This window comes from Diospyros lotus, chromosome 2, assembly GCF_014633365.1.
Source record: "Diospyros lotus cultivar Yz01 chromosome 2, ASM1463336v1, whole genome shotgun sequence".
In the NCBI taxonomy this organism is placed as follows: Eukaryota; Viridiplantae; Streptophyta; class Magnoliopsida; order Ericales; family Ebenaceae; genus Diospyros; species Diospyros lotus.
In genome coordinates this window covers 46,975,404-47,401,745 of record NC_068339.1, presented here as the reverse complement: position 1 = coordinate 47,401,745, position 426,342 = coordinate 46,975,404, and the positions used below count along the sequence as shown (strand labels likewise).

The 426,342-nt window shown below is 38.0% G+C and overlaps 27 protein-coding genes, 1 long non-coding RNA gene and 1 pseudogene across 54 annotated transcripts; 15 read left to right on the top strand and 14 right to left on the bottom strand.

The window, feature by feature from the left end:
* Nucleotides 1-1,737: 1,737 nt before the first annotated feature.
* On the top strand, nt 1,738-3,105 carry LOC127794852 (uncharacterized). The gene has a single exon (XM_052326109.1). It carries the CDS (start codon nt 1,738-1,740, stop codon nt 3,103-3,105), a length of 1,368 nt encoding a protein of 455 aa, XP_052182069.1.
* An 11,877-nt stretch (nt 3,106-14,982) lies between these two features.
* LOC127794405 (probable mitochondrial adenine nucleotide transporter BTL1) lies at nt 14,983-19,687 on the top strand. Its single transcript, XM_052325453.1, has 6 exons — nt 14,983-15,225; nt 15,362-15,580; nt 16,290-16,384; nt 18,013-18,346; nt 18,645-18,882; nt 19,111-19,687. Exons 1-6 carry the CDS (start codon nt 15,184-15,186, stop codon nt 19,359-19,361), a joined length of 1,179 nt encoding a protein of 392 aa, XP_052181413.1. The 5' UTR covers nt 14,983-15,183; the 3' UTR covers nt 19,362-19,687.
* An 11,952-nt stretch (nt 19,688-31,639) lies between these two features.
* On the bottom strand, nt 31,640-40,366 carry LOC127794404 (uncharacterized). 5 transcript variants are annotated; one of them, XM_052325448.1, is made up of 7 exons: nt 40,140-40,366; nt 39,955-40,023; nt 39,777-39,848; nt 38,810-39,266; nt 35,883-36,290; nt 35,487-35,686; nt 31,640-32,131 (listed from the first exon to the last, which is right to left on the bottom strand). In XM_052325448.1, exons 4-7 carry the CDS (start codon nt 39,234-39,236, stop codon nt 31,886-31,888), a joined length of 1,281 nt encoding a protein of 426 aa, XP_052181408.1. In that variant the 5' UTR covers nt 39,237-39,266; nt 39,777-39,848; nt 39,955-40,023; nt 40,140-40,366; the 3' UTR covers nt 31,640-31,885. The 5 variants fall into 5 exon arrangements, with proteins under 5 accessions (XP_052181408.1, XP_052181409.1, XP_052181410.1 ...); XM_052325449.1 differs by having other exon boundaries at nt 40,173-40,366; XM_052325450.1 differs by having other exon boundaries at nt 40,196-40,366.
* Nucleotides 40,367-44,193: 3,827 nt separating this feature from the next.
* On the bottom strand, nt 44,194-56,535 carry LOC127794406 (uncharacterized). Of its 7 annotated transcripts, XM_052325460.1 has the most exons (6): nt 54,809-55,562; nt 53,725-53,795; nt 50,088-50,345; nt 46,877-47,061; nt 45,096-45,232; nt 44,194-44,589 (listed from the first exon to the last, which is right to left on the bottom strand). In XM_052325460.1, the coding sequence occupies exons 3-6, from the start codon at nt 50,339-50,341 to the stop codon at nt 44,422-44,424; spliced, it is 744 nt and encodes a 247-aa protein (XP_052181420.1). In that variant the 5' UTR covers nt 50,342-50,345; nt 53,725-53,795; nt 54,809-55,562; the 3' UTR covers nt 44,194-44,421. The 7 variants fall into 7 exon arrangements, with proteins under 7 accessions (XP_052181420.1, XP_052181416.1, XP_052181417.1 ...); XM_052325456.1 differs by lacking the exon at nt 53,725-53,795 and having other exon boundaries at nt 46,877-47,028; nt 54,690-56,535; XM_052325457.1 differs by lacking the exon at nt 53,725-53,795 and having other exon boundaries at nt 54,809-56,535.
* Nucleotides 56,536-59,776: 3,241 nt separating this feature from the next.
* Nucleotides 59,777-80,174, top strand: LOC127794396 (V-type proton ATPase catalytic subunit A). Its single transcript, XM_052325432.1, has 20 exons — nt 59,777-60,108; nt 70,676-70,802; nt 71,242-71,297; nt 71,399-71,455; nt 71,681-71,792; nt 71,910-71,947; nt 72,070-72,171; nt 74,538-74,594; nt 74,677-74,748; nt 74,849-74,950; nt 75,057-75,119; nt 75,204-75,336; nt 75,696-75,802; nt 77,227-77,421; nt 77,598-77,684; nt 77,817-77,921; nt 78,667-78,764; nt 78,868-78,946; nt 79,679-79,767; nt 79,861-80,174. Exons 1-20 carry the CDS (start codon nt 60,031-60,033, stop codon nt 79,973-79,975), a joined length of 1,872 nt encoding a protein of 623 aa, XP_052181392.1. The 5' UTR covers nt 59,777-60,030; the 3' UTR covers nt 79,976-80,174.
* A 508-nt stretch (nt 80,175-80,682) lies between these two features.
* Nucleotides 80,683-104,699, bottom strand: LOC127794400 (7-dehydrocholesterol reductase). The gene is made up of 13 exons (XM_052325444.1): nt 104,570-104,699; nt 104,157-104,379; nt 103,888-103,943; nt 103,638-103,740; nt 103,476-103,541; nt 102,721-102,834; nt 85,799-85,925; nt 83,639-83,739; nt 81,906-82,031; nt 81,704-81,768; nt 81,465-81,546; nt 81,275-81,357; nt 80,683-81,050 (listed from the first exon to the last, which is right to left on the bottom strand). The coding sequence occupies exons 1-13, from the start codon at nt 104,662-104,664 to the stop codon at nt 80,984-80,986; spliced, it is 1,308 nt and encodes a 435-aa protein (XP_052181404.1). The 5' UTR covers nt 104,665-104,699; the 3' UTR covers nt 80,683-80,983.
* Nucleotides 104,700-105,847: 1,148 nt separating this feature from the next.
* On the top strand, nt 105,848-110,399 carry LOC127794399 (putative pentatricopeptide repeat-containing protein At1g16830). The gene is made up of 7 exons (XM_052325443.1): nt 105,848-105,983; nt 106,177-107,627; nt 107,990-108,062; nt 109,335-109,413; nt 109,554-109,615; nt 109,788-109,845; nt 109,957-110,399. Exons 1-2 carry the CDS (start codon nt 105,928-105,930, stop codon nt 107,522-107,524), a joined length of 1,404 nt encoding a protein of 467 aa, XP_052181403.1. The 5' UTR covers nt 105,848-105,927; the 3' UTR covers nt 107,525-107,627; nt 107,990-108,062; nt 109,335-109,413; nt 109,554-109,615; nt 109,788-109,845; nt 109,957-110,399.
* Nucleotides 110,400-110,660: 261 nt separating this feature from the next.
* Nucleotides 110,661-123,721, bottom strand: LOC127794398 (mediator of RNA polymerase II transcription subunit 8-like). Of its 2 annotated transcripts, none has more exons than XM_052325442.1 (11): nt 122,889-123,721; nt 122,025-122,149; nt 120,566-120,690; nt 120,312-120,489; nt 117,983-118,104; nt 116,758-117,057; nt 116,161-116,217; nt 114,808-114,945; nt 113,779-113,832; nt 111,540-111,594; nt 110,661-111,371 (listed from the first exon to the last, which is right to left on the bottom strand). In XM_052325442.1, the coding sequence occupies exons 1-11, from the start codon at nt 123,074-123,076 to the stop codon at nt 111,001-111,003; spliced, it is 1,713 nt and encodes a 570-aa protein (XP_052181402.1). In that variant the 5' UTR covers nt 123,077-123,721; the 3' UTR covers nt 110,661-111,000. The 2 variants fall into 2 exon arrangements, with proteins under 2 accessions (XP_052181402.1, XP_052181401.1); XM_052325441.1 differs by having other exon boundaries at nt 110,662-111,371; nt 114,808-115,002.
* Nucleotides 123,385-123,954, top strand: LOC127794402 (uncharacterized). Its single transcript, XR_008021654.1, has 2 exons — nt 123,385-123,523; nt 123,715-123,954. It is a non-coding gene; the product is annotated as an uncharacterized LOC127794402 (long non-coding RNA).
* A 5,907-nt stretch (nt 123,955-129,861) lies between these two features.
* Nucleotides 129,862-182,414, bottom strand: LOC127794397 (mediator of RNA polymerase II transcription subunit 8). Of its 6 annotated transcripts, XM_052325433.1 has the most exons (13): nt 182,104-182,414; nt 181,238-181,362; nt 163,822-163,946; nt 163,565-163,745; nt 152,158-152,265; nt 151,967-152,031; nt 150,956-151,261; nt 148,378-148,434; nt 147,100-147,309; nt 143,015-143,068; nt 139,289-139,411; nt 130,445-130,499; nt 129,862-130,252 (listed from the first exon to the last, which is right to left on the bottom strand). In XM_052325433.1, the coding sequence occupies exons 1-13, from the start codon at nt 182,295-182,297 to the stop codon at nt 130,053-130,055; spliced, it is 1,803 nt and encodes a 600-aa protein (XP_052181393.1). In that variant the 5' UTR covers nt 182,298-182,414; the 3' UTR covers nt 129,862-130,052. The 6 variants fall into 6 exon arrangements, with proteins under 6 accessions (XP_052181393.1, XP_052181397.1, XP_052181396.1 ...); XM_052325437.1 differs by lacking the exon at nt 139,289-139,411 and having other exon boundaries at nt 182,104-182,413; XM_052325438.1 differs by lacking the exon at nt 139,289-139,411 and having other exon boundaries at nt 130,105-130,252; nt 143,015-143,135; nt 182,104-182,413.
* Nucleotides 182,415-191,714: 9,300 nt separating this feature from the next.
* LOC127794851 (uncharacterized) lies at nt 191,715-192,371 on the bottom strand. Its single transcript, XM_052326108.1, has one exon. The coding sequence runs from the start codon at nt 192,369-192,371 to the stop codon at nt 191,715-191,717; it is 657 nt and encodes a 218-aa protein (XP_052182068.1).
* Nucleotides 192,372-208,869: 16,498 nt separating this feature from the next.
* LOC127794472 (uncharacterized) lies at nt 208,870-221,183 on the top strand. The gene is made up of 2 exons (XM_052325578.1): nt 208,870-209,277; nt 220,953-221,183. Exon 1 carries the CDS (start codon nt 208,965-208,967, stop codon nt 209,235-209,237), a length of 273 nt encoding a protein of 90 aa, XP_052181538.1. The 5' UTR covers nt 208,870-208,964; the 3' UTR covers nt 209,238-209,277; nt 220,953-221,183.
* Nucleotides 221,184-222,548: 1,365 nt separating this feature from the next.
* Nucleotides 222,549-227,592, top strand: LOC127794471 (uncharacterized membrane protein At1g16860-like). 3 transcript variants are annotated; one of them, XM_052325575.1, is made up of 5 exons: nt 222,549-223,014; nt 224,361-225,328; nt 225,841-225,996; nt 226,340-226,551; nt 227,008-227,592. In XM_052325575.1, exons 2-5 carry the CDS (start codon nt 224,432-224,434, stop codon nt 227,198-227,200), a joined length of 1,458 nt encoding a protein of 485 aa, XP_052181535.1. In that variant the 5' UTR covers nt 222,549-223,014; nt 224,361-224,431; the 3' UTR covers nt 227,201-227,592. The 3 variants fall into 3 exon arrangements, with proteins under 3 accessions (XP_052181535.1, XP_052181536.1, XP_052181537.1); XM_052325576.1 differs by lacking the exon at nt 222,549-223,014 and adding an exon at nt 223,035-223,409; XM_052325577.1 differs by lacking the exon at nt 222,549-223,014 and adding an exon at nt 223,433-223,642.
* Nucleotides 227,593-230,544: 2,952 nt separating this feature from the next.
* LOC127795082 (kelch repeat-containing protein At3g27220) lies at nt 230,545-250,778 on the top strand. 2 transcript variants are annotated; one of them, XM_052326533.1, is made up of 7 exons: nt 230,545-230,924; nt 231,112-231,294; nt 231,730-231,959; nt 233,856-234,026; nt 247,111-247,216; nt 249,874-250,080; nt 250,411-250,778. In XM_052326533.1, the coding sequence occupies exons 1-7, from the start codon at nt 230,688-230,690 to the stop codon at nt 250,609-250,611; spliced, it is 1,335 nt and encodes a 444-aa protein (XP_052182493.1). In that variant the 5' UTR covers nt 230,545-230,687; the 3' UTR covers nt 250,612-250,778. The 2 variants fall into 2 exon arrangements, with proteins under 2 accessions (XP_052182493.1, XP_052182494.1); XM_052326534.1 differs by having other exon boundaries at nt 230,547-230,924; nt 250,447-250,778.
* A 672-nt stretch (nt 250,779-251,450) lies between these two features.
* LOC127795080 (F-box/kelch-repeat protein At1g51550) lies at nt 251,451-256,108 on the bottom strand. Of its 2 annotated transcripts, XM_052326530.1 has the most exons (3): nt 254,879-256,108; nt 252,078-253,096; nt 251,451-251,942 (listed from the first exon to the last, which is right to left on the bottom strand). In XM_052326530.1, the coding sequence occupies exons 1-2, from the start codon at nt 255,435-255,437 to the stop codon at nt 252,120-252,122; spliced, it is 1,536 nt and encodes a 511-aa protein (XP_052182490.1). In that variant the 5' UTR covers nt 255,438-256,108; the 3' UTR covers nt 251,451-251,942; nt 252,078-252,119. The 2 variants fall into 2 exon arrangements, with proteins under 2 accessions (XP_052182490.1, XP_052182489.1); XM_052326529.1 differs by having other exon boundaries at nt 251,451-253,096.
* A 202-nt stretch (nt 256,109-256,310) lies between these two features.
* Nucleotides 256,311-267,339, bottom strand: LOC127795081 (uncharacterized). 3 transcript variants are annotated; one of them, XM_052326532.1, is made up of 10 exons: nt 266,879-267,027; nt 266,629-266,725; nt 264,683-264,883; nt 263,482-263,584; nt 262,243-262,322; nt 262,085-262,162; nt 261,491-261,582; nt 257,148-257,259; nt 256,743-256,868; nt 256,311-256,644 (listed from the first exon to the last, which is right to left on the bottom strand). In XM_052326532.1, the coding sequence occupies exons 2-10, from the start codon at nt 266,662-266,664 to the stop codon at nt 256,528-256,530; spliced, it is 945 nt and encodes a 314-aa protein (XP_052182492.1). In that variant the 5' UTR covers nt 266,665-266,725; nt 266,879-267,027; the 3' UTR covers nt 256,311-256,527. The 3 variants fall into 3 exon arrangements, 2 of the variants coding, with proteins under 2 accessions (XP_052182492.1, XP_052182491.1); XM_052326531.1 differs by lacking the exon at nt 266,629-266,725 and having other exon boundaries at nt 266,879-267,335; XR_008021738.1 differs by lacking the exon at nt 266,629-266,725 and having other exon boundaries at nt 256,623-256,644; nt 257,148-257,297; nt 266,879-267,339.
* A 1,733-nt stretch (nt 267,340-269,072) lies between these two features.
* On the top strand, nt 269,073-271,011 carry LOC127794056 (beta-glucuronosyltransferase GlcAT14B-like). The gene is made up of 4 exons (XM_052324937.1): nt 269,073-269,692; nt 269,837-269,912; nt 269,989-270,104; nt 270,192-271,011. The coding sequence occupies exons 1-4, from the start codon at nt 269,170-269,172 to the stop codon at nt 270,743-270,745; spliced, it is 1,269 nt and encodes a 422-aa protein (XP_052180897.1). The 5' UTR covers nt 269,073-269,169; the 3' UTR covers nt 270,746-271,011.
* A 1,194-nt stretch (nt 271,012-272,205) lies between these two features.
* LOC127794854 (mannosyl-oligosaccharide 1,2-alpha-mannosidase MNS1-like) lies at nt 272,206-311,590 on the top strand. The gene is made up of 14 exons (XM_052326111.1): nt 272,206-272,846; nt 275,786-275,833; nt 287,820-288,014; nt 300,863-300,975; nt 303,070-303,135; nt 303,284-303,455; nt 304,107-304,196; nt 304,306-304,430; nt 304,500-304,565; nt 305,083-305,191; nt 305,274-305,372; nt 309,493-309,573; nt 309,652-309,822; nt 310,870-311,590. The coding sequence occupies exons 1-14, from the start codon at nt 272,691-272,693 to the stop codon at nt 311,122-311,124; spliced, it is 1,746 nt and encodes a 581-aa protein (XP_052182071.1). The 5' UTR covers nt 272,206-272,690; the 3' UTR covers nt 311,125-311,590.
* A 335-nt stretch (nt 311,591-311,925) lies between these two features.
* LOC127795818 (60S ribosomal protein L7-4-like) lies at nt 311,926-316,291 on the bottom strand. Of its 3 annotated transcripts, XM_052327726.1 has the most exons (8): nt 316,158-316,291; nt 315,436-315,625; nt 315,244-315,341; nt 315,093-315,150; nt 313,410-313,489; nt 313,216-313,318; nt 312,914-313,138; nt 311,926-312,629 (listed from the first exon to the last, which is right to left on the bottom strand). In XM_052327726.1, exons 2-7 carry the CDS (start codon nt 315,619-315,621, stop codon nt 312,923-312,925), a joined length of 741 nt encoding a protein of 246 aa, XP_052183686.1. In that variant the 5' UTR covers nt 315,622-315,625; nt 316,158-316,291; the 3' UTR covers nt 311,926-312,629; nt 312,914-312,922. The 3 variants fall into 3 exon arrangements, with proteins under 3 accessions (XP_052183686.1, XP_052183684.1, XP_052183685.1); XM_052327724.1 differs by lacking the exon at nt 311,926-312,629 and having other exon boundaries at nt 312,694-313,138; XM_052327725.1 differs by lacking the exon at nt 311,926-312,629 and having other exon boundaries at nt 312,694-313,138; nt 316,147-316,274.
* Nucleotides 316,292-321,201: 4,910 nt separating this feature from the next.
* On the top strand, nt 321,202-338,985 carry LOC127794565 (calcium-transporting ATPase 9, plasma membrane-type). Its single transcript, XM_052325763.1, has 33 exons — nt 321,202-321,726; nt 321,846-321,962; nt 322,067-322,106; nt 323,149-323,264; nt 323,349-323,480; nt 323,587-323,676; nt 324,644-324,713; nt 325,359-325,429; nt 325,531-325,614; nt 325,762-325,839; nt 325,919-325,990; nt 326,479-326,562; nt 326,659-326,741; nt 326,816-326,924; nt 326,996-327,051; nt 327,167-327,209; nt 327,308-327,391; nt 327,647-327,784; nt 328,375-328,440; nt 328,555-328,653; nt 331,903-332,013; nt 332,260-332,427; nt 332,864-332,923; nt 333,680-333,844; nt 333,917-334,033; nt 334,691-334,789; nt 336,118-336,255; nt 336,643-336,743; nt 337,791-337,836; nt 337,953-338,087; nt 338,242-338,349; nt 338,443-338,534; nt 338,621-338,985. Exons 1-33 carry the CDS (start codon nt 321,520-321,522, stop codon nt 338,727-338,729), a joined length of 3,288 nt encoding a protein of 1,095 aa, XP_052181723.1. The 5' UTR covers nt 321,202-321,519; the 3' UTR covers nt 338,730-338,985.
* A 558-nt stretch (nt 338,986-339,543) lies between these two features.
* Nucleotides 339,544-344,309, bottom strand: LOC127794566 (protein MANNAN SYNTHESIS-RELATED 1-like). The gene is made up of 6 exons (XM_052325764.1): nt 343,923-344,309; nt 343,071-343,212; nt 342,882-342,952; nt 341,477-341,562; nt 340,485-341,058; nt 339,544-339,897 (listed from the first exon to the last, which is right to left on the bottom strand). The coding sequence occupies exons 1-6, from the start codon at nt 344,025-344,027 to the stop codon at nt 339,622-339,624; spliced, it is 1,254 nt and encodes a 417-aa protein (XP_052181724.1). The 5' UTR covers nt 344,028-344,309; the 3' UTR covers nt 339,544-339,621.
* Nucleotides 344,310-346,469: 2,160 nt separating this feature from the next.
* On the top strand, nt 346,470-352,707 carry LOC127796049 (coatomer subunit beta-1-like). The gene is made up of 5 exons (XM_052328101.1): nt 346,470-346,637; nt 346,730-348,941; nt 350,437-350,946; nt 351,927-352,012; nt 352,252-352,707. Exons 2-5 carry the CDS (start codon nt 346,893-346,895, stop codon nt 352,454-352,456), a joined length of 2,850 nt encoding a protein of 949 aa, XP_052184061.1. The 5' UTR covers nt 346,470-346,637; nt 346,730-346,892; the 3' UTR covers nt 352,457-352,707.
* A 137-nt stretch (nt 352,708-352,844) lies between these two features.
* On the top strand, nt 352,845-356,868 carry LOC127796050 (exocyst complex component EXO70A1). The gene is made up of 2 exons (XM_052328102.1): nt 352,845-355,914; nt 356,742-356,868. Exons 1-2 carry the CDS (start codon nt 353,940-353,942, stop codon nt 356,774-356,776), a joined length of 2,010 nt encoding a protein of 669 aa, XP_052184062.1. The 5' UTR covers nt 352,845-353,939; the 3' UTR covers nt 356,777-356,868.
* LOC127796053 (trihelix transcription factor ENAP1-like) lies at nt 356,767-364,861 on the top strand. 3 transcript variants are annotated; one of them, XM_052328105.1, is made up of 5 exons: nt 356,767-358,418; nt 359,057-359,191; nt 359,307-359,431; nt 359,701-359,781; nt 364,611-364,861. In XM_052328105.1, exons 1-2 carry the CDS (start codon nt 357,443-357,445, stop codon nt 359,074-359,076), a joined length of 996 nt encoding a protein of 331 aa, XP_052184065.1. In that variant the 5' UTR covers nt 356,767-357,442; the 3' UTR covers nt 359,077-359,191; nt 359,307-359,431; nt 359,701-359,781; nt 364,611-364,861. The 3 variants fall into 3 exon arrangements, with proteins under 3 accessions (XP_052184065.1, XP_052184064.1, XP_052184066.1); XM_052328104.1 differs by having other exon boundaries at nt 359,057-359,431; XM_052328106.1 differs by lacking the exons at nt 359,057-359,191; nt 359,307-359,431 and having other exon boundaries at nt 356,777-358,418.
* An 809-nt stretch (nt 364,862-365,670) lies between these two features.
* LOC127796052 (glutamyl-tRNA reductase-binding protein, chloroplastic) lies at nt 365,671-369,926 on the bottom strand. The gene is made up of 5 exons (XM_052328103.1): nt 369,414-369,926; nt 368,736-368,816; nt 366,665-366,769; nt 366,351-366,500; nt 365,671-366,170 (listed from the first exon to the last, which is right to left on the bottom strand). Exons 1-5 carry the CDS (start codon nt 369,834-369,836, stop codon nt 365,931-365,933), a joined length of 999 nt encoding a protein of 332 aa, XP_052184063.1. The 5' UTR covers nt 369,837-369,926; the 3' UTR covers nt 365,671-365,930.
* Nucleotides 369,927-371,414: 1,488 nt separating this feature from the next.
* On the bottom strand, nt 371,415-378,939 carry LOC127795848 (uncharacterized). Its single transcript, XM_052327777.1, has 8 exons — nt 378,788-378,939; nt 378,515-378,704; nt 378,341-378,403; nt 376,027-376,163; nt 374,551-374,588; nt 374,355-374,397; nt 372,387-372,551; nt 371,415-371,773 (listed from the first exon to the last, which is right to left on the bottom strand). Exons 1-8 carry the CDS (start codon nt 378,906-378,908, stop codon nt 371,598-371,600), a joined length of 933 nt encoding a protein of 310 aa, XP_052183737.1. The 5' UTR covers nt 378,909-378,939; the 3' UTR covers nt 371,415-371,597.
* Nucleotides 378,940-384,220: 5,281 nt separating this feature from the next.
* On the bottom strand, nt 384,221-388,372 carry LOC127795475 (probable xyloglucan glycosyltransferase 5). Its single transcript, XM_052327167.1, has 5 exons — nt 386,748-388,372; nt 386,199-386,507; nt 385,807-386,097; nt 385,518-385,631; nt 384,221-385,411 (listed from the first exon to the last, which is right to left on the bottom strand). The coding sequence occupies exons 1-5, from the start codon at nt 387,468-387,470 to the stop codon at nt 384,764-384,766; spliced, it is 2,085 nt and encodes a 694-aa protein (XP_052183127.1). The 5' UTR covers nt 387,471-388,372; the 3' UTR covers nt 384,221-384,763.
* Nucleotides 388,373-393,279: 4,907 nt separating this feature from the next.
* Nucleotides 393,280-397,269, top strand: LOC127795815 (uncharacterized; annotated as a pseudogene).
* Nucleotides 397,270-400,046: 2,777 nt separating this feature from the next.
* On the bottom strand, nt 400,047-408,911 carry LOC127794516 (AT-hook motif nuclear-localized protein 10-like). Its single transcript, XM_052325682.1, has 4 exons — nt 408,802-408,911; nt 406,977-407,099; nt 401,242-401,397; nt 400,047-400,592 (listed from the first exon to the last, which is right to left on the bottom strand). Exons 1-4 carry the CDS (start codon nt 408,868-408,870, stop codon nt 400,566-400,568), a joined length of 375 nt encoding a protein of 124 aa, XP_052181642.1. The 5' UTR covers nt 408,871-408,911; the 3' UTR covers nt 400,047-400,565.
* Between the last annotated feature and the right edge of the window lie 17,431 nt (nt 408,912-426,342).

Sequence of the window (426,342 nt, the reverse complement as noted above, 5' to 3'; positions counted from 1 at the left end):
AACTACTATATCGGTATAACTATATCGGATGTAATTTTACATCTACCGATATATAATGTATACCGATATATAATATGTACGAATGATATGTCGGTATATCCGATTCAAATTTAATGTATACTAATACATATTAACCAATTTACAACCAACAACAAATAATATATCGATATCGGTTAAATGTATCGGTTTAATTTTACGTCTGCTGATATATAATGTATACCGATATATAATATATACGAATGATACGTCGGTATATCCGATTCAAATTTAATGTATACCGATACATATTAACCGATTTACAACCAACACTAAATAATATATCGATATCGATTAAATGTATCGGTTTAATTTTACGTCTGCCGATATATAATGTATACCGATATATAATATATACGAATGATACGTCGGTATATCCAATTCAAATTTAATGTATACCGATACATATTAACTGATTTACAACCAGCAACAAATAATATATCGATATCGGTTAAATGTATCTGTTCAATTTTACATCTGCCGATATATAATGTATACATATCCTTGCGCGACCGATATTTTGAAATCGATGATAACTAACTTTTTCTACTTACATCCAACCGATATTTTTGTTTTCTAATTTACAGGAATGGCGGCTCATAGACCAATATTTGTACCTGTGATGTATGGAGGTCGGTGGGATGTTGATAGAGGGGAATATAAGTACGTGACCGATAAATGTTGTGTAATACGTGTGCATCTAGGCTTCACATTCGACCAATTGGTAAGTTCCGTATATAGAAGGTTCAATTTTAGTCCTGCTAAGAAGTCGGTTGTGATGAAGTACAAGTTTAGGACTCTAGATATATCGGCACCACCAATGCAAATTCAAAGTGATATGGATGTTGAGTGCTTTATAGTTGAATGCTCTCGGATAGAATCCAGAAGCTCATTGTGTGTTGATTTTGTGGACAAATTAAAATTGAGTACACAGCCGAATGAAGAGATTGCAGAGAATCAAGGATGCAGTAATTTGCCGGTGATACGGTTGGGCAACGATAGTCCAATATGGTCGAACAACGAGGCCACAAGGAACATGAATATGGATGGTTTTCACCACGATGTTAATTGTGATGATCCTGTGGATGGGAATGGGCTTGAAGAAGTTAATTGTTATGATGGCGGACATGGTGTTGAAGATGTTTTTAATTGTGATGATGCAAGAGCAGGGTCTGGAGAAGTAGAAGTTTTCAATGGGATTGATGTTGAAAAATTGGTCCATATCGATGTACAAGTTGGTGATGGCGCTGAGCAGCCTACTTTTCTCTCATATTCGAGATTATCAAGGGTTAGTTCGGGAACATCGTCCCAGGTGTCAAAAGTTGAGTTAAACCAAATTTTTGCTTCAAAATCTGAATTGCATCAAATGATGAGTTTGTTGGCATTGAGAAATAATTATGAATACGAGGTGGTAAAGTCAACTATGAAGGTATTGTACATGAAGTGTAAGCACGATTAGTGTCAATGGCGGTTGAGGGCAACAACGCTTGGCACTTCTTTTGGTTGGGTAGTCAAAAAATATGTAAATACTCATTCATGTTCATCTTCAATAATGCGGAATTGTCATTGCCAAGCGAAGAGCAAAGTAATTGGTTCTCATGTAAAACCCTATTACATGGATGTGAAGCGTGTTCATAAGCCTAAGAACATTATCAACGATGTTCGCAAGGAATTTAGGGTGAACATAAGTTATTCAAAGGCATGGCGATTACGGGAAAAGGTTTGGACATGATCCGGGGGGGTGCGGAGGAATCATTCCAGTTGCTGCCATCTTATCTGTACATGTTGAAGTTGAAAAACCCTGGGACGATTGTTGAAATCGAGAGTGATAGTGAGAACAAATTCAAGTACCTATTTATGGCAATTGGTGCATGTCTTGCCGAATTTCGTAGCCAAATGCGGCCCGTAATTGCAGTTGATGCTTGCTTTCTGAAGGGTAAATATCTTGGTAGTTTGCTTGTTGCCACATGCAAAGACGGTAACAACAATGTATATCTTATAGCATGGGGAGTAGGAGATTCCGAGAATGATGCCTCATGGGAATGGTTCTTCACTAAATTGCGATCAGCAATTGGGCATGAGATACCTGATTTGGTATTTGTGTCTGACAGGCATAAAAGCATCAGTAAGGCGGTACTGACGGTTTTCCCTAATGCATTACACGTACATTGTATATATCACATTGGTCAGAACGTTAAAGCTAAATTCAAGCATGAAAATGTGCATACTTTGTTCTACAAGGCAGTGAAGGCTTATCGAGAATCAGAATTCCATGAATTGTTTAACGAGCTCGAGCGATATGATCCAACCGTCGGCACCTACCTAAGAGAGGCCGGATTCAGTCGTTGGGCACATGCCTATTCGAATGGGAAGCGGTTTGATATAATGACGACAAACATTGCAGAATGCCTCAATGCAGCTTTGGCGGATGCACGTAAATTGCCTATTCAATGTTTGATGGAGTATATTAGGAATATGCTGCAACAATGGTTTTATGAAAGACATGGTCATGCTAGTAAGATGGGTGGACATCTCACCTCTTGGGCTGAAGGACAAATAGCCAAAAGATTTACATTATCCCAATATTGGCTGTCAGAACCGATTGATATGTATAGATTTAATGTCAAAAATGGTAACTCTGGTGGCATAGTAGACTTGAAGGCGAAAACTTGCACATGTCGGGTGTTTGATTTCGACAAATTGCCATGCGGACATGCCCTAGCTGCTGCACGTTCACGTAATATTGACTCATACACTTTGTCGTCCGCATACTACCAAACAGAGGCTCTGTTGTGTGCCTATACCGATCCGATTATGCCTGTGGGCAGTCAGGCCGATTGGATCGTATCGGACGAAAGTGCATCTGTTAATTTACTACCTCCGGCAACTAGACGCCCATGTGGAAGACGCAAGACATGCCGAATTCCTTCAGCCGACGAAAAGAAGAGGAGGGTAAAATGTGGTCGTTGTGGTCAAATTGGCCATAATCGCCAAACTTGCTCAAATCCAATAAGTCTGGATGAAAAAAAAGAAGGCAGCAGTAAAGGTGCAAGAGTGGATCACATTTGACTCGTCTGACACATATGCTTGTATTGAACCCATATATTTGCTTCTTTCACCAATGTTGTAATAAATATTTAAATATACATTCAAATATTTAACAACCATGGAGCAGGTATCATTGCAGTATTTAAAAAGAAATTCTATGGTGATCGATATCGGTTCTAACATATCGGTTATCATCACCTTTTATGTAAACCGATGAACAAAATTCTGTATGGAATCCAACCATCGGTAACCGACACAATACATATGGAATCCGATATATTAGCATTAATATTCGATCTATATTAACCAACACATCCATGTCCTAACACTTATCAATTTTAACAAACTGATCTAACAAGGAACACGTTTTTAATTTATAATTAAAAATCGATATCGGTTATATGTATCGGTCACGTTACCGACGTACAATAACCAATATCGATCATCGGCCGATATTTTGCAAATATAACCGACATATGTAAATCGATGAAATAGAATAAAAAATATATCGGTATTTTAGATCGGTATTTGGTCAATATGTTGAACCGATATCGGTATAGATGTTTATTACCTACTTTGGTTTCATAACCGATATCAATGCATGTATATTTAAATTCTCCAATTATATTACAATAATCTAGATGCATTTATAATTTATATTAAATTTAAATTTTTATTACAATAAGGTAAATTTACAGTTATAATACAACTATGTTCAACGAATGACAACAATCATTGCAACTATTCCAATAACTTGTACACAATATGTACTATGCAAAGAATGTAAATTTACAAGTACAAATATAATTGTTCAGTTTTTATTTCTCTTTTTGTCTGTTTTATCTGCAATCTTGGCTACAAAATCCCTTGCATTCAATATTGCAAACGTATAAAGCTCCCAAGCCATTCGAGTTCTGAATTTTGAAGCTTTTGACTAGGTCATTTCTACAATTGGTTTGTTGTGGGCGATTAATTCCATCCACTTCAGAACAAAAGTCCCACAATCACCACCCCTGCCAATCGTAATCAAGTTACAAAAATCAATAGGCATCACAATCAAAACAATTTTAAATAATAAAATTAAATTAATGTTGCTTACCTAGTTTGCTGTGGGGCGTCCTCAATCTTTAATTTCCATTTATCCTTCAGAATAAATCCAGGTTTCAAATCTCCGTATCCACATTCTGTTAGAAGTTTTGGTATCATCTCTACCATATATTGAAACTTATTTTCATAACCAATGGGTTTGGTAGAGGAGTAAACATGAACACGTTGAGCGCCCAAATCAACCCTAACCTGAACCCAGTGATTATTATAGATGTTTGCAGGGTAGAGCACGTTATCAGCGTTCAAAAAAGGGTTGGAGTAACCTGTCTCAGCCCAAAAAAATACAACAGGGAGGTCGTGATCACCCCACGTCTTCCATTTGCCAGCCTTATAAAGATCCCAATCACTTTTCAAGGCTTGTTGGGAGAGGTCAAAATGATAAATGGTTAATTTTCAAAATAAACAGTTAATTCCATATAAATATTGGGATATAAATTGATTTTTGTATAACTTACGGCAAATGTTGTATCAACCAATGTTAACTCTTTATTGTAAAAATGCGATTCCTTCATTCTCTTGTTCAACATGTACACGTAGGCGTCCATGTGCTGCAAGGATTTAAACATAATATCATCAACACATATTATCGGTCATTAATATGTATCGGTCATTAACCGATGTATGAATACCGATATATGAACGTGGATAAAGGTATCATAACCGATATATACATAGAAATACAAACTTCGGTAACATGTATCGGTCATTAACCGATGTATGAATACCGATATATGAATGTCGATAAAGGTATCATAATCGATATATACATTGAAATACAAATATCGGTAACATATATCGATCATTAACCGATGTATGAATACCGATATATGAATGTCGATAAAGGTATCATAACTGATATATACATTGAAATACAACCATCGGTAACATATCGGTCACACACCGATATATGAATACCAATAGCAGAATTACTATACAATTAGAGAATTACTTACCTTAGATTGGAGCCATTTGTCCGATGTGGTGAATGTCTCAAAAAAGTCCTTATTCATTGAACAGCAGGTTGCGATTATAGTTGATGTCCGACTATTTGACTTTTTCATATATTTTTCAAATGACTCCCAAATAATACCAGTTGGAGCACTTATGTCTAAGGGGCTCAACTTGTCAAGCTTGGAGGTGTATGTGGGTGGTTCTTTGTCCTCCGTTTCAGCATCAGGCTTCAATATTGATTCAATTAGCCTTTTTATTTTCTGCCCCTTCTGCGTACGTCTCTTTTTATAAGTCGCCTTAATAGGACTTGTTGGACTGACTACTTTTAAGGACACATCCGTCATACCCTCCTTTTTCTCCTCAAAATTCTCCGTCTCCTTCTTCTCATTCTTCACATTCTCCGTCTCCACATCCTTACCCATATCCACCTTATCCCCCTCCTCCACCTTCTCCACGTTCGGCCCCTCCATTTCCAGCCCCGCCTCCACATCCTTCCCCACCTCCACCTTCTCCACATCCTCAACCTTCGGCCCCTCCATTTCCAGCCCCGCCTCCACATCTTTCCCCACCTCTACCTTCTCCACCTCCTCCACATCCTTCCCCCCATTCTCCACCTCCTCCACCTTCTCCAACTCCTCCACATCCTTCCCCTCATCAACTTTCCCCCCATCCTCCACCTTCTCCACCTCCATTTCATTCCCCTCCCCATCCCCATTATTCCTCTCCCCCACAATCTCCACCTTCCCCGATAATATTTTTAACAAATCCATAATGTTACCTATATCCCTCTTCACCTCCATCTTCATCATTCTGATCTCTCTATTCACCTTCATTTTCATCATTTCGATCTCTATTTTCAAATAATGAACTTCCCTACTAACTTCCCCAACTTCATTCTTTAAACATTGTAAATAGTTCTTTAAAGTTTTTATTTCCTTCGGCTCCACATGCATTTTCTTTGCTTCACTTTGTTCTTCTTTTTCTTGTTCAACCACATTTTCACCCCTTCCTTCTTCTTCAACGATATTTTCTCTTTCGTCTTCTTCTTCAGCTTCATCTTCTTCTTCTTCTTCAACCTCCACATCATGTGCGTTGTAAAAATAATCTGCACGCATCTCCTCTTCTGTTGGCACCATATGGATAACATTTTTTTTAAAAATTCCAAGCTCTGTAATATCTTCTTGGGAGATCTTCGAAGGATAAAGTTTCCATTTCTTTATTCTTGGAGCTTGAGGGTCTTCTCTTATTCTTTTCACAATTTCTAGGTCAACCAAATGTGGCATGACCTCAAACAAAAATATCTGCAATTGAAAAAAAGAACGATTTAAATTAGACATAGCGGTTATAAATATCGGTTAATAACATACAGATCGGTTAAATAAATCGGTCAATTACCGATATTTCATAACCGATTTCCACATTTGTATCGGTTAGTCCACATCGGTTATCGACAGTATATACATATATATTATAAATATCGGTTAATCAAGGACATATCGGTTAACCAAGGACATATCGGTTAAAAGAATCGGACAATAACAGATATAGTGTAACCGGTACCTACCTCTGTATCAGTTAGCACACATCGGTGTTCCACCGATATATCGGTTAGCACACATCGGTTAATAACAGACTTATCGGTTCACATAATCGAAACAACAACACTAAATCTCCATATCTCTATAACACATAATAAATTAATACCTATATGGTAAGTGGGAAACCTCCAATGGAATACGCCTTCTTCTTAGCGTTCTGTTTGAACCCATTCAATATGCCTTTTCTGGCACTCTCTGTAGTCGTGATAAAGGAGTCGGTTGCCCAAGGGAATCGGTTCAACTCATCCCAATGAGTGGCCAGGTGAAAATACCTGATATCCACCTTAGTGGCATGAGCCTTGGAATTTATTTCCCACATCATCATTAGATATGACATGGATAGGAGCTCATCATCAGAACACTCCACCTTTCCGCTAACAATATTCTGATGAAACACCTTCATTAACCTTGACCTTGAAACCCCAATCTTTTGGTTGTAATTGGGGAAAAACCTGGCAAATATTTGTGGGGGCTCCTTCAACATGATTTTTCGCTTCGCTGCTTCGCTGTTGCCAAACTTCAACCCCATGATCAGCGCAAACTCCTCCATTCAGAATTTTATTTCCTGACCTCTGATCCTGAAGAACATTGATCATTCCTCGTCTGTCTTTTGCAACAGGCTTAACAATAGGCTGTGGACTAACTGAATGCTCCAAGTTATTCCATGTACCCCATATACAATCTGGCCAAACGCAGATGCCTTAAACTGTTCCTCCAGGCGAGGATTCTGCTTCAGTATAGACCGAATGCCATCAACGGTGTCTTCAAAATGATCATTTCGCGTGACTCTAGCGGTGAAATACTTGTTGACCTCCAAGTCCTTATCCCATGCCGTCTTCTTCTCCGTGTTATTCGCCGAAGTTTCCATCTTATCACTGTTGTTCTTCTCCTCGAACGACACACGAGGTGAGCGCGCCATCAGAAGCAAATAATAGCAATGATCCTTGTCGGTGTAACGTCTTCAGAACTTCAATATCAGGCGCTAATGGGAAACAAGAGCGACGTTGATGTTGGAGCAGTCGAAGTGCAACCAAGATGATGAAGAGTCCCGTTTTAGCGGGAAGGGCATTTGTGTCCAGTAAAAAAGCAGTCCAATCGATGGGTGCATCGGTCAGTGCATATGTCGGAAAAAATTCAAACTTTTATTGATATCGGTAAATCGTATCGATATCCAAACCGAACCGTCTTTATCGATATAATATAAACCGATGTGGCTATTAGGATATCGGTTACAATATATTGGTAAAAATCGATGTATGTGGCCGATATCGTTGCGCCGATATCACAAAGTCCAGTGATGTTGGCAACGTTTATCGATTACAAACCGATGTGGTTTAACCGATATTGAAATATTTAAGTGAATTTAATATTAAAATGGTTCACTTCCCAATGTCTGCACCAATAGGACATGTTGGCAACTGGAATTAAATGCATTCCTATCAATACTCAACAGATATAAATAATGATGTCCGTTGCAGACTTCCCAATACATAATATATAACCAATATAATATCGGTTACTTGTATCGGATTTAAACCGATACACAGTAACCGATATATTAGTCGATATATGATGTATATCAGTCACTATGTTCGGTTACTTAACTGATATGTATACACCGATATGTAAATGGTTATTACGAAAAAATTAAATATTTGTCCCAATGTCAGCATCGATTGTACATGTCTGGTCTATAAATATCGGTCACCGATACGATAATATAGAATGATGTCGGCAACATGTATCAATTATAAACCGATATTTTTTAACCGACCTCCTTCGTACATATTACTATCGGTATGAGTATATCGGTAAATTAACCGATATTTAGACACCGATATTTAAATGTTTAACGCCGATTTTTTAAATATTTGTGCATTGAACTTCCCGATGTCAGCACCGATAGGACAGATTGCTCTATAAATATGGCTCTCATCACGTTTGAGAAGAACAAAATCGAGAATTCGGGAAGACGGCAAACCTTTGAAGACGTTTAAGACTTTGGAGATCACCTTGAAGACGTTCCCCAATGATCTGAAACAGAAGCCATGGAAATAAATCGCTTTCTTCAGGCTTCTCGGAAGCTAGAGCCAGGTTCATTAACAAACAGTTAGTGATTGTTCTGACCATTCTGGATTCTTCAATCTCCAAATACATTGCCAAGGTAATACTTTGGCAATGTATTGGGAGGTTGAATAATCCAGAATGGTCAGAGCGATCACTGTTTGTGAATGAACCTGTGCTAGCATCCCAGAAGCCCGACAAAAGCAATATATTTTCTAGCTTCTGTTTCAGTCTCCCAACCATTAGCCTTCTGCCTTCTGTTTCACCCTGAAGACGTTGGAGATCAACTTGGATAAGGTTAGTGATTGCTCTGACCTTTCTAGGTCCTTCAACCTCCAATTGCCAAGGCAATACTTTGGCAATGTATTTGAGAGGTTGAATGATCCAGAATGGTCAGAGCAATCACTGTTTGTGAATGAACCTGCGCTAGCATCCGAGAAGGCCGACTTTATACAAGAGGGACCTGCAATAGAGAGAGACAAATATTTTTTATTTATTTTTATTGAATTATTGATTTGTTAGTCCTTCTGTAATGTTATTTGTGTATAAATATGAAGTTTGTGTATAATACGACATTACTCTTTATCGGTCACGTACTTATATGCGCCTCTATCAGCTATATTCTCACCGACCTCCATACACACATGAGCTCTATAAATTAGAAAAAAAAAAAAAAACATCAGTTGGATGTAAGTAGAAAAAGTTAGTTATCATCGATTATATCGGTTCAAAATATCGGTCGCGCAAGGATATGTCGGTTATTATATATCAGATTACGTAAAATTAAACCGATATAGTTAACCGATATCGATATATTATTTGTTGTTGGTTGTAAATCGGTTAATATGTATCGGTATACATTAAATTTGAATCGGATATACCGATGTATCATTCGTATATATTATATATCGGTTACATTATATATCGACAGACGTAAAATTGAACCGATACATTTAACCGATATCGATATATTATTTGTTGGTTGTAAATCGGTTAATATGTATCGGTATACATTAAATTTGAATCGGATATACCGACATATCATTCGTATATATTATATATCGGCAGACGTAAAATTAAACCGATATCGATATATTATTTGTTGTTGGTTGTAAATCGATTAATATGTATCGGTATACATTAAATTTGAATCGGATATACCGACATATCATTCGTACATATTATATATCGATATACATTATATATCGGTAGATGTAAAATTACATCCGATATAGTTATACCGATATAGTAGTTGAAATAGGAACTATATCGGTTACTATGTATCGGTTTAAATTAAATTAAAACCGGTACAATTATACCGATACATGATGCCGGTACATAACATTTTTGGGTATCGATATATAAACTGACCGGATATAAAACATTTTTGGGGGTGCTTCTTGTTTGAACCTTTGCTCAATCGAGCTTTAGAATGCAGAATCAGAGCGAGGTTCATTTGCATACCCATTACGCAGTCATTACAAAAAATGCATCGAAGAAGGTAAAACACTCTGAAATTACCTGCAATGGCTTTAAAGGCGAAGACCGACGAAGAAGCAGCAATTCTAGATGCTTAGAACAGAGGACGAGCGAGAAAGATGACGAAGAGGACGAGCGAGAAAGATGTTCTGGTCGGCGGGCGATTGTGGATGTGCGTGCGAGAGGAAGAAGGAGAAGGGGATCGTAAGCTGATTTAAATTGGGTGCATTTTAGTCCATTCAACTCTCAAAAGTTCTAGTTTTGCAAAAAAAAAATTAGGAGTCCTATTTCTACAAAGTTCTTCGCCGGCAGTCCTATTTTTGCAAATTTCCCTAATACTAGTGTCCTCAGAGCGAGTGAGCGCCACGAAGGGGAGGATGATGAGATGACATGGGGATGAGAATTGAATTATGGAGAAAATAGCGAATATAGAGAGACTCTTAGCCGATCTACAACCCATTCCAATCTCAATTACTATTATATTATAAATAACTCACCCTCTATTTTTACTTTCACTCAACCACAGTTACTATTATATCTTTTATTTCATTTCTTATTTTATTTATTTATTAATAAATTTTTATTTTATTTATTTTATCTTATTTATAATTTTCACTAATACACAAAATTAATAATTAAATATAAAAAATAATAATCAAATACATCAAATAATTAGATACACACATAAATAAAATTTATAATTAAATATACAAAATAATCAAATACATATATATAAAGTTAATAATTAAATACATAAATCAATAACTAAATATATAATATCGCATCCAATACAAAAAAAAAAATCTCCGAAGTCAAAATAAAACTTTGTTCCATCTCTCATCCTTCTCTTGAAGAAGATGCCAAAGAATTCCCCAAAATTACAAAATAAGACATCATTGTTGTTTAGTTTACCGATATTGTTGCTAATCGTCGTTGCCGTTGTTGTTACTCATCACTGCAACAACCTGATCTGACAGTTGAAGCTATCTTCCACCGATGATCGATTTTGCCTTATCCGCATACATCGGCCTTCTTCCAACATTTATGGTCATTATGGTATGAATAGATAACGAACGGATTTAGCCCACCAATTTTACCGATGGTTTCGAGCTTCCCCATAATTTTGGCGAAGCATTTTGTCAATGACAAGCAATGTTAGATGGCCAATTTTGGTTTTAGATCGCTACAAATGACTTGGTAATTGGAGATGGTAAACCCGTTAGAGTTAAATATGGCTTTGTACGAATATGTGTTTAGCTAATTAAAAATAAAGTAGAGTTAAAAGGCCATTTATATGATATAATATCAATATCAAATAATATTTTATATTATTTTTTAAATAATATATTATATTTGTCATTTATATAATACGATCCTAATATCAACTCATATCGAATAACTTTTATGGTTAGATAATAAACTAATAATATAAATTATAAAATATATTAAAATTTAAAGTGCATTATTTGCAACATAACCTATTATATATCTAATTTTAACTTAAGTGGAGTTTATTATAGAACCCAAGTAATTTGTTTTTTATTCTATTGCAAGACATCGACAAATCTGTGTTTAGTTGATATTTAAAAAAGCCAAATGCATAAATTCATAATTCAATTTTTTTTTTTATTATAACACAATCAACTTTACTTAATTTCAATTACACCCTGAATTAGATAAGGTAGTATAAATTTACCTCTTAGCTTTTTTTTTTTTTTTATTATGGCACCCTTAATTTTATTTGGTTTCAACTACATATTTGAATTAGCCAATTTCAAGTCATATGAACACTTGGTCAACATGATTCACGACATGTGATGTGCATTTATCTAGTAGAGAATTATAGGTTATTAGTGTTGATGATATGATTTTTATTTGTGTTATAAAACTCAAAATCAAAATAAGAAATAAATTCAATTACTATAATTCATTCTTCTTTTTTTTAAACAAAACTTCTCAATAACATAAAAATTCACCCCACCCAAACACGTGATAATTAGCTAACTTCCCAACCTAGTTCCTAATCCAATAAGTGTACGTTAACTATAATTAGGGAAATTATATTAGTAATCTAGTAAATTGCTCTTCACAGCCTACACTTCCATCAAATTTTACACTATTTTTAAAATATTTATTTTACCTCTCAGCTCACAGCCCACAGTCCACTCTCTCTTTCTCTCTCGCACGCACTCTTTTTCTCTGTGCGATGGCCGCAAGGTGGGTCAGCAATGACAGTCGACCCACACTCTCTTTCTCCCTCGAATACACATACACACACAGATATATATATATATATATTTACATACATGCGAGGTGTAGGGATTTCTCAAACCTTTGCACCTTGAGATGCGAGGGTCCGAACCCGATTCAAGTTTCAGAAACCCGAACTGATATTTATTAATGTATTTATTTTTTTTAATTTTGGGCCTTTTAAATTTGTTTAGTCTTTTTTTAAAATATCATTGATTTAATATTATTCTCACACATATATTTAAAATATGAGATGTAAAAATATAATTAATATGAAAAATAACAAATATAATTAAATTTATGAGTCTTCTCATTTATCTTATATATTTTAGACATAGTTGGTACATAGAAAAATTCAACTATTTTTTTTCTCCATCAATTTCTACTGAGTAATTAAAAATCCAAAAATAAGTAATAGTCAATAATAAAAAAAAAATCAAAACTAATGCTAAAGCAGTAAAGTATAATTTAATGAACATAAATTTTTTTAAAAAAAATATTACCTGCGTAATTGCAAAAAAAAAAATCCTCCGCACCGCGAGGTACGGAGGTTTCCATGGTCAGCCACGTGTTGGTTTTTGGCTCATCATTGTCCATCTAAATTGCCAAATAATACAAATAAATTAAATTTAAATATATGTATTTTAAGTAATTATAATTTAACTAAATTTAAATTTTTAAATCATCGTGTTGAATTTTTAATACTTAAAAAAATTTAAAATTAATTAATTTATCTTATTAAATTACTTAAAGATGCACATGATTTAAAATTTATCTTATTGATTTAAAATTAGTTAAATTATAATTACTTAAAATGTAGATATTTAAAATTTATTTATTTGTATTATTTTTTAATTTTATTTTATTATAATAAAAAATTCAATTAAAATAAAAAAAATATCCCCTGACTACTGGCAGTCAGGGAAACTTGGGTTCCCGGCTCAGGCCATTTGAGGAATGCTGGGTTCCTCAACTGCTGCTATGGCCACGGCCATGATTTTCATGTGTGTATATGCCTTCACATATAGAGAGAAAGTGTGTGGGGGGAGGGGGAGGGCATGGCGGTCACATGTGTGTGTATATATATATGTATGTGTTTGTGCAGGAAAGAAAGAGAGATGTGAGATGGAGGCTGACAGTCGAAGGACAAAGTGGGTTATGGGAGAGGTAAAATAAGAATTTTAAAATTGGTGTGAAATTTCATGGAGTGTGGACTATGAAAAGTAAAAATACGGCCCGTGAATAGAGTTTTCCTACAATTATCATCTGAATTACAAGACTTGATAGAGCAAAAGCAACATTATTTTACTATATTAGATTGGAAAGTTTTGAAACATGAATAAATTAAGATAGTGCCAAAAGTTTGAATTATGTTTTCTTTAATATCAACAATAGATTGTACACTTAATCTAAACCTCAAGATAAACGGACTTTAAATTATTAGAAACGCATGAGTGAGTACCAGTCATGCTTCAAAATTGGTCAATATTAATATGGTGTGAAATTTGCTCGTTTAGATGTGCCATTGTACCAAACAAAGTTAAAAATGTCACAATAAAAAAAAAAAAAGTGAAAGTTGAGGGATAAATTTATACCATATTAATTAATTTACTGGTGTAATTAGAATCAAGCAAAGTTAAGGATATCATAAAAAAAAAATTGACAGATAAGAGGTGAGTTTATGACAGTTTTGTAATATTATGTTAAAATATTTTTTAAAAAATAATATTTAATTAACTAACTTAAAAACTAATAATAATCTGACTTTAAAAAATTCCTAAATATATTTAGATAATAGGCATGAATTCTAGAAAAAGGTGAAAGAGGGATAGAATTTGATAAGCGTGTTGTCGTTAGGATTAGTCACGGAATGGTCCCCCTTATTTTTCGGCTTCAAATATTATGAAAATCTATCTCCATCTCAAAATCATTTGTATATAAAAAGAGAATTGAAACTAAAAAAAGACACTATGTCACTATCGTCGTGCCGCACGTTGCCTTTTCTGATATTAGAAGTAGATGTTGTGCTGAGTCATAGATATTTAGTTTTATAATATCTCATGAATTAATATAAGATAAAAAAAATCATAATTAAACATTCAAATAACATTTACATTATTCTTTTGTACTTACACTGCCCTGCGCCATTTCACTTGAGTTGGGTTCCCAACTTTTACAATTACGACGAGACGACGCCACATAGTAAATGGGTTAATCCCATGCAGGAGACATGGAAGGGATGTCCAACCATCACAATCATATTGTAAGAAAATATAAACACATGTAAAACACAATTGACGGGTGACATTTCCTAAATTGAGAGTGAGAGTCTGAGAGAGGGAAATATGGAAGGGATGGAGACATTTTAATATTTTTGGATTTAAAATAATTTAATGGGGGAATGATCTCGAATCGAAATGAAGTAAAAAGTGAACCCTAACTTGGGGAGTAGCCGCCCTAAAATTAGGAAAGAAAGACACGGAGAGAGTGAAGCGAGGCCAAGGCCAGAGCGAGAGAGACAGAGAGAGAGAGAGCAACACCACATTGCCATTTCTCTCTCTCTTTTCAAGTCTCAAGAGAGGGAGGGAAAAAAAATATCTAAATTGGAAGAAGTACAGCTCCTCCAATTCGGGGCCTCCTCCACTCTCAGATGGTCCAAAAACCCCCGTCCCATTCCTCCTCCTCCTCACAGGCACGTCAATCTCTCTCTCTCTCTCCCCCCCTCTCTCTCTACAGTGTATAGCCAGGCCAGGTCAGAGGAGACCTGAGTACAACTGTGTATTGGTTTCTGTTGACTGACGATAATTGTTATGGAAACGGAATCGCAGAAGAAGAGCTACTGCGTGCTGGGAAATGGCATCTACGGAGGAACTGGAGGAAGGGTGGTGACGGTCCCAATTCCAAAGCAGCGGCACGACGAAGAGGACGACGACGAAGAAGAGGTAGTGGCGGATCATCATCGTGATCTTCCCCTGAAGCTCCATAAGCGCCTCTCTTCGTCCGCTCTTCTTCACTTTCCCTTCCCCGACCTCTCAAAACCCTTCAAAGTAATTCTTATCGCCTTTCTCCTGTGCTTGCCTTTTGCCTATTCCTCTTTTTTATTTTATTTTATTTTTTTGGTGGGTTTTCATTATCATCGAACCTAACTGAATATGCAGATTCCTTCGTTTCCATGACTAGAAAAAAGTAACCACAGGTCCACACTTCTCTTAGTTTCCAGCTCCCCTTGTTATTTTAGTTTCAATTTTCTGTTCCCTCTGCTTGCTTGGCACCCGAAAGGCCGCTCCGCGTAGTGATTTCAGAACTTTTAATGCGTGAGATTCCTTCGAGCTCCTTCTCGCACTTGCAAAACGCACCTGAACAAGTTGCTTTTATATATCTATTTCTTTCTCAGGCAGAACTTGTTGCTTTTGGTATTTAGGTGGCTAATATTCTCAGATCTTAGTCAATAACTTTCCCTTTTACTTTTAGGGCTTCATTTTTATCCTACTGACTCCACCATCTAATGCAACGATCCCGTTCATTCTTATTCGGATAAGTAAATGATTAAATATTAGCAGAACTCTGATACTGGCTTACGGGGATCTTTTTTTTGTTGGGCTAAGTCAGATCCTGTCTTTTGAATATATATAGATATATGCATTTGTATGTGTAAAGTTGTTTTATATTTGGATTTTTTTTATTTTGGATTAAAAAATGTCATGGAAAGCACCTGTTTGCCAAAATGAGTAAACAAATGTTTTTATTTGGATTCAGGATTTTATGAGGAGTAGAGAAGTTGGTGAGCTTGTTAGTGGTGCTTTGGCAGGGGCTATGACGAAAGCTGTTCTTGCTCCTCTTGAAACCATCAGGTTTGCTTTGCCCCTTTTCACTGAGCTCTTTCCATATCATCCACACAACAAGCACTTGCATTTACTATCACATTTGATATATTACCTATTTGATCTGTTAACATCTCCAAATATGTCCCATGCTTGTCTAGGAAGATTGAGACCATGAACTGCACAAAATACAGCCAACTCCTGGTTTGCATCTATGACTTCTATGGCATCATCTCATGTAGTAAACACTCCAAAGCCTACTCTCTCCAGTTGTAGTGTAGTCACTTGTAACATAAAGGAATGGAGTTTTTGATCCTGAGGAGGTGTAACAAGTGACCGTGACAGGCTCCACGGTTGGCCATTTTTTGTGGTTATTTAATTATTTCTGTGATGCATGCACTCATGACCTTAATTGATCCCTTTCGTTTGTGAGGTGTAGTCTTCCCCAATATTTCAATTTTTTGGTGTTACTCTCAAGCTCTATGTTGTTGATTGCTGCATTGTTAAGAATGGTTACTCCAATTAATTCGTCCATAATTGACCATGGATAAATTAACAATATTGACATATCAAACATAATAGTACTACTTGTCAAATCCGAAATGAGTTCATATCAAACACCTGTTGTGTTGGGTTGTTTGACATAATTGCCAATCAGTTGCTACTTAAAGAGAGTGCATCAAGAAGACTTCAGACCTATAGTATATTTGTTGAGAGAAGAAATGGTAGACAGTTTAAGTTCTGTCTTTTCACTTGTTTCAATTGTTTAATGAATTGGTTTTCTGATTTTTAAATAGCAACATGAAGAAATTTTAAAACAAATGAAATATATATCAGTTTGTACTGTTGTTTCTCATATGTTATAATATTGTATGAGTACAGCCTAACCAATCAAGTTTGTATAATCTCAAACTCTGTGTCTAATCCATGGAAAAACTTGAAAGAATACTCAGGTTTTCTATCTCAATTCGTTCTCTTAATTGAGGTGCTACTTGGACAGTGATAATATTGTAAAAGAAACCACCCTCAGGTAAACCTTGTACAGCATGAGAAATGAAGTAAAGCAGAAGAAGCCTATATCCAGTAACAAAGTCAGCCATGAGTAATCCTCTCTCCTTACTGAGAAAAAGGGAAATTAATAATGGCTCACTTCAACCAATGAATGGAATGCTCTATAGCTTCAAAAGCCAAGATGAATATGATAATTGAGAACTCAATGATTGACTCAAAGACCTTGGCAAGGCTTGTCATTGCTGGTAAAAAAGGATGGTCAAATCTAGTGGAATTCTAGAACCTTGTGGGAATTGAAATTTGCACTTCTTTGGCTTAATGTGGAATAGGATAATACTTTGTAAGCTGTAACCAGTTGTGATTACTTTATGTACTTTGAACATAATCCTATTTTTGCAAGAGTTATAGGATCAACTGACTATCTATCATCAATTGCTACTTAATCTTCCGAGGCTCGTTAGTTCTACCAACTCAACATAGGAAATCAGAAATCTGAGGCGTTTCCATGTCCTCTGTTATTTTGGAAGAAAAAGGACATGAACTCCAGTTACAAGATAAAATTTTTGGAAACAACATCAAGTTTGTTTTCATTGCCTATTTCATGTAATAGAACTTGATCCCTAATTCAGAAATTTTATGACATACAGGACGAGAATGGTTGTTGGTGTTGGGCCCAAGAGCATTACTGGGAGTTTCATTGATGTCATTGAGCAGCAAGGTTGGCAAGGGCTGTGGGCAGGCAACACAATCAACATGCTTCGGATAATACCCACACAGGCAATTGAGCTCGGAACATTTGAGCATGTCAAACGAACAATGACATCTGCTCAAGAGAAATGGAATCAGGCTGACAGCCCAGTGTTGCAAATTGGTCATGTCAATTTGAAGTTTTCTCTTCCCTGGCTCTCTCCGGTTGCTGTGGCAGGAGCTGCTGCTGGAATTGTTAGCACACTTGCCTGTCATCCCCTTGAAGTTTTGAAGGTATTTGCTTTGTTTATGCAATTTCTGGTGAAAAACTTGTGCTGTTTCCAGACTTCAATAATTCATTTCTCAGTTTATGTTTATCCTTTTTATCTTCCATGTCCTGAATATGTGTCCTTGTTGGTTGTTTCTAGAACTTTGGAGGGGTACATTTTGTCTTTACGGCTTTCTCATAGTTTCTTTTACCTATATGGTTTGAGTTCTCTCAACTTTCCAGCACAAATGAGTTTCTTAGAGGTGGTAGCCCTTTTAGTTGTTCCCAAGGCATCTAATTTCTATCTTTTGCAATTTTGAACAGGATCGGTTGACTGTAAGTCCTGAAGCGTATCCTTCTCTAGGAGTTGCACTGAGTAAGATTTACAAGGATGGTGGATTAGGTGCCTTCTATGCTGGTATTTCACCTACACTGATTGGCATGCTTCCCTATAGCACGTGTTACTATTTCATGTATGACACAATGAAGAGATCTTATTGCTTGACAAAGAACAAGAAGTCTTTAAACCGTGCTGAGATGCTTCTGGTTGGAGCACTTTCAGGTCAGAACTTCCCTACATATTTGTGTTGATTGATATTTTTATAGAGCAGGTGTTTTCCAAATCTCACAATGTAGAGCTAGTTTATTTATATTGAAGAGGAGAAAAGCATTCTTCAAAATTGGTTATCTTGTTTTCTCATTTGAATTTGCAACCTGTTGTTCCTATTCACATATCAATGCCCGTTAGCTTGGTTCTCATTTACTTAATTTCTGCAATTGCATGTGCCAGGTTTCACAGCTAGCACGATCAGTTTCCCATTGGAGGTGGCGAGGAAACGGCTGATGGTGGGAGCTCTGGATGGTCGATGTCCACCCCACATGGCTGCAGCACTTTCGGAAGTCGTTAGAAAGGAAGGTTTGCTGGGCCTTTACAGAGGCTGGGGTGCTAGTTGTTTAAAAGTAATGCCCAACTCAGGAATCACCTGGATGTTTTATGAGGCTTGGAAGGATATATTGCTGGTTGAGAGGCGCCACCTATAATTAAAAACTTGAAGAAGAAATAACTGTTTACAGGCGACGACTTACTACTACTCTGCTGACAGATTCAATGGCGGCAGCCCATAGACTGGTTGTCCTTGGTTTGCTTTGTTGGGTGGAAGGTTTGTTTTTGGTCTTCCATCTGAATTTTGTAACCCCGAGCGAGTTTCTGATTTTGACCGTGCTTTCACCTGCTTGGGCTTGCTGCCATGACGCTACAAGAAATTTACAAGCTTTGTGAACAAATATATACAAAAGCATGCATGCATGTGTGCATTTTTCGCTTAAATTTGTAGTGCTAATAAATGGTAATGAACTCTTTTTTTTTTTTTTTCCTTTTTGCTTCTTGTCATCTTGACGACTTTTGTGGGTTTCAAATCCTCTAAATTGATGCTACAATCCCCAGCCTGCTGTATGTAAATAAATTGGAGCGCAGTAGAAGAGTTACATTACGTTATATAATACATGCCCATTATTATTAACCGAACCGGCAGGTAGTCTCCCCGTTTTTTGTTTTGTTTTGTTTTCAGTGGCCGTGTCACTCTGTTCGATCATAAAATAAATAGTTCCACAAGTCGTATCTATACACCCAAATGTACCAAGATATATATATATATATCTATACATACGTCTATGCATATATATATGTACGTATAATAGCCGTAGGTGGGTCTAGTAAAAGTTCAAGGGAATAGCAATTGTTCCTTAATCCAGGCAGTTGTGCAGGGAGCACTTGGGGATATATTGTGGACTTGTATTGGGATGACATTACTTCATTGGTATGTGCAAGGACGACTCAATTAAAATACAGTGGCTGCTCAAGATATAGCATGAAGCAGCTTCAAGTACTTCAAACAACAGCGGCCAGCATTCCTTCCCAGTCAATGTTTTATGTTTTAAAAACAGGACTGGCGTCTGCTTCAAGTACTTCAAACAACAGCGGCCAGCATTCCTTCCCAGTCAATGTTTTATGTTTTAAAAACAGGACTGGCGTCGGACCAAATTAATAGGGAATCAATGGCATATCCGATTTGATTTGACTAAAAAAATTAAATGCCTTTTAACTCAGTCAAAATCGATTAAAATACGGTCGGATATATGAACTGGGTTTACCCTAATTTTTTTCACTCCCATCATTCACTTTTAAATTTTTAATTATTAATTAATTCTTTAATAACTTATATAACAATTATATATAAAATATTAGTTGTATATTAGTTAATAATAACATTTCTCATAATAACATATAAAATACTAGTATTTTAAATATATATTAAAATATATATTATTTAATTATAAAATATAAATATATATATATATGACATCATCTGGTCGAACCATTTCGATCCAACCGGTCAGACCAACTGACCCAATTAATAGGTCGGTTCATTGTCCAGTCCGATTTTCAAAACATTGTTCTCAGTATGTTAGTCGCTTTATTTATAGAGTTAAATCTCCATTTTCATTTTGAATTGCTCTGCATCCCCTGAACAATCTCCCATTCTTTAATTTACCACTGCAAATAATTCTTCAGTACATTACCCCGGCAACTTGTACATACAACCAACCAAGCTGTTGCCTGCCCACAACAATGTCATCGAAGACAAGGTCTTCAAGTATAAGAAACGCCCCCTCTCAGTTGGGTATTATTACTGTAGGATCATACTATTTGTACAGAAAATCATTTACATGTAAGTTGAAAAGACTATTTTGTCCTCCTTTCTCTTATCTCAATTACCATTTTATCCCTTTTCTATCATCTCATCCCCCTTCAACATCGCTTGTCGCAGCCTGCCTTGCCTGGTCGACGGCCGTCGCTCGCGTCTCGCCTGGTTGACTATCGCATCGAGAGGCGAGGCGGCCAGGTGAGGATGCAATGGGCGACGAACGACAGCGGTCGATCAGGCGAGAGGCGAGGCGAAGGCTAGCTAGGTGAGAGGCGAGGCAGCGGCGGTGTCGAGGGGCGAGTGCGAGGCAGAGGCAGCGACGGTATAAAGGTTGTGAGAGGCACTGCTGAAAGGGAAATGGGAGAAAAATATAGAGGGATGAGAGAAGAAAAGAGAATATCGTGAATTTATCGCGATAAATCCTCAATTTATCACAAAAATATCATTGTGTAAACCCAATTGTAAAATTATTTCTGTACAAATAGCACTATCTTATTATTGTTTACTCGAGTAATGTTATTCGACCTATCGAAGTACCACCCGAAGAGATATCTCGAGGCCAAAATATTGCGACCTCTCACGATATGAAGTGTGACCCAAAAGCTAAATATTTCAAATTTTTGGCCCTCCCTTTCTCCCTCTCGACCACTCAGAATGACCCTCCCCTTCCATCTCCTTGCCAGACCTTTGGTCTCTTGCTCCCTACCATCCTCCTTCTCCTTGCTGGCCGTCGTTCGACCTTCCCTATCGCTCAAGCTCATTCCAGCCGTTGTGCCTTCTTCTAGGATCGAAGATCAAGGTTGTTGACTCCAGCCCATGCGACTTCATCTCCGGTCGTCGCACATCTCCATTGGCTCCGATCTACAAGCAAAAAAGTCTTTTAGACATTTTACTCATGATTTTCAGCACACATCCATCATATATACGTATATGCGCATTTTTTTGGGTTTGGCTGGGACTTTAATCTTAGATCTAGGAAGATTGGGCCGTTGAATCTTGCTGGTTTTTGGGTATGTTGGTCGATGGCCCTTTGGGTGTTGGGTGGTTGCCTATGATCGCCGGAAACCACCGGCCATCGTGGTCGATGGCGATTGACAGTTATGGAGCTTGTTAGTTGTTAAGATGGCGCTATAAGAGTTTCTTATGAGTTGTATTGTAATATGGATAATGTCTTTATCGGCTTGTAAACGATATAAATCATTACGCAGCTTGTGGACTATGAAATTTGAGTATGTAAATCTGATTTTGTTCCTTTGTGTGGTGTGACTCTATTATTTCTCTTTTCTTTGTATATATGTGCAATTTGGGTTGACCGAAAGTTTAACTATGATTTATTGAGCATCTTTATGATTTATTTTCACTATGATTTTCGACATACATCCATTATTTATATCACATTGAATGCTGATATGATAAATATTTTTATCATATATGCATCTATGTATCACCAATGTATGCATCTATGTATCACCTTGAATGTTGATATGATAAATATTTTTATCATATGTACGTAAGTTATTTCTTTCTATCTATTATTTATTCTCTTGTAATATCTTTTAGGTTATTGGGTGAGGAATGAATGGAAGTGTTGAAATTGTTTGATCCATGTCTTGAAAACTTGAAATTGTATGATCTAAGAGTGTCCTAACCATAAGCATTTTCATCCTTTTTTGTCTAGTTGGGCCATCTCAGTTCAGGATCTTTCCCATGTTTTAGTGATTTAATGAAAATTAGGGGTTGTATTTTCATTTTTTGAAGATTTTTTACAAATCGAGACTCTTCCGTCTAGCTTGTTGAACCCTCATATTCTTCAATGTTGAATTTGGAACTTCAAGGTTTTTCCTTAATCTTAATTAAGAAGAGCATCTGTAACGGCCCACCTCCCGGAGCCCCCGCTAGCATAGAGGATCCGTGAGAGGGTCATCACTTGAGTGATATAAAACAAAAACACCCCTAAAACTCACACATAACCTTTATCTAAACCATAACTTTTTAATCGTATAATATCTTATAATCATCCTTACATAACCATTTACCATTTGGGCCCACTTGGACTTACATAACATGCACCTACCTCAAAAGCATTACTCTAACCAAACAGACGGCACCCAGGATCTAATCTCGGGAGAGCTCTATACTTGCTATCATGGCTCGATGAACTAAGCCCAACCCCGACAAACGTACCTAATCCCTCGGACCACTCTCTTACATGGAATGATGAAAAACAAAAATGAGTCGCAAGACTCAGCAATCTCATGAAAGAAAGGCTGTAGGTTAAAGATATGACTCTTCCAATGACACCCTATGTAATTCATGCCAATGCAACCACGCCATGTCATGATCCATACGTGCCTTACTTCTATATGCATAACATAAAGTTAACTGCACATAAAGGTCCTTGGGGCCCACATAAGCCACACATTGGCACCCAAGTCCCGCATACAAACCTGTTGCAGCCTAACATAAGCTACCATATCCTTATCCATAAAGACCTGCCTTTTCCTGACCTTGGTCAGCTTTTCATGACATTCATAATATGTGTATAGCATGAGACCATTCACCGTTAAGTTCAGAACCTGCACTCCCCGGCTAATCTATCAGGTCCGTGCCATCATCATAGCCTTGCATTGCCCGGCTAACCTACTGGGTCCGTGCCATCATCAAAATCACTCTCCTCACCATGCAATGTAACACATAAGAAATGCGATGGCATCTACAGCATAAACGTGATGTTAAAGCCCCCATAAACCAAGCATCATGCCATGCTACACATATGCTCTAAATGCACGGGCTCACCTAGAGTACCCAAATTGGCTCTTAGACCAACTGGGTCATGCAAATGCTCACACATCCTATCACACTCAAAGCATGTCCCCAAATGAATGCAACTCAGCCCCCTATAGCACACATATCATGATATGCACAAGTCAAGGCGGGAATCTGACAGTACCAGCTCTTCTAGCCCGTCTAACGCTTATCGTAACAGCCGATGACTGGCGCCCATATATCCAGCCATCAACTATCACGACCCACGGTCGACAGACAATGGCTTTGTACCCCATACCTTTAGATACTCATAGACGACATTAAACTTAGTCACTTAACCTTATCATTTCGCACACTTAATCCATGACAACATAGACTCCATTATGACATTCACGTTCTCATCTCTTCTCATACACAGGAAACCATTTCCACATTCATAATAAATTATTAACATAACCACATAACTTTGACCACATCCATTTTCTAAGAACTTAGCCCCAACGGGTTCGACATCATTTCCAAAGAAAGCAGGGCGATACAAAACCCCGTGACTGACATAAGAAACGACATCAAGGAATCATTTACTTAGCTTATTTAATCACCAATAGACTCATTATTAACATATAAGTTATGGAATGATTGCCACGCAGATTATCGATATTAATGCGTAGAACCGAGTCAAGGTGAGGAAGGGAATAAAATACGAGAAACCACAGAGACTTTCATGAGAAATAAAGAACATGAGGAGAGGGTTAGGAGTTTGCCTTAACCGTCGCTTTTACCAAATGAACAATCTTTCGACGGCCCACGGCACGGCTTCAGGCTCCCTGGTACACGCACGGTACAGTTTTTCCCTAACTTTTCCTTCCTTCCTTTGCTACTCACGGCCTCCCTCTTCTCCAAGCTTTTTCTTAGCAGATTTTCATCCCAATTTATACTCCTTAGAGTGCCTTGGCCATTAAGCTTTTCCCCAACCCCAATGGGCTATCATTTAAGCTATCAAATCCCATTTAATTACCTCACAACACCTTGACTTGTTGAACCAATTTCAACCACATTTAAGCCCCTAAGACACGGCTTTATCCCATTTTGATTGACTATTTTGCATAAAAAAAAGAAAAAGAAAAACAGAAGATAGTAAAATGGGAAAAGAGATGAAGGCAGCGCAGGCCATTAGCGCGCACCATGTGGCACGGCTGGGCCGCGCATGGTGCATAGTAGGCACCCCTAAAACGGCGCCGTTTTGGACGCCTGCTTGCTAGAAAAAAATTCCAGCCATTTCCCTCGCTCACGCTCACTCCTCCCTTGGATCGAACCCGCCACCGCCAGCCTTCTACTTGCGCGCGCGACCACCTGATCTAGCAACTCTTTCAACATATATAATGCCACTACTTATATTTAAACCACTACTCCAAGCTATCCCTAACTATAATTAAATTTCCAACATGCACTCGCCGAGTCTTGACCCCACAATACACATCACACCCTTACTCCTTTTAAGCACTTGGGCTACCACTTTCTTTATTTTAATTCAACATAATATATAATATTTTGTTAAATAAACACCCATTTTTTTCGCTTACTCTTTAATTCAATAAATCCACAAATAGCCATAAAATAGATATTCAATTCCCTTAAAATGTCTTAAATTCTCAAATATTGCATCATAAAAATAATTCGTCCTATTACTAAATTCCCAAATTTTGGGATGTTACATCATCTTCTATTTATAAGAAGTTTCCAATTTAGTTATGAATTTTGGTTGCTTTATACAGTTTGGTGAATCATAGATTTCCAATCTATTTTATGTATTTTATGTTTGAAGATTATGGGAATTTGATTGTTTGGAATTCCTTCATCATCTTGTGTTTTCCTATACTATGTAAAACAAATAAAAAGTATTTCTGGATATAGGAAATCATTAGGAATTTTACTATTTCAGGATTTATGACTTCCAATTTGGAAATGAGTGAAGCTTCAATTAATTCTTTTAGTTCGCATCAGATAATTGTGTGTAAGCACGGTGTATCTGTTTCGTGTTACACATCATAGACTAAAAGTAATCCTGGAAGGAAATTCTTGATGTGTTGATTCTGGAAGGTAATTTATTCTCTTATAAATGTATAAGTCGTTAATATGAATTATAGTAATTATTGAATAATTTGGTAGATAGGATGATGATTGTAAATAGTTTCAATGGATTGATGATGAACGCACAGCTCGTAAGAAAACATTATGTACAGTCTTATTGGATAAGGAGAGAGCTTTACAAGAACAAGTCAAAGTTTTTGAAAAAAAAAGCTTTAAGAAGAAAAGAAAAGTTACTGAAGTTTTAGAAAGAACATAACTGTATTATAGAAGAAAATATAAAATTGAAAATGAAATTTCAAGAGTATAAGACAAAAAAAAAAAAAAGGGTTTGTTTGGGGTATGATAGTGTTAGGATTGGGTTATTTTTTGCTCAGTTTATGAGTGATGAAAAATAAAGGAAGTAGATTTAGGTATTTAGCTTTGATGTAATTATGTATGGCGCCAACTAGTCGAGTAATCAATCATGATAAATTCTATTATTTTTTTAACGAAGTTCATTTCTAGCGAGCTCTAAACATATACAAAGGATAGAACTACTTTTACTTTCTTTTTCTATTAAATAAGAAATAAAAAGTAATGTAATTGTTTAAATAATTATGATGATGATAACTTTATCCAAACAAATGCATGGCAAAAATCACCTCATCATAATTGAACTTGTTATTTAAATTATTCATTTGTACACAAAAATAAAGTAATACTTACCCGATGTTACCATCATCGCTAATAACAAACGTAAAGAAATAAAGTAATGCTTACCCCTTTTCCTCTAAATACACGTCCTGCTTTATATATATGAGATATAGAAATTTAACTCCAAGGGTTACAACACTACAACAAAAGCAATTAATCATAATTTTCATCAAAAATATAACATGAGATATAATTGCTCAACCCAACATTCATTGGTGGTTGAAACCATCTTCTATGCTAGCCATCCATGTCCTTCCATATCCATCCCCCGCAAGATAAAGTGAAACATCATGCTTATTGAAAGAATAACAATATGTTGACTTGACATAACATTTTTACAATAAATAAAATGCAAGAATAAAATAGAAAATAAGAAGAAAAAAATAAAACAAGATGGCCGGGATAGCTGTTGAGTAAAATTTGGAAAGAATGCCTCAAACATCTGGTGGGTTGTCATCGGGCCGTGAATGGGGTGAGTTCATTGGCATAAAGGGCCGAGCAGTATCAAAAGAAGCCTGGAAAAGAAAAAGAAAGCACCAGGATATAACCTAAATGAACTTGCAAAAATTTAAAAAATGACAACTTAAATTATTATCCTAATCTCATCCAAGTAGTTACCATTAATTGTGAGTACGAGATTGATATCACAACGTGATACTGTGCTTCTTGTATAAAACCTTCACTGAATGATTGATCGTCTTCAACAATGTTTTGCATCGAGGCATTGCCTTGGTTTACTTTTGAGGATCCCACCTGAACATCAAACGAAAGTAACAGTCATTTATTACAATTGAGAATTCGAGTACTACATTATCAAATAAATAAAAAATAGATTAAAGCATACATTCGCTTTCTTGGAGCTCATTTCCAATAGGTCATTCTTCGCTTTCTTGGAACTCGTTTCCAATGAGTCTGTTGAGTCAACTTGCTCATATTAATTAAATTTTAATGATTAACAAAAATAGAATTTTTAATATATAAATTATAGTATTTTTGGTGATTAACAAAAAAAAGTATTTTCCGTAAATATATTAATTATAGTACTGAATTATTTTTTATTAATTTATAAAATATTTTTTTCATAGTATATGTATTACCAAAAATATTATTTCTTGTTAAAAATATTTTAAATATTTTTTAGATTAATTTATAAAATATTTTCATAGCATATGCATTATTAAAAATATTATTTTCTATTAAAACTATTTTTTTAAATATATTTTTAAAATTAATTTATTAAATATTTTTTTATATCATATGTATTACCAAAAATATTATTTTCTATTAAAAATATTTTTTAAATATATTTTAAATTAATTTATATAATATTTTTATAACGTAACTCAAAACATATCTTAACAACTAGTTACACTTCCATGTTTTGATGCCACAACCTCAAGTTAGCCAAATCCTTCCCTTGTCAACTGGTCTACAAACTCTCTTAGGTATTTAAGTGCATATATTAATTTTAAGTTATACTAAGTTTTCCTACTATAACGGTCAATTTTTTGACCGTTGGAAAAATGCCTAAAATGGCTATAAATACCCCCAAACTCATTTTTTTAGTATTAAAATGCTTCCATTGCATATCTAAAGCACCCGAAAGCTCTCAAATGCTCTCAAGCAAAGCTTCCAAGCAATCCGAGACTCTCAAAATATTATTACACATCCACCGAAGAGCCATAAAGTAAGAGAAAAAAAGTTCTTCAAGTCTTTTATGACAAATCTGAACTTCTCCATTTGAGATTATAAATTTATTTATTTATTTAAATATTATTTCTTTATATAATTTGTTCTTAATTGCTTATTTGTGTCCAAGTGTGAACAAATTATTTGTAACATTTAAATTACCATTGTGGATTGTATAGGTTTCCTAGATCCATTAAAATCTAGGTAAATCTAATTTCCAAGGTAAGTTAGGAAGAAAACCTTGGTGTAGTGGTTACCTAGAACCCATTGTAATCTAGGTGTGTATTTAGTTTCCAATGTGAGCTAGTGTGAAAATTTTGATGATTTTGATTTAGTGGAATTTCAAGGGTGGTTAAATCTTGGGAGAATGGATTAGGTGTGTATGGAAATACCGAACCACTATAAATTGTGTTGTGCCTCATATTATTTATTCTTTTTATATTTTGTGGCTTGCATTAATTATTAATCTCAAATACAATTTATTATATTTATCAAATATATATTCTTAAATAATTATTAATCAAGAATATTCATTAAAAAGGAGAAAAATTTTAAACACTCAATTCACCCCCTCTTTTGAATGACCATACCTTAAGGGACCAACAATTGGTATCAAAGCAGGTCCTAAAATATTTGTGTTTCAAATCTCAAATCTTAGGATAAGATCTTATAATGGTCTCTTATTTTAGCCAATCCCTAGGTGATGTCTCAATCCCCTCTAGTTCTCCAATACTCATTAGAAAGAGATTATGCTTTTTAGAAGATTAGTATGGAATCCTATATCATTTCCATAACCTATCTTTTATGGAGACTTGTTAGGGATGGATTTGATATATTCTCTCAATATGAGGAAGAATGGTCAAAGGAAGACCTAGGAAAAATAGAAATGGACCATAAGGCAAGATATTTAATTCTTAGTTCTTTAATGCCTAGTGAGTGTGAAAAATTGTCTTCATGCTCTACATCTTATGAATTATGGAAAGAATTAGAGAGAATTCATGAAAGAACTAATAATTCTAAGACGAGTTTTCTTATATCTAAATATCAAAGATGTAAATTATGGATTAGTGAGAAAATTAGTAATTTGAATGGATGGTTCGAAAAAATCTCAAATATTTTTAGAATGTTAAGGAAAATGAATGAATACATGAATGGCAAGAAAAATAAGAAAATCTCGGGCCTAAAAGTAAATGAAGAGAAATGCTTTATGTCTATAAAAGAAGATGAAGATAACTTGGAGTTAGAAGAATTACAAAAAGCATACGAAAAACTATATATAAAATTTTTATCCACTTAGAAAGAATTAAAAAAATTCTAAGAAATCCCACAAAAAAGAAATCGAGAAATTAAAGAGTGAAATAAAGAACTTAAAAAAAAATCACAAGAACTCAAAAAAGAAAATGAAGATAAATTAAAAAAACAATTAACTAATCTTCAAGAAAAAAACAAAATATTAAAAACTCAAAATAATAAACTATTAGTGGAAAAGAATGCAATAAAGAAAAATTTAGCCATATTAATTTAAAAAAAAATTCAAAACTCAAACAAAGGTACAAAACACCTAAGAAAGAATGAAAACAACTTAGATGAAGTCTCTAACCTAAGAAAAATAACATAGTACAAATGTGAATACCCAAAGATGTAATACAAATAATGAATGAGTTAGATCATAAAATTTTAAATGTTGCTCTTCATCCACATACATCAAGAATAATTAAATCATTTGATCCCAATAAAGAAAGATTCAAGGGACTCATCTATAGATGGGTACCCAAACCTAAAACATGATCTCATTAAATATATAGACGTGCGTGAGGACCACAATGTGAAGCAAAATGGTATATGGACAGTGGATGCTTCGGTATCTTAAGGGAACTGTTGGTCTGAGTTTGTTGTTTGTTTATTGTCCTAGTGATTTATTCTTAACTGTTTACACGGATGCAAATCATGCTGGCTGTAAGGTCGCTAGGAGGTCTATCAATGGATTGTGTGTCTTTCTTGTCAATAATTTATTGGTTTGGGGCTCACAAAAATAGTCTGTGGTGGCCAGATCTGTTGGTGAAGTCGAGTATAAAGTTGTAGCCTAAGGTGCAATTGAGGTTTTGTGGCTCAAGTCTTTATTTTTCGAGTTAAGTTATCCATGTGCTCATACTTCAGTTATATGGTGTGATAACCTAGTAGCTAAAAGCATAGTAGAAAATTCAATATTTCATTCTCGCACTAAGCACATTGAAATTGATGTGCATTTTGTTTGGGAGAAGGTAGAAAATAGTGAGGTTGAAATCAGGTATGTCCCTACTCTTCATTAGGTGGTTGATATTTTCACTAAAGAATTGCCAATGTACATGTTTTTATTCTTATGTGACAAGCTTGGTCTTAGATATCACTTACACATCATAATCCTGTTGCCATTCCGGACAGCCTAAAGCTCAAGTCTTCTTTCTCTACCATGGAGTCTAATTTGAGGGGAAATTTAGAAGAAAATAATGTTAATTAATTATTGTGTATTCCTTATGCTATGTTATGATTGTATTGTATTACTTCTGTAACTGTTACGTTTTCTATTGTATTGTTACAGGCGAGATTTGGATTAGTTAGGTAGTTAGCTGGTTAGTGCAACTTACAACAGTTATTTGTTATCAATGATAGCTAAGCATAAATACTTAACTATACCTTCATTTTTGTATTAATTTTTATTTTATTCAATAAAGTCTTTCAGTGAGATCTTCCATTTCTTGTATTTCCTTTCTTTGGATTATTTTACCTTAGATTATTCTATTTTGCCCGAATTAGTTGATGTACAAAATGACTAAAAATATCAAATGTCAAAAATATCCTCACCTTGAAAACATCGCGCATCATAGATGAAATCCGCCCAAAGTTAACTAGATGGACTTCAACACAACAGATTTCATCCGTGATGAAGTCCGTCTGACAATTTTTCGATCAATTCATGCGTCAACCTTTGTCAGGCATTGTAGCACGACTCTTTTACCTTTATCCTTATAAACGATGCTTTCTCTTTTCTTTCTATACGTTTATCAAAGACTCGAGACCATAACCAATGCTCTTGATCATCGTTAACCAATCAACAATAGTCAGCAGAATGAGTGAATGGAGTTCGAAAGGGAAAACGAACTCGTAAATATGGTACCAAATAGATATATAATCACAAATAAATAAAGATAATTAAGGAACTAAAAATCCATGTAATTAACTGCACGTGCTCAGTAAGATTATATAATCTGTGTTGGCGTTTGGTGGTGTTGGTTATCTTCTGTTTCAATTTCATTCCTGCCACAGGTTATGGAATCATAGCAGCAGCAATGCAAAGCGCAAGACTACTATCACATTCACATGCAAAGGCAATGTTCAAAACAGAAAAAGACACCATGTTGCCTTGTATACATACATCGATTCATAATATTGGCAAATGCTCTGATTTTCTTGCCAAGAGAAAATGCATAAAATATGAGCTATTGGCACTCTTCCCCTTTTCTAAATAGAGAAGATATGGAAGGGGAATTTCCTTCCTTGCAGCAACTTCCTTCCATGCCCAACCTCAGCCATACCATGCTTCTCTCTCTCTCTGGTCTGGTGCTATGATTATATATATATATATTAGCAAGGAAATAGGATGGGAGAAGGATCTCTCAGCAGCTTTCCATCTGATACGTCTACTTTCTTCATCTTCTCCTCACACCAAAACAACTGCTCCTTAGTGACTCTCTCCATTCTTAGAACCCTTGCTAAGATTTTGACATCAATCAGGCCAAACAGCAGCTCCACCTCCTCTTGTGACGCAGGCCAAGATTTCTTCTTCCAACCTTTCATCTTTTTCCGCACTTCTTTCAGTTTCGTTTCTTTCTGCAAATGTAAGAGGATATGATCAATAATTTTCAATTACAGCAAACTGAAATAGAAGAAAAAGATAGCAATTGTTCTGTGTGAATGAGCTGAAAAATAATCCTGTCCTATTTCTAAAGTTCACATTATTATGAGTACCAACAGTCTCCGCTGACAAAAACCACCATCAGGAGAGTCATAGCAAATTTATTAGGTTAAACATAAATATCATGAGTACTGGCAGCAAGTTGTTCCATATAATGTTTGTTGATTGTCATTATAAGCCAAAATAAATTTCATTATTCAATTCCAACTTTTAATAGTCAATTTTATCTCCACAGAAAGGGAACCGCTCAAAGCAGGGACCTTCCCCCTACTCTCCCAAAGTGGGGAGCTTCAAGCATTTGGAGATACCCTTAAAAAGGGAACCACTCAACAGACCTATGATCATATGATCTATAAGATACATCATGGGCAATGTTATTTATCTCATCAGTCACAACTGTCACCAGCTCATTTAATATCACATTTACAACTTTATGGATTTAAGGAAAGAAATTCTAATAGTAAGAAATATACCCTGTAACTAATTATGTGTGTAAATGAATTAAATCTCCTGAATTCCACCACATATCAAAGTGGGAAAAAAAAGAAAAGAAGAAATCATTGATATTAAGAAGCCCGTCAAGCATGGCTTGGAATTCAATTCACAGAAATGTTATTTCTGAAAATTGATTATCAAGGACTTAGATAAATATTCCTATTCCTCTGGATATTCGACGAGAAACAAAAAGCCATATGCATGGCTTTGTCTTTTAACAGTTTTGGAACTGCAAGCATTATCATCTTTTTTTTACTTAAGCGCGTACTAATTAACAATGTTAAACAAAGCAAATATCATATTATTGATCTACTCCATGTAAATGTGGATTCCTTAAGTTGGGTGGGATAGCTTGACAAGGGTAGACTAAAATGTTACCTTCCAGAAAATAAGATAGTTTATAACGGATCACTATTGAGAAGCTGGTATTTGCTGAAACCATCAAAGAACTATTTTTGGGCAAGTAAACATACAAGCAAGAAAAAACCAAAAACATTAGTACTGGTAGGTGGCAGTGTAGAACCAAGATCTAGAGAAAAAATACTAATCAAGTACAAAGGAGAAAAGAGGTACCATGAATTTGATGACCTATTAATGTATGAATACTCCTTAACCCTGTTCTTATCATTTCCACAAGGAATTAGTTATAGAACTGGTCATCGAGGCAGTATCAATATCTAAGCTGTAGGCTTAGGAGTGGCATCCAAATTACACCCATCAATGACAATGACAGTTAATTTTATTGATGTTGTCCAACAAAGATTAATAAGAAAACCTATTTCCAACTTCATTCTTACAGGCCTATATAATCCTACCAACAAGAAAAAGGATCTTGGTGAAGTATGGTAGCTGAAAGTAGGGGCCATCACTGCCTAATAGGGGGTAGAAATGAGGATCAATCTAAAGGCTTCTTTGAAGGTGGGTTGATGAAGGGTGCACTACAAGACAATCGGGACTAAAGACCTTGGCGGGTTTGCATTATAGGAAGCCAAGAGAGGCAAGGCTTTTCACAAAAGGGAAGAGTTAGGGACCCACATGTTTCAACAAGGCCAATCAAAAACCTAATTCAGTTCTACACGAGATAGCCGAGGGGAAGGGGTGACCACCCACCATTTACAGAACACCATATAGAGTGTTAATGTATCTCCATGAATCTTCCAATTCCTGTGATAGGTCTCAAGGACACAAATATCTGTTAGACCAGAGAATACAAAACACCCCCTAAACTACTTGAGCCTACTGATTCTAGAATATGGCTCCCAAAAAATTATCACAGGTTTCTGTGATAATTTGCATGCGTGTGACCAAATTATTGGTATAACTTGGTTTGCATGCGTGTGACCAAATTATTGCAATAAAATTAGGTCTCTTCAAGATAACAGTTAACATTAGGTGTCCTTATTTCAAGCATTACTTTAAAACACCAAAACAGTGACTCCAAATAGCTTTCTGATAATAGCATGGTAAAATGAGAAGTACGGCCCATCCATTTTGTGTTAAGTTTATATTATAAATTCACACATTTCAGCAACTCTATCCACAAAACACTTTTAAGATATCAAATTTCTGCCTGAACCAACTAAACATTGAAAGAAAGGTGTAAATGTAGCAACATATGTACAAAATATAGCATATCCATGCAGAGACACTCTTGGATAAAGGTACAAGACACTTCCAGGACATATAACCATATATATCGTTGTAATGTTGGATAGGTGTGAATCAACTGTGGGTTTATTGGGCAGAGACTAATGAAAGGATGTCTAAATCTGCTTAAGAGGTATCAAGGTAACACGTGCAGTTGTTAACATTTAGCAACTCAACAAACATTACGAGACGTGTCAAGACTTAATAGATCAGAAATTAGGTCTTCAAGTGATATCTGGTTTATGCAAAATGAAAAAGATGCAACCTAGAAGCTAAGGGCCCTTTTGACAGAGCTTTCAGTTTTATGTTTTCAGTTTTCACTTTTAATTTTTGTGTTCAGTTCTTGTTTTATTTAAAAAAGATGAAAACTTAACATGTTTGAAATTTTCATTTTTAGTTTTGTATTTTACTTCTTATTTTTAATCTTTCTCCTACCCCCAACATTGCCGGTGACAGGAGGAGACACCGGAGGTCACCACTGACTCCCTCCAGCCTTCTTTCCAGTTGCTGGCAACCAGACTGGAGAGAAGCCTTCATGCCACTGTAACTTTACAAGCATGTCTTCCTTAGGCTCACTCTCGTCATCACAAAAGCAAGCCGGGTGAATCAAAGATTCATTATTTGGTTTAAAACTTTTCTTGATTGAGGACCCAGTGAAGAAGACGCAATACGAAGCTTCAGTTTTTTCTTGCCTCACTGACACTGCTCACAGTTGCCATCAATGCCATAGCCAATGCAGCCACTGGTCTCAGAATCTGTTCATTGTCGCATCATGAAAGGCGCTGGGAGTTGCAATTCCCAAGCCTGAGAGTCTTTCCAGTTTTCACATTTGTTGGCAATTTGCATGAGAGTCGCCAATGACTGAGGAGACACCGGAGTATTTTTCTGACTTCCTTCCAGTGACATCAAGTTGCCAGTGGTGAAGAGTGGGAGAGGAGAGAAATGAAAACAAAGACAAAAATGTCAAAGCACCTTTTTTTCTTTCAAAATTTTTGAAAATGAAAATGAGTATCCAAATGCTATTTTTCTGTTTTCATTTTCAAAATAATGAAAACAAAAACTCTACCAAACAGGCCCAAGAAATGGGGGTTTTAACTTCCAAAGTAAAAGTGTGATCAGTGAAGTCACCTTCTCAAGAGAATATTGAATCTGGTGGACAGGAGTAGCCAAGTTTTGACCTCCAAATGGATAGCGAACCCCATTTGATTTTTTCTTGTCCATCTTCAAGAAAAGGTGGAAAGTGATGATAGAGCTTTCAACTACTTTAATGAGATCTGAGGCAAGAACCACCAAATCTGATTCTTCTTTTGTCTCTCCTTGATCTAAACCTGAAAAGGATTTGCTAATTTTAAGGAAAAATAGGAACCTCATAAGCACTTCAATATAAACTATATACAAAAAAACTTATTAGTGCTGAGTTTTATTAAATAGAATACAAGCTTGATCTGAATTCTGACTAAAAGGTAAACTCAAATCTTTCAAATATGTTGATTCCAGTTCTTCTATATGCATTGAGGAATTTACCCCGTATATTTGGAACATGAAGGAGTTTCGGCAATGAATTCCTTGACCGAGCATAAATTTCTTCTCTGAGGCCCTTCTCAAAAGGTTCATTTTCAATATACCTTTGCAGTAAAACCTGGAACTGCTGAAACTGCTGAGCACTGTGGTTGTAACAGGCAGAGTTTTCAGGTTGGGAAGAGACTTTCTGACTCAGTCGTGTATATTGGCTATGGAGTGCCTCCCAAGTCAGGCAAACTTGAGCAACATATGCGGTTTCTAGATCCTGATGTGGGTCGTTCTCTGGCTCTTGTAGGTGCTCAGTATCATCATCAGGTTCTTCCATCTTTTTCAGTGAAAGACAGCGAAATGGAGCCACAAGCTTCTTAGATGCAGATCTGGGTGATGGGGTTGTAGGAATATGAGAGGAGCCTGATATGGAAAGAATCATAACCTTTATAATGATTTAAGGGGCTGGTATCATCATGTATCCAAGATAGGCATTCGCACAAAATAAAATATCATAAATTATCACACAGACAGATGGTTACAATAAATAAAAACTAGCTACCTCAAGGAATATCCAACATTTAGGGTTTAAATGGATAGTCAATAGCACTACCACTAGTTCAATTAATAAAGGGGTTTCCCCAATGCACGATACTCCCTGTTTGTGAGGGTCGGGTGGATTGCTTTTGTACACAGCCTTGCCCTTGGTTTGAAAATGTTGAGAGTAAAATTAATAATATAAAAGATATAGTTAACTCTCCATCTATTAGTTTAAGTTTTTAAATAAGATGGTTGTTAACAATTCAACATGGTATCAAAATAAACGATGGGCCTAAGTTCAAATCTCACCGTTGACCCAATATTTAAATTGTTGCATGTGTTAGACCAATTATGCAATAAAGCATGGCTACACGTGTGGGGACGTGTTGAGAGTAAAAAAGATAATATAAAAGATAAAGTTAACCCTCTATCTAAAAGTTTAAGCTTTTAGATGAGAAGGTGGTTAACAATTCAACAGCAAATAGACTATTTTCACAACTTGAACCTGTAACTTTCTAGTCACAGAGGAGCAACCTTAGCTGTTGCTACCAAGTTTTACCCTCAAATAATCCGTCTCAATTCATAATCAAAAGTTTCAATGAACTTTTTTAACTTAGTAACATGTAATTCTTTCTTCCTTATTTTTTTATTTTTTACAAGTGTTCCAATGTTATGCAAAACAAACCACTCCACACAAGAGGCAAGAAACTTTAAGACAAGAACATAAATGCCAGATCATTCAATTTCCCAGCAGTGAAACTACAAGTTTTACCTACAACACTACACTTCAATAGTTGCAACTAAGGTGCATCTTCCCACGTGTCTATTCTGATTACCATGCAGGCCCTTGTGTATCCACCTGCTAACTAGCAGAATATAATTTAACATGAAAGTAGCCAAATTCTGCAACTTTCACCTAAAAGTCACATGACTTTCCCGAAAGCACATCATTAATACAGTGGATAACCTAAAGATACTATTCTTTTTTTCCTTTTTTGGCTCTAAAATAAGTGTAGACCATTGGAACGGCTCCTATTGAAGAAAAGATGTGTAAACATGGTTAAGATGGTTTGATGCTCATGTGTGGCGAGTGGATGAAGTGAACAAGTCTTTAAAAAAGAGGTAGAGGAAGGTTAAAAAAACATGAGACTCTTAGGTATTATAGGAGTTATAAGGGCCTCGTAGAAGATAAGCCCATAAATAAAAATGATTGGTGCTCTAAAATTCAATTAGCCGACCTCAACATGGTGGGATTAAGGACGGTTATGTTTTTGTTATTGTATGTTGTCGGCTCTAAAAAGAAATATATGGCTGGGTTAGAACGCTCAATGGGCAATAGAACAAAGTAGTCTTGCACAGCTAAATTCCAAAGTAGATCCACAAAAGAAAGCATGAAATCTTTGCTGGATTAACGACGAATGCAAAATTTAATACTTTACAGATTGTAAATTAAGAAAAAGGTAACTTAAACTGAGATCCCTTGTAGTTCGGATTTACTGCAGCAAGCATTCACATTTAGAAGAAACCACATGACCGCAAATCCTTAGAAATTGACTTTGGGTAATTGATGGAAAATGCAAATTTACTTAAACAGGCTTAGCCTCTGGAAAATTCTGTCATGCACTTCCTCAAGCATAGAAAGAACACAACCCACACCAATACCAACAATTCCAACCAAAATTGCTAGCCATCATCCTCTTCCTATGCCTAATAATCTTGCTCTCCCACATCACTGTTAATTTGGGGCACTGATATGGGGTGCATCAATCAGAGTAACACCATCAAAACTTGTCTCCTGATCAGTGCCAAACAAATTACTGTTTGGAGTAGGGGTGCGAATATGCCTAATGCTCTTGCTCTCCCACATCACTGGCAACTTGTGGCACTGATATAGGGTGTATCAATCTTTTATTACAACTAAAGCACAAAGAAAGCAGGTCAGTTGAAAAAATGCTCTGTGCCACAAATGATGTCTTAGCTAGGTAAATTAAAGGGTTAACTGATGACAAATTACTTTATAGCAGAAACTCTTCCAATAATGGAAACACCTGCTATTATTGGCACTCAATAGAAGCAGCATAGAGACCTGCACTTGGAGCACACTTAATTAGCTGAGTTAGTAATCACGGAACGAGTTTTTCCAATTAAATTTAATTCCGGGCCATGCAAGATTGCCTTCTGTGAATGTATCTCCCTTGACTTCTAATTTAATGTAATCTAACCCGCAACAGGCATCTGGTTCTCAAGATACAAACCTCAAAAATACATGCTAGGAACAAGTATTGAGTAAACAATCAATATAGAGACTTTCAGAAGAAATGGCATAAAAAATAGTTGACCTCAGAACTTCCAACATGCAGTGGGCAAGTAATTTTTAAACAGTATAAGAACAACTATATTACCAACTTCTTTGAGCAGCTGAGCACTCAACCGATCAAAAGAGAGCATCTGCTCACAGTATTTGTCATAAAAAGCATCTAAACCAAACCACGATTGTTGAGTTTCTGCTTCAACATCCCGCCACTCAGCAGAGCTTGTCTCGCCCTCTTCTTCTTCCTCATCTTCTAGGCCTGGTTCTTCAGGTATCAACACCATAAAACTATTTCTTCTCAGTTCTTTTAATCTCCTCTTGACCTCATTAGTGATAAAATCATCATCATCATCATCATCCTCAGCTTCAGAAGCAGGATCGGCATTGGTTGATTTACCCAAGTTATCACCTTTATCATCCTTTGGTTCTTCTGGCTGAGGAACAGGCTTATCTTCTGCATCCTTCTCTGGGTTCGGTTTGTGTGCTTTCCTGAACTTTTTAACTTTGAAAAAATCCATCACCGACTTCTTCCTTGCCCAAATTATTTCCTGTAACAATACATTGAAAAGTCGGATTCTTTCTACTCGATCGCAGATGCAAAGCCAGTAACAGCCACTGGAACGAATAGAAAGTAACTTTACATGGCAGCAGCGCCAATAAAATGAAAATTCTTTTCTAGTCCAAAAATAACTCATTTTCCAGAGCAGACGGACCAGAAAAAGAAAAAATTTCAAGTTTACGACTACCACCCATCCTAAAAATGCTTAAAAAGCTGTCTCAATTCTGCCCGGAACCCTTTTTAGACACGAACAAAGGTTACAAAAAATATCCTGAAGATTTCAACTTAACCCTTCAAATGGAAACCCCACTCGCAATCAAGGTACTGATCAAAGGGCGGCAGAAAGCCGATGGAAACGCAGAAATCAACAAAGCTTAAGATTTGAAAAACAAATAAATAAAAATAGAAAGCTATAGCTGTCAAAAGACATTACAAGGAGAAAACCATAGAGAAGCAAGGTACATTTGCATCAAAAGAGCATTGGAGAAAGAAAACGGACCTTTTGAGGCACCGAAACAGCAATGCGGTAAGAAAAGCAAACCCTAAAGATGGATCACATCATTTTTGGGACCTGTCGCACATCACAGTGAGAGGAAGACATTAAAGCAGCAAATTCGGAAAAAGGATGAGAACATTTAGGAAGAAGAATGCAGCAAAGTTAAAGCTCGGAACCCTACTTAGGGATCTCGGAAGAGAGAACGGAGGGAGAGGGAGGACAACAACAGTTAAAATAATGGGTTGGGAACCTGCCATAAATGTGAGAAAAATTAAATTGAGATTTGAGTTACAGTAATCGATGAAAAACAAGTAAAGATGAATGCTGCTGCGAATTTATTTATTTTAATATGGGTGGTCGCTTAACCCTGTCCGGGGAGAGAAAGAGAGAGAGAGAGACGTAAATGTGGGTAGTCGCTTAACCCTGTTCGGAGAGAGACAGAGAGAGAGAGAGACGTTGGTTTGTACGTATTCTACTCGATGAAGCACGAAACCCAATGGCTATGGCAGACTCGCGAGAGAATATTGTCAGAAGCGAACCGAAGCAAAGCAAAGCACAATACTCCCTCCCCTCTCTCAGCTCAGCTCAGCTCAGCTCAGCTCTCCACAGAGAAGAAAAGCCGCGAGAAAAGGCGGTGCGTTTGATTTGTATTTGGAAAATTCTATTCGGAACCACTCTTTCTCTTCACAATTATTTTTTAATACCCGTGTAGGAGAATTTAATTTAAAAATAAAAAAATAAACTTATTATTTTAAATAATTTTAACAGAATTAATCATTATAATTTTTTTAATCTTTAATTATTTATTAAAATTTAAGTTCAATTAATTATTCACTATTCAATATGCTAATGAAAAATACTTTTAATTCAATATACTATCATTCAACATGTTCAAGAATAATTAACACATTAAGTAGGTCATTTGATAAAATATTTATAATTTTTTTTATTTATTATATTATATTTATTTATAAATAAATATTATAAAATCTATAATATATCCATGTTCGTTATTTTTTATTTATTATATTATAGTTATAAATATAAATTAAAATTCTTAAATATGAGTAAGAATCAATTTTTTTAATAATAACAAAATTTTAAAAATATAAATTTTGATTTCTTCTATAGTCTTAAAAATGTGATACCTTAAATATTAATTAGTATTGAAAAACCCTAACATTTGACAACCTTAAATAATTTTTTATGAATTTGTTAAGATATCACATTTTCAAGACTATAATATAATTATTAAAGTAATTAATAATTAATTAATCACTACATTTAATTTAATGAAAGTTTTTGAGGGGAAAAATTCACCATTGATTGACACTTGCCAAAATACTTTGTCTGACTGTCATATTTTAATATTATATAAATATATATAGAATAAACATATAAATATAATATTTTAAATAATTGGACAATTTTCTATAACTTAATTAATAGTTTAAGTTGTCTATTAATATTTCTCATAAAACCCATGCAAATTTAATACAAATCTTAGAGGCAAAAAATAGTTTGGCTGATTTTTGGAGGGAACAAAAATTTACAAATTATTCTACTTTAATATAATATATTATACAAAGATAAAATCTTATTTAATGAATAATTTTCTGCGACTTAATTAATATTTTAAGTGTCTATTCATATTTCTCATAAATAGTATTTATTTTTGATTGATTGACGGATTAATTGATAAGAAGATCTAACATAAAATATTTTTTTTGGTAAAAAATAGTTTGATAGATTTTTAGAGAGAATAAATATTTGCATACTATTCTACTATATATTATATATAATATACAATATTTATATTATATTATATAAAGATATAATTTTATATAAATAAATAATTTTCTGTGACTTAATTAATAGTTTAAGTATCTATTCATATTACTCATAAATAGTATTTATTTTTTATTGATTGACAGATTAATTAAATATTTAATATTCACATAATAATGTAATGGAAAACCTATGATTACCATTGAAAAATTCGTATATTTAAAATTTATTATTAATTTTACAATAATTAGTACATATTATTTTTAAATAATTGAAAGATTTAAATTATTAATGCAAATTATAAAATATAAATTATTAATGCAATAAATACTAAATGCAAATCATTTATGCAAGTTTTTAGAGAAAAATTATTACTACTTATTATTTCAAAACAATTGAAAGATTTAAATTATTAATATAAATTACAAAATACAAATTATTAATGCAATAAGTATTAATTGCAAATCATTTATACAAATTTTGGGGGAAAAATTTATTTTTTCAAAACTATCATACTTTTATATATATAAAGATATTTAAAATATTTAAAAAAAATTATATTTACCCTTACTATTATAACCATTTTTTCCTTCAATTATTAATTAACTGCTCGCTAGTCACGGCTCCTTATTCACGTTAGAGACCATACAATAACAAATAAAAAATAGATAAAGATAAAATAACGCATACACATACATATATACACACACGCATATGCACATATATATACACACATACATATATATATATAGTGGAGTTGCCATAGCGGCCATACCCACTAACGATAACCCTTTTTTATGGCCCCCGAACCCTGGAGTTTGAGGTGTCTTGAAGGTCCTCGAACCCCAAGGTTTGGGGCTCCATAATGGCCTTCGAACCCCAAGATTTGGGGTGCCTTGAAGCCCCCTAATCTTGGGGTTCGGGGGCAACCTTCATGGCCCCTGTCATCACATCAAGTATGTGTGTATATATATTTATGTGTGTCTACATTGTATATGTGTCTATGTATGTATATATGTGTTTTTGATTTTATAAACTTGTCTTGTGAAGCATATATTTGTGAATCGAAATTATTGAAATTTAAAAATGTGTTATAGATATGAATGTGTGTGAATGGCTATGACTGTGTGAAATAGGATATTTTTGAAAAATATTGACCCCAAAGAGTTATTAAATTGGTTACAAAAAGTAAAAAAATAAAAATACATTTTTAATGATTACGAATAGAATTTTCTTTTATATTTTCTCCTCCGTCCACCTCATTCAATTACCAATTTACCCTTTCATTTTCCACCATATGACTATCAACTCCCTCCTTCATCTTATATATTTATAAAAAAAAAATTGAATATAAATAACATTATGCTATGCATGTGTTAAGTCTATGTGACATTAATCTTCATAACAACAACCTATAATTAATATTTTCCATATATTAACAAAAATTACCTTTATTATAAAAAATCAAAAGTTATAATTTGTCACAAAAAATAAGTTATTTTTAAAATTTTATTTTTTTATCACTCCTGTATTGTATTGTATTGTTATGTTAGAGAATTTTATTTTTTAAAGAAAAAATTATATTTTTGAGCAATTTAAGGATAAACTTTTAACTTGTATACTTCCTTGCCTATTTGTATACCAACATTTCTCATGACAATTAACCTGTCAAATTTAATTAGTTTTATAAAATAATTAAAACTTGAAATTATACTTGTCCAGCAAGCAATTTGTATTAATCAAATTCGTATTGAATACATACATAGATATGGGCAATCAAAGTGTCTCCAAATTACCATTCAAAATAAATAATGACAGTGAGTGATTTATCGATGCTTATATATTTTTTGAGGCTTCATTGCAAGAATTGAGAACATTTTTTATCATTTTCAAGAAGTTAGGAAAAAAAAATCCTTAAAAACCGTATTTCAACACTTACATGGAATTTGATAACGCATTTTTAAATGCTATTTAAAAATCTTGATATTTATTTACTTAATACCGACATTCATATTCAACTAAAATAGATTTTTTTTTTAAGGTTTTTAACTAACAATTTTCTCTTCATATAAACGATGTTTCACACAAATGCCGCTAAAATAAAAAATAAAAAAAAACAAAGAAAAACTATAAATTTTGTAATGCTTTGATTCATTTAATAGATGTAAATTTCTCTACCCCTGACTCAAGGGGTAGGTTGGTAAGGTATGTGCTTAGGGCCAAATCCCTTGAGTATAATAAATAATTATTTTAATTTTATTATTAAAATAAAATTAATAAAATTTTGTTTTTTTTATTAAGAGGTTGGGGCCCTAAATTAATAATGGGCTAGACCCCCAACCCCTTGAGCCAATCCTGATATTATATTATATTATCACGCTTGTATTATATTTATAATTTATAATTTATTTTGCTATAAATGTTAATTTAGGAGGATAGAGAAGTTGATCATAGATGTGTAAAATACACAATTGTGATGCTCCCATGACACTTGTGTATAAATGTGTTATATTGAGTATCATTAAAAAATATATAAATAAGTGTTTAATTAACTTTTTTATCCAGATAATTAAGCTGGTGAGACAAACAACGAGAAAGGTTACCCAACCCAAGAATTAAAAACTCCTACTACTACTATAGAATGCAGTTGGTTTATTCCCCTTGCTTCAACCAAATGAGATAATTTAGCTTCATCTGTCTGTCTGCCGGCCTTGAAATTACACGCACGCACATATACATACATACATTACATACAATTTCTCTCTCTCTCTCTCTCTCTCTCTCTCTCTCTCTCTCTCTCTCTCTCGTGTATGTAATTGTAATTGTAAATTCCATACAAGAAATTACAAAAGCTTACTTACTAGTAACCTAACCAAGTGGACGGAATTGGCTGAAATCTAAGCTTTGCCCGAGCCAACATGTCACAATAGTCTTGGTGATTGAAGCAGTCGCGGAAATCTGTAAACAGCTTCTCAAACACCCTCCACTGGACCTGTTGTGATCTTGAGTATGGATATGGTAGAAATACCTGCACAAGAAGTAATCAAACCAAGAACCAAAATTATTGAATCAACAACATATTTGACACCGAAGTTGCAACTTCAAGAAGGGGAGAGAGAGAGAGAGAGAGATGAAATTTTTGCAGCAGTTTCTGCAACATTTTGCTCATGCTTGACCGACAAGTCGGCCCTTTTCTACCTCCGAGACTTTTTTTCATGTTTTATTCCTTGAACGAAAATTGCATAAATGCTTCAGTACTTGGATCGATGGAGTCAATTATTATATTGTCTAGAGCTGACACGTCAACAATGCTCCTGCTAATATTTCATGTAATGTACAGGTGGCAGCATCCATCATGGTCTCCCTTACCATTCACAAATGCTCTCTCTCCTACAACCTACCCCCCACCAGCTATATTCACGCACATTCAATTATGATATAACACGAAGCCTTGACATCTACCTCTGAAAATGGCCTTAAAAGTCTAGTAAGTGAACGATATAGAGACAGGGTAATGCTAAAAATGTTGCTTACATCTCCCTCTAGCGCCAGGCGTTTGAGTAAAAGAAATGTTTCCTCGTTTTCCTCCAAATTATCAATAACGGCTAACCAGATGTATGAGGCAAGCTCGTTGGCCTTGTCGCGTGACTTACCACAAGCAATAAACTGATCTGCTCAAGAGGAAAAGTTTTCCAGTTAGAAAGACTCGTAAAAGTCAGGATGTCAAGCTAGAACATCCATCAGTACTGTTTGACATCACACATAAACTTGTGGTACAGTAGATAAAGATTTTACTGCATATATACTGAAGCTTATGTTTCGAAAAATAAGTCTTCTGATTGCACATGTATTTGGTGAACACATTATGGGATCTCTTCTCCTTTAAATATCGAATCAACTGTTCAAGAAGACATTTAAATGTAAAATTTTGTATGAAGTCACCCATGTCGAATCAAAGAACAACTATGGTGCCTCAATTACTCATGCCAAAGACACTAGTTTCAGTAATGTTAATTGTAAAAGAGATGGGGAAACAGCTTCATTGTTAATGTGGTGCAATTAAGGCAATTGCAGCAATCATATCTGTGTTTGAGTACTGAAGGTAATGTGCTTGATGCTATTGGTGAAGTTGAGAAAGTGACAACCTAGTCCTTTGCATGAAGGGCCCGCAAAAGTGGCAATGAACGTGAAAAGTATTTTGGGCAGCCGTGGCACTAGGACTTGATGCTATGTTGGTATTTTCACCATTATTCAATAATTTTTTAAGTCATTCAGTAATGGAAATAATGGAAGTTCAAATGAAGCAAGCGGGCAACTAATTCAACTTCCTAACTAAAATGAAGTTTAATAGGAAAAGATCCACAAGCCATGCTCCAAATACAGCCACATGGTGGAGACATTTGAATTAGACATTTTCTCATGCCAGTCTGCCAGGACAACTGATATGTACTCAAAGGATGCCTTTGTTTACTGGATTTGGTTCCAACAGAATAATAATAACATGGGATAAATCATGAATGTACACATATTATGGAATGAATGCAGTGGCGGACTGATGAATCATATTCAAGGGGACCAAACTTATTGAAGTATATATGAAGGGCCATGACCTAACTGAAAATTTTAGAGGGGCTAAATTTGAACAGTCTAGGAAACCAAGGGCAATGTTTGTGTACATTCAAAGAAATATTTGGAGCTAAAAAGGCCCTGGACCATTTCATTCCCCACTGGATCAACCTAAAATTAAATCAGAATGTATACAATTTACTAATTTATGTTTGTTTGGACTACTTATCCCGTGTCTCTTAACCACAGCAATCACAGGTTTGTGGCACGGGATTGGCCATCCAATCTACCTCCCATATCCCCCAAAAAAGATAGTTGCTCAGGTTTAATGTGCATCTAAAATCACGGGTTTGTGGGTCCTTTTAGATCGGATGCAGGAAATAACTGCAGATAGGAACATCTGAAAACGTGCATGAATGCTACTTTGCGGTAATTGCTGGAAGCAAGCAATATATTGTGGTCCTACACAGAGCATTAGAATCCAACAATGCTTTTAAAAGGTTTGCATAATTATCTGCACCTTAATTTCGAGAGTCCGTTCACGTACAATCAATGGAAAAGATAATCACTTGGTAAGAATCCTTCATGGGCATAGTGTCACTGGATGCCAACTCCTCACTCATGTTCTAAATACAAAATAAGCACTCTTGCCAGCAAGCACAAAAATTCATCTTAAAGTCTAATGTGATATACAGAGAAAAGGGAGGAAGGGAGGGTTGGGGGGCGGGGGGTGGTGTTTAGGAACAGACCTATAATAGTACCATGAAGTATACCAGCAGGAGGCGGCATGGTTGAAATTTCAAGTTGCTCCTTTAGAAACAAATAAGTATGGCCCACAATCTCATTGAATTCATCATCAAGTGAAAAGATGTGCTTACTGATATATAAAGCAGTATACCTCCTGAAGAATAGAGAGTGAACATCAGATGTAAACCTGTTAAACAAAGCCACTTAAAAAAGGAAAGCAGCACAAGCAATATTTGGATGGTTGAGAAAGAGTGAGAACAAATTTTAGACAATTGGTCTCCATGATAAATAAATAAGGATCCAATATAGGTATAAAACTTTTTGTTTTCATGAGAAGTAAAAAACTATTTAACAACATTCTTTGGCCTGCTAAAATCCAGGCAGACCCACAAAATATTACATCACAAGGCTGAAATTTCTTAAGAAATTCATTGTGAAACAAATTATAGCCTATTCATAGTCATAGCTTTCCTTTTTTTTCCCCTCATTCGTTATGAGGCAAAAAGTTCATGTTCGGTTCCTTGATATGTTAAATGAGTTATTGTGATCTTGAAGATCAGAAAGCTCAAGAACAATCAACTCAAAATGTTGCAACTAACTGAAAAATGGAAGATTTAGCAGCTGTTTTGATAAAGGTACAGGAAAAAAATATATATATAACAACTAACAACAATTCCAAGCCTTAATCCCACCAGGTGGGGTCAACTACATGAATTCTCTACCTCCATGAATCTCTATCCTTGGCCATATCTTTTGTGAAACCATTATATCTTATGTCATATCTAAGGGTTTCCCACCAAGTTTTTTGGTTTTCTTTCCCTCTTTTGATACAAATTTCCTTCATTCATCCACTTGCCTCGCAAATGCTCCTATAGATCTTCTTCTAATATATTCAAACTATCTTAATCGTGATTGTTGCATCTTATCTTCAATAAATGCCACTCCAACTTCATTATGTATGATCTTGTTTCTTTTTTTTTTTTTACTTGTACGGTTGCAGTCTTGCAGATCCATCATAACAATCTCAGCTCGGCTACAATCATATTTTGCACATGTTGACACTTAACTGCCTAACATTCTAAGCCATAAAACAAAGATAGTTTCTATGCATCCTAGAAAACATCCCTTTTAGCTTTAAAGGGATTTTATGATCTCATAAAATTATGGACACACTTCTCCACTGTAATTATCGTGCCTTTCTTCTATGAATAACATCCTCCACAATCAATCTCCTCTTCTTTCTGAAAAATTGGTCCAATATATCAAAATTGATCTCTCTTTTTTTTTGGGAAAACTTAAACTCCAATATTTACAATAACATCATCTAAAATTCTATTTTTACTTAAATCACATTCCACATACACTGTTGAGATTTGTGATATTTTTCTTTAATTAAAGTTGGTTTATTTTTCATTTATGTCTCCACCGTTATATTCTCCATTTGTAACCGAAGTTTGGCATTCAAATTTGGCATGCAAAGCATCCCGCATTTAAAGTTTTATTTATAACTTTTCAGTTTTTATTTGATGGATGTCATGTATTTAAGTCCTGTATAAATAGGACTTCATTTCTGTCTTTTGTAGAAGTGTGACCTTTAACGTGAGCTTTCAATTCAATAAGAATAAGTTATCTTTCTTCAAATTCTAGTTTTATTCTTCTCACATTTTCTTTTTATTTTTGTCTCTTTGTTTAACATAACATTGAGGCTTTACTATTGCTTCTGAAATACCTTCCTTTATTATTTTTTCAACATACACAATTTTTGACCTACTTAATTCAAAACCTTCAGACGTTTCTCCACAATTCAAGTTGTTATCACATCTTCTTTTGTCTTTTCTATCAAGAAAATATCGCCTAGAAGTAACATACACAAGACACTTCTTCATGGATGTGCTTTGTAAGTTCATTCACAAGAATAAAGAGGTGAAGGCTCAAAGGAAATCCTTGACATAATCCAATAGTACTAGGAAAGTCTCAGTATCTATTCCACAAGTTCCAACACAAGTTTCTAAATGATGATAAATGTCCTTAATGATATGTATACAAGCAATCCAAACACCTTTCTTTTCTAACACCTCCAAAAGATCTTTCCAGGGACTCTATCATAGGCTTTTCACAAATCAATGAATATCATATACAAATCTTTTTGTTTATGTCCAAACCTTTTCATTAAGCGTCTCAATAAATATATAGTTCTATAATTGACCTACTAGGCATAACACCAAATTGGTTTATAGAGGCCTTAGTTTTTTTATTTTCTTAATCTTTGTCAATTACCCTCTCCTAAAGTTTTACAGTGTAGCTCATTAGCTTGATCCCTCTATAACTTTCACAACTTGGAATATTTTCTTCATTCATTATAACTCAACATGAAAGTGCTATTTCTCTAATTGTCTAGTATCCTTTTTTATTTAAGGATCATATTACATAATTTTGCTAACCATAAAATGCCCTCTTGTCCCATGCATCTACCAAGATATTATCTAGTCTAACTAATTATTCTCATCTTTTTCAATTCTTGCTTTATTTCATTTGATATGTCTATAGAACATGTAATTCATATCTTATTCAAAGTTACTAAGATGTCCCAACACAACACCTATTTCTCCACCTTCATTGAATAACTTCAAGCAGTGCTCCTTTCATCTCTCCTTGATTGCCCCCTTATTTATTAGTACCTTTGTATTTTCGTCTTTTATGCATTTTGCTAGGCTCAAATCTCTTGTTTTTCTTTTCCGTGCTTTAGTTAGTTTATGTCTATATATATATATATATATATATTTCCCCATCTTTTGTGTCATATCGTATAATTTTTTCATATGTTTTTGACTTTGCTTCACTAAGTACATTCTTTTCTTTTCTTTTGGTCAAAATGTACTTCTTCAGGTGTTCATTATGGTGGCATATATGTAAAGTGTTGTAGCAAGCTGTCTTGGTTTTGTAATTTTTAGATGCAAACTAATTGTACTCATGGTCACCTTTGATTTGATAAAATCATACAACAACATATCAAGTCTTAGCACCACTAGGTGGGGTCAACTACACCAATTCTAGCTGATAAAATCATGGCGGAATAATACTACTTATAATAATAAACCAGTACATCGGACTATAATACTTGTTCCAGTGAAATTCCAAAAATATTTTAAACCTTTTATTTTCTCAGCAACCAATGGCAATTGAGATATGTATTTGTGCATATCTAAAATCTACCTTCTGCTTAATCCTTGGGGGATGGGTCCAGGCCACCTTTTAGCATGGCCAGCCAAAGGAAAATTCCTGAGAAGGGCAGCCTGCCACAAACATTCTTCCTGAAACAGTTTAGCCCACTGCTTTTTCACGCATGATATTTGCACCCATTCTGAAATGGGAACCCGGATAAAAATTTCTATCAATAGATGATCTGGAAGCTTTGCAAAAGGATTATCAGTACAAAGGAATGTGATACTTTTGTGCTCGTCTGTCATTAGGCTGCAGAAAAATGCAGAAAACATCAGTAAACAGAAGAGAGAAATTCAAACAAATCATTAAAGAGAAGGACTTTATATAAAAAGGAGGCCACACCTGTAGTGGCCCACTACCGGATAGTCCCGCTAGTATAAGATATCCGAAAGGAGGTAATCACAAGTGTGATATAGAACAATAACATACAACACCATAATACTATCCTTAGATAAACTCAGCGGAAGCTAACTAAAGGTTTACAACATCTTAGACCATAGTCTAAACAAAATGAAATACAAGGGCACTAACAAATTTTACAACATAAAATTTCCTCACACTTGCCCTCATCACAAATGCTAACATAGACTATCTAATTTGGAAGGTCTCTGTACACTTCTAACCCTGGGCTTTAGCCCCACTGGGCTCGCCCTCAACCACTGCTCTACTTGTACCTAGAATGACATGAGAGTAAACAAGGTGAGCCACAAGGCTCAGCAAGTGTATTTATAAAGCATGGAGATATAGAATCAAAGGCAGGGATAATCAAGATAGAATAAACAACTCTATGAGAAGATATTAGTATAACGCGACTCATAAGTTCTCCGTTTACATTAATTTCCCATGCCGTGATTATTACATATATTATGTACTCGTTCCCATGCTCATGCATATGCACCAATAGTAGGGAATTTTTCCGCATAATTCTCAAGGCTCTCACGGCCAATATATATATATATATCCATTCATGAATATATATGCATCATGAAAATACATCAACAAATGATAATAATTTGAGCCACGCCTTCTGGGTTGATGGCCACCTCACCCGCGTCAAGCGCTCATAGGATATCCTTTCTCATCCACGGACTTCGTCGTTGCGCAAAATAATAGGTGCGCAAATCAGTATAATCATGCATCAAATATGCATATCCCAATTTCATGTCAATCCTCAATGATTAAGAAAAATCTCAAATCATGCTTAACATGCACAATTAGATAAATTAAAGTGTGCACCATCTTATGATCACATGGTAAATTTTAATACATTTATTTACTCATACTTATAGAAATGTCTAACCAATATTTACGGTATATTTTTACCCCAAAAATAATCTCAAGGAATCAAAATTTATACATGCAAGAAACACCAAATCTTGCATGACACTAGACCCTAATGAATAAATGTCATTCCTTAAGAAATGTAGGGTGACACAAAAACCCTATTTAGATTTTAGCAATGTTCATCAAGAAAACGAATTAATATTGCAAGATTTATCGAAATAAGGAGAATAAAACCCTTTTATCCAAAAATGAGGGTTATCAAGAATAATTCAAAAAAAATGGAAGAACTATACAAAAATCATAATTTTAAACGTATGGAGGATAGACTACATAGGAGGAGTTGAATAACAACATATTTCAGAAATTTCCAGATTTCAAGCATATTTTCAAAAATCCAATCCGAGCTCAATATTTGGTCAAATACCACAAACGATATACCAAATCAAAGCCTAATGAGTATAGTTTCTGGAACATCAACTGGATTTGAAATCGGAAATAACCACAAGGAGATATTCCACAAAAACCGAAACAAGGCAGAATTTGTATCAGTAATTTACAGAATTCTACATAGAATTCAACAAGGTTGTTATGGGTACAAATCATAACCAAAAATTTCAAATCTTATACCGAATCAAATCCCATGATGTCTATTTTATAGAAAAATAAATGGATCACAATTTGGATATAACCACAGAGCATTATACCCCCAAAACCGAAGCAAGAAGAGATTATTCAAAAATAGAGCAGAAAATTTTCAGATTCTGGACAAGAATTTACAAGAATACTGTAGGCTCAAAACGCAGCCAAAAATTCTAAAAAAATTACCAAATGAAGATTATCAAGTCTAGTTTATACAGAAACAAACGGATCTTGAATCGGATATAACCACAGAGAGTTATACCCTAAAGAGTATAACAAGGTCAGTTTACTCGAAAGCAGTAAAATTTCCAGATCTTAGCAGGGATTTACAAGGCTATAACATGATCAAATCTTAGTCAAAAATTCGATTCTTGTGTCTAAAATGAAGCTTAAGATGTCTAGTTTACAACCCAACAAACGGATCTCAATTTGGATATAAACACAAGGAGTTATAGACCAAAGAACATAACATGGTCAGTGAATCCGAGAATAAGAATTTAAGAGCAACAACTTAAAGATGAAGGAAACAAGCCTTCTAAGATGGAAACAAGGTTGAAGAACTTGCATTAAAAGATAAACAAGAGAAGAAGAACTTACACAATCATAAGGAGAAGAAGAAGAAGAAGAAGATCTTGCGTATGAAACAAGAAGGAAGGGAACTTGCCTTAGATGGTTGCAAAATCCAAAGAGATGAAGACACCCTTCAAATTGGAAATTCTCCACTTGAAGCTCTAATGAAGAAGAACAATGGAGGAAGAAGAGACAATCGGGAGAGGGAGAAGAAGAAGAAGAAGGGAACAAGAAAGTAAGAAGAAGAAAAGGAGGAAAAAAAATGTGGGAGACTTGTCTTCCAACTCCTTTCAATCCATCTCCCTTTTAATTTTCTCTAATTTGCCCTCCATACTAACACACACAATTCACATATCTCTTACCCATTTTGGTCATTTTACCATTTTCTTAATCTTTTTTTCTTTTTAATTAAGATACCATTCTCTATGCCCATAGCCCAAGCCCAAGTCAAAATATATATATAGCCCAATCCAACTAAGGCCCAATGGACTTTTCTTGAGATTTGGGTTCAACCCAATTCATTTACACTTAAGATTTAATTATTTATCAATGGTCTAATTCAAATAAGGCCCAAACCCATTTAGCCCACAACTTTGAGACTTTTTCACACCAAATATTATTTTCATTAATTTACCCCCATTACCAACTCATATAATATTTTTAACAATTAATTAATAAAGGCAACAACTCTAATGTGCAAACTAAAATACCCATAACACCTAGACCCACTAACGGGTCGTTACAACACCCTTGACAACAAAATCTAGTAGCATAAAAGGGGAAAACATCTAAAGAAAGTAAAAATGGAAACTCAGAGGAGAAGGTTGAAGATAAAGAAAAATAATGAGAGAATGAGTTGAAGGATTCCCCAAGACAATGACTGCTTGTTATAACTATCTCAATTTATGAGCAACAGTTCAGTTTATCGTGTATTGACTCATCACTTTAGACAGTTTTCATCAATATCTCTCAAAGGCCAAATTGTTAAAGGTGAGACACTTTGGGCATAACACATAAAGGCAAGCTTTTTTTTTTTTTTTTTTTGACCGGGTGAGGGGGGGGGGGTGTCAAACATGAACAGCCACGTCCATGATGTCTTCAGCATCACTCAATTAAGAAAGTACGAGAGATAGACCCCTCTTATGTGCTTCGGAATGACTCCATTGTGTTTCGGAAGGTCTTGGCTTATAACAATTGGTTGAGACCCTACATAAAAAAGATAAGATTCTGAGGAACAAGACCATCCCCAGGTCAAAATACTTTAGAGGAATGACAATATAGAAGAAACCACCTAGAAAAGAGAAGACATGAACACATATACACACATTTATTTACTGACGTATAAAAGATGTAATATATTATTTTATGACAATTTGAGATGTATTATGTAATACATCGTACATGAACGCCTATCTATGAACCTTGATACAAAGCCTAACATCCAGTTCCAGTTGGCCAACATTGATGCTATTTTAGATAAACAGATTGTTTTAACTACGGATAGAGAAATTTAGTGTTTTCTTGTTCGTTGGGTAAATGCCCACATTCAGACTATGTGGATTACAAGAGAGGAATTAATATCCATCTCTTGCAACCAAGGCTGGCCCTCAAACTGCATGCAATAGGGAGGGGGGAATGAGTAATCAAAACTCAATAAGACTCCATTTAAAAGGGTTGAATTCTCAGTTGATTTAAGCCTTACTATGGGAAGATGGGATAATAGAAATAAAGTAATTTTCTATTATGTAGGATAATTTCTGCTGACAAGGTCTCATAACAAAACCATTAAGCATGTTCGTTCTATTGGATACGGGTAGGAGAAGAACCAGACTCAGTATTCAAAAACCAAAAAGGAAAAAAATACGGAAGCAGAACCAAAAAGGCAAAATGAGAGAAAAAATGGAAGCTAGTCAACTTATTGTTCGAAAACTGCAGAATTTATGATATACATATAATCCAATGAATACGGTTCATCTAAGCCCCACCCATAAACTGAGAATTAGGAAAATTTTTGCATGGAAAATAGAGTGACCTCTAGAAACCAAGTAAAATAAAAGTAACGGAAACAAGATTAAACTAGAGTGAGATTCAGTGGATTACCCTGAAAGCTTTAATTGGGAAAGGGGAAACGCGATGAATTGCGCAAGATTCAAAAGCTTAAACTATAGATTGAGAGATTGAAAAAGGAAAAAGAAGAAGAAAATAGAATTAATTTATACCTGAAATGAGGAGGCGAGGCGTAGGCCTCTTTCTCTCTTCGGAAGCTTTAGCAGCTTCGCTTCAGACAAATAGAGAGAGAGAGAGAGAGAGAGAGAGAGGATACCAGCGAGAGCGAGAGTTTCCTTCCCAGGTTGTGGTTTAGCTCGCACCAACCAACCAAAAGCCGCAAAACCCAAAATTAAAATGCCAAAAAAAAAAAAGAGGAAAATAAAATTAATTATTGTATTTAGGAGCATATATTTCAGTGTTCGGATGTCAATTAATTTAATTTGAACCGTATTTGAGTGAGAGGAATAATAAATATATATATATTATTTTAAAAGAAAAATACAAAAGGCTCTGTGCGTTTACTCCATTTATATAATATATATATATATTTAATAAGTACCTTAATTTTTTAATAAAAGAGATTACCCCATAAGATAAGATTATATAAAACTTTTAACTAAAAGAAAATATTCGATAAATATGAATTTGGAAGGTTCTGGATGTGTTTTGACCTGGAATTTCAACTAAATCCCCCATTGGCATTCAATAATAATAATAATAATAATAATAAATTAAGGAATTTAAGTGCCAGTGGATAACTTGGGCTCGATGGTGTGTGGTTTGAAAAGTGTTGAGGCGGCGGGTACCGTCTCTGGCGTTGTAATTGCATAGGATGAGACGAGATGGAGATGGAGATGGATGATGGATTATGGACGTGGATCTTCCTGAAGATGCTTTTGGGCGGTGGCGGGGCGGGGCCGGCTACTACCGGAACGGTCTTTTAGGGCTGTTGTTACCGAGCACCCTGTCCAAAAGTGACTGGCGTCCAGGAAAGGGACCGCGGCGATTGTCCACCATGGGATCCCGATCCCTATTGTTCGCCTCATCATCACCGCATCTGCTTCCGTTTCCGAACCCCACCGACACCGACATGCTGGTCTCCGTCTCCGTCGCTGGCGAGTTGCCCCTCCTCTTCAGCCTCATCCGTTCTCTCCTCTCCCGTCTCCTCTCTCCGCCCATCCTCGCTTCTTTTCTGTCTGATTTCTCGCTCAATTCTCTCTCCGGCGGCCTATTCCGATTCGGAGAAGGAGGGGAGAGCCGCCTGGGAATTCGACCCCCTTTGGAGGTGCCAAGAAGTGCAAAGTTGATGTTGCTCCAAGCGGCCTTGTCGTCGTTGTCCCAGCCGAACCTCTCGCTGATCTCGAGCAGCTCGGACACGGCCGATGGCGAGGACGACGACGACCTGGAGGAGACGACGTTGCCGTCCAGGACTTTCTGCGCGAACTCCCACTCGATTCGGTCTCTGTAAACTGCGTCGGCGAGGACCTGGTCCGCGAGCCTGGCCCATTCCACAAAGTCGCCGGCTCTGAGGTTGTTGGAGAGCCACCGGAGGTAGGTGGAGGACAGGGATCCCAGCATCTTGCCCTTGTGTCTCCCGAAATCTATGACTCGGTCACGCGCCGGCACTGTTGTTGCCGATATTCGGCCGCCGCCGCCACCGGCCGCCTTCACAACAAGTTTGGGGGCAGCATATCTGTATTTGAATCTGAGAGAGCCTGAAAAAGCCCTAGTAGGATGAGGAGGAGGAGGAGGAGGGCATTGGAGGAGGAACGACACTTCCATGGTCGGAGGGGAGGGGGGATAGCATGAGCAGGGGCAAGTCCGGCCCTCCCCAAATTGAAATTATAATCACATCCACGCACGGCCAAGGGGATGTTTGCCTTCCCATTTTTTAAGATGGCTTTTAAGGTTTTTTTTTTATTGTGAGATCAAATGGTGAAATTCCTAGCTTAAAATTAGTTTGGTTATATATATTTTAGTATTTAAGCTGGTTATAGTATTTAATTTAAGTAATGTTTAAGCTGATAACATGTTTAAGCTGATAACATGTTTTGATAAGTATGCTTTTAAGCTATTAGTGTAAAATTATGAGTTTAATTTGTAAAAGTTGATAAATTCTTAAAACTTACAAAAAGACTAAAATGGATATGACACTAAATAATGCAATATATATGTTGAAATATTATATAAAATTATTTATTTTAAATTTTATCAATGCATATCAAGTATTTGTCATTTAAATAAATATTAATACTGAAATTTTTATTTATTTCAAACAGCTAGATATTTGATATATATTACAAAATTACAAGATTATACATGACACAATAATTGATAATCAAATAAATTTGATAATTACAAAATTCAAAATTAGATAAGACACAATATTTGAATTGAAGTTTAATTATTCCATACATACACACAAAAGCATTAATAAAACAAAAAAACAAATTTACATACAATTATACATAATTATTAAAAATGATGTAAAATTTTATCATTAAATATTAATAAATTATACATAATTATTACAAATATATTAAGATTGTAAATTATATGTATTATATATGTTATATAATAATAATATATATTTTATGTATTATTGTTATATATATATATGTTTATATTACTATTATATATGCTATATATATATATAAAGATGAGAATGGAAAATGAGAGCAGTGAATGAGAGTCGGAAGCTATAGGGATAGGGGTTGTCAAATTTGATATTGTTTGAGGGTGAAATGGTCATTGAATTGGTCAACTCAAAAAGTTTCAGAGAGCTTTTTTGCAAAAGTGGGTGGGTGATGGCTTTCCAAAAACGCTATTGGTTAGCGTTTCAACTCCACAGCATTTAATCTGTTAATAATATCCAAACACATAAGAAAAAAAGCTTCATAGCTTATACGTTAAATGAATAACTTATAAGCAGTCAAACCGCATTACCAAACTAGCGCTTAGTCTCGTAACTCAACCTACAAAATTACGTAGGAGGTGTTTGACTTAGTGATTTGATCGTTTATAAGTTGTCTCTTAAGTAAAACGTTATATAGTTTATTTAATTACATATTTATTAAAAATTAAAGAGTTTAAATATTGTCAAGTTTAAACGTTATTTTAACAGTATTTTAAAATTTCTCTCCTATTTTTTCTGAAAACGTTGTTATCAATTTATTTCGTTGATTAAGTGATTTATGATTTTGTCATCCAACAACAATCATATTTTCAATCTTATCCATTTTCTTCATCTCTCCATCTCTTTCATGGCGATGCCCAACACCTCCAACCTCGTCCCCTTGCCATGCTCTTTATCTGTTGCCTTCATCTCTATCCATTATCATCACTGTTGCCTCTATCGCCACCTCTTCTATCTTTATTTGTTGTCTCCATCGTCTCTATTTGCCTCTTTCACCCATCTCTCTCTCTATATATACATAATATATATATATTAATAATTATATATAATTAATCAACATTTAATGAAAAAAAAATTATCAGTTAGACATTAATTTATAATTTATTTATATTAAAAAATAATATTTTTATAAATTTTATTTGTATTATTCAATAATATGTCTATTTTAATATTTTTGTTAAGTTTTGATAATTTATCATTTTTTAAACTAAATACATAATTATATAAATGACAATTTAAAACATATTTATCAAAATACATTATCAAATTAAAATATTATTTTGTATTTATATTTATATTATTATATAAATAAATACCTATTATTGGTGTTTTAAAATATCGACAATGGAGTATTTTTTTATATATTTTGATTAAAAAATAAATTATCCTAACAAAATTTGAACGTATGACCCTTAAAATAATACTTGATTTTTACAATATTTAGACAATAATTAACTTTTAAGATAATTTTAATATTACATCAAAATTTATTTTATTTAAAATGTTATATAAAAAATTAATCAAATATTCGAACATATGAGAGAAAAATAAGATGCTAGGCCTATGATTCACATAAATGATTTGGAGATGTTGTTTTGATGTTTTTGAAATATTTTTAATATTAAAATATTGGGAAATACTAAAAAAAATTAGTTTGTTCCTAACATTTTAAAATTTTGTTGAGATTATTTTATAATATTAAAAAAATCTAAAATGTATTTTTATTAAATGAAATTTATTATTTAATTCTAACTAATAAGTTAGAATTCATGGATTATAGAGATTATGAGGCTATTTGGCTTAGCGGTTTGATCGTGTATAAGTCATTTGTGCAACTGATCCGCTATGGTGCGTTTGATGATTAATTGTTTGGCTTAGCGTTTCAACTTATACACTGTCCACTGAAACGCTGCTATAGCAGCGTTTAGCAAAAGTTGGTATCCCTAACTTTGCTAGAAAACGCTGCATCGTTGACTAACGAAAATACCAAAATATCTTACATACCAAGCTCTCTTCTCTGAAGCTGTGCTATGTCATTATTGTCGTTGCCCCTCATCCATACCTCCATTGCCATCGTCGTCGTGCAGTTGGGCCACCGCAAGCAGCTCGTGGGTGGGTTACGCCATCACCTTATCTTGTTCCAGCCTTGATCGCGCCATCGCCTTATCTGGTTCCAGCCTTGATCGAGCCATCGCCTCAACTGGTGGGTCGCGGCATCACCTCATCTAGTTCCAACCATCACCATCGTCTCATCGGGCGTCGCCTTCAGTTTCGATCGCCGTCTCCTCCAGTGGCGTCCCCAACCTGTAAGTGTATATACAATATATATACTTACAGGTATATATATATTGTATATATATTAATGGTAGAAAAAAAAATAAAAGATGTGTGTATATTATTTTGATATATTTTTTAATAAGTATGTATAATTTATCTATTTTTTTATTATTATTTTTTGTAATTTTTATTTATATTATTTAATATCATGTATATTTGAGTCTTTTTGTCAAGTTTTGATAATTTATCAATTTTTACAAATCAAACACATAACTATGAGCTAACAGCTTAAAAATATATTTATACAAACATATTATTAACTTAAACACTATAAAACTTTTATATTAACCGCTAATTAACTTAAAAACTTCAATTAAAAAGGGTAAGCCAAACAGCCTCTATATCCCACCAGCGTGTAACTACTACTCTCCAGCTACTCTAAAAAGCTAGTCCATTCCAAAGAGGCCCCTTCCTTTCTGGCTCGTTGTAAGCCTCTGCCTCTCTCACACAAGAATCCACGTACTCCTCGCTCCTCGTCTCCTTCCTCTTTTGTCTCTCTCTCTCTCTCTCTCTCTCTAACTCGATTCCAAAATTCTGGGTTTCCTTTCACGATCCGATCTTCCGAGTAGAGTGTTGCAATTAAGTTATCACCCAGTTTAGTATCTCATCTTCAGTTCGTCACTTGATCTGTCTGTCAAAATGCCGTCGATCTACGGAGCTCGTATGACAACTTTCGAGGATTCAGAGAAGGAGAGCGAGTACGGCTACGTCCGTAAGGTTCGATCAATTCTTAATCGTCAGAAAAACCTATCCTGTTTTTCCTGATCTCTCTTCACTGTCTTTTACGTTGCGCAGTTTACTCATTTTGATTTATCTTGAACCCTTCCTCTTGTTTATTTATCCCGCTTCGTTCCGTTAAGTGTTCTATTTAGTGTTTTCCACTCTTTTCATTGACTTCCCGACTCGGTTCCTTGAGGTATACGTTGATTTGTTGTAATTCATTCTGTTACTTGTCTAACTATGCCACTGTATGTGTTTTACAAGGCGGACCTGGTGTTATTTGACTGGGTTAAATTCGATTCATTCAGTCAGTCAGTCATCTTTGCCCCCATACATATATATATATATATATACATATTGTTGGTTTTCCACGCAACCTGAATCTCGGCCAAACCACAAGATCAAGCATAAATCGAGAAAAGGAAAAACAACACAAGAACATAAGGCTTTACATGTTCGGATCAAAAGATCCTACTCATGGTAGAGGTTCCGCCTCTAGTTAATCCACTATATGAATAGGTGATTACAACACAATATTACAACTAAATTCCACAAGAATCAAAGCTATCGGTATCAAACAGAAGCAATATATTACAGAAATATATCTCGTTCTCAGAACAAGTAATAGAAACAAAACAAGCTTCTTACCAACAAATCTCACACGCCTTTAGGTGATTTTCACCTAGATTTACCAATACCTGTAGCCGATTCTTGCCAAGAACATAAGAGATTCACGATGTGTGTCTCCATCGCGGATTTAGGGTTTCAGAAAGTAGAGAATGAGAGAAATAGCAGATATGAGGATTTAGGGCAGAATGTGCTCTTATATAGCAGCAATCAAGCAATCGAGCTGGGTTGAGACAAACACGCATGGGCCACACGAATGTGGGCTTGGCTCATGTAACATATCTCGGCCCAATGGCTATTGGCCCACAAAAATAGTCAGCAGATCATATACATATATACACATTTAAATGTTAGCTAAATGAAAACCCATAATTACATATATGACAAATGCAAACAAAATGCACATAACAAATATATGAAAATACATTTTGAATCATAAATCTTAACAAATTCTATCTTGATTCAAGAATAGATTAATAGTGGACTTGACCAGAGACCTCTACAAACTCTCCCAGCTACAATAGGAGCGTATTGAGCAACGACACAGCTTGCTCAAACTTAAGACTCGAGACAGACTCGACTAACACATGCCTCACTATGGACAACAGAAACCTCTCTCAAGACTTTTATAAACAAGACATCAGGGCTAACACTTAGCCTTCCGTTAGACACAAAAATTTCCTAAGGTTCCACCTTAAGGATAACACATTTTCACCTCAAACTCTACATTATGAGTTTGTTCAGGTACGTTTAATTCTACAAGACCATCAAATACTACAAGACTAGGCACACATCAACATCTAGACCTACATCAGAATTTAAAAACAGGTCTTAGACAGAAACCAGGAACTTGGAACAACTCCCAATAAAGAGACAGAGAAAGCAACTTACAATCCATGGGAATCAAAACACAGGCATCTATGGGAAACTCTAACCCATACCATAAAACAGGATTCATACAGCCCTTTAGGTTACTAACCTAAACAAATCCATTCATGCCTAACATGCTTAACTCTAACAGCTCTCTTATGACCAATGTGCCCTAGCCTTTTCATGCCTAGACTCCAAGCCTACAGCCCTCCTATACTCTCATAACCATCAAACAGGTTGGCTAATTCTACTTTATCCTTATTTTTCTCGAGATCTTTCTTCCTTTTGAAACAATTTTTCCTTAAGTGACCCTTTTTCTTATAGTACCATCAAGTCTTAGTTGTTGGGGATCCTTTTCTTGACCCTCCAAGCATAAGTTTATCCCTAGTGGCATTTCTATCCGCTTGACCACTAACTTGCAGTCCCTCTGCAGAACTTGACCTATTGTCCCTCTTAACCTCAAGATCCCTAGATCTAAGAGCTGACAACACATCTTCTAAGGTCAAAGAAGATCTATAATATTTAATGGTTGTTTTAAGGTCTTTATCAGCTTCTGGCAAAGAGTTTAACAAAATAATAGCTTGATTCTATTTTAAGGTCTCATCAGAAATTTTTTCATCAGTATTGGCTAATTCTATTGTAATCACTTTAAATTCATCCAGATTTTCCTCTAGGGTTTTTGTAGGGTTTATTCTAAATCCAAACAACTGTTCTTTCAAAAATATTTTATTAGTTAGAGACTTAGTCATATACAAGGACTCGAACTTAGACCATACCTTTGCAGTTGATTCTTCTTCATTTACCTGGCGCAGAACATTGTTTGCTAGACTGAGAATGATCAAGGAAAAAGCCATCTCATCCATGTCTTGCCTTTCTTGGACAGTCATGGAGAGTTGCTTATCCTTTTCCTCCTTTATTTCCACCCCAGAGCCTTCATGCACTAGTGTTGGACAAGCATTGCCTTCATCTTTTTCTGCCACATGCTAAAATCGTCATGGCCATCAAATTTATCTACTTCCAATTTAGATGCAGCCATATAGAAAGATTTATGAGCAGACCAAAAAACAGGTTAATCAAGAATCGGACAAGATAAACAATCCTATCAGACACACCCTAAACCTTTTAGACAAATCAGAATTTAAACACTGATTTTAAAGAAAAAACAATTTAGATTTAAAAACAAAATCAAGAATTCAATACAATATTAGACCAAAACAGAACGAAAAACTTATTAGATGTTAAACAGAATCAAGAGCTCAGAAAGAATTAGGGAAACCAAAATATCATACAAAATTAGGGAAAAACAGTATTTTTTGCGAAATTAGGGCAAACGCGAAATTTCTTACCCAATCGAAGATCTGAAACGAACTTTATGTTTACCTTTCTGGATCTGAAATGGTTATGTTACGATCCTAGGGTTTGGCTAGGGTTTAGGAAGTAAATTGGTAAGAATTAGAGGAAGAAAGAGCAAAAGATGAGGTAAAGAAGAGGAGAACAGAAAGAATGGTGGGAGAAGAGAGAAAACCGAGGGAAAGCTAGGAGAATTGAGAGAGGGAAATGGTATTCAATTGTTATTCAAATCATGCCTTTCTCTAACTATGCCGGCCTCTTTATAGGCTTACAATTGAAGGAAATACAGAAAATACAGCCAACTAACTACTATAACAGCCTTGCTAACTGTTTATACAAGAGTTAGTTATTCTTGCCTAGCCTCTAGACTTCTACAATTAGGTCTACAACTTATATACCATGGATTTTCCCCCAATTACAATCATATCCTCAGGGTCATGACAAGTTCAGACCGGATTTTGAATCCTAGGGCTCTGATACCACTTGTTGGTTTTCCACGCAACCTGAATCTCGGCCAAACCACAAGATCAAGCATAAATTGAGAAAAGAAAAAAGAACACAAGAACACAAGGCTTTACGTGTTCGGATCAAAAGATCCTACTCACGGCAGAGGCTCCACCTCTAATCAATCCACTATATGAATTTGTGATTACAACACAATATTACAACCGAATCCCAGAAGAATCAAAGCTATCGGTATCAAACAAAAGCAATATATTACAGAAATACAACTCGTTCTTAGAACGAGTAACAGAAACAAAACAAGCTTCTTACCAACAAATCTCACATTTCTCTAGGCGATTTTCACCTAGATTTAACAATACCTGTAGCCGATTCTTGCCCAGAACAGAAGAGATTCACGATGTGTGTCTCTGTTGCGGATTTAGGGTTTTAGAAAGTACAGAATGAGAGAAATAGCAGATCTGAGGATTTAGGGCAGAATGTGCCCTTATATAGCAGCAATCAAGCAACTGAGCTGGGCTGAGGCAAACACGCATGGGCCACACGAATATGGGCTTGGCTCATGTAACATATCTCGGCCCAATGGCTATTGGCCCACAAAAATAGTCAGTAGATCATATACATATATACACATTTAAATGTTATCTAAATGAAAACCCAGAATTACATATATGACAAATGCAAACAAAATGCACATAACAAATATATGAAAATACATTTTGAATCATAAATCTTAACATATATATATATATATATATATATATAAGATCCATGGTGTGGCTGTTCTCTGGCTATCTGGCTATATATATAAGATCCATGATGTGGCTGTTCTCTGGCTGAGATGTGATTATACAATCCCGGTGCAACTTTAATCAGTCGTATCCTCTGTATTTGGGCCATTTCTTATCTGCAATTCCTCTTCCTCATTGATGTTTTATTGTTTGTTCGTGTTGGCGATAGCAGATTCCTGAGAGTCCTATCAAAGGGAGACTTTTATCTCTATCTTCTCTTAGTATTTGTCCATATGAATTATTAGTTTTCAGTTTCTTATTTTATATTTTATTGTATTTTGTAAACTGATATCTTCCTACAAATTAGGAGAGATATTAGGGAGTAGTATTGAAGTAGGAGTCTTTAGGGTCCAAGAGTGTATGTCTATAAGAAAGCCCTTGTATCAGTTTTCCAATATACGAAGAATTAGATTGATTTCTTCTACATGGTATCAGAGCCTCGTTAATAGGCTGATACAGTAAACCCTAGTGCCTTCATTGCACCGTCACTATTCACAGTCACTGTTCACTGTTATCGTCACTGTTCACGTAGAAACACCTGTGTCCGGCCATCGCTTTCTAGCACCGTCACCACTATTGGGTTCATCGTCATCAAATCGGTTGACCACCGAAGAACCACCGCCACCAGAGTCCACACGCGCCCCCACGCGCCGTTGTCAGTTTGCTTCCGACTCCATGCGCCGGCGCGTGAAGGAGCGTCTGCAGCTCTTTCGCTTCCGGCTGCTCCAGATCTGATCTCCAGCATCTCTCTAGCCCATCCCTGGTGTCAAAATCTTCCGTTGCTAAGTGCTTCTTCCTTCCATTGCGCCTGCCTTCATTGTAGATTTTTTCCTTCTTCCATTAGTGAGTGATCTCGGAAGCCTTTGACAGTATGTCAGAGACATCCGAGGTAAACCCTGCATCCTCCATTCCTTCTCCTAGCATAATTGGAGATCTAAATCCGGTAGACTTTACTCCTATGGCTGTCGAATTGCCAACTCTTCATCAATCCTACCAATTAGATGGTAGGAATTATCTTCAATGGGCTCAACTGGTCAGAACTCTCCTCAAGGGCCGAAGCAAAGGAAGTCACTTGACGACAGATCCACCAAAAGAAGAAGACCCATCCTTCATAGCATGGGATGTGGAAGACTCAAGAATTCTGTCATGGCTGTGGAGTACAATGCAGCCAGACATAAGTAGGAACTATATGTTCCTAAACACAGCCAAGGAAGTGTGGGAAACTATCCAACAAACCATCTCCAAGGTTAGAGATGCATCAGTGATCTTTGAGGTAAAAACAAAGATCAACTCCACTAAACAAGGGCCGTTAACAGTGACCGAATACTACAACCAAATGAGGGGCTTATGGCTGGAACTTGATCATTTGAGGTAAAAACAAAGATCAACTCCACTAAACAAGGGCCGCTAACAGTGACCGAATACTACAACCAAATGAGGGGCTTGTGGCTGGAACTTGATCAATATCAAGCAATTAAAATGGTGTGCAAAACAGATACTGCTGCCCTTCATCAGATTGTGGAGAGAGATCGAATTGTAGAGTTCCTAGCCGGCTTGAATCAAGAGTTTGATCAAGTTCGGGTACAAGTCCTAGGTAAGGACAAACTTCCTAGCCTAAATGAGGTTTTTGCCATCATTCGAAGTGAGGAGAATAGAAGAAGTGCGATGCTTATTGATTATAGTTCTGAAGGATTAGTCCTCTTTATCAGAAACAAAGAGGGAGATGGGATGAGGTTTGGGAGATTAGTCACCCAAACAAGGAATACAAGTCGAGAAGGACAATGGTGTACTCATTGCAAGAAGCCCCGGCATACCAGGGAAACTTGTTTTAAATTACATGGAAAGGAGGCTGTGTTGAAGAAGATTGGAGGATTCAAGAATATGAGATCTCAAAGTTATCTCTCAAGCAAGGATCTGGAAGAAAAGGGTGGAAAAGAAGAGCCAAAAGAGCCAAGAGAGGCTGATCTAAAGTTGTTAAATGCTGAAGAACTCAGCAAACTAAAAGCCTTCCTAAGAACCTTCCAAGATGGAGCTTCATGCTCCACTAATCAGCAAGGTATATCTCTAACCAATTGTTCTTTTTCAGCTTTGAAAATTGATAGGGATAACATGTGGATCCTTGATTCGGGAGCCACGGATCACATGACACCTAATGCCAATTTTTTTGAGACCTATGAGCCCCTTACCACTGCCAAACAAATCACCATTGCAAATGGTGTATCAGTCCCTATTACAAGAACAGGTACCATTCACATCAGCCCTTCTTTAACCCTCAGTCATGCTCTTTATGTCCCAAATTTGACTACCAATCTGATTTCTATTAATCAATTAACCAAAGATCTAAACTGCTATGCTGTTTTTTCTTCTCATTTGTGCAAGTTTCAGGCCAAGGACACGGGGAAGATGGTTGGTGTGGCTAAAGAGTATAATGGGTTGTACATTTTGCAAGGGGGGAATCCTAACACAAAAAGAAGAAGGCTTGGGATGGCATATTCCACTGAAACCTCTACTGATTTCTCCTTAATTTGGCTCCACCATCTTAGATTAGGCCATCCCCCTTTCATTTTATTAAAGAACATGTTTCCTAGTTTGTTTAGAAACCTAGAGCCTAGTGATTTTCAATGTGATGTGTGTGTCATGGCAAAGCACCATCGAGTGCCTTACCTTATCAGCAATAAATTATCTTCTAAACCATTCTTCTTAGTCCATTCGGATGTTTGGGGACCATCTAAAATTTCAAACTATTCGGGAGCTAGGTGGTTCATCACCTTCATTGATGATTGCACTAGAATGTGTTGGGTGTACCTTTTAAAAGACAAATCTGCCATTGGGTCTACTTTACAACACTTCTACAAAATGATTCTCACTCAATTTGGCACATCTATTCAACAATTCCGGACTGATAATGCAAAGGATTATTTTAACAATCCCTTGCATCTATTTTTCCAAAAAGAAGGCATTATTCATGAATAATCTTGTGTGGACACCCCCCAACAAAATGGAGTGCCCGAGAGAAGGATGAGACACCTTCTCAATGTCATCTGCACGCTTCTTCACCATCATCAAGTTCCAAAACAGTTTTGGGGGGAGGCTGTGCTAACAGCAACTTTTGTGATAAATAGAGTGCCATCTAGGGTCCTAAAACATCAAAGTCCTCTCCAAAAATTAGCCTCCTTCTATCCTGATTTTTCTTTGCATTCTCAACTACCACTTAGAGTCTTCGGGTGTGTGTGTTTCGTTCACATTCCTAAAAACCACCTGGACAAGTTTGACCCAAGGGATCATAGGTGTGTCTTCCTAGGCTATTCTCCTACTCAAAAGGGCTACAAATGCTACTGTCCTACCCTAAGAAAGTTCTATGTGTCTAAGGATGTTACATTCCATGAAAATGAGTCATACTTTGCCCCTCTTCAAACCAGCAGTCAGGGGGAGTCTAATTTCAGCGAAAATCTAGCCTCTAAAATTTCTGTTCCCTTGGTAGAAACCAGCCCTTTGGAACTTCACTGCCCATCCATCATGAACTAGCCTCTATTCCTAATGTCTAGCAGTGACCATCAACCAGCCCATGCCATTTCCCAGCCATCTCCAATTCGGTACAAGGGTTCGCCATTTGTTTACAAAAGACGACAACACATCTCTACTCAGTAGCCTATCCAATCATCAGTCCCTTGTCCAGCCCTGGAACCTGATGCTCCAGCAGAGTGCAGTCCATGCCCCGAACCTACTGACCTTGATCTCCCTATTGCTCTCCGGAAAGGAGTTAGATCATGTACTCAACATCCCATGTCCAATTATTTATTCTATCATCGCCTATCATCTAGCCATCGAGGATTTCTCTCTTCATTGGATGCTATTGTTATCCCAACATCAGTAGAAAAAGCTCTAAAGAACCCTAAGTGGAAAGAAACTATGCTAGAGGAGATGTGGGCACTTAACAAAAATCATACTTGGGATCTCGTGGCCAAACCCAAAGGTGTTAAGCTGGTTGGTTGCCGGTGGATATTTAATGTGAAATTCAAAACTGATGGTACTCTTGACCGGTAGAAGGCAAGGTTGGTTGCCAAGGGCTACGCCCAATCCCATGGCATTGATTACTTTAAAACTTTTGCCCCGGTCGCAAAGATGACTTCTGTTAGGGTTCTTATTTCATTGACAGCAATACATGGGTGGCAACTCTAGCAATTTGATGTAAAAAATGCATTCTTGCATAGGGATTTAGAGGAGGAGATATCTATGGAACTACCTCCTGGTTTTCACCAGGAAGGGGGAGGAAGAGTATGTAGACTTAAAAAGGCCCTCTATGGGCTAAAGCAATCTCCACGTGCTTGGTTTAGCCGGTTTTCTAAAGCTATGCTATCTATGGGATATCATCAAAGCAGGGGGGATCATACTCTCTTTATCAAGTATCATGGTGATTTGATGACAGCTTTACTTGTATATGTGGATGATATTGTGGTTACTGGTAATGATACTGCTGAACAGGTAATCTTAAAGCAGAACTTGGCTAAAGAATTTGAAATTAAAGAACTTGGGGTGTTGAAATATTTATTGGGCATTGAGGTTGAATACTCAAAAGATGGCATATTCTTATCACAAAGAAAGTATATTATGGACTTACTTATAGAAACAGGGCTTCTAGGAGGAAAAGGATCTAGCATACCAGTGGATCCGAACCTAAAGTTGCAAGCAAATACCAAAGATGAGGTGATAGATAAAGGGAGGTTTCAACGTCTGGTGGGTAGGCTGATTTATCTCTCATATACTAGACCTGATATAGCATTTGCAGTGAGTCTTGTAAGTTAATTTATGCATAATCCCTCCTCGGAACATATGCAAGCAGTAAGGAGAATTTTGAATTATCTTAAAGCTACACCAGGTAAGGGAATCTTATTTACCCCAGGAGATGTTTTAAAGATTCAAGGATATGTGGATGCTGACTATGGGGGGTCTCTAGTTGATAGGAGATCCACAACTGGGTATTGTGTGTTCCTAGGGGGTAATCTGGTATCTTGAAGAAGCAAGAAGCTAGGAGTTGTAGCAAGATCAAGTGCAGAGGTTGAGTTTCGAGTTATGGCTCTAGGAGTATGTGAACTTCTATGGTTGCAAATAGTACTAGAAGATCTAAAAATTCCAGTACAGTGACCCATTGAATTGCTATGTGATAACCAGTTAGCAATCAATATAGCTCATAATCCGGTCCAACATGACTGGACAAAACATATTGAGATTGATCGTCATTTCCTCAAAGAAAAGCTTGATTCAGGTCTCCTCAATATCTCATATATGCCATCAAGATGTCAAGTGGCTGATATTCTAACAAAAGGATTGCCTACTGCACAGTTTGAAGACCTAGTATCCAAGCTAGGGATGAGTGATATACATTCCTCAGCTTGAGGGGGAGTGTTGGCGATAGCAGATTCCTGAGAGTCCTATCAAAGGGAGACTTTTATTTCTATCTTATCTTAGTATTTATCCATATGTATTATCAATTTTCAGTTTCTTATTTTCTATTTTATTGTATTTTGTAAACTGATCTCTTCCTACAAATTAGGAGAGATATTAGAGAGTAGTATTGAAGTAGGAGTCTTTAGGGTCCAAGAGTGTATGTTTATAAGAAAGCCCTTGTATCAGTTTTCCAATATACGAAGAATTAGATTGATTTCTTCTATAGTTCGGGTCTACTCCAATTGAATTATTTTAAACTATAATCTTTGCTTGATAGATACTTGGAAAAATGGCCTTTCATTGTGTTGTAAGGAACATGTTGACCACTGTCAGATGCATATACTATCTTACTTTCAAATTAATATACTTCTGTCTACCTACTATGTCTTTATCATTTATTCTTTTAGAAGGTACCATTGTTTTTAGAAATTTTATACCCATGGTTAGTTGGTTACATATCCTGTACTACTTTACCACAAAGTCCTTTTTGATTTTTCACAACTTATGTAATTTGTCGAACTGCTGTCCTTTTTTCAGTCACATCCTATATGATATTAGGAAAAGGTGCTTGAAGTAGTCTCCAAGTGCAACATAATATCAACTAACATAAAAACAACTAATAGACCTAAACCAAGAAAAACAACTGATAGATTTTTTTTTTTTAATAAATAAAGCAGTTATTAAATAAAAAGAAAATACCCTAGAGGAGGCAAAGCCCTATAGAACTTTCAGAGATAAAAAATCCTATAGTCTACAAACCTTGTTGACTATATATCAAGGAATGATCATGCCTTTATCCTTATAATGAATTTTCCGTAGTGATTTTCTCTAATGTTCCATTTGTTGTGCTTTGTCTTGGTTTTTTGACAAGCTTGTCTTTTGTAATTGTTATTGTTTAACTATTTGTTTTATGCTAATTTTTAACTATGTGCATCACCAGTCAACTTGCAGTTATTGAACCCTTGTGTTTGTATGGTTTCTTGATATTTTTTCTAACATTTTAAGTTCTCTTTCAACAGGTCTCAGGACCAGTTGTTGTTGCAGATGGAATGGCAGGGGCTGCCATGTATGAACTTGTGCGAGTTGGACATGACAATCTTATTGGAGAAATTATTCGGTTGGAAGGAGATTCTGCTACAATCCAAGGTAATCTTCCTAATTATTATTTCCTTGAGACATTATTACTTGATTCACTTATAAAATTAAATATATAAATTAATAAAAGTAGAAAGCATTAGTGTGTTTTTGTCCTAGGTCTCCATTGAGTCTTGTGAATCTTTACACATTTCAGTGCTGTTGAATATGCTTATTACTGGTTGTGGATTGAGTTACCTCTCCCAACACTTCTAGTGTTGAAGGTGTTCCTCTTAATCAAAGCCGGTCCCATGCCCAGATAAAGGAGGAGGGTTTCTTTAAGTAGATGACAGTTAGTGTAAAACTTGTTAGATCAACAAGTGTTATGAATATACTCCTTCCTTGGTTTTTAGCCTTGACTTCTACAAAGTTTCTTGTACATATCACCTCGTACATGGTGCAACTAAACATTGTAGTGCTGACAAGAGAAGTCTGATCTATTTAATTTCAGTATATGAAGAGACAGCTGGGTTGACGGTTAATGATCCTGTATTAAGAACACACAAGGTGATCTTTTTATGGTTTCAATATTACACTTAAAATCTCTTAGTTGTTATTATATTTGGCATAAGATGCACCAATATCTTACTTATTCATCAAAATTACAGCCTCTGTCAGTGGAGTTGGGTCCTGGAATATTGGGAAATATTTTTGATGGTATTCAGGTTTGTTAAATATCTGCCTTTTCAAATTATTAATCAAATTTGTCTGAGCACCTCTCTCTCTCTTTCTCTTTTTTTATTTGGCTGAATGTCTGAGCACCATTTTCAATCTTGGTTATTGAATATTTTATTATTGCTTTGCTTATTCATTCAAAAAAAAAAAAAAAAAAAAAAAAAAAAGCTCGTTTAAAGGCCCTCAATTTCTTATTTGTTTAATATTTAATGCAGAGGCCTCTGAAGACTATTGCAAAACGATCTGGTGATGTCTATATCCCTCGTGGTGTCTCTGTTCCAGCGCTTGACAAAGACACACTTTGGGAATTCCAGCCTAGGAAATTAGGTAATAAAAGAGCATTGTACTTTAGTTGTTTGGAGGGAGTGTTAAGGGGGTTTTGTTTACATCAGTGAAATGGAAAAGTCTTTATGCTTTATTGTTAGTGACATCTGGTGGTGGCAGGTGAGGGAGATCTTTTAACAGGAGGAGACCTATATGCCGTAAGTTTAAGTTGCTCTATAGAAGCATAAGTGCCCTTTCTGTGCAATTCAATTTCCAGAAACATCTGTCGCTTCCATTTGGTTAAGCTAATTCAGAATTGCATGGTTAACTCTCCATGCAGATTGTCTTTGAGAACAGTTTGATGCAGCAACATGTTGCACTTCCTCCTGATTCTATGGGAAAGATAACCTACATTGCACCAGCTGGTCAATATTCATTGAAGGTTAGTATAATATTCTTCATCACACCATGTTGTTCATTCTCTGTATGATATCCTTAGGGTTAAGTCAAATAGTTTTTTTACTAGGGCTTTGATTTGTTTGTTTGTTTTTTTTTTTCTTGCTTACTTTTGAACTATGTTATTTGCTTATACTATAAACGATCTGGACATCAACACATATGATAGGAGTTGTTCTGAAGCACAACATCTTACAGTTGTTTGGACACTTTATATTTTTGGTCCCTCACTAGCTTTGACAAGCTTCTGGTAATTTACATTTTCTCATTAGGATGAAACCACTTAATGGACTGACTCTGTATGTCCTAGAACTGGATATTACTTGTAGAAGTTCTGTATTAGAAGATTTTATTGTACAGGATCTTGAAAAGGATATGAGAAACAGTCTAACATGCATTTTTAATGTTATGATATTATACTTCACAGGAAAGTGGTAATACTTAAAATCCAGCATTTAAATCTTACTCCATGGTGATGAGCAAGTGGAATAACTTTCTAACTTTTGTAGAGTGAACAGTTGACATCATGGATATCATGTGGTACATGAGTAACTGGCTCAATGAATTATGTTGCTATACCTTAGTTGTACCTATGAGTAAAAATGCCTCCAGTACTGATTAATCTACCTATCTTTTTTCCCCCACTAGTAATTCTACCAAGCAATATCTTTTCCATTAGCATGAGCACATTTTGTTTTTTCTGGGAAGAAGCCTGGTCAGGTCACTTGATGAAGTGTTGCCATCAAACTTTCATGTATAGAAGAAAACATTTACAAACCTTGCTTAGTTCCTATTAGGAGTTGATACCCTTTTTACTGAGGACGTTTAAATTGTATGTGCAATCGCAATCATGGATAATAAAGTTTTAGTGGATGTGGAGTTACTGGTTCAAGAACAATACATGGCACACAAGAATACAAAACAATCAAACTAGGATAGATAATATTCTATTGGAAACTTAAGTTCTGGAAGAACAACTAAGAGCAAGCCAAATACTTAATCAATCAAACAACAATGGACGACAGATACAAGAACAAGATTGCAATCTGTCACTTTAAGACAGCAACTGTGGGGGTGAAGTCTTATTGCTCAAGCCACTCTTAATGAACTACTTTTGCTGCTTGAACACATGCAATCTCAGTCAAGGAAAGTCAGATTAAGAAACGAGATCATGTGTAATAAGATTGGAGTGGTGCCTATTGAAGATAAGATGGAGTTACAATCAAGATGGTTCAGATATATGAGAAGAAAACTGATAGAAGCATGTCTGAAGAAAGTGGATAAAATGAAGGTAAATTTATAGCAAAAGAGGGAGAGGACGACCAAACTAAACTTGGTGGGGAACCCTTGGATATGGAATAATATATATGGACTAAAGGTTCTGATTGTTGTTGTTGTATAATTGCACCCTCAATCTTCGAAGGCTCAAATAATCAAATAATGGGCTTGCAAACCCATAGACATGATATAAGATATAATGGATTTACAAAGGATGTGGCCTTGGATAGAGTTGATTGGAGATCTAGAGTTCATGTAGCCTACCACCTAGTGGGGTTAAGGGTTGTGATTGTTGTTGTTGTAGTAGATAATTGCCCTCTCAATCTTATAACACTTAATAATCAAATAATGGACTTGCAACTATGCTTTTATTTTTTTACTCTTGTTATGGATGAACTGGATGTGACATGAAGGGTGCCTTTAGGCCTTATGTTATCCATTTTGTCACGACATGATCTAGTTGATGGTTTGATATCAGATCTGGACATGGTAATCAATAGTGGTGTCAGATTCAGAATTGTTGGCTCCTTGCATTTGATTCTTGAACTGGGTAATGTGTAGTTGTGTACTATGCAGTGAGAGTGCTTTTGTGCTAGGATATTAAGAAAGTAATGGTATGCATTTGCACTTTTACATTGGCAACATTTATGATTTGTCTATTAGTATACTAGACTGGCTCTATGAGGCACGTGGTAGCTGGTCCCTGTTCAAACTATATTTGGCTGTACAAGTACATATGGAATAACCTTTATATTTGTGTCTATGAGATCTAACCATTTTTCCTCTCTATCTCTCTCTCTCTCGGGAGGAGGGGCAGCAATGTTGGAGGATGAGGGTTGCCTTAGGTAGCCAATAATCAGCATAAAACTTCTGTAGGCTGCTAAACCAGGCCTTGTTCACTAAATTAATGAACATCAGTTTGTCCAACTTCTAACTTCAATGGAATTCACTTGCTCCCATATATGCCAAAATTGTTGTCCTTGGTTAATGTTAAGCTTGATGTGTGGCGACATTACAATTCCTTAGTCCTTTTCCTGTAGAACAGTTGCATTAATGTACTTTATGCATGTGCAGGACACTGTTTTAGAGCTTGAGTTTCAAGGTGTCAAAAAGAAATTTACTATGCTCCAGGTTATTGTGGTTTCACATGTCGAGTTCAGTACTTGTTGAATTAATTCTTCCAATTATGAGTACAATTTTCTGCATATTGCAGACTTGGCCTGTGCGAACTCCCAGGCCTGTTGCATCAAAGCTTGCTGCTGATACTCCTCTTCTTACTGGGCAGGTAACAAGAGTAAATACTAATGTGTTGCCTATTGTTATTGATTTTTACTATGACCTATATATCCAGTAAATTGGTGTACCTAATGGTCTTATGGTGTCAGCGAGTTCTTGATGCCCTCTTTCCCTCAGTTCTTGGTGGGACATGTGCAATACCTGGTGCATTTGGCTGTGGAAAAACAGTCATTAGTCAAGCTCTTTCCAAGGTGATTTGTCACTATATAAGACAATCTTTTTCGAATTTAGCTAATAATAGTCATCGCAGTCGTGAAGCTCTTGAGGATTCTTTTCCGCTGACATATTTATATGCAGTATTCTAATTCCGATACTGTAGTTTATGTTGGTTGTGGGGAAAGAGGAAATGAAATGGCAGAGGTAATTAGTTACATTTTCTAGTTGAAAATTTTAGCCAATAAATTATGTTGGAGATATTTAACCTGTGTTACCTAATTGTTTTAGGTTCTTATGGATTTTCCTCAATTGACAATGACACTGCCTGATGGTCGTGAGGAATCTGTTATGAAACGTACAACGCTTGTGGCAAACACTTCAAACATGCCTGTGGCAGCTCGGGAGGCTTCAATTTATACAGGTAATTCTGTACTTCTACTTAATAGTGTTCCTTTATGTGTCAAATATCAAAGTAAAGCATATCCTCGACTTCTGCATGATTCTCAGTTCAAGTTGGTACATGATTGTGGGTAATGCTTTTTTCCTTTGAATCTTAATTCCAAATTAGATTCCTCTCATGATGGGCTTAGACATTGACTGAAGTGCCATGAAAAATTGTTCTCGGAGTTTCTAGATCTGCAAATCAGAACTTATTATTTTAAGCTCCTTTTCTTGAATTAGGTTTATTTTCCTGTAAGGCTTTCTTTTTGTTGGTAAGGGATAGAATTGTCCTGAATGCCTGAGGATTAACCTTCTGTGTGTGTCGATCTGATTTTTCAGGAATCACTATAGCTGAATACTTTAGAGATATGGGCTACAATGTCAGCATGATGGCAGATTCAACATCACGCTGGGCAGAAGCACTACGTGAAATATCAGGTCGGCTGGTGAGTGACATAATATTAGGCCTTTCAGTATTTGTTCCCATTTTGGTCTCAGTAAAGCTACTGTTCTTGATGCTTCTTGCTTGTACTATCAACTATGATGCTACTCTCTATGTTGCTTGGTATAAGGTAATTATTCCATTCTTACCTTGATGGATTATTGATCTTAGTTTCCCTTAATTTTCCCCTTGTTATATGTTGATAATACATATAAATATTTCAGCAGAATCCAACAACCAGAGGAGCATTGTCTCTCTGTTTGGTCTTTTATTTTTCATTTTTGTAATACGAAAGTATGCCCTCTATAGAGTTCCACATTGCCTTTAGGAAGGCTGGGGGTTCAAGGCCTTCTCTGAGAACATACGGGCAAGGCAGATTGATTGTTCTCCTACTGGGCATGATAACTGTTGTAGTATCCAGAGAGAGAGGCGAGAGGATGACTATTGATGTCTTGAGTTCTTCTCTTATAGATATTCTTTTTCCCATGTGGCAATGCTCTTTCCTAATTGGACATGAAAATCTTAGAAAAGCTGGCATGCATGGGTATATAGGTGGAGGCTTTTATGATTTTTTTTCCAGGTCCTCAGAATGAAGCACAGAATGGAAGAAGTAACATGTGAAAGTTGCATTAGTGATAGTGCTTGAAAGGGTCTAAAAGGCTAATTAGTGGTGATTATTTGTCTGTTTCCTCTTTGGCCCCTCTGATCCTGTAGCTTCTTTCATTGAATTCTCATGTTAAAATTGGGCCGGCCTTACTCAATAGTTCATAACACAGGCATGTCTCCCTATGCTTTTATGCTTGTAAGAGTGATTCCTGGCTCGCTTTCTGTAGAAGGAAATGTGTGTTTTTTGCATCTACTGTGTCATCACTAGTCAATCTGGGCTTAGAAGACAAGAGTTTGGCCCTTTAGTGACTTTAGAAGTAGGCTGGATTCCTTGTATAGAAAGGTGCAAGTGGACTTTTGTTTTCATTTCAATTAGGAGGGTGACTTCTCACTTTGATTTTTGAAAGATAGAGTATGTGTTACCTTTTTGGCTTTTTTTTTTCCCCACCCGGGGGGGGTGGGGGATTTGGTTTAAAGGGGCGCTGTTTGTTTTGTTATTACTTCGTTAATGAATGATAGTCAACTTCCATGAGGGATTTTTTTGGATATTTACCTTTGATGAATCAAAACTTTCATTTCTTGTCTGTATTTTGACAGTTGATTGTGATAGTTACATGATCACCATCAACTTAGCTTTTGAGATGTATTTCCTTGCCCCAACTCGTGAATTAATTGTCTTTTGAGATGATCTATGGTAATTTCCTGGCTTAGTTTCTTGTTCTTACTAAAATGTCGTAAGCAAACTTCCTTCTTGACACTGGATTTTGTTCAACCTATTCCTTGACCTGCATTAATGTCATGTGCCAAAATTTCTTTTTTCAGGCAGAGATGCCAGCAGACAGTGGATATCCTGCTTATCTGGCAGCACGTTTGGCCTCATTTTATGAACGTGCTGGTAAAGTGAAATGTCTTGGTGGGCCAGAGCGTACCGGTAGTGTCACCATTGTTGGTGCTGTCTCTCCTCCAGGAGGAGACTTCTCTGATCCTGTCACATCTGCAACCCTCAGCATTGTCCAGGTGAGATGAAGTTTTTGCATATTTCATTTGGTTTTGGTTGCTGGCTGTAACGAAGCATATCTGGATTCAGAATGCAGGAATGATGTTGGTATAGTTATACATTGGATCATATGGCCTGCAATGAAACTACTCATTTACTATTTTATTTTTATATAGCTGTGCGCTTGTGTTCGCAGGTTTTCTGGGGTCTGGACAAAAAACTGGCGCAGAGGAAACACTTCCCTTCAGTGAATTGGCTCATTTCCTATTCAAAATATTCATCGGTGTGTTGTTCAAATGTTTCTAGAAGCACCATAAACTATACATTTATGGCTGTGCATATGCCCATTATTTAGTGTTCACCTCAGTGATTTAGAAGTCCACATAGTAAGTACATTTTACTTCTCATTTTCCAGGCATTAGAATCATTTTATGAGCAATTCGATCCAGATTTTATTGACATCCGGACAAAAGCCCGTGAAGTGCTGCAGAGAGAAGATGATCTGAATGAAATTGTCCAAGTATGTACTTGTCTATTGCTGTGGACACTTGATTAGTGATAGTAAACCATCCGTTAGGAACTTAGGATCATGACAAATGGAGAATGGCTGTTTGAGCTGCAATTTTTGTCTCTGTCTAGAAATTTATCTAAACTGTCTAATGGCTGTTGCTCCATTTCTTTCTTTGGTTCTATTTCTTATTTTCTTTTGGTTCTTTTGTTGTATTTATTCATGGCAAATTTGGTTTCATTTATTAGGAGATTTGATTTAGTTGTAGGTGTGCATAGTGCAATAACTCTAGTTCCTTTCTCTTTGCTGTGATGTTGCATTCTGTAAAAATCTGAGTCCAAGTGCATGCAGTAAACAGATGATTAAGTTGTAGGCAAATTGCTAAGTTGAGTATTGAATTAAGTTGTAGGTGGTGCTTATGCATGCCTTGGATTATGGGGATGGTTGATCTTTGAAATTATGGCCAGTAAACAGATTATTGTAGTTTAGTTTCTTCTGTTTAATGTCGCCATTTCGGAAACAGAATGATTATATACTATTGAGCATGTGCCTTTGATGTCAGTTTCATGATATTCTGGCTGCCTACTTTATCTATATATGTGTATATATATATATATATATATGCTGTCTGTGGTACTGACCTTACAGCAAATTGAACTTATGTAGCCTTCATCATTCAGTGGCAAGTTATCCATGCCTAGTTTGTTTCTTTTATCTACCTATTGGAGAAGTAACATGGTTTTTGTGCTTACTGTAGCTGGTTGGAAAGGATGCCCTAGCTGAAACAGATAAAATTACCCTAGAGACTGCAAAGCTCTTGAGGGAGGATTATCTTGCCCAGAATGCATTTACTCCGTAAGCCCCTGCATTATGAATACTCTGTATGAACTTATCTTCATGAATTCAGCCTTCCTTTTTGTTTTTAAATTACGGTATCTATTGTGATGCATGGCAACAGGTATGATAAATTCTGCCCTTTCTACAAGTCAGTGTGGATGATGCGCAACATTATCCATTTCTATAATTTGGCCAATCAGGTAAATTTATCCCGTGTTTTGTTGTTCATTTTGATCAACTGTCACACAATTCACACTAAGAGTCCCTTGGCATGCATCTGTGACATTGGTTGTGAGGATGATGAGAGTACTGATTGATGGTGCCTTCCTATTCAACCAAAACTTCAGTATTTTGTTTTGAGTAAATTTCATGGGCCCCTTGTGGGTTGGAATATTTTCAAGGGCACCCCTCTTAAGGCCTCAATTTTTGGCATTATAAGTTGCCATGATTTATTTATTTTCGGTAAACACATTTTGTGTTAAAGCTAAAAGTTAACACTGTTAATGAATGCCAAAATAACATAGTTTGGAGTAAGTCCACCAATGGTGGTGGTGTTAGCCTTCAGTTTAACTTTAACAGAAGGCTTAGATTTTAAAAAAATAAAATAACCATTAGGACTTATAATGTATAATTGAAAGTATAGGGAAGTGTCTTTAAAAGTGAGTCGAGCTATAAGAGGTGTATGGACCTTTTGTTTTGGCTGATGGGTAATAAATAATTCAGAATGCTCCGCAACAAGAGCTATAAAGCATGAGATAGAAAAATAGAACATACCAAAATGTTTCTTGGAGAAGCAGCACAGCATCAGGCGTGCATTTATTTTCCCATCTAGGGTATGCTAATTGGAGAGAGAGAGAGAGAGAGAGAGAGAGAGTAGGTATTAGTAAATGATGTTTGTGTTAAAAAAGAGGAGTGCGATTGTTACTGGGCAGGCAGTGGAGCGAGGAGCTGGTATGGATGGCCAGAAGATAACATACACCCTTATCAAGCATCGATTGGGCGATTTGTTCTACCGCTTGGTGTAAGTGAAATATTTTAAACGATTATTTTATTTTATTTTTTTAAATACAAAATCTCCTTAATTTCGTTTGATATAAATAAATAAATGGTGCAGGTCTCAAAAATTTGAGGATCCAGCGGAAGGGGAGGAAGCCCTTGTGGCAAAATTCAAGGAGCTTCACCAGGATCTGAGTGCAGGATTCCGCAATCTTGAGGATGAAACTCGATGATGATATATATATATCTATCACATATGTCGCGGGGGGGTGGTAAAATTATCTTCATCAGAATCAGCCGAGTGGAAATTTTAATATTTGCTGTGGTGGTTGCATTGCATTATTGCGCTTTGTACGAGTAGGGAACCAAGCGAGGTTGGTACTTGGTAGGCGACGTTTGGCATATTTGATAATTATTTATTTTATGTTCTAATTTTGTCCCTTCAGTCCTAGTAGTTCTTGTTTTCAATATCTATTCAATAAGATACTGTACAAATATCAGCATTACCGTGGACAGGCAAATTTGGACATGATTTGATCATATCTTTAATTAATGTTCACCATGGACCAGAGCTCGTCTTGTATTTCCATGGAATAAACTCTTCACTTGGTTGTACACTAACACATATTTATAATAATGTTTAGGGAGGTGAGAAAAATAAAGATTGTGCGTGTGATTATAAATATGATCATTTTAAAAACTTCTTCAGACATGTTTTATTATTATTTCTTATGTTCGGAAGATTGTATCATCTATGTTGGTAGATTAGTTATTGATATGTTACGTTTTATTCAGTTTTTTCTCTATAATAATGCCCAGGGTATACCTTAACTAAACCTGCAAACGTTTTGAGGTTTTTTTCAATGAATACTTATAAGTATTCCTTTTTGAACAAGTATTTATAATGTTGTTAATATTAAAAAGAAAAATAGGAAGAAAATGAACAAATTAAAGACGATTATATTCTCACCAAAAGACCAAGAAGCATTGCCTTAGACATGATATTATACACTTTTCACCATCTTAAAAAGCAAGAAGGGTACTTTTACTCGATGATATGGATGTGTCCAGCACCAGCGCCAGCCTACGCTGAAGGAGAAGCATTGTTCTCTTAATGCAGCAAACAAACAAGGAAAACAAGTACTCCATGTTTTCAACCAACCAAAAAAACAAAAATCAAGTTTTAAATCACCCCCACCCTGCTTAAACACAAGTCTTTAACTCTAAACCCATACAAAATCTCAGTAGATTCCTGGTATAATCCTGCAAGGGACCTTGTCGCAGTACGATTTCCAATATTTTCCATATCTGCAACAACAATGGAGACCAACAAATTTACTCGATTTGCAGACAAAAGGCAAAGGCTCAACAACTAACCCATGTGATAATGATAGAAAGAAATCAATTGTGCAATCATATCCATATCAGATGCCCCCTAATTTGCTCTCAACATCTTCTAGCTATTTCTTGAATGATAAAAAACTTATACGTTCAGCAAAAACAGAACATAACAGATTTTGGAATACACTTACTTTGATCGACATCGGTCGTCATCTCTTTTGGCTCGGTCAAACAGAAGGATGGTAAGAAACACCACATAGAAGTAAGGAAGAAACTGCAAAAAAAAAAAAAATATAGATATATATATATATTTAAGCCGTATTGTATTCTTCAGAATCACAAAGAGTGAACCTACTCTACTCTAGTAGTGCAAAATCTTACATGGTTGAAGAGAGCTGGTACACTCCAGAAGAAAGCTGCTAATATTTCTGGTACATAATGGAAATGACGAGATAAGCCCCACCTGGCAGGCACATATACAACACAAGAAGACAAAAATAAATATTATGTTAAGGGATATAAGCACCACCCTTCTTGCTAGGGAAGCAGATAGATGGTTTAGGTAGAAAAGCAACTACTACAATAAAAGCCTGCGGCCATTTCCACTCTGCAAAACTCACCATCCTGAGGTCAGAAGAAGGCTGTTTTTCGTCTCACCAGTACTTGTTGTGTATGAGGCTACAATCTGTGTAGAGTGAACCCAGTTAATTCTTACCCTTTTAGCTGAAAACTTAACAAGTCTAGCAAAACTGCATTGCAACTTCTTGAATAAAATTGAATATTAGAGGCAACCCCAGTTCAATGTAGCCACAAAACAACTACCTTCGATGGAGCTTTACCCCAGACAAAGGCCTTGCCATTTGTTCGCCGAAATTCTTGCCTTTGCCTGTCACAATCATAGTTGATGTATATGCACATAATGCCTGCTACAAGGATAGAGATAGCAAGCTGGAATTTGTAGAATGAGCATGTTAGTTCAATGTGAACAAGAAATCACAACAGAAACACATTTTTAGCAATGGAGAATGGAGCAATCCTGCTCATCCAACAAGTTTCATGTTTTGAATTAATCAGTGATATTCTTTTTGGCTGAAACCTCATGCTGTTTAGCACCTACACCAAGTTGGACAGTCCAAACTTTGCATATTTAAATCCTTGAGCCTGACTCAGTGATTTGCTCACTGGTAAAGGAAGTCATACTGCTTCTAATACAAATCCACAAGATTATTCCATCCTTTCGGTAATGGACAAGTTTTAAATGGTGAAATCTTTGCTCCGTTATGCTTCAGTTATTCAAAGAATTGAAGCAGGATGCCATTGTGGATCCACTCTTGACCAGCTTTTGCAGTTAGTCATCAAACCCTAAAATATGGCTGTTATGCTTGACAAAATATCAGAGAAACGAGGAAAAAAATCAAAAAATATTCAAGAGGAAGAAGTGCCACGTGGCGGCCCAAGGATGTGCCACATGCCAAGCCAGCCATGGGTGACCTGGGGGGGTCACCTGAGGGGCCGCCACCCCCGAGTGGGGGTCACTCAGGGGTGGTAGAAGGGCGCACCCCTAAAGGCCACTTGGCGGGCACGGAAAAGATGCGACCCCCCTGCACAAAGCCTTGCCCCCGAGTAGTGTCACTCGAGGTGCCATGCCTTAGCGAGTGCAGTTGCCCACGGCGTGCACGACCGCACACGCGCGCGCACACACTTGTTTGCTTGCGCTCACCTTTGCCCACGCTCGCACACACCCCTGAATGAGGGTCACTCGAAGTACCACGATCGCATCCGAGTGCCTACATGTCCGCACTCCCGCACCTCTGAGAATTGGTCAAAACTACCCTCGCGAGACTCGATCAAAGCCCCTCCGAGATTCTTGCCGAGGAGATTGGGCCACTCGACACATAGTTGCCCCTCCCATCGCTATAAATAGGGGGTCTCTTCCCCTCATTCGGTACGCAAACTCTGATACTCGCACTCACTCTTTGCCTTCAAACATTTCCTTTTTACGAGAGTTTGACTTAGGCATCGGAGGGTCCGAGCGGGATTCTCACCCGCGCCCCTAATCGATTTTCTTTCCAGCAGGTCATCCATCCCTCGAGGGAGTCATCCATCCCTTGAGTGAGTCATCCATCGCTCGGATAAGCCACATGTGGGTCATCCATCGGTAATTTCCCATCTAAAAATTTATTGTTGTAATCGTGCAACAATAATGGCAAATGAGGTGTGGTCTTCATTCCCTAACTACCTAGTAGATGCATAAACAACATCGTCGCAATATATCAAGCCTTAATCCCAATATGTGGGGTCGGCTACAACCTAGTAGATACACAAGATGAAAAAAAAAGCAAAACATCCTCCTGGTACTCTCTCTCTCTCTGATTATATTGTTGCTCTAATAAGAAACAAGAAACAAGAAACAATGCATGCTAGTTATAGCTCAGATGGAGAAAGTTTTAATCTTTCAAAGTTGGGATAATGTATTGGCCCTAACAAATGATAATAAGACAACCAAGTGTCTCCAAGTCATGAACCCATTTCTCCTTTAAAGTTGTGACACATACCTGAATTCCAAGATTCACAGGATGATTTACTAGGTACATGCCGGGAGAAGTATATATAGATGGAACCCACACCAAGCATCCCCAGCATATATAAAAACCAGCTGCCAAACAAAACATAGGACAATCATAATGCAATGAACTTGACCCAAAAAAAAAAAAAAAAAATGACAACATTGATCCCCATGTGATTAGTACTGAAAAGGAAAATACTGAAACAAGAGCCACATATGTGGAAAGATGGTTTTGATTAGTCTATTAACTGGGAGCAATGGTTACTACAAATGAGGAAATACAACCCTGCATAACTGATTTTGCAAGGTTGCAAGGATAGCTTCCACAGGCATGCAGCAAGCAAGAAATATATGGTGAACTCTTGACCAAGTCAATGGTTAGTTTCATATATTAATTGCATACTGAATCTTTCAGAGTATATCTGTCATTTTCAGTTAACATTCTACTGGACATGACAAAACACACTTTCCCACAATAAACTGGGAAAAAAGGGTAAATTACACTAACCACCTGAGGTTTGGCATAATTATAGGGACCTCCCCTGCCATTGAAAATAAGGTAAAATGAATATTTACTCCTATAATTTTCTCTCTCCTCTCTCCTCTTCTCTCTCTATCATTTCAATAAAATAACTACCATCAGTGGTTGACTGGCCACAGGTGGCCATTGGATTGGTGGTTGAACCCCAGCAATAGATAGGGTTCCAGCAACGGTAGGAGAAGCAGTGAGACAGAGGAGAGAAAGAGAAGGGGGGGGGGGGGGAGAGAGAGCAAAAGGGGGAGTAAATTTGCCATATTGGACAGTGAAATTCGCCATTTGTGCCATGTTAGACAATTAAATTCGCCTTCTGTGCCATGTTAGAACCGCAGCCTGAACCTTGGCTAGTGGGTCCCCCAGAACCTTCATAATTGCCGACATGGCAAGCTCTGCCGCAATCAACTGGACACTTTCCTGATCATTGGCTAAGTTGAGAAGCGTAGCAACAACCACAATTTGGGCCTCCATTAGAGTCCCCTCTTTCAGCCTTCAGCGAGAGTATAACCCTGCCTCCTTGGACAATCATGTTTCTGTTGCAATCATTTTCGTCAGCAAGGGAGGTGAGATTGTTGGCTGTCTTGAGGCAATTGCAGATGTAGACCATTTGGGCAGCAGTGATGAAAGACCAGACCATGGAGAAGATAAAATTGTTGTTGGCGATGTGCAGGAGCGAGAGGTTTGTGCCACCTTCGAAGTTGAAGATGGAGAGAGTAGCCATGTGAGGTCGGTGATGGAGGACTAGAGGAAGGCGGAGATCTGCAAATGTTGGCATTGGTTGTGATGGTGAAGAACTGTAAAGAGGACAGGACTGTGCTTGGAGTTGCAGACTATGGCTAGGGTCCTCGAGGTTTTTGGAGATGTTGGCAGTGATGTGGTGGAGAAGGCTGTCATAGAAGGCGTTGATGGTGGTGAGGCAAACAGTGGAGTGGAGCTTCTAAAACAGGCGGCCAGAGAAGGAGAGAAGTGGAGACAGAGAGAGAGATAAAGGAAAGAGAAGATGGAGTGAGAGATGGAAATAGGAGGGCATTTTTGGCATTTAAAAAAATTTAACTGCCGTTATTTAATATCAGGGGATTTGCTGCTACAAGTTCTAAACTTCAAGAGAGATCTTTGTAATCTTTCAAATAAAGGGGAGGTCCTTGTAATTATGCAGAATGTCAGGGGTGGTTAGTGTATTTTACCCAAAAAAATAAGCAGTTATATGCATTGTTCTCATTTTAGTTAAAGAGAAGGCCAGCTAACACAAACATCTGGTACTAAATTACAGGCATGAACATCCCAGGATCGCCTCTACGGTAGGCCACCATTATAAGTATGCAAAACTTGAGAGTATATTTCAAAAATAGTTTAAATAGGGGGTATGGAAAACATTTAGTCAAAGAAGGGAGGCATGGGCCCCCAATATCTAATTCTGATCCACCCTGATCAAAGGAGTAGTTGTCAGAGCAGTTAATTCATGTATTGATAACAATAATGCACCAGAAGTAGAAGACACAAGGAAATGAAGAAAGAAGACTACACCTTTATTGTCAACTTGTCATATCTAACTGTCCCCCCGCTCCCTATTAATAGTGCAAATAACACACGGAGAAAAATAATGCATCTACAAACCTCGATCATGTGCAATATCCATTGTGTTGAAGTATCCATCTTCCCACCAAAAGAACTTTGTGACATATACCAGCATCAATATAGTATTTACAAGCATGGAATCAGCCACCCTTCCATTTGCTTCATACTGTTAAGGCAAAGCAAATACACTTCTTAAGACAAAAAGCCAAAAACAAAACATGTACACATGAGAAACACAATACCCCAATATTTTCTTTAATCTTTATAAGTAAAAATTTCTAAATGAGAAGCTAAGGGAGGAATTTGGTACAAAAATAGGGTCTAAAGGGGCACACTCTATATAAAATAATGGGCAATAAACTAAGACATTTGCTAGAAATTAACACAATAATTTATACAAGTTATCAAATAACTATACAAAGGAAGACAGTAAAGGGGTGTCGGTCATCAATCAAGAATGAAGTAGAGATTATGTTACTCTTCATATGCAAAATTGAACACTCTATGTCCACATATTCCCTGTTATTTTTCTCACTCCAAATATAGAACCAAATGCACATTAGGGTCATCCAGATAGATCTCTGAATGTAGACAGCAGCTCCTCCAGGATTTGAAAGACAGCCACTGAGACTGGCATAACCCACTGTAGTACCAAGACTGAAAGCATAAACTCAAAACTTGCCAAGTCACTGGGCAATGCAAAAGGATGTGGTCATTTGCTACTGCTCCTACAATGATGGCAATTAACTAACATCTCCTACACCTTTCTTAGGCTATCAACAGCCAAGATGATTCCAAGCCATCTACACAAAGAAGACAATTCTAGGGCATTTGTCTCCCACACCGTTTTCTAAGGGATTTCCAAAGGGTGCCATAAAAAGAATGAACAGTGAAGGTGCCCCCCTCATAATTAGCTTCATACCCATGTATCCTGACTTTGTCTTGTCAAAGAATAGCACTGGAGCAGATTAATAAAAGCTGGCAATTTGATACCTAGATTAGAGGCTAAAACTAACACCCCTCCCACTTCCCCCAACTGTTAATGTTTTACTCTCGTCTAGATTCACACAAGGGTATGAGACTGCACCTCAAGACAAACTGACAAAGTAAGGTTACTTATAGCTTTTTTCCTTCTTACTGACAAAACCTTGGCTATGATCTTATAGATGTACCTTACAGGCCTAATAGGCCTAAACTAGTTAACCCTATAGCTCCACTCACTTAAGGGATAAAGTTAAGAAGGCAGTATTAAGACTTCTTTTATGTTTGGTCTTTGTGAGAATCATGTAAATCAACCTATATGATTCAAAGAAGTCATGAAAATACCAGCATGACATAAGACTCCACCATAATCTAAAAGCGGTTAAAGAAAAGCAAAGAGAACTCATCTGGGACCGGGGTTTTTCCCTGTTTAAACCTACCATGGGACTCAAGCACCTCATCATCAGAGAAAGGCCTCTCTGACCTCTCTCTCTCTCTCTCACCCTCCCAAAATGGTTTTGAAAATTAAACCGGTAGGTAGAGTTCTCCAGTCCTCTTCCCGAATCAACAACATTTGGAGAAATTTCTTCCCTCAAAAATCTCCATTCCATCCACCCACAACTTGCAAGAGATTAGATCTGTCATTCAGATTCCCTCACACTCAAAGAGATTAGATGCATCATCTAAATGTCAACAAACACAATACTGTTACACACCTTACCTTGGAAGAGCTACTAGACCCTTTCTCATAATTCATTCCTAACACTAGCCTTTTCAATTCCCTCTCTTTTTTCAAACTCCTAATGCTTAGGTTTTTCCTAATGGGTTGATTTCTAGTCACGACCCAAGGGTCCCTTTTGTAATTTTTTAAAATTCTAGCAAATAGCCGTGTAACTCACTAATCTGTTGTGGGGTGAGGACTGTCATACCTCACGTGTAGGCTGTAACCGCCTAAGCATGGCCTATAAAAGGCTTATATGCATGAGGATGGGGATTCATTCATAATAACATTGAATTCTTTCCCTCTCATTTCTTTCTCTTAATTCTCCCTCCAAATTCTCTCTTTCTTTCCCTTTCTCTTTATCTCTTAAACATCGAAAATTCAAGTCTCAATCCAAAGACTTGACAATTGGTATCAGAGCCGGTTGTCCTGGGCTATGATTCCAGATTAGTGGTTGATCATCAGAGGTGACTTGGACGACGAAATTCGGAATGGCTGAGGGAGGGTGAACGAAGCAACTGGAGAATAGGATGGACGCGATGGAGTTCGGTCTGACACAAACGCAAGAAGCAGTGACTCAGAGCTGAGAGGAGGTTCAATCCATTAGAGAAGAATTGCGGGAGGACATGGCGGCTTCCTGAGAAGGTATGATGAGAGAATTGGCCCAACAAAAGGAGTCAATGGAGCAACGGATTAGCAGTGTGATCAACATGCTGTTCGCGTTTCCTCAATTCAGGCTACCGCCTGAATTTCCTCCCCGATCAACACTAGAGACGGGAACTTCGGGGCAGGGGATACTTCCTAGGCCTCCAGGAGCGAGAGAGGCTGATAATGTACACACTGAGGAGACATGCGATTAGGTAAGGGATCTTAATTCCCCTAGAGTTAACCATGGGCCCGTACCGAGGCTAGAGATACCTCTGTTTGAAGGATCTAAACCAATATGGTGGATCCGGAGGTGTGAGAGATACTTCCAATTTTACAACATCCCTGGGAATCAGCGGATCACGTTAGCTTCGACTTATCTTAACGACGTAGCCGATTGTTGGTACCAAGGGTGGTCGAGATCTAGAGGTATGGGGGCAAGATGGATAGACTTTGCAAAAGAGATGTGTGTGAGATTTGGGGAGAGAAATATGGCTGATGTAATCAAAGAATTTAATAAATTGAGGCAAGAGGGAACCGTGACTGAGTACCAAGAGAAGTTTGAGGAATTGGGATCACTCACGTGGAGTGCTCAGCCCACCTTAACCAACCAATACTTCGTGTTTAATTTTATCAGTGGCCTCAAAGACGAACTAAAATCAATGGTGAAGATGATGATGCCAACCACAGTGAGGGAGGCAGCAGAGAAGGCAAGGCTTCAAGAGCTGACGCTTGAAGCCATTTTTAAAAAGAACAAGTCCTTGGCTAAGTCATCTACCATGGGAGGGCCCTTTAGTGGGGGTAATTCGAAGGCTATGGTGCCAGTAGTCACCACAGGGGGTCAAAAAGGGGGATTCCATGCAGGGGTAAATAGGAGCACCACTCTAGATCTAAGGAGGATGCTGGGATTATGTTTCAGGTGTGGGAAGAAATCTAGCCCAGGGCATCAGTGAAGGAGACAATTGTTTAAGATGGAAGGTGGAGAAGGGAATGAAGAAGAAGAGTTGGATAAGGAGGAAGAAGAAGACGAGAATAAAGAGGAGCATCCATTAGAAACACTAGAGGAAGAACAAGGACCAGAAGGTGGGGAGATCTCCTTCCACGCCCTGAAAGGGGGACCAATGGGAAAGATCATTAAAGTTAAGGGCTAGTTGGGGAAAAAGAAACTTATGGTACCAATAGACAGTGGTAGTACCCATAGTTTCCTCAACGAAGTTACAACCAAGGAACTAGGATGTAAGTTGACCCACACTAACCCCTTGACAGTAACTGTAGCCAACGGACATAAGATGTATAGTCAATGCAAATGTGCAGGGTTCACTTGGATGATGCAGGGCAACGAGTTTAAAGCTGATATGAGGATCTTAGAGCTAGGCGGTTGTGATATTGTGCTAGTGGTGGATTGGATGAGGACAGTTAGCCCCCTAACCTTCAATTTCAATAAGCTAGAAGTCACATTAGAAATGGGCTGCAAACGGTTAACCTTGGTGGGAAGTCTGGAACAAGAGGAGTGCAAAATGATCAAGGGAGACAAGCTACAGAAGCTGTTGATAAAGAAAAGGGGATAGATATCTCAATTATACTCGATACATGCCATCGAAGGAGAAGAAGCAGGTTAAACAGAGGAGTACCTACCAGAAAAGAAGGGAGCATCCCACGCCACCCATCAAGAGGTAACTACTTTAGATAGCTTGCATGTACTAATGGAAAACTTTAAGGACCTCTTCCAAGAACCTAACTCCCTACCACCCCTAAGGCCGTTGGACCATGCTATATCCCTTAAACCTCATACCACCCCAGTTAATATTAGAGCCTATCGATACTCTCCTACACAAAAGACAGAGATTGAAAAACAGATCTCTAACATGCTAGCCACTTCATTTATACAACCTAGCCAAAGTTCCTTCGCATCCCCTGTTTTATTGGTTAAAAAGAAGGATGAGATTTGGAGATTTTGTGTGGACTACCCCCAACTCAACTCACACACCATCAAAAAAAAATTTCCCATTCCCCTCATTGATGATCTACTAGATGAATTGGCCGAGGCCAAGGTTTTTTCTAAGCTGGACTTGAGATCCGCATACCATCAGATCCGGATGAAACCCATTCCACACTCACCAGGGCCTTTATGAATTTGTTGTTATGCCCTTTGGACTTACCAATGCCCCAGCTACATTCCAAACCCTTATGAACCAAATATTTGCTCCCTATCTCCGAAAATTTATTCTAGTCTTCTTTGATGATATCCTCATATATAGTCCAAACTTGGACCAACACCTAAACCACCTTAAAACCACATTTGAGATCCTTAGAGCTAACCATTTGTATGTCAAGCTATCCAAATGTATTTTTGCCAAAGATGAGGTAAGCTACTTGGGGCACATCATTTCAGGAGGAGTTAAAACCGATCCTAGCAAGGTCACAACAATGGTGGAGTGGCCTAGACCCCAAACAATGAGAGAATTAAGGGGATTCTTGGGATTAACAGGTTACTATCGCAAGTTTATCAAGCACTATGGATTGATCAGTAGACCCCTGACGGACTTGCTCAAGAAGGAAGGATTTTGTTGGAACCCCCAAGCAGAAGCAACATTCTTAAATCTAAAGAATGTTATGACACAAGCCCCTATATTAGCCCTGCCAGACTTCAGCAAACAATTTGTGGTGGAGACTGATGCCTGTGAAAAAGGGGTCGGGGCAGTCTTAACGCAGGAAGGGAGACCTATCACGTACATAAGCCAAGCTTTGGGGCCTAAGCACTAGGGATGGAGCGTATATGATAAAGAGTTGTTGGCAGTGTTGAAGGCGGTGGATAAATGGAGGCACTATTTAGAAAGTAATCCATTTATAATCAAGACAGATTATGAGAGCCTAAGATTTTTCTCTCAATAGAGGCTGCAATCTCAGTTACAAAGAAAAGGGGTGTCTAAACTAATGGGGTTGGACTACACTATCCTCTATCGGAAGGGTAAAGAAAATGTAGTAGCTGACGCACTGTCCAGGAGAGAAGTCAAAGAAAATGAGGTCCATTGTTATGGAATCACTGCAGTAGTACCGGAGTGGGTAAAAGAGGTGGAGCAGAGTTATGAAAACACAGGGTGGGTGCAATCCCTCTTAACCAAATTGGCGGTGCAAACAGGGGAAGAAAAGGGCTACTCCTTATTGAATGGCCTCCACAGATTCCAAGGACGCCTAGTGATAGGGGATGACAGGGAGTTGAAGACGAAGATTCTAAAATCCCTACATTGCTCACCCCTAGGGGGTCACTCAGGTATCCGGGCTACCTATCACAAAATAAGACAATTGTTCTTTTGGCCGAGGCAAAAGAAGGATATAGTAGATTTTGTACTAGCATGTGAAACATGTCAGCGGTGCAAACATGAGCAAGTACCCTACCTAGGCCTGCTACAACCTTTGGGAGTACCGGAGCAAGCATGGGAAGATATTTCCATGGACTTTGTGGAGGGCCTACCCAAGTCCGAAGGTAAGGATGTAATACTAGTGATCATTGACAGATTGACAAAGTTTGGGCACTTCCTCAGTCTAATGCACCCCTTTTTGGCACAAGATGTGGCCCGGGTGTTCCTAGATTCAGTGGTCAAACTGCATGGAGTTCCAAAGACCATTGTGTCCGACAGGGATAGGATCTTTACTAGCCATTTCTGGTAGGAACTCTTCAAGAAGTTGGGAGTAGGATTGAACTTGTCAACTGCCTACCACCCTCAATCCGATGGTCAAACGGAAAGGATGAACCAGTGCCTAGAAACCTATTTGAGGTGCATGTGCTTCACCAAACCAAAGAGCTAGAATAGATGGTTACCACTGGCCCAATGGTGGTATAACTCTTGTTTCCATAGTGCAATCAAGAGAAGCCCTTTTGAAGCAATGTTTGGATACAAGCCACCTCTCCTACCGGCTATAGCAAGCGGGTCATCTAATCTGGCGACAGTGGAGCACTACTTACAGCAGAGATAGGAAATGCTATCGACCCTAAAAAGGGAGCTAACAAATGCCCAAAACCGAATGAGGCAGGTTGCAGACAGAAATAGGAGTGATAGAGAATTTGAGGTGGGGGATAAGGTGTTTTTGAAAGTAAAAAGGTTTTTGCAACAGCCCTTCACGACCACACCAATATCCAAGCTCAATCCCAAATATTTCGGGCCCTATGCCATAGAAGCTAAAGTAGGGAAGATAGCTTACAAATTGAAACTACCAGAAGGGATATAGGTGCATCCCGTGTTCCATGTGTCTCTACTTAAGAGGTCCATCGAACTAGGAGCATCCACAAGTTAGCAGCTACCAGTGGTTGTAGATGAATTGGAGGAGCAGAGAGAGCCCCGAGCTATACTAGACTGGAGGGTGGTTTACCAAGGCATAGCTCCTCTCATCCAAGTTTTAGTCCAGTGGTCACACCTTTAGTTAGACCATACCACCTGGGAATACCTACTCGAATTACTAAAAAAGTTCCCCAAAACGGCAAGCCTACTTTGAAGACTTCTTGAGGACAAGAATGCTGTTGAAGGGCAGGGGAGTGTCACGACCCAAGGGTCTCTTTTGTAATTTTTTACAATTCTTGCAAGTAGCCGTGTAACTCACTGATTTGTTGTGGGGTGAGGACGGTCATAATTCTCTTTCCCTCTCATTTCCTTCTCTTAATTCTCCTTCCAAATTCTATCTCTCTTTCCCTCCCTTTTCCCTTTCTCTTTATCTCTTAAACATCAGAAATTCAAGTCTCAATCCAGAGACTTGACACCTCTACCTTGCACCCCTCTAAAGAAACCCCTATAACCCAGCTTCATTTCTTAATTCTTCTTCTTAGAACCCAAGCTGATGCTTCACTTTCTTTGGAAGACAAAATATGTCCAGCTCTTCTACCCCCTCAGGCTACTAACAATTCCTAGATTAATCAGTTAGTCACAGCTAAGTGTAACACTAAAGAGTCCTTTAGAACCTCTACCTACTCCCACCAAGACTAACTCCTCCAACCCCTACTACCCACTCCTCCACAGGATTAAGATCAACCTCATTAATCTCCATTCAGAGAATACCTAAATACCCAAAACTAGGCTCCAATCTCAATCAAAATTGGGGAAAATTTGACTCTTGCCACTAAACTATACTCAACTCCATAACCTCCTCACTTGTTGACTCAGAAGGGAAGACAAATTGTAAGAAGTAAAAAAAAAAATACTGAAAACACTACGCTTTAGAGGGATTAGGGAGCCACTTACCTTATTCTTACCCTAATTCGGGTACCTATACAGGTGCCCAATTCTTTTCTAATGCAAGTCTCTGCCTTTTGGGTGAGTATACCCTCCCAACAAGAGTCTTCTACACATCTGCAACCACCCAAAAATAGGAAGAATCACCTCGTTTCCAGTGTAGACATGAATTAGTTGCCCTGTACGGGGTAGATTTCTTCTCTTTAAGGCCCAAAGAAATGTCGTTTGTAACAGGGATATCTAGCACCCCTCTTTTTTTGCTAAGTTATCCAGGCCCCCTTTAATGAGCGAAATCTATTAGTAAGGACCATTATTCAATTTTTTTTTTTTTTGGCCTTCTCTAGAACTTAGTGTCACGAATTCAGCCCTTAATTCAGTTCCATTTTTAATTTCTGCATTTACTTACTTCGCTATTTCTGTATTAGCAATATTAGAGTAAGAAAGGGCCATGTGTAAGGGAGGCATGAGGAATATGGTTTGTTAAGAATTGTACCGGGTGTGGGCCCACCTCTGACAGGAGAATATCTCCTCCAAACGGCCTATATATATCTGCTCCATTCCACGATGGAAGGTAGTGAAAGAAAATACTGAATTTTGTTCTCTCTTCCATTCTCTATTCTCTCTCCCTCTAATTCTCTCTCTCTATTTCTCTATTCTATTTCTCTGAATCGCTCCCAAATCCCCATCGGATTGGAGGAACTCTTATTGTCAAGTTAAGGCCGTGACAACTTGGTATCAGAGCTAGTGGTTCTCGGCCAAAGAATTGGTGACTAAGGAAGATGGCAGAGGGGACTCGTATGAAGGACATGGAAACGCAACTCCAACAATTGGGATCGACAGTGGTCGAATTCCAGAACAGGATGGATAGGATGGAGTTTGAAGCTAACCGAAACCATGAAGTAATGGTCACTATGGACCAAAAGGTAGAAGACTCCATGGAAGGACTCGAGAGGAGATTAGAAGGGTCGATCACGAGAAGAGCTGGGAAGTTCATGGTGATGTTCACTCAACAAAACATGGTCAAGTTAGCTCTAGATTTTCCACACAGAGAGGAGAATGAACCCGTCTTACGGAGAGTTAGGATTAACTGGGAAAATGGAGATCAGGAGATTGGGATGAATCAGGAAGAGTTAAAAGGGATAGCAGGAAGAAGACAATAGAGAGATATCCCTACATGCCTTGAAAGGGGTGACCAACAACAAGATCATCAAGGTAGAAAGACAAGTTAAGGACTGCAACCTTATGATCTTAATAGATAGTAGAAGCACCCATAGCTTCCTTGATGAAAGCATGGCCAAGAAATTGAAGTGTCCGCTCACGGGAACTCTTCCCTTGAGTGTGATAGTAGCCAATGGCCAAAGAGTGTTAAGTAACTTTGCCTGCAATGGTTTTTGTTGGGAAATGCAAGGGGAGAAGTTTGAAACTGACTTGAGATTGCTACAATTAGGGGGGTGCCATGTGGTCCTAGGAGTGGATTCGATGAAAGGGTGAGCCCCATTAGCTTTGATTTCAATAGGATGGAGGTATCATTTGAGAAAGAAGGTAAGAGGATGACCTTATCCGGGGAAAAAGAGATGGGGGCTTGTAAAATGATATCAGGAAAAAGGCTACAAAGAGTGTTGAAAGGCAAGTGGAGCCAACTAGCACATCTCTTCTCAATTGTGGTAGTAGAAGGAGCTCAAGGACCGCAAACAATGCAGGGACAGATCGGGTTGACAGTAAGCACGCCCCAAGGAGTGCATGACCAGGTATGCCATTTGGATTCCCTTAATAAATTGTTGGTAGATTATAAAGACCTCTTTATGGAACCCAAACCTTACCCTTTAACCGAATGTTTGACCATCATATCAACCTAAAACCAGATGTTGTACCGATCAACATTAGAGCATACCGCTATCCTCCCCACCAAAAGAATGAAATTGAGAAAATGGCCAGAACTATGCTTGAACAATCCCTCATTAGGCCTAGCCAAAGTCCATTCGCTTCTCCCGTCCTTTTAGTAAAAAAAGGATGAAACATGGCGATTTTGTGTCGATTACAGACAACTAAATGCCATGACCATCAAGAACAAATTTCCCATACCCTTGGTGGAGGACCTATTAGATGAACTTAACCATGCCAAATTCTTTTCTAAGCTAGACCTTAGGGCGGGGTATCATCAAATTAGGATGAAAACTGAAGATATTCCTAAAACCACCTTCAAAACCCACCATGGACATTTTGAATTCTTAGTGATGCCCTTCAGACTCACCAATGCCTCAACCACCTTTCAATCTCTCATGAATAGAATTTTTGAGCCTTATCTCCGCAAATTCATATTGGTATTCTTTGATGATATACTTGTTTACACCCCTACCTTTGAACAACACCTATCCCACCTTAAGCTTACCCTTGAAAATCCTAAGGAACCACCAACTTTTTATTAAGGAGTCCAAGTGTGCATTCGCCCAAAGATAGGTGGAGTACCTAGGGCACATCATATCAAATGGGGGGGGTAAGCACTGATCCAAAGAAGGTGGAGGCAATGGTGTCTTGGCCGAGGCCTACAACAGTGAAAGCTTTGAGGGGATTCTTGGGGTTAACCAGGTATTACTGCAGTTTGTGCAAGATTATGGAGTTATCAACAAACCATTGAATGATTTGCTGAAGAAAGGAGGGTTCAATTGGGGCCCAGAAGTAGAGAAAGCCTTCGAGAACCTCAAGGGGGCTATGAGCAGAGTACTAGTGTTGGGGCTTCTAGATTTTAATAAGCCCTTCATTCTAGAAACTGATGTTAGAGGAACCGGGATAGGGGCAATGCTAGTTTAAGAGGGGAGACCGCTAGCCTTCCTGAGCCAAGTATTGAGTCCAAAACACTTGGGACTCTACATCTATGAAAAGGAATTTTTGGTTATACTTATGGCTGTAGACCGCTGGAGACAATACTTGGAGGGAAACAGGTTCATCATAAAGACGGACCACGAGACCTTAAAGTTTCTGTTACAACAGAAACTTCAGACACAGCTACTAAGAAAGGGGATGACTAAGTTGATAGGCCTAGATTACATGATTCAATACTGGAAAGAAAAGGAGAATAAGGCAGCCGATGCATTGCCCAGATGTCATGAGGAAGGAGATTTATTAGCTATGACCATCCTGGTACCCGAATGGTATTAAGAAGTCATCAACAGTTATGAAGGAGACAACAAGATTAAGGCTATATTGGAAAATTTGACTATGGGGGCCCAAGAGATGAAAGGCTATACACTTAATCAAGGGTTGCTGAGATTTCGTGGGAGGATTGTAATTGGGGAGAACACAAGGATTAAAGAAAGAATTTTTCAAGCCTTGCATGAGTCACCACTAGGAGGGCATTCGAGGGAGCAGAATACTTATCTTCGGGTTAAACAAGTGTTCCAATGGCCAAGAATGAAGGCAAAGATTAAGAACTGGTTCAAAGGCGTGACACATGCAGGAGGTGTAAGTCAGAGACAATGGCCTACCCGGGGTTCTTGCAACCTCTGTCCATCCCAGATCAGGCTTGGTCTAGTGTCTCGATGGACTTTGTGGAGGGACTGCCTCGGTCAGAAGGTAAGGACAACATCCTAGTTGTGGTAGACCGGTTGACTAAATTTGCCCATTTCATAAGACTGACCCATCCTTACATGGCTCAAGATGTAGCTAGGATCTTCTTAGATCAGGTGATTAAATTGCATGGGGCTCCTAAGACCATAATCTTTGATAGGGACAAGATTTTCATTAGCTTGATGTGGCAGGAGCTGATGAAGTCCCTAGGAACGAAATTGAATTTATCTATTGCATATCACCCTCAGTCTGACGGCCAAACTGAAAGGGTGAACTAGAGCCTTGAAACATATCTAAGATGCGTCTGCTTGCTATAGCTTAAGGAGTGGCATAGGTGGCTGTCCCTAGCCCAATGGTGGTATAATACTAGCCACCATTCGTTGTGTAAAATGTCCCCTTTTGAGGCTCTCTTTAGGTATAAACCACCCATGCTATCGACAGTGGGAAGAGGCTCTAATGTGGCTTCAGTTGAAGACTATTTACAACAAAAGAGGAGAATAACACAATAGTTGAAGCAAGAGTTAGCCTCGGCCCAGAATCGGATGAAACAAAATGCTAACCAAAGAAGGAGTGAGAGGGAGTTCGAAGAGGGGGATGAAGTGTATCTAAGGCTGAGGTATAACCACCTAAAGTCAATTTCTCGAGGAAGGATCACTAAGCTTAGCCCCAAGTATTATGAACCATTTCCTATCGAAGCCAATGTAGGGAAGGTGGGCCATCGGTTAAAGTTTCCCCCCAGGGTCACAAGTTCACCATGTTTTCCATGTTTCACTCTTGAAGAAGTCGGTGGGGGCTCAACCAACGAGTTCTGTACTACTAGCCCTCCCCAAAGAAGTCAACGTAAGAATCAAACCAGAGGCTGTTGTCGACAGAAGAGTAGTGTATAGACACGGGGCTCCACTCATCCAAGTACTGGTCAAATGGCATGGCAGCACATCCAAAGACAACACATGGGAATACCTTCCGAAATTTCTCAAGCAGTTCCCACGAGTTGCCAGCCTCCTTAGCGTTTCTTAAGGACAAGAAATGGCTAACGGAGGGGGAGTTGTCACGAATTCAGCCCTTAATTTAGTTCCATTTTTAATTTTTGCATTTACTTACTTCGCTATTTCTATATTAGCAATATTAAAGTAGGAAAGAGCCATGTGTAAGGGAGGCAGGAGGAAAATAGTTTGTTAAGAATTGTACTAGGTGGCGCCCACCTCTGACAGGAGAATATCTCCTCTAAACGGCCTATATATATCCGCTCCATTCCACGATGGAAGGCAATGAATGAAAATACTGAATTATGTTCTCTCTTCCATTCTCTATTTTCTCTCTCTATTTCTCTGAATCGCTTCCAAATCCCCACCGGATTAGAGGAACTCTTATTGTCAGGCTGAGGCCGTGACACTTAGTAGACTCCCTAATCTTGAGAAAATTATGGTCCATTCTTCCCTCAAAATTCTACCCATTTGGACTCCCAACCAATGTCCATGTAGTGAGATTTGAGTGGTTCAGCCCTAAAATTCTGAGAATTTGCACCCATCCCTTGTAGTGGTTGCCTTGTCACTGAATCTTGAACCTCGAGGCCACCTACCCCTTTCTTGTATGGTGTGTCAACATCTTGAAATGGAGGCAGGCATGCCTAGACAACACCTTGTGCTCAACCCATGCATAGGTATGAAGGGAGGAATGGCAAGGCAAGATGTGGGAGGCAAGCATGCAAGTCGATGCACTAGGCAACACTACTAGCCCGCACACCCTCGACAAACATAAACATTGCACAACCCGTGGCCGCACAAAACAAGATTCCTGCATGGAGTGGCACACCAATGCCTGCGTAGGACCACATAGTCAGATGGCAGCAAGGTGGGGCCACGTGCATGGGTGCAAGGCAGACATACCTATGATGTGTGCTACATCTCAAGGCAGCAATGCGTGACCCCATGCAGACGCAACCCACTCCCTTGCAAGCAGACAGGTTGTGGGCATTGCGGAGTAGTCAACTGGTCAGCTAGCTCTATTGATGGGTTGTAAGCATTGCAGAGTAGTCAACTGGTTAGCTAACTCAAGTGACAGTTGTGAATACATGCACCCAACTTCTAGAAGCTTAAGATCTGGCTGTCCGAAGCACACCCCAGGGACATATTGGGTGGTTACTTACATGTGGGGCAGTCCATTGGCATGGGCAGTTACATGTGAGGCAGTTACCTGTGATGAGTGATTAATAGTGGTGCATAATCACACTCAAGGCGATTTTGGACAATTCAACACATGTATTGCAATTGGGGGTGTCAACTGCCACAAGTGGGAGTGCGTATGGGTACAACTGCCAGATAGATTAGTTATGGTCTTAGTGTGTATCCCTTTGGTAGTTGAGGCTGTCAACCATCAAGGTTAGGTGTATGCATGGCTAGTTTCTCTATATATAAGGCTGGAGATGCGAATTTTGGATAGTGAGAAAGATCTGGCATGAGTTTTTTGGGTATTCCTTTGTACTAGCAACTTGAAGACCATCAAAAGGCAAAAAATTTGTACTCTTATCAGCCTTGTGGCACCTAGCATGTTTATGCCAAATGCTGAAGCCTCCATGTGATTCAACCACACTCACCAATGAAGGAGCACTTGCACCTCTGCCTCCTCCTTCCAATGTCCTCTAGCGTAAACCACGATCATTCATGTCCTTCCACATAGCCCTCAGGCCTTTGCTCAAACCGTATTGACATAACAAGCCCCAAGTCCCCTACAACTACCTCTACTGGTTGTCACAAATGTGGGTGACAGTAGGATTACACTTCTCAACTTGCGTGGTATTGAAGAGATGTAATCGGCGTCAACAGAGAAATGGGAGAGATTGAGAGAGAGAAATTGTGAAGAAGAGAAGGGAGAGCAAGATAGATAGAAATCAGAATGTAGAATTCATATCCGATACCTCCCCAAGAGAGTCCTGGGTTGATATAGCTGGATGGCCATGCCCACAGGCGATCCTCACCCTCCTAACGGTTGTAACCACAAGTTTTGTCTTATTCTAGTCCTCTCCATGTGGGGAATCTTAGCTAACAAACTGAAACTAGAAATTACAATAATAACCAAAAAGGAAAGCAATAAAGAAAACAGAGGAATTAGAATGCAAAGAAATTTTAAAAAAATCTGCTAATCAAGAGCGGTTGAGACACTGGTGCCAAAGATAAAGGCTTATTGGCTCTCCTAGCACCAAATGGGCCCATATGATATTGCTCATCTTAGATGTCTCCTCATCTACACTGGCAAAGGATCTGCACCAATTTCCAATTGGCCTTGAAGACCTCATCAACGCATTAGTGGATCAAAAGACCTGGCATCCTGATCCAAATTCCATTCACATCATCATCAATGTGAAAGACTCAAATAATATTTCCAAATCTCCAAGCTTGGGCATTAATCCTATTTGTCTCGTTTTCTAACAGTAAGATGAATAGATAGGAAGCTTTGCATAAATCATTTACCTCCAATATTGTGGGGATTTTCAACCAGTTAGCAAGGCAGGAACTCAGTTCATTTGCATTTGGATGTGGATTTTCCAAACACTCTAAACAGCCTATCAGAACTTTATCGAGGAATACCTTCCCTTCTAAGCATGATTTTGGATCAATATGGATAAGTTCCTGCCCTTCCCCCCTTAAACACCCTCAGATTCAACTCCTGACCAGGTGACACCTTGGTTGCTTCAACGTGTGAGGTAGCTTTTCTGGTAAATTTTCAGCTCTAAAGGTTATGAAAATTATGAAGGTGAATGCTACATCCGACCATCCTCCTATCCTAGCTAGAGGGATGTAGATGAAGCAAGCCTCTTACCACCACTCTTATTTCAAGGCATTGAACAACCAATTTCCTTTCTCCAGTACAGAAGGCATCTAAGATTCCTAACCTCCAAGGGGTGGAGGATGCTCTCTACAATCCTACAAATCCACAGGAAGTTCATTAGCAGATACCATGGTTCTCCTCAACCCTTTACCTCTCTCCACTACAACAAAGAGACTTCCTTTCTTCCCAATACTTCTGAAGTTTTCCATTCTATATTATTAATAAGAGAGATAGAACTACCTTTTTATATATACAAATATAGAAGCATATAACACACCAAAAATTAAAAAAAAAAAAACCAACTTAGAGAGGGCGAATGGTGAAATGTGTATTAAAACAGATAGGGAAGTAATGGAACCAAAAATTCATATTATCTATGACCAAGAACTAGAGTATCATCAATGAATTCCATAATAGATGACAAGCAAAAAAGAGTCCACTTTTGATGAAGTAAAAGGAGAAGAAACAATGTAACCATTTATACAAAAGATCAAACTCTATCCCTCAAAATCCCTCCTATTTCTTTGATGCCATATACTCCACAAATCAGAAAAGGGAAGTGAGGGCCAAACTGTATGTTAGCTAACCCCTGGACAGTTTTGGCCTCCAAGCAGCACCAAATCTAACACAGAGGCCAGCATAACCTACCATATACCTAGAGTCTAAATCAAATCTACACATCTCTCATCAACCAAATAGTAGAGGAAAAGATGGCTAATTGACTTGTCACTGCTGTTATACATGAAACACAACTTCAAAGCTACATGCTTCTGCTTACTCAAGTTGTGGAAGTATGGATAACATCCAGAGCCGCTGTCCAAATGAAGATATTGGGGAACTAAATTTTCACATAAACACAAACATAGATTCTTACTGCATGAACTCAAAGGCAGTTTCTTTCTTGTCTTCTTCACCTCCCCACAAAGGTAGTGCTCACACCTTGCATTTAGTGACTAATCAATTCATTCCACAACAATTAGAGAACAAAGGTTTCAGTTCAGGTACTTCTATACAAATAAAGGCATTTATGAATTTAAGAAGCATGAAATACTCTACAACTGGACCAAAACCATAGTTTCTTTGTATTTTACCATGAACAGACTTACCTGGACCACTTAAAACAACAAACAAAACTGTGCTATAAACTGGACTCCATTGTTTTAATTATTAGCTTTGGTTTCCAAAAGTCACAGCTTTTCAGGTCCAATCCAAGTTGGCTAAATTTGAGGTTATGCATCAATGAAAACAAAATCAACCCATGTGCACCCTTAACACATCATCAGGAAGCCAACAAATTAATTGACTTAAAGTGGTAACAGATGAAAGATTTAACGTCTGTTAAAGATATGGATGGCAGTTGGCAATCAATTGGCTGCCTATAGCAAAAATCCACCATTGACTGGATGTTAATATTGTATCCAGACTCCTAAGTTCTAGAGCAGCTTACTGCTGGCTGATGCCTTCTAGGATGCCCTACCATTAGGAATGAAGACATGAAAGATTTTTTTATCTCTTTCTTGGTTGATATTAACAGAAAAACTGATATTGATTAGACCAACCCCAGAGATTAGACATTCTTAGATGATTTAAAGAAACATCATCGCAAGCACTAAGTATCTGATAGAGCTCGTCTTCTTTGATCAAATTTAGCCAAATCCGTAGGAAACAAAACTCCCAATTACAGTTGGGTTTACAACCTCTATAAAAGAAAATGATTACAAATTCAAAGAAGAAAACAATAGATGTCGACCGATTTGAGAGGGCCGTCTTCTCACCCAAGAATCCTTTCAATTTCTCCACATCCTTCTCTCTCTTTCTCTCCTCCCTTGTATACCTACTCCTCTGGTTGTTCCAGCCACATGCCCGATTATTCCCCTCTAACTAACTTATGACTCTTTTACCCTTGAGTCATTTTACTTGGTTGCCCGTGGTCCCCCCCACTTTCCCCCTCATCCTTTCTTCTCTGATAAGTTTGTTTAATGGGGGGTCCTAATAGCATCTACCTGCTTTATGCAATAGGTGAGAGCAAGAACTGCCCAGGACATCATCCCAAATCTGCAGTTTGTGAAAACCTTTATATCAAAGTTCTTGCCAATGCGAGGATACAGCTCCATACCCTGCAAGAATAAAAACCGCATAGGAGAACATAAGAATCAAGAGCATGCCAAAAGCAAGTAAATCTACCCATCAAATTATTAATTATGTATTTTTAATCAAATGCTATCACTGTTACCAATATATGTGTGGACAGTATACCTAGTACGTGTCTCTACATCTCAAAAGATGAGAAGCAAGCAGTTAGGAAAGATGCTAAAACTTCAATAGAGATTCGAGGATCTTTATAACTGGCTCAGCTGCACTCAAGCGGGACTTCTTTTTTTTTGGCAATCAGAATTATAACTTTGAAAATGATCGATCAATTACAAGAAAGAGGAACCTTTTGAAGCTGAAAAGCACAAAGAAGCTTTAAGACTGTTGCTGGACACCATAGTTGCAAAATCCTTTTCAATATATTTACACACACACACACATACACCATTTTTTAGCTATTAAAGGCTTCATTTGATAGTAGTACAATGAAGCATTTGCAAAACTCTCAAATTTTTTTTTTTTTTTTATCACAAATTTGCCAAATAATTATGGCTCTTCCACCAATTGTTCACTTCCACAAAGGCCACAGTATTAATGATGAGTGAATTAGAAACTAAAAGAATCAACAACTGTCATAACATAATCATAGCAGTTTAAAGATGCTCACCCAGTAGAAATCAATTATTATGTTCCCTGACGAACCAGAATCTGCAGAAGATGGTGCAACATGACCCTTGGAAGCACAAAGCAAAAAAGGCATAAGAGATATTGAAGATGTTCCAGTATAAGACTAGACTAGATGGTTATCACAATGTAAATCAGAGCATACTTTAATGTACAAGAAGATACAAAAGATGAAGCTCCCAAAAATGAGTGCTGAAAATATTTCTCCCAAGTGATCATAGACAACTGAGGGGTTGAAAATCCCAAACCTGGACAATGAATCACAAAGTAGAGGTATGAATTCGCTACATGGTGAAACGCACTGTTTTCCCTTATAAGAGCATAGAGACTGAATGGAAAGATATATGATCAGGCAATATGCCTAAATGTCTCAATCACAATAAGAAATCCCGTACCACCAAAGGGAGAGATAAGTAATCAATGTCACCAAATATGCAGCCACACCATTTGCCTGAAATAAAAAGCGACAAGGAGACAATTGTAGCATTATAACAACATTTATGAATACAAGGATTGAATATGCACTGAACAACACGTTATTTGCTTTTTGTAGTAGAATAGAAAATCAACAGAATATAAAGGCCATGAGAATAAGTCAATAATGTTGTTTAAAGATGCAGCAAATGAACGCCTCTATGATGAGACAACATCAGACGTGTGTTACCTTATACACAGGCCTGTTTCCAGCAGGAGATATTGGGCCTTGGATCCTTGGACCAGGGAGGAGAAGCTGAAGTGCAGCCTCAAAGACGGCATAAGATGCAATTATTTTGCATGCAGTAGCAGTGGGTTTGGGCCAAATGTCAATTAATCCTTGCAGACCTTGGTGCCTGAGGTAAGTGAAAGTCTGAGAAATAGAGCCATCTGCATGCACCATTGTGTACCATCTGCAGAAAAGAAAGTAGGCAACTCTGAGATTAAAAAGCGTGGATGTGCATCCAATCCGTGGATTTGCAGAGACAAAGATAGATCATTACAATTAATCTTGTGGGCGTGGATAAGAAAGACTCTGGATGTCTTTTTCTTTTAGGAAAAGCGGATAATAGAAAAGAAGGGAGAGAGATGGAGGAGACTTACAAGAGAATAACGAAAGGAGGGCAGAGAGTAAGGAGGGAGAGCATAGATATGTAGGTAACCATGGGAGAGTGCACCATCACCTTTGATTCTGCCATCGCTGCCTGATCTCTCTCTCTCTCTCTCTCTCTCGCCTGAGCTGAGCAGCAGAAGTAGAAGTAGTAAGCGAATTGACTGACTTTTTTTAGCTTGAATTGAAAGACCAGACAAAAGATTCGTTTACTAAATAGTAGTCAGTCAGACTCGGACGACGACTGCACTGTTATAATCAAAATGGAATTCATTTTCACCGGAAGAAAGAGTGGAAGTGGTGCTGATGTAAGAGTTAGATTGGTTGGACTAGGTGGTGGTGGCTGGTGGTGGTTTGCATCGCCCCCCGATCCTGATCCTTCCTTTCCTTGGCTCGCCCCTTTTTCCACGTCGCTGCTGCTGCTGCTGCTGCTGCTGCTGCTGCTGCCTGTATATATATTACTTGCGTCGGTTGCGTGCTTCACGGGTCGGGTGGCTAGGGTTATATTGGCATATCTGAGTCGAGTGGGCTCATTGATCCCCTCCGTTGGCTTCGAGTTCTCATCAGTTGTTTGTGTGGTCGTGTTGGTCGGGTTGGGCCTACTCTAGCCGAAGCCGACGCCTTTTCGGAGTCTACACTCCCCCCCAAGCCCACCCCAACCAACCTCCTTGTACAAGCGGGTTATTCTCTCTCTCTCTCTCTCTCTCTCTCTCTGGGTTTAGGGTTTTCATAAAGAGCCTGGACTGCGAGCCAAGGTACATAATAATGGGGAGCTTTGCCTCCCTGTTTTGGGCTCTACGCACAGCCTTAAAAAACTAGTGGTTTTCCTTCTCTCTGTCAAGTCAAGCTAACGGTTTTGCAAAGTCTGCCTCCTTTGGTGTCTGGTATAGTATTTTTCTTTTGCTTTATGCTTCCTTCGGTGTCATTCTACTACTACTAAACTGGAGATGATATGGAGATGCTGCCGAAACTGGAAACAATCGTTGCCCAGACCACCTTCTTCACGTCCAATTATCACAACACGGTCTTCTTCGTCATCAATTCACTTCCTTTTCTCACCGCCTATGTTATTAGCGTCTGCTATTCACATGCCGCGACACTGCTCTACAGAATCAACACCTTCTCATCACGTTCACTCAGAGATACTCACCCCTCAAACAGTGCATTCCACTTTACAAAATTGTTCCTCTGATTTGATCTCTCTGAGCTTCTTCTTGTGGTGTGCTCGCCAACCAAACTACTTCCACGATCAACCCGCCTTTGATCACACGGTTCCTGTGGTCGCTCGGCTTTCCCGACGCCCGGCTACAGCCACGGTCAAAGGACTCGTTCGGCAATTGCAGGGCGTTGGATGCGTAACGAAGCCGCAAACCTTATTGCTTTTGTTAAGGATTTTCTGGCACGGAGGTATGTATAACTGGGTTTTCGAGGCCTTTGAGGCTATAGTTAATTATGGTTACACCCCCAATACGTTTGCTCGGAATATTGTGATGGATGTCTTGTTCAAGATTGGACGCATTGACGTAGCCCTTCGAATGTTGGACGAGACAGAGAACCCAAATTTTTTGACATTTAGCATTGCCATTTGTAATCTATGCAGGCTCCGCGATGTGATCAACATTCAGCTTGTGCTCAGGAAAATGCTGAGAAAAGGGTATTATCTTAATGCCAAGACATTTTCAGTTGTTTTTAGTTGTTTTTGTAAATCAGGAAGGCTAGCGGAGGCATTGCAACTATTGGGCCTGATGATTTCACTTGGCATTCCTACTACAGTTGGGGTCTGGAGTATTCTGATTGATGGGTTCTGTAGGTCTGGGAAACTTGTTTTCGCAGCTTATTTATTGGAGAAGATGGTTGAGACTGGGTGTTCACCCAATGTTGTAACATGCACTTCTTTAATTAAGGGTTTTATGGAATCCCATATGCCTGAAAGGGCAATACATATCCTCCGTGCCATGGAATCTAAGGGATGTTCCCCGGATTTGGTTCTTTGTAATGTCTTAATAGATTGTTTCTCTAAGATGGGGATGCATGATGAGGCACTTGATCTCTTCTGTAGTTTGCCAGATCGAGAACTAATACCTGACTCTTATACTCTCTGTTCTATAATCTCAGCTCTCTGTTTATCCAGACAATTTACTCTTCTACCCATTCTAATCGGTGGAGGATTTCCCATACAAGCTGACCTGGTGCTCTGTAACTCCCTTCTAAGTTTTTTTTGTAGAGCTGGTTATCCACCTGGTGCGATTGAGTTTTACAATGACATGATAGATAGAGGTTTTCTTCCTGATGGGTATAGTTATTCTGGATTACTGAGTGGACTCTGTGGAACAGGAAGGATTGGTGAAGCAGTTAATGTTTACCATGCAATTGTCACAAATCGCCTTTGTCTTGACCCTCACCTTCATACTGTAATCATAGACGGGCTTATAAACTATGGTAAGTTTCACAGGGCTATCCAGTTATTTAGGAAGGCTGTTCTGGAGAAATACCCACTTGATGTTGTTTCATACACAGTGGCCATCCGTGCATTTTTTAGAGGTGGTAGGACTGTGGAGGCTTGTAGTTTGTACAACCAGATGAAGGAGATTGGTGTACCCCCAAATGCGCATACATATAATGTAATGCTCTTTGGTTTTTCTAGGGAAAGAGACATAAGAATGATTAGAGAAATCCTAAAAGACATGGCTGAAGCAGGTTTTGAACTGGACATTAGTAGATTTCATATGATTAAGAATCTCCTCATGAAATCATGCTACTCTCATTCAGCCTTTGATCTTTTCTTTGACATGTGCACTTCAGAGTTGATTACTGATAAGGCTATGGGCGCACTCCTGCTCAAAGGGCATGCTCTTGGCTTGAACATAGATGGTAATGTGGTCAATATTCCAGAAGTTGACACATCTGACTCTGATGACATATCTAATGTGGCTGCTGCAGTGGGTTAGATATTGCTGTCAATTTTTTATTATATCTAAGAAGACTGTACAACTCCTATTCTACGAAGCTTGTTAAGCCACCAATGAAATTAGCCATGCCAAGCTCCTCAAGGTAAAACGGATGTTGGGTGAATGATTGTGTTAATAGAGATAGGAATAGGCATTTTGAATTTCAGTAGCTACAAACTGCAACATTCTGTCAATTTTTTCTTTCTTTCTTTCTTTAGGTTTGATATGCTTGTTAAGACTTGTGATTGTTTTTGTTGCTGTGGTTGCTTTGTTGCCTTGCAGGACCCATGTATATATCTATATGTTCACTATTATGAAATCTTCTTGGTCATAAATTGTGTTATTGTGAAGATTTGCGGTGGTCTATGGCGTACTTGTCAATTGGTTTATTAGATATGCATAATCTAAATTGCACTTGCATGTGTCTTATGACACTAATTGATGGTCTTTTCTCTCCTTTGCCAGTAATTGGTGGTCATTTGAAGTTGTTGGTTTCGTGAAGGATCAAGCTTAGGAACAGATAGCAGAACAGATAGAGGTAAAGGAATTTCCGCTAAAACTTGAAAGCATAGAATGGAAAAAGAACACCACACTTGTTGAGTTCAATGGATTGTTCAAATACGCAAGTCATCCTTATCTAACAATCTATTCAAATCAGTGTTCTAAAATGCGTTAAGCGCTAGTTGGGTGCCATGCTGGGGCCTAGCGCCTAGCGCCTAGGGCACCTAGGCGGGCTTAGAAAAATTGTTGATTTTTTTTATATTTTTTAATTTTATGATGTAACTTAATGTTATTTTTAATTAAATCATAGTTAAAAGTGGCATGAAAATATATATATCTAATATATATATATATATTAGATATATATCTAACATATAAATAAAAAAAATATATCTAATATATAAATAGAAAAATATATATATATATCTACATATAAATAGAAATAGAGAAATATATATATCTAATATATTTAACATATAAATAAACTAACCTATAAATAAAAAATTTAAATAACATAATAAACCTTAATACTAACCCCAACAACACGAGAGAGAGAGATCCAACAGTGCCAGCGCGTGCGAGCGAGAGAGAGAGAGGGGGGTCAGAAGCGGAAGCGGAAGCAGAGATGGAGCTTGACAACGGCGGCGGCGGCGTTGACGTAGCGAGGATGCGGCAACAAGGATGGAGCTTGACGGCGATGAGGAGGTCGCGATGGAGCTCGAGGCAGCGAGGAGGTACCAACGGCATTGAGGCAGTGGCAGCCTTGGGCTGAGAGGAGTATGAGAGGGTGACGACTGAGAGGAGTAAAAGAGACTTTGGAATCGACGAAAGGTAAAATTTAAACACAAAAATTAGGCGTCCCAGGCGGCCCAGCTGCCTAGGCTCCGCCGCCGCCCAATTAATTGGGCCGGCACCTAGAGGGGCCGCCTAGGCCATATTTGCGGCGGCAGGGGCCACCTAGTGCCTCACCGGCGCCTAGGCTGATTTTTAGAACACTGATTCAAATACTTCCTCAACTATAGGAGATAACTTATCACAAAAAAACTGTAGCTAAGACTAATCAAATAATTCAAAACATAGCCTAAACTTTAGGAATTTTAAATTAATCCTTATATGCTAAATTTTCTCTAACAAACCAGGTAAGAGATGGCTTTGAACGCTATCTATTTGAACCTGTTTCAGCAGCTTATCAGCTGCCGAGACATTCTTTCACAACAGAAGTGTATTGTCATTTGTTCCTAGCGGGCAAATTGGTGGTTATTTTGTACTTGTTTTGTCTTAATCACTGTGGATGATTGCTACTCTGCAGGACAAGTCTTTCGTAATTGGTATTCATGAGAAGTGTATTCTGCACGTGCTGGATCTGGATTGTAAAATCCTTGAGAATGGTACCTGTGCTTGCCCGATTAAATCTGAATTCTTAATTATTGCAAAATCGTGAACTATGCACGTATATTAAGTGCAATATATAATGGGAAACATGATTTATGCATTCTCTGACTTGAGGACCTTGTGTGTATTGTTGTAGATGATGATACAAGTTGCCTGGGCAACATTTGGTATTGAGGCAAAGCCATTCTGCTAAAACTGGTAAGCATATCTTGCTATTCTGGTGTGTAGTTGTTGACAAGATCTTGGGTGTACACTTTCAGTTACAACATGTAACTGAAACAATTGCCTTAACAAAACTGAATTCATTTCTCTCTTCAATTCTCTCCCTAATTTCTCTCTGTTTTCTTCCTCTCTAATTTCTATCTTCAAGCAAACCCTTGGTCAGGACTGGTTCCTGACACTGTCATTACTGCTACTGCATATGATAGGTGAGAACACAACAAAAGCATTATGACATAACCTATTCCTAGAAAGTGTCTTTCCGCATTGGTTGCTTGATCTGCCTGATAACAGTGTCATTGTTTGTTCATGAATTATAGGTGAACGTGATTGTCTAGACAAGTATGAACAGCCAGGCAAGCTCCCATACCGGAGATGGTAGGGTAGCCTTTTACTGGGATTTTTGTCGAGTTCATCACATAAACTTGGGCTCACCAAATTGATAATGGTATGCAAAATGCGTGCAAGCAAGTCAATGGTTAAATGACCCGAATGTGGTCAAATCCACTGTTATTGAAACTGGAAGTGAAGATTGGAGCAGTGAGGTAAATGATTTGCGGTAGTAAATTCAAGAATGGGATGAGACATGATAGATTGTTTAGGGGATGCAGAGCAGTTCAAAATGAATACTTGATTAAAAAAAAAAAAAAGAAGTGCTTGTAAGATTTGTTTAGTATTATGTATTGCCATTGCCTTTAATATATTGGTCTTCTCATTGATTAACAGGGGAAGAGATTTTCATGTCTCTCTCTAATATGATCAACTTGGCTGCCCCAATGTTCTCTCTATTAATTGTTTTACCTATCCGCCCAGACAAAGAGCCTCCCACTTAATGTCAGTCACAGTATTTTCATTGGATCCCAAATAAGCAATGCCATTTTGTTGAGCAGCAACATCCCAATAACTCCACAAATATATGTTCATTGGAGTTCACGTCTAAAAGATTTATAAGCTCTCTTTCTTAAAGTGCTAGCTACAGCTGCTGCTGCATGGTTTAAGGAACCATTAGTGCTGTTCACTGTAACTTTTACCAGACCTACAGCTAGTATAATGAATTTGTATATATTTTCCCGTCCAAGATGACGACTTATTTTGGTACATAAACTTGCATTTACAGTTCACTTCAACTCAATGCTATGTTTTTCTATAAGGTGAGGTAAACATAATTATGAACTAACAATAATATGTCTAGTCTTTACTTATAAGTTTGCAAGGAACACATCTATCAATTGGCAGAATGGTCAAATATTTTGCTCCAAATTAACATAAAGCAACCAAACTGTCATATACCACTAAAAAAAAGTCATTTAGCTTTTCTTAAAAACATGAGCTTAGACTATTGCATTTCACTGTTCATTTGGCGGTCATTGAAATCTAGGAAAAGGTGGTGGTGCATTTTGGTGGGTAGCCATACTAGTACCGAGCTGTTGATTCAGCTGTCTCCGAAATCTGGGAAGAGGTGGTTGTGCATTTTGGTGGGCAGCCATAGTAGTACCAGATTGTTGATTTGGTTGTCTTTGAAATCTGGGAAGAGCTGGCAGTGCATTTTGGTGGGCAGCCATGCCAATGTTAGTTTGTTGATTCGATTGTCTCTGAAATCTGGGAAGAGGTGGTAGTACATCTTGTTGAGCATTATGTGACATTAAGTTACCAAATGCACCTTGTGAAGTGGATTGTTGCTGTTGCTGCTGAATGGGCATCATACCACCGGGATTAACTGCTCCCATGTTGAACACTACATTAAAAACTAACATATTTTAGTTAGCTATGTCCAATTTCATAATTTAGCAGCAAGAAACAGTAGCATCAGTGCATCATACATCTTATAATCACACCTAGCCTATTGCTTCTCATTTAAAGAACAAAGCAAGAGAAAATGTAGGCAAAAAGGAGTAGTTCATACCCTTATCACTCAGAATTTCGGAAGCATGGGGCCAATTGCCACTAGAGAGTCCAAACTGATAGTGATAAAGCCAACGTGAGAAATAAGTTAAGAGGGCTTTGATCAATGACAAAATAATATAATAGAGTACAAACTAAATTTATTGGCATCATGGCTCTGCAAGAAAATTATAAAAAATAAATTCAAAGTAACACACTAGAGCATTGTAATACTTGTGAGCCTTACCAATAAGAGAAGCCATACTATTGTTGCAAAGAATCAAACTGCACCTATGTACATTATCCATTATCCAGTACAGAACAAAATGGGTTCATTACTAACTTTGATCTTCATATAATAAATAGAGCTTTCCTTTCTAAACGATCATCCACGTCCACAAATCTTGTTTCCTTTCATGTATCGAATAAATAATTCCATTATTTCCACCAAAACATCTATAGGATACACAAGCATCAAAACTCTATGACATCCAATACCCCTAACAAAAAAGAACCATGTGACCCATGAAGCACACCACCTGGGCCTTCATTAGTTGGATCAACTCAGTTAAAACAGACATGTTCCTCACTCTGAAAAGCCCCAAACCAACAAAATTTCAATTCTAAAATAGGTAACTCACACCTAGCTAGAAACCAATCTGACATGTATTAATACAATATCTAATTAATTATGGGCCTCAAGATCATTGGTTACAATTTACGATTTACACAAAGACTTCCATGCATAACCATATTGTAGTGAAAGTGAATTCTTATTATGAATGGGTGAAGTCATATTGCAATAATAACCTTTTTGGTTTACCACTGCCTATACAAAGTGCTCCAGAACTTTTTCTTTGCAAAAAAAGACTTATCAAAGAGAATCAACTGAATCAAAACAAATACTACATGGTCTATTTCTCCTCAACGGCTTTCCACTATTTTTGCATTTCATTGTTATTTGGCCTGCTTCAAGCAAAAGAAGGAAGGATTGGTCAATAGCATAGCTCTTTCTTTCCTTAGTCCTTGTGTTACCTCCGTACATTCATCACTTGTTATAGCATCAATAGTAATTGAATAACTATTTGCGTTTTGCACTAACCATTAGTATCTTTAGGACCCAAAAAACCTCAGGGAAAACCTATTTTAAAAAAAAAAAAACACTTCCCCTGTATGAGGCCACCATACGATGCTCACTGCTTGGTGAGGGTCATTTGATTTTGGCTGCATGAGCGAGCTAGCTAGCAAATAAACACACTCCTCCTAACCTCATAATCTATTAAAAGAAAGCCCTTTCTCCTTTTAACAAGGTAAGCCCCTTCGCTTTCTACATGCATGCACTCCATTACTGTCACCAGAAATTGCAGGATGAGAAGGATCTAAAGTGATGGCACCTACAGAAATGGAATGTTCCAAACCATTATGGGCGCTACAGAAATGGAATTTTCCTAAGGATTCTGTTCTAGATTTGTAGATCAGAGCTGATTCATTTACCATATAACAGAATAAATAAGTCTGCAGGATTTGAATAGAGAGTTCTTGAGTGATACCACCCATAAAGGGCATATAATACTAGAATCCTCTCTTCCAAATCAAGCTACTTAATAAGTCTATTGGAGCATGAACAGTTACGTAAGTAGCAACAAGACGTTTCTTGGGATGGGTAGATATCATTCCATATTCAATCAATTCCACTCTAGGTTTGGCTCTAAGACAAACCAATCCAGGTCAACCAAGACCTTTCCATCAACATGTACGCACACTGTGCATGGAAATGTGGATCAACCCGATTTCCCTCAGGTTGGGTTTGAATTGGTTCCATAGTTTAGTTTCATTCTGGCTTGGCTCTAACACATGCTGAACCAACTGATTTACATCCATATTCCAACATTTATGAGTTCCTCCTCCATCGATACCCGTTCATGGCCGAGGATAAAGCAGGACTACTTTTCTTCCAACTGTTGTTTAATCATGCACATTTTGTACATCAGTATTGTTATTTCAAATAACATTGCCAGTCAAGAAGAATGGAAGAATGGCTAATGTATCCTGTTTCCTCAGAAATATGATCGAAGTACATACATGTGATGTGAAATCTAGTTTGAGGATAATATCTAACTAATGTTTCAGATTCAGCATGCAATTAATTGTTCATCTGAGATGGCACCTCTTTGTAACGTTGTGCTATATTCATGTGTCTCATTACTACAGATAGACAACTAAACATTCAGGGGGTGGCGGTAAAGCAAATTAAACCTGACCTGCATTCTTGGCAAAAGTAACTGCGATGCTGTGATAGCTGACAAATTTGAAATCTGCCATGGACAAAAAAGAGTCCATCAGAAAAACAGTATGAAACAGAAGGCTTGACAAAAGAAAGGGCAGGAAAATAAACATGGAAAGAGCAAATAATAAGCAGTGTAAAAGGAATTCAATTACAAATTGACATAAAAAAATATAAACAGCAATATAGACTAGTAAATAAAAAACATGTTATCAATTTCAGCACGAAAGATTCATATTTCCTTCAAACAAATAAATAGTAAAAGGGTGTCATCAAAGTAGTGTCCAGATAAATAGCAATTTTATTCAACAGACCAAGAGAATTTACATCCATATTATTAACATTATCAGGCAAAAAGTAGTTGGAGGTTGAATAGCCAACCATAAAAAATGCATCTTTAGATCTTTTGACATTCTATAACGGAATACTGTTATAAACAATAACTGCTTACTGAAAATGGACCGTTTTAGAATGGCAGGGTAGCTGTATTGCTATGTATAGTAAAGGGCAATTGCCTTTAGAATTGATTATAACCAATACTCAGGAACAACATAGCCGAACAACTTTAAGGTTGAAACCCTGCAGATTGGGTGTGCGATCACTCTAAGTTGTGAAGTTGACCTCACAGAACTACCATTTCAAAGATAACTCTAAGCAAAACTATGAACTTCCAAAAAAACTCTTAAATATCAGGAAATGTCATATGGGCCAAACTAAAGAAAACCACACAGATGAGGTGAAGGAAGAAATTTTATCTTGCTGCTGTAAATAAGTCCAAGACAAATAGTTTCTCCGAGCAAAGCAACAAGAAACCAGAAAGGAAATAATAACTGGAGAAAAAGAATCATAGATTTTACACCTCCTAGTTATCTGTTGATGTAAAACGTGCTTAGCATTTATACCTTTGTCAAACTTATTTCTTATGCAAGTGCAAATATATATCATCTCAGGGAACAAAAAGGTATTGAAAAGGAAATTGAAAACAAAAAGAATAAAACAAATATACCATTTCTGTATTTGCAGTGCGCTGAGCAGCATTAAACACTGCGCTATTGGCAGGGCTAGAAAACTGGCTAAAATAAGGATTCAACTGGTTCCCTTGGTTCATCTGGCTCTGAACTGGTCCAGGAGACAGCAGCCTATCCTGGAATTGCTGGGTCACCAATGTTTGAGAGAATGGCATTTGATGCTGACAATGAAACTGGAAAATGGATGGCATTGACCAAGCAATTAACAGAGAAAGCTTAAAAGAATAAGGAAGCATAAGCAAACCAAAGAGTTCATAGGCATATTATGAGACTACGTATTAGCTTAAGTTGAAATTCTTTAATTCTGTCCAACACATGAGAGAGTACTGATATATAAGAGATCCATTTTCCAGATGTTGGAAAATGGGAGATGGTGAGAAATTTGGACCACTTGAGTGCAGAGCTAGAGATGTAAGTAGAGTCCTGTGTTTCAATGACTGGAACTAATAAATCCAAGTGCAAACTCATTCCAACATTTGCATGTTCACTTTTCCTGACCAACAATAATAGGACATTCCATCATTCTCCCATGCCAGCCAATTATAAATTCTGAGATTGATCATCTCTGTAGTGAAAACTAATTGAAGTTACTGAAAGAAATTATGGCACCCAAAATAATTGCAAAACATGTTGACAATTTACTTCCATGCTATCAATACTAGTAAACGAATAAGATAATATGAATGAACAAGGGACCTAAAATTAACTGGTAATTTAACCAAAAAGTTCACCTAACCATAGCATGCTTTCAGCTCTTCGAAATGTTTACTGATGTTTGGTAATCAGAAGATCAAGAAGAAATGACATCTATCCTTGCAGTTGCCAATAAACAAAATGCAAATGGAAGGTCAAAACTTAGAACCAACAAAACCAACAAGAACTGAGTGGTGAACAGAATAGATCTTTCACAACTTATGGGTGCACAGAAACCACGATGGCCCTCTCTACTGCCATCACTGCAAGTGATAAAACCATTGTGATCATCAAACTGTAACCATCACATTTCTCAAAATCCACTATCTATCAACACTGCAGCTATGGGAAATACTTAGATACACTCAGTGTGTGGGCCAACCCATACACCAGACGGGAAGTCAAGATCTCAAAGTACACATACTAGATCAGCAGCATTATAGAACACTTACTTGGCAGCTAACAGGTACAGTAGATTATCTGCTGTGAAGCAATGGTATATCATACATGATACTGAATAGACAGATAGAAGAGAAAGAAACATAACTTCACATGTGCACCCCTGTATACCTAATTGTATTTCTACTTTATGTTAAGTATATGTTCCAGTGGAAGTAATAAACAGCATGATAAGTTACCAATTGAAATTTCTGCTCAGCCTGTCCATGCAAATCATGCAGCCGCCCCAGCTGATTCTGCAGAAACAATATTCAACTTCCATTAGGACAGCTGTCTTGCATGCAAAAGAGTCAGCACATAAATGTTACAGAACATAGATACAGTTGAGCCACTTGCATAGGGAAACAAGAAACAGACATATCAGTAAACTTCCTGTAGCCCATACGGAGGATCTAGGAATGTATGGTATAGAAGTAGAAAAAATTTCAAAACCTTGGTAAAGAATATGTGGAGCTCTCCGTACACATGGGTTTGAGGACAACATTATACTGAGTCAGATAGATAGACTTTTAGAAATATTTATAGGGAACTTGTGTTAACCAACCATAAGAAACATTTGAAATTTCAAAACTTCCGGCCCTCGCTCAAACTTCAACAAAGTAAAAAAGAAATACAATTTCCAACATTGCCATACTGAACATAAGAAAAAAGAAAAATAAGGAGATTTAACAGAAGAAAAATAGTATCACAGAAATGCACATGCATGTTTGTGGCAGCAAGGTGGAGTGATGGAATTTAAATGTGCATGCACACAAAAAATGATGTGAAGTCTGTACCTGTCCTAATACAGGCAGTGAAGATTGCCAAAATTGCTGGTGAGCAAGAAGTTGCTGCTGATGCTGTGGCAATTGCATCAATTTCTGCCTTTTCTGCTGATGTTGATGCTCCTGCTGTAGCTGTTGTAGGTGCTGCGGCTGCTGTGATTGTTGCTCAGAAGAAGGTGTACTTGTCATGTTTGTGCCAGACATGGGTGAATAGGCATTTGGCAGTTGTGACATTGTATCATCAAATGAAGTTGCTGCTGTAGCACCAGAAGGAGAATCCACAGGGCTCCCAATTTCTTGTGCTCCAGATGCCTACAACAAAATTGTTAGGTAAAGCACATAGTCAAAGCAATACTATAAGGAAGGTTAAAATATGATAGTAGAAATACAGTAATCAACCAAAAAGGTACAGGTAAGAAGAGAACTTTCTATAAGCTGGCTTGAAATGGTGGAGATAGCAAAGACACAGAAATGGCAAGGACAGAAAACAAATAGAGATGGAAGAAAACCAAATAGAGGTTTCAAGGTCAGGAAAATAAGCCAGAGTAGAAAAAAACATAAAACATACTGAATGAAGTTATAATCAGGAGACAGCCTTTATCCATTCAAAAGAAACATTTGAAAAGCACTCGGCACTCCATATTTGAGTGCTAAATAGCTTATTATTCTCATTTATGATGAGAAGTGAGGAAGATATAGGGGACAATAAGAACTGATGTTTGATGCCAAAGAGGATGAGGGCTAGCAGAGCGCCGATCAATAACAATCCTATCCTTCATTCTCCAATACTTGTTATGGAAATATTTTTCATAGCATCCTGCATTTTCAAAAGATTAACTTATATTCCATTTAACCAAACATTTTTCTGGGAGTGGGAACCCCTATTAGAAAAGAACCAAAGCATGGGCAATGTGAGGTAGAACCAAAAAAAGGCACAGATGAGTGCAGGGGCGGATCTAGGAGCAGATCTAGAGGAGGGCTGGCCCCCAGATCCATAAACCATTTCAGCCCTCCTCCCCCCAAATGGGCCAGATTTGCCTTGCAAATCTCAGGGAGGGCTGAATCCGGGGGGGGGGGGGGGGCTGCAGCCCGTGCCTCCCCCCCCCCCTAAATCGGATGAGTGTATAGCCAATTAAAAGAATGCCATTAGGAGCTGAAGCAGCATAGCGTCTTAAGAATTCATATGAAATAGGGAATTAAAGAAATGAATTAATATGGTGAGATTTAACAAACTAACCTGTAGCATACTACCAAATGCATCAGGAAGAGTATGTGCTTCATCAGCTACAGAGAGTATATCTACCAGATGCTTTGGAAGTGCAGATGCAATCTGCCTTTGGTCTTCAGGGATTTGTAAACCTGCATACACAGAGCAGGTATATAAAATCAAAAATAGTAAATGCTTTTAATTGGTGAAGAGGTGACAAAGGAAACCTAAATTTACAGGTGCCATAGAAGAGCTTTTTCACAAAATTAATACTGTTCACACAAAAAAATCCAAAATAAAACTCTCCCTACACATAACACAACACAAAAAAAGTCGATGAAAAACCGCTGGCTAAGCCAGCGATTCTCATTAGAACCACAAAATGGGAAATGCAGCAGCAGTTTTCTTTTGGAAATGCTAGCTCAGCTAGCAGCCCCCTCTTGGCTCCTCTAATAAAGCCTTTGGCTTCTCTATGCTATATCTTGTCATGCGTGTAGAATTTTAGTTTGGAAAACAGTTTAAGGGGAGTTTTATTTTGGAAATTTTTTCAATGGAAATTTTTAATTTTGTAAAAAACTTGGTGCCACATAGAACAAACTCCATATATAATAGAAAAGTCTTTTAAGCAAATTTTGAACATGTACAAAAGGAAAGGCCGCCTTCAATGAGGGAACCCTGCGGAATCCTTATATAATATGTTTAATCTCCTAAATATGTCAAAAATTATTATAAGCAGATGGACATTTAATTGCATACTTACACTGAAATTAGGTAAATTACAACCAGACCCCCTGTATTTTAGTTCAGACACCCTATATGATTTAAATTTAGCATTTGAAATCCCTGTTTTTGAGTTTATTTTATCTTTTTCAAACAGCCCTTTCCATCAGTATAGAGTTAAATGTTGTTCAAAAACTATCAAAATGACCTTGTTTTTAATAAGCTTCAAATGCTAAATTTAAATTACACGTGATCTCCATGTAAGTTACTAAACTAGATGAGGTCTTGGAGTTTACACTACTCTTTGTTAATGTCATTGCAAACTTGACCTAACTGAAGGGGCTGTTTAAAGAGTGTGTGTATGACCTTTAGGTGTACAATTTAAACTGCAGAGAGGTCTCCATAAAAATTCTAACATGTCCAACCAGCAACACGATCTGTAAGCCCATAACCAGCCAACACCAGAAAGATAAATCAGTCCAGACCTAATTCAGCTCAGAAGATTCAGTGCATTAACAGAAAGAGGAGTTTTATTTTGGAAAATAGTTTAAAGGGAATTTTAGTTAGGAAATTTCTTTTATACACATATTTAATTTCCTAAAAACCCAGTTCCACATAGAATAAAATCCATGTGCAAAAGAAAAGTCATTTGAGCAACAGTTGGATGTATGTGAAAGGAAGGACCAGTTTAGAGGGACGAATCTTGTGGAAACCTTATGTGATATGTTTAATCTCTTATATATGTCAAATTTAATTTATTATAACTGGATGGATATTCAAACTGCTATACTTATTTATTGAAATTAGGGTAAATTCCACTCAGACCTCCTGTAGTTTTGGATCAATTTGCAAAGACTCCCTATGGTTTAAATTTAAAGTCCCTGTTGTTTGCTTCTTTGTTTTTTTTTTTTTTTTCAAACGATCCCTTCCATTTACCTGGACTTTAATGTCACCAACAAAGCCATTTTTAATAAAGCTTCAAGTGCTAAATTTAAACAAGGAGTCACTGTAAAACAAAAATAAACCAGTGTCTAGGTGGAGATTTTACCCTACTCCTTTTTAATGTCTTTGCTAAGTTGACCTAACGGAAGGGGCTATTTAAAAGGATGGGGGATGCAAATAACAGGGATCTCAAGTGCTAAATTTAAACCACAGAGGGTTTCCATAAAATTCTAACCAGTCCAACAAACAACACAATCTGCAAACCTATAACCAGTCAACACCAAAACACAAGTCAGTCAAAACCTAATTCAGTCGAGACTCCACATATTCTAGTTGTTAATAGAAAAATGTGCGCGGGGGGGGGGGGGGGGGGGGGATCGTAAGCAAGGAAAATAAATCCAGCTGCAACAAAAAACATATCAAACCTTAATCTCACTGGGTGGCACAGCAGAAGAAAGAAAATTCTTGGGAATACTACAGAACTATTGAGGAGCTTGAGATTGCTTTCAAGAGCGACCATACAAGCGTTGATTTTGATTCCAGATAGTTCAACTCATATCATTATTTTAACTCTTGAGAGGAGAGTTTTACATGGCCAGGCAAATTAATGGAAATCAAAAGTTCTAAATTATAATAGAACATTATAGTTCTAGTTTGATAACATTAATTTCTCACTTAAATGGGTTAAGACGCAAACCTCCTCCATGATTGACAGCATTGCGAAGTAGCATTTCCTGTTCATTAATCTTTGCAGCATGATCCTTGTCTAAAGTTGGAGTAATAGCAGGTTCTTGTGGAGCAAGAAGGGCTTTACGACCCTCAGCTATAATTTTTTCAGCACTTTCACAGACTTCTCGAATATTATCCATTCTCTTCTGCAAACATAGAACAATAAATGGATGAGAAAAAGTTAAACTGAAAAAACTGCTGGCTCGATTACAGTTTAAGCACCTTTAACTTTTCAAGCTGTTCAGATACTGGCAGGTGGTCCATCCCCATTAACACCTGTTCTTTCTTGACAATATCATCCACTTCCATCTCAGGCAATAGCTTAGATGACAGCATAACAGGAAGAACTGTATCGACAGAACCCCATTATCTCACAGTAAAATGATTAGCAGTTGCAAGGAATGTTCAATTAGATGCAGGTCCATAAGTTACTGAAAAAGGCTTTGCAAATTCTGCAAGCTACATATTAGTACTTTTAGGTGGGATGAACTTCGATAAATAAATTCGAACAGCCCTGATCTTACCCAGAGGCCCACATTTCTTTAGGCCACTCAACAAAACAAACTGGTTTTGACTGAGATGAGAAAGAATGCGATTGTCCTGCTTGCTGAGAAACTTTTTGTTCTTGTGTGAAGCAATACGACCATGGATCTTAACATATTATGTAGGATGTATGATGTAAAACTATTAAAAGGGCATCCCTGTTGCCTGAGACTCTCCACCTTACAGTTGTCAAGGGAGGGTTGTCTTTCTGTGCAACCTTGCCTTTGCTTTGCAAAGAGGCTATTTCCGCAAATCAAACCTGTGACCTTTCAAGTCACAAAGGAGTAACCTTACCATTGTTGTGAAGGCTCACCCTCAATTCTTATGTATGATTGTATAACTAATAAAAAAATAAAACTTATACATTTATTTGATGCAAAAATTCAATGCTCTACCATTATAAGGAGGAAGAAAAAAAGGAACAAAAATTGGATAGCCTAGAAATTAGTTGGGTCATAGCTCATGAAAAACATATAAGCAAGCACAACAAAGGCATGATTGCCAGCGTCATTTTAGATAGAAACACTTTCGCATGGAGTTGTTGGGCAATCTACTGAGCAAATAGAATGAAATGGATTTAAGCACAAATCACCAAATCCTCAATAGCAGAGAAGTAGAGTAACCTTCTATCCACAATTTATGCTCCCAATCATCAAAATACCAGTCCAGAGAATGCATCAGTACCAAGTATTTCATCATATTCCAAACAAGCAAGTTTTAGGGTAAAACCCCTCCTTTTCTCTAACTTTCTTTCAAGGCCAAATTACTTCATCCCCTTGAGGTCTCAGGCTGTTTAGAGTTTGCTGGAAACAACCTTAACAAAACCCGTTGAAGGACTAGCTTAATTACTCTCACTTTTCACATGTATGATCCAACTGTGTTATACTTGGAATATTGTGTATTAACTTAAATGCCTGATCAATGAGTTATAATTCAGGGAAGTAAATTTGCTTCAGGGTGATTCAATAAAATATACTGACAAGCAAATTTTTTTTTTTTTTCTTTTTCCACTATCACTGCAAGAAAGAGAGTGAAATTTTCTAATATAAATAATTTAAGTATGCTTATCACACTATATTCCATTATCAGAGAATTTTGCACGTATATCTCAATAAAGTGAAGGAAGAGAAGTTCATACTTGCAGCGTTCTCTGCATTAACATTCGTCGGGTATACAACAAAGGCCTTGGAGACCTTGTTGACCTCTTCCATAATGTTAAAAAGCTCAAGATTCACCATAGAATATTGATTCAAGATGTCTTGCCTGCCACATAATACAAGTATATCAATATAGCTAAATTTTATCAAAAATATCAACCCCAAATTAATTAATTCATCATAGAAAACTCGTCAAGTACATATTGACCGGCACACAAAGCACGCAATTAGGTCAAATCAGTTACAGGTTTTTTAGAAAAAGAACTTGAGGTTTTCATAGAAGTTCAAAATCTTCCTGTTTATGAAAGACTGTATATTTAATAATAGAGTGAAAAATTCTTTTGCAGAAGACTAGCGGATGAAAAATAATATAAATTACTTTCTGCCTTGTTTGGAATAGCTACAGGAATGGATGAAAGGAAATACAGTAAATAACAAAAGATAATTGATGCCCTCTTAATAAAAATATAATTGGGGTCAGCCAGATTTGAATTTGTATAAAATTACTAAGACTAACATTTGCCAACAGATAAAGAATAAAGTTTTTTCATCTATTTTTTTCCTTAATAGGGGGAGATAAAATTAAGGCTTTAAAAAAGAGTGAACGGAGAGAATATTTTCATCCATTTTAATACTATATGTTATCTCTCATAACACCAAACAAACAAGGGGAAAGCCTCCATCCCATTTCTGTTCCATTCCGCTCTCCCAAAGCCAGGCAACTGTTTGCCCTTTATTTATTTCTTGGATGAATGTATTAGTCCTGGATCCTCTGTGAAATATCGCAAGCAAAGCAAGAAGAAGAAAAACACACGGGGAGAGAGAGAGAGAGAGAGAGGGCTCACCACTTGGGGACCGAATTGGTGATGACATTGGCATAGATATCTTCGATGATGCGTTCGATGGCTTTCTGGAGGCCGAGGGTTCGAGTCTTGAGGGGCTGGAGGTTGAGTTGCTGCTGCACCGCCGGATTCAACAGCTCAACAGGCTGCGATTGAGAGGCTTGGCCGCCCTGAGACGATGAGCCTTCCATGGCGACCTCGACCGACAAGCCCCTCTCGCAGCGGATGAGGACGAGAATGAGGATGAGTTGAAGGACTCGACTTTGCTACTGCTATTTCAGTTTCAACAATAATAAAGATATGATGGAATTGAATTGTGGAGAAATCGAGAAGCGGTGGATCGGCGTAACTGATATCAGCCATTGTGCAATCCTCCTGACCTGGGCAGATGGGACGACGGTTACACTACAACTCCCCAACCTCAATCCGCCACCCACTTTCCCTTCCCACAGTTTTGTTTGTACCTTCCCTCCTCCCTGCTTTTAATTCTTACTTTATCTTCAAAACCCAACGTGATTCGGTCTTCAATTCACTTGCTTTTGTCGCCTATAGCATCATCAGCCATTGACAGGCGTCGAATCGATAGAACACGGTGTTGCTGCTCGCTCTACAGAACCAACACGTTTCAGAGTGAGCAAGTGAGTGCATTCAATTCATTCCTCCTCCCACTCGCACTTTTTACGCAACTCTTGTTCTGATTGATGATCTCTCTCTCTCTCTCTCTCTCTCTCTCTCTCTGACCTTCTTCTTGAGGATTTTTCTTCTGGTTTTTGAGGCCTTTGCCACTTGTTCTTCTTGTTGTTTCATACTCTCAGTGGAGGTTTTGCAGTTTGATTTTACAGCCAGCCAGATGAAGGATGAAGAAGCCTCAATTTTCAGGAGCCCCAACCTGCTACAATATTGCATCAACTCTTTTTTTTCCTTTCGCAATTTTGTATTGTATTGTTCGATTAAGGCTCAATGTCGTTGTTGTTGTGCTCGATTTATTGTTTATCGTCTTGCACCTCTGCATGCACTCATCTTAGTCTGTGAAATAATAATATACTTGGGAGGCATGTGTATACGTATGTATCTACGATCATCTATTCTTCTTGGACTTGAAATGGTTTATCAGATAGATAGATAGATAGATAGATAGATATCCCGCCTAAATCTTCATCTTCATCTTCGCTTGGCTAGTAAACAGTAAAAATACCCAACTGGGGGCCATTTCTTGTACTTGGAAGACCTTGTCTTCGATGGTGCTGCTGTAGGCTGCCTGGCTGGCTGTACAAGTACTTGAAGCACTTGAAGCGGCCTGGTGGATATGGTCTGGACAAGATGAAGCAATCTCCTGGCAAACCTTCGGGTGCCACCAAACTGACTAGATTGTTTGGGGGTAATTTTCATGGACTACCAAATTGGCGCAAAACTACCTGCTGTCTTATTTGCTGTTCTTATGTAATGTAGTGGCATCTTTATTGCTTGTTTATTATGTTTTCCTTTCTTTGGCTAGGAAAGTGAAAAGATCACAAACATTCTTCTTCTTCTTCTTCTCTCTATCATTACCTATTTACTTTCAACCCACACATCCACCAAGGCAAAAGAGCGCACGCACCTAATGCCATCTTGAGCAGCCACAATATGTCCACTGGAACATCCCAACGGGTCTGATATTCCAGGAGTTCATGTCTATAAGATATGCAAGCTCTCTTTCAAGAAGTGCCCATTGCTGCTGTAAAGAAACAAAGCTAGGGCAAGAAATTAGGGCAAACCAAGAGCAAGAGAGAAAGCTCTTGATTTACTCAGAGGAATGAATTCACAAAAATAAGAACATAAGATACATAAAACAAAGGCAATATTGATTATATATGCTCAGCAGGCTTACCTCACCGCCTATCTTCTCCACAACATAAGAATTACAATTAACACCCTACTAAACTAGAAAATGCACAGAGAATACAATTATAACAACAATGAATTAAAAACAACAAAGTTGCAACAACGCTAGCAGTTTCATGTAACATGTTCATTCACATTCCTCCTCAAATTAGGTTACCTCTTGACTTGTTGCTTCTCTGAAAACCCCTGAGACACAACAACGAAGTTGCAACAATGCTAGTAGTTTCATGTAACATGTTCATTCACATTCCTCCTCAAATTAGGTTACCTCTTGACTTGTTGCTTCTCTGAAAATCCCTGAGACACCACTACCATTATCTGGACAGGTGAGACCTTCAGTCCAAATTTATCACACAAACATTGAAATCTACTTCTTGGTAAACCCTTAGTGAAAGCATCATCCAGTTGATGAGCAGTAAGAACGTAACGAATTTCTACTTCTCCATTTTCAACTTTCTTTCACACAAAATGTACATTGATCTCAATGTGTTTAGTGCGAGAATGAAATACTAGATTCTTTGCAATACTTTTAGCTGCTATATTGTCACTCCACACAATCGGTGTATGAACACACTGATAACCCAATTATGTAAACAATGATTTCAGCCACAAGATTTCAGTGACACCATGAGCAATAGCTCTGAATTTAGCATCTCCTACAAACCTGGCAACTACTGATTGCTTCTGAAAGCTCCAAACTATTAGATTACTCCCAAGGAAGACACAAACACCACTAGTTGATCTGCTTGTCACTCTACAACCAGCATGATTAGTATCAGTATAAACTACTAAAAGTAAGTCTATAGATGCTAGTGAGAACAATAAACCCAAGCCAAGGGTACCCTTTAGATACCTAAGTAATTTTTTACATGCCATCCAATGTTGTTGCTTAGGAGAAGATAGAAATTGACTTAATTTGTTGACTGTAAATGAGATATTCGATCTAGTATTAGGTCAAGTACTACAAGGAACCAATAATGGTTTGATATAGAGAAGGATTTAAGAAAGCATCACCATCATGGTTTACAGTTAATCATAGCTACCTTCCTCAACAAATCTAAGGTGTACTTAGACTGTGTAAGATAGATCCCATTTTGATTTCTGTGAGCTGCAAAACCCAAGAAGTAATGGACAAACCCGAGAGTTTTTGCGCAAAATTAGTATTTAAATCTTGAATAAAGGCTTTAAGGGTTGTTGGATCAAACTCTGTGACCAAAATATCATCAACATAGACCAATACAAACAACACAAACTGAGGGGTGCGCTTTATAAACAATGAAGCATTTGACACAGCTCTAATAAACCCCCATGACTGCAAAGCAGCTTTTAATTTTGTATACCAAGCTCATGGAGCTTGCTTAAGCCCATAAAGTGATTTCCTCAGCTTACACACATGAGAGAGATACTGAGCATCAACAAAACCCTCTAGTTGAGACATATAAACATTCTCACTAAGATCATCATTTAAAAAGCCATTGTTAACATCTGCTTGTTGAATGTCCCAACCAAATGTAACTGCTAAGGTGAATAAAACCCAAATAGTAAGGGCCTTAACAACCAGGCTAAAGGTTTTTGCATAGTCAACTCCCAATGTTTGGAGAAAGTTTTTGGCCACTAGTAGAACCTTGTACTTAAGTACTGTCCTATCTGGGTTATATTTAGTTCTAAAAACCCACTTGCAACCAATGAAGTTCATATCATCAGAAAATGGAACTAAAATCTAAGTATTATTGCGCTGTAATACTGCAAATTCCTCATCCATAGCCCTAACCCATCATGAGTCTAGAAAGGCCTCATGGACAAAACTAGGCTCTAGAGTACTCACTAGCACATGAGGAGAGGTAAGATGTAGTTGTTTAACCTTGGACCTTGTAAGCATGGGATGTGTAGAAGGTGCTGGAGCAACTATGGGTTTAAGAACACGAACTGTAGGTCTAGAAGTAGGCTGTGGAGATGAGCTAATGGCTGAGGTAGTTGAAGAGTTAAGTGTTTGATAAGGAAGAAGTTAAGGGTTGTGCTACTCTAAATGAAGGAGAAGAAGGAATGGACTGAAAGAACAAGGTAGAAAACCCACTAGCATAAGACTGAGATATAGTGATAGAAGAAGAAAACAATGTAGAGAAAGGAAAATCATCTGGATTAAATTGCACATGTCTTGAAATATAAACCTGACCAGAAGGATGAAGACATTTGTAACCTGCCTGTACATGACTATACCCAATGAAGACACATTTGGTTGAATGGAAATCAAATTTGTGCTTGTTATAAGATTAAAGATAAGGAAAACAAGCACAACCAAAGAGCTGCAACATTAAGTAATTGGGTTTCTTATGATATAGGAGTTCAAATGGGATCTTGAATTTGAGTAAAGAGAAAAGAAGCAAGTTTATTGTATAAACTGCAATTTGAAAGGCTTCAACTCAAAACTTAAGTGGCATATTAGCATGAGATAATAAAGTGAGTCCTATTTATGTTATATGTTTGTGTTTTCTCTCGGCAACACCATTCTATTGATGAGTATAGGGGCAGGTAAATCTAAGTTGTATGCCATTATTCTGGAGGTATGGTAAAAATGCCTTGAATTCCCAACCGTTATCAGTTTGTAAGGCTTTAATCTTGGTTTGAAACTGGTTTTTAACAAGTTTGTGAAAGATTATAAAGGCTGGAAAGGCATCAGACTTGAGCTTCAAAGGGTATAGCCACGTATACCTTGTATGGGCATCAACAAACATAATATAATACCTATACCCCTCAACAGATAAAATAGGAGAAGGACCCCATACATTTTAGTATAACAACTCAAGTGGTTTCTTTGTTGTAATTGAAGAATCAGCAAAAAAAGGTTGATGAAGTTTCCCAATTTTACATGAATCACATAAATAAAGAATTGAAGAACAAGAAATATGAATTTTATTAAAAATGAAATGCAATACATTGAATGATGGATGCCTTAATTTTGCATCCCAATGTTTGTACATTTTATAAATGAGGGTAACATAAATACTAGGGGCAGCTCACGACCAATTGGAGAATGTCCTTTACATTTATTTGAAGGAAAAATTGATGAAATTGTATTGCTAACAAAAGAAACAGGCTTATTGGATTGGGCAGAAATACTGGAGGCAACAGGATCAAGTGTTAAACCTATCTGATAAAGCCCATCCTTAAGACATCCTTTGAGTAGCACCTACCCGAAATTCTTATCATTAATCAAACAAGAATGAGAGTTAAATTCAGGAATAAGATCATGTTCTCTTGTAAGTTGAGAGACACTAAGTAAATTCTTTTTCATGTGAGAGACATGTAGAACATTTGATAATAAAATAGTAGAGATGAGTTTAGTTTGTGTATGCAACTGTCCAAGACCAACATTAGAGATAAGAAGTTGTTTACTATTACCAATGGAGACTTTATCACTTTTGTTGTAAGGAGACATTACTAAGGTCTGAAGTTATATGATTTGTGGCTCCAAAATCAACAAACCAAGAAATGATCAGAAAGAAAGGGTTGTAAGACTGTATCTAGTGGCTGCTAAGAAAAATGGTTATAGTGAGTCCTTGAATAAAACCTAGATCATTCATGTAAGTCTCGCTAGAATCACTAAGGGAGGCCACAAATGCTTTAGAGTCTACCTGATGGTGACCAAAATTCTTACCAAAGTTCTAATTAAGATTCCTCTGAAAATTTTTGTCAAATCTATGGTAACATCTATCAGCAAAATGCCCTAGTTTGCCACAAAACTGACAATAAACTCTCTTGCCCAATTGTCTACCCCGACTTCTTCCCCCTCAAGTCACATAACCACCTCTACTTTGCACAAAACTTCCTCTATAATTCACAGAATTTCCAACACATTTTTGTGTATATACTGTCATATTAACATGTATTGAAGACGATACAACATATTCAACAGTAGATGAATGTGGCAAATTCTGATAATTTAATCTCTACTCATGCATTAACAAGTACTAAACATTTTTAATATCAATGTCATCTATCTGATATTCATGATCCAGCTCATTAATGATTGCTAGAAGTAAATCCTTAACTTAAAGGTTCTCCTCTAGTAACAAGTAAATGGCCTATTATTTTGATCTTGAGAATACAATCATTAATAGACATAGCATCCTTTTTAATAAATCTAAGTTGTTGCCTCAATTGGAAAGACTTGGCAATTGTTTGACAAGAATACAAATTTTCAAGAGATGACCATACCTCGACAGATGATTCACAATAAATCACCTGCGTTAAGACTTCTTTGTCAATAGTTGAGAAGAGCCAACCAAGCAGCAACTAATCAGACCACATCCAGCTCAAGTACTCTGGATTCACCATGGACAATCCGACATCTCTAGCATAAGGATTCGCAATATATTTTGCTGGAGGTGTAGTTTTATTGAGTAAGGACCGGAGATCAAAGGCGTGAATTGTAGCCGAGACTTGTGCCTTCCAGAAGATATAATTACTCAGATCAAGCTTTATCGGAATGTAACTAAAAGCTTTTGTCATTGCAGTGAAGTCAAACTGCGAGGCTGAGGAGAACGAGGAGGAGGAATGAGGTGGAAAGGAATAAGAGGCTTTGTGATTGAGATTAAAAGCCATAAGACCTTAGTCACAGGCTTTGATACCATGTAAAGAACAAAACTAGGGCAAGAAATTAGAGCAAACCAAAAAGAGGAAGAGAGAAAGCTCTCAATTTACTCAGATGAATGAATTCACAAAAATGAGAACATAAGATACATAAAACAAAGACAATGTTGATTATATATGCTCAACTGGCCTACCTCACCATCTATCTTCTCAAGAATATAAGAATTACAATTAACACCCTACTAAACCAAAAAATGCACATAGAATAGAATTATAATAGCAATGAATTAGAAACAACAATGCTAGCAGCTTCACGTAACATATTCATTCACAGCTGCTGCATGGCTTAAGGAACTAGTTCTATTCACTTAGCTTTCTCCACCCAAGATGCAGACTTATATCAGCACACACATATATAATACAAACTCACATTTACAGTTTGACTTATGTGGCAGTCAACTTTTTATTTATCGCTATAATATGGTCGTCTCTACAAGAAATCTGATTTTACGGATAAACACAACTACGAACTTGAAATGAAATGTTGGTGTTTACATACAGAACTGCAAGGAAACCCCGATTAGTTGCCAGAATGGCAAAGATTCTACTACAGATTAACAGAAAGAAGACAAACTGCCGTATATTACCAACAAAAATCATTTGTTAGAAGAAAACTTGAGCCTAGACTACTACATTTCACTGTTGATTCGACTGTCTCTGCTGGAAGTTGGGAAGTTGTGCATTTTGATGGGCAACCATACCAGGTTGTAGATTCTGAGCATTATGTGGCATGTTACCGAATGCACCTTGTGAGGTGAGCTGTTGCTGTTGCTGCTGCTGCTGCTGCTGCTGAATGGGCATCATACCGCCAGAATTGGCTGCTCCTATGTTGAACACTGCATGGAAAACCCTCAACACATTTTAGTCAACTATGCCCAGTTTCATACTTTAGCAGCAAGGACCAGTAGCATCAATGCATCAGACAAATGATAACCACACCTATTGGCTATTGCTTCCTCATGTAAAGAACAAATGGCAAATCCATAACAAGCGAGAAAAAAACCTAAACAAAAAGGAGTAGTTCATACTCTGATCACTCAAAATTTGGGAAGCATGGGGCCGATTGCCACCGGATAGTCCAAACTGATAATTACAAAGCCAGCGTGAGAAAAACATTAGGGCTATGATCAATGACAAAATAGTATAAAATAGTACACTAAATTTACTGAGATCATGGCATTGCAATAAAATTATGAGAAATAAATCCAAAGTAACATCCTGCAGCATAGTGTAAAATTTGTCAGCCTTACCAAGAAAGCCGTACTGTTGCAAAGAATCAAACTGCAGGTATGCACATTACCCAGTACAGAACAAAATGGGTTCATTACCAACTTTGATCTTCATATAATAAATAGAGCGTTTATTTCTAAATTATCATCCAAGTCCACAAACCTTGTTTCCTTTTAAGTACTGAATAAATAATTCCATTATTTTTACTAAAACATCTATAGAATACATGGGCATCAAAACTCAAAGAAGTAAGAACATTCAATACCCTTGAAATAAGCTTTGAGATAGCTGAAAAGCTTGAATAAATAATTCTAGAGGTAACGAATGAAAATATATACACCCTAGTTGCTAATAATTCTCCTACAATTTAGGAGAAGATATAAACTATCTACTTCCTAGAAACTAGGAAAATTTATCTTCTAAAACTTGTGAAAACATCAGATACTTGATCAGTAGTTGGAATATAGGATAAGCTTATTCCTCCTTTTTCAATTTTCCTTTTTATAAAACTCCTATCAATTCTTACATATTTCATTCGGTCATGCTGAACCAGATTCTTCACAATATTGATAGCAGATATGCTATCACTATAAACTTTTGTTGGTTGAGATAAGGATATCCCTAAGTCTTCCATCATCCTTTCTAGCCAAATTACTTCACATATCCCTTGAGCAATAGCACGGAATTCGGCCTCGGCAGTGCTTCAAGCCACCACAGATTGCTTTTTGCTCCACCAAGTAACCACATTACCCCATAACTTGGTGCAATAACCTGAAGTTGACCTGCTATCCTCACGTGAACTAGCCCAATCAGCATCCACAAAACATTCAATTCTTCTTTCATTAGTTTTCTTGAACATCAGCCATTTCCCAAGCGTTCCCTTGAGGTATCTTAGAACATGGAACACTGCATTCATATGCTTTTGAGTAAGGGAACGCATGTATTGACTTATGACACTTACTGCATAGGCTATGCCTGACCTTGTAAGTGATTAATAAATTAGTCTACCAACCAACCTTTGGTACCTTTCTTTTTCAACAAGAGTGTCTTCTTTTTCTTCAACATTCTAACCCTTTTCTAAAGGAGTACTAGTTGGTTTGCATGCTAACATCCTAGTTTTCTTTAACAAATCAAGTGTGTACTTCCTTTGAGAGATGAATAGCCCTTCTTTACTCTGAGCCACCTCCATTCCTAGGAAGTATCTCATGACTCCTAGGTCTTTCACTTCAAATTCAGTCTTTAATTGTTTCTTCAAATTTTCAATTTCCTGCAGGTCATCACCTATCACAATAATGTATCAACATAAACAATTAGTATGGCCTTTTTTCCTTCTACCATGGACTTTATAGACAGGGTATGGTCAGCTTGCCCTTGCTTATATCCCAAACGATTAAGAGTCATGCTAAATTTCTTGAACCAAGCCCTTGGAGATTGCTTTAATCCATATAATGATTTCTTTAATTTGCACACATTTCCACTGCCAATTTCTTGTTCAAATCCTGGAGGTATTCTCTTATATATCTCCTCATACGAGTCACCATTCAAAAAAGCATTTTTAATATCAAATTGCAATAGAGGCCAATCAAGATTAACAGCAAGGGAAATTAATATCCAAATTGAGTTAAGGTTGGCCACAGGAGCAAAAGTCTCCTCATAGTCGATCCCATATATTTGAGTAAACCCTTGTGCAATCAATCTTGCCTTATATCTTTCAACACTTCCATCTGCATTATGCTTTACTGTGAAAACCCATCTACAACCAACCACCCCTTTGTTTGACAGTAGTTAACAATCTCCCATGTGTTATTTTTCACCAAGGCGCTCATCTCCTCCATAGCTGCAACTTTCCACTTAAGATCACTCTAGCCTCTTGAATATTCCTTGGAACTGTAATGTCGTCAATACTTGCAACAAATCCCTTGTACTGAGGGGATAATTTAGCATAAGTCAAGTGATTAGACATGGGATACTTGACACAAGATCTTACCCCTTTTCTTAGAGCAATAGGCATAGCCCAATCCAAATTATCATTGCTAGTAGTCTCATTTTCAATGTTGTTTTCTGATAGACTAGCATCTGAAAGTGGTGATTGGTTTTATTGTGTCTCAGGATGGACCTTTGGACGTCTAGAATACACTTGCAGAGGATGTTTAGCTACTGAATATGGAGTTGGGACATGAGGTTCAGTTGCAATATCTGACTGAGAGGAAGGATTAGGAAAAATAGGAGAAGAACTTGGAGGATCTACCCTTATGCTATCAAAACTAACAGGCGGAGAGGCCAGAAATTCTCCCCCTTGAGAGTATAAGGGCAAAGGAGAATCAAGGGAAGGCAAGAAAAAAGGAGAAGACTCTGAGAGGGACGAAGATGCAGAAACTGAAACTAGTGAGGGGTAAAACAAGTGGTCTTCATAGAATGTTACATCTGTGGAGACCAAGACTTGTCGTTTGAGAGGGTGTCGTGACCTCTTGGATCCGACAGTGTTCTTCTAGTAAGAACACTTAGGCGGGAATCACCAGAATAAGGGGAGGGAATGTAGAAGAATTAGGAGGGAGAGAATTGTAGAATTAGGGGGAAGAATTTGAATAGGAATCAATTCAAAAGTATTTGATACTTACAATTGAATTGGGTCAAGCTTTATATACTCAATTCCCAGCGGTTGGCGCCAACAGTCTGGCTCTCATACTGCCTTTGATTTGCTACACATTCTAGTAATGACACCCACCCGCCACTCCAACTATACTTTTATTACAGTAAGACCCCCTTAGGTACACGACAACTCCCCTCCCCTTGAATTAATTCTTGTCCCCAAGAATGGTAAGTAAGCTCGTTGCGTTGGGAAACTGATTGAGGAATTCTGGAAGGTATTCCCACGTACTGCTATCTGGGTGTAGGGTAGACCATTGGACCAGCACCTGAGTAATAGGGGCCCCTTGCTGGAAGATGACCCGCTTGTCTATAATAGCGACTAGTTGGACAGCTGGCTCTGGTTCACGGATGGTAACTAGTAGGGGATGGTTAGCGACCTGAAACCCGGTAGCTTTCCGTAGAAGGGACACATGAAACACCAGGTGTATTTGGATTCCTTCGAGTAGCTACAATCTGTAAGCAACTGGTCCCACCCATTCCGTGATTGGGTAAGGTCCGTAGAATTTGGGACTGAGCTTGGTCACCTTATGCTGTGAGATGGATTTGAGTTGGGGTTAGTTGAGCTTAAGGTACACTTCGTCTCCTACCTCGAATTCACGTTCACTTCTCTTCTTATCGGCCATCTGTTTCGTTCGATTCTGAGCTTTGGCCAATTCTCTTTTCAGATTCTGTAAGACCTCTTGTCAATGTTGTAAGTAGGAGTCCACATCTGCCACTGAAGTTGGCTCGCTACCCATCCATACTAAATTGGGTTTGTACCCGTATAAGGCCTCAAATGGCATCATCCCTATGGAACGATGGTGGCTGGAATTATACCACCATTGTGCCCAGGATAGCCATTTGTTTCATCCTTTAGGTTGCGCAAAACAAAAACATCTGAGATAGGCTTCCAAGCATTGGTTGACTCGTTCAAATTGGCCATCAGTCTCAGGATGGTAGGCAGTTGACATAAGAAGCTTAGAACCCAATGCTTTGAACAACTCCAGCCAAAATAAGCTGGTAAACACCTTATCCCTATCTAAAATGATTGATTGAGGAACCCCGTGCAGCTTCACTATCTGATCCAAGAATTCTCTGGCTACTTCTGGTGCTGTGAAGGGATGAGCGAGACTAAGGAAATGGTTGTACTTAGTCAACCTGTCTACCATGACTAGCACGCAGTTCTTTCCTTCTGAGCGTGGTAACCCTTCGACAAAATCCATTGTAATGTGAGCCCAAGCCCGATCAGGTACTGCCAGTGGTTGCAACAGACCGGGTTTAGCCACTGATTCATGTTTGCACCTTTTGCAAACGTCGCACTTAAGTACATACTCCATCACCGATTTTTTTAATCCAGGCCAGAAAAAGACTTGTTTCACCTTTCTATATGTATTTTGGACCCTGAAGTGTCCCCCTAAAGGAGAGTCGTGCATCGTTTGGAGTATCCTTCCCCTCGGCGCCTCACAATCTCCTATTACCAGCCGTCCACGATAACGAATGAGACCGTTATTGAAGGTGTAACCTTGCTTGCTGTTGGGGTCTAAACTCAATTGTTCTAACAATTCCTTTGTCCACGAATTCCTTTCATAACTACTTGTGACTTCTTGGTACCAATCCGGGATCACTGCCAATGTGACTGCACATTGCCCTTCCTCATGGCACCGAGATAACGCGTCGGTTGCCACATTCTCCTTCCCCTTTCGATATTGAATCATAAATTCCAATCCCATTAGCTTAGACATCCCCTTTCTCTGTAAATTGGTATTCAACTTTTGTTGAGACAAGAATTTGAGGCTTTCGTGATCAATCTTTATGATAAACCGCCCAACCTCCAAGTAATGCCTCCATTTTTCAACTACCATAAGGACTGCCAATAGGTCCTTATCATACATACTTAGCCCCTGATGCCTTGTGGCCAAGGCTTGGCTCATAAAAGCCAAAGGTCGCCCATCTTGAGATAGAATAGCCCCCACTCCTGTGCCACTCGCATATGTCTCTAGTGTAAACGGTTTGTTGAAGTCAGGAATGCCGAGTATCGACACCTCACTCATGGCTTTTTTAAGGTTTTCAAATGCAGCTTCTGCTTTTTCACTCCACGTAAAACCATCCTTCTTCAATAGGTCAGTTAATGGCTTGCTTATTACCCCATAGTTTCTTACGAAACACCTGTAATAACTTGTCAGTCCCAGAAATCCCCTTAGAGATCGAATATTCCCAGGTTTTGGCCATGACAACATTGTCGATATCTTCTTAGGATCAGTGCTAACTCCAGCACTAGAGATGACATAACCCAAGTACTCCACCTGCGTCTGAGCAAAGGAACATTTGGACTTTTTGATGCATAGCCAATTGAGTCTAAGGACTTGAAATGCAACTCTAAGGTGCTCTAAGTGTTAGGTGAAAGATGAGCTAGCTATATATGAGGATATCATCGAAGAATACCAAAATAAATTTGCGGATGTAGGGTTCAAAGATATGGTTCATAAGAGCTTGGAAGGTTGCGGGAGCATTGGTTAAACCGAAAGGCATTACGGTAAATTCATAATGCCCATGGTGAGTTCTAAAAGCGGTCTTAGGAATGTCCGAGGGGTGCATCTAAATTTGGTGATATCCGGACCTAAGGTCAAGTTTAGAAAATACCGAAGCATTAGCTAGTTCATCGAGTAAATCCTCAATGATAGGGATAGGAAATTTATTTTTTTATGGTGATGCTATTGAGCCGGCGGTAATCAATGCAGAAGCGCCAGGTTCCATCCTTTTTCTTAACTAAAAGGACGGGAGATGCAAAAAGGCTTCTACTAGGTTGGATCAAGAATTGGTCGAGCATTTCTTTGACCATGGTTTCAATCTCAGTTTTAAGTTTAGGAGGATATCCATATGATTGAATATTGATGGGTTCTGCATTGGGTTGAAGGGCAATTGTGTGATCAAAGGGTCTCTTAGGAGGAAGGCTGTTAGGTTCTGCAAATAAGTCCCCGAACTCAATAAGTAGTGCATCAAGAGAAGATAATTCATGTACCTGCCATTGGTTGGTCATTGGGATGCTGTTGGCCATCGTCCCTTGACCTCTTGGTTCTTCTCGATCCACATAAGCCTCAATGGTAAAAAGCTGAGCCACCTGGGACATCTTACACTTCAGTAATTTATGCAGCCTTCTTCCTCTGATCAATTTGCACACCCCTGTCCCCACATTTCCCTGCAACGTAATTCTCCTGTCTCCCCTAGCCAATGTAACTTCCATTTTGTTAAAGTCAAAGCTAATGGGGCTAACTTCTCTCATCCAATCAACTCCCAACACTATTTGGCAGCCTCCTAATTTTAGTAATCTGAGATCAGCCTCGAAGGATTCCCCTTGCATTGTCCAGCAAAACCCCAGACATGCCGACTTGCTCAACACTCGACTTTCGTTAGCTACGGTTACCGCTAATGGTTGAGTGTTGGAAAGCTCACACTTCATCTTCCTCGTAGTTCCCTCATCAATGAAACTATGTGTGCTTCCACTGTCAATCAATACCATGAGTGACCCCTCCAGTACCCTCCCTTCTACCTCGATTATTTTATTGCTGGCCACCCCTTTAATAGCATGGAGAGAGATAGTGCCATTGTCTTCCTCTTCTCCTTCCTCTTCGGCCACAAAATTTTCCTCCCCTGTATCATTCTCCACTTCGCCTCCTTCCAATAATAACAATTGTCTGCCATAGCGATACCCAAGGTAGTACTTATCGCTGCATCGGTAACACAATCTGGGAGGCCTCTTTGGCTCCATCACCCTTCCCCCTTGCTGCATCATATTAGTTGGAGGTGGCAAAACAGATGGCTTCGTTACCGATCTCGTTTTGTACATCTCTCTCAACGAACCTCTTCCCACAGTTGGAGATGGGACGGATCCTTGTCCCCTCGCCTGAGTCCTCTACACCTTCATTATAGCTTCTACATTCATCTCCTGAAGTAAAGCACTCTCTATTGCTTCTTGTACCGTTCGGGGCTTGGTCATCTCCACTGCAGACCGTAACTCCTCATTCAAACTGCTCAGAAAACTCGACACGAAATAATCTTCGGTCAAGTAGGGATTGCGGCTCAACATCTGAGACTTCAGCTCCTCGAATCTGAGCTGTTACTCTTACACCGAACCATTCTGCTTCATCTTATTAAATTCCTCCACGATGTCCATGGTCCTCTTTTCTCCGAACCGTTCACATATTCCCTTGACAAATTCCTCCCAATTACAATCCTCCCTAACTCGTGACCAGCCTTGGTACCACACATCCCCTATGTCGTTCAAATATGCTACCGCCAGGCTAATCTTCTGGTCCTTAGCCACCCGGTGTATCCCAAATAGTTTCTCACATCAACGTAACCACCAGCGAGGTTTCGCCTCGTCAAACACAGGTAATTCTAATTTTGGTAGAGGAAAATTAGAACTCACTTGAGTTTCCGGTCTCTTTCCCATTCCCATGTCTTCCAAAACTGTCGGATCACCCTCTGCTTCCGACGAGCCAACCATTCTCTCGTACCAGCTCCTGGTAAAATTGGATCCGACCTTTCTCTCGGAGGAAAATCTGGAGATAGTCTCACCTGAGCTTGACTCGAGAACCTGAGCATGAATTGTTGCATCTAATCACGCAGCACATTGCTCCTCTCTCATCTCCTCTCTGATGTGGTTGCGCATATCCCCACGCAAACGATCTGTTACCTCTTCCAATCTCCGATCGATCACCGAGCCCAATGATTCCTCCATTGATCCGACTCCAGTCTAAACATCCATCACCATAGCCGACACTTGCTGAAGCTACAGTTCCATCTGCTTCATACGAGGTCCATCTACCATTGCTATTGCCTCAATTTCCTTGGAAACTAGGAGCGAATGCTCTGATACCAATTGTTGTGACCTCTTGGATCCGACAGTGTTCTTCTAGTAAGAACGCTTAGGCGGGAATCACCAGAATAAGGGGAGGGAATGTAGAAGAATTAGGAGGGAGAGAATTGTAGAATTAGGGGGAAGAATTTGAATAGGAATCAATTTAAAAGTATTCGATGCTTACAATTGAATTGGGTCGAGCTTTATATACTCGATTCCCAGCGGTTGGCGCCAACAGCCTAGCTCTCATACCACCTTTGATTTGCTACACATTCTAGTAATGACACCTGCCACTCTAACTATACTTTTATTACAGTAAGACCCCCTTAGGTACATGACAGAGGGTTATAGCATTTGTAACCTTTTTGGGAGGGAGCGTACCCAATAAAGATATATTTAAGGGCCTTAGGATCCAACTTGGTATGGTTGAGCTAATTACTGTGAAAATACACAGTGCAGCCAAAAATTTTTGGAGAAAGAGAATGTAAGTGGCTAATGGTTGGGTAGAGAGAACAAAGGACAACAAGGGGGGTTGAAATTTTAGGGTCTTTGAGAGAAGTCTATTGATCAAATATGCAGTTGTAAGGATTGCTTCCCCCTAATAGAAATGTGGGACAAGGGTGGTGAACATCATAGCTCGAGCCATTTCTAGAATATGGCGGTTTTTTCTTTCAGCCACACTATTTTGTTGTGGTGTGTATGGACAAGAGCTTTAATGTAGAACACCACGTTCGGATAGATAATTGGTAAGGTCATGAGAGAAAAATTCTTAACCGTTATCAGTACAAAGAATTTGGATGGAAGTTTGAAACATATTTAAGATGAGTTTGTGAAATTTCTTAAAAATGTTGCAAGCTTTAGATTTTTCCCTCATAAGGTACACCCAACATGCCCTAGAATGATCATCAATAAAGGTTATAAACCATTTCGAACCAGAAATATGAGGGGTTTTAGATGGTCCCCAATTATCACTATGAACTAAATGGAATGGTTTAGATGGCTTATAGGATTGAATTGGATGAGAAGAACAAGACTGTTTGGCAATGGTACACTGTTCACATGAGAAAGTTTGATTTTTATTGATGAAAAAATGCGGATACAAGAATTTAAGATAAGGAAAACTTAGGTGACCTAAACAATTATGCCACAACAAAACCTTGGCATCGATTGTGGCTGTCAAAATAGCCTTATTTGTAGAAGAAAAAATCCTATTCTCTGTCAAATAATAAGGCCCATCCTTAGCTTTAGCATTGCCAATCGTCCTCCCCGATACTTGGTCCTGAAATAAACAATATGAAGGAAATAAGGTCACACAGCAATTCATATCTTAAGTAATCTTATGGACTGACAGTAAATTGAATCTTAAACCGGATACATGTAAGATTGATTTAAGTTTTAAACCAAAAATACAAATTTTTCCATATCCTTTGGCTAGAGAAGTGGTACCATCAGCCATTGAAATGCCTATAGGATTGCCACACATGGTGTATTCTGTCATTGAGCGTGCTGAACAAGCCATATGGTCGGAAGCACGCGTATCCACTATCCATGTATTCTTAGAGAGTTTGCTGGAATTTAGAGAGTAATGGGGATTACCTTGTAAAGCAGTAGCTGCCATAGGAGTACTTGGAGAGGATATACCTTGATTCGGCAACTTATACAAGGTCTGAATCTGCTCTTCCAATAGATTAAGGCTAGTACTATTTCTTGCTTCCTTAGGTGCATTAGCTATGTAAGTAGTCCTTCCAATCTCCTTCTTTCCTCTTGGCTTCCAATTAGCCGGTTTCCCATGAATTTTCCAACATGTTTCTTTGGTGTGATATGGCCTTTTACAATGGTCACACCACTGCTTCTCTCGTCCTAGGTTCCTTGGTTAACTCTCTTCTTGTTTAAAACTTGCTAAAGCATAATTTGGGTGAGTTAAAGGTGACTCACCTTGCTGATTTACCATTACCTTTCTTCGGCTTTCCTCCCTCCGTACCTCAGCGAAGACTTCTCGAAGTGAAGGAAGAGGCTTTGTACCCAAGATTCTGCCTCTTCATCCAAATCATGGTTAAGACCATGTAGGAAATCAAACATACAATCCTTCTCAATCATCTTACTATATTTTGTACTATTCACAGAACATTCCCAATTAATGGTGTAGAACAAATCCATCTCATGCCAAAGTTCAACCAAAACATTAAAATAATCAGTAACATTTAGATTACCTTGTCGTGTGGTCTTAATCGTAGATCTGATCTCAAAGCATTAGGATGAGTTCTCCAAATTTGAGTACATGTCTTGGACCAAATCCCATATTTCCTTTGTAGTTTTATAGAATAGGTAAGTTCTTCCGAATCTAGGTTCCACTAAATTGATCGGCTAGGCCATTATGGTGGAATTCTCGGCTTCCCAAGTACCATATGCGGTTGTTGTGCTTGATGGAGGAGGAGTAGAGCCAGTTAAGTAACTAGCCTTACCTTTTCCCTTGATCACCAACATAACTGACTGAAATCATTCCTTAAAGTTACTCCCATTCAACTTATGGTCAGTAATCTGTATGGGAAGATGATCAATTGAGTTGCTAGAAAGATTTGATACAAAACTTGAAGGCGGATTGATCGAAGAATGTATGGCAGAAGCCTCGATTAGAGTGGGATTAGGTTGGGTATCAGTAAGGGTGAGCAGAAGCTCAGGTAAACCGAGCTAACCAAACCGAACCGACGAGTTCGGTCGATTCGGTTCAGTTTTTTAAAAAAAATAACTCAGTTCGGTTATATTTTTTCCTAAAAATCGGTTATTTATACAAAAATAACCAAATAACCGAAGTTACCCGTAACAACCCCTCCCCCCGACGCCCGAACCGAAAGTTATTTCCCGCGAGGAGTCCGTGACCCAACCACCTCCCCCCCCTTCCCCCGATACAGCCACTCACCTGGACTCTGGAGACCAAGACCGACCGAGAGAGAGAGCCTTCAGCAGACCAGCACAAATCGATCGATTTTGTGTCCGTCAGCCCGTCGCCATCGATGAATCGGTGATGGTCACCTCCGCCTTCATCAACGACAATCAACCACGCCCACCTTTAGCTTCACCGTTCGGCAATCCCCTTCGTTTCCTTCGTCAGACCCATACCAACGTCGTTCCATCACTTCCTTGTTTCTTCCTTTCCTTCCTTGTGCTTGGACGATCGATCCACACCAATGAGGCAACGACCACCAATCGTTGAGCGACAGAGGTTACTCAAGTTAGAATCGACAGTTAGGTTAGGATTTTGTATGATTTTTTAATTTTTTTGACTTTTAGTTGGGTTATTTTCTTGATGTATTTCTTTGTTTGCATTACGGGTTGTTCGTTTGTATTTCCTTCGTTTCCACAAACAGATTTGTATTCTCTCTTGTGTATTTCTTTTGTTCTTCTGCATTGTAAATGGGTTTGCATTTTTCTGTTCTACATTGTAAATGGATTTGTATTCTCTCTTGTGTGTATTCCTTCATTTACACAAAGAGGTTGCACAAACGTTGTTCCTCTGTTGCTATAAATCAATTTGTTTCTATATCAATTTCTGGTTTTGCACAATCGGTTTTCGGTTAACTCAGTTTAGATTTCGGTTAGTTGGGATTATTCGATCGGTTCGGTTAGTAATTTTTGGTATGTTTGGTTCGGTTATAACTGAATGCACACCCCTAGGTATCAGCCATTGATGAAACAGGGTGTGCACAAAAAAAAACAAATAAAGCTGCAAGACGTGGACAAAAGAATCAAACAAAGGCTACTTTAGGATCAAAGAGCAAGCTCTGATACCATGAAACAAGCTTTGAGATAGCTGAAAAGCTTGAATAAATAATTCTAGAGGTACGAATGAAAATATATGCATTCTAGCTGCTAATAATTCTCCTACAATTTAGGAGAAGATATAAACTATCTACTTCCTAGAAACTAGGAAAATTTATCTCCTAAAACTTAGGAAATAAATTTAAACTTATACAACAATATCTACAATTTAAAATACAATATTTAAACTCTAGAATTATCTATTTTTTAAAATGGAACCGCATCTAGATGATCTCCCAATTCTTCTTATCACTTTTCCAAGTTCTCCAACAACCCTCAACAAAAAAGAACCGTGTGAACCATGATGCACACCAACTAGGCCTTAGTGAGTTGAATTGATTTTTTTTTTTTTTTGGGTGGGGGATTCTTGAAGAGAATCAACTGAATTTCGTTCCATGCAAACATTTTGTTTCTTGGAATGGGTAGGTATAATTCCATCTTCAGTCAATTCCGCTCTAGGTTTGGCTTGAACACAAACCAAACCAAACCAAACTGAACCAATCCATGCAAACTAAGACCTTTTCCATCAATATGTACTCACAATGCACATGGAAATGTGGATCAACCTGATTTCCCTCAGGTTGGGTTGGATTGATTGCATACTTAGTTTCATTCTGGTTTGGCTCCAACACATACTGAACCTGTAAATCCATATTCCAACACTTACGAGGTCCTCTTCCATCAATACTCATTCTCAATGTGCATTAGGGTGGCCTAGGATAGAGTAGGACTACTTCTTCCTACTGTTTTGTTTCTCCATGTTTGTTTAACCATGCACATTTTATACCTCAGTATTGTTATTATGAACAACATTGCCATTCAACAAGAATTGAAGAATGGTTACCGTATCCTGCTTCCTCAGCAATATGATCAAAATATATAGATGTGATGTCAAATCTAGCTCAAGTATATTATCTGAGTAATGGTTTGGATTCAGCATGCAACTAAGTACTCATATGAGATGGCACCACTTTGTAAAGCCCTTATATTCATGTGTTCTGTTACTACAACATTGACAACTAAACACCAGGGGCGGGGGGAGGTGGTGGCAGGAATTAAACCTAACCTGCATTCTTGGCAAAAGTGATTGTGATGCCATGGTAGCTGACATGTTTGAAATCTGCCACGGAAGAAAACAATGGATCAGAATGCCACAGAGAGCAGAGTACTTCCCATATCCTGAAAAGCTACTACAAAAAAGAAAAGTTATGCAAATTTGTACTTGTAAATTCATGGAAGCATATGAGTCGGAAAGTTTGACAAAAAGAAAGGTAGGAAAATAAACACTGGAAAAAGAAAATAATAAGCAGTATAAAAGGAATTCAATTATGAGTTGACATCAAAAAAATACAAACAGTAATATAGACTAGTAAAATACAAAACATGCTGTCAATTTCAGCAGGAAAGATCCATATGTCCTTCAAACAAGAGCAGAACTGGACTTTGGTATCAAATAAGTACTACACTCAAAAACTGGGGTTTTCCAAGCTACTGCTGAAAACAACACGTGAACTAGATGAAACACATACAAAGAAATAACAGCCTTAAAGCACTATCAGATTGAGAGATACTAAAAAGATCAAAGGAGAATGAAAAATTGATAGCAGGCCATTACTTTAATGAATGCAATTTTTCTTGTGTTGTAAGATTATCATTTGAACTTCCAACCATATACTGGAATACTGTTATAAATGTTAAATCATTTGTCTTAGATTAGTTAAAAGGCATGGGAGGATAGTGGTCAGGGACGTATTTGGTTAGTTAGTTTCTGTTAGGGTGGTTAGTATTGTAACAGTTTGTTGGTTTGTTATCTTGTAATGTCCGCCTCTTATGTATTATAAATAGGGGGTCGGGGGGTCTCATTTGAGACACAATTGTTATTCTATCTTGAGTGGAAAAGAGATCGAGTATGTGTTGTGTGTGAGAGAAAAGTAGTTTGCTTTCTTTATAGCCTGTGTGTATAGGGTTGTGAGAGATCCGAGAGCAGTGCATGTAATCATCTGTTGTGTTTTCAAGATATTGGAGAAAGGCCAAAGGCAGTCTGGACATAGGTTCTTCATTAGAAGAACTAAACCAGGATAAAAATCCCAACTTCTTGTGTGTGTGTTTCTATTCATTTTCTATATTCTGTTTTTTTTCTTTCGTGTATGGAGAGTTTCCTACTGTTCGTGAGAGTTGAGAGATAAATTGTGTGAGGCGGAAGATTGGGATTACAATAAACAATAACCATTTTATAACACCCCACTTTTCCCAGGGCGTTAGATAACGTAAGATTTTGGGGATATATTTTTTTCCAACATAAACTCACCACAAAAATCATTCCCCGACAATCCCGTTACACCTTCTCAGTATATTAAACTTAATAATTAATAAACTAAGATAGGTAAATCATCTCAAATGCAGAAACTAGATCGAAACCTCAAATAGAACATAACCGAAACCACTTTACTCATAACATAAAGTCGAACCAACGTTTCAACATGACATCACCAAAATAAAATACATCATAAACTAATAGTCATGCTACATACAATCTACTAACAGTCACTTCTCGACAATTTCCTTTCCTTTTACGCCGCTGCAACCACCTGGAACGTTTGAATATTCTAGGGACAAAGTCTAAAATTAGATGTTGAATCATTTAAGTAAATTCAAAACACTTTCATGAATGTATTCAAAACCATAAAACAAACTGAAATATCACGACAAGATCCAACCCAAGAGAATCCCACACAGCACTTAACTCTAACTAGGGAAAATGCAATATCTCTAAAGGTAACCCAACCACATCGACACATTGACACAACACCGTCCTAGCTTAAGAGGGCAACATCAATGCATGAACCTGGGAATCACCCCATCATCATTACGTTCCCACTTAGAAACATTCTAGACCACGTTAACACAAATCCTAGCCACATGATGATCAACACTATCCCTGGGAATCCACGTCCACCTTGAAAACAATACTACCGCTCAAAGGCCCCGGGGTGGTGTCCACTCTCAGCTCCCGTCACAAATGGGCATTAATCCTTAGCATGCTTCCCTAGTGTTATCACTCAAGTGCCACATCACAAATTGACATCCCACATAGATAAACACAAAAACATGCCAATGCCACATACCATGAATCAATGCATCATGTAAAACAACATTTCATATACATAATTTATCACATAAAATTCAATGCACAAGAATAAACATTTTGGGATGAACCCCCCATATGAAAACAACTATCACAAGTTAAACCATTCACATGCAACAAAACCCTTTCCATGTAACCAAATCAAGTTTAGGTAAAATCAAAACCAAGTTTAAGGGTAGAACCACTCACAAGTCAAAACCAAGTTTTATGTAGGTAGGAACACTCACAAGTCAAAACATTTGTAATAAGCTAAAACCAAGTGTTGGATCGAACCACTGACAAGTCAAAACCAAGTTTTATGTAGGTAGGAACACTCACAAGTCAAAACATTTGTAATAAGTTAAAACCAAGTGTTGGATCAAACCACTCACAAGTCAAAACCAAGTTTTATGTAGGTACGAACACTCACCTCGAACGAACTCAAAACGCCTCAATTTTCGTGCAAATTCTCAAGTCTTTTGACCAAACTACCTCCTCACACACCCTCACACGCTGCCTAAGTGCTCTGCCTCGCGTGTGTTTTACATGCTTCTTCTTCTCTAGGAACAAAAGCCCTCAATCCACTAAGCTCAAATCTCTCTCATCTAGCACGAATTTACCACAACTTTGAATGAGAAAACTCTTGGCCACGAGCATGCTATTTATAGTGCTAGGATTGAGTAGTAATCATAACAAATCTTTCCAATCAAATCTTATCTCTAAAACCATCATGAGTTTTATCTTCAAATGGCCAATCATATGCCGTCACCTTGTAGGGTGATTATGAATCTTATCTGCCACCTCACGGGAGTCATTATGCATCATCACGAGCACTTGCCTTGGTGACTTAGCAAACTTGGAGGATAAGTAAACTTCCATAACCAATCATGCGTTGCCACCTTGCAAGGTCATCATAAGTCTTATCTTCCACCTCAAGGGTCATCATGAGTCTTATAATGGTTAGTTGACCCAATTTGTTACCTAATGATCCAATCGCGAAGTTCCAAAAATTACACTTTGGCCCAAACCTTTCAGGTAATTGCATATAGACCCTTTTCAACCTGGTCTCGGGGCCGAATTTTAATCGCATTTTAGTCCCTAAAAAAAAATTAATTACGCTAATATCCCTAGTTTTTAGGTAAATTACACTTTTATCCGAACCTCAAAAATTACAATTTTGCCCCTGACTCAAAAATTGAACTTTTGTCTCCAGACTTCCCCAATCCCTTGAAATATCATATTTCCTCAAGTATTTGAGTCTAAAAATCTCAAGCATTACATCCCTTATGATCATTCGGTTTTCCAAGATGAAAATTAGTTGTACCGAAAACTGTCTCTGTTCCGATTACTTTCAGTGTCATAAATCCCGTCTCAAGACGCTCGTTAATGACTACCTTTTTCCTTAGATATTTACATTCCGGGGTACTCATTTCCATCGATTCGGCAATTACTTAACTAAATTCTCAAACCGATTTCTAGTTTCTTGAACTTACTTACCACTACGTAATATGAGGTAAATGGAACATTATGGGTTGGCAAGGTAGCTATACCGCGATGTATAAATACAGCCAATTCCCTTTAGAACTAATTATAGCCAATACTCAGAAACAACATAACTGAACAACTTTAAGGTTAAAACCCTGAAAATTGGGTGTGGGATCACAAGAAGTTGTAAAGTTGACCTCACAAAACTACCATTTATAAGATAATTCTAAGGAAAACTATTAACTTTAGAAAAAGTCTTAAATATCAGGAAATGTTATATCGGCTAAAATTTATTTAGAAAAAAAACCCAACAAAGGAAATAGCTCCTCTGAGCAAGCAACAAGAAACCAGAAAGGAAATAAAGAACCGGAAAATATAAGAACCTAAGAGTTTATTCTAGTTATCTGCTCATGTAAAAAGTACTTAGCATTCATTATACCTTGTCAAATTTATTGTTTATGCAACTGCAAATATATATCAATCTCAAGGAACAAAAATGAATTGAGAAAGAAATTGAAAACAATAGAATTAAACAAATATACCATTTGGGTATTTGGAGTACCCTGAGCAGCATTGAACAATGCACTATTGGCAGGGCTAGAAAACTGGCTCAAATGACGATTCAACTGAGTCCCTTGGTTGATCTGGCTTTGACCAATGCCATGCTGAACTGGTCCAGTAGGCAGCTGCCTACCCTGGAATTGCTGGGTCCCTAATGGTTGAGAGAATTGCATTTGATGCTGACCATGTAGCTGGAAAATGGATGGTATTGACCAAGCAATTAATAGAGAAAGCTTAAAAGAATACAGAAGCATAAACAAACCAAAAGCATGCAATTTATGGGCATATTATGAGACTCTAGTTTAAGCTGCAATCCTTTACTTCTCATACACATGAGGGAGTACTTATATATACGAGATTCCACATTTGCCAGATGTTGGAAAATGGGAGACTGAGAAATTTGGACTTGATCGCAGAGCTAGAGATGTAAGTGGACCCCTGTGTTTCAAAGTCTGGAACTAATCAATCCAAGTGTAAAAACATTCCAACATTTGCAATATTCATTTCTCTTAACCAAAGATAATAGCTCTTCCCCCGTGTCAACCAATTCTTAAATTCTGAGATTAATCATTTTTGCAGTGACATCTAATTGAAATTATGGAAAGAAATTATAGCACCTAAAATAATCACAAAACATGTCAACAATTTAATTCAATGATGTCAATATTAATACATGAATAAGATAATATGAATGAACAAGGGACGTAAAAGTAACTGGTAATGTAACTAAAAAGTTAACCTGACAATAGCACATTTTCAGTTCTTTCAAATATTGACTGATTCAGTAATTACAAGTTGCCAACAAATGAAATGCAAATGAAAGGACAAAACTAACAACCAACAAAACAGAAAAGAACTGGGTGCTAAACAGGAAATCTTTTGCAACTTATGGGGGCATAGAAACCACAATAGCCCTGTCCACCGCCATGACTGCAAGTGACAACACTGTGATCATTAAAATGTAACCATCACAGCTCTCAAATTTCACACTCTATCAACACAGCAGCAACCAACACTTTTGGGCCCTCAAGATCTCAAAGTACACATACTAGAACAGCAGCATTATATAACACTAACTTTGCAGCCAAAACAGGTACCAGCAGATTTTCTGCTATGAAGCAAAGGCACATGATACTGAATAGACAGATAAAAGATAAAGAAACATAACCTCACCCCTGCCCCTTGTATACCTAATTGTATTTCTACTTTTTGCACAATATATGTTCCAGTGGTAGTAATAAAACAGTATGAACAGTTACCGATTGAAATTTCTGCTGAGCCGACCCCTGCAAATCATGCAGCTGCCCCAGCTGATTCTGTAAAAACAATATTTCAAATTCAGTTAGGACAGCTGTTTTGCATGGAAAAGAGGATCAGCACATAAATGTTACAGAACATAGATACAGTTGAGGCACCTACATGGGGAAATAAGAAACAAATATATCGGTAAACTTCCTGTAGCCTACATAGAGGAGCTAGGTATGTATGTATGGTATAGAAGTAGGAAATTTTCAAAATTTTGGTAAAGAATATGTGGAGGTCTCTGTGCATATGGGTTTGAGAATGAGTACAATACCGAGTCAGAAAGATGAGACTTCCAGAAATATTTGTAGGAACTTGTGTTAACCAACCATATGAAACATTTGGAATATCAAAACTTCCAGCCCTCACTAGGACTTCAGCAAAGTTAAAAAGAACTTCAAATTTCCTACAATGTCCTACTGAACATAAGAAGAGAGAAAAATAAAGAGATATAACAGAAGAAAATTGTTGGAGGAAAAGAAGATTGTTCAGGTTAAGTGGAGGCATTTTTGCAGTGACAGAAAGAGGAAAGGGGGTGAGAAGATCCTTGGAGGTGTCAGCAAATAAACTTTTGTGAATCTGCAGAGTATTAGAGGAAGTGTTTCCCACCCCTTGGTGATCAGACAATAGAGATGCTTTCAGCATTGGCAATAGGAGGGTAATATTCTGCACCTAAGGAATTGGGGCAGGCAGATACTTGGCAGTGGCAAGTGACCTAGTTGAAGGTATGGATTTTATCCATATTCCCCTAGCTAATGTAGGGGGTTAGAGAAAATTGGCTTATACTTTCAGGAATTGTCAGAACAGAGATGTTCGGGCAGACCTAAAAATTTAACCTACTTCTTGGACGTGGCCAAGTTGGCTACATGGCCAGAGCAGAAACTGGAGGTGTTTGATAGGGAAGGAAGGGAAAGAATCCAGTGTAATTCACTCAAAGCCCACTGTGGAAGGGGAGATCTACTTTAGCAAACCTCTGGCTGAATTCTTGGAAGGCTGGGAGGGTCCCTACATGAAAGCAATGGATTTGAGCTATTGTGTTTCAAGAACCAGGTAGGTAGGTCACACGGGAATGGGGATAAAGGATTTGTGCAAGGCTACTTATTCACCTTCAAGGATGTGGCCAAATATAAAGATGATTGATGAACTAAAATCCACGTAACGGACCCCAACTAGTGGAATTAACTCTTAGTGTGTTGTTTTTCTTGTTTTTACTTCTTATTCACCTTTCCACAGAGAAGGCAGCAAATAGAGTGAAAGCTCATTTGTGGTGGTTTAAAAATCACCTCATTAGACTAGTTTGTGGTCCCCCAAAATCCTAGCGCCATCAAGAAAATGAGATTTGGAATGAGGTGTGGTCTAGAATATTTGAGTTACAATGATATCTATGGGGTTTGGCCTGTTTGGAAATGTCATCAGGAATAGGCTTGGGGGTTTAATGGGTATGGATACAGAGACATAAAGCATGGTAAACTTCAAATGGGCTAAGGCTTTGGTAAAATGGCCACTGGACCTCATTCAGGATTCATTGAGGTCAAAATGGAATCCCTCACCACATAATGCCTTTATGGGAGGAGTCGAGGAGATGTGGGACAAGGGGTCAACGTTGTTGCATTGGAATGAGACTTAAAAAGGGGTCGTGTGACCTAGGGCTCAAAGAAGGGAGGTTGGCATTGCAGATTGCAGACAAGAATAGGGAGCACTAATAGGTCAGAGGGAAGACAGACTTTAACACAAGGTGGATTGGGGGCTTTGCTAGGTCAATCCATCAAAGCAGGTCAGTGCCATGGCCTTGCCCCTTCCAAGCATCTAACGATGGGCACTTAGCATGCAAAATCCTCTCTAGTGGTGCTAAGTCAACCTATCAAGTGCAAACGACAATACAAGAAGCCTGAGAATACGAGGTAAGTGTTTATAGAGAAAAAGTAGTGAGACAAGCTCTCTTGGATCCACTCAAGAATACTCAATTATTCCTAGGATGCATTACACAAAATGAGACTTCTCCTATATAGGCACGCACCCACCTCACAACAGATTTTTCATGGTGGAGATCAAGTCTAATAACTGGTTGTGATGTAATTCTATAACATTCTTCATAAATACACGACTAACCAAAGATATTTACAGTAGAACCCTCTGGAACCTTCTAGAAGCCTCAGGAACCACGACAACCTTCTAGAGCATCCAAGAGGAGTCAAAGAAAATCCACAATGGATTAGAGAATGCTGGAAGCTTCCAATAAACCTCCAGGCCTTAAATCCTTCAATGTGTGCATCAATTTGGTGGGGCATGACACTCCCCCACCTAAACTTGTGACACCCTCATCACCTCTTCCTCTCTGAAGTGCACCAGCTGGTCTCCAAAACTGCCATAAATCTTCCTGTGCCTCCCAATTGGCCTTAATGCCACTAGGTCGGATAAATAATTGATGTCAAAGTTTTGGGAAAAAATAGTCACAGAATGCATATGCATGTTTGCAGCTGCAGGGTGGAGTTAATGAATTTAAATGTGCATGCACACAAGCAATGAATTTTGTACTTGTCCTGAACCAGGCAGCGAAGATTGCCTAAATTGCTGTTGAGCTAGAAGTTGCTGCTGAAGCTGAGGCAATTGCATCATTTTCTGTCTTTGCTGCTGATGCTGATGCGGATGCTGATGCTGCTGTTGTTGCTGTTGTTGTTGCTGCTGTGATTGTTGCTGAGGAGAAGGTGTATTCATCATATTTGTGCCAGACCTGGGCGAATTGGCATATGGCAGTGGTGACGTTGTATTGTCAAATGAAGTTGTAACTGTAGAACCAGAAGGAGAAGCCACAGCCCTTCCAATTGCTTGTGCTCCAGATGCCTACAATAAAATTGTTAGGTAGAGCCCCATAATCAAAGCAATATGATAAGGAAGGTCACAATATGACAGCAGAAAATATTGCAATCAACCAAAAAGGTACAGGTAAGAGAAAACTTTCTATAAGCTGGCTTGAACAGTGGAGATAGCAAAGACACAAATGGCAAGGACAGAAAATAAAGAAAGATAAAAGAAAACAAAGTAGAAGTTTCAAGGTCAGGAAAATATGGCAGCCAAGAAAGCGCCATAAACATACTGAATGCAGTTATAATCAAGAGACGGTCTTTATCCTTCAAAATAAACATTTGGAAGCACTTGGCATTCAGTATTTGAGGGTATAAATAGCTTATTCTTCTCATTTATGATGAGAAGTGAAGCACCTCTAGGGGAAAATAAGAATTGATGTTTGAAACTATCCTATCCTCCGTTCTTCACTACTTGTTATGGAAATATTTTTCATAGCGTTTTGCATTTTCAAAATATGAACTTGTATACAATTTAACCAAACATATATTTGGGAGTGGGAACCCCTATAGCAAAGAAACAGAGCATTGGTAATGTGAGGTAGAACCAAAAAATGGCACAAATGAGAGTATAGCCAACTAAAAGAACGCCATTAGGACCTGAAGCAGCTTATGAATCTTAAGAATTGATATGAAATGGGTAATTAAAGAAATGAATTAACATGGTGAGATTTAACAAGCTAACCTGTAGCATATTACCCTGATTGCTAATATTGTTTGATGAGAGTGGAGTATTCTTCATATATATCCCTGAAAAGAAAAAAAAAAGAAAAAAAAAAAAAACAATGGTAGCTTCAATTTCGTCCTCTCAGCGTTTAAAACCAGAATCTGTAATAAGAATTCATACTCATGTGCTACTAACGATAATGAACCCACCAGATGACTCAGGAAGAGCCTGTGCTCCATCACCTACAGTGAGTATATCTACCAGATGCAACGGAAGTGCAGATACAATCTGCCTTTGGTCTGTGGAGATTCGTAAACCTGTTTACAAAAGGAAAGACAGCCTTAGAGGGAGGAACCCTGCGGAATCCTTACATAATATGTATAACATCTTAATACGTCAAATTTAAATTATTATAAGCAGATGGATATTCAAATTGCTGTACATAAATTGAGATCAGGGTTAAATCCACCCAGGCGCCCTCTAGTTTGGGTAATTTTTACAAAGACCCCCTATGGTTTAAATTTAATATTTGAAGTCACTGTTATTTTCTTTTCTTAAAGCAGCCCCTTCCATTTGGTTGGAGTTTAATGTCGATAACAGACTTATAAACACTACTTCATTTTTTAAAGCTTCAAATGCTAAATTTAAACTACAAGGGGTCTAGGTGGAATTTACCCTATTTTATTTACATCATTCCTAACTTGACTGGTAGGATTACTGAAATTTTGATTGAATCACCGATTGTATAAAGATGAAACACTGATAGTATGGATCAGAAACTACAAGCATAATGAAATTGAACGAAAGAAAACAGGGCATTCGAGAGGCCCAGAACTCTCCTTGATTTAATACTCAATTTCTGCCTATGTCATGGCCTGAGCCTGACAATGCCCTTCCTTCCAATCCGATATGAATTAAAAGGACCAAACACCGAAACAGAGAGAGAAAGAGAGGAATGGGGGAGAATAGAGAGAAGAATGAGTGAGGAAACAAAGAGAAGAGGAGAGAATTGTGAGAATTCTGATATTTCCAATATGCTTCCTCCCTTTTCCGAATAGGAGGATATACACCAGCGTTTGGGAGAAGAAATTCTCCTGCCAGGGTGGGCCCTACAGCCTTAACAAACTTGTTATTCTCTAACTTCCCTGCACATGGCAGTAACTACCTCCACCCTAAGAATTACAACAGTAAAAGTAATTTAACTAACTTCTACTTCAGGGATTACAGCAGTAAAAATAACAGACAACAGTAAAAAGCAACAAAAATTAAAATAAGCTCTGGTGAGAGCGCTTCTCGTAACATTTCCCCCCTCCTTAATCATTTTCTTGTCCTCAAGAAATGTTAAGGAGGCTAGCAGCTCTTGGGAATTGCTTGAGAAGATCTGGAAGGTACTCCCAAGTGCTGTCTTCTGAGAGTCTTCCCTCCCACCTGAACAATACTTGAATGAGAGGAGCCCTATGCTTGTATATCACCCTTCTCTCCAAAATAACTTCTGGTTCCACTGTCTGGCCAGCCTCCTTAGGAAGGGTAGGTAGTGCAGAACTCACTGATTGCCCACCCATTGCCCTTTTTAGGAGCGAAACATGAAATATAGGGTGAATGAGTGACCCTGCAAGCAGCCTCAAGTGATATGCCACCTTTCCCACCTTAGCTTCTATGGGAAATGGCCCATAGTATTTAGGACTAAGCTTGGTTGCCTTTCCCCAGGTAATAGACTTCAGGTGAGGGTACCTCAACCTCAGATACACTTCATTCCCTACTTCAAACTCTCGTTCACTTCTCCTCCTGTCGGCAAATTGCTTCATGCGATTTTGGGCCGAAGCCAACTCTTGCTTCGGTTGCTGTGTCACCTCCCTCCTTTGCTGCAAATAATTGTCTACTAACGCTACATTGGATCCTTCCCCTACTGCAGGCAGAACAGGTGATTTGTATCCGAACAAGGCCTCAAATCAGGTCATTTTGATTGAGGAGTGGTGGGAAGTATTATACCACCACTGGGCTAAGGCCAGCCATCTGTGCCACTCCTTAGGTTGTAATAGGAAAATGCATCTTAGGTAAGTCTCAAGACTTTGGTTCACCCTCTCAGTTTGTCTATCCATTTGAGGGTGATGAGCAGTTGAGATGCTCAATTTTGTCCCCAACGACCTCATCAACTCCTACCACACTATACTGGTAAAAATCCTATCTCTATCTGAAATTATGGACTTAAGAGTCCCATGTAATTTAACCACCCGATCCAAGAAAGCCCCAACTACCTCCTGAGCTGAGTAGGGATGAGTTAACCCTATGAAATGGGCAAACTTAGTCAATCTGTCCACTACTACTAGAATGTTGTCTTCACCCTCCGACTTGGGCAATCCTTCCACGAAGTGCATAGACACACTTGACCAAGCTTCCCGAACACCAAGCTTGTTCGGGAATAGGCAAAGGCTGCAGCAACCCAAGGTAGGCTACCATTTCTAATTTACATCTCTTACAAATGTCACATGCTTGCACCCACTTCTTAATCTCTAATTTCATCCTTGGCCAATGAAAAATCCGCCTAACTCTCAAGTAAGTATTTTGCTCCCCTAAATGCCCCCCAAGGGAGACTCATGTAAGCCTGAAATATCTTCTTTTTGAGGTTTGCATTATCTCCAACCACTATTCTTCCCTGGTATCTCAACATTCCTCCATTTAAAGTATACCATCCATCTCATAGGCCCCTATCACCAATCCTTCCAGCAAGGGTTCAAGCTTCTCGCCAATTCTTCCCTAGGGTACCACTACTGTCATAACTACAGAACTTCCTTCTTCATGGCACCTTGAAAGTGCATCAGCGGCTACATTTTTCTTCCCCTTTCTATATTGTATTATGTAGTCCAATCCCATGAGTTTGGCCATCCCCTTCCTTTGAAACTGCATTCGAAGCTTTTGTTGTAACAGGAACTTCAAACTTTCATGGTCCGTTTTGATTATAAATCTCCCCCCCTTCCAAGTAGTGCCTCCACTCGTCTATAGCCATCAACACTACTAAGAATTCCTTCTCATATATGTTGAACCCTAAGTGTTTAGGACCCAACACTTGACTTAAGAATGCTAAAGGCATTCCTTCCTACACCAAAACTGCCCCTATCCCTGTTCCACCTGCATCTGTTTCCAGAATAAAAGCCTTATTGAAATCTGGAAGTCCTACCACTGGTACCCTACTCATGGCCCCTTTTAAATTCTCAAATGCCTCTTTTGCTCTTGGGCCCCAGTTGAAACTTCATTTCTTCAACAATTCAGTTAAGGGCATGCTAATTACTCCATAGTCCTTCACGAATCGACAATAATACCCTGTTAACCCCAAATATCCCCTTAAGGCTCTCACCGAAATAGGCCTTGGCCAGGACACCATGGCCTCCACCTTCCAGGGATAGATACTCACCCCTCCCTTTGATATAAGGTGCCCCAAATATTCCACTTGCCCTTGACCAAATGCACACTTAGATTTCTTAATAAAAAGCTGATGGAATATGAGGATGTCAAGGGTAGTTCTAAGGTGGAGTAGATGTTGTTCAAAAGTAAGGCTATAAATGAGTATGTCATCAAAGAATACTAATATAAACTTTCAAAAATAGAGTTCAAAAATTCTGTTCATAAGAGATTGAAAAGTGGCTGGAGCATTGGTGAGCCCAAATGGCATCACCAAGAATTCAAAATGCCCATGGTGAGTTCTAAAAGTTGTTTTGTGGATATACTAGGGTTTCATTTTAATTTGGTGATAACCCGAGCATAGGTCAAGCTTAGAAAAGAATTGGGCATTATGTAGTTCATCCAAAAGATCTTCTACCAAGGGTATAGGGAATTTATCTTTGATGGTCATAGCATTTAATTGGAGGTAATCCACACAAAATTGCCATGTTCCATCCTTCTTTTTAACCAATAGGACAGGGGAAGCAAAAGGGCTTTGGCTTGGTCTAATGATGGATTGTTGAAGTATTTCCCTAACCATTTTCTCGATTTCATTCTTCTGAATTGGAGCGTAACGGTAAGTTCTAATGTTAACAGGCTCAATGTGTGGTTTTAAATTAATAGAGTGGTCAAACATTCGAGTAGGAGGAAGTGATTGGGGTTCAATGAAGAGATCCTCATATTCTACCAGCAGTTTATTAAGGAGGTTTAAGTGATGTATCAGATTTGGCATCCCTTGGGGTGCGCTAACCATTAGATAGATCTACCCTTGCAATGCTTGATTTCCTTGTACCTCCTCAGTTGCCACAATTGAGAAAAGGTGTGCCAACTGACCCCATTTTCCCTTAATCACCCTCTACAATCTTTTCCCTGATATCATCTTGCACATTCCCACCTCTCTACCCACTGATAATGTCATCTTCCTTCCCTCATTCTCAAAAAATACTTCCATTCGGTTAAAATCAAAACTGATGGAACTCATCCCTTTCATCCAATCCACTCCTAAAACCACATCACAGCCACCCAACTGTAATAGCTTCAAATCTATTTCAAATTTCTCCCCTTGCATCTCTCAACAAAAGGCATTGCAGGTTGATTTGCTGAACACCCTTTAGCCATTAGCCACTATCACACTCAAGGGCAAAGTCCCTATGAGTTGACACTTCAGCCTTTTCGCCATGCTTTCATCAAGAAAGATGTGGGTACTCTCACTGTCTATTAATATCATGAGATTGTTGCCCTTAAATTGCCCCTCCACTTTGATGATCTTGTTGTTGGCTAATCCCTTCAATGCATAAATGGAGATCTCTCCATTGTCCTCTATTCCAACATCCCCACACTCTTCTTCCTCTGTCTCCTCTTGTTCATCCTCCTCACTACCTTCCAACAAGAGGATTTGCCTCTTGCATTGATGTCTGGGATGGTACTTATCCCCACATCGAAAGCAAAGGCCAGCAATCCTCCTTTGCTCCCAGAGCTGCTCCCCAAAGGGAACGGAGCTTGATCCATTCACATTTTTCACCCCACTGCCCCCCTTCACTGGACCTCAATTATAGCCCTTTCCTCCCATATTGGACGTTCCTACAACCACTCCCCTTGGTTGCTGCCCATGTTTCTTAAGTAGGGCCTCCACTAGCATTTCTTGCAAGCGGGTACTCTCATATGCATGTTCTACTGTCAGCGGCTTCATCATTTTGACCACTGGTCGTAGCTCTTCACTCAAACCACTCGTAAAGCTTGACACAAAGTAAGCTTTTGAGAGGTAGGGATTATGGCCGATCATATAAGACCTAAGTTCCTCAAACTTACGTTGATAGGCTCCTACACTCCCTGTTTGCCTTAGTTTATTAAACTCCTTAATAGTGTCCACCATACTCCTTTCCCCAAAGCGCTCATAGAGTTTATCAGCGAATTCTTCCCAGGTGTACTCATCTCTCACACTAAGGCACCACTGAAACCAAGCATCAACTGCTTCATTGAGGTAAGTAGTGGCTAACGATACCCTCTGCCCCCTTGGTATGTTGTGCGAATTGAATAACCTCTCACATTTCCTCAACCACCACTGAGGGTTAGCCCTTTCAAATATCGATATCTCCATCCGAGGCATGGGAAACCCCGGAGGATGGTTATGAGGCTCATTCCTTCCCCTGCCCACAACTCCCTCCAATCCCTCCTCAAGATCTACCTCAATCTCTGAGGTCCCTTCCATCCTATTTATTCTATTTCCCGGTAATATTGGTTCATCCCTTTCACGGGGAGGAAAGTCTGGAGTTACCCTTACCGTGTTTTGGTGCGTAAACATAATCATAAATTGTTGCATCTGCACCCCCCATGTCTTCTCGCAGTCTCGCCATGGACCCTTCCAGCCTCTGTTCCATCCCTTCCAACGAATTTTCCAACTTGCAATCCATCGCCATGATCGCTTCATGGTTTCGTACACCCCCAATCTCCAGTTAGTCAATCATGTTCTAGAATTCCGACATAGTTGAGCTAACTTGCTACAATTGTGTCTCAAAGTTCTTCATTCGGGTTCCTTCCGCCATCGCACCAACCTAGCAACTTCGGCCGAGAACCGATACTCTGATACCAAGATTATCACGACCTAAGCCTAACAATGCCCTTCCTTCCAACCCGATATGAATTAAAAGGACCAAACGCCGAAACAAAGAGCAGAAACAGAGAGAGAGAGGGGAATGAGGGAGAACAAAGAGAAGAACGAGAGAGGAAACAAAGAGGAGAGGAGAGAATTGTGAGAATTCTGATATTTTCGATATGCTCCCTCCCTTTTCCAAATAGGAAGATATACACCAGCATTTAGGAAGAGAGATTCTCCTGCCAGAGTGGGCCCTACAGCCTTAACAAACTTGGTATTCTCTAACTTCCCTGCACATGGCAGTAACTACCTCTACCCTAAGAATCACAGCAGTAAAAGTAATTTAACTAACTTCTACTTTAGGGATTATAGCAATAAAAATAACAAACAGCAGTAAAAAGCAACAAAAATTAAAATAAGCTTTGGTGAGGGCTCTTCTTGTGACAACCTATTTCTCTCTTCTCCTTTCCCTCCTATTTATGGGTTGTTGCTTTCCCTTTCCTACCCTCTATAACCGAATTCAGTTATGCGCATGTTGGTTGTTACGCAAGCCAACAATATTCCTATTCTACCCATGGTGCACATGTTGGTTGTTATGTAAGCTCAGCTGTGTTACTATTCTGCCATCGGTTCTTGAAGTGTCTCTGATAGGTTCGCTACACCGAAGGCCTATCATTACTCCCCTCCCCAACTTTCACCTTGTCCTCAAGGTGAAAAGTGGGGAATTGCTATTGAATCATGTTGTAGGGCTCCCAAGTCGCTTCCAACAGTGGTAACCCTCTCCATTGAATTAAAACATCCAAACCCCGCAGGTTATTGCCTATTCCTGGGCGAATGCCCAACACTGCCTCTGGTTCAACCAACATCTCCGTCTACACTAAGTTGACTGGGAATTTCCACACTAGCTTTCAACGCCCCTCTTGCCTCACGTAGCTGCGACACATGAAAAACAGGGTGGATATTGCAATGTGACGGCAGTGTTAATTTGTAGGCTACAGGCCTGATCCTCTGTTCAATTGCGAATGGTCCATAGAATTTACGAGACAATTTCTCATTCAAACGGGAAGCCAATGTCTTTTTGTCATAAGGCCTTAACTTTAGATAGTTAAGTCCCCAACCTCGAACTTCACATCTCTCTTTTCATGTCTTCCCCCTTCTTCATGACCGCTTGGGCCCTTAGCAGTTGTGTTTTAAGTTCTAGGATTTGATCTCTTTCAATCAACTATTGTTCAACTGTAAAAACAGGAGTAGATCCCCTTTCAAACCTCAATAATGCTGGTAGTTCTTGCCCATATACTGCTTGGAATGGAGTTAGCCTCGAAGCCGTGTGGTATGAAGTGTTGTACCACAATTCAGCCCAAGGCAGCCACATATACCATGCTTTAGGTTTGGAGGAAGCAAAATAGCATAGGTATGTTTCCAGGGTTCTATTAAGAACCTCTATTTAGCCATTTGTTTGCTGGTGGTACGTAGTGTTGCGGTTGAGTTTCATGCCTTGGAGGCAAAACATTTCCTCCCAAAACCTGCTCATGATGATCTTGTCTCTATCCGAGACAATGGAGCAAGGCATGCCGTGAAGCCTCACAACTTCTTTAATAAAAAACCCCGCCACCCCTCCTACTGTAAAAGGATGTTTAAGCCCAATAAAATGTCCATATTTACTGAGTCTGTCCACCACCACCAAGATTGAGTCTATAATTACCCGACCTCGGTAAGCTTTCGATGAAATCCATGGCAATGCCGTCCCAATTTTGATTTGGGATAGGAAGGGACTGTAAAAGTCCTCCCAGCGTTAGGGTCAAGTACTTGTTTTGTTGACAAACACCACAATTACTCACATACCAATGGATGTCACATTTCATTCTAGGCCAATAGACATTAGCAACAATCCTCTTATAGGTTTTCAAAAATCTCGAGTGCCCTCCCACATTCCCATCGTGGCCATCATGAAGTAGTATAGAAATGAGGGAAGAACCCTTTGGTAAGAACAGCCGCCCTCTGTAAACAAGCTAGTTGTTCACCATTTGAAAGTCAGGTCAGAAGGAAGGGTCACGTTGGAGGTCCCTGACAACCTTTTGCAGCTTTTCATCTGTTTCTACTTCGCGGGCCAATTGATCAAGTTGGATCACTTTAGGAATGGTTATAGCTAACAAGGTTGCGGAGTGGCTAATTCTGGAAAGGCCATCTACTGCTTTATTTTCCAATCTCGGGCAATATTGTATCTCAAACTAAAACCCCATTAATTTCAGCATCCATCTCTGATATTCAAGGCTCACTAGTCACTGCTCCATCAGAAATTTGACTCTTTTGATCAGTTCAAACCACAAATTTCCTACCCAAAAGGTAATGTCTCCATGTTTGTATCGCAAATACGATGGCCATTAGCTCTCTTTCATAAACAGATTTTCTCCTTCCCAACTGATTAAAAGCATGGCTGAAATATGCAATAGGTCTGTGATCCTGCATTAATATCTCTCCCATACCTTGCCCCGACACATCTGATTCCACCACAAATGGCTTGCCAAAGTCAGGCAAAGCTAAAACTGGTAGAGATACTATTGCAGCCTTAAGATGTTGAAAGGCTTGCTCTGTTGCATTATCCCAGAAAAAAAATTATTATTTCATAGTCTCTCCGTGAGGGGCCATGCCAATTTACCATAGCCCTTTACAAATCTTCTACAATACCCCGTGAGCCCTAGAAACCCTCTCAACTCCTTCAACATTGTAGGGGTTGGCCAATCTAACATTGTCTGCACTTTGTTGCGATTAGCGAATACACCCTGCTGGGATATGATGTGGCCCAAATATTCAACTTCCAACTGCCCAAATAAACCCTTCTTCCTGTTAGTGAACAACTAATTTCCTGCCAACACTTTCAAAACACAACACAAATGTTGCGCATGCTGCTCAAAATCTCTGTTGAAAACCAGGATGTCATCAAAAAATACCAACACAAAGCGCCTCAATTACTCTCTGAATATGTCATTCATCAATAATTAGAAAGTGACTGGCGTGTTCATCAGCCCGAAGGGCAAGACGAGAAATTCATAGTGGCCCTCATGCATCCTGAAAGCTATTTTCAGGACATCTTCTACTTTGAACCGAATCTGATGATAACTCGATTTTAGATCATGTTTGGAGAAAATCGTGGCCCCATGTAGCAAATCAAGCAGCTCCTCGATTACTGGAATTGGGAATTTGTTGGGGACTGCCACCTGGTTCAAAGCTTTATAGTCCACACAAAAATGTCACCCCCCATCCTTCTTCTTAACGAGTAACACCGGACTAGAGAAAGGGCAAGAGCTTGATTGTATAATCCCTGCTGCTAACATTTCACGTATCATTTTCTCAATTTCATTTTTTTGAAGGTAAGGGTAATGATAAGGCCGAACACTGACCGAGCAGTGCCTGGCAGCAGGTTGATTGTGTGGTCCCTTTTTCTAAAAGGAGGCAGCCCCTCCAAATTTGCAAACACCCCCTCAAATTCAGCCAACACCTACTCAAGGAACAATGGAGTTTCAACCTAGAACTCATTGAATTCTACGGCCATCATCCCTAATTCCAACAACATCCCCTCTCCATTTTCCTTAAAGGCCTTCATCATAGCCTTCAGGAGACCAAGGTCTTGCTCAGGCAAGGGTCACCCTGTAATGTTATGGCCATCCCTCCCACTTGAAATTTTATAGTTAATGTCTTCCGGTCTACATTCATCTTTCCCACAACCGCTAGCCACTTCATTCCAAGTATTAGATCAGAACTACCCAATTCAAGTGGTAGGAAATCTTCCACAACTTGCAAATTTTAGAGGGTAAGCTTCACCCCTTTGCAAATACCCGCCCCTTGCACTGTCATTCTCGTCCCCATTATCACCCCATATCCTGTCGTTTCCTCCTTGGTAAACCCAATTACTACACCAACTCGGTTGCTATAAAATTGTGTGTTGCCCGTCAATAATAACCACTACTAGCCGCCCCTCTATATGCCCTTCAAGCTTCATCGTTTGTGGCGTAGTCAATCCAACAACAAAGTTCATTGAGAGTTCGATGACCTCACCTCCTCGCACCAACTCCCTTTCTTCCACCTCAAATGTTTCCTCCTCAACCCCCGCTTCTCCTACCTCTTCATCATAGATCATCATTACCTGGAGTTCTTTGTTTTACACTTGTGACCTATAGAATACTTCTCATCGCAAGGTAAACATAGGCCTTTCTCGCGTTTGGCTCTCCATTCGACTTCACTAAGCCGCTCAAAAGGTAGATTTCCTACGCCTCCGGTGGTCGGAGGCTTGGGTCCCGGTGGAGACGTGGTTCTAGGGGAGAAATTTGGGCTCATAGCCAGAACCATGGAGAGTCGGGTTGGGTTTAAAGAAGAGAAGTAGGAATACTTACCCTTAGCTGGGTCAGGTAAGACAAAACAGTTTTGGAGTGCGACATTCTTATCTTCGATGTGTTGGGCCATTGTCATGATCTGCTCCAACCCCCAGGGCTATAGTACCCGTATCTCGGGTTTGAGACCGTTGACGAAATAGCCTTCTAGAAATGCGCCCAAGACTTCTGCAACTGACACAACCAATGTCTCAAACAATAGGCAGTAATCACTGACAGATCCTTCTTGTCGAAGAGCCAAGAAATGCTCCTCCAATGTTCCTTCTTGGGTGGAACGAAATCTGCTTCGGATCCCTTGTTTGAGTTCGTCCTAACTCCATACCCTCTTTCATTGTGTCTCCAACTGGAACCATGCAAGTGCTCCAGCTTCGAAACACCAAGCAGTTGTCTCAACTTTCTCCTCCTCCGACAATTGATACCAAAATGGTAGGATTCCCAAAATTTTGATTGAATCACCGATTGCATAAAGATGAAACACTGATTGAATATGGATCAGAAACTACAAGTGTAATGAAATTGAACGAAAGAAAACTAGGCGTTCAAGAGGCCCATAACTCTCCTTGATTTAATACTCAATTTCTGCCTATTTCTCTCCTCTCATTTTCCTCCTATTTATAGGTTGTTGCTTTCCCTTTCCTGCCCTCCATAACCGAATCTGGTTATGCACATGCTGGCTGTTACACAAGCCAGCTATATTCCTATTCTACCCTTGGTGCACGTGCTGGCTGTTATGCAAGCTCAGCTGTGTTACTATTCTGCCCTTGGTTTTTGAAGCGTCTCTGATAGGTCCGCAAATGATAGAGACCTAAAGTGCTAAATTTAAACCACCCAAAAATTCAAACCAGTCAACACCCAAAAGACAAGTCAGTTCAGACCTAATTCAGCCCAAAAATTCCAGTTAACAGAAAAGGGGGTGGGAGGATCGGAAGCAAGTGAAAGAAATCAGAGCTGCAACAACAACAGATCAAACCTTAATCTCACTGGGCGGCATGGCTGAAGAAAGAAAATTCTTGGGAATACAATAAAATTCTTGAAGAGCTTGAGATTGCTTTCATGAGCGACCATACAAGCATTCGTTCTGATTCCAGATAGTTCAACTGATAGCATTATTCTAGTGCTTTGAAGGAGAGTTTTACGCAGCCAGGCAGAATAGTGAGGAAAAAAAAGTTATAAATTAGATTAGAACTTTATAAAGATGCAAACCTTCGCCATGATTTACAGCATTCCGAAGTAATATCTCTTGTTCTTGAATCTTTGCAGTTTGAACCTTGTCTAAAGTTGGAAGAATAGTAGGTCCCTGTCGAGTGCCAAAATAGGTTTTACGAGTATCAGCTATAACTTTTTCAGCGCTTTCACAAGCTGCTCCAATCATATCAATTCTCATCTGTAAACATAAAACAGTAAATGATTTAGTAAAAGTTAAAATACAACAGAAAAATGCTTAATTACAATTTAATCACCTTTAACTTTTCAATCTGGGCGGATACTGGTAGGTGTTCCATCCCCTGTAACACTTGCTCTTTCTTGACAATGTCATCCATTTCCATCTCAGGCAATAGCTTAGATGACAACATAACAGGAAGAACTGCATCCACACAACCCCGTTATCTCTCAGTAAACAGACTAGAAGTTGTGAGTACTATTCAATTAGACAGAGGTCCATAAGCTAATGAAAAAGACTAAGCAATTCTGCAGCTGCATATTAGTACCTTCAGGTAGGATGTACTTCAACAAAAATTCAAGAGTTCCAATCTTATCCCAAGACCCACATTTATTTTGGTCACTCAATAAAACAAATTGGTTTGATTTTGAGATGATAAAAGAATATGATTGCAACAAAACCTAGAGTCTGTCAAGACTTGAGCCATCACCTTCCCTCCCTCACATTTTAATGAGGGTAAAGTATGTAAAGCATTTGAAATGCAAGAAAGAGGAAAGCACGTGGGAACACTTTAATTGATTGGTTGTGTCAAGAGATGAGGGTGCAAGAAGCTGAGAAGTTGGTGGGTCAGATAAGGAGAGTCAATTTGCATCCAAACTTAATCATTTCTAAATTATAACATCATGGTAGATGGGTTTGCAATGTTGGAAAGCTGGGTGGAGTTTTAATTTTGTTCAATCAAATGAAATTCAATGTTTTTTCACCATCTATAGTTTCCTTGTGACATGCTAATTGAGGGTTTCTCCAAAGCTGGAAATCATGCACAAAGAGAAGAAACAAATTGTAGATTGAGTTGGCTAAAGAAAATTTAACAAAAAAAATAAAGAACATTGTTGGCTTTTATAATCAAGCAAAAATCAGCTATAATGAAAGATGAAAGATGCAGGACGGAAGATGGAGAAGATGCAGGATTGTGTTGGAGAAGGAGTAGTAAGAGAAAATAAGAATAAATTAGTAAAGAACAAATTCCCTCTACCACAGCCAGCAGAAAAAACCCCTCTACTACTAAAAAGTGGGAAATCTATGAATTAAAAACTCAAGAACAGATAGCAATCTACTTTATTCCATGAAATGCTTTACGAGAGCAAAGAGTAAAGAACAAATGCTAGCAGTATGCAATCAATAATGATTTGTACAGTTTCATTTGAAACCCAAATAGACATTAAAACAATGAATTTCTAGAATAGTGTATAAACAACCATAAGATATTGAAAACAAATAATAATAAAGCAAAGCCTTTAGGAAGACTAGTTAAATCATCAGACCAATTAATTTAACAAACATAAGTTTTACCACACAAGCATGCACTCCACTCCTCAAAGGAAAGATAGTTCATGACTTTGTCTTTTGATCTTGAAATAAGCTACAACAGTCAGTTTCTTTCACCTGTTATTTATAAAAGTTCTTATTTCTACTCTTGAACTAGCAATTAACATTTAAAAAAGCATTGTGACCATCCTTTGTTTATGCATAATGTAACAGTCCAAACACGCTTAGGAACAGAAAATTCTTCCAAGAGTTCTTTCAGAAGTACTTCTAAACATAAAACTCTTCCAACAGTTACTTCTTTTAGAAATACTTCAGTTATCATTTTCCCTTTTCATCTCATGCATTGATAATGATTAATCATTAATGGCATATTGCAGTATCATGTATAACCACTCTTGCCCACACATGCTCCTAATGCTATATTACAAATAAAATTATAGCACTTGTGAATTATTCCAATTCATTAATTTTAGTTCTTTAGAATAATACCGCTAATTCATGCATGCTCTCTACTATCTTGCCTCTATGCATGCTCTTTAAAAAACCTAAACTTGGAAGTTGGATAACTCTTACATCCTGCAATTGTAGTTGGTTTTGTAATTTCATGCTAATTTTGTATGCTGCAGGTTATAAGAATGTGCACTAAATAATTGTTGCTGGGGTTGAAATACCTTTAAAAAAAAAGGATTTTGAATAGGGACCTACCTTTACCTTCTACAAATGGTTTTTAGTTTTCAGTAACCAACAACTTTTTGACTCTCCTTCTTTACACACGCACATATAAATCTATACTTCCATTTGTACGAAGATACATTCATATTATTATCAACTAGGAATAAAGTTTAAAATAAAATATATAATTAATGCACTCATTTACAAGTTGCACATGCACCACGTGCCTGATTTCTAGTGAGAAACATATAGCAAGTACAATAAAGGCATAGTTACCAGTGTCATTTTAGATAGACACTTTTGCCTGGAAGTTTTGGCAATCTACCAAACAAATAGAATGAAATGGTTGAGCACAAATCACCAAGTCCTCAATAGCAAAGATGTAGAGTAACTTCTTATCCATAATTTATGCTTGCAACAATCAAAATAAAAGTCCTGAGAAAACCATTTTGGCAGAGCAACAAGAACCAACCATGACCAACAAGATAATGTATCAGTACCAAGCATTTCATCATATTCCAACTAAGCAAGTTTTTGTCTAGAATCCCTCATTTTCTCTTTCTTTCTTTCTTTCAAGGCTAAATTACAGGATCCCCTTGAGGTCTCAAGCTAATATATGTGGAAAAATTAACCGCACCTCATTATTGGAAACAACCTTTCAAAAACTGTTGAAGGACTAGCTTAATCTCACTTTCACATGCACAAACTATTTTAAACTCAGAATATTGCATGCATTAACTAAAATGTCTGATTGATGAGACAAAACTACCACTCTCTACTTTTTTTCCCATCTTGAACAGGACTCCTCTTTCACTGCTTGGCTATAACCACCACCTCCAGAGAACCAGTCCAGAGAATTTATAGCCACTACCTTTCTTGACTCTACCTAACCAACTTTTTATAAAAGCCACCACTTCAAATATTTATTCTACAACCACAGCTCTATCTCAAAGCCACATGTCACAAGTCTATCAACTATATGGCCAACAGCTTTGCTGGCTCCAAAATGGTTAGGAGGATGGAGGAGTGGATTGATAGGATTCCAATAGAATTCCAATACAATCCAATATCAATATATTCCAATCCCTTTCAACAGAAAAACAAGAATGAAACAGGGCATTCGAGAGGCCCTAACTCTCCCAATTCTCTACCAAAAGCTCGCTCCCCAATTCTCCATCTCCTATCCTACTTATACCCCCTTCCCACGCTTTCCTAACAGAATTCCCCATTCACACTGCTGATTATTCCTTCAGCAGTGTGGATTACAACTTTACCCCTCCTTCCCCATGCGCACATGCTGGTTGTTACACCAGCATGTGTGGTCCCCTTAATTCCAGCCTCAAGCCTTCAGTTGCCTGTTACGCCTATGATAGGTTTGTTGCACCGGCGGCCTATCATTACTCCCCTCTCGGACTTTCACCTTGTCCTCAAGGTCAAAAGCTGGAAATTGTTGCTGAATCATGTTGTAGGGCTCCCAAGTTGCCTCTAACGGTGGTAAGCCCTTCCACTGGATCAGGATATCCAGCCCGCGTAAGTTAGAACCCTTCCCAGGCCGCACTCCCAACACTGCTTCTGGTTCAACCTTCATTTCTAAGTCAGCCTGCAGCTCGAGGGGAATCTGCTCCATTGCGCCGGGCCTGCCCTTAGCTTCTTTCAACTAAGACACATGGAAAACTGGGTGAACCCGGCAGTTGACTGGGAGTTTGAGTCTATAAGCCATTGACCCCACTTTCTGCTCAATTTCAAATGGCCCATAGTACCTCGGAGCCAGCTTCTCATTAGGTCTGCCAGCTAGGGACTTCCTTCTATACGGCCTTAATTTCAAGTAGACAAAATCACCAACTGCAAATTGCACATCCCTTCTCCTCCGGTCAGCCCCCTTCTTCATAATCACCTGAGCTTGTTCCAGCTGGTTCTTGAGCTCGTCCAATGCTAAATCTCTCTCCAGCAACTACTGTTCCACTATTGATACCGGGGTTGATCCCTTTTCAAATCGGATCAAGGTTGGCGGCTCCCTCCCATAAACAGCTTGGAAATGAGTAATCCGTGAAGCAGTGTGGTATGAGGTGTTGTACCACAATTCCGCCCATGGCAGCCACACATACCACCCTAAAGGCCTTGCTGATGCAAAACAGCGCAAATAAGTCTCTAAGGTCCGGTTGAGTACTTCCGTTTGCCCATCCGTTTGTGGGTGGTAGGCCGTACTACGTTGAAACTTAGTGCCTTGAAGTCGAAATAACTCCTCCCAAAAACGACTCATAAAAACCTTATCTCGATCCGAAACAATAGTCCTAGGCATACCATGCAACCGTACTACGTCTTTTATGAAAATTCCAGCTATTGCTCCAGCTGTAAAGGGGTGTTTGAGACCAATAAAATGGCCGTATTTGCTGAGTCTATCTACAACCACCAATATAGCATTCATATGACCCGATTTCGGTAACCCGTCAATAAAATCCATGGCTATATCCTCCCAAATTTGACAAGGAACCGGAAGAGGCTGCAAAAGACCCCCTGGAGATAAGGACTCATATTTACTTTGTTGGCAAATGACACACCTTTCCACATATTGGCGTATGTCCCGCTTCATGCCTGCCCAAAAAACACTCGCTGCAATCCGCTTATAAGTCTTTAGGAACCCGGAATGACCCCCTACACTGCTATCATGACCCTCTTGGAGCACCAAGGGAATTAGGGAAGACTTCTTAGGCAGGAACAACCGCCCCTTATAGAGGAGTTGGTCGCCTACCAGCTGAAAATCTGAGCTGTAAGCTGGATCCGCCTTTAATTTCTGTATGATTCCCTGTAAATAAGCATCCTTCTCCACTTCTTGGACCAGCTGATCGAGTTGCACCACCCTTGGCACCGTTAGAGCGAATAGAGCTGCTGGGTGGCTGATTCTCGAAAGGCTATCTGCAGCCTTGTTCTCCAATCCCGGCCGATAGTGTATCTCAAAATGGAAGCCCATTAGTTTCAGCATCCACCTTTGATAATCCGGGCTCACCATTCGCTGCTCAAACAAAAACTTCAAGCTTTTTTGGTCCGTTCTTACTATGAACTTCCTTCCCCAAAGATAATGTCTCCATTTCTGGACTGCAAACACCATGGCCATCAACTCCCTTTCGTAAACCGATTTTTTCCTCTCCGATGGTTTAAGAGCATGGCTGTAATATGCAATCGGTCTATGATTCTGCATCAACACTGCCCCTACTCCATGCCCTGAAGCATCGGATTCAATTATGAGGGGCTGATCGAAGTCCGGTAGTGCAAGAACTGGCAGCGACACCATGGCTGTTTTGAGCTGCTGGAATGCTCGTTCAGCCTCTCCATCCCAACGAAAGTTGTTCTTCTTTAGTTTCTCGGTGAGGGGCCATGCTATCTTACCATAATCCTTCACGAACCTCCTATAATACCCCGTAAGACCAAGGAATCCCCGCAACTCCTTCAAGGAACTTGGCGCTGGCCAGTCGATCATGGCTTGCACCTCGCAACGATCAGCCGACACGCCTTGTTGGGAGATGATATGGCCCAGGTATTCAACCTCCAACTGCCCAAAGGAGCACTTCTTTTTGTTGGCAAACAGCTGATTTGCGGCCAGCACTTTCGGCACACAACGTAAGTGCTGCAAATGTTGGTCAAAATTTTGGCTATAGATTAAAATATCATCAAAAAAAACCAACACAAACCGACGCAAATACTCCCTGAAGACATCATTCATCAAGGATTGGAAGGTGGCCGGGGCATTTGTCAATCCGAAGGGCATGACGAGGAACTCATAATGGCCCTCATGTGTTCGAAAGGCGGTCTTTGGTTCGTCTCCAGCCTTGACTCGAATCTGGTGGTAACCAGATTTGAGATCCAATTTCGAAAAAACCTTCGCGCCATGTAGTTCATCCAGCAATTCATCAATGACTGGAATAGGAAACTTGTCGGGGATTGTCACCTTGTTGAGAGCCCGGTAGTCTACACAAAACCGCCATTCCCCATCATTCTTCTTAACGAGCAACACCGGGCTAGAAAAAGGGCTAACACTAGGTTTGATAATACCAGCTGCCAACATCTCTCGTACCATCTTTTCGATCTCATTCTTTTGAAGATACGGGTAGCGGTAAGGCCGAACACTAACCGGGGGGGTGTCGGGTAGGAGATTGATGGCATGATCTCTGTTTCTAGTGGGTGGCAGTCCCACTGGGCTGGAAAAAACTCCTTCAAACTCAGCCAATAATTCCTCCAAACTTCCGGGCAGCCCCACTTGCAGCTCATTGCATTCAGCAGCCACCTCTCCAATTTCCAACAACACTCCCTCCCCACTCTCCTTCAACGCCTTCATCATAGCTTTTAGGGAGACTAATGTTTTACTTAAGCTAGGATCACCCTGCAAAGTCACTGCCATCCCCCCTACTGAAAACTTCATGGTCAGATTCCTCCAATCCACACTCATCTTACCCACCGAAGCCAGCCATTTCATGCCAAGAATGACATCCGAACTTCCTAACTCAAGGGGAAGGAATTCTTCCACTATCTGCAAGTTATCCAAAGACAATTTGACCCCCCTGCAAACTCCTACACCTTGTACCGCCATTCCAGTTCCCATTATCACCCCATATCCCGCCGTTTCCGTCCTCGGTAAATTCAAGCGTTGCACCAACTCGGAGGAGATGAAGTTATGGGTTGCTCCCCCATCCACCAGAACTACCACTAGCTGCCCTTCTATGAGCCCCCTTAGCTTCATCGTTTGAGGGGTAGTTAATCCCACCACTGAATTCATAGATAATTCAATCACCTCTCTTCCATATTCCACCCCTTCGTCACCTCCTTGCTCCTCTTCTTCTTCTGCCGCAGCCTCGCCTGTTTCTTCATCATAGAGCATCAGCACTTGGAGCTCTTTGTTCTTGCACCTATGGCCAATCGAGTACTTCTCATCGCAGCGAAAGCAAAGGTCCTTCTCTCGCCTTGCCTTCCACTCAACCTCACTAAGTTTCTTGAAAGGAAAATTGCCACCATTACCTGCGGACTGAATCCGGAGGCCTGGCTGGTTCACGGACCTTTGGGAGGAACCCACACCTTTCGCGGGTACCGGTGACAGCCGACTCGCGATTGCGGTGGTGGTGGAATAACCGCTCCTAGTTGACCCAACTGCCCGATGGTAATGTTGAAGAGCTAAGTTCTTGTCCTCAACGTTTTGTGCCACCACCATAATTCGATCAAGCCCCCTGCGGTTATAATACTCTGATCTCGGCTCGTATCTCTGGGTTGAGGCCGTTGAGGAATTGGCCCTCCAAAAACGCCTCCGGCACATCAGGTACTGCCGCAGCCATGGTCTCAAACTTCAAACGATACTCCTTCACCGATCCCTCCTGCCGAAGAGCCAAGAACCGCTCCTCTAACGACCCCTCCTGAGTGGGGCGAAACCAGCTCAGAAGTCCTTGTTTCAGGCCCTCCCAGCTCCGAATTCCTCTTCGCCTGGTCTCCCATTGAAACCACGACAGTGCTGCGACTTCAAAACACAAGGCTGCGGAGTCAATCTTCTCTTCATCCGTGAGTTGGTTGACAGCAAAATACCTCTCGGCTCGAAAGATCCACTCATCTGGATTGTCTCCTTTGAAGAGAGGCATCTCCAATCGTCTTCCACGTAAGTCCGCCCGGTACTCGCCCCCACTACCCCCTCCCGGATTGCAACCCCCCTTAACTCCAGGGGTTACTTCGGAATCCAAAGTGAATTCCGAAGGCCCTTCCCGCTCTCTGGACTTGTTCTTCCTTTCCCGCTCCAGCTCATCCCACCTCGTTCGCATGAAAGCGAACTGTTCAAGCAGCATCGCTACATTACGCTCCACCGACTGTACATTCCCTCTAATGTCGTCGACCCCCCTTTTAACGCCTTCCACCGTCGACTCCAACTCACCAACACGCTCTGTCAAGTTCACCATCAGGTGCGGATTGTCTCTGATACCAAATTGATAGGATTCCAATAGAATTCCAATACAATCCAATATCAATATATTCCAATCCCTTTCAACAGAAAAACAAGAATGAAACAGGGCATTCGAGAGGCCCTAACTCTCCCAATTCTCTACCAAAAGCTCGCTCCCCAATTCTCCATCTCCTATCCTACTTATACCCCCTTCCCACGCTTTCCTAACAGAATTCCCCATTCACACTGCTGATTATTCCTTCAGCAGTGTGGATTACAACTTTACCCCTCCTTCCCCATGCGCACATGCTGGTTGTTACACCAGCATGTGCGGTCCCCTTAATTCCAGCCTCAAGCCTTCAGTTGCTTGTTACGCCTATGATAGGTTTGTTGCACCGGTGGCCTATCATGGATCTGTTACCGTTGATGTTGTAACATTTGTATTAGATTAGATTAAATGTAATCATGTACTTTGTATTGCTGCATATTTTATTTTCCTGATTTAGTGTTAGATTTAATTGTTCTTCTAGAAGGTTTGTTTCTAGAAGGTGGCAACCGGTTTTAAAGTTTGTTATTCTGTTAGGCGGCTGTTAGTTAGTTTTGTCTTTAAGTTCTAGTAATCCGCTCCCCTAGATCCTATAAATAGGGGTCGTGGTTAGGAGTGCGTAAAGGAGTCTTAGTGTGCCAGAAATCATGAAGTGTTGCTTCCGGTTTACTGTCTTGATTTGGGGTTGAGTGCGAGAGGTTGGGAGTGGCTGGTTCTTAGCTTGTATTCTCAATTCTCCCTATAGCTTTCAGTGTATATGGGCGGGAGGGATTAAGTTCTCGTTGTAATCATCCCTTGGGTGTTTCAAGATAGTGGATTTCAGTGGTGCCTAGCAGTCTGGATGTAGGTCTTGGATTTCAAGACCGAACCAGGATAAATCTTGTTGTTTCTTGTGGTTGTGTTATTTCCTTTATGTTTTCTGTTATCAGTGTATTCTTGGGTTAAATCGGGAGCTGGTTGAGTTGAGAGAATCAGGTGAAGAGCTGTGAGATACTCTAACAACTTGGTATCAGAGCCAAGAAGTGTTCTTCGGCAATCAAGATTTTCAAGAAACTCAAGGAATCTCACTTTCTTCAAGAATCTGATATGGCGCCATCTACCTCCAGATGTGACATCGAAAAATTCGATGGATCAAATGATTTCAGTCTATGGAGGATAAAGATGGAGGCGCTTCTCTGCAGTCAAGGACTCGAAGGAGCCCTGGAGCAAGAAGCTAAAGCAACAGACGCATCCACTGGGAAAGAAGTACCAGTGCTAACTGAGGAACAAGAAACGGCCAAGAAGGAGATCAACAAAAAGGCTTACAGCATCCTAATCCTAAGCCTAGGCGATAAAGTCCTTCAAGAAGTCTCTAAGTGGAAGTCAGCCACAGAAATTTGGAAGAAGCTTGAAGACCTCTACCTCCAAAGATCGCTATCCAGTGGCCTCTTCTTAAAGGCCAGGTTTTTTAATTTCAAAATGCAAGAATCCCAAAAATTGCATGACCATATAGATGACTTTAATAAACTTAGCCTAGATTTAGAAAATATAGGAGTTAAGCATGAAGAGGAAGATAAGGCCCTAGTTCTGCTATATTCTCTGCCTAAGTCCTACGAAAATTTTGTAGACATCCTTCAACATGGTAGAGATAAGCTCTCATTAGAAGATGTCATAGGTGCCTTAAATTCAAAAGAACTTAGGTTCAAAATGAATGAGAAAACCTCTTCAGGGGATGCATTATCAGTTAGGTCCAGAAGCTCTAAAAAGGAAAATAAGAAGAGGGGTAAATCTAGGTCTAAGTCTAGAAATGGGAAAGGTCCGATAAAATGTTACTATTGCCAACAAGAAGGACATATAAAACAGCTATACCCAAAGAGAAAGAAAGACTTAGCAGATAAAGACAAATCAGGAGATGGTGGAGCCAACTGTTGTGACTCTGGTTATGACAGTTCTGAAGCTCTAATAGTTAGTGAACATTCAGACAGCCTAGAGTGGGTTCTTGACTCTGGCTGCTCTTTCCACATGACCCCTAGAAAGCTGTGGTTGCAAAACTTCAAAGAAATTAATGGTGGAAAGGTCTTGTTCGGCAATGACCATGAATGTAAGGTTCAAGGGGTAGGAGACATTAGATTAAAACTTCATGATGGCTCCATAAAAACCCTCACTTCAGTGAGGTATGTCCCTGATTTAAAGAGAAACTTGGTTTCCCTTGGAGAGCTAGATAGAAATGGCTATAAGTTTAAAAGTGATGGTGGATCTTTTCAGATTTCAAAGGGATCATTAATTTGTATGAAGGCAGTTTTAAAGAATGGAATTTACCTATTGCAGGCCACCACTTTATGTGGTGAAGTTTCAGCAGCCAACAATAATTCTAGATCTAGAGCAAGTTTGTGGCATCTAAGAATGTCACACATAAGTGAGCAAGGGCTCAAGGAACTTGCTAGCCAAGGTATTTTAGATAATGGGCAGTCGCTAGAATTATCTAAATGTGAATCTTGCATTCTAGGTAAGTCAGTCAAAGTGAAATTCAGCAAATCTGCTATCCATTCTTCAAAAGCACCCCTAGATTACATACATTCTGATTTATGGGGTCCAGCCCAAACAGAATCCCATGGAGGTTCTAGATATTTCCTATCCATTATAGATGATTTTTCTAGAATGTTGTGGGTATATGTTCTAAAATCAAAATACAACACTTTTGATACATTTAAATCATGGAAGAAAATGGTAGAAAACCAAAAAGGCAGGTCAATTAAGGTAATTAGAACCGATAATGGGTTGAAATTTTGTAATAAAGAGTTTGATCAAATGTGTAAAGAAGGTGGTATAATTAGGCATCTTACAGCTCCCGAAAATCCCAAGCAAAATGGGGTTGCCGAGAGGATGAATAGGACCATGTTGGAAAGGGTGAGGTGTATGTTGTTTCATGCCTAATTACCCAAGTCTTTTTGGGGGGAAGCAGTAGCTGCTACTGCCCATGTTCTTAATAGAACACCCTCAAAAGCTATCAACCTTCAAACTCCTTATGAAAAGTGGACCGGCCATAAACCTAGCTTAGCCCATCTTAGAGTATTCGGTTGTCTAGCATATGCTCATGTAAAGCAAGGTAAGCTAGAACCTATGGCTAAGAAATGCATCTTTATTGGTTACTCATCAGGTGTTAAAGGTTACAAACTATGGAACCTAGAATTAGATGGACCTAGAACCATAGTTACAAGAGATGTAACCTTTGATGAAGATTCTACCATAAAATTAGGAAGTAATGAGCCTCAACAAAATCAGAAAGAACCTAATAAATCTGTTCAGGTGGAGATCCCAAGTGAAATCCCAAATCTATCCCAAGAAACCATAGATTATGAGCAGTTTGATCATGAACCTTTAGATAACCAAGACTAAGGATCCTCTCAAGTAGAAGAAGAAGAAGGTGACAGTGAAGCAGACTCAAGCCTTAGAGAACCTACAAATCCTAACAGATATAATGTGGCTTGAGATAGGCAGCCTAGATCCCGTGGACCTCCCCAAAGGTATGGCTTTTCGGACCTGGTAGTATATGCCTTTAATAGTGCAGTAGAATCCATAGGAGAAGAGCCTCTTACCTATGAAGAGGCAATGCCCACTAAAGATGCAGGAAAATGGCAGGAAGCCATGAGATTTGAAATTGCATCTCTAGATAAGAACCACACCCGGGAATTGGTTGAAAAACCAAAAAGACAGCATGTGGTAGGCTGCAAATGGTTGTATAAAATTAAAGAGGGAGCAGGAGATCAATCCAAGCCTAGGTTTAAGGCTAAACTAGTGGCAAGGGGATTCACTCAAGTTCAGGGAGTTGATTTTAATGAAGTGTTCTCCCCAGTTGTGAGACACACTTCTATAAGAATTCTCCTAGCCATCAACGCTCAAATGAACTTATATCTTGAGCAAATAGATGTCACCACAGCCTTCCTCCATGGGGACTTAGAAGAAAGGATTTTTATGAGTCAACCGAAAGGTTTTGAAGCTAAGGGAGAGGTGGAGAAAGTATGCCTGCTTAAAAAGTCCTTATATGGGCTTAAGCAGTCCCCTAGGCAATGGTACCGAAAATTTGATTCGGTTATGTTAGGCCAAGGGTATTCTAAGAGTTCATTTGATTGTTGCATCTACTTCAAACATATCTCTTCTAGTATTTCCATATATTTACTGCTCTATGTAGATGACATGCTCATAGCAAGTCAATCTTCTCAAGAAATCTAGCTTCTCAAGGGTAAATTGAGGCTGAATTTGAAATGAAAGAGCAAGGGGAAGCTAGGAAAATCCTAGGAATGGAAATTTTAAGAGATAAGCTCCATAGGAAGATATATCTTTCTCAGAAATCCTACTTAGAAAAGCTTCTAGTTAGATTCGGTATGGTTGAAGCTAAGGCAGTCAGCTTGCCTTTTGCTGCCCACTTCAAATTATCCTCAGATCAGTCTCCTAATCTTGAGGAAGAGAAGAGGGAAATGAATCATATTCCATATGCCAATGCTGTAGGCAGCATCATGTATAGCATGGTATGCACTCGCCCTGATTTAGCTCATGGAATGAGTATCATTAGCAGATTTATGGCAAATCCAGGGAAATCTCACTGGATGGCAGTGAAATGGATGTTTAGATATATTAAAGGGTCTATAAGAAATGCTTTAACCTATGGTGGAGCTAAATTAGGAGATAAAGCCAGCACCTTAGGATTCTCGGATGCCGACTATGCTGCCGACCTAGACAAAAGGAGATCAACAACAGGCTAAGTCTTTCAGCTGTGGAATTCTACAATTAGTTGGAAGTCAGGCTTGCAGCATGTGGTAGCTCTATCCACCACAGAGGCTGAATACATAGCTGTAGCTGATGCTATAAAAGAAGCTATGTGGCTTAAGGGTCTAGTTAGTGAGCTCCTAGGTGTAGATGTCAAAACAACTTTGATGTGTGATAGTCAAAGTGCCATACATTTGTCCAAAAATCAAGCCCATCATGAAAGGACTAAGCATATAGATGTAAGACATTATTTCATAAGGCAAATTGTTGAAGATAAAACTGTTTTTCTAACCAAGATTGCAGGAGAAGACAATGCAGCAGATATGTTTACAAAACCAGTTCCTTCAGCAAAGCTTAAACATTGCATGAAGATCCTACAGATAGATCCAGGAAGGCAGTGTTGATTCTAGAAGTGAAGGTCATTTCAAGGTTGAAGATAAAGTCTAATCGAAGTGCAAATGGGTGGAGAATTTGTTGTAACATTTGTATTAGATTAGATTAAATGTAATCATGTACTTTGTATTGCTGCATATTTTATTTTCCTGATTTAGTGTTAGATTTAATTGTTCTTCTAGAAGGTTTGTTTCTAGAAGGTGGCAGCCGGTTTTAAAGTTTGTTATTCTGTTAGGCGGCTGTTAGATAGTTTTGTCTTTAAGTTCTAGTAATCCGCTCCCCTAGATCCTATAAATAGGGGTCGTGGTTAGGAGTGCGTAAAGGAGTCTTAGTGTGCCAGAAATCGTGAAGTGTTGCTTCCGGTTTACTGTCTTGATTTGGGGTTGAGTGCGAGAGGTTGGGAGTGGCTGGTTCTTAGCTTGTATTCTCAATTTTCCCTATAGCTTTTAGTGTATATGGGCGGGAGGGATTAAGTTCTCGTTGTAATCATCCATTGGGTGTTTCAAGATAGTGGATTTCAATGGTGCCTAGCAGTCTGGATGTAGGTCTTGGATTTCAAGACCAAACCAGGATAAATCTTGATGTTTCTTGTGGTTGTGTGATAGGACCCTTGTTAGTCACATGTACCAGCAAAGAAATGGGAGGGAAGAAGCAGGGGCAGAATAGAATATTGGGAGAGGGGGAAAGTGACAAAAACAGTTGAAGGGCAAAAAGGGGAAGAGCAGCCAAGGGAGCATGGCTGATAGCTGAGGCCGAAGGGGAGTGTCGCGAGATAACAAACTATAAATAAGAGAGGCTAGGAGAATATTGGAGGATGATTTTGGTATTGAGTCTTAGGGAGAGTTAAGGGCCTCTCGAATGCCCTATTGTTCTTATTTTTCCTTGCTGCAAATTATTGAAAACCATTGATATTCGATTGCTGTTGAATTTGCTATCTGGTATCCTACCAATTTGGTATTAGAGCATCTCCGATCCTAATGGAGGACCTGACCGATCACGTGGGTGACTTGGAGATGAGGGTGGAAGGCATGCAACGGAGTGTTCAAGCGGTGAGGAAGAAGGTAGCGAGCTTGCTGGAACAATTTGCTTGGATGAGAACGAGGTGGGAAGAGCAGGATCGGGAGAGGAAGAACGAGGAGAGACGAGAGGAGCAAGAGAGAGAGAGAGGAAGGGGAAACGAGATGAGGAAGACCCACCTATGGGTTCGCCCTTGACAAGGGAGGGAACGCCAGTAGCTGGAGCGAGAAGTGGCGAAGGGGCCGATTGGGTCAATGGTGTCGGAAGGCAACAGTACCGTGGGAGACGCCTGGTAATACCCAACTTCGAGGGAGATGATCCAGATGGCTGGGTCTTTAGGGCTGAGCGCTACTTCCTGGTGAACCAGCTGTTCGATGCGGAGAAATTGGAGTCGGCAGCCTCATACTTTGAAGGAGCAGCTCTGTCGTGGTTCCAGTGGGAGCAAAGACGATGACGGGTGAGGAGCTGGACGGAGCTCAAGGCGATGTTGAGGGATAGGTTCAGGAAGGCACGGTGGAGGAGAGGTTCCTTGCGCGTCAACAGTGGGGCTCCGTCAAGGACTACCGCCTTGGCTTCAAGACTCTGACCTCACCGCTCACAGGCATGCCAAAGGCGTCGCTGGAGGGCCACTTTATCAACGGAATAGGGCCGGTCATCCGAGCCAAGATGAGGGTGTCAAGGCCGATTGGGCTGGAGCAGATGATGGACCTAGCCCAACCAATTGAGGAGATGAATCTGGTGATTCGTGGAAGGATTGTTGGACCCGGCCCAAACAAAGGTCAGGCCCCGTCGTCCCCAATTTTGAATCACCAGCGGGTAGTGATATTGCCTCCTCCGATGATGGCACAAAAATGGGGGATGCCCAGCCCCGCCTCATCACACTGGCCTTCGGCCTTCGCTAAGGCGATGGGTGAGGGGTTGGGAGTTACGGTGTTGGCTGACGAGAAGGCGGACACAGCAACACTATGTTTGGAGGGTGCTGCACCTCCATGGGCCCAGTGGGAGCGACGGAAACGAAGAGAGATTCGTGTGGGTAAGAAAGCAAACCTGAAAGACGAAGCCATAGGGAGCCGCCATCGCATCTCTGCTCAAGCAATGGCGAAGAAGGGGAAGGTGAAGAAGAAAAGGCCGGTGACTAGACAACCACGAGGTGATAGCAAAAGCATCAAGAAAAAACGCAGGAAGAAGAAGAAGCTTCAGAAATACCAAGCTCCAGTCCCGACCAAAGACACCGCGATGCCAATTCAGTCCGATTCGGACGCCGACGATGATTCCTCCTCCAGTGAGACCAAGCCCGAGAAGATCCAGAAACTTCTCGAGCCCTACACCAGGTACCAGCAGATTATCTTCCTTGTCGGCGCCGCCGTGCCCGACACTTTCCTCTTCACTCGCCCCCGCGATGCCGCGAATTGCAACATATCTCATCGCAAGCTCGTCGTCTACGGCCTCGCGCGGGACACAACTCGAGAAACCTTAATCTCTACTTTCGAGTCATATGACGAGATTGAGGACTGCAAAGTCATCTTCGACTGGGTCATGGGCAAGACCAAGGGCTACAGCTTCGTCCAGTTCAAGACGAGACGGGAAGCGGCCAAGGCATTGAAGTAGCCGAGGAAGAAGATCAGGAATCTGATGTCAAGGATGGCGGATCTAGTAACGTCCAAGGAGGGCCCCTTACCGATGATTGGGGCGTCATTTGCTTTTGATCTTAAAAATCTGGGCCAGCAAAAATATGAGGAAGCTGGTAATTTGGTGGAGTCTCACCTTGAGGACAAGGTGAGTTTCATGGGCGGAAGTAATGATAGGACCCTTGTTAGTCACATGTACCAGCAAAGAAATGGGAGGGAAGAAGCAGGGGGCAGAATAGGATATTGGGAGAGGGGGAAAGTGACAAAAACAATTGAAGGGCAAAAAGGGGAAGAGCAGCCAAGAGAGCATGGCTGATAGCTGAGGCCGGAGGGGAGTGTCGCGGGATAACAAACTATAAATAAGAGAGGCTAGGAGAATATTGGAGGATGATTTTGGTATTGAGTCTTAGGGAGAGTTAAGGGCCTCTCAAATGCCCTATTGTTCTTATTTTTCCTTGCTGCAAATTATTGAAAATCATTGATATTCGATTGCTGTTGAATTTGCTATCTGGTATCCTACCATTGTGTTATTTCCTTTATGTTTTCTGTTATCAGTGTATTCTTGGGTTAAATCAGGAGCTGGTTGAGTTGAGAGAATCAGGTGGAGAGTTGTGAGATACTCTAACAGTTGACCTCAGCAGCCCATGGTGTTAAGATTGGTGGTGGGGCAATGGTCACCTATGGATCCCCTCTCTCTATATATTTATATAAATATGTGCATGTATTTATGTTGAGTTCAAGTTTGAGAGTGACAAGCGGCAGATTGTGGATGGAGGTGGGTTGGGGACACGTTGGTGATAATTAGTCAGGTGTGGAGGTTGGAATGGAGATTGGAGGTGGGAGCACGGCTGGTTAACGCTTTTTTTTTCTTTTTGGTTTCTTTATTTTTTTTTATTTTTTTTTTTTGGGGGGGGGGGGTGAGCAAAGAGATGGGTGGATGTGATTTTTCCATGCCAGCTAATTAATTAAAGGGATAAATACTTTTAATTTTTTGACTAATTAATTTATCCAGTTAATAATCTTACCATAACCATAGATTAGGTGATGGAGGATGTTGGTGGCAACCTCTAAAGACAGTCTTAAAACTGGATCTAAAGCCTAATCATTGATTTAGGACAGGCTGGATGAAGAAGGGCCCTCTCGGGAACTTATTTTTGATGTTTTATGCATTAGGTATTTTTGTCATCCCACATAATGTCTTCTAAGGTCTTTTGAGAACTTTAATTAGTTTTGAGGTTTTACTAACAGTAGTTTAATAGTAGTTTTGATAACTTTGATAGTAGTTTCAATTTTTGTATGGTTTTCCTATTAGGAAAAGGATTTTCCTAACCCTAGTAGGAATAGCATTACTAGAGCTCATAAAATACCGGTGTAATCTCGTTTTGTAATTGATAATGGAATGGTTACCTACAATTTTCTCTAAGCATATTATGCTTACTTTGAATTGTGCGAGGCAATTCTAAACCTAGGTGTGATGCATAGAAGCTATTTCTCCATCTCTTCCCTAATCTTCACTTTCAGATTGGTATTTTCATAACCTTGCTGCCATACCTACTTTTTATCAAAGTTCTTATGCATAAATTTACTTCATGGGAATTCAATAAAATATAATGGCAGTATAATTTCTTTTCCACTACCATTGTAAGAAAAAGAGTAATATTTCTACAGGAATCATTAAGTTCATTTATCACACTGCATTCCTTTATCAGAGAAATTTACAGGTGTCACAATAAAGCGGAGAAAGAGAAGTTCATACTTGCAGCATTTTCTGCATTAACATTCTTCGGATATACAACAAAAGCCTTAGAGACCTTAGTAACATCTTCCACAATGTTAAAAAGCTCAAGATTCACCATAGAATATTGGCTCAGTATATCTTGCCTGGCACAGAATACAAGTATGTCAGTACAACTAAATTTCTTCAAAATATTAACCCCAAACTAGTTCACCATATAAAATTGGTCAAGTACATCTTGACTGGCACACAAAACAAGTATATCAAATCAGTTAAACTTTTTAAAATATGAACTCAAGGTTTTCGTATAAGCTTTAACACCTTTCTTTAGGAGAGAATTGGTAACGGAATGGAATGGAACGTAAAATTATTTTTCATGGTTTGGGAGAATAGGGGATGGAAAGTACTTTTTCCTTGTCAAGTAACTAAAACATGATAATTAAAACCTTCTTAATGGAAATACAATTAAGGCCATATTTTAACTTTTACAAAATTACAGAGACTCAATTTTGTGAAGACACAAAAATAAAGCTTTGGAGGCGAATGAACAGAGAAAGTATTTTCATCCATTTCAATACCATATATTGTGTCTCCCAAACGAACAAGGAAAACCCTCCCACCCATTTCTATTCGATCCGCCTCTCCCAAACGCACCCTCTGCATCGGCTGCAGGAGAACATATTGTCCAAACAAAACAAAATAATCGTCCATTTCATGATTCAGATAGTGTTACCAGGCAGCCCTTTATTTCTTCGATAAAAACATTACTCGTGTGTGAGTGTGAGGCATCTTATTCCTACCATTTGATTTTATCATGATTCGAATAGACTGAAATCATAAAGTCAGAAACAGAGAGAGAAGTGGGAAAGAGAGGCGGCCGAACGAACCACTTGGGGACAGAATTGGTGCGGGTGTTGGCATCGATCTCTTGGAGGATGCGCTCAATGGCTTTCTGGAGGCTGACGACTCGAGTCTTGATGGAGTCTAGGTTCAGTTCCTGCTGCACCGCTGGATTCAACCTCTCAACGGCCTTGTTCGGCGGTTGAGATTGATCTCCCGGCGCACCCGGTGCCGCTTCCATGACGATTAGATGAGAAAGAGAATGAGAGCGACTTCTTCACTTGCTGCTGCTGTTTCTCAGCTTCCTTCAATCGCAGAAAACGATATCGGAAAGCGGTGTGTTCTGTGACTGATATCTCAATCCCCGTCCCTTCTTACAATTTTGTTTGTTTGCACTTTGCACCTTCTCCTTATGAATATTTCTACATTATACCCTCGGTATTTAGAATAATTATAAAACCTATTTTAGTAGGCATTGACAATCAAATTTATGTATTAATAAAAAAAATATTATTTGCCTACCTTATGGAACAAATTGTTTACCCATTAATTTGTTGTTATGAATATATATAATATAACCAACAACGTTTTAGTTTTGTAGCAAAATAAGGCTTCATATCTTTCAAACTTTATTTTTTAAAATTTAAATTACATTATATATGGGTTTTTTTTTCTAAAATTTTCTCCAACTTCACGTTGATAATTAAACTGTATTGTTGTATTTTATAAGTGTTGTAGCCTGGTAATAACAATGAATTTATAAAAAGGGAAACTGCAGATGGATGACCCTCTGATGAACTATTCAAGCGATGGATGAGCCTTTTTTGCCAGGTTGAGAACAATGGGCGACTTGTTGGAAAAAAGAATCGGTTAGGGACGCGGGCGAAGGTTCCCGTGTGAACCCTCCGATGCTTAAATTAGATCACCGTAAGAGTAGAGTACTTGAGAGTAAGAATGTAAATATGAGAGCCAGAGATTGCCTACCAAATGAGAGAAAATGACCTCCTATTTATAGCGATAGGAGGAGCATCCATGTGTCACGCGTCCCGACCTTTGCGGCAAGAATCTCGGAGGGGCATTGACAGAGTCTCACGGGAGTTGGTTTAAATCGATTATTTCGGAGGCGTCGGCGCAAGAATAGGGGGCACGTGGATGTCGATGCGGCACCTTGGGTGACCCTCACTCGGGGGTATGCACGAGCGCGGGCAAGGAGAGCATGAGGGGCTGTGCGCGCAAGTGCACGGGGCCGGGTGCAGAAGGGGCCGTGCTCGAGGGCGCGCACGGGAGGCCGCGCGCGTGAGTGGCCACGCTCACGGGCTGCTGCATGGGCTGGTGGCTGTGTGCGCGAGCGGCCGCAAGCAAGGTGTGCGCGGCCGCCTGTCCGCAGGGGCGCGCGAGGAAGCCCGTGCGCAAGAGGGGCACGCGCGCTCAGCTGAGCCTGCTCCCCCAAAAATGGTGCACTCGGGGGTACCTCACCCCCGAGTGACCCTCTCTCGGGGGGAGAACCTCGCGCACATACACGCGGCCGCCTTTGTGCAGGGGCGTACCCGCAGTCGTGCGCACGTTCAGCTACGCCCGCGCAGCTGAGCGCCCCCCAGGGGGGGCCCTCGGGGGTACCCTACCCCCGCCAAACAGTCGCGCGCTGCTTGGCCGCGCGAGCGCGGGGCTGCGCGCACGCGAAGGGCCGCTCTAAGCGCGCCCGCGCCCCTGGGTGGCCTCTTTTGGTCGCCCAGGCCGCCACGTGGCGCTTACTTTGCTCTTTTCCTTTCAGTATCTTTACGCATAACAATTGCTCCCTACTCTTTCTGTCGAAAATCTCGGGAGAAAGAGTATTTTGCTTATGCTGCAACTCTATTTACAAGAGACCACTTTCATTTTGAGGATAAGGTTTTCTTCCGTATCCGTCTCTTCAAACTTCAAATCTTTCGGGTTTATTATTTCCACAGAGTCTTCTCAAGACCACTATAAAATGATGACTTGGTCTTTCATTTTTTTCATTGCTCAACTGATCTCTCGTAAGGATCCTCTCAGCATCCCAGGCTTCTTCACGGTATACTTCTTCATCCATGGGTCCAATTGCTGGTCGTAGCTTCTCGTAACCCTCATCCATGGGTCTTGTCATTTACCTCATCCATGCGTGAGTCTACTCATGGGTCTTTTTATTATCTAGGCGTGACCCTCACCCATGGGTCTTGCCCTTAGTCTTATGTGACTCTCACCCATAGGTTTAATCATTAGCCTTATCCATGCACGAGTCTTCTCATGGGTCTTTTTACCATCTAGGCGTGACCCTCACCCATGGGTCTTGCCCTTAGTCTTTTGTGACCCCCATGAGTCATAACTCGCTTGAACCATTCGTTTTTCGCGGCCGCGCCTTAGGATTTAAGCACTCAATATGGGCCGTTTTAAGAATGCTTTACCACCTCCATCTCCTGCTCCCAACGTATATATATCTTTGGGACGGCGGTCTTCGATGAAGGGGAGAGAATTAGCTAGGATACAGTCTTGTTTCCATATTCCAATTGATCATCATATTAGACTTCCTACACCTGAAGAGACAAGTACTGCTATGGTAGGGGGACATGGCTTCGGGGTATATTTGGCTTCTTTAAAAGCAGGTCTTCGTTTCCCCTTGTCTAGCTTTGGCATGGAGTGGCTCGATTATCATTGCATTGTCCCTGCTCAACTTCATCCTAACGGTTGGGGTCAGTTAGTTGGCTTCACCATCCTTTGCCATATGATCCAAGTACCTCATTCCGTAGAGTTGTTTGGTTGCTTCTATAGGTTGAGGAGAGTCGAACGGATGGGCGTCTTTTTCACACTTCAAAGGATTGTGGGTCTATTTCCTCTATTTCAAAAGCTCCAAAATAAGGTGGACTTTGAGTCCCGATGGATTGTGGTCGAGCCTTCTCCTAGCTGGAAAGCACCGCTTCGTTGGTGTTGGGATAACGAGCGAGACTTTTGGTCGGAGAAGCTTGATGACATCGGGATTTCCCGGGCTGTCTATCGCCTAGTAATTGAGAGATTATGTGCCCTTGGCACTTGTAATCTACTCGACCTGCTTACCTTAGAAAATATTGCTGCCGCAGGGTGGGGCGTTCGGCTTGAAGACATGCCCGGGACCTCCACTCTCGCTTTTGTGCCACTACCGACAATGCCTGAGGACGCCTTACAAGTTGAGGAGGAAAAGGGCGGCGAGGAAGAGGACGAGGGCCCCGAGAAAGAGGAAAAATCTTTAGGGAGTATGGTATTTCTTGGTTGTTCTTCCTCTGAGGGTAGACCCCCAAAATTGTAGAGATTGCCCTTCAAATTATCCATGCAAGTGGTTGACTTTTATCTCTTGTTTTGTAGACGATATGAATATATTCAAGGAACAAACGCTCAGACGACGTGGTAGGATTTCACGACAGGCTGGAGAGCAAGATCAACAACCTCCTCCTCAAGCGCCCCATGACTTGTCACAGAGGCCTCCGTCTGACACTCCCGACCCTAGCCTTCTTCCTCCGCCGGTTCCTAGCTCGTCTCGAAGGCGTCTAAAAGTGAAGAGGTCCGAGGTGAGTGCCTTGCCCAGCCTTTCTTGTCCTGAACCCTCGGTTCCCGCCTCAGGCCTTTCCATGTTAGACCTTTCTGTCCCCGAAGTTGCCCTTGGGGAACCAAATCCAACCGATGCCTCTGGCTCACGAAGGAAGGGGACTGGCAGCTCTCGCTCTTCTTTTGGCAGCGAGCTCGATCGAATCAAGGAGGAGAGTCGCCAACCTTTTGTCCCCTTTCGTAGGGATCGACGAAAGTTAAAGGCTGAGCTCCCAGACTTTCGGCCTATTCTTCCTCCCATCGCTGAACCTAGGCAGAATTCCGTGCCAATTCCTAACAGCACTAGAGTGAGGGGTGACCACTTCCAGGTGCAGCCCGGGCTGATTGATTCAGACTCTATAAGAGACCTGGGGATGGGTGCCAGGATGATATACGCTACTGTGCTCCCTCAGGATGAGCAGAATTTTTTTGGCAATTGGCCTAGCATTGCCAACTCTCCCAAGCAAAAGATTATTGAGGTAGGATGCCTTTATTGTGCCTATATGTTGTATTTGTCGTCTGACATGGTTGTTGGTCTTCTAATACATTGCTTGCACCCAGGGGGTTCAGGGGTTGGTGATATCCAACGCTATCGGGAGAGCTTATCATCATCGAGCAGAACAAAAGAAAGCGGAGGCAAGAGAGAACGCGATAAAGTGGAGGGATCACGAGCGTTGCTACCAAGCCGATATCAGAAAGCTGAACCGAGAGGTAGAAAACATGCGTTCCAAGCTGGCGGAAGCTGATGGTAAATCGTCAAGCATAAAAGGGGAGATAGAGGAGCTCCGGAATAGCAAAAAATCACTGACGAGAGAGCTTTTAGGAGTTAAGGAAACCCATGAAAACCTTTTGCAAGAGCATTCTTTGAGAGTAGACGAGCTTGCTCGTCAGAAGAAGCAATATAGGTCGCTCAAGGACCGAAGGAATGAAGAGATTTCGGTAGCACAAGAGAAGGCTGTGAGGGACTATCGCCTTTCAACGGACTGCCAAGAGAGAAAGATCAGTTATGGGGGCTGCTTTACGAAGTATGGATTCTATCTCGCACGCTCGTATCTGGAATCAAAACGCCCAAGAGAACAGTTCCCTAAATTGGTCTATACTGATGAGGTTGAGGAGTCTGATGTTCCTGACTGGCGAAGATATAATGATCCTGACCCCACTAGTCTCAAGGCTTATTTGAATGCTCATTTAGTTGATAATCTAGAGAACTTGTCGGGGCCGTGGGAGCTGTATGCCTTTGCCTCAAAGGAAGTGGAGATGACAGATGCCTTACCCACAGCTGATGACACAGTTATTGCATCCTCGGGCTAAGGAGAAAGGAAGGCCCCATCTGCTCCGAGTAGGGGTGCTCCCAGTTCTGGCAGGAGGAAGCGGACTTAGAATAGACCCCTATTTTTCCCTTCTTTTTTTTTTTTTAAGTGTAGTAGCTTTTTCTCTGTTGAGTGTAGTATCTTTTATTTGCATGAATAAGATTTGTCTCTTAACAATGGCTGCATCTCGCTGGTTTTCTTCATTATTGCTGCCCACAGAGGGTCTGGGATTTTAGGTCGTTACCATTAGGTGGACTATGGGCGTTCAGGCCCTTAGTGGTCGTTTGGCAATTTCTTGACCTCTTGTTATCAAGCCAGGTCAATTAAATAGACTGGCGGGATAGTTCGCGTTTTCAATATTGGCGAGTTGTGCTAGACGTATTTGTTACTTTACTGGCCGGGCCACTTGGCTTTGAGGCAGGGCAACTATTACATTTACCGGGCCAATTGAGTCGTGCTTTTCTCATGGTGCACTGCATGGCAGGGCCCTACGTATTACTATCGGGCTTAGTAGAGCAACCTACTAGCGGGATATTAGTTCACTGGCCAATTTTCACTTCCGGGCAAGACTTGTCATACTATTTTGCGGGGAAGCAAAGAGCTCTCTTCTCCCTTGTCTGAAATAAAGCGAAAAAGGGAAGACACACGTATTTTACGTGGTTCGGCAAAATGTGCCTACGTCCACGGTCCCTCGTCGAGTTCATATTATTATTGCGTTACATGTCATGAGGAGAGTACAATTTCAGGTGATTTGTACTCCACGTTTTGCTCATGGTTTCACCTTGGAGTGTTTGGAGAATACATGTACTAGGGCCTATCATTTCCTGAATGCGATATGGCCCTTCCCAGTTTACCCGAAATTTTCCATCCTCTCGGAGTGCATTGGTGATGATCGACTTTTTGAGGATCAAATCTCTTTCCTTGAGAAACCGGCTCTTTACTCGAGAGTTGTAATAATGGGCCACCCTTTTATGATAGGCAGCGATTCGCACAGCTGCCATGTCTCTCTGTTCCTCGATGAGATCAAGATTTTCTTTCAGTTCATCAGAGTTATTTGAGTTGTCACTTTTATCATAAGCGTCCAATCAGGGTGACCTGCACGAGATTTCTATTGGAATCAAAGCTTCTGTCCCATACACCAAGTTAAAGGGCGTTTCGCCCTTTGAGACTCCACTGGTTGTTCGGTAGGCCCACAAGACGGTAGGCAATTCATCCACCCATGCTCCATTTGCGCCTTCCAGCCGAGTTTTTAAACCATGTAAAATTGTTCTATTGCTAATTTCGACTTGTCCGTTTGCCTGCGGATATGCCACTGAAGAGATCCTTAACTGAATATCTAGGCCTTTACAGAAAATTCGAAAAGAATCACAGTCAAATTGCTTTCCATGATATGTGTTGATGATTCGTGGGACACCAAACCGGCATATAATGTCTTTCCATACCATAGCTTCTACTTTCCTAGAGCTGATAGTGGCTAGGGCTTCTGCTTCAATCCACTTGGTGAAATAATCTGTTGCTACCAGAAGAAATTTTCTTAGCCTCGTAGCTCGTGGGAATGGGCCGAGAATATCTAGGCCCCATTGAGCGAAGGGGATAGGCTGTAATGTGGGCTGTAATTGCGATATTGGAGCGGAATGAATCGGAGCGTGCCTTTGACATTTATCAGACTCCCTACCCTTAGGATTTTGGCTGCTAGGGCCCTTCCACCCAGATGCTCACTGCATACTCCGCTATGAATTTCAGCCAAGGCGTAACCAGTTTCCTAGGGACCTAAGCATTTGAGGAGCGGCATAGTGTAAGCTCGTTTGTAAAGCGTTCCATCAATCACTGTGAAACGAGTCCCTCTAATTTTAACTTTTCTGGCCTCCTTTGGGTCTGCTGGCAATTCTCCCGTGGTCAAATATTTGTAAAAAATGGTTCTCCAGTCGCTATCATTCTCAACGCATGCTACCTCAGGCTCGTCTATACTAGGTCGCTGAAGGACTTCTACATATACTGTTCTCCCAGTGGTTTCTTTGGTGGATGCCAATTTGGATAAGGCATCCGCATGGCCATGAGGGATCTGTTGATCTGCATTAACTGGAAACTTTCGAACGATTGTGCAAGTGTCCTGACTTTTTGCAGGTATTGTCCCATAACCGGCTCTCTAGTCTCGTATTGCCCGTAGTATTGTTGGACAATCAATTGAGAATCACTATGCGCTACCAATTGCGCTACTTCAAGCTTTCGGGCTAACTTTAGACCGGCAATTAGCACCTCATACTCGGCCACATTGTTTGAGCTTGGAAAAGCAAATCTCAAAGAGTATTCAAGGGATTCTCCTTTTAGTGGGATAAGCACTACTCCAGCTCCACTCCCTTGTGAACTGGCGGCCCCATCTACGAACAATAGCCATTCTGTTCTGTTCTCTTCTTTGGGTTCTTTAAATGGAGTACATTCAATAATAAAATCTGCCAACGCTTGCCCTTTTATGACTTGTCTAGGCTGGAAGTGTATGTCATACTCGCTCAACTCAATGGACCATTTGGTGAGACAACCGGAACATTTAGGTTTTTGCAAGATGCTCCGCAGTGGTTGGTTCGTCAGTACGTTAATGGAATGGGCTTGGAAGTACGGGCTCAATTTTCTGGAGGCGTTTAGCAAGGCCAGCGCCACCTTTTCAGTGAAGGGATAACGTGTTTCTGGGCCTTGTAGAACCTTACTAACATAGTACACCGACCGGTCCACCGGTCCTTCCTTCTTAACCAGCACTGCACTTACCGCTTTGTCACTTACGCCCAGGTACGAATATAACGTTTCCCCAGTTTCGGGTTGGGTCAACAAAGGAACTTCTTTCAAGTATTCCTTTAATGCCTCAAACGACTTTTGACATTGCTCTGTCCACTCAAACTTTTTTCACGCCCTTAACGTCTGAAGAAACGGGAGTTCCTTTCGGCTGACTTGGAGAGGAAGCGTCCGAGAACCGCCATCCGGCCTATCAACCGCTGCACTTCCTTAATTGATGTTGGGGGTTCCATATCCAGTATCGCTTGAATTTTTTCGGGGTTCGCCTCTATTCCCTTTTGCGTGATCATATACCCTAGGAATTTTCCAGATTGAACTCCAAATGCACATTTTGCTGGGTTTAGGCGCATTTCGTATTGCCTAAAGACCTCGAGCACTTGTGCTAGCTTTTTTACGTGCGATTCCTTCTCCCGACTTTTTATGATCATATCATCAACATAGGCCTCCATGGTATCACCCAATAACTCTTTGAAGACTTTATTCACCATGCGCTGATAGGTGGCCCCTGCATTTTTGAGCCCGAAGGGCATAACTTGGTAACAATATATCCCTTTCTCTGTAATGAATGATGTTTTCTCCTGATCTAGAGGGTACATCATTATTTGGTGATACCCCGAGAAGGCATCTAGAAAACTCAACAATTGATACCCAGATGTTTCATCCATGAGACGGTCGATCCGAGGCAACGGGTAAGAGTCTTTAGGACACACCTTGTTGAGGTTAGTGAAGTCTATATACGCGCGCCATTTTCCATTGGGTTTTTTAACCATGACGACGTTTGCCAGCCATTCTGGGTACAAGACCTCTCGAATGAAACCTGTTTGTAGTAACTTATCAACTTCATCCTCTAATGCTGACAGTATATCAGGGGTAATATTCCTCTTTTTTTGTCGGACAGGCTTGAACTGAGGGTCCACATTCAGATGGTGACATATCACGTCTGGCTTGATCCCTGGCATGTCCTTTGGCGTCCAGGCGAAGACATCCAAGTTCTTTCTTAGGCACTCCATGATTTCTTCTTTTACCGATTTCAAAAGCTGTGTGCCAACATACGCCAACTTCTCGGGGTCTGTATCGCTTAAGTGTACCGCTTCTAACTCTTCCACTGGTTGGGGCTTGCGAGCAATCTCTTCTACCAAGGATTTGTGTATAGCTTTCTCAGCAATAGACAAAGTCTCTTCTGTCCTTTTTCCTTTTGTAGACGACACATAAGAGGACCTCGCCTTCCTCTGATCTCCACGAACTTGCCCCACTCCTGAGAGCTGGCGGAACTTCATTAATAGGTAGCAAGAGGACACTACAGCTCTCATATCGTTGAGGAGCGGTCGGCCTAAAATCATGTTATCTGCTGCCGAAAGGGCTTTGACCACCATAAAATTCGCCTGTTGGGTCACACTTTGAGGGTCGGCACCCAATGTGACTGGTAATTGAACAGATCCCGCCACTGGGACAGCTTCCCCAGTGAAGCTGTACAAGGGAGATGACACTCTTTTCAATCGATCAGGGGACATACGCATTTGCTCGAAACAATTCCAATAGATCAGATTGACAGAGCTGCCGCTATCCACCAAGATTCTACTGACATGGTGTTTGGCGACAATTGCAAAAATTACCATTGGATCGTCATGCGGGAGTATTATATCACCCCTATCAGCAGGGGTGAATGTGATGGGCTCCTCGTCTTCTCTTGCCTCCATCACTAAATTGACCTGGTAGGCTTGACGAGCGTAGGCTTTTCGAGAAGAAGAAGTATTCCCAACTAGAGTCTCACCCCCAGAGATGACATGAATGGCTTGATGTGTCGGCTCATTGTCGGGGGGGGGGGGGGGGGCCATAATTCTGTCTTCATTCTGCCGCAAATTTCGTCTATCTGGACCCTCAGGTCTTTCTTCCATTCTCTGCCGATCTCGGTTGTTTATTCCTTCAGTCCTTACGTACCTTTGCAAGTGCCCTTCCTGAATGAGTGCTTCAATCTGGTTTTTTAACTCCCTACACTAGTTAGTGGAGTGCCCTCGAATCCGGTGATATCTGCAGTATTCTTCTTGATTTCTCCCCATGGGACGGTCTGGCTTTTTCGGAAGCTGGAGAAGGCCCGACCCCTTTACTGCTGCCAGTATAGTTGACCGGGGTTGATTGAGCCTAGTGCAATGATGAAATTGTGGTCTAACCGTATCTGACCTCTTGGTTCGTTCTTTTCGCTGATTCAGTCCTTCTTCATTATCTCGCTCTTTTCTTTTCCTTTCTCCATCTTCATTCCCCCCTATTGTTCTCATCATTTCTGTGTGGAGTATGTAATTATTGGCTCTGACGAACAGGTCTGCTAAAGACTTCGGCGGGTCTAGAGACAATGATTCTTGCAAAGGGGGTAGTCGTGTTCCTTGGAACATAGCGGACACAGCCATTTCTATAGGCAAATTGCAAATCTCAAGCGTGGCATTCAGAAATCTGTCCACGTAGTGACGTAGGGTTTCCCTATGCCCTTGCCGAATGCTAAGAAGGTATGTTGTGTCTTTCTTCCTTTGACTATTAATAATGAATGCCTTTATGAACTCTGTTTTTAACTGCCTGAATGAAGAAATTGATGTTTCGGGTAAACCATTAAACCAGGCCCGAGCGTGCCCAGTTAAGGTTAAGGGGAATGCCCTACCCATTATCTCATCGTCTCATCCATGAAGCATCATTAAAGATTCATAATTTTGCATGTGATCATAGGGATCGTCTTTGCCTGAATAAAGGTTTATCTGGGGCATTTTGAACTTTCTTGGCAAAGGTTTCCCCATTACTTCTGCCACGAATGGTAGCTTTCCTCGGGATTGTTCCTCGGGAGCAGGTAATAACTTATTCTGTTGCAGTACCCGCTCTATCATTTTTTTCATGTCGGTTGTCTCTCGTGCACTAAATGCGATAGGGTTGTCATCAAGCCCATCTCTCTGTCTAGAATCCCGGTCTCTTTCCATAGGGGTGTTGGCTACCGTTTCAGAGTATCTTCCTCTTTGTGGACTTCGCCTTTCAGTCTTTCGATGATCAGTTGCTCCTCGTTTTTCTCGCTGTTGAGAGATTTGGCTATGAGCTCCTCTTAAAGGGGATCTTGGTGGATCGTTTCGAACATGGACATGTTGAGCATGGTTTTCCGGGCTCACTTCTCGGTAGGAGCCATCCCCCGATACCTCCTGACGTGTCCTGTGGGAGGGAACTGTCTCTGGCATAAACTTTCTTAATATCTCTGGGATTGTACCGTGAGGAACCAAATTTTGCAAGATGCCCGCCATTTCCCAAAGGGCTTGCATTCCTTTAGAATGTTACTGTCGTAGAGCCTCATACTCCGCCCAAGGAACGACAGATGGGACTTGTATCCCTGGGTAGGGTCCTGAGAGAACATGCGGGGTAGTTAGGGGCGGCACTTAAAGTTGCACCCCAATGGATGAGAGGGCTCTGGAAGAGGTTGCTGCTGGTGAGTGAGGGATGGTTGGCCCCCATGGGTGAGGGGTAGTTGGCTCTCATGAGCAGATGGATGTTGTTCTTCCGCTCGAGCGAGGGTCTCTCGTCGAGGTGGTTGGGCACCCCGGGAGAGGGTCTGACGATTACTTCGAGTTTGAGCCATAGTGAGGGAATAGTTCTGTAGCTTTTTGTTTGCGCTTCCCACAGACGACGCCAATTGTTGTAGCCTGGTAACAACATTGAATTTATAAAAAGGGAAACTGCAGATGGATGACCCTCCAATGAACTATTCGAGCGATGGGTGACCCTCTCGTGGTGTGTCTGAGCGATGGATGAGCCTTTTTTGCCAGGTTGAGAACAATGGGCAACCTGTTGGAAAAAAGAATCGATTAGGGACGCGGGCGAAGGTCCCCACGTGAACGCTCCGATGCTTAAATTAGATCACCGTAGGAGTAGAGTACTTGAGAGTAAGAATATAAATATGAGAGCCAGAGATTACCTACCAAATGAGAGAAAATGACCTCCTATTTATAGCGATAGGAGGGGCATCCATGTGTCACGCGCCCCGACCTTTGCGACAAGAATCTCGGAGGGGCATTGACCGAGTCTCACGGGAGTTGGTTTAAACAGATTATTTCGGAGGCGTCGGCTCAAGAATCGGGGGCACGTGGATGTCGGTGCGGCACCTTGGGTGACCCTCACTCGGGGGTATGCACGAGCGTGGGCAAGGAGAGCACGAGGGGCCGTGCGTGCAAGTGCACAGGGCCGAGTGTGGAAGGGGCCGTGCGAGAGGGCGAGCACGGGAGGCCGCACGCGTGAGTGGCCGCCCTCACGGGCGGCTGCGTGCGCTGATGGCTTCGCGCGCTGGCAGCCGCAAGCAGGGTGTGCGCGGCCGCTATCCGCAGGGGCGCGCAAGGCCGCTGGTGCTTAGGGGGGCGGGCGCGCGTTCAGCTGAGCCAGCCCCCCCCAAATGGGGTGCACTCGGGGGTACCTCACCCCCGAGTGACCCTCTCTCGGGGGAAGGACCGCGCGCGGCTGCCTTTGTGCAGGGGCGCGCGCGCAGCCGTGCGCACGCCCAACTGTGCCCGCGCTGCTGAGCACCCCCCCCAGAGGGGGCACTCGAGGGTGGCCCCTGTAGGCCAGGGGCGCGGCCCCCGCCAAGCAGCCGCGCGAGCGTGGGGTTGCACGCGCCTGGAGGGCTGCTCTAGGCGTGCACGCGCCCCTGGGTGGCCTCCTTTGGTCGCCCAGGCCGCCACGTGGCGCTTGCTTTGCTCTTTTCCTTTCAGTATCTTTACGCATAACAATAAGTTATATTACGTTTTAATATTTTATTCTCTAAATAATTCAATATATTTGTAATGGTACATGTGAGACACGTATAAATACATAAAATATATCATTATATATTAAGTAAATTGATCGCGCATTTTACGAATTTTAAAATTTTCATTTAGACACACCTCTAAATTTTATATTTTACCAAATCAATTCATAAACTTATTAAATTACCCATAACATCCTTTATATTACTAATAAAATTAAGTAAAATCATCATACACTATACAAATTTAGGCATTTCCTCTAAACACTCAGTTTAATTCAACATTCTTGCCAAATGAATCTTTAAACTTTATTAAAATGGTTATGACCCTATTTACATAAAGCTATTATAATTAAATTAATGTAAATTAATATTATTCATAATCTCTGTGACGTCCTGTCCCTACTATCGGGTGTCACCGTAATTCAAGATTACGTCAGTAAGTCCCACTTTGGAAGCCGGCTATGCTCTAACAACAGGGGGATAAAATGACGTGGGCGCCCTGGGTGGGGTCCAGGCTTCGTCGCCTTCCATCGAGAACTCAAGGTCTAAGACTCATTTGCAGCGGAATGACACTCAAGTCTCGAATCTGACCTATGCCTTATGAGCATATTAATAAACTGCAATTAGGGTATAACATAGTTTGCTCATACAAAGTACTCATTAAAAGCAATAAGTCCAATTAGAAAATACAAGCAGCGTTCAACACATCCACAAAATAATTACATGACAGACATAAGTTACTAGGTCGCATTCCTATCATGGGTTGTCATTCTCATCATTCAGTTGGTCTTCGAGATACACTGTCTTCCCTTTACCGGATTCCGAATTATCTGTATGGTTAGTGGGAAGGGTGAGTCATAGGACTCAGTAAAGGTAATATGCAATGCAGTAAATTATTCAGCATAACATCATAGATAAATATGAAGTGCAATATGCATGCAAGCATGTCCACCGCACCTATCTTAGGCTCTAAGTGGCCCCTAGTGGTTCCATCTATGACCCCGTCCTAGGATCTTCACGGTCAACAATCCACTGCCCTATGCCTAGTCACTTCCTCAATATCTTATGCAAGTCATGATAAAAGAAATTTACACGTAGAGCATATTAAACCATTACCTCGAGATACGTGTCGCCTGCTGATTCGTTAGTCATACCGTCAATGCGCCCAAAATCCCTTAACAAAATATTTAAACGTAATGTCAATAAACTAATTTAGCAACCCATAACTAAATTCACTTGGCTACCGAGTCCACTAGTTTAGCCAACTCATTAATTGACTAAATTAGTTAACTAAGTAACTAACTTACTAATTAATTGCTAATTAGCTAATTTAGGCAAATTATTTACCTCAAGATGACGAACCCTTATTTCTGGCTTTGCTTCTCTACATTCAATTTGCTTTCACTTCTCCACGGCCAACTTCCCTATTTATACTAGATTTCCATGAGCTATTACATAATTTATTTCATGGCCATCATTTGATAACCCACTACAGGCTACATCATTATTCAATTTTTAAAGGCCATCATTCTTTCAATTTCCAAGGCCATCACATAATTCATATTCTTTCAATTTCCAATGCCATCAATTGATAGCCCATTCAATGATACATTATCATTATTATTTTCTCAAGTTTCAAGAGCATTTGCATTATATAGTATACTAGTGCATCACCCGTGCGATACACGAATATCACAAGAAAAAATATGATCGTTAAAGCAGAAGTTACATAATTCAGTAGTTATAACAAATGAAAATCATAAAAAAGAAATAGAAAATAAACAAAATAATCATGTTACAATCGTGAGAAATGAACAAACATACAACAAAATTAGTTATTCAGTTATTCTGGAATATGTATGCCTTTTTTTATTTTCTGACCTTTTTTTATGCTTTTATTATGGTCTTTCTACTAACACATACGTGTGTATTTAACAAAAAATTGTATCCAACGTCTATAATATTCGTGACTCATTAGAGTGAGGTTAACGTCTACCATTTCTAACACAATATTTTCACTTTGATGCATGAAACACTAAAAATGTGACATGTCTTATTTTGAATTCTCAGTAGTAAGGTAGTTGATTACTCAGTATAAATGATGATTTCTCGATCCGTTTTATTAATTATTTGATTGAAAATATTTTTCGTTCGTTATTATTTCAATATTATGCATGTTATTAAACTATAGCTAAATTATGATAAATTCTTGAGCAATACATTGAAAAGAATAATTTGTGTAGTGAAAAAAAAAATGCAGATAAGAATGTACTTAGGAATGTTAGACACTCACTATAAATTAGTGGACTAAAAAAAATATACAAATAAATAGAAGTGAAAGAACATAAAAAATGAGCAAATACATAAGTGTGAATTAGTAAAAAGAAAAAAGAAAAAAATTAAATAATAAAAGAAAACAAAAAACATGTAGATCAAACAAATTGCCTAGATATAAATCTAGCAACAACCAAAATATTTAGAAATAAAAAATCAGCAAACAAAGTTTACCTTGCATGAGAAATTATAACAAAAGTCAATAAATAAATTTCAATAGCAATTAACAAAACAACCTCAAAAGTTTTATAGGAATAGGTTATAATAAAAAAAAAATTGTAATCCAAAACCAATCAAATAAACTTTTTTCAGTTATTTTCCTTCTTGATCATCGATTGAATCTTCTTAGTTGCATTAGTCAACAAATCGCCAATGAGAGCCTTTTTGGTAAAACATATTTTATAGTTTTTCAATGTATCTATAACTCACGACCCGACTTCAACAACGTAGTAACCTTATCATCAGATGAAGAAATCTAGAATATAATGTCATTAATTAGTACTTACATCATACATATTAGGAACCTCCAAACTTATTTTACAAATATAAACATTAAATTATGAAAATTGATGAAGCAAATTTTTCTCCTCAATTTTGGTATTTTCAATATTTTAATAAAGATCAGACTCTTGCTGTTGAGAAAGATGGGCATAACACGTTAGAACATGTTTTAGCAGATAGTCATTCTTAACACGTTATAAACCTTAAACACTATACTAACCTGACTTGCTTCTAGCATACACATGCACTTAGAGATCAAATTAGGGGTTAATTACCAACTTCATCACACTAAAAACTTCACTATGTTTGCAAATAAAGTTAAAAAATAAAATTATAACATTTAAGTTATATATAAAATTATAACATTTAAAATTATAAAAAATAAATTTAAATTAATTAAGCTATATAAAATAAAAATAATTTAAATAATCAATTAATTATATAAATGATAATAATCAAATTTTCAAAGTTGATTATCCATATATGACTTCACATATTCCTCACGTCAATCAATTACCACATTCAAGATAGGTCAAAATTTTAAGAAAGCAACAAAAAAAATAATATTAAAAAATCAAATTATAACTTTTAGTTATATATAAAATTCTAACATTTAAAATTATAAAAAATAAATTTAAATTAATTAAACTATATATAAAATAAAGATAATTTAATTAAATAATTAATTACATAAATGATAATAATCAAATTTTCAAAATTGATTATTCATACATGACTTCACATATTCCTCGTGACAATCAATTACCACATTCAAAACATGTCAAATTTTAAAAAATCAACAAAAAAAAGTTAAAAAATAAAATTATAATATTTAAGTTATATATAAAATTATAAAAAAAATTTAAATTAATTAAATTATATATATAAAATAAAGATAATTTAAATAATCAATTAATTATATAAATTATAATAATCAAATTTTCAAAATTGATTATCTATACATGATTTCACATCTTCTTCCTAACAATTAATTACCACATTCAAGACAAGTCAAAAAATTTAGAAAGCAATAAAAAAAAGGTTAAAAATGACTATTAATTGAAAAAATTAATGTTAGGATAACTTGTAAAAAGTTAAGTTATTAGACAAAATCTGTTTACATTGACATGATTTTACATATTGATTATTTATACATGCTGACAATCAATTATCACATTTAAGACAGGTCAAATTTTTAAGAAAGTAACAAAAAAAAGTTAAAAAATAAAATTATAATATTTAAGCTATATATAAAATTATAACATTTAAAATTATAAAAAAATAAATTTAAATTAATTAAACTATATAAATAAAAATAAAGATAATTTAAATAATAAATTAATATATAAATGATAATAATCAAAATTTTAAATTAATTATCCATATATGACTTCACATATTTCTCCTGCCAATAATAAAAATATAAAACATAATAAATTTTTTAAAAGAAATATGAGAACATATGATAAATATAAATAGCCTATACAGAATATTAATTTTGTCAAAATAACTTAAAGGACTTATTTAAAAAAATAAATTTAAATTAATTAAATGATATATATAAAGTAAAAATAATTTAAATAATTAATTAATTATATAAATTATAATAATCAAAGTTTCAAAATTGATTATCTATATATGATTTCACATCTTCTCCCTCGCAATTAATTACCATATTTAAGATAGGTCAAAAATTTTTGAAAGTAACAAAAAAATAAAGTTAAAAAATAACAATTAATTAAAAAACTTAATGCTAGAACTATTTTCAAACAATTAAGTTGTTACATAAAACTTGTTCACAACAAACCAGAAATACGATTAAAATTAATTGATTGAAAACCAAAAACACGATTAAACTAATTAAATAAATGATAATAATCAATTAAGTTATATATAAAATTATAACATTTAAAATTTTAAAAAATAAAATTAAATTAATTAAACTATAAAATTATATAAAGAAAGTAATAAAAAAATAAAGTTAAAAAAATAAAATTATAACATTTAAAATTTTAAAAAATAAATTTAAATTAAGTAAACTATATATAAAATAAAAATAATTTAAATAATTAATTAATTATTTAAATAACAATAATAATTTTTTGAAATTAATTATCCATACATATTTTACATATTTCTCTTGACAATCAATTACAACATTCAAGATATGTCAAATTTTTAAGAAAGTAATAAAAAAAATAAAGTTAAAAAATAAAATTATAATATTTAAGTTATATATAAAATTATAAAAAAATAAATTAATTAAACTATATATAAAAAATAAAAATAATTTAAATAATCAATTAATTATATAAATGATAATAATAAAAATTTCAAAATTAATTATCCATATATAACTTCACATATATTTCTGCTGTCAATAATAAAAATATAAAACATAATAAATTTTTTAAAAGAAATATGACAGTATATAATAAATATAAATAGGCTATACAAAATATTAATTTTGTCAAAATAACTTAAACGACTTATTTAAAATAATTAAATTTTACCTAAATAAATAATTTAACATAACCTACCAACTAATTATTTTTTAAAATTAAGTAATAACATAAACATATATAAGATTTGTAATTTTTTTGCATGATTTTGAAACTAATTAAGGGTTTTAAAATAAGTAGTGGTGGCTTTATTGAGAGATAATGAGAGATAAATTATGAAAAATAAAATAAAAATTAAATTTATTTTTAAAAAAATTTTACTTAACAGTTGATATTCGATGCTAATACTTGATATCTCAAAATTTCTCTTGATTTAAAAAAGTTTTATTTTTCTGTAATTTATTTTAATTAAAATTTTATATTAATATTTAAGAATTAATAATATAGATTATATCTTGTCTCTTCATATACCATGTTTACACATTCTTCAAGCACTTTTTAGCTAAAAAATATTATCTACAGATTCCAAAAACTACATATTTTCCACAAATCTAGACTTAATTAATGATTTACAAAAATTCTATTTCGGGTAAGAAAAAAAATAAACAAAACATAATAAAATATCAAAATAGAAATTGAAAATGGGCGGGAAAATGATTTGGCGACTATTTTGTTATAATATATATATAGATTATATAATATTCCTCAAATCAAGTGAACCCACTGAATTCACCCATAGACTTGGTCGTGCATAAACATATTATAAAACTTACTTGCACACCCATATACCATATACCTCACTGCACATATAATTTATTATATAATAAAAATTACATATAAATTCCCAAATTATATCCATACTATCACTTTAACCTTTCACATTACAATTACATCTTCAATATCAATTTTTATTTAGATTAAAATATCGAAATTCCAAGATTAATAAGTCAATATTTACTCGATAAAGGTCGATTTCGTCCGTACGCCTACACGGGATCTTTATTTCACCCGAAAATACTTTAGAGTTACCTCATTGGCAAAACTGAACCACCCCTAGGGTCCCCTCAGCTTCCCGGAGGCCCTTCCTAGTACCATTCAATACCAACATCCATTCGGACTTATACACAAATTATTTATATTTGATTTGACTGTTTCCAGCATCATTAGCCTCATCTCGAGATGTTCACCAATCTCATGCCCTCTTTCCTAGACATCCAAATCTTAAGACATTTCCTATCATCGATTCAACAATTTATAAATTTCCTCAAAATCTTACCTTAAAATCCATATACTAATTATTTTCAAAATGTTACCATCTCTATCCAATTTAAGTTAAATTCAGTTAATTTTGTATGAAATTTTGTAAAAATAAAATAATATAATTATTAAATGAAAAGTGGCTCTATGTAGTTAATTTTTTTAAATAACTAGGCGTTATTCCGTGCGATGCATAGGTTTTATTGTAAATATATAATAGTAATATTTGGGTTATATTTGTTTTAAATAGTGTTAGTATTATTTTCTTTAATACATTTTTGCTTGAAATATATTATAAATTTTGTTAGTTTTGTAGATTAGTATGAAATATTTGATGTTGTTTTATTCTTGTTCTTTAATATTTTTTTGTGTATAATATATATTATTATAAATTTCACTATCATACTTTGATGATTTGTTTTTTTTTTTTTTTGTAAGATTTTAATTAGATTTGTGAAAATAAATAGTATACTTTCAATTGGAAAAAAATACATTTAATAAACATAAAATAAATATAGTACAGTTGTAATTATTTTATTTTTTTGTTTATAATTAATTTTTAATATAGTACAATTGTTGTTTTAGTTATACAATTCAATATTTTCAAAGTAAATGTTGAAATTTAAAGGTTTATTATATTTTAATTGTAAGAAATTATAAATATTATAAGCAATAAGAAATATCATATATTTTTGTTACTCACTATGTGCAATTATAAAATAAAAAAATAAAATACAAAACTTAACACTATAGGTAATTTACTAACTGAATTAAAAATTTTCTTTTTAGGTATAAATTATAAAATATGTGCACATTATCTTAATATGTAACATATGGGTGCAAATAATGTATTTTAATGAGCAAAAGTCTATATAGAGGTATAAATAATATCTGCAAACTCATAAGTTATTAGATATTAACTTGAAAAATACTTGAGATTTACTCGATTCAAATTCAATTTTAAAATTATTAAAAATATTTTATTTGAGTTATTAAGTTGAGTCAAATTAAACCATATGTTTTTAGTATTTCACCGAATCGTGCTTGAGATTTATAAATAAAACTCAGGTTGAGTGGAGTTTTGAACTTTGTAATTACATTAAACTTGAATATGTTGCTATATCAACTCAACTCATATCAATTATAACCCTATTTCCATATATAAAAAAAAAAGGTAACCAAAGAGATCGTCACGTATTTATACATTTGGACTCGTATAATGAAATAGAAAATTACTGGACGATTAAGTATGTGTCTTAAAGCAACTTATATTTTGTTGTTAAAGTTTATCTGTATTATGCAAGCGATAGAATAAACATTAGCATAAAATCTAATGTGTTAGACAAAAATTATGTAGCACATATATTTGATGAAAATTAAATAAAATTCAAATAGAATAAAGAAAAAAGATAAAATAAGATAATTGTAGGGTCGTTGCTTGTTTCAATATTTCAAATGATTAGCAACACTAAACTAATATTCATATATACACATACATGTATAATTGACTTTAATTGCAATAAATATTAATATGAAGTGTTATTTAAATGTGTAAAGTTCAAGATACATCATTCAAATTTTGTTATTAAGTTAATTGTATTAAATTAATGGACAATTAAATGTATACTTTATATCAATATTTCAAATAGTTATATAGATGTAACTTAATTTAATAATAATAATAAATATTAGTGAATACGAAATATTACTTTGATGTGTAAAGTTAAAATAGAATAAAAAATTATTAGGTCATACTTTGTATCAATTTTTTAAATTGTTATATAGGTGCAACTTACTTTAATAGTAATAAATATTTATGAATAAGAAGTGTTAATTGAATATATAAAGTTTAAATGAAATACAAAATTATTAAACTTAATAATATAATATTAAATTATATTAGATAGATTAAATGTACGTACCTAAATACATTTAAAGAATGTAGATATAGTTAATTAATAAAATAATAATAATTAAATTATAGATAATTTTAAATTTTTAAAATTTATTAATTATCACAAAGTTAGAAAAATTTAATACTAATTTAGAAAAATATAAAATATTCACTTGTTACGATAAAATTAAAAAATAAAATATTCATATGTTAGATTGAATCTTAATATATTTAATACTAATTTAGAAAAATATAAAATATTCACTTGTTACGATAAAATTAAAAAAATAAAATATTCATATGTTAGATTGAATCTTAATATATATATCTATATAAAAAAGCAAGAAGATTTTTGAATTATATAACACAGATGTGAGGGGGATATTTTTTCAATGGTTGAGATGAGGTTTGAAGAATATCAATGGTTGAGATCAATTTATTTCTCCCCCCCAAAACCATCTCATCCTCCACACGCGCGCGCGCGCACACTTATACTCCTTCTCTGCCCACCACTGGTCATTTTTTCCTCCATTATCACGGTCCGCCTCATCACCCATCATCGTTGGAGATTGCAATGCTATGGCCCTCAACTTCGCAAGCACCATCAGCCATAGCTACGATGAGAATCGACCCATGGCCGAGAAAAATGACTCAACCGATCAGCCACATCGAACCCACTACGACGACCATTATCATGGCGAACACACGGGGAGAAAACGGCCACGGTGAACACAATGGGATGGGAAAGCTTTAAAATGATCAGCCATGGCAGACACCTAGCGAACATGGCAAACGACCTTTCATCTCTGACCGACCAACCAAGACAATGAAGAAGGCAATAGGTCGCGACTCATGAGGAAGGCCATGAAGAGAATACTCACAACAGATAACACCCACAAATCGCGCCCACAGAGACCCACGACGGAGAAGAAAAGACCCATCACGTGACCCATAACCGGCAACATCACCAAGCGAACAGCCACTGCCATGGCTGGATAACACCCACGTCTCCCATGTTTGCCGACGACGTCGAACGACCTCCTCCATATCTGTTTTCACGCTCTCGCCATTGACCCAACTTTTATGATATCTCTCTCTCTTACTCGGAGACCAAAATCAATGAACAGTACTCAAGAACATATTTTCAATGACAGAGAAAGTTGGGATTGGCCATTTCAAACACGAAACCAACGTTGAGGCAGGACCGATCGAAGAAGCTTTGGGCAACGACCATGGCGAATTGACCAACCAAGTATACCCACGCACCCGCGTGATCGGCGACGGCGAATGATGCCATGGCCGCCACTGCCACTGTCATTGTCGCCGCCTCTTCCCTTTTCTTTTCCAACTGCTTCTTCCCCCTTCTCTTTTTTAAAAATTTGTGATTTTAAAAAATTTAATTGAATATATTAAATTTATTATATTTTAAATGGGAAAGGGAATCAAAAATTGTGAAATTTGTTGGGTTTAAATGTAAGAAACTGGAATCTGGATTAGTATATATTTAATTATTGCAGATATGTATCTGGAGGTACCCTGGTGGATATGCATGCACAAGGCAGGTCTCGGGTTCGATTCTCTATGAGAGTAGGCTTGGGGCATGAAACGGTGTCCGCGCTGCCTTGCCGCGCCATGGTCTACTGCTGCTGCCACCACCTGCTACTCTCCAGGCATGTGAAATTGAAATGATGAAGTTTTCGGGTACGAAATAAAGGAATTCAATGGGCCTATTAGTAATAATAAAGAGAAAGCCAACTGTTGTGTGAAATAAGCTGCCAACATTTATGAGAGAAATGTGATCTTCCAAGACACTTGCGTGCATCACAGGATATGAAATAAATATACAAAAATGTTTAAAAATAATTATATTAGATGTTTATTTACTATTTACAAAGTATTTGTTAGGTAGTCAATTGTAAACCTTCAATTATCTCAAGAAGATGTTAAAAAAATTAAGTTGCGCTCTGTTTATTGTTTTTAAATTATTTTTGTTTTAAGTTTTTTAAAATAATAAAAATATATTTGTATACTTTTAAAAAAAATATTTTTAAAAATAAAAAAATTATAAAAAATCTAAATTATTTCACCCAAAATAACAGCTGATCCAAAATGCCAGAAAAGCTTGCATCTAAAATGCATTATCTTTTCACAAGAAGGATAGGGGGAGCGAGAGGGAGGTGGGGATTTCTTGGAGCAGTGAGATTGTCAGGGAGATTTGGGAGGGGGAACGTTTCTTGAAAATGTTCAGAAAAGGGAGAAAAAGTTTTGGGTAATCTGGCAAAATAGGTTTTGAAAATGTTCAAAATGTACGAGAGATACATTTTGATTCTATGACTGATATGAGTTTTGAACATTTATCAATGGCTGAGATCAAATACCCAACATGTTTTGTTTCCCCCAAAACCATCCCATCCTCCCTCACTTCATAGGCATCATAATCACTATTAGAGAGACAGGTGGGCAGACACACATGCAAATACAGTCACTTATCTTTCAGTTTTTTCTTTTAGCTCCCTCTTTACTTCAAAGGTCTCTTCCCACAGTCATAGCCACCGAGTTCTCTGCAGCCAACGCTCAAGTGGCTATAGAGTTGAAAGCCGAACAATGGAGTCGATTGTAGTGGCGACCGACAATCGATGATGGGTGAAAGAGAATTGGTTGCTATAATATTTTATTATAATGATGGGTGAAAGAGAATTGGTTGCTATAATATGTTATAAAATATTATACACAATAATATATATATATCTATATAATAAGCGAATATGGTTTTTGAAATTGAGAGACAAATGTGATGGGGATATTTTTTGGATGGTTGAGATCAATAAATGGTTGAGATCAATTCTTTTTCCCCTCCCAAAACCATCACATCTTCCCTCACCTCACGCACACACTCTGCCCAACCCGCTAACACACGCCCAACCTGCTAACACACCCACTCATCGCCTCTCTTTCTCCCTTTCTCTTTCTCTCTCTCACAGTCACCCACCCACGCCATCGTCGCCGCCCCACCAGCAGCTGTTCAATCGTTGTTGCCCCCCACCGCTCAGCCCTATCGCCGTCGCCCCCATCGGCCATACTGCCTTTCCCAATTTGAAAACAACTGCTGGAAGCAATCGATAGAGGCTTGCAGCGATGGACGACAAAGACGTTTAGTTAACGAAGGAGAAGCTATATGAGGTCGTTGGCAGCAGCGGTCAACAAAAAACAGAGGAGGAAGCAGAGTAGGGGGGCCAATGATTAAGAAATCATGGCGGTCGATGGCGCTCGATGCTGACCGACGAGTGAGTTGTAGGAAGAAGACTGAGCAGCCACGATGCATGAGGGCTTGATAGAGAAGAATAATGGACCTAGAGTGATGGCTATCGAAAGCGGCGGACGGGAGTGATGAGGAGGGCAACGATTCAAATGGCGACGGTGGTTGGACGTGGTTGACAATGGTTGTCGCCCCCACCTGGCTGGCCACAGTGCTGTCGCCCCCCGCCAACATTGCTCGGACCACCTTCGCCCCCCCCGGCCACCACTCCTACAGTAAGTTGCCTTTTCTTTTCTTACAGTGTATTTCTTTAAGATGGAGTTAGAGATTCTGAAATTCGCTTTCGTGTCATCTTCAAATCGATTTATATATATGTGTGGCTTGACTTTATTGAGGTTATTTGGATTCAAATTTGGGTTGATGGAGTTATAGTGAAGGATGTGAAATAGAGGTGAGGACGACGATTGTGTTGACCTCTGTGTGTATATATATCTCACTATGTGTGTATGCCTGAAGCTCATTGTGTGTGTGTATTACTCACTATGTATATTTCATTGCGTGATGCTCACTGTGTTTGTGTATTACTCACTGTGCACATGTAATATATGATTCAATTTGATTATGTTTGAATTATTTCAGGGATTGGTTAAATTAATATATCAAGATTTATAATATATATTGGTATATATTGATAGTTCAAATAATATATATTTCTGTAGTCCCTGATTCAATTTTATTCATAATATATTATAAATTAAAATTAACTTATATATATTTCTGTAGTCTTAAAAATTATTAATTAAATGTAGCACGTAAATTCTTAATCAAATTTAAGAGATCATACAAAAAATTAGAATGAGTATGACACTGATATACATGATGCTCTTAATTCTAAATTTTTTTATATTTAATTTATAATTTTAATGTTGATTTTTTTGTTATCTTTATTTCATGTAATATAATTTTAGTTTTAATTAAATTTATATTCTGATACTCTTAATTTTAAATAACTAAAAACAATCTCTTTATAAAATAAAAAAATAAATACAAAAATAACACTCATAATTTATGTAGGACGATTTCTTTATTTTTTGATTTTAAATTTAAAATTATGTTTAAACTAAAATTATTATTATTATACCTTAATAACATCAAGCCCAATTTTCCCAAAGCCCACTTAACAGTGTGTGAGAATATGTATATGTCTGCATGTGTATGTGTGTGTGTTTGCGACCATGAAGGGGGGAAGCGACCATCAACGGTGCGAATGAGCGGCCATCAATGGTAGTGGGCATGGGAGGGGGGTGGCAGACACCATGGCTGCTGGGGAGGGGGGGAGAGGGGGTGCTGACTCACAAAGCTCAAGGAACTCGGGATTCGGGGAACCTTGGTTCCTCGAACCCCGAAAGACAGGGAACCGAACCCAACGTCTGCCATGGGTGGTCGCCAACGCCCCCCTTGCCCGCCGGGCGCTGATGGCCATCTCCAACCCATCTTCGGCCATCAACGTTCCCCAAACCTAGCGACCGTCATGGGCGGTAGTCTCATGACGACCGCCAACGCCCCCTTCCTGGTTGCTGATGGCCGCCAGTAGACATGGCCACGGTTCATGAACCGCCGATTCCGGTTCAAGAAATCTTTGAACCTGAACCGAACCGCCCAAGGGCGGTTTGGGACGGTTCGGTTCCAGTTCCGGTTTGTGCCGGTTCGGTCAACGGTTTGGACCGGTTCGGTCAACGGTTTGAGCCAGTTCGGTCAACGGTTCCGGTTCCGGTTCAAACCGAATTTTTTTAATTTTTTTTAAATATTGTTGTATTCAATTTTGGATATGGTAACAAGTAATAAATAATTAACAATATAATTGAATAAATTGATAAATAACAAAATGAGAAGATTGAAGAAATTGAAATATTAAATGAGAGACAAAATTGAGAGAATAATAGCTTGAGACTTGAGAGAGAGAGAGAGAGAGAGAGAGTGTGTGTGAAAAATGAGTGGGGGAGGGAGGGGTATATATAGATAGGAATTATAAAATTAAAAAAAAAATTAATAAAATTGGAATTGGACCGTTGGGGGGGGTGCTGCAGGGGGGTGGGGGGGAGGGGGGTTGTTCCGGTTCCGCAGAACCGGCGGTTCCGGTTCCCCGGAACCTTGAACCGGAACCGGACCGAATTTCGCCGGTTCAGTCCGGTTCCGGTTTGGCCGGTTCCGGGTCCGGTTCCGGCCGGTCCGGTTCAATTTTGGCCATGTCTAGCCGCCACAAACCCCCCCGGCCCACTATTGATGGTCGCCTTCCTCCACTGTTAATATTATTTACACCGTGCCACCATGCCTTTTATTTAAATACACGTGTCTCTATTCTAAAGATACATCTATTTTGCACCTTTACACAATGTATTTTAATTTTAACATTATTTACATCATATCTTTAGGCATGTTTATATTCATTTTTTGATAATTTTGTGTTTAAGAATTATATACATTGTCTTCAAATATGTGATATAAGTGAGTTTAGGCTTTCAGTTTAATACATGTTCGAGTTCAGTGCTTGATTATTTCGCATTCAAATTTAATGTTCGATTTTTTTTTAGTTGCGCCGTGCCTTCAGGCATGGATTATCCCTAGTAATATATATAGACATCTCTCTCTCTCTCTCTCTATATAAATATATGGATAATTTAGCTATTTGATTTGATTTTATTTTTTGATGGGGTATTTAAAGGGTTAGGGACGATGGTATTGGTGGATGACTATTCTTCGTCGTAGGCACAAACCTCAAACGCTAATTCTCACGTGGGAGAGGGAAAATTAGGGTTCGGGTTCCAGATCCGAATTGAGATGGCGATGAGAAACCTGTACAACGAGATGAGAGGGATGAAGGTGAAGGACTTGCCGGCGCACCTGAAACCGATGTTTACCGTCGACTATGTGAAGAATTCTATCAAGAGGGGGCTGGACAACTACCACGCCAAATACATCCAAACCAGTTCCGTCGACCCTCTCTATCATGTTTGCTTTGGCGGCATGATCTTCTCTTACCTCGTCGCTCTTCCGGAGGAGCGTCGCCACCTCGAGCACCAGCAGCACGCCAAGGAACACGGGGCCCACTGATTCTACCGCTGTCTTTCCAATCGCTTGTTCCCATCAAAAGGTACTCATCCCCACTGAGACTCTCTTCGTTGATTCTATTAATTGAAAACTTATCTTTCATCTTTTTTCTTGTTTGATTTGTAAATTACCCACGAAAGGGAAAGATAAATCAACTATTCGGTGAGTTTTCTGAAGAATATTATGGGTTTGGCTACTGGAGTTGACATTAAAAACATGGCGTGACAATTTGTTTTTTTCAACGTTATTTTTGGAAACAATTCCCTATAAATTATAAACTACTATGATTAATAAAGGTGTAATCTCGACCTCCATGATCATCTCCCCACTCGTATAGCTTGGTTGTTCTGCAAATCAAAACTAATGGGAACTTGAGTTTTGAATCAAGGGTGGTTGTTTGATCATAAAAGCTACAAAATTTAAATTGTGTTGTATCAAATCTAACTTCAAGATGTAACATTTTGACTTTTCTTAATTGTCCCGAGCGCATACTTTCCTTTCTTTAATTTTTTGTTTCATCAGTTTGTAATGTATCTGTTCTTTAGTTTGATGTTTTTCCTTAATTTTGTATCCAGTTTGTATGAAGATTTAAGACACTCATGCTCTTGGCCTTGATCTTGCTCTCACCTTTCTGAAACAAAAAGGCCCTTGGTTCCTTTCTAAAAGTAGTATATGATGTTTAGGGCTTATTTGGTATACTCTATTATTATTGGAAATTTGTTATTTTTTAAAGTGGTTGCACAAGGTATTAAGGTAAGGTTTTTTCCCCCCTCGTGGAGGGATGTTTTTTGAAAAATTATTGTATTCTACAGTTGCACATCACTTATTGTTTTATCACAAGGCAACTTAAGGTGGTGAATGTTTTCCTTCATCTTGAATTGGTGGATGAATCACTTCACTGAATAGGGTCATGTTAAGCATTTGCATTCATGTTATAATTGAGTTTGTGTTTAGTTTGTTTCTTTAATTGTCCCTCCTCATCCGTAATTATAGGAAACAACACCGTATAGTGTTAGTTCCTAGTTAGGTTATGAGATAAACACAAACTGGCGGCTCTAGTGTTCCTTCCTTTGCTCTTACAATATTGAAGATATTATTATTATTATTATTATTATTATTATTATTTATCACAGTTGATCTTAAAGATGGATGAAGAAAAGTGGTTGCTTTTGATAGTTGACAGCCAATATAAAAAATTATGGGATCTTTGTGATAGCACTGTTATTTAAACTAATTTTGTTTCATGCTAAGCAAATCACAATAGAAGCTATATGCTTACTAAGGCCTTTGATAGAGAGGTCTAAAGATAAATTATTTAAAGTAAGGATTTATTTTGATGACTAAGGCTTTCATGGATCCACATTAAATGCACGCTCTACTCCATCCTAGCATTAAACTTTTGTGAATAGAAGTGCTTTGGAAGAATCATTTATGCTTGCTTTAGGTGCTTTGTATAGACTGTCTAGTATATTTCAAGACTGTTTTGCCTAGTTATGGCACAGACTCCTTAACTACGTAGGTTTCATGGTACTTGATGACCTAGTGGTAGTTTTTCTTTACTTGGAGGTAATGAGATCTAGTTAAACTGTTAAAGCATCTTGCCTAGCTTGTGTGCTCAGGCACTACCAAGAAGCATATATCTGTTCAGGTAACACAGGCATACACCTGTTAGCTCAAAATTTGACCAAGTTGGTGGCACAAATTCTTCTCCTTTTATTAAAACTTCAAATGTTTTGGGTTTTAAAATTCTTGAAATTGAGAATCCATTTGAAGATTTATGAATGCTAAAAATCCTCATTATGTCTTTTATAAATCTCCTGGATGTCAAAATTCTTGAAAGTAAGAATCCACCGGAAAAACTATGAGTGCTGCAATCCTTATTATTTTGTTATATATGTGATTTTCAACCTTTTATTTTACTAAATTTGTATTGTGTAGCAATAAACTTTTATAGTTCTCCACTTCTCCTGTGAACATGTGGGCTTTAATCAATTGCATAGGATGTATTCAACTCTTAAAAAGTTAAAAATAATATGACACTTTTGAAAGAGTGTCCAACCCATATTTTGAGGGTTGGTTTCCAACATGGAGTCCATGAATTCAGCATAGGACCTTCTTAGGAGTTGCTGCACCCCTTGGTGACATTGTCCTTCTTGTATGTGTCTCTCAATTGGAGCAGTGGAGCAAATCACACATGGTGCTGGAATTTTTAGCATACGGAGCTTGAAAAGGTCATGGTTATTGGTGCTTATTTAGGAGAACCTAGATTTTGATTAATTGGCGAGTTCTTTGTAACAGTAAGGAGTACTTGCCCTTTTCTTTAAGGGAGGGCTTGTGGGAAAATGGAAGAGAAGGGCATGCCATACCCTTGTTGCTGCTCTGTGGTTCTCTCCATCAATCATCAAGTAATAGTAGGGGTGTTCAAAAAAATCGGTGCACTGCTGAAACCGGCCAGACCGAACCAAATTGGTCGTTTTTTTTTTTTTTTGCGATCAAAAACGGTTTGGATCTTGTCCAAAACGCACAGTTTGTGGTTTGGATAGTGCCCAATAAAATAATAAAAAAAATTATAAAAAATTTATTATTATAAAAATCTAATAATCGGCAACCCCATCCTATTAATTTTTTACACTATTTTGTCTTTATTTTTTGCTCCTATTTATTTACCTTTGATTGTCTTTATTTACCAATATTTGTGTCTTTATTTACCATTTTTAAATATCATTTTTAGTAGTTTTAAGTAGCATTTCAAACCGCGGTAAACCGCACCAAATTAGACTGCAAATGCAGTGCGGTTTGGCCGCACCTAAACCAGACTAGAGGTGTCAAAAGGGCCGGGCGGCCCGCGGGCGGCCCGGCCCAGCCCGTGACGAGCCGGGCTTTGGCCCGGCCCATTACTGTTCATACGGGCCGGGCCGAGCCTGGCCTGGCCCCCATTGGGGGGGTCGGGCTGGGCCAAAGAAATTAGGCCCTCGGCCCGGCCTGTCTAAGGGCCCTGCCCTGCCCGGCCCGGCCCGTGGCCCGTTGGGCCCTTATGGGCCGGGCCCATGAGGCCCTTATGGGCCAGTAAGGCCCTTACTCATTTTTTTTTTTAATTTTGTTATTATTTAGTAATTATTTATATTGGATATTAAAAAATTTAATTTCACAATATATATAAATAATAACCATCAATTAATTTATTTAAAATTTTTAAGTTAAATTTTTTACATATTTAAATTATAAATAAACATTCTCCTTTTTATATATACATTATTTTTCATATCAATTCACAAGAAAAATTATAAGGCATATAAAATAATGAAATAATATTTAAAACTTAAGAATTAAGATAGAAAATATTTTAAAAAGAAACAAATTAATTTTTATATATGTATATATTATATGTATTATTTTTAAAAAAATTATTTAAAAAAAAAGAAAAAAAAAAAGAAAAGGGCCCGGCCTGGCCCTCTAGCCCACGGCCTGGCCCCTTTGTAGGGGGGCCGTGGGCCGGGCCCTATCAATTATAAAAGGGCTCGGCCCTTTTAGTAAAAGGGCCGGGCCGGCCCTTTTGACACCTATAAACCAGACTGCGGTCTGGTTTAGTTGGAAAACCGCACCAGCGGTTTGGCGTGTTAAAAATGATTTAAATCGGCCAAACCGCACCGTGCACACCCCTAAGTAATAGGTTATGTAGTTACTAGTCGGCATCTCCTTGTTGCTTGCTTTTTTATTCTATCCACAAATCATCAAGTAATATATTATGTTGTTATCTTTTACTTATCAATGAGTGATAAAAAGATCTTTAAACTAGAGGCATCAGGGGGATGCAACGCACATATAGAAAAGATATCAAACAAAAAGATGACAAATGAATTCTCTTAGATAGCATTGGCTGCCTTCAATGGAAGAATTAATATTTTGATGTATTACGGATCCTTGATATGCGACATTCAAAATGTTTTTTTTCTTTTTAAGTATATCCTTGCACCCATGAAACGTAGATATGCACATGTATGGATGTGACAAAGTGAACTCATGAACACACTAATTCTTAAAATATGCTGACCATAGCACCCTGGGGACATGCAAAAACTATATATATTTATGTGACATGGATAAAGATTTTATACAACTATAACTAAAATGCAATATAATAATCTTAAAATTTAGAAAATCATAATTTTCATATCGTAAGCATCAAATGTGCCATTAATACCATAATCATATGGCATGGAAGTGATAAAACAAACCAATCAGAACTACTCTCACCTTTAAGCCCCTAGTTGACCTTGTGAATCAACTGAAGCAGTAGGAAGGTGGAAAAAAAAAATGAATACTTACCAATCTAGTTAGATCTGAACATTTTTGTTATCTTTTTATGGCCCCTAAAGAAATTTTCAAAATTGTATTGTAACCCTGAAGCATATCCAGTGCATATCCTATTCTACTACATGTGAATTCCCAATGTATTGCAAGTGTCCCAAGCATAACAGCATATCCCTACCATCTCAAAAAAGTATTAATAAAAATTCATTCAAAAATATTAATAAAAAGAGGACACCTTACACAGCATGTCTCTCATGTATTGTGCCTATAAAGTGTCTGTACGCTGTACCTTTGTGAAGTATCTGTGTCCTATGCTAACACATTAAAGGTTTCGGTCTCTCTTCTCTATTTTAGGTCTGTAGTCTTACCTTTTTCTTAATCGTGGGGCTGGTTCATCACATTGAACATTGATGTCACTTTCCTAGGGATCTCAGTTAAAGGGAAACAACACAGGAAACTGTTTTAAGCATGTTATAAAGTAGTTAAATGAAATTCCCCCTTGCCCCCTTGTTTTTTTTTAAAAAAATTGGTTGGGACTTGGGTGTTTGCTTCAATCAGGTTTCAACTGGGTCGCTATACTGGTATGTATGGGAACAACTAATTTCATTTTTTTCCACCTTTTTTTGTGGCTACTCTCATACTTGTGTGTCACAACTCAAATGTGACAATGAAAACTGCCTTCTAGTTCGATGCGAATTAGAAAGTGTAGTAGGGAATTTAGAAGAAGACGAAGAAGGTAAGAGAGATTAGAAATAGAGGAAGAGAAGAGAAAACAGAGAGAGAGAGATGAAAATTGAGAGGAAAGATAGAATTCTTTTGAAATTTCACATCCTTTACAAGCCAGATCTAGATGATATTTAAGCCTCTAGCCTGGGTGCTGCCACAACAGATCCCACCCCTAATAACCAACTATTTTGTCTTTTTCCCATGCCTTTTTACACGTGGCCTCCCCCATAGAGTATCTCTAACAAACCCTCCCTACAACTGTAATATCCAAATCAATACAAATACATAAAGTAAATAAAACATAAATATATAACATAAAGGAAATGACTAAGAAGACAGTGAGAATTGTAAATAAACTGCCAATGTCGCGTCTAGATCGTAGTGTGTGATAATTGCCCCTCCCTTGAAACATTTCTCGTCCTCAAGAAATGCTAAGGAGACTGGCAGTCCTTGGGAATCGCTGAAGGAGGCTTGGCAAATATTCCCAGGTGCTGCTTCCCTTATCCTCGTGCTACCAGTTAACCCTCACCTGAATGAGAGGGACCCCATGGTTATAGATCACCCTTCAATCCAATATTGCTTCTGGTTCTTCCACCCTTTTCTTTTCCTTAGGCAATGATGGTAGTTCGGGATTGACTTGCTCCTTGCTTAACGACCTTTTTAAGAGAGACACATGGAAGATGTGATGAATTCGTGATCCTTCTAGAAGGTGCAACTAGTAGGCTACCTTTCCAACCTTAGCTATGATAGGGAATGGACCAAAATACTGGGGAGTCAACTTAGTAACCGATCCTTGAGTAATGGACCTCAAATGGGGGTGCCTCAGCCGCAGATAAACCTTCTCCCCAACCTCCACACCACATCACATCCAATCAACACCCAACACCACATCACATCCTCCTAATTGTAGCAACCTCAAGTCCACCTCAAATGCCTCTCCTTGCATCTCCCAAGTAAACCCGTGGCATACTGATTTGCTAAGTACCCTGTTGCCATTTGCCACTGTCACACTTAGGGGTTGAGTTCCTTGGAGCGGACATTTTAGCCTCTTAGCTGTTCCTTCATCAAGGAAGCTATGCGGGCTTCCACTATCAATTAGGATCAACAAATTATGATTCTTCATACTCCTGACTACTTTAATTATCTTGTTGTTAGTCACTCTTTTGAGTGCATGTAGTGATATTTCTCCATTGTTTTCTTCCAATGGTTCACCCCCATCTTCTACTTCTTTGGACCCCTCAGTTTCATCCTCCTTGTCTCCTTCCAACAATAAAATTTGCCTCTTACATTGGTGTCCGGGATGATACTTATCCCCACACTTAAAACAAAGGCCAACCAACCTTCTTTGTTCTCTTAATTGCTCCCCATGAAGCATGGTGTTGCCCCCTTGTTTCATTCCTCCTCCACTCTTGCCTACTTCTTTGTTAACATACTTGACTCCCCCACTAGCTTATCCCACCGTTAACCCCCTGTGTTGTTGTCTCTACTTCTTCATAATTGCTTCTACAATCATTTCTTGTAACCTTGCACTCTTAGTCGCTTGTTCTATTGTTTGGGGCCTAATCATCTTTACCATTGGCCTTATATCCTCACTAAGCCCACTCAAGAAGCTTGATACGAAATAAGCTATAGTGATGTGTGGGTTTTGTTGAGTCATATAGTACCTCAAATCCTCAAATCTCTTTAAGTACATCTTCACACTTCGAGTTTGTTTTAGCTTGTTGAACTCCTCAATGGTGTCTACCCTATTTCTTTCTCCAAATCGCTCACACAGTTTTGTTGCGAACTTTTCCCAGGTGAACTCATTCTGCACACTTACACACCCTAGAAACCAGGCATCAACAACCTCATTAAAGTAGGTTGCGGCGAGTGTGACTCGTTGCCCCATTGGTATGTTGTTCCACACGAAAACCCTTTCACATTTCCTCATCCACCACTGGGGTTAACCCCCTTGAAGATGGGAATTTTCATCTGGGGCATGGTGAACCTCGGGTGTTGCCTATTAGGTGCACCATTCCTATCGTTTCCCACCACTCCTTCCAACGTCTTTTTTGGGTCGACCTCTATTTCTGCATTGGCACGACCCCTATCTCCCCCATTTTTATGCAATATAGGCTCATTTCTATCTCTAGGGGGAAAGTTTTCAGCCATCCTTACTTGGTTTTGGCGTGTAAACATAACCATAAATTGTTGCAAGTTATCTTGCTGCCTTGCCATTGACCCATCTAGCCTCTGCTCCATACCTTCCAGCCTCTGCCGCATTCCTTTCAGGGCACCTTCCATCCTGCTATCCATAGCCCTAATCGCCTCTTGATTTTGGGCTTCTCCCGCCTCCATCTAACCCATCCTATTCTAAAGCTCGGCCATTGTTGACCTCACTTGCTGCAATTGCGTCTCAAAATTTCTAATGCGGGTTCCATCTGCCATCCTTCACTTCTACTCTTATGCCTAGGATCAGTGCTCTGAAACTAGTTTGTCACAACTCAAATGTGATAGTGAAATCCGCCTTCTAATTCAGTGTGAATTAGAAAGTGCAGTAGGGCATTTTGAAAAAGACGAAGAAGGTAAGAGAGATTAGAAATAGAGGAAGAGGAGAAGAGAAAATAGAGAGATGAGAACAGAGAGGAAATATAAAATTCTTCTCAAATTTTGCATGCCTTTACAAGCCGAATCTAGATGATATTTAAGCCTCTAGCCTAGGTGCTACCATAGATCCCGCCCCTAATAACTAACTCTTTTGTCTTTTTCTCAGGCTCCTTTACACGTGGCCTGCCCCATAGAATATCTCTAACAACCCCCCCCCCCTCTTACAACTGCAATATCCAAACTAATACAAATACATAAAGTAAATAAAAATAACAATCTAGCATAAAGGAAATGACTAAGGAGATAGTGCGAATTGTAAATAAGCAGCCAATGTCGCGCCAAGATCTTAGTGTGTGACAGTACCTATAGGACCTGATGTTGATGAGTTCAACATTAGGCTTCAGGTTTATGGAGTGGTCTAAGGTTCGGGTTGGAGGTAAGGCTGTGAGTTCAACAAATAGGTAAGGCTGCGAGTTCAACAAATAAGTCCTTGTAGTCTTCCAACAGTTCATCAATTAGGTGTTGAGAATGTACCTGGTCAAGTTCTCGAGGTTAGGATGTGACAGTCAAATGTACTTCCTCTTGCAATTCCTTCTCAGACACTTCCTCTATTGTCATAAGTGAGCCTTTTCCCACAACCACCAACGAGAACAATTGGGACAATTGACACCATTTGTTCTTGAACATTTTGTGCAGTTTCTTGCCCGAGATCATTTTGCAAGATTCGGTCTCCCTTCCCCCAATCAATGTCATTTTGTTTCCTCCCTTGTCAAAGGAAACCTCCATTCTATTGAAGTCAAAACTTATGGGGTTTACCCCCTTCATCCAGTTAACACCCAACACCACATCACATCCTCCTAATTGTAGCAGCCTCAAGTTTGCCTCAAATTCCTCTCCTTGCATCTCCCAAGTAAACCCATGGCATACTAATTTGCTAAGTACCTTGCTGCCATTTGCCACTGTCGCACTTAGAGGTTGAGGTCCTTGGAGCGGGCATTTTAGGCTCTTAGCTGTTCCTTCATCAAGGAAGCTATGCATGCTTCCACTATTAATTAAGATCAACAAGTTATGATTCTTCATACTCTCAGCTACTTTAATTATCTTGTTGTTAGTCACTCATTTGAGTGCATGTAGTGATATTTCTCCATTGTTTTCTTCCAATGGTTCACCCCCATCTTCTACTTCTTCTTTGGACCCCTCATGTGGAGAATAAAATAAATCAGTGTCATTATTAGTTACATCCGAGATAATGCTCCTAAATATTCGAAGCATTCAAAGCTAGAAATAAGGCCGAATACCTCTCCTATTTGTCAGCTGGTTATTTATGTTTTGCAAATAGATAATGTGTAAATTTAAATAGATTAGATTTTGTACTTATAGATGGATTAGAATTGTACATTAGGTAGGACTTTTATTTCCCAATCATGTATATATTGAGCCTATCAAATCAAATCGAGAATTATTCTCTTCTCTCAATTAATTCTACACCTCAATTTCATCCTCCTCGTCTCCTTCTAGCAGTAAAATTTGCCTCTTACATTGGTGTCCAGGATGATACTTATCCCCACACCTAAACCAAAGGCCATGTGACCTTCTTTGTTCTCTTAATTGCTCCCCATAAGGCATGGTGCTGCCCCTTGTTTCATTCCTCCTCCACTCTTGCCTACTTTCCTATTAACATACTTGACTCCCCCACTAGCTGATCCCACTGTTAACCCCTTGTGTTGTTGTTCTCTACTTCTTCATAAGTGCTTCTACAATCATTTCTTGTAACCTTGCACTCTCAGTCGCTTGTTCTACTATTTGGAGTCTGTTCATCTTTACCATTGGCCTTATATCCTCACTAAGCCCACTCAAGAAGCTTGATACGGAATAAGCTTCAGTGAGGTGTGGGTTTTGTTGAGTCATATAGGGCCTCAGATCCTCAAATCTCTTTAAGTACATCTTCACACTTCGAGTTTGTTTTAGCCTGTTGAACTCCTCAATGGTGTCTACCCTATTTATTTCTCCAAATCGCTCACACAATTTGGCTGCGAACTCCTCCCAGGTGAACTCATTTTGCACACTTACACACCCCTGAAACCAGGCATCAACAGTCTCATTAAAGTAGGTTGCGGCGAGTGTGACTCGTTGCCTCATTGGTATGTTGTTCCACACGAAAACTCTCTCACATTTCCTTATCTACCATCAAGGGTTAACCCCCTCGAAGATAGGAATTTTCATCCGGGGCATGATGAACCTCGGGTGCTGCCCATTAGGCGCACCATTCCTATCGTTTCCCACCACTCCTTCCAATGTCTCCTTTGGGTTGACCTCCATTTCTGCATTTGCACGACCCCTATCTCCCCCATTTCTATGCAATATAGGTTCATTTCTATCTCTAGGGAGAAAGTTTTCAGCCATCCTTACCTGCTTTTGGCGTGTGAACATAACCATAAATTGTTGTATGTCATCTCGCAGCCTTGCCATTGACCCATCTAGCCTCACTCCATACCTTCTAGCCTCTGCCCCATTCCTTCCAGGGCACCTTCCACCCTACTATCCATAGCCCTAATCGCCTCTCGGTTTTGGGCTTCTCCCGCCTCCGCCTGACCCATCCTATTCTAAAGCTCAGCCATCGTTGAGCTCACTTGTTGCAATTGCGTCTCAAAATTTCTCATGCGGGTTCCGTCTGCCATCCTTCACTTCTACTATTATGCCTAGAATTGGTGCTCTGATATCAGTTTGTCACAACTCAAATGCGACAATGAAATCCGCCTTCTAATTCAGTGTGAATTAGAGAGTGCAATAGGGAATTTAGAAGAAGATGAAGAACGTAAGAGAGATTAGAAATAGAGGAAGAGAAGAGAAAACAGAGAGGAAAGATAGAATTCTTTTGAAATTTCACATCCTTTACAAGCCAAATCTAGAGGATATTTAAGCCTTTAGCCTAGGTGCTGCCACAATAGATCCCCACCCCTAATAATCAACTATTTTGTCTTTTTCCCAGGCCCCTTTACACGTGCCCTACCCCATAGAATATCTCTAACTACCCCCCCCCCCCCCTCTTTACTGCCCCATAGAATATCTCTAACAACTCCCCCCCCCCCTCTTTACTGCTGTAATATCCAAACCAATACAAATACATAAAGTAAATAAAACATAACAATATAACATAAAGGAAATGACTAAGAAGACAATGAGAATTGTAAATAAGCTGCCAATGTCGTGCCAAGATCTTAGTGTGTGACACCGTGTACTATGAATGGTTGGTTGGTGCTACATCCGAAACCCTGTATAGATCTACTTGTGGATTGGATTGAGAACAAACCAAGAGTTGTTTAAATAATTGTATACCTACTACTGCCTTAAATTGAATGTAGCTTTTCTTGTGTTGGTTAGGCATTAACCTTCTAGAAAATCTGCATTTGATTGATTTATTCTGAAGTGACTGAGTAAAGAGCTGCCTGAGTCTAGACAAAATACACACAAATGTGTTGCAGGACCAACAAGTGGCCCGTGGAAACCTCACTGACGATATGAAACTGAAAGAGACATTGTCTTAAATCCCTGGTCTGTTGTAGAAGTATGTTGGTCGATCAAAGTTGCTGGTGTTTTAGGCATATTTGTTTATTCTTAGCTGTAGGAATTTGCTTGCATGCATGCAGGACTAGATAGGGGAAAAGTATTGCATTAAGATTCTATGTTGATAGCACTAATATTCTACATAAAAGGTTTCTGTGTGTCACTGTAGAGTTTAGGCTACTGCATACCAATGTTATATTCCATATTATCATTCGAATTTGATCATCCTATAATTTAGTTTATCTCTGTACTCGTACATGGGAGTGAATCGGTTTATTGGTTCCCTCTAATCTGCGAGCTTGCAGAAAGATTCTCTCATGCCACTGGTGTGTTTACACGGGTGGAGAGATTTTTATATGGCGTTGATCTATTACAATAAAATGCATGGAAAAGTTGGTGGTATTGATCTGCCGATTTCTACTTTCTACTAAAGTTTTCTGGCAATTTATAATTTTGTCATCATTGCATTAAAAATGATCTTAATGAATACTTATTCTTGGCTTAATGTGTCTGTTTACCTTTTGCGTGCAGGTTCTACAAAGTTTTTGAGTGGTTAGTTCCATGAAGGATAAGTCTATGGAATGCTTTTCTTTAATTTGCATGTACCCTATTGGACACTGATGTGTAATGTGGGGGCAGCATTGACTGAGAAATAAGATACGCTGTTCTGATAATGTCGACAGAATGAACTGTTGCATTTTCTATTCCTCAATATCTGCACTGTTGGCATCTTACATTCTTTTAATTGGACCTTTTGAGACATTTTTCTTGGCTGAATATTGCAAGCTAATCTGTTTTAGATGGTTGATATGATCACGTTTGTGGTTTCATGCTTCACTCTTGATTGTTACCAAGGGATTGAAAATCAAATGTGTGTTTCTTAAATTAATAGTCAAGAGACTGCGTGATGATTGATGAAGCCAGGGCACCTCTTTCACTTTATAATGGATGGATGGATGGTGTCGCTTTAAATTTGTTGAGTTGGATTAATAAGTGGAGAAGAAAGATAATCAAGCGTGTTTTTTTTTTTTTTTTATTGAATTGGAAATGGGTGGATGGCGTTGGCAGGCAGAGTGCTTATGGGTAATATGTATCGAGTATGATGCGTAATTATCAGTCACAGCTCGGTTGGAGTATAATGTGGGCAACAAATACTAAACGAGTTCATTGCATCTCCTTTGTTTCTTCCTTTGTGGATCCAAATTAAAATTATATATACTGTTTGTTTGTTCATGATTCATGATGATTGGTGATGGGCAACCAAAATATTACTCTTCTGCAAAGAGGAGGGTATTGTATTGTGTTGTGTTGCATTTCAAACATTTCTTTGTTGTCATGATGACTTGGTAGCCAGTTGCTTTCTGTTGAAAGGAGGCAAATGGCAAGAGAAAGACCGATTGCATCATGTCATGTCATGCGTGTGAATGATAAAAGAGACATGGAAGAAGACGAGGACGAAGAGAGACAATTTGCAAAAGAGCTTTCACTCACCTGCTTGCTCATCATCAGCTATAATTTCGTCCATTGGTGGGTTGATTTGCATCAGTATCATATACAAGGATATGGTTAAAAGTTTTGGGCATATAGTAGTAGGTTTAAGTAAGTCTTGGATAAACTCCATTTTTAAAAGTTAAAAACTGGTATCATGGAAGGTGTGGGACCCTGTTGGGAAAATGATGGATTGGGAAAAGAAATTTTGGGTCAAAATAATTAGACGTAAAATGAATGAATAAATAAATAATGTATTGTTGGCACGACTTTATTATGAGGGTTTTTAGTACTCAATTCTTTGATTTTCTACCAATTCGAGTTATATTTCGAGGGTATAATTAATGTATACTTGCTAATTACTTCAACTCATCCACAGTATTAAGTATTAATATATAAATATAATAATAATATAATTCCAACTAGTCAAAGCAAAGCTTCCAACCTCAACTTGAAAGCGAAGCGAATCCCCTGAGATCCAGACACAGTCTCTTCTCGGCTGTGTTTGGATTGTAATATATAACTTGGGCGTGGTACCTGGGAATTTTGCCCCAAAATCAAAGGGTGAATTTGTCGCCATTTGCCACCACCCGAAATGGACAACTGATGAAGATAAGAGAGAGAGAGAGAGAGAGAGTGGCGTGGAGGAGGGGGAAGGAGAGTAGTGTGTGTTGTTTTCACCTTTTCTTCTATTTTCTTTTCTCTCTCTCTCACTCCAATCAATTGAGGAGTAGTGTGTGTTCGTTTTCACCTTTTCTTCTATTTTCTTTTCTATCTCTCACTCCAAGCAATTCTCTCTCTCTCTTCTCTCTCTCTCTCTCTCTCTCAATAATTAACAATTATATTTGTAGCTTGAAAAAATGATCTTAGGATGTGGGTTTTGTAGCCAATAGCCGGACTGAGAGAGAGAGGGAGGGAGAATCCAGCGGTAGTTACGCCTGTAGTTTGAGGCTCCCTGTGAGAGAGAGAGAGAGAGAGAGAGAGATCCGACAGCAAGCAGATTTTCCAACTTACACGGCTTCTCTATTAAGCCCATCCATCATGTCTCCCTGTCTCCATCCTCAGCTTTTCCGCTCCACTCTGATGTTTTCTACTACTTTCTCAGGTAACTCCAAACTTCCTTTCCTTCTCTTCCCATTTCCCATTCTTCTTCAATTCTTTCTTATTTTTTTCCCTGATCTTCTTCCCTGTGCCATATATTTGTTTTTACTTTGATTTGGGCCGTCGTGTTTTGCGGTCCAAGTGTCTCCCAAAATTGGGGCTTTCAAACACTGGCCATTTTTCAGATGAAATCTGTTTGTATCGCCTGGATGTGTGCTTTTTCTGCCTGTTTTTTGAGTGTAGCTTCAAATGGGATTTTTAAATCTTGGATCTGTGAATTGACTCGGGGTTTTGACTTAAGAGTTAGGTAAATCTGGGGAATTTCAACAACAATTCTTGCTTGGGGAGCCTTTCCAGGGCTAGTTGCCTGGATTTTGATTACCTTCTGACGCTGACAAGGTTTAACTGTCATGTCTCTTGATTTGTTGCCCATGTTATTCTCAACAGTTTAAATCGTGTTCCCTTGTACCTTTTAATTTTCTGATCCTTTGCTTATTGGGTTTTGGGTCTGGATTTCTTCCTATATCTGGCTTCCACACTCTATCTTCTTGTCTGTAACGACTTCAACAGATCCCGTTCTTCACGTTGGTGCTAGTATTTTCCTTTTCCACGCAATTTCTTCAGCACTTGGTGTATGATTTTTATGCCTATTTATTTGTTCTTGCAATTTGCATTTTGCAGAATATATTCCCTGTCTGGTTTTTCTTATCCTCTTCTTTCCTTTTTCCCTTTATGTGCTTCTGTTGTGTTCAAATATGTTTGGACTTAAACATTGCCTTCTATTTTTTGCTTGATTTTCTACTTGTCTGGATCCACATTTCAGTATTTTCTTCTAGTTTGGTGTAAATGTTGATCACTTTTAGGATACTTTTTTTCTTTTTTTTCTTTTTGGTGTTGTTCTAAACTTTGAATTATTGGTTACTTCCTTACAATCATAAATTTCGCAGACTATCAAAAAATGAAGTTTGGAATGTTTCTTGAGGTAAAAATGGGGATATTTGTTGGGCTCCCTTTTCAGTGAGATCTGTCTGAACTTGGTATCTGTTCTCTTCTGTGGTGAATGTTAGAATTCTAAGACCGTATCACTTTTATGATATTTGTTGGGCTCCATGTCTGCTTCCGTCCAATTTGTCCTTTTGAGTGAATTATGCTGTAGCTACTTGTTGGGGCCTTCTCCAATCTTTCTTTTTTGTTGTGTTCATGTGTCTGTGTGTTTGAGAGACTTGCCAATATTTCCGGCTCTCGTTGTTGGTTCTTAATATACAACTGTTTGTTAGTGATTTCTTTTCCGGGAAGGTTTTGATTGTGAAACAGTTACTAAACTGATTACATTTGTTTCATTCTTCTTAGGGTTCTGAGTTTCACAACGAACATACTACAAGTGGGATTTTCCTTTTGCTGTTGCGCTGTGAAGAATCCTGATGGGTTCAAGATTCCCATCTCATCAGCTCAGCAATGGCCTTTATGTATCAGGAAGGCCAGAGCAGCCAAAAGAAAGGACTCCAACTATGAGCTCAGTTGCCATGCCCTATACTGGAGGTGATATCAAAAAGTCAGGAGAACTTGGCAAAATGTTTGATATCCCAATGGAAGGCTCTAAGTCAAGAAAATCTGGACCCATAACTGGTCCTTCTTCAAGGACTGGATCTTTTGCAGGTGCATCCTCACATTCAGGACCAATCTCTAGTGCTGCCGCTAGGGCTGGCTATTCCATGTCTGATACTGTATCTTCTGCTGGTATGTCCGGTTTTACTTCTGTAAAAAAGTCTAATTCTGGACCACTGAATAAGCATGGGGAACCCATAAAGAAGTCATCCGGTCCTCAATCTGGTGGAGTAACACCAGGTTCCCGCCAAAACTCAGGCCCTCAACCTCCAGTGCTACCTGCAACAGGTCTCATTACATCCGGTCCAATTTCTTCTGGCCCACTGAATTCCTCTGGGGCGACTAGGAAGGTTTCTGGTCCTCTAGACTCAATGGGATCAGTCAAAGTACATGGTTCATCTTATGCAAACAACCAGGCTGTGACAACTCTTACCCAAGATGATGATTATTCATTTAAGAGGAATTTTCCAAAGCCAATTCTCTGGGCATTGATTCTGCTATTTGTGATGGGGTTCATTGCTGGTGGTTTCATTCTTGCTGCAGTCCACAATGCTATTCTCCTTATTGTTGTTGTAGTTTTATTTGCTATGGTTGCTGCATTATTCACTTGGAATAGTTGTTGGGGTAGAAAGGCTATTGTAGGTTTTGTTGCCCAATACCCAGATTCTGAGCTTAGAACAGCAAAGAACGGACAGTATGTGAAGGTCTCTGGGGTATGTACTTCCGTCTTTCCCCTTGTTTTTGGCTAAATGATGCATGAACTAGTGATTGTATCTTTGGTCATTTAACTTTCTTGCATAAGTTTTTGGGGACTAATTCTGGTTTGGATATTATAGGTAAAGACTTTATAAAGAGAGAGAGAGAGGAGGTACAAGAGTTTGAGCATGTAAATTGCGATGGATTATATACCAAATATACAGATACCAAGTAAAACTAAAAATCTAACTTGAACTTTTTCTTGTGCAAGTTTCAGAAGTATGATAAAAACATTTTGATATTTGCTTCAATGGATTGCTATATATACTATTTAATTACAGAAAAGAGTGAAGTATTTTGAAATTTTACCGAGATGCATTAATTGAGTGCTAAATTTGTATGGGTTTTGAGTCGGTCATATTATTTTGCATGCTATAGATGAATACATGTATATACTGCATCTTCTTCTGTACACTTAATTGATATCATTTAGAAGTTTTTAACCATGTGGTTGGTTATTTTCTTGAAGGTGGTGACGTGTGGAAATGTGCCTCTTGAGTCGTCTTTCCAAAAGGTTCCTAGATGTGTCTATACTTCTACAAGTTTATATGAGTATCGAGGATGGGACTCTAAGCCTGCTAACCCTACTCATCGCCGTTTTACATGGGGGCTGAGATCATCAGAAGTGAGTTTCTGAAAGTTCAGTTCGTAATCTTGGCGGATGGATTATAATCTCTAATAATTTTTTTCTTTCTGCCTAGGTCTTAACAAAATTTGTAGACTTTTACAGTTAATGAATAATCAAACCTTCCTATTTACCGTAAATAAGTCAAAGACTCGTAGCATTGATATATTGCCTCATCTCAGTATGGAGTGTGAATAGGTATAGATGACTACTTTTAATTGCTGCCACCTTCAAGGTGTCCTAAATGTTTTTATAACATCTATAGAAACTTTCTAGTGTTTTCTTTTTGGCACTGCTAGGTTTGACTGTGTTAACGTGGATTTCTATTTACCTTTCTTGGCAGAGGCATGTGGTTGACTTCTACATCTCTGATTTCCAGTCTGGGTTGAGAGCGTTAGTTAAGACTGGGTATGGTGCGAGGGTGACCCCTTACGTGGACGAATCTATTGTTGTTGATGTCAATCCTTTGAATAATGATTTATCACCAGAATTCATGAGGTGGTTGGGAGAGAGGAATCTTTCAAGTGATGATCGAGTAATGAGATTGAAAGAAGGGTAAGATTTCTGTTTGCACATCCCCCTTTTTCATGTTTGGACCCAAAACAGTGAATTATTTGAAACATTCTATATCTCTTATTCTCGTGGACTATATTAGGTTGGCGTATGCATTAAGGCCTTCAGAATTTCACATCTGTTAGTGTAAGTTGTAGAGGGCGAGCCTTGGTAATAAAAGTAAAGTTGCTCCTTTTTTGACCAGAAGATCACAGGTTTAAGATGTAGAAACAGCGTCCTTTCTCCCGAGCCTTGCAAAGTGGAGAGTCTCGTGCACTGGGAACGGCCTTTATCAGTGTAGTTGTAGTCTGGAATCGTAACTGCTATACATAGAACGAATTCACATAATCACATAACAAAGAAACCCTTGTGAGGAAAGAAGCTGTTGGTGTGCATGCATATGTTGTTTCTGCATTCCCTGTTGACCTTGTGAATTGCTAATTTTGGTTTGTTTGTTAGGTACATCAAAGAAGGGAGCACGGTTAGTGTGATAGGAGTTGTTCAGAGGAATGACAATGTGCTTATGATCGTCCCTCCACCGGAGCCATTGAACACAGGATGCCAATGGGCTCAGTGTATCCTTCCAGCAAGTCTTGAGGGTATCGTATTGAGATGTGAGGATGTATCAAAGATCGATGTCATACCCGTGTAGACGACAGCACAGGGCTGCGCAAAAACTGGCTTGTTCGCTCTCTCCAATGTATAGAATAGACAAATGGTGGTTGTAACAACTGGTGTGGTGGCAAAACTGTTGTATGTGGTTCATGTTGTTTTGAGGAGTGGTGGTGGTGGTGGTGGTGGTAACAATTGGTGTATAGCTTTTATAGGGGTTGGTTGTTCTCAAAGTCACAGAGACCTTGAAAGGTTTTGTAATGGGGGGTTGTTTGGTTAGGGATTTGTAGGAATGGAAAAATTATAATAGAGCAGGAGATTTGTTTTAATTGTTTAAAATGGGAGGAGATTATATGGATATGATGTGTTACTGGGTGCGTGTTGTAACTCAATACTTTTGTCCTGTAATGTCACGTCCTTTTTGTGTGGTTACATGATTTTTTTTATTATTTTAATTATATATTTATATTTTTAAATTAATTTAACTCTTATATTTTGATATATAAAAAAAAATTATATGTCATAATAATTGTTAATTTAACTCAAAAATGCACCTATAAGAGTGTATTTGAAATAATGAAAAGTTTAAGAATTTTTTTTATATGCTAAAATACATGGATTAATTTGATTTAAAAATACAGTTACGATGATGTAATCAAAATAACAAAGAGTTTAGATAGTATTTTTTTCTTGTTTCAGTTTTTAGTTTTGAATTTATTTATTTATTTATGAGTTTTGAGTATATTTTGAGATTTTTAAAAACATGTTATTTTTATTATTCTAAAAAATTATTTTTTTAAGATAAAAAACTAGAAAATGAGATTGTTTTGAAATTTTGAAAAAAAAATATTTTATAATATTTTATTCAATAAATTTGATTATTAAATAATAAAATTAACTCTTTTTAATATAATTTTTATATTAAATATTATTATATGTGTAATACACTTAATAATATATTATATATTATTCTATATTTTTAATTATAATATATATTATATTTTTAAAATTTTAAATAAATATATAATTTTATTTTCTAAATTTAAGAATTTTTTTTTTCTATTCTCTATGGCGCTTGCATCTTTTTCGTCGTCTATAACCACCTCTAGCTAGAAATTCACACGATTATAACTTATGTTACACGAAAATAAACAAAAAATAGACATAAATAGAGTCTGAAACGAGAATATAAAATGTTTCAAAAATGAGGAAACGACTCTTACGAGGTATTTTCGTGCAACATTGATTATAATCTACTATTAGAAAGGCCAAGTCATGGGGTTAACATATAAAAAATGGGCCAAATTTAAAGTTTGAATTTTTATTTTCATAGATATAATTTTTAATTTTTAGCCAAAATACAAAGGCCGGTGATTTTCGACGATCAGAGGCCTCGAGTGCTTTCACCATAGGCGTCGGTCTTTATTCCTCTGCCATGACTATCGTTTGGATGTTGCTTGGCCATCGACATCATCAAGGCATCATTGCTGGCTTCATGTGACTGCCAACGATGGAGGATGAAAAAGAAAAGAGGAGTCGGTGACGACAATGGTGGCGGTCAAGGTCGATGGTAACTTGAGAAGGAAAGGAAGAGAAGAGAGAGAGAAAAATGATGCGTTATGTGCGATAATGGATTTGGGATAAGGATTGAGTTTGTTTTCCGTACTTTGGTATCTTTAGCTAATTTTGGTTAAAAACACCTAAAATAACATTTTGTTTTGAGTTTTCTTTATATTTTTTTATTTTTAAGAATAGCAAAATAAATGTATTTTCAGCAAAGAGAATAGGGTCATTAAAATACAAAGAAAACTCAAAACAGATTGAAAACAATAAAGAAAACATGATCTTAGGTTGTTGTATGAAAAAAATATTAAAATATAATAATTAAATTGACTCAAAAATATAAATACATAGATATAATTAGAATAATAAAAAATTTAAATAATTCAAAAAAACTGTAAACAAATACAAAAATATGAACTTGGCCTTTTATTATTTTAAATACAGAGAGAGAGAGAGAGAGTCCCCCATCCCATGTCTTCATTTCTTAGTGCCTGCGGCATATTTTCCCATTATTATTATTTATTACTGTTGGCTGGAATTTAAATAATTTGTTTAGATTATTTTAAAAAATGTAAATTTTAATTTAAACTTTTGAATTCTCTATTTTTTAAAAAAAGTACAAGTTACGAGATCGATATCTCATTTAATAATAGTAACACATTGAGGTGTTCAAGTTTTATATTTCTTTTTCATTTGTGACGATATCTCATTCATATCCAGTTCATAAGTTATTTCTTTAATCTTAAATCACAAGGAACACTCTTTATCAACGGTTCGGATTGATTTGGTTCTATAAGAATTCAGTAATCGAAATATTTTTAACGGTTTCGAAAAAATAAGAATCGTAAGTGAACCATTACATATATAAAACCAAACTATGACCAATCCGTCGCATCGGACCGGTTTCGATTATATCTAATTAACATTTAGCTTCTAAATATTTTCACAAAATATGAAATTACAAATAAATTTGTTAATTAAAATAAATCCATAAGTTCATTAATTCTTCAAAGCTTAAAGTAAAAGTAGAACAACATAATTCATAAACTATCTCATCAAATTAGATTGCATCGACCATTTAGTATAGTAATAACGCATAAAAGTCTAGAAATAAAAGAGTTCATGAATAATAATAACCAACAAAAAAAAAGAAGAAATAAACAAAAACTAGCAGATTAAAATTGCAAGTAATAATATATTTATGCGTATGTACATATATACCAAAAAAATTATAATAATATATATATAAGTATAATATCGGTTTCGGTTTGATTCGAATCATGGTTTAAAAAGAAAAACCAGTAACCAAATCAAATATATCGGTTCTTAATTTTTTAGAACCAGAACCTAACCGTTGAACCATAGAATCAATCCAAAAGGCATGGTTTGATTTGGTTTACCGATTTTTGGATATTTTTTGACACCCCTAGCACTTTCCATTCATTTCATGTACAAAGCAAAAAAAGAAAATGATTGATATTTCATGAATTACACTATCAATTTCATAATATAATTAAAATGTTCAAAATATCCCTTCACATAAGGTGATAAAGTGAGTCGACGTAAAGTGGTGAGGTATATGACTAAAATACTCTTCACCTAAGATGATGAGACGCAAGAGATATTTTTATCATTTATAATGTATTACGTAACTCATGGAATATTTATACCATGGTCCAACAAAAAATCTAACCAATATATATATATATATATATATATAGCAGACAGGAAAATAATAACAAATGGGCTTCGCGGCCCGAGAAGCAGAGGTAGACATAGAACTGTCGGGGTAAAGTTGGGTACTGGGCCTGGGTCCGATTCATTCATTCATTCTTCTTCTTCTTCTTCTCGGTGCTTGCCTCTCTCTCTCTCTCTCTCTCTCTAATGTATGCAGATAGAGTAGAGAATCGCAAGGCACAGAAGAGGCATGATCTTGTGATTGATTCGGATCTGACAAGCGGATTATGGGAAGGCCTACGGCGGCAAAAAACCACCACAAATCTCCCAAATTGGTGCTAATTTGCATTGGCCTTCTAGGAGCTGCTTTGATCGCCGATCTATTCTGGGCCTCCTCCTCCTCCTCCTCTTCTTCCTCGTCTTTATCTTCATCACTTCTCTTCTCTCTTTCATCGCCACCATCTAATTGGGATCTTCCTAAACCTGACGAACTAATCCTACCTCAGATTTCCTCCCATTCCAAGGTACGACTCCCATTCATTGTCTTCTCTTTCCCCCGCTTGGATTTTGCAGTGATGATTTTCTCCCAATCTAAGTGTCTGTTACTGCAGACGTTGATGATTTACACGAGGGTTTGATTTGAGAGAGAGAGAGAGAGAGAGAGAGAGAGAGAGAGAGATCTAATGAATGGCAAAATAATTGTAATGACAGGGAGGGACGACTAAGAAGAATGACGTACCTGAGAGAGTGTTGTCCGCAACTTTTGCTGATTTGCCTGCCCCTCAATTAGAATGGGAGAAGATGGCAACCGCTCCTGTGCCTCGCCTTGACGGCGCAGCTATACAGATTAACAATCTTCTCTATGTCTTTGCTGGATATGGAACCATTGACCTTGTTAGACTCTTCTCCCCATCTTCTTTCTTTTGTGCCTAGTGCTCCTTTCTAAATTTATTTGTTTTGCGACTTGTTTACAATTTAGTGGGTATAAAAAGACATATTTGTTAGTTGGTCATTTCAAGTAAGATAGGACACGGTAGTTAACTGTACTCGTTTTGGTGCTTTATAATGTCATTCTGTTCATAGAATGGGTCTCCCATTTGACTGCTACAAATTTTGGATGATTTTGCTTCATCTTTGTGCCCAATGCAACCTCGTGTAAATTATCTGGGTCAGTAATGGAAGTAGAAGAACTTGAAAGGCAACACTATGCATGCCCTGATTGGAATCATTGACCAAATCAATGGAGCTATGGCCCTAACTGATTGGAGCTGGCAAGCCATGTTAATTTCATGTTATTAATAATTTCTCATTCTTCTTGTGTCTACTTAGGTACACTCTCATGTTGATATATATAATTTTACGGACAATTCATGGGGAGGAAGGTTTGATATGCCAAAAGAAATGGCACATTCACATCTGGGGATGGTAACTGACGGGAGATATATTTATGTGGTCTCTGGACAATATGGCCCACAATGTAGAGGGCCTACTGCTCGTAACTTTGTGCTGGACACTGAAACAAAGCAATGGCGAGATCTTCCTCCCTTGCCTGTACCTAGGTATGTCTTGTCAACTACACAGGAATTATATTGTTTGGTGATGTAATCTGTTTGATGATTATTCAAGTGCAAACTCACATTTGCTCATTCCTATCCCATGACACTGTTGACCTTTTGTTTCATTCCTGGGAAGTGAAACATACTTTTGAGTTTTAGGTCATACTTATTTTAAGCAAATGAATATCATATCCTTCTGTAGCCACCTGATTGCCTAGATATGTCTGAACCGTGTGGTATGTTTAGGACAGTGAATGTGTGTGCCACAGATTTGGACCCATTTTTGGCTCCCGAAGTAACACCTTGGAACAAGATTATCAGGAATTTTAAGGTGATGTGGCTCATGTTCTAAATGCAGACACAACCCATTTGGCATACTTAGGACAACTGATGTGTAATCCATGAATTAGGCTTGCGTCCAGGTCACCAAGTGATAAGCACATATTTTGTTGACACTGAGCCAGATTGTGGGCATTAATACACCTGGCCAATGGCCAATGTCCTGATACGTTTGCTAGCCAAACAATTTAGATTGAGATATCAATGTGGGATACAAACAATTCTTGGAGGCAAAACAGTGCCCATGCACAGTAGGATAATTGGGATTCTGGATTTACGTGACTCAGAAGCTTTACACAGAAGTTTTCCATGTCACATCAGCTGAATGAAGGGTTTGGTAAAGGGCAGCTTGACTTAGGAGAGAGTTTCTTGTTTCAATGATGTGAGAGCAATGGATTTTACAGGATAAAGCATATCTACAAATAGTGCAAACCAGTTCAAGTAGGATTATCCCTGACTTCATCTTCTGGATAAATTATGTTACTATGCTCTATATATCAGGGGTTTCCACCTTAGGAGATGAATACATGATAATTTACAATCATATGGTAATCTGGTTCTGGTATTTGAACCTTTGCCTTCTTTCTAATCTCTCTGCTCTGTCTTTGATACCTTTTATTCCTGTGTCCATTACTTGTCTACGAAATTCCCATACTACTAATATAACTTGTTCGAGCTCTTGCTTTTTCTCTATACTTCTTTTTACAACTACTTCAGATATCAACTAATTGATTGCAGTCATGTTCTTACTTCTGAGTATTTACCCATACATTTGCAAATTTACATTAATGTTCTCTAATTCTACCTGACCCTACCTAGTGGAAATAAGGCTTGTGATTGTTGCTGTTGTTTTATCAACAAATGCATAATACCCATTACTCTCTCTCTCCCTCACACACCCACCCACACACACACGTGCATATACTTTCCTTTGTTTTTGCTGTGTTTCTTTTTCTTTTTCATGATTGGCAAGCTATAATCCATATTCTTAACCCCATATAGTAGGATTAGGGGTTTGGCTGTGGTGTTTAATGAGACTTTCACCTCTTTTATCATGTTGCTTATGTTTCTTCTATGACTTTAACCCAAGAAACAGTAGATTTTTTTTTTTTTTTTTTTTCTGAGGAGATGCATTGGAAATGAGTTGTTTTTGTTTCTATCAAATGGCATTTTGACGAGTTTACCATAGATGCTAGCTCATTGCTTTAGCACACAAAGCCCTGGTATGATTTCTACCCTCTATTACTTCCTTTTGATGATTGTCTTTGCATCTGGATGACATTTTAATATTGTTCTTCTTCTTTTTTGCTAGATGAATGGCCAAAGGCCACAAACAAGAAACAATAACTAATACTCTTCTTTTTATTCTTCCTTTACTATATACATATCCAACTTGCCCTGGCATTGGTGGGTTTGGACGAAACTTGATTCTTTCAGTTACCTCAAAAAGAAAAAGACCATTGGATGAGCATGGACATATGATAAAATTGTTTTACAACCTTATTATATAATTTAATTTTGTAACTACCTGAACAAAGCATGTTAACTTGGTAATTTCAGGTATGCACCAGCTACCCAACTTTGGAAAGGTAGACTTCATGTGATGGGTGGCAGCAAAGAGAATCGACATACACCAGCGTTAGAGCATTGGAGTCTTGCAGTGAAGGATGGCAAAGCTTTAGAAAAGGATTGGCGTAATGAAATACCCATCCCCCGTGGTGGACCTCATAGGTACATTTGCAGTCTTCTCATGGGACTAATTTGCTATCAATAAATTACGAAGTTCTTTCAGCTGGTTGCCTTATTGGCAAATTAACATTCTTTCTATTATGATATGCTTAACCTTTTCATTTTTACCATCTTTAATGATGATGCAAACCATTTTTATCTGTCTAACTTTTCAGCACTTCGTTTTCTATCACCATTTGCTTTTAATGCTACATTTTCCCTAAAGTACTTCTTGTACAAATTTTCTTGATAGGTGGACATTATTTTGATTTTATTTCATTATTTCGTAGGTATTTTGTTGACTTTTTCACTTCTAGTGAGAAGATTAAGATTTTGATGAGTTTATCCAAAATATCTAAAGTCTAGATTTCTTTCATGTTCATCTCAACCATTGCTGATTTATTTTCTTTTGTAGTCTGCAAATGGGCTGTTTGTGTCCCAAAATCCTTGAAGACTTTTGATGCTTTAATTTCCCATTTCAAGGTCTTTTTTCTTCTCCAGTTAGTTTCTCATCTTGAGGGCAAGCCTTGTGTCAGATTCGCAAGGATCTGGCAACGTTTGAAGATTGATCTCTCTCGGGTGGTAGAGATCATAGTGGGAACGAGAGGAATCTCGTGAAGTAGGGGGGGAAAGAGAATTAGAGAAACAGAGAAATAGAGAAGGATAAAAGAATTGAGAGGGGAATTGAGAGAGAATCAAGATTTCATTCAAATTCTAGATAGCTCCAATAGTAGGGTCGGCCACAATTTATAGCCTTCCCGCACTTGCTACATCATTCTCGCCAGAATAACCGCCTAAGTATTACACGCCACTACTACCCGTGTACAATGGTTTATAGCATCTACTACCACTAAATTCTGTTTATTACAGTATGCCCCCCCGGTACATGACAAATACCCTCCCCTTGAGATATTTCTTGTCCTCAAGAAATGGTTAGGAAACTAGCAGCTTTGAGGAACTGCTTAAGTAAGTCCAGGAGGTACTTCCAAGTGCTGTTGTTTGGAGGCATGTTGGACCACTGCACCAGCACCTGCATGATTGGGGCCCCATGTTGATGGATGACTCTGGGATCTACAACAATAGCTGGTTCTGGAGGCAATTCAGAGTCTAGGGGTCCCTGGGGCAACTAGGCACTAACCGGTTGCTTCCCTAAAGACTTCATTTAACAATGATACATGAAACACCGGGTGGATTTGAGTTCCCTCCGATAGCTGCAATTTGTAAGCTACATTTCCCATTTTAGCCACAACGGGAAAGTGGCCGAAATACCTGGGACTCAACTTAGAGATAGGGTCAGGAGCTAAGGATCTGAGATGGGGTCCCTTCAGCTTCAGATAGACTGCCTTTCCCACACTGAATGTTCTCTCACTCTTTCCCTTGTCCGCCATTTGTTTCATCTTATTTCGAGCCATGGTTAAGTCCTTCTTCAGTTGCTGAAGGACCTACTGCCTCTGTTGCAGGTGTTCATCCACCGCAGCCACACTGGTGGGGCCAGGTAGAGCTGGCAATAGGGGGGTTGGTAGCTAAAGAGGGTCTCGAAGGGTGGCATTTTAATGGCACTGTGGTAGGTGGAATTATACCATCACTGTGCTACTAAAATCCGCTTGTGCCAGCTCTTGGGGTGTGCAAAACACAAGCACCTGATGTAGGTTTTGAGGCATTGGTTGACTCTCTTGGCCTGTCCATCAGTTTGGGGATGATAGGCAGAAGAGAGGCTCAGCTTAGCTCCCAGAGACTTCATTAGTGACTGTCATAAGAGGCTAGTGAAAACTTTGTTTTGGTTTGAAATTATAGTCTGCGACACCCCATGCACTTTTACCACCTGGTCTAAGAAGACCCAAGCTACCTCTTGTGTTGTGTAAGGATGAGTGAGGCCCATAAAGTAAGCAAATTTGGAGAATCTGTCCATTACCACAAATATGCAGTCCCTCCCATCTGACTTCGGAAGCCCCTCAATGAAGTCCATGGAAACACTCTCCCATGCTTGTCCGAGAATATTCAGCGGTTGTAAAAGCCTTGGGTAGGCCACCGTTTCATATTTGCACCTCTTACACACGTCACCAGCAAGGACAAACTTCATCGCCTCATCTTTCAACTTAGGCCAGCAAAATAATTGCTTCACCTTGTGATAATTATTTTGAACCCCTGAATGGTCTTCAAGAGGGGATTCATGTAGGGCTTGTAGTATCTTATTCTTCAGTTCTGTGCTGTTTCCTACCACCAGCCTACCTTTGAATCTTATCACCCCATTGTCACAGTTATGGAATGTGACAATAATAATCCTTCTAATTCAATGTGTATTGGAATAGATAGTTGAAGAACTGTGGGAGGAAAGGGAGAGATTGGAAGAGAAAGAGAGTGTGAGAGAAGTTGAGAGAGTAAGATTGAATTCTTTCTTGATAATCGATAATCTCTTACAGGGAAAGTCTGAGCTTATATAGCTTGTTCTAGGGCGCTGCCACAGCAGATCATAACCCCCATAACAAACTATTTTGTCCTATCCTAGCCATCTTTATACCTGGACATTCCTTCTAACTAACTAACAGTTAGAAAAGAGAATTATAATTAAATAATAAAGAGAAATAGCGAAAGTAAATACATCCGCAGCAAAATTGGCCTGGGCCGGCCTCGATTCTGTGACAATACCCCTCCCTTTAGCAATTTCTTGTCCTCAAGAAATGTTTAAGAGGCTGGCTGTCCTAGGGAATTGTTGTAGTAGCTGGGGAAGGTATTCCCAGGTGTCCTCCCCCGCAGATCCTCCTTGCCATTTGATCAGCACTTGAATAAGAAGGGCCCCTTGGTGGTAGATGACTCTTTTGTCCAATATAGTCTTTGGCTCCTTCGTGACTTCCTTCTCCCTGGGTAACACGGGTAACCTCGGGTTCACTCATTCCTGTCCAGTTGTCTTCTTTAGTAAGAAAACATGAAAGACCGGATGGATTTTGGATTCTTTGGGAAGTTGCAAACGGTAAGCCACCTTGCCTACCTTGGCCGTTATGGGAAAATGGTCGAAGTATTTAGGGCTTAGTTTAGAGACTGGTCCTTGGGAAATGGACTTAAGATGAGGGTATCTCAGCCGTAGGTAAACATTTTCTCCCACTTCAAATTCTCGATCATTGCTCCTATCGGCCTGCTGTTTCATCCGGTTTTGGGCTGATGCCAACTCCTGCTTGAGTTGCTATAACACTCCTCTCATTTGCTGGAAATACTCCTCAACTGCTGCAACTGAGGTACATTCTTCTATGGCTGGTAAGATAGAAGGTTTAAACTCAAATACAGCTTCAAAGGGGGACATCTTTTTAGATGCATGGTGGCTGGAATTATACCACCACTGTGCAGCTGTGCTAGAGCTAACCACCTATGCCAACTCTTGGGTTGCGACAAACACATGCATATCGAAGGCAGGTTTCGAGACTTTGGTTCACCCTTTCTGTCTGCCCATCTGATTGGGGATGATAGGCAATTGAAAGGTTGAGTTTCGTGCCCATGTTCTTCATCAACTCCCTCCAAAAGTGACTGGTAAAGATCTTATCCCGGTTTGATATGATAGACTTAGGAACCCCATGCATCGCTACTATTCGGTCAATGAATGCCCTAGCCACTTCTTGGGCTGTGTAGGGGTGCGCTAACCCCACAAAGTGTGCAAACTTAGTCAGCCTGTCTACAACCACCATTACACAATCTTTGCCTTCGGATCTTGGCAGCTCTTCAATGAAATCCATGGACACACTTGTCCATGACTATTCTGGGATGGGTAGGGGTTGCAGCAACCTTGGGTACGCCACATTCTCATGTTTGCACCTCTTACATGTATCACACACCAAAACAAAATTCTTGATTGTCACCCTAAGCCCAGGCTAGTGGAATAGCTGTCGCACCCTCAAGTAGGTATTTTGGATGGCTGAATGTCCCCCTAAAGGGGACTCATGAAGGGACTGTAGAATTTTCCTCTTGAGCTCTTCCTTGTGGCCTATTACTGTCCACCATCGTATATCCTTTTGCCTCCCTGTTTCCCAGAGCCAGTTTTTCCAGCAGGCTTTTAATATGGTCATCTCCCTCATAGCTGTCCACCACCTCCTTACACCATTCAGGGATTACAACAGTCAAAGCGATTGCACTTGCTTCCTCTTGGCATCTAGATAAGGCATCTGCTGCTAAGTTCTCATTTCCTTTCTTATATTGAATGGAGTAATCCAACCCCATCAGCTTGGCCATCTCTTTCTTTTGGAGTTGAGTTTGAAGCTTTTGTTGGAGCAAGAACTTCAAAGACTTATCATCCATTTTGATTATAAACCTTCTCGCCTCCAAATAATGGCGCCATTTTTCCACAGCCATTAGGACAACCAAGAATTCATTCTCATAGATACTCAGTCTGAGGTGTTTAGGACTGAGGGCTTGGCTTAGAAAAGCCAATGGCCTGCCATCTTGCATCAAAACTGCCCCAATCCCAACCCCACAAGCATCTGTCTCAAGCACAAAAGACTTGTTGAAGTCCGACAACCCTAATGTGGGTACCTTGCTCATTGCCATCTTCAATTCCTTGAAAGCAGAGTCTGCCTCCAACCCCCACTGGAAGTTTTCCTTTTTTAATAAGTTTGTAAGTGGTTTGCTCATGACCCCATATCCTTTAACAAACCTGCGGTAGTAACCAGTGAGCCCTAAAAATCCCCTAAGAGCTCTTATTGTAGTGGGGTTTGGCCAACTAAGCATAGCTTCCACCTTTCTTGGGTCGGTATTGATCCCCTTTTTCGAAATTAAGTGTCCCAAGTATTCTACTTGGTCCTGGCCGAATGCACACTTAGATTTGTTGATGAATAGTTGGTTTCTTCTAAGGACCTCAAAAGTGGTTCTTAGGTGGATAAAGTGTTGGTCCAAGGTGGGGCTATATACAAGGATGTCATCAAAGAACACAAGGATGAATTTTCTTAGATAGGGTTCAAATATCCAGTTCATTAGAGATTGGAAAGTGGTTGGGGCATTGGTGAGCCTAGAGGGCATAACCAAGAACTCAAAATGGCCATGGTGAGTTCGGAAGGCCGTTTTGTGGATATTCTCGGGCTTCATCCTTATTTGGTGATAGCTCGAGCGCAAATCCAGCTTGGAAAAGAATTTGGCTTGGTGTAGCTCATCCATAAGATCTTCAACAAGGGGTATGGGAAATTTATCTTTGATGGTTAGAGAGTTAAGTTGGCAATAATCTACACAAAAGCGCCAAGAGCCTTTTTTTTTTTTACCAACAGGACGAGGGAAGCAAATGGTCTTTGGCTTGGTCTAATGAAGGATTGGTTCATCATTTCTTTTACCATCCTTTTGATTTCAGTTTTTTGAACTGGGGCATAATGATATGACTTGACATTGACTGGCTCCACATTTGGTTTTAGGTTAATGGCATGGTCCAAAGTTCGGTTAGGAGGAAGGGTCTTTGGTTCCACAAAGAGGTCCTTAAATTCTGCCAACAATTCATCAATAAAAGGTATTGTGCATACTTGGTCGGCACCTTTTTGCTGGTGGCTGACAGTGAGTTGTAGCTCCCTAAGCCCTTCCCCCTTAGGACTCTCCTCCACTTCCACAATGGAAAACAACTGTGTGAACTGGCTCCATTTGCTCTTGAGGACCCTTTGCAGCCTCTTACCCGTAATCATCTTGCAGGTAGCAACCTCTTGCCCACTTGTAAGAGTTATTCTTCTCCCTTCTTTTTCAAAGGAGACTTCCATACGGTTGAAATCAAAGCTTATGGGGCTCACCCCTTTCATCCAATCCACTCCTAACACCACATCACACCCTCCTAGCTGCAACAACCTGAGGTCTGCCTCGAATTTTTCTTCCTACATTTCCCATATGAATCCTAGGCAGGCCGAGTTGCTCAACACTCGATTTCCAATAGCAACGACCACACTCAGGGGCGGTGTTCCAGTGAGTTGGCACTTTAGCTTCCTAGCGATGCTATCATCTAGGAAACTATGTGTGCTTCCACTGTTAATCAAAATTGACAAATTGCCCTCCTTCACCTTCCCTTCAACCTTAGTTATCTTGTTGTTAGTGATTCCCTTGAGGGCATGGAGGGATATTTCTCCATCATGCCCCCTTTAATTTCCCTGAGATCTTCTACTTCTTCTCCTTCTTCCACCTCCAGTCCCCCATCTCTATCTCCTTCCAATAGCGACAGTTGGCGTTTGCATTGGTGCCCAGGATAATACCTATCACTGCACTTGTAACATGCGCCCGGTTGCCTCATAGGCTCCTCAAATCGTCCCCCTTGATAGGGACCACCAACATTTCTCCCCCTATATTTCCTTGGTCTCTATAAGTCCCTTTGCTGCCAATTTCCCTCGGACGTCACTTTCTGTTGTTGTTTATATTTTTTCATAAGAGCTTCAACCACCAACTCTTGCAACTTGGCACTCTCTGCTGCTTGTTCTACTGCCCGAGGTCTTATCATTTTTACCATCAGCCGCAAATCCTCATTGAGGCCGCTGAGGAAGCTAGAAGCAAAGTAGGCTTCCGACAAGTGGGGGTCATTGTTCTCATTAACGACCTTAACTCCTCAAAACATCTCAAGTAAGACCCAACATTCCCAGCTTGCCTTAACTTATTGAATTCCTCTATAGTGTCTGACATGGTCTTTTCCCCGAACCTTTCACATAGCTTTTCTGAGAATTCCCTCCAAGTATAATTCTCCCTAGTTTGGGTCCACCCTTGGAACCATGCATCTACCATATCATCAAAGTAGGCGGCAGCTAAGGCCACCCTTCTTTCTGCTAGCACATTATACCATTCGAACAACTGCTCACACTTCCTAATCCACCACCTGGGATTAGCTCCCTCGAATACCGGAATCTCCATTTGTGGCATGGGAAATCTTGGTTGAGGTGGAGTAAACCTGTCCTCCCCTCCCCTCCTTGTTTCCGTTTCGACCTCATCGTCTTGCTCAACCTCAATCTCCGAAGCACCATTTCCCCGGTTCATAGTTATTAAAGGCGCGCCTAGGCGCGCGCCTAGGCGCAAGGCGCCTTAAGGCGCCAGTTTGGCGCCTCGCCTGGGCTGAGGCGAGGCGGTTTCTGCAAGGCGCGCGCCTTGCAAGGTGAGGCGCTGAGGCGCGCCTAGGCGCGCCTCATGAAAATTGCGCCTGCATCCTGCCTGCATCACTTTTTTCTCTCCTCTCCAGCATCCCCTCTTCTCAGTTTCAGCATGTATACATCACTACTTATTTACATTTCTTTAGTTTAAGTAAATGTCCACATTTTCTTTTATTTATATTTTACCTTCCATTTACTTTAATACATAAATGTAAATAAGAAAGTACCCCCCATTTGGATTCAATAAAAATATCTAAAAAATCAAAATCCATAACAATAAGAAAATAGAATTTTGATTTTAGTACAAATTCAGGATTTAGCGATTTTACCACCCCCAAAATACATACCTACTATTTCTTGAAAAATTCATTAAAAATCATTTTAACAACAATGAATATTAACTATCAAAATACCGGGAGTTAGTTTTTCAAAATGAAAACATTTTCTTATATGTCTCCTTATAATGCCCTAATCTTCCAGACTTAGAAAAAATGCGCTAATCTTCCAGACCTAGAAAAATAGCATTTTTCAAAATGAAAGCATTTTCTTGATTGTGGACTTGTAGTGTTTATTGATTGTGGAGAATACTAAAGCTATTCCAAAATGTCCTCCATCAATAAAACAAGAGATTGGAGAGTACATGCAAAAGAAGAAAAATAACAGGGAATCAGGGATGAGCAAAATATGGCACCGTAAGATGATGATTTTCAATTTGGTGAAGGGTATGATGATGATGATGATTAAAACTTCTTTATTGATTGTGGACTTGTAGTGTTTATATGTTTGTTTAGAACTTTGCACGATGGTTGGTACTTGTTTGAGTTTGAGACTTTAAGTTTGAACTTTGATGATGTTTCTAGTTTAGAAATTGTATGATGAATGAATTAACTTTGATGTTGTTAGTTTAGAATTTGAAGATAATGAAACATTAATGATATGCATGTGTTATTATTGATAATTTGATAGTTTTTTATGATTTTACAAGATTTTTAGTTTTTTTTCTAAAAGGTGCGCCTCGCTTCGCAAAGGCGCGCCTCGCCTCGTGCGCCTCGCGCCTCAGGCTCCAGGACCCTTTGCGCCTCGCTGCGCCTCGCGCCTTTCAGAACTATGCCCCAGTTCATCATTTCATTATGTAAAATAGGTTCTGTTCTAGTTTTAGGAGGGAAGTGTTCTAGTTTTAGGAGGGAAGTCAAGGGCTATTCTTACTTGGTTTTGTTGGGTGAACATTAGCATAAACCGCTGAAGCTGATTCCCCATCTCCTCTCTCATCTGGTTAATATCTTCCCTCATCTGATTCAAACCACCTTCGAGCCTACGCTCTAGTCCCCCGATCGCCTCGTAATTCTTCTCAGATCTCTGGTCCAAACGATCCACGCGATGCTGGAACTCTCTCATGGTCAAAGTGACTTGCTGGAGTTGTGACTCCATATTCTTCATGCGAGTCCCTTCGGCCATCTCTCTCGCGTTGTTACTCCACTGCTAGGATCAACGCTCTGATACCAAATGTCACAGTTATGGAATGTGACAATAATAATCCTTCTAATTCAATGTGTATTGGAAGAGATAGTTGAAGAACTGTGGGAGGAAAGGGAGAGATTGGAAGAGAACAAGAGAAAGAGAGTGTGAGAGAAGTTGAGAGAGTAGGATTGAATTCTTTCTTGATAATCGATAATCTCTTACAGGGAAAGTTTGAGCTTATATAGCTTGTTCTAGGGTGCTGCCACAACAAATCATAACCCCCATAACAAATTATTTTGTCCTATCTTAGCCACCTTTACACCTGGACATTCCTTCTAACTAACTAACAGTTGGAAAAGAGAATTACAATTAAACAATAAAGAGAAACAGCAGAAGTAAATACATCCGTAGCAAAATTGGCCTGGGCCGTCCTCGATTATGTGACACCCATTTGCCAGTGTATAACCCACCTTACATGCAGGAGCAATTATCAGTTGCTCCAAGAGATCCTTGGCTTGCTCGTCCCCCTCATAACTATTGGCCACCTCCTGACACCACTCTGGAACTAAAGCTGAGATGGCAGTAGTTGTTCCCTCTTCATGGCATTTAGACAAAGCATTTGCAGCAATGTTTTCCTTCCCCTTCTTATATTGGATTGCATAGTATAGGCCCATCAATTTAGTTATCCCCTTTTTCTGCAAATGGGTGTGAAGTTTTCGTTGTAGTAGAAACTTTAAACTCTCATGATCAGTCTTTATGATAAACTTGTTCCCCTCAAGGTAATGTCTCCATTTATCCATTGCAAAAATGACTGCTAACAACTCCTTTTCATACACACTGAGGCTCGTATGTTTTGAGGCTAAGGCCTGACTTATAAATGCTAATGGTCTGCCTTCTTGCATGAGGACCACACCTATACCCATTCCTCTAGCATCTGTCTCCGCCACAACTGTCTTGCCAAAGTCTAGCAAGCCGAGCACTGGAGTTTCACTCATGGCCCTCTTCAATGACTCAAAGGTTGCCTCAGTCTTTCAATCCCTCCAAAGTTGTCTTTCTTCAACAGATCCGTGAGTGGCCTACTTATGCCCCCATACCCCTTTACAAATCTCTTATAATAATCGATCAGCCCCAAAAAACCTCTTAGGGCCTTAACAGTTGTTGGTCTCGGCCAGTTGGTCATGGCAACCACTTTTTTGGGGTCTGTACTCACTCCTTGGCCCAATATGATATACTCCAAATATTCCACTTGGCTTAATATAAATCATGTTGAGCTTAAGAATTTCAAATGTAATTCTTAAATGTTTTAGGTAAAGGTCAAAGGTTGGGCTGTGTATCAGAATATCATCAAAGAATACAAAAATAAAATCTCTTGAGGTATGGCTAAAAAATCTGGTTCATTAGAGATTGAAAGGTGGTCAGGGCATTAGTTAAGCCAAAGGGCATGACAAGGAATTCATAGTGGCCATGGTGAGTTCTAAATGTGGTTTTGGGGATGTCAATGGGGTTCATCCGGATCTGGTGGTATCCGAATCTTAGGTCTAGCTTAAAAAAAATAGTAGCATGTTTCAGTTCGTTTAACAAGTCATAAATGAGTGGGATGGGGAATTTGTTCTTGATGGTTATGTCGTTTAACTAGCGGTAATCAATACAAAATCGCCAAGAACCATTTTTTTTTTTTTTGACCTACAGCACTAGGGATGCAAAAGGGCTATGGCTGGGCCTTATGAGGGACTTGTGGAGCATCTCCTTAACCAATTTTTCAATCTCTGTTTTCTGGTTAGGAGGGTAGTGGTAGGCACGAATGTTAATAGGTTTTGTGTGGGGCTTAAGGTTGATGGTGTGATCAATGGCTTGGGTTGGGGGTAGGGAATGAGGCTCTACAAATAAATTCTCAAATTCAACTAGGAGCATATTAAATAGATCATAATGATGTACTTTAGTGTGGGATTGTGGGGAACTTCTGATGGTTAACATGAACTCCCCCTCTGTGTCCAGCTTCTCCTCCCTGCCCTCAATGGCTTGCACAGAGAACAATTGAGCCACTTGACTCATCTTGTGCTTGAATAGCTTCTGTAACCTCTTGCCCGTAATCATCTTGCATATACCTAATTCCTTGCTGCCTGTTAGTGTCATCTTTCTTCCCTTTTTCTCGAAGGCCACCTCCATTTTGTTAAAGTCAAAGCAAATTGGGCTAACGTTTTTCATCCAATCAATCCCCAATACTACATCACATCCCCCTAATTTTAGTAGCCTCAAATCGGCCTCGAATCCTCTCCTTGCATCTCCTAGCAGAACCCTGCATAGGCAGACCTACTCATCACCTTATTCACATTGGCCACCATCACTGTCAATGGCTGAGTGGGAATTAAGGGGCATTTCAACCTTCGAGCCATACCCTTATCCAAAAAACTGTGGGTACTCCCACTGTCAATCAAGATCATTAGCTTACTCTCCTCAACCTACCCTTCCATCTTAATTATCTTGCTGTTGGTGAGTCCCTTTAGGGCGTGTAGATCTCACCATTGTCTTCCTCTTCTTCTTCTTGCATGTGCGATGCTTCCCCCTCTTCCATCAAATCTCCTTCTTCCCCTTCTAACAACAGAAGTTGTTTCTTGCATTGATGGCCCACATAATACTTGTCTCCACACTTGAAACAGAGGCCCGCCCCCCTCATATGTTCCACGGTCTTCCCACTTTGGGGATTGGGGGCCAGTAACACCAAATTCTTCATACCCGGGGATCCTCGTCCCCACTCCTTGGTATAACTCCTTCCTGGTAGTAAATTCCCTGGGGCAACACTCTTAGTCATCGCCTTCTGCTTCTTCATCAGTGTTTCAATCGCTATCTCATGCAGCTTAGCACTGTCAGTAGCATGCTTGAGGGTCTGGGGTCTTAGCACCTTCACCAGGGGTCTCAATTCCTCGTTCAAGCCGCTTATAAAGCTTGAAACAATGTTAAGAATGGGTTGTGGTTGAGCATCAAGACCTTCAACTCCTCAAATCTTAGTTGGTACTCCATCACTGTCCCTGCCTGCTTAATTTTGTTAAATTCCTCAACCGCATCTGATAGCCCCCGATCCTTGAACCTTTCACAGAATTCTTCTACAAAATCTTCCTATTTGCAGAACTCCTAGACCTTGGACCACCCTTGGTAACAAGCTTCCCCTACATCGTTAAGGTACGATGTTGGTATTGCCACCTTTTGCCTCTCGGCCACTCCATACCACTCGAACACCCTTTCACATCTCCTAACCCACCAGCGGGGGTTTGCCCCATTGAACAAGAGAATATCCAATTGCGACATGGGTAAACCATGTGGATCGTGGCCTATCGGCGCCTCATGCTGCCATTCCCACCCAACCTCCCTTGGCTCCCCCTGATCTTCTCCTCCCATCGAAGTCTCAGTGGTCCTTTGATTCCTTCCTCTCCCTAGCAGAATTGGATCCATTCTGCCTTGCCCTAGCAGAATCGGCTCTGCTCTCTTTGAAGGGGGAAAATCGGGTGGAATGCTTACCTGATGCTGCCTTGCGAACATCACCATAAATCCTTGCAACTCCTCTTGGATTTGCGTTACCGCCACATCCAACTTCCTGTCGATGGCGACGATCACCTCATAGTTCCTATTGAATCCCAACTCCAATTGGTCCACCCTTGCCAGCAAATCCGCCATCGTGGATTCGCATTGCTGCACTTGAGTCTCCAAGTTCTTCATCCTCGTGCCTTCAGCCATTGTCGTCTCATTCGTTCGCGAGTCCTAGAATTAAGCTCTGATACCAAATTGTCAAATTCGCAAGGATCTGGCAATGTTTGAAGATTGATCTCTCCTAGGTGGTAGAGATTACAGTGGGAATGAGAGGAATCTCATGAAGTGGGGGGGTGAAAGAGAATTAGAGAAACAAAGAGAAAGAAGGATAGAAGAATTGAGAGGGGAATTGAGAGAATCAAGATTTCATTCAAATTCTAGATAGCTCCAATAGTAGAGTCGGCCACAATTTATTTCCTTCCCGCACTTGCTACATCATTCCTCCCAGAATAACCGCTAAGTATTACATGCCACTACTACCGTGTACAATGGTTTATAGCACCTACTACCACTAAATTCTGCTTATTACAGTATGCCCCCAGGTACATGACACCTTGGTAGCTATAGTAAGGTTATTTTTATTTTTTGTAACTGGAATATCATGGGTTCAAGTTGTGGAAACAGCCTCTTTGCAAAGCAAGGGTGAGGCTGCATATAAAGACAGCTCTCCCCCAACTCCTACAAAGAAGAGAACTTTGTCCATTGGGGATGCCTTTTTGTTAGTTTCTCATTTCATTTCTACCTAAATATAACCTACAGGTGGTCTTCTTAAACTTCAGCTGCTGATATTGCAATTCTGCGTTAAAAATCATAATATCTGTGACACTGACGTTATTTTGCAATCATTATTTCAAATGATTAATTCTGTGCAGATGACAGGAAGTCTGAATATCTTAAATATTTTATTCATGTTGAATAGATTAAGTGACCATCAGTTTTGTTACAATTGACCATTTTTACTTTCATTGTAGGGCTTGTATTGTAGTAGATGATCGATTGTATGTTATTGGTGGACAAGAGGGTGATTTCATGGCTAAACCTGGCTCACCTATTTTCAAGTGTTCCCGCAGAAATGAGGTAATCTGATTGGTATGTTTTGTTGAATATTTATTTTAGCCATTGAATAAATATTTTAGCTTTTTAGCCTAAGCATGTTTTTGGAGTCTTTTTTATTTATTTATTTTGTCTTTCCTTGGCTTTTGCTGGCAGGACATTCTTCTCAAGTGGGGATATATATAGGCACTAAACCAATATATAATATAGAAGCTCCACTCAACTTTTCTTAGATGATTATTTGGAGAAGTTAAAAAAAGCTTATATGAAAATTTGTATCACCTACTTCACATAAAAGATGGGGTAGGAATGATATATATCTCTGTGTGTGTGTTGGGGGGGGGGGGGGGGGGGGGGGGGAAATGGCTAAGCTGCAATGAGTGCACCTTATTTCAAACAAGGTGCATTTATTACACATTGTTTTTAGTGATGATAAATGCATCATGTTTTGAGATATTTATTAACCAATAGGATTGTTTGGAAACTAAAAGCGCACATTATCTGAGAATAAGACGCACTTATTATAACTTAACCATTGCCGTTACAAAAATAAGATGCACTTAGGGCAATGGTTAGCATTATCCCCCCCACCCACCCACCACACACACGCGCATATATATATATATATATATATAAGTTGGTTAAAGAAAGAGAGAAAAAAACAAGGGACTTTGACCCAAGTGTGTCATCATCATTAATTGCACTTTATCCTAATTAAGTTAGGGTTGGTGGCATGGCATTCATATTGTCAATTGACTTTTTAAAGTCACATTGACAATACAAATCTATACAAAAGAACAATTTGGCAAAATTTTACGTTGGATGCCCTCTAGCAAGGGAATGATGAGATAAAGTTCCAACACCATTTTCATATGGAAAAAGTGCAATGAGAGGGCAATTAAGGAGAGATGGAAGGAATATTTCTTGCACTCATTTAATAAATGTGAAGAAATAAATGTTGTGTTAGGACATCTTAATAACTCCAAGAAGATGATAAAAATTATGTCCCATAGACGTATATGTCTAAACGAAGTAAAACAAGATATTAAAAAGATGAAAAATGGCAAAGTACTTGGGTCATATAATATACTCATATAATATACCAATAAAAGCATGGAAATGCATGGAGAAAGAGAGCATTTTATGGTTTAACAAAATTATTTAATGTGATATTTAAATCGAAGAGAAAGTTTGAATAATGGAGAAAGAGCAGTCTAGTGCACAATTACAAGAATAACAGAGACACTCTTAAGTATTGAAATTATAGAGGGATCAAGTTAATCAAACATACTGCAAAACTTTGGACAGTGGTGATTTAGCAGGGGTTAAGGAGAGGAACCAAGGTATAAGAAAACTAATTTGGTTTTATGCTTAGCGGATCAACAACTGAAGCTATCTACTTACTGAGGCACCTTGTTGAAAGTCCAGAAATAAACAAAATGATATGCATATGATATTTAAAGGCTCAGAAGAAGCAAATAATAGAGTTGCTGAAGAATTCTTGTGAAGGGTTTTAAAGAAGAAAATAGTTCAGGTTGTTTACATACAAGTTATTAAGGATGTGTATCGTCAAGCAAAAATGTGTCTGGACTTGTGAAGTAGATAATTTTCCTAATTAAAATTGAATTACATCAATGATAAACACTAAACCACTACATGTTTGATCTTGTGATGGATGAACTCGCAGTGAATATCTAACAAGAGATGCCTTGGAGTATGTTACTTGTAAACTAAATATATGAATTGTAAGTCTAGTAAAAATATAAGCATCGGTAATGTCACAGTGAACTTGAAGATAAAAATTACTCCTAAATCAAATGTTCAAAAAAAGGGAGATTATTGAGGATGTTACTCTTAATATTAAGACGTGGTGGTTAAACTTGAAAAATGTATTTTGTATTTTATGTGCTCATAAAATTCCGTTAAAGCTAAAAAGAAAGTTTTGTTGGACAACTATAAGATTATTTTTGTTGTATAGCTTAGAATGTTTGGTAATTAGTACCAATATGTCAAAAATATGAGTGTAACTGAACTAAGCATATTAAGGTGGATATGTGGCTATACAAGAATAAGGTTGGAGTGATTGTTATGGTTTAGACATGTGAGAATAAGACCAATAGATGCACTTATGAAGTAAGTTGATAGAAACTGGAAGGAGTTCGTAGTGAAGGGGGATAGAGGGAGACCAGAAAATCAACCCTCTGAAAACCATGATATGAGGTATAATGGCCTTACAAAAGATATGGTCATGGATAGGGATGGTTTGAAAACAAGAGTACATGGAGTTAGTGGAATTAAGTCTTCAGATTGTTGTTTTTCTGTTGTTTGCCAGAAAAAACCAAGGAATCGATACAAGTTAGAGTGCTGCTTTGGATAAATCCTATATTTTGTTGGTTTTTGATATTGTGCCATGAAAGAAGCGCTCTGTGCTGAGTGATCAGGAAGATGGATCATTTACAAGTACAAACATATGCACTTTTGTACCTCTTTTTGATTTTTTATTTTTGTACATAATTTTGAAAACTTATAAGAATATTTTTTAGAAGATAGAGATTTTTATGGACTTGTGTATTTGCATGTGTTTTACAGGCTTTGGCCGTTTCTCCATGGTCAAAGAAGCAATACTTAGGGTGTCTATGCGTTTTGGCGTTTTTATGACTATGATCTCTGGACTGTTACAGGTTGTATATGATGATGTGTACATGCTAGATGATGAAATGAAATGGAAAGTCTTACCTCCCATGCCAAAGCCTGATTCCCATATAGAGTTTGCTTGGAAAATTGTCAATCATTCTATTTTTATTGCTGGAGGCACAACAGAGAAGCATCCAGTGACCAAAAAGATGATACTGGTCGGAGAAATCCTTCAATTTAATTTTGATACGCTGGTACCGTTTCTTTTCATCAATGCTTTTTGAATATTGTTGTGAAATAGTTTTAGGTTTTAATACATAGCATCTTTGTTTCAAACATTAAAACACACTCATCAGTCATCACACTCATATAATGAAGGAAGCTTTGAATCATCTCTTGGTCCCTAGATGTGAAACCATCAGACTAGGATCTCACAATGCAACATCATGTAGATGGCATAATATTAGCTGTTAACCTAGTCGTTAAAATATTTGTTCCCTTAACCAGCCATAATTTGAGGTAGAGGACTGATGAATGCTTTTACATCCTTTAGTGATAATGCTTTTGTTGCTGATTACTTGTAGATGATCCTTGATTGGATTGTTAATGAATGGTTGCAGAAATGGTCGGTGCTCGGAAAACTTCCGTTTCGGGTGAAAACGACGCTAGTCGGATATTGGGATGGATGGTTATATTTTACGTCAGGCCAACGAGACAGAGGGCCAGATGATCCAGCACCAAAGAAGGTCATCGGAGAAATGTGGAGAACTAAATTGCATGTGTGATGAGATGAGATTGATTGTTTGTCATCTACTACTAACACTAATACTAATAGGGTATCTATCAGCTCATAGCCAAAATAGAAATGTATTTTAGTTTGTTATTCTTGTGATCATTCATTCTTTTTGTTTCTTGGTTTCTGTGCTAGAAATGTGATCATTCCTTTCAAGTCCTTGCTTTATTTATCTTTTGTTCATTTCCTTTTGTTTATCCTTAGGGGGTGTTACAGGGGATGGAGGCCAAAGGGAAGTTGTTATAATAACATGCTTTCTTAGGAGTTGTTTAACAGAATTTTCAGTTTCCTAAGTTTACTTTTATTTATTTTTTTGTTAAACAAATAAGAAGGTTTTTTTTTTTTTGAAAATAAAAATTGAATATTTGTTTGATAAATATTTTATTTGTTTTATATGGTGAATATATTTATTTAACAATCTCGTTTATATATATATTTTGCTTAAACTCGTTTTTTTTGAACTTTGAGTAAAGAAAAATGTTATTTGTACACCTTTATGTACACTTTGAACTATACAAAGAGATATCAATGACAAAAAAATCCTTCATGAGGTACATGAAAGCGTGTGAGGCGTATGAAAGTGAGAGATATTTTAATCATAATATCCTTTTATGTAATCAAAGATCTACAAAAATAATGTACATGTAGCATGGCTCTTGAGTAAATTGCAGTTTCCAACTTTATGGCTTTACCAAAGTATTACATGGTATAACATGTAAGAACCCTTTATGTTTAGAAAATTATGTTAACCCTTTTTTCAGTTAAATCGACATGAAATAGAATGCTTGATGCAGAATCTAATGCCAAATGAACAATGCGAACTCACTCGGCTTGAAGGTAAATAGATAGCATGAAAGATGATTGATGAACAATGGGCACAAGTTGAATGAATTGATGCTGCTTTGCTCTGCTCCCTTTCTCATCAACCCCCCCAAACCCAGAGCCCCAAAAGTCATTTTTTTTTTTTTGGGCTTAATAATGAACCAACCAACCAACCCTCTTTCTTCTTTGGATTTTACAATATGCTGCTGTTCCTTAGTTGTTAAAAGCAAATCAAAGCAATGTCTGAACTGACCATTCAGCGCTCCTACATTACATAGCTAGTTGCACCCCCCCCCCACTCACTCATTGGGAAATATAAAGTGCCTTCTCTGAGTTGGGATCGGCCATCAACCTCTATTATGTCTTCCACTGCATGAATCTTAGCAGCACCCATCACACAAACACACAGAAATGCATCCACTGAAGATGATCTTTCATTATTATTTCTTATTCTTCTTTCATCAACTCAACACGCTCCCCTCCCTCGTTCTTTACAATAGTCTGAAACATCATCATCATCAGGTCAGTGTCAAGAGTGGGCAGTGGGCTTCCACAAATGATATTCAACCCCCACTTGAGTAAAGCTATGACTAGTAAGTAGTATTTACAAGACTTGCATGATGAGAAAGACAATACCTCTCTGAGTCTCAGGCTTCTTATTTTGACAATAATCTAGCACTAGCACTGCAGTACAAGTTCCACCAAAAAAAGTTCCCCATCGAACCTCAGTCCAGATAACTCTGCCGGATGGATTAACCCATCCACCATTCCCCCAAACACATATACATATCGACCTGACTGGTCTGCACAGGCTCGATGAAACGACCTGCAGTTAGGTCTACAGCCCCTGGACTTAAGTCTCTTCCACAAATGGGCTAATGATCCCATTCGTTTTAAAGTAACAGGCTGCAGTTTGACGTGTGGAACTGTGCTAATGTCCAGTACCCAGAAGTCATCTTTCCTATGCCTATCTGAATCTTCCCCTCCATATATCAGCAGTCGACCTCCCAAGATAAGCGTGGCTGAGTGACCAACTCGAGGGAGAGAAAGCCCTCCCGGTATGTTTCTCAATTCAAATAGTAACTGCAGCCATCTCAAGCACCCCTCGCCCTCGGATGAGTCGAAGAGCCAAACATCGTTAAGCACCTCGTAGCCTAATCCCCTCCCCCCAAACAAAATTGTCTGGTTTCCACCAATGCATGTTAAAGTGTGTCCTGATCGAGCTGGGGGCGATGGATGAGTGACAACTTCGTGCCAAGTTCCGTATAGAAAATTCTCAGAGAGATCCAAAACCCATGTGTCTCCGAGTCTCACTCCAAGCAATCCAATCCCTCCATGGATAATCATTCTTTTGTTATCAATGCAGCATCCAGCATGAGCCCCGCGAGGTGGAGGTGCAATGGAACCCACGTCGAGTAGCCTCCATGAAAACGTTATACCAAAGGTCTCATGGAACAATACTTGACCTATCCATGTATCATTTTGGCGGATACCATTGTCATTTATCCCTCCAAAGAGGACAATGGAATCACCAATAACAGCACATGAATGCCCAAAGCGCCCGCTTGGAACACCTGAATTAATCTTCTGCCATTTCAATCTTCTTGTAAACTCATTACCAATATGTGCCACCCACGTGTCGTCAAGATGACGTCCTGGAAAAAAGAGAACAGAAAATGTAAAATCCTAAATCAAGAATAAAGTAGGAACAAGCACCAAAAAGGGCTGCATTCAAAGTGCACAAGGATCTCCACTTTACGCGAATGGGGAAGAAGCATTTTTACATGTAGCCTTACCCTTACTTTGTAAATAGGACACCCAACACATAACCTTCCAGTCACAAATGAGCAATGTTACCATAGCTACCAAGACTCAGCCTCAATTTTCAGTGCACATATATAAAAAAAAAAAAAAGAATTAATTGGGACTTTTCTCCTGCTTTAAATGATGCTGGATGGAAAGATCTGTCACAATTGCTTTACTGTATCATAGAATGATGATAAGTTGGAAGTAGAAGGTAATGAACTTGTGTGAAAGACAACACATAAGAAGAAAAGAACCCTAGAAGAAAATAATAAATAGGACTGAAGAACTTAAATGGTATTCCATAATATCACTAAAAGGCAGGGGATATGTTTGAACTAAATACAATACAGAAGCCTGTGCATCAACAGTATACTTTGCACTTTCAATTTTGAGATATGCATGCAAGTAAGATCTCAGCATTCAAATCCAAGTCACGCACTATACCTGACCTTGAATTAATTGCATCTTAGGCTCTACAAGGAAACATTGCATGTCAAGCTCTAGGCGTGCCTGGATCTAGAATTAGTCTTTGCTGTCAAATTAGTTCTAGTTTGATAAGTATGCAACAGAGATTAAGGGGTTCAAACACAAGATAAGATGGTACCATAACTAGCCACAACAAATTGAGACCAAGTAGCCTCATATTCAGCTATTATTGCACTAACTGCATTAAACATGTCTACAAGCACAAGGGAAACCCTCTTAACAAGCTCATTATGATGACTACCTACCACCTCAGAACTCACCCCTAACCCTGCAACATAGGCAAAGGATCCATATTGTATAGATCTTAGATAAAACAACAACAATTGTATGTCTTAATTGCACTATGTGGAGTAGGCTACATGAATCTAGCTCAATACTCATTTCTATCTATCTTTTGTAAGGCCCTTGTAACTCATATCTCACCTACGCATCTCATAATATGTATAGATCTTGGATGAGGTAAGGAAAAAGAAAAGGGTTCCTATTTGAAATATTTGATGGTCATTCACCTGAAGTTTGTTTGAATTGGCTAATTTATTGAAATTGGCACAAATTTGTAAGTTATGTATGGTAGTAAAATCTTCAGAGTCAGAACTCTTTCCAGTTGTGTGATCTTTCATCAATGCTTAGTTGATGGAGACGGTAAGCAAAAGCTGGAAAATGCACATAAGACATGTTCAGACACAGAATTCCTAAAGAGAGGAAAAAAACAAAATTGGAAGTTAGTCAAAGATGTATACAAATTGAGCAAGATAAGGTAACAAAAACCTGAGATGTATCATATATGAGCAACCCAAAAGTAGAAGGTTCAAATAACATGCAACCACCTATGGAGCCAGTCATTAAATAATCGAGCAGCTATGACTCGGTAACAGTGTCACAGCCACATGAGCGTAAGGCCAAATCATCAAGCAAGTAAATCCGAGACCCTAAAGCTCCAATTCCTTCCAAGTTAGGAATAACCCAGGAGGGAAAACTGAAGAAGAAAGAGCTCCAAGGCATTTAAATTCCTGAATGAATTAGTTATAGGGGAAGCTCCTAAATTGAGTTATTTTCAGCGCAGTTGAACTAAAAGTAAAAAATCACAATTCACAAGCAAAGATATAGGAATGAAACATAAATGGAAGTGGGTAAATGTAACTGACCTCCCTCACTGCCCCCTCCAAACATGACTAGGCAGCCAGACACAAAATTGAGGGAATGAGAAGCTCTGGGCCCTGGGAAAACCTCATCAGCATCTGGGTCAGAGAGCCTGTGGCTAGACACAGAGTCCAGTTGATAGACCTGGCGGTAGAGCTGCATCCATGGCAGGTGAGGGCTGTGTCTGGAAGCAGCAGCAGCAGATTTCATGGCTTCAACAGAGGCCTGACCCCAATCCCTCCTGCAGATGGATTCCCACAGGGCGTCAGAGTAAGTGATGCAGCGGAATTTTTTGCAAGTCGTGGCGAAAGAGAGGATTGAATCTATGGGTAGTAGGAGGAGGATGGAGAAGAGATGGTCCCGGCTTATGGTGGTTATGGGAGACCAACAAGATCCATCCACGTTGCTGCTCCTGCTCTTGCTCTCTGCCATGGAAGCTGTCTGGTACTTTTTCTCGTACTTGAACCTTGACGATGATGATGAACGTTGGAGTCGAAATTTCTGGCTCTGGTTCCGAGGGCAGTGCTCCTTCTTTTCCCTTCCCTTTTCCTCACCAGATACCATTTCATTTCATTTCTTTTCTTTTCTTCTTTCTTTGCAAGTTCTTTGTTTGTTTCTTGGCAGAGGGGTTAAATTGTTGCGTCGATTCCTCAAAATTTTCCGGTGGAAGTTACTGTGAATGGAGTGGTAAAGTTTACCAAGTACCAACACCAATTATTGGCATTGCTTTCCAAGAACAACTGATGAAAAAAAAAAATTACAGATGAAAACAAAATTGTCAAATTCAAGGCCATTTCCCACAGCGACGCTTCTTCCATGGCTCTGTCATTCTGAATTGGAGAAATTATCTGGCAATTGAAATGTGCCAAGTTCGCTTTCTTTTCTTATTTTTAGTGTCATGGTCAATATGCTGGATGGATAGAAAAGATAAAGATGGCTTAACTTTAGTCATTAGCTAAGAAGATGAAAAGATAATGGATGGGCTGTTGACTCAAAGTGGATAAGAAAGTATAGAGAGAGAGAGAGAGAGCATTAGGAAGAAGGCAGAGATGTAACAAGTTGAGATTAAAAATGGCCCCTCCAGTACCCGCCACTGAGAAGAAAAGACATGGGGCGAATAGTGAAGCAGGCGGGCGGGCGGCACGAACAAATCCTAGTAGTAGCGGACAAATCCATTGCAATGATCATTTATCCGCAGTCAGCAGCGCAGCAGCTACAGGTCACACATCTTTAATCCCTGAATTGACACTATTCTCAACTCATGGATAATAACAAAAGGAAAAGATGGCGCCAAAGCTGTCCTTATCAAAGAGGATAAACCACTCCACACAACACATTGCAACCATCTTCCTAAGTTCCACGAAGTATAACACAGATAGTAAGAGATGCCGCTCCGTAACAAGTCACTATTTTAGCAAATTGTGAACCCCAAACCCAAAGGCCAAAAGCAGCCCCTCCTCGTTATACAATTCCATGGCTACATACAGATGTCTCACAAATCATGTTCTTATAGCCATGCTAAGTTACTAGCTCATAATATGCTCGTTTACCAAGCCAAAGAGGGCACAGACTCTCTCCTTGCAGTATATCTATCGCCTAGCCTTGTCACCTCTAAAAATTAAGAAACCGGAAGGCTTTTGACTGAACCCAGTCCCTATTTCTGCAAACTGTAAACCCGACCTTTGTCTATTACTTTCCACAGTGCCGCCTTTGCTTCCTCCAGAGTTTCTACTGCATGACCCTCGTCAAATGATAACCTCTGCACGTTGAACTGAAAAGAAAAGGAATGTGGAAATGAAAAACCTGCAAAGGCATATAGCCATATATAGTAAAATGCAAATATTTATTGAATGTGTTGATGAGAGATACTTGCACCCCTTGTCGAACTCGAATATCAGTTCCTTTGCTGTCTATTGATATAAGAGCAGCATCGTCAACTTCCATTTTGGTACATAGGAGCTCTTTTAGGGGCTTTGAAAAGATAGCATTAAGCTCCTACAGAAAGGGAAAATTCAAAATTTCAACAGTGCAAGGACATTTAATTACTGAAGAATATGCTTATCCTCTTTTAAATGTTCACAATCTTTTATGCATGCATGCTAAACAATTGCAAGTTTATGGATAATTACATAGTTGCAACTTCAACAATATATCTTGTCAAAAGTAAAATAATAATATAAAAGATAAAGCTGACCCTTTATCTAGGAGCTTAAGCTTTTTAATCAGAGAATGATTATAAATTCAACATATCTAATTTGAATTAAAAAAATTCACCTTCAGATTCTGCTCGCCCCCATCCACTGCAATCTTATCAGGTTGAAGAGCCTCATATTCCTTGACATCAACCCAAGCAACAGTTCCAAAACCTCCAATGAAATATATATCACTGCTAGCACCAAGTGAAAAGTAAACAAAACACACTTCCTGTTGCAAAAAAGACTTGATGCTCCTGATTTTCTCATTATAGATGCACATAAATGAATTGGTACGTACATGAATATGTATCAGTGAGTGTGCATGTAAACCTAAGTAACCTAATACATAAGAAACTGGTACAGCTTGAAAACCCATGTAGTTTTTTGTCAATTGGAGTGGAGACCACAAGTTAGTTTTTGTTGAATTTTGACTTGAAAGCTGCTGATGTGGTTTGAAGAAGTCAAAATAAATTAGGATTATCCATAACCAATAAATTAGCAACTATCTGATATTGTTTGTTAGCTGTTTTGACTGGATGTTATGCCATATTATTCTCCACTTTATGCTCATTTCAGTTTACATTTTAGCTGTATAAATTGGAGTTTACGATTGAAAAAAATATATGACTTTTGTTTTGCTGTTTTTTCCCTTCCCTTTTCTTCTTTCTTCATAAAATACCAACAGTTTTACATGCCACACAACAAAGTCATTACCCAAAAGACTTGTGTATAAGAGAAATCATCTAGTCTTTCAGGGGGTTGCTTTCTTTGAAGAAGCCAGCAATAGCATACAGTGCAACCTCAAATGAAGACAAAAATGGTGATTTTTAAGGCTGTGAAAAAACAGAAAATAAAGTGCTCCGCCCAAGCATTCTTTTGTTTAATGACTAGATCTTCCTCACCATCCTTCCCATCTCAAAAGTGACCACGTTCCGTGGCACCATCAAGTCTGGAGCTTGATTAAGTTGAACCACAAATGAAAGATAAGGCACTAAGAAATCACATACCTCATCAACTTTGAGGGGATTTATATATTGGAACATATAAAGGAAGTCCTTCAATTATCAAACCAACCTTTTCCAATTTAAGAAACCATACCAAAGGCAAAGACAGGCTTAAGGGCTAAACCATTTCAGATCTTCTAAACTGTTTTATGCTAGCACTCCTTATTTAGGAACTAACAGATTTAAAAGAAATCAAGGGACCAAGGATGGTTTGGTCATAGAAGCAGATGCAACAATAAATGCAGCCAGGGGAAATCATGACAAGTGCCTAGCAGAATTAAGTTGGTAAGCAAACAATAGGCTTGTGAATTGTCACAACTCTCACAATCCAATCCCACATTAATAGTCTACTGGAGAGGTCTTGGGTGTCCCATGGTGTTATAGGCAACATCAAAGCAAGCCCAGGACCATTATCATGTGAATGTGGGCTACGACAGTGTTCTGAGACTAGCCTCGGTCAAATTGAGATATGGGATTTTTGCCCTGGCGAGGAAGCCAGGTATTAGAGGAGGGAAGTTTGTCATGACCCAATCTCACATCAGCAGCCTATTGGAGAGGTATTGCCGTCTTGGGTTACTTGGTCCCATTAACCCATAGGTCACCTTTTGCTAGAACTTTAGGTAAGGACCCATGGTGTTACAACAACTAAATTCAAGAAGCAAGAAGAATAATAAAAAAACAAGAGGGTAACAGGACACTTATACCAGTTTTACTTAGTTCCTCACAAAATTTTACGTATCTGACATTATGAACTAAAATTTGACCTTCTAGCGAGAAAGATTAGTCTTTGAGGGTTCAAAGGTCTTCAATTTTGTGATTTCATCAAAACTCTTCTATGAGGTTATCAACAGATTTCATCAACTGTAATGAGTTTAATTGATTTGTTTACCTTTGGAAAGCACTCATTTCACATCGTTTAGTTTGGGAGAGATTCTTATTATGTCTTGTATAGATAGGTTTCTTGTTTCTGCTGATTGGGACAGGCACTTCCTAGATGTTATTTAATTGTCTCTTCATCTTGTCACCCGTCTATTTTGTTAGAGTGGGGGTTTTCATTCTTGTCCTAATCCATTTTGTTTTGAGAATATATGGCTTAAGGGAACATTTCATTGACTTCGTTTGAGGCTGGAAGCAGGGGTATAAGGTGGTTGGCTCCACTAGCTTTGGTGTAGCCAAGTGATAAGTGTCTTTTACACACTTATTTAGGCCTATAAACTTAGCAATTATTCATTTAATGGACAGGATTGCTACCTAATTTGATTTAATATTTGGTTATGTAGGTACAAATCTCATGTTAAATGAGCTTAGAGCAAAAATGACGATTTTAATGCTTGATTGGAGTTGAACCGAGCATTGAAGGCATAGTTGGATACCTTTCGGGGGTCAATGTTGATGAATTCATAAAGTGTCGAGAGCAAAACGTAGAAGTTGAAGAGTCGGGACTCCAAGCGAAAATAGCTCGCGGCCTACCGCAGAATGCATACCACGGTAGGACCACTGTGGGAGAATGTTACTAGAGCTCACAGTCCTGTCACAGTATGCATTTCGCGGTAGGGCACGAAGCTTAATCGGAGAGTGTGTTTCAGGCCCATTTTCTTCCAAATTGATCGGGGATGGGCGTCTTTCTGGTGCACGTCTCTAAAGACCTAAAAAGCATCATATAAAGACTGATTCTTCATGACTCAAGGAGGACAAGCACGAAGACGGACACACAATCAAGCTGAAGGAGGAAGAAGAAGACGTTTTGAAGACATTCAAGAGCTGCATTGTATTTCTCTTTTCTTTCTCATATTCCAAATTATGAATTATGACTCTATTATTCTTCTATCTGTTGAATTCATGTCTGGCTAGACTTTTTGTAACTAGGGTGAATGATGAAACCTCGTTTCTTGTTGGTTTAATTTAAAGTTACTCGTTTTTGTTGTATTCTTGTCTTCTGGGTTCATTGTTTATTATACTCTAATTCCGTTTTGAAATTTGATCACCATTAAAGCATATTTGTGATTTATATTGCTTTCGAGAAATTCAATATGAATTAACACATGGTAATAAACAACATAAGGTCCTATAATAGACAGAAATACTATTATGCCTTGTGAAATCATATTGGGATGATCATTGAGAGTGAATGCATGCTTATAAATTCGTAGGTTGATTAGAGATAATTAATCTTATATATAAGTATAGAATCGAATGGCCATCAAGAGAGGCTTTTGGTTGACATAAGATCATTGATTTTCAACTCAGAGCAAGAAGTAACTCGAGTAATGAAAGATTAAGTCATAAAAAGAACAATGGTGGATTCATGAACCCTAGTGCCTTAGAGTGTGAGTTTCGAAATCAAAAGAATTGTTTTTGTGCGTTCGTAGTTCGTGATTTAGTTCTACTTACTATAAAATCGACTCTTAATAGCATTATAATTGTGTGTGGCTTGTTGAAGTTAAGCGTGGTTAAAGTAGGAATCAATAGTCAATCCTTGTGGGTTCGACACTCTACTCATCATTATATTATTTGTTACGATCCGTCCACTTGCAGGATAGAATAGGCAGACACCAAGGACCAATGGTTTTTCCTATGGGGCTTTCTCCATAAAAAATGCTTGTGTTCCTTCCTTTATTTTAGCATTTTATTGTGTTTTGTATGGATATTTTTACCTTCAACTACATGAACCAAACTCCACTAAATTGTGTTTATTTGGAGCAATCCAAATTAAGCCTTCCATTTTGCACACTCTCGACTAAATCTCTTAATTGGTATTGGAGCTTCTTCTTGATACCGAGAGACTCAATTTCTATAAATAGGTTTGCACTATGAAAAATGTAATATTTATCTAAAGAAGTAGCCTCACCCCTTTAAAAAGTTTTGTGTCTGCTATGCTGACTTGTAAAATGTCTCTTTTTGATAGGAAATGGGAATAGGGCTAGATTCTAGGTTCATAGGGGTGTGGTCATAGTCATCTTTCTGATTTGTTTCCTGGCCTATTTTGCTGGGAATAGGGAGGTATTTGTGAGTGGGTTTTTTTAAATATTCTGTTGAGGGTTGTGTGAGGTCCTATTTTCTAGAGAAATCTTCATGACTAGCACGTTGATTCAATGGCCACTTTTTTGGGCCTTCTTCAGGATAACTCTCTGGATGTTCAGTCTGAGGAAGCCTCTTGAATCCTTCCTTTTGCCTATCCTCTTTTACTTAGTTTTTCATGTTGGATGTCCTAGATACTTAGCCTCTTTCTTCTTTTGCTCTTCTTATACAAGGTTCACCCCCTTATTGAAGGATCTTTGTTATTTATGTAGTTTTAAGAATAAATTACAATTATGACTCTAAACAAACCAAATTCCATGTATATTAACCTGCCTTTTCTTCAGATAAGTTAAATAAGGATCACAAACATTTGATCACACTCCAGACTCAGAAACACCACCTTATGTTTTGCATCCTGAAGTAGTAGAAGTTCCCCCATTGTTGAGAAGGCCCTTGTTGATGTTTGGCTATGTACTGCTTATGAACCCATTCCTGGCAACATATAATCAGATATAATCAATTACTTTGAGTGAACACCAATGCCACAATTGGTAAACTGAAAGTTGGGGAAAATTACTTAACCAAAAAAAAAAGTTAGGGAAAATGACTATCTATTCTAAGGCTTCTTGTTTCCCCACGTCCTGTATGGAAAAAATATGCCAACAAATAGCCCAACGAACAAATATTATTCTGAATCAAGTAAATTTGAAAAATGAGACTGACCAGTTGTCTACTTGATATTCAATTCCTTTACATCAAAAACTAAAGCTTCAACAAAACACAACAATGGGGTTAATATATTAAAAGATCCCCAAATTTTACACTTCACTTATCTCTCTTTTTATGAACCTTAAAGAGTTCAACTTTAAGCAGAGGCTTAAAACATGTAGAAAATATCACCCAGTATCATTGTATGGCAGGAAAGAAGGAGAATAATAATTCCTATCAAGAATAAACCACAGATCCACAAAAATATGCCGGGTCACAAAGAAACCTGCTGGTGTTCCGGAAGGGGGAATACATCTCCAAATATGGTTACCCTCGCATTTGATAAGCCACTCCATCCAGGTATCTACAAAGCCTAACTGTCAATAGAATCCACAGAGCTACTGCATAGATATTATTAGTATTGAGTAAAGTCAAGGCACTAACCTGCACAACAAGTGTGCATCTTGGATCAGCTAGCAAGTTTCGAGTGTGAATAGCCAATGGGGAAAACGAAAATATTGGATCTGGAAGCAAAATATCCGATAAATCACAGATAAACAAATGAAGAGTGTTTGAGTTCCTTACAATCCAATAGTCAATTTATGACTTGTTTATTAACATGTCAAAAACAAGTTCAATTAGTTAAGTTTGATTTAAACCTAACCCTGTTTTTGGCTCATTTAACCCAGGATAGCCTGGGAAAACAAGCTAAGTTCAAACAACTTTTTAGGATCAAGAGTCAAATGTACTGAAGGCAAGTCTAAGAAACAGTTTGCTACAGTCATTTAGCTCATGAGCATTTGCAATGCTGAAAATAAGCCTTATAGTGTATAGTAAGACATAATAAGTTGTAATTTTCAATGACTTAGGCATAATAGCTTTGTTTAAGTAATATATTTCATTAAGAGTTAGTCAGAAGAGAACAATTGGACATGATCTCATGCCTCTGGTCCACACCACAAAAACTTCATTTTTATCAATTCTCTTTTATAAAAGAGGGGCAATTGGTAAATATGATTTCCTCAGGGTAACCAGAAACTACCATTGATACATTTGGATAATGATGTGAAGTCAAGTCAATGGTCATAAAAGGTAATGTTATACAACCCCCCCCCCCCCCCAAAAAAAAAAAAAATATATATATATATATATATATATCAAACCAGTCGAACTAAGATCCTTGCATGATTGCATCACTTTTCAAGTCAAGATTGACCATCAAAGTTACATTATACATTAGTCTGATTGAAGGTTGAGCACTTCAATTGAACAGATAAACCAGGCTTCAACCAGAGTAAGTTCGGTCATTTGAACCCCATTCCTCTACTATGGCTACCCAAACAACAACCCCATTCCTAGTGCATGAAGCTCCCCGCTTTGTGATGGTTGGGGAAGGCTTGTTTCTATAAGCAATCTTACCTTTGTTTTGAGAAGAGGTTGTTTCCACAACTCAAACCTATGACCATCTAGTAACAAAGGAGCAACCTTACCATTGCCACCAAGGTTCATCCTCAAATATATTACTGGCTAAATAATGGAATAATTCAGATCATAAAAATAACATAACAATGATTGCAAAAACAACCCAATATTTTTCTTTGAATATCAATTGGGCAAACCAAAATAGAATTCGAAATATTGCCCAAGAAAGGTTAACCAAATAGTGGAATTAAAATGACTTACGTCCCATTGAATCTGGGGCAAAATCTACCAATGAACCAAATGGGTATCCTTCTCTTCGGTGGTGCATTTGGGACATCACCGTACACAAGTGAGCAAACCTAGCCTTGAATAAGGAAATAAAGTTCAGAATTATAAACATATGAAAATGGCAATGGATAAAATGATTAATATCATTGACAAGGAATGGTGAAGATAACCCCCCTTCCCAAACAGATATCCATCATGCATCCATATTTATTGTTTTATGTAACCCATTGTGGTGACACTAAATGTTCTAGAAAGAGACCCCATTTTCTTAAAGGTGAGAATAAATTGTCTATCGCATGCACAGAATAAAACAAAAAGAACTCATAAATTAAAAATCAGTTCAACACCACCCCAATGACATATAGTGGCATCATTTCATTTGGCAAGCACACGGGGGAGAAACAAAGCCACACGCATGCGTGCCAGACAATTACACATATAAAAACATGATTCTGAAAGGCATAAACAGGTTGACACAAAATCATATACTAGAGTAAAATTTTGGTCCAACAGAGGTACTCCACTAAAGAGATCAAAGTCCAAAAGTTTGCATTCTAGACAATTCAGACATTTATAGTGGTTCAAGTAGTTTGCAGTTTGCACACTTTTGACAGCAGGACAATATTTCAAGAAAGCTACATAATGTATAAGATGAATGGATTAATGCTTCTCCTTTTATTTGCATACAGAAAAAAGGTTAAACTTATAAACTAAATAGAGTTACTGCCCAACAACATTTTCAAGGCTTGTTAGAACATATTGGGCTGAATGCCGATCCATCTAAGCTATTCAACATAAATAGCACTGCTATGGTATACATATGGAGTGCATTTTGCCAATACCTTATCTAAAAACAATAAACTGGGATATATTTTGAAAGTAAAGTGAAATATTGACAGAACAATAAAAGAAAAATAAAAAGCTTCTGTTTCTCTAGTTGTGGTTGATGAAGAGCCAATTTTGTAGTGATTCTATGTACACTAACAGTTTTAAAATTTTTGTCTAATCAGAGGTCAAAATGATGAAAGAATCATCATTCAATAACGATAATTTTCTTCAGCCATTCTTGGTTAATGGGGAATTAAAGCCACTTAATGCACTGACTAATCCCAGCAAACATGTACTTCCCATCCAAATGCACCATGCAAACCTATGTAAATAGAAAACAACTTGCCTGCTCCATCAGATTGCGCACTGCCAAGGCAGGTCGAGGTAAACCATGGGCTGTGGTTGCACTCTGCACCCCACCAGATATGGGAGTTCTGAAAAGCCCAGCCCTTGTGCCTCCCCCTGTTCCATTTCCATATGAGATGATAAATGGTGTCGGTCTCTCATATGCAACCTTCTCACTTTCTTGATGGTAATCTGACTTGCCCTTTAGAATATGAGAGAGGCCATCACAACAAAGCTGAAGTAGCTATTTGGAATGGCCATTCATAGGCTATACCATGTGAAGAAGAAATTTCAGATTCCATATAGCAGAAATTACAGGTTTATCAAAGCCTCCAAGAAGGGTCCCAAATGCATACTTCTGTGAACTAGAATGCAATTCTGAGGTAACTGTAAAACATGCAGAGATGGCTACCTTCTTGAGATTGTATATGATTATATTAACACTATGTCAAGAGCTTGGAGTTGTGAAGGGATAAAGAAGGAAAATAAAGATGGAAAAAGAACATTAAAGGAATTGAAACCAAAATATTTGCCTTTTCATTTGGCTTGAACTTGAGAAGAAAATGAAGAGGTATTAGTAAAAAAAAAAAAAAAAATCATTTTTGCTTTAATTATTCATAAACACTCATTGGCACGAACAACCTTTTACTTGCTTTCACTTTTTTCCTCCTTGACAAATCATTGCTCCAAACGTAGCATAAGGGAAGAAAGAATCAGCAAAAGTATTATTCTCATTTGCCAATATTACACTTGTTGAAATTGTTTTGAATTCAAAATTGAATAACCCAATCTGAAATAAGGTAAAGATAGGATTTCTGTAACTAATCCAAAACTCGGCAAGCTTTGGATTTCTAACTTATCTTATTCTCTTCATAAATAGAGATTCATTTGATGAAGATCAAAGCCTCACCACAATCACCATTCTCCTGCCGCTACAATACTGAGTTTGGGTACACAATTGCTGAAGGCCCAAAATTTGAGTATTTCAGGTATTTTGATTTGGACATATTAGTTAATTGCTAAGTCCGAACAGCTTGAACCATTGACACATTATTGTTTAAATGGGTATAGTGATTCAGATTTGATTTGGGTATAGCAACCCAACATGGCACGTTTTGACCAAATTGATCTGTTATTTTTAGTCTTTTAGACCATTTTGACATTGGTACTTGACCTAATTTAGGAGTCTTGTGACTATTTGAATCATTTACTACCTAAATTGGTTTTTGTTTGTTGACCCATTTAGGCTGTTGATTCGATTTAGTTTTGGCTCAGTTTTTGCTTTAGACAACTTAGCTTTGACTCTATAAGGGCTCTTTTGGTCCAACTTAGTTAAGTTGCCAAAAATTCATTGGGTGCTAGGAATGGCATTTGAGCAATGGCCTTTTTGGGGGCGTATTGGAGAATGTAGAGATTTTATTATTTTTACCATTTTTATTAAAATCAAGCCAATGTGGAAAATTAATGAGAACGCCTTGAATTAAAATTTGAATAATCCAATCCAAAGTATGGTAGAGATAGAATTTCAATAACCAATCAAAACCCGGTAAGCTTTATATTTCTGACTGATCTCATTCTACTCCATATCTGATTCTCAAATGGCAGCAGGGTGTTAAATAGTGAATCTCAGAGAGATTTTGAGTTTGAGTGTATTAGAGTTTAGGGATGAGAGTTTATCCCTTTTGTGAGCCTATTAGTCACGTAATGAATTCTTTCACCTCCTTCGCCCGTGGGCATAGGCCCAATGCCAAACCATGTTAAATGACTTAAATCTGTATATTTTTAGTTATGATCTTATATGTGAGATACATAATTTATTTCTATATTTTAATTTATCCCTAACAACGCTTTTCCCAGAGTGCTAGCTATCATAAATAATCAAAGGAAACCACTTTAATCTCCGTTGTAACGAAATAGAACATAAGGAGATCATATGAAGAAACCAACCGCACAAGCACACAGACAGACTTGCATGAAAGCCATATAGTTTCCCGTTACTTCAGCTTCCAATAGTAAGCCAACGAAAACCAATGCCCAGAAACCTCTACAATATCAGTTGGACCAAAATTTCAAACCCATACCCAGATACCTCAACAATATCAGTTGGAACAAAATTTCAAATTCAGTTGAAATCTTTAGAAACTCAATCTCGCTGGAACAAATGTAGATAATAATGTGAAATTCAAGAATCCAGTACCTGAGACAAAGACAAACTCTCTTCAGAAACTAAACTTAACCGATTATTCTCGAGCCCTGTGTCCTCTTCGCCTTCATCCGAGATTTCCCGAGCAAGTGCGATGGCACGGGATCCACGAGGCGGAAAAGTTTCGCTCATTTTAAGCGAACCATTACGCCTATTTTGAGTTCTGATAGAAGAAAGGGGCGCGCGAAGAACTGGAGGAAGCGTCTCTGAGAACTTGGAGGCGAAAACAGAGCTTGAAAGAGCTTCCATGAGAAAATCAGAATCCAAAAAGGAGGATAGGCAAACAGATAGAGAAATCAAAACCCTAGAGCGGAGAAGATGCTTGCTTCGATCGAGCTCCTTGAATCAAAGGCTTCTTCTGGCTCTGAAATCATAATTCCCAACTTCGAGCAGAAGTGCAATTCTTTGAGTGAGATGAAAGATAAAAAAAGGAGGGCGATTTCTCTGCTCCAGAAATTTGGATTCCTAATTGCAAATATATATATTCTGATTTTTCTTCATGGAATAATTTAAATTTTTTATTATTATATTCATGCATTTTCAACTCAACATATCGTCCAAATCAAGTTAGAGCGTGCAATATCAATCCCCATATCTAGCACAGCTTATTCCCCTTTAGTGGTAGACGACAATTGAAATACAAAAATTTGAGATAATAATGAATTATGATTAATGGAGTTTGCAGGGGGTGGGAGATTAACAGAGATGGTGATTAATAACGAAATTGGACGAACAATCTAATGTGACAAAAATATAGTGGATAATCAAATACTAAAAATGATTGATTGCAAGTATAGTAGATAAAGAAAAAAATATGGCAAAAATGGTGGCCAAAACGAGATGTGTAATTGAGTTGACAAATATAGAAAATGGAGGAGAAAAAGGTGGAGTGCGATTTTGTTCACCCCTTTAACGGGGTGAAGATCTAACCCCCATGTATTTTGGGAGTTATCTTCACTCCCGTTAAATGGAGCGAACAAAATTGCACTCGAGAAGATGTGGCAAAGATGATGGCTCATTTAGTGGTAGATATTCCGATCAAAAATTGGATTGAATCGATTCATAATTTTTTTTCCTATTTTCATGTATATTTTTTTAAAAATATTATTTGTATATAGTGTATTATTTATTATTTTAATTATTATTAATATTTAATAACTACAACCCATTTTTGATCCTAGATTGAAATCGGGTTAGATAAAACTAAAAATTGGTTTAATATTTTTTTTGTTCAAATTGTAATTTGAACATTATTGTACAACAACATTAAAAATAATTTAACAAGCCCTGGCTGTAATAATAATCCAATGACAAAAGCGAGTTGATATATTTGAGAGATGTTAAGTTTTGAGTCTGGTCGGCATCGTTGGTCTGTTATTTGAGTATCCATTTGTCACTAATTATAATAAATACATCTTATTTTTAAATAAGATAAAAACAAATTACATTTACATATATAAATAAATAAATATATAAAAGTCTCTTAACTTTGTGGGTCCCATTATAGGTGGTACTGTGACTCGTGGCATCCAGGCACTGGGACACTCTGACTTTGCTTTATTAGCATCTGTCCAGCCAAGCCAAGTGCCAACTCTCAATCTCTTTGAAAAATCAGACTCTCTCAATTGTTTATTTGTTTGCTTACGTCCAAAGATTTTACCAGATATTAATTGAGAACCCATACTTTATTTATTTATGAAACTGACTACAAATTTTTTTTAAAATAAAGTGTAAAAATCACGTTATTTTTAATATTTCAGTTAATTTAATTATTTTTTTATTTTTGTTACAAAGACTGAACTAAACAAAAATAAATGAAATTGTAAGATTTAAAAATCAAAGCAAATTAAACACGAATCGAATTGATAATTTTAATTAATTTAATTTAACCAGAAATGTTGTTGTCACCCATGGATGAGTATTTATAAAAAACAAACCCTTTTATTTATTAGCAGCTGTCTTGTGTGTCTGGTAGTTTAATCGACTTAGCAACTAAAGAACATACGTGTGTACCAAACCTCACCTTTCTCACTTCTCACCTCTCCATTTTCTTTTCCATAATTGAAATTGACCATTTCATTAGAATAATCCTCCAACTGCTCCTAGTCCTAATTAAAAAACCAGAAAACTGGTTCATCTCTGACCCCTTCAAGTAATTCAAGTCACCCCCCCCCCCCCCCCCCCCCCCCCCCGCCCAATCTGTCCAGGATTCTTCAATCTTCATCATCATCTTCTTCTTCTTCTTCAAGATTGCTTCTTGCTTAGGAAGCTGCTGTTTGACGAAGATGTCGAGGGCTTATTCGTGGACTATTACGGGCTACTGCCCCTGGTTTCTGGGCATTTCCACGGGCTTAGTGTTGCTGCTGGGTGCAGCCTTGTCAACGCCCTATCTCCGCTACCGGTTCTCCGATGCTTCAAGTCTTCGTCAGCTTCCGATTTCCATGAGAGTCCCCTCGAAAGGGCCGGGGCAGCCTCCTGTCCTGGCCTATTCCATCTCTGGCCGTGGGGGAGATGCAGCCAGGATGCTGAGGCTTCTCGAGGCTACTTATCATCCAAGAAACCAGTACCTCCTGCAACTCGACCACGACCATGAGAGGATCCAATTGGCTCTCTCTGTCCAATCCGAGACTGTGTTCCGGGCTTATGGGAATGTCCATGTTGTGGGAAGAAGCTATGCCGTGAACCCAATGGGCGCCTCGGCCCTGGCTTCCACTCTCCATGCTGCTGCATTGCTTCTCAGGATTAGTCCACATTGGGACTGGGTTGTGGTCCTAAGCGCCTCTGACTATCCTCTTGTGCCTCAGGATGGTATGTCTGAGACATTGCTATTGCTACAATAAGCAAATTTAGAACCTCAATTCAATGGTTTCTTACAAAATGTTCTGTTCATCCTTGTTCGTGCTTGCTTGCTAATAGAGCAGTCACTCAATGCTTCACTCTGTTTACTCGCAGATCTGCTCCACGCTTTCAGTTTTCTGCCAAGGGACCTCAATTTTATCGACTTCACGAGCAGCACTGGCTGGAAGGAGTAAGAACACCTCAACTCTGCATAATCTCCTTCAAAATTCTCACTCTGGAACTCATGTAAAAATACTCCCGAGCAGGAGGCAGAAGGCTAATCGGATCGTCGTAGACCCCAGTCTTTACCTGAAAAAGAAGGCTCCACTCTTCTACGCTGTGGAGAGCAGGGCTGCCCCAGATGCATTCAAGGTTTTTGGAGGTCAGTTGAGTTATCTGCCATGGAAATCCAACGATTACAAGTCGGTGAAATTTGGGTATTCTGTTGTGTTTATGTTGCCATAAACAGGTTCACCTTATGTGATACTGAGCAGAGGCTTCACAGACTATTGCGTCAATGGATGGGACAATCTCCCAAGGAAACTCCTAATGTACTTCAACAATGTGCTGCTTCCTCTTGAGCTCTACTTCCACACCGTCCTCTGCAACTCCCCCGAGTTCCACAACACCACAGTGGCCGATGACTTGGGCTTGAGCTACTCCGTTGCTTGGCACACCGGCACAGGTCAGCCCCGGCAGCTCGACATCTCCCACTACGACAAAATGGTGTCGGGCCACGCAGTTTTTGCGCGAGCTTTCAAAGAAGGGGATCAGCTGCTGTCAAAGATCGACGCAGATGTCCTCCGCCGAGCAGAGGACAGGGTGGTGCCGGGAAAATGGTGCGAGTTTGGCCCGGCAAAGGGAATGGATGCAAGGAGTTTGATGTGTCCGGCAGATAACTGCACGAGTTGGGGTGACATCAACTCGATTAGGCCAGGGTCCAGTGGACTGAAGCTTGCAACTTTGTTCTCCAAGCTTGGGAAAGGCGGCAGACTAAGAGCTAATCACTGCCATAACACTTAGCTACCACTCTGTAAATGAATGAAACTCACCAAAGGACTTGTAATATGAAAGAGGGGTTTGTTGTTCCATAGCTTATTTCACTGCAAATTCCAGCCTACTTTTACAGTTTTACGACTAAGAGAGTGAGTCTTCGTGGCAACGATACCAACAAGGTGTCGGGCTAAAGTTGTTAAGAGTATTCCATTTAACATGAAACAGTTAAAATTAGTGCTCGTGAATTAAGACAGACACGACTATCAATAGAATTATCGGAGTGATTAAAGTAATTCGGTTTGAGTTTTATTCTAATTTCGTTGTTGAATTGAGGGTTGGTTCTTCTACTTATTACCCAGTTGGGTTTAAGTAATAGCATTGGATCTAAACACCTGATTAACCTAAATAATCCCAAAGCAGCAGCAGCAGCAGCAAATGACTTACATGGTGAAGCATGCATGTTGCTTTATGCTGAAGCTGTATTAGTTGCAAGTCGCAACAACATCATTGCTTATTGTTGAATCTTGAAGACATTATTATGCTTCTCTTGCACTTCCAGTATTGAAGTTTGTTTAGTAATGCTAGTTTTATAAGTTATCCAGGATGGGTGGCCTACCACTTTCACATAATTCTTAACATTTACAAGTTTTTAATTATAAAATTTCGATATGATTATATAGTCCCAACTCAATTTAGTCGAATCGAATCGAAACAATATGATTTTTTCTTCTTTTTCTCCTAATTACTTTCTTGTGATTAGGCTGGATACGAGTTTAAATTTTTAATGCTTAATCCTGATTAATTTTTATTGAGATTATAAACCATCAAAATTCACGAGAAATCCTTACTTTTAAGAGATTTAAATAAAAAGTCTGACAATAGATTAATATTGCAACTAAATTTTAAACACAATAAGCTAAATTTTTAAAATATAAATTTTGGAATACGACAAGATCGTTGGTTTAAATTTGTCTCTGTGCAAAATTACACAATCGCTTGTGTTTATCTATGGGGGTATATCTTGAAATTGGTCTTCGTGACAAATTTGTTTGTTCACCTAAGATTGTGGAATAAGCAAATTATTAGATGATGATATAGGTTTTGAGCCCATTATTGTTTGAAATGAAGGAAGCTTTTGAATTTTTTATTTTATAAGCAAAATTAAAAAATAAATAAAAGTTTAGTATTTCTTTTTGTGAGCCATTTGCTATATTTAGCATAATACTATATTTTTATTTTTAATTTAAGGGTTAAGACAATCATTTTTTCCCATCTCTCTGCGATCATTAAATAATTTTAATTTTATTAATATTTTCACTAAATCTATATTTTTGGGGGAAAATCAGGAGATATTAGGAAAAAATATATTTTGAAATTATTGGCATTTAATAAGAATACAAAATTGAAAATAAAAGAAATTGGAAAAAAAAGCAGGGGCGGCCTAACAGCCCCTAATTTTGTTTTGCAGTTAAGCCAATGAATCCGATGATCAATAGTTATCAAGTAACCCAGGCCCCCCCGACTGGCCCTGCTAAAGAATTGGTTGAATTTTCTTGCCCTCTGATGATGGAGGAGGCGACGACCTACTTCTCGTTGAGTCTCTTTGACAATTCGTCCTACGTTGTTGCGGTTTCATGACTCCGTCGTCGTCGTCGTCGATGTTGATGTCGTCTGACTAAAACTAGTTGTCTTCTCTCCCTCTCATTTCTGTCTCTGAAGTCATATAACAACAATCCAAGCTCGGGAGACGACAGATCCTTCGCGGGCAGGGCACGCAGATCTTCTGTCTCACTTTCTTCATTTCTGCATCAGGCGGAGACCGATCCGATTCAGCGGATGATTTTCATTTATGAATTCTGGAATTAGGATTAGGGTTTTATATAGTTAGTATTTTATAGGTATCTACATCCGCATCCGCAGCAGCGGCGGCGGCGGCGGCAGCAGCAGCATACGTCTGTCGGTGTATGTGGAAATGGGGAGGAGCAGATCGTCGTCGTCCAGCCGATGGAGGTATGTGAATCCGGCCTATTATTTGAAGCGACCCAAGCGTCTTGCATTGCTATTCATCGTCTTCGTCTGCGCCACGTTGGTCGTTTGGGATCGGCACACCCTCGTCAGCGAACACGGGGTACGTCCTCTCTTCCCTTTTCATTGTCTTGAATCGAGTTTATGCCGTTCGATCTACTTTTGTTTTCCCATTTTGTGATTTGGTCATTGTTGTCGTTTCTTCGAATGTGGTCGGATCTTCTGGAACCAGGATAGTGAGGCGAAGCGTCATTCATGGGAATGTTCTCGTTGCTCCTGAAAGAATGTGCTCTCATCTGTGTTTAACAAGTATAAAAAGTACTCCTCTAATGCTCATTAAACTGTAAGATGGAGATGAGTTGTGAACACAAATCTCTCTTAAAGGATGGTCGGTTAGGATGGGGAAACCCACAACTAAAGTTGTCCCAATTTCTAAAAAGAGTTGTTGCTCTTCAAATCTCCCCGGCTAGTCTCTTTGCCATTGAATTGTCCCACTAAAGAACTTGTCTTCAAAGTTTCACTTCTGACTTTCGTTTGTGAAAGAATCATAAGATATTTGGCTGCCGGCATTGATTTGTTGCATGTCCGCAGTGAAGCCTTGATACAGTGGTAGGCACATCAAGGTTTGTGCCGTGGAGCTGATTGGAGGCATCATCAGAAGTACCGGGAACTATTTAGCCTTGGGCTCCCAGTAGTAAGATCCTCATGAAGTTTTAATTGTCGATGAAGGAATAAATAGACAAAAATTAGGATGGGGATCTGGTGATATTTGCATTAAGGCTTGAAATTCTCAAGAAAAGTCCTGAGGGAGTTGCCAAAAGTCTTAAAATTTCAATACCTATATCCGAATATTTTAAGTTGTAGAAATTGTACCAATATTTCTTGGTTATACTTTGAAATTTAAGGGGGGGGGGGGGGGATCCAACATGTAGCATGGGTGGCACCTCTTGGTGCTTTCTTGCTTCATGAACCTTTTTTTTTTTTGTTAATTCATGCACTTTCTTTTACTTATCAGAAATGAGAGTGATTGGACATGGTCTGATGAAAATGTTTGAAGTCTCTTACAAATTATCAAGAAGATCTATATTTCTTTGATATGTGGTTTAATTAATTTAATAATTATTCAACCTTCATGTCCACAATTAATTGCATATAAAAATGTAATGCTAATTACACAAAGGAAAAATAATTGTACAAAGGTATGTGATATATATATATATATTTTTTTGTAAAATTCTCTATAAAAAAATCTTATTACACAAAACATTCTACATCTCTTCATATGCATTTCCAAGAATGGTAAAGACTTTTCCTTTGACTCTCATTAGTTATGGAGGACTATTTGTTGGAGAAAATTATCTATGTACAACCACCTTAGGCCTTAGGCCCTAGGCCCTTAAGGTTTTAGGATATTTTCTTCCAAGACTATTGGAGCATAATAGGAGGCAAGATCATGGTGGTTGTTCATGCTTTGTTTTTCAGCTCAATATGCAAATAGAGTTTGAATCTCCCTCTGTGTTAGTTTTAAAAAAGGGGAAACACAGGAGCCTGAAAGAATTTAGGCTTATTTGCTTAGTAAGAAATATACATAAAATTTCTAAAAGGTCTTTTTTGTTAGATTGGACAAGGTGATATGTAGTCTTATGTTTTATTCCCAGAGTTGTTTTCTGTGGGTAAGGAAGAATCTTAACACCATTTTAGAGGCCAGTAAATGCATAACTCAAGGCTCAATGTTCAATGTGCTACTCGTGCTTCCTTGTGTGTCTCAACAAATGTCCAGCCTCACCTGCGCTGGCACAAACATATTCCTTTTTACATATTCTACATTGCCTTTTCCACTAATTTCTATAATGTCTCTAATGTTTTCAAACTTCACTAGTCCCATAATCCCATTGCTCCTTAGTGCATGTGGTTGCCCTTCAGTTGCCAAAGAACTACTACCTGCTTTTTGTGACCTAGGAGTGCATGTGAGATTAGGAAATTTACTGGCTCAATCCTGACCATATTCTCTTGAAAATTTAGGAGGAATTTGAGGTGTGTGGTTGGGCATTTAAATATGATGTACTATGATGTGGAGGTTGCATGGAAGATATAACCTGACGTGAATTTTTTGTGAAGACATGCTACGATAGGCACCAGACATGATTATTATTAAAAAATAATTATATATGTTGTTTCAAATAATACAAATTCAAAATATACTGTAACTATGTAAGAGAAATGAAGTGAGTGAGCCCAGGAAAGTAGGAGACGGTGAGCGTGAGGACAATAGAGGTCCAGTATTGATTGTGGATTGAGGATTGAGCTGCTTGAAGAGGGGGGGGGGGGGGGGGCATCAGTGTCAAAGGGTGGGATGGGGATCCCAAGCAAGGGGGTCTGTGCAGGTGTCCCAGCCCCTGCCATCATGGCCTGGGGTGGCAGGCTCACCTCGGATGCCAGTTTGATATCTCTATGAACAAGTTAACAACTCTTCAGTGAGTGCCAAACCTTCCTTGCATGTGGGAAATTTTCTATTTTGTTGTGTTTTTTTCCTTCTATGAAAGCTGTTATCCTGAGAAATAGGAGCTCAATACCAAGTGGGAATGGAAGATCCCTATTTGACAAAAAATAACCAAAGCTTGGAGCTTGAAAGAGATACACAGATTTGATATGCATTAGGGAGAGACTCTATGCCTGTTTTTTCTTGATTTTGACGTAAAGCAGTATAAAAAATCAAATGACACCCAACATTAAGTCGGACTTCTCATGATGTATCAGAGAACAAGACTTCTTGAAACTGTGTGCTTTTTGGAAATAGTGAATAGCCAACCTTATATTCTTTTCCAACCTAAAATTTACTAGGAGGTCCCAAAGAGCACAAGATAATGGAAATAACATTTAGGCCCTTGGTCTCCTATTGACAGGTGTTCCATGGTATTGCTACATTAAGTTCCTTTAATCTTATATTCTAGTTTGGGATTGTATTTTGCTTTAATTTCTAAGGTGGGGAGAATCAATTTTCTTATTTCTCATGTTTGATGAACTTTGTACTTTTATTTGCAGGAAGAGGTTTCCAAGTTGAATGATGAAGTAAATCGGCTACAAAATATGGTAACTTATGTATATTCTTTCTTGCTGCCACATACTTGAATTTTATCTGCTATTACTTCCACTTTGAGGATTTTGCCAACTCCTTTCCTACATACCTTTTGGTGCACCATCTATTTGGATTCACAAATATAATTCTAAATTGGCCAACTGGCGTATATGTATTGTATACACACATGGGCTCCCGTTTGTCTTCAAGTATGGAAGACAGATAGTTATTATAAGAACAAGATATGGATTAATGCTTACAAGAAAGAATACATTTATTAAGTAAGTAGGTGGTTCTAATAGTTATATATATATATATATATATATATCTTACCTGTGACATTTGTGATTGTAGTAACAAATGGTTTATATGAAAAACTGTTACTAATTGTTGTCCCGTATTCATTGAAGATGAGGTTAAGACTACAAGCATGCCTGCCTGACCTTTGGCATTGGCTGTGTGGAGTGATGGCTCTTTGACTTGAACTTGTTTAGCCATGATCTTGTCCTATTTCTTGTGGTATAGTCATGTTAGCTTGTTTTGTGTCTATGTTTCAAGTTCATGTCTATGCTATAGGATTAGAGCTTAATATTCTGCTAATTGTTTGTGTGAACACTCAATTTCTATTTGTTCCTCAATTTGGTCATTTTGCTTGCTCTCTGTGTTGTGATTGTCAGCAAATATGGTTTCCATTATTATAGATTATGATTGATTGATTTATTTATAAGGAATGTAGATTGTGTATATTGTAGATTTAGATTGATTGTTTCTATTAATTGTTGTATCCTAAAGTTATGTAGGTTTCCTAATTGAGTTTTAGAATCTTTCTTTAAATGTTTTAGGCAACTTCCTAATTCTAATAGGAAGCTGGTGTATAAATCAAATCAACCTCTTTTGAGGTTAATTGAGACGATAAGGAAGAATTTTATTATCCTTCTTTCGTGACATGGTATTAGAACCATAGAAGCACTAATCCAGCTTCGATCATAGCCTGTTCTTCCAATCTTCCTTTGTTAGATTGTCCCTTTTTCTTCTCCTTCTCATCATCATGTCTGTTACGCATGATCCTATACCCGAATCTGGAGATTCCAGCCATGCGACTGAGGTTGCATCTACTGAAACTCAGTTTGCTGGGACTCATGGCAGTGGTATAGGGGGGAGAATTACAAAACCTTCAAGTAGCTTATCGGTTGAACAGTAAAAACTACTTAAAATGGTCTCAGCTAATCCGCACCTTTCTTAAAGGGAAAGGAAAACTAAGCCACTTGTTGGGAACAGGTCCTAAGGAGACGGATCAAACATTTGGAGCATGAGATGAAGAAGACTCATTGGTGATGTCTTGGCTCTGGAACTCAATGGTTTCAGAAATCAGCGACACGGTTATGTTCTTGACTACAACTAAGGATATTTGGGATGCAATAAATCTCACCTACTCTAAAGTCCACGATGCATCGCAAATCTATGAAATAAGAGCGAAGGCAGGAGCAACCAAACAAGGAACAAGGACCATCACTGAGTATGCTAACCAGCTGCAAACACTATGGCAAGAACTTGACCACTACCAGTGCTTGAAGATGAAGTGTAGTGAGGATGCAGTCTTGCACAAACGATTTGTGGAGAAAGAGAGGATCTATGATTTTCTAGCCAGCCTCAACCTCGAATTTGATGTGGTAAGAGTACAAATCCTCGGTAAGGAGGATTTGCCTTCCTTAAATGTAGTTATATCTTTGATTAGAGCAAAAGAAGGAAGAAGGGGTGTCATGCTAGAAACCCCTTCTAGAGAAGGTTCTGCCCTAATCTCCTTGAAGGCTAATAATCCTGGTAGAGGGCCTAGAGAAGAAAAGAAATCAGTAGATAAGGACTCTTTGTGGTGTACTTTCTGCAAAAAACCTAGGCATACCATAGATAAGTGCTAGAAGCTACATGGGCAACCACCTAAGGGAGGACCGGTGAGAAGTTCAATGTAGGGACAGGGGTACATGGCCAATTCCTAGTCATTTGAACCAGGAGATTCAGAACAAGGAGAGGTCCAGGAGCTAAAAAAATTAGAAATTGACCGGCTGAGAAGTTTCTTGGGGTCCCTTGACAAGAAGACTGACAAGGGCACCTGTTCTCTTGCTATCACAGGTAATACTTCTTCTTCTTATTCCCTACAAGCTTCAGAAATTATGCACCAGAATTCTTGGGTCTTAGATTCTGGTGCCTCGGATCACATGACTCCTTTTCCTCATCTATTTATCTCCTATTACCCATGTCCTAGTTCTAGAAAAATCACAATGGCTTATGGTTCTCTCACCACTGTTGCAAGCTAAGGGAATATTTTCCTTAGTGAAAATCTTACTTTAAAAAATGTTCTTCATGTCCCTAAGCTGTTCACCAACCTAATATCTATCCAAAAACTCATTGAGGATACTAAATGTCATGTCTTGTTTCATTCAAATATCTGTGAGATTTAGGAGCAGGGCATGAAGATTATGATTGGGCTTGCTAGGGCTAGAGAAGGACTCTACTATCTTGAGGAACCTGATGGGCAGCACAAACAAGGATTTTTCTCTCGGGTGTCATGCCTGGTTCAATCCAATTCAGATCAGTTTTGGTTACACCATTATAGGCTTGGTCATCCTTCTTTTCATACCCTTAAGTTGATGTTTCCTGATTTAGCTAGAAATCTAGAAATAAAAAATTTTCACTGTGATGTGTGTGAGTTTGCAAAACATAGAAGAGTGTCTTTTCCCCTGTCAAATAAAAAATCTGATTCTCCCTTCTCTCTAATCCATAGTGATATTTGGGGTCCATCAAATGTCCCCAACATTTCTGGGGCAAGATGGTTTGTCATATTTGTTGATGATTATACTAGGGTTGTTTGGCTTTATTTGCTGAAAATAAAATCTGAAGTTAGCCAAATTTTTCCAACATTCTATAACATGATTCAAAACCAATTTGGTGTAGGGATAACGAGATTTCGATCTGACAATGCTAAAGACTTTTTTAATCAATCCCTCTCACTATTTTTTCAAGAAAAAGGTATTATACATGAATCCTCTTGTCCTTATACTCCCCAACAGAATGGGGTGGCAGAGAGGAAAAACGGACACTTATTAACTGTGGTTAGAGCTCTTCTTTTTCATCACCGTGTCCCTAAATCCTATTGGGGGGAAGCAGCACTTACTGCCACTGCTCTCATTAATAGGCTTCCTTCAAAAAGCCTAGCATTTCGTAGTCCAATTCAACTCCTAATTGATTATTTTCCAGATTTTCACACAACTAGTTATTGTCAACCCAAGATATTCGGGTGTACAGCCTATGTCCATATACCTGCTGTCAATAGAGGAAAGTTGGACCCTCGTGCCCTAAAATGTGTGTTCACAGGGTATTCTCCAACCCAGAGAGGGTGTCGTTGCTATCATCCCCCTACCAGAAAGTTTTTTGTGTCTGCTGATGTGACCTTTGCTGAGAATGAGCCTTACTTTAAAAATTCAATTGCTCAAGAACAGCATTTTAATTTGTCCACTGAGGAGTATCCTTTCATTCTCTCAAATCAGGATGTGTCATCATCTCTTCACCCATCTACTGATTTGTAGGAATCTCTAGGACTGACATCAAGAGAAAAGTCCCCAAATACGCCTAGACCACTGTAGGTATACTCAAGGAGGCAAAGGCCGGAACCTAGTCCTATGCAAGCCTCAGCATCCACTTCTGACTCTACTCCACTTACAGATGCGAAAGGCACTGACAAATTAGTCTCTTTTTTGGAAACCTCTCCAGGTAATTCCATCTCTAACTCCTCATTTGTTTCTATTTTTGATAAAGTTGACCCTATTTCCACAACTGATACATCTTACAGTGATCTTGATTGGCCTATTGCTCTTCGAAAAGGGACAAGAACTTGCACTAAACATCTCATACATCTCTTCCTCTCATATTCTAAACTCTCCTTTGCCCATAAAACCTTTCTTAGCAATCTTTATACCATTCCCATTCCAAAAACTTTTTCTGAAGCCATAAGGGATAAGCATTGGAAGGATGCCATGGAAGCTGAGATGGTTGCCCTTGACAAAAATCAAACGTGGGATTTATTCCCATTGCCTAAGGGGAAGCATTTGGTGGGGTGTAAATGGGTTTATACTATGAAATACAAATCTGATGGGACCTTAGACCGATACAAGGCAAGATTGGTGGCCAAGGGATATACACAGGTGTATGGAGTGGATTACTTAGACACCTTTGCTCCAGTAGCTAAGCTCAACACAGTTAGAGTGATTCTCTCATTGGCAGCTAACCTAGATTGGTCTTTACATCAATTTGATGTAAAAAATGCATTTTTGCATGGAACACTCGAGGAGGAACTCTACATGGACGTACCACTGCCACTACAAAAGACCTTGTTCTTTGTCGCCTCAAGAAAGCTCTCTATGGCTTAAAACAGTCCCCTAGGGCGTGGTTTGGAAAGTTTACTGGTGTGATGCTTCGTATGGGGTACCAACAAAGTCAGGGAGATCACACTCTCTTTTTTCACCACTCGGCCACAGGGGGAGTCACAGTTCTGCTCGTTTACGTGGATGACATAGTTGTCATCGGTAACAATGAAGAGGGCATACAACAGCTACAAGAATGTTTGGTAAAAGAGTTTGAAATTAAAGATTTGGGGAGGTTGAAATATTTCTTGGAGATAGAGGTGGCTCATTCCAAAGAAGGTATTTTTATCTCTCAACAAAAATATGCAGTGGATCTCCTCATAGAAACAGGGCTTCTCGGTTGCAAAGCAGTGGAAAACCCCATTTATCCCAATCATAAGCTAAGTGAGGCATTAGAGGATGATTTGGTTGATAAAGAGGTCTACCAAAGGCTAGTTGGGCGATTGATATACTTGGCTCATACTCGGCCAGACATAGCATATGTCGTGGGAGTTATCAGTCAATTCATGCATACCCCAAGGGAATCTCTTCTTAAAGCTGTCTATAGAATCCTACACTATTTGAAGGGCACACCTGGGAAGGGCATTCTATTTAAAAAAGGTGAAGCTATGTTACTAGAAGCATACACTGATGCTGATTATGCAGGATCCGTGGTGGATAGAAGATCAACGTCCGGCTATTGTACCTTCTTGGGGGGTAACTTGGTCACATGGAGGAGCAAGAAACAGAATGTGGTTGCCCGATCAAGTGCTGAAGCCGAGTTTCGATCCATGGCCCTAGGTATGTGTGAGCTATTATGGTTAAAAATATTATTAGAGGATCTCAAGGTTGGGTGGACAAACACTATAAGACTCTATTGTGATAGCAAATCAGCCATTAGTATCGCACATAATCCAGTTCAACATGATAGAACAAAGCATGTTGAAGTGGATGGATATTTTATAAAAGAGAAATTGGATAGTGGGATGATTTGTACGCCCTACATCTCCTCGGGAGATCATCTTGCAGATATGCTAACCAAAGGCCTTCCAGCAGCCGTGTTTAAGAAGATGACAAGCAAGATTGGGATGACGAATATTCACTCCCAATCTTGAGGGGGAGTGTCAGCAGATATGGTTTCCATTATTATAGATTATGATTGATTGATTTATTTATAAGGAATGTAGATTGTGTATCTTGTAGATTTAGATTGATTGTTTTTATTAATTGTTGTATCCTAAAGTTATGTAGGTTTCCTAATTTAGTTTTAGAATCTTTCTTTAAATGTTTTAGGCAACTTCCTAATTCTAATAGAAAGCTGGTGTATAAATCAAATCAACCTCTTTTGAGGTTAATTGAGACGATAAGGAAGAATTTTATTATCCTTCTTTCGTGACAGTGACTATTGTCTATGTCCTTAATTTGCTTGCTATGTCCGTGATCCAATTTGCATCTCCATTTCTGTTGAGTTGTTTGTTTGAAGGATTTCAAGTTGATATACATCATGTAATTTATTCCCCTTATAGCTTATTGTCTAGCACAAATATGTTAGGAACCCACCCCTAACTACGAATTCTTTGAAGATATTGAAAGAGAGGGAGAAATAGAGATAGAAATGAGGGAGGAACAGAGAGAAATGAGAGAGAAACTGAGAGAAAGTGGGGGGACAATTATAGAGAAAAAGAACTTTGAATTCTGATCATACATAATCTCGATATTGTGGGTTATAGCTTTATATATAAAGCTATCCAACAGATTTTATAGAGCGGTTACCAGTCCTCCATTACAAATAATTGCTCCTAAAGTAATAACTAACTCCTCCTACAAAATAAAATAATATGTTGCAAAAAATAAATTAACTAGTCGATCTTGGTCGTGACATTCCCTCCCCGTTGAAAGATTTTTTATCCCAAGAAATCTCAATAACTGGCCTCACTTTCTTCATCCAATCCCAGCAACATCTTTCTCTTCTTCTACTATCCCTTCATACAATCCTTCCATATACAAAAAATGTCTTTTGCATTGGTGTCCTGGACTGAATTTTTCACCACCTGTAGGTTGTAGCCAGTGTTATTAAAGGCTCAAGGCACACTAAGGCCCAAAAGGGTGTTGGAGCCTGAGGCGCACGACGAGGCACGTGCCTAATAGAACTAGGCGCATGCTTTTTTAAAAAAAAAGAAAAATATATATCCTACTTGAAAAATGAGATATAAAATAAGTCCTAACTCCTAATGACATATTTATAAGTATGTTATCAAGGAAATTAAAAAATTCAACATATATTAATGAAAAGAACAATAAAAAATGCCAAAAGATGTAATCTAAAGTCCTTAAGTCAACTTAAATTAAATCTTAAAAAAAATTATAGGTTTTAAATCTTAATCAAGATTAACTAATTATGCATTTTAAATAATCTAAAAATCATCCTCATCATCAAGATCAAACATTTTTATATTTTCATCATTAGAAGCATCATCTCTAATATCTTCTTCCACATCATCTACTCCTTTTGTTGGATGATTTCTACAGTTTAGAAGTGTGATGATAGTTTCATACATTTTTTTGGTAGGTAATATACTAGACTTGAATTTGCATATTTCTTTGTATAATGAAAACTCAGTCTTTGTGGTGTCTATAAATATTGATCACGCCAATAGAATGTTGATAATTGAATATTGAGTGTAGTTTGATTTTTTATTACTGGAATAATATAATCTTAAGAAAATTGAGACTTAAATTGCTTTAAAAAAACATTGTTGAAGTAAATGAAACACAATCAAGGAAGATGGGAAACTAAGGAAAAGCCACTAATTTAACTTGGGCCTATGAAAATATAATTTTTTTTTTTTCCCCTTTTTGTTCACTTCTTGCATTTGGAGATCATAGGTGATATATAGAAGCCTAAGAAAGATGGTTGCAAGTATTGGGGGTGTTGTTTTGGTGACTTAATGTTGCATTTTGTTATTGCATGCCTTGAATTTGTTCAATTCTCCCTATCCATCTACATCTAGTTCAAATTCAATTTGAGCATTTGAAGTAGTAGCTGTCACGATCTTGGGTATTATAGGGGCAAAGCTGTAATTGAGTTACAATTATAGTTAAGTTACAATTATAGTTAGGAGGTATCTTTGTAATTTGGTTACAGCATATGGGTGTTGTTATTCTGTTATTTCCCTTTTTGTCTTGTAGCTTAGTTGGTTAGAGAGTTTTGTTTGGTAGCTAAGTGAGGCTATATATATATTGCCTCAACGGTAGAAAGGGGATATGCTGAAATTGATAATTGAAATTTGATTCTCTCTCTACAATTTCTCTACAATCTCCCTCGCATTTCTCTATTCTGCTCTCCCTCATTTTCTCTCTAATTTCTCCCCCATTCTTCTTCAATTTTCCCTCTAATACATTCTGCTCTTAACCTTAATTCAATCGGATCTTTCCGATTGTCCATTTCAGTCCGTCATGAACCCTAGGTTAATGACAAATGGTATCAGAGCATGTTCCTTGGCTGTGATTTTAGTCTATTTTAGACAGAATTGAGACAAATATCGCTAACTGTCGAAGAGTTTCAACAGAACTGATTGGCCAACAATTTCGATCTGATTCATAAGGAACCAAGGAGAGATTGTCACCAAGTGAGGCGTCCCTCAGAACTGATTGAGGCTACTTTGGAGGACAGCTTTGGAGCCGGTCGAGTTACAGGAAGCGATTGGGTAAGCGAAGCTGCAGATGATCACGACTTGTGATCTGGAAGAGTTGTTCGATTTTCTTGGAGGCGTCGATAGCAGCTTAGGCGGATTTGGAACCAATGGTTTGGAGGCTGAACTGAGCCTATGATCCACGGCCATTGAATCTCGGAATTGATTCCGATGCATGAGGAAGGGAGTGTTGGCTCGGATTTGAAGGAGAAGTAGAGGATTGGCTCGCGGAGACTCCAGTTATCTTGTTCGGAATCGAAGACGAGCAAGCCAGGAGGATTTGTGACTAGAGCTAACGACTGGTACGGTAGATCCGCTGAAGTGGGCGACACGGACAGCACCAGAGGGAACGCGAACTGAGGAGCATTCGCGATTAGTGTGGGAGTCGGTCAGAAGTGGTGACACAGACAGCTAGGAGGGCCAGCAACAGTAGAAACGATGGTGTTGGTCGGTGATTGGGCGGTAGTTGGCGCTGGGAGGTGTTAATCTCCAAGCAAGCGAGCACCCTCAGTTTGGAATTGGAAGGCGCAGCAGGTGAGTGACCCTTGGCCAATAATTTCGGTAATTATTATACGAAGAGGAAGCAGGTGGGGGTAGTCGTTGAATCACAGCAGTTGCACAGAGAGTCTGGGCGATCTTGATTTGCTGTGATCGAGTGCTGGAAAAGATTGCACCAAGCGATTCTGATGAAGCTTCCAGCGACTCCTAGAGCAATTTAGGTTGATCGAAAATTGCAGTCAAAGCAGATTTGGAGTGTTGGACAATGATTAGTGTTGGTTCTCGGTTGAGTTTTCGACGAAAACAGTTCATTCGATCACTGTAAATTGGTCACGGGAAACGAATTCCAACAGTGTTTCTTAGCTGTCGAGAGGTTGTTCCAATCCGATTCAGAGCTGACATTCAGTGAGTAAGGAATTAGTCTGGAAGCGATTGTTGCATCTTGACAATCTCTGTTAGAACTTGGAGCGATTTTAGAGTTGCAACCGTTCAGCGATTATCGGAAGGGATTTTCTGGAAGCAAGGCAATTCCAGGCGGGAAGTGTGAGGAATTATGATGGAAAGGGCTGTGTTTTCTTGGCCTTTTGCTTTTCCAGCCAGTGAGATTCCAGCCAAGAGGAGTAGTGCACGCACGAGGACACTGGAGTCTTAGTCGCAGTAGAAGGGTGCTGTATTTTTAGGGGAACGACCTGATCATAAGGCCATTGGTAGCAGTCCATACATGGAGCAGATGGGCCCTAAATTGCAGCAAAATAATGCTTCATTTTCAGCTGGATTGGAGCTTCAATGGCAGCCAAAGAATGCTGCATTTTCAGTTGACCAAAAGCATCAAATTTGGGAAAAGAAGTTTGAGAATGAGACTAGCCGAAGGGACAAAGGAACCAACAGAGGGTTTGATGAAGAGTGCAAGGAATTCGGTCGAATGTTTTGCGAGAAGTTGCAAGAGTTTGCAATGATACTATCTAAGGAGTATCATTACAGTTTTCCTGCCGAATACTTTGATGACTATCATGGAAGTTTTAATAAGGAGGAGTTTCTTAAAATGGAGAAGCCGAAGAAGAACAACATTGCTGAAAGTAAATCCTTTGTGTACTCCAGCTACCAACAAGTAAAAGTATTTCCACTTGAGGAGCCCCCTAAAGATATGGAAGAGTCTAATCGTATTGCTCCCTTGGTCTTGGCTACGGAGAGGGCTGAGGAGTGCATGGAAGAAGAGATTGGGTAGGAGGAAGTGGAGGATGACACTCAATTAGTTGGTAACTTCTCAAGCACTACCACTAGAGCTGAGACTCCTGATGCTATTGATCTCTTGAAACAGCAGAATAAGGAGCCTAAAGAGAAGGAACAAATGATTGCATTGGACACCTTGCTTGGAACATCTCACATGTATGTCATTGGCACGGGCACACAAGACAAAGCAAAGGTAACATTGCAACAAGAAGAGTTGGAGGATGGGGTTGTAGGACTGACGACACATTTGGAACCATTTTTGACAGTACTAAGGAAGAGGCAGATGGCTGAAATTGGTGTGGCAACAAGACATAATGTTGTTGCTGATGAGGAGAAAGAAAAGAGAAGGCAAAAGAAAAGGAAAAAACAAGATAAGAAGAAGGAAAAGCGAAGAAGAAACCGCTGGGTGAAGAGAGGCATTGGATGAAGAAGCAACGGCTAGGTGGTAATAAGTTTCTTGGGGACAAGAAACATTTCAAGGGGGGGAAATTGTCACGATCTTGGGTATTATAGGAGTAAAGCTGTAATTGAGTTACAATTATAGTTAGGGGGTATCTTTGTAATTTGGTTACAGCACATGGGTGTTGTTATTCTGTTATTTCCCTTTTTGTCTTGTAGCTTAGTTGGTTAGAGAGTTTTGTTTGGTAACTAAGTGAGGCTATATATATATTGCCTCAACTGTAGGAAGGGGATATGCTGAAATTGATAATTAAAATCTGATTCTCTCTCTACAATTTCTCTACAATCTCCTTCTCATTTCTCTATTTTGCTCTCCCTCATTTTCTCTCTAATTTCTCCCCCATTCTTCTTCAATCTTCCCTCTAATACATTCTGCTCTTAACCTTAATTCAATCGGATCTTTCTGATTGTCCATTTCAGTCCGTTATGAACTCTAGGTTTATGACAGTAGCCTTTTTACTTATTGTTAAATTTGTAGTTAAAACAATAAATTTAAACCCTAAATAGTAAAAAATTAAATAAAGTAACAAATAGTGAAATAAAAATCTTGAAAAACAGCTAAAAAGCGCGCCTCGTCGCGCCTTTTGGTCTGTGCTCGCCTGGAATGCTTTCAGGCGCCCAAGGTGCACCTTGGTGCACCTTGCGCCTAGGCGCGCCTTTAATAACACTGCACAATCCTACCTGTCTCTTTTGCTCCATAGAAAGAGATTTGGCTGAATTAGGGTTGGTATTAACCCTAGGATTCAGGTTTCCCCGATTCAGTCCTGATGTTGCAGTCCCAGAATTGTCAAGCCCCAAGACTTGAGGAGGGACAATTATGGAAATCAGATGGTTTGAACAGAACAGAATGAGAAAGAGAGATAGAGAACAAGAGAGAAAGAGAGAGAGACGAAAGAGAGAGAGAGGATATGGAATAGAAACTTTTGTATTCTTTGATGCCCCTTCCATTCTGCCAAAAGGTCTCTTTTATAGAGCCTCTAGCCACATCATCACCTGTTATCCAACCATCCAACTAACCTAACAGCCATGCTAGCTGTTGTACAATGAGTTAGTTATTCCCTTTTCCCGCCTAACCTCTTAACCCCTTTCAGTTACCTACCTAACAGCTTATACACCTAGAATTTCCCCCAATTACAAGCATACCCCTAGGGTCGTGACAAGAATTTCCTTACTACTGCTGACCTGTCGAAGGATGAATTTCTGCTAGGATCTTGTGTTTTCTGAAAATGCTTCCAAAGCCAACTCTTGTAATCTTAACTTCTCGGCAGCCTGCTTAACCGTTGCAGGCTGCATCAGCTTAACAGTTGGGAAGAATTGTTGAGAAAAAGAAGAACTTTGAATTCTGATCATACATAATCTTGGCAATGTGGGTTATAGCTTTATATATAAAGTTATCCAACAGATTTTACAGAGCGGTTATCACTCCTCTACTACAAATAACTGCTCCTAAATCACTCCATAACTGGAAATAAAAGTAATAACTAACTCCTCCTCCAAAATAAAATAATCTGCTGCCAAAAATAAATTAACCAGCTGATCCTGGTTGTGATAAAATAATGTTGGAACTGTGTTGGCAAACAAAAGGATTCCTTGTGTCTAACATCTTTTGAACTCTTCTCAACTGACTAGTTTTCCGACCAATTTGTACTGAATTTTTCCTAATTTTAAAGTTTTATTTTGCAAATGGTTGAATATTTCTAGACTGAATATTTGGTTGGTACTTGCAGCTGGACGAGTTAAAGGGTAATGGAGGACTTTCAGATGAAAGAATGAGTTTAAACAGAAAAACTAGTAGTGTCATCAACAGAAAGAATGTTATTGATGATCCCGTCAGCATTCAACGAAGAGAGAAAGTAAAAGATGCTATGATTCATGCGTGGAGTTCATATGAAAAATATGCATGGGGCCATGATGAGCTTCAGGTACGATGTATCTTTGATTGAATATACATATTTATGTCTTCTAATTAATTTCTGTGAACTTAAGGAATTCTGATTTCTGTCTCATCTCTAAGGGACAGATGTACAATACAAATATTTGTTATCATTTCATGAGTTTTTCAATGCCAAACAGTGAATAACATACTTTTATTTTCTAAAAATTTAACACAAAATCTTTCTTGACAGAGCCAAATGGAAGTGCAAAGACTTGCTGTGTTGAGTTGTGCATATTTATATAGTTATATGCGCATGTATGTATGACGCAGCAAGAAGAAAAGATTTCAAGCGAAATCTCTAAGAAATCAAAGAGAACTGGATTCCATCAGAAAGTTTAAAGAAATTTCCAGAATTCTATTAGAAAAAACTCTCTAAAAGAAGAGAAAAAGAGTTTAAATACTACCCTAGCAACTAGCAATCATAATAGCAAACCCTAACATGAAAATAGACTAAAATAAACATAATCTAAAATAGAATTATGCTGTAATTACTGTTCCGTCCCTGTGTATTGTTCATCGTTACTGTTCACCATACGCACTGTTCATCACTACTGTTCTACATCAATGTAAATAAATATTGTGCCTGTGCCTATCATGCCAAAAGATTGTCTATTTCAACATGAATGAATAATGTCATGTTCATGTCCAGTGTTTCTTAAGCTATGCTCTACTCAATGAACTTTGCAGAATATAATGTAGGTCTTGATCCCATGCTTCTTGATCTTGAATTTCATGTTCTTATGCGCACCGAAGAAATTGAATAAAGGAATGGAATAATCATTCATTCACAGCATAGGGAGAATATATACAACCGTATATTAGACTCCCATCATTGGTAGAAGTCTATCTACTTTACAACATATCTTAGGCTTATTTAAAATACAAACTATCTAGCTCTAAATTTTAGGAATTCAACTAACAACTAGATAAGATAAATAGACTTATCTTCTTCTAAGAATTCTGATCCTTACCTGACACTGCACAACTGCTTTTAATCCCATTATCCATATTTCAAAACCTGACTAATATCTCGCCTAACAACTTTCGATCCTTCTTAATTTCCACACTCCCCCTCTAGCTGGGTTGAAAATGTTAGTCAAACCAAGCTTGTAACTCAATTCATCAAATATTCTTCTAGATAAAGCTTTAGTGAGTACATCGGCCACTTGGTTTGTTAGAAATCACTTGTATTAGATTAGCTTATATATATCTCGAGAAAGGTGTTTTTTAACAAATTAAGCATTTGTTATATCACTTGGTATTTCTATTCTAGAAGGATTGTTTCTAGAATGTTAGTTAGCAGTTTGTTAAAGCCGTTAGTTAGCTGTAACTTCCGTCTTTTTGAATAGCTTTCTGTTACCGCCTCTATGCTGTATAAATAGAGGTCGGGTGTTAGCTTTAGGGGTACTCTTTTATTCTATCTTGGGCAGTGAGGAAGAGAGGAGTATGCACTGGTATTATACTTGAGTTCTTAGAGGGGATATCTTTGTAATTCTGGTAGAGCAATCTCTCGGGCAGTCTGTGTATAAGGCTAAGGGGATTGGTTAGTTCATGTAATCCTTTCAAAGTTCATTCAAGATAGTGAAGATAAAAGAGCCTAGGGCAGTTTGGATGTAGGTCTTTCTAAAGACCGAACCAGGATAAATTCTTGGTGTTCTTGATTGTTTTTAGTTGCTGATTTGTTTTCTGTTTTATCGCAAAGTGTGTGTGGGTGAGTGATTCAGGGAGTGTTTCAGTTGTTTGTTTGAGTGTAATTGGGTGATTCGAAGCTGGGAGTTATTCCAACAACTTGGTATTAGAGCCTTCAACCTCAATTGACATTCAAGATTCATCAAGAAACCTCAGGAGGGAGAATCAGAGACTCAAAACTCGATGGCACCAATTGCAGCAAGATACGACATTGACAAATTCGATGGGACCAACGACTTCGGCCTATAGAGGATCAAGATGGAAGCCTTCCTCTGCAGTCAAGGCTTAGAAGGGGCGCTGGAATCAGAGATATCCCAGTTATCAACTGAAAACGCGACACCAGTTCTAACTACCGCACAGAAGGAGGCTCAAGCGGAGATCAAGAAAAAGGCATTTAGCCTTCTGATTCTGAGTCTTGGAGACAGTTTTAAGGGAGGTATCGAAGTTAAAGTCGGCAGCAGAAATCTGGAAAAGGCTGGAAGATCTCTACCTCAAGAAGACTCTATCCAGTCGGTTATTCCTAAAAGCTAGGTTTTTTAATCTTAAAATGCATGACAATCAAAAATTGCAGGAGCATTTAGATGACTTTAACAAACTATGTTTAGATTTAGAAAACATAGATGTGAAATATGATGACGAAGACAAGGCCCTAGTTCTTCTATATTCGTTACCAAAGTCCTATGAAAACTTTGTAGATATCCTCCAACACGGTAGAGAGAAACTTTCTTTAGAAGATGTAATAGGGGCTCTAAACTCTAAAGAATTAAGAATTAGGGTGGACAGTAAATCTAACCCTAGTGAGGCCTTATCAGTAAGATCAAGAAGTACAAAATAAGGGAAAGTCAAGGTCTAAATCTAGAAATGGAAAAGGCCCAATCAAATGTTACTACTGTCAGCAAGAAGGCCATATTAAGAGGCTGTGTCCTAAAAGGAAAAAGGATTTAGCTGAGAAGGAGAGTTCAGGGGGAGGAGTAAACTTTTGTGATAATGGCTATGATAGTTCTAAAGCTTTAGTTGTAAGTGAAAATGCTGAAGGCCATGAATGGGTATTAGATTCTGGCTGCTCCTTTCACATGAGTCCAAATCGTCACTGGCTGCAAAACTTTAAGAACTTTAATGGAGGAAAGGTCTTACTAGGTAATGACCATGAATGTGAGGTAAAAGGGATAGGAGACATTAGGCTAAAGCTGCATGATGGCTCTCTTAAAATCCTCACAGCCGTTAGATATATCCCAGAATTAAAGAGAAACTTGGTTTCTCTTGGGGAATTGGATAGGAATGGCTTAAAGTTTAAAGGTGAAGAAGGAGTAGTTAAAATAACTAAAGGGTCCTTAGTATGTATGAAGACAGATCTGAGAAATGGAATTTATTTTTTGCAGGCTACCACAGTATGTGGAGAAACAACAGCCATAAATCCTATACCAAAATTTAAGGAAACTCTATGGCATTTACGGATGGCTCATATCAGTGAGCAGGGCCTTAAAGAGCTTTCAAAGCAAGGTATATTGGATTTAGGACAGACCATAGGCATAGGCAAGTGTGAGTCTTGTATATATGGTAAAGCAGCAAAAATAAAATTCAGTAAAAATGCTATACACTCATCAAAAGAACCCCTAGACTATATCCACTCAGATTTATGGGGTCCAGCTCAAACTGACTCCCATAGTGGCTCAAGATTTTTCCTATCTATAATAGATGATTTTTCTAGGATGCTATGGGTATATGTCCTAAAGTCAAAAGATAATACATTTGAAACATTTAGGGCATGGAAAGCTATGGTGGAAAACCAAAAAGGCAAGAAAATCAAAGTTATAAGAACCGATAACGGGTTAGAATTTTGTAATAAGGATTTCAATCATATGTGTGAGGAAGAGGGGATTATTAGACACCTAACAGCACCCGGTAATCCTAGGCAAAATGGTGTTGCAGAAAGGATGAATAGAACCCTCTTAGAGAAGGTTAGATGCATGTTAAACTATGCAAATTTACCTAAAGAATTTTGGGGAGAAGCTGTATCAACAGCAGCCCATGTTATAAATAGATCCCCATCAACAGCTATAAAATTCTTAACTCCTTATGAAAGATGGTCAGGCCATAAGCCAAACCTTGACCACCTTAGAGTGTTCGGATGTCTTGCCTATGCCCATATAAAACAAGGAAAACTTTAGCCTGGGGCCAAGAAATGCTTGTTTATAGGATATCCATCTGGAGTGAAAGGTTATAAACTATGGAATTTGGAATCTGAAGGTAAAAGGATTATAATAACTAGGGATGTAACATTTGATGAAAATTCGGCTATGAATGAAAATGAAGATAAAACTCAGCAAGATAAGAGTCAAAATAGAGTTTCAGTACCAGTAGAGCTCTCAGAAAACTCTCCATGTTTGCCTCAAAATATCTCAGAAGCTGAGTATGACTCCTTAGACCCGAGCTCTAATTCAGATCCTGAACATAGCCATAACCATGAATCATCTCAATTTGTAGGAGATGAAGATGACAGTGAGGTAGACTCTAGCATAGAAGATCAACCTAATAGGGATAGATATAATGTGGCTAGGGACCGGCAGCCTAGAACCCGTAGACCACCTCAAAGATACGGCTACTCAGATTTAGTAGCCTATGCCCTAATTAGTGCATCGGAAATAGCTAGTGAAGAACCTTTGTCATATGAGCAAGCAGTGTCTTCTAAGGATGCTGATAAATGGATAGAAGCCATGCAATCTGAGATAAATTCCCTTAAGAAAAACCAGACTTGGGAGCTGGTGGAGAGGCCTAAAGGGCAGCGAGTAGTTGGCTGCAAATGGCTGTTTAAGATCAAAGAAGGGGCTGGAGTCAATCCTAAGCCAAGGTTCAAAGCTAGGCTTGTTGCTAGAGGTTTCACTCAAGTCTCAGGAATAGATTTTAATGAAGTTTTTTCTCCTGTAGTAAGGCATTCTTCTATAAGAATCATGCTGGCCATCACAGCTAAACTGAACCTTCACTTAGAGCAGTTGGATGTTACAATTGCCTTCCTTCATGGAGACCTGGAAGAGAGAATTTTCATGGACCAACCTAAGGGGTTTGAAGCTAAGGGAGAGGTGGAGAAAGTGTGCCTCCTTAGAAAGTCATTGTATGGACTTAAACAGTCCCCAAGACAATGGTATAGAAAATTTGATTCGGTTATGATAAATCAAGGTTATCTAAGGAGTTCCTATGATTGTTGCATATATTTTAAACACGTTTCACCTAGAATTTCTATCTATCTATTGCTATATGTGGATGACATGCTTATTGCAAGTCAATCCACTAAAGAAATCCAGCTTCTCAAGCAAAGGCTGAAAGCTGAATTTGAGATGAAGGAATTAGGTGAAACAAAGAAAATTCTAGGGATGGAAATTTCTAGGGATAAGCAACATGGAAAAATTTATCTATCTCAAAGAACATACTTAGCAAAACTGTTATCAAGATTTGGAATGGCAATTGCAAAGGTTGTTAAAGTGCCTTTTGCACCTCATTTCAAACTATCATCAGAACAGTCCCCAAAGGATGATGAGAATAGGAAGGAAATGGCCAACATCCCATACTCAAGTGCTGTAGGCAGCTTAATGTATGGAATGGCTTGCACAAGGCCCGACTTGGCTCACGGAATGAGCGTTATAAGTCGATTTATGGCTAACCCAGGAAAGCCTCACTGGTTAGCTGTAAAATGGATGTGTAGATATCTTAGAGGATCAGTTAATTATGCTCTGTCCTATAGTGGTGAAAGTCTAGAAGATCCTCCTATAATCCAAGGATATGTAGATGCGGACTATGCTGCTGATATCGATAGAAGAAGGTCCACAACAGGCTATGTGTTTAGGTTATGGAATTCTACTATCAGTTGGAAATCTAGCCTCCAACATGTGGTAGCATTGTCAACTACCGAAGCTGAATATATAGCCCTCTCAGATGCATTTAAAGAGGCTTTATGGCTAAAAGGATTAATAGGAGAGATTCTAGGTGTAGATGTTAAGACTATATTAATGTGTGATAGTCAAAGTGCAATCCACTTATCTAAAAACCAAGCTCATCATGAAAGAACAAAGCATATAGACATAAGATATCATTTTATTAGACAAGTTATTGAAAATAAAACTGTTATTCTAACCAAAGTTTTAGGTGAGGAAAATGCAGCAGATATCTTCACAAAGGCTGTTCCTGTTTCAAAATTAAAGCATTGCTTGAATATTTTAAAATTGATTCCGTCAGATTGGCAGCAGAATCAAAGCAGCAAGTGAAGTTTCAGGTAGTAGAAGGAGATCTCGTGAGGAAGCAAATCAAATCAAGTGGGTGGAGAATTTGTTAGAAATCACTTGTATTAGATTAGCTTATATATATCTCGAGAAAGGTGTTTTTTAACAAATTAAGCATTTGTTATATCACTTGGTATTTCTATTCTAGAAGGATTGTTTCTAGAATGTTAGTTAGCAGTTTGTTAAAGCTGTTAGTTAGCTGTAACTTCCGTCTTTTTGAATAGCTTTCTGTTACCGCCTCTATGCTGTATAAATAGAGGTCGGGTGTTAGCTTTAGGGGTACTCTTTTATTCTATCTTGGGCAGTGAGGAAGAGAGGAGTATGCGCTGGTATTATACTTGAGTTCTTAGAGGGGATATCTTTGTAATTCTGGTAGAGCAATCTCTCGGGCAGTCTGTGTATAAGGCTAAGGGGATTGGTTAGTTCATGTAATCCTTTCAAAGTTCATTCAAGATAGTGAAGATAAAAGAGCCTAGGGCAGTCTGGATGTAGGTCTTTCTAAAGACCGAACCAGGATAAATTCTTGGTGTTCTTGATTGTTTTTAGTTGCTGATTTGTTTTCTGTTTTATCGCAAAGTGTGTGTGGGTGAGTGATTCAGGGAGTGTTTCGGTTGTTTGTTTGAGTGTAATTGGGTGATTCGAAGCTGGGAGTTATTCCAACATGGTTACTAGTAGGGGTATATAGATTAGCTTGAATACTCCTTCTTCCAGTTTTTCCTTGATAAAGTGTCTATCAATCTCCACATGTTTAGTTCGGTCATGATGAACCGGATTTTTAGCAATGTTGATAGCCGATTGGTTGTCACACAATACCAGTACTGGTTCTGTTATGTTTATTTGCAGCTCTTGAAGTAATCTTTTCAGCCATATTCCTTCACAAAATCCATGAGCCATAGCTCTAAATTTGGCCTTTGCACTGCTTCTAGATACAACCGATTGCTTCTTATTGCGCCAAGTCACTAGATTTTTCCATTCAAATGAACAATACCTTGAAATTGACCTTCTATCTAAAATTGAACTTGCCCAATCAACATCTATATAGACTTTGACCCCTCGATTTGCTATTTTTTTGAACATTAATCCCTTGCCTGGAGTTGATTTTAAATACCTTAGGATGCGATAAACTGCTTCCAAGTGCTCTTCCTTGGGATCATTCATGAATTGACTTACAATACTCACAAAAAACCCTATATCTAGCCTTGTATGTGATAGGTATATAAGTTTTCCCACTAACCTTTGATACCTTCCTTTGTCAATTGGATTACTCTCTTTGCCAATGTCCAATTTTGTCGTAGATTCCATAGGCGTCTCTGCTGGTTTGCAACCCAACATTCCTGTTTCCTTAAGGAGATCCAGGATATACTTTCTTTCTGTGACTGAAATTCCCTCTTTCGAGCTTGCAACTTCCATGTCTAAGAAATATCTTAGATTTCCTAGGTCTTTGATCTCAAATTCCCTTGCAAGTACTTTAAGGCTTTTGATTTCAATAATATCATCCCCTGTGACAATAATATCATCCGCATATACAATAAGGATAGTTAGTTTACCTTTCAAGGACTGTTTGATGAATAAAGTATGGTCAGCTTGGCATTGATTATATCCATGCTTCTTGACTACCGTTGTAAACCTCTCAAACTAGGCTCTTGGGGATTGTTTAAGCCCATAGTGAGATCTCTTTAGCTTGCAAACCTTGTTCTTTGTAAGTTTAGTTTTAAATCCATGGGGAATCTCCATGTAAACTTCCTCTTCTAGATCTCCATTTAAGAAAGCATTCTTCACATCTAACTGGTACAGAGGCCAATCCAAATTTGCTGCTAAGGACAATAGAACTCTTATGGTATTTAACTTTGCCACAAGAGCAAATGTTTCTTGGTAGTCAATACCACAAGCTTGGGTGAAGCCTTTGCCACTAACCAAGCCTTGAATCTATCAATCTCTCCATCCTCCCTCTATTTTATTGTAAAAACTCATTTGTAGCCCACAAGGTTTTTTTCAGGAGGCAAATAAGTGATATCTCATGTTCCATTCTTTTCCAAAGCCTTGATTTCCTCAAGAACAACCTTTTTCCATCTAGGGTGTTGAAGAGCCTCTTGAATATTATTAGGAACCTGCATTTTTTCCACATTTGAAACAAACATACTGAGTTTTGGTGAGAGACCCTTGTATGAGATATAATTTTGTATAGGATGTTTTGTGCATGTTCTCACACCCTTCCTCAAGGCAATAGGCCAATGTAAATCCTCATTATCAATAGACACAGTACCAATATTGTCACCAGCTATATTTCTTCCTCTTTTTACCAGTGATTTTGGTTTAGCCTCTTGAACAATCCCATGGCATGTTTGAGTCTCATTTTCCTTAGGTTTAGACTGTCTTCTAGAATAGACCTGCAGTTCTGTGACAGTAGGAGCAGGAGTAGAAGCAGAAAATTCCTTGGCAGGGGAAGGAGGATAGTTGGTAGAGGTGTTAGACTCAAGTTCCTCGGTCTCCTCAAGTTGTTGGCTGTTAATAGAATCCCAAAACTGATATTCTAAGGAAGTATCTTGAGTGTTCTCCCCCTGAATATCAGTTTTGTGATAATAGGGCTAATTCTCAATAAAGGTGACATCCATGGAAGTAAAGAATTTTTCCAGCTCATGAGAGTAGCATTTATATCCCTTTTGATGAGGAGAGTAGCCTAAGAAGATGCATTTGTGAGACCGAGGCTCAAACTTGCTTCTAAGATGATTATGTACATGAACAAATGCACAACAACCAAAAATTCTTAAAGGAAGATATGAAAGGATCCGAGTGTGAGGAAAGGAGGTAAGAAGAAGTTGACTAGGAGTTTGATGCTCTAGGATGCGTGAGGGAATTCTATTGATTAGATTGGTGGCCGTTAGAATAGCCTTACCCCAAAAATGTGGAGGAACATCAGTAGAGAACAATAGGGATCTTGCAACTTCCAATAAGTGTCGGTTCTTCCGTTCTGCAACCCCATTTTGTTGAGGTATATCAACACATGTGCTTTGATGTATAATGCCTTGTTGGGAAAGATAATGACCAAGAATAGAATTGAAGTATTCTTTGCCATTATCTATTCTCAAGATCTGAATTTTGGCATTGAATTGTCTTTGCACCATTGAATGAAAGGTTTGAAAGATAAAACTAGCTTCAGATTTTTCTTTCATAAGGAATACCTATGTTAAGCGAGTATGGTCATCAATAAAGGATATGAACCAACGAGCTCTAGTAATATTTGTAACCTTAGAAGGCCCCTACACATCACTATGAATCAAGGAGAAAGGAGAAGATGGAGTATAGACTTGGCTAGGATAAATGTTTCGTATATGTTTAGAGAATTGGCTTTCACATTGTAACAAATGAGGATCTTTATTTTTAAATAATGAGGGAAACAATTTTTGAAGGTAAACAAAATTAGAATGACCTAATCTATAGTGCCATAACATGATAGCACTATTATTGGAATGAACATTAGACAGATAAACAGATGGTTTAAAGGAAGCATAGTTGCTAGATTGAACAAGTTTATTGCTAGAAGGAGAAGTCCTTTTTGAGGATGTAGAGGCCCGAACATGCTTCAGCACTGCCAATCATCCTCCCCGATTTTCGATCCTGAAATTCACACAAATTTTGTGAGAATTTAACCACACAATTACAATCAGTAGATAACTTGCTCACTGATATTAAGTTGTAGCCTAAATTTGGCACCAAGAGAACAAAATTCAGGGTCAAATGTTCTGAAATTGCTACTGTTCCAATTCCAGCCACCTTTGACAGTGAACCATCAGCAATTCTTACCATCCAATCTTGCTTGTAGGGTTGAACATTAGTTAATAACTTAGTCTCTCCAGTCATGTGGTCAGAAGCCCCTAAATCAATAAACCATGCAGTAGAAAACTCACTTTTAGCAATTAAAACATGAGATGATTTACCTTTAAGGGCTATAGAGCCGGACGCCAAGTTAGAGGGCTGAGAAAATTGGGTTTTTCCAAACATATTTTGGAGCTATTCCATCTGTTCTTTACTGAACAGATTTGGTGCTAAGGCTGTTGCAATTTCCTCTGTTGAAGCTAGTGCCCCTTTACTCCTTTTTTCATAGGCTGACTTCCAGTCAGGAAGCTTTCCATGAATTTCTCAGCAAGTGTCCTTAGTGTGTCCAGTCTTCCGGCAATGCTCACACCATGGCCGGTTCTTTTTTTGTTTAAATTGAGTTTGTTAGCTACTGCGGGTGACTAGGGCCGATTGTTCTAGGGTTGGACTAGTAGACTTGAGCATGACTTTCATACGGCTCTTTTCCCTTCGGACTTCGGCATAAGCCTCTCTAATGTTTGGCAAGGGCTTTGTTCCAAGGATTCTTCCACGTACTCCATCTAGGTTCTTGTTTAAACCTATAAGAAATTTGTACAGCCTCTTCTTTTCTATAATCTGTTTGTATGTAGCTGCATCCTCTGTACATTTCCATTGGATAGTATCACACTTATCCAATTGAAGCCAATATTTGTTTAGGGAGTTAAAATAATGAATAACATGTGAGTCACCTTGCCATAGGTCATCTAACATGCTCTCAATTTCAAATAACTTTGAGGTATTTTCAGCATGTGAGTAGACTTCCTTACCAGCCTCTCAAATCTCTTGTGCAGAATTATAAAGCAGAAAATTCTCATTGAGTTCGTTGGTCATTGAGTTGATGAGCCAAGACATCACCATGTTATTTTCTATTTTCCAAACTCTGTACCTTGATTCCTCTTCTCCTGGTTTGGCTATGGCTCCCAGTTAGGTAGTCATCTTTGCCCTTGCCGCATATGAACATCAACATTGATTATGACCATTGAAGATAATTCTGACCATTGAGTTTGTGTCCCGTAATGGTGACCATGTTGTTGTTATCAATGGTTACAACATTGTTGCTTGGTACGGGAACAATCTGGGTGGACTTACTACCGCTATTGGCCATGGTAGATGAATTCTAGAACTACCGGGTAGAAGAAAGGGGAAAAAGAAGCGGATAAGTGGCGGCTAGTCGTTGTAACGATAGCCTGCTTAGGGTTTGATAACAGGAAGAAATAATTCCTGCTCTAATACCATGAAGAAATTGAATAAAGGAATGGAATAATCATTCATTCACAGCATAGGGAGAATATATACAACCGTATATTAGACTCCCATCATTGGTAGAAGTCTATCTACTTTACAACATATCTTAAGCTTATTTAAAATACAAACTATCTAGCTCTAAATTTTAGGAATTCAACTAACAACTAGATAAGATAAATAGACTTAATCTTCTTCTAAGAATTCTGATCCTTATCCGACACTGCACAGCTACTTTTAATCCCATTATCCATATTTCAAAACCTGACTAATATCTCGCCTGACAGCTTTTGATCCTTCTTGATTTCCACACGCACATATTTTTATTGTAGTCTTCTAACAATGTTTTGCTCTCCCCATTAATTTTGGGGGAGACCCCAGAAATTAGTGTTGATTAACAGATTAAAATTTTAAAATCAAATGCCTAGATTTAGGTTTCTGGAAGAAACTCTAGTACTCTTCTATGAATTTTTCTTATCTTTACATCAATGAAGGCAAAGACAAAATTGTGGAGGTGGATTTCTGTATATTTATTTCAAGTTGCTTAAAGGTGATGATCCCCTGCTATATTGTGGATATGGGTTGGTTTTATGAAAAGAATCATGGTTCAAGTGGGGAACAGTATCATCATGTGTGAATAAGCATCATGGATGTGAGTGAGTTCTATGCATGAACACTGCCATCATGGATCAAGTGGGCTTGTCACCATCCAGATGCAATTCAATTTTTCTTACTGAGGATTGTGTCAGAAAATCATCCCATTTTGTAAGTATTACTTTTCTGAGAGAATATATGACTTTAGGAAAGCTATTTTTTTTAGATCTAGTAGGAACTTGGTGGGTTGGTTATGTGCTCATGACCTTCCAAACTTTTGCCCAGCCAGAAAACTCAAGTGACCTTGGAAAGGGAACCAAACCTTCTTCTAGTCCATAGGAAATTACTAGGAAGATAAAGTTGAAGAGACTTCTTTTTTGGGGGGCTTAAAAATGGCTTATCAACTACCCAAATAGACTTCTCTTACAAGGCAAAAAGATTGTCTGTCTTATACGGATTGTAATGTTAAGGACTATAAGTCCTTAACTGTCATGTCAAAAAGTGGAAAATAGGAAAATCAAGCTATTTTAATAAAAAAAAGTTTGTGATAAAAGATATTGTATTGTGCAAGGTGAGAGAAATGCTTTTAGTTGCATTCTCTTTTTGTTGGTGAGTTTGCTTGGTTCAAGGTTTGCCCCTTAATGGCAGTTTTATCTGACTCATTGAAGAATTCATTTTGCTTGACAAAGGAGTCTAGGTGGTTGTGGAGATTTTCTTTGACAGTATGAAGTAGGTAGAGCCCTGCACCAGTTTTTGTGTGTTTTAAACTTTTTTTAAGGTCAAGGTTTACATGTCATTAAGTGTGCAGACAATTATTTCCTATTTTCTTTCCACCTGTAGCACTCTTTAAATTTATGATGAATGGATATGCAGGGATGGTGTTTCTGTTTGACATAACATTAACACATGACTTCTATTTTCCTTACCAAACAGCTGAAACTTTGTGCATTGCTATTGCATAGATGTGCTTATTTCTAGATATTCCTTATAAATGAATCTGGGTTTAGTTAGGATGAAATTTACATTCTGTTGGCCTTGAAGTTCCTTTTTTTTTTTTTCAATGGGTCTTTCTGCATTGAATCCCTTGAACAGTGGCATCTTTTATATATCTAGGTTTTTTTTTTTTTTTTTTTTGGTGATATGCATATTCAATTGTGTGCCAACATTTTTATTTCTATATTGCCAGCCACAGTCAAAGAATGGTGTTGATAGCTTTGGAGGTCTTGGAGCAACACTAGTAGACTCACTGGATACATTATATATAATGGGTCTGGACGAGCAGTTCCAAAGAGCTAAAGAGTGAGTTTCAGTCCTTTCTTTACAATATTTCAGATACCTTGGTCTTGTTTTCTTTTAAGCATCAGTTAAGCAGTTTAGCAATTATTACTTTAAGGTTACATTTGGTTGGGTGGAACAGAGGGTGAGGGAATGGGATTCCCTCAAAAGGTTGTTTGATATCTACGAAAGAATGAAATGACCCATTCCCTCAAAATGATGGAAAGCCTTTCCGTATGAGGAAATGACCCATTCCCTCGTATGGAAAGCCTTCCCATTCCATGGAACGGGAGGTATTATTACATTTTTACTCACATTTTTTTTCTAATTATATAGTGCCACACATATAAGTTTGTTGCTGTTTGCCACCCACCGTTGTCTGCCGATGCTATCTACTGCCACCACTTAAATTAAGATTTGAAAATTAAATAAAATTTTATTTAATATTTGTAACTAAAAGGGCAGAAATAATTTTTTAACAAATGTTCGGTAATTATATGATTTTTTTGGAATTAAAATATCATTTTTATAAGATTTTTCAATTTTTATAATGTGAAAGGATATTTTTGTCAACTGATTATTTTTACCATTTCATTCCATCAAAGATGAAGGCGTAACAAACATAACAATCCAGCTAGTACCAAATATATCAATGGAATTCCCATTCCTATTCCTATTCCTATTCCCTTCCCTTTTCCATTCAAAACCATTCTATCCAACCAAACGTAACCTAATTTGCCATGAAAGGGCTAAATTTCAATCTTTAAAATGGAAGACAAATAATTGATCAAAGTTTTTCTCTCTGTTATCTCAACCCCTTTCCATCTCTGTTATCACATTTGCATCCCATTGGACAGTGCCAATGATCTCTCTCTGTCTCTCCCTTGCTGCATCTGCACTTTTCTACCCCAGTGTTTTTTTCTTAGGCTATTTTTTTTTTTTTTACACCATCCAAGCCCTGGAATTCAAATCCTCACTTAAAAGAATCTATTAATGGAGGGGTTTATGCATAGTCTTCTCCAATTAAGAACAGTAGTTTTTGCAAGGTACAGGCTGTAGTAATTGTGTTTTCCATATGTTGATGCTAAAACGTTGTTCATCTATCTTTAATTTTTGAATCACTTATTGTTTGGACACAACAGAAGGTTTTTTGGTAGTCTACGCAAATTACTGTCATTGTGTTTCCAGAAGGTGTCAAACCACCAATGCTTCACTAATGACATAAAATTCTCCTAGGAATCAAAGGCTTTGACTTTGAAGGGCTGGTAAAATTTGCAATCAATTTCATATGAAAATTTGATAAATATTCCTCATTACCAAGCAAGCTCCATATGCTCAGTCCATGGTGACTGACATCAGCATCTATCTATTACTTGGTTCAGGATTTTGCTTGTAATGACAAACTAAGTCGGTCTACCTTTCATCAATTTCTGTATTTTCTTTTGTTCGTATTCACTCGACAACCAGTTATTCTTTCCTTGGTTTCTTAGTTTATCAGCCAGCTGTTTTTCATTTATTCAAATAGTTTTCTCTGATGCAGCAGTAGTTTCCCTAGCTAAATTATCGTCAAGCAGCTTAATATTAAAGTGTTGATTTTGGTTAGCAAAGCTCAATTTTAACTGCTTCTGTAGTCTAATATTGATGTTCAAGAACTTCTGGTAATAGCTATAAAATTCCTATGAGTGGATCAGTCCACACAAACCTACTACTGGTGCTCATTTGTTAATTATGTTAGCTACTCCCACAAGGTCCAGTTCTAGCTTATTTTCCAACAGTTCATATTGAGTTTTGCTTCCGGCTTTAGTTCTAGTCTTCGGTGGCATCTTACAATTTTTTTCCTTCATTCGGTGGCTTCTTTTTCCATTTACATCCTAAATCCAGTCTCTGTTTCCATTATGACTGCCCCCTCTTATTTTCCCCCCTGCTCATTCAATGTCTGCTCTTAGATCTTGTTATACATCTCTACATTATATATGTGTGTGTATGTATATGCACACATGATATGAATAATTGTTACATACAATTAGAAATGGTAAATAAATTCATTTCTAGTTCCTTCCAGTTGTTGCTTTTTTTTACCTTGGTTTCCAGCTGATGGTAATGCACAATTTGTGGCAGGTGGGTTGCAAACTCATTGAATTTCAACAAGAACTATGATGCCAGTGTTTTTGAGACAACCATAAGGTTGCTTTATAAGGTTTAATATGTCATTTGTTGTAAATATTACTATGTTCTCATTAATTTTTTCATTTGCTACTGCTTCACAATCAACATAACTTGAGTGGCTCTGAATTATTGGCTGATCCATAATCTTATTTTCATTATACTCCAGAGTTGTGGGTGGACTTCTTAGCGCGTATGATCTCTCGGGGGACAAAGTTTTCCTTGAAAAGGCTAAAGATATTGCAGATAGACTCCTGCCTGCATGGGATACACCTTCTGGCATTCCCTATAACGTCATCAACTTAGCACATGGAAATGCACATAATCCCGGATGGACAGGGGTAAGCTCTGAAGTTTGTGGATATGCAGTTAAATTTTTTCTGAATGATTGCAAGACATAGAATTTGGAGTTTGATGTTATTTCATTTCCTCTGGTGCTATCTTTAGAAAGTTATTGCAGATTTATTTTATTAATCAAATTTTGAACATTTTCCTAGAAGGTGATTTGTTCTGCAATTCTTGATGTTTTATAGAATGGTTTGTGTTTGATGGGCATATGTTAGACGTACACACAACACACGCGCACACACGTATTCACATATGTTGTTGATTATATCAAAGCATTGTGTTCTTTACACCTCCTCTGGTTGAATTATGATATACAATTGCAGTTGATTTATATAGCCATTGTTCTACCTATATACGAAATTTAGACTTATTCAAATATCATTTAATTATTTTTCAATAATAACAATGACATGACTAGCAAGCTAGAATTCGTCTAGCCAACCCACAGTGGAATAAAGGCTTGATACGCTGTTGTGACAATGACGATCACAATTCTTAATCTCACTTGGGGGGGGGGGGGGGGGGGGGGGATTTAATAGATTTTCAAACCCAAAGAAATATTGAGGTGTTTAGTCTTCTTTTAATGAAGTTTTATCTCCATTTCTTGTTCCGTTATACTGACTTGCAGTGTTCCTTGTACTTAGGGTGATTCAATCCTGGCAGATTCTGGCACAGAGCAGCTGGAATTTATTGCTCTTTCTCAAAGAACAGGTGACCCAAAGTATCAGCAGAAGGTAATGTCCTTTTGTTCTTCTAAATTAGATGATTGGCTTCTTCTTCATGGTGTATTTGTGGGAGTTAATCATTGTGTCAGCGTATTGAAAAGGATTATTGCTCTTTCAGGTGGAGAATGTTATTTCACAGTTGAATAAAACCTTTCCTGATGATGGCCTGCTTCCCATTTATATTAATCCACACAGAGGGACATCATCATACTCAACCATAACTTTTGGGGCCATGGGGGACAGGTAACAACTATCTAAATACTCTGTGATGATATATACAAAGGCCTGCTTAATGTTACTCCTTTTCTGCAGTTTCTATGAATATCTACTCAAAGTTTGGATTCAAGGGAACAAAACTGCTGCTGTAAAGCATTACAGGTGAGACCTATTACCATCATTCTTTGTTAACCACGTTAATCTCAAAACTCTTAAGAAGATATTACGTGTCTAATAAGATGTTGTAGCCTTTAAATAATAGTCTCGTCATGAAAACTAACTGCAACTTATGTGGTTCTGACTTGAACAAGAATATTTGCTATGTTTGACGGGCTAATTTATCACCCAAGTGCTTTCTTTCCTGTCCATCCTTCATTCCTTTTCAGAATCAAATGGAAGTTTATACTTGTTTTGACAAGTTAGAAAAATTCCTAGGATTATTTATGAAAAAGGGTTTAAATGTAGTTCTTAATAAGCTCGTCCTTTAATCGGGATTTCATTTTATCTTGGTTGTGTGAAAAACTATGTCTCCCTGGTCATATACTATGATTTGGATTTGATTCATCGCTTCATTTTCCACATTTTTTAATTAAAAAAAATTAGACATATAGGTGACATCTGTTTTTTTTTTTTGGATTCTTCTAATGAAAATAATTCTTTCTTGGATATCTTGAAACAGAGAAATGTGGGAAAGATCCATGAAAGGGCTGTTAAGCTTGGTCCGGAAAACTAAACCATCATCTTTTACTTATATCTGTGAGAAGATTGGGAGTTCTCTTACTGACAAGGTAATAGAACAACTGGCTGACAAGATAGAGCTGCTTCATTAGGTAACTGATGATGCTTGCTTGTTTTTTGAAATACTTGCAGATGGATGAATTAGCTTGCTTTGCTCCAGGAATGATTGCCTTAGGTTCTGCTGGTTATGGTCCTGATGAATCTCAGAAATTCCTCTCTCTCGCAGAAGAGGTACCCATAAAGTCATGTTCAGATATTTTAGATTGAGCTCAATATTGTTAAGCATTTTTTTTAAAGCTTTTCCCCTGTAGCAGAAAGTTGGGATGATGTTGAATTGTTTATGTAGAACCAATCAGTAGTCATTTAGATCCTGTCTGGGCCTCATGAGGTGGAGGGTCATACAGGGAAATGGAGGCTTATGGGGTGGCGTTAGTGTCTAGTGCAATGGCACACTCATTGCAAAGGTCAAGCAGGGCAATGTTGGGGTTGGGGCTGAAGGAGGTGGTGATGGCAGTGGCAGTGGCATGTCAGTTCTACTTCATGACCATATAGGGCCACTGTCCTTACTTTTTCCTTCTGTGCTGGGTTCCACTTAAGGTCCATCTACATTACACAACATCATGTAGTGTTAAATTGTTAACCACTATCTCATCTAAAAGTTTAAGCTAGTAGATAGAGGGTTAACTTTTATCTTTTATATTATTGTTTTTGCTCTCAACACAACACCTCATGAGTGCCCAGGTTTCACTGCACAATTGGTCCAAAAACGTGCAACAATTTAAATATTAGGTTAGTGGTGAGGTTTGAAATCAGGACTTTTACTTGCTTTGACACAATGTTAAATTGTTAACCATTATCTCACTAAAAACTTAAGCTGGTAGATAGAGAGTCAACTTTTATCATTTATATTATTTTTTTTTACTCTCAACATATAGTGTTAGGATTAGGAGCTCTTAGAACACTCAATCAATACTTGTTATTTGCCAAATCTCTCAACACTCCTCACCCGAAATCAACCCACAACAGAAAAATATAAACTGGAAATGAAAAGAACAACAAAGAAATTAAGGAAAGAAACAACCAAACCAAGCAGTAGCCGCAAGATATATCCCGGTTCAAACTGATCAAAGATCAGTCCTACATCTATCCGAGAACAATTCCACTAGAAACCGGTGAAAACAGATTACATGAACTCTCCCAACTCTCTATCACACAAGTTCACTACCCTCACACAAGATATTACAAAGACTAACTTTCTCTCAAAGCCTTTTCTCTCCTCTTGGCAATCTCACTTGCATTCAGAGACAGAAATGAATGAATGATTGTTATGTCCAACTGCCTAGCCCTCGCCTCCTATTTATAGACCACGCCTCCTATTTATAGACCATAGGGGGTGTTAATTACAAGGCCTATTATTTTATCCTACACAAAGACTAAAATATCCCTTATAATAAACGTCTAAGTTAACTATTCTCTAACTTAAAAAATTCCAGTCGCACTCATTCTTCTAACGGGTTCTACTGTCTTCTTCATCTTCTAGACAGAATCATCCATGCAAAAACCCAACATATAGGGTTGTAGTATGCAATGCTATGCTCTGTTGTATCTCTTCTCTATATGCTAGATTTCATTGACATAATTTCTTAGTGTGAAATTGGATATTATTACAACAACAACAATCATGAGCCTTAATCCTACTAGCTGAGTTTGTCTACATATATTATAGACCTCCAGTTATATCCATTCACGGTCATATCTGTAAGGTCATTCTTATGTTGTGGTTAAGGGTTTTGCTTGAATGTTTCTTTGCTCTTCCTCTGCCTCTTTCACTCAAAACTTTTTTTTTTTAATTTCATCTATTCACCTCATAGGTGTGTGTATCGGTCTTTTTGTCACATGTGTAAATCATCTTAATCGCTTCTTGCATATTTTATCATCCATAGGTGCTACTCCAATTTTATAATGCCTAATCTTATTTCTAAATTGACCTTTTCTTGCATGGCAACACGAACTACATATATTTGTGTATGTCTTTGTTTTTAGGATCTCATTACCTTACCAAAAAATAAAAATATGCCAAAGTTGCTCCGAGAAATGAAATCCAACATTTGACTCAAAATACCCTCCCCCAACAAACAAAAGCAACTATGCAAGTGTTTAAGATTTACTTGTTAACCTAAACTTTAGATCTTCAAACCAATAGAAGGCCATTTACATATTGTCCATAAGATCCACAATGAATGTAAAAAATCAGAAACACATTGCAGACTTCCTTCTATCCTCCAAAGCACCTTCTCCAAAATTTGATATTATGTTTGACGGGCCAGGAATAAACCCAAGCCATGTCAAATAATTGAGAATGAGACTTAAATTCTCTGGCCACTTTTAAATGAATATGAAGGTGATTAACTGTCTCCTTATTTGTTTGCGTAGGTATTACCGATTAACATTTCACTCGTGGTCAGTTTTTTCCCATTCACCACAATCAGGCTAAAGAAAAGCCACCTTTCAAGGATCAAACCCAAGCACATTTCTAGTAGGGAAAAGCAAACCATCAATGCATGCCTCACTGGTCACCAAAATTTGACCTGATTTGGAACTTGATCACCAATCTGGATAAGAGGGCATAGTGCTTTTAGTAGCTTATAAATTGTCCTGAACATTACATCACACTACCAATAAAGCAATGTAAGAAAGGAATATTTGGAAACTTTTAGTCTATATTCCTTGGAACCAAACTAAATTTTAAATTTGGGAGGAGATAGAGCATGGGGATTGTGCCATGTTTCAGTCCCAGATAACATAATAGCTTATCAATCTGTCTTTCCTCTCATACCACATTATGTAGGTGCTCTTCAAATGCTGCCCAAAGATAAAAAAAAAAAAAATCAAAAAGAAAAGTGGAATGCCACTGTTAAGTGGCTTGCCAGTAGGGATGTAAATAGTCCCCAATGGGCCCCAATTAACCCCATTTAACATTAAACTAAGTATAAAAAAGAGGACATAAGTATATGGCTCTTTTGAAAATGTATTAAAACCTTTATGTAAATGGTGTTAATTGGGGACCCATTTATATCCCTACTTGCCAGTGCTAAGAATGAATTAAAAGAGGTAGCTTGCCCCACTAACTACTAAAGAGAACGAATAAAAAGGGGTGGCTTGCCACATTGACGTAGTGGGCAAGGGAGGTGATTACAGAAGACTGCCACATGCCTACCACCACTAGAGTTAGCTGTTCACTAGGTTTATTAGCAGAATCATGATAAAATAACAACACAATTTTGGACAGTGTATATAGTACTAGAGATAAATAGCAAGGACCTACTCTAAATAGCTAACAAAAGTAGAAGCCCTCCAAAGGCTAAATTTCCTTTATGGGTGATTGTGGAGTCATCATTTCGGAACAAATTATGTATTTGCACATGCTAGAACATTCTAACATGGAAAAGCCAGATTTCATCTTCTGAGCATTTGGAACGAGTTGAATCTAGATAAAAATTCTCTCTCTTCCACAGGGCCAAGAGCCAGGTGTGCCTAATGGCTTGGCACGTACTGATTCAATTCTTGTTTAGTGGCTGGAGGCGAAGGCTGTTACACTATGCTTGTTGAACTGCCTTACTGAAAAAAAGAGACCTCAGCTCACACTGATATCTTTTAGAAACCTTCTAGAACCTTAGTTCCGTACCCTTCAGGTTTTCTGGCAAAAGAATGTGCATTGGCTATGTCTTTCCCATTAAGAAAATTATTTAGGGGGTAAACTACAGTGACACTCTCTGAGGTTAGGCCTAGAGATACCCCCTCTAGTTTGTGAAATTATAATGACCTTATCTAGTTTGGGAAAATTATAATGACCTTCTCTGAGGTTCAAACATCAGTACATTTAACCCCTTATCATTAGATAACTGCAGTTAAATTTTGGAAATTTCCCAAAATGCACCCCCCCCCCCCCTTCTCTCTCTCTCTCTATCTGTATGTGGGACTGCTTCATGTCTCACTCGGCTTCCTTAGTATCAAATGCTTTGCCATTTTTTGCACATTCTGCATAGAATCTTGCTATCTCAAGCATGATCTGAATGCAGCATGCTGGAAAAGCAAACTAACCTTAGTGGGGAATGGCTCATATTTGCTCTTTGATGCTAGCTTTTCAACACAGTTAACTTTTCAACATGTTTCTTGTGCTGAGAGGTAACTTGGAAGTTTTGTCATTTAACTGACTGTAGACCAGTGTGAGGTTGGACTATTTTCAATTTTAGGAAACACACCACGTTCCTGTTGCTTCCACTATTCTTCTGTACATGACATCTATGCTATGCTTTAGGCTTTGGTTTAATTTGTTTGCTTTTTTATCCAGCTTGCTTGGACGTGCTATAACTTCTATCAATCAACACCCACAAAATTAGCTGGAGAGAACTATTTTTTCCATTCAGGGCAGGTTAGTTAGCATTATTGTGGGATTAACAGGTTGGCTTCAGTCATCTCTATGGTTCATTAATGTTTCAAAAATTTTCAGGACATGAGTGTCGGTACATCATGGAATATACTGAGGCCAGAGACAGTGGAATCACTCTTTTATCTCTGGAGATTGACTGGCAACAAGACATATCAAGAGTGGGGCTGGAACATATTTGAAGCATTTGAAAAAAATTCACGGATCGAGTCAGGATATGTTGGACTGAAGGATGTAAGCACTTCCAAAACCCATGATTTCAGATTGCCTTTGTGATTAAATATTTTAGTGCCTGCTTTATGTGAAATGGGAAAATAACTTCCTGATGGTGCCCTCTAAGAATGTCTGGGACTCATTAACTATGTTTATTTCTGCAAATGGAAAATACCTGAAGGCTACTGCTACTCCTAGGATCTCAACATCGTAGTGCATTATTTGGTTCTGGGCATTGTGAACTTCTCTGAGAAGCATGGAGACTTGATATCCACTTTTAATGGTTGGTGAATTTTACATCTAACAAAATGGTGACATTCACTGTCCATGTTAGTAAGCTGCCCTCATATTAGAATTAAAAATATTGGGAAATCCAAAATGAATAGAATTGGTAGTATGTTTCTGTGGAGTAACTGTCTCATTGTTTAACAAGTTTCTGATTCAAGAAACAGTATAGATGTGCTTATTTATTTATTTTTTGGTTGGGGGTGGGGGGAACATGTACGATTGATAGTCAAAGCCTTGACAACTTATTTTGTAGTACTGGTAAAGTTATTCAAGAAGCTGTAGATAAATTTCATGTGGGTATGTTTGTGTATTCTGAGTTTTTATCATTAAAAATATGAAATTATTTTAAGGAAGCTGGCTCTTCAAACGATTATTAGTTATTAGCAATTGTTAAGTTTTTAAAATACTAATTAAAAAGTTAATTTAATAGATTTGAGGAAACACACTTTTGTTTGGGGATATGGTGATTAAAATGAACTAATTCTCAATGGTATTAAATTCCAATTATTAGCCACTACATGAATCTAAATTTTCTGTTAAAATAGATTTGAGGGAGTAATGATCACAGACACCTTTGTTTTTACTCAATTCATAATTATTATCTTGATGCATTTGGTTTTCATGCAAATACTGATGATACTGGTTTGAAACACCTTATTACCCCGGTGAACACCTTTTTATTCTGAATGAGCACTAGCTGATAATAGAAATCGCGAACATATAGTTATAGCCGTTTCTATGGGGTGCTTTTGAAATGCTGATTATTGCTGCTGTTCCCAGGTTAATTCTGGTGTCAAGGACAATATGATGCAGAGCTTCTTTCTTGCTGAGACACTCAAATATTTCTATCTTCTTTATTCTCCCCCAAATGTTATCCCACTGGATGAGTGGGTATTCAACACGGAAGCTCACCCTCTTAGAATTGTGGCCAGGGATGGTGAAGGGCAGAATTCTGGAGGACAATCTGATGAAAACAATAAACAAATGAGTAGTAGGTCACGAGCAAGGAAAGAAGGTCGATTCGGTAATAATTAGGACCCTACCTACCTACCTACCTCTATTGGTAAATCTGTGATCATTAATCATCGAGTCTCTCGATGAAGAAGAATTAGGTTTTCATTACATGAAGAGCTGAAAATCTTATATTGCATCATAGTAGGAGGAAAATCGAGTTTGTATGTTACATAGTATTCAAAAATAGATGCGGCATCAAAGAGCCAGCTATTTCACTTTTGAGGAATAATGCTGCTCCACTTTATTATATTTAATATGCAGTAAGCTGGTTGATAGTTATCAATGATCTCCCTTGTATTTTCACTCTGTTTGTTACCCCCCATGTCTTGACAGTGATTACCATGTAACATGAAGATAAGGAGTATAGGCAATTCCTTCATTTTACTATTACTGATAGAGGGGGCTTATGCGGAGGAATCCTATGGTTTTTTGTGTTTTTCTGGATTAATTAATTAATCATTCCGTATTCATGTTTCGCATGTGCTATTGTGGTATTACTGCTTGCTTAGAGGTATGTAGATGCATATTTTAATTCTTGTATTTGTATAATTTTTTTTATTTAAGTATTCAAATTTTTATTTTCAATTAAAAGAATTATATAATTTTGAGACAATTTTATCTTAATTTTTTATTATTTTTAAATTATATTTAATTTATTATTTTTAATAAATTTATTAAGATATAGAATTGATTTTGACATTATATAGTTTAAAAATATAATTAAAATAATAAAAAAATACAATTAATTTGAAATTATATAATTTTAAAATATAATTAAAAAAAAATCAAGTGTCTAAATAAAAAAACATGCCATTACATTGGGGGGACTAAAAATGTATTTGGCCATTCACTTCTCAAGATGATAGCTAAGCTATCAATTGCTTCTCTACATTCGAAGGACCACGTGGAGCGCAGGCAACTAACTGGCTGAAAATGGGCAACATTTGTAGTGGTAACAGTGCAAGTCACTAACTAGTTCACTACCCCAACCAGATTAATTTGCCTGAAAATTGGGTTAATGGCATGCATCCTCCATGCCGTCAAAGACTTAATCCAGCCACGATCACATTCCCATATCAAGTCTTAATCATGGTAACACAACGAGTTACGATAGGTCAGCAGACTCGCAGTATGTTCTCATTAACACGCCCCTGGGTCCTAAAAATAACCCAGAACCCAGCAGCTCAACAAAGGCTGGGTAAAAGTCCTCCAAATAGCTGCACCTTGCCGATTCCAAGCATAATACCATCAAGGTGCAGAAACAAGACTACTAAAGCCTAGAGTGGTCCTGCCATAATGCACAAGATGTCCTGTTCTATGACCGTTGAAAAGATGAACATTTTTATCCAGAATGGTCCTGATACAACGCACGAGACTTCCTGTTATGTAACGGTTGATAAGAAGACCAGCTTTATTTGCAACCTTACTCTTGCTCTATAAAACAGAATGTTTTCCCAATTTAAACCTGCGACTTTCGGCAATCTTACTGTTACTGCCCAAGCACGCCCACTTGAGACCGCACAAAGCTACAGAAAACAAAAAAAATAAATTATGGGAAACTTGAAATTGCCCATAAAACACCAGCTCCTATGATTATAAGGATAACATGATAATATATAATTGCCAGCAAACTTGGCGGAAATGGAGTTCTGTGTAGCTATGAAAAGAAGCAAAACAAAGCTTAGATACCATACCAAGACAGTAACTAAAAAAATCAAGTACCCTCCACTTTAATGATAAAGAAACTAAGATCCTTCCAAACGCCACTAAGAAGCAAAAAGAACCTGAATTTCGAAAAGTTAAATAATACCAAAAAGATCTAGTTCATCCTCCTAATGAGCTCATTGATGTAGTCTTCACGATTCCCTGCGTCTCCTCCTTCAATATAGTGGTTTCTTTTCTTTTTTAGACCACCCAAAGGTGCCTTCAGTTTGAAAGGCCAAAGGAAGTTGTTAGCCTCCTTAAAGTGAGGCCCAACTGTCATGATCTCATGGATAAGATCTTCAATGCATATAATTCCATGGTTTCTCAAACCCTGCGGTATGAGAAGCATGTTAGATGATACCACGGGGTTAGATAGTGGATACTACAACACAATACAAACAGACCAACCTGCTCAATGATTGAATTGTCAGTCAAGGCAATCCGCTGTTTGTTTAGCTTGCCAAAACCCCTTTTGTAAATCAATTCCCTCACACTCTTCAAATTAGGGTAACTGAAAACAAGAATAATGAAAGAATTTGGAATGACAAGTTCACAAAATTTATCATTGGCATCACTGAAAGTAGAAAGAGTGAGATCCATACCCATAGGTCACGTAAGGTTCAACCCTATGCAGCATGTTCATGGTAGCTTTGTTTACTTTAAGGAATACACCATTGAAAATCTGCATTACAAGAACCCTTTACATTTTAGACAAACACACAGGAATTTTAACTAGATTCCGTAGACAAGTATCATGCTGAAAGACCAAAAGTGCTAAGAAACATATACAACCAAACAAAAATCCTATTGTTTTTTCTTCCTTGATAGAAGAAACACATCCTGTATCTCTATGATGTTCCACAACTCATCCATCACCTAAAAAATAGGAGAAAATAGAGCAACAAAAACACCAAAAAAGAACATTTCCTAAGAAAAAAAATATAAATAAAGGAGATTTCATTTCAAATGTTGAATAGAGCATTTAACACCCTGGAACACAGTATGATTTCTCAGATTTCCTCAATGGCTTTCAAGGTACATAGGCCCTTGTATTCAAAAAGAACTATAAAAACGAGCCCAAAAAGGACCCACTTCCAACCTTACCTGCCACACCTCTCAGTCCTCCCCAATCTTTGTTAGGTAGCTTTAATGAAAAATCACTAGAAAAACTGTTTTAAGGACACGAGTCGCCTGTGCTGTACAATCCTCAACTCTGGTGCCAAATGAATGTTCCCAAAAAACAGCTAGGATGACTTCCTCCCAAAAGATTAGGAAACAAATCGTTCAAAGGCCTATGACCACACCAATTATCAACTAAACTCCTCTCACCGGCCATGAAAATTAAGCACAAAAGTCATTTCACAGCCTCGCAATAATGCCCTGCCCAAGTCACACATTCATAGTAACCCTCTACACATCCCCACATCATAAGGAGAAAAAAAATAGCTTCTCCAAAGAGCCAAATCTCCCTGCAAGAAACTTCAATAACAACCATCCTATCATTGATCCCTGAAATTCCCTTCTGTCACTGCAAGCACATCTTATCCCTATCAACTAGATCGAATTTTGCCTCAGCATGAAGGTCTCCCAAATGATGGACATGATATGTTGCATCCTTCATCATACATACATATTCTTCACATCCAAAGGCTGCTTTCCGTATCAACCAAAAGTTCAACACAATGACATCAGAAACATAAATACCTATAAAAATTTTCAAAACATCTTTGTTTTCACATATTTTTCATTATCATATTATAACAATATACAAAAATAGCAAAATCATATTATTGTTTCATAAAAGTAGTGTGTTTAGAAATCAATTTTTAAAAACAATTCTCAAAACTAAATAATGGAATCACATTGTTTATCTAGTTGTAGACCCAAAAAATAGTTCTCAAATCCATAACAATACGGACGCAGGCAAACACCAATTAATGCTGGGATTATATACCATTCCTCTCAATTTTACCTAGTGTCCAATGTGAGAGACAAAAGTGTCAATATGCAAGACAACCAGCTTATAAGGATAACATTGGATCCTGTAGTTATGTGTTGAATTAGTACACAATAGGAGCAGCATTCACAAGAAAGGAAAAAATGAAATAACTAACCATTTGTAACCATTTTACAAATGATTCACAAACATTTCTGGATGTATGCCATCTAAGAATTCAAACCTTATCTTCAGGGCAGGTGTAAATGCACAAGTAGGAAAAAAAGAACCAGAGCCAGTGTCTCAGCAAACAGTTTTATTAAACAAATAAAGGGCACAGACAACTTACCTGCCTCAGACGCAAGAGCTGCAATATCTTCCTTGTCTTTGGGTGCATGGCGTTTATACTGAAAAGGCCAAATGCCAAGACAAATCAGTGAAAATGGAACTACCACCAAGCAAACAGTTGATGTATAACTTTAAATAACAGAGATACAAACCCTCTAATACGAATTATGAACAAAAGCTTAGCTTCAGGATCAACATAGAAGCCCCCTTTCATTCTTGCTTCACGCTTCAACCGAACTAGCTCCTTTTGCTACATGGCACATAAAAATGAGATTTCAAAAAATTAAAATAAGGTAACATCTAAAAATCTAGGTTTTATCAATATAGTGTATATATGAAGTTACCTGCTCCTCATACCCCTTTGCATATAGCTTGGCTCTGTTATAGCTCAGCTTCCTGTTCACAGCGTTCTTCTTCTTCACAACTGCGAGCTCTTCCTTCTTCTTAAGAGCCCATTCCTCGTTCCTCTTCTGCTTCTTCAAAACTGACTCCGGAACAAAAGGCCCTTCCTTTGTTTGTGCTTCGGCCATCTCTCTACAGGCCACACAGCAAATACACAACCATATAAGTACATAAAACGTGGTAAAATTCTTCCAACCACCACAAATTGTATCCACCATCAACCATGTATGTGATCAAATTAAACTGCAGTATATATACGTAAAAAATAAATCTCGACTAATGAACCCTAGATCAACAACAAAAGCAAACAGACATTTTTAACATGAAAGGACGGTCCCTTAGCGACGCAGGGCAGTTTTATTTTACAGGTAAAGCATTTCACATACACATCAAAACAATAAACCTATCTTCTATTGCTTTCCTAAATTTGCCACCAAGCAGATGTATTATTCTGAATCAATTCTGAAGGACTACGTACATACAACACACATGTCTATTATCAAGTCAAAGGAGTAACAGACATCAATGACACAAATGATTCAAAGCAGGTAGACCTTCACAGAGCAGACGTATAACGCACCACAGATTAACACAACGAGAACAGGATCAGTCGAAAGCTGATCCGAATCAAAGAGAAACGTAAGACATTAAACCTTCTACTCACATGAGTGCTGAAGAAGATGGAACTGCCGGCAGCACTGGTATCAGGGTTTCCCTGCGGAGTCTAAGAAGGCCAGGGGCAGACACGGTGAAGTGTAGGGTTTTGTAGGGTTAGTTCGTCTTCGGCCTTAAATCATCCAACCGCTCGAATTTATATTCTGGACGTAAGTAAATCACGACCGTTGATAAAAGGAGGGCTTGGGCTCCAACCTGGATCGGCTCCTGGGCCTATGGGCCGTACAATTGGATATTCTTTTAAGCCCATTAAGTTGGGCTTGGGTTGGGCTTGATATTGAGCCCATAATCCTACCCTAAGCCCATTTAAAAGCGCTTTTTCAACTTTTTAATTGTACTATGTTTGACCGTTTATAAGCTATTAGTTGAACTTATAAGTAACTAATTTATTTACTTATTTGACATCCTAATAACTTAAAAGCTAAAGAGCTTAAACGCTTATCTAATAGTATTTGTAGAAAGCCATCGAGCACCAATTTTTGCAAAAACGTTGCAGAGAGCTTCTTGATCAATTCATTTATGATTTTTCCCTCCTATGTTTCCAATATTTACATCTTCCCTTCAACACCTCATCCATTTATCGTCGTGCTAAATCTTTTCCTCCGTAAACAATCGTTGTCGTCGTTGCTGCCCAACACTGCAAGTCGTTTAACACAGTCGCAGCCCAACATCGTCGTCGGATCTCGACGAAGCCACAATCATCGCCTCCCAACGCCATCATCGAATCTTGACGAAGCCATGGTTGTTGTCATTGCCTAGAGTTGCAAGGCGCCCAGCGTCGGAAGCCAGATCTCCGTCTCACGCAGATCTAGATGAATATATAAATATATATACATACATATAAATATATATACAAATACTCACTTAATAAATAGGCTGGAGCCGTAAATAATCAAATTTTTATATATATAAATATATATATATATGAAAATAATAAATTTTATATAATATTCAACATATATTAAAAATTTATATGAATTAAATCTAAATTTATATATAAAGTATTGTATTAATATATTTTTAATAATTATATATAATTTATTAACATGTAATTGTAAGTATTTAATAATTAAACATCAATTTATAAATTATTTTATTAAAAAATAATATTTTTTAAAGTTTTATTTATATTTTTTGACACCGTGTCTATTTTAGTCTTTTTTTCAAATTATAACAGCTTATTAGTTTTTACAAATCAAACACATAACTTTTAACTGATAGCTTAAAAACATATTTATCCAAACATTTATCAATTTAAACATTATCTAAAGGCTATTTGGCTTAGCGGTTTATGAAGGTTATAAGTTATATGGCATTTTTATAATGAAGTGTTTGACAATAACAATTAGCTTAAAAGCTATGTAGCTTTAAAAGTGATTGTAATAGCATTTTACAATCGGGAAATTATATCGCGAATCCGAAAAATTACTCTTTATAACCCACGTCCTATCAAAATTTCTAATAATTTTAAAATATCTATTTTATCCCCCCACAACTAACCCTCTTCTCCGATCACCTCTCATCGCCGACTATCATCTCGCATCTCTCTTTTCCTCCTACATCATATACACACAAACACATACATATATATATATATGAGTGTGTGTGTGAGCTTGCTAGTTGCATGGCCGCGACCATGCTCTGTATATATATATATATATATATACACACACACACGCAACCCAACACACACACATATATATATATATATACACACACACTCACACACACAAAAGCATGGTCGCGGCTATGGCAGCCGCGGCCATGAAAACCTCCGCACCTCGTGGTGCAGAGGTTTTTAGCAACCCTCGCACCGTGAGGTGCAGGGATTTCAGCAATCTCCGCACCTCGTGGTGCGGGAGTTTCAACAACCCCCGCACCGCGAGGTGCGAGGATTTCAGCAATTCCCGCACCTCGCGGTGCGAGAGTTTCAACAACCCCCGCACCGCGAGGTGCGGGGATTGCTGAAATCCCCGACTGCCAGCAATTGGGAAAGCTAGGTTTCCCCGACTGCCAGCAGTTGGGAAGACTTTTTATATTTTTTTATTTTTATTTTAATTAAAATTTTTATTATAATAAAATAAAATTAAAAAATAATACAAATAAATAATTTTTAAATTTATGCATTTTAAGTAATTATAATTTAACTAATTTTAAATTTTAAATCATGGTGTTGAATTTTTAATACTTAAAAGAATTTAAAATCAATTAATTTATCTTATTAAATTACTTGAAGATACACATATCTAAAAATTCTATCATCATTTAAAATATATTTTTTTTATAATTACATATATTTAAAAAGAATATATTTTAAATGATGATAGGATTTTTAAATTTATCTTATTGAATTAGGTAACGATATATATATTTAAAAAAAATTATTTTAAATGATAATAGGATTTTTAGATATGCGTATTTTTAAGTAATTCAATAAAATAAATTTTAAATTTTTTTAAGTATTAAAAATTCAACACTTAATTACAATGATTTAAAATTAGTTAATTTATAATTACTTAAAATACAGATATTTAAAATTTATTTATATTATTTTTTATAATAAAACAAATTTAATTAAAATAAAAGAAATAAAATAAAACAAATTTAATTAAAATAAAACAAATTTAATCAAGCCTTCCCAGCAGGGGAAGGCTTGATTCCCTGCACCGCGAGGTGCGGGGGTTGCTGAAACCCTCGTACCGCGAGGTGCGGGGATTTCAAAAACTCCCGCACCTCGCAGTGCGGGGCAGGGATTGCAGAAACCCCCACACCGCCATGGTCGCGGCTACCATGGCCGCGGCCATGGAACTTGTATATATATATAAGTGTGTGAGTGTGTATATATATATTTATATAGGTGTGTAAGTGTATATATGTGTGTGTGTGCTGGGTTGCATGGTCACGGCTGCCATGGCCGCCGCGACAATGCTATGTGTGTATATATATATATATAAGTATGTGTGAGTGCGTATTTATATATTTAGGTGATGGCTGGGGATGAGAGGTGATCGGAGAAGAGAGTTTGTTGTGGGTTGTGGGGGTAAAAGAGGTATATTAAAATTATTGAAAATTTTGATGGGACGTGGGTTTTGAAGAGTAAATTTTCGGGTTCTGAATAGAATTTCTCTTTACAATCACTACATAGTTGATTGGCGAAAATACTATTTTGCCCTTAAGTTACATCTTCTTCTCCTTCTTTGCTCTCTTCTCCCATCATCTTTCATTCGCTTTTGGCCATTACTATCACCGTCGTCCTTCCTCCAGATTCGTCGTCGTCCAGCTAGGCTACTGCAAGCCGCCGTTGGGTTCCATTTCAACTTCTTTCGCCCGCCATCATCAACCATCGCCGTCGCCCCCATCGACCATTGTTCTTTTCGTTGCATGCAACATGTGTGTGTTATATATATATATAAAAATATATAAACAATAAACATAATATATGCTATATGTATATATATAACACAAAATAATATATATTATTATTATATATAACATATATAATATATATAATAATATTGTATTAATATATTTTTAATAATTATGTATAATTTTTTAACATTTAATAATAAAAATTTACATAATTCAATATCATGTCTATTTTGGTATTTTTGTCAAGTTTTGATAGCTTATCAACTCTTTCAAACCAAATACATAAATATTAATTGATAGCTTAAAATCACATTTATCTAAATACATTATCAGTTTAAACATTATCTAACTTTTAACTTGAAAACTAAATATCTTAAAAGCTATGAAAAAAATTGATAAGCCAAACAACCTTATAATTTAAAAACTTTAAACAATTTGAAAGTTACAAAGCTTAAAAACGGTCTCCAAGAATGCATAGCCAAACTAAGCCTTTATCTTATTATTTTTATAAGCTTATCCTTTTTATACCATTGTTATTGAATTTATTAAGTTCAAGAGCAAGTAAATATGATTTTGATGATAACAAAAATATTTGTATGATATAAATATATTTTTTTTATGTAAAATATAAATTTATTTTGAATTAAAGTGGGTACAAAGAGTAAATTTATTTTGAATTAAAGGTGGATTGTCTTTAGACACGTTTCCTTATTTTGATCATTTATGTCTCAAAAGTTTATATTTAAATTTTTATATATCTTGATAAATGCATTTTCTTAGTCATGTATAAAGTAAATTTAATTTGAATTAAAGGAGAATTGTTTTGAGACATGTTTTCTCTTATTCATGTAAAAAGTAAATTTATTTTGAATTAAAATATAATTGCTTTTAGACATATTTTATTGTTTTAATCATTTATATCTCAAAAACTTATATTTGAATTTTCAAATATTGAATTAAAGGAGAATTGATTTTATATATGTTTTATTTTACTAATATAAAAATTAAATTTATTTTGAATTAAAAGATAATTACTTTTAGACATGTTTTATTATTTTAATCATTTATGTCTCAAAAGTTTATACTTGAATTTTCAAATATTGATTTCTCATGTAAAAATTAAATTTATTTTGAATTAAATGTGAGACATGTTTTCTTATTGTTTGAGAAAACCTGAACATTTTTTGAATTTCAAACTTTATATTAACATTTTTTTTAATGGCTAGTGTGTTTGGAAGATGTATACATATAGGGTAGGTATGAAGGCTCAAGATTGAGAACAAACTTGATAGAGCATTCAAACAATAGTGAGAATATTCGAAGTGTTGGAAGTGTACTGGCTGATAGAATTCTCAATCGTTAGTGATTTGTTTGTAATTGTCTCTTATTGTAAGTTTGTTATTTATATTCACTTGTTCTCAATCGTCAGTGAATTTTAAAAAATGTGAGATAAATTTGGAGTAAAAATTATTTATAATCGATAAATCTCTTAAAAAGAATTTATTTATTTATTTATTTTTTGATATGAGAACCCAGCTAATAACTTATATTATAAAAAAAATAAAAAATAAAAAATAAAAAATAAGAGAAAAAAATATTCATAATTAATAAATATTGCATGTGAAGGCGATCGAGAAGAAGTTTTCTACGATATGATTGTGTGATTCAGGCGAGAAAAACGGGGGAGAGATGAACGGCAGTGGCGACGGACATACGAACGGCAATGATTCGACGTGCATTTTGCCCTCTCAATTTGATAGACATTAATTAATTTGCTAACAATAGAAGAAGCCGATGGAATTGCATCTTCATCGATCCCTCGCTGCTGGTTGTTGCGCGCATTGATTTATCTTCAACTAAACTCGCCTGGTTTCCGGTCGGGAGGCCACCGTTGTTTCATTCTCTTTCTGCTAGCTGCTGCAGCGCTGTAACGCTGTGGCCTCTCGTTGAGGCGGCGGCGCCATCTCTCTCTGCCGCGCGCAATGACTTTTGCCCCCAATCAAACGACTTCGACGTCGGCAGGGCCGGCCGGCCACGGCCGAGACCGAGACCGCGACCGCGACCGCGACATGGAGGCCGGCGACTGGCCCCAAGACCAGCACCAAGAGGAGGAGGAGGAGGACTTCGTCGATCCTTTCGACATTGCCATCACCAAGAATGCGCCCGTCGAGACGCTCAAGAGATGGAGGGTACGTAATTTCAAGGGCTACATCAGTAGTTTGAATTAATTAATTAGTTTTGTTAATCACGCGGTGATTTAGAATTAATCATGTTATGTTGTTTGTTTGTTTGTTCTTGCCCTGATCAGCAAGCGGCGCTGGTGCTGAATGCTTCCCGTCGTTTTCGGTACACCTTAGATTTGGGGAAGGAAGAAGAGAAAGAGCAGCGACGACGCATGATTAGGGCCCACGCACAAGTTATAAGGGTACGCTCGCCCACACGCTAGCTGCTCCTCCTGAGGCCACCGCACTTCTTCTTCTTCTAATTATCTCTTAACTAATGTTTTACTTTGATTAATTAATTCATTAGGCAGCACTGCTTTTCAAATTGGCTGGCCAACGGGCAATTGGTACGTCTGCTTCTCTGTCTTCACACTCTAGCTAATTACTTCAATTACACACTTCAACTGATATTTTGTATTTGATTTGATACTTTACCTAAATTTCACCTAAATTTGAGAAAGACTATATTTCTCGATCAATATTTAACTTTGCAGCTCCACTACAGAGTCATAGGGAGTCACAAATAGATTTACAAAAAATGGGTAAAAAGTTAAAATTGCCCTCGCCTACTTTGTAAATTTACAAAGTGGACCATTGCCCCCGCCCTTACTTCTCTCTTCTCCCCTCTCATGGCCGCTGCCCTAGCCTTGCCACCGGCCTTGTCGCTGCTCCTCCGTTGCCTCGCTGCCATAGCTGCCGAGAGTAACGAGGCGACGGAGGCGCAGCAGCGAGGGCGGCGATGAGGCTAGGGTAGCGGCCATGGGAGGGGAGAGGAGAGAAGCAAGGCGGTTGCAATCTATGGGACGATGAGGGAGAAAGCAGGGTGTGGGGGAAAAATAGTCTTTTTATCCCCTTTCGATAAACCCGTCAGTAAGCCCGTCGGGCTTTCTAGCATTTTTCTTAACTTTGTCTTCTATTTCGTGTTATGCTCGTTGCATTTTTCTATTTTATAATAATTAATATTATTTTAACTAAAAAGACAACAAAAGAAAGTTAGTGGAACAAACAACAAATATCATAAAAAATTATTAAAAAACAAATGAATTTGAAAAATATTATACAGTAATAGCGTGACGGTCAAAGGCAATAGGTTGCAACTTTCCCTTTTTTTTTTTGTTGTCAAATCAGCTCTTCATCTTCGAAGTATTAGTTTTGAGTCATTTAGTTTTATTTAGTAAATATATTTTTGTCTTTTTTCTCAAATCATTATAATATAAGCTAACTCTCAAGAAGAATTATCGTAAAAAAAAATCGAGTGAAAGGTGAATTCCTCTCCTGAAGTACTTGACTAAGTTATGATTCTCGGAGATGATTAATGGCTAAATTTATATTTTTTTCCATTCCCTCGTTCTTGTAGTGGTTTACCTTAACTTTGGTTCATATATTTAGTGTTAGGCACTACAGCAACACCTCCAACTCCATGGGGCGATTATGGAATTGGACTAGAACAACTTGCTTCAATGACAAGGGACCAAAGTGTTTTGGAGCTACAACAATATGGAGGGGCAAGTCGATTATTATGATTTTCTGGTGTTAAATTATGTCACCTTGTTTTTGCCTATTTTTGATATTCCAGCAATCATTATCAGGTCAAAGGGGTAGCAGATTTATTAGAAACAAATATGGAGACAGGAATTGCTGGCGATGATGTTGAAGTAGCAAAGCGGAGGAATGCTTTTGGGACAAATACGTATCCTGTGAAAAAAGGGCGAACTTACTTGGTATACTATTGTCTTGAGGCTTTTTTTTTTTTGTTCCAAATGTTTTCTTCACTTGGCTCTACGCCTACGCATTCTTATCATTCTTTTGTGTGTTCTTATCCAACAGAGGTTTGTTTGGGAAGCCATGCAAGACATGACCCTAGTTATCTTGATGATAGCTGCTATAACATCACTTGCACTTGGCATAAAGACAGAGGTTGGCTTTGTCATTTGATGATTTATTTGTTTGTTTAATGATACTCTAAAAGTGAGCGAGGAGTAGTTGAATTTTATGTGTTGTCAGCAATATATTTTGCAATTTTATATGTCCACTCCAATTTGAAAATTTCCTTTTCTTGGTTCTCCTGTCATGTTGAAAATTGAAGCTCACAAGCTCAAACCATTTGGGTTATGAACTTCCCTTTTACAGTTCAAATGATTTAACCTGAGATATGCTTTGTTAAAACCAAATGCACTAACTGTTACATCTGCTCAATTGTTCTCTCAATATGTGAAATCCACAGCTCAACCTTCAAAGATGGGGAACTTATGTATTCTCGATGACTGTTCCTTGTGATGTATCTTCTTTGTGTTAGTTCCCCTGAGTGTACTCTTACTGCTGCCTGAAAATCAAGAATACATCAGTTAAGATGCAAGTTAAGAAAACTTTGCATATTAACTTGATGGAAGTTTTCCATTATGCTTGGCTGGAACTTTTACTTGATTGATGATTGAATTGAACTTCAATTCAAAGTTCAATAGGTATAGGTGGTTAGGTTGTCTATAATGGTGTCAGAAGCTCCATTATGATATATATACCTGCACTGGAAGAGCCTTGATTAAATATGTCACTCATTTTTTATATGACATCTAGACCTTTTTATAAATCTGGGTTTCCATAATCAGGCTTGCAATATGTATAGGAGTGAGTACATGAAATTTTGGGTACATGTCAAGAAATTAAAGCTTGTAGATCGCTTGCCAATGTAAAGTGAAGTTTTGCACTAATTTCTATTTCAGCTCTTATAGAGCTTATGTAGTAACACCTGGTTGTCCTGCTCCCCCAATTTCTATTTCCTTGCTGCTTGGTTCTTATAAATGGTCCTTGTTCAAAGATTTATCTTCGTCTTGCTTGTTCTCTTGCTCTACAAAGTGAATTGGTGCTTCTTTTTGCCTTTTCATAGGGCCTTGAAGAAGGTTGGTATGATGGGGGAAGCATTGCCTTTGCTGTTATTCTTGTAATATTTGTGACAGGTATGATCCACTGCTCATTATTGCTTTCCATTGTCAGTGTATTATTTATGTGAAACCAGACACTTGAAATCAATCTTTGATTGATCTTCAGTTAAATGCCCATTGGGATATCCAGGATTCTGTGTTCTTGTCAATGCAATGACTTTTTCTTATTAATGCGGGCAGGATCTTAACAGGATCAGGACTTGGGAATATGTTATTGATTGAGGATTGGATTGAGGCCAACGATTACTTGAAATTGGTTTTGCTATGTAATCTGTAGTTGCGTGTAGGATGAACCTTGGATATTTTCCTGGCCTAAATTTGATATTTCAGGCAAATTATTGTTTTGCCTTTCTATACTAAAGCTACTTTCTGGGAAGGATTTAATATAGTTCTTGTATAAAATTACTTGAAATTATTAATTGCACAAGGAAAAAGCTAATTCTAGACAATTGCTCTTTGATGAGTCCACATAGTAAATTCCATCATGCTGTCATTTTAGCCACATTTGACCTTCCTTACCTTCATGTTTGATTCTGAGGGAGGTATCTCTTTCGACTGCTTTATCATTTGATAGACAGGGTGACTTATTGCTTATATGATGAGGTCAACATTGGATTTTCCTGTACTAATGGAATCTCTTTTGTCTTCCAATTGTGATAGCGACTAGCGATTATCGACAGTCCCTCCAGTTTCAAAATTTAAATGAAGAAAAGAGAAATATACGCCTGGAGGTGTGTGCAATTATGGCTTGGTGCATTTTCTTATTGCTTGTCTATTAATTATCTATTTAAAGGCCTGGACACATTTTTAACTTTTTTTTATATTTATGCAGGTTGTTAGAGGTGGTAGGAGAGAAAAGGTTTCAATATATGACATTGTTGTTGGCGATGTTGTACCCCTAAAGATAGGTGACCAGGTGAGTCTAGCCAAATAAGGATTTGATTTGTTGGACATAGTAGTTTCTTTTATCTTGAATCCACTATTATAGCTGAAGATATAACAGGATTTGAACAAGAAACCAAAAAAAAAAAAAAATTATTTTGTTCCTTCTGTAATTTTCCAGGTCCCTGCTGATGGAATCTTAATTTCTGGTCATTCTCTTGCCATTGATGAGTCCAGCATGACGGGGGAAAGCAAGATTGTAAGCTGGTTAGATCTTAGTGTGAAGTATATTTAGATTATTGATCATAATTTTTATGAAGAGCTGTGCCATTTGGTAGGTTCACAAAGATCAAAGAACCCCATTTCTGATATCTGGATGCAAGGTTTCAGATGGTGCTGGAATCATGCTGGTAAACCACCTGTTATTCTATTTTACCTGATCTGTGCAATATATATATTATTATTGTATGTATGTCCTTCTAGGAATTTGATTGCGATATTAGAGGTCAAAGTCATTGCAGAGGAGATTGTGATAACAGTGGATTAGTAACCATGCCTAGGATCTTTGAGCTTACTATTAAATTTTTTCATCTGAAATTTTGAAAATAATTAGCATTATAATTTTAATACATGTTTCTGACTTGGGAAAAAATCAAGGGCAGTTTTGACAGTTGCTCTTGTTTTTGAATCCTTCCCACCTATGGTTTAGTGGTGGTTAATCTTTCATTATTGATGTAGTTTTACACATTGCTAAGTGATCTTTGTCTAAATGTTGAATTCCACATGCATATCAAATGAACTTATAGCACAGTCTAACCTTTTCTAGTTTGATATAATGACATATAATCAGTTGGGTTCTGCTGTATATGAATATAATAAACTCTTTTTCCATCATAAGGTAACCGGTGTTGGAATCAACACAGAGTGGGGATTGTTAATGGCAAGTATCTCAGAAGATACTGGGGAAGAGACCCCCTTGCAGGTTTTTTTTTAATGCCTCAATTAATTCTGCTTTCCATGATAATTATTAATAAATTTTGGGTCCAACATAAGGCTGTTTCTGGATGACCTATGATAGGTACGTCTCAATGGGGTGGCAACTTTTGTTGGCATAGTTGGACTTTCTGTGGCTATTTTTGTTCTTGCCGTCCTTCTGGCTAGGTAATTTCACATTTTTTATCAGTAATGTCTTGTTATGTGTTCAAAATCCTTCTAATCTGTTAAAATTTTAACAGATATTTTACTGGGCACTCACAAGAAGCAGATGGATCAGTTCAGTTTGTCAGTGGGAAGACAAGCGCGGGTGAAGCACTTGACGGAGTTATAAAAATATTCACTATTTCAGTAAGTGCCATTTTCTGTTTGCTAACTGTATTGGTGTTACTCCAATTTTGACTAATTACAGAATTATGTAGGTTACCATTGTGGTTGTTGCTGTCCCTGAAGGGCTTCCTTTGGCTGTTACCTTAACGTAAGTGTGCTTTGGTTATCTTTTGTAGTAGGAGTTTTACTGTTTTTGTTCTCCTTTCATTTTCTGTGATAATGGATAGTCTTTAATTTTATTCTTTACTTAAACTATGTGACAGCCTGGCTTACTCAATGAGGAAAATGATGGCAGACAAGGCCTTGGCAAGTATCTTGATTATTTCTTTGTGCCTATTGCATGATGGTTGTTCTGTAGACCGTGCAGTAATCAAATACAAAATTTCCTGGTTATTTCTGCACAGGTGCGCAGGCTTTCAGCTTGTGAAACAATGGGTTCAGCAACAACCATTTGCAGTGATAAAACTGGAACTTTAACCCTGAATCAGGTGGGCTATGGTTTATTTTGCTACTATTTGTTTGCTTTTATGCATATTTCAGATTCTCTTTCTGGATCTCTTCCCAACAAAGGGAAGTGGGGTGAAATTAAGCCGTTAAGCATGTAGTCCAGATTCTTTTGTTTCCAGAATTTTAAGATAATTTGATGCCAATTGCTCATGACACTCGGTGCATGATATTTCAAATTGTGTTGATGACAGATGACAAGGCCCTGATGTCTCATTTTTTAAATCATTTTACTACAGATGACTGTGGTTGAGGCTTATTCTGGTAGAAGGAAGATTGATCCATTGGATGATAGCTCTCAATTTGTCAAGGAGGTTTCCTCGCTGCTACATGAGGGCATTGCGCAGAATACTGCAGGGAGTGTTTTCACTGCCAAGGTATCTCTTTCTATTGCAGCATCACTAACTTTTTGTTTTTATTTTATTTTTCCTTATGTCTGTTTGGGGTGGATGAAGGTTTTTTTTTTTTGAAGAAACATTGAAGACAACTGAACATTGTTTTCCTATCTTCTTAAATGATTGGCCAATATGCATCTCAACTTCACAAACTTTACTACCAATTACTTGTATTGATTGCATGGGTAATAGATCCTCTTATGCCCTTGTGAATGATCAACCACCGTAATCTCAATTGAGCCAAACAATCAGCCAATGTTATGGGTGCTATTGGAGTTTAGTGATGGTATTCCTTCATGCATGCGTACTTTCATTTTGTCTCACAGGCTGAGGAAACACATCCCATTATCATTTTTTGAGGTAGCATGACATGATTTATTGCTGATCATGCCTTTTTAATACCATGCAGGAATCAAATTTTATTCTCTAGCATATATTTTATCTGTCATCTGCTTTGCTAAAAGATTCTTGTGTGGTTAGACTGTGAGAGATGTTCATATGTTGACATTTGAGTTCCATGTAATTTCCAACTAATCAGACAAATCCATCTTTGATTGTTTCTAAAATGATAGGGTGGTGAAGGCATAGAGGTTTCTGGATCTCCCACAGAAAAGGCTATCCTTCAATGGGCTGTTAAGGTACCCTCCTGATTTTTCTGTCTTTTCCCCTTCCTTTACAGTATTTCATTCCTTCTGATTGATTTTCTTCACTTGAGTTGACATAGATTGGTTTTATTGTATTTGTTATTGTAGTTGGGGATGAACTTTGATGCTATCAGGTCAGAGTCTACAGTTCTAAATGTTTCTCCTTTCAATTCAGAGAAGAAGCGAGGGGGTGTTGCATTAAGAAAGGTAATTGATTCACTTTTATTCTTAGTGGCTTTTTTGTCCTTAGACAAACTGTTGGATGGACTTAATAGTCTTTGCGTGAGAAAACCTTATTATCCTAAGTTACAATTTTTGGGCTAACAAATTTGTTGATTTTGCTTTTAGAATTTCATATGAGAAAAATCTGTGGTATTTTGGATTGCTCAAATATAGATCTAAACCATATCTAGTAACCAATTGCAAACAATATTGTAAGTAACTCTTATAACTCAGCCAACATTAATAGAAGACATTCTCATGCAAGATGCAATGATTTTTACATGGAAACCTTTTATTAAGGAAGCAAACTGATGGTCCTCTAACCAGACTGATCAAATGGAACACTACTAATAGGATAATGACAAAAACATGATACAATCAACCTATCCAATCTGACTTGGGTTCAAATGTATTTTAGCCAACATTGATCAAAACATTAATGGCCATTTCCAGGTTCTGGTCCTTTATTTGGATCAACATGGAAACAACTATACTAATCCTATTTTTAGATTCTACCTACTAGCTTGGCTCACAAGATAGGGTATGATAGGATAAAATCTCCTAGGAGATAATTTTTAAGGAGATGATATACATGGGGAATTTATGTTGTATATAATTTGAGGTAAGGATAAAACTAAAATTACAAAATTGCCCATGCATTATTGAATTACATGTTTATTTTATAAAAAATATATGTATGTATTGTATAATTTGACTTATAGTGTTGAAGGTATTACTCATTATCACAGTTTACCCCAAGCCCAAATAAAGAAGGGTTGCATTAGGTAATTTCACGTGATCCTTAAATTCCTTTAAAGATATGAGAGAAGTGTTGTCAGATGACTATAAAACCAACTCTATTGTATGGCATTGAATGCCAAACTATTAAGTAACATGTCTAAGATATCAGCATTATTGAGTTGAGATGTCAAGGTAGGTTTGCTGCCATACAAGAAGAAACAATTAAAAATGAGGTTATTTGTAATAACATTAGTGGTGCTCTATTGAGGACAAGATACAAGAGACATATTTAATGTTGTTTAGACATATGAGAGGAAGACCAATAGACGTGTCTACAAAGAAAGTGGAAGGAAGGAAAGAAGTTTGCAGCAAAGGATCTAGAGAAAGGCCAAAAAGATTTGGTGAAATTTCTTAGTCAAGACGTTGAATATAATTGCCTTACAAAAAATATGATAATAGATAGAAATGATTGGTGAGCTTACACATATAAAGCTGAGTAGTTGGATTAAGCTTCGTTATTATTGTTATTGTTGTACTTTATGTGTTATATATTATTCATATGCTAGTATAATTGTGAAATAATTATGTTATAGTTCTATGATAATATGTTTTTATATTATGTTAATGCATTACCAAAAATAATTATACCAACTATGTTCCATAATGGTTTTTTTATTTATTTACATAATATAAATGATTATATCAATAGTGTAAGTGCTTACAATTATGAAATAGTTATTAATAAGATTTTATGATGTATTTTCTATATGTCACCAAATTTTACTATAATTTGCTTTATAATAAATTAAAAATTAAATATAGTTTTTAGCATGTAATTATAATAATACCATAATTAAGTAGTAGTGTATAATACTATATTTCATCAAAGTTACAAATTGTGAAATGTCATTATTATATATTTATAACTTCAATAGATTATGTCCTAATTTTGTAATCAAGATATAATATGTAACATGTTGTTATATTTTATACTTTAGGTTATATTAAATGTAACATTATGTGCCATCATATAAAAGGGGTGTCTATTGCATGAGGCTCCTTGCTTTGCTATCATATGTAAATGTAATATGATAATATAAGTAATGAATACAGTATTTTATACTGAAGCAACAACATACTATACACAAATGAGGATATTTTGATCACTAAGTGGTAAATTATAAGGATAATATAGTAAATTTGCACCTTATCAAGAAGGGTCTTTATCTTGGGAGATGGTCTAGATTTCATATTGTTTGATCTGACAAAATTTACTTTGGTCATTGGTTACCTAACACAACTCGCCATTTTTATTTGGGTTTTGAACCAGCTTAAATAGGAGGAACACCTTCACCGTTAGAAGTGTTGGGGGGATTACTCAATTCATAGACAGAGTTAGTAAAATTGTTGTTGTATCTTGAGAGATGGTACCTAAACCTTCATATAGTATATGTGTTCCGTGTGCATAGAATATGAGATTATGTTGGAAGATGGTATGCCATCTTGCCAAGTTGCACAAAACTAGGATAAATAAAGTCACCTTATCATTTTCCTTTCTTGAAACCAACATGACCTAAGTATGCCTATCCTTTCACGAATGAAATTACCTTTTGCATTTGATATATTAGGTATGAAGTAAGGCAACCTTGTTATTTGGTTAAAGGAGTTTCCCATGTTTGAAGCATTATTCTTGGAATTCTGCAATTGTATTCTGTGTTTTTTTCGCCCATCAATTAGATGATTGGGTTACTTAAGTGTTTTTTGTTTTTTTTTTTTCATTTTCTTTTTTAGGAATCATTGTATAGAATAATAACAAATCACAAGCCTTAATGCCACTACATGGGGTTGAGAATCATTACCTACATTAAGAAAATCATTTTGGCATAAAAGAAATAAATACTACAATTAAATGGGATATAAAGGATGCATTGCTCATTAAATACATAGTAATTTTTCCTTCAAAAGGATTCTACTATGATTAAAACTGGCATATAGAGTATGTCTGCCATGGTCATCACATCTATGTAACACTCGATGCTTTTGTTTCTTGCTTTGAGGCAAATTGGAATGAACTCTGCATATTGATCAAGTCCTACTACTCACGTTGAGATAACTATGTTTTAGACTCTTCATTTGTAAAGTGGAATTGGACTTTGTGAAAATAAGTAAACAATCAACTGCATGAACTTTTTTTTTTTTTTGTAAGTTCAACTGCATGAACTTGTTGTTACTAAAATGATATTAGTTATTGGCTTAAGTTTATGCCCATCTTTTGAACAAATACCATTGATTTTGGGTTATCCTCTTTATGCATGATATACTTCTTACTTGGAAGTGTGATGTACACTTTTGATTCTGAAGAGCTGTATCTATCCCCGTTTGACCTAGGCCACCACTTTCTTCATTTTAAATTTACTTTTCTGTGTTCATTATGATACTGAAATTCCACCGTTTAATCTAATGTAATAATCTTTTTACCCATTTTAACTGCAGCCCAACTCTGAAGTTCTTATACATTGGAAGGGAGCAGCAGAAATTGTTCTAGCCTCGTGCATAGGATATCTTGACACCGATGGAAGCCTGCACTCCATTGACAACGACAAGGTCAATAATAAGCTTATGTTCTCTACCCCAAAAAGGATTATTTGTCTGTTTGTTTTGTAATTGGATATAAGAGGAAATTCATTGGCAATGAGGTAGAATTGTAACAAATGAAATATTGAGGACATTATGTATTTTCAAGTCTATGCATTGCTATATATTTGCAGAAAACCTCCGATGCTTAGAACAACAATTCGATGTGGCTTAAAGTGTTAACAAAGGGTTGTGATGTTTCAACTCTTTCTGCAGGCCTTCTTCAAACAAGCTATTGATGATATGGCTGCAAGAAGCTTGCGATGTGTTGCTATTGCATATAGATCATGCAAAATGGAGGAAGTTCCTACTAATGAAGAGCAACTAGAAGAATGGGTCTTACCTGACAATGATCTTGTATTGCTGGCAATTATTGGCATAAAGGTAACTGTATAACTCATCTAACCCTAAAAGTTCTTCCCATTTTGTTTCTTCATTCTCCAAGTGACTACTATATAACATTCCGCAGTTTGTCTACGACATCTGTGCATAGAGTGTCAACAGTAGTTAAGCAACTAGACTGCTGGTTTAGAGTTCTGATCAGTAACGGGTTCAGTTAAAGGTTAAAAGAAAAAATGATTGGGGACACAAGCTAATCATTTCTTAACAGTACAAAAACAAAAAGCCAAATTAGTTTTTTTTTTTTTTTATCTCGGTAATTAGCAATTTTTGTGGCTTTTCTTTTGGACTTTACAGGATCTATTTTATTAGCTTCTTGTATGGAGGACAAACTAAAAATGAAATTTCAAGAAATATTTTTGTTGAATGAAGAGTACTTTCTCCATATACATGTTCTAATATTACATATTTATCTGTGTAGGATCCTTGTCGCCCTGGTGTCAAAGAGGCTGTGAAACTCTGCACAGATGCTGGTGTTAAGGTAATTTTTAACTTCTTTTTTGTTGTCTATATATACTTGCTAAGTTAATGGAATCTACTGAATTAATAGCAACCTATGACTACAATAGTGGCAAAAAATGACAAATTAGTCTGGGTATTTCATATAACAGAATATGTTTTTCTTCTATAGTTCAGAAAGATTACATTTTTTAAACCTTTTGACATAGCATTACGGCAATGTTTATCGTCTATTGGAATATTAGTGAACCATTTGAAAGCATTCGGCAATGGCTCCTCATCTTGGTAACTAGGTATTCTTTATGATTTCTGAATTAATTGTACATATTTAGTTGGTTCTTAAAAAAGCCATAATTTTGAGTAAAGTTCAGTGCAGTTCTTTATTCCAGTCTTCTTAAGAAAGAAATAATGTGTTTGAAGACAGCAATCTGTAGCTTCTTTCCAGATCTTGGTTAAAAAAGAAATGTACCTAGGTGGCGAGGATGAAAATTCATTTTTTTCTTTTCTTTGGAGTAGGTTCAGTGATTTTCCTTTTAATTATATACTTCTGTATTGAGTAGTGTAATGCCCCTTATGTTTATGGAACCTTAATATCTGAGGACTCCATATAAATAAGACAGAAGGTTGCTTTAATAAGGATATGATTGCTTTTATGGTACTCATTTTTCTCTCTGTTAATGCAACTTCTAGACAGTTCATGCTATTAAATACCTTATATAATGTGCTTTTCCTGGTTGAGGAAATGATGATGGGAACCTAATTTCTGTTAAACTACTAGGTACGCATGGTGACTGGTGATAATATTCAAACAGCAAAAGCAATAGCTATGGAGTGTGGAATACTTGCCCCAGATGCAGATGTCAGTGAGCCTAATGTTATTGAAGGAAGGATATTTCGTCAATTATCAGAGAAAGAAAGAGAACAAGTGGCACCCAAAATTTCGGTAGTTTGTGTACTCTGAAATTTCTATGACCACATCTGATATCTTTGTGAACCTAACCTGTTATCTGTATAGGTTATGGGAAGATCTTCTCCTAGTGACAAGCTTTTACTCGTTCAAGCATTACGTAAAGTAGGGGAAGTGGTTGCTGTAACTGGAGATGGAACTAATGATGCTCCTGCACTGCATGAGGTTTGACTCACTCTCTCTCTCTCTCTGTCTCTCTCTTCTCATGATGCATCTGGTTGTTCCCCCAAGCATGAAAGACGTACTTTACAAAAATATTGCTGTCTCATCTCGATATGGTCGGGACAATGTATTGCAAAAGTATCCTGCATTCACTGAGGGATTGGATATGTTTAACTTCCAAAGTCCCAAGGTAGGAATTTGGCTATTATGTTCTTGTGCAGCAAGCAACAACATCAAGTGACAGTGGAGAAGGTTCAATTTTCATTTGGTTGATGAATATGTCAATCAAGTTGGAAATCTTTTCTAAATTTTTAAATGTGCATATTCATAGAATTCAAACATGCTTTTTTAAGGGAACATATAGGCTCTTGTCATGTCAGTCTCTCTAACCTACCAAAGAAGTGTCATCCTCTCTATCCATACTGTCATAAAGTGTGGAAGGAGATTGTTGTATTCTGCCCTCAAATGGAAAGGGAACTTTGAAAGGACTCTCTGCTTCCTATTATGCGGCTTGGACTTCATTTAGGTCTAACTGCAGTAGTTGTCTGGTATATTCATTTAAATCAACACTTTAGATGTTTCTTGATATGGTAAAATTTCTATTTAATAATAATTTTTTTAGTTGAAGCTGATTGAATCTTTATTCTTTATATGTTTTAGGCAGATATAGGTCTTTCCATGGGCATCCAAGGAACTGAGGTTGCTAAAGAGAGCTCAGATATAATTATCTTGGATGATAATTTTGCATCTGTTGTGAAGGTTAGTCTGATCTCATGCTTATTTATATTACAATCAGGAAATTGAGAAATTATTTTTCTAGGAATTTTATAACCTACCTCTACCGTAGGTATTAATGAAAACACCTTCCCCCTTGCTTCACTATTAGCTGAAATGAGTATATATTATTAGCAAATGATATTGTTGTTCCAGGACTAATTTTATCTTGAACTTTATCTACATTCTATGGCAGCATATCTAAATCCCCTTTCTTTTTATTTGTTAGTTTGGTAATTTCTTCCCGAGTTATTGGCAATTTTGTGAATGAAATGTCAAGGTCTTAGTTAACAGCCTCCATTTGAAGCAAGGGTACGGCTACATAAAAAATTGGCCCTCCCCCAATCCTTTCAGAATGGGGAGCTTCTGAGGACACCCTTTTAGTCAGTTGAAATTTTCATGAATTTACACCTGTTTATCTCAAGGCCAGGATGTGGGAGGAAATTTTTCTCAAAATGTACAGGTGTGGAAATTGCTAAGATAGTTTCTGAAATTTTGATGTAGGACATTCACTCTTGTGTTATCCATAAATGATGACCACAAAAATAATGATTCCAACCGTGTGTTGAGTTCTTACAACTTTTCTGTCATGTCCAATCTCATCCTACATCTACATTTTTACAGCGCTAACTGCTGACAGAAACGGTATTCTTTTACTTGAAATAGGTCACATAGTTAAGTCTTCTTCATTAGATTTTGGACCTGCTAGTTGACCAGAAAGCTTGTACAATCTCTTTGATCAATTTTATTAAATATTTAAATTGGACATGCGTTAATTTTGCAGTCTTACTCTGATAGGGGGCTGGAAAATGATTTAGGAACTCGTCAGTCAGATGGTGCAGCCAGACATTTGTACTTTTTGAGTTGTTACAAAAGATGGTTCTATAGATAGTAGACAAATAAAAACCATTTTCAAATCATTCATTACTTGAATTAGAGCTGGCTTTGAATTGTAGCTGAAATAAATTATTGACACACATGCTTATATGATTTCATATATTTATTCTTTTGTCACAGTAAATAATTTATATTACACGAATACATGATGGGAATTATTTCTCTGGCTCTCTTTCTTTCTTTTACTTTCTCTAGATGGCTCATGAATGGATGAGAAAGGGGTAATTAACATTAACTATTTCCCCAAAGAGGAGTGACATCCAAATCTGGTTGTGTTCTGTCTGTTTCCAACGTTCTGTTTCCTTCTTTGTCCCCCCCCCCCCCCCCCCTTTTTGTTGGTGTGTCTGTTTTTGGAGGAGGTGGCATTTAAAACCTCTTCGCATGGTTGTTTCACTATCAAATTTGTCTGCTTGTAGGTTGTTCGCTGGGGTCGTTCTGTGTATGCAAATATTCAGAAATTTATCCAGTTCCAGCTTACAGTTAATGTTGCAGCTCTGGTAATTAATGTTGTGGCCGCAATTTCTGCTGGTGATGTTCCATTAAATGCAGTACAGGTTGGAGCTCTCTCTCTCTCTCTCTCTCATGAATATTATTCTTTTGCTGGTAACAATATATAATTCTAAGCTGATACCTGGCATGTCACCTTCTTTGGAAATGCTGTACAAAATTGGCTTCTGGCTGGGCCATTAATTTTTGTGTTTTATTATCAAACAATTTTCCTCAAAATTTCTAAGCAGCAATGCGGGAAAGAAGAGATATAAATCATAAATAACTTGAACGCCATGGTGTTTAGATAGGATATTTTATCTTTGATCATGACTATTTCATTTCCCAATGTAAAAAAAAAGAAGGTGAAATTCACATGATAATCATGATTGAAATTTCAGTATTTGGTGAGTGAATCTTCCAGTTCTTGTATATAAAGTTTCTTCTTGGTGCAGCTTCTGTGGGTTAATCTTATCATGGATACTTTGGGAGCATTAGCTCTGGCAACTGAACCGCCCACTGATCATCTTATGCATAGGTCTCCAGTTGGTAGAAGGTCAGTAGGCTTATTTTCATATGCAATATGATGCCTACCAAATAATTCTGAAGCTTGATCTATTATCATTTTTACATTCTAAGTGGCTTTATGATGTCAGGGTATGAGATTGATAATGGGATTCCTCAACTTTGTTTCATGATGCACATAGTGAATGGCTGAAAACATAATGTTCAATAGGAGTTGATTGATGTTCATTACAGGTTTATCTGCTTTGTGCATATGACTGGCTGGCTTTTCGCGAGTAAGGATAGTAGAGGGATAGTGATTTAAACATTGATCCGAAATTACAACATATCTCCCACATCACAGTTGATGTGCAATTCTATTTATCTATATAAGAGATCCCAAGTCTAACACCAAAACCCTACCTGGTTTAGTAATCTTATATTGTGCACGGGTCACTTGTTTTACAAATGTTCCTTCTGAACAGAATCCAGTTGTTACTGTTCTCCATTTCCTGGTTTGATGTAGCCTTTGCATTTTCTAGTATTTCTAATGGCAAAAATCAAGAGAAGTTGACAATCCATTTCAATAATTAAAGATTTCATAGCTGTTTTGACATATTGCAATTATAAGATTTTGGGGTTTGTTATGCTTTAGTTAAATGCTTGACTAGATAACTTAGCAAAAGAAAAAGAAAAAAATTGCTTGACTAGATATTGATAATTTCTGGATATATTGAGAATTAGGTCTGATATATGTTACTTGGGTCAAGTTTTAACCCTTGGATTGCTTTGCTGTTTTACCCCCCTTGGCAAAATCTTGAGTTGGAGACTATAATTTAAGAGTGACAAAAAGCTATTTGGTCAATGGAATGCATGACTTCTGAGTCTAATCCTCCTTCTTGTAATGCAGCTAGCGTTATTTTTTATTTGATTACAGAATATGTCTCTTTTTATTGTCTGTCCTATTTATTTTTTACTTTATTTTTTGTTGTAGAAATTGAAAGAGTTTTAATTATCAAAATGAATGGTTTTTTGCTTCATTGGAATTTTTCTGTTATTGATAAATTATTATCAATTATTTTTTATTTCTTATTTTCAGGGAACCTCTTATAACCAATATTATGTGGAGAAACTTACTTGTTCAGGTTGTCACGATTCTAGTTGCATTGCTTTTTACAAGACTTATCTTTTTTGGTCTTCGACAAATCTTGAGATATGCAAAAAAAACTTGGCCGTTACTGATTGTTGTAGACTTTTGCAGGCTTTGTATCAAGTTAGCGTTCTCCTTGTTCTGAACTTTTCAGGAAAGAGTATCCTTAACTTGAATCACGACAGCACCGAACATGCTAATAAAGTGAAGAATACCTTGGTATTCAATGCATTTGTCTTCAGTCAAGTAAGTCCATCGGCCTCTTATCTTAGCACAAACATACAGTTTTTTCCCACCTCCCTTGTGTAGTGTAGGAGTTCTTTGCTTAGGTTGCAAACGCCATTTTCGGCCGTGCAGTTTTATTTCTAAGCTGCAAACTCGCTAACTAGTTCGATTACAGATATTTAATGAGTTCAATGCTCGAAAGCCAGATGAAATCAATGTTTTTAGTGGAGTCACAAGAAACCACCTATTCATTGGGATTGTGGGAACAACATGTGTACTTCAGGTGGGAGGGAGGTCACTTTGTCCTTAGAAGCCATTATTATCGTTGCCTTTGCCATCGGTTGACGTTAACAATACTGCTTCCGTTGTAAAACAGGTACTTATCATTGAGTTTCTTGGAGACTTCGCCTCAACGGTTAGACTCAACATCCAGTTATGGATCGTTTCCCTTGTTATTGGGATTATCAGGTTAGTTCATTTCCTGGTATTAGCAGTAAGGAGGAGAGACAATCACAAGAGTCTTTTCTGAGCTATAATTCTTTTGGGTATCGCAGTTGGCCCCTTGCAGCGGTTGGAAAATTGATTCCGGTGCCGGAGACTCCTTTTGTCAAAATGTTCATCAAGCCATACCAGCGATGCATAGCTGCTCGTGCTGCGTGTTAATCATATTATATCATAAAGCGTGTCACCCAAACTGCTTGGCTTTTATCTAATTCGTTTGAAGTTTGAACTAACTTTACATAGTTTGGGTGATTCTTATAGACTTTACTGCGTTTGATTATGATCCCTTGCAAAAATTATTCAGCTCGTTAAAACTGTAAATGGAAGGGTATTAGAGAGCATCATCATCCATCCATTAACTTGTGCTCTTATTGGAACAGTCAAATATATATTTTGGTCCTTGTATTTACTTAAATTTTTTGTTATTTCAATTACATTATAAATTATATAATTTCGAATCAATTGTATCAATAAATTTGTTGAGGACAATAAATTAAACATATTTCAAGAATATAATTAAAATAACAAAAAGTTCAAGAGTGCAATTGAGTTGAAATTATATAGTTCAGGAATATAATAAAAGTAACAAAAAAATACAAGTGTCCAAATAAAAAAAAAGAAAAAGTGCAACTAAGAGACTAAAAAATATATTTTGCCTATTGAAACTGGATATAGATATAGATATAGATATAGATATTGTGTGCCGAAAGAGAAGAAGAAAAACACCAACATAAGTTACAATATCATCTGAAATGTTGTGCGCATAACTTACAATGAATTAAAAGATCCATTCAACAGCACTTTAACAAAAACAATCATGTTTTGGAATAGTCTTGCGGGGTGGGGGGGAGTTCAGTTTAGAAGCCTCTTACCGACTGAATGTGGCTTCTCTGCCTAGACGACTGGGGATATAAAAGGGGAAGTATACGTCGCTTGTTTTCTTGTTTGTTTTTCTTTCTTTTTTTACAAAGAGAGCGCAAAAGACATTGAAATACGGGCATCGATACATCCCCCTTAAATTGCTCTATTTGAGGCGGCCTTTTTACACGATGAGCTAGCAGAAACAAGAATAAGCCAAGTGGTTCTTCTTGGAGACGTACGGAGATATGAAATCAGTTGCAGAAGCAGAGGCAGCCACATTTGCAGGAACAAGGATCTGTGTCTTGCCAGAAGCAATTCTCTTACCGGCTACGTTGGCGTAGAACAGCCCCGAGATAGCTGGTACGAACACATCACTCTCAGTGCAGATGTAGAAGTCAATAGCCTTTTCAAGTTCAGAAGTTTCCGAGTTGAGATACTTTTCCTTCTTATCCACTGGCATAATGGTTTCCTGCAACAGAGTTCCGACGAGAGAGGTAGTATTCAAAAGTGCAATCAGCTCTCTCTCTATAAGGTCTCAACGCTAAGGAACACTCTAAATGCAGTTTCAAGGAGACTACGGATTCAACACATGTATTAGCAGCCCATATATATATATATACATACACACGCGCGCCTTCTTCATTATAAACAAACTGACAAGTGACAGCTTCTTCACAAGTCTTTGATCCATCCAGCCAGTATAATCAGCTTTTTTGGGTAACTTCTTGGATGGATTTTTTTTTTATTACTGCTGTATAAGACATGAAAAGTGCTCTTCTTTCGAAAGAGGAGCACTTGACAACTCCATGTCAAAACAATTTCTGATTGGCAATAGACAAGAGTCAAGCAATTGCTTGATCTATACTTCTTATAGGCTACCATGAAACAGTTTCGAAAGTTTTATCAAGAGAATTCCCCAAGGAAAATTGAGGATTGAAGTTAAACTTACTTGATTGAGAACTCTTAAGAACTGATTTAGAAAGAAACTGTCAAGAAAATTAAACTTACTAGAAACGTGATTATAATGTAGAGGAAATGAAATGCAAAACCTTTTACCTTTGTATAAGTTTTTGGGAAGAAATCCTTCAGAGCATCAAGACTGCTATCCCACCTGGATTGGGTCAAATATATAGTTGTCTCCTTGTCAAAACCAGTCTTCCTCAGAAAAAGTGCAATCTCCTCTGGACCATAACAGCTTTTCACTGCACTTCCTTGGCAACCCTTTTTCTCCAACATCTCAACTCTCAAGTCCACCGCTATGAACTGACCATTTGATTTCCGACTAAGAGTTCTCAGCCGCTCAATTATTGAGTCAACCACTTCACGAACCTCTGGTTGTAGCTCTAGAGTTCCAAACATCGCCAAGCATGCCACAGAATCAGACTTACTTTTTTCCTCAGTTTTTTTCATGTTCACAGAGGGGAAGTATGTTGCCAGCCTTATGTTGTTTCCCTTTGTTCTAAAAATTGGTTCAATTTGTTCAGCTATATGGTCTTTAGTGACTCGATTAGGGACCCTAACAACTGCTAGGTTCCGGGTTGATGTTTCAGCAGGCTGATGTTTTGAAACTTTTACCACACCGTCTAGGCTTTTCACAAATTTCTGAATATCATAAATATCTCCAAAGTTCCTGAAAATATCAGCAAGTCAGTATATCGATATCCAGAAAGCACGTATTCATGATCTAGCAATTAGCCCATTAAATCATTAAAGAAAATCACAGTTAAATGACATGCAAACCTTGCCCATCTCAAAGTTGTTGCTCTGTGTGACTACTTCTACTACATCTCTATAGTGGCAAAAACTCATGAAAAATGTAGAATGAAAAAAAGAAAGAAAAGAAAACCCCATAAAAGAGCTATGGCATGAGAACAAACAAACAAACAAACAATAAATAAATAACTGTGAATTCTCGCTATAAGAATAATCCTTAGGAATCAATGAAGATAAATTGCATTTTCATTTTTAGAATTAGACTTTTTTAGCCTGTTGTCCCCGCTTCAAAGAAGTATATAGGCATGTGCTGGGGATGCTATGACAGCACTTACCTCTTGTCACCTGGTTTGTTTCCCCTTATGTCTGGCAGTACAAGAGTCGCTCGTAGGTATCTTGCCACCACAACCGCATCAGCTATCTGGGTAATAAATTAAGAAGAAATAACAAAAAAAAGTCAAAAAGTAAACATATAAACTTTCATAAAAGGGAGATAATTCCACACCGAAACCGATTTGTCAATAAAATTGGAATGGATATTATACATAGCAGAAGGATGTGGCTTGGGTAAAGATCACATCTGAAAGATAAGAGACAAATTAACCTCTTCTAGAAAGCCAGAATTGCACGAGAAAAACACAAAAGGAATCCAAATTACCGATCAAAGAGAGGATGAGGTAAGTAGCATCTCAATCAGGTTAAGCAGAACAAAGTCAAGCTTTCAAAAATCTATGGACATGCAGCAAATAGGGAGATAGATTGACTATTACTCATGCTTACTTATGGAGTTATGGATTGTTTTTTTCTTCTTTTGGGACAAAAATCAACTACTCCTGTAGAATAAGTAATCCCCTCAAAAACTTTTTAGAGTCCAAGGTATTGCTCTTTATAGTTGGTCCCAAACTCAATTTGAGAGAGAGGGTTGTGTTTAGTAGCCAATAGTCAGTATAAAAACCATCAGTAATCCCACCTAGTGGGATTAAGGCTTTGTGTTGTTGGGACAAAAATCATTGCTTCTTCAAAGAGGGCAAGGTTAACTATTGAACTTGAAAAACAAGTTTTAGATGCACTCATTATGAGGTAGATGAAAGTTGTGAATCTGAATTGTCAATATATAATTAAGCAGAACTTGTGGGCGGTCTTGTATTATGGTGTACGGTAAGTTCAGCTAATGAATAGTATGCCAAAAGTTCAGGAAAGTAGAGGATCAGTGCATGTGCAGACCACTAAAAGTTAGAAAAAGTTAAATCGACAGGAAATTAAGGCTAAACTGTAAAAGTGAAACCAGGCCCTGAAATTTCTTGGGGAGACAAATATCAAGGGTAAGTATTATGTAATCTGGACCATAATTTCGAAATGAAATCGGACTGAGGGATAAAACAAACAAAAATATGAATTTTCCCAAATCAAGATCAATCAAATTAACACCCCTTATCTAACCTAAGTCAATAGACACTTAACTAATTTTAGACTTAAAGAAATTAACTAGAAATAAAGCCGCTTTTCTTCTTTGAAGCCCAATGGATCATTTATTATGTTTCCGCAAACTTGACGGCACCCAATCAGCAGGACGAATGGAAAAACAATCAGCTTTGTTGAATGACTCGACCAAATTTGCCTATGCAACAAATTGCAGATAAAACTTGTTTTTTGTCTCATAATTAATTATTTATCTATTTTTAGGTTTTAAGAGTGAAAAGACAAATTGACCGGTAACTGAAACATATTAGATTACAATACCTGTGAGACATGATATTCGGGGCCATTGGTTAAGGAGAAGGTGACAAAACCTTCAGATCGTTGTGCCTCTTCTGTTACCCATACAGAAAAATAATAAAATATGAAGCAGGGTTGCCTAAGGAAAGGTAAATCAAAGCGGAACAACCACATGAACTGAAAGAATCAATAGGGGTCAGACAATGGTATTACCAGAAGCTGGTTTTGCCCAGCAAGGTTTTAGCCGTAATCCGTCCTCCTTCCAAGGTCCATTCCCTCCTGGAAGGGAAACAGTAGCATGTTCTGTGATCTTGAGATTATCATAATTATCACTTGGCGTTCCAGAATGATTTGCCTGTAAAAGGGGGAAAAAGCAAACAAGATTAGAGAAAACACAACACCGAATAAAAGTATAAATACGTGTGTATTCAATCAAGTAGACACCCAAGAAACGATTATTTCTTCGCAATTAAAACAGGTGGGGCCTTTTCAAGGCACATAGACTCCACTTGAAATGGTAGGAATAACTTCTCCTTCCGGATTTGCCAACAGAACATTGTATGACGAACAAATAGGAAGACCTTGCAGCACATTATCCTTTTGGTTGCCGAGAAATCACAAGAGAAACAAACGCTAAAAGAAATTAGAAATTGTGTTAGCTGCGTAATCTCCGCGGCGGCCAAGATTTTGTCGTCTTCTTTCCACGAATTGTCAGCAACCAATAGCAAAAGGAAGATACGCTACTTCCTTAAATACGATGACTAAAAACCAAAAAGGAAAGAAAAAGAAAGTGCATTCGACGAATCTGAACACACAATTACAAACACATTCGTAACAACAACTACAAAGATCTGGACGCTTCTTCCAGAGCACAGACAAACAAGCACATGATGGAACAAAGACAGAGGAAATGGCGATTGGTGACTCTGCAGATTCGAGAGTGCAGAGAGAGAGAGAGTGAAGTGGATTGGAACCGGAAATGAGGCAACATGATTAGGAACTAACAGATCGAAAGCGAGAAGTAATTAACAGCGAATAGATAACACAGATAGAGACGGCACATACATCTGAAGGCGAATCGAAATGGTCGCGCTTGATCATGTTTCCTAGCATTACGAACATTGTGATGGTCAAGAAACCGGCCAGCACCTGCCTTGGATCCACCGCCATTTCCTTCGATCCGACCTTAGAAAACCTCCGCACTCTCTCCCTCCCTCTCTACAGCCAACACTCACAAATCTCTCTCTCTCTCCAATAATGAGCCTTCTCCCTCTTCAAGCAAAATCAAGGAAGAGAGAGAGAGAGACAGAGGAAAACTATAATGGTAGTTGAGATTATATATATGTAAATGGAGAGAGAGAGAGAGAGAGAGAGAGAGATTTAGTCCTCACTCTTGTGCTGAGTCGTCTTTACTGCCACCGACACTACTCTTCCCACTCTGGGTGAGGAAGAGTGCAAAGGCCCGCCCTAAACCACTAACTCTTTTGTGACTCTTACGTTAGCCACTACTACTCTTATCACGCCTTCACCATCTCAGTCTTCACGTCTTAAAAGCAAGGTTCCCAATTATTCGTCAAATTTATATTCTTTCATTTTTTTTATTATTTCAATTATATTCGTAAATTTAAATTTTTTTATCAATTTAATTCTCTATTTTGATTTTTTTTCATATAAAAATTCAAACTTTTCATTATTTCAATTACACCATATATCTGTATTTTTTAATTAATTTAAGTTATATATTTTGATGTGTAAAAAAGATAAAATGAGATGAGTCAATTTATTTATTTTTTTATATATTTAAATACATAAATTAAATTGATTTAAAAATATAACTTCGAAAGTATAATTGAAATAACAAAAAGTTCGAATTACTATACGAAAAAAGGTCAATGTATAATAATTAAATTAATTTAAAAATATAAATATATAGATGTAATCGAAATAACAAAAAACTTAAATAATCACACAAAAAAAGTGTAAAAAACAAAAATATAGATTTAGCCGTCCTCAATTCAAATGATGCTTGGACCATCATTAGGTGGGCTATTGAAGCCTTAAATTTTCTAGGAACAATCAAGCATTTTACGATTCTTCTACTCATTATTATGTGACTCTTCTTAACTCGTTATTTTGTTACGAAACACTGATTGTTGGAGTTAACCCTAGAAGATTAAAAGGCACGAGCTTATAATAAGAAAATTATAAGGCATAGTTGGGTCCCCACTTGCCGAGAGCAGCAAGATAATAGTTAAAATGTAATAAATGTAGTTTATTTTTAAACAAAATATACTCATTGTATCTATAAAATATTTTTATTAGTTAATAATAAATGTATCATATTTTGACACACTTTATTAACTACAAGAGTGTTTTGTCACTAAAAATAAGATACATTTATTATATCTTAATAATAATTACTATTAAGACAATTGCTAATATTATTTATCTATGTCTATAAATACATCTTATATAATATATTTATTATATTTTATTATCAAAATTTAAATATTTTGAAAATAACGTACGTTATATCTCTTCAAGAAATATTTTTAAGACATTCATTTAACATGACTCAAAAAAATATTTTATTGGGATAATTTTTATTAATCTAAAATGTTATTTAGAGATGTAAATTTGATATTTAGGATGACACATTAAGTTGATATATTATTATGGGTGATATAATAAATATAAATATACAAATTGACGTGAATTTGGGTAATTGATTTGATGTGATTGGGGGAGTCAAGTGATGTAATGTCCAAATTGAAATCTTAACGGTGAATTGCATCAGAAAAGGAGGCGTGAATGAAGGGATATGACCTGAAGAAGAAGAAGAGAGAGAGAGAGAGAGAGACGTTAACCACCCCCCCCCCCACCTCCCCGCGGGGACCATACATACAAAGACAAGTCACGTGCCAAATATTAATATTAAAATTAAAATTAAAAAACGAGGAGTAAGTCAAGGCCCAACAAGCGGCCCAAATGAAGTAATTTGCATTTGGATCTGGTCATTGTGTATGATGTTTGGTGGCTGGCTGGCTGGCTGGCGTCACGGGAGCGACGACGTGGTGGGCCGAGTGAGAGAGAGTATTCTTCAGAGCCACGCCAGCCAGCCAGCCACTCCCGAAAGGGACGCACCCACGAATTATTATTCGATATCTTATATTTTAATATTTAATAATTATGATCAAAACGGCGTCGTTTTGATCTTCTCCTCTTCTTCTTACTCCTTTCCTTTTCTCCTCTCTTCCCGTGGGGCAACCGACGTGACGTTCACCTGCGAGACGCGAGGAGGCGAACGACCGATGGCGAGGCAACCCGATCAGTTTGCAGATCTGACCGGAAGAATCGACGACGAGGAGGTGACCGACCGCAAGTCTGAAAATTGGACCCTTCGCCTTCCTCGATCACCGCTGCTTCACCTTAATAAATGCTTGCTATTTGGCTGGCTGGCTCCCAATGTATACCAAGAGGCCAGCCCACCTATTCTGATCTATTGGGCTAAGGGGCTGCCCAGGCCCAATTTTTGGTCCATATGTAAAAACTACTAGGCCCATTGAGCCCAGTGATCCAGGCCCCGATAGATACGCCTGGCAACTGGCATCAAAGATTTAAATGGCCCCTCTCTCTCTATCTCTCTCTCTAGATCAAGTTGTTCCTCTCCTCTGGAAGAAGGCCGAGCAGAGTCCCTCCGTCGTCTCACGAAAGTTTCGGCGATTGATTTGCAGCACTGAATGCCTCCGATCCCGATTCCATCCATTCTGCAATTCCGAGGTTCGTCCATATCCATCATGCTATTTTCATAGATTGACAGTTTCTATTCAAAATCGTTCATTGAATCGTGTCCGTTTCAATTTGTTCTCAAGTTTCAAGATCTGATCTGGAAGACAGACAAGTGTGTGGTGGTGATTCTATGTGGAGAGGGAAACTATAGCTAGTGTCTGATTTGACGACATTTAGTATCTCTCTTTTAACTTCAATTGTGAGATCTGATAATCTAACTTAATTTCGAAGAGAGAAACAGTTGAAATGGAGAAATCTTGCACGCTGCTTGTTCATTTTGACAAGGCAACACCGGCACTAGCCAATGAGATCAAGGAGGCCTTAGAAGGAAACGACATTCCCGCTAAGATAGACGCCTTGAAGAAAGCCATCATGCTTTTACTGAACGGCGAAACCATCCCCCAATTGTTCATCACCGTTGTCCGCTATGTGGTGCCCTCCGAAGACCACACAATTCAGAAGCTATTGCTTCTCTACTTTGAGATCATTGAAAAAACCGATTCAAGAGGGAGGGTTCTGCAGGAAATGATCTTGATTTGTCAAAACCTGTTGAACAACCTAAACCATCCTAATGAGTACATCCGGGGTGTCACACTCCGATTTCTTTGTCGGTTGAAGGAAACAGAGGTCATCGAGCCATTGATTCCTACTGTCTTATTGAATTTAGAGCATCGCCACCCTTTTGTTCGGAGGAATGCAATTCTTGCTGTGATGTCAATATACAAGCTTCCTCAAGGGGAACAGTTACTGGATAATGCTCCTGATTTGATTGAGAAATTGCTTTCAACAGAACAAGATGCATCAGCCAAGCGAAATGCATTCCTTATGTTGTTCACGTCTGCCCAAGACAAGGCAGTTAATTATCTTTTCACCCACATTGACAGAATCAACGACTGGGGTGAACAGCTTCAGATGGTGGTGTTAGAATTAATTCGTAAGGTCTGTAGAGTAAACAAGGGAGAGAAGGGGAAGTACATCAAGATTATAATATCTTTGCTCAATGCCCCATCAGCAGCAGTAGTTTATGAATGTGCTGGAACTCTTGTTTCTCTATCCTCAGCTCCCACGGCAATCAGAGCTGCTGCAAATACATACTGTCAGCTGCTGCTCTCACAAAGTGACAACAATGTTAAGCTTATTGTTCTTGACCGGCTCAATGAGCTTAAGTCTTCACATAGAGAGATTATGGTTGATTTGATAATGGATGTTCTTAGAGCACTTTCAAGCCCAAATCTTGATATTCGTAGGAAAACTATTGACATTGTTCTGGAATTGATAACTCCAAGGAATGTTGATGAAGTTGTTCTTATGCTAAAGAAAGAAGTTGTGAAGACTCAGAATGTGGAGCTTGAGAAAAATGGAGAATATAGGCAAATGCTCGTTCAGGCTATTCATTCTTGTGCAATCAAATTTCCTGAGGTGGCGAGCACAGTTGTACATCTTCTGATGGATTTCTTGGGAGACAGCAATGTTGCTTCGGCTATGGATGTGGTGGTCTTTGTGCGGGAGATAATCGAAACAAACCCAAAATTAAGGGTATCTATAATAACAAGGCTTTTGGACACTTTCTATCAAATCCGGGCTGCCCGTGTGTGTTCTTGTGCTCTTTGGATTATTGGTGAGTACTGTCTTTCACTTTCTGAAGTTGAAAATGGAATTTCAACTATTAAGCATTGCCTTGGAGAGCTCCCTTTCTATACACCTACTGAGGATGGAGAGGCTCCAGACACTTCAAGGAATTCTCAGCAGGCAAACTCCATCACAGTTTCTTCTAGAAGGCCTGCAATCCTTGCAGATGGAACCTATGCCACCCAGAGTGCAGCCCTGGAAACTGCCATGTCTCCTCCGACGCTTGTTCAGGGATCATTGGCATCTGTTGGAAATTTGAGATCGCTGATTCTTTCTGGTGATTTTTTTCTAGGTGCAGTTGTGGCATGCACATTGACAAAACTTGTTTTGAGATTAGAAGAGGTTCAGCCATCTAAATTTGAAGTGAACAAGGCTACTACCCAGGCCTTGTTGATTATGGTCTCTATGCTGCAACTGGGTCTTTCTTCGTTTCTTCCACATCCAATTGACAATGATTCTCATGATAGGATTGCCCTATGCATCAGATTGCTCTGCAATACTGGTGGTGAGGTAAGGAATATATGGTTGCAGTCCTGCCGAGAGAGTTTTGTAAAAATGCTTGCTGATAAGCAGTTCCGTGAAACCGAGGAAATTAAAGCAAGGGCTCATATATCCAATGCCCAGCCTGATGACCTTATTGACTTTTACCACTTGAAGAGCAGGAAGGTAAATAGAACATTACTTTGTTATCTCTACAGTGATGTGGTTTCCTGGCTTTTTAAACATTCAATGGGCATTGATTTGTTTTAATTGAATAATTACTATGGGAAATTTTGCATATCAAGCTGAGATTAGATGTTTCTGTTAATTGTTATCCATAAAAAGGCATGCATTTTACTCTGATATCTTTATTGTGCTTTATTTCCATACTGGCAAGTTTATCTAGAAATACACGTCTTTATTTACGGTTAGTTCATTTGCTTGTCCCATCTCCTTGTTCTGTCAGTTCAGGCCTCTGTTCTTATTGGATCAGATGTAATCATTTGTTATAGATACATGAATCAGACTTTTAGCAAAAATAAGCAAATAAATGAATGAATTAGACGGCAAGCTTGCACCCGTCCATGCAGGCAGACACATGCACAGCTCCTTTTTTCTTTTTAATTTTGCCCTATCCACATACATAAAGTGCAATGTGTTTTTGAAAATTCAATCTTCCTTTGCCGGTTGCTTTGCGTTGCATCTTAAGAATTTATGGTTGTTGGGAAGCTTCATGGATTAAGGTTAGGGTAACCAGCATTGATGTTGTGCTACTAGCTACATTCAGAACAGCAACAAGCATGAATTCAATCTCCTCCCTCAATCTCACTTCTTCATTTATTGTTTTGTAAACATGTGAACTGTTTCTGTATTTGCTTTGCAAAGATCATTTTTTCATGTTGAATATCATAAGGAGATTGCTTAACAAAAATTCTTTTGTCCCTCCAATTAGTGGTTTCCTTGCAACCAACTTACTGTTATATGTTGTCATATGCTTTGATTAGTTTTGTATTTGCAAGTTTATGACATATCTGAGAAGAAATACATCTGTGTCTATATTTATGATGAGTTTATTTTTTTTTTATCCGCCTCCATGGGCTGTAAGCTCAGTCTATATCAGTGAACACTATCATTACTTTTCCAGATATTGAATGAGGTAGAATCACTAAATTGTAAACAAATGGATCAGACAGCTTCTTTGCAGCTACTGTTGCAGGCGTACACGTACACAGCTCATTTTTTCTTTTTAATTTTTGCTGGATCCATACATAAAATGCAATGTATTTTTGCGAACTCATTCTTTCCTTTCCTTGGCTGGTTGCTTTATATTGCATTTTAAAAGTTTATGGTTGTCAGGAAGCTTCATGAATTGAGATTAAAGGTAAGTGGTCTTAATGTCCCTTTCATGCTACTAACTACATTCAGAAGAGTAATATGTTTGAATTGATCTCCCCCTCAATTTCACTTGTTTATTTATTTGTTTTGTGAAGATGTGAACTGTTCCCATATTTGTTTTGCTTGGATCTTTTTGTCACATTGAATACCATAAGGAGATCGCTTAGTGAAAGTTCTATCTATTTCTGTATACTAGTATGAATTTTCTGCCCTGCAATTGGTCAATTATAACTTATTTTCTCCCTCCAATTATAACTTGTATGATAATACTTGTATGTATTATCAGGGTATGAGCCAGCTTGAATTGGAAGATGAGGTGCAGGATGATCTAAAACGTGCCACTGGAGAGTTCATGAAAGATGGCGATGATGCAAATAAACTTAATCGCATTCTTCAGCTTACAGGATTTAGCGATCCTGTTTATGCTGAAGCATATGTGACAGTTCATCATTATGACATTGTCCTTGATGTTACGGTCATCAACCGCACAAAGGAAACTCTCCAGAATCTGTGCTTGGAGTTGGCAACTATGGGCGATCTTAAACTTGTGGAGCGCCCACAAAACTACACACTAGCACCTGAATCAAGCAAGCAGATACGGGCCAACATTAAGGTTTCTTCAACTGAAACCGGAGTTATATTTGGGAATATTGTGTATGAAACTTCAAATGTGCTCGAGCGAAATGTTATTGTCCTCAATGACATTCACATTGATATAATGGATTACATTTCTCCTGCAACGTGTGCTGATGTGGCTTTTAGAACTATGTGGGCTGAATTCGAGTGGGAAAACAAGGTATCCATGAGTGTTCTTTATTTTTATCTAGTGAGATTAAGCTTATGGCATATACCTTCTGATCGATTTTGACAGCAAATACAATTATTACATGTAAATAATGTAAATATTCTTGTAACCTGTATTGGTAGTTCAGTATCAGGAGGAGAACACCATAGATCATTTGCTTTGCTTTCAAGAATCAAATGCACAGTATGCACTAGAGAATACGTGAGGGCCTCAAATAAGTATTGTGAGGACTCCATCAATTTGACTCCCATCTAAGGTGATATATAATGAATTGTAAGTCTCCCCATTGTGTTCTGAGGTGAAACTTCAAGAGAAGTCCATTTCCTTTGTCCTCTTTCATGTTTCTCAGTCCTTGTCTCACTGTCATTTAAGTTATTATGGAGAAGAGTATGTTTGGCTTAGATGATAATATCCTTGATTCTGTGCATGGTGTGATCTGCAGGACAGTTTTTTCCTTTCTAAAGTGCTTTGTCAAGCTTCATTAATATCATATTCTGAAACACCTGTGCAATAAATACAGCTATATTGATTGGCTGCTTACTTATCCACGTAGTTTTAAGTTAAAGCAAAGCAACTCAGTGATTGAAAGCACCTAATATTAGATGTTTTCAGGTTTCCAATATCACGAAACTTCTTTTGTGCTCTTGTGTTTTGTTTAGATGCTTCCTGGTTTGATGGATTATGATTTGTGGGCCAGTATCTTAGTAACTATTGATCAGTGATGAGGTGGAACAACTGATAACAGTTTGTTTCCATGTTTTCACTGACTGCTCTGCTGCCTTATCAGATGTGCTTTAATAAGTTTAAGCTAGATCTTATCTATGCCAGACCTCACATCAGCACTGTGATTCTGTTTAATTATCATAAATTTTTCCTTAAATAACCAACTTTGAAACATGTTGGTGTTTGGAACTTGGAATGATGTATTTTGTGTCTGATGTTATATCCAAATGATGTTATTGTGTTTTCAGGTTGCTGTAAACACTGTCATTCAAGATGAGAAGGAATTTTTAAACCATGTCATCAGGTCCACAAATATGAAGTGCCTAACTCCACCGTAAGTTCCTCAACTCTTGCTCAAGTTATCCTTACACATTTCTAGCACTTTATTGTCTTAGTGCGACACATGTTTGTTGTACATTAGCATCTCCCCAGTCTTCGTTCTTGTTTTTGTTATTGTTGCTGTTAGATTGGCTGATGCTTCTGTCCCCTTTTGTTCTGGGATTGCTGGGTTGTCGAGGCTAAATAATTTTTTTCTTGGCTACATCTCATTGCGTTTGCTGATTGGTAAATCAGGTCGGCACTGGAAGATGAGTGTGGATTCCTAGCTGCCAACCTCTATGCAAAAAGTATCTTCGGGGAGGATGCTTTGGTAAATGTGAGCGTTGAGAAACAAGCCGATGGGAAGCTGAGCGGGTACATCAGAATAAGGAGCAAGACTCAAGGCATTGCTCTCAGCCTCGGAGATAAGATTACTCTTAAACAGAAGGGCGGCAGTTGAATTGGCTAATTCCCCTCATTTTTGATAGTTCCCCCCCCCCCCCCCCCCCCCCCCCCGCTTTCTTTCTCTTGATATTTTACCAAATCCTGTTGGTACTAGTGAGAGGTTCAATTTGTAACCTTTTTATCACCCCTGTTTGTGTCTTCGCATTCCCTTTTGGACAAATAGGAAAAGAAATCTACTCGATTGTATCTCGCGAACAGATTACATTTCTGCAAATTCACAGTATCTTTGCGCTTTCATAGTTTGAATTGGTTTTAGCTGGGAACATTCTTTATTCTTGTCTTGTTTGGATATAACCCTCCATGTTGTGGGATATATGGGATCTTCTCTGTTTCTAAGTTGTTGCTAAGGGATATATCTCAGTGGAATCTGATGATCACACAAGCAAATTGACCAAGAAAATTTGATATCCTTCGAATCTGGCAATGTGATCTCATCTTGTATCTTCCTTCTCGAATAAAATAAGGGAAAATATCACTTAGAGAAACAAGTTTTGCTCTTCTTGATGGGCTTTTTCTCATCCCAGTCAATGGTTTTAATGTAGGTCTAGACCTAACCCAATTATAGATGGATGTATCAATTGGCTCTGGACTCTGGGTTCTTATTGGATTTGAATTGTGTCTACATGTAAATGGATAGGGTTTTGGTGGTCGGGTCTAGATCAGATTCCCCCCAATGTCAAATATCAGACTTTGTGGCTTTGGGACGAGGAACCCAGCGGACAATAGTGTCTCCGGGCCCTGGAATCCTCGTTAATCCTCTGCAGAATGATTCTTAAATTAGGATGACCTTAGGTTGGTTGTTGGTTGGTGGTCTATCAAGTAGCCCAAGGTTATCAGAAAGTTAGGTTGGAAGAGTTTGGGTATTTAGAACCGTGAGGAAGGAAGATCTAGATAGATTACTGCTGAGCTGCCTGCCTGGACCATTAAATGCCCGAGTAAATACCTAATTAAATTTGCTTATACAAGGTCGAAAACCCAATTGAATTTGTAATACTTTTGACACTTCTTCAGAGCGAACGGATCTCTCGGGAATTTCCCACTACTAAGTGAGTGTGCCAGGAGTTCATTTTTAGTTTTGACTAGCTATCCTAGCTAGTTGAGGATTTGAAGAACTTGAAAATGGCATCTGATCAGAGTGCACTAAAAGAGTAGTAGAGTGAAGGTGAAGAAAGGGGTTCCATCCATCTGTTTGTATATGTATGCATTTAAGAGCGCCCGAGTGTATTCTCATTCAAGAAATCCAACTGCTTGGTGGTTGTGGATCCTAAGTGAGGTTCTTGTTGTGCCAGTAAGGTTGGCTTGAAACTGGTACTCTTCTTTTCACTTGATTTGGTGAGTTTGTTGGAGAAAGTTATGGCAAAGAAGCTATCAACTTAGTCTACTTCCCTTGTTCATTTAGAGCACCTCTGTTTAAAACTAACTTCTTCTTAGTTGATTTTTACCGGGAAGGAATATCATGGTTGAGGTTTCATTTGATAATGGCAGAGCTAGGGAGCATTGAGAACAGCCTTCTAGCTGCTAGGAGAGTTCTAAGCAGCAGCTTAGAAAAATCAAGAGACCTAGCTTCACAGTTGGATAAAACTGGGCTGAGACTTGAAGATATTAACCGGAGGTTGCCTTCGCTAGAGCTTGAAATAGCAACTGTTGGGCACAAGTGCTGTCTTCTTGCAATGAGAGGGCGGGTTGACCGTGCCGTTGGCCCTGCTGCTGCTGTTCTGAAAGTGTTTGACACAGTCCATGGCCTCGAGGGCTTGCTCCTTTCTGATGCAGGTTCTGATCTCTTCCATTACATTTCGCTTGTCAGACAACTCGAGGAGGCACTGAGGCTTCTCACCAGTAATTGTGGGCTAGTTATACAGTGGTTGGAGGATATTCTGCAATTCCTTGAAGACAACAAAGTTGATGATTGCCAATACCTCTTGAATGTCAGGAAATCTTTGAGGATTCTTGGAGAGCTGCAGGCAGCAGAGCAGCGGTCTCGTGTCCATGGAGGGCCTCTCTTTGTCGCCTTTGATAAGCTGGAAACTGAATTCAGACATCTCTTGTTGGAGAACAGTTTTCCCATGGCTTTCTCACCCACCTTTGATGCAGATAAAGTCTGCTCTTCTGCACTACCTTTGCCTCTTCCTGTTGTTCAAAAGTTGCAAGCCATTATTGAGCGAATGAGTGCTAACAATAGGATCGAAAACTGCATATCTATATACGTTGAAGTTCGAAGCTCAAATGCTGGGACCAGTCTGCAAGCTCTCGACTTGGATTACCTTGACAGATCCTTATCAGAATTCGACAGCGTGCAGTGCATGGAGGATTGCATAGATCGGTGGGGAAACCATTTGGAGTTTGCTGTGAAGCATGTGTTCGAGGTTGAGTACAGACTTTGCGGTAATGTTTTTCAGAAACTTGATCCGGATGCTTGGATGAGTTGCTTCGCCGAGATTGCCCTCCAATCTGGAATGCCTGGTTTCATCAAATTTGGGAGAACTGTCACAAAGGGTAAGAAGGATGCAATCAAACTGTTGAAGTTACTGGACATATTTGCTGTTCTGAACAAGCTGAGATTGAATTTCAACCGGCTTTTTAGAGGGAAAGCCTGTGTCGAAATCCAAACCCAGACGAGGGATCTCATCAAGAAGGTAGTGAATGGGGCTTGTGAGATTTTCTGGGAGCTCTCAGTTCAGGTGGAGTTGCAAAGGCAGTCGGCCCCACCTTCAGATGGCAGTGTTCCAAGGCTTGTATGCTTTGTCATTGACTACTGCAATGAGCTGCTGGAGGACAGCCATGAGGCCATCTTGACTCAAGTTCTGGAGATTCACCATTCCTGGAATCAGGAGAAGTTTGAGGATGAGCATGTGTCGAAACAGGTCCATAGCGTAGTGAGCGCGATTGAGCTAAACTTGGAGACATGGGCAAAGACATACGAGGACACTGCGCTGTCCTACTTCTTCATGATGAACAATCACAGATACCTCTCTGAGAATCTGAAAGGGACAAAGGTCGGGGAAGTGATGGGCGAGTCGTGGCTGAGAGCTCACCAGCAGGCCATGGAGTATTACTTAGCTCTCTACTTGAGATCCAGCTGGGGAAAGCTTCCTGCTCACTTAAGCGAGGAGGGTCTAGTTTTGCTTCCCGGTGGCAGAGCCGGTGGTCGTGACCTGGTGAAGAAGAGACTCAAGGCATTCAACCAGGCCTTCGATGACAATTACAGGAAGCAATCTAACTGGATTGTTTCAGATAAGAGCTTGAGAGGGAAGACTTGCCAATTGGTAGTGCAGATTATCATCCCTGCTTATACCAGCTTCATCCAAAACTACTACTCGCCTTTGGTTGAACGAGGAGGAACAAGCCCCACCAAGCATGTCCAACACAGTGCTGAGAGCCTGGACAACATGCTAAGCTCTCTGTTTCAGCCCAAGCCAGCCAAGTTTGGTAGCACCAAATGCACGCACTTGATGGGTAAGATCAAAAGTGTTGTGGCCACTCCGGCTGCTGCATGATCCATGCGGGATTCTCGTGCATGCATTTGGTTGGTTCATCTTTTACTTAACTGTGATTAGATTAGTAACATGAACATTACCATTTAAATGATCATAAGCATATCCTAACTTGAACTATATGTCAATACTACTAGCCACTGGCATATTTTGTTGCTCATTAATCATTTTGTGCATCTCTTTAAGTCTCTCAATCACTGGGAATTATAAGCAAATGAGTTGTGTGGAGGAGAAAAATTCTAAGTGTTGGAAAGTTGAGAATATGTGCTGCCTCTATAACATCCTCCTGATGAAAATTAAACACTTCATTGATTTACTTAACTACACATTCAAAATAAAAAATATAAAAAAATATCCAAATTATAAAAATTTTGATTTTAATTGTTGTTATTCGAAAAACTAATAAAAAAATTTTCAATCAAATCAGACACAATTTATTTATAGGTATTTTAACATAAAAAGTCTATTTGATATTGTTGTGTTTTTGAAATGTTAGTCAAACGTTTTATATATTAGATGTCTTTAAATAAAAATAAATTACTCATTTTATAAAATAAAAAAAAATATAAGAACTACACACTTAATAAACATGGCTACAGTATTTATTAATATTAATATTAAATACAAAAACACACTTAATTATTAAATATTATTTTTATTAACACTCCATCGGAACACCTAACAAACACGACAGCAGTGTCTGTGTGACGCAAGATTCCACTTCCACTTTCACTTTTCTCTCTCTCTCTCTCTCTGAATATATGCCATACCACTGTATTGCATTGTCAGATGCAAGCGGAAAAAGTGTATCGATTCGGGTTTGATATGGCATGGCTGATAGAGAAGGATGATGATGACGATAAAGATCAACGGCTCAGATCATCTCACGTGCCTCCACCTTTGCAACCGATTTGCGTACCTGCCCCATTTATACCGTTTTCTTCAACGCTTCTTGAGCTGCTGCTTTTAGCAAAAGAATAATCCGTCGCACCTGTGATCTCAAGTAAAGCGAAAAGTTTCGCCCAGACGAAGAGAAGCAGAGGCCACTGCTTTGCATTTCAGAGCAAGAGTACATTCCTGTTCTAAGCTGTCATTTCTTCCCTTCCTTTCTTCTTGTTTACCTTCCATTATTATTGTATGTGCAATTGGGTTTTCTTTTATCCGTTAGTTCTGTATTGTTTAGGATCAGGGCAGACCTAGTTTTCCAAGGAATCGTATAGGAAGCATTCAATTTTAGTCTTTGGTTTCTGAGTCCGTTCAAGTTCAACGTAGGAAAGAGTGGCGTTTTGCTTCTGTTCTTTCATGGCTAAGTAAAGCGATGATGGCAAGTTAGGGTTTTGGTCGGTGGTGAATTACTTCTTGTATTGATAGTATAGTCCCCCGGGGGGGTGGGGGGAGCTTTGAATTGTGGATTAAGCCTCCCCCTGAAAATTGCCTGTACGGGTATTATTTGGTGTCACCATTGGCTGCCTTTTCTTGCATTGATTTCCATGGAAACGGGAGGGGAAGAGAAGAGGGAGGTGGTTGTGGCAGTTACAAAAACGCTGGATAAGAGTAAGAGGGATGAGTGGAGTGAGGGAGCAGTCATGAGTCTATTGGATGTGTATGAAGCAAAATGGTTGTTCCGAAATCGGGCCAAGTTGAAAGGGAGTGATTGGGAAGATGTTGCCCGGCAAGTATCAGCACGGGATTGTGGCACAAAACTAGTTAAGAACCCAAATCAGTGCAAGAACAAAATTGAGGCAATGAAGAAAAGGTACCGCATGGAATCAGCTGTTAATAACCATTCTGGTTCCTGTCAGTCATGGCAATTTTACGCTAGAATGGATAAATTGATGAAAGGGGCACTACCTCTGCAACCCAAGGTTGGAGATGCGGGTACGAATGAGGTGGTAGAGATGGGAAGTTTGCAAGCTTTTCCAAATTTATCAGGCTATCTGGGAAATGATACTAAGAAAGTAGATAATAACGGTCCTGCAGCCCCTACACATGCTGAGTTCATTGAGAATAAAGCTTGCAATTATGAGAAAATTGGAGTACATGGACAGGGCCACGTTCGGGGTAGTAACCAAGATGATGGGTCTCATACAGCTCCGTATAACAGTGAATTTGGTAGACCACAGAACCAGACAGCCAATGTGAGTGAGAGGTTGTTGAAGATAAATTCTCTTAAGCGAAGGAAGACTATGGGCAGTGATGTTGCAGAGAGTATTAGGATGTTATCTCGCTCAGTGTTGAAAGTTGAACAGGCCCGGATAGAAATGTACAAGGACTCAGAACGCCTCAGGGCAGAGGCAGAGATCAAGCGAGCAGAACTGGACCTGAAACGGACTGAAATAATTGCAAAAACCCAGTTGCAGATTGCCAAACTCTTTGTTAAGAGGGTGCACAACCATAATAATATAAGTGGCAAGTCATCCTTCGTCGCTGAACACATTGTCACAACAACTGCCAAGGATAAAAACGGTCAGTATTATTTCTTGTCTTCCTAGTATATAATATTCTGTTGGCACTAAATCATATTTGCTTATGATATTCTTTTGCTAGGTTGTAGACATGGGCCTGTATCAAGTTGCAGTTTTTTTTTGTGACCAGTTGTTGTCAGACTTTTTGTTTGGTTTTTGACTATGAAGTTTTTGTCAAAAAAAAAAAAAAAATAGTTTTTGGCATTTCTCCTCATATGTCACTGTTATCATTATTAGTTTTTTAATATCTTGGAACTAGGGATTATGTTTTAGGTTGGAATGCAAAAACACATGGTACAGTAGTTTATCATGACTTCTGTTCCCTTGAACTATGAGATTGCACTTATACTGAACCTAGAGCCAGTTGAAACTTACAATGGATTGCATGAAACAGCAGGACTTTTGATATCAGGCCTTTGTAAGTGAAAGAAAAAAAGAAAAGGAAAATACCTTTCTGGATGCGAAATAGATGCATACCACTGGTTGTCATTGATTTGAGGATGTTTTGATGAAACTGTAAATAAAAATAATAATAAAAATTAAAAACTGAAAATGCTACCTGCCAGATTCATCAAAAGTTTAGAGTGGAGACTTACAGCATGGTTCTTTTTTATTCGCAAAAATCTGGGTCACTGCCAGATTCTCATTTCACTTTTTAGGCCGTAAGTGGATCTTTGAAATGCCAACCCATATGGCAGACCTCTAGATACTGGCAGCTTGCAGGGGCATGTGGGAGAAAAAGATCGTGTAGGAACGTAGCACCTGTGTTTTCAGGTACTAATTTAATCATGATTTATACTGTCCATCAGCTCTGAGTGATGGTAGATGTTGCTAATGTACTACAGATTTTTTTTTTTTTTTTTTTGGCGTTTTTCTACTAAAACACCAGTAGAAGGAGAAACAGGCTGGCATTTTAATTGCAGGATTTTCCAGTTCACTTCATACAAGACATAATCTGGAGAAGTTGCATACATATCAATGGGCACAAAGTGCATTAGAAAGTTGGATTAGGAGGTTGGTCAGTCACAAAAACATTATTCTTCAGAGAACTATTTTATGCTTTCAACTGTTGCTTTCCATGTGAAAGAAAAACAGTCAAAGATCAACTTGTCCTTGTACCTTTATGTAGCTCTCTTCCAAATGCTCATATGCTCACATCTGATTCTTTTTCCCTTGAAGTACTTTAATCACTAATTATGCCATTTTCCTGCACTAATAATTAGATAATAGTTATGTTGTCAAAAGCTAGTTGAATAGCTGATAGCTTGTATGCTTTGTTTCAGGGTAATCAAACAGAACCACTGTTCGAGTTCGGATTGGAGACTGGTCACCTATTGGTTGCTTGTGCCTTGGAACTTATACAGGTATGGCTACTTTTTAAATGAAGCCAAATAAATCTGCTAAGAAAGTCCATGTTTAAGCACTTGATGTCATATTTACTTACTCGGCAGTCAGCATCATGGAGAAATTACTGTTGAATGAGAGAGAACAGCAGAAACATTAGGTGATCATATGATTCTGGTTCAATGTGTAATTGCAATAATTGTGCTGTCTCCTTGAGTGTCATCAATGGCTCACCTGGAGATCCATTTTGTTTGATAGCTGAAGCAAAATTCTTCATCTTTTTGTCTTTGCTTCACCCAGCAGTTGGTGTTTTATGAATAAATGAAGTCCTAATGAAATTCCTCCAGTCTTATAAACTTACTTGGGGCTAGGATCCATTACATTTTTGCGAAGTATGAGGTGTAATGATACAAACTTATAAAAAGTAAAATGTGCTGTAAGAATATATAAGACAAAAGGCAAAACATTCGGGGAGCTCAAGTGCTGAAATAAATAATGGATGACCTGTAAGGATGAATCAAAACAAACAATATGGGAAATGCCAGTTACTTAGTTACTTAAATCAACCCTTTTTACAAACCTTCTTCAGTTATTTAAATCAACAACCGAAAAGAGATTCCTATTCAATTGGTAATATCTGTAAAAGCAAGTAAACAATAGCATACCAAGCCTTAATCTCACTATGTGAGGTTGGCTATTTGAATTCTAAATTTTTATATGTCTAGAATTTATGTTTGTTTGATCTGACGGGTTTTATACTAGCTGAAACTGATAGTAGATAAGAAACCACAGGCGGAGTCTAATACAGAAAAAAAAGGAAAGAAAGAAATCTTGTCCTTAGGCATCTTTCAACCACCTTGCTGAATTCTCATAGGATGAAAGCTTAGTAAGAGGATCACATCATTGAGATGAAATTGGAGCATGCTGACGAGAATGGACTCTTGTTCTTTTAGAAGTTGTTTGACTACACTACAACAACAACAACATATCTAGCCTTTATCCCACTATATGGGGTCGGCTACATGAATTCTAGAATTTCATGTATTTCTGTCTTTTGTCATATCTTCATTGAGGTCCATACACTTCATATCAAACTTTAATGTCTCTTCCAAAGTCTTCTTGGGTCTGCCTCTACCTCTTTTTTTGACCAATTGTTCAATTTCATCAACTCTCCTCACAGGAGCATCTTTTGGTCTCCTTCTCACATGACCAAACCATCTCAGTCTAGTCTCTCTCATTTTCTCCTCTATTGGCACTACTCTTACTTTATTACGAATAACTTCATTTCTAATTTAATCTTTTCCTGTATGGCCGCACATCCATCTTTACATCCTCATCTCCGCTACGCTCGTCTTTTGCTCATGCTGGTATTTGACTGTCCAACATTCTGAGCTGTACAATAAGACTGGTCTTATAGTTGTTCTATAAAATTTTTCTTTCAGTTTTAATGGGATTTTACCATCACATAACACTCCCGATGCATTTCTCCATTTTAGCCAACCTGCCTTAATTCTATGTGTGACATCCTCGTGAATTTCTCCATCTTTTTGAATCACTGATCGCAAATATTGAAAGTGGTCTTTTCTTTGTAAGATTTGGTCTTCCAATTTTATTATAACACCCTCCACTCTTGCATTCTTACTAAATTTACATTCCATATATTCTGTTTTCTTTCTGCTTAATTTAAATCCCTTAGATTCTAAATTATTTCTCCATAACTCAAGCTTAGTGTTCACTCCTTCTTTTGTTTCATCCACCAATACTATGTCGTCTGCAAATAACATACACCTCTATCTGAATATCTTTAGTGAGTTCATCCATTACTAAAGCAAATAAGTATAGACTTAGTGCAGAACATTGATGCAATCCTATTGTAATTTTAAACGGTTTAGTATCCCCTCCGCATGTTCTGACCCTTGTCTTTGCACCGTGATACATGTCCTTAAGAGCTTGTATATAGGCTATTCGGATTCCTTTCTTTTCTAAAACCCTCCATAATACTTTTCTAGGGACCCTATCATAGGCATTTTCTAGATCTACACCATATGTAGGTCCTTCTGATGATTTCGATACCTTTCCATTTCAGTCTTTATTTTTTAAAAAAAAAAATTGTGAAGAAAACAAAAACAAAACAAAATGTTTGACAATACATTTTGTTTCAAAATATATAAAACAAGTCATTTTATTTATAAAAAATATGAAAACCTTTTCAATAATATTAATCCATGTATGTATCTGTTGTGATCAAATACATGTAATCATTCATTCACTGTTATTTATAAACAAGCAATTTTAGTTTTTAATATGATGATGAAGTATTTTAGTTGTTGTTCTATTGAAGTTGGATATGTGTCAGCCAACCACACTGACAATAATAGAATGGGACTAAAAGTTTACCCCAAAAAGAAAGATTAAATAAATAAGAACTCTTAAATCATAAGTTGAGTTGACCAAGAGAAGTTCAAAATAACAAAAAGGATTGTCCGAAAGATTTGTATTTGTATTTTGAATACGTATAAATTAATAATATAAGTTTTAAACTATTTTATTTATACCAGTAGGCTCAATAGAGGGCAACCCTTGGTAGCAACAGTAAGGTTGCTCCTTTCTTGAAGTGACTGCAATTGATTTGAGGTTTCGTGCAAGATAAGGGATGCAATTGCATGGGATAGGGCATTCTTTTATACTTGAACCAAGGATCTAGACTCAAGGTTTGTGCTTAAGGGTTTCAGATTCATTTTTAGTGCAAAACTATGGTGAGAATACTCATTAAGGGGGCTACCAGAATGCTTCTGCTTAGCTGCAAAACAAAGATTAAACCCGGTGGAGGGGATAGGAAGGGATTAGGGAAGAAGAAAATGTTAAGGGGACCTTTCAGCCCTGGCTAGCTTGCAGCTGTCAACTGTCCTTTTCTCAAGCAGTCAGCCATCTTTTTTATACTTAGCCAGCTAAAAAAGGGAGTACCTAGACCTTAGCTGCCAATTGAAGAATAAGGTCCACAACCTGTGATGACCATTCTGCAAGAAGTTACTATTGTTATTATTATTGTTGTTCTTTTTGTTATGATAATCACTAATGGCGGTGCCCTTATACCCAAGACCAAGTCCCGATTCCAAACTGAGACTTACCCTAGGCGTAAGTACATTCAATACTGAACTTGTTCTTCTGTTTTTTTTTTTTTTTCAGAATTACATTTATGTGCTTGAGCCAAGGGCTGAGCCCTAATTGCATACACAGGACCAAATTTTAAGTCCAATGTCTCTCAAAATGACTGACTTGGTTAGTCTTCCCAAAAGCCCATTTAAGGCGTGGCGTCGTGGCCCATTGCTCGAATTGAGGGTGCTCATGGCCTGTAAAGCCTCACGTGATCAATTTGTTATTGCTCCTATAACCTCTCTTCAAGCTTTAGAGACCCCAATCTACTTTTCTTCACTTTGGGCCTTTGTTTTACTTGGTTAGGCCTCACTCTGTTCACCCTTTTATGTTACTCTTTGGGCTATACATGCACCCTTTTAACGCATTAATATGGGTTTGAGGTTGGCCCTTTTCTTTTTTCCTACAAACCTCTTAGATCCCATGACATTCTCGGCCCATTAAGGGCCTAGCCCACTTTACGGCTTTTTCCTGTCCAAATTTTTTTACCTACATTTTGAGGCCACTTTCAGACCATTTTATCCCTCAATTGGTTGTGGAAAGGTTGGATACCTTGCAGCCAGTTATGACTGCCAACAAGGAAAGGTCTCTTTATTTTGGTGGCTGCCAGCAACACCTTCTAGTAAAATGGTCATAATGATCTCTAGGGAACTCAATATCACAATCTGTTTGTGGCATAGGAAATTAGACATCCGTAGCTTTCTAAATATATACTATTTTATTTATGTTAAAGTTTTTATGCTATGTGTAATGCTTGTTTTATTACCTAGAATGGTCATATAGGGCATGTTTATGTTGCATGAATGCATTAAATGCGTTAAGTTTGTAATTCGGTTTAAGAAAGGAAAAATTACATCATGTGGTTGGCCGAAAGTTTGTGTGCATTGTTTGAAGTTGTTATGTTGCTTAGCATGATTATATTTGAAGCATGTTTGGCATTCATGAAAGCAAGGTTGTTAAAATAGTAAAATCGTAAGAGAGTCTTCGACATGTAAAATTGTAAAATTGAATGCGATTTAACTTCAAAATCGTAAAATCGTACCCGTAAAATTAGGAGTTTAACAATCATGATAAAAGTATGAATTTTGCAGTGGTTGGCTTGGTTAAAATTTGGTAAGATTGCATGCTATGTTCTTGACCTGGGATGTGTCATACATAACTGTCAATTGGCTTATCAAGAACTACCTTTGGGTATGCCGCATATTGGCCCGAAGGGACCTAAGGTGATCCGTACATGTGGCCCTTAAAGCAACCCACAATAAACTAGGGAATTTTCATAAAACTTGAGGTCAGCCATGCATTCAACCCATAAAGATCCTGATTTGAAAAAAAAAAAAAAAAAAGAAGAAGAAAAAATTTGTTCAAACCTAGGTAAGAAATGTTAACTGAAATCTTCAAATTTATGAGCCAAAAGATAAGTGGCCGAAGGGCCAAGGAAAGTAGGGCCAAAAGGCTAGAGAATGTGACCAAAAGGTTAAGAAAAATGTGAACAAAAAGCCAAAGATAAAGTGGTCAAAAGGAACAAAATGGGTCAAAGGTTGTAATGTGATGATAGGAATGAGGCTAAGGTTGTAAGCATGTTTTCCGTGGTTGAATTGAGCATGATATTGCATTGTAATGTATGAATGTCATATGTGCACGGGGTGTCTTACTATTTATGTTTTATACTTAACCGCAATTCTTGCAAATGTTTCAGATAATGTCACCTCCTCGATGGGTAAGGAGCATATGCCAAATTGCCATACAATTAGATAAGAGGCCCGAAATATACAAGGCTAGAATGTCACGTTCTGAAGCTCAATATTGATGTATTTTGACTCTAGAGGTTATGTTTTTTGCATCTTAATGCCCATGAACACGTTAATGTAATTATAAGCTTGAAGTATGACAAGAAGTATGTTTTGGTAAGCATGATGAATACCAAGTGCCCCCAGCTAGTTTGAACAAGCCTTGATGTTATGTAACTCTGATTTTTTGTGTTTAGACCATGGTTAGCGCGGTTAGGCTATTGTATGTTAACAGTGTAAGATTGCAATACATGCGGATCAATTCTTGTAGACAGGAGTGCATGTTAAGCCTTTGTTCAACGACACGGGGCCACGGGGTTGGCTCTCATCGGCTGTCTTGAATAAATCTGGATGAGAACACCACAAGTTTCTCACCCAAGAGTGTTAGTTGAAGTTGATTTATATGTCAACATATCCGAGCCCTCCCTACAACACTACCGATGAGAGTTCGCATCGTGTTGACACATTCCCAGTCTTACTTGTAAAAGAATGACCAAAATGTACTCGCCTCGCCTTCAAGCTGTTCAGAATTATCCACAAAGAAGCCCTGCCGGCCGGCAACAGCAGCCCCACCCTCGGCCATGAGCTGAACTGCGGCCAATGGAACTCATCAGCTTGTTAGCACATGGCAACCAAGCCTGAAATTTTGCTTCAAGTCGTTCCCAGGCAGAACTTTCGGGGAATGTAAATCAACATAGCCCTAAACCTAATGCATGGGCCATCCTATTCTAGTTTAACATGCAAACCAGCATCCTCAAGGACTCCCATATATCGATTCAGCTGGCTGCTTTGGCCATCCGGATTCTGGTGTCAGCCATAAAGAGAACAAAACTGCAAAACAGTAGTAGAAGAATGCATAGCCTGTGTCTGCATGGACCAAAATGAGAATATATATATATGTATATGTACAACCAAAAAAAGCCAAAGACAGAGACTGAAAGTAACTCCAATTCAACCCTACAGGATGGCTAGAGGGTCATGGCACTAAATCTAAGTCCAAGCCCCATAAACAACTTTCAATTTCAAAAAACATTTAAGATATACAGTATCTTGGACTCCAAATCAATGAAACAAGCCACATTGCCTTGTGGAATAATTGGCACTACCATTGAGTTAAATTTGTTTAGGTCTTTTCTCTTAGACAAATCTTTAGCACAGAAGAGGAAGGCCAAAATTTAATTACACTCACTCTGCGGCAAAAAAAAATAAGGTACACAAATTGTCACAACTTAATGTCCTCTAGATGTGATCTTCTTCAATTGCTTCACCTTCTTGAAATCTGGGGCAAGGTAATTCTTCTCCACCTCCCATGCAAGTTGGGCCATACCATTGAAAGATGATTTTACACCCTTCTCATCTGTCACTTCTCTAGGGAAAGGAATCCGGACCTCAAATATATCATTTTGGAGAGACCTAAGCCGCAAGTCAAACCCTAACCGGTCCACCCAAACCATTTTGGCCTCTGATACCTGGACAGCCAAATAGTTGGTGAAAAGATTTCCAAGAGCAACATTTCCTTAATATAGGACAACTTGTTCTGTAAAGATAGCAGTTTTTCTCTGATCCCATTGCTAGGATGAAGAAATAAAGGCAATAAACAAAGATCAAGTCTTTTTTAGGTCAGAAAGTAAATTTAATTGGGTGTGAACCTGGAAATCCAAATCAACATAGATGTTGCAAAAACGATCAACATCTTCCGTGTTGTGACTGTTGATCTCATCCACAACTCTTTCTGCAAAGTCCCTTAGTGGATCAGGGTTTGCCATTTTGTAATCTGATGAGGTGAACCACACCCCTTCCTGGAATAGTTTAAGATGGGATGCTAGTAAGACACTCAATGCATTTAAAGCAGGTATCTCTGTTGATAACAAGACATGGGAAGGTCTCTTCAAGCCAAACAGCACACATTTCAGTATAATTATGCACACAACGGTATGTAATGACAATGAATAGCATAATACACCTCTGAGAAATCTTCTATCTGAAATACTCGTTTGACGTTGACAACATATATAAGTTCTTCATTCACTTCTTCTCCAAACCTCGTTTTCCATGTGGAATGAAGTTTCTGCCAAAAGAAGCTTGAACAACCAAATGAGAAGTTTAATCACGTAATCAGTATGATAAAGATATAACAGTTCATTTACTCAATGTTATTTTATTAAGCTTCTTTGAAACAAATAAAGATCAGCAATAAAAAAACCAAAATGTGAATAACCAGGCTTAGACTTAGCAATGAGTTAGGTTGGCTATAGTGCAACTTGGATGTCACGAGTTTAAAACAAAGAAATGGTCTCTCTGCACAAGGGGATTAAAATTTTGTACATCTAACCCTCCTCAAGCCACCACATACTATGCTGCTATTTTTGATATCGCAAGCCACAAACCATTCATGCAGACATTTCAATCCTATATTGATCCAGAAAAGAAGAAGATCAAGAAAGATAGTATTAAAAAATTGAAAATTCAGATTTTTTCCCCAAGCCAACTCTTTTACAATCTATTGGAACCATGTTTAATCATTTTCCTAGATATGTTAGTCTTTCTCAGATTATCCTAGGTACGGTACCAACCTACTCTTTTCCTTAAATAGTTTCTAGTTTCTATTGAGTTGGGAGTATTCAGTAATTTGAAACTTTACCAAATATAGCAATAGGAATCACTCATTGAGTCATCATATACATGAAGGTACACAATTAGGTTTGATTTACCAGATTTATTTGGTTTTGGAGAGCTTTTCAAAGTCCAAAGTCTTAGTTTCAATTTCAAACTAAGTAGTCAAAATCTTATCAAGACAACTAGTTTCAGTTTTTAGAAGTCTATATCAAAATCTTATCAAGACAGATAGTTTATAAAAATTCTATATAAAACTAGGTATTAGAAATATGAAACTTTTTTAACTCTTTGGGATCATGTGATGCAATTTTAACCCGTGCATGATGCCTAGAGTTTCTTCTTTTTATTCTCCTCTTTCAAATTTTTGTCTTCTAGTGTTGCTCCCCTGAACCCATGATATTCACAACACCCTGGAACAGCCCCAAAATCAGCTCTCAGAGGTATTCACTTTCATTTCCAAAACCATTATCTTTATTTAGCTTTTGCTGTAGTATGATCCTCATAAGGGTGCAACCACACCAAAGTTCAATTCTCAAATGGTCCTGCATTATTGTTTTCTTGCTTATCAAAATTATACATCTCCTCCGCTATAACACTGCTTTTACAAAAAGGACAATTGCTAAAAAGAAATTAGAAAAGCTCAATTATTTTCATTTGCCATGGATATGCTCTGACAGAAGACACTTTGTCAATTTTTTTTTCCAGCCCAGCATTCTAGAAAAGATATGCCAAATGAGTTCAATAACAAAATGTGTTAGAAACAACTGAAACAGCTTTGAAGGTAAATAAACATTCAAATAGGAAATCCATCTCTATTCATAAGCTGTACACGATGTTGAGATGAATATGTTGCATTTTACATGCCATATTAGAAGGTTTAGTGCATATTAAAACCAAATTCCTTCAGGATTTGACGGATGGACCTCAGTTTGGGCAACAACCCTTTAGCCTTCCAACTCATTCATTCACATTCAGTATATTTGTTCAAAGATCAAACAAAAAATGATAATCAACAAATATGTTATAAGAGAGAACGTCAGATTATGGACTAAATAATAGTTCATGTATGAACAACTGAATAGAGATAATCACAGATAGAAATGGAGCTGTGATATTGAAATAATACATATTCCAATGAATGGATGAATCGTAAAGACAGTACGCAAAGACCATTCAACAGAAATAACATTGCAATAGATAGTATGATAGCAAAATAGGATTTGAATTATCAAAATAATACAACCAGGGTCAGTTATTGGTTGAGATGCACTTGATAAGGAATTCACATCGACTAACATTGCCATTTTAGGTTGTTTCCTGTAACTGGGCTAGTTCCAAGTTCTAATTCTAATTTCATAGAAACCAATCAGAACTCACAATTCTGCGTGTGTGCAATTCTCAAAGATGGATATATTTACCTTGAGAAGCACTCCATCTTCTGGTTTGTCAAGGCTGCCCTGAATCGTGCACTGTGGAGTGCGCAACCCACACTGTTCCAACTGTTTGATTCCACGTTCACAATCACAACATGCATCAATCATTCTTTCCAAATTTCATCAACTCACAAACAAAAAAAGACTGATTCATTCCTACTATGAGAAGTGTTAGATAATCAGCTTGGATACCGCATGTTAGGTAATCAGCTCTGATACAACGCTTTAAGTCTTGATCTAATACCACTTGATTGGGAATAAAACAAACACTGAAAATAAATTCTGTCATACCCACATAGGATCAAGGTAGAGAAACGCAGCGACACAGACAGATTTAGGGGGGCGGGGGGGGGGGAGAAGAAATTCTCTATGCGAATAATGAAATAGAAAAGAGATAAACTAATTCATCTGAATCATCTCAAGCCAAAGCCCCAATACACCCAATTTAACTGAGATATCTTGCAATGCTCACAACTCTTGCACTCAAATTCGCACCCCGAATAATCAGATATGGAGTAAGGCTTGGTCAGAAATTCTAAGCTGATTAAGCTTTGGATTGAGTACGGAAATCATGTCTCTATCAAAAATTGGGTAAACAAAACAAATATATATATATATATATTTAAAGGAAAGAAAATCAAAGGCAAGGTCAACAGGACGCACCTGGACATGGAGGCTAGACTTGTTCTCCCCATCGAACAGGGGGAACTGGGTGTTCAAGCACAAGATGGGAGTGCCTTGGGAATCGACAGCGAAGCGAACGCCAACGCCAAAGGGCCAGCCGTCCCGGGACAAGGTAGAGAGAGTGGCGACCGAAGACAACTCCATGATGGTTCTTGAGACCTCGGCTGGAGATGGTTTGAGCTGGTTGTCTGTGAACTCCAAATGGGTGGGGGTGGGCTCGGAGGCCACAGAGAGGGAGCATCTGAGAGGCGGCTTGAACGGAGATTTAAGAAGCGGCGGCGGGGGATAGAAATGGTTTCTTCTGACAATATTTGGTTTGGAGAAGCAGCGGGTAGTAAAGGGAAGGATTGGAAGAAGAGGGGGAAGGTGGGATGCGAGGGTGGTCTTGCTCGTCGGAACCATTCTTCCTCTTCCTCTTCTTGTCTCTCAAACACTCAACTTGTAATTCTCAGGGAGAGGGAGAGGGAGAGAACCGCGATGGATGATGGACTCTTTGTTCCATCTTAAAAAGTTGTAACTTCTAACTTCTACCTTAAAAAAAGTTAAGATGTAGTGTTTATTTTAGTTTATAAAATTCTAATTTATAGTTTCTACTAATTTTTAGAAGGGTAGAAATTGACTTTTTCAAAACTGAGGTACCCCAACTTTTACAACTTCTGCTTAAATAATTACCTTTTTATGACAATTTTACCCTTATTTTTAGTAAAGAATTACTCTTTTGTCTACGCAATCATGGATTTTTCTTTTCCACCGCCATTTCTATTTTCAAATCTCTTCCTCTCTCTCGTCATTTCCTCTCTCTCTATATTTTAATTAATTTTTTTATAATACTTGAAACTTATACATATACACTAATTAATTTTTAAATTATCATTCTATAACTACTAAGGGTATTATGGATAATTATACAAAATAAGTTATTTTACAGCTTATGATATCAAACACCACAACTACTTAACTATAACTTCTAAGAAGTTACAGCAAACAGTTCATAATTTATTCTAAGTTTTAGAAGCTATAATCTAAGAAGTTATAAACTATAATTTCTTTAATTAAGCTACAACAAACGGGCCGATAAGTGTTGTGTTGGGACTCGGGGACTTGGTGGATGATAGCAGAAGCGTTGGTTGATTTGAGGGAAGGAAAATGCTTCAGCAAACAAATAACAATATATATAAATAAATTCATAAAATATTACATATATCAATATTATCAACTCTCTAATTCTGCCACTTTATTTCTCTTTTAGCTAAATTAAAATTTTATTTACATAATTATCTTTTAATTTACTATTTTTGTGTTTATTCTGGAGATCTCAATCAAATCTGTCTCCCCACCCCCACCCCACCAATTCAGGTTTATTAGCTGATTAATTATTTTTGTTTTTTAATTTTTAAATTTCTGTATTCTGTAAACTCAAATGTATTTTTTAGTTTTGAGTAAAGAATAAATCTCTCTCTGAAAATTAATTATAAGTTTCTTAATTAGTATAAATGTAACTTTCTATTTTAGGGTATATACACCGATCAAACTAATGAATAAAGTGTGCTCTTCTTCCTAAATATTTCTGCATTTATACCCTAAACTCTTTAATTAAGTAATTATTTTTTTTTTTTTGTCACTGCATATGTCAATAAAGTGTTAAAAATGAATTTCTTGCTCATTTTTCTCACTAATTTGGTCTAACAAGTATGATCAATAATAACGCTTTTCTATTATTTATTTGTTTTAACAACTTTACCCAAAAAAATAACCTCCCTGTCCTAGGATCTAGGATCCCAACTATAAATTAATTTTGAAAAGACAATGAAAGGATCAAGCAATGGAGGATGAGGAAGAGGATTCTTCTTCTTCTTCTCCTTCTTCTTCTCATCTTTCACTGTCTAAAAACATTCCAAAATGGAACTCCTTCCGCCAACCCTTCACACCCAATCATATTTATTTACATTAATTAATTAAAAATTTTAACTGCTGTATGCATATGCAAAGATATATTATTTAGCTAACTTGTTTAAAAGATATACCCCAAAAGAGGATTACAACAACAGTATATGAAAAGCCTGAATTCTACTAGACAGAGCAAACTCAGAAGTAGAAGATGAAGAAAAACCCAACTAGATTCGTAAGACCAACTTAGCAGCCAAGAAGAGAGTTTCTTTTCTGTCACTGATCTTCACAGAGAGAAGCATAATCTTTCACCATTAAGATCTCACCACATAGCTTTTGAGGCACTTGTTCTAATGCTGCTCCTTCTTGCCAGGCTTGCCCTACCAATACTCCTGGTCCCAGATGGCGGACATATATTACAACCTCATCATTGAAGGGCCACGGATGCCTACCTGAAAAATTAAAACTACTTCAGTTTAGGCATACTGCAAATTTCACACAACCAAACTAACTCTTCCACAGGAAAAGTACACTAGATTTGAAAGACTCAAAACCTTAATTAACTCCAACTGCAACATACTTAGAATGCCAAAATAAGAAGGGGTATGACCACGACTCATTGCCCAGCCCCCACAACAATAAGTTTTGTTTGAAGATTCAAGCAGTGGAGGGGCAGGTATAGGAGTTGGAAGATAAAAACTCAATCCAGGCTAGGATCAGGATCCTCAACTCTGTAGTTGTCTGGCTATGGGTCAGAATACACATCATTCGCAAATGCAAGCAAGAGCAACTTCAAATTGTCAAATTCCCTCCCTCCCTCTCTCCATTTCTTACTATGTTCCTTTTGGGGTCTGCAGGTAACTTGATATTCAGTAAGGGGTAGGCAGAATGGTGTAGGTTCTTGATATGGGACAGGGAGGGAAAAACTCAGTACTTATTATTTATTAAGGTAGTTCAAGAAACAACCAAATATGTCGGTATAATAAGGTGATTGAAAACACAAAAGACAAAAAGAAGTTGTCTCAAATTGACCAAGATGCGTTAAATGTTAACTAATCTACTCACCTGGCTTTGGAAAACCTGGAGGATAATCGAGCATATCCAAGAATCCATCTCCAAATTCATACGCTAGATCACAAGGCTGCCCCGTTGACATCACTTCGCCCATTTGTCTCAAAGCAAAATAAAGTGGATAAAGGGACTTTGTAAGTTCAGTAATAACTGATCCACCTGACAAGTTCCAAATGTCTTGACTCATAATAACAGACCAAGTAAGGAAACCACAAAAAGCAAAGAACCTTATGCAATGTACCAACAGATGCTTGGGCTTGATGGAATAATTTGGTTCAAATATAATGAGCAAACATGGAAGTCAATGAAAACAACCAGCTCAAACAAATTGGTTCACCAAATCTTTCACCTAGCATGTTCACAGCCAATACTCAAAAAATTCTATGCCAACAAAATGGAAAATGTTGAGGAAAGTAAAAGGTAGAAGAAAGATTGCCTTTTTATATGGAAGCAAATGAAAATCCAACAGCCAGAAGGTTTATTTAGCTGCTATAGCACATCACTAGATGGATCCACTTCATGGACCAATCCAATAATCCCTATCCATCGGAAAGAACCTAATTCTTCTACGTCAATTCTGACACTGGAAGAGCTTAGCACATAAGCTAAATATTCAGTATTTGCAGCACATTGTAAGCTGCCTTAAGAGTACATTGAAAATGTTTTAGTTAGAGCTTGATATATAGATCTATGTTTTAGATGGATGAGCCAAAAAATTGACACTGTACAATAAGAAATCAACCACTTGCAAACTAAAGGTAGTACCAATACTCAAGGTAAACACAACAAAAACCTGCAAAGATGGTTTAGCATGCAAAAGAAAAAGTGCAATTATATTCAAGGGGTATGTGTGAGCACAAGAGTGAGCACAAGTGCACACGCAATCAAGAGAGAGAGACTACTGATTTAATGTCTAGGTATTCTTTGCAGAAAACACAGACCAGCTTCACGGGTCTGGAATAGGTAGTGAAGCATGTTGTTTAGAGACCAAAAGACATGGGATACAAAGATAAACTCAGCAAGAAGCAAATAGAGAGAACCCTTTAAATCCTTGCAAAGATAACCATGTGATTGAGATAGAAAATTATAACTGAGAGATGCAAATTTAAAGCAATCTAAAGTCAACAAATTTAAATTCATGTATGCCTTCTTTGTCATAGCACCAAAGGTACATAATTAATAGAGCAACAGAAGCTTTATTACCTTCCTAAGGGATTAAACAAAGAGGTGCTCATTATCCACAAGAGAGGATAACTTAAGCTCTATTTCATCATGTTTAAAATGACATACTAAATACTCTTGCATTGAAATGTGATGCTTGTGTAAAATACTTGAAGCCTCATATACACACACTGAAGACAAGACAATCACAAAATTCAATGGCTAATATTCCACTAAGAAACAAGTTTAGACAATTAACTCTTAAGGTAAAAAAAAAATCTCTAATCAGAAGAATAGCCACAAGTACATGTAACAAAAACATAAATAGCTTGGATAACTATACTCCGCAATCTAACATTCAAAAACAGAACCAGTGTTCAGCAGTGTGATAGTCATGCAAGCTAAATGCCCAATGGCAATTGTCAAATTTGGTATTAAATTTCTTCTTCGACTTGCTATGAATCAGAAATGATGAAAACAGGTAAATGCCTGGACAAACTTATCTTTTGTCAAGTTAGCTCCAAACAACCTCACAATAGAAGTTCTCTGAAAGCTTCAAAACAATATGAAACTGGTAACTGTAGTAGGTATGGAGAACAAGCATATGACATACAACTAAAACTAACTAAATTAAAAAATCCAGATGACAAAAATGATAGCTAATCCACGACAACAATTTTGAATCTATTTTTTTAATTGTAAGGTCCCACTAAAAATGTGATGATTATTGATTTCAGGAACTTATTAGCAATAAGCATTTCATGCAAAGAGGTGATATATTTGACTAAAAAGAATATTTACCAATTAATCGCCCAAATGTCCCATTCTTGGAACGAAATATAGCCTGAAATATGCAAGAAAAAAGGAGGGTGCCAGTAAATTTGTTTCTCCTTAAGATGAAAGCCAAAAAAAAAAAAAAGATAACTCAAATGAATGAGTGAACAGTAACTAGTTTACAACATTGAAGAAATGAATGAGAGAGAGAGAGAGAGGTCACCTTCTTGAAGAAATTTATCCAAGCAATAGGTATTGGACCTAGTTTACAACATTGAAATATAAAATTTTAGAATTTTTACCATGTCAATTAGAATAAATACATTGAACAATGTTACAATAATTTACTGGATATCACATTTTAAATGAGTCAATGCAAAGGAATAACACTTACAGTTGATAAGCAACTAATGATAAGAGATACAATGCATACAAGAGTGAAGAAACCGATGAGCATCGTGAAGCATGGATATCGAGCACTGATTTAAGAAAAGAACAAGTACTTACGTAGAAGAAATAAAATTGTATGAGCCAACCATTCCTTGATTTTAACCTTCTTTGCATTTGTGATACTTTTATCAAAATCTCACATATCATTATCCTTTGTAATTAATGTATCTCCTCTTATTACATAAACAAATTTACACTTGACCACTGTTTTCTTTGCGACTGTTTTCAAGTAAATCTACTCAGTCTGAAACACAGGTTTCTTTCTAGAAACTTAATTCTGATAGAAGTTTGTACAGTTATTTGAACAGCATTTATCAATAACTAAACCAAGAGATGTGGCTGCTGTGACTTGGGACGTTCAGATCATGCCATGTCAGCCAGGAAGTTTTTTTCGGTTGGATAAAGTAGATGTTGTACAAGGAACTGTGCAAGAACATAAGGTTACTGATCCCTTATACTTGATCTGATGCTTATGGTGGGAGAGAAATAGGAGATAGTTTTAAAATGTGGCAGCTTGATGCAGTGGTTAAACAAATTGAAATTTGCAGCTGTCAGCCCACCATCTTTCGGGGAGCTCAAGGGTCAGTGAAAGGAGGAAGGGGAGTAAATGAGTTAACCCATAATTACTAAGGATTAAAAGATGAATATTTTTTCTTGCTTAGGAGCTGTAAGAAGTTAATGTGCTTAGGAAACATTAGACTTGAATTATGTAAGATGAGTCCATGAAAGAAAGTAATGCATGCAGGAGGGAGTCACCCCTTTCATAAGTTGGTGAACGTAGTTGCAGCAGAGTTTCCTCTTTCACTACAGTTTTTCTCTTAACATGGCTGTCTCTTCTGGTCTCCCTTGTTCTCTCAATTCCCTACTTCATCAAGATTTCAATCCGTTGTTTAGGAAAGAAAGTCGGTGGTTTATTCATATTGTGGCTTAGGAATCTTCCCTGTTCACTACAGTATTTTGTGGATTTTTTAAGGCATTTTTAGATCATGAATATACATAAGAGCGGGATGTATCCATGCAGGATACATCAAGCATACAATATTGACTTGTTTTGGCACCCTTCTCATAAGCATGGATTTATCCCAAGAAAAAAAAGAACTACCTAGAAAAAACAAGGAAATTTGTGAGCTCATTGTTTCAGCAAGAGATTGATCTTTGATAAGTACAAGCTAAATATTGCATATTATAATCTAGAACGAGTACGTATGCTTCTAACCAAGCTAAGAAGTGCAAAGTCCCAACAAGTCACCTCCACTTGCTCGGCAATTCCAGAACTCCAGTGATGGCACTCCATCTCCATTAGACAGCAAGCTAGATGTACTTTTCTTCAACAACTTGGGATCCTCATACCGTGTGCCAGCTATCTCCCAAGCTCTTTTTATAAGCCTGCATAAACAACACAAATAGATCAAACAAATAACTACAATGCCAAAGCCATTTTCTGTCAAAATACTTGAATAACCTAACTGGGTGTTCTAGGGTCCCTCCCTCCCTCTCGCAGCTGGGGAGGTATTTCTAACTTGGACCTATGTACTTCAAGAACCAGAAATGCTTGTAGACGAGTGCAAGACCTGTAAAGCCAAATATTCATGTTGGCTTCTTCCATGAAAAAACATGCTTAATCTTGTACTTTAATTTATGAACTTCATTGTTATCTTAATTAGCTGCTTTGGGGCATCTTACTTTTGTAATTCGAGTCCGTATGGTTTGTTTTTTTCTTCAATCAGCCCCTTCTGTTAATCTACAATTCAACGCGGTTAAGAAAGTTATCTAAACTACATCATTTTTAATGGGTGTTACTTACTTACTTTCTCTCTCTACTTTTTTTTCTTGCAAATGGCACCAGCTCAAATTCATCTCCTAGAAATCTCCATTCCTTGCTTTTTTGCTAAAACATTCCAGCCCAATTTTCAATAGCTAGTTTTTTTCAGATTTTTGAACATCTTTTTCTGGGTTTTGATGATCCTAGTTCTACTGTGAACAATAAGCTCGTCACCACTGCCATTAAACCCATCTTTTCTGCACCACTGCTGAGGTTTTTACCCATATTTGCTGAAATCGAAAGTATTTTCTCGTTTGTATACTTTTTAGCCATTTAGTGTATCGAAATCTAACTTCTAGTTTGTATATCCCTTGCTAACCAGTAACTATTTCACGTATCAAATGGCTGTATATCCCTTGCTAACCATTTCACATATGAAATTGCTGCTTCTGACTTGGAAATGCTGACTGTGGCTGTGGAAATATGATATGTTCCAAAAAAATAAACAAAATTTGCAGAGGATTTGAAGCTCTTATTTGCATTGGTTGGGACTTGCAAGCATATTTCTGGACAGGAAAAAAAAAAAAAATGTTTCAACCTGGAGATAAAAGACTTGTTCCACCTTTCTAGAAAGAGGAAAAAAAACTTCTTTTGTTCCAAGAACTTTTGATTCAGATTGCTTTAGCAAGAACACAAGGAATAGATATTTTTAAGACGTAATGTGGGGATTGGCAATGGGTAAAAGAGAAAATAGAGAGAGAAATAAATGATGATGATGATGATGAAAAGTAGAAAGGGCAAGTAAAACCCAATAAAAATTATGTAGTTTGGATACATTTTTTAAAAGCTTTAAATTCTCGATTAACATAAGGATTGACTGGAACAAACCACAAGGACCTCACAAGAGGTGTTTGTAAAAATGGTCGAAACCACAGGAGATTTGGCAGAATTTACCCTTATTTTCTCATAGTTGATACCTATATGGTGGTTTTTCTAGTTTTTAGTACAAAAGCATCAAAATTATCGGTGTGCCCATCAAACAGTTAATTAGCCTATATGAACAAACATTACACTATCAAAAGGAGGGATTTATGATATCATACCACCACAGGCGAGCATGCAATAGAGGATAATGGATGAGTTTCAAATGGGTGATTGGACCCAGTTGGGTGGTGGAAGGGTCCTACAAAGTTTGTACTGTTATGATTTAATCAGACAGCCATTGGAGGATGCTCTATTGGGTTGGGGGGGGGGGGGGGGGGGGGGGAGAGACCTGTTGACTTGAGATATTCATTATATCTCTCTATTAAATTTTTGTGTGTGTTTGAAATTAGTTTGTTGAGAAACAGATAGCAAAATGGTTTTTATACTCATACTCCACTGCAAGCTCAAAAAGAATCATACTATTTGGCAATGCGCACATCAAGATTCAGTTTTTAGGCAATGCAGGCTTCAATTGAGAATTACAAGTTTATAAGGACTTCTGCTATGAACGATGTTCCAACAAAACCCATTAGAACAGGCATTTCAACACTGCACTTTAGAGATTTTAATCACTCTAAAACCCAGAAAAAAAGAAAGATAACTGGGCAATTCCACAAATAAATCAAGTCCCATCATTCTCATATTCGATAGATGTAAGACCAAACAGCATGCACCCAAAATAACATGAATGAATTTAAAGCAGCAAACTTCAAGAGAACTAAATGGGCACGAATTTCCAAGAAAAAAGGAAATTGCATAAGCAACTGGGCAAGCAAGTACAACACAACTTTTTTAAAACACTCGAGCGAGATAAGACCTGGGTTTTAGCATGTGTAGCAATCGATTCCGCCTTTCGTTCGGAATATCTTCAATCTTTTTCCTGAACACAAAGAAACAAGGCACGAATTCGCTCAGGAGAAGACTAATTTACTCTAATATGTATAAGCAAGGCAAGACAGATAATACAAACAAACAGTTATGCGAGCAATACCAAAGATAAGCGGCGGGATTGAAAGAAGCGGGGTCCAAAGGAATGAGCTCCTTGGGAGGACTGAGAAACGTGACCACGTCCTCCTCATCCAAGTACACTCTCTTTTCGCCCGCCAGAACGTCGTAGGGCTTCTGATCCCATGCTGACGAAGAAGAAGAAGAAGACATCGACAAAGCCTTCACGCCCCATCCTGCAATCACCAAATAAACCATAAGGCGAGCGAAGAAGAGCAATCAGGAAAACTGTTCAAGCTACGCGACTGCTGCTCGTCACCAGAAGAGTTTCTGAGCCCTAGATGCGGGCGTTGATTTGGGAAGCTAATCTGGCGGGAAAATCGATTTGGGAATCTCCCTGCAAAGTTGGGCTGAACGTGAAGGTAGCATCTCGCCGTCATCTTCCTGGCCGGTGCTCCACCGCCACTGACTCTGAAACATTTTGACGTCGGACCATTTCTTTTTTCCAAATAAATTAATATTATTTTATATTTAGTTAATATCAAATTCAATTAAATTGTGCAATTTTTCCAAAAGACATTTTTTTAAGGAAATTGCAAATCGTTATAGTTTAAGTCAATATATTAAGAATAACGATAAATTTGCTTGAAATTGTGGGTTAATATGATGGGTCGAGTCAATCAAATGGTCATTCTACTAATAAAATAAAAATGACATCTTTCACTAATTATGAATAAAGTGTGTATTTCACTGCCCGACCTATTATTTTAGCTCACAATTTTAGACTTAATATGAGTATTTATATGTTAGTTTTTAGGGTAACAAATGTGTCAAAAGAGTGATTTAGTATTTGGTTTAATAAAAGTTTGTTTGATTTCATTCGTTAAAGTAAACGAATTGAATTTGAGATCAAAAAAACTTAACTGGTTAAAATTCACAAACATGTGATTAAAGCAGGGATAGAGACTGTGAAAGTGTAATATCCCATATTACGTAGTGTTAAGTAAGTTTAAGAAACTGAAAATCAGTTTGAGAATTTAGTTAAGTAATTATTGAATCGATGAAAGGGAGTACCCTAGAACATAAATATTTAAGGAAAAATGTATGTCATTGACGAATATCTTGAGATGAGATTTATGACATTGAAAACAATTGGAACAGATACAGTTTTCAGTACAACTAATTTTGTCTTGAAAAATAGAATGATCATAAAAGATGTAATACCCGATATTTTTAAATTCAAATACTTTAGAAAATATGACATTTCAAATGATTATGAAAGTCTTGAGATAAAAATGGAATTTTTGAACCAGTAACAAAATCGTAATTATTGAAGTTCAAGTAAAAGTATAATTTTTCTAAAATTTTAGGGTATTAGTATAATAAATTTTTTCTCTAGGGACATAAGTGTAATTAAAAAATGGTCGGACCAAGTTGTAAGGGGTCAAAGTGCAATTATTCAAAATATTTGGGCCAATTTATAATTCTTGAAACTTTTTTCCTATTTCAGGAAAAGTTAGAGATAAGGATAAAGTCTCATGATGACTTTAAGGATAAGAATAAACTTCATGATAACTTTAGAGATAAGAATAGAGCCTAATGATAACTTTAAAGATAAAGATAAAGTCTCATTATTACTTTAGAGATAAGGCTAAGTCTCATGATGACTTTAGAAATAAGGATAGAGCCTCATGATGACTTCAGGGATAAGAATAAGTCTCATGATAACTTTAGAAATAAGGATAAATCTCATGATAACTTTAGAAATAAGGATAAAACCTCGTGATGATTTTAAAGATAAGATTTGAATTAGATTTGATTAAATTTGGTAAGATTTGATATGATTACTACAAAATCCTAGCACTATAAATAGCGTGTTCATGGCCAATGGTTTCTCATTCAAAGTTGTGATAAATTCTTACTAAACGAGAGTGATTCGAACTTAGTGGATAGAGGGCTTTTATTCTTAGAGAAAAAAAAGCATGTAGAGCACATGCGAGGCATCACACGTGCAAAGCACTTGGACAACACGTGTGATGCCTCGTTTTCGTATTTCGGCCATATGTCCCTCGTTTTAACTCCGATTCGACCCTCATTTGAACCTACGCGACCCTCTCTTTCCCCTCTACAAGATTATCAAAAAAAATCGGACTTACCTCACTTTTTTCTGACTAATTTTGGCAAACTCCGGTGAAGGATCGTAACTCCGACAAGGCTCGTTCTCCCCGGCTTATCCTTCGATTTCTTCCCGCCTTCTTGCTGAACTTCATACTCCCTCTCTAGAGCAAGCTCCTCCTCTTAGAGTGCCTCAACTCTCAAACTTGCTTGGAATGATTTGAGAACAACCCATGATGCCTATTTATAGATTTTTCTAACCAATCACATTATGCCACTTGTCACAATCTTAGCCATGGATTCTAAAGACTCAAACCTATAATTGAATGGCTTTTGAAATCCAAAGCTATAATGAATTCAACTTTGAAATCCAAGCTAATTCCCCAAAGTTCTTCCAAATGACATTTTGGCCCTTATTTCAAGTTCTCAACTTTAATATTTTACCACATAAGCTCTTAATTTTATTCTTATTTTGTTTGGATAATTCTCTAATTACAATTACACCCTCAAACATCAAATTTATCGAGATACTTAAAATCTCAAATTTAATAACTCAAAATTACTTGATATGTATGATTTTTGGGAAGCCCTTACCATCATTTGGTCTTTTCAGGCTATAACTTAGCTTAACTGAAAACCGTCTCTTATTTTATTTCTTTCAACACCATAAATATCGCCTCGAGACGCTCGTCAAATATATACCTTTGTCCTTAGGTATCTAACCTCCAAGGCACTCCCTGTAGTCGATTTGGTGACTTACTGCCATCTCAAACCCATTTTTTGGTATTTTAAACTCACTTAAAATACGTGACAACCTTACAAAAATATGGGGTATTACATTGGGCATAAGAATCGAGGTATTATGAGATACTCTTGAGGTGAGTATTCCTACCTAAAACTTGATTTATTGTGAGTGGTTTTACTATCAAAACTTGGCTTGTGTTATACAAACGGTTGCTTTCATGTAAAAGTTCCTAATTAAACTTGGTTTATTATGGGTGTTTCGACTCCAAACTTGATTTAGTTTTATGCAAATGGTTTTGTTGCATGCAATTGATTTAACCTGAAGATGGTTGCTTTCATGTGAGAGGATTGTTACAAAATATTTTATACATGTGTATTGAATTTTGTGCGTTAAATTATATACATGAAATGTTGTTATATGATGCATTGAATCATGGTATGTGACATTGGCATGTTTATGTGTTGTCCATGTGGGATGTCAACCTTGATGTAGCACTTAAGTGATAGCACTAGGGAAGCGTGCTAAGGATTAATGCATACTTGTGACGGTGCTGAGAGTGGACACCACCCTGACGGGTCCACAAATGGTGAGGCTAAAAGTGGACACCACTCCAGGTTCTTTTGAGCAATAACATTGTTTCCGAGATGGACGTGGATTCCTAAAGTTAGTGTTGATCCTCTTGTGGCCAGGGTTGGGTTCTGCTAAGTTTATGCTAATGTGTCGATGTAGGTGTATTGCCTTCAGAGAAATTGCTCTTTTCTCGTGGTATGGGTTAATCCCTGTTTGGGATTCTCTTGGGCTAGGATATGTCGGGATATGTCAATTTGTTCATGGTCTGGCATATGTTCATGAAAATATTTTTGAAATCTTCACTTAGATAATTCAGCATCTAATTTGGATTTTGTCACTAGGATATTTAACGTCCTAGGCGAGACACTAAAATATTCAAACGTTTCAGGTGAAATTAGCGATACTAAGGAAAAAGAGGTTATCAAGATGTAGTCGTTGTTTGCATAGGTGATCTTTAACATATCACTTGACTGCGTTTGAGATGTTCAATTATTACTTCTAAGAGATAACTCGCTATGTATTATGTTTTGAAGGTATGATATTATAAAATGGTATAGTTTCCATGTTATAAATGAAGCGTTTGCAGTTATATATCATTTGAGGTTTCGATCTTATTTTCGTATTTATGATGATATTACATGTCTTAACTTATTAATAATTAAGTTTGATATGTTGAGAAGGTGAAACGAGATTATTAGGGAATGATTTATGTTAATTAAAAATTAAAAAAAAGAATATCCCCGAAATCTCGAGTTAATGTCGCCCTTGAGAAAAGTGGAGTGTTACAGAAAGCCTTCACCCGCCATTCATTGAGGCCTACATTATTCTAAAAATTTTAACAGACCATTACTCATGTTAGGTTGGGTTTTTACCTAAATCAAATACTTTTGTTATAAAAAAAATTAATTGATAAATTAAAATTATAAAATCTGATAATCCAATTTCAAATTTTTGTAAAGAACTATTATAAAGTATTGAATAAATTAGGTTAAGTTTTAGTATATTTATATTACTACATTATTTCTTTTTTTTTCTTTAATAAATTTCACCTTCACTATAAAATAATCTTGTTTATAAATACTTTAATATATTTATTTATAATTTTATAAATATATTATTTAATATAAAATTATTAAAATTTAAATTATTATAATAATATAATTAAACTAAATATATTTAAAATAATTATATATATTAATTGAATCATTTAACATAATACAATATATATATATATTACAGTAAAATAATAAATTATGTTTAAGTAAAATAACATGTCCTAACAAACTCAAGTTTAGCTCATCAACCTTTTGAAGAGTTGAGCCCAAGTCGAGCTCAAACCAAACTTTAAAACTCAAGGGCTCGAGCTCAACTAGCTCGTGAATCGAGTCTAAATTCAACGAAACTCGACTCAACTCAACTCTGGTCGATTGCAACCCTCCTAATTTTGTGAGAATCATTCCTCATGCTAAGACTTGAGTTGCAGTGTGTTGCCTCCCACTTGTTAAGTGATCCTATACTATACCATTCATACATTTAATTATAACAATATTGATAATTCAGAATAACATTAACGGTGGTCACGCTTACAAGAGGGTGGCATCACAAAAAGAGGAGAAAAAAGTAATTTAAGCCAACTACTTGCTACTTGGTGTGGTGTTGTCAAGATCTTGTGGCCCTCATCCTTGGAGCATGACAAACAACATTACACGTCTACTTGAAGACCCAACAACCATTTCCTAAGCCCACCCCTACCCCTTCCATTAAACGCCACACTCGTGTCCCATGTGCCTCTGTTCTCATCTATTGAATGAAACCCTCCTCCTCCTCCGTCCTCACAGTTGGGTCCGATAAAAAAGATGTCTCCAGTGCACGAGACTGTCCACTCTGTAAAATAATCGTTTTTACATACAGTCTTATTATTATAGACACAGGCCAAAGGCCAAAGGCCACAAGGACAAGCAAACATAGAAGGCCATGACTTTCTCTGGGCCCTACCATCGTCAAACCCATAATTAGGATGGCGACACGCGAACCGAACCAAAGTAAGAATCACGTTGCAGCCCCATATGTGATTATGTCCCCGCCATATCCAAGTACTTGCAGGGTGTCAAGCACAGAAATCGCGGTTGTCGCCACTAGTGCTCATTTACCCTTGTCCATGGCTGCCGACACCTTCCAACGCCATTCAAATCAATTTACAGTAGTAAATGTATCACCACCATATCATTCTAAGAGAAGGGTTGCTTCCCAGTAAGTTCGTGGACCAAAGTCAGTGTCGAGTTAAAGAGCAACAACAATCAACATAAATGGAAGGAAGGAAGCTGAGTGAAATGTGTCTTAGTTTCAACAAATTTACAGGGTTACTACAGGTACATGTTCAGATCGATGGTTCCTTTTTTCGGGTACAACTCCAGCTAGAATACAAAGAAAATGTAGAAGAACAATTTCTTTTACATATAGAAATACAAATAGCAACAACAATTGAAGAACCAAACGGGTGGAAGAGACAGAAGAGTCGCGGTGAAGAGGTACAATGTTGTAAACCGGTCCAAGTTTAATCAACTGTGACAAGACATCAGCAAGATCAAACGCAGACAAACGGAAGAACAAAGGTTTTGGGGAGAAAAAATCTTCTCTGGGCTATTGTAATAACAAGAATATGAAGTCCTTATTTAGAATGCCAGATCCTTTAACTAGGACCCGAGGCATCAAAGGCATTGGAATGGATTGGTTGGACAAGTCTCAATAAGCATGTTGCTATCAACGTTGCAGCTGCAAACCCATAGATTGAGGAGGTTTCCTTGTTTATGTTTTTCATCTTTATTTGCATCAACAGTCTTTTCCTTCTTTTGTCCGAGTGTCAGCTCAGCTTACTTGTTCGCCGATAAGGTCAAGACCCACAAGGAGAAATGACACACCTTGAAATAGTAAGAAGTAGAAGTGCACTCCCTGAGCTGACAAAAGGCTCCTGAGTGCGGCAGTGAGCAGTAAGAAAGCCAAGGCAAGCTCTTTCTTGTATATCTTGTTCATTTTCTTCCCGGAAGCTTTAGGAATGGCTTCTTGATGTTCTATCAATTTGTTGAGATCAGACAGCCTGCTATCAGAAGTTCCCCTATAAAGCTGTGGGTGATTCATCACCTTAGATTCCCGCTCTGATGCAGCCAATAGATCAGGCTCCGATGATCGTCCTGCCTTTTTCGTGACAACCCACTCGTATGAGCTGCCCAACTGAAACAGGCCGGATACCATGGCATTGAATTTGGTCACGGACATTGTGTTCTCAAATAGAAGGTAAGGAGCAATAAATGGGAAGGATCTTGGTGCAGGAAGAATGCTTAGGAATGACATTATTACAGGGACATAACAAACAACCCAGACAGGCAGCTCGGCTTCAGGGACGAACATGGTCAAAGGAAGAATGATGCAAAACAATGTGAAAGAATAGAATGGGAGGATAAGTTTTCTCAAGAGAAAGAATAGTAGTATTAAGTTTGCCTTCTTCCAAATTGATATCTGCAATAACATGGCATCATGTCAAATCCAGAGACATCCAATCCAAGTGGGTGTTATACAAACTACAAAGAAAGGAAAGCAAGTAAGAAGGAGACACAAGACAAGCCTTCGAAGTAACGATAGCAGGAAGGCACAACCGAAAGAGTTGCATTGGACCAGAATGCCAACGATGTTGCTGTTTCTTGTAAGCTTCATAAGATTCTGGAACTTCACAGAGTACCTGAAGTTTAGTTCCACAAACAACATTACGCGTCATTCAGTACTTCCCGTACCAGAGTTACCATAAGTATTCAAACTCTCCCGGTGTCCATACAGTTATCAAGATTGCAAATGAGTAACTAAGATAGCTAAATTTGTGCTCCACTAAAAGGAAAGCAAAGATCATATAAACTTACCTTCACATCATTTAGGAAAATGAATTTCCAGCCGCAGAGATGAGCACGAACTGCTATGTCCATGTCCTCTACAGTAGTCCTCTCAAGCCAACCACCGGACTCCTCCAGTGCTTTGATTCTCCAGACGCCAGCAGTTCCATTGAAACCGAAGAAATTTAGGAAGACTCCATTTACCTGCTGCTCCACCTCAAAGTGAAAGCACAAGTTAATGTTTTGGAGGCGTGTCAATAGATTTTCATCCTTATTCACAAATGCCCACCTAGCCTGAACTAAACCCAATTCCGGATTGAGCTGCAACACAATAAACAAGTTAACTATCTAGTATAGTTTCTTACTAAAATAGTACTCTTGAGCAAGTGAGTCAACAAAAGCATCAAATGAGTTGTACCCACCCGAAAATGTGGAATCGTCTGCTTAAGGAAATCTGGATTTGGCTGGAAATCAGCATCAAAGATTGCAACAAACTCATATGCCTTCACATAATCGCAATTCATTGCTGACTTAAGGTTTCCAGCTTTGTAGCCAGTCCTAACCAATCTATGCCGATAAATAATATTGACACCTTTGTGGCTCCATTTGGAGACCTCTTCCTTGATTAAAAACTGAATGCTCTCGTCATCAGAGTCGTCAAGAACTTGAATCAACAAACGATCTTTGGGCCAATCAAGTTGGCAGACTGCTGAGATAGATTGCTCATATACCTACAAGATCAATATGCCAGAGTCATCATCTCTGTCGTCACCATCACCAATAACTTAAATGCAATTGTCATGGTTCGGCCGACAACTTTATGTTATTCCATCAGTTTTTAACTGTTATTGTTACCTCTAACTCAGAAACAAGTACTTCAAACTTGAATAGTAAGCTCAAACTAGACATCTCTATTCATGAAAAGACAACCAAGAGAGAGTGGAATCAGTTCTTAAGAGCAAGAAATTTACCTCTTTCTCATTACACATTGGAATCTGGACAAGAACCATGGGGTAGTTAAACCCCGAACCCTCCAAGTCATCGGACTTAAGGGGATCGCCTGAAATTTGTGGCTTGATCTTTTTGTACTTGATCCAGAAGCAGCCAAGGCAAAGAATCAGCCTGTCCATTGATTGAATCAGGAAAAGAACAACGCAGAAGCTAGAGAGAGCATGAATTGGAGGAGCAATGTAGCCGGCACGAAATTCCAGCCAGACAAGATACATATAGTGCAGCCATCCTTGAATCTCAGAAGTTTGCGGGATGTGCAAATTGTGGTTCTTGAAATAATGCCAACCTTTGAAATGGGCAACCAGTTCAAAGGCCAGAAATGCCAGAGCCGTCACTAAGAATGCCAAAATCACTCCAAACAACAGCCTTCCCTTGCCAGATTTCTCTCTCTCCATTGTCACTCCTTGACCAAGTAGCAACCTTTTCTTGATGGCACCGAGCAACGCCCAGAGGACGTTGCCGAGCCAAGCTAGGCAACCAACAGCTTGGTGAGCCTTGAGAAGCAAAACCCAAGTGAATTGTTTGGCATTCTTGCCCCTATCCTTGTCCACCTGCCGGAAAGCGGCATCAGGACCATCAATTTCTATCACAGAGTAATTGGGGTTCTCCATTTTAACCACCACTGGAGTTCCCTTTCTCGTGTCCTTTCCCCACCACCTGGAAAATTCCATGCTTGGAGCCATATTCCCAGTTAATCCACTTACAGGGACAATATATCAATCTATCGACAATCAGACAGAGACAGAGACGGAGAGAGACAAACAGACACACACGCAGAGACCAATTCAAGAAGCTAAAGACCCAGACATCTTTGCAACCCAGATCTCAAAATCGCATTTGAGAATACAAAAGCACCATATCTCAAAGACCTCAAACAAGAACCCAGAAATGGAAAACAAATGAAGCCTCTCTACCCACAAAGAAATGGATCTCCTGGTCCAAAATTTAAGAACCCCCACTTCAACACCTCCAGCATCCCCAGCCTAATGTAGCCCAGAAAAAGCCAGAGAGAAGAGTGGGGTTGGTGGGGGTGCCTTCTCCTAGAATCTCTCCTACACAGCTAACCCAGCATTTGAACTTACCACCAATAAGGAGAAAGGTTGTGGAACCCTAAAAATCCAAACGCGAAAAACGCATCCCTACCTCCACTTTTTAACTTTCCACAGATTACCCTAGAGGGTACGGGATACATACATACATATATATATATATAGGATAAAAACAGTCTGAAAGTAAAAAGGGTTTAATAATGATTAGCAGACTGATAATGAATGAAGCAAGAGAGTGAAACTACAAAAACCCGCTTGCAAGAAACCAGCACACCATGTCTGTCTGCTTAAAGAAAAAGCATTTTGGCGAGGAGTTGGAGAAAAGAATTGACAGCGGACGGACTTTAGCCTGAGCCAAGAAAGAATCAGAGGAGTCAATAAGCCAAACAACATCAATCAGAATGACAATAACATTAGTAATTAAAGGACCAGAACAGTCCTTAATTCAACAATATATAGTTTTACACACACACACACACTGCAGATCCCTAGATCACAACTAGACTGGTGGCTGCTCTCCGCATCATGTCTGTTAATAATGCATTATTTCCCCGGAAAAAATGCTATTTATAGGAAACTGGTTTGATAAGGAAAGAACAGGATGCTATATAATGCATCGTCCAATGAAATTTTGCTAAAACAAGGCAGTGGCTTTGATGTTCCAAACCCATGTCTCAAGCAATCCACTTCTCGAAAGAGAAAATCTACTGGCTTAGATATCCATAGGCTGGATGATGGGATTGGTGGGAGTGATCACCTTAACCAGGAGTGATCAAAAGATTTGAGTTTTAAGAGTGATCAAAAAATTTGACTTTCACCGTCAAAAAGTTTAGTGGTCAACTATTTTATTTAGATGTTTAAAATTTTCTGGAGGGGCTCTTGGACAAATTATAAATAAAATAATTTTAATATTCAGAAATTCATACGAAAAATATAAACGTTATCTATAAGAATTCTAATTTTAATAGATCTTAAAATGTTAGGATAAACGTTATTTATAAAAAAATTAATTATAATAAATTTTAAAATATTAAAATAAATATTATCTAAAATAATCCTAATATCAAGGGATTTGAGAAAATCTAATATTCCTCTACAAATAAATGAATTCTCATTCAAAAAATAATACGTCTCCAATATTTATTTCAATACAACATTTAAATCTTTAATAATTGGCTCGAATATCAAAAATTTTGTGCAGAAACCAACTTACGTCCTTAGATCATTTTTTTTCTTCCAAAGTTTAAGTAATTTGACGGTAACATTTTCAATTAATAAATTTATTATCATATTCGAACTACTGACGATACTTATAATATTTATATATTAATATATTTTATTTTACGTGGATTCAATGCACAAATATTACAAAAAATATGACCGAGTATCCAAATAATATTCTCGTGTCCAAAACACTGCTATTGATTGCTCATCAAAAGCTAATGAAATAGCAGAGTGATTTAAAAGACTATTATTATTGGATGCAGTGTGAAAAAGGGCAGAGCGTCCATCAATTTGACTAATGGAAGCGTTTGTTAGAGATGATTCCATTCTTCATCGTACTTTAATTAATAATTAATTTTCTTTTAGCCTATCTTTGATTAATAATCAATCTTTAAAGTAGGATTAATTAATGGACCATCAGATCAGATTGATTAGTTTTTCATTAAAGAAAACCCACTTAGATGGTAACGTATATATATAATCTAACCTAACAATAATAATTGGAAGCTTAGATTCTATTCTGTTCTTAAATTTTATTTTGAATATATACGTATATATATACATATACATATACATATAGAATAATAATAATAATAATCTAAGGGATCTTTGAAGCACCACAGTGAGAGCATATTCCTTGCAATTAATTTATGATGATAATAATCCCTGCCTCGTTTCAATTGACGTGGCGCACACTATTGGACAGTGTCCCTTTAACTTATCTACTTCTTAAATCGAGTGCGATTTTATTCACCCATTTAACGGAGTTAAAATAATTTTTCGTAAAAAATTAACGTCTATTTCCTCTTCTTTCTCTATTTCTTCTCTCTGCTTTCCTCTTCGTCTCCAAGTCTCCCTCTCTCCTCTCATCTCTCCCCCCTTTCCTCTTCTTTTCCAGCCAGTCTCATGTCAATGCCGTCGCCACTTCTTCTCACGCGTCGACCGCCTCGTGCTCGTTGACCGTGAGGTGGTGGCGCGAGGCAATTGTGCAGAGACGAGACGAGATGAAGCGATAGTGTAGAGGTGAGGCAGAAAACGACGAGGCGATGGTGCAAAGGCGAGGCAAGAAGTTGCAGAGGCGAGGCGGGGGCGATGCAACGGTGGTGCAAGGGAAGGCGGCGAGAAGTTCGACTACAGCAGGAACAAGGGAAAGGGAGAATGAGAGAGAGAGAGGAACGGGTGGATGAAGACCCCCCGAAATGACCTTTTTACCCCCTTAAACTAACTGGAAGTAAAATCGCACTCTCTCAGACTATGTCATAGGCACGTTATTGTGTACACCTTGAATTAATAAACTTAAGATGAAAATTGATGGAAACGAATGGAGAAATTTAGAGAAAATGTGTGACTTTTAATGTGCAAAAAGTAATTTTATATAACAGTAAGGATATATGATGTAATTAAAAAAGAAATCACCTTCCCACCGACACAGCGAAGTCACGTCATACACGAGACAGAGGGACGCGAGATGGTGGATGGCTGTTTTTTCAATCATCCATTCATTAATTAAAAGCCACGTGGGTTTTGCTTTCTTTATTATTTATTATATATAATATTATATTACTTGTATTAAATGTCACCATCCTTAAGTCAACAAAGAATGTGAGAAGACATGCTTGAAGGGACATACTCAAGTGATTAGAGCAGATATAAAAAAAAGATTTTACGTTTTCACATTTATGATACGCTAGTGTTTGAATCTTGCTTGTTACGATTTTTTGATTGACCTCTTTCATTACATATTGGGGTCGATAAATAGGAACGCTTGTAATGGAATGTTATCTAAAAAATAAAATATAAGAAGACTTATAAAATTATGATATATTATCGTTAATAATATAATATATAAAAATTGTAATGCAAAAAACCCAGATTGGGATAAAGCCATGTAGACCGAAAAGAACTAGCAGGTCATTATCTCGAGAGAGTTCAATCGTTGTTTGAGGGAATTCGTGCATTTGTTCAGGATGAGAGATCAACTACCTTGAGTTTCTCAAATAAGTAGCTGGTGGCTTAAACAAACAGCATAAAATTGAAACGAGAAAGAGATGTGATGACTACTCGAGGGAATGATTTCGCTGTTTAGGTGTGTAAAAACATCATATGAATAAGTTTTATCTTATAAAATTTCATTCTCCAAGAGAATATACTTTCTAGTGATAATATTTTGTTTCTCGAGAAAAGTGTCTTTGTCCAAAAAAAAAAAAACTTTCCCTGAGTGGTATTTCTTTCGACAAAACGTTTTCCACCCTCGGGTGTTGAGTTACAACACAAGGATAGTGTTAAATATTGTATATTTGACTCATTCCTTACTCTTTGTTTATATCTTTAGAGTTAACCTTTATAATGATGATGATAACGATAGTTATAATGAGTTGTCCGCACCCATGTCACTATAATTAAATGATTCTCCCTGGTTGTATAAGTCCACAATTAAATTGAATTGTTAGATGAATGTAAGTTAATTAGTTATGTGTTTATAAAAATTCGAACACGTGATATCAATAAGACTTGAAATATTTATCATATGATTTTTTGTGTTTTGTTTGAATTTGTTCGTTCCTTGAAGTTTACGATCCTAAATTTATAACTTAATAGACAAGAGTTGTCTTAAAATGAAGGTTTTAATTGACAAGTTGTTTAGATCTTTTCCTACTCGAATTATACTTATAGTGATAATCTTTTTAGTTTGTTTGGGAGAATGTTTCAATATTTATCTTTAGCCATAATTAGATTCATTTATCCTACAAGCAAAAGTGTATAATTGGTTATAACCGAACTGAATCAATTGAAAATCACTAATCGAATCGAATCGAGACATATAATCGAACTGAATCGATCAATTCATCTGAACTAACCGAAATTTGAATCGTTGTAACCGAACTAAAATTCTTATAAAAAAAATCGAACTGAACCTAATAAAAGAAGGTTGGGTTGTCAGTTTAGTTCGATTTTTCGGTTAATAAATACAAAAAAAAAATAAAAATCGAATAACCGAAATTATTAGAAAAAATAACTAAACCAAACCAAATCAAAGCTAATAATTGAACTAAACTAAATAACTGAAAATCTTGAGATAAAATAATCGAACTGAACTGGTACCACTAAAAAATCGAACCAAATTAGTTGATTTGGTTTGATTTATCCAAACTCTTGCTTACCATTACCTACAAGTTGTATTTATGATTTATTACAGATCTCTCAAATAATCGTATATGTTAAAACATAACTTGATCTTCATGATAATATGTTTATTAATGGATAACTACCTATTAAAATATTCTATTATATGACATAAAATTTGACATATTTAAAAACTGATTGTCGTCTATATATATATAATTTCAAGAATTATCTAACATATTTGACAAAGTAACATAATATTTTTTATATCTATTAGTAATAGTATATTTGTTATTTCAACGATGTTATTATTTATTGTAGCATTTTCATTATTATTGAAGTACGTTTAATTTTCAAATCTAAATTAGTTATCAGAACTCGACCCAACTTGGATAATTAGAAAGAAAACTCAAATATTTTTTTTTTTAACATTGAGTTGGCAGTTTCTTCTAAATATATTATTTTTTCGTGACAAATGTAGGGTAATTGAGTATATCGGAAATATTATGAGTTTATGATATTTAAAACATTGTATTGCTTTAAATTTTTCCTTATCGAGCTATTTGTCTCTTTCTATAAACATAAATCGTATAATATGATCGAACCACGTAAATTTTATATTTATTTATTATTTTTTTTCTCAACTTCACATTATTTTTTCCAACAATATTATGAAAGTAATTTCACTAAAAAATTTACCTTTTTAAGAAATCAGTTAATATTGTATCAAATATATTAAAATTAAAGTAAAATAATAAAGATCACTAGATGTTTACTTATATAATAATTAGAGGGGTGGTTTGTGCTATGCACATTTAAAAAATTAAAAATTTTAAATGAGAGTTCGTCCGGTAAGGTTTGACAGTAACAGTATAATTATTTTTTTTAGATAAAATTTTAAATAAAATAAAATATAGTGTAGTGATAAAGTCGTTTGAAAAATTATTATTTTTTGTTTTTTTTTAAGGGGCTATGATATATTTGAATGGGTTAAATTAATCGGATCTATTTGACCCGGGTCACTGGATCGAAGCCGATCCACCAACTATTTAAACCCGTTTTATTTTCCCTATATAAATACAAACACGACCCTGCCCCGCCGCCGCTCTCGTTCCCCAAAAACCCTCGAACAGGTGCCCCCTCTGAAGCTAGGGTTTCTAGACTCTCTCTCTCGCGCGCGCGCGCGCTAAACTTCGGATCGCGCTGTATGCCATGGTGATTCCCTCAACTAATGAAGGTGAAACTATTGTGGTCCATTTTAATTATTTTTATTGGTACGAATGACTATTGGTTAATCTTTGGTCTCGTGTTTCACGAATCGTATTCTTTAAACAGCCTCAAGAGGATTATATAGAGCTGCACAGTAGGAGGCGTGGCTATCGCCGTGATCACTTCGAGCGCAAACGCAATAAAGAGGGTAGGGAAGTTCACAAGCGGTCCCAAATTGCCCAGAAGGTTCTATTTCTCTTATCTGTCCTCGTACATGTATGTTTCTAATGTGTCTATTTGGGTAAAATTCTGTGCGAAGATACTAATTTTGTGGTTCAATTTGATTTGAGCAGGCTTTGGGTATCAAGGGTAAGATGTTTGCTAAGAAACGTTATGCTGAAAAGGCCCAAATGAAGAAAACGCGAGTGCCTTTCTCACATTTAAATGGCTTTTTCCAGTCTTTTTTTTGCTAAGGTTTTTGGTCCCATATGGTTTTGTTTCTCGACTAATTGAACCCTGAATTCTGATATTGGCGCGTTCGAGTCCATGATGTTGTGTGGTAACCCTTATGGTTTTCGGGAATCATAAGGGTAGGGGTGGGAACTCCAAATAGTTCTATGATATTTAATTTCAAATATGCTGGAAACTTCACAATTTCATTCGTCGTCATATTTAAGTGAAAAGATAACCATTTTATGATGCGTGCTTTGTGTTTTCTCGTCCATTCGTGCTTTTCTTTTGAAATTTGCTTGGCTATTGGTTGTTACCATTCTATGCATATATTTGTCTATATGTTTATGCATGTATATGGTGCAGTAGGAGACTGCAATTTTGGCAGAGTTATCCCAGCAGGAGATATGCCACTCCCACTCCTAACAGTACAGGAATCAAAACAGTTGATGGTTAATGAAAAATGACCATTTGTGTGATTCCATTTTTCTTTAATGAATTGAAACTGTGTTATCAATTCCCTAGTACACTGTGCCAATGCTGACGGTTTTGTGATTTTATTAATTGTTTTGCTTTATTTCTACATTTTCTTAATGTACCTGTATCAATGTCTATATGATGGGTTTTCTTTATTGATTAATTTCTGTAGTTAAAACAACAATGTACCCAGCCTTTATCCCACTTTGTGTGTTGATTAATTTCTCTAGTTTAAATTTTGGCTACATCTGGACAAATTTTGTACCACACATATAGGCTGGCTATGCATGAAGAATCATCTACCAGGCGGAAAGTTGACAGTAATGTTATGAAGGAGCTGTTCCTGCCTATTTTCTTGATTGTGAAACAACAAGAAGGGCGAAGGTGTGCTATTTTTAGCTGATATTTAGTGTATTTTACAAAGCTCTGTGCCCTATGTTGATAAGGGTAACTGTAAATTTATGGTGCCCATGGACCATTACTGATTATCAAGTAATCCTGTCTGCAGGTAAATAGACACTATAAAGCAAAAGAGAAATGAGAAAGCTGGTAAATGGGATGTTCCTTTGCCCAAGGTAGGTTCAGCTGAGTATACTTTTTTTTAAGATTATAATAAATATATTTATAAATTATATCAAAAGTTGGAAAAACCAATTTTTGTGAAGAAATCATCATCTCCTTTACAACAGCATCAACATAGTAAGCTTTAATTCCACTTTGTGGAGTTGGCTACATAGATTCTAGCTCGTAAATCAATTTACTTCTTCTTTGGTAAGTAACAATATAAAGAAATTTCCTAAAAAGAGGCAAACCATGTATAAAAGGGAAAGGAAACCAAAGAACATCCATGAATGGACAACTAAAGTTAGCTTGTGTGTAAACTACACAAAAGGAAGAATGCAGGAGCTGTGATCTTGAAACCCAAAAAAAAAAAAAAAGGAGGAAAGCATGAATAGTTCCTTCCATTCTATGAATGGAAATGTTATTTATTCGTAAAACTTCTTCTTTCTTTCATTTCAAACATGTGACGCCATACAAATAAGAATTGACATCTCCGTTTAGGACTCTAGCAACTTTGATTGAATGGCAATAATATCCAAGATCGAAGGCAGGATCACCTGTGTATACCAAATTGAGCAATCCGATTCCCATCTCCCTGACAAACTGATCAATGACCTACAAACTCTCCACTTTCCTTGCACATAATAAAACACGATTCCACCTCAATGTCTCCTTGCATGTAAAGGCCTGGTTCTCACTTTTGTTCTCACTTTTCTCAAATTGTTCTAGTATGGATCCAAGGGCTGTAGGTTAAACAAAGAAGGCCACCATGGGGAGTTTCGATCTCAATAAGGCCTTCCAGGGGAAGAAATGAATCTTAATATCTATTCCAAAAAGGTTTGTTCTTAAAGAAATTAGAAGTTTTTATTGTCCTCCATTTAAATCATCTTATAGAAAAGGATACATTCATATTTTTATTTATTGTTAATTTTTATTTTAAGTCTAACATCTCCTGGGAATCACATCTCATGCGTTCCCATTGAAAGCACATTTTCTACTGCTGGTGTCCAAACAGTGCTCTATCATAAATAACCATATTATAATGGCACCTTTTGATTTGTGCCCAATACATGTGAGAATTGTCCTATAAGTTTGATGACGGAGCTTTTGAATTATCCAGGTCAGGCCTGTGGCTGAAGATGAGATGTTTAGAGTGATCAGATCTGGTAAACAGAAAAGTAAGTATCCCATATGCTGTCTTTGTTTTTCTGATTTTGAATTATGCTGCTAAAAGGTTCTGTAGTTATATTGGTCCTCTGGTCTGTATATTTTAGGCTAATTATTTTTTGCTATTACCTGATCTCTGTCTATTGTTCTAGTTGTAGTAAACTCAAAGCCATTAGAACTTCTTGTGATTTTAAGTATTCTTTTTCCCAGAAAACTAAATGTTATAGATATGTGACTCAAGTTGGTAACTTTATGTGGGATTTCTGGCTGAAAAGGTTGGCATTGTATTTGTTTAGAATGTGGAAAGTCAGAAACTAATCAGGCTAGAATGGTTTCATGCATGTTTCTAAGATGTGGCTATCAGTGCCTTAGCTGGGAAGGTTGGAATTTGTATTTGCTCCGAGTATGGATAGTTGGAAACTGATCAGAACGGAAAGGCCTGCTGGAATGGTTTTGAGCATTCTTAAGATTAGTCTGGTGCTCTCAAATAAATTTTAGGAAGAAATGCCTGTGAACATTATATAAAACCAATTCAACTAAAAATGTAAAGCTTGTTTCTATGATTTCTCAAACAAGGTCTAGGAACTTCTGCTGAAACTAATTGAAGAATGTGATGTGGTGTCCCAATCCAAAGGTTCTGGTGGTGTCTGCTGTTCACATCCGGGTCTTGTTCTTTTTTGCAGCCAAGCAATGGAAGAGGATGGTCACAAAAGTTACATTTGTGTGGCCAGGTTTTACAAGAAAACCTCCCAAATATGAGCGCTTTATTCGTCCTACTGGTTTGCGGTTCACGAAAGCCCATGTGACGCACCCTGAACTTCAAGTGCACTTTCAATCTTGAGATCATTGGGGTAAGGAAAAATCCTAGTGGTTCGATGTACAGTTCTCTGGGTGTTATAACTGAAGGAACGATTATAGAGGTAATCTTTCTATGTTTTAGTTTTTTGGAACACAATTCTTGTGCTGTCAACCATTATTTCTAATTGGTAATATTGTCTTGTTGTCAGGGGAATGTGATAGAACTAGGTTTGGTTTGGTTAAACCGGCTGGGAAAGTTGTATGGGGTGAGATTATTAGTCTTTGCCTTTAGGCAAATTCTAAACTAAGGAAGTTGACTTCTCACTATGGGTTTCACTCTTGCAGGGAAGTATGCTTAAAAGTGACAAATAATCCAGAGAAAGATGGTTGTATAAACGGAGTTCTCCTTGTCTAAGGATTTTTTTTTTCTTTTTTTGAAAAAATAATATTATTTCCATGAAAAGCCATGTGGGTGGCTTTGTCGCAAGGACAGCTTCATAATCGCTAGTTGCACTAGGGTTTTTCTGCACAAGGCAGAGTCCTGCTAGTTAAACCAACGGTTCTTGTTTAACAATTAGTAAACTTTTTTGAGTTACGGACACAAAAATTTTACTAGATGTTATACAAGAGTCAGTGGTTAAACTAACAAGACTAAGCAGTGTGCAGGAATGCCCTAGTGCAACCATCGATTGTGTGGCTGACCTTGTCAGCAAAATCATCTACACTAGTGGTGCCTGGCATGGCTGAGCCAATACTGGTTTGATAAATAGTTTGTTTTAGATGATAAGTTAGTATTATTAAAAAAAAAAAAGAAAAATTGTGTAACAAAGGCTATTTGGATGGGACAAGAACGGCTGGTTGTGGTTGGTCATGGCCTTTTTTATTTCCATGTTGAATTAATTGATTGCTCATTTAATCGACCTTATTGCCCCCATGAGTTTATAAACCTAGTGTTGAGCACTGCCAGATCAGATGAAATACAGCCTTTTGCTTGATGTGTGTCCAACTATCATTTGAAACTTTTTTGAGTTACATTTGGCTTGTGCTGGATATTTATCATTAAAATTAAATTTTATGATATTTTAATTAGAAATGGAATTGTTTCTAAGACATAAAAAGTGGGTCTACTTTGGATATGAATAATCTATAATATTTTGCGTAAAAAAGTTTTGAAAAATTTGAAGTGTATTATCTTTTGAAAAATATATAGTAATAATAACAAAACGGTAGGTCTAAGTTGTACTAATAGCAAACAGTATGATATGTAGTTATTGTTGGCTACGACGACTACAGAATTTAACAATTAAACTCAAAAAGTGCACCAGCAAGCACGATGTTGGCAGTGTCAAATCACCGCGGCTGCAAGTAAAAGTAGAGTAATAGGATGATGGTGTCTAGAAGAACTAGAGGAGGTATGGTATGGATTGGCACTGGCATGGCATGGCACGGCAGGAAAGGCAGTTGATGTTTCATAAAGATCCATCCATAAGACAAACAAACATTATGGTGGATGCGGCCACCCTTCCAACACTTTAAAAGAGGAAAAGGAGTTTACTACATGTACATTGGGCTGTGGGTGGCTGTCTTTGTTTTTTATGGGTCATTTGCTGTTAGGGTATTATTATATATATTATAGTCTGTTGACAGGGAAAGAGGGCATCTGATTAAGAGCTTTGGTGTGATAAGAGAATGCCTAATTTAAACCATCTTATCTTATCACTGTTAGGGCATGTCTGTTGATTTTGAATTGTTGTCTACTTTATTTATTTTTTTTACATGATAATTATTATTAGTTAATTCTGTTGTTTATCAATAAAAATAAAATCACTATATCGTCCAAATAACATATTAAACCAAACCCAACTGAATTCTATGTTGTACGGAAACGGAAAACGGGAAAATGATATTTTTCAAAAAAGTTAGGAAACGAAAACGCGAGGTAAACTGTAATTTTTAAAAATATAAGAATGTATGTGAAATTAAATTATAATTTATATACTATAAATAATGTAAACCCTAAATTGCATCAATGGTTGCTGTTAATGGCGGACCGCCGCCCTCGCCCTATCTCGCCGCTTGCTCTCAATGGCCGATCGTCGCCGCTTCAATCGTCTCTGTCACAATCGCCGCCTCTCGTCGTCGACGCGTCTCTTGCCCTTGCCCTAGCCGTCGATCTCGCCTCTCACAGTCAACGCGTCTTTGCCATCGTCGCTGCCTCTCTCGCCATCAACAAGTTTCTTGCCTTCGATCTCGCCTCTCTCACAGTCGATGCGTCTCTGCCACCATCGCTCGCCTCTCTTGCCATCGACGACTCTCTTACCCTCACCCTCGCCTTCGATCTCGCCTCTCTCACAGTCGACATGTCTGGGCCACCGTCATTCGCTTCTCACCCTCATCGCCGACCGTTGTCCGTCGTCGTACACTCTATCTCTCGCCTCACCGTCGACCGTCGTCGCACACTCCATATCTCGCCTTGCCGTCGCCTCGCTTCTCGATGACCTTCCTCGTTGCAGGTGACTGGTAGCTGGAAACGTTTCGGGGGGAGTTTCGCAATTTACAGAAACGACCCAAGCACGATTTCAGGCTGTCTTTGTGTTTTCGAAACATAAAATGGTTCGGAAACGGCGAAACGGCTCGTCCGTGCTTCATAGATTGAATTGATGTGATTTGACTTCAATATTAAAATCAGTTTATTCTAAATTAAGACATAATACTCCTACTGAAATTTATAATTTTTTGTTATTTTATATCCTTTCAAACTGACCATCCACACCTAAAAAATAAAAATATTATTTAAACACTCAATTATGACACGTGTACTAATGTATTACACATTTGACACAAAATATAATATATTAATACACAAATATTACAAGAGCATTGGAATTAAGTGACAAAATAACATTTTCATCTAAAAAATAACTATAGAAAAAAATACAATCATACGAACAAAATATGTATGAAAGTTGATAAAAGGAGCGGGAAAGAGTGGTTTACACATGTTTTAGCATTTCCAAAGGGGTGGGAAAGGGCGGTTTACACATGTTTTAGCATTTCCAAAGGAGTGCGAAAGGGTGGTTCACACATGTTTTAGCATTTTCAAAAGAGTGGGAAAGGGTGGTTCACACATGTTTTAGCATTTTCAAATGAGTGGGAAAGAGTGGTTTACACATATGTTTTAGCATTTCCAAAAGAGTGCAAAAGGGTGGTTTACACGTATGTTTTAGCATTTCCTGTTTTAGCATTTCCAAATGAGTGGGAAATGGTGGTTTACACATATGTTTTAGCATTTCCAAAAGAGTGGGAAAGGGTGGTTTACACATGTTTTAGCATTTCCAAATGAGTGGGAAAGGGTGGTTTACACATATGTTTTAGCATTTCCAAAAGAGTGCGAAAGGGTGGTTTACACATGTTTTAGCATTTCCAAAAGTAAGACCGACCATAACAATCACAAGGCTTAATTTGTACAACGAGGCAAAGGGAGAGACGGGCGTGGCAGAGTTATTATACAATACAGACAGACGGGGCATCTTAGGCAGCAGTTCATGAAAAACACAGTAGAAAACAAACACAGAAAAAAAAAAAAAAAAAAGTAGATTGAATTACATGGATGCCTCTGTCACGACTTCCTTATTTTAGATACCATCGTATGGGTCTGGGATATAGATAAAAGAGTTCACTGGCCAGCAAGGATCTTCACTTCCACCTCTTGGCATCATATCATTTGGTGAAACAACCAAGCACCACCTGCAATGTACCTTTGTTTAACTTTCTCTTTCTCCTCATAATAATGACATCATAGAATAAGAGGCTGAATTGAATAGGATAAATGGTCACTCCACCTTTGTATAAAATTCACTAAACTTCAATTTAGTATATAATACAATTTTATAATTATTATCAATTACCGTTAAAAGAGTAACGAAAAACTCGTCTTTTGATACTTTAGTACAAAATTCAATAAAATCTTTATACTTTTGTGCAAAGTACAATAATCAGTTGCGCTATTTATAGTTGGTCATATTTTTAGTTACGTCAATATCCTGTTAGCCTCTTTTAACGATAATTAAAAAATTATATATTAAATTAAAGTTCACCGTTTTTTTGACTATAAGTTGAAATTTAGTAATTTTTTTATATCTTAACCCAAAGTTTAATGACCATTTATATTATTTAACCTAAAATAAGATAAATTAACACTTAAAAAGGAGCAAGAACTCCCCCCCCCCCCCCCCCCCCCCCCCAAAAAAAAAAAACCCCAGGCATCATTCACTTACTCATAAAGATGAAAGTAGCGAATGAAATTGTACCAGACAGCCCGATCAAATGTTTATAGAAGGTTACCCAGAAGACTGGCAATTTCCGTTATCATTATAAAAAAAGAAGAGAGTATAACCTGAACAGGGGTTGCGGCAATTAGTGAGCTAAGTGCGACACCCTGTACTATTTTAGCAGGTGAATCTAATACTGCTTTCAAAGCACCACTCTGTCTGACCTTGCCACCTCTCCCGCATGAGTAAAAGCACTCAAGTTCAAGAATTCCGTATGAACCCTGGAAAAAAAAAAAAAGAAGCAGTAATTAGTGAGACATTGAGATTGGCATACATTTTACAGAATATCGTTAGAAAAGCCAAGCAGATGGGTTTAAGTAACATTAGCATTTAGCTTACCAGCAAATAATACCAATAATCTATTTAAGTAACTTTCAAAAATAATTGCATCATATGTAGATTTTAGAGCCAAGTTTCAGACAATGACTTTTCAAGCAGTAGATCGCTTTCTATAGTTTTCAATCTTGATAGTTATACTCTATTCCTCTTCCCATCTGCAATTACAAACAGCAGCTAAAACTAATTATGGAAAATCTATCAATCTACTCCAAAATATAGATTGTTTTACTGAACAAAAGAATCAGGAGACTGGGAGCATCCTCTCTCAAACAAACAAATAAGGAAACCAACTCACAAAAAACAGCAAGGTAACCCAAGCAAAACTGTAAGTTCCGATTGGACGAGCACAATGCTAAAGCAAAATGAAAATCCATTGCTAAGAGGCAGACCTGACCGGACCATTGTCAGGACTCTGGCCCTAACTAATGTTTTCTTTAGACATAGAACTGGAAATTGAAGGAGAAATAGCAAAAATTGAGAGGGAAACTGACAGAATATCAAGTAGACCAGACTGAATGAGGGAGATTAACAAAAAGTAGGGGAAAAACTGAGAGAAATTTAACAAAATTGAGAGAGAAATCAGAGAGAATAATAGGGGGAAATGAGAGACTTCAATATTCATAATTCATACATTATCTACACTATGGGGTTACAAGTTTATATAGAAAGCTAACCAACAATTATTTGTGGCGGTTACCACTTCTCTACTATTAATAACTGCTCCTAAATCACTCCACTACCTCCCCACTTTCCATAACTGTAAATTAATTGTAAATAATACCCAATTACTCCAAGAAAATAACTGTAAAAATACTGCAACTAAATAAAAATACTACAAAACAACAACATATCCAGCCTTTATCCCACTATGTAGGGTCGGCTACATGAATTATAGACTTCCATGTATTTCTGTCTTTTGTCATATCCTCATTTAGATCCATATATTTCATATCAAATTTTAATGTCTCTCCCAAAGTCTTCTTGGGTCTACCTCTACATTTTTTTGTGACTAATTGTTCCATTTCATCAACTCTCCTCACATGAGCGTCTCTTAGTCTCCTTCTCACATGACCAAACCATCTTAGTCTAGTCTCTCTCATCTTCTCCTCGATTGGCACTACTCCTACTTTATTACGAATAACTTCATTTATAATTTTATCATTTCTTGTATGTCCGCACATCCATCTTAACATCCTCATCTCCGCTACACTCGTCTTTTGCTCATGCTGGTATTTGACTGCCCAACATTCTGAGCCATACAGCAAGACTGGTCTTATAGCTGTCCTATAAAATTTTCCTTTCAATTTTAATGGGATTTTACCATCACATAACAATCCCGATGCATTTCTCCATTTTAGCCAACCTACCTTAATTCTATGTGCGACATCCTCGTGGATTTCTCCATCTTTTTGAATCACTGATCCCAAATATCGAAAATGGTCTTTTCTTTGTAAGATTTGGTCTTCTAATTTTATTATAACATCATCCACTCTTGCATTTTTACTAAATTTGTATTCCATATATTCTGTTTTCTTTCTACTTAATTTAAATCCCTTAGATTCTAAATTGTTTCTCAACTCAAGCTTAGTGTTCACTCCTTCTTTTGTTTCATCCACCAACACTATGTCGTCTGCAAATAGCATACACCATGGCACATTTGTCTGAATATTTTTAGTGAGTTCATCCATTACTAGGGCAAATAAGTATGGACTTAGTGCAGAACCTTGATGCAGTCCTATTGTAGTTGTAAATGGTTCAGTATCCCCTCCGCATGTTCTAACCCTTATCTCTACACCATGATACATGTCCTTAAGGGCTTGTATATAGGCTATTTTGACTCATTTCTTCTCTAAAACCCTCCATAATACTTCTCTAGGGACCCTATCATAGGCCTTTTTTAGATCTATAAACACCAAATGTAGGTCCTTCTAATGATCTCGATACCTTTCCATTAGACGCCTCAGTAAATATATAGCTTCCATTGTTGACCTACCAGGCATGAAACCAAACTGATTTTCTGACACATTTGTTTCCTTTTTGAGCCTCTGCTCTATTACTCTCTCCCAAAGTTTCATGGTATGACTCATTAACTTAATTCCTCTATAATTTTCACAGTTTTGAACATCTCATTTGTTCTTATATATAGGAACCAAAGTACTCTTCTTCCACTCATCTGACATCTTTTTTGATTTAAGGATGGCGTTAAATAGTTGCGTTAACCAGGAGATGCCCTCTTCTCCCATGCATATCCATGCTTCTATTGGTATATTATCTGGTCCCACTGCCTTATGATTTTTCATCTTTTTTAATGCTTGCCTTATTTCATTTAAACTTATGCGTCGATAGAATGTGTAGCTCACATTCCCTTCGGAGTTACTAAGATGTCCCAACCTAACTCTTGTGTCACCACCATCATTGAATAATTTTGTGAAATACTCCTTCCATCTCTCCTTAATCGCTCTCTCATTTACTAAAACATTTTGATTGTCATCTTTTATGCATTTCACTTGATTTAAATCCCGTGTTTTTCTTTCTCTTGCTTTAGCTAATTTATATATATCCCTTTCTCCATCTTTTGTATCAAGTCGTTTATATAGATTCTCATATGCTTTTGACCTTGCTTCACTAACAGCTCTTTTTGCTGCCTTTTTTGCTTCTTTATAATTTTTTTGATTTTCTTCATTGTTGCATTGATATACCGCCTTATAGCAAGTTTTCTTATTTTTAATTTTTAATTGTACCTCTTCATTCCACCACCAAGACTCCTTAAGGTTAGGGGCTCTACCATTTGTCTCTCCAAGGACTACCTTTGCCGTGCTTCTCAGAGCATTAGCCATTTCTTTCCACATTTGGTTTGTCTGTCTTTCTCCATTCCATTCCCTTCTACCCCTTAATTTTTCTTTAAAGATTAGTTGTTTCTCCCCTTTTAAATTCCACCATCTGATTCTTGGATTTTGTTTTATGTGATTTTTTCTCTTCCAATTTCTTACTTGGACGTCAAGTACTAGAAGTCTATGTTGAGTAGTCAAACACTCTCCCGGTATCACCTTACAATCCCTACAACATAACCGATCCTCTTGTCTCATGAGGAAGTAATCTATTTGGGTGCTTGATGTGATATTTTTATATGTGATTAAGTGTTCGTCCCGTTTTTTGAACCTAGTATTGGTTATAATGAGCCCATATGCCATAGCAAAATCTAGGATAGATTTACCCTTATTATTAATTTCCCCGAATCCATACCCTCCATGTACCTCTCTATATCCGTTTCCGTCTCTACCCACGTGCCCATTTAAGTCACCTCCTATAATCACTTTCTCTCCTCTTGGTATCATTTGTATGAGTCCCTCTAGATCCTCCCAGAATTTTGCTTTTATCTCATCACCTAACCCCGCTTGTGGTGCATATGTACTAAAGATATTCATAGTCATTCTTCCTAGACTAATCTTCACCATAATAATCCTATCCCCTATTCTCTTTATATCCACTACCTCATCTATTAAGCTTTTATCCATAATAATCCCCACTCCATTTTTCACTTGATCAGTTCCTGTGTATCATATTTTATATCCAACTTCTGATAAAGTTTTTGCTTTTTTCCCTACCCATCTCGTCTCTTGAAGGTACATAATATTAATTTTTCTCCTAATCATCACATCCACCACTTCCATAGCTTTGCATGTTAATGTTCCTATGTTCCATGACCCAATCCTTAATCTATGATTTTGTTTTTGGTCTTGACTTTGGATTTGATTTTGTTTTTGGCCTTGACTTTGAATTTGATTTTGTTTTTGATTTTGATTTTGGTTTTGATTTTGATTTTGGTTTTGATTTTGATTTTGATTTTGGTTTTGATTTTGATTTTGGACTAGCTTCTTTACCCACATCCGTCCAAGCAAATGCGGGAACCCTTGCTCATTTATCACTACATCCGAACGCCGATGCAGCGGCCCTAGCTCACTTGTCACTACACGGGGGCAGTGTAGTGCGTCGCTATGAAGGGTTACGCCCACGCCCAAACGATTTCTTGTCCCCAAGAAATCTTAGCATCTGGCCCCACTTCTTTATCCAATCCCTACTTTTACTATTTGATTCATCCTTTTGAGATTGTAGGGTGCATGATCCTTGATGGTGCCTAAATGATTAGCCAAGTCTGCTACCAATCGAGGACGAATGTTAGGGTAGCTAGCTGGCGGTATGAATAATATGTAATTAGGCTATTAGCAAATTGAATTTCAATTTAAGCATAGCTGGTAGAATGTTCCAGCATGCTTAGCCAAGTTGTAAGCGCACATGGCTTGGGCCAACCGTTTTGGAACCCAAGTTGCCGGATCAGTATAAATAACCAATCTAAGCGCTAAAGCCAGCATGTTGAATGAATTTGGAAATCAGTTTCCCTCAACTTTCTCTCTCAATTCCCTCTAAATCTCTCTCTCCCTATTTTGATCTCTCTCTCCCTCCCAAATATCTTCTACTTCCTTCCCAATTTAGTTCTCAATTCCTTGAGAACTCGATTGTCAGATTGGTAATCTGACACAAGAATTGAGGGGAAAACAGACAGAATATCAGGTAAAACAAACTGAATGGGGGAGACTGACAGAGAGTAGGGGAAAATTGAGAGAAATGGGGGAGAAATCAGAGAGAACAAAAGGGGGAAATGAAATACTTCAATAAATTCTTCATAATTCATACATTATTTGCACTATGGGATTATAAGTTTATATAGAAAGCTAACCAACAGTTATTTGTGGTGGTTACCACTCCTCCACTACTAATAACTGCTCCTAAATCACTCTACTACCTCTCCACTTTCCATAACTGTAAATTAATTGTAAATAATATCCAATTACTCCTAGAACATAATTGTAAAAGTACTGCAACTGAATAAAAATACTACAACTGCCCTTAATTAACTAGCAAGTCGTGACAACCATTTCTGCAAGCAACATCACATGTATAGGCTCTATGCATATCTAGCTATGGGACAGTGCCTCAAACCTGACTAGATTAAACTGACTCTACAATAGCAAGACAACTCTTCACACATATGCTAGCAATTTGTAACATATTCTTCCTTCCATCGCAAACAAATACAATTAGAGAGAATTGGCTAAATGATGCCAGAGGACAGATCTAAACTCTACACATTAACCCCACCCACCAATTTTTCAGTTCAGGCCTCTCAGTTCTTGCATTTCATAAATTGTAGGCTTTGTATGCCCATACTATATGGGAAAAATCAAAATAAATTTGCTTAAGATTGCCTGATTAGTACTGAAATCTTAACCTTTAAGGTAATAAATCACACTCATTTACTCCAAAATTAACAATGCTTCGATCTACTCAACAGATGGATGGCTCAAATGATTTCTATAAGTATACAGATAAAATAGCTTTTTATTAAATCAAATTAAGATTACAAGCAGCTTTACAGCTTCCAGGCAGGTAAAAGGTCTCCTACCTTGTAATTGATGATTTTTCCATCACAGGTCAAAGTTGGATTTAACACAGAACCAAATGCTGACAAAATCATTCCACCACATGCAACATTCTGAAAATGGGAAAGAATCTTCTGACCCACATCCTGTGAAGTGAAAAAGATGAGTGATGAATTCATAAGATGATATGTCAGCAAAATTATCAACACGGAGATGAAAACAAAAAAATGAAAAGACATATTAGTTACGGAACAATGATCACCATGTAAAGGTTATTCAAGTTGAGCAAGTAAGAAGCCAAATATAAAGAATGCAATTTTACAAAAAATAGAAGTATATATATAGTTGTGGGGAGACTTGAAGATTAAGTTATTTTAGGAAAAAATTAATTTAGATATGATGGACCAATAGTTCAAAGGGAGAGACTATTAAAGATGTTACTCACATAATCAAAATAAGATAGTTAAAGTGAAGGTGTTTCACAAAATCAAAATAGGATGGTTAAAATAGTGTTTCCAGAATTTTATGTGATGGTAAAATTCTTTAAAACTAAAAGGGAATCTTTAAGTAGTCAAGTACCAATATATGCAACAACAAAAAAAAAAAAATGAGCGTAACTAGTTGAGAATGTTATAGTAGATGTGCATGTCATAATATAGTTTAAAAAACAAGATTATCCATAATATAGTTTGAGCAGCACCTATTGAACATAAGGTGCACAAGACATCATTAAGATGGCTTCCCCATGCAAGAAGTAGACCAATATGTGCATGTGAAAGAAGTAGATGAAAACTCAAAAAACTTTAAGACTTGATATAAGATACAATGGTCTTACAAAAGATATGTTCATGGAAAGAGATTATTGACGAGCTATAATCCATGTAGCTAACTTTATCAAGTGGGATTAAGGCCCGGTGTTATTCTTGTTATTGTATCATTCAAGTATAAGTCACTACCAATACTTGAATCTAGATGCACTTAGAAGAATTTAGGGCATTGGAGCTCCTACATGGCTCTAGTTGCCCGTTGACTATTTAAGATCATAGTCACCAGGACCATGGTGTGTTCTGGGTAGCGGTATGCAAACAGGTATGGGTTCTGTTAGTAGGCTAATTTTGTAGTATAGAGGAGTAGGCCTAACTTCATTATTTTGTGTCATGGTATGCTTTATGCGTTCTGGGTAGTGGTATGCAAACAGGTATGGGTTCTGTTAGTAGGCTAATTTTGTAGTATAGAGGGGTAGGCCTAACTTCATTATTTTGTGTCAAGGTATGCTTTATAGCTGTACTCAGATCAAAATTAGTTTCATTGATACTTTTTATTATAGAAACTGATTTGTTTTGGGTTGAATTATTTTCTATCTTCTTGTACAACTTATGCATTTAACATTTAGTTTACATCCTATAAGAATCATAGACTTTACAAAATTCATATTTCATTCATAGGAACTAGTTCAAATAGAAGCTGCAAAATAAAAAACTACAGCTATATTAGAAACTAAATAACATAAGACCTCGACTTAGTATTTTATTTTTCCTTTCCCTTTTCTGTTCTTTCATTATTTGCTAATCTTGAACTTGCAAATCTTCACTTACTAGTTATATACTTGCTTTCTTTCTCTGGTTATATACTTACTAGTATATGCTTTATTCCCTACCTTTAAATTATTTTAACTAAGTTCATAACTTCACACATAACTTGGGATCCACATTCTTGGGAATCCAGATTGAGTTCCTTGTGATCCAGAACACATGATCCTGGTTGTTGTTCTAGGGAGGAGCAAACCTTATAACTATGTTAAGATACCAAGGCCAAATTATGACATTTGAACTAGAGTGAATATGTTACCTTGTTTTTGTTCTTCGACAAAGAAAAAAGTGAGGAGAAAAACACTGCCCCACTGCATTGTGCAATCATGACCTACTGCTGTACTTTCTCGGCCTTGCTACCAAAAAAGAGAGGACCACCATTTTAGCCAGTAATAAACTGTTGAATCGCCTAATTTTATGCTCTTTAAGTTCCTAAATAGAGCTGGTTCAAGTCTTACACAGCTATCCTACAAGTAAGAATCAAGGATGCCAGTGAAGGGGGGTAGTAGATTGGATTCAGTGGAATGCATTTACACAATCAAGTTGGTTAGAAAGTCATATTCAGGACATTACTAGTTATAAATAAAGCAGCAGCATTCTCCAAATTTTGACTCCTAAGAGGATTCAGTTGACTCTTCACGTCCCTTAATAGATTTTCTTTCTTCTGGAAGTGAGAATATATTAGGACATAAATGAAGTAAACCCTCGGCAAAAAGGAGCTTGGATAAGTCTAATAGCAAAAATCTACACATACACATGCAGGTACAACTTCTTCAAAAAATTATGAAGAGTTAAGAACAGTAGCTTAACTTTCATTTCTTTATGATTTATTCTTCTTTCATAAGCAACAGCATAGAGAACTGGAACTGCTGAAAGAGGGTTGAAAACTTTGCAAAAATGCCCAAAAAAGTAGAGTAGAAGTATAATGGCAGAAATCTATGGGTCTATACACAGATACAACTCAGCCAACAACTACACAAAAGAGGAAAGTAGAAAAGGCATCCTCTCTGCACCAAATATGTCTCCTTTTAAGTTTTGAATGGAAAATTCTCAATCATCAAAGTCTCTCCTATTTGTTTGGTGTCAATCTCTCCACTCCACATCAAGCAAAAAGGAGTGATAAGCATGCATACTTCTGAATAGAGCATGCATCCAGGATTAGAACTGGCATCACCCACTAAATACCATATGTAGACAAAACAGAACTCCAAAGACAAAGTGATGACACACAATGACGCAGCATGTAGCATGGGTGTGAAAAAGACACTAAAATAAACTCTTGAAAGAACAAACTTCAATGGCCAAAACTTGACTTTCAAGAAGACTCAAAAACACAACTGTTTTGCTAAGAAAACCCAAATAGGTTGCTGAAATTGTATTGAGAAAACTTGATTACAAACTCTATATCCTAGGCATATTTATAGTATTTAGCTAATCCAAATCCATCTAATATTTGTAAACAAAATCCAACTAAAATTTTAATAGAAATAAATCCTAAGTAAAAGTCAACTAGAATTCTAATAAAAATAAATTCTAAATAAAATTTAACTAGAATCCTAATAAAAATAGAACCCTAATCAAACATGACGTAGAATCCTAAATCAAGTAGAAACATGAAGTAGAATCATAAATCAAGTAAAATTCTAAAACTTAAGAAATATTAAAATATTGTTCCGGCGTGGTCGGGTTGGCCTTGGGCTGGGTCTTGATCAGTGATTACATCATTCACCTCCACTTGAGAAGAATTTGTCCTTGAATTATGATCCGAGTATGACAACTCAACATTCGACAAATATAAAGAAAGATTAGTAACATTGAATGTTTTGGAAATACCCATATGATTAGGCAAATCCACAACATAAGCATTATCATTGATCTTCTTTATAATCTCGTAAGGACCATACTTCTTTGGCTTGAGCTTGTTCTATTGTCCTACTGGAATCCGTTCCTTCTTCAAGAATATCATGACTTCATCTCTAACCTCAAATACCATATGCTTCATATGCTTGTCAGTTGTTGTCTTGTACTTCTTATTCACCTTATGCAACTTTTGCTTGACATCTTCCTGAACTGCTTGAATGTGCTTGGCTAAGTCACTAGTTGCAACACTGAAACCTGGTCCCTTTGGTAATTTTACCAAATCCAATGCATGATTAGGAACTTTCATGTATACAATGGAAAACAGTGATCTTCCTATTGAGCTGTGCACGACGTTGTTGTAGGTAAATTCTGCTTGAGCGATGACTAGGTCCCATTGTCTTGGCTTGTCTTTGCAAACACTGGAAATCAGATTTCCCAAGGTACGATTCACCACCTCTATCTGTCCATCAGTCTAGGGATGTGTTGTGCTGTTGAAATTCAAAGATGAATCGAACATCCTCCACAAGGTAATCCAGAAGTGACTCAAGAACCTTGTATCACGATCCAAAATAATAGTTTTAGGGACTCCATGTAGTCAAACAATCTCCTTGAAAAACAGTTTGGCTGTAGCTACTGCATCTGCCGTCTTCTTGCATGGAAGAAAGTGTGCCATCTTGGAAAACCTGTCAACCACTACAAAAACAGAATCCATACCTCGTTGGGTTCACGGTAGACCCAACACGAAGTCCATAGACAAATCTTCCCAAATAGCATTGGGAACAAGCAATGGCATGTAAAGACCGGCGTTAGAAGATTGCCCCTTAGCTGTTTGACATATATAACACCTTGCCACAATAATAGAAACATCTCTCCTTTCTCTTGACTAATAATATCTTCCCATAACAGCTTCAATAGTCTTGTCTCTGCCAAGATGCCCTGCTAAGCCACCACCATGCAAATCCCGAATAATTTTCTCACGAAGGGATGTGCAAGGGATGCACAACTGATTTCCCTTCATGAGAAACCCATCATGCACATAGAAATCTCCTGACGGTTGCTGAGACATGCATTGTTCCCACACGTGTTTGAAATTCTCATCTGTCGTATATAATTCTTTCAAGCACTCAAACCCAACAATCTCAACACTAAGGGTCTTAATCAAACCCACATGCCTACTCAAAGCGTCCGCCACTCGATTATGCTGTCCCGACTTATTCACAATTTTATATGAAAATTTATCAATAAAAGCAGACCATCTAACATGCATATCACTCCTCAATTGCCTTTGGTTACTCAAGTACTTAAGAGCTTGGTGATCCGTGTAAAGAACAAATTCTTTGGCAATCAAGTAATGTTCCCATGTCTTAAGAGCCTTCACCACTACATAAAACTCCTTATCATAAGTAGACCACTTTCTTCTAGCTTCACACAACTTACTGAAAAATGCAATTGGTCTCTTCTCTTGGGACAACAAAACACCTATACCCACTCCACTCGCATCACACTCAACCTCAAACAATTTGTCAAAGTTTGGCAAAGCTAAGACAGGAGTGGTACATAATTTCTCTTTTATCAAGGTGAAACTTTGCTCTTATTCTTCACCCTAATGGAACTTTCCTTTCTTTAAACACTCAGTAATTGGAGTCACAATACTACTAAAGTGTTTGATAAATTGCCTATAGAAAATTGCTAACCCATGGAAACTTCGCACATCACTGACATTTTTAGGGGTAGGCTACTCTCTAATAGCTTGCACTTTTTCCCCATCTACCTTTATGCCCTCTTTGCTTATAACAAAGCCCAAGAACAACAAATTCTCACTCATAAAAGTACACTTCTTCAAATTAGCATAAAGTTTGTTTTCTCTCAACACACTCAACACATCCCGAATATGCCCCACCTGCTCATTAATAGACTTACTATATATCAAAATATCATCAAAATACACCACAACGAATTTACAAATAAAAAGGCGTAATACTTGATTCATTAGTCTCATGAAAGTGCTTGGTGCATTGGTTAGTCCAAAAGGCATGACTAATCACTCAAACAACCCATCTCTCGTCTTGAAAGCTATCTTCCACTCATCTCCAGGTCGAATTCTGATTTGATGATAACCACTTCTGAGATCAATTTTGGTAAAAATCACAGCCTCATCAAGTTGATCAAGCATGTCATCGAGCCTAAGAATTGGAAACTTGTACCCAATAGTAATCTTGTTGATGGCTCCACTGTCAACACACATCCTCCAACTCTCATCTTTCTTTGGTGTAAATAATGCTAGCACTGCACATGGACTCATGCTAGTCTGAATGCACCCTTTTCTTAACAATTCCTCTACCTGCTCACGCAAAATCTCATTCTCCCTAGGACTCATCTTGTAGTGTGGTAGGTTAGGCAAGCTAGCACCAAGAATCAAGTCAATGTGATGTTGAATATCCCTCATAGGAGGTAGCTCATTAGGCAACTCCCCAGGAACCACATCGTGAAATTCTTCCAACAATCCCTGCATCTCCATTGGAATTTGATTAACCTTCAGTGGCTCACTCACGCTCTCTTCTTTGACAACCAATAAGTGAACCTTTCGAGTATCCTTACACTCCCTCACAAACTTAGTGTGCTTATGTGTAATGGTAAGAAAATTTTGCCCCTCCACTTTAGAAGCTTTGGTTTGGTTCTTTTCCAACTATGGGTAGCAAAGTATAACGCACATCTTCTTTCTTAAGATAATATGTGTTTTTCCTACCCGAGTGCTTAGCATCCACATCAAATTGCCAAGGCCTCCCAAATAAAATATGACAAGCATCCATATCAACAATGTCACAATAGATTTCATCGGAGTACTTACCAATAGAGAAAGGCACCCTGCAGCGTTCATCCACATGTATCCCACCAACTTCTTTGATCCATCCAATCATGTAAGGGTTTGGATGTTTTTCAGGAGTTAACTGCATCTTTGCCACTACGTCTCTTCCTATGATATTCTCCTGACTTCCACTATCAATAATCAACTCAAAAAATTTTCCTTTCACCGTACACCTCGTGCGGAAAAGTTTATGCCGTTGAGTAGTATCTTCATTCTTTTGACATAGCATTAACTTCCTCACTTCACAGGTATACTCCCCATGTCCATAATCTTCTTCGTCATCCTCCCCATCAGGCCCGCAATATACTTCCTCTTCAGCAACATCTTCCTCCTCCTTTTCTACAATATTAACTGTTTTCCTCCTTGGGCAATCACTAGATCGATGTCCAACCTCATTGCACTTAAAACACTTTAAAGAAATAGGCTTTGCATAAGGATTAGGGGATTTTGGAAGATTAGAAGTAGTACCTCGAATGTTTCCCCCCGTTGTAGCCTTATTAGGGTTGATTGTATGAAGTGGATTGGGGGATTGCACTCCTTGAATTGACTTACCTTTATCAAAAGCTGTTTGTTTATTTTCATTCCCACTATACCGACGATAGTTGTCACTACGGGCTCTCTCACTCAACATTAACTCAGCCTTTAAAGCTAAGTTCCTTGCTTCTTGCACACTCATAACCGTCTGAACCCCAATTTTATCACGAATAGCAGGTTTCAATCCATTCAAGTAACGAGCTACTTGTTGATTGTCACTTTCTAACAATTGGTTTCTCTCCGCCAATTGCAGAAACTCAGAGGTATATTCATTCGCACTCTTCATTCCCTATGCACATCTTTAATAAGCTTCAAACATGTATTGTTCATAGTTAGGGGGTAAAAACCTACCTCTTAACAGCTGCTTCATTCGTCTCCATGTCTGAACTGGCTATCGGCCTTCCCTCAATCTCGTCTCTCTCAATCGTTCCCACTAAACAGATGCACCGCCCTTTAGGTTCCTATCATCATCAACTCATAGCAAGGCGCTCAATTGGTTGTTGATTTGCTCCAATCGCTGCTGGATGGTACGAGTTACTTCCCGCTGTTCTTTGATTTCTCTCCAAACCGCAGACAACCCCTGATCACCATCACAAGGCTGGTTGCCACCGTTACCTTCAAGATTGGCCATCTGATTGGTTGATTAACTGCTCTGATACCACCCCAAATACTATAAATATTTGTGTTAAAACCGAGTGCTCAAATGATCCAAGAATCACTCAATAACCTTACCGAATTCAATCACCATTCAAAACAGAAAGTAAATAATAAGAACATAATTGAAATAGAATAGAAAATCAAACCAGATAGCAGAACACACGATATACCCTGGTTCATGCCATTTACATGGCACTACATCTAGCAATCCAAGAAGAGACCAATCCACTAAGAATTTATGAAATCTGTACAAGAGTATCCCTCACTCACCTCCACTTGCCTCTCGAATACAATCCTCGAACCGAAGACAACAAGAACTATATTCTCACAGCTCTCTTTCTCGCTTCTCACTGTACTCGAACACAAGGGATTAAGATGAATGACTGATAGATGATCTACGCAACATCTGCACCCTTCTATTTATAAACTAGGGGGGCGGAACTTCCTAAGGGAAAATAACCAACTTATATAAAGTCATAACTACCCTTATTAATAACAATTAGTTACATTTAGATCCTGTAAGCTAACTGCCACCGATCATCTTTATTTTCTTTCTGATTTCTTCTAAACTTCCAGTCCAACAACTCAGGCAAAACATCACAATTTGTAAATAAAATCCAACTAAAATCCTAATAGAAATAAATCTTAAGTAAAAGTCAACAATAATCCTAATAGAAATAAATCTTAAATAAAATTTAACTAAAATCCTAATAAAAATAATACCCTAATCAAACATGAAGTAGAATTCTAAAACTTAAAAAGTATTAAAATATTATTCTGGCGTGGTCGGGTCGGCCTTGGGCCGGATCTTGATCAGTGACCGCATCACACAATAAAGAAAAAAGATGCTTTACAGACTTTTCTTGCACAAATAACACTAATCAAGCAGTGTCTACCCCCAACTTTGGTAGGCTATCAGTAGAAAAAATGGACCCAAATGAACCAATACGAATAAAAAAGACCATTTTGGTAGGTATCAATCTTTGTGTTATGTGTTTGCATCGACTGTAGCCTTGAAGAAATTAATGGAGTCAAATTTGTATTCAAGCGGTAGATTAGTTAGTTAGGTTTTGTCTAACGGTAACTTGTGTATAAGGGGTATATTAGGTATTGTGGTGTCTATTAAATTCCTTGTACAGTCCTCCCAAATGTCTATAAATATAAGGCAGGGGGCAATTGCTTGCATATAGATCATTCTACTGTGTATTGAGTGCTTGTGATTGAGAGGAAAGTCTAGATATCATACAGCCTTTGTAATCTCATTATCAGTTGTTCTCATGTGAGGGACTCTTGTGTATTGATTTGATTTCAAAGTTCGTAGTGGATTGCTCTTAGGATCAAGAGGCTGGATTTAGGATCATCTTTGGATGATCCAAACCAGAATATATTGTTGTGTTCTCGTGTGGTTTGCATATCTCTTCTCTATTTTTACTTATGTTCTTATTTGTGTTTCTGTTTTGATTCAAACCGCGTGTGACCGAAAGTGGCCAAGATTGAGTGCATTCCAGTGCTCCCAATTCAACATTTTGAATTACCTTCCAAGGGAAAATGGTCCCTTGGGTTAATAAGGTGTGCATACAAGGAGCAAACTAGCAATAATCCTTCCATCACTCAGGAAAACCACTTATCCTCTCTTCTCATAATAGAGGATAATCTTGGAACATGTCAATAAAGGGTGTCATGTAATCTGGTTCCTAATCTTGAATATTTAAGTCTGAAGAGTGGTGAAAAGGATAAAGATAAGCATTCATCCATGGACACTTCCATATTCCTAGCCAACTAACAAAGGTTAAGGAACACAAAGATCCATATGAAACTCCTAGCTGGAGGGATCAGAGGAAAGGAGGTTGTAACCCCTCATGGAAGATGGGAGAACTATTAATATGGCAAATGACCATCACAATGTTAGGATAGGATCCACTTTTACTCTAAAAGAACAAACAAGCTTGATTAGCCTACTGAAAGATATACGGATTACTTCACATGGTCCTACAATGATATGAATCAATAATTTCTGAATCTGACCCCTAATAAAAATGTATCAAGCTCTTAGCCCACACAGTTAATGCATGACAACAATCACAAGCCTTAATCCCACTAGATGGGATTGGGTGCATGAATTCTAGACCTCTATCCATCTCTACATCAGCTCCCAAAGGATTTGACCAATTCGGTGAGAATGCTAGAGGAGGGAGAATTAGAGAAGTTTTTAGGGGGAATTAGACGAACAAAGAATGGAGGGAGAAGAGAAAAGAGAGAAATTTAGAAGAATAAAAAGATTTTGGTATTCGATATTTCCATCAGGTGTGGGCAGCTTGTATATATGCTGATCCAACCACCCATGTGCGGCTAACCGCCTCCACGTGCTGGGAATTACAAACAATTAAGCTATTTCACTAGGAACAAACCCTTACTACCGTAACTAACAAGGTACAACCCCTCAATGCTGTAACTCTGAGTACAACTACTCATCATCTATAGCCTTCTCTATATAAGGTACCTCCCTACATAGCTGGTAGACACTCTATCCACGGCCACATCATTTGAAAGGCCATTATATCCTAAACAAGAGGAATTTATGAAGAAAATGTCATTGAAGCAGGATGAAAAAATCAGAAGGATGTTCCAACTAATGATTAGCATACCAATTTAGAAACACCAAGCTTGTATTCTATAATTTGAAAAATAAAAAGGATATTTGATGTTGAGGATGGAGGGGAATGCAATCAGAATCTTCCTCTTAGAATTTTGCACAATGGCAAGCCTAAAAGTGTAGATGCTAAGTAGTAACCTTAAGATCTAATGGCATGGCGAGATTATGACAATTTTACATGGATTGCAAATATACAGTGGTGTTAAAACAGGTCGGACAAATTTCTAGTGTTTATCTTCTAATTCTTTTAGTAAAACATAATACGCATATGATGCAAACTTTAATCTTGCTATCCATGAGTCCACAGTCCAGAACTGTAGACATTTCATTCATTGGAAAGTAACAATGTGACAAAAGCAATAAGTCATAGCATGTCAAGTATGTTCCATGTAAACTACAACAAAAGCTGAACTGTGACATGCCTTCTTGATGGATGGCCCAAAAGATGCCAACACCTATACTGTGTCATTTATCTAGTATTTCCTATCCAACGCTATTTAGAGTTCACATAGTGTAGGGGCAAAATTATATACATGCCACAAGATCTAAAGGTTGTCAGTAGGTGGTTTCTACGCTAAGCAGTCCGGTTCAACTGATCTTGAAGTAGTTTTTTTATGTAGAAGTACTTACATTGTATATCTAGAACATTTCAGGAAGGCTATCTCAAAGCAAGAGTGCCTCCTAGAGTGGCTTCCTTGTCATAACCTTAGAAGCAATAGAAGGGCAATATTGTAATAGCCTTATAATAGGTTCTTAGGAGATATTTGCAATTTGCTAGGAGCACATGAGTGTTCTTATGATTCAGTTAGCAGTCAAATTTGCCTATAAAAGAGCTATTGTAAGAGGAGGGGATCATGTTGAATGATATTGAATCTCTCTTATTTCTCTTGTATCCCTCTACCCTCCCCCTCTTTGTTGTTCTCTGTATTCCTCCCCCGTTTTTTGCTTCCTTTTCCTCCCTATCTGTCTAATTCTTCCCTTGATTTCTCTCAAATTCCTATCAAAACCCTAGGTAACCCATACCCCATGACAAATTGGTATCAGAGTAGTCCATCATTCGCTATGGTTTTGATTCAAGTTGAAGACTGATGAAATTAATTCCGGTGATTGAGCCCCAGATTAAGGAGGCTTGAGGCGATTCTATTAATTCCGACTAGACAGAGTCACATAGCATATCATGGCAAATTATGGCGGTTGTTCCCTAGAGGCTGGATCCAAGTCGCTACACAAAAGGCGATTCAACCCAGACGATTCCAGTGGCCCGATGAATTCAACGGAATCGGAGTTCTAACAATTAAACAAGCCAACTTCCAAAAACGATCTAAGCAAAGCACTTGAATTCCGTTAAATCCTATTAACTATTCAAAGAGCAGAGCCAACAAATTCAAGCCTAAGGGAAAGATAAGTGAATTCCAGTGGTTCTGGAGCTATTGATGGTGATTGGGAAATAGTTGTTCCTTGGTTGTTAATGTCTAATGGCTATCGAGGGTTCCTTTGCGATTGATTTCCGACGATCTAGGTCGCGATTTTTGGCGACCCGGGCCAATTCAAGCAGCTATCATCTACCGATGGTCCTCGATCAGTCATTAAGATTACAGTAAGGAGTCAATTTCTTCAGGTTGATCGGAAACTACAGTTGAATCGAACCAAAAGATTTTTGGTCGTAGAATCCATTGCGACTAGCTCTTCCAAACGCTGAAGCAGATTCAAGGCTAAGCGATTACGAATTGGAAGGTGTCACAAAGCGAGGCAACTTGTAAGAGGTTGAACTGAGCCGATTAAATCTTCGGCCATTGAATTGCAATCGAGGGCAAAGCAAATTCGACAAATTTGGAACCATTTGTTTGGAGGCTGAACTGAGCATGTGATCCTCGACCATTGAATTGCGGAAGCATGACAGCGCAGCGAAAGCATGGTGAACCCTGTCGATCTACAGACCAATTCCGACGACTCTGCCAAAGTGACAGAGCAATGAATTTCAGTTGGGGCTCTGTTGGGATTGGCTAGATGGCGGAGGGAACCCGCATGAAGGATTTCAAGTCGCAGTTGTAGCAAGTTAGCTCGACCATGATGGAACTGCAAAACAGAATTGATTGACTAGAGATCGGGAGTGTTTGTAACTACAAAGCGATCATAGTGTTGGATTGCAAGATGTAGAGTTCAATGAAAGGGCTGGAACAAAGGTTGGAGGGTCAATCATGAGGTTGCGAGAAGAAATGGGAGCCCAGATGCTACAAATCCTGGTGATGTTCACTTGCCAGAATGCAGTAAGGGTCGCTCCTGATTTTTCCCCTAGAGAAGGGACTGAACTAGTCTTACCAGGGAATAGAATGAACAAGGTGAATGGAACCTCTGAGATCAAGGTAGACTAGAAAGAGAAAGACGATGAAATGAATCCTGTTACAATGGCCAAGAAATCCAAAGGATAGCAGCTAGACTAGGGTAAAGTAGCATGGGAACAAAACATTGATTCATTGGTGATGCCTACTAAAGATCAGGTCGAAGATGAGATGGATCAGGATCCCAACCCTACCAAAATGGTTGGAGTTTCTTTAGATCGTACTAGCAAAGTTGGTACCTATTTTTACACTGCATCGGAAATTAAGGAAGGGTGGCCAAGGATCGATGAAAAGACTAACATGCACAGGTTAAAGGCAGTCTTCTTGGAGCTGTGGCAACCATTTGGAACAGCTATGGAGACCTGCGAAGACAACATGTTACAAGTGCAGGAAAAGCAAAAGAGAAGGAATGTAAAGGCAAAGAGGAATGGGCCTAGAAGGAGAAAGAGAGAAAAATACCTTAAACAGATAGTGAGAATGGGAATTGGTTAAAAAAACAGAGGCTTAGTGGTAATAAGTTTCTTGGGGACAAGAAACCTTTTTAAGGCAGGAGGAATTGTCATAACCTTAGGAGCAATAGAAGGGTAATATTGTAATAGCCTTGTAATAGTTTGTTAGGAGCACATGGGTGCTATTATGATTCAGTTAGCAGTCAAATTTGCCTATAAAAGGGCTATTGTAAGAGGAGGGGATCATGTTGAATGATATTGAATTTCTCATATTTCTCTCGTAACCCTTTTCCCTCCCTCTCTTTGTTGTTCTCTATATTCCTCCCCCATTTCTTGTTGTCTTTTCCTCCCTATCTATCTAATTCTTCCTTTGATTTCTCTCAAATTCCTATCAAAACCCTAGGTAACCCATAGGCCCATGACATTCCTTCACTTGCTTGATGCATGCTCCTAAAGATGCAAGCAAAGTTGTCAAAGGCTCAAGGCGCACTAAGGTGCAAAAGGTGCATGGCAAAGGAGTGAGCCTTTGGGATGCGAGACCATTTAAAAAGTCTATATAAGCATACTTGTACATCATTATTTTCAATATACAGGGCCGGCCTTGAGATTTTATAGGGCCCTAAGCAAGTCAATAAACCAAAATTTTATTGGGACCTTAGACTTTCAAGACTTTAGATCAAATTTGATATTAACGATTTACACGAGTGACTTTCAAGTTTAAAAAATTTAACTGAAAACTTTCAAAGATTCAATGACTAAAGCATTAATTTTTCTTACAAAATTTTGATACATGAATGATATTTATTGTTTAAAAAATATTAAAATATAGAAAAAATCACTAATGCATTAATTTTTCTTACAAATTTTGTGGAATTGGTATTTATTATTTAGCAAACATTAAAATGTAAAAAAAAATCACTAAAGCATTAATTTTTCTTACAAAATTTGTGGGATTGGTATTTATTGTTTAAGAAACATTAAAATGTAAAAAAAATTCAAACGTGCTGGTGGAGTGACTTGAACCAGTGACCTAAATTTTTTTTTTGATTTACAACCCACCACTCTACCAACTAAGCTTAAGTAGAATTGGTGTAAATTATGTATTTTAACACGTATTTATTATATATTTAAAGTATATATTCAAAACTTGAACTTAATTTTTTTGGGGCCTTCTATGGTTAGGGGGGGCCTAGGCGACTGCCTTGGTCGCCTACTCTCAGGGTTAGCCCTGTCAATATATACCTATAAAGAGGTAAATGCAAACTTATAAATCCATAAATAACAAATAACCAACAATATTTAGCACTTTAGGCACGTGCCTCATTGAGTGAGGCACCCTTAATTGAGCCTTGAGCCTAGGCATGCCTCAGGGGCGCCTTTGACAACTATGGATGCAAGCACCTATACCATATCATTCCTCAAGTATTTTCTAACACTACTTAGAGTTGATATAATAGAAAGGGCATTCCTGGTGCATAAGACTCCCTACTTTGTGCGGGTAAGGGGAGGGTCATCTTTATATGCAACCTCACCCTTTGTATAGAGGCTACTTCTATAACCTAAGAAAGCAAGAGTTTTTTTATTAAATTAACATTTTCTTTTTGTTTTGTCACAAAACCAATATCAAATTTGGGATTTTTACCAAAGTAGCATCAGATGTTATCTGTGAAAAGTCAGATGTATAACTCCAACCTGAAAAGCTAGCTTAACAGGTGGAGAGATCCTCCTTTTTATATATAGCCCAGGTCTCCCTTGCTGAGGCGATGTGGGATTCTCACACTCTTTCCCACGCCGAAGCTTCTCCAGTAACTGATACATGCCTAGGTGATCGGATAGGGTACTGATCCATGACCACGACCGAGGGTAGTCCCCTAGACAAGGGTTGGCTCTAATACCATGTGAGAAGTCAGAGGTAGAACTCCAATCTGAAAAGCTAGCTTAACAGGTGGAGGGATCCTCCTTCTTATATATAGTCTAGATCTCCCTTGCTGAGGCGATGTGGGATTCTCACATTATCCAAGCCTAAGCTAAGAAAGACTCACTAGTCTAACTAACAAGTCTTTCTAGCTTGTCCTTTTGTGCTATTTCCATTACTAATGTTGATACTTCCCAAACTACTCTATTGAACCATATGTCACCTATAGCATGTATGGCTGCAAAATTTGAATAATTTGCATATAATTAATACTCATCAACATTGGGCATTGTTGGGTTTTTGCATGGAGGATTATTTCTAGAAGTTGAAGGAAAGAATCTGTTAGAATGCAGATGAAGTCCGATTGTTTTTATTCTAAGTTAGATTAGTTAACTTAATTATTTTATTATAAGGGATATGTTAGTCTTTTGTATAGGCTATGTTGTTATCCTTGTAATTACTGCCTCCCTATAGTTTATAAATAAGAGGCAAGAGGCCCAAGTCGGACATAACACTAATCATTCTACTGTTCTTTGAATGCGAGTGATACTGCTGAGAGCGAGAGAGAGAGGCTTAGAGATAAAGTTTGTCTTTGTATTCTCTTGTGTGAGCAGTGAACTTGTGTGAGGGAGAGAAAGAAGGTTCTTGTATCTTGTTTCAAGCGGTTTCTAGTGGATTTATCTCTTAGAGAGAAGGATGGATGTAGGATTGCGCTTTGTAGTCCGAACCAGGATAACTTTGTGCTTCTTGGATGGTTTGATTGCTCTAATTCTTTCATTTCTTTGTTGTTTACATTTACTATTATACATATTTTGTTGTGGGTTTGATTTCCGGGCGAGTAGTGAAGAGAGATTGGCAAAACCTAAGTCTTGAATTGGTTTCTAAGAGCTCTTAATCATAACAAATTGGTATCAGAGCCAAGAACCCTTTCAAGAATTGCCAAGAACCCTAGAAATCTTTAGTTTTAATCCCTGTTATGGCTTCCGCACCCTCTTCCGCTAGATATGACATAGAAAAATTTGATGGTTCAAATGATTTTGGTCTATGGAAAATTAAGATGAGGGTGCTGTTGGGAAATTTGGGATTAGAAGAAGCCTTAGAGGCAGAAAAGAAACTGCCTGAGAATGCCTCCAAAGAACATAAAAAGGATTACAGTGAGCGTAGGAAAGAAATCAACAAGAGGGCCTATAATACTCTAATTCTAAGTTTAGGAGATAAAGTTCTTAGGGAAGTTTCAAGGATGGAAACAGCTGAGGCTTTATGGTGTACAATAGAGTCTTTATATTACAAAAACCTTGTCAAATAGGTTGTATCTAAAGGCAAAGTTTTTCACATTTAAAATGCAAGAAGGGCAGAAACCAAATATTCACATAGATGAGTTTAATAAACTATGTCTTGATTTAGAGAACATAGATATTAACTATGATGAGGAAGATAAAGCCCTTGTATTATTGCATTCTTTGCCAAGAACATATGAAACCTTTGTTGATATATTAAAACATGGTAGGGAAAAATTATCCCTAGAAGATGTTTTTGGAGCATTAAACTCTAAGGAGTTGCAACAGAAAATAGAAGGAAAATCTTCTGGAGATGTCCTTACTACTAGAAGTGGGACTGAAAAGAGAGAGTTTAAATGGGGAAGTCTAGATCCAAGTCTAAGAATGGCAAGAAACAGTTTTAAGTGTTATCATTGCCATGAAGAGGGTTATATTAAGAAATTCTGTTCTAAAAGGAAGAAAGACTTTAAGGAGAAATCAAATTCTGAAATTTCATCCTCCCTATGTGAGTATGACTATGATAGTGCAGATGCATTGGTTGCATCTTGCCTAGAAGATAAGGATTTGTGGGTTTTAGACTCAGGTTGTTCCTTTCACATGACATCCCATAGAGAATGGTTTTTAAACTATCAAGATATAGGTGGTGGAAAGGTGATGCTAGGGGATAACCATGAGTGTATTATAAAAGGGATAGGAGACATAAAATTAAGAATGCATGATGGATTGGTAAAATTGTTAAAATCTGTTAGGTATGTTCCAGATCTAAAAAGGAACCTAATATCCCTAGGAGAATTGGATAAAAGTGGTCATTCCTGTAAAGGGCATGGTGGAGTTTTAAGGGTATCAAAGGGATCCCTTATCTGCATGAAAGCTGCCATTCACAATGGAATATATGTGCTGGAAGCAACCACTTTAAGTGGTGAGGCAGCTATAGGTGAAAATAAAACCTATGATCAAACAAAATTGTGGCATTATAGGATGGCTCACATCAGTGAGCAGGGACTTAGAGAACTGTCCAAACAAGGTATCCTAGGAGCTGAAAATTTAACAGATTTGGATCAATGTGAAACATGTATTTTTGGCAAGTCTTCTAAAGTAAAATTCCCTAAGAAAGCAAATCATATATCTAAAGCCCCTTTAGAATATATTCATTCCGATTTGTGGGGCCCTAGTCAATCTTTAACACATGGTGGGGCTAGGTAATTTTTGTCAATCATAGATGACTTCTCTAGGATGGTTTGGGTATATATAATAAAATCAAAAGATGGAACTTTTGAAGCTTTTAAATCCTGGAAAACCTTAATAGAGAATCAAAAATCTATGAAAATCAAGATTATTAGAACTAATAATGGTCTTGAGTACTACAACAAAGAATTTGCCCAAATGTGTAAAGAAAGTGGCATCCTTAGACATCTAACAGTTCCCGGAAATCCCAAACAAAATGGCCTAGCTGAGAGAATGAATAGGACCCTTTTAGAAAGGGTAAGATGCATGTTAATCCATGCTAGGTTGTCCAAATCATTTTGGGGAGAAGCTGTTACAACAGCTGCCTATGTAATAAATAGGTCTCCTTCAGCTGCAATAGGGTCTAAAACACCCTATGAAATGTGGCATGGTCATAAGCCAAACTTAGCACATGTAAGGGTATTTGGTAGCATTGCTAATACACATGTTAAGCAAGGGAAATTGGAGCCTAGAGCCAAGAAGTGTCTGTTCATAGGTTATCCAAATGGAGTAAAGGGATATAAGTTATGGGCCTTAGAAGAAGGATTGCCAAGGACTTTGGTCAGTAGGGATGTGACTTTCAGTGAGGATTCCTTCTTAAAGGATGATAAGGTAGGTATTCAAAAGGATAGGATAGTAAAAGGGAAGGCTGTTGAGATGGAACAACAAGTCCAGGATGCTGCCATGCAAAATCCCATGGACTTGGCAGCAGATCAGCACACTGACAGTGTTGATTATCCTATGCAAATGGACCAGCATGATGCTGATCCTTATTCTCCTACCTTAGAGAGTTTTCCGCAGAGTAGCAGTGATGATCCCTCTCGTTCTGAGAGGTTCCAGCATTCTGGCAGTGCTGGACCTTCAGGTTCGGATAGTTCCCCTAGTGTAGGTAGGTATAATGTGGCGAGAGATAGGAAAAGGAGGGCGGTTAGACCTCCTATTAGGTATGGATACTCTGATTTAGTCTCATATGCACTGTTAAGTGCAACAGAGACAGCTAGTGATGAACCTCTTACATATGAAGAGGCTATGAGATCAAAAGATTCCAAGCTATGGTTGGATGCAATGAGATCGGAAATGGATTCTCTAAATAAGAATAAAACTTGGGTTTTGGTTGACAGACCCTTAGGTAAAAGGGTAGTAGGCTATAAGTGGCTATGTAAGATTAAAGAGGGGGCAGGTAAGGAGCAAAAACCTAGATATAAGGCTAGGTTAGTAGCAAGAGGATTCACCCAAGTGGCTGGAGTGGATTTTAATGAGGTTTTCTCACCGGTAGTGAGACATACCTCTATTAGAATCTTGCTTGCAATGACTGCCCATTTGGACTTAAATTTGGAGCAAATGGGTGACCACCGCATTTCTCCATGGTGAGTTATAAGAGGACATCCTAATGGATGAGCCTAAGGGATTTGAAGTAAGGGGTAAGAAGGAACAAGTATGCTTGTTAAAGAAGTCCTTATATGGACTTAAGAAATCCCCTAGACAATGGTATCGAAAATTTGATACATTTATGATCAACCAAGGCTCAACCAAGGCTCAACCAAGGCTTCAAGAGAAGTGCCTTTGATTGTTGTGTCTATCTTAAGCATATTTCATCTAAAATTTCTATCTACCTCCTTCTTTATGTGGATGACATGTTGATTGCTAGCCAATCAGATGTGGAAATTCATAGGTTAAAGCTGAAATTAAATTCAGCCTTTGAGTTGAAGGAACTAGGAGAAGCTAGGAAGATTTTAGGGATTCAAATAGAAAGAAATGGACAAAAGAGGTTAATCAAGTTATCTCAAAAGGCATACCTAGAGAAATTGATTAAGAGATTTCAAATGCATGATGCAAAGGAGGTAAAAGTTCTTTTTGCACAACATTTTAAGCTATCCCACAACCAATCACCTAGTGATAAAGAGAGCATAAGAGAAATGAGCAAGATACCTTACTCTAGTGCGGTAGGTAGTCTCATGTATTGTATGGTGTGTACCAAGCTGGACTTAGCTCATGCTATGAGTGTTGCTAGCAGGTTTATGTCTAA

Bases quoted from the DNA above. Each gene is read 5' to 3' on its own strand.
- LOC127794852 (XM_052326109.1), top strand. From the start codon at position 1,738: ATGGCGATTACGGGAAAAGGTTTGGACATGATCCGGGGGGGTGCGGAG.
- LOC127794405 (XM_052325453.1), top strand. From the start codon at position 15,184: ATGGTCCAAAAACCCCCGTCCCATTCCTCCTCCTCCTCACAG. The intron at 15,226-15,361 runs GCACGTCAATCT...ACGGAATCGCAG, and splicing joins ATTCCTCCTCCTCCTCACAG to AAGAAGAGCTACTGCGTGCT. The intron at 15,581-16,289 runs GTAATTCTTATC...ATTTGGATTCAG, and splicing joins ACCTCTCAAAACCCTTCAAA to GATTTTATGAGGAGTAGAGA.
- LOC127794404 (XM_052325448.1), bottom strand. From the start codon at position 39,236: ATGGATTTTTTCAAAGTTAAAAAGTTCAGGAAAGCACACAAACCGAAC. The intron at 35,687-35,882 runs GTAAATTCCTCA...AATCCTTTTCAG, and splicing joins TCATGTTCCAAATATACGGG to GTTTAGATCAAGGAGAGACA. The intron at 32,132-35,486 runs GTGACTTCACTG...TTACATTTGCAG, and splicing joins TTCAATATTCTCTTGAGAAG to AAAGAAACGAAACTGAAAGA.
- LOC127794406 (XM_052325456.1), bottom strand. From the start codon at position 56,420: ATGGAAGTGTCGTTCCTCCTCCAATGCCCTCCTCCTCCTCCTCCTCAT.
- LOC127794396 (XM_052325432.1), top strand. From the start codon at position 60,031: ATGCCGTCGATCTACGGAGCTCGTATGACAACTTTCGAGGATTCAGAG. The intron at 71,948-72,069 runs GTAAGTTTAAGT...CTCTCCATGCAG, and splicing joins CAGGAGGAGACCTATATGCC to ATTGTCTTTGAGAACAGTTT. The intron at 77,922-78,666 runs GTATGTACTTGT...TGCTTACTGTAG, and splicing joins ATCTGAATGAAATTGTCCAA to CTGGTTGGAAAGGATGCCCT.
- LOC127794400 (XM_052325444.1), bottom strand. From the start codon at position 104,664: ATGGCAGAATCAAAGGTGATGGTGCACTCTCCCATGGTTACCTACATA. The intron at 81,769-81,905 runs GTAGTTGTTTTG...CACTCTACACAG, and splicing joins GGGGTAAAGCTCCATCGAAG to ATTGTAGCCTCATACACAAC. The intron at 81,547-81,703 runs GTGAGTTTTGCA...TGTGCCTGCCAG, and splicing joins CTTCTTCTGACCTCAGGATG to GTGGGGCTTATCTCGTCATT.
- LOC127794399 (XM_052325443.1), top strand. From the start codon at position 105,928: ATGCGTAACGAAGCCGCAAACCTTATTGCTTTTGTTAAGGATTTTCTG. The intron at 105,984-106,176 runs GTATGTATAACT...TAATCTATGCAG, and splicing joins AAGGATTTTCTGGCACGGAG to GCTCCGCGATGTGATCAACA.
- LOC127794398 (XM_052325441.1), bottom strand. From the start codon at position 123,076: ATGGAAGGCTCATCGTCTCAGGGCGGCCAAGCCTCTCAATCGCAGCCT. The intron at 116,218-116,757 runs GTACAGACTTCA...TTGTTTCTGCAG, and splicing joins CACTGCCTGTATTAGGACAG to AATCAGCTGGGGCGGCTGCA. The intron at 115,003-116,160 runs GTAACTTATCAT...TCCATTTTCCAG, and splicing joins CTGAGCAGAAATTTCAATTG to TTTCATTGTCAGCATCAAAT.
- LOC127794397 (XM_052325433.1), bottom strand. From the start codon at position 182,297: ATGGAAGCGGCACCGGGTGCGCCGGGAGATCAATCTCAACCGCCGAAC. The intron at 181,363-182,103 runs GTTCGTTCGGCC...ATTCTGTGCCAG, and splicing joins ACCAATTCTGTCCCCAAGTG to GCAAGATATACTGAGCCAAT. The intron at 148,435-150,955 runs GTACAAAATTCA...TTGTTTTTACAG, and splicing joins CGCTGCCTGGTTCAGGACAA to AATCAGCTGGGGCAGCTGCA.
- LOC127794851 (XM_052326108.1), bottom strand. From the start codon at position 192,371: ATGGGTAGGGCATTCCCCTTAACCTTAACTGGGCACGCTCGGGCCTGG.
- LOC127794472 (XM_052325578.1), top strand. From the start codon at position 208,965: ATGGCGATGAGAAACCTGTACAACGAGATGAGAGGGATGAAGGTGAAG.
- LOC127794471 (XM_052325575.1), top strand. From the start codon at position 224,432: ATGGGTTCAAGATTCCCATCTCATCAGCTCAGCAATGGCCTTTATGTA. The intron at 225,329-225,840 runs GTATGTACTTCC...ATTTTCTTGAAG, and splicing joins AGTATGTGAAGGTCTCTGGG to GTGGTGACGTGTGGAAATGT. The intron at 225,997-226,339 runs GTGAGTTTCTGA...CTTTCTTGGCAG, and splicing joins GGGGGCTGAGATCATCAGAA to AGGCATGTGGTTGACTTCTA.
- LOC127795082 (XM_052326533.1), top strand. From the start codon at position 230,688: ATGGGAAGGCCTACGGCGGCAAAAAACCACCACAAATCTCCCAAATTG. The intron at 230,925-231,111 runs GTACGACTCCCA...TTGTAATGACAG, and splicing joins AGATTTCCTCCCATTCCAAG to GGAGGGACGACTAAGAAGAA. The intron at 250,081-250,410 runs GTACCGTTTCTT...GATTACTTGTAG, and splicing joins AATTTAATTTTGATACGCTG to ATGATCCTTGATTGGATTGT.
- LOC127795080 (XM_052326529.1), bottom strand. From the start codon at position 255,437: ATGGTATCTGGTGAGGAAAAGGGAAGGGAAAAGAAGGAGCACTGCCCT. The intron at 253,097-254,878 runs GTCAGTTACATT...TCTTTTTTCCAG, and splicing joins TGGAGGGGGCAGTGAGGGAG to GACGTCATCTTGACGACACG.
- LOC127795081 (XM_052326531.1), bottom strand. From the start codon at position 267,133: ATGGAAGCTCTTTCAAGCTCTGTTTTCGCCTCCAAGTTCTCAGAGACG. The intron at 262,163-262,242 runs GTTAGTGCCTTG...TAGGCTTTGTAG, and splicing joins GATGCACACTTGTTGTGCAG to ATACCTGGATGGAGTGGCTT. The intron at 257,260-261,490 runs GTGGTGTTTCTG...TGGTGCTAGCAG, and splicing joins TTCAGGATGCAAAACATAAG to TGATATATATTTCATTGGAG.
- LOC127794056 (XM_052324937.1), top strand. From the start codon at position 269,170: ATGTCGAGGGCTTATTCGTGGACTATTACGGGCTACTGCCCCTGGTTT. The intron at 269,693-269,836 runs GTATGTCTGAGA...GTTTACTCGCAG, and splicing joins TCCTCTTGTGCCTCAGGATG to ATCTGCTCCACGCTTTCAGT. The intron at 269,913-269,988 runs GTAAGAACACCT...ACTCCCGAGCAG, and splicing joins AGCAGCACTGGCTGGAAGGA to GAGGCAGAAGGCTAATCGGA.
- LOC127794854 (XM_052326111.1), top strand. From the start codon at position 272,691: ATGGGGAGGAGCAGATCGTCGTCGTCCAGCCGATGGAGGTATGTGAAT. The intron at 304,197-304,305 runs GTAATGTCCTTT...TTGCTCTTTCAG, and splicing joins ACCCAAAGTATCAGCAGAAG to GTGGAGAATGTTATTTCACA. The intron at 304,566-305,082 runs GTGAGACCTATT...ATCTTGAAACAG, and splicing joins GCTGCTGTAAAGCATTACAG to AGAAATGTGGGAAAGATCCA.
- LOC127795818 (XM_052327726.1), bottom strand. From the start codon at position 315,621: ATGGCCGAAGCACAAACAAAGGAAGGGCCTTTTGTTCCGGAGTCAGTT. The intron at 315,151-315,243 runs GTTTGTATCTCT...TGGCCTTTTCAG, and splicing joins TTCATAATTCGTATTAGAGG to TATAAACGCCATGCACCCAA. The intron at 313,319-313,409 runs GTATGGATCTCA...TCTTGTTTTCAG, and splicing joins GAACCTTACGTGACCTATGG to TTACCCTAATTTGAAGAGTG.
- LOC127794565 (XM_052325763.1), top strand. From the start codon at position 321,520: ATGACTTTTGCCCCCAATCAAACGACTTCGACGTCGGCAGGGCCGGCC. The intron at 325,991-326,478 runs GTAAACCACCTG...TTCCATCATAAG, and splicing joins ATGGTGCTGGAATCATGCTG to GTAACCGGTGTTGGAATCAA. The intron at 326,563-326,658 runs GTTTTTTTTTAA...GACCTATGATAG, and splicing joins GGGAAGAGACCCCCTTGCAG to GTACGTCTCAATGGGGTGGC.
- LOC127794566 (XM_052325764.1), bottom strand. From the start codon at position 344,027: ATGGCGGTGGATCCAAGGCAGGTGCTGGCCGGTTTCTTGACCATCACA. The intron at 343,213-343,922 runs GTATGTGCCGTC...CCCCTTTTACAG, and splicing joins ATTTCGATTCGCCTTCAGAT to GCAAATCATTCTGGAACGCC. The intron at 342,953-343,070 runs GTAATACCATTG...TATGGGTAACAG, and splicing joins CTGGGCAAAACCAGCTTCTG to AAGAGGCACAACGATCTGAA.
- LOC127796049 (XM_052328101.1), top strand. From the start codon at position 346,893: ATGGAGAAATCTTGCACGCTGCTTGTTCATTTTGACAAGGCAACACCG. The intron at 348,942-350,436 runs GTAAATAGAACA...ATGTATTATCAG, and splicing joins ACCACTTGAAGAGCAGGAAG to GGTATGAGCCAGCTTGAATT. The intron at 350,947-351,926 runs GTATCCATGAGT...TTGTGTTTTCAG, and splicing joins AATTCGAGTGGGAAAACAAG to GTTGCTGTAAACACTGTCAT.
- LOC127796050 (XM_052328102.1), top strand. From the start codon at position 353,940: ATGGCAGAGCTAGGGAGCATTGAGAACAGCCTTCTAGCTGCTAGGAGA. The intron at 355,915-356,741 runs GTAAGATCAAAA...TTGCATTGTCAG, and splicing joins CAAATGCACGCACTTGATGG to ATGCAAGCGGAAAAAGTGTA.
- LOC127796053 (XM_052328105.1), top strand. From the start codon at position 357,443: ATGGAAACGGGAGGGGAAGAGAAGAGGGAGGTGGTTGTGGCAGTTACA. The intron at 358,419-359,056 runs GTCAGTATTATT...GGTCACTGCCAG, and splicing joins AACTGCCAAGGATAAAAACG to ATTCTCATTTCACTTTTTAG.
- LOC127796052 (XM_052328103.1), bottom strand. From the start codon at position 369,836: ATGGTTCCGACGAGCAAGACCACCCTCGCATCCCACCTTCCCCCTCTT. The intron at 368,817-369,413 runs GTGCGTCCTGTT...GGAATCAAACAG, and splicing joins AGTCTAGCCTCCATGTCCAG to TTGGAACAGTGTGGGTTGCG. The intron at 366,171-366,350 runs GTTCACACCCAA...TTGGCTGTCCAG, and splicing joins ATGTTGATTTGGATTTCCAG to GTATCAGAGGCCAAAATGGT.
- LOC127795848 (XM_052327777.1), bottom strand. From the start codon at position 378,908: ATGACGGCGAGATGCTACCTTCACGTTCAGCCCAACTTTGCAGGGAGA. The intron at 378,404-378,514 runs GTATTGCTCGCA...CTTTGTGTTCAG, and splicing joins AATCCCGCCGCTTATCTTTG to GAAAAAGATTGAAGATATTC. The intron at 372,552-374,354 runs GTAAATATTCTT...GGAACTTGTCAG, and splicing joins GACATTTGGGCGATTAATTG to GTGGATCAGTTATTACTGAA.
- LOC127795475 (XM_052327167.1), bottom strand. From the start codon at position 387,470: ATGGCTCCAAGCATGGAATTTTCCAGGTGGTGGGGAAAGGACACGAGA. The intron at 386,508-386,747 runs GTAAATTTCTTG...TTGATCTTGTAG, and splicing joins CAATGTGTAATGAGAAAGAG to GTATATGAGCAATCTATCTC. The intron at 385,412-385,517 runs GCTTGTCTTGTG...ATGTTATTGCAG, and splicing joins CTGCTATCGTTACTTCGAAG to ATATCAATTTGGAAGAAGGC.
- LOC127794516 (XM_052325682.1), bottom strand. From the start codon at position 408,870: ATGATTGCACAATGCAGTGGGGCAGTGTTTTTCTCCTCACTTTTTTCT. The intron at 407,100-408,801 runs GTAACATATTCA...TTCACTTCACAG, and splicing joins TGTCGAAGAACAAAAACAAG to GATGTGGGTCAGAAGATTCT. The intron at 401,398-406,976 runs GTAGGAGACCTT...TTTTTTTTCCAG, and splicing joins GAAAAATCATCAATTACAAG to GGTTCATACGGAATTCTTGA.